Source organism: Homo sapiens, chromosome 21 (assembly GCF_000001405.40).
Source record: "Homo sapiens chromosome 21, GRCh38.p14 Primary Assembly".
NCBI classification, from domain to species: Eukaryota; Metazoa; Chordata; class Mammalia; order Primates; family Hominidae; genus Homo; species Homo sapiens.
In genome coordinates this window covers 41,610,288-42,165,948 of record NC_000021.9, presented here as the reverse complement: position 1 = coordinate 42,165,948, position 555,661 = coordinate 41,610,288, and the positions used below count along the sequence as shown (strand labels likewise).

Below are 555,661 nucleotides of genomic sequence, written 5' to 3'. Positions count from 1 at the left end.
GGGGATTACAGGGGCCCGCCACCACGCCCGGCTAATTTTTGTATTTTTAGTAGAGATGGGGTTTCACCATGTTGGGGAGGCTGGTCTTGAACTCCTGACCTCAGGTGATCCGCCCACCTCGGCCTCCCAAAGTGCTGGGATTAGAGGCTTTAGCCACTGGGCCCGGCCAGCTGCTGCTTTTGATATCTCTTCCACCTCCATGGCTTGAGGTCTCACGTACACCCAGATTTCATTACAGATAGAGCTCATGTTTCTTATTCCTCTTGTTGTGTGCGGGTCTTCCTAGATGTTAAGGGGGAAATTCTGCCCTTAGACCACTGTTTTTGTTTGTTTTTTTGAGATGGAGTCTTGCTCTGTTTCCCAGGCTGGAGTGCAGTGACGGGATCTAGGCTCACTGCAACCTCTGCCTCCCAGGTTCAAGTGATTCTCCTACCTCAGCCTCCCGAGTAGGTGGGATTACAGGCATGTGCCACCACACCCAGCTAATTTTTGTATTTTTAGTAGAGATGGGGTTTCTCCATGTTGGCCAGGCTGGTCTCAAACTCCTGACCTCAGGTGATCCGCCCCCATCGGCCTCACACAGTGCTGGGATTACAGGCGTGAGCCACTGCGTCCAGCCTAGAACACTGTTTTTAAACTGAAAGTCTTGCTGTGTATTTTAAATCAGCTTTAATCATCATTAATAGACTTACTGAGTTTTTTTCTATTTAAGAAGAAAAACAGATGTTTTCCTTATTCAAAGAGAATCTATGGCCATTCTTTTATATTGCTGCTGGGTTATTAAAACAAGTTAGTCCATAGGTTAATGTAATATGGTTGGGAAGTAAGTCCAATTTCCTATAAATGAACAAAGCATGAGTAAATATAATTTCTCCACACAAGTAAGTAAAACAAACATCATAGTCCCCAGGTTAAAGTTATAAAAAATAAACCATCTGAGTTTGAGTAGACTCTCATAGGGAGATTACTGGCAATAAGTGACTCTGTTTCATGACGGCAAGATGCATAACTAGTTTTAAGTACAGTTTCCCAGAAAACTAAAGGTCTTTTTGTTCTCTGCCACTGATCTACACGTGTTTCAGCACAGTCTGCCTATCTACACAATGCCAGACACGTCCACACTGGGACTCGAACTCTCAGATGCACTTGTCTTGCACCTCTACACCCAAACGTTCTCACTTGAGTGTCCTTGCAACTTCTGGGCTCTGGTGCCAGCCATAATTTGACCCAACATCGAACCAAGATCTGGGGGTCAAATTAGTCTGTTTCTTTCTCCTTCCTCTGGCCACAGTTGCCTGACTTTGGACGGCTGCCTTTGACCCTGTGTGCAGGCTTAGAGGTTGTCAATCAAGGAGCTCCACCTCCTGGCCAAGTGTGGGGCTGGGATACAAGCCAGGCCAAGGAGACTCTAGTTTGAAACCCAGATCAGGGTGATGGAGGGATGGAGGTGAAACTGTCAAAAGCAATTCCTCCCAGGGCAGTGACCTGCAGACTCAACTACGTGGATCCCCAGAGCTACCTGGAAACTGCTCTTTCTTGGTTGGTTCTTTAGCTATTCCCCCGGCTCCAAGTTCCCACATACCCTGGCCTCTTGGATTCTCAGCCCATATTCTGTGGCCTGCAACCAAAGACCTTGACTAGCTCCTCTGATCACTAGCCCCATTCTAAAACCCAGAGGCCCATGCCAGACACTGGGTCAGGGCTAAGGGTTCTCCCAGCTGGTCTGCAGGTTGGTAGGCCAGGCTTTCTAATTAGGTCAAAGATGGCTTAGAAATCCAGGACAGGAATGCCAGGGGCATGGCCACCATGAGGAGAGCCCAGGGACCAGAACACAGGGCAGAGAGTCCCGAGTCAGGCAGGATGCTACCACGGGCAATGGGAGGTGGGCGCATGAGCTCTCTGTATTATTTCTGATAACTACTATCTTATCTACCCTTCTTTTTTTTGTTTGTTTTTTGTTTTTTGAGACGGAGTCTTGCTCTGTCGCCCAGGCTGGAGTGCAGTGTATCTTATCGACTCTTCTTATAATAATTATCTCAAAATAAAGAGATTTTAATGGCAGAAGTCAACAGGCTCGCACCCATTAACTACTCACCACACTCCCCAGGCCGTGCACTCTGACCTGGGGCTCACCTCTGACCGCACTGAGGACTGGGCACCTGGCACATCCCTCATGACCGACTTCCACTCCACCAGCGGGCCCAACCCTGCACCCCGCACCCCCCACTGAGCCCTAACATCTGTCCACTCACGTTCCCTCCTTCACCACTGCCCCTCCATCCGAAGCTGGCAGGGCCCTCTGCTCACAGCGACCCATTCCCCATTGCTTCCCAAGCCCCTCCTCCTCCCCCTCATCCAGGCTGTGTCTTCGCCTCCTGCCCTCCAGCCCACAAACCTGCCCATCTTGCAGAAGGCGAAAACAAACCCTTCTCTGCAACCAGGAGCCTCCTCAGCAGCCTCTTACCATTAGCAACCCAGGTCCCTAAGGAGCAATCTGCTCTTTGCCTCCATTCCTCATCCCTCACCCACCCCTGCCCAGCCATGCAGTCTCACCCTCACTAGCTCCTGCCCAGCCATGTGAGTCTCCCTCTCTCACACACCCCTGCACAGCCCTGTGAGTCTCCTCTCACTCACCCCTGCCCAGCCATAGGAGTCTCCCCCCACTCACCCCTACCCAGCCGTGTGAGTCTCCCCCAACTCACCCCTGTCCAGCCATGTGAGTCTCCCTCTCTCACTCACCCCTGCACAGCCCTGTCAGTCTCCTCTCACTTACCCCTGCCCAGCCATGGGAGTCTCTCCCGACTCACCTCTGCCCAGCCGTAGGAGTCACCCCCGACTAACCCCTGCACAGACATGTGAGTCTCCTCCTCACTCACCCCTACCCAGCCATGTGAGTCTCCCTCTCTCACACACCCCTGCCCAGCCATGTGAGTCACCCCACTTACTCCTGCCCAGACATGTGAGTCTCCTGCTCACTTATCCCTGCACAGCCATGCGAGTCTTCCCCCACTCACCCCTGCACAGCCACGTGAGTCTCCTCCCACTCACCCCTGCACAGCTATGCGAGTCTCCCCGACTCACCCCTGCACAGCCACGTAAGTCTCCCCCCAACTTATCCCTGCACAGCCCTATGAGTCTCCTCTCACTCACCCTTGCCCAGCCATAGGAGTCTCCCCCCACTCACCCCTACCCAGCCACATGAGTCTCCCCCAACTCACCCCTGCCCAGCCATGGGAGTCTCCCTTTCTCACTCACCCCTGCACAGCCATGAGTCTCCCCTCACTCATCCCTGCCCGGCGATGGGAGCCTCTCCCCACTCACCTCTGCCCAGCCATAGGAGTCACCCCCTACTAACCCCTGCCCAGCCTTGTGAGTCTCCTCCTCACTCACCCCTGCCCAGCCACGTGAGTCTCCCTCTCTCACACACCCCTGCCCAGCCATGTGAGTCACCGCTCACTCACTCCTGCCCAGACATTTGAGTCTCCTCCTCACTTATCCCTGCACAGCAAAGTGAGTCTCTCCCCAGCTCACCCCTGCACAGCCATGCGAGTCTCCCCCTACTCACCACTGCCCAGCCGTGCAAGTCTCCCCCAACTCACCCCTGCACAGCCATGGGAGTCTTCCCCAACTTACCCCTGCACAGCCATGCAAGCCTCCCCCCACTCACTGCTGCCCAGCCATGTGTCTCCCCCCATTCACCCCTGCACAGCCACACAAGTCTCCCCCGACTCACCCCCGCACAGCCACGAGTCTCCCCACACTCGCCCCTGAACAGCCATCTGAATCTGCCCCTCACTCACCCTCACTCCACTCTGTCCTGACAAGTCCGCCTACAGAATCCGTGGCTGTGATGGTCCTCCACCTCACCGGTGGCTCTGAGCCTTCCACTGGGTCCCCCCCTCCCTGCTCCCCTTCTCTGGGCTGCTGGATGCTCTGCTCCCCTCCCCCGCTCTGCCACTTCCTCTGTCTTCTCTCAGGCGTCTCCTGGACTCTTTGTTTCTTTGTCTAAGAAAAATAAAATTGGGGAAAGGCAGCCTTCCTCCAGATATTGTTGGAGTGAGGATATCGTAACTATTTTGAAAACTCAAAGGGGCTGATGAGGGGGATGTGTTTGGCGGTGTTTGTACAAACAGAGAGGCCTGTGGAAGGTGGGGGCTGCGTACAAAGTGTGGCCTGTGTGGCCTCAGGGCGGCATGTGTGCCTGTGTGTGAGGCTCTGTGTGTCTGTATGTGGCTGTGTGTGTCTCTGTGTGTGTGTCTGTATGTCTTCTGTGTGTGTGTTTCTCTGTGCATATGTCTGTATGTGTGTGTTTGTGTGTGTGTGTGTTTCTCTGTGTCTGTGTGTACCTATGTGTGTCTCTGTATATGTGTGTCTCTGTATATGTGTGTCTGTGTGTCAGTGTGTGTATGTGTTTGCGTGTGTCTCTCTGTGTCTCTCTGTGTGTGTCTGTGTGTATTCGTGTGTGTGTGTCTGTGTATATGTTTGGGTATGTCTCTCTCTGTGTTTCGTTTGTTTTTTTTTTTTTTTGAGATGGAGTCTTGCTCTGTTGCCTGGGCTGGAGTGCAGTGGTATGATCTTGGCTCACTGCAACCTCTTTCTCCCAGGTTCAAGCAACTCTCCTGCCTCAGCCTCCTGAGTAGCTGGGATTACAGGCATGCACCACCACACTCAGCTAATTTTGTATTTTTAGTGGAGATGGGGTTTTACCATGTTGGCCAGGCTAGTCTCGAACTCCTGACCTCAAGTGATCTGCCTGCCTCAGCCTCCCAAAGTGCTGAGATTACAGGCCTGAACCACCGTGCCCGGCCTGTGTATATTTCTGTGTGTGTGTGTGTGTGTGTGTGTGTCTGTGTGTGTATCTGTGTCTGTCCGTGTCTTTGTGTGTCTGTGTGTTGTGCATGTGTAACCCGCTGAGGTCAAATACACACACACTTGGTAGCCCATGCCAGTGAGTCATTGTCACCTGAAGCCCAAGGCTCCTGAGCGGAGATGTCTCAATCATGTTTGCAAACTCATTGACAAATCTGTGATGTTTCCAGCCGGGGCTGCCTGAGAACAGTTCTTGCCCCAGCTTACCGCCCACCGCCCTAAATTTCTCTGGACTATAAGGAACTGTGGGTCCTTGTGCCACAGTGACCTTGTTGTCTCCAAAAGGAGACCTGAAAACGGGGGTTGGCAGGAGGGGGGTTGGCAGGAGGGGGGTTGGCAGGGGGCAGAGGCCGGGCTGAGCTGCTGGAGGCCGAGTGGGAAGGGCCCATCTCTCCCCTCCATCTCTGCTCCCGAGCGACCCTCAGGCCAGTAAAGCTTCCTGGAGAACGTCTGGGGGCTAGAGCCACTCAGGCTCCAGGACTCAGAGAGGCATCCAACATGTCCCCAACACGGGTTGCCCCCCTGGCCTGGCACCGGACACGCACTCAACAGCTGTGCTACCTCAGTTACTGCCCCGCGGCTCCAGGGAGGGCATTTCCTTCCGAGGTGAGGATGTGGGGAGGGCCCTCACGCTGGCTCAGCAGCCCCCTACCCAGCCCCTGCCACGGCGCCTGCAGAGTGAGCAAGCACGGGGGTCAGTGCTGCACTCTGCCCCAGCGCGTGTCCACTGATTTCACACTCCAAGTAGAAGAAGAGGCAGAGGAGGCGGGGGCCTCCCAGGATGGGGTGCCACCACCTGGTGGGGGTGGCAGGGACAGGAGAGGAGCCCCCGCCTCACAGCCACCAGGGCTCCGGATGGAGCAGGAGGGCAGAGGGTGCCACAGGCGCCCGGGCTCCGTGGGAACCACAGCCTCCGTCAGAGGAGCTTGCGGCTGGCACTGAGTGTTTTACGATCATGATATGGAGTATTCTGTGGTGGTTTCAGGGCCACGATGGAATGGCTGTGCTGGTGCCAACATTCACCAGGCGTGGAGACTCGTGTCAAATGGGCATAGCCCTGAGAGTGCCCATGTGGACTTGGACACAGGGAAAGGGCCTGCCCCTGCCTGCCTTTGGAGGCCACCAGCCAGCACCTCCATCATCACGATGACCTCACTTGGCATCTCTGGGACCCGTAGGGTGTCCCCTCCAACCCCCCACTGTCATCCCATGATGAGCTGCACCTACGTGAAGTGAAGGAACCCCACATGGCCCCCAGTGCCCCACCATGATGGAAGCCCACACAGACGGCTTCCATGCCTTGCTGACTGCACTGGGGCTCCCAGAGGACTGCCTCCCGATTAACTGCCTCACCTGTTTATCCTCTGAGCACCCCCGGCTGCAGGATCGTGGCTCCCAGGGCCCCCTGGGGGGAACACTAATCTGCCCCCTCTGAGTCCTGGGTTCCACATCCCTCGTGCATCTGCAGAAAGAAACTCCTCTGTCAAGGATGTCAGGTGCCTGCTGTATTGAAGCCAAAACGGTCCAAAGGGCCCTCCAGTCATAGGAGCTGAGACGTGGCATTCCCCAATGTTCCCCACCCATGTGCCCAAGCGTCTTCATGTGCCAGGACCCAGGGCCCCTTCAGAACCATGTATCCATCAGAGCTTTCCCTTCCTTTGTCTGTTTCCTTCTGTGTCTGGGAAGAGACCTAGCTCTGTATTCAGTCAAGAACAATCCCAGCTCCTTAAGTGAATATTCTGTTTGTTCTATTGAGTGAATGTTTATTGAGCATCTACTACGTAGGAAATGTGCTAGATTCTGGGGCACAAACGGAGAGTTTTATGGCCCCACCAACGAGGCAGCCAGGGGCCAGTCCTAAACACAGAGAAGCAAGCACGATTCCCACAGGGTGCAATGGGGGAAAACCCAGGACCCCCAGAACACAGAAGGGCACTGACCCAACCCAGAAGCCAGGACAGCCTCCTGGAGAGAACAGCTTCCTGGAGAGAATAACTGCTGGGCCGTGCCTGGGGGACCAGTAGGATGGGCCAGGCAAGGGGAGAGGATGGTTGGGATGGGTCATCCCATGCTGGGCAGAGGGCATCGGTGCAGCAGGAGAGCTCTGGAAAGTGCTCGTGGCTCAGAGGACGAGAGCACAAAGTGTGGGGCCGGGAAGGTGAGGCTGGCGGGGTGGGGGTTGCAGGGGGTAGGCAGTGGTGTGCTGGCAAATGTTTAACAACAGGCTCTCTGCAGAAAAGACGTGTGTGTAAACATCTGTACGTCAGTCCACTCTAAGTTTTATTCATGCAAAGGAAGCACGCAATTTACAAATAATAAATATACAGGACTTTTTATCATAAATTCCATAGAGCCAACTGGTCCACACAGATGCTTTTGTTGATTTTGGCCAAACTCTCATATTTGTAGCCAGCCTATAGCTGCAATTCAACTACGATTTGACAACGTTTTATGCTATTTACAGTGTAACAGTTATGACCATAGCACACTTGTAGATTAATCTGCGTTCATCGAAGATTTTCATCATTTCCTTGAGTCTAGATAATCAATAAGACGATAAAATCAAGCCTCGATTTGTAGCACATGCTGATTTCCGTGACGTAAATGCTCTTGCGATGGTTGGTTCAAGCTGTGGACACGACGAAGCTCAATGCAGAGACCGGTGTGCCCTAGCAAACCTCCTGTTACACAGGATTTCTGCCATACAGATGCAACAGAGGTAATAACTGCCACAGCATGATGATCGTAAAATTATATCATAATAATACCATAAAATGTACAATTAATAAATTGTATTAAAACAAAGGTAACAAATGCTCAAAACTCAAGTTACCTTTGTTTTAGTGCAATTTATTAATTGTACATTTCAGCCGTTCCCCACTGGGCTCTCAGAAGCCGGCGTGAGCTGACTCCAGCACCTGTCCCTGCCAGCAGGGACGACTCCAGGAGGACTGCCAGGCCAAGACACAGAAAGGCCATAGAGAGCACACATCTGAATGCGTCAACCCCGGCTGAAGCCCTTTCTGCCTCCTAATCCTGGAACCTGTGACTCGGTTGCCTTACCTGGCAAAGTGAATTAAGGCATCAGGTGGAATGAAAATTGCTAATCTACTGACCTTAACATCAGGAGTTTATTTTGGATTATCCTGGTAGGCCCAAAGTGATCACCAAGATCCTTAAATGTGAAAGAGGAGGCGGAAGAGGAGCTCAGGGGATGAGATGTGAGAAGGCCTCCACGCCAGTGCTGCCTTTGAAGAGGGAGGAGGGGCCGAGGGTCAAGGCCTCAGGGCAGCTCTAGAAGCCGGGAAAGGCAAGAAGTGGACTCTCCCTAAACCCAGCCTCTGGGAGGAACCAGCCCTGCAGTACCTTGATTTTAGCTCAAGGAGACCTGTGTTGGACTTCAATCTCTAGACCTTTAAGAGAATAAATGTGCATTGTTTTAAATTACCAATTGTGTGGTCCTCTGTGACAGCACCTAGAGGACCCTAGAGCAGGAGCCCTCTGCATTTGTATGTCCCGTTCTTTCACCGCTGTGACCCCAGGCTCTGTGGGCTAAGGGCTGGGAGTCTCGGGCTGACCCTGCCCCATGCCGATCTATCCTAGGGCCCTGGGCAGTTCCTCAGCTTCCTGAAGGGGAGCAGTGACGGCGATACTGACCTTGCCCGATTGTTACGAGGATTAAATGAGATTATAAATGTGTAGGGCTCAGTACAGGATGGAGCGCTATGAAGCTCTCCACGGCCGTGAGCTGTGATTATCATGAGTACAGAAGGGTTGTGTCCTTATTAAGCCCGCTTCTCTGGGAAGACTGGGCTCTCTTTTTCCAGAAACAGCAGTGATTGAAAGGCAGCCTGCGTCCTCGGGACAAGGGCCACTGTGCATTGTTTCCCAACAGATGCAGCAGAAGTCTGCTCAGCCCCGCAGGCTTCATGGCCCGGAGCCAGCCAGGCTGATGGTGTTTTCGTGTTTGCCTTTGTCTGTCCATGACTTGGGAGAAAGCCATCTTTGGGTGTTATTCCCTTCAAATAGATCAGCAAAGTAGAAAATGCCCCTTTTCTCGGCCACAGCTGGACTGTGGGTATCAGGACTCCCACATCTGGAGTCCCCAGCTGCCCGCATTCTAGGAGGATCTGCAGGTGTCTGCCTCCAGCCTGACCTGCATTCTCACCTGGAAGAAGGTTGGGGAGGCAGGGCTGGTGCCCTCAGGACCCAGGGGCAGAGGGGAGCACCTGAAGAGCAGACCTGTCTTCACAAAAGCATCTGGGGAGACAATAAGGGATAAAGACCCAAAATCCAGTCTTCTGTGTCCAGGGCACCCCACACCTCGCCTGGACAGACTCCACCCTTTACCCTCTAGTCCCTGCCAAGTTGGCAATCCCAGGTCCTTCCAGATCAAAGATTTGGGCCTCAAAGTCTGAAAAAACTATGGACTGGACTTGTTGCCAGCAGTGTAGACCGAGGGCAGCCAGAGCTGGGGGTCTCAGGTTCCCCTTTTAGTTTGTTTGCCTTTTGAGATGGAGTCTCGCTCTGTCCCCCAGCCTGGAGTGCAATGGCGCAATCTCAGCTCACTGCAACCTCCATCTCCCGGGTTCAAGCAATTCTCCTGCCTCAGCCTCCTGAGTAGCTGGGGTTACAGGAGACTGCCACCACGCCCAGCTAATTTTTGTATTTTTAGTAGAGACAGGGTTTTGCCATGTTGGCCAGGCTGGTCTCGAACTCCTGACCTCAAGTGATCTGCCCACCTCGGCGTCCCAAAGTGCTGGGATTACAGGCATGAACCACTGCGCCTGGCAGGCTCCCCTTTTTGCATCTGCCTCCTGGCCCCTCCTCCGCCCACCCTGGTCTAGTGTCTCTGATCTGTTCCTCTCTCCAGTCTAATCAGCATCCAGGCAGATCCGAAGTGAAGGTGGTTTGGGAGGGAGGACAAGCTCCGTGACCCTGTGTGTGAGAATCTGGGGGCCACCTCTCCCTCGCCAGCAGGTGGGTGAATGGCCTTTTCTCCAGGGGAAGGCTGGGCCTTAGGAAGAAGGTGAAAGCTTTGCCTGGGGAGGCCATGCGGATGGACCTTATGTGAAATTTTCTGCATGTTAATTTATTTCTTTACACCGTTAGTTCCTTAGAGTTTTGTTGCTGTTGTTTCTCTCTCGCTCTCGCTCTCCCAAAATCCACAGAGAGAATTTTGGTGTGCACTGGTGAATGTTGGAATATTTGATGCTTCTCTGGAAAGACTCACAGACCACAGAAGTCACAGTTTCTTACAGCAAAAGGAGGCAGATTAAAATCAGCAAATGAGAAAGTCACACAGGGTGGGGAGGGACCGGGCGCAAGCTTTCAGCTCCTCTCGCAGTGGGGTCACCAGTCAGCACCCGTTCCCTCAGCGTCGATGTGTGGTGGTGTGCACTGGTGAACGCTGGAATATGTGTGCTTCCTGGCATCATCGCTGTGCAACAGAAGCCCAGGCAGATAGTGGGTCCAGGCCCGAGGAAGGAAGCCTGGCTGAGCGGTGCCCAGGTCTGCGGCCCTGTGTCCTAGTTGGGTAAAGCCCCTCCCTAGGAAGCTAGTGGTGGCCTCAGGAGACCAGCCCGGGCACCAGCAGCTACAGCCCCTGTCACTGTTGAGGCTTCCAGGGGAAGGGCAGACACCTGCAGGGAGCCTGGAATTCCAACCACCAGCAGCTGTGAAGAGTTTCAATCAGATCTAGTCCACCTTCAATAGAACCCAGCGTTTAGAACCACGCCTGCGCCCCTCTGTGTCCGCCTGAGATCATTTCTGCCCAGGGCTGGAAGGCTGAAGTCACCATGGTTACTGATATGTTTATTTTTGCTGGGTTGATGGCGATTTCTGCTACTTGAAAAAAAAAATTATAAACACCTTTGGAGATGCGTAAAATATGATGCATCCAAAACCAATGAGGGGCGTCTCCTCTCAGCTGCGTGCCGTCAGCTGCATGCACCAGTTGTCCCTCCAGCAGGCGCTCATCGTTTCTGCACAGCTGAAGTCAAGGAGCTCTGAGCTTGAGCTAATGCCCCCTTGACCTTTAGTCCAGCTGCACCTGAGTGCCTGGGGTGGGACAATTTCCCCACCCTGCAGGGAAATCAGAGCCAGACACAGGAGGGGCTGACCCCCAACAGCCGGGACACGTCTTTATGAGACGTCAGTGCTCAGAGGGCGGCTCCATGGACACAGGCACCCTCAGACACTCATGCCCCTCCCTTCCAGACCACCTGTCCCCTGTGCGGGGAAGGGCTCACTCAGTGGGGCTGGGTGTCCAGACCCTGCACATTCCACAGGACTGGCTCCTGCTTGGCCTGGTGATGACCTCTAAGCCCTTGGAATATCCCGCCCGACAAGCATGTCTTTGTAGACCTGGGACCTGGGGCCCTGTTGGACGGTTTACCCTAACCAGGGGATTTAGGGTAAAGGTTTGGCTTGGTCTTCTGGGGTCCTGGGTCACAGTTTTGACCTCTTGGGGGCTGGGGGCTGAGAAGCCGTGGGCAACCATGTGGGTGCTCCACGCCTTCATGGCTGACCCCTAATAAAAATGTGGACACCAAGGCTCAGGGCTCCCAGGGTGGTGGCAAGGCACCGTGAGTGTTGTCACACATCAACGCTGAGGGAACGGGTGCTGACTGGTGACCCCACTGCGAGGGGAGCTGAAAGCTCGCACCCGGTCCCTCCCCACCCTGTGTGACTTTCTCATTTGCTGATTTTAATCTGCCTCCTTTTGCTGTAAGAAACTGTGACTTCTGTGGTCTGTGAGTCTTTCCAGAGAAGCATCAAGCCTAAGCGTGGTCCTGGGGGCCCCCAGCACATCCTTCTTACCCCATAAACTGCCCCTGACTACAGCCTCTGTTGGAACAAACAGGATGGAGATGATCCTGCCCCTTTATGAGAGAAGGATTTGCTGTCTGAGATTTGACACACTGTATCCTAATGGGGTTTGGTGGGAGGTAGCTATGAGGTGATGAATAAAAGGACGCACTGGTCCCCAGTCCCCACGACCTCCTTCCCCTGCCACTGAGACCTGAGAGAGGGCCACACACACTCAGCCCAGCTCGGGTCCCAGGGCTCAGGCTCCAGAGAATCAGGGCATCAGCTCTCCTGTCCCATGTTCCAGGGCTTAGTCCCACACAGCCTGATGCTGCTCCTGCTGCTGGGCCGGGGCTCCCCAGCCTGGTTCCTGAAGCACAGAGCCTTGGTGACCTGCCCAGGTGTGGCGTGCTAGGTCAGGCCCGACACCGCTCACGGACGACCTTGGCCAAGCTCCCTTCGCTCTGCGCTCAGTTTCTCTGGCTGAAGAATAAGGAAAACGCTTCCTGCCGCCAAGAGCACATTCAAGGGCCTCATCTCTGTGAAGTGCATGGTTCACCACCCAGCACATAATAAAAGTTCAACAAACATTCATGTTCGAAACCTTGCCTCTGCCCAAACCAGGGAATAGAGTCTCACTCCTGCATCCCAATCAGCCAGCCTGGCAGTGGACAGTGCTGCCCCTGGACAGGTGTCCCCAGCTGCCTGCCTGCCCGGAAAGCTGTGCTGCTGCCCCCTCCACTGCAGCCTGGGTGCTGAGTGTTGGACACACTCCTTCCTTGCAGTGCCACCCTGCGCCCTCTGACTTGACGTGGCCTTCTGTACAGTGGCCACTCTGCTGAGGAACGAGTCCTGCCTGCAGCTGGGGCCACCCCCAGGATTTGTCCTGATAGAGCTCACCCACCCTGCCTCCTCCAGGTGCAGTTAAGCAGGGCACCTATAACTGTGTCCAAAGTCACTGCAGGCGGCGATGCCGGGGCTGATGTCAGGGGAAACGCAGCGCTGCAGAGGCTAAGCTCAAGCTCTGGGGTCAGGGTGCCTCAGCTGGAATCTCAGCCTCACCGAGCTGCTCATCCTCTGTGAGGTCCTGAGTGCCCATTTGTGAGACGGGGGTGGTAACAGTTCCCAAACCGTGCTATTCTTGGGGGGCATCATTGAGATCATGTATGTAAACTTCTTAGTACAGCATCCAGCTCTAAGAACAGAACCGATCAATATCCGCTCTTGCTATCGAGGTTCGAAGGGTACTGGTTATGCAGTTTGATGAGGCCCCTTCACGTGCCTTGGCATCAATTCCCCACCTATGAACCTGGGAGGATGCCTGCTAATTGCACAGCCTTTGTGAGGATCAATGATCAAATGTGTATGAAGGTCTCTAAAGCTCACAGTCCTACACAGCCAACCAATTGTGCCACACTCTCTAAGTACACGTGGACAGACTGGGTGGTAGGGTTTGGTTTTGAATAGGCCAAACGCTCCTTGCAAGAGCACAGGTAGGGCCAGGACCACAGTGGAGGAGCTAGAGCCAGATGCTAAATCAGAAACAGATCAAGGGGCAGCCCAGAGCACCAGGCAGCATCACAGCCCAGGAACCACCTAGCTGGGCAGAGCACAAAAGACATGGAGACTCTGCCTGTGAGAGTTGTACCCCTGCAGTTCAGAAGAGCTTGAAAATAACTTGAAAGAGAAGCAGAGAAGTTGAATCTAATCAGTTGTACTTCTCCAGTTCAGAAGAGCTTGAAAATAACTCGAGAAGAAGCAGAAACATTGAATCTAATCAGTGGTGAAGTCACCGGGCAATGGGCACAGACTAATCTGATGGAAGGATCCGGGAATGATTTATCTGAACCAGGTCATGCCTGGGAGACTGGCCCCTCTGGAGGATGTGGAGGTCTGTGTCAGGGCAGCTTCCAAAGTTCTCATCAGTGGCATCACAGAATCATCCAGAAGGCCTATGATCCCAGGTCTCAAGCCCAGACCGAAATCACGCACACTTAGAGAAAGTAACCCCATTCTTGCTACAGGAAATTGCTTCCACAGTGGAGAAAGCACTTCAACTCCAGGAAGGTTTACCATTGTTTGCAGATGATGAAGTAAATCAAACCTATCATATTAATACTTTCCTGCTGTGTTCTGAAACAGTCTGTGTATGTGTTTGAAAGTGTTTACAGTGTGTAAGAGAATGAGGCATACTAGAGGCTCCCACAGCACACACTTTCCTAGTTTATTCCCCAGAACAGCTGATTCTAGTTTAAAATGTGCCATTCTCTACAGACTAGTGATTCTAAATTGAAAGGTGTGAGCAAAACAAACTAGATATATAAGTAGAATTGGAATGTTTCCTGGACTCTGGGAGCTGCCTGTTTACAAAGGTGTCAGTGGTTTTCTCAGAGTCCTCTGAAGTACTTGGGTCAGGCAGCTGAAGTGTCTTAAAAAGAAAATCAAATAAATTTCTAAGTTCAGTGTAAATGTCTGAGGGAATTTAATTAACAGAATTGACTGTTCATGAGGGTTTTTTTCAACTGAGTTGGTCAAACATTAATCAAAAGTCCCTCTGAAAGAGATTGCCAAAAGCTCCCAGATGAATATAAAACAAATAAATAAGATTCATGAATTGAGTTTACTTAAGGAAAACTAATTGTTTTTTTAAATTAACCTCAATAAATTATATATTAAATGTTCAAGCAGCCATGAAGGTGTTTTCTGTGTACAACAGCCTCCTGGAACAACTAAGCCCCTGACGGCCCTGGGTAGCCCCAGGCAGGAGGCTGGAGCCAGGAAGCCGTGGAACTGAGGGCCAAGGAGAAGCCCAGGAGCCAGTGCAGGGCAGCGGGGAGGCCGGGACGGCGACAGGGATCCTGGGGCCACCTCCTCCCCCAGCAGATCTCACCTGCTCAACTGCAGAGGGGCAGGTATGGGAGGCACCCGGCAGAGGGACCCAGCGGGCTTGGAGGGTGTAGCTGTCACTTTCATGCCCCATGGATGACCCAGCGCCTGCCTCTCCCCAGCAAGGAGGGGAGGTCAATGAGGGATCTGTGGCTGGGAAGCCAAGGCATCTGGGCCGTGGGGCTGTCCAGAGGGGGAACCGGAAGAATCCCTGCAGATGAACAGGCCGCCAAGGAGGGCTCGCCTGGGTGTGTGGGGTCCTGTCTGCCTGCACAGGGATGCAGCCAGCCCTTGTGAAACCTCAGAGTTTAATGTACCTTCCAGGAAGGAAGAGGATTGCCCAGGAGGGGCCTGATGGGGCAGATATTAGAAATTAAACTCAGTCCCAGGAAATGCTGTGCGTGATCAATAGGAGGAGGTCAGATCATTGTGACTCCGATAAAGTGAAAGCGGGCCGCATGAGAGGGGCCTGCCCCTGGGGAAGAGCGGACCTGCTCTGAATGAGGCCAATGTCTGCATTGGCGTGGGGGAGCTGCAGGAGCCGAAACCTTCCCAAGGCAGCTCCAGGGTACAGCGTGCAGACAGTGGAGGCCAGAAGCCACCCCAGCCACCTGGTGATGCTGGCTTCCTGGAGGGTTGAACAGAGAGTGCCTGCTCCATCCTCAGCCAGAGCTCCAGCGCTGGCTTCCCCCTAGGTTACCAGCCTCCCTGACCAGGGCTCCCGCTGTGTTTGGGGGACTGGCGGTCCTGGGAAGGGGAAGTCCCAGTAAGGACCCCCCCTGGAACTGTTGCCAGGCAGGCTCCATCCCTCTGCCCAGCCCCTGGTGGATCATGGCTGTTGCCAGGCAGGCTCCGTCCCTCTGCCCCAGCTCCTGGCGGATCATGCCAGGTAGTGACCCCCTCCCCACCTGTCCTGGCTCTATCCTGGGGAGGAGGGTCCCAGAGCCAGGGCAGGCATGGATCCAACCTGTACCAACCTGTACCAAGGCCCCACATCGTGCACGCCCCTGTATTATGTCTTTAATATTCTCAGCGACTGCCCCAAGCACTCAAAACATGTCTTTACAGAGACTGAGAGTGAAGGTGGAGGCGCAGCGTAGCCAGGTGGGAGGGAGGCCCTGGCCTACCATGCGGTACAGGGGCAGAAAATGCCGTCATCAAAACCAGTGTGGTCTTGTTTAGCCCAGACTCCCACTCAACGATGCCTATGAGAAATGGTGCCTAGGACATGACCGCGGGCAGCCTGGGCTCTGGTCTGGCCCCAGCTGTGTGATCTGAGGCAGGTTACTAATGTCTCAAGGCCTCTGTCTTTGTCCTACCATGTGGGGGTGCCAGCACTTGTCCCCCAAGATGGTCTCATGGAGAAACGTACATGTGTGCAGCTCAGCAGCTCTGGGCCCTGGAGAGTGTGACCTAAGCGTCATTGACCCCTTTGAGGATGAGCACAGGTGCTTGACGCTGAGGGGAAGTGACTTCCTCGGTATCGCTCAGCTGCCAAATGCAGAGTTCAAAGAGGACTCAAGTAGATGACACCAGGTGCCCCCAGACCCTAGACATACCTGCCTCTGCCATCGTCAGGGGCTCCCACCTTCATTCAGGGCTTCTAAGTAGGAATCAGAATGCTCCTCACAAGAACAACCCAATAAGAAGGCACCGCTCGCCCACCCAGCGCATTCTCAAAGCACTACGTGACCAGGCTCTGCTATCCTGCTTTCCCTGGCTCCCGGAAAACGTCCTAGGAGATGGAGCCTTCGGAGGTCAGAGAAGCAAATATCAGTGTAGACCCATTCAAAAGACACTCAAGTCCCCTCCTCCATGTTTGGGTGCATGCTTGCATGCTGTGAACCCAAAACACAGAGCCTAGTCTCTTTCCCTGGCATGTCACCTTCCTGTGGCTTCTCACTAATGAACCAACAGCATGAGGCCTTTCCCTTTGACACTGCAAATAGCCCAGGCCTCAGCCTATCAGGAGCACCCAACATCCTCCTGGCCAGAGCGACAGGCTCGGAGTCGGGGAATCACGTAGGACATTTCAATCAAGAGATAATGCTAACCTTTTTTAATTTTATTTATTTATTTATTTATTTATTTATTTATTTATTTACTTATTTATTTTGAGACGAGTCTCGTCTCACTCTGTGGCCCAGGCTGGAGTGCAATGGCATGACCTCGGCTCACTGCAACCTCCGCCTCCCAGGTTCAAGCGATTCTCCTGCCTCAGCCTCCAGAGTAGCTGGGATTATACGCACGTGCCACCACGCCCAGCTAATTTTTGTATCATTAGTAGAGATGGGGTTTCACCAATTGGCCAGACTGGTCTGGAACTCCTGACCTCGTGATCCGCCCGCCTCAGCCTCCCAAAGTGCTGGGATTATAGGCGTGAGCCACCGCGCCCCGCCTAACCCAGCCTTTTAATCCGTAGTTGGGGGAAGACCTGTTCTGTCTTCAGCTGGACATGCACAAATGAGCAATTAGTCCTGATTACTGCTCGCAGCCATTTGGGAGCTAAGAGGGAGCTTTGGGTTAAACTAATACCATGGAACGCAGAGCAAAAGGCAGACAAAATCTGGGCCATTGAGAGCTGCAGGAGCAAGCCACACCTGAGCTCCACCCTGGCCTGGACTTCTCACTTGCAAGGGGTCATAAATTGACTTTATCCTTAAAGACTGTTGGAGTTGACATTTCCATTGCTTGTTGCCCAAAGTTCCCTAACCAATGCTAGCAACAGCTTCAATTCACAGGTGGGGTAAATATGAGGAAACAGGGGCTCAGAGAGATTGGGTGACATGCCCCACATAGGAGGGCTGAGATTCAACCTCCAAACTCTCACAACCGCAAAGCCCATACCCTTAGCCTCCCACAGTCTAACACTAGTTTGTGGGATGCGAACTCTAGCTATTCCCTGGGTTAGGAACCTCCAGGTCATCTGTCACTTTCTTTCCATCAGAACTGAGACAGGAGAATAGGGATTAGGGTGACCAAGGGTTAAGGGATAAGCAAAAGAACAGCAGGTGCAGCCAGTTCTAGGCAAGATTAGGCAGCACACGGGCCACATCCTCACTCCAGCGATAACAAGACAGAAGTTTCCACTTCAGCTTCTGATTGGTCACAGGCCAATCCTTCATAGGGTCTGACTAATTGGAGGCTTCTAAAGGGTGCCTAGGGGTGTCACCAGATTATTTGAGCTTTATAAAAACCCTAAAGAGCATTGTAATGGGGGCTCTTGAGCCACCTGCTCAAGCCTGCTCCCACTCTGTGAAGTGTACTTTAGCTTCAATATACCTGCACTTTATTTACTGTTATTTTGTTGCTTTGTCTTTCGTCGCTTCCTTCTTTTTTGCTTTGTTTATGCATTCTGTTCAATTTTTTGTTCAACACAAAGAGCCTGGATGACACACAGTCAAGACCTTTTATCCAGTAACAGAAGCGCTTTGGTGTCCTGGGTGTCGCAAGTGAGGATCTACAGTCCTTGATGAGGGGAACGATTTCTGCCCACCCAAGACTCAACAGTCCAGTCCCAGGCCACCCCCAGGACCCATGGCTCCCCTCGGTGTCCACACCGTGGTGCTTGCCCCTCTGGTGTCCACTCCACTCCCTGCACGTCTCCCCTGCCTGACCTTGATGCCAGGGCACATGGATCTCTGTCGACTCAGAGGGGCATCCAGGCAGAAGCATGTCCATGCTGTGTCCCTTGTGAGAGCCTGTGGAGTCATGCTGCCCCTTCCCTCTAGTCCTCATCGCTCCTTCCCAGGAGTCCCACTTCGCACAGGCCATCTCCTGCTATAGGGACAAGCCTCGCAGAATCAGCCTGCCTGGGCGATTTTCCCTACACCCTAAAGCTCTTGGGAATCCCCAGGGCTCTCCTTGGCTCCTTCTCCCTTGACAGGCATCTGCTGTGTGTCCACAGCCGGGCATTCACCAGCAAGTTTACAGACCCTCCAGCATCTGCCAGCCAAGGGCCTTTGCTCTGCCCGGGTGAGGTGGGGTGAGCTCCAGGCCAGCACAGACACCAGCAGTAGCAGGGGATGGAGAAAAGATCAAGCCTCATTAGCTGAATGATGACTTCCACTTCAGCCAGTTGCCCAGTCCAGCTATGTTTCTGACCACACTTTGAAATCTGCCAGGAGATGAGGGGCCAGACTCTCGCCCCTTGCCCACCCCCGTGCTGGAGCCCATGGGCTCCTGGGGGCATGCAGGGCCGCAGATGCGTAGTGTCCTTCTCCCGGAAGGCTGCTGGGCCCGGCCTGCCGCGAGCTTCCCGTGAAACCTGGGCAACTTTGGCAGTGCTGGACGCGAAGCCCAGAGCCCACAAGAGGCACTCAGCACCCGACACTGTGCGGAGGAGGCCCACGGGCCCGTCTGAGGGCGCCGCTGCTGCTGTGACTTTGGCAGCAGGATGTGTGCTTCGTCACCTTAGGAGCCTGTGTGCTGGGCCCTCGGTGGGCAACACTGATCCTTACAAGAGCCTGCAACACGGCCCCATTCCACAGATCGCAGAGCCTCAGCACAGGTGAGCAGAGAACTGGGAGGAGCCTGCATCTTGGGACTCCCACTGCACCCCTCCTCCCCAGGAGGGACAGAGACGGGATGCGGGGATTGACTCCCACTGCACCCCTCCTCCCCAGGAGGGACAGAGACAGGGTGCGGGGGGTGACTCCCACCACAGCCCTCCTCCCCAGGAGGGACAGAGACGGGGTGCGGGGATTGACTCCCACTGCAGCCCTCCTCCCCAGGAGGGACAGACACAGGGTGCAGGGGGTGACTCCAACCTCAGCCCTCCTCCCCAGGAGGGACAGAGACACAGTGCGGGGGGTGACTCCCACCACAGCCCTCCTCCCCAAGAGGGACAGAGATGGGATGCGAGGGTTGACTCCCACCACAGCCCTCCTCCCCAAGAGGGACAGAGATGGGATGCGAGGGTTGACTCCCACCACAGCCTTCCTCCCCAGGAGGGACAGAGATGGGGCGTGGGGGGTGAACAGCGGACATTTAATACTCCCTCTCTGGGACAAAGCAGGTGCTCAAACTAAAGAGGGTTGCTAGCCACCTGGTCACAGCTGAGGACAGGCTTGGGGAGCCCCTGTCCAGCCCCTCTTATCTGATGACTTATGGCATGCAAGGCCGTTTTAGATACTCACTTCTGGTTTAGGTGCTTATGTGGCTACCTCAGCAGACTCCGTCACCCTCCACAATAGAGAGAGGTGTCACTGGGCATTGCGGGCGTCCCTTCCACATGCAGAGGTCCTCTTCTGAGCCACAGGGATCTCACCTGGGCCTCCCCAGCACCAGCTCCTAGGGCTGCTGGCTCCCTGCCACCTGTCTTACTCGCCTGTCCATCTGCCCCTGTCCTCCCAGAAACGGGAAGGGAGGGAAAAGATGTCTCCCATTCTTGGGAAATCCAGATGGGAGGGTGGACATCCGTGCTGTGGCCCCCACATAGACTCATTTGTCCTGCACTTCGCAATCACTCAGTCTCTGAAGAAGACCAGCCTCACTTTCTGAGCTATTTACAGGGCCTCCAGGGCACCACCTTTGCACACATGTGCCCCGGAGCCTGCAGGTCTGCAGAACAATTTCAGACACGCAAGAGGCTCAAATCCAGTGAAAGAGAACAAACAAGAGAACCCAGGGATGTGGTTGCTGCGGAAACTCAGGGGACATTCGGTTTCCAGCGTGGACTCCAGCTAATGTCGCCATCTAGTGGCCAGCATGGAGAGATGCAACCTGGGCCAGAGGGCCCATGGAAAGCCCCAGTAATTCTCCAGTTCCATCAGACCCTCCCCCGCCATCAGACCCTCCTCCATCAGAGCCTTCACCTCCATCAGACCCTCCTCCATCAGATTCTCTTCCATCAGACCCTCCACCTCCATCAGATCTTCCACTTTCCAGTGATTCACAGCTTGGGATCCTGGGCCAGGAAGATTGAGATCCCAATAGTGTCTGAACATGAGAACCTCCAGGGACCCAGAACCCCAGGAGCCCAAGGCCCACTGGCCTTGGGGAACCCCTAAGCCCTCTTCCCACATCTCAGAGGTACTCTGAGTTCTAAAGCCTGCAAAGACCCTCCTTCCCATCCCCCACAGAAAGCAGAGGGTGGCATGAACTTTACACCCAATGAGCTTGGTTTGAATTGCAGTTCCTTCACTGGCCAGCTGTTTGGCTTCAGAAAAGTTGCTGTCTCCATTTCCTCAACTGCGCAGTGAGAACAATCATTTGTGGAGGGCTTATAATGAGGCTTGTATAGAATATGTCTATGTCAGTTTCCCCGCTTCCACAGACAGGAGGATTTGAGTTGCCCACTCAGTCTGTTAAGAGATCTTCTGGGAAGTCTCCAAGGCCCTGAAGTCTGGCCTTACAGGTTGTGCACTGCACAACCCTGGGGTGACATCTGCACTGGAGAGCAGTGAACAACTTCTACAGACATCCAAGGGTCACCCAGGGGCCCTCCCTTCCTCCTTCTGTTTCCATACACTTTGGATTTAATCCCTTAAGCCATGCCAGTGGAAACAGTCTAGGATCGGAGGGTTTAAGCTGCAAGCAATATGCATGCTGATAATATTCTTAAACAGCAGTCATGACACAGCAGCATCCCAAAGCCCTTCCAATGAAGTAATGGGAACAGGTGCACAAGTCCATATGCATAGACGTGCATTTTTCTGTTTCTCTCTCTTCCTTCCACCAGAGGCCTCCCTGTATTTACTGCACGTATTATAGTATCCACAGGGGTTTTTCTTCAGATGGATTGTGAATACTTGAGGGCAAAAACTCTGCCTCATTTTTCTTGTCTTCCTCATGTCAGTATATAAACTGGGACTCAATACACATTCCTTGGTTGGATGGATGGATGGATGGATGGATGGGTGGATGGATGGGTGGGTGGATGGATGGATGGATGGATGGATGGTTGAGTGGATGGTCAGTCAGATGGTTGGGTGGATGGGTGGATGGAGGTGGATGGATGGATGGAGGGGTGGATGAGTGGGTGAATGCATGGGTGAGTGGTTGGATGAATGGATCGATAAATGGTTGAGTGGATGAATGGATGGATGGTTGAATAGATGAATGGATGGTTGGATGGATGAACAGACAGATGGATGGGTGAATGGGTGGATGGGTGGGTGGGTGGATGGATGGACAGACGAGCGGATGTGTGAACAGGTGGACAAATGGGTGGTTGGGTCGGTGGGTGAATGGATGGGTAGATGGTTAGATGGTTAGATGGGTGGATGAAGGGACCAGGTCAGGGGCATCTCACAGCACACATGCAATCATCACTCTCAGTACTTACCATGGCTGTCATCATCTGACTTCAGCGTCTCCCTCCCCCACAAGACCGTGTGCTCTGTGAGGGCAGGGCTTGGTCTGTCCCTCTCATCACTTCGCCCAGAGCGCTAAGCTCAGGGCCTGGAGCACTGTGAGTGCTCAGGAAGTGTTTGTCGAAGAATAGACTTGGATGGGGGAGGTAGGATGACAGGAAACCAAGTTTTCATTATTACAGAAAACACAAATGAACAGACGTGGCACATGTATTAAGATTACATGAGGCCAGGCGCAGCGGCTCATGCCTGTAATCCCAGCACTTTGAGAGGCTGAGGCAGGTGAATCACCTGAGGTCAGAAGTTCGAGACCAGCCTGGCCAACATGGTGAAACCCCATCTCTACTAAAAATACAAAAATTAGCCAGGCGTGTTGGCAGGAGCCTGTAATCCCAACTGCTCAGGAGGCTGAGGCAGGAGAATTGCTTGAACACGGGAGGTGGAGGTTGCAGTGAGCCGAGGTCACGCCATTGCACTCCCGCCTGGACAACAAGAGCGAGACTTTGTCTCAAAAAAAAAAAAATTACTTGAAAACTGTAGATGAAGTTTGAAAGACAGGGTTTTTAAATATATGTCAATGACTTTATCTGAAATCCAAAGAGCCACACAGTCATGGGGCTCAACAGCTGGTTTTACTGAATATGTGTCATGCTCTTCCAAGAAAGGCAAGTGAAAGCTCCTCAGCTGACATCAGAACAGCGGGACATGACTTGGGAAGAACCAGAGATGCGTTTCTGGCCTCCCCAGCGTGCCCAACACAGCACCGGCCCTCGTTGGATGCTCAGCGAGCCTGTGATGGACCATCCCAAATGGAGCATCCAGCACAACCAGCCACATTTCAGTGTCTTATGCGATTGATTCTACTTGATCAGAATCTGTGATCCACACATATTACCCACTGTCATTCTTTACTGACTCTGAGAATATCCAGTAAATCAAAATACTCCTTTCCCCAAATGTTCTGTATGAATGACAATTAATTATATTCAACAAAATTAGTATCATGGGTTGAAAACTAAGGCCATGTTATAATTCTAAGTTCACTGAGGAAAAACACTCTACTTTCAGGTGTGAGCTATCTAATACAATTCCAGTTTATTTCAAATGAAGTACAGAGCATTATCTCTTAGGATGATGTAATGGAGAAAATTCTAGACTAAAATACTTAGATTTTAGAACCATTTTCTTGCTAATTCATTCTGTGACCTCAATTAAGTAACTCATCGGCTCCTCTGGTTTCTCATTGTGTAATGGGTAAATCACACCTCCCACTGTGGTCGGATTATATGAAGAAACGGCTGTGAAAATGCTTAGAAAAATGTAAAGAGTGATGTGTACCTACGTTATTTCTGCTTATTGAAAAGGTTGTCACATTAATCGAGTGCCTTTTGAGTCGCTGTCGTGTAAATAAAAGCAATACCTTGGTACACAGGAGAAAAGTCAAACAGCATAAACATCCACTAAAAATAACATTAGCAGTGTATTTCTAAGACTGACCTATTTTCGAAAGAGCATCAAGAGCGCGGTCGGGTCTCTCTGAGAATGTGAAATATTCTATATTTGCCAAAGGGTGACGGACGCCAAGGGAGGGCAAGCCCAGGAGGGTTCTGAGGGCTGGTGTGGAGGGTCACAGGCCTGGGAGGTCTAGGCTGCGGGGGCCGCGCGGGTGGTGGTGTAGCCGCAGCACCCCCAGGACTGCCCCCGTCTTCCGCAGCCCCTTCATCTGCCCCTGGGCTGTGGCTCCTCTAGGACCTACAGGACGGCCTGCCTCTTCGGGACAGACGGTGGCTGCTGTCTTCCTTTCTGGGCTCACCCGGGCTCTGGCAGAGCCCACCCGTCAGAGCAGACCTCCGTTAAGGCTTGAAGAGTTAAGAACCGAGGGATGGGTGGAGGTGCAGAGAGACACTGGGGATCCCGGGGGAGCCCACCAGGGAAGCTCTGAGGTTCTGGAGGCAGCTTGACTCACGGCGACCTGTGTGGAGGAAGAGGTCACCTGGGTCAGCTTGCACGCAGGAAAGGTAAAGTTAATACAGAAAACCCCAGGAGGAGGGGTAGTGGAGGAAACACCAACCCGAGGACATGGCGTCTATGTTTACTGGAGAGGGACAGATCAAGCCCCTAATGAAAAGGCAGCCACTCCCAGAGTGCCCAGTGGAACGGGGACCATGGGGCTGTGCCTGCCCTCAGGTGAGCGATGCTCCTGACACGCCAACTGGTGGGGGTGGCTGGTGAAGATACCTGAGCCAGACGAGCACAGCTGGGGCCCCTGCACCTTTGCACCATCCGTGGAGAACCCACCAGGACTCTGGGAACATCTCTGAGTGGGGCTGCCCAAGGGTCGACCTGGTGGGGGTGGGTGGGTTGGCTGATGGTTTTCAAAGAGCAGATGTCTGCAGGAACTTTAGAACTGGTGAGACAGTTCTCACTTCGAAAGACAGGAGCCCCGGGAGAACAAAGAAAGACAAGAGGCCAGTTTTCCCTCGGATGTTTTAATTTCGAGGAAGGGGACATCCAGCATGACCCAGCACCAATACACCAGATTTCCTTAGAAAGCTAGCGGGATAGTGTTGGCCTCATCGCTGGGATTCGCATCTTAAATATTAAGTAAAAGGCACTGACATTTCCTCGTAACTCTATCTAGGGAGGTGACTGGCCTCTAGCACTGGCCCTGTCTATGCTGTAAGGGTCCTGAGACCCCAGAATACTGCGTATGTTAGTTACCAGGAGTCCTGGCAGGAGAGACGGGAAAGACAAAGCTAACACAAGCATCCCCCTCACATGGGCAGAATCACATCCACAGGCGGGTGGTGTTTTCTCTGAAGTTGCCCAGCAAGGGCAGCATGGAGGTTGCCTTTTGGAAACGTGTGCTGTAGTCTGGGCTTTGCTGGTGACCTGGGAGGATTGGCTTGAGTTCTCTGGGCCCCATTTCCTCATTTTAAGATTGGAGCCAGTGTCTACTATACTTTGCTGAGTTGTTTCAAAAATCTGTTATCTCAAGAAAATAAGGACCTGAGCACAGGGAAGACGGGCTTGGCTGGGGAAGCTGCCTGCCTGACGAAGAGGGGGCGGGCTGGTATTGACAATGTCTCCTGCCCAGGATGGGAGGCAATGGGGTTGGTGAGGAGGGGGTCTTCATGGCCCAAACCCCATGGGCCCCAAACCAGAGGCCAAAAGCTACCAAACTGAGGAAGCTTCCTTATTTTTCACTATTAGAGTGTAAAGTTGAACTGAAACTTCGCTGTTGTTCCCTGCCCCTTTGGGATCCCCGGAGGTGGCTGAGGACCCAGACCACAATTGAGCAGCAGCACCTGCCTCCCGGGGAGGCTCAGGGGTCCTGGGAAGGCTCCTTCCCTGTAACCACAACAGTTGCTGCCTCTCAACTGGGACACCTGGTGTCCCCACTGCAAGAATTAAGAATTGTGGATCCCCTTGCACAGCTGCTAAAATACAAATTCTCCGGGTCTCTGATGAAGGGGAAAGGCAAGGGGCATTGTTCTAAGGGTCCATCAGTCATGTGAACACTAGTGTAAGAAAGGCTCTAAGCTTGGTAGCTAAGAGAGCTGACCCCAGAGCCAAACGGAAATCCCATGCAGCCCCAGCTCGGCCACCTCCCAGCCATGTGACCTGGGAGGCCTATCCCTTCCTGCCCTGGACCTCCCAACCACGTGACCTGGGACACATCCCTTCCTGCCCTGGACCTCCTAGCCACGTGACCTGGGACACCTATCCCTTCTTGCCCTGGACCTCCTAGCCACGTGACCTGGGACGTCTATCCCTTTCTGCCCTGGATTCCCATCTATAACACAGGATGCTAATAACAGCACAACCTCACGGGGATGTTGGGAAACAACAGACATTGTCAACATCAGCCCACCCCCTCTTCGTCGGGCAGGCAGCTTCTCCAGCCCAGCCCATCTTTCCTGTGCTCAGGTCCTTATTTTCTTGAGATAACAGATTTTTGAAACAACTCAGCAAAGTGTAGTAGACACTGGCTCCAATCTTAAAATGAGGAAATGGGGCCCAGAGAACTCAAGCCAATCCTCCCAGGTCACCAGCAAAGCCCAGACTACAGCACACGTTTCCAAAAGGCAACCTCCATGCTGCCCTTGCTGGGCAACTTCAAAGAAAACGCCACCCGCTTGTGGAAGTGATTCTGCCCATGTGAGGGGGACGCTTGTGTTAGCTTTGTCTTTCCCGTCTCTCCTGCCAGGACTCCTGGTAACTAACATGCGCAGTATTCTGGGGTCTCAGGACCCTTACAGCATAGACGGGACCAGTGCTAGAGACCAGTCACCTCCCTAGATAGAGTTACGAGGAAATGTCAGTGCCTTTTACTTAATATTTAAGATGCGAATCCCAGCGATGAGGCCAACACTATCCCACTAGCTTTCTAAGGACATCTGGTGGGTCGGTGCTGGGTCATGCTGGATGTCCCCCTCCTTGAAATTAAAACATCGAGGGAAAATTGGCCTCTCGTCTTTCCTTGTTCTCCTGTTGGCTGAGAGGGTGGGCAGTTGATATGGTGTGGGTCTGTGTCCCCACCCAAATTTCATGTTCAATGTGATCCCCATATTAAAGGTGGGGCCTGGTGGGAGGTGGTTGGATCATGGGGCGGATCCTTCATAAATGATTTAGCACCATCCTCTTGGTGCTGTCTCACGATAGAGCTCTCATAAGATCTGGTTGATTAAACATCTGTAGCACCTGCCCCAACCCCTTCCTCCTGCTCCAGCCATGGAAGACGTGCCTGCTTCCCCTTGGTCTTCTGCCATGATTGTAAGTTTCCTGAGGCCTCCCCAGAAGCCGAAGCCGCATGCTTCCCTTACAGCATTTGGAGTCAGCAGTCTCACACGCTGCCAGATAAGCCTCATGATTGCTTCTCTTCTTCTTTTATTAGTATTTATTTATTTTTGAGGCAGGGTTCCCCTCTGGAGTGTAGTGGGGCAGTCTCGGCTCACTGCAACCTCCACCTCTCGAGCTCAAGGGATCCTTCCACCTCAGCCTCCCAAGTAGCTGGGACCACAGGTGTGTGCCACCACACCCGGCTTATTTTTGTATTTTTTGTAGAGATGGAGTCTTTCTATCTTGCCCAGGCTGGTCTGGAACTCCTAAGCTTAAGCGATCCTCCTGCCTTGGCCTCCAAAAGTGCTAGGATTACAGGCATGTTCTTTTTTTAGAAAAATCTCAAAATTTGGCCGGGCACGGTGGCTCACGCCTGTAATCCCAGCACTTTGAGAGGCCGAGACGGGTGGATCACCTGAGGTCAGGAGTTGGAGACCAGCCTGACCAACATGGAGAAACCCTGTATCTACTAAAAATACAAAACTAGCTGGGTGTGGTGGCGCATGCCTGTAATCCCAGCTACTCAGGAGGCTGAGACAGGAGAATCGCTTTAACCTGGGAGGTGGAGGTTGTGGTGAGCCAAGATCGCACCACTGCACTCCAACCTGGGCAACAAGAGCAAAACTCCATCTCAAAAAAAAAAAAAATCTGAAAATCTTTACAAAAGTCCCAGTCTTGGTGTTTCCCACTGAAGGTTTATACTAACCATACTGCCCTCCATAATGCTTGTCATTCATTTGTGGTGAACTATGTGCAGGCCCAGGAAAAACAAAAGTCCACAGGGCAGATCAGAGAAGCATCTTCAGCCTCAAAAGGTCATACATAAGTCGGGGCTGCGGGCATGAGCAGCAAGGTGTGGGGGGTCCACTGTGGCATCCACACCACACGTGACAATCCCTACGAGCACCAGGTTTCAGGGACACTCGGCCGAGGACCATCGTTAGGATCCACCAGCAATTGAGGGCGTCAGACCCCATAGCGGGGCCTCTTGGGCATCTTCCCATTTAAATCTCACACCCTCCACGTGGCCGGAAATGTTACCATGGTTTCTTTTACAAATGATGAAACCGAGGCACCAAGAGGCTCAGGACCTTGCCCGGGTGGTCAAGAGAGTGGGTGGCAGAGATGGGATTTGTGGTGGGCCCCTGGGTCCTGTGGTCACCCATATAGCACTGCCGCTGGTATCGTGGAGCCAGTCCAGTGGGTGTGTGAAGCGATCGAACCTTCACCAACCTACCTGTAGTTTCCCCTCTCTGCCTGCTCCTGGTTGCTTTTTCAGAAGGGAGGCTGCACGCTCCGTAAAGGGCCACAAAACACAGACACACACATATCTACCCTTGGCTGAATCCTGCTGGCCGTCCCCATCACCATGGATGGCAAGGCAGGACATGCACATCAGATGCCCCCACTCCGCACCCACCTTCTTATCAGCCTGCACCTCCTACCCCACTCCACACCCACCTTCCTGTCAGCCTACACCTCCCACCCCACTCCGCACCCACCCTCCTGTCAGCCTGCACCTCCCACCCCACTCCACACCCACCTTCCTGTCAGCCTGCACCTCCCACCCCACTCCGCACCCACCTTCCTGTCAGCCTGCGCCTCCTATTCGTAGAACACCTGGTAGCTGAAGTTGTTGGACTGGATTTTAAAGTTGTATCTCCCATTCATTCTCTGGTAGCGCACGATCAGAAGGGTGGCTGTTCCCGCCACCAGCACGAAGATGGCCACCACAATAAGGACCACATAACCGGCACCCAGGCCTGCTTCTGCATGAGGAGGCTCACCTCGGGGAGGAGACAGGCACAGGTGAGAGATCTGCACAAACGGGAGGAATGCGATAGAGCAAGCCCTCCACCCGGATCCGGGGCTGATGGATCTGAAGCACGGGGAATGCAAGGCCCACGTGTGCACCCGTGTGCCTGTGGGTTACCAAAGCTGAGGAAGGTGTCCAAGCCCAGGACAGCATTGCAGTAAGGACAGCGCAGCCTGGGGAGGCCTGGGCCTTGAGGGTGGGGCTGCGCGGGACCAGCAGGTCCTCCTGGTGGGAGGGGGAGAGCCCAGTCAGATTCCCTGCATGGACACACGGGTTGGGCCTACACAGGCTCCACAACACAGAGGAATGAGCCATCCCCAGACCCAGAGGAGCAATTAAAAAATAGAGAGTGCAGGCTGGGCGCAGTGGCTGACGACTGTAATCTCAGCACTTTGCGGGGCTGAGGCGGGCGGGTCACAAGGTCAAGAGATTGAGACCATCCTGGCCCACATGGTGAAACCCCGTCTCTACTAAAAATACAAAAATTAGCCGGGCATGGTGGCGCATGTCTGTAGTCCCAGCTACTCGGGAGGCTGAGGCAGGAGAATCACTTGAACACAGGAGGCGGAGGTTACAGTGAGCTGAGATCGTGCCACTGTACTCCAGACTGGTTACAGAGCAAGACTCGGTCTCAAAAAAGAAAGAAAAAACAAAACAAAACAAAACAAAAAAACAAGAAACAAAAAAAAAGAAAAACAGAGTGCGGACCCTAAAAGATGTGAAAACTGATTCAAACAGCTATTTGTACACCCCTGTTCACAGCACCAGCCAAAGGGTGGCAACAACTGAAGTGTCCACCAACAGGTGAATGAATCCATACATTGTGGCCCCACCGTGCAATGGAACATGACCCAACCGTGAAAGGAGTAAAGCGCTGACCCACTGCAACGTAAATGAACCTTGAAGATGTCACGCTGAGTGAAAGCACTGAGTGAAGGAAGCCAGGCCCAAGAGGCACCAATAACATGACCCTGTTCATAGGAACTACCCGGAACTGAACAGAAAGCAAACGAGTGACTTTCAGAGACAGGGGGAAGGTGGATGGGGAGGGACTCATGCGTATGAAGTTGCATTTAGGGTGAGGAAAATGTTTTGAAACTACATGGAGTTGGTGGCTATAAAACACTCTCAATGTACTAAACACCACTGAGTCGTTTACTCTAACACAGTTAGCTTGAGGTTACGTGAATTTCATCTCAGTTTAATTTTTTAAAAACTGTGCTGCCTGAGAAAGATGCCAGCTGCCTGCTGGCTCTCTGGCTGGCCCCTATGAGCCCAGGGGGAGATGTGACCCTCTGCCCACCGTGTGTGGGTATAATTCGTTGTCAAGGGCGTCTATAGCCAGGTCACAGCCACATCCTGCACCACCCAGTCCCCTCCATCTCAGGGTGTTCATCCCCACATATCAGGAAGGTCTGCATTGGAAACAGCCTTTCTGTGCAACCAGGAGCATCTGAGATCCCATTTTCATTCCCTGTATTGATTTCCGGGCAGTCTGCCCAGAGTGGACGCTGCTGTGTGTCCCCCAGGGAACAGCATGGAGCGTCACCATCAGCAAAGCCATCCAACAATGGCACTGTCGGATCCCTGGGGTGCTGAACATAAGCCAGCTAGAACCACACCATCCCTCCTCCAGAGAGAGGGACAGGGAACACCTCCCACCCTCCAGCCAAAGTGACTCCACCCTCCCCAAGAAACCGAGGCCCCCAGATCCCGGCCGGCCACTTCCCCAGACAACTCCTAAATCACGATGGACACTAAATCCAGCCCCCAGGGGCTCTGTAGTGGACCTTCCTCCTGGGCCTCGAGTGACGGGCCACCTTGCCAGCACAAGGGGGGGTGCCGCCCTGAGGATGCAGAGTAGAAAGACCAAGGAGACCCGCTCCTGCTGGCCCTTTGCAGCCCGGAATGGCCCTGGACTCTCAGCCCTGGGAAAGACCCATCCCTGTTCAGTTGCCACCTCTCCAGCTAGGTTTCTGTGACCTGCAGCTGTGTGCTCCGAACTGAACCACTAGCTCAGGGCTGGCCACAGGGGGTCCACAGGCCAGTGCTGCCCACTGACTGACACCAAAGTCCAGGAATGGTTACTCCCCATGGCCAGATTAGCTAGAAGTGGAGAGCAAGCCCTGAAAACTGTGGATGGTAATTTCCCACAGCCACTGGTGAGGCATCCTGCCAAACAGGGCATCTATCTCCCTGTTCAGGGAGGCTCCATGCGTGTGGCATGAGCTGTGTATGCATCGTGACCGTTGGACCACATGTCAGTCCACGATGCGGGGGAAATTTAAATGACGGCTGAAATTCAGCAATGGCTGCTTTTGTAAAGGGGGATATAACCCAGTGAGGGAAAGGGAAGAAGGCATGTGAGGCTTAAAACCTAGATGATGGGTTGATGGGTGCAGCAAACCACCGTGGCACATGTACACCTATGTAACAACCTGCACGTTCTGCACATGTATCCCAGAACTTAAAGTAAAATAAAAAATTGCCAGGCAAGGTGGCTCACGCCTATAATCCCAGAACCTTGGGAGGCTGAGGCGGGCGGATCACAAGGTCAGGAGATCAAGACCATCCTGGCCAACATGGTAAAACCCCCGTCTCTACTAAAAAAATATAAAAAAAAAAAAAATAGCCAGACTTGGTAGTGCGCGCCTGTAGTCCCAGCTACTCAGGAGGCTGAGGCAGGAGAATCACTTGAACCCAGGAGGCAGAAGCTGCAGTGAGCCGAGATCGCACCACTGCACTCCAGCCTGGGCAACAGAGCGAGACTCTGTCTCAAAAATAAATAAATTAATTAACTAATTTTAAAAATTAAAAAATTAAAAAAGAACCCGCGTTCAGAGGAAACAGGGCCCTTCCAGGGGTTTGAGTTCCAGCTCAGCCACCGCCTCAGTCTCCTCACTGCTGAGCAGCTACAGTAATTGCTCCAGGCCCTTCCTGCTGGGACATTGAGCACTCCCTGGACACTATCCTCGAAATTTCTTGGCCTTTTAGCACAGGGACATGCTCATGAATGTGAAATAAGTGGGCCAGCTAGGAAAAGAAAGGCCATGGAGGAGTTCCGAAAACTGAATATGCAAAAATTATCATGCTGATGTACTATTTGTTGGTGGCAGACATTCAGGGAAGATGCCCGAATGGATTCTTTCTTAAATTGTCAATATACAGGGTTACCTATGTGTTGAACTGTGAACCCCTCACCCCCTGCAAAAACAGATATGTTGACACTTTGGGAGGCTGAGGTGGGTAGATCATGAGGTCAGGAGATCGAGACCATCCTGGCCAACATGGTGAAACTCCATCTCTACTGAAAATACAAAAATTAGCTTGGCGTGGTGGCCCACAACACCTGCAGCCCCAGCTACTCTAGAGGCCGAGACAGGAGAATCGCTTGAACCTAGGAGGCAGATGTTGCAGTGAGCCGAGATCATGCCACTGCACTCCAGCCTGGCAATAGAGTGAGACTCTGTCTCAAACAAAACAAAACGAAACAAAACAAAACAAAACAAAACAAAACAAAAAACAGATATATTGAAATCCTAACCCTTAGTACTGTGGGGCATGGCCTTATTTGGAAATGGAACTGTTGCAGGTGCAACTAGTTAAGCAGGTAGATAGGCCCCTAGTCCAACATGACTGGTGTCCTTATAAAAAGAAGGCCATGTGCAGACGGGGGCAGAGACTGGAGGGAGGCAGCTGCAAGCCAAGGTCCACCAAAGATTGGGCACATCCAGCAGAAACGAGGAAGCGGCAAGGGAGGACTTGGCCCTACAATGTTGCGAGAGACTGTGGCTTTGCCAGCACCTTGATTTTGGACTTCTGGCCTCCAGAACTGAGAGAGAACAGATTTCTGTTGTTCAAGCCACCCAGGCTGTGGGACTTTGTTGTGGTGGTGCCAAGACATCGTGAGTGTGATGTGAGGGCTGGGGTGGAGGGAAGCCTCAAAATGAAGCCAGCTCAGTCCCCAGGAGACAGAGAGAGGAGAGTGGGTTATGAGCAGCCTGGATCTGCACTCGCAGGCCCAGCTCGTGCAGGTACCAGCTGTGTGAGCTTAGGCACATTCCCTAAAATCTCTGAGTTGTTCTCATTTCTTCCCTGAAACGGAGGTGATGGTGATGGCAGGGACAGAGCGTGGGATCTCAGAGGCCGCGGATAGCGGTGAGGTCCTGAGGAACCTGTCTGCCAGCCTCCTCTCATCTCTGCAGTCTCCAACAGTGTTTCTGTTAATATACACTATTAAAATGCAGCCAAGTCCCCACCAACTGGGAGATTCCATGTGTCTAAATGATTTTGCTGTGTATTTGTATGATAGTCATAGATCAAACAAAAGCTACTAACACAATGAGAAAGAATGTTGAACAACATGAATATTTACAGTCCTTGTTCTTGAACGTGAGAAATTACACCCTTATTACATTCCGTGCTTCCTGCTTTGGTTATGCCAGTGTAGTGCTCTACTGGTTACAAGTGAAAAGTAGCACTTATTCAATAACTTCTATGGGCCAGGCTCTTTATGAAGTAGGAATTATTATTATTCCCTTTTCAAAGATGAGGAAAATAAGGCACAATTCATATGCAGCATGCACAAAGCCACAAAATTATTAAGTGCCAGAGCCAAGTTGTGAATCCAGGGAGCCTAGTTTCAACCTCACAAATCTTAGCCTCACAAAGAATTCTTAGTTACCATTAGACACTCACAACAACCTTATGAGGTAGGGAGGGCATGTTGCAAAGAAAAATCAGAGTATCTGAAACATAGTAGATGAATGAATTAATGAATAAATGGGTGGATGGATAGATGGATGGATGGGTGGGTGGATGGATTAATGAACAGATGGATGGATGATGGAGGATGGATGGATGAATAGATGGATGGATGGATGAATGAAGGGATGACAGAAGGATGAATGATAGATGGACGAATGGATGATGATAGATGGATGATGGTGGATAGATGGATGATAGTTGAATGGATGGATGGATGACAGATGAATGTATGGTTGGATGAGTGGATGGATGGATGATGGATGGTTGATAGATGGATGAAGGAATGGGTGGATGGATGGATGAACAATGGATACATGGATGGATGGATGATAGATGAGTGCATGGATGGATGGATGATAGATGAATAGATGAATGAATGGGTGGATAGATGGATGACCAATGGATAGATGGATGGATGGATGATAGATGAGTGGAGGGATGAATGGATGGATGGATGATAGATGGATAGATGAATGAATGGGTAGATGGATGGATGGACGGAAAAATGATAGATGGAAAGATGAGATAGATGTATGGGTGGATGATGGATGAACCATACAGCTCATAAGTGTCAGAGCCTATAATCAAATTCAGGTGTCCCAAGTCCAAGTCTAGTGCTTTTCACCCCCTAGTCATGACATTCCCTATGATATCAATGAATGAAGGAGGAAGTTTAATTTCTATTCATGAAAGAACACATTATCTATTAATGAGAACATATTTCACACATATGCTATTTCTTATAGGGTGAAAGAAATAGGCTGACCCGTTCTTCCCAGGAAATTAAGAAAATGAAGAGTGAGGAGAAGCAGGTTGTCCCAGCACCTTGACCAACAGTCACCTGATGACCAGCTCAGGGGCCTGGGACCCAACTCTAGAGATTCTGTGTGTAGGCCTGGGGTGTGGCCTGGGACCTGTGTCTACTTTTTTAGTTTCCCAAATGCTTTAAATGAGAACCAGCAGTTGAGTCACTGGCCAAGACCTCCCTCCTGTTCCCCAGCTTCATGGCCAAGACCTCCCTCCTCCTGTTCCCCAGCTTCATGGCCGAGACCTCCCTCCTCCTGCTCCCCAGCTTCATGGCCGAGACCTCCCTCCTCCTGTTCCCCAGCTTCATGGCCGAGACCTCCCTCCTCCTGTTCCCCAGCTTCATGGCTGAGACCTCCCTCCTCCTGTTCCCCAGCTTCATGGCTGAGACCTCCCTCCTCCTGTTCCCCAGCTTCATGGCCGAGACCTCCCTCCTCCTGTTCCCCAGCTTCATGGCCGAGACCTCCCTCCTCCTGTTCCCCAGCTTCATGGCCAAGACCTGAGCAGCATTCAGATTCTGGCTCACACCCTGCATCCAAACCCCAGAAGTTCTCATACAGGGAAAGACAGAGAAGGGAGAGGGTCATCAAGATTAGGGAAAAAAACAACAAAAAAAGGAAAACCAACTAGGATTAGGCTCAGCAGCAAGCAAGAGAAAAAAATCAAAATAGCAGTGGCTTAAAGGACATGGAAGTTTCTTTCCTTCTGTCATAAAAGTGGGAGTCAGTCCGGGAGCAGTGGCTCATGCCTGTAATCCTAGCACTTTGGGAGGCCGAGGTGGGCAAATCATGAGGTCAGGAGATCGAGACCATCCTGGCTAACACAGTGAAACTCCGTCTCTACTAAAGATACAAAAAATTAGCCGGGCGTGGCGGTGGGTGCCCATAGTCCCTGTTACTCGGGACTGAGTAGGAAGCAGGAGAATGGTGTGAACCCAGGAGGCAGAGCTTGCAGTGAGCTGAGATCGCACCACTGCACTCCAGCCTGGGCGACAGAGAAAAACTCCGTCTCAAAAAAAAAAAAAAAAAAGTGGAGGTCAGAACCCAGGCCTGCCTTGGCCACTTGCCCATGGTGTCCTGGGAAGCCAGATCCCTCCAAGGACTGGGCCCCACAGCCCTAAAGAAGAAAGAGGCAGAGGGTAGGCACAGACGTCTTTTAAGGAGGGTGCACCTCTAAAAGTTGTCACATGACTTTTCCACTTACGTGTCATTGGTCAGAACTTACATGGCCACACTTAGCTGCCAGGAGGTTGGAATTACAGTTTTTATTCCTGGCAGCCATGTACCAGCAAAACCTGGGGACGCTATTTCTATGAAAGGGGAGGAGAACAGATACTACGGGACAACTAGCGGTTTCTCTCTTAATACCCAAAGCACACAATTTTCCCCAAACCAATGTATTTTTTTTTCAAAATAAGATGATGGACCATATAGAAAATAAAATGTTTTTCTGGAAAGTTGATGTGGGGTTTTGAAAATACATGCAATGTAATTGGCTAATGGAAGTTTTAAACTGAGGGGGAACAGATATGCCATTTTTTGCATCTTTTGAATAAAATAGCTTTTCCTTGTGCATGCACATTCGTGTGCACGCACACACACACACACACACACACACGTTGACATGGCCTGATTATAGCTTGAGTTCTTATCTCTTAACAGCCCACTGGATGTATTTACCCAGTGTCAGAAAACTTCACCAGCTTGATATTATGCAGCTCAAAACATTTCATTATGTAACTTTGTGCCTGGCCTCTTGAAGCCTCAGTCTTTTCATCTGTAGCATGGGTATGGTAATAGCTCATGCTCCATAGGGTTGCTGAGAGGAGCATATTACATTCTGCATGTAAAGAACTTAGTGCCAGGCTGACACGTAGCAGCTCTCAGTGAATACTAACTATGAGTATTTCTGTTATGATAAGCCTCTTAGAAGTCTCTCAAGAGTTCTGCATTTCACAACAGTTACTTTTTTATTTACATGCTGGTGAAAAGGAATCGGTTGCATCTTTTCTTTCATTGTCTAAACCAAGTCATCAACTCACCTTCAGACCGGATGAGGGGTCCCCAGGACATCTGGTGTGTGGCAGAGGTTTCACTATTTTGCAGCAACCGAAAGTTATTGCAATTCTGTTTTTTTTTTTCCAAGAAGAGAAACGTCAAATTAATTGAACAACATTTATGAGAAAGGAGCTACTATCAAGGATGCTAATGTGATGTATGCGATTTTATCCTGCTAGAAGTTGCAAGGCAAGGGGGCTGAGTTTAGACAGAGGAGTGGGAGACCTGGTGAGACCAGGGTGGTGGGTCCTGGTGCAACAAGAGGCAGGCCCAGGCGTCAGCGGGGAAGGAAGTGAGGTCTGCAAGAGCAGCAGGCTGGAGAAGACCCCTTGAGCTGCTTTTGGTTGCTAGAGCTGCTTCCTTGGGTCCCTTGAGGACTGTGTCTTGGTCACAGCCCTCAGAGTCCCTCTGTGTTCTCCAAAGGTTGCTGCAGCCATTTGTTCCCCTTTACACCTTTGCCTTACAAAAAAGACTGCCTGGCTCAGTGACATGGTGGGATCTGCTCACTAGATGCCTGAGATGGGCTGCAACATGTCCTCCAAAAAGGGATTGAAGTCCTAAATCCCAGCACCTGTGCATGTGACCTTACTTGGAAACAGATCATCAAGCTGAGGTCATCAGGGTGGGCCCTAATCCACTATGGCTGGTGTCCCTCTGTAAAGGGGAAATTTGGACACAAACATAGATGTGTACTGAGGGAAGGCAACACCGAGAGACAGGGCAAATGCCGTCTACCAGCCAAGGAACGCCCGAGGCCACCAGAAGCTGGGAGAGAGGCCTGGGACAGATCCTTCCTTTAGAACTCTCAGAGGGAACCAGCCGGCTGACACCTCCATCTTGGACTTCCTGCCTCCAGAACAGAGACAATAAGTTTCCACTGTTTAAGCCGCTCAGTTTGTGGTACGTTCCTACAGCAGCCCGGAAAGCTCATACACTATCTATCCATCCTAAAGGAGCTTGAAAAACACACTGTGTGCCGCTCCTCTTGTAAAGAATTCTCTTGTAGAGAACTTGAGAGCCAGCCGCTCCCTGCAGAGACGAAGCCTGGCGGTGGCTGTCCGTGCTCCTGTCATCTCTGAGGCTCCAGTGGAACCAGGGGCAGGCTCCTCGTGTGTGGCCCTCAGCCTGCTGTCATTAGGACCTGAGGTTCCTTCTGTCCCATTGCTCAGGAAGATCTAGTGTTTGAGCAAAACAGACATGAACAGAATCAGCCTTCCTTGTGTTGCTTCTCTATCCACGTCCTGCAGACGCTCAGAGCTTGGTCACCCAGGAAAACAGCTCAGATGAGAGCAGGAACAAGCACTACCTCCGAGGAGAGAGAAGCATTCGGTCACTGAGCAAAAAGCAGCGGAGCTCCCTAAGCTGTCCCCTGCCTCAGACAACAGGCGACCAACATGTGGGAACCTCATGTACTTGTCTGTGATATAAAGCACAGTTTTCAAACCTCAGGATTACAAAGCATATTTCAAATTCAAAAATCTAAGGAAAACAGGAATGTAAAATTATCCCTGCATGATTGTTGAACAAAGGAAAGGGGAAAAAACTTTATTAAATAACAGAGTGTCTGATATTTAGTATGTTCCATCAATGTTGTTAAAAATAATATTTAAAAAATATTTTTACACCTATAAATCACCTTAGAAGCACTAGGTATCATGGCAAGGCAGTGCTGACGCGACAGCCGGTTGAATATTATGGCCTCAAGAAGGAACTCAGCTCAGCCATTGAGAAATGGGAAATGCCCACCAGTCCACATGAGTCCTCCGTCCAAGGGCTGCCTGCCGTGGAAATACCATTTCAGACGCGGAGTCTGCAGGACAGGCACAGCGACTCCTCCCAGAGGTTGGCCCCGAGCCACTCGAGCCCTAGGTTTTTATTAACAGAGCCTCGAACCGTAACAATAAGGAACGTGAATCCAACCAAACGTTTAGAAAACCAAAAAACACTTACGATTTTGCACGTGGCTCCGGGGGATTCCATGCAGACGCGGAGTTTGCAGTGCAGGTAGACGATGGAGTCGTTGATAAAGGAAAAGATCCTCAGCTTGAACTGGGCCTTATTGGAGTTGCCGTTCTCAATCACGTTGGTGTATGTGTTGGGCACAGGGCAGCTGAGAAGAGAGGAAATGGGACTCCTTGCTTGTCAGCGAGCCCCGCTGTCCTTGTTCTCAGATGAGTTTACTCACGACTACATCTGACGACACTCGCAGATTCCACAGGCTCCGTGGAAGTCGAGGACCGGGCACCTCATTTGTTCCCCAAAACCCAGGTCCATGACAGCACTCGCCTGGAAATCCTGCAGAGCCCAGAGCTGGCCACACAGCAAGGCCAGGCAATGGCAGTGCCTGCTTGAGCCCTACCTGTTCTTAATGAAGCCCTGGGCATTGCTGGACAGGGGTGCCTGCACTCCTGAGCCCTACCTATTGTTAATGAAGCCCTGGGCATTGCTGGATGGGGATGTCTGCATTCTTGAGCCCTACCTATTGTTAATAAAGCCCCAGGCATTGCTGGATGGGGGTGCCTGCACTCCTGAGCCCTACCTGTTGTTAATGAAGCTGAAGGTGATGGGGTCCCGGGCGTTGCTAGACGGGGTTGCCCAGCACTCCGTCAGGACCACCTTGAGGTTGCTTTTCTGCCTGTAGAGCCCCACTTCGATCCTGACATCGTCACTGGCAGACACGCTATAATTCTGAGGTATGGGAGAGTCTCCGATAAACAACTGCATTTCGGTAACAAAATTCCCAGCGCCGTGGAGGTCCTCGATGATGGTGTAAACCCTGCAAGAGGAAGCAGCTTGCAGGAGGCATGTTTCAGGAGGCGCATTATCGTGGCCCCTCCCATTCCCACTTCTCCCCTAAAACACAGCTCCAGAGGAACGTGCAAATGAACGAGAAGACCCCCTCAACCCCAAACGAGAGCACTTGGAGGCCATTTATTCAGGGCTGGCTGGTCCAGGGGTTGCCTCCCTCAGTTGTATAGGTGGAGACTCAGTGGAAGGTGGGGGGTCCATTATAGAAAAAGTGGTGCCTGATGGAGGCTTGGGTGGCGGCCTGCCAGTGGCTCACTGGAAGTGGGGCCATCCCATGGGATTGGCCACGGGACATATTTGGCCTTCTCTGGCTAGCCCTGAGTGGGAAGAGGGAACAAAATTTGGGGAGCAGCCAGGCCACACCCATTTGTATATTCCATCTCAAGGAAGGGTCCTTAAGTGGTTGACACCCTAAAGAACTCTCAAAGCGCAGGTGGTCTGGAGGCACGTGGCTGTGGGGCAGCCGGGGCATTTCTCCCTTACCCCCACTCCAGGGTGAAGCCGGAGGATGTCAGCAGGTCATTCTGGAAGGCGCAGTAGATGGGGCTCAGGATCTTCAGGTGGTGGATGATGCCCTCCTGGGACAGGTCGTTCCTCAGCGTGGTCCTCACCACGGTGTTCGTCATGTTCTGAGCACAAAGCGGAGCATGAGGAGCTCCCAGGCCCCAGCCGGCCCCCCACGCCCTGCTGTGGGCCACGGCTCTAGGTGCTGGGGGGATGGGGGTTCTTCTCTAAAGCCTCTCCCCAGCAGCATCGAGATCCTGGCGATTCTCCCAACCATAAACTGCCTAAGAGCCTAAGGGCTCGGCCTCTGCTCATTCCCTATTGACCAGAGGAGGCAGCACCTGAACCTGTGGGGATTCCGTGGCAGCTGCACAAATAAGTCTTTCTGGGAAACTTAGTTTTTGACAAGTGTCAAAAACCGTCAAGAGCTCTTGTGGATTTCAGGGACTGGGTGAGTCATCAGAGACAAATTCCCTTTTCTTTCAACATGCCCCAAACCCTGCTGCATTTAATAATCAAGCCAAGCATTGGTCTGGTTCAGAAAAACACAGAGGGAGCTGCCGGCTGCAGGCTCTGCCCAGGGCCCCAGTCCTGGGAGGCGCTGTCTCTCCACTGGAGCTGCCGCTGTGTGGGTGGCGATCTGAGCACCAGGCAGGCTGTCCTGCACCCTCAGCCCCTCCACTTGGCCCCGCAGCCCTGCAAGAGCCCTGCATAGGCTTGAGGATGCCGCTGTGGCCCGGCCCACATGCACCTCTCACCCCAGACCTCCCTCACCAGGGAAACTGCCGAGAAGCCACAGGAGCCACTGATCACCGCCCATCCCCCTTGCAGACACCCCCCTGCTGCCAACGCTCGGCCTCCAGGTGGCCGTCTAAGAAGCTTTGAGGGAGAAAACTAATTCTGGGCAGTTCTGCTTAAGTTGTGCCATTTGAGGGGCTGAAGGGTGAGGAAGGTTTTGTAGCTGTTGAAACAGTGCAGGTTACTCCTTCAGCCCAGGGAGGATCTGAAGAGCCCCCGAGGGGGCGGAATGAGCTCGGCAGAGTGAGCTGTGCCTCCCAGGCAAGCTTGTGCTCTGCAATGGCCTCCGACGCGTCCACGTGAATCCCTCAGCTTCCTGGCCACCCTCAGTCCCAGCTCCAGGCTCCAAGCAGGCTCCACACCATGGAATCACCTTATGCCCCACCTCCCCACCTCATCCCTCAGCCCCTGGGGCTTTCTGGCCTCTGCTCCCCAGGGCTAGCTCCTTACTCAGCCCCAAGGTCCATGTCCCAGCCTCCTGCTCAGGACGTCCACCCGGTTCCCACTTTGTCGGCTCCCAGACATTGACACCCCATGCCAGGACTCTGGGTTTCATCTGACAGCTTTGACCCATCCAGTGCCAGAGGCCGCCCTGTCCCCACTAAGGAGTGTGTCCAGACCCCCAACCAGAAGCAGCACCCCCTCAAGGCTCCTCAAGAGGCAGAGCCACAGGGACGGGGCTGCTTCTCGGTGTCAGGTTGACTTTGACCCTGAACTCCCATGGACCCTGCCGAGCACCCAGGGCTCAGCCGCAGAGCGTGGATGATGATGCCTGACCCATGCGGTCGCTAAGGGACTAAACATCATCATGCATGTAGAACTCTCAGCCAAGCAGGTCCACGGTGGTTTCAGGGCACCACCCCAACCAATCCCTTTTTTTAGAATGCAATGCCTTGGACTGCTCAAAGGTCCTGAGGGACAGAAGCCCAGGGCCCAGAGTTCCCGCCAACGACCAGGAACCACCATTCCTGCCTAGCTCCCGATGAGGACAATGTCCCCATTAGGAGAGCCTTCTGGCCCTGGCTCCTAGGCCAGGCACTGCTCCCTGCTCAGCCCCATCCACAGCCCCACTTTCCCACCAGGCCTCATACCCCACCCTGCCCATGAGTGTCCACCCTTCCATCCCTGCCCACCTGACCAGAACCACTCGGACAGACTCTTAACTCCGCCATGGTTTCCAGCCTCCCTCATCTAGCCACCCCCGGCATGGCCCTTGGATACATTCACAGCTCTCTCACTCACCCTTGGAACGACGCTGGCCTCCTTTCTAGGTCGAGCCCCTTCCCAGAAGGCCACTTCCCCAACCCAGAGCCGGCACGGGCTCCCTCTGAAGCCGCCGGCCCCTCCAGGCAGCTTCCCTGATCCACCCTGCACTCCCAGGCCCATGCGGCCCAGGCCCCTGTGTCCAGTACCAGGCTGAGCTGGTGGAAGGTGCTGGCTCTCCCCTCCTCTTGTCCCCCAAGCAGGGCCCTGAACACGAAGCCTTTGTGCTCCATGTGGCCAAGTGGGGTTGGAGACGAACAAGGGCCTGCATGGGAGCGTTCGCTGTGACACAGAGGCACCCTGGGAAGAAGCAGGACCTGGAGCCAGGTCAGCTACCTCATGGGTGCCACACACTAGAGGCTCAGAGTAGACCCAGGACGCACTGGCCCAGAGTCACCTGCAAGGGGAGGTGCCAGAGCCCATCTGTGCACACAGAGGTGCGAAGGCCTCAGGCCAGGAAAACCCACTTTCCCCACCTGGGCTCCCTCTGTCCCGGGAGCCCCACAGCCCATCCAGGACCCTGAAATAGAGAATGTTCGCTAGGAACACAGTCCCTCCGACAGAGCAGTTCTGACTAATGCCATCCAATGCCCCCCAAACACACACCCATACATACACACTCACACATGGACAAACGCATCCACACATGCTCAACTCACGCACACATGCACACATGCACATAGACACATTCTCACATTCACACACTCACACATTCATACATGCATGCACACCCACACGCACACAAGCACGCGATACACATGCACACACACACGCACGTACATATAAGCACAGCCATGCATATACACATACACATTCGCACACACAGATTCACACATTTACACACATTCACACACATGCACACCCCCACATACACAGACATATTCAGACACATGCACACATGCACACACGTACACTCACACACACACACTCTCATATCACACAGGACTCCTTGGCTTTCCTGCCTCTTCCTGTCCCACTGCCTCTCATCCTGTCTGTGCAGGGAGGAGTTTTAAGCCGTGACTCTGAAGCCTGCCCCAGCACTCTGCACCAGAGTCCCTCCTGGGTGGACTCACAGCTCCCTTCCGATTCTGGGGTGCAGGCTGGTCCCTGGTTGAGAACTCAACCCTGTCCTGAACCCCCCTTGCTGGGTTCCCCTCGGGGTGCAGAGTCTTGCCTGGCCCTCCCACATCGAGGCCCATGTAACCTAGAGCCCCTTGCGCCCTAGTGTACATCCTGAGCCTGGCTCTCCTGGTCTTACGCTCTGCATGAGGGTCCCACACTCGCTCCAGCCGGCCTCCAGGAGCACGTGTGTGCCATTGCTGTGGCTCACGTTGCAGGAGGGGTGGCTGAGGTACAACGAGGACTCGGGGATGGATTCCTGCTGCAGGAAGCGCTTCTGGATGGCGACAACCACCTTCTCGATCTCACAGAGCACCCTGACTGCTCCGGTCAGGTTCAGCCGCTGGGGCAGGCCTTGGGGGGTGGGGCTGGTGCCTTGCACAAAGGCAGCCTTGGTCCCTGCTGTGGTGAGAGGCCTCTCTGGGCTGGTGGCCCAGGTTTCATTGCCAGGAGAGTCACCTGCAAGGCACAAGGAGGAAAAGGCAAAGAGTGGCTCTGTGTTTGGGGTTGGCATGGAGGGGCAGGGGTAAGGAGCAGACTGGAGCTGCCCTGCACTCTGCAGCAGCCACACCTGGGAACCGCATGTTCCAGCCACAACTACACACGTGCACACACACACACACACACGCACACATATGCACACACACGTACACACACGTGCATGCACACACATGCACGCAGAGATGCACACACATGCACACACATGCACACACGCACGCACACACGTGCAGACACACACACACGCACACATGCACATGTTGCACATTTCCACCAGCTCAGGGATCCAGGCTCACCATGGGCCCCCGAGGGCCAAGGACCGAGGGACCTGATGCCGGGGATGTGCCAAGCCAGTGGATACAGGGTGAGTCTTCTGCCCTGAGAGCCCTGAGTCTATTCTCTAAGATGGGGTAATGATGCCTCCTCTTGAGGTCCTTGTGCCCAAACTTCCCACTCCAGCTCCCTTCTTGCCCCCAGAGCAGGTTCAGTTTCAATGCCTAGGAGAACAAGGGGCCCGGAAAGCTTTCCAATCCACCCACCTGTTCTCGGGGTGGTCTATATGGAAGCAGACCCCAGACACAGCTCCGCACGTGCCCTCCACCCTCCTTCAGCAGTGGCTCCATCATCTGTGGGCCTGGTTTGTGCCTTCTTTTATCTCAGAGTGGGGCTTGCCCAGCCCCAGCACCCTGCAGCTCCACCCAGCTCACTCCTGTCTCTGGGCCATAGTCCAAACCATTGCTGAGGACTTCACAGTTGGCTGCTGCCTCACCCGCCTCCCTGGGCAGCCTGCTTCTCGCTCTCTGCCACCCATCTCCTGCAGGTCCCTGCATGTGAGATCACGCCCATCACCAGCTCTGTTCTCACCACGGCACCCACCCACCATGCCCTGCCCTCCCTGCTGGGTGCCATCTTAGCTATCCATTAAGACCAGCTTCAAGACACCACTTCCAGGAAGCCCTCCCTGGCCACACTCACTGGACTGAAGCAACTTAGCCTCCTCTGTGCTTCCTGATTCTACCTCAAGCAGGACACGTTCTATAGCCCCCCGGATACCACACTCACTGGTATAAATGCCCACCTCCCTTCACTTGACGCAGATTCCTGGATAGCAGTGGCCAACGTGGGGTCAGTGTTAAATCCACTAAGACCCCGTTTAGCAGGAAAAGAGCTGGGTGGAAAGAGTGGCCAAGAGGAAACATTCCCCTGTGTCGCGTGTCCCACGGCTGCGTGTTTCACAAGACGGTCGCTCAGCATCTGCACGTTCACACCTCATGTATGTGTATATTTTCTCTCCATGGATATCAGAGCTAGCACTTGGAGAGATAAGGCACTGCCCAGAAGCCTGGACACATATGAAAGAATGGGAAGGAACATGCACACACGTACACACATGTACACATACATCACACACACACACACACACGTGCACCCACATCACACACAGGAAACTTCCCCAGGACATAAAAATATGACCTCAGAGGGACAAGAAGCCCTTTGCACGTGAATGTCCTTAAAAAAAACCGATTATGATACAGTATTCCAGAAGAAGAAACTCTGACGACATTACCTTCACAGGGTCTCTCAGAATATTCCACAGGGAAGTCGGGGGCTCCTCCCTCGCAGCTACAAGTGAAAGACCCGAGGGTGTTTCGACAGGATGTCCCCGGCACACAGTCGTCCTCCTTCCTTTCACACTCATCGTAATCTGCACAACATTTAGAAGACAAAACAGAAGAACATCCCTGGGGGCTTGTGGTCTCACAGCAGCCTGGTTGGGGGAGAGTGCATCTCACAGACAAAGCTGGAAACTCCAGCCACAGCAGACTGCAGTCAAGCTCACCAGTTCTGGAAAGTACAGGAGGCTTCCTGAAGCTGGGGCTGGGAATGGCTAAGTATGTCTGCAGGGGCTGTTCTGGAAGGAGGATTCTGGCCCAGGGCTGGGAGGGGGATCTGGGCAGAGCAGGGCCATCCCTTCAGTTCCCGGGAGTAACCAGGAGATGCACAGGCCCCCAGATCCACCTCGGTCCAGCCCAAGGGACCCAGGCTGCAAGCCCAACCCTGGGCAGAAGGCCCTCAGGCCATTTGCCTTTCGCCATGATGCTGGGTTGATTGTTGACAGCAAAACAGGTTTACTGCAGAACATGGATAAGAACCAGAAAAGCGTGGCCAGGGGCAAGTTAGCATGTGGACGTATTTCCTTCCAGCCTTTTAAAATGCAGGCATGCTCTGAGAGCATAGCTTGCCTCTGCCACCAACTAGCTCCATGCAAATCCACAAACCGCTATTCTCATCATTGCATAACAGCCCGGGGCGGGGACACCTGGTAACTTAGCACCTTCTTTGTTACTGGATGATTGGTGATTTCCAACTCTTTGGCTTTTAAAGTAACACTGAAGATGAACATCTTTGTATTTAAACTACGGTCCAAACAGATCAAATTCCTTAGGACAAAGTCGTAGAGCTGATATTTCAGAATCCAAGTGGATGGCCACTTTGAAAGCGTTTGATTTATGTCACCAAACTGGTTTCCAGGAAGCATGAGCAAATCCTTCTGCCACCAGCAATCTGTGCAAACACCTGCCTCACTACACTTTCACCAGTATTCATGTCAGCAGTAAAGAGACCTTTTGTTTGCAATTTGATGGGCAAACAGTGCAATGCATTCTAATGGGGATGTCTTGGGTTACCACATCTTTGTTAGTCATTCATATTTCTTCTTTTATACCTTGTCTGTGTAGAGCTTTCGTGCATTTATCCATCAGGTTCTTAATATTTATCTATTTGTATGATCTCTCTATATATTTGGGATACTAACACTTCACCAAATTATTGAAAAATTTTTTGTTTACTTTGCGTTAAAATGGTGCCTTTATTTTGATTTATCTCTGCATGCAGTCAGCATCTCATCGTTTTCCTCTAAAAATCGTATTTTCTTTAGGAAGTCCTTCTTATTCTAAAAATCAAAAAATTAATATGAATCTCCAATTTTTAAAAAGTCTTTTGTTTCTGATACATGTAACTATAAGCCATTCATCATTTATGTTCAAGTATGATAGGAGAAAAGAATCTGAATTGTCTTTTTCTCCCTGCTTTTCTCGTTAATTATCTTTACTGGGATCTCCTTGGGAACTATGCTTGGGGGAGAGTCTGGCTGCAGAGAGGGATGCATCTGCCCTCAGCCCATGGAAACAAGCAGCGAGGGGGCAGTCGACCCGGAAAGAAAGCAGCACCCCTGGGGATCTGCAGGTTCACCCAAAGATGTTTTCAACACTTCAACCTTTACACAATTATAATCACAATAAGAGGGACAGACAGGGTCCTATCTATTTCACATCTTCATCTAATTCTGGGGGAAGAAGGACCACATGGGCACAACACGACATCTTTCAAAAGCGAAGGGTGGTGGCTGCCCTCTGGCTGCCTCTGGTTCCAGAACACGGGAGAGGCTCCATCCCAGCCTCTCGTACCCTGTATGAAGGTGTCGCCTCTGATCACCTCCAGCAGAGGCACGGTCTGGAAGGCGGTGAGAAATGCAGCTGACACCTCCTGGACATCCACATCTGCGATTATCAGCAAGTGAAACTCCACCACGATGCTGCCGTTGGTGACGCTGACGACTTCCATCCTGACCCCACCAGCGTCCATGTGCTGACACATGGTGGCTGGCAGGGAGCCCCGCACCTGCGGGGAAAGAGGCCATGTGAGGAGGTCCCCACGCTGAGAGGAAACAGATGCCCGTCTCAAGGCGGTTCCTCCTGCCAGTCTGCCCAGCAGCAGGGCTGGCCCGTGGCACAAAGTAAAAGCCACAGGTTGGTTCTGGGCCCCTTTCCTGTCTGCTGTGTTTTCAAGCCCAGCACAAACGCCTGGGAGTGTCTGTGATATGAGAAGAGCCCTTGTTTCCCCCCCCAAACCAGTAAACGGCTTCAGAAAGATGCCTGTGGGGCGAGGGTGGGACTTGGGGGCACAGGCAGAGACCCTACCTCATGGGGCTTAAAATTTGCTGGGGGCTCACAAGGGCTTCTAGAACCTAATACTCCTGGTTTGCAGCCACCGAGGGCAGGGGGCTGAGTGCAGGGTCGTGGGGAGGGAGACCACTTCCCGCTGCCTTCTCTGGAACAGCTCTTTTGCTCCTGGCACTGCAGAACATGTCCCCTTTCATTCTTCCTCCCTACCTCTCCCCAGACTGCTTCCTGTGAGCATTTCCAACTTCCCCATTAGGACAGGGGGTTCCTGCCCCCGAACGCCCTGCTTTCTACTCTGTCTCTTTGGACACAGTCACACACCACACGCTATATGATTGATTCCATGCTAACCCATCATGGTCAAAGCACTCAGAAAGGCAAACAATCTTATAATGAGCTTCAATCATCCTCAGTGCAAACCTCCTATGGGTACTTCCAGGGTTTGTCCTCACAGGTGCGATGGCTCAAGGCCTGGGTCATGGACTCACTTCCCGGCTTCTGGGCCACCAAGGTGAACAGATCCATTGTCCCTCTCAGAGCCTGTGGACCCCAGGGAGACCACAGCTGCCCTTGGTTGGCTCAGTAGATGACTGTTGTCGTGACCATCTTCACAATCAGTTCTTCCCTCTCTCTTTCTCTCAGAGGAATCTGGCATAGTCTTGGATTAATGTGACTTTTAGCTGCATTTCAAACCAACCTCTAAGCAAACTTCCAGGCCCCTTGCTAGGAAGTGGTGAAGAGCCAGGGACCAAGCCATGCAGCCAACACCTCCTGACATCCACGTCTGCGGTTATCAGCAAGTGAAACCCCCGAAATTTCTCTTAACATCCTACTTCTGTGATTAAGTTGTATAATTATTTGCTGTCCTGAAATTCTAGGCAAACAGAAAAACAACACCCCAAAAATGGGCAAAGGAAGAAATGGTTCAAAGAGGAAAGATTAATCAAGAAACTCGGGAAGGAAACGGAGCTGCCTCTTTTGACCACTCGAGCCAGGTGGAAGGATTCAGTGTTTGTTGTTTAATATTCTAACTACTATTTAACCTTATCAATGAAATCACATTATTAATCAAACCGTCAACAACTGTTGAATGCACAAACCAGGAGCAGGGAATGAGCTAGGCCGTTCCCAAAGGCTGTCGAATCTTCTCATCTGTGGGGGAAGCGCTGGGGTTTGCAGCCCTGCTACGGTATTACCACGACAGGCCACTAGGTGGCAATGTCAAACCCTCTCTGTGCTGAGCTCAGACTCAGGAAATCTACAATGTGAGATTCCGTGCAAACAAAATCACTAGATTATGACAAGGGCACTCCCTATACCTCAAAAAGTCCACAAGAAGGCATGTCACTAAATGGTAACAGATAGCATCCTGGAGAATGCTGAGGGGATGGCAGGGAGGAATGCAGGAAAGAGCAGGAAAAGAACTTTCTCTGAGGCAGGGGCATTGCAGCACTATTTATAACAGACAGAAGGCGGGAGCCGCCCAGTGCGCTCGGTGAATGAATGGATGAGACTGCATGGGTTATGCCCCAGCCATAACAAGGAATCCAGTGCTGACACATGCTGCCACGTGGATGAAACCAGAAAACCTCATTTTAACTGAAAGAAGCCAGACACAAAAAGTCACATATTGTATGATTCTGTTTCTGTGAAATGTCCACAATGGGCAAATCTATAGAGACAAAAAGCAGATAAGTGATTACCAGGAGCTGGAGGAAGTGGCGAGAGGGAGTGACTTTTTTTTTTCTGTTTTTGAGATGGGGTCTTGCTCTGTCACCTAGGCTGGAGTGCAGTGGCAAGATCTCAGCTCACTGCAACCTCTGCCTCCTGGTTTCAAGCGATTCTCCTGCCTCAGCCTCCTGAGTACCTCGGATTACAGGCACCCGCCACCACATCCGGCTAATTTTTGTATTTTTAGTAGAGATGGGGTTTCGCCATGTTGGCCAGGCTAGTCTAGAACTCCTGACCTCAGGCGATCCACCCACCTCAGCCTCCCAAAGTGCTAGGATTATAGACATGAGCCACCATGCCCAGCTGCGAGTGACTTCTAATGGGTATAAGGTTTCTTTTTGGGTGATGAAAATGTTCTGGAATTAGTAGTGATGGTTGCACAATTTTGCAAAATAGTCTAAACCACTGAATTGTACAGTTTAAAAGTAGATTTTATGGTCTGTGAAATAAATCTCATTTTTTACAGGTTTAAAAAAAAAAAACCGTGGAGGGACTTTCTGCTTCATAGGTTCCACAACTGAAAAACAGGTTTCACTGGACAGAAAGTGAAGTGTGAAGTAAGGATGCAGCAGAGGAAGAGTTGTGCCTCCTGTCTGCTAACCGTGTCTTCGCCGGGGCAGATCCAGGGACACTCAGGGAGTCAGGCCAGAGCTTAACGTCCTGGCTTCCTTCAGAAATGAGGAGCTCATAGGACCTATAGGTCAAATTCCTAGTTGGATGAGACTAGAATTCTTTTTTTTTTTTTCCCACAGGGTTTCACTCTGTTGTCCAGGCTAGAGTGCAGTGGCACGATCTCGGCTTACTGCAACCTCTGCCTCCTGGGTTCAAGAGATTCTCCTGCCTTAGCCTGCTGAGTAGCTGAGGTCACAAACATGCGCCACCATGACAGGCTCATTTTTTGTATTTTTTTTTTTTTTTTTTTTTTTGGTGGAGATGGGGTTTTGCCATGTTGCCCAGGCTGGTCTTGAACTCCTGAGCTCAGGCAATCTGCCCGCCTCTGCCTCCCAAAGTGCTAGGATTACAGGGGTGAGCCACCGTGCCTAACCTAGAATTCTATCAGCCTTCCACCCTTTCCCTCCTGAAAGGAATTAAGGGCTGATATCACCAACTCACCATCCTGAAGAATAGTTCTAGGAAATCTCGATACTCCTGGCTGCTTGCGTTGCGAAAGGATTCTGAGTACCTGACATTTTTGATTCTGACCTTTCCAATGAGCTTCCGGGCTGCTGCAGGATGGAGGATAAGCACATTTGGAATTGGTGCTGTATTAGATAACAGACTAACATTTCAATATTAATAAATGTATTTTCATGTCCAGGAAGAGCATCACACCAAAGCCAACCCGTGTTCTAGAAAGAAGGAATAGTGCCAGGGCTCAGGGACACAGCCCATCAGATTCCAGAGGACACAGAACACAGCCTGAACACAGTGGGAGAACCTTCCAGAGGCCACAGAGCCAGCTCGCCCCTGCAACTGTCTCCCCACCACACATAGCCTTCCTTCCTTGCTGCCGTTCCCCCATGCTGGGGTTCAGACAATTTCCCAGCAAGCTGGCATGACTTGAAGCATGTGGAGGCACCATTAAATAACTTTGCCAGGGCTACGGGTGCAAACTGGGCTGTCCCAGGTATAACAGGACTTAGGGCCCTGGCCAGGCCTCTGCTCAGAGTCCACGTGGCCACAGGGTGCCCAGGGGTCTTGTTTGGAGCCAGTCCTTCTTCCTCCCCCAGCAGCCCCACCTCCCCTGGTCTATGGGCAGTCCCTGTTTTGGCATCATCTGTTCCATCTGAATCTTTTCCCTCCGCAGAGGGCTTCTAGGAGTATGTGGCACATAAATGTGGTCCAGGAATGTCGCCATCCCATCCTGGCCCTGGCATGGCAGCCACCCCAGTGTTCAGTCAGTCCCTCACCAGATATTTGCAAAGCGCCTGCCATGCGCCAGAGGCATTCTAGACAGTGAAGGAGAAAGACACAGCTCTCCCCTCAGGGGGCTTAGAGTCCATCTCCCCAGAGCTTCTCACTAAGTTTAAGACAAACCACAGAGCCATTCTGCTATGCATTCCTGGGCGAACCCCAAACTCTACGTCCTTGAGATCATTGTTGTTGCTGCCCCTGAGGGCTTCTGGTTCAGTCTCCATGGCTGGCATGAGCAACCCAGTCTGAAAGCCATCAGTAGCAGGACAGGTGCACAGGTGAGAGCAGGTATAAGTGCACCCACAGGTTTGGGGTCCCCCGTGCAGCCTGTCCCGTCCAGAGCAGCTGAGACCTTCAGAGGCCCAACTCTGGCTCTCAGACCCCAGAGCCACCCTGTCTGACTGTCCAGCCAGCACTGATCTCCCTCCTCTCCAGCTGCTCGTGAACGTGCACAATTCACGTCATGCACTCCATCTGTTCTCTAATTTCTCAGGCCATGGCTGATTAGTACTTTAAAGCACATACATAGTTCTCAACTTCTATTATTGCATCCCAATAGACCATCTTATGCCTCTCTCAAGGGGTGTGCGCCCCACTGTGCAGACCACTGCTATCAATGCTGCCCACAGTGTGAAACCATCCTACACCTCCCTCAAGGGGTGTGCGCCCCACCGTGCAGACCACTGCTATCAACGCTTGGGAAGCTGCCCATGGCGTGAAAACCAGCTTGCAACATCAGACACGCTCTTGACTACCCAGGTAAGGTACACATAAGAAAATACCCAGGTAGCGATGCTAATGAAAAGAAAAGAGGAATTTCATCCAAATATGTGTAATATTGTCACTGTCCAGCTGGAACGCAGTGGAGTCTATGTTTGATTCATTATTGCTCAATTCTTTACTTTGTGGCCCCAGGCTCTGGCAGGCTGCTCACAGATCATCCATGTGACTGCCGATTGTCTGTTGATGTCCTTCCTGAAAGCCAAGTCCTCTGTAGGACTGTTGAGATCAGAGGGAGTGGATGCAGCTCAACAGATGAGCACCGCATGCATTTTCCATGCTGCCTCCCCCGGAGGACATGGGTGAGCCGCACCCGCAGCCTTCCAGGCGCAGTCTATGGCACTCTGCTGCCGCCTCCATACCCGTGGGCTGCCTAATGCCTTTTCCTGAATAAGCCACCTCCTGTCTGGCCGTCATTGCACGCCTGCTGAAGCCAGCCGGATGTCCCTAAGCTGAGAAGAACAATGACACCTAGCAGCCCATAAACAAATCCAGCTCTCTTAAGCCTTAACCCACAGAAAGTCTTTTTCATACTTTTTGTTCCTCTCTTTAAAAACAAATGGAAGCCCATTACCTGTCCTCACTTTCAGATGAGCTCTGGCACCTTCTTTCCCACATGCTTTGGCCATGATCTCAACCAGGTGCAAGACCCCAGGCTCCAGCCCCGACAGTGTCACACTCGTGTTCCAGGTCTCTAGGACCACAGCAGGGCTCCACATGGAAGTCAGAGTGAGCTGGAAGGTGGAGTCCATAGCAAGATCCGCCTCCCATGCCAGGTGGAAGCCGGTGCTGGTCACATTGGAGACCATGATCCTCCCAATGGAGACAGGAACTGGGAAGTGGAATATAAACACCAAAATTACAATCAAGCCATTTCTAGGAGAAAAGAAGCCTCGCCCAATGCCAAAAATCAAATTCATCACCATGGGGACATGAGCGATTTGCAGGTGATGGCCGCCGAGGTGATGGGTGAGTAGGATCCTGTACAAACCTCCCAAGCCCGGGCTTCCTGGGCCTGCATCCTTGCCCCTCCTTGGGATGATAGCAAATGGCTTCTGATTTTGTTTTGTTTCAGCAGATGGTTCATATACATCCCTGAGGCCCCTGGACTCCCCAAAATGAAGGCCTCTTGAGCAGGTTCTTGGTGGCGCCTCAGATGGACTGTCTACTCTTGACCCCTGGGTGGATTTACCCAGGGTCCAACTAGGAGTTGACATTGGTGACAATGCTGGCTAGAGAGCCATTCTTACAGGAAGACCCCAGGTCCCTCGGTAATACTGACTTACATGGGCTAAGAGTTTAGTCTTAGAGCCTGTGCTGCTTAGCAGAGGAAATGCATTGAGGAAGATCACATTTGACAGCTCATTTGGATGAAATCCAGAGGCAGGCTAGCTCTGCAAGCTCACAGGGCTGTCACGGCTGAGATCCAACTCCTGCACAGATTCCTGCTGTGAATCTCCTGAGATGTCACCTGGGGGTTTGGTGATGGCTAAATCTTCTACAAGTAACATGGAATTGCTGGGGGTTACGGTATGACTAGAGGTGCATAACAGCTGGGGGGTGCAGGAACTCTGGATGTGTAGAGCAGATGGGGGTACAGAACACTTAGGGGGTAAAAAAACAACTGGGGGTACGGAACAGCTGACAATCCAGAGCATCTGCAGAGGTTCAATATCTGGGGTGAAGAACAGCTGGGGAACTACAGAACTGTGGGTGCAGAACAGCTGAGGGGGCACAAAACAGCTGGGGAGGTGCAGAACACCTATGGAGGTGCAGAACAGTGGGGAGATACAGAAGAGCTGGGGAGATACAGAAGAGCTGGGAGGTACAAAACAGCTGGGGGTACAGAACAGCTGGGGGTGCAGAACAGCTGGGGAGATACAGAATCTCTGGGGCATATAGAACAGCTGGACAGATACAGAGCAGCTGGGGAGATACAGAGCAGCTGGGCAGATACAGAACAGCTGGGGATGCAGAACAGCTGGGGGTGCAGAAGAACTGGGGAGATGCAGAACAACTGGGGGTGCAGAACAGCTGGGGAAATGCAGAATCTCTGGGGCATATAGAACAGCTAGGCAGATACAGAGCAGCTGGGGAGATACAGAACAGCTGGGGAGGTGCAGAACAGCTGGGAGTACAGAAGAGCCGGGGGTGCAGAAAAGCTGGGGTGCAGCACACCTTGGTGTGCAGAGCAGCTGCAGGGCTGCAGAATGCTTGGCAGGGTGACGGAACAGCTGAGGGGTGCAGAACAGCTATGGGAGTGCAGCATTACTGGGAGGGTGCAGAGTTGTTGTGGGGGTGTCATCACACTGATCGGGGCCGGGACACAGTTCTGCTAGGAGGCAGGACAGCGGGGGTGGGCAACACCTCAGGGGATGGCTCCAGCACCTAACGCGACAAGTAAGGCCCAAAGCCTGCTCCTGAAGGCAGACCTCCGCCCCAGCTGCTGCAGACAGGGAGCCCTAAGAGATGGGGAAGAGAGATCTGGGACAGGCAAGGGGACCAAGCTGTCTTCCTAACTCAACTAGAAACCAGCTGCTGGGTGCCTCCGTTTCCACACGCACAAGATGAGGATGCCGCCTGAGCATTGCTAGCAGCCTGCGACTCCACGGCTGCAGGAGCTTTGCCCCAGAGGCTCACACAGGCTATGGGTCCTATTAGTCCTAGTCCCCATGCACCATTCGAGGAACTCACCACAGGCGGGGGTCTTCAGAGCTGTGAGGGTGGAGGTCAATGGCAGGTCTACAGAACCGGAGGGTCCACTGTCCTCATTTCGCAGCCACGTGGGATTCAGAAGTGTTTCCCGGGTGGAACGGGTGGCATGCCACAGGAAGTGGCCGGTGGGGTCCTCAGTAGGGGAAGGCCAGGAGGGTGGCTCCATGATGGAGTTTCCCTGTAGCTGTCCAGGGAGGGCCAGTGGGCCATCTGTGGCCCCAGGAGGGAAGCTGTGGGTTGACCCAGTAGCCTTCGGGGAGGAGGTGGTGCCTATCACCCCGATAGTGTTCCTATGGCTGGGGCTCGCCTGGCTGGTGCTCCCCTGGCTGGGGCTCTCCTGGCTGGGGCTCCCCTGGCTGGGGCTCCCCTGGCTGGAGTTCGCGTGGCTGGTGCTCCGCTGGCTGGGGTTCACCTGGCTGGGGCTCCCCTGGCTGGTGCTCCTCTGGCTGGGGCTCGCCTGGCTGGTACTCTCCTGTCTGAGGCTCCCCTGGCTGGGGCTCCCCTGGCTGGGGTTCACCTGGCTGGGGCTCCCCTGGTCCATCCCCAGACCCGGGGCAGTGCTGGGCACCTCCTGCTCCACGCCTTTTCCTGTGTTGTTCCTGTCATACCCGACCACATTGCTGCCCCCTCTTCTGGGTGAGGGCTCTGGGGTCCAGGCCTGGCCTGCTGCCGGGGTGCCCTGAGGGTACCCAGGACTGGGTGACAAGGTGAAGTTCTCTAGGCCGAGGGCTGCTGTTCCCGTGCCAAGACCTGGGACCGTTACCCCTGTTGCCGCAGACAGTCCACCGCCCATGGGGCTCACCAGGTCACCTGCCAAGACACATCCACTGTCAGAGCCTGCTGGATCCCACCCACGAGTAAGAGCCCTCCCAGGAGGGCAGCATGGCCGTCCAGCAGGACTGCTCTGCATCCCGGAGTGGACCTGGCCAGGGACGCAGGCGGGCGCCAGCGTTCAGGAGTGTTTCCTGGGCCCATGTTTGCAGCCTCCCCGGGGCTCTCTGAAGGCAAATCACGCCTCTCCACTGGATAAATGAGGAAACTGAAGTTGAGGGTGAGGGATCCACCCGGGGGGCTACAAAACCCGGGCTTGAATGCAGGGCTTGGTTCTCATAGGCCTCAGATTAATCCATCAGGACTCTGGGAAAATGGGACAATTTCCCCCAGATTTGTGCTCAATGTGGGACTTGGTGCTGGATGCTGTCATCGACTTGCAGGACATTAGGCGAATGAGAAAAACAGAAGACAAGGTGTGGGATGTTAGGAAGCAGGACAGCACACGCAGTGTCTAAGGAATATTCTCCCCAGGGAACTGGTCTCGGCTGCTCCTTCCAGCTAGAAAGCCCTCAGCAGGGGCTGGCAAGCCAGTGGCTGGGCGCCTCTGCCACGCCTGTGTCCGGGCCGACATTGCTAATCAGTCACTGCATTTTAGGTCCCTACGTGGCCTCCTCCTGCTGCTCAATTCAGCATCCCAGGTATCCCCGACCCACTCATCAGAACTGGTCCACAGAAAAGACTGGGGGCCGATACAGCAGGACTAGAGCTCAGCGGCCCCCATCGGGCCTCTCTGCAGCTTCTCTGGGCTTCCACACTGTCTCGGGCTCCAGGCCACACCCTCTCGGGCTCCAGGCCACTGGGGAAGGAATCCCTCGACCCCGGGCTGCATCCTGACTTCTGTGGGCCCAAGGAACTTGGCCTTCATGGACCCCTGCACCCCTCCACTTAACAATCTATCAAAAATTACATTTTATAATGGCATTTAGATAGAGATGAGTGTAATCCAAGCTAGATTCATTGTTTTATGTATATTTACTATCCTTCTATTAATTTCTTTCTTCTGATTTTAAAATAAATTGAAATGAAAACATTTCTGTAGGCCCCTAACATTACCATAGGTCCTCAGCCCTGTGCCTATGGAGAATTGGGCTTTGCCCCACCCCCAGATTCTCGGGCAGGGGGTCTTCCCAGAGTCGGCAGGGGGGTCGACACGTACCCTCACAGGCCCGGCCTGCGCGGGAGGGGGTGGCGTCCCTGGTGGTACGGCACTGGCAGGTGTAGGAGCCCTCCAGGTTGATGCACCAGGCAGCCGGTGAGCAGTCGTGTTCCGCGCTGTCCACACACTCGTCCCAGTCTGCCAGGGGGAGACACAATCAAAACCCATGAGAAAACAGCCAAAGAGTGATCAGAAGACAGACCCATGCTGGAAGGAGTCCTTCCTAGCCGTCTTTGCAGTGAACGGCCGGGAGCAGGGGCATTTTGGGGCATCCGTCCAACACTCTCATGACAACCTTACGGCCTGCCTGTGCCCACCTTCACATTGGTTGGCTTATTTGGGGGCAAAGATTAGGAAATGTTCATTCCTTAAATATTAGCACCCATGGGTGTGCATGTAGCCCTCTCTTCTTTATTCTGTTTCCACACCCAAAACTTGAAATGTTTTCTCCTCTCTCTTTGATGTGCCAACATTCTCCAATACTTAGTGTCTCAACCAAGAAATAGGAAAGTAACTGAGCCAGGGGTGGGGACACAGCTGAGTATAACGTGAACTTTCCGCATGGGGGGTGGGGGTCCAGCGGAGTATAACACCAGCTTTCCACGCCGGGGGTGGGGGTCCAGCGGAGTATAACACCAGCTTTCCACGCCGGGGGTGGGGGCCAGTGGAGTATAACATGAGCTTTCCACACCGGGGGTGGGGGTCCAGCTGAGCATAACACCAGCTTTACATGCCAGGAGTGGGGGTCAGCCTGAGTATAACATGGACTTCTCTCGTGGGGGGGGTGGGGGTCAGCCTGAGTACAACATGAACTTCCCACGCCGGGGGTGGGGTCCAGCGGAGTACAACATGAACTTCCCGCGCCATATTCTAGAGCACCCGGGTGTCTCCACAGGTATGTCCCTCCTCCTGTGCCCAAAGACTTGTGATGTCATGTCACCGGGGGGCCCGCCTGAGGGGAATGAAGGTGAGGACAAGGACAATGTAGCTCCCATGGGGTGGCTGAGCCGAGGTCGTCAGGGCCAGGCCCTGCTGGAGGTGACAGTGCCTTCTGCGCGTGCTTCTGTAGAGCTGCGGGTGGAGGTGCTCGGGAACGAACCCACACCCGGCATGCCAGAGAAGTTCCAATTCAGGTGGAATTTAAGCCACGATGCAGGACCAGTTCAGTTCTGGGCAAAGAAAACCCTGCTGCTGAGTGCTCTGAGGCTCGTTTTGTGGGTTTTTTTCTGTTGTGCTTCCTGCGGTCTCCACAGAAGCAGCTTCCCTGGAGAACAGCAAGCTCGTCAGCTGCCACAACAGCTATGCCACCACCCTAGCATGGCCTGGGGGCTGCCTTGCCATCAGAACACTGCTGGTGCCAACCCACACCTCTTCCTGGGGTGCTACTCAACCTCCAGCCTACAGGTAACTCTCCTGGGGGTGCTCCGGGTTGGGGTTGGAGCCTAGGCTGGCTGGGCTGCAGTCCACGGAGGACAGCAGAGGCACCAGGCAAGACGCTGGCTCAAACCACCAAGCACCTGATGTCTATTTTGGGGCGTGGTGATTCACCTAATCTTCACTCCTCCGTCCCCCCAGACAGCTCCCAAGCGAGCTCAGAGGAAGGCGCTGACAGCTGTATTTAGTCTTGCATTAAGCCTTGAGGCTTGCCGGCCCTCCAGTTCAGAGGAAGAGGCAGGTGTGGGAGCAGGAAGAGCTGCCAGTGAGCCTCTGCACCCTCCCGGGCTGGCCAGGCGAGGGCGCAGAGCCAGCGAGAGCCCAGGGCAGGACGCTGCACACTGCTCCCACTGGCCCCGCAGCTGGGACAAGGGCTGAGCCCTCTCCTGGAGCAATGGGGGCAGCTGCTTCAGAGACTCCCAGCCCAGGTGCCCCTCCTGAGCTGGCCCCACCCAGAACAACAAGCTGGAGAGGGTCCAGGAGCAGGTACAGACCCCAGATCTCCTGGGCCACCCTGTCCCAGCAAGGTGCAGGCTCCTCAGTTGGACCATGAGCTGTCTTTCAGGGCCCAGGGCGTCCTCCAGAAGTGATGCCCCTCGGACTCTCCTGGGGGCGTGTGTCAGATTCACACTGGGAGAAAGAGGGCACAGAGCACCTCATCCTAATGCCACCGCAAATGGACGCTGGACAAATAGCGGTACCCGTGAACCTAAGGAAAGGAAGCAGCCTGCAGTAGGTTAGCCTGGCCAGCAGGTGAGGGGGATGGTGACAGCCCTAGGCCAGGATCCTCACTCACGGCCCTTCTCTCACTCTGCAGAGGGGATGGAAAGGGCTCGCGCAGTGGCGAGGCGGGTGGGAGCAGGCAGCAAACTGGAAGCTTTGGGGAGCTCAGCTCCACCTACTCTGGCCCCAGGAAAAGCGGCGTTGATTCCAGAGCCCCAGAAGACCCACAAGGCCTCTTACGCAGAAGGATGCCGGTGGGAGTCCTGCTCCTCTGGCTAAGGTCGGTGCAGAGGGTTCACAGCGGTGCCTCATAGAAGCCCAGTGATGACCCTCACTCTAGAACAAATGCACACTGTATGAGAATCTCTCCTGAGAGCAGATGTTGGGAAAGAGAAGGAATAGGGGCCGTGCTGTTAGGAGCAAGAGATTGAATGGAAATGATGTGAGGGGTTCAAAAAGGAGCCCCGTGAGGCGGAAGGACCAGTGGGAACCCAGGGGTTGCTAGGAGACCTTCCTAGATGAGCTCTCATCCAAGATATGAAAGTTAATCCTGGAAGAGTTAGCCCTGAACGCTGGAGGGGCCATCAGAAATGCACTGTCGCCATGCACAGGCACTGGGCTAAACCCACACAGGCATTGTGCCTTAATTTACTCCATCGCCATAGGAGGTGGGATGTTGCTGTAATCTCATTCCACAGATGAGTATACTGAGGCCCAGGGAGAGGAAGTCATTTGTGCAGCATCCCACAGTGAGTGAGTGTCAGAGCTGGGATTCCAACCCGTTCCGCCTCACTCTAACCTCTTCCTATGGGGCAAAGTGAGCAGGAGGTTTGGCCGCCGCTGTGAGGGTGCAACTCATAGGCGCGGGGGGCGGCTCAGCCTCCAGGCCTCCCAGCACATGGTACGTACCTCCTGGGGAAAGACCGAACACATGGCCACCTACACAGCCCACCGTGACTGGCGCAGGAAACCCCAGGCCCCGGGATGGACGGCCTAAGGGTAAAGATAAGGTCACGACAACCTGACCCCTCCACGGGCGAACAGCGCCTCATCTATCGGGGTTGGGACATGTGGACGCACCGGCAGGGAGTGCTCCTGAATGACTGAGGAATGCTCTAGTTGTGCCAACAACATTATTTCTAGGTGGACCACAGCGCAAATACCTTTTCTTCTTCAGAGGAGCTCTTTTTGTGTTTTCGTTTCTTGTTTTTTTTGCCGAGTAATATCAAATGTCTTCTTCTACAGATCCTCGCCGTGAAGGTGGGGCTCTCAGCGGGGGTGGATGTCCCCCTGTAAGCTGGGCTCAGGCCTCGTGCTGCCTCCCCAGGCAGGGGCGGTGCCCCATGGTTGCTCCCCCGACTCTGGCGTCCGAAGACACCAGTAGTCATGGAGTCAAAAGAGTGCAGAGGCAGGGCCGCCTCCCCGGCCATGCACGGCCTGAGGCGTCACCATCACTGGCCACACAGCTGACCCCCCAGCTCAGGAGACCTGCCCGCACCAGCACCTCAGCTCTGAAATGTGGAGGAAGCAGGCCACAGCCTGCCCGGGACCCTGCCGGGCAAGAGCCTGCAGAAGGAGCTTAATAACTTCTGCAGGACCACTGAACAGCGTGGGGAGTGGGGTGCTGCGAATGCTTACAATGGATTCATCCAGTCCTAGAGGTGCAAGACACGGGTCTCCTGTGGCTGCCATCACAAACACACCAGCTGGGGGGCCTGAAACAGCACAGATGTATTCCCGCCGTTCCGGAGGCGAAGTCCAAACTCCAGGTGTCAGCAGGGCCGCCCTCCCTCTGGGGCTCTAGGAAAGGGGCTTTCCCAGGCCTCTTCCAGTGTCTTATCTTGTGGCTCCAGGAGTCCTTTGGCTTGTGGCTGCATCACTCCAATCTTGGCCTCTGTGTCTGTGTCTCCTCCTCTTGTCTCGTATAAGAACACTTGTCACTGAACTTCAGGCCAACCCAAATCCAACGGCAGGAGGACCTCATCTTGACATCCTTAACTTAATCGTGTCTGCAAACACCCTTATTCTAAATAAGGTCACATTCTGAAGTTCCAGGTGAACATATCTTTTTGGAGGGGGCCACCATTCTACCCACGACATCCCTGCTGCCGAGGTTCTCATTTGGCAGGGATCTGGAATCGCCTGAGCCCTAGTCCCAGAGGATGGGAGGAGGGAGGCAGGGAGGTGTGGAGGGCGGGCTGGGTGGCATCCACCTGAAGGCTGGATCCGCCTGAAGGTTGGATCACGGGGTCACACACTGAGGACCCTGCTGGGGGCATACCCTGTGGACCCCAACCTCAGGCCCTACCCTGCAGCCCAGCTAGGTGGGATCTTACCAGGTACAGGGGCCACTGTAGTATCCCCATCCTTAGGGAGTGCCAAGTGAACAGAGTAACCCCAGGCCGAGGTTTCCAGGCATGACTTCAAAGAGTAGATCCCCCCACACCCAACCCAGTTCTTCCCGGCACCTCCTGGTGGGGGAAGGTTGGGACAGGAAGCCAGCACGTGGCTGAGCTCCAAGACCCAGCACCCCGGGAGACGACCAGAGAGGTGCCCACTCCACAGATTGAGCCCAAAACTGGAGCTTGTGGATCTAGAGACTGTGTGTGCCCTCACAGCCAGGAGAGAACTCCGTGCCTGCTGCAGGACAGCAAGAACCTGGTCTCCGTGCCTTTCTGTCTCTCTCTTTATCTCTCTGTCTCTTTGTGTCTGTCCTGTGTCCATGACCTCCTGCTTCAAGGCAACACCAAGTAAAATGAAATAACACACAGCGTAATGAAATAGACCCACAGAGGCCGGGCGCGGTGGCTCACGCCTGTAATCCCAGCACCTTGGGAGGCTGAGGCAGGTGGATCACCTGAGGTCAGGAGTTCGAGACCAGCCTGACCAACACGGTGAAACCCTGTCTCTACTTAAAATACAAAAATTAGCCAGGCGTGGTGGCAGGCGCCTATAATCCCAGCTACTGGAGAAGCTGAGGCAGGAGAATCACTTTAACCTAGGAGGCGGAGGTTGCAGTGAGCCAAGATCGTGCCATTGCACTCCAGCCTGGGCAACAAGAGCGAAACTCTGTCTTAAAAAAAAAAAGAAAAGAAAAGAAAAAGAAAAAAAAGAAAAGAAAAAAAGAAAAGAAATAGACCCACAGGTGGGCAGTTGTCCCGCTGCCCAGAAGTGCTGGGGGGCCCTGACGACAGACACAGTGAACTCCTGTCCCTTTCCCCTGAGGGTACCTTCCAGCCCCATTTCACTCAGTGTCCTGGGCTGACCAATGAGACACAGGTGAGCTAGTTATTCAGGGCTACTGCCCTGGCCCCTGGTTCCGGTGGAGGAAGATAGAATAAGGATTTGCATTTCTTTACCCTTTGAAATAAAGGAAAGACTGACTCAAATAAAGTCACCAAGAGGATTTCTGAGCTGGAGGACACCAGGCAGCAGGGCGGGTGGCTGGGCCATACCTTGCACGCGTGTCCCCTGCCGGTCAATCTGGAACACTGTGCTTGCCAACAGGGGCTGGAGTATGGGGGCCAGCGTGGAGATGCCCATGGGAAACCCGGGGTCCTGCACGGTGAGCTTGAGCCTCACGACCACACTTCCCGCCTGGAGAGACACGATCTGCATTCTCAGCTTCCCACTTCGGTACAAGTCAGACACCACTGGTGGGAAGGAGCTCTCGACCTAGCCAAGAAGAGGCAACAGCAGACATCCATCAACGTCTTCACGACCATTAAGCAGGGTTCCAGGTGTGACCGATGGATGGTGCTTGGAGCCATTTCTCTCCTCTACAATCAAGAGGAGGCACCTGACGACCGACCTCTCAGAGCACGCAGAGAAGTCCGTTCACAGCACCTTAGCTGGGCTTTCCCTGGGACGGCCGGGCCTGGCCTGGTGTGTGCTGGGGACTCACAGTGACCACTGCAATCAAGCTCCCAGTTGTGGAGCATCAGATGGACAATCCCCTCTGAGTGTCCTGAAAACTGGTGCGAAGGTCATTTGTGTGAGCGTGTGAGAAAGACTGATTGATTGATAGATGGAGAGGCCCCACCAAGGAACAATGCCTATGGCTATTTGGAGCTGTCCCCCCTCTTACTAGGCTGTATCCCACACAAAACACGCACACAGAGCCAGGTGCTTAGGGCTACCCATGCCCAAGCAAGGGAGATACCAGCCTGGTTCCCTGCCTTTGTGCCAACCCATACTTGCACACACAAGTGAGTTAACATTTCAAAAGGGAGGGAATTCTCTGAAAACATTGAAAACCAGATTCCTCCTCCAGGCAAATGTTGGGAAGCAACACTCTGTGGGTCTCTGGCATTTCTACACATCTTGCAAGTAGACGCACTAACTGCCCTTTTGTTCCAGAATATCTTTCCAAGGATGTTTGCATAGTGAACAGCCTTGGGAGGGAGAGATATTGGCTCCCTCCAGAGCAAAGGGCAGGTTTGTTACTGTCTGATGTAACAGATAATGTCTCCTTCTGGAGCCAGTGCTTGCACCCATTATAAAAGATTCAGGTTCCCTAGAGTTGGGGTTCCTCAGCTCAGGTGCAGACCCACTTTGTGTGCTTCATGCCCCTGGTCCCCTCTGCATCACCTCTGCGGGACTCGGGTGCAGGAAGGGGAACCGGCACAGCAGCACACGCATGCTGCCTGCTGTGCTGGAGTAATACAGTCTTCCGTCTCTGGCCCAGGAGTCTCGTGTCTTCTGCCAGCATCCATGAAACTGTGGCAGACTCACTTGTTAGTTTGCAGGGAGGGTAAAACCTCAGACTTTATGTGATTCTTGGCAGTTTAGGAAGTCACTTCTCCCTCCAATGCACCATCTGTGGATAGATGGTGCTTCCCACTGGCTTGCTTCTCCCTGGCTGTCTGCTGATGTCTCCCTTTAGTCACGAGGGAGGAATGGATGCCATGATTGTTGGTAAATGCTTCACTAATGAAGCTACCCCATAGCTGGAAGCCAGGGCCCTCAGACAGAAGGTTCCACAGAAAATCCAACAGTAGGAGTAAGTGGTGTACACCATTTGAATAAAGGCACATATCTTAAAGATGGATTGGCCCAGTATCTGGATTAAGTACCCCATAAAAGCAGGGGGAAAGCTTTTGACTAATCACTGTGCGATTTGGGTTTGGCCTCCCCTGAAGCTGCAGTAACATGTATTTTTGCCACAATCCCAGAGGAAGAGCTGGGCAGGAATTAACGGCTTGTGTTTGATGTCCTCACTCAGAACACCCAAGAAAAGATTTCTGTCTGCATTGTGGCTTTACCTCGTGAAGCAGTTGTCTAGAAAAGTCCTGGTACTCCACACTGCTGCGGTTGAGTAACTTCTCCGTCAGGTTGTGGTTTACAATCTTTATTGTGACTTCAAATACCTGGGCATCTGAGACAGACAGTGAAACAAATTAGCCTGTGGTCAAAAGTCACACACTTGTCTGTTAATGTTTTCCATGAAGCCTACTCTTTGGCGGGATAATTTTTTTTAATAGATTGAGGCATGAATCTTAGATTGAGGTATCCTAATTGGGGGAAATAAATGTAAGAAACGAGAGAATAAACAAACACTTTTATGTCCAGGGCAGAGACATCCCAGGAAGGAGGTACAAACGTCACACACAGCCCATACCCACGGGAACTGGGATTCAACCAGAGCATGGAGGGTCCTTTCCCGTGGGGTGGCTGCTGCCTTCCTTTGCCCTATTCACAACCACAGGGCCCAGGAGGTACTCACACGACGAGGCCCTTACTCAGGCCCCCAACATCAGGGTGACCAATGGGTTCCAACCTGCCCGGGAGGTTCCAGAATTTAGCTCTGAAAGTCCAACTTCTCAAGAACGTACTCTGCCAGTCAAAATGGTAGGGTTGCTTACTTACAAGGGAGGTTGCGTTATTTTGGGGCATAAGCAAAGATGGAAAAAAGCTTCAAGATGGGACACGGGAATATTCATCTTTCATTACTGAAAGGAAACCCAGCATGCACAACCCAAGCGTCGGCGGGCACAGGAGCAGGTCGGCGGCAATTCTGCATGTTTCTCTAGTTATCTAACAGCCACCTGCAGCTGTGCCCCACCCTGGCTCTCTCCCAGCTGGCAAGCTACGGGCCATCAGAGTGTGTCACCTATGCACGCCACACTTAAGGCCACAGAAATGCCACCAATGTTATATATTGTATATTTCCCAGTTGGGGCCCCTGTGAATCTCCCATCTTAGCAAGAGGGAGGAGCACTCCATGTGGCCTCCGATTCTCAGGCCCCGACGTATCGCAGAGCCCCGTGGACTGGCGGCCTCCTCCAGGGCCCTGGGAATTGGACTCCCTGGAGGCTCTGGGCATCCGCTGCCACCGTAACACCTGCCCTGCTGCCTCCCGGTGTCACAGGCTCATGACAAGGTGGAATTAGACAAGGCCTTTAAAGCAAATTGGGCTCCTTAAAAAAGGGCTCTACAAAAAAAGGGCATTTTTATAATCTGGAAAAGGAAAGAAAATCAAGGCTGGGAAGTGGAATAGGTTGGTAATTCTAGAGTCTTCTAGAGTCTTCCAAATTATCTGTGCCTGACATTGGAATGCAGGTATTTTTTTTCCTGAAGGCACGGGGTTGGTGGGTAGGGAGGGTGAGGGCATGGGGTTGGTGGGTGGGGAGGGTGAGGAGGGCACGGGGTTGGTGGGGTGGGGAGGGTGAGGAGGGCACGGGGTTGGTGGGGTGGGGAGGGTGAGGAGGGCACGGGGTTGCTGGGGTGGGGAGGGTGAGGAGGGCACAGGGTTGGTGGGGTGGGGAGGGTGAGGAGGGCATGGGGTTGCTGGGGTGGGGAGGGTGAGGAGGGCACGGGGTTGCTGGGGTGGGGAGGGAGCTGCAAGTTCCTATTGCATTTCCCAATAGAGATCAATTTTGTACCCTGGAGGATGGTTCTGTAATGGAACTGCCTCTCAGGCCTCAGTTTCCAAAAAGGGAAAAGAGTGTCCCTCCCCTCAGTCCTGGTGTACTTTGGAAATGAAATGAGAAGATGAGGTGGAGTCAGCTTGGAATGGGATGCCGCGTGCACAGTGGAGGGCTTGTGTCGAGGGTGGCCGGGGTGCTTGAGGGCTTTCTGGATGCCCGTGCTGGCTGCTATGAGGACTTAGCTTGAGGTCCGCCCCAAATCAGTTTGAAAAGGGTGTAGGGCCGAGCCACAGAAGGTCGCTCATTCCGCCATTCATTCTCCACCACCACTCACTGTCACTAGCATTAACCCCTGTGAGTGAGAAAGGCCCCAGTATGGTCTTCATGCAGCAACTTGTATGCTCTGTACGCTCTGCTGAGACATGAAGCCCAAAGCCCACAGCCCAGGGCTCCCACTGGCTCTACGTCAGGGACACACATCGGAACCCAGAACCAGAATGGAGCCCCAGCAACCCCACATTCACACCCCACAGCCACAGATGCCAGCCTGGGGGAGAACTTCCACCAGCCAGGCCTCATCTGACCAAGTCTAGGCACCACGGGCACCAGGCAAGTGGGGAGCAAGACACGGGCAGAGCCAAGTGGGCTGCCCGGGACAGACCCAGATGGGCCACACCGGCTGCCTTCCTGACACAAGCCCCAAGTTCATGTGTGTGTCGTGTGTGTTTTGGAGACAAAAGTTGCCTCCTGAGATCACTTGAGCCCAGGAGTTTGACACCAGCCTGAGCAACATGGCAAGACTCCATCCTTATGAAAAATAAAAAATTTAGCCTGGTGTGGTGGTGTGTGCCTGTGGTCCCAGCTACTAGGGAGGCTGAGGTGGCAGGATCACTTGAGTCCAGGGGGTCGAGGCCGCAGCGAGCTGTGATCATACCACTACACTCCAGCCTGGGTGACAGAGCGAGACCCTGTCTCAAAAAGAAAAAACGTTTTGTCCCAGCACCAATGTGGTGGGCATGGCATTCGCTTTACATGCATCATGAGTGAAGCAAGGCGTGAAAACGTCAGCGATGCTCCCCTCTCGGGGAGGGAACTTAGACGGCCTCAGTGCTGCTGGGTAAGCGGGCAGGGTCCGGATCTGCCTGCCAGGAGCTGCCGCCTTCTGCTTTATTATTATTATTTTGTTCCTTTGCTTCACCCTAGCTGATGCCTTATTGGTGCTTCTGAGTCCACATGTTGTCCCCTCACACGGCAGAACGAACCCCTAACAGGACGACATGTAGGGAAGCGAGGGAGCCAGTGAAGGCACCAGCGGGCCGGTGCAATGCCGGGCAGGCAGTGGGATGACTGGGAGGGGAGGGAGGAAGTGCAGGGCGGTCAGTGACTTCTGGTGCCCTGGTTATAGGAAGAAGAACGCGACATGCTAGGGCCACAGACCTGGGATAGAAAGACAAGCTCGCAAGCTAACGTGGGTCTCTGACTGGGGGCCTTACTGGTTTTGATGGTCAGCGTGGTGGAGACGTCGGCCCCGCACCCCTGGTAGCTGGTCTTCACCCTGTACAGCACTCCAGCCTCCAGCCCAGCCACTGCCAGTGCCTGGCTCTGTGTCCTGGCGCTCCTGAGCAACTCCATACCCCGGTAAACCCGGACATGGAAAGTGTGGTTCTGTGTAGAATTTAAACGCCAGGATACTTGAAAACTGTCACTGGTGACGTTGAGGACCACGTAGTCACTGACTGGAGGACAATCTACGAAAGCACAGACAGAGAAGATGAGCAAAGGGTCAGTGAGGGCGGCTTTCTCTTCTGAAGCAGGTAACAGAGCCTCATCTCAACTTGGTTCTCACTGATTTATTGATCAAGTTGACCCATCCAGAACAGCACTGGCTATTTTTTGTTTTTTGTTTTGAGACAGAGTCTCACTCTGTCACCCAGGCTGGAGTGCAGTGGTGCGATCTCGGCTCACTGCAACCTCTGCCTCCCGGGTTCAAGCAATTCTCTGCCTCAGCCTCCCGAGTAGCTGGGATTACAGGCACTCGCCACCACGCCCGGCTAATTTTTTGCATTTTTAGTAGAGACGGGGTTTCACCATGTTGGCCAGGATGGTCTTGAACTCCTGACCTCGTGATCCACCCACCTCAGCCTCCCAAAGTGCTGGGATTACAGGTGTGCGCCACCGCACCTGACCCACTCACTGTTTTTTTTTCCAATAATAAATGCAACCCATTCATTCAAAACAGAGGTATCAATCTTCTCTCTCTCTAGGCTTCTGAGTAATTTTGGAAGGTAGCTCAGGATTGCATTAGGTGATGGGGATATTTGAGATGAAATGGAGAAGCAAGAGGTCTGAAGTTGAAATCCCAGCCTCTCTATCACTGAGCCAAGTTAGAGGGTGGGAGTCATCCAAGTGTGCCTCTGTCTACACAGTGAACAGCATTGAGTCGTGGGGCTCTCTGGGATCCGGAATCGGTGGTTACTAGAAAGTCAGAACAGTCTCTCTGGGGACCCGTATACAGTCATCGTACAGAAAACATTTGTAGCAATGGCCACGACAGTGTAAGGTTTCTGTGCCACATCTACAAATACTGCCTTGCCAGCCTCTCCTGAGGCCCTGGGCTGCTCTGATTCATGACAAGCACTTGATCATTTGCACGAGAACTTCTGCACTGGGCTGACTCATCACTCCATAAACAATGGCCTCATCAGGAAGCCGGACTCAGAAATCAGGCTGAGCTTCCTTTATTGCCCTTTTTATGCTTTCCTATTGAAATCCATGCCTCAGAGAGCAAAGCTCTGATGTACCAACCTATATATATTCTAGTGCTCAAATAGCATCGAAGCTCTTTTTTGGTTAAAAACATTCTGGCTGTACAGCAAGTGTCTGGGCAGTAAGAATTATATAAAAAGTAGACGGCCCCCAGTCTACGCACCAAAATTTTCACATCAGAATTTAAGCTCTATAAAAATAAGCAACAAAGAACTTTTAAAAATATATTTTGCAAAACCATGGTAAAGAAAATAATAATTTTATAATGTGTGGCTTCCCAAAGCCTTTTCTGTAAGGACTGGTAGGATATATGCTTTCTAGTATCATGAAAAGAATTCTGCTTTTAGACATATGTGCCTGCTTTCTCTCAATAACAAAAACAAAAACAAAAAAAACCCAACACTGTCCAACTCATTTCCCTTTGCGCCTTGGCTGCTGAGAGGCTCAGAATCCAATTTAGTGCCCAGTCACCACCACGCGACATAGCCCTGCTGTCTCCTCCTTCCAACCTGAGACTGAGCTGCCTCCTTTGAATCTTGGTCCCTGTGTAGGTGAGCTCCCTCACTGAGAACCTGCCACTCCACCTCCCAGCAGATGAGCATCTGTTACTGGAATCTGGACAGGCTTCACTCAGACAGGATCAGTGACATCCATCCAAATTCTGATGTGTCCTAATAACACTTCTAGGATGTGGGGTAGAATGTAGTTTTTTAAAAGACACATCTATACTTTTTACAGGATTGTCCAGTGATTTTCGGCATACTGGTCAGGGAAACAGACATGGATTCATTCTTTATGATATTTTCTTTAGTGGCAAGAAAAGCAGAAATGCTTCAACTGAGGGTGGCCCAAAGCTTGGGACCTGAGATTGTGGGTGGCACCCCCGTCTCCAGGGTCACCAGAACCCTGGAATCAAAAAGACCCCCCACTCACTGCCTGGCCTTCTAACAACCACCCGGCTTCTTAAAGTCTGTTCCTTGGGAACATATGTCTCACTGAAAAAGGAAGGGCGGGCTACAATTTCTTTTCCAAAAAGTCTGCTAAAAGCACTGACTGTTCTATTTTTGTACAGTCAGGACACAGCCCCAAGCATTTTTTTAATCCACGTTGGTGGAGGATGGTGTGACAGCAAAACGCCCTGCAAACAGGAAAGTGGGGCGGCCACGAGCAGGCGCAGCAGCTATAACAGCAGCCCCCCAGCCCACACCCAGGGCTCCAACCTTGCCTCCTTGTTGCCATTCAGATATCAAACTTGACGCAGAGCGAGAGAGCACATGGGTGGGACAACAGATGGCCCACCCAGATTACAGGCCATTTAAAAACGCATTCTATAAGGAGTGCTTCTGAACGGAGCAGAGTTAAAATTAAAAGGGCACCCGTACTTATTTGAAAAGAACGCAGAGGAATGGTGTTTGGAAAGAAGTCTCACAGGGTACGGGGCTGGCAATGCATGCTTTACCTCTTTTAATAAGTATATTTACTCTTTAAATTAAGATGCCAGGGGGTTTTTGGATCACTGGATGGGGGACCTGCAAACCTGGCATTTCAAATGCTGTGAAGCCCTCCGAGGCATCTGCAGAAGCTGCCGTCAGTGACTTTTGCAACTAAGAGAGATTGCAAGCATTTGGGGTAAAAGAATCTCATCTAATCCAAAGAAATGCATTATCCCTGAGGACAATGTTCCCATCCAATATCTGTGTGGCCCTTTCTCCAGTGTGTTACCTTGAAGCATTTGGAATTGTCCATATTTGACCATGTTTGACCAATAAGGGCACCAATTTCTTATGGCTCAATTTTTTTTAATTGAGCTTCTACTATGCACCCAGCATCACCATAAACACTGAGGGAACAATGATGAGTTAAGGTCCACAGTGTCCAAGCTAACGCAGCATGCATTATAGCAGCGGTAGGAACTTGCAGGGAGCTATAAATTAACTCCCTGGTGTGAGCCCCCTGCAGTACTCCCTCCCATGACATCCATGTCACAAACCAGCCAAGCTATCAGCGACATGGTTACAGGTAATGTTTCCTGGGTACTGTGTGCACCAGCCATGTTATCCTATTTAGTCCTTACAGCAATCCCAGGTAATAAGTTCTTCTAGGATCCCCATTTTACAGAGGACAAAACTGAGGCCTAGAAAGGTCAAGTAGGTAGTAAATGGCAAAGCTGAACAATAGGAAATAGCAAAGTTCACTTGCCTTACTACTAAGCTTTCCTATCACCAGTAGCAGGCTGAATAATGAGCTTCAAAGATATCAAGTCCTAATCCCTGCAACCTACGACTGTGACCTTATTTGGAAAAGGAATCTTTGCAGATGTGATTCAGTGAAGTATCTTCAGATGGAAAGATAATCCTGGATTTCCCAGGTACACCCTAAATGCAATCACAAGTGTCCTTATAAAAGAGAATCGGGGGGATTTATACACAGACACACACACACACACAAAGGAGAAGGCGGTATGAAGCTGGAATAGAGAAAAAACAAAGATGTTGACCTTGAAGATGGAGTAGGGCTGGGCGTGGTGGCTCACATCTGTAATCCCAGAACTTTGGGAGGCCAAAGTGGGCGGATGGCTTGAGCCCAGGAGTTTGAAACCAGCCTGGGCAATATAGCAAGACCCTATCTTTACAAAAAACACAAACATTAGCCAGACGTAGTGATGTGTGCCTATAGTCCCAGCTACTTGGGGGGCTGAGCTAGGAGGATTAATTGAACCCAGGAGGTGGAGGCTGCAGTGAGCCGAGACTGTGCCACTGTACTTCAGCCTGAGTGACAGAGCAAGACCCTGTCTCAAAAAAAAAAAAAAAAAAAAAAACAGCAGAAGAAAACAAAGGAGTGATGCAGCCACAAGCCAAGGAATGCCGGCAGCCACCAGAGGGCAGAGAGGCAAGGAATGGATTCTCCCAGAGCCTCCTGGGAGCACAGCCCTGCTGGCAACCTGATTTAGGCCCAGTGGTAACTATTTCAAATTTCTGGTCCTCAGAACTGTGAGAGGATACATTTCTCTTGTTTGAAGCCACCCAGTTCATGGGCCTTTGTTAGGGAAACCCGGGAAACTTACATATCTACGAAATTTCACGGCAGCTGTTCCCGTGGCTGGACAGCACAGCTTGGAGAGTTTTCTTTGTGTTGTAAAACCAACCAACCAACTTCTAACGTGCTAAGGCCAATCTCTCTTTTGTTGGACAGACCTTGGGGTATTTTAAAACTGGAAATCTTCCTTCTACCCCCGACTCCTCTCTTCCAGGGTAGGCCCCTATAACTTGGTTTTTGGTTTTTCATTAGCCAGGACACCCTCCTTTGGTTACCCTTAAATGGGGACCCTTTTCAGTGTCCCCCTTAAATGTGGCCCTAGAAAATGATGCTCTTGACTCTGGGTTTGTATGACCCAAGGCCACGGCAATGCGGATAATCTAAACTTCAGGCCCCAGAGCCCTTGCTCCACAGCCCTCCCCAACCACAGCTAGGAACACAAGTTCAGAACTTTGCCTCTATCTGGGTAAAGCACCCTGGGTTCTCCACGTCTGACAGTCTGGCCCTTGTTTCTTCCCGGGCAGCCGTGACTCATCTCTGGTTCAGCAGGGAAGGTGCCGGGGATGCTGTTTCCCTTAGCAATATGCAATTGGAATTCACTCTAAACTGCTGATCTGGAAACACTGGATTAGTGTGTCCTGCCCTATTAGAAGTGAAGCTGGGGCCGCGCAGCCTCCCCTCTTTGTGTTTGGCGGTCGCTCGAGCGGCCCTGTATCCTGACGCAATCTGGCAGTTCACTGTGCCAAGCAACACGGCAGAGTGTGACTGCCAACAAACCTAACCGTAAATAGAATCTAATATTTTTCCGGATGACTGACCAGGGTAAAAATAACTATTTGGAAAATACCTGTTTTCCAACCTTCTGTGCTCACGAAAGGGACAGGATTCTCACCCTGGAAGCCACAGAGCAGGAATCTATAGACAGTTCTCTGCAGAGCTTAGTGGGGTGCCGTGGGATGTGGACGTGGCGCGAAGTTCTAAGTGGATCTCAAGGCCACGTGCTGCGGGGTACAGGAGTGTTCTCAGTGTTTTGCTGGCAGAGCTGGGCTGGAAATTTTTAATACCTGGAGACCCCGGGGATGACCACTGTGAAAACCTCTCTTTCCGTGATTGATCCAGGAAACGTTTGTGGAGTGCCTGCTCTTTGCGGGGCACCAGGGATTCATCTGCCAGTGGGTGGAGGGCAAGTCCGCTCTCCCCACACAGCCTCATTCTGATAGGAGGGGAACGTTCCTGGTGATGGGGGGAAGATCTGACCCTGGAGCCCGCCACATCCACAGCTGGCTCTGGGAACTGGTCCACTCCCCCAACCCCTCGCCCACAGGACAACGAGAAGAGCCAATCAGAACCTTAGGCTGAACACGGGGTCTCCTGCCTGCAATCCCAGCGCTTTGTGAGGCCAAGGAGGAAGGATCTCTTGAGGCTGGGAGCTTGAGAACAGCCTGGGCTACTCAGTGAGACCTCGTCTCTACAAAAAAATTTAAAAATGAGCCAGCTGTGGTGGCGCATGGCTGTGGTGGTGCATGCCTGTGGTCCCAGCTACTCCAGAGGCTGAGATTGGAGCCTGGGAGCTGGAGGCTGCAGTGACCGGCGATCACGCCACTGCACTCCAGCCTGGGTGACAGAGTAAGACCCTGTCTCTATAAAAAACAAACAATAAAATTAATTAAATAAATAAATAAACCAGAACCTTAGACTCCTTTTCCTAGTTGGGTTCTAGAACGCCAAATAAAATAATTCAACTCTTCTGGAGCTCTACCCAACTCTTGGTCCTAAGCACTCATGAAGGTTGGAAAGGGCATGGCGGTTTTCCTGAGTGCACTGGGACAAAAGGCAGCCCCCGAGGGCGGGGGAGAGCCCATCACACTCTCAGGCAGGTCCCCGCCAGAGGGCTCCTAGGGAAGACAGCCTTGGGACACAGCTGGTTCATGTGCGTCTTCAGAGGACCAGCCTTGGGATCTTATGCAAGAAAATCACCTTCGTCCCCCTCAATTTCCTCTTCTGAAAAAAAAAATGAGCTTAAGGAGAGTAGTTGCCTCTTGGGGTTAGTCTAAGAATTTAAACGAAGCAATACCCACAGAGTGCTCAGAGCAGAGCCCAGAGCGCGTGAAGTGCGGGCAACTGCCAGCTGTGGTGTTATTGTGAACAAAGGGATGGTCCTCAATGTTGAGTCCCTTTTAAGGAAAAAGAACATGCAAATTAAATGATTAACGAATTCAAATTGGATATAAAGAGATTCCCTGTAACCCCTGTCACAAGGTTACAGTTCCAGACTCTTGAAAGCAACAGAAGTGCTCCCGTGAGGGGAAAGAATATTATATGATTGCTTTAGAAAGCCACTAGTTTTCAACCACCAATAATTATCATGGTGAAAACCAGGCTTCTTCTTGGAAACTTTATACACATTATAGGAACTGAAGAAAGCAGCTTATAAAATTACACATGTAGCAGGATTTAAATAAGGTTTAAAAAAAAAAACAAAAAAACCCTCAACCCTGCGTTCAATAAGGTCAAAACCTGGAAAGGAACAGGGAATAGAAAGAGCCGGGATCAGCTTCGCCTGTCTTTTGAGAGACCCCCTGGGAGTCCACAGCCTCCTCCACATCAGGCTTTCCTTCCCTCAGCCTGTTCATAGTCAAGCTTCCCTGCAGGATTCTCGGCTATTCTCGCTTCTTTCTCTCCTCCAGCTGTCTTCCTAACCCGGGCTGCTGGCTGCTTCCCTTCTGCTCTCCTGAAGTCTGCACCGGATCCCCGTAGTTCCCACAGGCACTTTCCTGCCCTGCTGTTACCCATGCGTGTACCCTCCCTGCTTGCCGGCCAGCTTACCGCTTGCTCGCTTGGGGCTTGCTGAGCCTTCCCTGCTGACCTTGCTGCGCACGCCCTTCCAGCTGTTTTCCTGCCTTACCCAGGTCATCTGCAGCCTCTCCTCCTGCACTGACCTGGCACTGTTGGGGTTCTCTGGCCACAGGCCCCAGGCCTCTTCCCTTCTCTCAGCCATACCATGGTTTAAGTGTCACCTGGAGGTGACCCTGGACTCACGTATGCAGCCCAGCCCCGCCTCTGTGCTCCAGCACCACGCGTCCAACTCAATCAGCATCCTGGCACCGCCACTCACTCCATCTCAGCTATAACTATTATTGACAATAATAACAACAGCTCGGGTCTTCCCCATCCTCTCCAATGGAAACACCTTCTACTCCACTGTTCAGTCAAGACATCTGGATTCCGTCTTCTTTCCTTTTTCCTCTTCTTCACTGAATTAATCAATAAGTTCCAGAGGTTCTATCTCTAAAATGTTGCCGGAATCCCTTTCTCCACCACCTTCCACACCCTAGACTCCTGCACTCAGAGTATCGTCTTTATAGCACCTTCCTACATTTCAGATTACACAGTTACTTCTTCTTCCAAGCTGCTTGATGGCAGAGCCAATCCCGTGTGCCAGTCCTGGCTGGTACATCCCTCCCCACTCCCAACAGGGACAGACCTGGGCACGTTTATCTACATGCTTCCCCCAACACCCAGTCCGCTCTTCTGCTCTCCAGGCTGATCCCGCGATGCTAGGGATGGTCCCAGCTTATCCTCGTGGTTCCAGTGCAGACATCAGTCCTGCCCTTTCATGCGCCAAAATGTCTCCATTTCCACAATCCACTAGACAGGCAGAGATTAGGACCTGCTTCTGCATGCTTCCATTACCAGCACCTAGCACAGTGAATAGCACCTAAATCAACATTTCCTAAGCCAAAGAAGATGCGAGGGTGGCCCACTAGGAGATCAATAATGGCTGAAAGAACTAAGTGTATTCTGTGCCGGTTAGCCAGCCATTCCCTCTTGGCAAGAAGAGTCCCTGTGGTCTGAAGACCATCCAGCCTTTAAAAAATGCCTTCACCCTTTTCCCGTTTCGAAGAAAAAAACGGCAGCTCACTGCCGGCACTCATTTAATTTTACATAAACAAGCTCTTTGGGGCTGAAGCAAATCTAACTGATTTTCAATATGAAAACAAAATATAAAAACTGTTCTTGGAATTACTTCTAAACAGAACTAACATCAGAACTGTCTGAATCATCAGAATCATCTATTTCAGAAAAACAGGTTCAGCAAATGAATCGTCGGCCAACAACTTGTTCGAGAACAATGTTAACAACACACGTGGGACTGCTGTTTTCTAGGATTTGACATTTTCAGTGATTGAGAATCACTATATTTTGTAAATGGAAATACCACTACTAAAAGCAGAATGCTATAAGTAGAATTGTGTCCTCTGTTTCCAAAGTCAATATACCACAGTGATGCGAAAATAATAATAAAAGCAAGATATTTCATGGCAGAGTTATCTCGGGGTGAATGCTGCAGCTGTAAGCACTGCTGGTGAGTATTCCCGGGGCAAACAGGAATTAAGCCATTCCCATGCCATCTGAGAGAGCCTAGCCATTACCTTCCCACTCCAGGTTCAGCTTCCGTGGAGACGTGGCTGGAGCTTCCTGGTGACAGACGCACCAGTACGAGCCCTCCAGGTTTGCGCACAGTTCCCTTCCAGAGCAGGCATTGAGCTCCTCATAGAAACACTCATTGACATCTACAGGGAAGGAGAGCAGGACCCACACTCAGCAGTCGCAGCTACCTCGTCATCTTCATCTACCTGCACACACACGGCCTCTGTGGACTCGTGCCACGGATTTGTGCCACGTCGGTTGAGGGGTGCCTTGGGCAGTGATCCCAAGGGAGACTATGGAAGTCTCGTCTTAGAAGGCCCTGTGCGGCTGCTGGCCATCGTCATCCAAGCAGCAGCCCACGTTCAGGCAGGGCTCGCGGCTGGCTCACCGGGCAGCCTCACGTGAGCAAATCACTCTGGGCTGGACTGAGTCTGAGTGGTCATGAAAAGGTGGGGCCAAAACATCCCACCCCAAGCGTAAAGTAAATCAGTGGGTGTTTTCTGCGCCAACAAGGAAACCCAGAGCCACCCCTGACGTTCTGAGGCTGGCCCAGGCCTCCCAAACAGAACCATCTCACAGCAGCCAGCCTCAGACAGGGCCTCTTCATAATGCTGTCTAAGTACAGACAGCGCGATAAGCTCATGTGTCACCCACAAAATACTAATGCCCCTCCCTTGGCCCAAATGAGTGATTATTAGTTCTTTACAAACTATGGCTTATCTTTATGCAATTGTTCCCATCTCTTTTGCTTAGATGTATTGACATTCCCAGTCGTGGAGTTGCCTCCATTTTCTGATGGCATTCAATTCAGAACAAAATCACACTTCCCTAGACCCTCCCCAAACCACCCAGTCAAAACCCACATCCTATAACAGGTTCTTTCTAACAATCTCCTACTGAGAAACCACATGGTTCTCCATGGTGTGGGTTCTCCCTCGCTGCCTCGAATAATAAACTCAACTGGTCCACCCACAGGTGTGCTCCTGCAACCTCTGGCCAAAGGTCATTGACAGAGCAGATGACAGAACGAGCACTTTGCTTAATGGCACTAGAGCAATGCAGCTTGGTTCTGCAGAACATGTGCGGATCTGAAGGGAGATCAATGCAATCACTAGAGCTTTCACACGGCTCTGAGCCCTGGCATTGTCACGTGCCTCCTCAGTGTCATAGAAGAGGCTTCACCAAGGCAGCCACCCTCCTGCAAAGCCCTGGGAGCAGCAGACTAGCCTGGCTGCCTCCTGCTTGGGTACAGGAAGCCGTACGGGAGCCCAGGGGTTTGCTTGCGGACTGTCTGTGACTACTACAACAGCAGGGCTGAGTCGTTGAGACAGAGACCACGTGGGCCCGCAAAGCCAAAAATATTTACTATCTGATCCCTTTTAGATGAGGCTTGCCAATTCCTGACATAGAACAACAACAACAAAGAATAGGTAATTTCTTCCAGAAACAAGGCCACGTCTATGTGCTTTGCCAGATACAAATTCAACTTTAGACAAATTGTGCTGAAGGAGCCTTTGGAGTACAAGGATGTCCTTGGCAAGGGTGGGAAAGAGGCGAGAGGGAAATTTAGGAAACCAAAGAAATGAAGAAACAAGTTCTTTGTGTGTGGCTCTGGGATTTGCACTCCAGTGTCCACTAGGATGGAAGGAGAAGCCTGCCGAGGGGGCAGGAGGCCAGAGGGATCCGAGGAGAGATGGAGGGAAGAGGAGAGGGGCGGGAAATGGGGGGCAAAATAAGTTCTAGAGGTCTGCACTTGGGGACTTGGAATTTACAGGGTGAGCTGAAGATGGGTCCCACACCTGTGGGATGAACACACTTGAACCAGTTATTCTTTTGCTCCTGAACTTAAACCTCCTTTAAAAGACAAAGGACTGGTCTGGCTTTAGCGTCCACCTTGCATTTTGGCTGTTCAGGCACCACCCTGCAGCCTCCCCAGAGGGAGGATTGAGGGAAGCCCAACCTTGCACCTGGACGCTGATCACTTCATAGACACGCTTCGCAATGTCACCCAGCAGGGTGGAGACGTCAGCCACAGGCAGTGGCCGTGGCAGGCCCAGTAGCAGCCGCGACACTGTGGTGGAGGCGTTCCCAGGGGCTGAGTGCAGGTGGTGGACGGTGGAGGCCATTGGTTGCAGGGCGCTGGTGACCTGTGAAGGCAGAATCAGAGTGTCACACAGCAGAAGGACACCCCGTCAGACAGACGAGGAGACTGAGGCCCGCAGAGCTGAAATGAACTGTCCACACACACGTACCATTCTGCTCTTCAGCAAAGAACCTCTACAGTACTTATCTATCCATCACTATCCCAATAGAAGTCCTACAAACCGGAACTATCAGTACCTTTCAGTACCAGTTGTGATAAGCTGAATTCTGTCCCCTAAAATCCATATGTTGAAGTCCTAACCTCCAGTACCTCAGAATGTGACCTTATTTGGAAATAGGGTTACTGCAGATATAATTAGTGAAGGTGGGTTCTAATCCAATATGGCTGGTGCCCTCACAAAAAGGGGAAATTTGGACACAGAAACAGACATGAATGGGGGAAGACAGTGTGAAGAGACAGAGAAGACAGCCGTCTGCAGGCCAAGGAGAGAGGCCTGGGGGCCTCAGGAGGAACCAGCCCTGCCGACACCTTGATTTCAGACTCTTCAGCCCCCAGAACTGTGACAGAATAAGTTTCTGTTGTTTGAAGCCCCCAGTCTGTGGTCCTTGGTTACAGTGGCCCCAGGACACTAATACAGCAGCCAGACCCAGGACCCTCGGTCTTCTGCCCTTGCCAAGACTGCAGGTCTCTTGCAGCTGACAACAGAGAATTAGAACTAGAATTAGACAATTAGAGATCAAAAGCCACGGTCTCCTGTTGTACACATCCAATTATTTTTCTGAGGTTTAATGATCACTTTCCTCATTTCATATGCAGTATTTTTATTTCAGCTTAATATCTTGAAATCTCAACCCTTGGGAAGCCAGGTGAACTGGCAGCTGCACAGCCAGACCAGTGGTCACCAGAACAAACTTTGCCAGCAAACCCCCAAGCCTCCACTGGGAACTCCAAAGGAGGTTTGGGGAGAGCAGGAGTCCTCCGATACACACTTGAAGCCCCTTCCTGGGAGGAGATGCAGCTCATAATTTAGCATACAGAACTGGGAACCAGCCCCGACCTCATCGGAACCCCTTATTCAGCAGCAGAAGCAGGCCTCAGAGACCAGCCCCTGCTGGTGCCTGACCCCTGTGCAAGGCAGGCGCTTCTGCAGGGGGTAATGGGCTGGTTGGAGACATGAAACCTACATGCACGAGGAGACAGCAGGTGTCACGCAGCAATATTGAAAACACAACAACCACAACATCTCAGGCCCCACACGCATCAGGAAGCTCAGGAACCATCTCAAGCTCTTTACATGTATGATTTAAGCTCATGGCCCTGTCTCAGGCAGGGTTATGATTATTTCTATTTATTTACTTTTTATTTATTTAGAGACAAGAGTCTCGCTCTGTAGCCCAGGCTGGAGTGCAGTGGCACGATCTCAGCTCACTGCAACCTCCGCCTCCTGAGTTCAAGCAATTCTCCTGCCTCAGCCTCCCCAGTAGCTGGGATTACAGGCACGTGCCACCACGCCTGGCTAATTACTGGATTTCTAGTAGAGACAGGGTTTCGCCATGTTGGCCAGGCTGGTCTTTAACTCCTGACCTCAAGTGATCCGCCTGCCTCGGCCTCCCAAAGTGCTGGGATTACAAGCTTGAGCCACCACTCCTGGCCGATTATTTATGTTTAATGGAGGAGGTATCTCAGGCACAGAGAGGTTAAGTGACTTACCCAAGGTCACACAGCTGATGAGTGGCAACACTAGGGCCAGGCAGTGTGGCTTCAGAGCTAGTTTCTTACTGGCCAATTGGGCAGTCCCCTTAACAAGCTAAGAGGAAACAGGAATCACTCCTAGCCCGGGCTGTTAAGGCCGAGGCTGCAGACTACCTGTCTAGCAGCTCACTGGCCAGCAGCCCAGAACAACATGAGGTGTGCACCATCTGATCTGGGCTGCCAGCCAGCTTAGTCTAACGGCCAAGGAGTGACCCAACCCTGGGTTTGACACCAAGACACCCAGGGACATATGGGACACACAAAAGATCTGAAGCACAGAACAGCTACACAGATGCCAAAGGAAAATGCGGGGCCCCTTGTCTGAAAAGTGTTCGGCATTTCCAGAGGCAACAGCAGCACATTAGACCAAGCTGAGGCCCCTCTGAGCACAAGCCCCTGTCAGCAGCCGGTCCTGAAGCCAGACCATCCCCCAGGGAGGGCGGCCTTGGGGACACGCGGCAGCCTTGGGGACACGCAGCGCCCTGTCCACACTGGGATTCCCGAGACTGATGGTGGCCTGAGCTGGAGAAGACATCCTGGTTGGTAATCACTGCTGATGGGCCAGAAAGCATGACCTGTGTCATCAGCAAGGGTCAGCCAGGGTGTTTGTTTTTATCCCCAGGGGACAGTGGGCGACGTCTGGAGACAGTTTTGGATGCCACCCTGGGGTGTGCTTCTGACTTGTGTGGAGAGGCCAGGGGCGCTGCTAACCATCAGACCCCAGGGTGCTCTCCAGCCCTGGGCTACGGTTCCCATCTCAGCACTCCCAGGTTGGTGCTGGCTTCCACGAAGCAGGAGCCAGAACTTGAAGAAATTGGGACTGAGGGTGGTGAGGGAAGAGCTCGGGGCTTAGGCTGTCTTTGCTGGGACTGCAGACCCCTGCAAGCTTAGGGATCCGCGTTCTCCACCACGACAGGCGGGCCTATGAGGGTACACACATAACAACTCAGCCAACTACACGCTTCAGTTGTGTGCATTTTGTTGCATGTAAATCATACCTCTTTGAAGCTGATTTTTTAAGAACTAGAATTTCGTTCAGAGTCAGTCATTTGGGGCCATTTGGGGAACATCACCCTCCCCAACCCCCAGGTCCCTTCCACGGCCCCATACCTGGGTCTGCCTGAGCAGCTGCCACAAGGAGGGTGCAGGCAGCCCCCGTCTGTCTCACCTACCAAGGAATGCAGAAGGCGCATGTGGTTCAGGAGCCTGGGGTCCACTTGCTGGAGTTCCTTGAAGTCCATTTTCACCAGTATGGTGACGTTGTACCAGGAGCCCACAGGGTCCCTCTCTGGAGCTACACAAGGGAAAACACTGATGATTATGGACCCAGGACAGGTTGAAGTCACAAAAGCTGCTGGGGTGGGAGAGGGGGCAGGAGAGGGAACCAGAGGCCATGAGAGGCCCTGCTCTGCATTTACCTCCCTGCAAAAAGACATCTACCACAGGAGACGGGGGATGTCCTCACTGCCCGCCCCTCGCTCCTCTCCATCCTAATGTCCCTGAAGACCACCGATCCCTGCTCAGAGGTGAGCTGGGCCTGGGACCCACAGCAGCAGGCCTTCCCTTGAAGAGATCTGCTTAGGAGGTAAATAGAGCCTATCAGCCTCATTATACTGTCATAGTATGTTGATATAGAAAATTACTTTATACTTTGTCATTATTTTATTGATACTACAAATATTGGATAGTATAATCATATGTAATATGATATATACTATATAATAGCATGTAGTATAATGATATAGTATTATCATAATATCTGATATTATGTATACTATTGCTTTATTACTGCATACCATACTAACGCTATAATATATAATATTTTAAATATTAAATAATATGTAACATTATACATATATATATATGTATAGGCCATCCCATTCTCCCATTCTCCTGGATGCAGACCCCAATCAAAAGAGAACTTTCCAGACCAGCAGGCGCATATCTGAGGTGGCAGGGCCTGCCTACGGGTGCTGTGGCGCTCGTCAGGCCCCTGTGGCACTGCAGGCACAGCCAGCTCCACACCTGCAACTAATCTACCTGGAGCTCCTGGCCTCTCCAGGCAAACTGGGAAATCCGGGTCTCTGCTCCACCAGAAGTGTCTTCCCATTTCAGGGCCCCTAAGAGCGCCATGAGATTTCTCCCCCGAGAGTTCAGTGGCCAGATTTTGACTAAGAAATTATCTAAGAGCAGGTGCTGCCTGTGCACACGGTGGGGGCTCCTGATGAAATCGGTCACTGCTCCTAGAAACACACTCCCCCCCACACCTTCACACAGATCAGGCCTCACCGAGACCCGCCTTTGCTGCCTGTCCATAAGCATGGCCCGCAGCAGCCTACCTTGGGGTGCAGGGGCCATGCAGTAGCGCCCCCCTGACCAGGGGCAGCACTTCTCAAGTCCAGGACAGTCGATGTCCAAGCTGCAGGGGGAGGTGGATGGTTCAGGCCCCTCTGCGGGGCAGGCCCCAGGTCTTGACGTGAACTGCCCGGACTGATTCAGGGCTGGGAGAAAATGATACAATTAATGATACTGGCGATAAAAGACAAACCTGATTTGCTGCACGGGGACCTCACGTCGGTGCTTCCTGGTGCTGAATTCTGCCTGTAGGTCTGTGGCCTGTTCGGGGCCCATCCCCATGCCTGGGCAGACACCCACCCCATTGGAGGGCCATTGGCTTTGGTTTTCATATCCTCTGCCCATCTGTCCTTCCAGGGCAGCTTCAGCTGGGGTCCTAGGTGTCTCTGTTTCCTCTAGGCCTCAGAAGTCCAGGTCCAGGGGGCTCCACCACCCCCTGAAAGGGCCCCTTGCTGCTTCAAGTCCTGATAGCTCATTCATTCATTCATTCATTCATTCAATATTTGTTGAGCACCTGCTATGTGCCGGGCACAATGCCGGGTGCCCAGGGCCCAGCCTTCAGGGAACTTATATTCCAGTGGGGGAACAATAGTGCAAGGAGATCTACAGATATTCAGATGGGGTGAGAGCCTCAGGGAATGAAGCAGTGTGGGGGATTGGAAGGACACTCTGGAGAGGGGCTCATGCCTAGGCTGGGCAGAGGGGAGCTCGGAGCAGCTCTGCAGACATCAGCCCTGGCGCCCACAAGGCGAGGTACAGGCCTGGTGTGGGGTGTGGTGGGGGCCGACCTAGGTGACAGTGCAGGTGAGTGCAGCATGGGTCCCTGGGGAGATCAGGTGGGGGCGTCCACAGGATGTGCTGACAGACGGGATGGGGTGTAAGAGAAGAAGAAGCTTCAGGAAGGCTCCCAGGCTTCGGGTCTGGCATCCCTGGGGCTTCATTCCTGAGCTGGGGAAAGCTGCGGGAAGAACGGCCTGGTGTAGACCAGGAGTGTGGCAGTGCAAATGTGAAGTCGGACATGTCCACTGCTCGCCCATGTGGAGACGCATGGCAGAGTGGCACTGGAGGTGGCCCCTGAGGCCAGCCCGCTGGCTGTTGGCTGCACAGCTCCCCAGCCCTTCACAGTGTGAGTGCAGCTCCGATGCAGCTCTAGACACAGAAACGCGGCCAGCCTCTGCAGGAGGCAAAGATGAGGAAGGCAAGAGGCCAACCCGGTGGGGTCCCCATGGGAGGTGTGCTGGTCCTGGGGACCAGACCTCAGCCAAGGCTGCAGGGGGAGGCCACGGTGGGCTTTCCAGAAAAAGGGGCTTATAGAGGTCTCAGAAAGCACTGCAGGAGTCTGAGAATCCACCCAAAGGGAAGCTGTCAGGAGTCCGGAGGCTGATGCTCAGGGCTCCAAGAAGCACAAGAGGAGGGCAAGGAGAAGAAACCGAACCCCAGGGGTCAGGAGACAGCAGAGCGTGTGCCCGATGCCGCAGAGCCTGCAGTGTGCCTTTGCCAAGACGGCAGAGGTGGGCCCAGGGCAGGAGATGACCCCATCTCCCAGGACGGAAGGAAGCTGAGAAGATGGGAGCTCCGGGACGAGGCTGAGGGCAGCCATGAGGAGGACACAGAGGGAGGAGGGACCCCAGTGCTGGGCCCCAGAGAAGGCTTGCCCAGCTCTGTGGCCTCCATAGCCAGCCACCCTGACGGTGGGTGCCATGCCCCCCTGGGGCTTTACTCAGAGCTGTCCAGTTCATGCCCAGATACATGGCAAGCTTTGTGTGTCTATGGCCCGGGGATGTTTAGGAGCACAGCTCAAGACCTCTCAGAGCCCAGAAGACTAGAGGAGGCCAGCTGGTAACTGGGTCCTGGACTCACCCCCGCGAGGGTGGGGAAAACTCGTGGGATTGGCCAAGCGGAAGGGCAGCCTCAGCAGGCTGCAGTCCCAGGGACTGGCCTCTCGGGTCCCCCAAGTTCTCTGCAGAGCACTCTGCAACGAAGAAAGAGGTGGCGGCCCTGGCTTCTGCTGGGACCACATCACCAAGGACACTGCTCAGCTGGCCAGAGCAGGGGCAGCCAGAGTCACGGAATATGCAGAGAGCCTGCATCCCCGCTCTCCTCACCCAGCCCTGTCTGCCTGGCGCCCGGCCTTGCTGTGGGCATTCCTCTCAGCCGCACTCTCTTTCCTGCGTTGTCCCTGACTCACTCTTCATCTCCTCATCATCCAGGCAGCTCTACCGATGGCCGTGCATGAAAAATGAACGTTGGGTGCAGCTCGAGGAGGGCAACGCCAGGAGCCTGGTGGAGGCTTGCTGAGAATCCGAAGGTCTCTGCTTTGTCTCCCAGTGCAAAAAGCAAAGGCCTCAGGGTTAAGCAGACATGCGGACTAAATGGAAGGTGGGCTCCTGGGACAGAAAAAGACATTCAGGGGAAAACAGGGGAATCCAAATAAACTATGGAGTTTCCCGACAATGCCCAGTGTCAGTTCCTTAGGACAAGTAGTCCCGAGAGCTGTAAGATGCTAACGTTAGGGGAAGCTGGGTTGGGGGGTACAGGACCTTTCTGCATTATCTTTGCAACTTCCCTGCAAATCTAAAACTATTCTAAACTAAAAGCCTATTTAAATAGAAACAATCCCCCCAAAACTGGCTTCTAAAAATAGTTGCCTAATCACCAGAGGCGTGTTTTTAAGTGAAAGGTTTGCATCTTAACTGGCTACTGCCGGGAAGCCCCTCCATCCCTTGGAGCTGGCCAGCTGACTGAGTGCCCTGAGAACGCTGAACAAGTCCAACTTGGTAGAAAGTCACAAATCTCCTTCGTCCCTAACTCAATGCAAACAATAAAACAGAACTGCTCAGCTCCTGGCAACACTGCTAGTCATGGTCCAGTGAGGCAACAGGGGAGCTTTGTGTTTGAGCAACAAAACCCAAGGCTCCCAGGGCTGAGGACTGGGTGGGCTGAGGAGGAGTCGCTCCTGTCTCCCTCCTCCTTCCTCGGGGCCTCTTCGCCTGGTCGGGACAGGAGGTTCTCACCAAAGGGCCCCTGGTCATCAGCATGCGGGGACAGGAAGTTTTGGGGAGTCTCCTGGTCCTCTGGGGGTCCTGGACTTGCCTAACGAGGCTGAGTTTGCCAGGAGGTTGATCCTGTGCAGAGCTGGGGTGTCACTGGAGTTAACAGAGCACAGCTAAGATGCTGGGTTCCACTTCTCAGAATTCATCCTCAGCGCATAATCCAACTTGTGCACAGTCGTGTTTGTACGGTATGATGTTCATCACAGCATTATGTATGATAATGAGTAATTGGAAACAACTGACAGTTAAGTGGCAAGAGCTTGCTCAATGAATGCTGATGTGCGTATGAGGTAATGCCATGTGGCCGTAAAAGCATGCAGTGGAGTCATGTTCACAGGCATGAAAGCTGCTGTGGATACATTGCTGAGTGGTAAAATCGTGCTACAAATGTCTTGGACACAGTGGCCATCCTCTTGTGAAATGTCTGCCCTGGATAAAGAACATGTGAAAGGTGGTTATTCGTGAGCAGCAGGCTTGGGATCGTTTCCTCCTCCTGTTCTTTTCTGTGTTTCCAAATTTTCTGTATGGCTCGTGTGTTCATTTCTGTAATTATATTTTTAAAAACTTAAAATAATGCACCAGTTGTCATCGCATTCCAAATGCTGGACTGAAAAAGTTGAAAAAGTCACTGAAAGTCATATCACGTGTGTGTCCATGCTTCCGTTCCCTTTTTTGCATAAGTCATTATTGAGTGGGAGGAGAAAGGAGGAAACATGTCTGGCATTTTACCACTGTCTGGGGGATAGGACTCCGAGGCGCAGACCCCCGGGTAGCTGAGGTGTGAGTCACCCACACTCGGGTGACCTGGAGGCCCCGCCACAGAGGAAGGAGCATCTCCTGCCCTTCACGCTTCCCAGTATTTCCAGGGGCCTCCAACATCTGCCAGGTCCAGCTTCGGGCCCTGCTTCGTTCTGTACAAATCAGAGTCACGGTGCTCAACAGGTCACTTACTGAAACCATCTCACATCCAGCTCCAAGGAGCCAACCTGCTGTGTGGCATCCCAGAAAAAGGCGGCTTTGATCAAAAGAGCTGTGCAAGCATGGAGAAGTTCGCGCTGCCAAAATCCGGGGTGTAAATCCGCCCACCACAGGCGCCTTCACACCACCAGCATGGTGTCTCTGACCGTGGGGCTGGGAAGAAATGGGATACAGGCCCTCCAGCGGCAGGAGTTGCAGAAGCCTCGTGGGCTGTGCCCTTCACCAGGCCCCGGCACAGGCAGGGACCTTTCTGAGAAAGAACTCCGTGTCCTCAGTGCCCTGAAATGTTCCTCCTCCCACAGTCGCCACAGCCACAGCACTCAAATGCCACAAACTCCCTTATACTAAAGTGCAGCTTGGTAAACCCCCAAAAATCTGCCTGGGGGTCAGAGAGCCCCGGTCCACATCCCCAGCCTGCCTTCCTGGAACTGTGCCATGGTGGTGGAGGCGCGGGCCTCCCCTAGCCTGGATCCCCACATGCAGAGCCAGGGATACTCATTCCTTTGGTGCCCGAGGGATTGGAGGGTCTCCTGCCCTGGCCTCTTAGAAAGAATGCACTCAGGCAGTGCCTGTTTCCCTCCCTCTTCTCTTCCTTCCTCCTTCTAGATCTGCCCCCTCTTCACTGTGCCAGAGTGAGCCTTCTAGAACCTGAGGGGCCATTACTGAGGGGCTCAGGGCCCACAGGTTGAGTCCACCTCCCCTCATGCCTCACGTCCCTCCCTGTGGCCTCACTCTCCACTCCCTGCAGCTCCCCAGGGCAGCCCACTCTCACCCACGGGACTCCCTGACTGCAAGGGCATCGCCCTGGTGAGTCCCTAATTAAAGGTGTTAACACTCTAAAAGTGGGGCTGATTCCAACAAGAGGCGCTTCCTGGAGGCTGGTCTGTGAAGGAGGATGCAGGGCAGGTGGTGGGGAGAGGCCTCCCTATCTTCTGGGAGGGAATTAACTTGTTTGCTGCAGCAGGCCAGGGTCTCTTACAGAAGGTGATGGTGGGCATGGGTGGGGCTGGTGTGGCCCTGCAGAGCGGGAGCAGGAAGGGGCTGCTGATCAGCCTCCCCCAGGGCCTCCTCCCCTCACTAGTCCTGACAATGCCAACAGGTAGGAAGAGGTGTGGCCTTCACAGGTAAGACTGGACAGGATAGGGCATGTCCTGACTGCAAAGCCCACATGCTCTAAACCGAGTTGCCGTGGCACCAGCACCTGTGTCCTAATGGCCCCCCGCTATCCCCTAGGAGTGGAGTTGTTGCACAGCAGCAACTGTAGCTCAGCAGGCCCCTCTGTGTGTGTGGCCCTCGAAGAAAGTGGAAATGGGGCCAGGCATCAGGACAGGAAGGGTCTCCTTAGACCAGCACCTGAGCAGCATGGCCAAGGCATAGGCTTGTCCTGCCAGTGGCCCTCTAGGGAACCAATGAGAGTACAGAAGGGCCATTGCTCTGGGGTCAGCTGGCCCTGCCTGGTTTCTGTTGGTGATGGAGGTGTTGCTCTGGGGTCAGCTGGCCCCGCCTGGTTTCTGTTGGTGATGGAGGTGTTGCTCTGGGGTCAGCTGGCCCCGCCTGGTTTCTGTTGGTGATGGAGGTGTTGCTCTGGGGTCAGCTGGCCCCGCCTGGTTTCTATTGGTGATGGAGGTGTTGCTCTGGGGTCAGCTGGCCCCGCCTGGTTTCTGTTGGTGATGGAGGTGTTGCTCTGGGGTCAGCTGGCCCCACCTGGCTTCTGTTGGTGATGGAGGTGTTGCTCTGGGGTCAGCTGGCCCCGCCTGGTTTCTGTTGGTGATGGAGGTGTTGCTCTGGGGTCAGCTGGCCCCGCCTGGTTTCTGTTGGTGATGGAGGTGTTGCTCTGGGGTCAGCTGGCCCGGCCTGGTTTCTGTTGGTGATGGAGGTGTTGCTCTGGGGTCAGCTGGCCCCGCCTGGTTTCTGTTGGTGATGGAGGTGTTGCTCTGGGGTCAGCTGGCCCCGCCTGGTTTCTATTGGTGATGGAGGTGTTGCTCTGGGGTCAGCTGGCCCCGCCTGGTTTCTATTGGTGATGGAGGTGTTGCTCTGGGGTCAGCTGGCCCTGCCTGGTTTCTGTTGGTGATGGAGGTGTTGGTTATGGTGGTATTGTTTTAACACTCCTGAAAGAGGAACATGCCTGTTAACAGCACACCCGAAACCATCAGGCCCTCTCTCTGCCTGGCCCTCTGAACGGGGCAACAGAAACGCATCAACTCTCCCTGTCATCAGTGAAATAGCACTGGGGGCTGAGGGAGGGCCCACTCAGGATGGCCCAGCCTGCAGGTCTATGCAGACCCCAGACTCTACAATCTGGGGCCCTTGGTTTCTGGAGGAGGCAGACACCCTGGTTTGCGGAGTCCACGCTCCATTCTGCTGTTGTCCTGGTCTTGTAATGCCCAACCTTGTTTTTACTAACCCTGTTTTTAGGCTTGTTTCCACCTGAATGGACTCTCCCTTAGCTAAGAGAGCCAGACAGACTCCATCTTGCCTCTTTCACTGGCAGCCCCTTCCTCAAGGACTTAACTTGTGCAAGCTGACTCCCAGCACATCCAAGAATGCAGTTAACTGATAAGATACTGTGGCGAGCTATATCCGCAGTTCCCAGGAATTCGTCTGATTGATAACGCCCAAAGCCTCGTGTCTATCACCTTGTAATAGTCTTAAAGCCCCTGCACCTGGAACTGTTTACTTTTCTGTAACCATTTATCTTTTTAACTTTTTGCCTACTTTATTTCTGTAAAATTGTTTTAACTAGACCCCCACTCCTCTTTCTAAACCAAAGTATAAAAGAAAATCTAGCCCCTTCTTCGGGGCTGAGAGAATTTTTAGCGTTAGCCGTCTCTCGGTCGCCGGCTAATAAAAGACTCTTAATTCGTCTCAAAGTATGGCGTTTTCTCTAACTCGCCTGGGTACAACAGTCTCAGGCCACAAGGATGGGTCCTGCAGGATCCCCTTCGTGGCACCCAGGAGCTGGTGGCTTCTGCACTCTGGAGGTCACAGCCCTTATGTCTCAGTGACCCTGGCCAACACCAAGCTGGAGCCACACACCCCCACATCCCTCCACAGTGGGGGTGCAAGGCAGGACCTTCTGACTGTACAGAAACTCATTGCAGATCTGGTATTGACTCAAAATTAGCAGCCACCACACACACACACACACACACACACACACACACACACACACACACACACACACACACACACACACCCCTCCCCTGGAAGAGATCACCTGTGTGTCAGTAGGCTGAGCCCTGAGTCCCTGCCCTATCCCAACGGCTCAGACCCTGGCCTGGCATAACCACACAGGTCACCCTGGTAACTGGCCCCAAGCATCCTACAGGAAAGCAGCTTCCAAACTGCACTGAGGAACTGGGAGGACTTGGGGGCCTCTGAGCACTTAGGGTGGTAGGCTCGGGGCTCCTTCCAGCTCTTTCACGTATTGGAGTTCAGAATAGGATTTTGGCTACGAAAGCATTTCACTGCAGCTTTTAGAAAGAAAAGGCTGCTGTAGAAGAGAGTTCAGTGCTGGCTCTCACACTCAGTGGTATATGAGAATCACTCTGGGAGCTTTGAAAACTTCCGACACTCTCTCAACGCCCCGGGCCAATTCCCTCACACTCTCTCAGGAAGAGACCCAGGCATCTGCATTTTTAAAGCCATCCAGGAGCCCTCTGAGAACAGCAGAGGTTCTCAAAGTGGGGTCCCTGGGCCAGCAGCGTCAGCGTCACCCAGGAACTTGTCAGGAGGGCAAATTCTTGTACTTCACCCCCACCCACGGACTCAGAAACCTAGGAGTGGGGCCAGGGAAAGCCCTGCCGATGACCTGCTGCCTGGTCAAGGCTGGGAGCCGTGCTCCTGGAAGATCTAGCAAGTTCGGGGCCAATGGATGCCAACGGTGACTGTCCCATCAGGCGTCTCGACGGCAAGGGTGGCCCCGCCCCAGCCCAGCAGCCCTGGACTCACGCAAGACACAGTAGAGGCCGAGCTGTTCATAGCCCTCACAGCAGTCAGTCACGTTCCTGGACTCGGGGACCTCCACTACCAGGTACTGTGTCCGGTAAACCATCTTAGGGCACCGCCTCCAGGGGATCCAGCCGCCGCAGGACACATAGGACGTGTAGGACGTCTGCACGGCCTCCACCTTCTGTACAGTGTGGGTCACACGGTGGCTGCATAGCTGGTAGCCCAACAGGGAGAGGCCTTTTTCTGAAAGAGGCCAAGCAAGAAGGCGACTGAGAACACCAGGATCAGATCCGTGCGAGCGGTTATCCGCAAGGCGTCCCTCTGCAATAGCAAGTGAGAGCACACCTCCCGCACTCGCGCAGGCCTCTCAGAAGCTGCCCACCAGCCCTCTCCACTGGCCTTTGCCTGCTAGTGCACCAGGAAGGCTGTTGCATGAGTGAGCACAGAAGAATAAAGCATAAACGTAGCCTGGCCTGCTAAGAAAGCCGCTGTGACCGAGGAGGAGGTGCCACCTGGGCCCCACGCATGCTTCCTGAAGCACAGGGTTCTCACGGTCCATATACGAAGGAGAGAGCACAGCGCTGGAATCAATGCTTAGAGATCACGTCCCTTTGTTCTGCTCCATGTGAGCTGATTCCACAGGCCGTAGAATCTCGTGCACATCTATCTCTTAGTCCCCCTGAGCCTCAAGGTTGCCACATGGGAAGTGAATGTGCAGCAGTTCCCTCCACAGTGCAAACTGAAGGCCTGCTGTGGCCAGGACATGACAATGACGGCTTTCTTTTCAATGAGGTGGAAGATAAGTAAGCAGGTACTTAAAGCACCTGTGGAGTGCGGTCGCTCTGTGGCAAGTGTGTGAGAAGTTTGTTGATGATAAAAGACCAGCTCAGGCCGGGCGTGGTGGCTCACACCTGTAATCCCAGCACTTTGGGAGGCCGAGGCAGGTGGATCACTCAAGCTCAGGAGTTCGAGACCAGCCCGGCCAACATGGTGAAACCCCCCCCCCATCTCCAGCAAAAATATTTTTTAAAAATTAGCCGGGTGTGGGCTGGGCGCGGTGGCTCATGCCTGTAATCAATCCCAGCACTTTGGGAGGCCAAGGTGGGCGGATCACGAGGTCAGGAGATCGAGACCACCCTGGCTAACATGGTGAAAGCCCCTCTCTACTAAAAATACAAAAAATTAGCCGGGAGTGGCGGTGGGCGCCTGTAGTCCCAGCTACTTGGGAGGCTGAGGCAGAATGGCGTGAACCCAGGAGGCGGAGGTTGCAGTGAGCCAAGATTGCGCCACTGCACTCCACCCTGGGTGACAGAGTGAAGACTCCCTCTGAAAAAAAAAACAAAAATAAAAAATAAAATAAAAAATTGTGGTGGCTGGTGCCTGTAATCCCAGCTACTCAGGAGGCTGAGGCAGGAGAATTGCTTGAACCCAGGAGGCGGAGGTTGCAGTGAGCCCAGATCATGTCACTGCACTCCAGCCTAGGTGACAGAGCGAGACTCCATCTCAAAAAAAAGACCAGTTCAACTTTTCAGCCGTTACCACTGTGATCAGGAGGAGGCACAGTCACCCCCGCTGCAGGACAAGCATCAGGTTTACCCTATTGGGCCCCACATATCTCTCACTGGAGCCTGGTTCCTTTACACAAGGCCCATCGCCCCTCCATCAACGTGATTACTCCGTTCTCGAGACCCCTGGCCCCATGACATTCACCACGAGACTCTTTGGTCATGGACATCCCCTGACGTGGTGCCTGGGCTTCCCATCTCCCCGGGAGCCCCTACTGCCTAGTTTGAATTGATTGTGTTCCTCCAAAAATTAGTGTGTTAAAGTCCTAAACCCCAGTAACTCAGAATATGACCTTATCTGCAGTAATGTCTTACAGAGGGTATCAAGTTAAAGTGGAGACATTAGGGTGGGCCCTAATACAATATGACTGGCCCTTATACTAAAGGGAAATGTGGAGACAGACAGGCACACAGGGAGAAGGTAGAGACCAGGGTGATGCTTCTACCTGTCAAGGAACACCAAAGATTGCCAGCAGCTCCAGAAGCTGGAGGCCCGGAGCAGAGACTCCTGCAGGGGCTCGGGAGGAGCCAGCCCTGCCCGCAACTTCATCTTAGACTTCCGGCCTCCAGACCTGTGACCGAATCCATTTCTGCTGTTTAAGCCACGCAGGCTGTGTTTCTTTGTTACAGCAGCCCTAGCCAGTGCACACAGGGATGGTGAAGGGTCCCCTCCAGCTCCCCCGTGGCACCTAGCAGGGGGCCCTGAGTACATGGACTCTCAGTGCAGGATGAACGGAGGATTTGACATACAGTGCTTGCATTTCAGACACTCAACCCCTGAGCTCTAAGCTTTACTAGACTGTACCCCCAAGAGGTGGGGGCTCAGTATTACAGTTGATTTCCCTCAATGAGTAGCTGGATTGATTTCTGGGGAGGAACACAGAGATGGGAGCAGAAATGATCACAAAACCACTGCTGTCCTTATTCGCTCCACTGGGGCAGCATCTCTGAAGATTCCCTCCTTGGACCTCGCAGCAACCTACAAGTGTGCAGAAAGCAGGACTCCAGGGGCTTGTTACTCACCCCAGGAAGAAATAGGGCAGAGCCAGCCCTCAAACACGGTGAGGGAAGAGGCTGCAGATTTGCTCTGGGCAGAACACAGGTGCTGGACCACACACTTGCTGCACAGCGACCCCACTCCACAAGCAACAGGGACTGGAGCTGCAACTTCCTCTGGGGGCTGAACCCCAAATCACCCTGCGGGCCCAGCAGGGCCTCTGGGGATGGGGACCACCTGCTGCTTGGCATCACCAGTGGGGTAGTTACTGTGAGCTCTGCAAAGGAACGGGAGGTCCTCATCGTACGGGGTGGAACAGGACAAATCAGCTTCCGGGACCAGGGCAGCTTGGCTGAGAGCCTAGAGGTGACTTGCATGAAGAACGGTGGAATATGGCCGGAAGGAACGCGCTCACCTACTCAGTGACCACGCCGAGCTAGGCAAAGGCCGAGGACTTCCTGCACCAAGAACTTAGCAGAGTGGATCTAGCTTGCGTTTTTCATCGTAACCTGAGCAGAGATGCCAACCACATTAAGGACACTTACAGCTCCTGGTCTCTAGAGAGGTGCCAGGGCCCCACCTGATCGTTACATGGCCCCAGCTGGTCCGCAGCAGAGCCGTCCTGCACACATGCGCACACGCACACACACACACGCGCGCGCGCACACACACACACACTCATCTCCTGTGGAACCCGGGAGATGTTTGCCCTGTTTTGTTTTTAACATTTTATCCGAGGTCACGTGCCATCCCAAGCCTGGCTTCTTGGCCAAGCCCAGAGAAGAAAGCAGTTAGCAGATCCTGCCATCCCGCAAAGACCCACAAGGGCCATCAGAGCAGGAGCCGGGGGTCTTGGATTCCGGTCTCAGAGATGGGAAAGCCTAATGCTCTGGGGCCAACAAGAGTCCTGGGGTCAGATGGACCTGTGCTCACACCCAGGCTCACAAACCCCTGTTGCATGATTGCGCCCATGTCATGCCCTCCCAGTGCCCCTCTCTTGTCATCTGTGAAATAACAGCCATGTCCTGTGGCTGCAAAAGGCTGAAGTGGGGTCATGCCTGTGAAGGCAGTGCTGGCACACAGGGAAAATTCGGGGCGACCACGTGTGGGGTTGCTGAGGTTCTGCCCCGTGTCCTCATATACAATGAGGGGTTCTGGAAACACCTCCTAAGACCTTCTCCAGCTTCCCAGGATACCCACCCATTATGCATCTGAACTGTGGGGTCTACACATTACCTGTTCCAATGGGAAAATCCATTTCACAAATCACAAAGCAAAATCCTGCTTCTGGGTGAAAAACGTTAAAGTAGTACAAAAACATAGTTGATTTTAGAAACAGAATGGATTCCTTTAAATTTGTAACTGAATATGACAGATTTTAAGAGGAAAATGATTTTAAAATTCCGCAGTCCCATTTCCCTGGATTCTGGGGTTTCAGAACTCCCGTGTGTTTTTAAGAAGCTGCCCTGCTCTCCGCATGCCTGGGAAAACTCCGGACAGAGCCCTGGTGCAGCCTCTGGCTCCTGTGGTGACTCTGCCCTGTGAGCTGTGTGGCCTGGGCAAGTCCCTGATCCATTCTGGGTCTCCCTTTCTTTTTTGTTTTTGTATTGTGGCTTTTTTTGTTTGTTTGTTTGTTTGTTTGGGGGCTTTTGCTCTGCCGCCCAGGCTGCAGTGCAGTGGAGCAATCTTAGCTCACTGCAGCCTGGACCTCCCAAGCTCAAGTGATCCTCCCATCCCAGCCTCCTGTGTAGCTGGGACCACAAGTGTGCACCACCATGGCTGGCTAATTTTTTTTTTTTTTTGGTACACATGGGGTCTCATGATGTTGCCCAGGCTAGGTCTCCTTTTTTTTTTAAATCTGTAAGTGAGGACTTGAATGCACCAAGGTTCAGGAGACCTTTCTTCTGCGTCTGTAGGAGCTCACTGTTCTCAGTGGGATCTGAGGACCCACAGCATCTGCATCACCCACAGACATGTAGAGTTCCAGGCCCTGCACCCCAGACCTGCTGGCTAAGAATCTGCATTTTACCCCCACGAACGCCCAGGTGATTCAGCAACAGGTTCCCACTGGGGGAGTCCTCTTCCCAAAACCCTACCCGGCACTCCTGCCCCACCTCCACAGCTGCTACCATGTGCGCTTACCAAAAAGCTTGTCCACAAAAGAACAGATGTCGCCTCTCCAAGCAGAGGCGTCCTTGCCTGCCCAGGTCTCCACAGGGGGCTGTCCTCATGAGACCCATGCCAGGAAGCCCCTGTCCTTAAGAACTGCCCATGCCAAGCCCAGACCCCTCACCTGTGAAGCCGCTGGCCTGGCTTGGGCCCACAGCACTGACCAGAGCCAGCAGTGCCAGCCCCGAGGTCCTGAGCATCGTCCGGCAGTGGTGGCAGTACAGGGCTCTGGGCCTCTACCAAGAAGCCTGGGTCTCTGCTACGCCAGGGCTCATAGGGGCCTGAGCTGCCTGGACCTGGAGAAACGGCCTTTCTGTCCCCTGTGCTGCTGCAGGTGGCAATGACTTCAGAGGAAGCACCGCTGGGAGCAGTCCCTTATGCCTGCTCGTTAACACCCACCATTGCCATGGCCGTTTCCCTGGGGGCTCCTGCGTGTCACAGCCTATTCTGCTCCAAGCAGATGGCATCTTTTAGGAAAGGTGAGTACCCAAAAGCCCAGACCGCATCGCTGGATCCCATCTCGTTGTTACGCAGAAAACACATTTGAGACTCATATCTGAGTCTCTCCATCAACACGGAGTATTCTCTTACCCTATCGTTCTGAACTGGCAGAAGAAAACAGCATCAAATCAAAGTGGAACATCACGTTCAGAAAAGCGTCCTTCACACGGTTCCACAATGCACTTCAAAAGTCACAAAAATGTCCAGGTGCTTTGACCCAGTCCTCTCCTCCCGGAGCTTGGGCTGAGAGCACGAAGCTGTGGTCACAGGGATGTGCATTACCTATTATGACTTAAAGTGGGAAATTACATAATTGGACAGCCACAGGAGAGTGGGAGAGTAATTATTACAGAGCATCTGGATGCAGCATTACACGGGCGTTGAAATGCTCACCATGAAGTTTTAGTAGCACAAACAAATACTTAACAATGTGAAGTCAAAACAGCAACGCATGCAATTTCATCTCCATGAAAGTGACAACTCTGTACAGTTATATAAGCATGGAGAAAACTCCAGAAAGGGCCCTGGGACAGGAAGAAAACATTTTGAGGAGTGATAAGAATACAGGTGATTAATGTTTTATTTCAGTAGTCATCATGGTATATGTGAAGTAGATTTCTAAATCTCATGTTAAGTTCTTTCTAGCTCATGATGTTTTCATACTGCACCGTTGATTGCCTCTCACTTCTTAGTGTTGACTGCTGAAGCCCAATTTTTAACATTGGATGAAGAAGATCTTGTTGATTTTACTGAGGAAACATTCAGATGAATTAACAAAGATTCACGTTGGCTGCATGGTTCGGGAGCATAATTCCCTGGTGTTCTAGATACAAAACGATTCCTCCAGAAGGGACCTTCTCGCCTAACTCCCGCACCAACGTTGCTACCTCTTTTATTCTCTGTAGATTAATCTCTGAGATGATGAACTGCTGCATTTGCTTGGCTAATGACTAAATGTCAGATGCCATGACAAGAATACAAAAAGGAGGCTGGAAATGATCTCACAGCAAAGGGGCTGCGTACAACGGGTGTCCTTGGAACACAGCAGCTTTTATAGAAAACCAAAAGCTTCACACAGAATTGGCTCATTAAAAAACGTTTTCATACGAAAAGAATAAATGTTAAAGCTATTATATAATACTCAAGGAAGTGAAATTTTATTAACACTAAAAGAATAAAAAGTATTATGATTTAAGTAAATCTGAACATTTTAAAATGCAAGATGAATTTGTATTATCTTGTATATATCATCTCAAAATGTTTGCTACTATAATGTATGAATGTCTATAAAATATCAAGGTAAATCAGGGATAATATTACAGGTTAAAACTCAAAATTCGTCTGGTGCACTGTTGTCTCTCATCTTCACGATTGCCCTATGAAATAGGTCCTTTGTCCCTATTATATAGGTGAGAAAACAGGTTCAGAAAGGCCACACAGCCAGTAAACAAGAGATTAAACCCAGGCTTGTCTAAGCCTCAAGCCGCAGTTCTTCACACTCCACTCCACTGCTGGTCTGTCATGATTTAACCACAGACCCCAAGACAGGGGAACAAAATCAAGACATTTTACCAGTTGAGGACTTCATAATAATTTATAATCATCCATAAAATGTCATTGTAACATGCTGTCTCTTTATATTAAAATGATTAAAGAAAAAAATCCCAAAATTAACAGTCTGTTTCTAGCTTGGTGTCTCCTTCAACCTCTGTTTTATTGAGGCACAATGAAAGATACCCCTGCTGTTTGTGTGTGTGTGTGTGTGTGTGTGTGTGTGTGTGTGTGTTTCTGTCTGTGTTTTGTCCATGGAAGGCATTTTTCTCCAGTTATCCTTTATACATATTTTCCTGCATGATGGCCGGAGGGATTTTTCACATTTGCCCTGTCCATGTAAACACTCTGAGGAGAAAAACAACCCCATACTGTAACCCACCAGGGAGAGAATTCTCCAGCACTTGGTGTCCAACAATGCCGGGGTGTGTCTTCCACAGTCCATCCAGCAGAGAGCCCCAAATTCGCTCAGGGCCTCTGTGCAGAAAGGCCAGCATCCCCCACACAGCATCCAAGGGCTGGAGAGACAATGGAGGCCACTGGTGTGCCATGCTGGCTTTCAGGGCACACATGCCCAGGCATTCACACCCACTCACACTCACATACATGCGCTCACACTGGGCATAAACACAGACACATCCACACTCACATGTGCACCGACACATACAGACACACTCACACAAGTCCACACACATACTGACACACGTTCACACTTACACACACTTACAAACACAAACTCATATGCCACATCACTCATGCATGCTCATTCACACATGCCCACACTAACACATGTACACATATTCACTCATATGTATATGGGCATGCATGGTAACGGCTGCCGGGCAGGTGCAGGCAGAAAGAGGCAGGGTGGGAGAAGCCCTCATCTCCAAGGGGTGGCCAGCTGGGTTTATTTTCAGGGAAAGCTGGTTGTGATGGAGAATGTGAGGACGAGCTAGGGAGGAGAGTCATGCAACCAAAAAATGGTTTGGACTTGGAAGAGACCTTGAGTCATCCAGCCCAGCATCCAGCCCATCCAGGTGGCTCTCTGACAGCGGCGGTGACTTAACACCCTGTTTCTCGGGGTGTGTGTGGGGACCACCTGCATGGGGAGGGAACATATAGAAAATGCAGGCTCCCAGCCTCACCCCTCTCTCACTCAGGCACTGGAGGATAGGCCCCCCGGCATCCGGGTGACTCAGGTGCTCACACGACCTTGAGGACGGGACCGTGTCCTCCTGAACACCAGGACACGAATCCAGTGGGATGGCCCCTTTTGTGGACAGATGGCTCTGCCTGAAAATTCCTCACGATATGGAATCACGGTTGGCCTTCCTGCTGGAACGACCACATCCGAGAAGCCTGGTCCACCCTCACACTGGACAGTGAGTGCCACTCCTCCATGTGGCAGCCTTCGGACCCTTCTGGAGAGTTCTCCGGGCCGCCTCTGTTTTGCTCCCCTCCCCCATCTCTCTCTCCCTCACTCACACAGACACGTGCCCTCGTCTTTGTCTCTGTTTCTGTTTACCTTTGAAGAAGCTCGGCTTTCTTATCACAGCCCGAATGACTTTTCCTTTTCCACATTCCACTTCGGAGACTGTGGCCCTCCACGGGCAGCAGTTGCCGGGTTGGATGGAAAGCGAGGGTGCGGCCTGGGGTTGGGACATTGTCTCCAGGCCCCAAGGAGCAGCATGGGCCTGTCGCTTTCTCGTGGCAAGGCCAGAGCAGATCGGAAGGCGAAGAGACACGAGAAACTCCCAGAAGAGGCGCCCAGGCCTTCAGAGGTGCTTCCGTAACACAGCAAAGGCATAGCTAAGGCCAGGGGGGCAGTGGACACGCACGTGCCGGTGTGTTTTCAGACCCTGCATGCCTCACAGTGGAACCTGGGGAAAGCCCTGGATTAGGAGCCAAATACCCTCAGTCCAGTCCTCGTTCTGCCAACGGCTGGACAGGGTCCCCTGGGTGGCATTTATCCATTCAGTGCCTCGGTTTCCTAAATGAGAAATTACCAAAAGGGAATAGTGATGCCTTCTAATTTAATGGTGTTTTAATGCCTCCTGATTTTATGAAAACCAAATTAATTAATGTATGGGAATGCCTTCTAGAACTAGAGTGTATTTTAAGTATCCATCACTTATTGTCATTAAATGTAGGTAAGGCCATTACTGGGGAAATATAATTAAAAATAAAATGTGCTGGCCAGGCACAATGGCTCATGCCTGTAATCCCAGCACTTTGGGAGGGGTGGGGGGTGGATCACGAAGTCAGGAGTTCAAGACCAGCCTGGCCAAGATGGTGAAACTCCATCTCTACTAAAAATACAAAAATTAGCCAGGTGTGGTGGCACATGCCTATAATCTCAGCTACTTGGGAGGCTGAGGCAGAGAATTGCTTGAACCCAGGAGGCGGAGGTTGCAGTGAGCCAAGATCGCGCCACTGCACTCCAGCCTGGAGGACAGAGCGAGACTCCATCTCAAAAAAAAAAAAAAAGAAAGAAAAAAGACGTGTGCTCTAAACCCAGGAAACCTCTCCACAAAGGTGGAAAAGAAAGAAAAGTTTCATTATTGAATAACCGTTAAGCCAGAAGATGATATGCATCACAAGCAATGGCTAAGAGACTGCAAAGAAAGGATCTTATCCTTTTAAAGACTCAAACAGGTACAACTAACTGCATGCGTGTTTTCAACATAAACAATAACTAGTCCTTAAGGAAGAGGCCCTGACAGTGCCATTTGTCACACACCGTTGACCCCAGAACCACCTGGTCACTGGGGTTACCATCTGTGTTTGTTAATTGTCTGTATCTAGAAGAAGAATGAACTCCTATCTTCATGACAGGAGGTGGTTTTGCAGCTTGGAGCAAGATCAACTAAGTTAGGCTTTTGGCCTCCCTAGGAAACCAGAGAGGCCAGGAGACAGTTTGGGAGGCTGAGCTGGGCAGATCGCCTGAGGTCAGGAGTTCAAGACCAGCCTGGTCAACATGGTGAAACCCTGCCTCTACTAAAAATACAAAAAAGATTAGCCAAGCATAGTGACACACACCTGTAATCCTAGCTACTCGGAAGGCTGAGGCAGGAGAATTGCTTGAACCCAGGAGGTGGAGGTTGCAGTGAGCCGAGATTGCGCCACCGCACTCCAGCCTGGGCGACAGAGCGAGACTCCGTCTCAAAAAATAAATAAATAAATAAAGAGTAATGCTCAGAGAAAAAGGAGAGAAAAATCTCTTCCCTTCTTTTCAATCAGGAGAATTAAGCCTCTATTTTTAATTTGTCTCTGTCCTTGAAATCCTGAGGTGGTTTTAAGGGCATAGGGCACTTACCAGAGAAGACTGGCCTGGGTGCTTGCCAGGGCCTCTTCCAACTCTGAGATCGTGAGCATCAAGGATAAGCTTTGGAGCCTATTGATAACCGCATTAGCACCACGATCAGGAATGCTGTCGCCCTAACAATAACGTTAGGACAAAGAATTCACGGTTCATGTAAAAGAGCGAATGCAAGTCAGAAACAAAAATCCACCTATGTCTGGGTCCTGGGACCTGGCTGCGGAGGGCAGCGTGGTCTGGAGAATAGGGTGCCAGCCAGGCCTGGTGTCCTGACTTCTAGACAGGACTCCAGCCTGTCTGTAAAAGTTGGTGCAGGCTGAGTGCAGTGGCTCACTCCTGAAATCCCAACACTTTGGGAGGCTGAGGCGGCCAGATCACAAGGTCAGCAGATCGAGGCCCTCCTGGCCAACATGGTGAAACCCCCTCTCCACTAAAAATACAAAATCTGGGCATGGGGGTGCATGCCTGTAATCCCAGCTACTCGGGAGGCTGAGGCAGGAGAATCGCTTGAACCAGGGAGTCGGAGGTTGCAGTGAGCCAAGATCATGCCACTGTACTCCAGTCAGGGTGACAGAGCGAGACTCCGCCTCAAAAAAAAAAAAAGAAAAAAAAAGAAAGAGATCTGGTGCAGTCCTTGGCCACCTGGACTTCAGGGTCTTGTTTCCAGATAGTGAAGATAACTGGCTCGATCCACACCTGCACCAGCATTTCGTGACTGGATCATCTCTTAGGACGGGTCAGACCACGGTGCTTCTAGACCCATCAGGGCCATTCTGCACCCAGTAATGGATATCATCATGTGGCTTTGAAATAATGAAGCAAGAGCAATAGAATCTGAACTGAAACGCAATAACTGCATGAATGAGTTTATAGTGTGGCATCTTAGAAAGCTTTCTGCTGGAGGGTTCCAAATAAGTGACGCCAAACTCAGAGGGGATCGTTCCCCGCCAGCCCTCATCGCAACAGGCAGCTGCCCCAGCACAGTCACTCCTGGAAAACACCAATGTCCCAAGGCGCGGAGTCTTTCTGCCGGGGCTGAGGTTGGGATAAAAGGACATCACAACAGTGAGTTGCCTCTACCTCGAATCAGGCTTTAATGTTTAAGAGGAAAAGAGAGAAGGTGTACATTCCCCCAGCCGCAAGGATTTTCAAAAGTAAAAACAGAATACAACAGATTCAATAGTTCCAATAAATGATTTTAAAATTCTCAGATATGCGCTCTTTGTCAGGATTCTCCAGAGAAACAGAAAACTGATTTTAAAAAAAGAAAAGAAAAGAAAGAAATTTGTGGGCCGGGCATGTTGGTGCACGCCTGTAATCCCAGCACTTTGGGAGGCTGAGGCGGGCAGATCACCTGAGGTCAGGAGTTAGAGACCAGTCTGGCCAACATGGCAAAAACCCATCTCTACTAAAAATACAAAAATTAGCCAGGTGTGGTGTTGGGCGCCTGCAGTCCCAGCTACTCAGGAGGCTTAGGCAGGGGAATCGCTTGAACCTGGAGGCAGAGGTTGCAGTGCGCCGAGATCACACCTTTGCACTCCAGCCTGGGCAACTAAAGCGAAACTCTGTCTCAAAAGAAAAAAAGAAAAGAAAGAAAGAAATTTGTGATTCTAAGAAATTGAAATTGGCTCACACAGTTACGGAGCTGACAAGTCCACCACCACCTGCAAGGTGAGTCAGCAAGCTGGGGCCCAAGAGAGCCAACGTGTAGTTCCCGTGCCAACGTAGGCAGACTCAAGACCCAGGGAGAGGTAATGTTTCAGTTCAAGTCCAAAGGCAGCAAAAAGCTGATGTTCCAGTTCGGAGGCCGTCCGGCAGGAGGGGTTCTCTCCTCCTCGGGGGAAGGGGCAGCCCTTTTGCTCTTTTCAGGGCTTCAGCTGATTGCATGAGGCCCACCCACATTCTGCTTGACTCAGTCTATTGATTCAAATATTAATCCAATCAGATCAGAGGAGGGACCTGCAGAGGCACGGCCGGCAGAGAAACTGTTGGGCTGAACTGCCAACGGAGAACGCCAGGGATCTGATTCACCAGCAGCCTTGGGGACATTCACCTCGGGCTCGACAGACTGCCAGAAACCCCCCAAGCCCCAAGGCATCCATATAACGGCCAGGTTATTTCAGATTGACACACATCCTAATGTACGAGTCAGCCCACACATCCCACAGGCGCTGAGCATCTCTTGTTTTTCACCCCAAATAAACTCTGCTGAAACTGGGGGGCCGCAGGGTGTCGAGAAAAGGGAAGAAGGGCAGAGGGCAGAAGTGGGTGGTTTGCTCTGCTCCACCCATGGGAGGCTGGTGCACACGGCTGCTTCCGAAAGGGCTTCCTGCTTTAATTGCAGTGCTGAGACACAGGTGGCTCTCACGCCCTCTAATTCAGGCAAAGCCGCCACTGGGGCCAAGGGGAGCCGGGGGACAAGCAAGCGGCCAGTTGGGAGCAATGTTCACGATAGCTCCTTGCGTGCACCAGTCCCAGAGTCTTAGAGGGAGGGATTCCTCCAGGGGGTCTGAGGCCAGAGGTTTCCACTGCTCCTGTCCTAACGATCAGGTGAGCAGCCTCCCTGGGCTCCTGGGTCTAAGGCATCGCTCAGGAGGAAGGACCTTCACCACATTTGCCAGGAAGGTCTCCTGATACCCATGAAAGGCTGCTCACCTGCTGGGAAGCTCTTTAAAAAATCCCAATGCCTGGCCTCCAGCCCCAGGAAAGCAGCTTAGAATCTGTTTGGGGGACACCAGGGGGGACTCCGAGGGGCAGCAAGGTTGACAGCCTCGACCCAGTCCAAACACAGGGCAGCTTGCCAATGAGGAAGTGAAAGTGAAGGGCCCTTGGCCCAGGTCACCCTGTGCAGCGGGCTCAGTGGCAGCCCCCTGCACCCCTGCAAAAGATATGTCCAATCCTAACCCCAGGTACCTGTGAATGTCAACTTACTTGGAAAAAGGGTCTTTTTGCAGATGTAATTTAGATGAGATCATCCTGGATTTAAGGTGAACCTAAATCCAATGACTGGCATCCTTACAAAAGGAAGGAGAGAGAGATTTGAGGTGCATGGAGGGAAGCCCTGAGAAGCCATGGAGATTGGAGTGATCCATCTACAATGAGCCCGGGATGCCAGGAAGGGCTCACCCCAGAGCCTGGGAGAGGCAGGGGACGGTTTCTCCCTCGCAGCCTCCAGAGGAAACCAGCGCTGTCAGCCCCTCGATTTCAGACCTGCAGCCTCCGAGCTGCGAGAGAGTGCAGGTCTGTTGTTCAGCCTCCCAGCCTGTGGTTCTTTGTTTGTACAGTAGCCCCAGGACGTCGGTTAGGGGTGCAGCCTTGCTCACTCTCACGGGGCCCCTCCATTGGCTCTTCTCACCATCCACTTCTGCCCTCTGCCCGTCTCCCCCCTTCTCCGCCCCTGCGAGTCCCGCCCCAGTTCCGGCAGAGTTTATTTGGGGTGAACAACAAGAGACGCTCAGTGCACGTGGGGTGTGTGGGCTGACTTGTACATTAGGATATGTGTCAATCTGAAACAACCTGGCCATTCTCTCGACGCCTTTGGGCTTGGGGGCATTTCTGACAGGTTGTGGAGCCCAAGGTGAATGTCCCCAAGGCTGTCGGTGAACTGATTCAGATCCCTGGTGGTCGCGACTGACAGTTCAGCCCCTCCCTGGTTTCTCTGCCAGCTGCGCATCTGCAGGCCCCTCCCTTAGATCTAACGCATCTGTAATGCTTTCATCTCACTGAGAACCCTCCGCCTCTGGCAGGTTAGAGTAGCACTCAGGGTTGGATGTATTATCTCACCACATCTGCTTCGGTTTCCCCTGCAGAGGCGGCTCGGCGTTGGCACTGGCGCTGGCTGGGCACAGCCCTAACTAACTTGCTTCTTTGCGATCCTTCCCCCACTTTCATTTGGAAACGTTCTCACACTCTCTGCTTCTTGTAACCTCAACAGTGGGTGATGTTGAGAAAGTGTCATTTTTGTCCCAAGGCCTTTCTCCCTGTTGGATGGTCCCAGGGCTCGGCACAGCAGCCTTAGCAGGGCGGAGAGGGAAAAGGCCAGGAGCCCAGCACCGGGTGCAGTCCAGGGTCCCAACCTAGATTCTCTGCCTGCCGCGAGTTCACGTGGGGAAGGCCAATTTGTCCTGAGGAAACCACAGCTCAAGTGCTCACCATGATGCTGATGACAGTGGCCATCAGTCCCCACTGTCCCGCTGCAGATCTTGCTGATTTTCTGATACAGAGATGACCTCAGAGCCTTTTGGGTGGAGAAGAAAGCACCCAAGATCAAAGTCAGGGCCGGCCACTGGGTGCCACTGCATAGGATTTTGCCCTGGAGATAAGTTGAGGGAAATGAGGGCGCGAGAAGACGCTGCCTCACCTGCCCCTGAGAGAGCCCCACGGGGCAGTGTTCAAGACCCCACTTCCCGCAGGGCAGGGGCTGGGGCTTGCTGGGGACGTGTGTGGGATCTGAGCACAGGGACAGCCTCCAGCCTGTAACCCGTTGCCGCTTCCTCCTTCCAGAAAAAAAACATGCCTCGCAGGGGCAGGCCCAGCCCTGTGGGGTTTCAACTTCTGAAGCAGTTCAGGCGAAAGGCCGAAAACAGGAAGTGAGACTTGGGTGGTGGGAGGAGGGTATGGGCAGGCAGGAGGGATGCTGATACAGAAAATTCACATTTGAGAAGAACCCAACATATAAGAAAGGAGAGGAAAAGAGAGAGAGAAGACACCAGCACGAACTCCCCGTGGATGTGCCGGGTTTTTCTTCAGCTGCCTATCTGAGAGCCGGCCTCTGCCCTGCCCCACTCCTTCCACACACATTTGCCGGCCCTGCCTGCTGCAGGCCAGCCTGGGGCCTCAGTGGGACCCGCTCATGGCCTCCAAAAGCCTTAAAGTCTCTTGGGGGCTAAATTGTGTCCCTCAAAAAGATATGTTGAAGTCCTACCCCTCCGAACTGGTGAATGTGACTGTATTTGGGAACAGGATTTTTGCAGGTGTAGTTAAAATGAGGTCAAATTGGAGTAGGGTGGGCCCTAAATCTAATATGTCCTTATAAAAAGAGAGACATTTGGATGCAAATGAATGGAGAAGGGAGTACCATGAGACAACAGAGGTGGAGGGGGAGCGAGGCGGCTGCAGCCAGGGCACACCAGGGACCACCGCCTCCGCCCACACCAGCACAGGCCAGGAGGGCTCTGTCCAGACACCTGGATCTTGACCTTCCGGCCTCCAGAACTGTGAGGGAATCAACGTCGGTTGTTTAAGCTCCCAGTTTGCACTGCTTTGTTCCCAGCCCAAGCCGACTCACACAGAGTCTAAAGGGGAAGATGTTAAACAGGTTAAACATAATCCTCCCGCCTCAGCCTCCCAAAGTGCTGGGATTACAGGCATGAGCCACCATGTCCGACCCTCACTGCTTTTTTGTTTGTTTAGTAATTGGCTGGTTTTTTTGTTTGTTTGTTTCTTTAGACAGGGTCTCTCTCTGTCACTCAGGCTGGAGTGCATGACAGGATCTGGGCTCACTGCAGCCTCGACCTCCTGGGCACCAATCCTCCCACCTCAGCCTCCCGAGTAGCTGGGACTACAGGTGTGCACCTGTAGGTTAAACATAATCCCACGCCCAATTATGCCCAGACAACAGGGTCCGTGGCACCAACACTGAAGCCTGAAGGGAGAAGGGTCAGTTGGGCCCTCCGGAGAGGCTGGGGCCGGGAGCTGGCCTCACCCAGGAACCCATGCAGAGGGCAGGGACGCCGGAGCACAGGGCACAAGATGCATTTCCACTGCCCTATCACTCCACCCTTCCAGCCACACGCCAGGTCCCGGCCTGCCCGGCCCCCAGGACAATGTAGGTGCTGAGAGCTCTGCCTCTCTAGAAGTGGGCATCAAGGCAGGGCACCAGCGAACGTGGCCCCGGTCACCATCAGTTTCCGTGCACAGGGTGTGTCCCCTCACAGGGGCATGGTGACCGACCGAGGCCTCCAGATCACTTGGGGCAGAATCAGAAGAGGCCGACCTCAATTTCAGCAGGAATTTAGGTCAGATAATGAGGGCTGTTAAGTGTCAGGCTGCCTTGTCTGAGGTGCTGTGATGAGAAATGCTGGCATTGGGTGAATCTGCCAGGCAGGCAGCACTCCCCTACCCACCCTGTCTGTCCCCTATGGCGCCCTCCAGCCTCCGTACCTGAGTGGCAGCTTCAGAGCAAGGGAGGCTCCTTCCCGAGTGGGCAGCGTCAGTGGAGGGTAGATAAGAAGCTCAGCTCTGAGGCACAAGTATGCAGCGACTGGGGAACAGAGACATCAGAAGCCGCTGACCGCTGAGGACGACGAGGAGGAAGAGGGCTGCCATGACCTTTGGGTCCTTGCAGAGCCAGGTCTAACCCCAGATTCATTGACGTTTGCTTTCTAGGTGGCCTTTGGAAGACACTTGTCCTGGCATCTAATCTGCAAGTGGAAGAATAGTGCATGCCCACAGGTGGCAACTGAGCCAGCTTGCTCAGAGACCCCAGGATGCAATCAGCGCTTTGGAGAGGCTGGCTTCCTTGCTTCCTCTTTAGGAAGATCAAGTGCAAGAGTGACCCTGAAATCAACCTTCCCTGCAAGAAAGGGCTGTGTCATGTCCACCGCAGTCACTGTCCAACCTGCTGTCACTGTCCACGGTCCACTGTCCATGGGACCACTGGCCAGATGGACTCCTTGCCATTGGTGGTCTCTAGGGACAGACAGGCAGGCAGTGAGGGTCTAGCCTAGAAGTGGCCCCCAATGGACCCCGACGAGAGCCGGCCAGTGCTGGAGGAGCTGTCCCCACAAATGGTCAGGGGAGGGGACACTCAGCCTGGGCCAGGTCAGGGCTTCCAAGGGTGTTCAGCAGTAGCTGGCCAGCGTTGAGGCAAGCAGGTGACAGCGTGGTGGGCAGGACAGTGTGGATCACAACGACACAAGGCCACAGACAGGGGATCGGGGCTGGGGATTAGGCAGCTGGCCTCGGGAAGGTCCTCCAGGGAGTGGCAGGGCTGACTCCAGGACCAGAAACTCCTGACACTGGGACTAAACATGGCAAGAGCCATCCCCAGAGGGGCTGAGCCACTGAGCAGATGACCAGAACCAGAATGCAACAGAAGCAGAGCCGAGCGGCAGCAGCTAAACCCACGAGCAGCAGCAGCTAAACCCAGGGTCCACGTCAGCCTGGGGTCAGAGGCCAAGTTCAAGCAACACAATTGGGGCCCTGCCTGGGGGACGCTAGGGCCACAAATCAGCATCAACCCAAAAGGGGAGAACCAATATTGACCCATTCAGCGCCAATCCAAATACTCATTCCAATCAGTGCCAATTCAAACACTCATCCCACTCAGCGCCAATTCAAATTCTCATTCCTCCCTGCTGCCCTTCAGTCCTCGGCCCACTGCCATCCCACTTCCCGACACCTAAAACAGCACTTCGCTGTCGCTTCTCTGAGGTCATTGGTCCCTTTATTCTGTGACAATGTGAGTGAAGGTCTCCCCTGCCCTGATAGGTGATGGGCAGCACAAAGGGAGGAGTCAGGGCCTGGCGCGGTGACCCACGCCTGTAATCCCAGTGCTTTAGGAGGCTGAGGCAGGAGGATCACTTCACACCAAGAGCTTGAGATCAGCGTGGGCAACATAGTGAGACCCCTGTCTCTACAAAACAATACAAAAGAAAAAATTTGCCAGGCGTGGTGGTGTGTGCCTGTAGACCCAGCTATGCGGGAGGCTGAGGCAGGAGGATCACTTGGGCCCAGGAGGTCTAAGCTACAATGAGCCTTGTTCAGGTCACTGCACTCCAGCCTGGGCAGCAGAACCAGGCCCTATCTCGAAAACAAAAACAAAACAAAACAAAAACAAAAGGAGGAATCAGGACCTAAGACTACTTCCTCCTGGGGCCCAGCCCATGTCTGGCATACAGTAGGTACTCAATAAGTGCTTGTTGAATGGCCTGGGGTCAGCCCACATACACATTAGGGTAGGACCAGGAAGCAGCAGGCAGAAGAGGGCTCCCCACAGCCGCTCATCGCTCCCAACTCCCGGGCGTGCATATTATTTTAAGGACCTCTTCTATGGTCTCACAGACCCACAGCCGTGCTTCCCAGAATAGCCGTGACCAGCAGCAAAACACTTCATTCCGACATTCAAGGCTCAGACGGGTCGCATGTTCTTTCCCGTGGAGATCACAAACCAGGAAAGTCACTTTTTCAGCAGCTCTCTTCATCTGCCTCCTGCCAAGGGAATCCAGGAGTGTGAGGAAGTCACTCCCAGCTGAGAAACTGATGCCCTCTGATGCCCTTGGTCTTGGTAATATATTTAAATGCCATGTGATTATATAGTTACAATTCTTAGAAGGGTGGTGGTTCCCTCTAAAGCTGGCCATTTTACAAACCACTGACCTAGAAAAAGACTCTCACTATTGCACTGTAAAGATGAGGAGGGACTCAGAAGCTGACGGCCATTCATCCTCCCGGCTGCTCCACATTTCCAGGCGTGCAGAATGCTCAGTCGTTGCAAGAACCATGATGCAGGGCTGGCACTGCACAGGGACTCTTTCATGGAGGGTAGGGAGACCCACCAGAAAATCCTGGCCGGGAATTCAAATACATAACCCAGACATAACATGTTGCAGAAATCGCTGGCAGAAACCCAGCCCTGTGGCAAGACAATGCCTTCTTAGCATGCTGGCAGGCGAGGTGACCGCAGTCACTCAGGGGTTTGGTAGAGGTCCTAAAAACTTGGAGTTTCCTTTCAGATGAGTAACTTCTTTTCCATTTTCCAAAGGTTAGGAGGTTTTTGTTAAGAAATACATTTGAAGTGACGTTAGGAAAAACATACCCTTTCCGAAAACCCCAAAGAATGTGAAGAAAGTCCATCCGCATTCAGCACTCAGTGGCTTTCCTGGGGAAGGGCGGGCGTGGGCCCCCGTGCTAACATTTGCATAGTAAATGAGGGAATGTTTACCAAGCAGTGTTCAGTGGTTTGAGGCTTGTATAAATAAAAGATAAACAGATGAGGAAGCCCAAGTGGAAAGACCGGTTTGGAACGTCTCACTGACTGACTGGTGGAGCCATTGGGAGCGTTTTTCCATCCCAGAAGGAAAAAGGGAGAGCAGCATTTCCAGCCAGACTTCCAGAGAGTCTGCGGAACTCGTTAGGGAGGAGAGATCTGTGCGGTGTCTGGGGAAACCGCCTCGTGTAAGGGTCTCAACAGAGTGTTTGAAGGGAAAAAGAATAAGCTGTGAGGGGGTAGGACACACCCTGAGAAGGAAGAGATACAAAGATATGTTCGAATGGTGTCTCCTCAAAATTCATGTCCACCCAGAATCTTAGGATGGGACCTTATTTGGAAAGGGCTGTTGCAGATGTAAGGTCAGAGATGAGATCATCCTGCCCTAGCATTGCCCCGAATCCAGGGACAGCGTCCTTCTAAGTGACAGAAAAGGACTCCGAGGAGGCAGAGGTTGGAGAGATGTGGCTGTGAGCCAAGGCGCACCACGGTTTGCCGGTAACACCTGCAGCTGGAAGATGTAAGGAGGGTGTCTCCTCAAGAGCTTCCAGAGGAGAAGCACTCTCACTAAGAATGAGATCTGTTTGCTCACGAATGCTGACGCCTCTGAGATCTGTTTGCTCACGAACACTGATGCCTCTGAGATCTGTTTGCTCACGAACGCTGACAACTCTGGATGCTAGACTGGGTACAGATATTTAATGGGATTTGCCCTCAAGATCGCCCAAACTCTTTTGAGAAAATCGGATGAGGACATTGTCGGGCTGGCTTGTGGTGAGGACAGAGGTTGGAGATAAGGTGTTCTGAAACCGTGACTTGACTTGTAAGTTGAAGTAGGCCCTTCTTGTTTGGCCTATCCTTCCCGTGGTCTATTAGACGAAATGGAGGGACAGCACTTAATCAATCAATTCCAGGAGGGAGGCAGATGACCCGGGGGAGGGAATAGGACCAGAGATACCCGGCAAAGTTCTGCTTGGCCATCATAGCTTTACAGGTGTCAACCAGCCATGTGACCTGCATGACCTCCATGTCTACCTGTGAAGTCTGGGCTACAGGCGCACCCTCCAGGGACTTCCAGAACCCAAACCCAGTGATGTAAGAGGCAAAATAATTTCAAGTCTCCTTTCATCTATTTTTATAAAGTAGAAATAAAATGGCCTTTTGGTCAACCAATCTGTCCTCTTGGAAATACCCTTTCTTGGAAGAAAGAAACACAGGGAGGGAAACACCGAGAGTGATGGTGTCTCCTGGAGGTCGGGCTGTCTTCCTGCACTTCCGTTCTGTTCTTCACATTCGGCACCCCACACCCCCCACCACCTTTAATCCTGGTCCAACTCTGGGTCTGGGTCCTGCAGACGGTTCCCAGCCCCTGCGTCTTGGAGTTCCGGCAGAGAATTTCTGTGACTTTGCCCTCCTACTGTATCCCCATCTATTGCTGAGAACCCCCCAAAATGAGACCTTCTGACTGCCTGCAGCCCAAAACCCCAGTGAATCAGGAGAGGGAGCAGGCGGCATGCCTCCCACCGCCGCATCTCACCTGCTCAGCCCTGCATTCCTCATGTATGGAAAGTCCTGGGGAATGAGGTCCTGCGCGACTTCCTGCTCCAGCACATTTCAAGGTTGTGCTTGTGGTATAATGGACACCCTCTGCCCAGAAGCAAGCAGGGAGAGACCCCAGATGGGCTGTGAAGTAGGCACTAAGGTTTCACTCCACTGTTTCTTGGAGGGCGTCCTCCTTCCTCCTCCTCCCTGCTATTCCGTGGGGTCTGGTTGCCAGGCTCACAATGCCCACCCACCCCACCATTCTTCCCACCCAGGGAGCCAGAACCACCCACGTGTGCATGTCGAGCTGGGTCGGGGGCACAGCAAGGCTTGCTCCACCATCTGCAGCCTGTCATACCTCCTGTCCACCCAAAGGCCACTCCTAATCCTCCCTCCACTCTGGTTAACACCAGCTAAAATGCAGGTCCTCCTCGCCCTGGATTCGGCTACACCACTGATGAACAACACACAGGCAGAGGAAAGTGTTTGGAGGTCTTTCACAGGGAAGCAATTCATGTTTATTTGGTAGAGCCAAAAATTCAACAAGGGAGTAAAGAAGTTCCTCCAAGGTGGGTTTTGCTCAGGACAGGCAGACATTTCTTGTGGCTAGAAGTGAGTGGCAACAGGTCCTCCGGCAGTGATGAGCTACCTGGCCTCAGGAGCATTCAAGTAGACCGAAGGCCATGGGAGGTTCCAGAAGCTGGAGCAACAGGCCAGGCTTGGATCATTGTGAAGGCCTTGCTGGGGCAGCAGGTGTACACTCTGCTACATGAGAGAAGTCCCTGAGGGGAGAAGTGAGTTTGTCCAAGGAGTAGGAGAGAAGCTTCAGGGACAGAGGACAGCAACAGTATACTCTGAACTTGGATCGCTTGAGAACATTCAAAGGCCAAAGCCATCCTCTTACTGCCACCTCTGCTTTCAGGAAGAAGGGGCTGTGTGGGCCCAGAACCGGGTCTGAGAGAGAGGCTGGGCCTGTTTGACATCACACACCTCCACTCCTGCTGGAGAAGGGAGCCAAGGTGGGCTGAGACATTCCCAGACTCAGTGCCCACAGCTCCATCCATCTGGAAGACTTTGGGTCAAATCCATAAAGAACGTGAGAGGGGCCGGGGAGCCAGCCCAGGATGACTGAAAGTGCAGTGAGTTCTCTGTCTGAGCCTCCAAGGGTCTTCTGCCTGGGCGTTCTCTGCACCACAGGCAGGAGTGGCCATCTCTTGGAGGTTTTCTAAGGGCTGAGCGAGAGACAGAAGCAAGGAGTTTCCATACAAGCCTCCAACACCTGAGGAAGAATTGGAATAACTGCCGGTGGAGCTGCAGGGTCCCAGGGGAGAAGCCCAGGCTCTGAGTCCACAGGGACTGAGACCTTTGCTTATCAACTCGGCAACCTCAGGCAACGATGCTTCCTGGGCCTCAGTTTACTTGTCTGTGGGGAATTGACACACTAGGTAAAGTGGGGCTGTTAGGAGGCACTGAGCATGTTAGTTCTTGTTCCTACATCCCCAGGGCAAGACTTCCTCCCAAGGGAGGTGATCCAATGACAAACTCATTCGTACCAAGTTGCGAACAGCTGACCCCTGATCCCTCCTTGAAAACGATGGAAGAGGGCTAGACGCAGTAGCTCACACCTGTAATCCCAGCACTTTGGGTGGCCAAGGCAGGTGGATTGCTTGAACTCAGGAGTATGAGACCAGCCTGGGGAACATGATGAAACCTCATCTGTAGAAAAAAATACAAAAAAAAAAAAAAAATTAATTAGTTGAGTGCGGTGGCGTGCACCTGAAGTCCCAGCTACTTGAGAAGCTGAGGTGGACGGATCACCTGAGCCCAGGAGGTTGAGGCTGCAGTGAGCTATGATGGCACCACTGCACTCCAGCCTGGGTGACAGAGTGAGACTCTCTCTCCAACAAAACAAAACAATGGAAGAGATGAGAAACCAGGTTACCAAATTCCTGGTGCCTAAGAGCACAGAAGTGCCAAGAGGGGGCAGCCAGCAGTAGTAAAGATAAATTTTAGATTTTCCACACAATTTTTGGAGAACTGACTCTGGGTTTACTGATTTGGATTTGGATAAATTCTAACAGGCTTCAGATGGATGGAAACACAGCGGAAGATGATGTTGAATTTTTTGGAAGGTTATACATGCTGCACTCGGGAATCGCTAACATTTTAAAAAGACTTTAGTGGTGCTGCTGTGGAGCAACTGGAACGCACAAGCATTGCTGGTGGATGTAAAGTGGTGCAACCATCTGGAAAAGGGCCTGGAAGTCTCTTATAAAACCGAAAATACACCTACCCCAGACCCAACCATTTCAATCCGATATTTACTCAAGATAAAGGAAAATTTATGTCCACAAAAATATTTGTTCACACCAGTTTTATGAATCATAGCCAAAACCCAGAAACAGCCCATTAAGAGGAGAATGTAAAAACAAATTATATCTTCTTAAAATGGAATACTACTCACTAACAAAAAGAAATGAATCCTCAGCACGTCACAAATGACATGAATATAGCACAAAACACACTGAACGGAAGGAGCCAGACAGAACTGACTACATACGACATGACTTCATTTCTATAAAGTTCTAGAACAGGCAAAACAAATCTGTGGTGAAGAAAAAATAAGAGCAGTGCTTGCTTCTGAAGATTGAAGGGGGTATTGCTTGGAAAGGGCATTAGAGAAACTTCTAGGGTTCTGGGGATGTTCTAAGCCTTGAAAGAAGTTTATGCACTTGTTGGAACTCAATGAATGTACACTTAGCATTTGCACATAACACTGTATCTAAATCTTACCTCAAAAAAGGACTGTAAACAAATATGAAGCTCTAATTAATGATACGCCAGGTGAAATATTTAGGGAAACAAATGGAGGTCCGCAAGTTACTTTGAAATGCATTAAACACAAGATGCCAAGGGTTGATGGATGAGAGATAAACGGGTGGGTAGATGTGTGATAAAGTACCGCAAATATTAACTGTAGAACCTAGAGTGTCTACTTTACAATTGTTTCCACTTTTCTGTGTGTTTGAAAATTTTCATAATACAATGATGGAATACTATGCAGCCATAAAAAGAAATGAATTAACAGCATTTGCAGTGACCTGGATGAGATTGGAGACTATTATTCTATGTAATGTAACTCAGGAATGGAAAACCGAAGATCATATGTTCTCACTGATACGTGGGAGCTAAGCTATGAGGACGCAAAGGCATAAGAATGATACAATGGCCTTTGGGGACTTAGGGGGAAGAGTTGGAGGGGGGCGAGGGATAAAATACTACAAATATGGTGCAGTATATACTGCATGGGTGATGGATGCTCCGAAGTCTTACAAAGCACCACTAAAGAACTTACTCTTGTAACCAAATACCACCTGCCCCCCAGTAACTTATGGAAAAAAATTTTAAGTTGGGGTTTTTATCATAAAAGCCAGCCTGAAAGTGTATCTTAATTTTGCATGTGTCTTCAGCCTGCTGGAGAAGCTCTCCCGCTGGAAGCAGAGCCTGGAAGTCAGGTCAGGATGCTGCGGTCTAAGTCCCACCGCTGGCTCCGGATATAAGAGTAGGGCCAAGGGCGATCACATCATCTCCTCTCACTCCCCTTATCTGCACCACACAGGCCCTCAGAGAGATAAAGGCGTCCCACAAAAGGGCTTTGATGTTGAGGGTGACCAACATCGCATCGGGACAAAGAATGATTATTTGGTTACAGAAAGACAGGCTGATCAAGTCAAAATCTAGCAACTTGCAGCTTTCATTTAGCTGGTAAGTTTTCATTCCTTTGGGGTTAGAGCAAATTTTGTAATTAAATTTGTGATCAAAGAGCGTGGCCAGAAATCTGCTTTTTAATCCAAGAGCAGCATCTGAAACCAGAGTCAAGACTGGAGAACCAGGGGCTGCCTTCTCGGTCAGACAGACTCGGAGGAGGCCAGTATCCAGATGGTGTCGCCTCATACACTGCAAACCTGAAAACAGGCCACCGTGCCCACCTGCTCCCTGGAGGTCAGCCACATGCGGAGATCCACCCAGCAGATAGGTTTTTGGATTTTGCTGATCGATGGGAAGGATCCATCGATGTGGATTCCAAGCCTTTCAATAAAAGCGACTTTGATGTTGTTGGTTCTAGTTTTGCACTTTCTTTACTAAAGAAAATGAAAATAATCCTTCCCTCAGTATCATCAAGATCATGAAGGCAAATACAGCATGAATTTGAGAAAAGATCCTAAACCGGAAAAAACGTGGTTGCAAAGGGCATTCTATTTGAATAAGGATGATGGGTTCAAGGGTAGGATATAACAATGTCAGTGATATAAGAGAATGACTATTCCTAGCAATACACACCAAAGCACTTGGGAAAAGAAACCTGATGTCCACAACCTCTTTAAATAGTTCTTGCCCTAAAATCTATGTGTGTGTACATATATACAAACATACATATACATACATATATTTACATACACATATGTATCCGCACATATAAACACACATATACATACACATATATTTACACACACATATGTATATGCACATATATACACACACACATATATTTACATACACACATACACACATACATACACACATATATTTGCATACACATCTATGTATATGCACATATATACACACATATATATGAAAAGATATGTACATGGACAGAGATGATACTATATACATGTAAGAAAAGATATATACATAGAGATTATACTAGAGAGAGGATATTAAGCAAATGAGACAAAATGCTCACAATTAATGAATTGGTTGAAGTGTACAAACGTTTCTTTGTACTATTCTTGCAACTTTTTTCTAAGGCTAAAATTGTATATCACAATGGCTAATGTGTGAATCATGATAGAAACACACTGCCTAATCTCAGTGGAGGTGGCCTGGGGACCCCTGGCGTGTGGCTGGAAGAATAAAGGCAGGAGTGAGGTGCCCTGGGACGCATCCATATCTGTGAGTGAAGGCTTCTTGCAGCCGAAGCAGCTGCCCAGAGCTCCTGGGGAGTACACGGGTTTCAAGAGCACTCGCAAAGCCAAAAGCAGTCAGCAGGCCTTCATCAGCTGCTCCTTGCTGGGTTCCGGAGAAAATGCTCCCTTCTTGGAGACATCGGTGACCCACAGAATGCACAGGTATGCTGCAGGCCACACACCTGGGGACAGAGGGTCTAAGGACTGGGCACATCATGCTGCAAATTCTTTCCTCCAGGGCCCCTCTCAGAGCTCTCAGTCTGGTCGTGCTCTGTAGCCTGTGCAGGCTCCTCTGCGATGAGAAATACCCAGTGTCCAGTGGATGAAATGCTCAGGGTGAGGCAGTGCCCTGGACCACATGAACAGCAACTCACACGGCGTGTGTGGAGTAGAACACACGGGCGGGGCCGGCTGCCTGGTTCTGAGCCTCACAGTCTGACCCCCCAAAGCTATGGTGGTTTCCCCTGGACCACACAGCTGAATGCCCTCAGGGCTTGCACCACGCCCCCAGTTTCTCTCTTCTAAGACCCAGACTCTGAGCTGGGCATATTCTGAGTTCCTCCTCCCCACGATAGGTCCACAGCTACTCAGCTCAGAAGCAGGACCACAGAGCAAGGGAAACCAGGCCCAAGGTCCCCTCTAAGCAAGCACTGCTCACCTGCCCACGGGTCTGACCCAGCATTACACACAGCATCAGGCCCTTGTCTCATATTTGTACCTGACTTCCACTCCATTCATTCAAAACATGTTGTCTGCACGTCCTGGGCTCTGCAGTAGGGGGTGACAGTTCACTGAAGGCTCCTTGGTCCCCAGGAGGCAGGGTCAACTCTGCCTGGGTCTCCAGGGCTCAGCCTGAACTTCAGCCTGAATCTGCCACCACCCCGCCCTGGACATGCCAACAGGTGAGCACCCTACTTCTGCCCCCTCCCCGCCAGGTCTCTTTGCAGAGGCCCAGGCCCCGTTCAGCTTCCCCACTGGTCCCTGGTGTCCATCTCCATGCCCAGAGCTCCTCATTCTCTTCCTGACTCTCGTTTCTCTGCACGGCTCTCTTGTCTCCTACCCACACCTTCATAGATGATGAGTAAGTGGGTCTTTCCTTAGGTTCCCGCAAACATGGACTTATCGCACATCCACATTGATGTCAGAAAGGTCACAGCTATATGCTGACCATAATAATGATGGGGACGTGGACCCCGGCACCCAGAGTGGGCACCGCACCATGCTAAGGAGAAGCAATGAGCAAGCCAGCCCTGGATGTCTCCTGGAGTCGAGAGAGGCTTGGGGCCCGGCTGTTCAAAGTGTGGCCCCAGACCAGCAACATCAGTGTCACCTGGGAGCTTGCGAGACTCCTATGCCCTGTCCCAGACTTACTGAATCCGAATCTGCAGCTCTACAAGATCTACAGGTGGTTCTTGGGCCTATTCATATTTGAGGAAAACTTGGTGTAGGATATGCCTTTTATGAGGGGGGGAAAAAAAGAAGCCCTTTTTTTGTTTTTGTTTTTGTTTTTTTTTTTGAGACAGAGTCTTGCTCTGTCACCCAGGCTGGAGTGCAGTTGTGCAATCATAGCTCACTGCAGCCTCAACCTCCTGGTTGGGCTTAACCAGGTGGGAGGATCCAGTGATCTTCCCATCTCAGCTTCTCAAGGAACTGGGCTACAGATGTAGGCCACCACACCTGGCTAATTTATTTTTATTTTTGTAGAGATGGGGTTTCTGCCTTGTTTCCTAGGCTGGTCTCGAACTCCTGGGCTCCAGCAATCCTCCTGCCTCAGTCTCCCAAAATGCTAGGATTAGAGAGCCACTGCACCCAGCCAGGAGACAAACATTTTAATCAAGGTTTTTAAGCCCAGGAAGCAGTAAAGGAAGGTCGGACACAGATTTCCGATACAGATTCCTACTACCGTCCACTCCATCTGTCACTGACCCGTGACAAGCGGCTAATATGCCTGGCGTAGAAGAGGTCGGTTAGACGCCCCCGGCAAGTGGTCCGAGCAACCTGCTCATTGTTACTGGGGAAGAAAGAAACATTCAAATGTTTTCCTGAAGCCCCAGGGGAAGCAGACCAGCCCCTATCTACCTGTGCGTTGGCGTAGCCCCTGTTCCCCGAACCTCCGCCCCTTAACAGCCCAGCACCTTGTAGGCTAAAAAGCATCGTGCGGGAGCTGGGCATGTGCATCAGCCAGCCTGGTGGCGGGGCTGCCGGGAAGGCATCCACTACACGGTCATAAACCTGCCCTTGGCAGCAGCCAGTCAGTGACCTCACACGTGGTCTTTGCTTTGGCCTTGTGGTAATGACCTAAATAAAGCTGGAGTGAAGCATTTCCTCCCGAGAGTCTACAAGACAGGCACATTACTCAGAAAATAAAGTGCAGTGGTAATGACTTCAGAATCTTAAAATAAATCCCATTCAGCCAAAATAAATTTCCCCAAGGCCTAATATTCTAGCTTGGTGTTGGGCATTACTTACCCTCTAAATTCTCAGATGCGCAATGGGTATTTTTCCTATAGGTAAGAAATGGTGAGACTCTCTCCCTCGAAGCCGAAAGCCCCCTGCCGCACAGTCACCCCGGATTCAGCCCAATGATGTCATTCAATTACCCGACAGACATGGAAACCGATGGCTCCCCAACTGTTTGGACTAGAGATGCTTAAGCCCAATTGTGGCTTCCCGGAATTCTTCCTCCCCCAGCACAGTCTCTGGGAAACCAAATATTTTTTTCACACTGAGACAGGTTTTGAATAAATACTGCCACTAAAATTCCATGGTACTTCAAATAAACATGGGATAGTCAGTTACCAATGTCTAAATCCTGCCTTATTGTTTTAAAAACAATTTTTTTTTGAGACAGAGTCTTGCTCTGTGCAATGGCACGATCTTGGCTGCAACCTCTACCTCCTGGGTTCAAGCGATTCTCCTGCCTCAGCCTCCCAAGTAGCTGGGACTACAGGTGTGTGCCACCACACCCAGCTAATTTTTGTATTTTTAGTACAGACAGGGTTTCACTATGTTGGCCAGACTGGTCTCGAACTCCTAACCTTGTGACCCGCCCGCCTCAGCCTCCCAAAATGCTGGGATTACAGGCCTGAGCCACTGTACCCGGCCAAAACAAATTTTAAAGACTATGATTCTCCCACCCTCTCCTTGGCTTGAATCTGTTGAAATGTCCCATGTTTGGCCTTTGCATTTAGAGACACAGAGAAAGGACAAGAGTCGTGGATGCTGCTCCTTGCCCTGCAACAATGCTGCCACTGGGGATGCAGGTGTTTCTTCCTGAGCAAGCCATCTTGTCTTGGGCAGAGGAAGCCAAGTGGGCACTGAGCGAGGTTTTGAATAACTACCTTGGCTGGCTGCACTTCACTTTAGGGGAATGATCAGCAGAAAACTCATAAAGTGCTGCTCTCAAACTTGCTGGGCAGCCGGCCTCCGTGTGATTTAAGCAGAGGTGGACGTGGAGATTGCAGTTGTGTAAAAGTTAAAGGACTCCCATAGTGACCTAAAGTCACCTGCCAGATCACCTGCCAGGTCCAGATCCTTTAAGAAACAAGGACTATGGTTTGGATATTTGTCCCCTCCAAACTCATGCTGAAATTTGGTCTCCTAGGCCGGGTGTGGTGGCTCATGCCTGTAATCCCAGCACTTTGGGGGGCCAACGTGAGTGGATTGCTTGAGCCCAGGAGTTCAAGACCAGACTGGGCTACATAGCAAGACCTCCCTCTACAAAAAAGTATAGAAATTAACCAGACATGGTGGAGGGCACCTGTAGTTCCAGCTACTAAGGAGGCTGAGGTGGGAGGATCACCTGAGCCTGGGAGGTTGAGGCTGCAGTGAAAAAAGAAATTTGAGAAAAAAAAAATGTGGTCTCCGTGTTGGAGGTGGAGCCTAATGGAAAGCATTTGGATAAGGAGGGGAGATTCCTCATAAATGGACTAACGCCCCTCCCTAAGGCTGAGTGGGTTCTCACTCTATTAGTTCCCAAGAAAGCTGGTTGCTGAAAAGGACCTGGCACTTCCCCTCCTTCCCGCTGGGTCCCTCTCGCCCTGTGGTCTCTGCACACCCAGCTCCCCTTTGCCCTCCCCCATAAGTGGAAGCAGCCTGAGGCCCTCCCCAGATGCAGACGCCCAACCATGGACTTTTGCAGCCATCTGGAATCATGAGCCAAATAAACTATACATGTATACATACACATACGTACATACATATATGTATATATAAATTACCCAGCCTCAGCACTCTTTATAGGGGCACAATGAACAAACTAAGCCAGGCGGGGATGGGAAGTAATAACAAACTATGATTAAGTTCAACATGGAAAGCAAGCGCCTCTAATTCTAGTTGATATTATGTAGCTAGCTCACGTAGCAGCTTCCCCACTCCCTTGGGGAAAGGGATTTCTGATGGCCAAGGACACCAGTGGTTGTGGTGTCATTCAGTCATGAAGCTGTTAGAGGTAACTGTCCCCATCTGCTTCCAAATGAGCTTGTGCGGCCCTGGTCCTCCATGTCGCTCTTGAGCAGCCAGCAACCCCCCCCACCTCCCCTCGCCCATGCACACCCTCTTGGGGGTTGTCTGGGGAGGGTAATATGGGTCATATGAGCTTAAGTCAGATAGAGTTAGACATACAGAACCACTGGGACGGAGTGGAGGGGTGACATTCAAACACACATCATTACTGTACCTCCAATACACCCTCTACCACTAATTCCAATACTCAAGAAGAGCTGACTGTATTTGAATTCCATTTTCAACTCAAAGCCAATTTTGAATTCTCCGTCCTTCCAACTTTTCAGACTCAAGGTGCCTCAGCTGCATTCTGTGCCCTGACAGACACCAGGACACGCAGCCAACTACAAGGGACCATTGGAATGTAGCTGTTCTAAGTAGGACAGGAAGGGAAGGGGACTATCCCAAGATGGGCTTCCAGTGATCTGGGAAGGGAAGGGCAGTAAAAACATGAGATTTGGTGGGGTGGGGTGGCTCATACCTGTAATCCCAGCACTTCGGGAGGCTGAGACGGGTGGATCACCTGAAGTCAGGAATTCCAGACCAGACTGGCCAACATAGTGAAACCCCATCTCTACTAAAAAAAAAAAAAAAGCAAAAAAAAAAAAAAAAAACAGAACAAAAAACAAAAAATTGAGCTACGGCACTCCTGTCCGGGTGACAGAACAAGAATCTGTCTCAAAAAACAAACAAACATGGGAATCATGGCTCTTGAAAGTCTGAAGGTGGGAAAATTTGTACTAATGCCCCATCCACCCCCACCCACACAGCCTCAGGAGACGAGAGGCAGGAAGAGTGGAAGGCGCTGGCATGTGCCCGGCCTAGCTGTTCAGGGTCCTGGAGGAGGGCATGGTCAGGACTGAGGATCTGCTTCTACAGGGTCCATCCTTCACTCCATCCCCAGCCACCTCCCTGGGCTCATCCTAGCCAGCCCCCAGGGAGACCTCCACACCCCCCAAGCCCTAAAACAGGTCTGCCTGAGAGGCTCAGGGACAATGGGGAGGAGGGAGTCTGTGTGACCCAGCCTTCACCTCCTCTGGTGGCCACTGGCTGACAGAGGCCCAGACAAGACTAAACAGAACCAGAGGAGCAGGTCGGGTAGGGCTGAGGTGCGGGAGATGGCCCATGAGGACAAGTGAAAGCCGGTGACTGGGCCAGAGGAGGGTTGGGCTTAGTGTTCATGTCAAGTCCAGGATGTGGCTCACACCTGTCATCCCTGCACTTTGGGAAGCCAAGGCAGGTGGATCACTTGAGGTCAGGAGTTCAAGACCAGCCTGGCCAACATGGTGAAAAGCCATCTCTACTAAAAATACAAAAAATTAGCCAGGCGTGATGGCGGGCACACGTAATCCCAGCTACTCAGGAGGCTGAGGCACGAGAATCACTAGAACTCAGGAGGCTGAGGTTGCAGTGAACCAAGATCATGCCACTGTACTCCAGCCTAGGCGACAGAGCGAGACTCTGCTTCAAAAATAAAGTAAAATAAAATAAAATAGCCCAGGATCTGTGACCAAGAAGATCCTCTTAAAGTTAGAAAGAGAAAAATAAGAAAATCATACACATTTAATTATCAACTTTTGAAATCAATTTCTCTCTTCTCCCTTCAACCAAACCCATGCTGTGGCTGCCCAGCTGAAGATATAAACAGCTACGTCGAGTCCATCTGATGATGGAAGTTGGGGGTCCAACTTCTGCAGGATTTACCTCCAATGCTGGAGACCACCAGCTCCCAAAGAAACCCATTCTGGGGGCTCAAAGCCACAATGAACAGGAGGCAGGCATGGGGCTGCAGGGAGGTGCCCCGAGGCTGGAATGAGGAGCCCAGAAGACACCGAGCTGAGGCAGGCTGGGTGGTGAGGAGCGTGGAATGGGATACGTGAGGTGGGCTGGAAGCCTCAGGCCAAAACTGTGAGACATGCGGGATATCTTCGAGCTTCTAAAGGGACACCAGCGAAGGCCCACGGTTTCACGTGGCTCTCGGTCGGTCGTCTGACAAGTGATGCCCTTGGCTCTTGGGGACTGGACGGGAACTCACAGATGGAGCTGCTGCAGCCAGGCCCACGGGGCCACCTTCCTGTGCACCCACAACTGTCCAGAGAAAGAGCCATTGTCACCAAACCCAGCCAGAGCCCAGCCACGAGGCTCGGAAGGTCCCCTGGGCCCCGGCACTATCCTTTACTGGCTGGTAGGGCCGCACTTAGCTTCTCTGAGCCCCAGCTTCCTCCTGGGTGAAATGAGGCTTTATAAAGAAAACCTCACTCACAAGCTATCATCAGGATCAAACAAAACCATGGATGTGAAGCACTTTGTAAAACGGAGCGTGCTTTTAGTTGCCATTGTCACTGTTAATGTCATTGGAAACACTATTCATGGTATTAAAGTAGATCCCGTGCTGACCACCCACTGCTGGGAGGTTAGAATTCCCTGTGCCTCGCCCCTCGGCGTTGGTGGGCGTCCTGCGGCTCGCACATTCCCCTCCCCACCCTTCAGGCAGACACCACCAATCCTTGTGCCTCACAATCATCAGCGTGTGATTATCACAGCCCTCCTGTTCTGACTTCTTAAACCAAGCAAGTTCCAAGCACTGAGACGAGGGATCTGTGGGAGGATCAAGGGATGGGACAACCTTTCCATAACAAAAGGGTAAAAAGATGCTCCAAAATATTGTGCTTTTTTAAATCTGTGGTCCTCAGAGTCCTGCTGCCTCCCCCAAGCAGCACACCTGGGCCCCGTAGCGGGATGGGCCGCTGTCACATCCTCAGGCAGCACAGATGAGCATCAAGGGGCCAGCAGAGACTGACCTACCGTCCACCAGAGCAGGCCCGACAAGTATGGACCAGTTAGTCACTGTTACAGGTGAAATATAATTAATTAAGTCATATTGGACAACTTGGCTTGATTCTGCTTTTGGTGGTAATTACATCACAGACCTGGAGTCTTAGAAGGAAGAGTGACTGTGAACAGAGCCTCCGCTTGTCCTTGGCCCTTGGTGGGGCCACAGCAAAGCATCTGCCTTCTTGATTCACCCCTGCTATCAATTTAAAAACCTGCAGCTGCCACAGGCTCAAGAGCGCAGGGTGCTTTAGACACCTGCTTTCTGACATCTGCAGTATTTCTGTTTATTTCAGATCTCACCCTGCAGGAGAGACTAGCGGGATGGAATGGAGGGAAGAGGTGTGTGTAGCGGGGTGGATGTGGGAATCGGAATTGACCTCAGATGCAGGCACAGCTGAAGGTGCCTCCACGGTGTAAGTTAAAACATGTTAGGAAGGTCACCCCGCCCCCAAATCCATGCCTGCGGGATTGCTCCCCTCCTCCTCCTCATACCTAACCTGGGTGGGACGGCAGTGTGCAGCCACGTGTTGTTTTTACACGGCAAATTAATTGAGACACAAGCTTTTAAATGTCAGAAAAATCTAGCTCCAAATAAGTAAATTAGAACCTTTATGACTCAATAAAATGTTTCACCAAGCATTATTCCTAAGATATTTTCTCATTAAAAAAAATTATGCAGCCGGTGGAGTGGCTCACACCTGTAATCCCAGCACTTTGGGAAGCCAGGGCAGGTGGATCACTTGAGCTCAGGAGTTTGAGACCAGCCTGGGAAACATGGCAAAATCTCGTCTGTACAAAAAAATTAGCCAGGTGTGGTGGCATGTGCCGGTAGTCCCAGCTACTTGGGAGGCTGAGATGGGAGGATTGCTTGGGCCCGGGAGGTCGAGGTTGCAGTGAGCTGATACTGTGCCACTGCACTCCAGCGTGGGTGACAGAGTAAGACCCTGTCTCAAAATAATAATAATAATAATAATAATAATGCACCATTACCAACTTTTCCATTAAACTGACAGAGCCAATCATAGTACATACAAAGAACTTTCATGAGTGTCTTTGCTTCACGTCCCTCTCTTGAAAACCCTATGACAAAGATTTGGGGGCAAGCAGTTGATTTTGGGGGTGATCTCAGGAAGCACAGTGAAGGCAGGAGTGCAGGTACCCTAGAGAGAGGATCCCTGCCAGAGGGAACTTCGGTTCATCCCACTGGGACTGCATTGAGGTCTGAGCAGAACATGCCCCAGAACTGCCCCATGGAGGGAGGAGGGAGCTGGGACATTTATCCAACAACTCTCATCCTCCACACTGGGGGTCACTCCTGGGACCTTACCTTCCTGTCCTTTGTCCTTCAGCCTGCCCTGGGAACAGGGCCAGAGAGAGAACGTCTTCAGGAAAGACAGGCAGGGGGCAGCCCCGGGGGGTGTGGCAGACATCCTGGCCTCCAGCAGGATGAATGACAGTTGGTTTCATCCCCTGCACACAGCAAAGCTTCCATCTGAGTGTGGCTCTGAAGAATGTGGGTGCCACAGAACAGTCGATCAGGGCCACGGAACAGTTACATCAGAGCTGCAGAAGAGTCACATCAGAGCCACAGAACAGTCTCATAGAGCTGGAGAACAGTCTCATAGAGCTGCAGAAGAGTCTCATAGAGCTGCAGAACAGTCTCATAGAGCTGCAGAAGAGTGGCATCAGGGCCGCAGAATAGTCATATCGGGGCCACAGAGCAGTCGCATCAGAGCCGCAGAACAGTCACATCAGGGCCACAGAAGAGTTGCATTGGAGCTGCAGAAGAGTCACTTCAGAGCCACAGAACAGACACATAAGAGCCACAGAAGAGTCACATCAGAGCCACAGAGCAGTCACATCAGAGCCACAGAACAGTCGTATCAGGGCCACAGAACAGTCACATGGGGTTCTCTGAGGCGCCCCTCCTTCTTTCTGCTGCACTCCCTGCTTCCCCACCATCACTCACCCCAGGAGAAGCGGGAATAGGAGCTCACAGCCCCTTGACCCCACAACTCACTTCTCTGTGCCTGCCTCTCTCCTTCAAGGGACCCCAAGGTCTCCCAGTTGTTCATGCTGGAGACTAGAGGCCCCTGGGGCCTGCCCTGTGCCTCTTCCAGCACTTTCAATCAGCCTCTGGCCCTGGGGCACCCAGGACCTTCTGATCATTCTCCGTTCTTTCTCCATTCAGCCTCCCTGCTCTCCTGGCCATCGCTCTTGCCCAAGCTGCTACCTTCCTTCCCTCCAGAGAGAAGGCAGTGACCACTCGCTGGCGTCCACTCCCCATTTCAGTCCACACTGCTTCATGCCCCAGCCTGGGCCTGGCATTGTGGTGCTCCAGGAGCAGTTCCCAGACAGATAAGTGAACGAGCAGTCGGACGTCCTTTCAAACGTATCTGGAATGTGGCGTCCTGCCCTGTGGTAAGCAAAAGCACATACACATCTGCACACACACAGACACAGTCCATTCCCTGCCACTCAGGTGTCTACTCTCAGCCTAAACATCACACTCATGGATGGCCTCACTGGCCCTGAAACCATATGGGCCCTGCCGCGCTGCCCTGAACCTTCTCATCATACCCCTCATCACAATGGAATTAGATGTTTGCATAGTTCTGTATTTGGTAGTCTCCATGACACTGTAAACTCCTAGTGGGCCGGAATAACCACAGAATCCCTAGCCCCTGCTACCAAGCAAGGACTCAACCACGCATCCAGTGATGACGCAAGAATGAGTCAAAAGGAATTTGAAGAGGTGGCTGCAGCTGGTCCTCTGAGCATGGAGGGCTCCCTCCGGCATCATTAGGGTCGGGGTTTCAAAGGAGTGGAGAGCTCAAAGCTACCATCGTGGAAAACAGGGACTTGGAAGCAAAAGGGACAGAAGCCCGCTGGGCATGGCAGAAGGGGCTCAAGGTCACCAGACACAGGGAGCTTGGCCCCTGCTCTGTCACTCACGACCAAGGAGGGGGTCTTTGTCAAGACATCAACTCAGAACATAGATGGCAAAGCACGTGAGGCAGAGAGCCTCAGTGAAGAAGCACCGCCTCCTCTTCCAGCTGCTGAACAGACTCCAAGCAACTGAGCCCCTCAGAGGGAGGGGCCTCTCAGCGCCAGAGCCCCAGGGAACAGTGCGGCAGGCTGAAACCCAGCAATGAGGCCCCAGGGCTGCTGGGGAAGTTTCAAGGGCTCGGCCAACCTCCAGGGCCTGGAGTTGTGAAGGCTCCTGTGAGACATCCAGAGACAACTTGCAGAGATAAGCAGGGCCGCCTGACAAGGGGGGCCACGGCATTCGCCCTCCTCCCCAGCAGACTCCGAAATGGCGGCAAAAAGAAAACGTGGGCATCCAGCGTCTCAGGATGGGGAGGGGCAGGTCATGTGGGCAGGTCTCCTCACCTGCTCATGACAGGTGAGGAGAGGCTGGAGCTCCATCAGAACTAGTGGCCAGGACACCCCCAGCAGCCGCCCTGCAGCCAGCCCAGGGCACCTGGCCCAAGCTCCAACCTGGCCAGGGTTGGGCAAGATGACCCCCCCACACACACAAGAATTGGGAAACTCCCTGGATAAGTTTCAACCAGAGAGTCAGAGAAGAACCGTGGAAAACAGACCTGGGTCTGTTGATACTGTGGGAAGGACAGTGTCCTCCAGAACTAGTGACTTTCGGGATCTTACAGCTTCCTTTCTTGTGAAACCTTGCCTGTTTCCCTGCCTTTGCCAAGGGTAAAACCCATGTGTCAGTTTCCCGTCACTGCTGTAACAAAGCACACAAGCTCAAGGGCTTGCAGGACATATGCTTATTACCTGCTACAGACTGAGTGTGTCCCACCCAAATTCACGTGTTGAAATCTTAACCCCCAAGGTGCTGGTATTAGGAGATGGAGCCTTTGGGAGGTGATTAGTTCATAGGGATGAGGCTCTCATGAACGGCATTAATGCCCTTATAAAAGGGACCCTAGAAAGAGACTTTTCACCCCCTCCACCATGTGGGGACACAGTGAGAAGATGCCAGCTATAAACCAGGAAGTGGCCCTCGCCAGACATTAAATCTGCCAGCGCCTTGATCTCAGACTTCCCAGCCTCCAGAACTGTGAGAAATGAACATCTGTTGTTTATAAACTGCCCAGTCTATGGTGTTTTGTTACAGCAGCCCAGGCAGAATAACATGTTACCCTGCAGTTCCCGATGTCAGAAGTCTAAAATCAAGGTGTCAGCAGCGCCGTGTTCCTTTTGGAGTTTCAGGGGAGGATCCATTTCCTGCTTTTTTGGCTCCTAGACGCTGCCTGCATCCCTTGGCTCGTGGCCCCTCCTCCATCTTCAAGGCCAGAGGGCAGCCAGCCTCTTCAAACTTCTCTCCAGCTCTGATCTCCACTTCCTTCAATGACCCTCCTGCCCTCCTTCTTTCCCTGCTTGGACCCTTGTGATGACATTTGGGGCCCACCTGGATATCCAGGAAAATCTCTCCAGCTCAAGATCCTTCACTTAGTCACCTCTCCCAAGTGCCTTTGCCTTCTGGGGTCACATATCTGGGGATGAGGATGCAGACATCTTGGGGGGCCTTTATTCAGTCTACCACAGAATGAACAGTCATTTGTGTGCTTGTTCTCAAGACGTCAGAGTGTAGAAGGCCGTGAGGGGCTTGAATGCAGCTCCGGGATTGTGGGGCTGAGGGCAGGGGCCGGGGACCCAAGGAAGGGAGAGCCACAGGCCAATGGGAAGGAAAAGAACAGCAAGCTAGGAGCTGGGTGGAATTGAGAACGACCCCATCATTCAGCCGGCAGGCAGCCAGGGTTCACCAGCTTGGATATAGGCAGGATTCAGGCAATACACTCTGGAAGGCCATCTCTACCGGCAGGGTCACCGTCATCTTCCTAACGCCATGGCGAAAGGAATGACTTCTCATTTATCCTAAGTGCATCTGACAGGCTTTCGGGCCTGTTTCCATTCTCTAAGACCCAGAGTACATGGCTCCAAATAGAAAGAACAAGATTCATGCAAAGAATGAAAGTGATGGATGGAGTTTAACATCGGCTTAGGAAGACGAAGCTGGCTGTCAAGCCATGTTCCTAACCAAGCTCGATGCTGAAAGGTGGAGTCTGTTTATATTCCTGCCACGCATTTGTTCAGTTGCACAATGGTCACTGCCAGCACAGCTCAGACCTTTGATCAGCTCCCGGGGACTCGGGCCTCTTTTTCTCCCCTTCTGCTGGGAAGAGCCGTCGCAACGGGGCATTTGTGGCAGACTCTTCCTGAGATTAAGTGACAACTGGTGGGAGGGGCCGTGGCAGCATGTCTTCCGGGGAACAGGAGAGCTCCCAGTTGGGCCCTGGGGACTGTGACCCTCCCTGCTACCTCCAGACCCGTCCTCCCAACCCTGCCACTTTTGTTTGTTCCTTGATTCTTTCTGTTGTAATGGCTTTATTGCGATATACCGCACATGCTATTCAATTCACCCATTTAAAGTGTACAATTCACTTTTTAGCATGGAGTTGTGTGACCATCCCCGCCGTCCATTTTATAACATTTTCATCACCCCCAAAAAGAAGCCCCTTTAGCTGTCACTTCCTCAATCCTCCTAATCTCCTTTTCACCCTGCGCCCTAAGCAACCACTTATCTGCTTTCTGTTTCCACGAATTTGCATATTCTGGACGTGTCATGTAAATTGAGCCATACAATTTTGGGTCTTCTGTATCTGTTTCTTTTACTTAGCCCAATATTTTCTTTTCTTTTTTAATTTAATTTTTTTTATTTTACTTAAAGTTCCGGGTTACGAGTGCAGAACATGCAGGTTTGTTACATAGGTATACATGTGACATGGTGGTTTGCTGCACCTATCAACCTGTCATCTAGGTTTTAAGCCCCACATGCATTAGGTATTTGTCCTAATGCTCTCCCTCCCCTTCCCCCCACCTTACAACAGGCCCCAGTGTGTGATGTTCCCCTCCTGTGCCCACGTGTTCTCATTGTTCAACTCCCATTTATGAGTGAGAATATGCGGTGTCTGGTTTTCTGTTCCTGTGCTGATTTGCTGAGAAAGATGGCTTCCACCTTCATCCATGTCCCTGCAAAGGACATGAACTCATTCTTTTTTATGGCTATATAGTATTCCGTGGTGTATATGTGCCACATTTTCTTTATCCAGTCTATCATTAATGGGCATTTGGGTTGGTTCCAAGTCTTTGCTATTGTAAATAGTGCTGCCATAAACATATGTGTGCATGTGTCTTTATAGTAGAATGATTTATAATCCTTTGAGTATATACCCAGTAATGGAATTGCTGGGTCAAATGATATTTCTGGTTCTAGATCCTTGAGAAATCTCCACACTGTTTTCCACAATGGTTGAACTAATTTACATTCCCACCAACAGTGTAAAAGTGTTCCTATTTCTCCACAGCCTCGCCAGCACCTGTTGTTTCCTAACTTTTTAATAATCACCATTCTAACTGGCATGAGATGGTATCTCATTGTGGTTTCAATTTGCATCTCTCTAATGACCAGTGATGATGAGTTGTTTTTCATATGTTTGTTTGCTACATAAATGTCTTCTTTTGAGAGGTGTCTGTTCATATCCTTTGCCCACTTTTTGATGGGGTTGTTTGTTTTTTTCTTGTAAGTTTGCTTAAGTTCCTTCTAGATTATGGATATTTGACTTTTGTCAGATGGGTAGCTTGCAAAAATTTTCTTCCATTCTGTAGGTTGTCTGTTTACTCTGATGATAGTTTCTTTTGCCGTTAGCACAATTTTTCCAAGGTTCACCCATGCTGTAGCATGTACCTGTACTCCATTCCTTTTCATGGCTGAATACTATTTCACTCTATGGACGTCCTGCATTTTGCCTACCCATGCATCTGTTATTGGACTTTTGGATTGTTTCTACCTCTTCACTACTGTGTTGCAGGCCTGGTTTCTTGACTTCTGATTCATCAAAAAAGAATTGTGTTTGTTTGCAGTGGAGACAGTGCCTTTGTCTGACCTGACACCAGCTGAAAGGTGCTGACATGAGTGCCTTCTCTGCCTTCCTAGAAAGGAGCTGCAGGGGCACCACAGTTCCTGATGAGGCACCCCAGCACTCTCAACTCTTGGAGCCTGTGGCTAGCGCCTTGCTTCACATACTATCTAAGGACGTGCACAAGAGTGGGGGAAGCTGCACCCAGGTCCTGCCCCCGATCGTGCTGGGCATCAGTTCAAATCCTGGAGGAGGGTGTCTAGCAGCCCCGGTGGGGTTGAAGGCAGCCACCCTGGGCCTCCACAGCCCCGTGACTATGTGATATGGTTTGGCTCTGTGTCCCCACCCAAATCTCATCTTGTAGCTCCCATAATTCCCACATGTTGTGGAAGCAACCCAGTGGGAGATGATTGAATCATGGGGGCAGGTCTTTCCTGTGCTGTTCTCCTGATAGTGAATGAGTCTCACAAGATCTGATGGTTTTATTTTATTGTATTGAGACAGAGTCTCACTCTGTTGCCCAGGTTGGAGTGAAGTGGCACTATCTCAGCTCACTCCAACCTCCACCTCCCAGGTCCAAGTGATTCTTGTGCCTCAGCCTCCCCAGTAGTTGGGATTACAGATGTGTGCCAACATGCCCAGATAATTTTTGGTATTTTTTAGTAGAGATGGGGTTTCACCATGTTGGCCAGGCTGGTCTCGAACTCTTGAGAAAAATTCTCGCTCTGTCAACCAGGCTGGAGTGCACTGGTGCCATCTCAGCTCACTGCAACCTCTGCCTCCCAGGTTCAAGTGATTCTCATGCCTCAGCCTCCTGAGTAGCTGGAATTATAAATGTGTGCCACCACACCCAGCTAACTTTTGCACTTTTAATAGAGACAGGGTTTCACCATGTTGCCCAGGCTGGTCTTGAACTCCTGAGCTCAGGCAATCTGCCCACCTTGGCCTCCCAAAGTGCTAGGATTACAGGTGTGAGCCACCGCCCCCAGCCCTGACGGTTTTAAAAATGGGAGTTTCTCTGCACAAGCTCTCGCTTTGCTGCCACCAACCACGTAAGATATGACTTGCTCCTCCTTGCCTTCTGCCATGATTATGAAGCCTCCTCAGCCACGTGGAACTGTCAGTCTAGTGAAACCCCTTTCTTTTGTAAATTGCTCAGCCTCAGGTATGTCTTTATCAGCAATGTGAAAATGAACTAATACACTGTGTTTCACTTAAACCAAGATGGTAAGGTCCTTCTGTCACCGTACCATGGAATCTGGCAATTCATGAATGCTAGTGTCTACACATCCAACAATCAGTTTTCGTAACCCCTCATCAAAACATCATGTTTTCCCATTGCTGGGCACAATATCCACACCCAAACACGGTCATTATAAAATTCTTGGACCAAAACCTTTCCCCAAAGGGTGATGTAAAATTCTCACTTGTGCTTTCTTCACTTAGACCAAATCCCACGGAGATCAATTGATTACTTCTTCTGCTCTCTCACTGGGAAATGAGCGGGAATTCCACCAAGCAACTGTGCAACATCAGGCCCAAGGGAATGAAGGAAACAACGACCAGCGGAAGGGGAGAAGCAACTCGCTATGTGTAAATTACAGACTATGATGCATGCACGTGCATACGCGTCACACATACATGCACACACCAGCACACGCTGCATTGACTTGTCTGCCTGGGCCGTCAAAGGCCCCCTGGGGTTAGGAGGACAAGAGGGAACCATGGGCAGGGTACTCAGTGAACTGACCCAGCCAAGCAAGAGGGGATTTCAGTGTCCACAGACCAAACCACTCAGAAAACCATGGTCAGATTAGCCCAAGGTTTAGAACCAGAGGAAGAAAAGTTCTGCTGATTAGAGAACACCCTGGGAGGAAATAGCGACAAAACAGAGGGTTATTATTATAATTAACCCACAACTTCACCTGGACAGAGCATAGAGTGGGGGAAGGACCTAAAGAAAGCAGAAAGGCCAGGTTGAGGAAATGTGAAATGTCAGTGGAAGGGGAAAAAAGCAGAGAAGGGGCCGGGCATGGTGCCTCACACCTGTAATCCCAGCACTTTGGGAGGCCGAGGTGGGCGGTCACAAGGTCAGGAGATCGAGACCATCCTGGCTAACACAGTGAAACCCCGTCCGTACTAAAAATACAAAAAAATTAGCCAGGTGTGGGGGTGGGCACCTGTAGTCCCAGCTACTCAGGAGGCTGAGGCAGAAGAATGGCGTGAACCCAGGAGGTGGAGCTTGCAGTGAGCTGAGATCACGCCACTGCACTCCAGCCTGGGCAACAGAGCCAGACTCCATCTCAAAAAAAAAAAAAAAAAAAAAAAAAGCAGAGAAGGAAAAAACCACAGGCACCTGCTGGTCTCTAATATAAGCAAACCACAGTACATGGGGAAAGGCAGCGACCTTCCCTGACAGGCTAACAGCTCCCAAAGGAACTGGACAGAGAAAATAGTGAAAATCTCTTTTTTTATTTTATTTATTTATTTTTTGAGACAGAGTCTCGATCTGTCACCCAGTGTGGAGTGCAGTGGCGCGATCTTGGCTCGCTGCAACCTCCACCTCCGGGGTTCAAGCGACTCTCCTGCCTCAGCCTCCTGAGTAACTGCCATTACAGGCACCTGCCGCCATGCCCAGCTAATTTTTGTATTTTTAGTAAAGACGGGGTTTTGTCATGTTGGTCAGGTTGGTCTCAAACTCCTGACCTCAGGTGATCCACCTGCCTCAGCCTCCCAAAGTGCTGGGATTACAGGCGCAAGGCACCGCACCCGGCCAAAAATCTCTTGAAGAAGAAGGAGAAAACATACTTTAGGAGCTAGGGAAGTCTGTCAGAAGATCAGCAGATAAAGGAGGAGGCCAGCCTAGGGAGCGTCCAGATCTGAGTGTGCATATTGTTCAAGTGGAAGAGACTCAGGGCAGTGTGGGTCCAGTACTGTGCAAGGTCCCCAGTGCTCTTGCCTCCACCTTTACAGTGAGCCTGCAAGGGGCTGCTGTCATCCCTGGGTACACAGGAGGGCCCTATAGCTCAGAGCAAGGATGTGCCCAAGGCTGCTAATCAGTGAAGACCCATGCTTGCCCAGGTCTCTAACTGCAGCCTGAGCCACAGCAACCTGAGTTTCAGAGGCTGAAGCTCACTTGCCCTTGGCAAGGCTGGGCCCCTCAAAAGGTCAGGCTTCCTGAGCTGACAGCAGGGCCTTGCTCCAGCACCCACCTGCCCCTGGCTGTGCCCTGTGTCCACATCTGGCAACAACCCTCAGCCCCGGCAAACACTGGGATGGTGGGGAGCACCCACACCCTCCCCAGGAGAACGGACCAGAGTGGCCTGGGGTGCGGCCTGGCACTGGGCTTTTGGAAAGCTCCCAGGGGAACCCTGATCTAAAGCCAAGATGAGACAGACCTTGGGCCAGAGGGGGCCTTCTGCAGGGCAGAGGGGTTTCTGGGTCTTCATCCTTGTTCAAGAGAATGCTCAGTGGACCAATGATAACCTGGGCATATAATTTTAAAAATTTTTAAAACTCTGCAACCTGGCCGGGCACGGTGACTCACACCTGTAATCCCAGCACTTCGGGAGGCCAAGGTGGGCAGATGACCTGAGGTTAGGAGTTCGAGACTAGCCTGGCCAACATGGTGAAACCCCGTTTCTACTAAAAATACAAAAATTAGCCAGGCGTGGTGGCACATGCCTATAATCCCAGCTACTTGGGAGGCTGAGGCAGGAGAATCACTTGAACCTGGGAGGTGGAGGTTGCAGTGAGCCGAGATTGCACCACTGCACTCTAGCCTGGGTGACAAGAGGGAAAATTCTGTCTCAAAAAAAAACAAAAAAAAAACAAACTCTGTAACCAGTGACATCTCATGGTTCATGGAACTCTATGTTTCAACATGAGCTTTCAAAGGCCAAGTCTGGAGCAGTGTAGGTAAAAACACAGCAGCAGAGAAGAGGCTGCAATGAGGTGGGCTTGTACCTGCTTCCCTCAAAGGCAGGCTCCTCTGTCTGAGCCCCTCTGAGGACAGCGTGGCACCTCCAACATGGGCCAGAACTCCAGAGAGTTGTGGGGTCCAGCTTGTCATGGGCTGCATATGAAGGGAAATTCCAGGATGGCTGGAGATGGAGTCAGCCTTCCCCTGCAGTGTTGAGCCTCAGCCAGTGCAGGGACCCCAAAAGGCCAGACTGAGACCAAGGACTGCCTCCTGGGACCACCTCTTAAACTCCTGCCCTTGGGGCATGGACCAGAGCAGCCTCTGGAAGTGACTGGATTGGCCCCGCCTCTAGGTCCTCACAACATCTGTAAGGAAAGAAGGAGAGCCCAGTTGCGCCTGGTCAGGTTGCTATTTTGAAATAGGCCACCTGGTTCAACCACAAACACCTTCAATCAGCCAACAATGCTATTTCCAGAGTGCTCGCTGCCTCCTTGCTGGGCTCTGCCCTTGTTTGTGCCCACGGATCCCATTTGTAACTGGGCCAGGTTCCCCATTGTTTCCTGCAGTTTGTCTCTGCACTGTGGCTGCCAGGCACCACACAGCTGCTTCTCCAGGGTGTCTTCAGGGTCTCTTCCATGAACCCAATCCCCAACCCCGGGCTTGTACCTGCCTGGGGGATGGGCAGTCCATGCTGAGGGCCTGGATCCTGGACCCCCGGGTCTGGGCTCACCCAGGTCTCACCCTTCCTTCACCCTACTTATTTTTCCAATCTGCAAAGCTCCAAAGTCGCTCCTTTTACAGAGAAAACACATGGAAATGCTAACATGGATTAAGATCAAGCTAAAGCCAAGAAAAGAAAACACAAGTGAAAAGAAAGGAAAAAGCTACGCATTGTCTTTGCCAGCTGCAGCCCTCTTACCTGTTTCTAATGGTATGTGGCTGTCTGGGCTTTCAAAGCATTTTCTCCGAGTGGCAAGTGCGGTGCTGCAGAGTTGCTGATAGAGGCGTGCGTTCGGGCTTCCTCTTCCATCACGGACCAAGAGAAAGCAGAGTCGTCAATCTGGGAACAAGAAGGACACACCATGTATCTGAGTGCACCAGATTCATGTAACCCAGAGGTTCTCACATCCCTTCAGGGCCAGAAAAGAGGGAGGCGTTTCTAGTCACCAAATGTACACTCAGGTACTTTTTTTAACCTCTTTGGACTAAGATGCCTTCATTCATCTTGAACCACAGAAAATGTTAGGATTATGCTCAGCTGGATGTAGCAAAGCTCTTACTGTGGTGGCTTAAACACAGAAAGGTTTCATTCTCATACATAAAACGAGTGTGAAAGCAGGTGTTTCAGGGAAAATATGGAAGCCACCAGACTCCCAGGCTGCTCCTGGTTTTGTGTTCTACCACATGTGGCTTCCCTTCTCAGAGGCAACTCAAGGAACAATATGGCTGCTGGAGCACCAGCTATGACATACATATTCCAGGCAACAGAGGGAAAGAAGCAGAGGGATCCAAGAGAAATATCCCCTCCCCTTGACGAAGACTTCCCAGAATCCCCACAGCACATTTCCGTGGACATATTTTTGGCAGAACATCATATGAGGGCCAAAAGGAACAAGAGGCTGGGAAAAGTGGTCTTTTAGCTGGGCACATTAAACACTCCAGATAAAGCAGAGTTCTGTTGCTAAGAAGGAAGGGAAGGTGGAGGGTGGATGTGGGGGTGGCAACCAGTGATCTCTGCCACAGAGATTTATCCTGTTCAAAAGAAAGTCCTTATAGGCCATCATTATCAAAGTTATCTTCCTCTATTTACAAAGTTAACATGTGAAGAGAGGCAGAGTTGTAGTTGGTGATGATGGCATTGTTTCCTAGGTCTATGAGGGTGTTGCTAAAAACAACAGCAGTTTCTGCACCCACGGCCCCATGTGTGGACCAATCAGTAGTGACCAGGCGTTTATTTAGCACTTCCCGAGTGCACACAGCCTCCCACCTTGACCCTGGGCTTGGAGCCTACAGCATTTGTAAGACTTCTAATTGGAAGTCGAATGCCACTTCTGACTGCCTTGTCCCTTGCATCAATTTACTAGGGCTTCCATAACAAGATACCACAGACTGGGTGGCTTTAAATGACAGACATTTATTTCATAACAGTTCTGGGGGCTGGAAGTCCAAGATCAAGGCATCGGCAGGGTTGGTTCCCCAGGAGGCCTCTCTCCTTGGCTTGCAGATGGTGACTTCTCCGTGTCCTTACGTGGCCGTCCCTCTGTGAGTGTCTGTGTCCTCATCTCCTCTTTCGATAAGGGCACAGTCAGATTGAATTAGGGCCCACACTAGTGAATCTGATTTATTCACTCACTTAAAGACTCTACCTCCAAATAGAGTCACATCAGGAGGTATTGGGGGTTCGGACTTTAACATATGAGTTTGGGGTGGATGCAATTCAGCCCTTAACACCCCTCAAGGCCTGACTGCTGCCACAAACACTATTTAAGACAGAGCTGAATGGAGCTACACTTCAATATTTCTGCAAACTGTTTCTTCAACTAGTCTTCATTTCACCAGAGCAGGAAACATTACCTTCTGCTTCAAATGATTGGCTCCCAGAAGTTGTAATAAACGGAGCTTATAATAATCTCAGGACTACCTGTCTGGGGTCAAAGGGTCTGAGTTCTGATCCTGATGCTGCCCCAGCCTCGGTGAGCTAAGCTCTGCATCTGAAAAGTGAGCAAATTGACCTAGAAGACCTCCTGGTTCTTCTCCATCTCCAAAGTCCTCCGGCTTTTTTCGAGCCACAAGGAAAGGAGAGTTTGCCTTAGAGGAACTGACTTGCCCATCAGCCTTGTAGGGTGTGGTGGTGCCCTTCTTAATCAAAAGTCTGTCCCTCACTGTGCTCAATCAAAGGCCACAGTCACTGTCAAGCTGTGTCTCAAAGGTGACTGCGTTCCACTCCCAGGTTTTTGGTGATTTTGGAAAAACAAATGGACTTATTTTAGGGACTGTCATTTTCTGAGATCCATGCAACACTTCCCATTTAGGACCACCTGTCTGGAAGTAGGTTCACTCAGCACCTTGAATTCCAGCTTCCTCTCAAGGAAAGGAAAGTTGGTTCCACAGCAGTTTGGACAGCTCTTGTTTGTTCTCGTTATGCAAAGCCAGCCCAGGATGAGGCCCCTCCAAATCTACAGAAACAGACACGCAGCTGACCCAGGCAGCCTAGAGTGGAAGGGCGGCAACACAGAATCAGGCAATCTCTGTCTGCATTGTAAATACTGAGGAGGAAACAGATGGAAGTCATATTTGAGGGCAGAGAACACGGTACTGGCTCACAACCTCTGGGACAGGTGGCACCAGGAACAGCATAGTAGAGTTCCTGAGCTAGAGAAGGGCCATAGAGGAAAAGCCAAGGGCACAGCAGGGTCCCACTGACTCCCAGAGACTTGCAACCCAGGCTCCTTACCCCAGGTCACCTTCCCAGAGAGGCCCCGCCTTCACCTCTCTTTGAGTATTTCACCGCCGCACAGAGAAGGACTTTCCCAAGACTGGGGACAGGCAGAGGGCCCTCTCCAGCCTCCCTATGCTGCGGGCAAAGAGCCCTGGGGTCAAAGGGTCTGGGTTCTGATCCTGATGCTGCCCCAGCCTCGGTGAACTGAACTCTGCATCTGAAAAGTGAGCAAGTTGAACTAGAAGACCTCCTGGTTCCTCTCCATCTCCTAAGTCCTCTGACCTTTTTGGGGAGCCACAAGGAATGCAGAGTTTGTATTAGAGGAACTGACTTGCTCATCGGCCCCACAGGGTGTGGCGGTGCCCTTCTTATTCAGAAGGCCCTCACCCACTGTGCTCGATCGAAGGCCACGGTCACAGCCAAGATGCAAGGGCTCTAGGCCCCCTGTCACCCAGAGGCAACCCAACGCTTCTCATGCCCCAGCCACCTGCAGGGTGTATGGGCTGTAATGGGGCACTGGCAGAGCGGGCCTTTCCTTCCCTCCTCATAAAACAAATATGAATTTATACGTATTTAAAAACATCTTCCTTTCTCTATCTCAGTTTGGAAAAAACTAAGAAATATGTGTGTCCTACGCTTTCTGGTTGATTAAAGAACAGCTTGACCTGGAAAATGGAAATTTTAAGCTGCTTACAGGGCCTGGAAAGAAATGAGGAAGCCAATTTGAGCACAGAATAAAAATACCATCTGGACTTCGGTGACAGTGAGTAACGCTGCTGGCTTTTCTGAGCTCAGACAATTATTATATGAAAAAAGAGTTTCTAAATGCCTGCATGTTAAAATGGTGAAAGATGTTTAATGGGGAATAGAGACGAAAGGGACCCCAGCACCCCTGCGTGACACACACTTGGGTACAGGGCGCTCACTGTGTCTGAAAGCACGGGAGGAGCAGACGGCGTCACCAAGGGCATCTCCGGTCTGTGCAGGCACAGAGCAAAACCAGCCATGCGCCAGGTCTGGGGTCTCCCCGCACGTCCAGCTCATCAAGGAGGCGGAGGACAGGAGGAGCACGGGGGAGGAAGTCCCATGTCCCATGTGCGTTGTCTTGGAATACGTAAACTCTTAGCTCAAGACTCTGCAGCACTGGGAAGGGCCCCATCGTCCATGTGGGCTGCTTCAGCAAAGTACAGAGGCAGAGTGATGACAAACAGCACCTGGTTCAGATTCCAATATACGTGTGACACACCCCCCCCACACACACCACACAACACACAACATATGCCACATCACACCACACACACACCACAAACACACATGCACACACCATAATCGCACACACAAAACCACACACACGCCACACATACACAGACATATAACCCCACACCCCCCGCATAACACACCCCACACAACACACACACCCTAAATACACCACACACACCCCCCACACCACACACACACACCACACATCACACACACAAAAAAACCACACAGATGCCACACACACACACCCCACACAACACACACACCCTACACACACACCACAACCACACACTCCACACCACACACACACCCCACACCACACACACACACCACACACACAAATAAAACCACACACATGCCACACATACACACACATATACCGCACACACACCCCACACAACACAACCCACACAACACACACACCCTACACACACACCACACACACACCACACACACCACACACACACACACCACAGACACACCCCACATCACACACCCACACACACCACACCTCACACACATGCACCACACATACACATGAACGCACCACACACCACACACACCCACACACCACACACACACCACACATACACACACACACCCCACACACACCCCACACCATATATACACACCCTACACACACACCACACAACACACACACACCCTACACACACACCACACACACACACCCCACACCACACACACACCCTACACCACACACACCCCACACCATACACACATCACACATACATACCCACACACACATACACACTCCACACCACACACACACCCTACACACACACACCCATTTCCCACACAAACATATAGCACACACACAACACACACACACGCCACACACACATACACACACCACACATACGCGCACCCCACACACCCTACACTACACACACAGCCAAGATGCAAGGGCTCTAGGCCCCCTGTCACCCAGAGGCAACTCAACGCTTCTCATGCCCCAGCCACCTGCAGGGTGTATGGGCTGTAATGGGGCACTGGCAGAGCGGGCCTTTCCTTCTCTCTTCATAAAATGAATACGAATTTATACATACTTAAAAACATCTTCCTTTCTCTATCTCAGTTTGGAAAAAACTAAGAAATATGTGTGTCCTACGCTTTCTGGTTGATTAAAGAACAGCTTGACCTTTAAACGTGTATATGTATGTACACATACACATATACGCATTCCACCCCACACACATACCCCACACCACAGACACATACACACCACACCCCACACACATACACATGTACACACATACACACCACACAGCCCTCCACACACACACCCCACACACACATACACACATGCTGTTTTGTAAATATTAATTTTTTTCTAATTTGGCCTGAGGTCTCTCTTGAGAGTGGCTGTAAATTCTAGCCCTGACCAGGAGCGAGCTGGGCTGAGACACAGGAGGCGGTGCTGCAGAGCTCATGAGCTCAGAAGCAGCTGATGTCTCCCAGGGCCGCGAGAGGAGAGGGCAGCCCACCTCGCAGGGCTGACGGGAGTGGGGAGCCACTGGGGACATGCACACTCAACCATCGGGCAGGGGGAAAGATAGGGAGACCCAGGGGCCAACACCTTTATGGGGACCAAGGAGTTAGCCAAGCAGGTTTACCACGGGAGTTCTAATCGGTGGGTCTGGAGCAAGCAGGCAAGAGCTCCGTGGGGTCACACTGTGACTGAAGGGTCACTGGGGCATAGGTCTGCACAGTCCATGTGGGGTGTGGGGTCTGAGGGCGAGTCAGGCAGGTTGTGTCCAGCTGTCCCGTGAGGAGGGGTCACCAGGAGGCAGTGGTGCAAGGCAGATGTCTGGACTGGCCACACTGAGAACCTGGGAGGAAGAGGACTGGAAAACTCTGTCAGGGTGAGACAGTCCAGCTTACGTTCAAAATGGATCTGGCACAGCGGGGACATTGGCTGTGTGACGAACATGTCCAGGGCACCAATTTGTCATTAATCCTTGTGGCACTTTAGGTTATGAACTGTGGTTTTATCATTACTTCCATTTTATTTTTATCTTCAGCAAGGAAAAAAAATAATAAGGAAAAAGGCAAAGATCAAAGAAAAAGGCATGAGTAATAGCTACACTCCACAGTGATCTGGACGTCGGCAGGGCTGAGGACATGAGACTGTCTGCTGCTGATGCCACCCCTCTGCGGCTGCCACGTCAGAGCAGGCCAGCCCTGTGTGGTCCCCACCTCCTGAAAAAATCCATCTGCTATTTGTTCAACAGGAAAGTTTATGGATTCTCCTTCTCACATCGTTAATCTCAACTTGGAGGCTTACAAAAACTTTACTTGTTTTCAAAGTAAAAGCAAATTAAAAAGTAGATTAAGCAAAAGGTGACGGTTAATTTGATGTATCAACCTGGCTAAGCCACAGTACCCAGATATTTGGTCAAACGTTGTTCTAGATGTTTTTGTGAAGGTACTTTTTGTAGATGAGATTAACGTTTAAATCAGTAGACTTTGAGTAAAGCTGATTTGTGTCCATAGCGTGGATGAGCCTCATCCGGTCAGCCAAAGGTCTTCTAGAGAAAGACTGAGGTCCCCTGAACAGGAAGGAACTCTCCCGCCCATGGCCTTCCTATTCAAACTGCAGCTCTTTCCTGGGTCTCCAGCGTGCCGGCCCATCCTACAGACTGTGGACATGCCAGGCTGCACAATTGCATGAGCTGATTCCTTATGTCTTCCTCCCTCCTTCTTTCTCTCTGCGCGCACACACACACACACACACACACACACACACACACACACACAGTTGCTGCTGTTTCTCTAGAGAACCCTGACAAACAAGCCATGTTTATTATTTTGAGATTTTTCAGTGGCTGACACTTCATTATCCACATGACATTGGCTCTTTTTCCTTTCACAGTATTTTTTAATTTCACGGAGATCTGGGTCAGCCTGTGGGCGTGGGTAGCTTGTGAACCACCATCAGTGGGTATGCTCCAAAGAGGCTCAGTATTGAGGACGACTGTCCTATCCATCCAGAGTGTGATCTAAGGCCGTGGAGAGAGGGTCGGCCAGGCCCAGCCACAAACAAAACACCCATAAGATCTCAAGTCAGTATCACCTCCCTCCTGGGAGGAAGGCTCGGCACAGGCAGGACCCGGGGAGGAGGGCTGGGGAAGCCACCCTGGCCTGGAGAGGAGAATGGGAGACAGAGGAAAAGGGAGCTTGGTGAGGCTCCAAGTCACAGCCAAAACCCGACAAAGTGAGGCACAAACTCGTTTGGGACACAGAGGAGAGCAGCACCCACAGCGTGGTGCCACCCAGAGAGTCCAAGACGACGATGGTGGGGCTAGAAGACGACGGTGGGACTGGAAGACGACGGTGGGGCTGGAAGACGATGGTGGGGCTGGAAGACGACGGTGGGGCTGGGCCGTGTCCTCACACCACATTTTATCTTTCATAGATCCTAGAAGACAAAAGAAGGCAATACATGTTTGCTAAATGAACAAATGAAAGGAAGAAGCCCATACAGTCAAAACAGAAGAAGTTTTTGTGCATACACGCTCGGCCCTAATTCCTTCACTCTTCCAGCCATTAAGGAAACGTCACCCAGTAGTGGCCGACACTCAGCAGCTATTCCAACACACTCTTCAGTGGCTGCCCAAGGCTTACAGTGAAATCTATTCTTTAAAATTTGTTAGTGAAAGTTCTTGAAAATGCCTCCCCAGCCGTTTTTAGCCGTTTTCGTGAGAGGTGGTGTTCTGGGTTGAATTGCATTCCACCAAAAAGATATGTTGAAGAAAAGATACATACTCACCCCCAGTACCTAAGAATGTCACCTTATTTGGAAACAGGGTTCTTGCAGATGTAATTAAGTGATGATGAAGTCATGCTGGAGTAAGGTGGGTCCTGAATCCAATGACCAAGGACCTTATACGAGGAGAGATACAGAGAAACACAAGAAGATGACCATGCAAAGACAGGCAGTGATTGGAGCACGGCTGGTGCCTGCCAAGGAGTGCCGAGCCTTGCCGGCATGCCAGCAAACTGGGAGAGGCGAGGAGGGACCCTACCCTGGTGCCTTCAGAGGCAGCATGGCCCTGTAAAATCCTGCACCTGGATTTCTGGTCTCCAGATTGTGAAAGATGCATTCTGATGTTTAAGCTCCCTGCTTGTGGTAATTAATTACATTGGCCACAGGAAACTAACAGAGACCCCAAAGAAAAGGAAGGGAAACAAGGGGTTTGAATCATCACTCCAGTTGAGAATTGAGATTTTCTCAGGCCTTCCTTCGAAAAGATGTAAGTCTGGTTGAAATGGATACAGGTAAAATGGCACAGAACAAGTCTGTGCCCTAAAGAACAGGTACTAATACTGAACCCGTTGGGAAACTCCAATTCTTAAACACGGCACCTTTCACAACAGCCAGTGCTCTTGCGGTGTTTACATCATGCTGGGCACCTGGCTGTTGTCTGCATACTTTACACTCATCAACTCAACCCTTCCACAACCCATGGGGAGACCGAGGCACAGAGAGTTTAAGTAACTCACTCAAGGTCACACAGTTGATCGCCGGCGGGGTCAGGATGTGAGACGTGGGCCCACAGACTTTTTTTTTTTTCAGGGTCTCACTCTGTCACCCAAGCTGGAGTGCAGTGGTGCCAACATGGTTCACTGCAGCCTTGACTTCCTGGGCTCAAGCGATCCTCCCGCCTCTGCCTCTCATGTAGCTGGAAACACAGGCGCGCATCACCACGCCCAGCTAATTTTTTTTATTTTTTGTAGAGACAGGATCTTACTTTGTTGCCCAGGCTGGTCTCAAATTCCTGGGCTCAAGCGATCCTCCTGCCTCAGCCTCTAAAGTGCTGGGATTCTAGGCGTGAGCCTCCGCGCCCGGGCACAGGCTCTTTCTTAAGCACTAAGTGATGTTGCCTGTATTCGTTTTCTGGGGCTGCCATAACAAATTCCCACAAACCAGGTGGCTGAAAACCACAGAAATGTGTTCTTTCAAAGTTCCGGAGAGTAGAAGTCCAAAAGTGAGGTGTGGGCAGGACCACCCTCCTCTGAAGCCCCCAGGAAGAATCCCTCTGCACCTTGCCCAGCGCCCCGCGGGCGTCTTCAGTCCTTGGTGCTCCTTGGCTTGGAGCAGCAGTGCCCCAGTCTTGGCCTGCATCTTCATGCGGCCTCTCCCTGTGCATCCCCCAATTATAAGGTCACAGCATTGGATTTAGGACTCACCCTAATCCAGGATGACCTCATCTGAACCTGAACACATCTGCAAAGACTCTTTTTCCAAATAAGGTCACGTTCAAACATACAGAGAGTTTGGGCTTCAATCTACCTTTCTGGGGACTCAACTCAGCCCACCACAGGGCTCAGGCCTGCCCCAGGAATGCTGCGCCCTCGGGCTGCTCCAGGCTGGAAGGGGGCAGGAAGCAGAGCCGGCCTCCAGGGCTCTGCCAGGGGCCACACTCCAGCCCATGCACTGGGGACCGGAGAGAGCCCAGCGGGAGGACAGTTGGAACAGAGGCTCTGACTACCGTGGGAACAGCTCACACACCTCTGTGCCGCTCTGGGTGTGACCTGTTCCGTCCCTTCACTTGATTTGTCCTCTGTATCTGGAAGCGTCCTCTCCATAGTGCAGCGGTTTCCCTGCCAGGCTCCCGGGTTATTCCCGATGATTTGCTTTGCTGCCCAGCACAAAGGCTAGCATTTATAGCCACTCTCCAGAGAGACCCCCCCAGACCCAACTAAAGCAGAATCACAACAGAAGCCTAGAGAGGTTGCCTGGCAACGACTCCCTATTGTGCCTGTTGTGACCTCGCCTTCCCCGGCCTCCTGCAGCGCCCCTGCGCACTGCCACTGTCATCAGCCTGAGGTGAATGCCAGTGTGGGGCTTCGCACGGCTCTGTGCCCTGTCCCCTTCACCCCAGGGGCTAAAGACCCTGGAGGAGCTCGGAATCCCAGGCTTCCAGAGCCTGACTCCTGCCCTTTGCCCACTGCCCAGCAAAGTCCGGGCTCTACGTTCCATCGCCACCTGGTCACCCGGTCCCTGCCCTGTTGTTCCTCTTTTGCAGGACTTGGCTTGGCTCTCTTGTCCTCAGTCCACGTCTTGTCTCAAACAAAGGCCCTCCCCAGACACAGTACGCTCCCCAGTAGTGACATGTGAACAGCCACACATCCCTGATTTCCAGGGACACTTGTGACTTCGCGTATTCACCCTCCATTTTAAAAAGTCACATTTCCCATGAAGTGCTGGGTACAGCATTCAAAGCGCATCTCCTGGACTGCTGTGTGCTCTGGGCAGCTGCCAGAGGAGACCGTGGCAGGATGTATGCCACTGTCACCAGATGAATAACCCCTTCTTAGCATACGTTGCAATATAATCAAATCCCATCGTGCCTGTTTGGTGATGTTAATTCCAGAATTTTATTTTATTTTTATTGTGGTAAGAACACATGAGATCTGTCCTGCTAAAATGCTAAGTGTCCACCGCAGCATCGCGACTATGGGTGTGATGTCCTGCAGCGGAGCTCTAGAGCTCATTCATTTGGCTTAATTAAAACTTAATGCCTGTTGAGCAGCAACCCTCATTTCCCCTCCGTGAGCTCCTAGCAGCCACCTTCCCACTCTTTGGTTCTATGAGTTCCACTACTTTAGCCACCTCATATAAGTGGAATCCTGCAGGATTTGTCCCACTGTGACTGGCCTGTGTCACTCATCGTGTTGTTGTGTATTGCGGAATTGTCTTCGTTAAGGCTGAATAGTATTTCACTGGCTGTACGCACCACGCTTTCCATTCGTTCACATGTCGATGGACATTGGGGCTGACTCCACATCTTAGCTGTTGTGAATGAACGTGGGAGTGCAGACATCTCCTGGAGAGCCTGATTGCAATTCTTTTGGATAAACACCCAGGATTGATTAATGCAGCTGTGGCAGGGGTTCAATGGGCAGGCGTGTTGGGGCTGGGGGCAGGGTTCTGCGTAGAGCTCCGGGGCAGGCACAGGGCATGAAGAAGGAAAGTGGGGAGTGAGGAAGCGTCTCTCTGAGGGTAGGGCTCTGGTTATACCTGGTCCCCCAGCCTCAAACCGTCATTGTCGCAGGCTCCTCTCAAATCCGATGAGCCACAGGCCTGCCCTGGATGCTGGTGTCCATACCATCACCACTGTCTTGTTCAGGCTGTTTAATTCCTCCTTGCCAGCATTGCAGAAGACCCCCACCTCCGACCCCACTTCTAATCTCTTCCTCTCCTTTGAACTTCCACAAGGAGAAGGCTTGTGGAAGGCTCAAAACCTGAACATGTCTCTCCTGATTTTGAAACCCCACCCTGTGTTCTTGTTACCCAAGGGGAGTCCATACCTGGACACATGTGCACAGAGGCCCCCACCTGTCCATCCTCAGCCCTCACACCAGGGCTCTAGCTGGGCCCCAAACCCTCAGGTCCAGAGTGTCCTCTGAGCCCCATGCCAGGCCTTCTATCTAGAACTCCCTTCCCGATGCCCATTCTTTCAAGTATTCACTGAGCACCTGCCATGTCCAGGCCCTATCCTAGGTGCCAGGAATACACCGTGGAACTGATATTTGGGTGGGGTAACTGACAGTAAACAAAGACACAAGAACACAGCAGATATTGGTAAGAGCTACAATGAGTCAAATTCAGGATCAGGATGGGAAGAACTGAATGAAAGAAGGAGACACAAGAAGAACAAAGAGGAAGGATATCCCAGGTGGAGAAAAGAGCCCACACAAGGCCCCTGGGCAGGAGGGAAGGCAGAGAACAGTGCAGCTAGAGGTGGTGAAAGGGACAGCAGAGATGGTCCGGGGCTGGGTGCCCCCGGAGCAGGCGCTTCCTGCAGGAGGTAAATGAGGGACTGCTCTGGGCTCAACACCTGTGGATGTCCACAAGCACGGAGACTCCATGAGGGCAGGAATTTCTGTTCTGCTTACTGAAGTATCCTAAGGGATGGAACCATGCACACAGTGTGTGTCGGGAGTGCAGCACCATGAATGATTGAATGAGTGAAGACAAATACATGACTCCGGGATTTGGTCACACAGAGGCTACTGGTGACCCTGACAAGTCGTGGAGACTCCAGAAGACTGACTGGCAGTCGGGAGGTGAGATGGAGACAGGGACACATAGGCCTTGAAGGGGACACAGCACACTGTGTTTAAAGTGTTTGCACACCCCTGGGCTGATGTGCTCCCTCGGGTTGGGGCCTGAGCCCCATGCGTCTCTACACCCTGCCAGCCAGCATAGCATGCAGCCGCCACTTGGCACGTGCTCAGTGAATGTTCATCAAACACAGGTATCACGTGATGAACAATCAGGAGCTGACCAATGTCACTTCTCAGAATCCAGCAGCCACCACTGGTCACACAGCCTACCTAAGGGCAGGAGGCTAGCCATGTCAGTATCATGACTGCCCTGACGGGGAGGGAGATGACCCAGAGAGAAGCACAGAAAGTCTCTGCTGCTCTCCCCAAAAGCAAATCCCATTCCGCCCGCAAATACCACAGGAGCCCTCACCCGGGGCCAGGTGCACACCTGCGTAGGAGCTCATGGTCTACAAGTAGAGACAGCTCATAAGCCAACATTCCAGCCCAGTGCTTTAAGAGAGGTGTGTCCCGGGTCCCCAGGTGTTGGTGGGTGCTGCTCCAGTTGAAGGGATCAGAGAGGGAACTACAAGGCAGTAACACTTGCCCGTGGCCTAGAAGGATGGGCTGCAATTCTCCAGCCCACCTGCCCTGGAGATAGGACAATGCTACACTCCTAGGGTGTTACTGCCTTCTAGTATTGCCTAGTGGTAACTGCCTTGCCCAACTGGAGGATCAGAGAAGGGCAACGGTAAGGTCTGTCTTCTGCACTGTAAAATCCTTCCACAGAGTTCTAGTTTTTGCATGTAAAATCTTCTGAGTCATCAACATATTAGAAAACTCTGAAAGATAATTTAGAATTTCCTGATTATCAAAGAATCTCCATCCCCCCTCCATTATTATAACTCTATGGTCAAGTTTTGGATCCTCACTATAATTCAGTAATGATTTCCATGACCAAAAATGATTTTGAGGTTGTTAACTGAGCGAGTATCATTGGGGTTAACTCAGTGAAGCCTCGGAGTAGCGATTCGTCTCAGTATTGCTGATTGCCTTCAGTCACGTGCTGCTGGGCCTGTGCTCCAAGGGGCTACAGTGACAACACATCGCAGTTCCACAGTGGGGACGACACTGGAAACCTCCCGTTCAGATCCTGTGACGTGCGTCAACTGAAGCTTCTTCACTTCCAATACAATTAACGTCGATTCTCGGGCCTGAAGGCATTTCAGTTTCAAAGTTCTTTGCAGTAGTTCAACTTTGCTCTGTGATATTTTGTCTTTTATAATATATTTGACGTAATTTTTGCGTGTTTATGGTCTTTTGACATTTTTGCACATATCTGGTCCTATTCAAAACCTCTGAGCAATGTTATTCTGAAGGGTAGCTTACACCTGATAAAACAATTGGTGTTTTTTTACTGTAGCTTTATTGTCATGGTGGCCGCCTACCTGGTTGTTTCTTTGGTTGTTGGTTTTCGTACCTGAATCGAGGATAGGCCAGTCACTGTGCTGGCCAGTAAAAGACAGTGAATGCAGAAATGGGGATTTCAGTTTTAACAGAGAATTCTGATGAACTAACTTCAAGCCCAGGAGAAAGAACACAGGGCTTAATTTTAGAATAAGTATTACATTGCTGATAATATGGTCTAGTAACAATACTACCTTGATAACCATGCCACCGTAATGAAATCAAATAATCACTCCAGTCCACTGATTGCAAGGACAGAACTAAAGTTAAAAAGGAAGTCAGATTTCATAGGGATGTTCAGACATTTTTCCCCCTTACCACCCTTATCACGTGCCCTAGTCATCTCATTTTTCAAATTTAGTTGATTTTTATAAAGCACAATTTGGGGGAATATTTCCAAGAGTCATTTAAAATTCCAGACTTAGGCTGAGCACGGTTGCCGATGCCTGTAATCCCGGCACTTTGGGAGGCCGAGGCAGGAGGATCACTTGAGCTCAGGAATTCAAGAACAGCCTGGGTAACATGACAAAACCCTGTCTCTACAAAAAATACAAAAATTAGCCAGGCATGGTGGTGCACGCCTGTGGTCCCAGCTACTTGGGGGACTGAGGCAGGAGGATTGCTTGACCCAGGAGTTGGAGGCTGCAGTGAGCCATGTTCGCACCACTGCCCTCCAGCCTGGGTGACAGAGTAAGACCCTGTCTGGAAAAAAAAAAAAAAAAAAAAGGAAAGAAAATTCTAGAGTTATTATAGTCAACAATATGTAAAACAAATTAAATATGCAAACTTCGTAAAACCTCAGATGACATCACTGTGGTTCTTGATCATTGGTCTTCACCAGCTAACAATTTTTAAAGTGCTGCAATATTAACAATTGGCCTACCTCAGAAAGAAAGCATAAAGAGAACTGAGTTTCTATTTTTAGACATAGTAATTTCACAGATATCAGAGAAGCAGACAGTGTACCAAATCAATTGAGTCACATTTAAAAGGAGGGGTTGGGGGACGGGGAGAAAGGCTGCTCTATAATGGAGAAAACAGATTAAATCATTTGACCCAGTTTTTGTGAGAGTGCTTTATAAGCAAACTTCAAGTATAAGTTCTATAATGTTTTATTAAATCTAGTTCTAAAGTGGATGTTTTAATTCAAATTTGAGGGTATATATTTATTAAGATATTTAAATGTATCAAAGTTATAATATAAGCATGCCAAATATAAAAAAATAGATTTTGGAAATAAAAAAGTACAGCAAACGCTTTTTAAATCAAATCTAAACGCACATTCACGTCTTTCTCAATCAGGTGATTCATGAGTCAACAAGGCTGACTCTTAACAAAAGGAGTAAAGCTCTAAAATCTCCAAGATTTAAAAGCAAAAACAAACAAAAACCAGCTATGCGTTGTTGTTGTTTTTTAATAGCTTTTGGATCGGATAATTTAGTGAGTACTTTTCACCACTGATGCATTATGTGTGCAGGGGCTCGTGAAGCTTGATATCCAAACTGAACAAACGGCCTTGGCTGCTCAGAACATCGTGGGAAAGAAACACCACCATTCGCCTTGCAGATGCACCATCCGTGCTTCCGTTTGGAAAAGGCCACGTAGACGAATGCCTTCTGGTGAGTTCACCATTCTCGCCCACAGTCTGATGTCCCAGGCTGTGAACCCAGAGCAGCCACTGTCAGCCCCCTCAGGCCTGTCCAGGAATCAGCAAAGCCTCTGTCTGGGGCAAAGCTGCCCCCGCTTTTTTTGTGGCCACTGCATGGAAGGGGGTAACTGATGGACTTCAGCACTCGTCCTCGTCAGGCCCCGGCCCAGGGAGCTCGATGCACTGAGAGGACCAAGGCCTGGCACCACCATCTCCAGGCTCAGGCCAGCTGCATCTGGGTCCCTGGCAGAGGCAGAAGAGTCTCCCCTCCTCTGTGCCTCATAACCTTGAGAGCATACATGTCTCCAAGCATTTCCCACTTGTATCAATAGTTTGTGTCTATTTCCAGGAGACAGAGCTGGTGCCATTTCCTTGAGGTTAGAGATCATCTGGTAGTCACCTTTACAGTCCTTGAGGGTAGAAAGGGGTAGCCCCCTTTCCTGGTGTGTAAAATGGGAATTATTCCTAAAAAGCAGGATCACGGTGCAGATGGGATCACAGTTGAGGACATGTAGCAGATAATTGTAACAACAGAAGCAGTCACTCTTCACCCCACTTCACAGCTTTGGGGATGTGGAATCCATCTTTTTTTTAACCAAAGGATGCCCATGGTGCAGATCTGAATGCAACGGTCTTCCTTACCTTTCATGATAGCAACTTAAGGAATAGCACATAAGAATTTTCTTAATTCATACAAAGTTTATAATCAAATAGAATTACTACTGTTATTACACACACACACACACAGTCCTCTCCCAATCTTAAGACAAAAGGGTTTCTTAGAAACTGGTGTGGATCTAATGCCATCCAAGTATTATTGGTGGCGTTTGTATGCTGAACTGGAAGGATATCCTCCAGGCATCTGCTCTTCAAGAACAAGGATGGGGTGGCGAGAAGAGAGAGGAAGAGGCAATTACGGCCTTTGGAGAAAACCAGCACTAATGCTTCTGGCTGGGAGGTCCTTAAGCTTAGTACCACTTTTTGTTTATGATAATGTTTACAGATAGGGCTTCTCAATTATGAGAACCCAGTGTGATCAACACTTAATCCCACCCAACTTCAACCATGCTGAAGAGGCACTATGGCCCGGGGCACTCCAGTTCTGAGCACGCGGAGTGATATTCACTGTGAAGGTGGTTGTTGGAAACCATTTACACAGCAACCCAAAGTGTTACTACCTTCCTCACTTTCCCCACTTCCCATTCTCTTCTCTTTTTTCTTTTTCTGTTTCACATACTTTTCAAAGGCCTTCCCATGCCGCTACACAGGAATACTGTTCTTATCTGCAGTAGGCTGACTAATGACCCTTAAAGATATCAAGTCCTGATCTCTGAAACCTCCAATGTTACCTTATATGAAAAAAGGGTCTTGCAGATGTAATTAAATGAAAAGATCTTGAGATGGGGAGATCATGCTGGATTCTCCTGGTAGGCCCTAAATGCCTTCCCAAGTGTCCCTTTATGAAAGAGGCAGAGAAGGCCAGGTGTGGTGGTGCACACCCATAGGCCTAGCTACTTGGGAGGCTGAGGCTGGAGGATCACTTGAGCCCAGAAGTTCAAGGTTACATGAACTATAAGTGCACCACTATACTCCAGCCTAGGCAACAGAGCAAGACCAGGTGTCTAAAACAAAAACAAAACAAAACAAAACAAAACAAAGAAAGAAACAGGTAGAGGGAGATTTGACAGACAGAAAAGAGGTCATGTGAACACAGAAGCAGAGATCAGAGTGATGCAGCCACAAGCCCAGGAATGCTGGCAGCCACCAGAGGCTGAAAGCAAGGCACTTTCTCTATATCCTCCAAGGGAAGTGTGGCCTTGCTCACACCTGAATTTCCATCCCATAAGACCAATTTCGGACTTCTGGCCTCCAGAACTGTAAAAGAGTAAGTTTCTATTGTTTTAACCCACCAAGTTTGTAGAAAGCTATTACAGCAGCCACAGGAAACTAATGAATTTTTTAAAGAGATAACCACCCAACCCATAGATTGGGCAAATCTGGACAGCCAGGTACCCATTCCAATGAAATGATGGTTAAGAGAATCACAGCTGATTAAAACTTCCCGCTTCCAAATATGAAGAAGCAGATATGTTAAACCCCATAGAGACTTCCCTCCCCCAAATTATAAAAGGGCTGTGTTTTTTTTTGTTATAAGAAATGCAAACCAACTTAACAGCATGAACACTGGAGAATCGGCTACCACTGTAACAGTTTCAGAGAGAAAACTCTAGCCATCGGGAACAGATGGCCCAGGACACAGCCCTAGCAACAGGTCCAAAGCTCCGGGCATACACAAGTTAACAGACATGGTCTCTGTGCCAAGGGGCATGCAAACTAGTGGAGAAACCGGCCTTTGAGCAGATGGGAATAGGTGAAATAGATGGTATAGTGGAATCACTGAAGCGCAGAGGGAGGCAGCCTCGGTCTGACACTTGAAATTGGATTTGCCTGCAGATTGAATAGGAAAAGGCCATCCCAGGAAGTGCCTATGCCAGACTACATGGCTAGAGGGGTTGGCAAAGGCGAGGCAAGCAGAAAGCAAAGCCACCTTGGCAGCACTGGACAGGCCATGCCCAGCTATGAGGCCGCAGGCATCTGCAAGCCACATGGGAGGGTGGGTGGGTATACAGCACCAATGCAAGTTAACCCGAGTTGCATTTGGAAAGATAAATTTGATTGAAAACGCACTAGGCTGGGAAGGGAAGGAAGCAAAACTGAGGCAGGAACTTGGTTGCAATGGCTACAGATTGGACAGAGCTGCTGCAGGCCAGAAACAGCTGAAATAAGGCTGGTAAGGACAGGTTTAAGTGGCATTTAAGAGGTAGATTGATAGGACTTAGTGACAGTTGAATGCAGACATTGAGAAATAACCGTCAAGTTTCTGGCTTGGGTAGCAAGGCAGACAGCAGCATCTTTAATTAAGTAGGACACAGTCAAGGATGGAAAAAATGGTTCAAGGGCAGATAGAATGTCGATAGGAAGTCCAGCTGTGAGCTTGCTGTGTGCACAGCTGTGGGTTGTCCGCAGGGTGTCTAATGAGGTGGCTGCATAAACAATGTGCATTTTGTATAAAAGAACATATGTGTCTATGGTGTGAGAGATCCTGTTTGGGGTGCTTCAGTGTACGGCTAACACTAAGAAGTAGAGGGAGATTTGACAGACAGAAGAAGGCCATGTGAACACACAGGCAGAGATTGGAGTGATACAGCCACAAGCTCAGAAATGCTGGCAGCCACCAGAAGCTGAAAGAGGTAAGGAATTTAGACTGAAAGTCAGGCATTGGGCAGGCAGAGGCAAACAAGAAACCTGCAGGGCGGATGAGAGGGTGCTGGCTGGCAAATCCAACATCACCTACACAAGTGGTGTCAACAAAACCTGCACCAGGTGTTATGGGAGCACAGAGGAGGGAGCACCAACCCTAGATACAGCTGAGAAGATGCCAGTCAGGTGGGGTGGGGAGGTGGTGGAATCCTGGAGGAAGAAACACCAATCAAGATGAAATTATCCCATTAAAACAGGGTGGTAGTGGTGGGGGCAATAGCTCAGGCAGAAGGGACAACACACTTGAAGCCCAGAAGCCCAGAGGCAAGAGACAGAGCAAGACTAGTTTAGAGGCCTGCATGTCAGAGTGGAGGTGGGGGAAAGATGGGAGAGGCTGGGCCAAGTCCTCAGGCACTTGTGCGTTGTGGTTTGAACTCTCACCTAGGCAATGGAGAGCCATTAAACCCTATGCAAGGGAGTGGCATGATCCCTTTTGCTGTTTAGAAAAATCGCTTTGGCTGTAATGTGAGAGTGGATTAAAGGAGGAAACCTGGAGGCTGGGAGAGCAGTTAAGCGGTTACGTTACCAGAGAAACACTGAGGAGGTCGGACGGACAGGACTTGGGGATAGACCCAATACTGGAAGTGAGGGAGGAGCCCACCATGGTGCCCACATTCCTGGCTCCAGCAACTGGGCATATGTTCCAAGCATGGATGAGACTGCATAGGGTGTGTGTGCCAAGAAACCCAGTGCGAGCATGGGCAGGGGCAGAAGGGCCAACACAGCCGGCCCAGGAGGAGCAGTCAGCCAAGAGGTGGGAAATCCAGGGAATGAGGCGTAACTGAAGCAATCACTGCTGAAGCAATTGGAAGCGTGTCACAAATCAAAGAGAGCAACTGAAAGATGCAACGGTTTCTGCCAGATTTGGCAGTCAGGTCAATTCCAGTGAAATGGTGAGGCCAAAAGCCTGATCATATAGCTCAAAGCAGAGACACCAATGTGTATCGTCCTGAGGAAGGTTGAAAAAACAAAAAACAAAACAAAACAAAAAAACAGCTAAGCAGGTGGCTAGAAAGGGATCGCTCAAGGGAGGCTGCTTCCAGCATGCGGTAAAGCCAGTACTAGTTTTCTCACCTATAAAACTAGGATAACAGCACACACTCCCCCAGCCTAATCACAGGGGAACCTAAAACTCAAGGTTCTTTTAAGACTTATAATCACTGTTGCCTTCTACCTTCAGAACAGTCACTTTGTGCTTTTCCACCATACAGTTCAAAATACAGACACTCTTTAGGCTGGGCATGGTGGCTCACACCTGTTATCCAAGCACATTGGGAGGCTGAGGCGGGTGGATTGCTTCAGACCAGGAGTTTGAAACCAGCCTGAGCAACATGGTGAAACTCCATCTCTACCAAAAATACAAAAATCAGCTAGGTGTGACGGATGCACCTATAGTCCCAGCTACTGCCGAGGCTGAGACGGGAGGATGGCTTGAGCCAGGGAGTGGAGGCTGCAGTGAGCTGAGATCATGCCACTGCACTCCAGCCTGGGACTGACAGAGACTCCATCTCAGGAAAAAAAAAAAAAAATTTAAAGTGTTTTAAAGTTGTAGGAGAAAATTTTTAGGTGCAAGATTCTTTATGTAAGACTAAGAGTCCTCTTAAAATTAGTCAAACTAATAATCTACAACAGAGCTGTTAATTTGGCAACAAATTTTTAATTTGTATCAATCTAATGTCTGTCTTTCACATACTTCCAAACATTACATAAATTATTTTACCTAGTGCATACAACTTTCAAAAACTGTATTTGGCAATTAACAGACCCCTGACAATTATTAACAGGGGTTTTACATCCCGGAGTTTGAGTGTCTGCGGGAGAACCGTCCCTGCAGGAGGCACTCCCCCTCCACCTGCGACCCGGGCTGGGAGAACGCGCGGAGGGCTCCCTTGAGCGGTCTCCGCCAGCGAGGCTTTCCTCCCGGTCGGTGTTGACAGTGTGGCATTTCTGTTATCTAATTTCTGGTTTTGACTGAAAGCGAAGTGAGTTTTCTCATCAGTGGAGTTGTAATATTTCTGCAAAAAAAAAAAAGATCACAGCCCTCCGATGAGCCGGGCACTATGCGAAGTCTCCGGCTGCCTGCGGGCCGCTGTGGACGCCCCGGCGGGGGTCAGGACCGACCCCCATCTGCGCGGCGAACGAGCCCGGACGCCCTGGCCGCGGCCGCCGGGTCCCCGCCCAGGGGCCAGGTGGCCAGGTTGCGTCGGGAGGAGGAAATGGAAGCGCTCTGAGCGACTAGCGAGCGGCAGGAGCCGCCTCCCGCGGGCTTTCCTCGCGGGCCGGGAGCGTCTGCCGCCGACCCGAGGACCGCAGGGCCCCGCTCGCCGCCCGCGCCCGTCAGAAAGCCGCGCGTCGCTCCCGTCGCTGTCGGGGTCGTCGGCTCGGGGAGTCGCCCGCCGTCCACCGGTGAACGGGAGCGCGTCCTCCCCTCCGAGGGACTAAGCGCTCGCGCCACGCATCCCGCCGCGCCGGAAGCGGGGACTACTGGCGGCCCAGCTGGGCAGGACCGCGGCCGAATGACCCGGGGCGACCCCGCAGCAAGGGCGCCTCCGGCAGGCGGCAAAGTCCCCTGAGAATCGGCGCGCTCCTCGCCGCGACGGACTCCACCCGGCCGGGGCGCTCAGCCTCCTCGCCGTGGCCCCCAGCCCGGCCGCCTCCCCTAACGGCCGCCGCAGGCTCCCCTCATGGACCGAGAGCGCGGGCTTGCAGCGCGGCAGCGTCCGTTCGGCGCGCGGCTCCGGGCAGGCCCGCCCTCCCCCGTCCCCCTGCGCCGCGAGGCCCCCCCCCCGCCCCGCCCTCCGGCGCCCGGCGCCCAATCAGAGTGCCGCGCACGTGACGAGCGATGCCTGCGATGACCTCATCCCTGGTGTGGGATGACGTCAAATTCAAGATGGATGGAATCACAGCGGCAGCGGCGGCTGCGGCGCGCGCGAGCCGAGTGTGAGCGGAAAGGGGCCCGGCGTCTGCCTCGAGACTGAAGACCGGTGAGTAACTGTCACGCCCCTAGCTCTAGGAGAACTGCGGGGCTCCTTGGGAGGCTACAGCCTCCCCGCAAAACGCGGCCTTTCCTGACGTAACTCTGAGGTGATTTCTCTCCTCTTTTTTCTCCACCAGCGGGTTGCGGGCTCCGAGCGCTTCTGCGCGTGCGCGGGACCTGGGCGCTCACCGAGCATGTCCCGGGTTCCCACGTAGCCGATTGTACCTTCACACTGCGCACGCTCCCTGCCAGCACTTGGCCTCGCCCTCGCGAATGCGCATGCTCCATTCCCTCACGGGCTTCACTCTTCACCCTGGCCGAGCTGCCCCTGGGGTAGGGGACACGCCTGGCCCAGGCGCGCGCCCCTCGCGCGGAGCGGTTGAAACGCCTCGTGGAGAAGGGCGCGTTCTCCTGTTCCGGGCAGGGGTTGGGGGCCGGCGGCCCGGGCCGCGGGGTGTGCGCGGAAGCTGGCCGGCGGCCTTGGGGACCCCGCACCTGCCGCGACCCGCCGCTCCCTTCACGGTCCGGGACCTAGCCCCGCCGCCCCGTCCTCGGCCCGGTGGCCGGAGCGTGACCGCTCGGTGCCCGCTGGACGCTCCCTCCCCGCCCCCGGCCCCTCCCGCGGACGCCTGGACCTCACAGCGCGTTTTTTTTCCTCCAGAGCCCCCGCAGACCTTGTCTGGGACTTCCCGGCGGTCCCGCAGAGCATAGCACCCTCCGCCGGCCAGGAGCCCTGCTGCTCGGCCGGCGACCGTCTCCCCGCTTGGAGGAGCCCCCTTCCCCCCGTCCGAGGTCCGCGGCTGGAGGGGCAGGGAGTCAAGACGCCACCCGTGCCGGCCTTAGAGACGCCCGCGGCAGCCCCGCCACATCTCTTCCCGGCTTTTCGGGAACACGCCCCGTAGTCCATCCTCAGCGGCTCCTGCTTTTCCATCCCAGCACACCGCTGGGGGCTCGCACTCTGCCCCCGGTTGCTATGCGGTCCCAGCCACGAGGGCTCTGCGGTTCGGGAGAATTCCGCAAGAGCGCGCGTTCGGAGGCGGGGTGTTTTTAGACAGGTGCCCCGGTGGGATTGCCTGACCGAGAGGACGGGGAAAGTTAGACTTCACACGGCCTGGGGTTTTTCCTTTCGTGCAAGCGCTCACAGCCCTGGCACCGAGCCTCCGAGGGCACGCGTGTGTTACAAAATAGTCCAGCGATTGTTCACACGATGACCCTGAGTCCTCAATTAAGCAGCTTACATTACGGTCCTCATACCTTGTTTAAGAAGACAAGAAAGTGGGTTAATCCATTTTAGAAAGATTTCTCATGGAAAATTATCTTTTAAAGCTTTCCTCGTGTACTTGGAGTAAATGATGATCTCTAAGGACTAGTAGTCATTAAGTTTAAATTTAAGCACCCCTAAATATTGATGTTAAAAAGAAAGTCAAAATTTGAAGTGCTGGTTTACTTAAAAGTAACTTTTTGTTTATTTTTCCTTTTTAACACTTTATTGAAAGTATAATGTGCTTCATTCTGTTGAAATAGAAGTTGAAGAAGATATAACCCCTGCCCTCGAGGAACTTACACTGTTGAATATTAGATGTGTACACTCTGAAGGAAAAATTGTAAATAACAAAATTGGGGTTAAGTTAAGAAGGTCTCTCGATGGAAATGAGATAATTAAAGGGACAATTTTTTCTTTTCTTTTCTTTTTTTCTTTTTTTTTTTTTTTTTTTTTTGACAGAGTTTCACTCTTGTTGCCCCAGGCTGGAGTACAATGGCGTGATCTTGGCTCACTGCAACCTCCGCCTCCCTGGTTTTGCAACCTCCGCCTCCCTGGTTCAAGCGATTCTCCTGCCTCAGCCTCCTGAGTAGCCGGGATTACAGGCTTCCGCCACATCGCCCAGCTAATTTTTTTTTTTTTTTTTTTTTTTTTTGTAGAGACGGGGTTTCATCCTGTTGACCAGGATGGCCTTGAGATCTCCTGACCTCGTGATCCACCCCACTTGGTCTCCCAAAGTGCTGGGATTACAGGCATGAGCCACTGCGCCCAGCCGAAGGGACAGTTTTAGTTGTCCGCAAAGCCAATGGAAGTAGAGAGAGCAGATTATAAGCTATGTAAGAGCTAGGTTTGACCAGGTCACAGTGATAGGCTATAAGGGAAAGAGAAGAAATTTTAGGGTCTGGCAACACACCAAAGTAAATCGGGAATATGTGAGGACAAACAGATGTGGGAGCAGGGACGAGAGTTGTGGAGTTTAAGTACCATGCTGGACCTGAGGATATACTGTGATGGAACCGTTCAGTAGGTACCTGAGAGGCTGGAGCCTCAAGAGTCTAAACAGAGATACAGATTTGGGAATCATCGTCCAGTAGTGATTAAAGTCACAAGGTCTAATAGAAAAAGCAAAGAATACTGCCACGTTTTGGGGCTCTGTAACGGATGCTGGAGAAATAAAGGTGAGCCAGTCCAGGTCTTGAGCCTCAAGTTTGATGATTTCTCTCTTTGCCCTGTACCTAGCTTGCCAGGCCTTGTGCTGGGCATCAGGGATACGTGCATGCAAACAAGGGTTCTTTCTTTAGGGAGTCCCTTGGGGGAGACACATGTAAAAGAAGATTAATTGAAGAAGTTGTGGTGTTATTACAGAGAGATGAAGTATTGTGGTAGTTTAGATGACTGAGCTGCTGGCTAGGGGCAAATTACAAAAGCTTTGTAGAGTCGGTGACATTTCAACTGGATCTTTCGAAAGAAGTTAGCCAAGTAAAGGAGAGGGAAGAGAGAGATTTTGGGTGGCAGAGGCTGGATATGCAAGTTTGTAGAGTAGATGGTAAGTAGTGTCCAATAAGGGTGGAGAGATGAATTGTAACCAGAGTATGAAAAGTCTTGTATGCCAGTCTGTAGTTTGGATTTTCTTTAGGAATAGAAAAATCAGTACAGTACTCCAAAGCAGGGCAGTGATGTAATACGCTTTACTTCAGCAAAACAACTAACAGCCATAATTTTCACTCGTGCATTTAATTGGAGTGAAGAGTACAGAAAAGTCAAATCTTTATTGTTGTGGAAGATAACATGTTGAGCATTGATAATGCCAAAAGATATTAAATAGATTATCAGTCTTTAAATAGCTTTCAGTCCTCTTGGGGAGACACAAATGACTAACAATAAAGGCAGTGAATAAACATGTAAATGGTGCTGAAGTTGAGGTATTTGCACGTTATAAGATGAAGTAGTCAAGGAAGGTATATTCATTTGCTTGGGCTGCTATAACAAAGTACTGCAGACTGGATGACTCAACAGATTTCTTTTCCCACAGTTCTGAAAGCTAGAAGTCCAAGAACAAGGTGTCAGCAGGGTTGGCTTCTTCTGAGGCTTCTCTTTGGCTTATAGATGGCATCTTCTTGTCCCTACTTGGTCCTTCCTCTGTTCATGTCTCTGTGCTAATCTTCCTCTCCTGTAAGAACACCAGTTACATCAGTTTAGGGGTCACCCTAAAGCCCTCATTTTAACTTAATTACCTCTTAGAGACCATGTCTCCAAGTATGACTACATTCTCCAGGTACTGGAGGCTAAGTCTTTATCATATAAATTTGGGAGGGAAGAGTGGGGACACAATTCAACCCATAATGGAAGATTTTATGGAGTAGCTGGAACTTGACCTGAGCTTTGAAAGGTGATTAATATTCTGAGTAGTGTGCTGAGGAGGGGTTTAGGTGAGTTCTAGGACTTTCCAGATTGGGGAGTGGGAGAAGTCAGATGTGCAGGTTAGGTCTTAGAGACAGAGTATCTGGAGCAGAAAGGGATCACTAGGGAATAACTAAGGGAAAGAAAAAAAAATTTTTTTTTTTTTTTTGAGACGGAGTTTCGCTCTGGCTCAGCTGTCACCCAGTGGTGACTGGAGTGTAGTGGCACGATCTCAGCTCACTGCATCCTTCACCTCCCAGGTTCAAGCGATTCTCCTGCCTCAGCCTCTCGAGTAGCTGGGATTACAGGCGCCCGTCACCACACCCGGCTAATTTTCGTATTTTTAGTAGAGACAGGGTATTACCATGTTGGCCAGGCTGGTCTCGAACTCCTGACCTCAGGTGATCCACCCGCCTTGGCTTCCCAAAGTGCTGGGATTACAGGCATGAGCCACCACACCTGGCTAAGAAAATTTTAAAAGTCATTTGAAACCAGATTTTATAGAGACCTTTAGTCATTGTTTTAAAAATTTTAGCCTAATGGAGAACAATTGTTTTTATTATTTTATTTTTAAACAGGATCAAAGCTGGTTCTCTTCATTCAGATCTTAGGTCTCAGCTGAAATATTCCATCAAGGTATTTTCTGACCATCCTCTCTAGGCACTGCATCCAGCGATATAGCACCTTATTTATTTCCACCATAACTTTTAGCAGAATCTGAGGTTGTCTTTTTTATTTGTTTCCTTAGCATCTGATTTATCTCACTAGAAAGTGGGGGTCTTGTCTGTTTGGTGCACCCCTATATTTCAGATAAATCTAACCATGCCTTGTACAGAATTGGAATTCAGTAAATAAGTTGAATTAATAATAGGAATATTTAACGTGTATGTTGGGTGAGCGATCAAAGCTTTGTTCTAAGAAGCTCAGTCTAGAAGCTGTATTAGGATGGGTTTGGAAGGCATGACAAGGAACAGTGAATACCACGTGGAAATATATTAGGGTTCTTTAATAACAAGAACAGAAACTGTCTGGCTTGAATGGAAAAAGTAGTTTATTGTAAAGATACAGGGTTGCTCTTGGACTTAAAAGAAAAGCTAAAAAACTGGGCCAGGAAGAAGGACAAAAACCAAGCTAACTCCAGGAATCTATGTAGCAGGCACTAGCAAGGTTGCATTTTCAGGCCTCCGTTGAGATAAGTCAGCTTCATTTATTTATTGCCTTTGTCATTCTTCTCAGGATTCATATTCCGAGGACAAAGTTTCTGATTGGTTTGGCTTTGGTTGTATGGTTAGCCCAGAGGTAGGGGAGAGGAGCACATCAGGCTGTAGCACACAGTGGGACAAGAGCAGTTCTTCTATAGCAAAATCATGGGGCTGTTAACAGGAGGTGGAATGGCTGTGTAGTGGCTGGAAGAAAACAGCAAAGGCTGTGACCAGAGTCTGCTCTGCTAAGGTGCAAAGGAGCTTGAACTATGTTGGAGTAGGATCATTCTCCTGAATGTGGCCAAGAACAACCATCAAACCAAAATCAAACCCCCTTGTTAGAGACTGAAAGTGTGGTGAAATGGAATACAAGATAGTAACATGACTCCTCTTGAAGGATTGGATAAGCTAGTCTAGGTTTGAAATCTGAGGATATTTGCGTTGTCACCAAGTGAGTGATGATAAGACCGAAACTCAGAGGCAACTTCCTATCACCATCAAATAGTAAAATCCAATGGTAGGTGTTACGGCTAAATCCTGAAATGAGGGTTTGGGGATAAGCAGTCTGTGTGTGTGTGTTTATGTTCCAAAGTCAAATGTAGATGCTTTGTTTTTTTAACTAGGTATTTGCCTTGTGTTACATGCATTCCCTCTTTTTTCTAGTATCATGGTTAGGACTATAGAAGCAATCCCCAACATTCCAAAGGACCCATGTTCCCAGAGTTGAAATCTAGGTTGATGCTGGATGTAAAGAGCCATTTTCCTGTAGAACTGGTAGTAGCAGTTTTGTGGCTAGTCTGGGAGCCAACTTAATTTATAGTGTACCTTAGCTATGACACTAGTCCAAGTAGGTGAGATTATTTTGATCCCTTTCCATCTCTGTTTCTCACCCCCTCACTCACCCCCTGGTACCCTTCTGAGTGCCAAGTCGCTTTGCTTTCCTCTGCTTCTCACTAGAATGCTCTATATTCGAAATTGCCTACCTTCCCTCTCCCTCAAAAATCTTAATTCCATACAACTGATTTAACACTCTATAAAGAGGAAAGTATTTGCATTGAATTAATTTATGTTAAGATATGAGGCCGGGCGCGGTGGCTCATATCTTACAGGTGGCTGGCCTGTAATCCCAGCACTTTGGGAGACCGAGGTGGGCAGATCGCCTGAGGTCAGGAGTTCGAGACCGGCCTGACCAATATGGTGAAACCCCATTTCTACTAAAAATACAAAAATTAGCCAGTCCTGGTGGCTGGCGCCTGTAGTCCCAGCTACTCAGGAGGCTGAGACAGGAGAATTGCTTGAACCCAGGAGGCGGAGGTTGCAGTGAGCCAAGATCATGCCACTGCACTCCAGCCTGGGTGACAGAGTGAGACTCTTCAAAAAAAAAAAAAAAAGATGTGAGATATGAGTCCCCCACCCCCTTAGCATTTATTACCTGAGGAATTTGAAGTGATGGTATGAAATAATCTTCTGGAATCCAGTTCTGAAGGGTTTTGTAGCCATTCCAGGGAATTGGAAGTTGAGGCCAGGGCAAGCCCTTGGAAGGTTTTAAGCCCCAGCAAGGCCAGATGAGCATTTCTGAAAAGCGTCTATAGTAGAAATGTAAAGAATGGAACCTTTAGTATTAGAGGTTGACTATCCCTTATCTGAAATGCTTGGGACCAGAAGTGTTTCAGATTTCAGATTGTTTGGGATTTTGAAATATTCTCATTATACCCAGTGGTTCAGCGTCCCTAATCCAAAAGTCCAAAATGCTCTAATGAGCCTTTCCTTTGTGCATCATGTCGTTGCTCAGAAAGTAGTTTTGGGTTTTTGGACTAGAGATATTCAGCTTGTATTATAATTGTCAAAGGAGTGATGAGTCCCAAGCCTTCCTTAGGACTATTCACTCATAGTTAATAGTGAATAGTTCCCACTATTCACTCTTCCACCCTCCTACACCCTGGCCAAATTAATTGCTTCCTGGAATCAGTATTCCCGTAGCATTCTTCACATCCTTTGTTAATTATTGTCTGTCCTAACATGGAAATGTGAGCTACAGGAGAACAAGAAGCAGGCCAGTTACTCATCTCCCCATCACCAGCACCTCTTGTGATGTGTGGTGGGTAGCAGGCCCACGCAAGCATCTGTGAGGGGAAGTGGAGAAGGAAGGAAGATGTGCATGTGCCACATGGGAAGTGCTGAACGTACTGGGGCTTTCAAACATGTTGCCTCTTCTGTCCTTCATAAAAATCCTATGTGGTGGGTAGTGTTAGCCATGTTTAACAGGTAAGGAAACTAGTCAGAAAGGTTGAGTCATCTTTAGAAGGTTCCATGCCTAATAGGTGGCGGAGCCAGGATTTGAGACAAATAGACTGATTCGAAAGGCTTTTCCATGGAACTGTAAGGTCTTCTGTGAATTGTTAACCATAAAGATTCTCTCATTTTGAAATTTCAGAAGACATGAAGTAGAAACAATCCAGGAAGGCTTTGGGAAGCTATTTGTGTGCGAGGATCAAAGTGGTAAGCAAGCCGGCCCTATTTTAGAAACTGGTTTTCCTGGGGGGTTTTCCTCTTAGTTTTTTCTGTTGCTCGTAAATAGACCTTTTCTCCAAATTTCACCCACTGGTCTTTTAAGAGCTCCAAGGTTTTTCCACCATGACTGAAGTGGCAGAAGTTCTGCCGTGATGAGTCAGGTGGAGATGAGCCGTGGAAAGGAGGGGCGTAGACGGTGGTGGCAGCAGTGCGTGTTTATGTGTAAGATGCACTGCTTCTGTAAGTCGGAGGCCCTGATTACTCATAATGAAAACCTGCATGGAAATTTGGAGTGATGTGCCAGCAAACTTATCGGTCTAGATCTGAAAAATACACTGAGGAGAAAGTACACCCGGCAACAAAGCTCGCCTTATCTGACAGCAGAAGAGCAGAGAAATCAAAAGTTTTTGAGGATTCGGTGTACACAGCCACCAGCCACAAACAGTCTTGCTGGATTATCTCGTGATCGTCAGCAGTTGTGATTTTCCCCCTTTTTACTTACATTCTTGATGGATGGAGCATTTTATATTTTTAGGTAATTGTTAAACTCAAATATACTGACTGTCATTAAAACACAAAAATTCAATATGTTAATTGTCTGTCTGCAGCCAGACTAGGAAAGGGTACATTGTTTTCAAAACTTAATAATTGAATTAAAATGTAAAAAAAACAAGGGCCTTAATGTGAAGGTGAGGGATCTGCATCTCCTAGCTACCCCTGTCTCCTATCTAGACATCTAGAGTCTCTAGATCCTGGGGTACTGGGGAGAATGGACAATGTTGCTTTCCTGTGCAAGATCCTCAGATGACATATTTTAGCCCCCAGGGCGCTCATGCCTCCATCTTCCTCCAGCCTCATGGGCATTTCCTCCCCTATGTGTACCTTTACCTTTCACCAGGCAAAGCCACCTGTGGTTCCCTTGGATTCCTCCTGCTCTGTCTTGTCTCTGTAGTGTTGCATGTACTGCAGCCCAGCCAGCTGATGTGAATCTTGCCCTGCTACTTATTATCTGTCTGACATTGAGCATGTTACTTAACCCTCTGTGCCTCGGTTTTCTCATCTGTAGAATGGAGATAATAATAGTACCTAACTCCTAGGGTTGATGTCAATATTGAGTTAATACATTAAAAGTGTTTTCTTTTGTGTGTGTGGCAGAATAAGCACCCAAATTATAGCTGTTATTGAGTACCTAGTTACTGTTCTACTGAAAGGAATGGAAAATAAATACTCGTCCCTCGAAATGTCCTTCATCCTTCCTATCTCTTCCCAGCATTCCCTATAAAACTTTCTTCGTAGAACGCCCTTCCTGGCCTCCATCTCACCTGGCTCTGATGCCTGTCATCTATACTGCGTCTCTACCTCTGCAAACATCCTGTCTGCTGCTCAGCATACTGGACTAGGCTGATGAATTGACCTGTTCTCTTCCTGCACAAGACCTTAAGCTCCATGAGGCAGGGCCATACTTGTTAAATTGATATCTTCCATGTCTAGAAGGGTTCTAGCACACACTAGACAGATGCTAGCCATAAGTCTATAATTGTCTGGGTGACCTTAGGCAAATGACTTGACCTCTCAATGCCTCAGTTTTCTCATTTGTTTGTAAAAAGGATTGATGACACTGTCTAGTTCAGAAGATGATACGAGAATTGGAAGAGGAAACTAGAGGCAGTGTCGTGTAGGGGTTAAGAGCTTAGCCTCTGGATCCAAGCCAGCTGATGTGAATCCTGCTCTGCTACTTATCTCTATGACGTTGAGCATGTTACTTGACCGTCTGTGCCTCAGTTTTCTCATCTGTAAAATGGGGATAATAATAGTACCTACCTCCTATGGTTGATGTAAATATTGAGTTAATACATAAAAATAACTTCTTTATTTTTGTGTATGTGACAGAATAAACACCCAAATTTTAGCTGTTATTAAGTACCTAGTTACTGTTCTACTGAATGGAATGGAAAATAAATACTCTATAAAGTTATTCTGCACTTGTGTATCAGGAATTTGGACATCTTGAGGCACTTTTCAGGCAGGTGTGATGGCTCTAAATGGAGGTTATAGGAAAGTTAAGTTTTAAATCCCCAATAATTTTCAGGGACAGTGAGTATTTCTCTTACAACTTAACTTTGAATGACTTTATTATTGTCCCCTAGTCCATAGATGTTTTCATCCAAAGAAGATAGAGGTCTGTGATCCAAGAAATTTGAAGCAGTGACTTAGAGCAGAAATAGGGATCATGATACTTTGAATAATGCATAAAGAAGGAAACCTTTCTAAACAAAAGGGACACAAATGTTGCTTTTTTGGCAACGGGATGCATACGGTCTGTGGAATACCATTTGCTTCAGGTCCAGGGATGTAGAAAACTCCCCTTGGTTTAGTCTTCACACTAAAGGGCCAGGACAAGCCCTTGGAAGGGAGGTTTTAGTGTGAAGTGGTTAGCCGTTACCTGTGCTTCGAGTTCTGTTTGTGTCTTAGTTTGGATTCCCCCAAAAGTAGACCCCAAGACAAGGATTCAGAGGTAGACGTTTATTTGGGAACTGATCCCAGGAAGCACAAGAAAGGAAGTAGGGACAGTAAGGCGGAGATGGAGGCTCATAAAGGGTACATTGATGAACAGGTTGCTGCTCACGTGTAGGATATCAAAACTGAATTCTTTAAAAAATCTGAACTCCTGGTTTTTCTGTCAAACCCCATCTCTCCTAAGGATGCCCTTCCAGTTATTTTGGCAGAATACTTAACTCCACACCTTCTGTTTTCTCCTGCAGTCTGTCCACTAGAAATTCTAATGACTCTGCCTTTACCTCCGTTGCTACCACCCTGGTCCCAGCCACCATCCTCTCTCATCTGGGTCATTACAGTGGACTGCAAGCTGGCCCGCAGCTTCCCCCATAACCTACCCTCTGTTGTCTAATCTCAACAACAGAGCCAGAGCAATCCTTTGGAAATGTAATTCAGGTCTTTGTCATTCCTCTGCTCAGAATCTTCAATGGCTGTCCATTTCATCCATAGTAAAAAATAAAGTTCTTCTGGAGGTCTCCCAGCCCTAGACGGTCTTACTTCTTATTGCCTCTCAGATGTCATCTTACATGGCTCCCAGCACACACTGCTCCATCCCTCCTGTTGCCTTAGCTTCTCCCTTTGTTGTGATGTTCTTCCTCCATTTATCTCCATGGCTCATCCCTCGCCTCCTTCACACCTTCTTTGATCCCATTTTGATGAATGAATGACATGAGAAGTTTCTGGTATAGTTTGTAGTGTAGGTTCCTGTACAGTTAGGTGCTATATAAATGGTAGCGACTATTATTATCTTATTTAATTCCCACAATAGCATTATGTGGTAGCTGCTAGTATTATCCTTATTTTATGGCGAGGTAAACTGAGGCTCAAAGAGGTTGGTTAGCCTAGAACAGTGGCTCTCAAAATATTTTGACTGACCCACAGGAAGGAATACATTTTACATCTCAATCCAGTCCATGCTTGCTTATGTGGGTATGTACATATATATAATAGAAACAAAAGTTTCTCAAGCTCATAATTAGCCTTATGACATTTGATGCATTCTGATATTTTCTACTCTGTCCTAGTCATTTATTTTTTAATTGCTAGTTTTAAACCACCAAGTTGAGTTTAAGAACCCCTTTTGACAAAGACTATCCAAGCCTTTAAATCTGTACCTTTAATTCTGTGTTACAGCTTTTCCCTGTGGCAACATCTGAACTAGCTTTGTCAAAAATTATTAGTGCTAAAAACTCCTCAGTACCCAGCTGAGTCAATACGTGTAACATTATAAGCTTATGTCTTTTTCTGCTGATCTCTGTAAAAGATGGTAAGGGTTTCTTCATACAAATAGATGTAAAGAAAGTATAGTAGGATTAAGGAAAATTTAAATGACTAAGAGAAGAAAAAGGAAGGGAAATTATCAAGTAGTCACAAATAGAATAATTTTTTAAAAAAATAGAGGAATTAAAATTTACCATTTACTTTGAAAGGATGGTAGGCGGGAGTGGACAGAAACTTGGTACAGTCTGACCAAAGTAGTTGTTTGTGGACAGGCTAAAGGCATCATCTCTAGAAGCAAAGTCCTGTGTCTCAGTCGGTTAAATTGAGTCGCATCTTATCAGGGAGTCAGAAGGAATTGTATACCGTGTGTGGCCACTCCCAGGTTGACAGCCTAGGAGACTCTGGGCTCTTCCTGAAGAGCCTGGTGGCTGGGGTAACCAGCAAAGGCCAGAAGAGAACCTACAAATGAGCTGGGGTCAAGTTTGGTTCATCTACAGTTTGCCCGCTAGAGAAAGATAAAACCGTCACAGATAGTTACTTGGGATTCATGTAATCTTAAAAATAAATGTCTTAACAATATTTGAAAGAAAATATGGCATTATAAAATGAAAGGGATGAGCCAGCTGTGGTGGCTCACACCTGTAATCCCAGCACTTTGGGAGGCCGAGGCAGGCAGATCACGTGAGGTCAGGAGTTCGGGACCAGTCTGGCTAATATGGTGAAACCCCAACTATATAAAAATACAAAAATTAGCTGGGCGTGGTGGTGCACGCCTGTAATCCCAGCTACTCAGGAGGCTGAGGCAGGAGAATCGTTTGAACCCAGGAGGCAGAGGTTGCAGGGAGCCAAGACTGAGTCATTGCACTCCAGCCTGGGCAACAGAGCGAGACCCTGTCTAGAAAAAAAAAAAAAAAATGAAAAGGATGAGGTGTTAGAGGAACAGAAGCCTAAATAAAGGGTCAAATACACAGAGTCAGGCATTGTCTCTGCATGAAATGGCTTTGTCTGCATCGAGAGTATGGTGGGGTTAATCTGCCCACTTTCTTTGATACTGAATTAGATGCCTATTAATCCTGCAATTTCTGAAAGTTAAGTGCACATTTGTTGAGTTTTCTTTAGATGAACTCTTTGCAACAACCCTGCAAGAGGAGGGCACAGTTGTCATTCCTAACTCAGGTGAGGGATCTGCCACACCGAGAGGCTAACAGAAACACCCAAGGACAATCAGCCAGCCTGCAAGGAACTGGCATCTCAACCCAAGTGTCTGGCACCAGAGCTTGCACTCTACCACTAGGCCTCCTCTTCTCATGTTTAGATTTGAAGAGCATTTCAGTGAAATATCAGTTTAAACTCTTTAATTAAATTTAGAACTAGGCTAAAGTTTCCTTTGTGCTATTGTTGAAAATGTGATTTGGTAAGAAAATAGTATTCATGAGATTGCAAGGCAAATAGCATAAGAAAGAAAACAAACTTATTCTTCAACACTTCTAATCTTTTTTTTGTTTTTTTGTTTTTTTGTTTTTTTTTTTTTTGAGACAACGTCTTGCTCTGTCAACCAGGCTGGAGTGCAGTGGCGCAATCTTGGCTCACTACAACCTCCACTTCCCAGGCTTAAGTGATTGTCATGCTTCAGCCTCCTGAGTAGCTGGGATTACAGGCACATGCCACCACCCTCGGCTAATTTTTGTATTTTTAGTAGAGATGGAATTTCACCATGTTGGCCAGGCTTGTCTCGAACTCCTGACCTCAAGTGACCTGCCCGCTTTGGCCTCCCAAAGTGCTGGGATTACAAGCGTGAGCCACCGTGCCTGGCGTAAACACTTTCATTAGTAATTAGCAAATAATTTTTTGCTTTCCAAATTCTTTTCTATTTTTAAAGGTCTCTTGGCCAGGCTCAGTGGTTCATGCCTGTAATCCCAACACTTGGGGAGGCTGAAGCAGGAGGATCTCTTGAGCCCACGAGTTGGAGACCAGCCTGAGCAACATAGTGAGGCCCCATTTCTAAAAATAAAAAATAAAAAAAATTACCCAGGTGTAATTAGTCCATTTTCACAATGCTAATAAAGACATACCTGAGACTGGGTAACTAACAAAGAAAAAGAGGTTCAGTGGACTCACAGGTCCATGTGACTGGGGAGGCTGTGTAATTATGGCAGAAGGCAAGGAGTGCAGGGCACATCTCACATGGTGGCAGGGAAGAGAGAACTTGTGCAGGGGAACTCCTCGTTATGAAACCATCAGCTCTCCTGAGATTTATTCACTATCACAAGAAGAGCATAAGAAAGACCTGCCCCCATGATCCAGTTACTTCCCACTGGGTGCCTCCCAGATGTGGGGAATTGTGAGAGCTACAATTCAAAATGAGATTTTGCTGGGGACACAGCCAAACTGTATCATTCCACCCTGGGCCCCTCCCAAATCTCATGTCTTCACATTTCAAAACCAATCATGCGTTCCCAACAGTCCCCCAAAGTCTTAACTAATTTCAGCATTAACTCAAAAGTCCACAGACCAAAGTCTCTTCTGAGACAAAGCAAATCCCTTCCGCCTATGAGCCTGCAAAGTCAAAAACAAGTTAGTTACTTCCCAGATACAGTGGGGGTACAGGCATTGGGTAACTACAGCCGTTCCAAATGGGAGAAATTGGCCAAAACAGAGGCTTACAGGCCCCGGTGCAAGTCCAGAATTCAGCAGGACAGTCAAATCTCAAAGCTCCAAAATGATCTCCCTTGACTCCATGTCTCACATCCAGGTCAAGCTGATATAAGAGGTGGGCTCCCATGGTCTTAGGCAGCTCTGCCCCTGTGGCTTTGCAGGGTATAGCCCCCACTCCTGGCTGCTTTTATGGGCTGGCATTGAGTGTCTGTGAGTTTTGCAGGCACGCAGTGCCAGCTGTCGACGTATCTACCATTCTGGAGTCTGGAAGATGGTAGCCCTCTTCTCACATCTCCACTAGGCAGTGCCCCAGTGGGGACTCTATGTGGGGGCTTCAACCCCACATTTCCCTTCTGCATTGCCCTAGCAGAAGTTTCTCCATGGGGCCCTGCCCCTCATGGAGGGGACACAGCCCTGCAGCAGACTTCTTCCTGGATATACAGGTGTTCTCATACATCCTCTGAAATCTAGGCGGAGGTTCCCAAACCTCAGTTCTTTACTTCTGCACACCTGCAGGCTTAACACCACATGGAAGCCGCCAAGGCTTGGAGCTTGCACCATCTGAAGCCATGGCCCAAGCTGTACCTTGGCCCCTTTCAGCCATGGCTAGAGCACCTGGGACACAGGGCACCAAGTTCCTAGGCTGCACACAGAAAGGGGGCCCTGGGCCTGGCCCACAAAACCATTTTTTCCTCCTAGACCTCTGGGCCTGTGATGGAAGGGGCTGCTGCAAAGGTCTGACATGTCCTGGAGACATTTTCCCCATTGTCTGGGTGACTAACATTCGGCTCCTCCTTACTTAGGCAAATTCCTGCAGCCAGTTTGAATTTCTTCTCAGAAAATGGGATTTTCTTTTCTATCGCACTGTCAGGCAGCAACTTCTCCAAGCTTTTATTCTCTACTTCCCTTATAAAACTTAATGCCTCTAACAGCACCTGAGAACCTCTTGAATGCTTTGCTGCCTAGAAATTCCTTCTGCCAGATACCCTAAATCATCTCTCTCAAGTTGAAAGTTCCATAGATCTCTAGGGCAGGGGCAACATGCCACCAGTCTCTTTGCTAAAACATAACGAGTCACCTTTGCTTCAGTTCCCAACAAGTTCCTCATCTCCATCTGAGACTACCTCAGCCTGGATTTCATTGTCTGTATCATTATTGGCATTATGGTCAAAGCCATTCAGCAAGTCTCTAGGGAGTTCCAAAGTTTCCCACATTTTCCTGTCTTCTTCTGAGTCCTCTAAACTGTTCCAGCCTCTGCCTGTTACCCAGTTCCAAAGTCGCTTCCACATTTTCGGGTATCTTTTCAGCAGTGCCCCACTCTACTGGTATCAATTTACTGTATTAGTCCATTTTCACACTTCTAATAAAGACATACCCAAGACTGGGTAACTTACAAGAAAAAGCGGTTCAGTGGACTCACAGTTCCACGTGGTTGGGGAGGCCTTTTAATCGTGGTGGAAGGCAAGGAGGAGCAAGTCACATCTCACATGGCAGCAGGGAAGAGAGAACTTGTGTAGGGGAACTCCTCTTTATAAAATCATCAGATCTCATGAGGCTTACTATCATGAGAAGAGAACGAGAAAGACCCACCCCCATGATTCAGTTACCTCCCACTGGGTCCCTCCCACGACGTGGGAATTGTGGGAGTTACAATTCAAGAGGAGATTTGGGTGGGGACACCACCAAACCGCATCACCTGGCAAGGTGGCATGTGCTTGTGGTCCCAGCTACTCAGGAGGCTGAGTGGGAGGATTGCTTGAGCCCAGGAGATTGAGGCTGCAGTGAGCCATCATGGTGCCACTGCACTCCAGCCTGGGTGACAGAGAGATACCCTGTCTCAAAATAAAAACAAGGGTCTCACAAGACCTGCTTTGCAACCAATTGTTAACAGTTCACATTATGTTTAAGTATATGTAGTAATAAAGCTGATTTTCTTTCAGAATTATAGACTTCAGGGGTTTGATAATTCGTACTTGTTTTCTGAATTGGTAAGGAATAGTGCCAAGCATCAAATGGATAAGGACCCTAAATAATAAACCTTTATTTTCAAATATTGCTTCCATATCTACCTGCCAAGTTCTGGCAGCCTTTTTGATGATATACAAATGCCTATATTATAGTTCCTGCAATTCTTCTATTTTAATGAGGACCTACTTAAACCACGAGACTTATTTTACATTTTCACCATTATTTAAATAAGATTGTTCATTCATAGAGCTTCTGTTAGCCTACGGTCTGCTAAATATTGGTACCTATGCAAAGACAGCTGATGTTCCCTGCTCTTGAGGAGCCAGGGGAACTTTTCACTGCAATATCTGTAGTAATTTTACATTTTGTCTTTTAGATAAACTCAAGCCATGGAGGGATTACTGCATTACATCAACCCTGCACACGCCATTTCTCTCCTAAGTGCCCTGAATGAGGAGCGTCTCAAAGGACAGCTGTGTGATGTGCTGCTGATTGTTGGAGACCAAAAGTTCCGAGCTCATAAAAACGTCTTGGCTGCCAGCAGCGAATACTTTCAGAGTTTATTCACAAATAAGGAAAATGAGTCACAAACTGTATTTCAGCTTGACTTCTGTGAGCCAGATGCTTTTGATAATGTTTTAAACTACATTTATTCTTCCTCTCTATTTGTTGAGAAGAGCAGCCTTGCTGCTGTGCAAGAACTTGGCTATAGTCTTGGGATTTCCTTTCTGACTAACATCGTTTCTAAAACACCTCAAGCCCCCTTTCCAACGTGTCCTAATAGAAAAAAAGTGTTTGTAGAAGATGATGAAAACAGTTCTCAAAAGAGAAGTGTCATTGTTTGTCAAAGTAGAAACGAAGCGCAAGGAAAAACTGTTAGTCAAAATCAACCCGATGTAAGCCATACTTCCCGGCCCTCTCCTAGCATTGCAGTCAAGGCCAATACCAATAAGCCACATGTCCCAAAACCAATAGAACCACTTCATAATTTGTCATTAACTGAAAAGAGTTGGCCGAAAGATAGTTCTGTGGTATATGCAAAGTCTCTTGAGCATTCTGGATCTTTGGATGATCCTAATAGAATCAGTTTGGTGAAAAGAAATGCAGTGTTGCCTTCAAAGCCTCTGCAAGACAGAGAAGCTATGGATGATAAACCAGGTGTGAGTGGTCAGCTTCCAAAAGGAAAAGCTCTAGAGCTGGCTTTGAAGAGACCACGGCCACCTGTTTTGTCTGTTTGTAGCTCATCAGAGACTCCCTATCTATTAAAAGAAACTAACAAAGGAAATGGTCAAGGTGAAGATAGAAACTTGTTGTACTATTCAAAGTTAGGCTTAGTGATCCCATCCAGTGGATCTGGTTCTGGAAACCAAAGCATTGACAGGAGTGGCCCACTTGTTAAGAGTCTCCTCAGACGGTCATTGTCGATGGATAGCCAGGTTCCTGTCTATTCACCTTCCATAGATTTGAAATCTTCCCAGGGATCATCTTCGGTGTCCAGTGATGCACCAGGGAATGTGTTGTGTGCTTTATCTCAGAAGTCATCTTTAAAAGATTGTAGTGAAAAAACAGCCCTAGATGACAGGCCTCAAGTGCTACAACCGCATCGCCTCAGGTCCTTTAGTGCTTCTCAGTCAACAGACAGGGAGGGAGCTTCCCCTGTGACTGAGGTGCGCATAAAGACTGAGCCCAGCAGCCCGCTGTCGGACCCCTCGGACATCATCCGCGTCACTGTGGGAGATGCGGCAACAACAGCAGCTGCCTCATCTTCGTCGGTCACAAGAGACCTGTCTCTGAAAACAGAAGATGACCAAAAAGACATGAGCAGACTCCCAGCAAAAAGGAGGTTCCAAGCGGACCGAAGATTGCCGTTTAAGAAGTTAAAGGTGAATGAGCACGGGTCTCCTGTGTCAGAAGATAATTTTGAGGAAGGCTCAAGCCCTACTCTCCTTGATGCAGATTTTCCAGATTCTGATTTGAATAAAGACGAATTTGGTGAGTTGGAGGGGACGAGACCAAACAAAAAATTTAAATGCAAACATTGCCTTAAGATCTTTAGATCAACAGCAGGTCTTCACCGTCATGTTAACATGTACCATAACCCAGAAAAGCCCTACGCTTGTGACATCTGTCACAAGAGGTTTCACACCAACTTCAAAGTGTGGACACACTGTCAGACCCAACACGGCATAGTGAAGAACCCATCACCAGCCTCTAGTTCACATGCTGTTTTGGATGAAAAATTCCAAAGAAAGCTGATTGACATAGTGAGAGAGAGAGAAATTAAGAAGGCCCTGATCATTAAGTTAAGGCGCGGCAAGCCTGGTTTTCAGGGACAGAGTAGCTCCCAAGCACAGCAAGTCATCAAGAGGAACTTGAGATCTCGAGCCAAAGGAGCTTACATTTGTACTTACTGCGGAAAAGCGTACCGCTTTCTCTCTCAATTTAAGCAGCATATAAAAATGCATCCAGGAGAAAAACCCCTTGGAGTAAATAAAGTTGCTAAACCAAAAGAGCATGCTCCTCTTGCAAGTCCAGTAGAAAACAAGGAGGTTTACCAGTGCCGCCTCTGTAATGCTAAGCTCTCTTCTCTCCTAGAGCAAGGAAGCCACGAGCGGCTGTGCCGGAACGCGGCCGTCTGCCCTTACTGCAGCCTCAGGTTTTTCTCGCCCGAGCTGAAGCAAGAACACGAGAGCAAGTGTGAGTATAAGAAGCTGACCTGCCTCGAGTGCATGCGCACCTTCAAGTCCTCTTTCAGCATCTGGCGGCACCAGGTTGAAGTCCATAATCAGAACAACATGGCACCCACCGAAAACTTTTCTTTGCCCGTTTTGGACCACAATGGTGATGTGACTGGTTCTTCAAGGCCCCAATCCCAGCCTGAGCCCAACAAAGTAAACCACATCGTCACCACAAAAGACGACAACGTGTTCAGTGATTCTTCAGAACAAGTTAACTTCGACTCGGAAGATTCCTCTTGTCTTCCCGAAGACCTTAGTCTTTCCAAGCAACTGAAAATCCAAGTCAAAGAGGAGCCTGTGGAGGAGGCTGAAGAAGAGGCACCCGAGGCCAGCACAGCCCCCAAAGAAGCGGGTCCTAGCAAAGAAGCCAGCCTGTGGCCCTGCGAGAAGTGTGGGAAGATGTTCACGGTGCATAAGCAGCTGGAGCGTCACCAGGAGCTTCTGTGCTCTGTGAAACCATTTATTTGTCACGTGTGCAACAAAGCTTTTCGCACTAATTTTCGACTCTGGAGTCACTTCCAATCGCACATGTCTCAGGCTTCAGAGGAATCGGCACATAAGGAATCTGAGGTGTGCCCTGTTCCCACAAACTCTCCCTCTCCACCACCTCTGCCACCGCCACCACCACTGCCCAAGATCCAGCCTCTGGAGCCTGACAGCCCCACAGGCCTGTCCGAAAACCCAACTCCAGCCACAGAAAAACTGTTTGTGCCCCAAGAATCAGACACCCTTTTTTACCATGCCCCACCCCTTTCAGCAATCACATTTAAAAGACAGTTTATGTGTAAACTTTGCCACAGGACATTCAAGACTGCATTTAGTCTTTGGAGTCACGAACAAACACACAATTGAAAGACCAACACTTTTTACCTATGGGAGGCAGTCCCCAGATTTCAACCTGAATTGTGAAATGTGTCATAAGAAACAAAATATTTTTTAAACAAGAATAATAAAGGTTGGAGATTGTTACGCTTGAAATTAAGTTGGAGGCAAATTGATAATTACTTAGTAATGTCCTTAACTTTAGAAATACAGCTTTTAAAATATTGTGGTTCTGGACCTTACAAGAACAAGATGGTTTGATTTCATTAATGTTGAAATTGGATTAGTCTTGATTGTGTGCATGGTTCCTCATTCCATGGTGTCAGTATAATCATTTAATTGAGGTTTTTGGTTTTTTATTGATTAGTGGAATACTGTCGAAGTATTCCTTCTTTTAATTATTTTAGACACTTGAGTTCTAGTTAAATCTTAACCATGTTCTTAAGTCCAAAATAGGAAGAAGTGGAGTAGTTTGCAGTATTGATTTATATCTTAGACTACTTTAGCAATAAAAGATAAATCTCAACTTTAATAAGTTATCCTGACACTTGATAAAAATAAATATTTGGTATTTTGTGGTCATGTAAAACTTCTTTTTGTATGAAAATTGTGAGAAATTTAAATCAGCAATAGTAACACTTAGATTTTTATAAACTAACAAAAACTTGCTCTCAGTCAATATAATAAATGATAGTTAAACTCTAAGGAAGACCTGGGAAATGAAAACAATTTATGGAAGTCCCCTACAGTCAGTTTATAAGGGCTTCAGTAGTGATAGACATTGTTATAAAAACTTGTACCATGTTACATGTACACTGCACCACAGTCTAAATTCAGACCAGCATTTGAAGGACTGCACATATTTCATTTCCTCTGATTTATGCTGTCACAAATTGAAAATCTGAGTGTAGTTAGGACAAAAAACAAAGCTAACCATATGGCACTAATTTTGATTTTAACATTAGTGTAACAAATAAGGTCGGGACATATATTTACATAGATCCCAGACACTCAAGAATTAGCACAGCTGATGTAAAATTCTAAATTACCATTTACTTCCAGATAGAGCAGAGGAGAAACACCTCACTGCAGTTTCAACATGCTTTCCAAGAACAATATATACGACATATACATTTTCCTGCCTCTCTCTTGTGACAATTTCTGTTAGAATTTGTTGGGGGTCTGATGGTTAAAATCATGGGCAAGGCCATTCTCTACATCATTGCTTAATATTTCAAAAATAGGTATTAGAGCACTATCAGTGGTCCAAAATTAGTTTTAGCTACTTATTTTGCTCCATGGGTTTTGGGCTTTTCAAAGAATACTATGTATAATTTGTAATTGAAAGCCTTTCAGTAGGATATCCAAAGTTCAATGTGTTTCAAAAGGGAAAACTTTTACTTGTGGGGGTGGGAGTTAGATGTATTAAAAAAACGAAACTACAAAATCCTTTTAAGAAAGTAATACCAATTTAGACTCTAGTTTGTGTTACGAGGTATTCTTTCAAATTTTTTTTAAAAGCCAACTACTGTCATTAAGAAATAATTTTAGATTTGTGCTCTAGCAGAAAATAACTCTGTACCCATCAATCTTATTGCCAACATTCCATACCAGTGGTAGGAAAGATATTCTCATTTTTTTTATTGAACCAGACATTTTTATAAAATACTGATTGACTTTGTACATTATGGATATTATATATGAAATTTTGCCTTGTATTCTTTCACTTGAAAAAACTCCAAAATTCCACAATATTTTAGTAGTTAACTTCCTATTCTTTCTTAAATTTGATGGAGAAGGGAAAATAAATTGCAGTTATTGATTCTTGCCATCTTTGTTTTCTTAAAGAAATCTATGCATTTTAAGGATAAAACTAAAGCATATGGGTTTACATGAAACATCAGGATGGATTATTGTACATTGAATTCATTCCGCGTATAATGTGGTATTTCTTACTCTGTCCATCTTGGTAGCTGTCACTTCAAAAGAAGACAGTTTCCCTGAGTAATCATCACCTACATGGCCATTAGAGTATCTATCGGTGATAATTCCATGATACAGAGTATCTTGGCATTATAAATTCAGTATCCCAGGACCTAAACCTTTATGCTACATTTTCGAAGATTTTTTAAAAATAATATTGTTAATCAGTAAAAAAAAAAAATATTTTTGATCTAAACATAGGTTCTGCATATCTGTTAGATTTTAAAAATGACTGGTGTTTTGTCTTCACATTTTTGTCTAAGCAAGGAATATAAGATTTCAAATAAAATTTTGAACCAAAAACATTTATAATGCCGTTCTGGTTTTTCTATTACTTTTTATACTGTACTTTAAAAGCATTAGGCTGAAAGAGTTTATTTTGGTGGTCAAAAAAAATATGCTTCCACTCATGTAACTATTTTAAATGTTAAGAAGTAAAATAATGAAAGATATGTTAATTACTTTATTCAGTAAAGTTTTTTAAGAATGTTTATCTCAGCCAGTAGGCAAATACTTGGTGTAAAACAAGTTGGTCTTAAATTGTTGCAACTCATTAGCTAGTGAAGATATTCATGTAAATATATTTTAGGATTGTAATTAATTTTGAAAATGTAGAAAGCTCTTTATTCCATGTAAGTATGCAGGATGCCTGCTTTTTTATGCAGTTGTGGAAAGAATGTAAAATGTTTTAATATATTCTTTGTTAATCTGAGAACTTGATACTGAATCGTTTATGTGGGAGAAGGAAGGAGTAACATAAAACATGTTTTTATCACTCAAAGTAAGCAATGGAGGTAACAAATATTGTGCATTTTAACAGTAATATTTGAAGATTTGTAGAATATTCACCTTTAAAACTAGTTAGTATGCATTTATAATTTTACCAGAATATACAACTAACAATTCAACAGTGATGTTCTTTGCATTTGTGGGGAGATGTGTGATGTTCTTGGTTTTCTGGTTTGGAATGGAACGTTTATAGCCTTGCCTGTAAAAATGTGCCCCAGCACTTAATGAGTGACCGTTTGAATCCATATGTAGTCCCATTGGTGCTAATGAGAGTAGCTGCTGTGAAACAGGAATAAAATGTGTCTGTTCACGGAGGTGCGGTGTGGATGCACCTACAAGGCCAACTCTCTGATCAGGGTGAGGGAGAGATGGAAGAATTAACAGATCTAAAGTTGGCCTTTGTTGTCTCAAATTGGGTTTGTACACACATGCATGCATGTGTGTATACAACTGTAATCTGGAACTTCAGGAAGTAAAATTATTTGAAGTTTCTTAGTAAAAAGTAATTAGGTATAATTCCAAATAGATTTCTGTATAAATTGTATCTAACTGGATTACAAGTCAGTTTGACAATTTACGATGTCTCAGTGATGTTTCTGCAATAATTGTGAAATGCATTATTGATTTAAATAATGCTGACACGTACTCTTTAAAAGTGTTCTTTAACACTGACTACTAAACTTTAAGTTTTAAAAAATAGGTTTTCATTTATGGCTTTTTGTGGTTTTAGCACTTTAAGAAGTTTAATTTTTTGTAATTTTTAATATGCTCTTTCAGTGTATCTCAGCGGGTACTCCAGCTTGTGGCATTCCCATGTGACTGGGGAGAAGACAAAATTGGTGTTTAGATTCTGGAGGAGAAAAAATGAGTTACAATGTCAGGTGTTTTTAAAAATTCCTTTTAGAGACAGTCTTTTGGGAACCAAAGTATTTTACTGTAAATCTTTAAAATAACAGAATTCAGTGCTCTTTCATTTGTTAATGCTGTCCAGATTTTTCACACAGTTATACTCAGTTAATACTAGTTTTCAGAACATTAGTCCAAGGCTATTTCAAGTTTTCCATTGAATATATGCTTATGGTTAAAAGAAAAACGAATGGTTTTATAATTCTGTGTATTTTGTCATATGCCTTAGCAGAGTAAGTCATTTTTCCATTTTACTTAGGAATAAGCTTTTTCGAACTGAAAATTCATGGTAAAATAGGATTTCTATCTAATGTTAATCCATTGCTTATTTGTATTCAATTCCATTGTCTACAGTTTGCTTAAATGTTGACTAAGAATGATTGGAGTCAATAAATTTGTACTGTATTTTGCTTCGAGTCAGTCTCAATGGTATGCCCTGTACTTTGATAGTAACCGGGTGTAGCATTTACATTTGTGAAAGTAAAGTTAAAATCTTCCTATTTGGGTAATGTGAATAGCTGTGAGAGATTTAATTTTCCCCCGTTCCAGGTTGCTTATAGAATTAAGGTTGTATTAAAGCTTTAGTTATTTGGGCATCGCAAATACGATGATTAAAACCAGATAGGCAACCATCTTTGCTCATCTGCCATTTCCTTTACTATTCGAACTGGTAGTTTTTAAGTTGATGGGGCAGGGGGGTAAATGCAGAAAAATAACATTTTTAAGTACCCTGCATTGATATTTCTGCATAGCAGTTGATAAACCAGTTTTATTTGATAATCTAAAGAATTTAATGTCATAGCTTTTTTTTTTCATTCTAATGAGGTTTTTCTGTAAAACCGGGGTATATCATTTTTAAAAATTTTATTAGCTCTCCCTGTAACGTGAACAGCTGAACTGTAGATAATCAAGTTAATGCTACCAAGCTGACTGGAAAATAAAGAATTAGAAGGTACAGAGACCCACAGTGGTTTGATCAGTGCTGATTCTCACCTGCTTGGACTCGTACTTCTTGGCTTCTGACAGTTCTGTTTTCCTTTGCTGATATCCTAAACTAGCCTTTCTCGGGAGCCTCTGCCCAAAGTGTCTGGAACACACTGTACCAGGAACAAATTTTATATATATATATATAAACCTTCTGCTTTAACCCTGTTATTCAATTCGTCACCAATTATTGGTGGTGGTTTTATTTTCTTTTTATTGTTTTTAGGTTTCCCTTTTTTTTTTTTTTTTTTTTTTTAGCAATAACAGGCTTTGTGAGGTTTGGGATTGCTGCACTCCTTTGCATCCTCTCAATCTTTGGCACATACTCAAGACAGTAAATAGTGTGGTGGCAAAATCATGTCCCCAGTGTTTAATATTTTCCCCAGCCAGAGGCAAAATCTTGGCTCAGTTCTTATGAACTTGAGTTCTATGAACTTGGAAAGTTGAGTGGCAGGTGTTCCTCATACATGGTGTATGTGTGAGATTTGCCATATTGTCATAGAGGCACTTTACAAATACAGCATGGGGAAACCCTGCTGCAGCATGAATTTGGGTATCATGCTATTGGCCATCAGACCCCGTCCTCCACAGGAGAGCCCTTGGTCAGCTCATCCACCTCATGATAATGCAAGTCTGCCTTTTGTGCAGTGTCTTAAATCCCACTTGTGGTTGGCATCATTTCCTCCAGAAAATACTTCCTGGTCCCTTTCCAGGTGCTCTTCACCCCAGCCCACGGCAGTTGCCCCTCCTAAGTGTTCCCCATAACACCCTGATATCGGCCTGTCATTTGACTTATTACTTTCTGTTTCATCTGCGTGTGGTTTATCCTGCTAGACTAGGAGGGACCCAGGGATAGGGGCTATTCTTGTGTTTCCAGGACCTGGCAAAGGGAAGGTGCCTATTAAGTATTTGATAAATACAGCAAAGAAATTTTGTCTGAGGCAACAGTCAACCAATTTATTTTTAGCTAATATAGGAAAGTTAGTGAAGATCTCTGCAAATGGTCTCCAGATTTTGATTTCACCTACACAGAGATCCATAGTGTATTTTAATTTCATGTGATTCTCAGTAAGCCCAAGGGAGAATGGAAATGTTTGAATGGCTGGTGTTAGATTGACAAGTTCCTGGAACTTTGTGAATCCCGGGCACTCTGTGCTGCTGTGATTGTTCTGGATGTGTGACAATCCATGTGCATCCTTGGCACTGCCAAGGTCCCCCTTAGGACACCCAAGTATGGAAAGTTGCCTAATAAACTCATCAGTAAACCTAAGAAAAGGAATAGTAACTAATTCTGAGTGCTTATTGTGTGTGAAGCACTGTACAGGTGTGTGGTGGTATTTGTAAACCATTAACAGACTTGTTTTTCTTTTTACTCCCATTCCCCATTCTCAGGTATCCCAGTCTCCTGCAGTCTGGAATATTCCTTATTCTCTCTGGCTTTTTTGGCCTTGATCATTTGGAAGACTGTGAACCAGTCATTTTGTAGAGTGTTTCTTACTTGGAGTTTGTCCCATGCTTCCTCATGACTGGACCATCACTATGCGTTTTGGGGTCAAAATATACAGAAGCTCTATTCTCTTCATTTCAACCTATGGATGGCATCTGATGCCTGTATGCCCTGTTGCTGATGGCATTCATTTTAATCCTTTGACTAAGGTGGACTTCTGCCAACGTCTCCACTATGTTTGCCCCCATTTGTAGTTAATAAGTATTTTGTGGGGAGATATTTTGAGACTATGTAAAATTCTACTCCTCATCTCAATTCTACCCACTAATTTTAGCATCTCTTGATGTTCCTTGCCTGAATTAATTTATTTTTACAGTTGTTGCCAAATGGAGGTTTTCTCATCCATCGTTCCCTCTTCATTTATTTGTGGGCTTTCTACTGCAAGGAAAAAAATGTTCTGTAATTCCCATTAACTTACTAATTTACATGTGTATGTGTTGTGGATTCATAGATTCCTATTCTGTTCAATGGTTTCTAATCAGTTGCCACCTTTTTTATTTTTTTGATGTTCAAATTATCCTAAATTTAGTAGGAGTTTCAGACCAGGCTGCTGCAAGCTTTGACATATCCTCTCAGCAAAGTAAGAAAAATGCTTAAAGAGCCTGAGGTTTTTTTTTCTTAATTTCTGGCACAACAAGATGTTCCAGACTCATCTCCCTCTTTCCCTGCCAGAGCCCTGAAACCAGCCATTTTATTTTTGTATATGTAATAAGCTCCAAAATACATTGTTATTATTTTTGCTTTAAATGGTCAATTGTCTTTTAAAGATATTTAATTAAAAAAAGTCTTTATAGTTACCTATGTAAGTTTCCATTTCTGGTACTCATTATTTTGCCTGCAGATTCAAGTTTCCTGTGATATCATTTTACTTCTGCTCAAAAGACATTAACATTTCTTTTAGTGTAGGTCTACTGATGCTGGGTTCTTTCAGCTCAGGTATATCTAAAAAATATTTATTTTGCCAACCTTGAAAGCTATTTTTGATGGGCATGGAATTCTAGATAGCTTTTTTTTCTTGTGGTGCTTAAAATATGTTGCTCACTGTTTCTAGCTTTATTTCCAGTGAGAAATCCTGCTGTCCTTACCTTTGTTCCTCTGTATACAGTATGTCTTTTTTACTCTGGCTGCTTTTTTAAAGTTCTCTTTATTACCAGTTTTATGCAATTTGATTAGGATGCATGACCTTATATTAGGCCATTTGAAATTGTCTCAGAAATCACTATTGTTCTGGTGCATTGTTCTCTTTTTTCTCTGTGTTTCCTTTTGGATAGTTTCTATTGTTATGTCTTCTAGTTCACTAACCTGCTGCAATGTCTAATCTGCCACTGATGCCATCTGGTGTATTTTTCATTTCAGATGTGTAGTTTTCATCTCTAGAAGTTTGATTTGAATTTTAGGTATATATTCTATGTATCTACTTAACACATTCCATCTTTTCTCCGGCTTCTTTACCATATGGGATACAGTTAGAACACCTTTATAATGTCCTTGACTACTAATTCTATCATCTACTCCATTTCTAGGTTTGTTTTAAATTGATGTATTTTTCTCCTCATTCTGGGTACCTTTTTGTTTCCTCTTGGCATGTCTGGTAATGTTTTGTTGAATTGCAGACATTGTGAACTTTACCCCATGGGTGCTGGTTGTTTTTGTATTTCTATAAATATTCTGGAGCTTTATTGGGGGGATGTAATTAACTTACTTGGAAACCATTTTATCCAGGTTTTGCTTTTAAATGGTATTAAATGGGATCAGAGCAGAATTTAAATGCGGGCTAATTTTGTTCCGTTACTGAGGCAAGTACACCCCCTGTACTCAATGCCCTTGAATTACTTCAAGCACTGTATGAACTCCAGGGATTGTTCCTTCTAATGCTTATGTGTTTTGTTGAGTTTTTTTGTTTGTTTGCTTTTTTTTTTTAACCAGCTTCAAGAAGTTTCCTTACATGTTGAAGAGTCAAGGGACCTCTCTGCAGACCTCCAGAGTTCGTTCTTGTTCATTCGCGCGCGCGCTCGCTCACTCTCAGGCTTTCCCTTTTCCAGCACACTATGCTTAGAACCCTAGCCGCCTTTCCCTTCCTGGACTCCCAGCTCCATCTCCTCAACTCAGGAACACTGCTGGTTTATCCCATCTCTTTCTCATCTCCCGGTGATCACTGTTCTTTGTTGCCTTATGTTCAGTGTTTTGAAAATCACTCATATGCTTTGTCTGGAATTTAGTCATTTCACGCAAGATGGAAAATCAAGGCTCTATGATTTCATCTTGCCCAGAAGTGGAAATGAACTTGTTATTTTGTCATGGATAAGTTAGCTAATATGTCCTAAAGCACCTAGCCCTGTATGTCTGGGGATGCTATGCCAGAAGTTTGCCAGTGGAAAATTCTCCCAAATTCTAAGCAGCTTATTTATGAAAGAACTCAGTAGAGATTTTCTCAAACTTAAAAAAAAAATTACACACATCTCACTAAATTCAGATGAACTTTATCTCCTCCTCAACTCACCTTTAGTCAGGTCTGAAAAAGCCTATGGTCACTTTAGCAGCAACCATCATGAAAGAAATTATGGGAGAGAAGGTCAGGATGGAAAGAGACAGGCATCTCTCTCCTGTTTGGTATATGCACGGTCACAGTTTTACAAAGCCATAAAATATTACAAATTATAAAATAGTGAGATATTTATGACCTGGAAATTTCCTGACAACTGAGGCACCTGGAACTTCAGCTTCACAGTAAATCTGCCTATTTTATTCATTCACAGTGAAAAACCTTGGTCACAATCCAGTATGTGGATTTTATAAGCTGATAATGGGTCATAATCTGCCATTAGCCCTTTCCCTTGGCCAGGTCTTCAGATGACCTGGGTGGCAAGGATGGACTCTACAAAACCAGGCTGGGGTGGTGTCCAGCTTGATGGCTGGAGGAAGAGCCATTGCTTTGGGTTCTCAGTGTTTTTGGTGACCGATGATATGTAGTTAAAATGGCAGAAACACTAGATCTTTTCTCTCATGTGATAAAGACATCAGGAAGTTAGGATGCAAACTTTATTTCTACCACTTGAAACAGAAATTGGTGTGTAAGGAAGCAGAGATTTTGTTCTGAGGGTCCCCATTATTATTTAAAAGTAGGTTTTCACGGGCATGAAAGTTGGGTTTCCAAGTGGAGTTCATGGAACAAAAGAGCCAGTTTCTGTTCACAAAACCAAAGACCAAAGATAGATTACTGAATAATGTATAAGTTTGATGTTATAAAAATAACATGTCTGTCTGACTTGTTGTTAGGTGAAAGCATTAAGTACAAAATAACTTACTAGCCCTTTAAATAAAATGATTTACATCAACTGCTGTTGGTCCTCTAAGAAGTGTTAGGCTTCATGTCTAGCCCCTACACAGCCATATTATTTTAGAAACATTGAGTGGGAGCTTTTCCTGATTTGTCAGAGTGAATAGTTTGGAAAAATCTCTAGCCTGTCACTAAGAAAAGGCTACCAATAATTGAGGAGCTAAAGCTCTTTCGCTGGAAACTTACTTGATGATCCAAAGAGTTATAGTTGAAGAGTTACCAGAGCTCAGGAAAAATATTAAAATTTATACAATTTGGAAATTCTGTTATTTCTGTTATTTGGAATAACCATATTTCCATTGCCAATGCTAGGACACAGGTCTAGGAGCATATTATGTCCCCAGTAAGTGGTTTTAGTTTTTTTTTTTTTTTTTAATACCATGAAGGCAGGGTCGCATCATAACTCTTGTGGGCCCTAGACACTTTGGGGACACACTTCCTCCACAAAATATATACAAAGTCATATTTTGCAACTACATTGATATAAGGGCAAATATAATCCAAGCTGTATTAAAAATAAACTTTTCTTCAACCCCTAACAACTCATTTTTTTCCTTCTGATTTTAAAATAAACTAAAACATTGTGGTCCATTAAAAAAAATTTATGGTTCCTTAAAAGTGCCAGGGGCTCTAAGCACTTTGTCTCCTGTGCCTAATGAATAAGTTGGCCCTGATTAAAGGAAGAAATGAAGCAGGCATGCAGCCAGCAGGGAGAAACAGATTCCAATAGAGATAAATGGAAACTTGGGGTTCTAAAGTTTCTGTTGGAAAAGTTGTCCAGTGGATGACAACCTCCCAACATTCATGTGTATTTTTTAGCCTGGATAACTGTGACTATGAATTCTTATTGACATTTTTTTTATCCTCTAAAAAATAAGGGGCTTTTATAGCTGACACAGGATGAATTAGGTGCTCTGAGAAGCACTCAGATTCTTGACAAAACACACTTTTTGATGAATGCCAGACTTATAAGAGTAGGGAGTTTTCCAAGCCCTTCCTCAACTTACCTCCAAGAAGCCAACAAAACTCTTGAGCTAGGCAGAGCTCAGTGACCTGATGGTGGACACTCCTAGTGTCACTGTCTGGGCACACTGACAAAGTAGGGGAGTTGAGCCTGTGACACCCACATTGAATCGGGACCCTGCAAGGTGGGTGGGGACTGACAAGGTGTACAGAGAAGAGTAACCACAGCTCTCCTGGGAGAGGAGGCAAGGTTAGGTCTTGCCTGGCATCTAGGAACTTGGATTTGGGGAGGTTCTCACTGTCCCTGATAAACCCAGTGGCTTACTGCGCCTAAACGTGTACAAACCATACACTTCATGCTGAACAGCCGCTTTCCTTCCAAGAGTCTGGAATGTTGATGCGTCCTGGGCAGAAGACACCTATATGACTAGCCCCCAGTAACGACCCTGGCACCAAGTCTCTAACGAGCTTCCCTGGGGGCAATGTCTCATTCATGTTGCCACAAGTAGTTCCTGAAGGAATTAAATGCATCCTGTGTGACTTCACTATGAGAGGGCTCTTGGAAGCTTGCTCCTGGTTTCTTTCAGATTTCATGCCCTTTTTTTCCTTTGCTGATTTTGCCTTGTGTCCTTTTACTGTAATCAGTCACACCCATCAGTGCAACTCTCTACCAAGTCCTGTGAGTCCTCCTAGCCAATCATTGAACCCAGGGTTGGTCTTGGGGTTCCCCAACTCATGGTTTCAAGTCCGTGACACCTGTGGTTTGCAGTGAATCCAACAACAATTGTATTTGTGAAAGCACCACAAATTTAGACTTTCATGATTCCAGCAGATCGAGCCAAGGGCTCACACTCAACACATGAGCAGGCAAGCAACCCCTTGAATGAGAGTCAGCAGAAACAACCAGCAACAGAACTAGACCATCAGAGACGGCTGACATCACCACTGTCATGTGCCAGGTACACAGCAGATACTTATGAAACGTTTAAATAAATGAAACATGAAACAATAAGATGACAAGTAATTGGACACTATCAGTACTGAACAGGCAGATTTGAGAAAGGAACAAATGGAATTTCTAAAAAAGAAAAGAGGTTTTAAGTAAAAAATCTCAATGAATGAGTTAAAGAATAGATTGCATATGACTGCAGAGAACTAATGAAGAAGCAGATATATCAGGAAAAAATTACACAGAATGAGCCAAGACAGGATCGAAAATATGAAGGAAAAGTTCAGAGTTATGGGGGATTTCTGCTCTGACCAAGATAGAGTAACAAAGACAGCATATGCCTTCCTACCTAAAACAATTAAAACAGCAGATAAAATATGTAAACCAATAGTTCTCCAGGCAATAGGACCCCAGGCAATGAAGTGATAAATTTTAAATTATTTTATTTATTTATTTGTTTTTAGAGACAGGGTCTTGCCATGTCACCTGAGCTGGAGTGCAATGGCTAGTCACTGGTGCAGTCTTACTACATTTCAGCCTTGAACTCTTGGGTTCAAGTGACCCTCTTGCTTCAGCCTCCCAGTGTTAAATCATTTTAATGTTAGTAAAACTGTAAATATTTTGTATTATTTAATATTAATATTTGATAATATTTAATGTTAATGAGAGATTGTCACTTGTAATATCTCTTAATCAAGTGACACTTTAATTTTTAATGCTATTGAAATACTTCATACTTAATGTTATTAATATTGAAAATAATATATGAACTTAAAATGATTTGAGATCATCAGTTGGTCAAGAGAAATTATCAAATATAGCAGCTATCTGAATTGAAAATGAGGTAAGCGTGGCCTGGTTTATCTCACGCCTGTAATCCCAGCACTTTGGGAGGCCGAGGCAGGTAGATCACCTGAAGTCAGGAGTTCAAGACCAGCCTGGCCAATATGGCGAAACCCTGTCTCTACTGAAAATACAAAAATTAGTCTGGTGTGGTGGCACACGTCTTTAATCCCAGCTACTCAGGAGGCTGAGACAGGAGAACCGCTTGAACCCAGGAAGCAGAGGTTGCAGTGAGTCGAGATCAGGCCATTGCACTCCATCCTGGGCAACAGAATGAGGCCTCATCTCAAAAAAAAAAAAAAAAAAAGAAAAGAAAATGAGACACACAAAGAAGTAGATGTTGACAATGCTATTGATGAGTTTGTTTCCATTAAAGCCAGAAAAACAAAATTATAATAAATTTGTTTACAGTGTTAGTAAAATATTTAAACCTGAAACAATGTTATGATAATGTTACCTACTTTTCTGTTTTTCAAGATTTTTCAACTTCTTTAATGTTCTAGAATAAAACAAAACCATTCAAAATATAAAACATACGTATAGGGGTGCACATCTTTCCTTTTGCCTATGATCCAGTGTGGCTCAGCTCAGCACTGGTCTTTAGTTAAAATGATGGGGTTTTTTGTTCATAATGGAAGTTTTGCATTAATTTTGATTTTTTCTAATATTACATTAAAATATTTATCTTGATTACTGAGTTTCCGGCATCCTCTTCCATTTTACACCCAGACAGGTACCTCACTCCCCTCACCCATCTCTGTTTGGAAGCGTCAGCTTCCTGGCAGCAGGGAGCCTGGGCAGGGTATCCCACTGCAGCCCGTTCCCTGGCCAGATGCCTGGCGACTCTTGGGCCAGTGCGTAAGGCAGTGTTCTTCAAATCCCTTGAGTGTGACTGAAAGAAAGTGAGGCAGAACTTTAAATACCCTGCGGCTCCCGCTATCCTGGAAGAATGCGGGGGCTTCTGGATGTGGCCATTTGTCATCCTTGGGTGGCAGGACACAAAGATGAAGCAGTAGCTGCCACAGTAACTCGGTGGCCTCTGAAGGTGGAGCTGACGGGAAAGGGCCCCAGGTTACCACAAAGGTACAGGCGGTGTCCAGCAGGTGTGGTGGCATCCCGTGGCAAACCTGGCTCTACATAAAGTCCCTAGGGGAGCTGTCGAGACACAAGTTGCCGTATTCATAATAGCCCCACAGTGCCAACCATCCAGTGCCCATCAACAGCAGTACAGAGGGATAGACAGGTGTGTTCACACAATGACTTCTGCTGGGCAGGGAGTGTGGATAAGCCACATGCTGTGTCCCACACCTAGTGAGCAAAAGACAGACACAGAAGAGTGTTTGCTGCATGATTCTGTTGTGTAAGGAACAAAAACAGGCAGAAACACATATGCCGTAAGGAGTCAATACATGGTTATCTTTGGTGGGTGCCAGGGGTCTCGACTGGAGGCAGTATAGGGGTCCTGGGTGCTGGTCACCTTCCCATTCCTGTTCTGGTTACACAGGTTTGACCCACTGGAGAGAACTCACTGAGCTGAACACATGATATACGCCCGTTTCTTTACATATATTATACTAAAATAAAATACCTTACAAGTAAATATAGGGTATTTGTGTGCCCAGCCTCATTGCGGACCAACCAGAATTTCTCAGGGTAAGCCCCAAACATGAGAAAATTTTGTTAACTCTTTGGATGTTTCCAATAAATTTTAATATACAGCCAAGATTGAGAACCGCTGATCAATCAAGGCCTGTTCTTAAACTTCCAAGTGGCCGGAACCCCCCGGGGAGCTTGCTACGGGGCAGTTGTGCTTTCTCAGGCCTGGCCGGGGCCCAGGAGTCTGCATTTCTAACAAGTGCCCAGGCCAAGCCCAGGCTGCTGGAAGCAGGCCCACACTGAGCAGCCGTGTTAAACGATTCATTGTCCTCCCCCCGGAGAGCCTGGGGGCTGCATTTTTAACCAACACCTTGGTTATTCTTGGTTAGGCAAATTTGAAAAACACTGATCAAGTTCCAAATGGCCTCATCAGATGGTGAGGAGTTCCATAACATTCACTGTGTTTCTTCAGATGAGAAAGTTGACTTTTCAGGGATTTCACAAACTGCTTTAAAAAAATAATAATTTTACGGCTGGGCGCGGTGGCTCACGCCTGTCATCCCAGCACTTTGGGAGGCCGAGGTGGGTGGATCACGAGGTCAGGAGATGGAGACCATCCTGGCTAACACAGTGAAACCCCATCTCTACTAAAAATACAAAGAATTAGCCAGGCATGGTGGCAGGCGCCTGTAATCCCAGCTACTCCGAGGCTGAGGCAGGAGAATGGCGTGAACCCGGGAAGCGGAGGTTGCAGTGAGCTGAGATCGTGGTACTGCACTCCAACCTGGGCGACAGAGTGAGACTCCGTCTCAGAAAAAAAAAAAAGAAAATAGAAAATAATAAAAATAATAATTTTTCAAAAATCAACAGGTGGAGGCCCAAGCACATGTTCCTAGCCGGGAGGTGGCCGAGAGCAGCAGGGCTTGGCAGGTGCTGCCCACACTGGCCTGAGAGAAGCAGAGGACAGGACCCTGGAGAGCGGCGGCTGGAGGAGTCCCAAGGGCAGCTGGGCCCCCATTGCCTCAGGAGGGCCCTGCAGGGCTCCAGGATGATGGAGACTTGTCCAAGATCCTAGGACCAGCTGGAGACGACCAGGACTATCCAGTGCCCAGCACGCAGCACATGTGTCTCCTCAGGGTCAGGAGCTTGGGGACAGCCGTCCTTGGAGCTCAGGGCTTCCATCCTCTATTCTGACTTTGCTCATAATCTCCTCACTAAAGACAGCGGTGCACAAGGTAAAATCAGTCTGCAGGGACCAGAGTGGGGCAGAGACTAGAGAACCGGGATGCCTTCAGATGCTGCTAGGGCCAGGCCTTTGGGCCCAGGTGGACCTGCATGAAATGCTGCCAGAGCTTGCAGGTGTGGCGAACTTTCCCACCACACACCCGACCTTCATCTAGAAGTCAGGTGAGTAGCGGAAAAGCATCCCCCAACCCCACGTCTCCTTGGGACAGGGGCTCTAATCACCCATCTCCTGGCCTCCAGTGACCCCAGGCTACCCTGCTCCTAGGAGGAGTTCTGGAAGAATATTTGATGGGCATGGTTAGGAATCTGCTGCCTGCAGAAAGCCCGTCGGCCCCATCAGCCCTGCCAGTGCTTGGGTGCCTAGATCTACCCGATTCACAACCCAACTTGACCAGGAGATCTCAGGCTGCATCCTCAACTTACCTTCACAGGACAAATCGTGACAGTTTGCTCCCTGGGTACTCATTACTTCACTCAGCTTATTCAACTTATCCAATATCTAACATCTCCAGCACCCAAGTGAGGAAGATGGGTGCTATTTACTGGGGCCCCATGCAGGGACCTTAATATAAGTTGCAAATGAAAGGGGAAAACATAAATATCCCAACTGTCTACAAGATGACTCCAGAAATTTCAGTCTGGTAATGTTGACAGTGATCTCTAAGAACATTCTAGACCTAATCATTAAGCAGATGGTTTGTAAAGATTTGGAAAACAGTGAAGACTCAAGGGAAGCAAGGATTCACTAAAATCACTCCCGGTGAACGTCTCTGGTTTCCTATCTCCATGGACACCTTAGATGGGGCAGCCCCAGGCAGAGCCCATCGCCCCCTCCCCTTTTCCCCCCACCCTGCATTTCCATGAAGCTTGTCACCCCTCACCCATGGATGAGACCTGGCAGCGTCTTCTGGCTCCTCCCCCTGCCTTACCCTCCCCAGTTCCCAGCAGGTGCTTTGAGTCCCTCCTCTCCTCTCTCATCGAAGACCCTTTCCCTTACAGAACTCTGCTGCCCTGCCCCAAGCCCGGTCAAAAGCATCTTCTGCAAAGTGCCCTAGGACAGGACTTCCCAAATTTTAATGTGCATTCAAAACCCTGGGCTCTTACGAAACTGCAGGGTTTGGTTCCACAGGTCCAGGGCGGGGCCTGACACTCTGCATTTCCAACACGCTCCCAGGTGGTGTGGAAGCTGCTGTCCTGGCCCACACACTGGAATAGCGAGGCTGTAGAGGACACACAAACTTGATGGCAGTTCTTCCTCGCTTGATCCCAGGGTGGGAGTTCCTCATCCCCTCTGAGGAAAACTGAATTCTCTCCAAGGTCACTTTGCACTTTGGCCAGGAAATGCCTTCAGTTCCAAACTCATCTCAACCAGGTCCAATCAAACACGCTGGATATCCGGGCAGATCTACCAGAAGAATAGGGCCCAGTCTCCATGGAGCCCGGCCTCCTCACATTTCCTGGCCTTTGAACTCACTGCTCCTGCGCTCTAGAGTGTCCCTCCCTCCCCCACTTCCTCTTCAAGACCCAGTTCAGCCTTCCCCTGACCTGCCCCAGGGGACCGGGCTGGCTTTCTTCTGTGCCACAGGCTCTGGGAAATGCCTCGTGGCCCTCACCACGTGGGTTGAGATGGTTCCTGGGTGCCTGGCTCCATCTCCCTACACTGTGAGCTCCCTGTGGCTGCCTTAGCTACCTTCCTCAAATAACAAGAGCTTGTGGCCTAGTGGTGAGTTCTGGGAAGTGATTCCAGGAACAGGTCCGGGCTGGGAGGAGGAAAACAGGGAAGAAGGGAACCCACACTGGATTACTAGGCTGTGGGCAGCTGGGATTCGCTGCCTCCTGCTGGGGACCCTGGAGACCCACAGAGAAGCCTCTGAGAAGGAAGATACAAGTGGCAAGTGTTTGTCCTTTGTCCTCCATCTCTTGTCACTCACTGGTCAAGGTTGGCCCCAGGGAATTAATGTTTCATCATTTCAAGATCTACCTGTCCCCCAGAATGGTGACGCCAGTCCCACGCAGGGGCAGTAGGGAAACCCGAGGCAAGAAGCAGGACATACGTGGGGCTGCGTAGGCACAGGGCTGCCAGGCCCCACCTGTGCACTGCCGGCTGCCAGAGCAGGGCTGAGGCAGAAAGGTAGGTCAGGAGGACACGAGGTGGGGCCTAAAGCCTCCAACAAGAGGCAAGGATTGCAGCTCTTCTCAGGTGTGGCCCAGAACGGACTGCACCTGCGCCCCGTGGCTGCTGGCTGCACTCCAAGGAATGCCAAATGAACGAAGGAATGAATGCATGAGCAAAAACCAACAGCCTCCTGTTCTTTGTGGATGCAGCTTCCAGACTGATAACCCAGGAAATGATCGTCGCTTTGCAAGCAGAGTCCTGATGCACTTGCGGGCGGATGAAGCCTCAGGCGGGAAGCGTTCAGCTCCGCACCTCCTGGCCCCCTAAAGACCCAGCCTCAAGAACAGGGCTGGGGACCACGTCCTTCTCAGCCAACTCTCTTCATCTTTCCCATGCCTCATCCAACGCCAGCGTCTGTTTCTTGACAAAGACTTTGAAATCATGCTGATGCTGATCAAAGTTGATCAAAGTGGACAGATAAAATAAAAGCTGGAAGACTATCAAGTATCTCGTGGGCAAGGCCTAAGTTAAAAAGAAAAAATAACTTAGTGGAGAAGAGGCTCTACTTCCAGAAAAGACTCTGCACAACGGCTTTACATGCAGCCTGGGAAGTTAGGGTCGGCCGGCTGAGACCCTGGGGTCCATCTGACCCTCAGCGTGTTCGGGCATGTGAAACACCTTCCCAGGTGCGTGAGAAACAACGTCTTGGCAGAGATGCAAGGGGCAGGCTGGCCTGGGGAACACGCTTGAACTGGGATGAGAAAGAGTAGGAATGCAGTAGGCCGGGAGTGACCAGATGCCCGTGACAAGCACAGAAAGGAGAGCAAACATGGACCAAAAGCAAAAGACGGAAATGTGAATACGCCAAATGAAAAACAAAATTAAACGTTGCTTTCTCGCATGTTTGATTTCGAAGAGCATTGTTGTGGCACTGTCTCCTAACCCCCGGCCCAATCCCACCATCTCCCTCTCCCAGGGCGACAAGAGAAGACTGAGCAGCAGGGTGCAGCCCCGGCTCGGCCGGTGATCCCTGAGGCTCTGGCACAATCTACAGAGCCAGAGGGTTCCTGGCACTCCCTTTATCAGCCAACATCTGGCTCTTACCTGAATTTTATTTTCTGTAATAATCCAGACACTTTGGTTTATCGGTCGTGCCCTTTTATAAGGAGCCTTATCAAAGTCAACCAAATATAAACCAGAACGACTAAAAATCCAAGAACTGGCTGGGCGCAGGGACTCACATCTGTAATCCCAACACTTTGGGAGGCTGAGGCGGGGGATCACTTGAGACCAGGAGTTCGAGACCGTCCTGTCCGTCATGGTGAAACTCCGTCTCTACTAAAAATACAAAAATTAGCTGGACATGGTGGCACACGCCTGTGATGCCAGCTACTCAGGAGACTGAGGCAGGAGAATCACTTGAATTCTGGAGGCAGAGGTTGCAGTGAGCCAAGATGGCATCATTGCACTCCGGCCTAGGCAACAGATCAAGACCCTGTTTCAAAAAAAATGAATAAAAATAAAAATCCAAGAGCTGATCAAAACCAGTCAGGAGCAGGCCCTTGGAACAGAACAGCTGTTGATCAAGAAGCATCTGGGGAAACTGCCTCATGGTTGCCCAATCACAGTAACCTTTCAGGTTAAACTGGAGAGACAAACTCCAACTAATATTAAAGGAAGAGTTTATTATACACTTTAAACTAAAGGGGCCTTGGTAAAACAACAGTCTTTTTTTTTTTTGAGACGTGGTCTCACTCTGTTGCCCAGGCTGGAGTGCCGTGGCACGACCTTGGCTCACTGCAAGCCCCGCCTCTCGGGTTCACGCCATTCTCCCGCCTCAGCCTCCCAAGTAGCTGGAACTACAGGCGCCCGCCACCACCCCCGGCTAATTTTTTGTATTTTTAGTAGAGATGGGGTTTCATCGTGTTAGCCAGGATGGTCTTGATCTCCTGACCCCGTGATCCACCCACCTCGGCCTCCCAAAGTGCTGGGATTACAGGCATGAGCCACCACACCTGGCCAAAATAACAGAGTCTTTTAAGACCAAAATATTCTTCACATAAATCGTCTTTATACTGGACCTCATTAAAAGCAGAAGGTATGTCATTCATATCAGCTCAGGGAAATTCTTTCCATGCAGCGCTGAAATAAGGTTTGGGTTTTTATTCCTCATCATCTAACGTCATGCAAGCGCAGAGACTGCTCAGAGGGCCTGGAAATGCCCTTTTCCCCCGTGTGTCCGTCTCTCGGATGCCTGATGTCCTCTGTGGGCCTCTGCCCCTGAGGTCTCACCGCATTCCTGGTGGAATTCATTGACTGGGGCCTAAGGAACCCCCATTCTGTGCTGCATTTGCTCCTGGGAAAATGCCAGCAAGCCCCTCCCCTGCCTGGGTAGCAGGCAGGCACTTCCTCCCAGCGGGGAGAGGGGAGCACTGGCTCCTGCTCCTCCTTGCAGGGCCTCGGGGAGACTTTTTGTGAACAGAAGCTGCTTTGGCCTGGGCGCCTCTGCACTGCGTTTCCAGCTAGAGGCGGCTGCAGCTCATCTCCTCTGTCTTGTTTGTCTCCATGGCCTCTACCCATGACCCTGACCGGGTTATCTCTGCTCCTTTTATCCAGCATGGAATAGAGCACAGCTTTCCCAAGCCCTTCTCTCCTGAACACAGCTCCCCCGAAGTCGGCTGACAGACCACCCAGCCCCAGTTTCTTGTGCATCACTGGGGGTCTCAGACTTCCTAGTCAGCACAGCAGCCTCAGAAGCCCCTGAGTGCAGTGCCATGGTACTCCCGGGAGGACGAGGGAGCCAGGGCTGCCGCTGGCTGGACAGGCCTCTGCCTGCATTAAAAAGACACCCCTTCCTCCAGGCAGATGCAGCCTTCCACCAGGAGGTACACTGGCCCCACTGCTCCTTCTGCCAGGTGTCCTTGTGCAGTGAACGGCCTGAGCAACTGAACACAAATGTGGTAGCAGTCATGAGAGCTAAGAGACTGCAGCCTCCAAGGCCACTACCACCATCTCTGTGTGGTGCAAAAAGGCATGAAGCAGGTGTCACGAGTGGGAGACCTACCCCACTAACTCCAAGAAAAGAAATGGGAGCAAGAAGAAAGAACAATTCCTCCTGTGGTACATCTAAGCCGAGGACAAAAGAATATCTAGAAACAGCTAACTATAGGCTGGCACCTTTATTCTAATCATTTTCCATCTTTATAGATTTAAAATAAATGTAATATGTGGAACTTTGCTTTTGATGTGTGTTATCCACACTCTAGCAAGATGAATGGCCTGAAACTGCCCTGATGAAGAGGCTTCCTACCTCCAGACACAGCAGTGCCATGACCCATGATTTTGAAGCCAAGATTGTATTTATTTTAAATAGAAGCATATTGAATTGGGGAACACATTCTAACATCCCAGCTCCAGGGGGTGGATGAATTCTGCACTGCAAACCTCTCGCCAGCGCTGATTTGCTGTTGTGTCCCCGCTCTGTGGAAGCCACTAGGAACGGTCATGAGGATGTTGACCCTGGCCCCCTCGGTGTGCTAGTGACTAGCAGCAGTTAGGGACAACCAGCTGTGTGTGTGTGTTTGTGTGTGTGTGGTATCACTGCACAGGCTGAGCCAGCCAATACCAGGGTAGCTGTGGGCATGCATGCATATTTACAGGCGTGATGTCAGCTTTGGTTCTGCTTGAATATTCCTGACAACTACACACTCTCCTTTCTGCCCTTCACAAAAGGGCTGTTACTCAGAGGCACTGGCCAGGAGACTGAAAGCAGCTTTTGTCCCACTAACCCCCTGCCCTGAGTAAGATGCAAGAGGAAGTTCATATTTTTCACCAACAGGGTGACTTTAGATTCTGGGACTCCAAACAAAATTGCACTTGAAAACTCGGCCGGGCGCGGGGGCTCATGTCTGTAATCCCAACACTTTGGGAGGCCGATGCGGGAGGATCACGAGGTCAGGAGATCGAGACCATCCTGGCTAACATGGTGAAACCCCGTCTCTACTAAAAATACAAAAAAAATTAGCCAGGTGTGGTGGCACATGCCTGTGGTCCCAGCTACTCAGGAGGCTGAGCCAGGAGAATGGCGTGAACCCAGGAGGCAGAGCTTGCAGTGAGCCGAGATCATGCCACTGCACTCCAGCCTGGGCGACACAGCGAGACTCCATCTCAAAAAAAAAAAGAAAAGAAAACCTGCTACTTGGTTTTTGTCATTTGCATTCATTCACTCATTCATTCATTCATTCACCCATTTATTCAATTATCTAACAACCATCTGTTGAGGCTACCCCATCTGACCAGTTCCCCATCCCATGCTGGGATATGAAGTGGAACAAGACAGTGAGGGAAGGAGACAGACCTGATCTTGGGGTGACCGTCTACTGTACACCGAGAGCAGATGGAAGTGACCTTGTGCCAGGCCCTGTGCTTGCACATGTGCTTATTAGTTATCTGGTTCTCACAGAGACTGTAAGAAGTGGGCAGTCTCATTCCTCCCATGTTACAGATGAGGAAACTGAGGGGCAGCAAGGCGAAATGATTTACCTAAAATCACAGCAGCCAGAATTTGACGCCAAACAGTCAGACCTGGAGTCAGGGGTGTTAATCCATGTGTGACACTTCCTGCTGAAGGAGATCATGTCTACGGTGCTCCATTTCCAAGACAAAGCGCCTTGAATCAGCTTAGGTCAGCAAACTACAGAAGAAACAGGATACACTAGGCCCCTGCTTGGATCGTCAACGCCTGCTTGTCTGCTGCCTCTGCCCTCAGTTGCTGTCACCCGAAGCAAAAAAGTTTAGTCTAAGACGAAAGTTTACTACCCTTCAAAATAGCTCACTTTGTCTGTTCTTACCAGCCTGCCCGGCTACTTCGGTCATAAATTAAATACTTGAAGAGCCCTTGAGCTAACTACGATTGCAATGCATTGTGGGCTGCAACAAAGTGCAGCAGTACAATCCTACAAAAAAAAAAAAAAAACACCTGAAGTCCCTGCCCAACAACCAATAGGCGACGTCTGGGAAGATTGTGACCCCCGGTGTGCTAATGACTAGCAGCAATGAGGAAGCAGGGGAGGGACCTGCACACCAGGGGATAAATTACTTGTTAAAACCGTGCTGGGTGTTTCTGCCCATCAGACACTTGATTTTGCAAGACCATCATTAAGAGTCTGACTCTCAGGCCCAATGGCACAGGCTCAGTGGCTCATGCCTGTAATCCCAGAACTTTGGGAGGCTGAGGCGGGCAGATCACCTGAGGTCAGGAGTTTGAGACCAGCCTGGCCAACAAGTTGAAACCCGTTTGTACTAAAAATACAAAAAAATTAGCAGGGTGTGGTGGTGCAGGCCCGTAATCCCAGCTTCTTGGGAGGCTGAGGCACGAGAATCACTTGAACTGGGGTGGCAGAGGTTGCAGTGAGCTGAGATCGTGCCATTGCACTCCAGCCTGGGCGACAGAGCAAGACTCCGTCTCAATTAAAAAAAAAAAAGTCTCACTCTCACTGTTCTCCAGGTCTCTGAGTCTGTTCTTTGGGCTTGGACAGGTGAGTTTATTTCTCACACTGCTAAGGGGTAACCGTGATCTGATTCTTGGAGGGAGGAGAGAGATTTTCAGGTGAGGAGGGAGAGGGATCTGCAGGCAGAAAATGGTAGGGGTGATGCCAACAGCTGGGCAGGTTGGGGTCTGAGGAGCCCTGCAGGAGGCTGGATGTGCCTGTGGAGGGTCAGGGGGGCAGGGATCAGAGGGATTATCTGAGAAAGGAAGCCTGGCATTGTTTTCCAGGCTGAGGGGCTTGAGCGCTTCCCTGTGGTCTCATGAAGCCTCAAAGCCAAGGAGTGAGTGGTTGCTTCTGCACCCCAGAAAGACACCCCGTCTCCACGGGAGGACTGATCCTGAGAGGGGAGGGGGCAGGGCAGCCCCAGCCCAGCACTGGAGGGCCTGGCTGCTGCATGGCCTGTGCCCACCTGGATTAGTAAGTACGTCTTGCAAACAGCAGCCCTAGATCCAACTTAACTTTGGTGCTAGAGCTACAAACCTCTAATTGAAATCAAGAGATGTTTCTGGAAAACCTGCAGATTTTTGAGGAGGAATTCAAAGGACCATAAGGCCTGGTCCTAATCCTGAAGGAACTGAGTCCAGCCGGGGCGATAGGCACACACATGAAATCTGAAATAGCAATCCAGGTCCCCATGACATTCCACAGGATAGAGGAGGTGTCTCTGGGCAGCACCTAAGGAGAGTTCAGGAAGCAGCAGGTGCAGGCTTGCAGGTCACTGCAGGCAGCCGGGTCAGCAGTGTCTTCAGCAGGATGAAGCCCAAGGGAAGGGAAACTGTGGCAAAGAGCACTGGCCAAGGATCTAGGGGACAGGTCTGGGGGATGGGGAATGGAAGGTGATTAAATGTGTATGTGGAGGGAACATAGGGGAGCCCAGTGCCAGAAATTATTCCTAAGTAGCCATGGGTGACACTTGCATGAGGTAGGCCCCGGAAACCTTACCTGCCCTCTCGCCTGTGTTGGGCACCATGCAGGAGCTTCACGCCTCCTGCTGTGGTCTTCCATCCTTTCCACAGCCTGGTGAGCTAGGCAGCTTCATGCCTGTCTTATTGATGGGGAAGATGAACACTAGGAGGGCGAGATAACATGTCCAAGGTCACACAGCTTGGAAGCCCCCCAGGGGGATCCACAGCCAGGTCTGTTCCAAAGTCCCGGCAGCTGGGCTGGCAGGTGGGTGCGGGGTGGTGTGGAGAAGCTTCCAGCTAGAGAGCCAGCAGATGGACCCAGTGGGGAAGAAGAAAGAAGATGCAGTTCGATCACAGAGAGAAGGCTGGTGGGATTTGGTTTCTGATTGGTCAGATGGGATGGGATCGAGGTTAGAGAAAAGGAGGCTGGTACAGAGATGATTCCTGGGTGTGTGTGTGAGAGGTGGTGATTCCAAGACCTGGATGGAGAAGTCAGAAGCAGGAATATCTTCGTTACTGAATAAACATTTAAAAGGGTATTTATACGTGGTCTCTCTAACACAGTAGATGCTCAGTCCAGATGAGCTGCATGAATGAATGAATGACTCTCTATACTCTCTTCACTTGTATGTAACAAAAAGAAGCATCACCAGCTAGGGGCGGATTCCTCTGTTCTCCTTTTGACTCATTTTTAATGTTTTTTAAACATTCGACAGTGGAGGGGGCCAGCTCACCATCCCAGATCAGCCTCCAGGGTCACCCCCTTCCTCCCATTATCTCCTGGGGCCATCTTGGTCAAGTGCAAATATGATCTCATCTCTTCTCTGCCAAGTCAGCCACTCCTTTCTTTTGCTGTAGGAACAAAACCCAAAGTTTGTTTTTGCTGCTTATTCATCGAAGTTAAATATGCTTGGCGTGAAGGTTGCACTTAGAGCAAAACAAATTCTTCCCTATTCTTGGCTCTGTGTAACGAAGCCATTATTCCTGTGCTGTATGGAGCACCTGCCGTGGGCCAGGCGCCATGTCTGTGCACATGTGTGACCTCCAACCCCATAGCGGCTCTTTGCAGCAGGACTGGCTCCCACCCTACAGTGGAGGAGGCAAAGCCCATGCCCTTCATGCTGCAACCATGTCCTCTCAGAGCCCTGAGCCCTGGAGGCAGGATGGGGGCAACCTGCATGCCAGGGAAGGCGCCCAACCTCCCCTCCTCACCCGGACAATCGCATGGTGGGCCCCCCTGGTTGACTTCACTGGTCTCTTCCCATTTGATAATTCATCCCAAGATTTACTAATTATGTCCCTTCCCAGTGTTTTGTTATGTTCACACCCAGCCATCAGTTTCTAGAGTCTGTTTTGTTGGGGAGCCTCGCCGTTCCATTTCATGGTGCTGCTTTATAACATGTGCCCACAGGGTGGGCGCCTGGCGCTGGCTCAGCACTCGGTCTCTGCCACCCCCACCGTGGAATCCTTTCTTTTCCCTGACTGTTTCTTGCCTTTAGAATTTCTTAGCCCCCTCCATGGTCCTCTCCGTTTCTTTCTTCTTGCATCTCAGACCAACGTGATACTCCCGTGGGCAGGCATCGCTTTATCCTTGCTGGGGTGGCCCCTTCTCACAAGCCTTGCCCCACACACCCACTATGCTGCCTAAGGGAGACCCCTGCATGGCAACCTCTACAGCCCACTCCCACCCACCACCCCCTGAGGGGCCTGGCTCACCATCCCAGGTGAGCCTCCAGGTCACCCACCTCCTCCCCCTACTGTCTCCATCTTGGTCAAATGCAAATATGATTTCATCTCTTCTCTGCCAAGTCAGCCACTCCTTTCTTTTGCTGTAGGAACAAAACCCACAGGCTCATTGCAGTCCTGCCTGAGCCCCCTGCCCACTATCCAGTGGCATTGCAGGGCTTTCCTTGGACTCTTCTTGGTCACTACTCCTAGCTGCACGGCTGCCCTGCCACCCATGCAGTTTACACAGTTACTTGTGGAATAGTCCCTCTGTCTCCTCTGCTGAGTTCAGGTCCCATGAGAATTGATTTAGCTCATCACTAACCCCCAGCACCTAGCCCAGCACCTGACACACGGCAGCTGCTCAACAAATATTTGCCAAATCAGTGAACAAACCACCACACCCGGCCCATAACAAAAGCCACTCATAATATTTGTTAAACTAACCGGTCAAGCTCTGTTTTAAACGGTGGTAAGATACACATAACATTACATGTACCATTACCACCATTTTAAAGTGTATCATTTGATGGTATTCAGCACACTCAAAGGCTGTGCATCCGTCACCCCATCTAGTCCTCCAGAATGTTTTCATCTCCCCCCACAGAAACCCTGTGCACATCAGCAGTCACTCCCTGTCGGCCCACCCCTAGCCCCAGGTAACCACTCACCTGCTTTCTGCCCCGTCACTCACCTATTCTGGGCATTTCATGTAAATGGAATCATGCAATGTGTGGCGTTTGAATCATGCAATGTGTGGCGTTTGAATCATGCAATGTGTGGCGTTTGAATCACGCAACGTGTGGCATTTGTGAGTGGCTTCTTTCACGCAGCATCACGTTTTCAGGGTTCACCGTGTTGTAGCCTGGGTCAGTGCTTCATTCCTTTTTACGGCTGAATAATGTTCCATCACACGGATAGACCGCATTCTGTCTGCTCATTCGTCTGCTGATGGGCTTCTGAGCCTCCCCTCTCAAAAGGCTGGTATGATACTTTGCCTTCTTGCAGCTGGTCCCAGAGCTACAGGAGGAAGGCGGGGATGCCTCCTGGCACAATGGACATTCTCTCTTTTGCCTGCCCCCACTTTCCCTCCTTCATCTCAGGACGGGCTCATTAAACACCAGGGACGGACCGGCAGGAGTAGCAGCTCTGCTACCGTCGGCATGCACCAGGACAACCCCTCCTGTGGCCTCCTGGGACAGCTTCTGCAGGGGACTCTCAGCTATGGCATCAGCAGTGGCCAGCTCTCCCCAACACAGAAGGATACTACCTTGTCTCTGCTTCTCACCAGAAGCTTTGAATCTTATAAACCTGCCGGCAAGAAGCATCTCCATGTTTTCTCTCCATCGTTTGAGGGGGGAGGAGAAGCTCTGGTGAGGAGATGGCTGTCTGGATCACCTCCCTTGGGCCTCACCAGGGAGCCCTCCTGGGGAGATTTAGAGAGGAAGGAAGCATTTTCTGTGTCCACAGTGTCCATAGTACTGGATACTCTCTGTCCAGGAGGACCTCGTGTGCTGTCGCTGACAGATGGAGGGCTGGCCAGGGACTGGAGCAGGCACAGTGCCATGGCGACATGTCGACCCAGTCTCCAAAGGACACATCTGCACACCGGACACACCTCTATCAACAAGAAAACTTTGCTTCAGTTGCTCCTTCAATTCTGCAAAATTTGTTAGATCAGTTTTTTAAAAAGACAAAATAATTTTTAAAAAAGGATCATTTTCTCCCCAAGAGTAGTGGATTATTGCATCTGAACAAATGCTTAGGCACAAACCCTCCAGTCATCTCGGGCCTCCCCATGGAGGCCTGGCTTGCGTGCTTTGACTTCTCCCTGCAGAGCAGCATTGACGAACATTAGCGCACATGGATTTATTATTGGAGCAAATAATGCCAACCAGCCCTTTCTAACACTTGGCTGAGTATGAAATGATTCCCAAAGACATATCTGATGGAACTGATGTCTTAGAAAAATGCTCTCAGGACTGAGGCTTCGCTGCTTTGCAGTCACTTGTCTTCACAGAGGCGTATTCTCAGCTAGTAAAGGGGTCGCCTGTTTGGTGTCCAAGCTGCGGACACACCGCTTCAGTCCCAGCTGAATTTGTAATAAGTGGAGGGTCCTTGATGAGGACTTCGGATTCCTCACCTGCAAAACAGTGATAATAACATCTGTTTCATCCACCTCATAGCATTTTTTTTTTTTTTTGGTTTTGAGACGGAGTCTCGCTCTGTTGCCCAGGCTGGAGTGCAGTGGGGTAAACTCGGCTTACTGCAACCTCTGCCTCCCAGGTTCAAGCGATTCTCCTGCCTCAGCCTCCCGAGTAGCTGAGATTACAGGCATGTGCCACCACGCCTAGCTAATTTTTGTATTTTTAGTAGAGACGGGGTTTCACCATGTTGGCCAGGCTGGTCTCGAACTCATGACCTCGTGATCTGCCCGCCTTGGCATTTTGATGAGGGCTAAAATAAAAATGTGGCAGTATCTAATTTCTTTTTCATCTTTTCAATTCCCTTTAAAGGATCTTTGGTCAATCATTTATTGGACAGCCCAGCGTCCATTGCACTGGCTGAGATTCTGGGTGCTTTAACCCGGTTCCTCGCTATTTCTGCGGACTTGCCCTGGAACCTGCGTTCCTTGGAGCAGCCTAGCCAAGGAGTCTCTGGGCACCGACTAAGGATCTTGCCCCACAGAGGGTCCTCTGCCAGGTTCCCTGAGCGTTCCCACCCTGACATCCCCTGCAGAGGAAGGACCCTTCCTGTTCCCCCAAAATTCACATGTTGACCCTTCATGTTCCCCCAAAATCCACATGTTGAAGTCCTTACCTCCAGTGTGATGGTATTAGGAGATGGAGCCTCTGGGAAGTGACACTGAGGTCATAGGGTTGAGCCCCCGTGAATAGGATTAGTGCCCTTGCAAAAGAGACCCCAGAGAGCTCCCTCCCTCTCTTCGCACCATGTGAAGAAACAACCAGAAGGCGGCAGTCAGCAACCCGTCACCAGAACCTGACCCTTCTGGCACCCTGATCTCAGACTTCCAGCCTGGTGAAAAATAAATGTTGTTTACAAGCCACCCGGGATGTTATTTTGTTCTAGTGGCCTGAACTAAGACACCTTCTTTTTTTAGGAATGTTTGCATGGATTTATGAGGTTGTGCAGCTTCCCTGACTTCACCTTTTAATCCTGGAACATTCTTTCTCCAGTTCCCTTTTGAAGGGCACTGTTCAATGTGTGGGGCTAGCGTCCAGCGGCTCAGCAACAGCCTGTGTTCTGGCCTACAGTTTTCTTTTTCTGTGATTTTCCTTTCTACAGACCCCCTGCTTCTCAGTGACAGAAGGCCACCAAGCCTGCCCTGCTTCAGAACACCAGGGACCCAGCGGGCTTAACCTGGCCACCCTTTTCCTGTTTTTTTTTTTTTTTTCGGGGAGAGACTTGAGACTCCTTTTAAAATCAAGCCCAGCCATGCCTTTTGAAGGCTGCTTTTGTGAGTCTATGCAGCGCCCTGAGATGGGGACAGTCCCCACCCCTTTGCTGGACACAGAGGTACCTGGTTCAAACAACAGTTGTGAGGATCATGAGGACAGCCACGCCTCACCCACCTGCGAGGGAGGCCGTGATGCGCTTCACAGACTGAAAGAGAAGGGCTTGTGAGGCTGTTTTCTCTCCCACTGGGACCCACCAGTGCCCCTCTCCCTGTCACCTGGGGCTTCTACTAGGTCGGTGCAAATGTAATTGTGGTTTTTGCCATAATACTAACAAAAGGAGAGCCCGGAGGAGGAGCTGGGGCTGCTTCCTTCCTGAGAGTCTCTGGCTTCCTCTTCGTTGCCCCTTTAGCCGACTGGACAGGAGAACAAGCTGGGGAAGGGGCTGGACTGGCAGGCAGCATGGATGCCCCGATAGTGGTGACCGCCCACTCTGCAGGGTCCATCCCTCCCTCGGGCCCCATGAGCTGGAGCTGGCAGAGCTTCTGGAAGGTGACTCCGCGGGGAAATGACACACTAAGAGAATATACACAATGACTTCACGTACTATAGTTCAGTCCCAGCTCCCTGCTCTGAGTAGCTAGAGGAGATGATGATCCATCGAAATCGGGGGAAATGACGCATTGCAATAAATCTGTGTCAATGAGCTGCTCTTCTCTAATTCCATGGGGGTGTCGTATAGACTCGCTGCTTGGTGCAACATGGGAGATCACGCAGCAAACACCTGGAGTCCAGGTCTAGCTCCGCCTCTTAACCCTAACCCCAACCACGTTGTTGTTGCCCCTGGCAAGTTGCTCAGCGTCTCTAAGCTTCCACCCCTCATTCCCACGATGGGGGTGATAATTCCTGCCTCTTACTTGTTATAGGATTTCTTACAAAGTACTAGGCAAACAGAAGCATGAGTATTTCCTGGAGCAGGAAAATTATTCCCTTCGTCTTTATTGCACTATTTGGGGTAACCACTGGAATATATAATAATTATTTGTAATTAGTACTTAGTTATGTGTAGATAAATGCATGCTCCTGGATTGTTTTTAAAAGCCCTTTAATGGGATTTCCTTTAACTCTTAAAGAGACTAAATATCCCTCCAGATATTTAGTTGGTTCTACTCACTGTGCTCAATAAAAACAATAGTAGAAAGGAAAACTGTAGCCCAGAAGACAGGCAAAGCACTAATTACAAGAAATGTGCCTTGTCCTGCAGGGAATAAGGGCAGCTTTCCTGTGTCCTGTGTTGGGTAAGGGGAGACCCCTCTGACTTGCGGGGCTTGGCTCTTTTCTAGTGGAGCCGCCTATAGATCAAGTGTTATTCCAGAGTCAGTGCTGGGAACGGCCATATCACTGGAGCTGCAGAAGCAGATCCCGCAGGTTCTGAGAAGCTAGGAGCAACTCTAGTCCTGCAGCCTAGGGGCTGTCCCCAGCGAGCAAGGCGAGCAAGGCCCCGCTGTGGCCACCCCTAGCTGGAGGCTGTGCATGGCATTCATTGAGAGTCTCAGCATGGGGAGGGGTCATCTCATTCCAGCGAAGTCATCTCTCTCTTCCTCCGTGCACCCTCTCTCCAGACTCCTGCTGCCACCTGACACATCCTTACAAACTCAACTTCTACATGATGAACACATCTTTTTTTATTTTTTTCAAGACAAGGTCTTTGCTCTGTTGCCCAGGCTGGAGTGCAGTGGTGCAAACATGGTTTACTGCAGCCTCAACCTCTTGGGCTCAAATGATCCTCCTGCCTCAGCCTCCTATGTAGCTGGGACCGCAGGCATAAGCCACCACGCCTGGCTAATTTTTATTTTTATTTTTTTAATAGAGAAGGAGTCTCACTTTGTTACCCAGGCTGGTCTTGAATGCCTGAGCTCAAGCTATCCTCCTGCCTCGGCCTCCTTCCAAAGTGCTGGGATTACAGGGGCCCGGCCCAGGAACACATCATGAGGTCAATTCCTCTAGGTCAATTCCTGCAACAGTGTGATTTTGGTTATCAGTGCATAGGTGTGGGACCAGCATTCTTTGGAGTTGGAGAAAATAGACAATTTATGCAACGGCCTCCTTGGAAATATATTTAAAAATTGGGGGCGGAGGCCGGGCACGGTGGCTCACACCTGTAATGCCAGCACCTTGGGAGGCCGAGGTGAGCAGACCACAAGGTCAGGAGATCGAGACCATCCTGGCCAACATGGTGAAACCCCATCTCTACTAAAATACAAAAAATTAGCTGGGCGTGGTGGGGGGTGCCTGTAGTTGCAGCTACTCAGGAGGCTGAGGCAGGGGAATCGCTTGAACTTGGGAGGTGGAGATTGCAGTGAGCCGAGATTGCACCACTGCATTCTGGCCTGGCGACAGAGTGAGACTCCGTCTCAAGAAAAAAAAAAAAATGGGGGATGGAGGATCACTTGAGCCCAGGAGTTCAAGACCAGCCTGGGCAACACAGTGAGACCCCGCCTCTACAAAAAAAGAATCGAAGTTAAATATTTTCATTCATAAAATTGGTCCCAGCCTTGGGTACAGGCAAAAATGTCAAGTCACCTTGCTCCTGGGCATTCCCAAGGGAGGCTTAACCAAGCCACCTGGCAGAGGCAGGGCAGCCATCTGGGCCACATTCCTTCGTCTGCCCGGCATGGGCACAGACTCGCAGGATGCATCATCGGGGTTGCCCGGGGCAGACTCTTGGCAGGCCTGGCTGGCCTGCAGCAGGCTGGCAGGCCCTGCCTCTGACGCTGCCCGGCCGCCTCCCAGCATCATGGCGTGACTCAGGGTCCCTGAGGAGCCGCCACCAGGGTGGGATTTGAAGGAGCAGCGTATCTGCTGTTCACTGTTAGGGTGGGTGGTGGACACCCTGGGAGGCTCTCCTAGGTGGGCGCCTGTGCAGAGACACTGATCACGGCAAATGCTAGGGCTGGATTCATCTCTCGTCTTTCCCAGAAAGGACTTGGGACTTCACAGAAGCTCCGGGAGTGAACTTCCCCTCTGGGTTTGAGAGGCCATGTCTCCTGGACTTCAGAACACAAAAGACAATTCTTCAGGCAGATCTTTGCACATGAATGTTAGCAATGGGGCCTCTATTTCCAGCTTTTAACATTTTTCTCTTTTTGGAGAATTTGTTTGCCTTGACCTTTATGAAAGGAGATGGAGAGAACACGGCCCCTGGGGTCAAACCCTGCCTCAGCCACTTTCTTGCTGGGTGGCCTTGGATAGTTACTGAGCTTCTCTGAACTCAGTTTCCTTATTTTTAAAATGGGGCGATGCTCTCGTTTGCGTGTTGCTGTGAAAATGAAGCGAGTCCATGAAGTTGAGTACCCAGGTGGTATCTGATGGTGGGAAATGCTCGGTACACACAGCCATGACTTTCTGAACGCCCGTAAGGTGACTTAGGGTGCCTGGTGCATCTGTGGGGACCCGGGAGGGAGCAAGAGGGTGGCAGGGGCTCAGCCGATGGCACTACCATTTCCATCAGTCGGTCCTGGGAGGGACGGCAGACGTGCAGTCTGGTCTTCACTCTCAGAGACTGTTCACGCGGCATCTGAGGCTCACCTGGGGAGTTAGTGCAGTTACTCAGCATTGCTGCTTTCCTCCTGGGGAAGGCATCATGAACAGCATCTCCATAAGTCATGCAAATGATTACTAGAAGAACTCACGGCCCCTCTTCGGGGGGAAAGCCCTGTCTGGCGCCGGGCCAGGCTCTGGCCACGGGTGACCTTTGGTTGGGTCCGCCGGCTCCGGTATTGACCCTGTGAGCAGTACAGGAAATAGACTCGAAGCACATTCCAGCCTCCAGGTGGTGGAAATGACTAAGCCAGTGAGATGGAGCCAAGGAGATTGGGTCAAATGTCTCCACAGCCTCTCTGGTCTCCAGAAATCTCGCTTCCCACAGCAGCTGCCGAGGGCACTGAGCCAAGTGCTAAAAGCATTTTGCTAAGAGGGAATTCTCGAAACGTCTGCCCCCAAGTGCTGCTGGGGGGAAGCTGTGTATTTCCACTTGCTAGAGGTCCCTGGTAGGGCCTGTGAAGTGACCATCACAGCTCCCCGGGGCCCCCAAGGTGCTGGTCTCACAATATTGGGGCACAACTTGATAATTCAAGCAATACTAATAATGTGAACTGCTTCAGGGTGAAGGGGAAACTTTTCACTCAGAGACAAACTATAAACATTTTGGACGCTCTTCTTTTCCCTGCTTCTAGAAATTTAAGAATGACATTGAAAACTTAACAAAAGTCCCACATTTTTCTAAAAGAATTTTTTAAAACCCAAAAGTATAACAAAGTATAACTGTTTATAGACGTGCGATACATGACATACATGACACTAGACATATCTATTAATTTCTAAAAATGTCACAGCATCCCAGAACCTCCTGGGCTTGGGAGAGGAAGACGTTCAAAGACTTACAGCTTTGAGGCAGGGATGAGGCACTGCACCCAAGACTGGGTGACTCAGCAGAGATCATCCAACAGACAATTCTCATCTCCACCACCAGCATTTAGAAATGTTTTAAAGTGAAAAATAGAACAGTGGCTCTTGACTGTGGCCTCAAACCCAGCTACTGTAAAGCATTATGAAGAATTTAGACACTTGGCTTCCTCCTTCCCGCCTGGAGGCCTGCCATGCTAGCGAAGGCAGCCCTGGTTCAAGGTTTCTGGTGGACCCAGCAGATGGATGGGAAGCGGGCTTAGCTTGACCTAAACAGCTGGGAGCTGGGAGCTCAAGGTGAGCATGCAGGAGGGGCCACAGCCACAGTGCTTTCCCTTTATGAGCAGCTAAAAATAGCAAACAACCACTGCAGAGTGACAGAGACCCATTTGAAGGTTTTGGTGGAGACAGAAGCCCTCCCCGGGCAGAGCTGCAGTCTCACTCCTTGGGTGGAAGGGAGATGTGGTGGAGAGAGAGGTGCCGGGAGCAGGAAATGTCACTGGGGGTGAGGCAGAATCCTGTGCTCTGGGAGAACCCAGCCCTCCAGTGTCTTCTGCAGTGGGAGAAGGGGACTGGGAGTTGGTGGATGTGTAGGGCTGGGAGCTTGTGTAAAGGGAGCCTGCTCTTTTTCATAGATTTATAAGATGTTTCTGTTCCGATTTCGTGTTTTGGCCAACTGCATTGTCCTGCAAGCCTGCATCATTCCTTATTTTCCCTCGATTTGCTTCTACACGTAAGTAATCCAATATCTACATGTTGACATTATCTTTGAAAACACTTAACGGGGCTAGGCACAGTGGCTCACACCTGTAATCCCAGCACTTTGGGAGGCTGAGGTGGGCAGATCACCTGAGGTCAGGAGTTCAAGACCAGCCTAGCCAACATGGTGAAACCCCGTCTCCACTAAAAATACAAAAATTAGCTGGCGTGGTGGCAGGCGCCTGTAGTCCCAGTTACTCGGGAGGCTGAGGCAGGAGAATTGCTTGAACCTGGAAGGCGGAGGTTGCAGTGAGCCGAGATTGTGCCACTGCACTCCAGTCTAGGTGACAAAGTGAGACTCTGCCTCAAAATACAGAAAGAAATTAAAGAAAGAAAGAAAAGAAAATTTGTCACATGGAAGTGTGACAAATCCCAAACTAGGGGTGCTGGTTAGTTTACAGTTTGTTACAAGCCTCTAAATAAGTAAGTGGGATGGGCCAGCACACCTGAGACCTGAAGGAATGAGACGGGTTCCACCGGTCACACAGGACAGGCTCTCGTCACTGCCCACACAGCCGCAGGCGGCCTGTGTGCACACATGGCACGGGGAACACTGGGCCCTCGGATTCCTCACCCCGGTTATTCTGGCAAGGGGACCAGCAGGACTCGAATTATCTGACTGCATAGGTCTAGCTACAGGTCAGAACATAATTAGACTTTTCTGCCAAATAAGAAGGGATTTCTTTTGTTTCTGCCTAAAATAACACAGAATAGAAGAAAAGAAGAGCAGTTCCCCCCACCCTTAAGAGGCTGCGGCAGACTGGAGCGCTCGTGTGTAACACATGGGTCACTTGCAGGATGCTGATGGTCTCATTCTTAATTTTTTTTTTTTTTTTTGAGACGGAGTCTCGCTCTGTCGCCCAGGCTGGAGTGCAGTGGCGCGATCTCGGCTCACTGCAAGCTCCGCCTCCCGGGTTCACTCCATTTTCCTGCCTCAGCCTCCCGAGTAGCTGGGACTATAGGCGACCGCCATCACGCCCGGCTGAGTTTTGTGTGTGTGTGTGTTTTTAATAGAGACGGGGTTTCACCATGTTAGCCAGGATGGATAGTCTCATTCTTATTTCCACTTTCTGATAACAGACCTGGCTCGCAAGGGTCCATCCCCAGCTCACCTGGGCAATCCCCGTCTAATTTCACCTCCCTGACAGCGTCCTATCCTGTTCCCCACAAAGGCTCTCCGTCCAGCTGCTGTGCCATTCCTTCCTCTTTCCTGAAGAAAATCCGGGCCCACGGATTCAGGGCCAGAATCCCCTCTGATGGACCATCCACTGGCCCCGCAGCAGACTCCTGGCTAGGGAAGAGAAGGCCAAATGCTCAGTCTATCTAATTCCTTTCAAGGTCAAGTCCCCTTAATACAGCTGCAGAAAATAACAGGGGAATCACTTTTTTATGGTTTAGGCCTGTTTTAGGCCCCGGAGAATCTCAGGCTAGTATGTTTCTATGGCACTCCCTAAGGACCGCGTCCACTCTGCAAGAGGAGGGCACAGGGGCATGTCCCACACACCACACCACACACACACACACCATACCACATGCACCACACTGACACACCACCCACACACCACGCCACATGCACCGCACTCACACATTACACATACACACACTCCACATCCATGTACCACACATACACACACCACCGTGTTCACCACACACACAAACCACACCACATGCAACGCACTTACACAATACATATACACACAGCACCACACCACACCCATGTGCCACACACACACGCTCACATCACCCTGTGCACCACACACACACGCACCACACTGACACACCACATACATACACCACACCACATCACACATACACACCACACACACCACATGCACCACACACACACACCACATGCTGTGCACTTACACATCACACGTACACACACCCATGCACCACACCGACACCACACACGCACCACACCACATGCACCACGCTTACACATCACACACACACACCACACACACACACCACACACACTGCACTTATACATCACACATACACACCCATGCACCACCATACACACTCGCACCATCCTGTGCACCACACACCACACACATACACCACATGCTGTGCACTTACACATCACACGTACACACACCCATGCACCACACCGACACACCACACACGCACCACACCACATGCACCACGCTTACACATCACACACACCACATGCACCACACTGGCACGCAACACACATACCACACCACATGCACCACGCTTACACACACACCACACCCATGCACCACACATACACACTCACACCATCCTGTGCACCACACACCACACCCACAACACATCACACCACATGCGCCACACACATCACACCACATGCACCCCCGCCCCACCCGCACACTGAATGAATGACACAGCCACACAGAAGGCAGGGCCTGGGCCTGGTGCTGAGCCCCTCCTTGCCTCTGAGAAGCACGCCCCCTAAGGCAGGCCCAGCCCCTGGCTCCAGGGGCAGCCACGGATTTCCAGGGACTTTCCGAGGACTGAGCCTGGATCCTGTCTCGCTGGCGAGCAAATGGCAGTCCTCGAAATCACCCTGACTGCGCGCTGTGCACACGCACACTCACACATGTGCACACACACGCACTTGTGCAAGCGCGCACACGAGCCAAGCCAAGCAGCCGCACAGCAGCCGCCGGGGTTGGGCTGATGAATCCGGAGGCCCGGGTCACCTCGCGGCCCGCGGGCAGGCGCCGGAGGGGCGGGCGACGCGCGCACGTGGCGGGGCCGGGAAGGCCGGGCCTTTAGGGGGGCGGGGGCACGCCGCGTTGGGAGCAGGGGGGAGGACTGCGGCCCCCGCAGGCCCGGCCGCGCCCCCTCCCTCGGGCACCGCCCCCGCCCCGCCCCGCCCCGCGGCCAGAGCCTCCTCCGGCCACCGCTGGGCCGCGGGCGGGACGCCCGGGGCGGCGCGCGCAGGAGGAAGCGCGGCCCGCAGCGGCCCAGGAACTTCCCAGACGCCGAGTCGGGAGCGCGGGCCGCGGGGTCCGCTCGCGCCCCTGTTCCGCAGGTGTGCGGGGCTTGCGCCCAGCCCGGGCCGCGGCCGCCGCGCGTTTCCTCCCCGCTTGCCCGCCCAGAGGCCCCCGGCCACGCTCCTCGCCGGGCTCCGACCCCGCCGCGCCCCCTCCACGCCCCCAGCGCGCTGTGGCCGCAGCCAGCGCGTGTCCTGAGTCCGCCGTTCCGGCCCGGGGCTGCCGGGGAAGTTGGGGCGAGGCGGGCCGGGGATGCGCCATGGCCATGGCCCGGCTGGGCTCGTGGCTCGGGGAGGCGCAGTGGCTCGCGCTGGTGTCGCTCTTCGTCGCGGCCCTGGCCACGGTAGGCCTGTACCTGGCGCAGTGGGCGCTGGCCAGGGCGCGACCCCAGCCCCAGCGGCGGGCGGTGGAGCCTGGAGAGGGGCCGCGCCCGGGGTCCGACGCGCTGCTCTCCTGGATCCTGACGCTGGGCAGCTGGAGGAGCCAGTGGCAGGCGGCCTGGGTGACCGCCCTGAACGAGGAGGCCGAGAGGAAAGGGGTGAGTTTCCGGGACTGCGGGCCGGGGGGCGGCAGATGCCGGGGCGGGCGGTCCGGGCCGAGGTCTTTCCTGGAGGCGTCGCTGCAGCCCCTGACCCAGGCTAAGGGAGTCCTCCCCCCAGCGCAGACCATCCTCGAGAGTTAGGAGAGAGACGGGGGAGCGAGGCCCCTTGACGGAGAGACAAGACAAAGTGATTGATTTTATTCTCCAAACGGCAGGTGCTCCAGGCCCTGGGCTCCGCGAGGGACAGGCTGGCAGTTGGAGGGACCGTCAGAAGTGCTCATCCGCGCCAGCCAGTACCTGCCTTGCCTGGAGTCCCGGGGCGAATTCCCGTGCCCGATCGGACACTTACTGAGCTTGCACATGATACATGAATAGCTGTGACCCCAATGTGCTTCCGCCTCTCATAGAGCTGAATTTCACCAAGAATTTATCTCCAAAGACTTGCATTTCTTGGCATATAAAAATAGTGACCGTTTGCTGAGGGCCAGCCGCTGGGCAGACATCCTACCGAGGCTTTCGGTGCGTCTGCCATCTCTGAATCCTCACAACTCCCGGGACAGGGGTGTTATCACTGTTTTACAGATGAGGAAACCAAGGCCCGGAGAGGGCAAGCAGCCTGCCCAGTGCCACACAGCTCGTGGGCGGCAGAGCTGGCATGTGAATCCAGCTGCCCTGGCCTGCAAGCTAAGGGCCTCGTGTCTTACCTCTGCTGCCTCACAGTCCTGTGGGTGTTTCTGTAGTCGCTGATTACTCGTTGACTTATTTTTGCTTTTAAGACATCTTAGTATAACGACAAGCTCCTGGCATGTACTATTCTTAGGCATTTCACAGGAGAAGTTGGAGCCTGGGTGGGTTTGGGGAGGCACCCCTAGTCTTGGCCGCTGCTCCGCCCTTCCAGGCCACAGTTTCCTGCACATGCCTGTGCAGCTCAGTGGTCATTCGCTGTGGAAATAGCAGAATTGCTCATTTTCAATGTCCGGCCCCATCAACCTTCAAAATATTCCATGGCGGGCCCTGTGCCTGGTCCTTGTGCATGGCCTTGGAAGACATGGCCATGGAATTAAAAAACAAAAAAGCTTTGACTATCAGTTAGCAGCCATCCAACAAATCAAGAGACCTTGTTTTGAACTCTTGAAAAAGAACATAAATGACTGTACTTTTTGGAGGAAAAAGGCTTCAGGGTCAGTTGACTGACTTTTGTCCTGGTGCCCAGAATCTGTGCCTCAGCTGTCCAGAGCTGGAGAGTGTCTCAGGGAAACCAGCTGTCTCTTGTGGGAGCCCTCCACCCCTGTTGGCCTCACATCCAGGAGCAAATGCAGGTATTTCCCCAGGAAGCTGCCATCACTGACCCCTGACTGACCTGGAATCAAGGCTTCTGAGGCTGAGTCCCCTCCAGGCTGGTGGCTTGATTGGGCACCAGTCTCATCTGTGTCCTTTGTAGGAGGCAGGCAAGTGTTGGGTGAATGACCTTTAAGTTCAGCTTCTAACTCTGGAGTTTCAGGCTTAGAGGCAGTGACCCTACCTCCTGTATATTTGGGATGGTTCGTTTCCTGACATCTATGGATTGGCTTCAGAAAATATGATCCTCTTGGATATGATCCTTCCATATTCCCATCTGACTGAAGTGTTGAGAGGCAGAGAAGAGGATGTCCCTGGCATCTGTCTTAGGCTGGTCAAGTCAATCTGAGAACACTGAAAGAAATATTTGAAAGTTTTGGATGAAAACTTTTTACTTGAGTCTTTGTGTGGGAGCAGGGAGGGGTTGCGTTCAGGGAGAGGAGAGAGGGTCTCACCTTGTTTGCGCCTTCTCTGTTCTCTCTCTGCTGTTGGCCACACACTGCAGTCTCAGACACCTGTCTCTCCTGACCTCCTGCCTGGAAGAGGCAACAGTGTCCCGGATTCATGCTCAAAGCAACCCAGGGCCATCTCTGGCATTTTTGCATGGACATAGTCCATTAGTTCTGTGATGTCAGTTTTTGGTATTGCTTACTTTCCTGGGGACGGGGGTGGGGGAACACAGCCCTGATGCCTGGGAATGTCATTTGATTTGCATTCAAATGGAAGGTTTTGCAGGCAGATAGGATCTGGGTGACTGGGCTCCCTGTGAGTGACGGTCACACACCCTCCCGGCATCCTGAGCCGTCGCTGCCGTGTCAGTGATGGCATTGTGGGTGAGCAGGTAGTGGTGTTTGCATTCCTGGCCGCCCCGAGTCCAGCGATTGTCACACACATCCCAGCATCCTGGGCCATCGCTGTTGTGACAGTGATGGCGGTGTGGGAGAGCAGGGGCTGCTGTGTCCATTCGTGGCTGCCCTCCCCCACCTCCATTCCCACTAATCCCGGATTAGGGCTGACACTCCAAGCCCGCTCTCGCCTGGACAGCTACAGCTTAGTGCTCCCCCTCCTGCCTCTGCCTTGTCCTGATATCACTCTGTCCTACCCAGGGAGGAGACCAGTTCTTGGCCTGTCGCTTAGGGATTGAGAAGACACTGGTAATAACTTAATCATGTCCAGCATTCTGTCTGAAAAGTGGAATTTTCTGTCCAATTGAGACAATAACTCCTCCCATTCCAAGTTTTACCCCACCTTTGTATTTTAAGATGGAAAGAAACCCTAAACTCTTCTAGCCAAGCCCCTTCTCCAGAAGGGGAGACTGAGGCCCGTGAACTGGAGGAATTTGCCAAGGTCTGCGCATTGGTGGCTGCAGCCTGTTCCCTGGTGGGATGCAGTATCAACTTGGAGACCTAAATGTTTCCTTTAAATGAGAGCCAGCGAGAAGAGCTCAGAGAGTAGAGTTGTTAATGTGTTATCCCAAACAGTGGGGCTCGCACCTTCCAGGATCCAAGGACTGGTCAGCACCGGAGGAGTCCTCCTGCTCTCTGATGACCACTGCAGCAGCACTGACTCCCCGTATTGCAGGGGACCTCGGATTCCCACCCTCACTCCAGAAAGGGGTCTAAATTATATGTGACAGTGATTTGCACTGACTTTGGAGGAAACCATTGCTGATCTGCCTGCTGGCCAGGTGGACGCCAGGTGTGCAGGGATCACAGGAGTCTTGCCCAGAGAGCTTAGTGACACACGTGCCTGCCCCCCACATCCGCCTCAGTAGGCTTGGGGAGCACACTTTGAGAGTGTCCCATGGTTGAGAATCACTGGTGAGAAGCTGCTAGTACACACTTGCCATCCATCAGAGTTCCTCTTTCTTTTTTTTCCTTTTTTTTTTTATTATGATACTTTAAGTTCTAGGGTACATGTGCACAACGTGCAGGTTGTTACATAGGTATACGTGTGCCATGTTGGTTTGCTGCACCCATCAACTTGTCATTTACATTAGGTATTTGTCCTAGTGCTATCCCTTCCCCAGCCGCCCAGTCCCTGACAGGCCCTGGTGTGTGATGTTGCCCGCCCTGTGTCCATGTGTTCTCATTGTTCAACTCCCACCTATGAGTGAGAACATGCGGTGTTTGGTTTTCTGTCCTTGTGATACTTTGCTTAGAGTGATAGTTTTCAGCTTCATCCATGTCCCTGCAAAGGACATGAACTCATCCTTTTTTATGGCTGCATAGTATTCCATGGTGTATATGTGCCACATTTTCTTAATCCAGTCTATCATTGATGGGCATTTGGGTTGGTTCCAAGTCTTTGCTATTGGGAATAATGCTGCAATAAACATGTGTGCATGTGTCTTTATAGTAGCATGATTTATAATCCTTTGGATATATACCCAGTAATGGGATCGCTGGGTCAAATGGTATTTGTAGTTCTAGATCCTTGAGGAATCGTCACACTGTCTTCCACAATGGTTGAACTAATTTACACTCCCACCAACAGTGTAAATAGAGTTCCTCTTTCACCCAGCACCACGTAAAAGCAATTGTTTGAGCTTTGACTCTTGCCTCTCCACTTGGTGTGGTGTTGCAGACCCCTAATTCCCATTGATGTGATCACTCTTTGGTCACACAGAACAGAAGATCCCAGAACTGGCTCAGTCTCAGGTCAGGCTCCTTAGACTGAGAACTAATATTATGGTATCCAAAAGCAGCAGTTGAGCTTTTCCTTTTGCTCCCCTGCGATTACATCAATATTTACAAAGTGGTCCATGATAATCAGTTACACCCCCAACATCCCCTTGGGAGTCTCCGGGACTGCTGTCCTACAGTCTCCTCGACTCTGGGATCCAGCATGCTTGCCTCTGATGGCCGCTGCCCGTGGGCTGCCCAGAACTCCTCCCAAGGCTGATGCTGTCTGGACCATGTGTGGGCAGCACCTGTCCCGAAGCGAGGCCTGTGTTCCGTGGCCTGTGCTCTGGGCTTGTCTGGTAGCGGCCCACCTGAGTGGGATGAGGCCCCGGACTAGGAGGGTCCCCAACGCTGTTTGTTTCTTTAGTCCTTCAGCCCAGGGTTTCTTTAGAGGTATGTTCTAATTGCAAATGATCAAGACTATGATCATTATGGTCTTTGTAAAAAAAAAGAAAAAAAAAAAAAAAAAAAAAAGATGCTGTGTGGACTTGGAACATATTATTAATAGCACTGACTTGAATAGGAGTTTCTGCATTTAAAAAGTAAACAAAGTGGCCACCAGACTTCAGAGTCTTTGCATTATATAATGACCTTCCAGTTGTGCTCACGAAGTCCAAACTCCTTGACCAATGACAGTGGCTGTGGTGTAGGAAGCCAGTTGGTAGAACTGTGGTGACCACTGTGGGGAAGGACCATGGAGCTGCCCTTCCCTCCTCCAGTAGAAGGAACTTGGGCCTCTTTGGGGCTGTGAACCCTGCACCCTCCACCGTGACCCCTTCTGTTGCTCCAGTGTCCAGGGACCTTTCCTGTGTGGGCCTTCCCACGGGTCATTCCTTTTGTTTGGAATTCTTATCTTTTTTCCTGCTTATTTAACTTCTCTAAATCTTTTGGGTCTCAGCTCAGAGGTCCCTGATCCTCCCCTTCAGCCAAGATGCTCCCCGCCCTGCCCTCCTCCCGACCCCCCCGGAGTCACTTATGCCCTGGTCAGCTCCCGGCATTGTGAGCTGGGGCAGAGCCAGGGGCTGTCTGGGCAGAGCCAGACCCAGTGCCCAGCACAAAGCCGGCTCGGGGCAGGCCCTGGTCTCAGTGGGGTGAATCATGGGCCTCTGGAGGAGGAGAAACAGTGGTGATGCCCATTCCCCCATCTGGACTCAGGCCTTCTGTCTTGGGAGCCAGCCAGGCCTGGGCAAAACAAGCTGTTTAATGTGCTTTGTTTTTCACTTCTAAAGCATCAACATTAAAGGAGGCTCTGATGACTTTGCAAGTCATCAATGCCAAACCCAGGAATAGGCGCCAGTTCAGTTTGTTCTTTGCACTAACCCATTCTCCCAACAAGACAGGGATTCAGGAAAGTGTGGGTGTAGCGTTCACATCAACTAAAATTCCCCCAACGCTAACTTCCACTCCCGCGGGCCCCTGGTAGGTTGCTGAGGAGGGAAGGCACTTCTTCAGCCCGTGGAAGGGCCCGTGGGGAAGCTCTGGAGCTGGTTGCGGGTTTGCTTTGTGCTCCAGCTCTACCCTCCTAGCTGTGCGATCCTGGGAGAGTCTCTGTGCATCATCTGCAGAAGGGAAAACTGGATTCAATCCAGAAAACAAAATCCACTCTCCTAGAGGTGAGATCAGATCTGTGTGAGACATTTAGCAAAATGCCTGGGACATAGTGAGACAATAAAGGTGGGCTGCTCTCTTTAAAGTCTTATTTTTTAAACTTTTTATTTTGAACTGCTTTCACAGAAAAGTTGAAAAAATAATTCAACTTTCATATATTCCTCACTCAACCTTGCATAACCACAGCTCAATGATCAGAACCAAGAAATTAACATTGGTGGCATGTTACTATGATTCATAACACAAGGAGATTAATGCAATGTAATAGTTCAAGAAATTAGGCCAGGCGCAGTGGCTCACGCCTGTAATCCCAGCACTTTGGGAGACTGAGGCGGGCGGATCACCTGAGGTCAAGAGTTCAAGACCAGCCTGACCAACATGGAGAAACCCCATCTCTACTAAAATTACAAAATTAGCTGGGCGTGGTGGTGCATGCCTATAATCCCAGCTACTCGGGATGCTGAGGCAGGAGAATTGCTTGAACCCAGGAGGCAGAGGTTGCAGTGAGCCGAGATCGCGCCATTGCACTCCAGCCTGGGCAACAAGAGTGAAACTCCGTCTCAAAAAAGAAGGAGAGAGGGAGGGAGGGAGGGAGGGAGAGAGAGAGAGAGAGAGAGAGAGAGAAAAGAGAAAGGAAAGAAAGAAAGAAAAAGAAATTAACATTGTCACAATGCCTAACAACAAAAGCGAAGGCCTTCTTTGAATTTCACCAGTTTTCCACCTGTCTCCTTGTATTGTTCTAGGGTCCCATTAAGGGTACCTGTGGCGTTGAGTTGTTCCTTCTTCATCACCTGCAGTCTGTCAGGGTTTCTCAGTCTTTCTTTGTTTTTTATGACCTTGATAACTAAAGACTGTTGATCATTATTTTGCTGACTGTCTTTCCATTTGCCTGGCATTTTCATATGGTTGGAGCGAGATTACACAAACCACAGAAGTGGTGTGCACTGTGTCTGGGGCTTGTGATGTCAGCGTGTCTTGTTGTAGAGGATGCTGAGCTTGGTGCCTTGGTTAAGGTGACTTCTGCTGGGGTCATCCTCTTGTATTTTATGTCTCCTCCTGTATTAGTCCCTTCTTGCATTGCCAGAAAGAAATGCCAGAAAGACTGGTGGTTTATAAGAAATGAGGTTTAATTGGCTGATGGTTCTGCTGTCCAGGAAGTATAGCAGGTTCTGCTTCTGCGGAGGCCTCAGGAAACTTACAATCCTGGTGGAAGGTGAAGGTCATCTTCTATGACCCAGAGCAGGAGGGGGAGAAAGAGGCGGGAGGTGCTACACACTTTTAAACAACCAGATCTCATGAGAACTCACTCACTGTACAGCACCAAGGGGAGATGGTGCTAGGCCATTCATGAGAACTCCCCGCACCGTGATCCAGTCACCTCCCACCGGGCCCATCTGGTAACACTGGAGATTAAAATTCGACATGAGATTTGGGCAGGGACACAGATCCACATCATGTCACCTCCTTTATCTTTCCTGCTGTAGTTAACAGGTAGTGTGGGGAGATGCTTTGAGCCTGTACAGAGCCCGTTGCTCCTTAAACTCTTCCTCACTGATTTCGCAACCATTGGTGTATCTTGTGTGCAGTGATGGCGCAGGTGCAGTTCTCTTGATGGTGACTTTCTGTTTCCTCTTCCTTACTGTCTTTATTATTTGGAACTCTCCCGCAAGACAGAACTGTCATTTCTCCTCCAATGAGATATTTATCTGATTGTTTAGCTCAATATGGACTCATGGATATGGATTTTATTCTGTGGGTTATAATCCCATACTATCACTATTTATTATATTGTTGTATCAGTCTGTTTTCACACTGCTCTAAAGGACTTCCCTGAGAGTGGGTAATTGATAAAGGAAAGACATTTAATGACTCACAGTTCCACATGGCTGGGGAAGCCTCAGGAAACTTACAATCATGATGGTAGGGAAAGCCGTCACCTTCTTCATAAGGCGGCAGGAGAGGGAAGAAGGAAGGAGGAACTTCCAAACACTTAGAAAAGCATCAGATCTTGTGAGAACTCACTATATGAGAACAGTATGGGAGAGACTGCCCCATGATCCAGTTACCTCCCTCCCTCTGCAGGTGAGGATTACAGGTCCCTCTCTTGACACATGGTGGTTACAAACAGAGCCAAACCGAATCAGTTGCTTAGGTTGTTCTCCTTTGGGCCATCAGGGTGCTCCTTTGAGAGTAGCCTCTTGTGTTCTTCCATCAAGCCCACTTTTTTTTTTTTTCATTTCCTTACTTCATGTTTCCACAAAATATTTGTTTTTGGCTCCCCACAGGCCCTGGATTCAGCCACTTCTTCAAGCAGCCCTGATTCCTTTTATTGGAGAAGTGTTTAGAAACCAAGACCTAGGCATTAAGTGTGTTCATTACCTCTTGGTTCTCATTGCTCCCCTTCAGTGTTCAGCAATAGCAAACATACGTGTGTATACCAACGTGTGTGCGCATGTCTATATTTCTGTGTATTTCTCTCTGTGTTTATCTGAAAAACCGTGATTGTATCCTGTACCTTGGGTTCTAGTCCAACGGTACAGAGTTCATTTTAGTTTTTTCACTTTCTTATTCTTAACTCCCTTCTCCAAGAGTAAGACATTGCACACCTGCTGTCTTATTTACTTACTACTTATGTGTTCAGTTCTAGTATATGCATGAAGTAGTTTCTGAGTTCCCAACCTATGAAACACATTTACTGGATTATAGCATTTATATGCAGTCAAGATGCAGTTTTCCAAGCTTCTTAGGTTATATCCGTGTTTTTCCCATCCCCTTCAGTGTGGTTATATTGTTCATTCGTAGTGCATGTGTTTGTTGGTGCACCAGAGCCACACAGTTTTAATTACGGGGTTTCTATAGTCTGTTTTAATATCTGGTGGAGCTAGTCACCCTTGTCTTCCTTTTTCAGTGTTTTCCTGGCAATTCTTGTGTGTTTCTTTTTCTATGTGGACACAAAGTCTTCCTTTAGTCTAAGTGGAGTGGGGTCTGGAATGAGGGTTCTGTCAGCATTGACACAGCAGCAGAGATGCAGAGATACCTGAATTTGTGGTTGTGTGTGGCAGGCAGGCACACCCTGCTCCTGAAACTCAAGGACTAGGCAGATCAGAAAAGGAAAAGCAATCTCTCTTAATAACTTATTTTCTTTGTGAGACCATCCCTTGACCTTAAGTTTTCCAGCAAACTCTTTTCTTTTCTTTTTTTTTTTTTTTTTTTTTGAGGCAGAGTCTCGCTCTGTCGCCCAGGCTCAAGTGCAGTGGCATGATCTCGGCTCACTGCAAGGTCTGCCTCCCGGGTTCATGCCATTCTCCTGCCTCAGCCTCCCGAGTAGCTGGGATTACAGGCACCTGCCACCACGCCTGGCTAATTTTTTTTGTGTGTGTGTATTTTTAATAGGGACGGGGTTTCACCATGTTAGCCAGGATGGTCTCGATCGCCTGACCTCGTGATCCGTCCGCCTCGGCCTCCCAAAGTGCTGGGGTTACAGGCGTGAGCCGTGGCACCCGGCTGCAAACTCTTTTCAAGGTTTGAATTCAGAAGGTAGCAAGGGAAGAGGGTAAACACTGCATCTGCCGCCTCAGGGGAGCATGAGTCTGCACCCAGGCTGGTATAAGGCAACAGCGTATCTTTAGGCTCCTACAGAAGGTACATTGTTTCTCCGCTGCATCCTCCGAGCGGCTGGCATGTTGCCTGCTCATGGTTCTCTGCCTGGCACTGGCCTCTGTGCTGGGTTCTGTTCTCTCAGGCCAGAGAGCCTGGTGCACAGAACCGTCTCATCACCAAGCTCAGAGCGTGGCCCTGGCCAGCAGGTCCCACTCAAACAAGCTCCCACCACAGAGAATGCCAGCAGAGCAGCCCTGAAACTGTGATTTCAGCCCTCTCGAGCAGTACATTTAATTCTCTGCTGATTTTTGGGGGATGAGATAGACAGTGTAAGAAAAGGGTGAGGTTAGAAGCCTATAAATCAAAATGTTCTGTCCCCTTTAGGTTTACGCGGGTCATTGGGCATTCTTGAGAAATAGCCACAGCGTAACCTCATCGCTTGCTCACTTGCACCATGCTTGCTGGAATCGCCACGGCAAGGTTTTACACCGCTTCCCCTCTCCCACCCTCGGTCACGCCTTGTAGCTGGACCTAGCTCACCACGGTGGAGATGAGATACGATGGGAGCTTGTGGGGCTGTGTGTTTTTTAACCACCCAGTCGGAGCTCATTGAAACACGGTGTGCTTTCTACAGCATGTCAGGAACAGAGTTCTAGGAGAGTTTCGATCTGGGATTGTGTTGTTGATGTACACGTTTGGCCTCTCGAGAGCTAGACAAGACTTGGACAAGACTTGGTTGGTCACATAAGCCCTGGGTTCTTCGTCATAAAACGTTGGCCTTGTTGCCTTGTGGTCCTGTTCATTTAATTGTGCGTCTCTCGTTTGGAGAATTTTTTTTTTCTTTTTGAGACAGGGCCTTACTCTGTCGCCCAGGCTGGAGTGTGATCTCAGCTGAATACAACCTCCACCTCCTGGGTGCAAGTGATTGTCATGCCTCAGCTTCCTGAGTAGCTGGGATTACACGTGTGCCACCACACCCAGCTAATATTTGTATTTTTGGTAGAGGCAGGGTTTCACCGTGTTGGCCAGGCTGGTCTCGAACTGCTGGCCTTGAGCAATCCTTCCACCTTGGCCTCCCAAAGTACTGGGATTACCGGTGTGAGCCACCATGCCTGGCTTTGCTTGGAGATTTTTAACTGGAAGAACCAGAACAGACATGAGCTGACCGAGTTTCCTGGAAGGATGCTGGGGGAACATGCAGAGCCACGGGCACAGGTGAACCTTGGGGCCAGGTGGCTCCAGAGGGCTGTGAAGTAGGGGTTGAGGAGTCTACTCTGTGGGCAGCCACCAGGCGGGTTCATTTCCAGCCAAGGAATCTTGGCCACCCTCTCAGATCCCAGGGAGAGGCCAGCCCCTGGGGGGTAGGAGAGGAGAATGGGGGGCACCCTAAGTAATCGTACCACAGCAACCACACGCAACAGGAGAGGTGCCTCTCCTAGACCAGAATAGAGGACTGTCCCTAGCAACAGGGAGGACACAGCCTGGAGCCCTCTGTGCTGGGCGAGGTGCGCCGCTAGACCCACAGATCCTCTGATTTGCACGAAGCAGCCCTGCCCCAAGAGTCTGTTTCTTTCCTTATGCTGTCAGCAGGAAGATTCAAAACACCCTTCGCTGCCTTCCTGCAGCATCTTCAGGTTTACTCCCGGGTTCCTGTCCTTTCCCAGCCTTCTCCCATAACTGAATCCTGCCCACTGAGCACAATCCATCACCAGCTGCTCCTTGGATGTGCAGAGCTCCTGATATTTAGCCATTGCTGCTATTAGAAGCACAGAGTTCACAGAAAGATGTGTTAGTACATTTTCTTAATTTTTCAGAACTTTAAACAGATATGTAATTTAAAAGATGCAGCCCCTCCTGTGCATGCCCTCCTCATGCTGCCCCTCTGTTCCAGGGCCCACCTTTCCTGTCCTTTGAGGAGGACCCGCGGCAGCAGGCACTGGAGCTGGTGGTGCAGGAGGTCTCCAGCGTGCTCAGGTCGGCGGAGGAGAAGGTGAGCCCAGGAGCCCATTCCCTGCAGGAAGAGGTGAACTTGATGCCGGGGACGGGGAGTTTGCTTTGTTTAGAATCATTGAAAATGCGGAACCCTTACACTAGGAAAAAAATCAAAACAACCATCTGGCCCATCAGCTGATGGGTAGATGAAGAAAGTGTGATCCGTCCACATAATGGGACGTTATTCCGCCTTCAAAAGGAGCGAGATTCTGACACTCGCTCCGGTGCGGATGAACCCTGAAAATACCGTGTCAAGTAGAAAAAGCTGGACACAAAAACCTCATATTGTGTGGTTCCATTTATATGAACCATCCAGAATAGATAAACCTGCAGAGACACAAAGGAGATTCGTGTTGCCAAGGCCTGGGTGAGGGACTCTTGGGGGAAAATGGAGAGTAACTGCTGATGGGTTGAAGGTTTCATGTTGGGGTGATGAAATGTTCTAGAACTGATGGTGGTGATAGTTGTAGAACTCTGCGAATATATTTAAAACCATTGATTTGTATAGCTTCAACAGGTGAATTGTATCTCAGGACATCTGATATCTGTTGCTCAAATATGCACATCATGTTGTAGACTTTATATATTTATGATATATCTAGATTTATGTACATATATTTATGTGTATATGAACTATGTAGATGTTATGTAGAATTCATTTTCCTGTTGCTAACAGTTTATGTGCTCCACTTACTAGACTGGTCAGATAGCATAAAGCATAAAAGCTTCTGTAATAAGTCCTAAGACATTTTCTCTCTCTCTTTTTTGGCTTTGTTTTGTATTGTTTTAGGGATGGGATCTCGCTCTGTTGCCCAGGCTGGAGTGCAGGGGCATCAGCTTACTGTACCCTCAAACTTCTGGGCCCAAATGATCCTCCTGCCTTAGCCTCCTGAGTAGCTGGGACTACAGGCACGTGTCACCGTGCCTGGCTAATTTTTTAATTTCTTTTTTTTGCAGAGATGGGGTCTTGCTATGTTGCCTAAGCTGGTTTTGACCTCCTCTTAGTTTCAAGTGATCCTCCCACCTCAGCCTCCCAAAGTGCTGGGATTATAGATGTGACTCTCCATGACCAGCTGAAATTTTCTCTTCAATACAAATCTTACCCTTGTACTTATTATATTATTGTTGCTGTTGTTATTATTATTATTATTATTATCATTATATATTTCTTACTCTTGGGCTCTGAATTTTCCCCATTAATAAAAATGGTTTATTTGCCAGTTATGTTCAGCATAACTAGCAAATCCAAAGGCCAGCTCCACATGGAGAAATACAGTATATTCTTGTTGGCTGCTGAATGCACTGATTTGTAACTTACAGTCTAGAGTTGCAGTTAGACATGATGGTATGGTCTCACTTTAGGAGGGAAAAGAAGGAAGCAGTGCTTCCCGCCTTCCCCATAACTCACATGTACATTTCCCATATGTGTATATAAAGAATCTATTTTGGAAAGCATCATCTATAATGAAGTTCCATCCTCCATTCCTCCTCTTCCTACCTACAGTGATGACTGTTCTTGTAAAGTTGGGCTGCTCTTCCTTCATTTTCAACCTGTGTTTATATGTTACCTGTGTTGCTGTATGATCTTTATGGCTCCGTCTGCATTTTATTATCAAGTTAGGTATGTGGGTACCATTTAGCAGGCAGCAAGGAGGGGACGCCTGTGTGGCCCCAGACTGAGGAGAGTGCTGCCAGCCCCTTCACCCCACCTCTTACGTATCCCTGTGACAGCTGGGGTATTTGTGTGTTTAACATTTTTACCATTTTTTATGTACACTTTTGCAACAAGCTTTCTCTATGTAGATCACCGTAATTTTGAGACTTCTCCAGGTTGGTTTTTGTAGTTCTTTTCTTTGTAGTTCATTTTGCTTCAACTATAATTCAGGATTCCAGATGAACCCGAGCTCACTTACCCATCTCCTGTTGCTGGATAATGAAATTATTTTCTCTTTTTTGAAAGTACAGGTTGAGTATCCCTTACCTGAAATTCTTGGGGCCAGGAGTGTTTCGGGTATCAGATCTTTTTTTGGATTTTTGAATATTTGTATTATTTTTTTACTAGTCAAGCATCTCGAATCCAAAATACTCCAGTGAGCATTTCCTTCGAGCATCACATTGGCCCTCAAAAAGTTTCAGATTTTGGAGCGTTTCAGATTTGGGATGTTCGGATTCGGGATGCTCAGTCCGCACAGACAGTGCTGCAGCGATTGTGTCTGTTCACCGCCTCCCGACTCCTCAGACAAGCACCGGAGGACCCCAAGGGCAGGCATGAGCCTGGCGGGTCACTGGTGTGCATACTTCAGCTTGACCAAGTATTCCTGAGTCAGTCACCAAAGTGCTGTTCCCGGTTTTCTCTGCCCCAGCAGCATAGGAGAGCTCTCCTTCCTGCATACCCTCGTCAGTCCTGGAGCCACGCTGTTAGATAATCCTTGTAAGTAGTGTGAGGAAGTCACTGGAAAGTACTGGGGTTGCAGGAGGAAGCCCATGGCAGCGGTGCGGGATGCTGAGACTGGCACAGCCTGGAGAGCTGGGAGGGCCCTGCGGCAGGTGCTCCAGTGCCCATTTTATACTCTTGGGAGCTGAGGTGCAGAGAGCCGTGGGCCTGCCCTCCTGGAGCCCGCTGCTTTGGAAGTGCCTTCCCAGGCGGTGAGCACCCTCTCTATTTGTGGCAAATAGAGACTTCATCCCTTTGTGGCTGGGTGGTTTCTGTATGGTGTTTTTGATACTTTCCCAGTTCAGAGAGGAGTGGAATGTTCAGGGCTGGTCTGGACAGGGAGTGGAGGAAGCGGGGCTGTGGAAATAGCAAGACTCCATCTTTAAAAAAACTTCATATTGCCAGAAAAGTGGCCTTACACGGTAGGTAATTCAATTGTAATCCTTTTAATAAATACAATTTCAGAAATGGACATGACAGAAATAGTACATGTAAATTAGAAGTGAAAAACAGCATCGTATTTGTATGGCCATGACCATAGCAACATTTTTCATAACTGCTGAAATGTGGAAGGAACCCAAGGGCCCACTGATGGGCGAATAGATCAATAAACTGTGGCTCGTCCACGCGGTGGAATAGAATTCAGCCATAGAAAGTGAGGACATTCTAGGCCGGGTGCCGTGGCTCGCGCTTATAATCCCAGCACTTTGGGAGGCCAAGGTGGGCGGATCATGAGGTCAGGAGTTCGAGACCAGCCTTGCCAACATGGTGAAACCCCATCTCTACTAAATATACAAAAAAATTGGCCAGGTGTGTTGGCATGCACCTGTAATCCCAGCTACTTAGGAGGCTGAGGCAGGAGAATCGCTTGAACCTGGGAGGCGGAGGTTGCAGTGAGCCGAGATCACGCCAGTGCACTCCAGCTTGGGTGACAAAGTGAGACTCCATCTCAAAAAAAAAAAAAAAAAGAGAAAGCAAGGACATTCTGACATAGGCTATAACGTGGATGAACCTTGAGGACATTATGTTCAGTGAAATAAGCCAGATGTGAAAGGACAAATGCTGTATGAGTCCACTTCTTAGTGGTCCCTAGAGTAGCCTGATTCAGAGAGACAGAAAGTGGAATGGTGCGTGCCAGGTGCTTGGGGGAGGAAAGCGGGGAGTTAGTGCTTAGTGAGGACAGAGTTTCAGTTTGGGAAGATGCAGGTTCTGGAGGTGGATGGTGATGATGGTTGATACAACAAAGTGAATGGACTTAATGCCACTGAACTGTGCACTCAAAAATGGCTTAAATGGTCAGTTTTATGTGTATTTTACCACAATAATTAAAAATATGGAAGGGTATAGAGATTTCTTAAGGTTTCACTATTTCACATACAAGCTTTGTTTAATTTGTTTACCCTTCCTTTACCTGAGCTATGATTTGTCAATCCTTGCCAGGTGTCAATGACTTTATTTTGTTTTTAAAATTTATTTTTTTTAATTGATGAAAATTGTACATATTTATGGTATGCATCATGATGTTTATATATATATATATATACACGTGTGGAATGGCTAAATCTAACATACAGATGATGTCACATACTTACCATTTTGTGTGGTTAGAAATTTAAAATCTACTCTTTTAGCAATTTTCAGGTATATAATGTATTTTTATTAACTTTAGTCACCACGGTATGCAATAGGTCTCTTGAACGTGTTCCTTCTAAATGAAATTTGGTATCCTTTAACCAATACCTCCCCGACGTCCCCAACTCCCCAGCGTCTGGTAACCACCATTCTGCTCTTGGTTTCTTTGAGTTTAACTTTTTAAGATTCTACTTGTAAGTGAGATCACGTGGAATTTGTCTTTCTGTGCTTGATTTATTTCCCTTAACATAATGTTCTCCAGGTTTATCCATGTTGTTGCAAATGACAGGATTTTCTTCATTTTTAAGGCTAATATTCCATTGTGTATATCTGCCACATTTTCTTTATCCATTCTTCTGTTGATGGACACTTAGGTTGATCCCATCTCTTGGCTGTTTTGAATAATGCTCTGGGTATCTTTTCAACATACTGATTTTATTTCCTTTGGATCTATAATGGACCCTTGAACAGCATGAGGGTTAGGGGCACTGACCCCTTGTGCCATCAAAAATCCGTATATAACTTTTGACTCCACAGAAACTTAACTATTAATAGCCTGCTGTTGACCAGAAGTCTTACTGATAATGTAGTCAATTGGCATATATTTTGTATGTTATCTGTATTATATACTCTATTCTTACAATGAAGTAAGCCAGAGAAAAATGTTGTGAAGGTGGCTTATGCCTGTAATCCCAGCACTTTGGGAGGCTGAGGCAGGTGGATCACGAGGTCAGGAGTTCGAGACCAGCCTGGCCAACTTGGTGAAACCCTGTCTCTACTAAAAATACAGAAAAATTAGCCGAGCGTGGTGATGGGTGCCTGTAATCCCAGCTACTCAGGAGGCTGAGGCAGAGAATTGCTTGAACCTGGGAGGCGGAGGTTGCAGTGAGCCGAGATCAAGCCACTGCACTCTAGCCTGGGTAACAGAGTGAGATGCCGTCTCAAAAAAAGAAAAAAAAATGCTGGGTGCGGTGGCTCACGCCTATAATCCCAGCACTTTGAGAGGGTGAGGCAGGTGGATCACGAGGTCAAGAGTTCAAGACCAGCCCAGCTAACATGGTGAAACCCCCCATCTCTACTAAAAGTACAAAAATTAGCCAGGCATGGTGGTGTGTGCCTGTAATCCCAGCTACTTAGGAGGCTGAGGCAGGAGAATTGCTTGAACCCAGGAGGTGGATGTTGCAGTGAGCCGAGACCGCACCATTGCACTCCAGCCTGGCAACAGAGCAAGACTGCGTCTCAAAAAAAAAAAAAAAAAAAAAAGGAAAAGAAAATCATATGGAAGAAAAAAATCTATTTACCATTCATTAAGTGGAAGTGGATCATCATAAAGGTCTTCATCCTCATCGTCTTCACGTTGAGTAGGCTGAGGAGGAGGGAGAGGAGGGGTTGGTCATGCTGTAGCAGGGGTGGCAGAGGTGGGAAAAAATCTATGTATTAGTGGACCTGTGCAGTTGAAACCCACGTTGTTCAAGGGTTAACAGTATACCCAGTAGTGGGACTGCTGGATCATATGGTAGTTCTCTGTTTAATTTTTAAAGGAGCTTCCATATTGTTTTCTGTAATGGCCGGAATAATTTACATTGTCACCAACAGCATACAAGGGTTCCCTTTTCTCCACATCCTTACCAGCACTTGTTATTGCTCATATTTTTGCTAATAGCCATTCTCACAGGTTTGACGTGATATCTCCTTGTGGCTTTGATTTGCATTTCCCTAATGATTAGTGATGTTGAGCCCTTTTTCATAGACCTGTTGGCCATCTAAAGGAGAAACATCTATTCAGATCCTTTGCCCATTTTTTAATTGGGTTATTTGTTTTCCTGCTGTTGAGTTACTTGAGTTGTTTATTTATTTTGGATATTAACCGCTTATCAGATAAATGGCTTGTAAATATGGGATTCCATTCCGTAGGTTGTCTCTTCACTCCGTTGATGGTTCCTTGGATGTGCAGAGTTTTTAGTTTTGGTGCAGTCCCATTTGTCTGTTTTTGTTTTTGTTGCCTGTGTTTTGGGGATCATACCAAAAAAAAATCATTGCCCAATCCAGTGTCTTAAAGCTTTCCTTCTATGTTTTTTTTTCTAGTAGTTTTATAGTTTCTGGTCTCACATTTAAGTTTTTCATGCATTTTGAGTTGATTTTTATATATGTGTGAGATAAGGGTCTAATTTCATTCTTCTGCACGTGGATAGCCAGTTTTCCCAGCACCATTCAAGGTGTCAGGACTTTTTTTTTGAGACAGAGTCTTGCTCTGTTACCCAGGCTGGAGCGCGACCTTGGCTTACTGCAACCTCTGCCTCCCAGGTTCAAGTGATTCTCCTGCCTCAGCCTCCCGAGTAGCTGGGATTACAGGTGTGCACCACCACGCCCTGTGAATTTTTGTATTTTTAGTAGAGACGGGGTTTCACCATGTTGGCCAGGCTGATCCACTTGATCCACCCACCTCGGCCTCCCAAAGTGCTGGGATTACAGACATGATCTACCGCGCCCGGCCCTCAGTGTCAGAACTTTTCTGGCTGTGGGGGTCAGGCTTCAGCAAGCACAGACGGGCATGCTGCAGTTTGCAGATACTCCCACACTCTGGCAAGTTCAGACCTCAGGCTGCCATGGTTCCATTCTGTCTCAAACATAGGAATTCCGCTATTATCATAAAATCAATACGAGTTCATTGATGAAAACTTGAAAGACACAGAAGAATATTTAATAAAAACACACAGTAGTTGCATGAACTGGTGATTAGCTCTGTTCATGTGTTGGTGTGCATTGCCAGTCTTTTGCTTCTGCATTTATTTTTTGCTACAATTTACACTATATTCCATTTATATTCTTTCCCCCATGTTACTAAAATTCCCCTAAAATTCTAATGAATGAACACATAAGAGTCAAGGCTGGCCAGCGCGGTGGCTCATACCTGTAATCCCAGCACTTTGGAAGGCCAGGGCAGGTGGATCACGAGGTCAGGAGTTCGAGACCAGCCTGGCCAACATGGTGAAACCCCGTCTCTACTAAAAATACAAAAATTAGCCGAGCATGGTGGTGCACGCCTGTAATCCCAGCTACTTGGGAGGCTGAGGCAGGAGAATTGCTTGAACCTGGGAGGTGGAGGTTGCAGTGAGCCAAGATGGTGCCACTGCACTTCAGCCTGAGCGACAAAGCCAGACTCTACTCGGGAAAAACAGAAAAAACAAACAAACAGACAAACAAACAAGCAAAAAAAAAAAACGAGGCAAGGCTGTGAAGCAGCAGCCGTGTTGTCCTGGTTAGGAGCATGGTTCCTTGCTCCGTTCTTTCTCTTCCTCTGTGTGGCTCGGCTTCTCACCTGTAAAGGTAGAGGATACTGTCCACCCCCTAGACGGGCTATGAGGATGGAGTGAGTTACCACAGGTACAGCACATGGAGCAATGCCAAGCCTGTGCGGGGCTCAATATTTTCTCCTACCTCTGTTGTTATTTTTGCTCATGTGTTTATTTCCTCACTGTTCCTAGAAGTAGAAGAGTAGAGGTACTTGAGAAAGAGTACGTGCATTTTGAAGGATGTTGATACATATTGTCAGAAAAGCAACCTTAGGAAGTGGACTAGCACATGTTTCAGGATCTTGATACATAGTGTCAGAAAAGCAGCCTTAGGAAGTGGACTGTTTTTTATTTTTTGAGACAGGGTTTCACTCTGTCGCCTAGGCTGGAGTGTACTGGCACAGACACTGCTCACTGCAGCCTCCACCTCCTGGGCTCAACAGTCCTCCTGCCTCAGCCTCCCCGGTAGCTGGGACTACGGACATGCAGCATCATGCCCGGCTAGTTTTTTTATTTTTTCTGTAGAAATGGGGTCTCACTTTGTAGCCCAGGTTGGTCTTGAACTCCTGGGCTCAAGTAATCCATCGTCTTCTGCCTCCCAAAGTGCTGAGATTATAGGTGTGAGCCACCTCACCTGGTGAAAGTGGATGATTAAATTGTATTTGTTTTGATATAATTACAGAAATAGTTCATGGTCATTAAAAAGTTAAAAATAAAAATGTCCAAACTTTTTTTTTTTTAACCATCTATCTCCTGCTGCCGCCTGCTGGGATGAGGCTGCTGTTAACAGTGTTCTCGGAAGCTTTTTCCTGCCGGAGGAAAAGCACACACACACGGACTCTTGTTTTGTTTTGCAACAATTTTCCACGTAGCTCTTGACTTTTATGTTTTTGTGGCCAAATGAGGAAAGGAGCCCTTGCCACTGCCTTGTCGTGGCTGTGGCTCACACTGTCCTTTGAGGTGGGGTGAGCCCACCAGTTGAGTAGACGGGTTCCCTCCCCTCCCCTCCCCTTTCACGGGGCTGTGAGTGCGGGAGGAGGAGCCTGGTCGCTCTTGCCAGCCTGGATCCTATGCATACCCACAAGGAGGAAGTCCTGTTGGGATCTGCCCGGGCTCCTGGGAAGGGTCAGTTGGGAGTAGAACACCCTCGGGTGCTTGGATTGTGTACATGGCCTTTTCCATTCTTGGATGAGCATCTTGGCCAAACATGACACATTTTTAGGGCACTGTTTTTGCAAAGGCATCCAGCCAGCTTAATCTCTTGTAAAATGTCCAGGGTGAGACACTGCTTAATGTTCGTGCGTTAAATAAAAATGATAAGACAGCAAGGCCTCTTTTTGTTAACACTGTTCGGTGAGTTCAGCCCTAGAACTGCCGTGTAGGGCAGCGGGTTCACAGTGGTGTTCCTCTTCTCTGGTATCTAAGCCACACACCCCCATGGTCTCCAAATTTACACCTAATTCCGTGTCTGCACCGCCTCGTGTTCCCTCAGCTGGGCATAATTCTTGAGAAGGAAAAAAAAAAACTGTAACAGAACTTGAGGACCTGTGACAAATAAGAGGTAGAAAAGAAACAGGAACTTCTCATTCCAGGGCATCGCCCCTCCCTTTCAAAGCTCACACTTTGGTGTCAGGTTGCCTCTTCCTATCTTTCTAACTCAGCCTTGACAAGGGACATGTGGTTGGCATTTGAGCCAAGACAGGGACAAGGCCGCCGGAACCCAGCCTGTCTGTTATGTAATGCCATCTCTGATCGGAAGGATAAGGCCGAGGACTGGCTGGCCTGAGCTCCCCACCTCCTCTCCGCCGACAAACCCCTGACTGGTGTTCCATCTGGAGTCTCCCTGTGGGTCCCTCTCCCAATGAAACTGGCTGCCGTGCCCACTGGATGCCTTTTTCTTGGACTTTCTCCTGCCACCCTGAAGGCCTCGGTGTGTCCAAGTCATCACCTTTGCAAATATCTGGTTCATCTGCAAAACCCTCTCTGCATAGTCTACACAGAGTGCGGTCTTCCAGAACTTGGAGCAGCTTGAGTCATCCCACAGGACCAACGATAGATAAGTGCAGAGTCCACACCCGGCCCAGCCGCGGCTGCGGCCAGGAGCAGTCTCAACTATGTTTACTCACAACACTTTGGACACCAAATGTGTGGGGGTTTTTCTCACACCGATTATCAGTTCTTCAACTCTGGTGCCAACTGGGTGTCCTACAGTTCAACTCCATTCTGACATTACTCAGACTTAACACAGATCCCAAAGGCCCAGGGCTAGGTCCCGCAAGACGGCCCCCACTTCAGACACCAGGCGTAAGCTCCGGGTTGCCCCCGTTCTTCTGACTATCTGTAGATGGCAGACTTCCCCAACCCACCCCACTGAGGTTCACATATTTTACTAGAGCGGCTCATAGCACAGAACTCAGGAAAACAGTTTACTAACTATTACTAGTTTATTGTGAAGGATATGACTCAGGATCGGCCACATCGAAGGGATGCTTAGGCGGGCGGAGGGGGAGGGCAGGGACTCCAGCAGCTTCATGCCCTGCCTGGACGAGCCACCCGCCCGGCACCTTGATGTATTCACCACCTTGGAAGCTCCCCAAACCCATCCTTTCAGGGTTTTTATGGAGGATTCATTCGCTAGGCATGATGGATTACATCATTGGCCATAGGTGATTGAATGCGACCTCTAGCCCCTCTGCCCTCCCTGGAGGTGGAGTGGTGGGATGCTGGAGGTGGGGTGGTGGGATGCTTGAGGTGGGGTGGTGGGATGCTGGAGGTGGGGAGGTGGGATGCTGGAGGTGGGGAGGTGGGATGCTGGAGGTGGGGTGGTGGGATGCTGGAGGTGGGGTGGTGGGATGCTGGAGGTGGGGTGGTGGGATGCTGGAGGTGGGGTGGTGGGATGCTGGAGGTGGGGTGGTGGGATGTTGGAGGTGGAGTGGTGGGATGTTGGAGGTGGGGTAGTGGGATGCTGGAGGTGGGGCTCAAAGTTTCTCAAGTGACCAGCCCCCATCCTGGTGCTATCTGGGGTCCCCCCCAACAGCCCTTTTGTCAGCATATAAAAGACACTTGGCCAGGCATGGTGGCTCACGCTTGTAATCCCAGCACTTTGGGAGGCTGAGGCAGGTGGATCACGAGGTCAGGGGATCAAGACCATCCTGGCCAACATGGTGAAACCCCGTCTCTACTAACATACAAAAAATTAGCTGGGCGTGGTGGCACGCGCCTGTAGTCCCAGCTGCTTGGGAGGCTGAGGCAGGGGAATTGCTTGAATCTGGGAAGCAGAGGTTGCAGTGAGCCGAGATTGCGCCACTGCACTCCAGCCTGGCGACAGAGCAAGACTCCGTCTCAAAAAAAAAAAAAAAGACACTCTTCTCAAAAGACGCTCTTATCTCTCGGGAGATTCCAAGGGTTTTCAGAGCTTTGTGCCAGGCATCAGGAACAAAGACCAAACACATATTTATCACAGGCAGCAGGCCCTGCAGGGCTGTGGCATTTTCCTAAGGGAATTCTCCTGGGTGCCTGCCTTGCAGGGTATCTGCTCAGACCGGGTGTGGAAGCACGCTCCTGCCCACGGCTGCTGTGAGCAGGCTCCAGTGAGGGCTGGCTTGGAGGCAGCAGAGCATGGCCTTTAAACTTTTCTCCGGGGCTCTCTCTGCATTCTCTTCTAGTCCCAACATGCACCGAGTGCATTTATTTCTCCTAGACTTCAATTACCTTCTTACACAAGAGTAACAAGTTTCTACCTATGTTGTCTTTCCTCATGTCTTGGGAGAGGTTTGCTCCAGAATGTTTGACCTAGAAGGAGGAAATTCCTATTTCCATATCTCAAGCCACCTGAGAGCCAGCCCTTCCCCCGCAGGTTCAGCCACAGCCCTTCCCTGGCACGTGGGGGTTCAGAAGCTTTTCATGACCCCTTCCCTGGGGGTCTGAGGTCCACACATCAGTAAAAAGATGAATGTGAATCAGGGCTTAGGAACTGTGCTGTGACAGGTCACTCACTGAAAAAGAGTTGCATTTCTTTTAGGAAATATTGTAACCGAATACCCTCATTTTCTTTCTTTCTTTCTTTTTTTTTTTGTTTTGTTTTGAGACAGAATCTCACTCTCTTGCCCAGGCTGGAGTGCAGTGGCGCAATCTTGGCTTACTGCAACCTCCGCCTGCCGGGTTCAAGTGACTCTCCTGCCTCAGCCTCCTGAGTAGCTGGGACTACAGGCACGTGTCACCACGCCCGGCTAATTTGTTGTATTTTTAGTAGAGATGGAGTTTCACCATGTTAGCCAGGATGGTCTCGATCTCCTGACCTCTTGATCCGCCCACCTCGGCTTCCCAAAGTGCTAGGATAACAGGTGTGAGCTACTGTGCCTGGCCCTGAATACCCCCATTTTCTAAGAAAAAGAGTATGAGTTATTGTTGGTTTATTATTATTTTTTTCTCTTTTCTTTCTCCACTTCCCCCTGCTCCCCACTTTTTACTTAGCCCTTCAGAAATGCAATTATAGCCTCTTACCTCCCTTTCACCAGAAACTGCCTACCGGGAAAGCTTACCTAACCATGTGCTCAGGTGCTCCAGAATGAAACCCTCACCCACCAGGAGGTTGCCTGGAGAGAGAACAGTCGATTTATAACCCAGAGTGTGCCCATGATGAAACTCTCTCCCACCGGAAGAGTTTCGGCTGTTACAATCTAGTCCTGTCCACTAAGGCACCACTGGTCACCAGCTTGGACACTCAATAGATAAGGCGCCAAAGCAAGTTAGGTGAACCCTCACCTGCTCGCTTCCTCCCTTTCATGACATTCATGCCAAGCCCCCTTTTGAAAGTGCCTGCTTTCTGCCCCAAAAGCAAAGGGGTACCCTTAAGGCAGAAGCCTGTTCTTCCCCTAAGCTAAGCTTTGGAATGCAAAGTCACTGTCTTTATACCAGACCTGCTCTTGTTCATCATACTCTGCTAGCAGCCACTGCCTGAATTCTGGTTACAGTATGGTAACTGTGGCTTTCAACGTAACTTTCATTTGGAAAACTTGCTGATGAGGGCAGGAGCTGAGCTGGACACTTGGTGATCTTTGGAGACTTGAGTGATGTCGCCTGGCATGGTGTGGAGCCAGGAGTCCTGGACATGCTTTAGTTGTCTGTTTTCAGTTTCATTTCTAAGTAAATGGAGGCTCCCAATGGTATAACCATCAGCTGGAACTGAAAGTTTTAAATAAAAGTTATAACCCACCTAGTCTGGGGAAAGGCCCATCTCAGAAGCCAGGGAGACCCTGATTGGATCTGGGCTCGTTTAGGGCACTTCCTTCTTTCTCTGAGCCACAGGGTCTGTGTCTGTTGTGTAGGGGCCCCTCCCGTGCAGGGCTGTGGGAAGCAGGGCAGGCCTGTGCCCGTGCAGTACCCCGCATGGCACACGTTGTGGCATGTGATGGCATCAGGTGTGCCCAGGCCCTGGGTATAGAGCTTGTATCCCTTCTCATGAGAGCTCACCATGCTCCTGTGTCAGAAGCATCATCCCACTGTACAGAAGGAGAAACTGAGGCAGAGAGGTGCAGTCACTTGGCCAAGGTATGGAGCTCTGACGCAGCAGAGGCCAGAGTGAACCTCATTTGGCCTCCAGAATCTAGCTCCAACCACAGCACAAAATAAACCATGCCATTAGTGTGATCTTTTTGCATTTTTATTACTTTTTTTTTTTTTTACTTTTTAAATATTTTTTAGAGGTGGGATCTCACTATATTGCCCAGGCTCATTTTAAACTCATGGACTCAAGTGATCCTCTTGCCTTGGCCTCCCAAAGTGCTGAGATTACAGGTATGATATTATCACTTTTATTATTTCACTTAAGCTCGTGCCCCCACCACATCCTCACCATAAAAAAGACAACAGAGATAGGGAAAGGAGAACTGGTCAGCACTATCACGCTTTGCATCTGTAAAACCACAGCTACAGACGGAACTGGACGATCGTGTGGAATTTCCCCCAGAACCTTATTCCATATCCTCTCTAGGGGAAACCCATAACTCGCCCTGGGTGTGTGTGGTGTGTTGTGTGCACGTGTGTTCTACCTGATGCTGAAATACGCCCTGAGAGCTGCGGGATTGGGGGGTGGGGGGCGGTCCCCTGCTCTGTCCATAACTCAGGGGGCTGCCTGTTTGGTATGGGCACCATGATTTAAAATTGTCCACATTTGTCACTCTAGCTAACTGTAAACAGGAAGCTCGGCTCAGTTGTCTTTTTTTTTTTTTTTTTTTTTTTTGCTTTGCTTTACATGATTTGAAATTCCAGGTATTCCATTAACCTGGAATTTATGCTAAAATGCTAACAGGTTGTGAAATTGTTTTGAATGAGGGTCTTTCCTAGGGCGGGTGGTGGAGGTTCCTCATTGGAGACCCCGTCCTCTGAGATCCAGGGCAGATACTGCCCCTGAATGCGACTCCCACGAGGCCACCTGTTCGTCTGGATGATGGTGTATGGAATTCTGGGCCGAGCCAGCCTGCAGGTGCAGCCCGACTTTGGCCTGGAGGAAACAGAGTGAAAGACCTGTGGTGGCCCCGAGGTTTCGTCGGTTGGTCGGAATACAGAGCATGGGGCGTAGGAGGTTGGTGTGGCCAAGTGGCCTGGCCCTGTCAGGAAGCACTAGCTGCCAGCCTGGAGAAGACCTACTTCCCTTCTGCTCTTCATGTTAAAGGAACTGTCTTGATTTTGTCTTTTAGTGTAAACTTGATGAAAGACAACACATTCACAAACAGATCTTTCTGTGTAGAATGGCCACATTAAACCGTGTGATGCATTAACAACACCTCCTTGCAGTGCAGCATTACTGAAAGGCTTTCTTGTTTAAAGTATGTAACAAGAAAAGGGAGGAGAGTGTTGCTGGGGGCGGGGTTGGAGTCAGGTTGACGCAGGAGCCCCACGTGGTGGAGGCTTCCCCCAAAAGAGGATAAACAGCAGCTCTTGGGGTTGGCCACCATCTTGTTTCCAACCCTTTTCATCTCAATCCCCTGCGAGAATTTCTTATAAAAATACATCTTTGGCCGGGCACAGTGGCTCACACCTATAATCCCAGCAAATTGGGAGGCCAAGGTGGGTGGATCATGAGGTCAGGAGTTCGGGACCAGCCTGGCCAACATAGTGAAACCCCGTCTCTACTAAAAATACAAAAGTTAGCCAGGTGTGGTGGCACGTGCCTGTAGTCCCAACTACTCGGGAGGCTGAGGCAGGAGAATCGCTTGAATCCAGGAAGCAGAGGTTTTGGTGAGCCGAGATCCTGCCACCACACTCCAGCCTGGGCAACAGAGTGAGACTCTGTCTCAAAAAACAAAAAATAAATAAATACAGTTTTAAGCCCGGTGCGGTGGTTCCCGCCTGTAATCCCAGCACTTTGAGAGCCTGAGGCAGGCTCAGGTCAGGAGTTTGAGACCAGCCTGGCCAACATGGTGAAACCCTGTCTCTACTAAAAATACAGAAATTAGCTGGGCATGGTGCTGCACACTCGTATTCCCAGCTACTTAGGAGGCTAAGGCAGGAGAATTGCTTAAACCCAGGAGGCGGAGGCTGCAGTGAGCCAAGATTGTGCCACTGCACTTCAGCTTAGGGGACAGAGTGAGACTCCATCTCAAAAATAAATAAATAAAAATACATCTTTAGCCGTTTATTTTGAATTAGTGGGCAAACAGGATTAAATGTTGTAGATGTTGGGATAATCTTTAGCTCTAATGGAGTTTACTTTTTAAATTGAGTCCCAGTTCCAGAGTAGAAATAGTATTTTATATCCAGTTCATACTGTCTTAAAGGATATTTACAGAGGTGAGACTCGCTTGCAGAGTGGGGAAAGACATCTGACTAGGAAATCCAGATGATTACTGAAGGGTCTTTGCCTTCCTTTTATTTGGGAGTTCTTTCCTTGGGTGTTACAGAATGTGATGAAAGTGAAAATTATTCGAGTATCTAAACCTTTTGTATACATTTCCTCAGCTGCATTGCTAGTTTCTTTGGAGACAAAAGTAATTACATGATTTCCAGTTCTCTAGAGTGTTCTAAGAGAAGGAGCCGAGGCAGCTGTACAGGAAGCTTAATTGAAAAGGAAAGTGAAAGGGCACAGTGAGATCTGAAGACTCAGGGGCTCTCTTGTTGGTGAACAGTAGCAAAATCTGGAGTAACTGTGCCTGGAATTTTTTGGCCCCAAGTCTAAACAAAGGAATAGTTTCCAGATAAGCGCTGTTTGCATAGGTATGTGACTACATGAGGTCAAGGTGTTGAGGCTGGAGAGAGCACCGAGAAGGTGAATGAAGGCCTCCCCGCTCAGCCTGCTCTTCAGCCTTCAGTCTTGTTTTCCCCTCCCCGTGGTGCTTCCATCTGCTGCCCAGGGCTCCCCGACCCAAACCCTCACCTGCCAACCGTGAGTCCCCCCTTGGCCTTTCCATGTGGAGACCCTGACTTACCGTGAATAGCCCCCCACTCCGAAAAACACTCTGTCACTTATACAGAGAGGAAGCTGTTTATTTGGAATACAAAGTTCACCCTTCTGTTGCTTGATTTTCAAATGCTTTATGTAAATAATCTTTGCTTGTTTTGGGGAAAAAAAATGTCAAAAAAATGCAGGTTGGGGGATGGTTGGTTGTTGTCGAGGGAGCTCGCTCCTGCAGATGCAGACCTGGGCTCTGTGGAGTTCTTCCCTGGGGCTGGGGGTTCACTCCTGTCCTCTGAGGAGTTCACTGTCACTGCCGCCTATGCCAAATAATTGCTTCTATTTAACTTTTTAAAATCCTGTATTAATAGCAGACTGTTTCAGAGGGAAACACTCAGGGCCCAGTCTGTCAATTGAATAGAACTGGAATTCCCCGAAGAGCTCACTTGGAAAGCTAAGAAGAGGCTCTCATGACCATGGCTGATTGTGGGAGGGAGGATCTAGGGTCAAAATCAGGGTCTCTACCCACTCGTGGGTATTTAGGTAGATGTTAACCCTTGACATCTGGCCACTTAGGAAGGCTAACTAGAGAGGAGGAGCTGCTTACCTGTGTCAGGCGATCCTGACTTCTGCTGTGATGCGAGGAACCCCTTTCAGCCCGTGGGGGCCCTGCCACTGTTGGCATGGGTTGGGAGAATTTAATCCCCATTGTGGATAACACCTTAATACACTAAAAGAAGATTACTTGTTTTTAAAATCTCCTCTCCATTTTGTCCCCGTCCATTTGGCAAATGGGGCATTATTTGTTAGGGTGGCAGAGGCAGGGGCTGGCGCTGGAAGAGGACTTGGCCCTAATGTTTATCCCTCCAAGTGGAGCAGGAGCAGTATTTTGTTTGGCCATGTAAAAATTTGAGGCAGGTTCAGAATGTTTCTTTCTGCTGGAACGCAGTGGCACAATCACGGCTCACTGCAGCCTCAAACCCTTGGGCTCAAGTGATCCTCTCACTTTACCCTTCTGAGTAGCTGGGACTACAGGTGCACACCACCATGCTTGGCTAATTTTTTTTTTTTTAAGAGATGGAGTCTTGCTATGTTGCCCAGGCTAGTCTTGAACTCCTGGACTCAAGCAGTCCTCCTGCCTCAGCCTCCCAAAGCACTGGGATTACAGGCGTGAGCCACCACACTCGGCCTAAATTGTTTCTTTAATTAACTTTTCTAGCCAAATTCTGAGGGGAGGCTAAGAAAGGCTTGGTCTGCACTGTAGGTTTTATTTAGAGGGTAGCGAAGCCCTAGGGTTGGGGAAGACACGCCAGGGGGTTACTATGAAAAGACATCACACATTCTGTCCTAGAGTAGAATGTAGAGATTACATTACCTTAGTGATGGGGCTTCAGTGATTACTTATGAGCTTTGGAGTCCCGCATTCTAGAAGTTTTAAAGTCTTTTTATCTATTTACTTATTTATTTGCTTGCTTTTAATCAAGTGCTTGGTTCTCTGTGTATCAGGGAGTGCGTGGTGGGAAGCTTTCTGCAGAACTGGATACGAAAGAAAATGAAATTCTTTCTTGCTCGGGTTGAGGCTCTGAGTCTGTTTTCTTGGTACAATGCTGATTAGCTTAGTAGAGAAGGCTCCAGAGGAATTATGCAGTGCTCAGAGTCAGGGTTGGGTTTTTAAATTTATTTTTATTTTTTATTTTTTACTTTAAGCAGTAAAAGGAGTGGGCTGTTGAGACCAAGGACAGGGAATTTTCTCAGTGTCATGCCATTGGTGCGTGTAACTCATCTGGCCACAAAGCATGTTCCTCCGTAAAGGACTGTTTATAGATCATTTATTTTTAACATGAATAGACAACATTTCTTATACAAACATTTTTTTGTTCTGGCCCTTTGTGAACTCTGGAGATGATGGAAATATGTAATTAACTCATGTGTATCAGTCTTCTGAACGTGGCGTTATAAGAACCGGTAGAAAGAGTTGCACGACTTTCTGCCAATATTGAGAGAAGGCAGGATTTTCTTTTTCTAGCTCTGTGGCATTGAGGTATTTGGTTGTGGATATTGGATGTTGACCCCTGCCCGGGCCTTAGTGCCCAGGTTCCGTTTTTGTTCCAGAGTGGGATGGGCCACTGGTGGGAAGAGCTGGACCCAGGGCTTGGCTGCGGCCAGGAGCCAGCAGATGAGAAAGTACAGGGGAATGTCCTAGCCCTGAACTTGGGGGAATAGCAGGCCCTGACTGAGTAATTATTTTGATAATCTTTCCATTTGGTATTTTAGATTCTGATAAATCCACCAGAGAATTAAAGAATTTTCTCTTCCTGTCCTGTGACTCCCTGCAGTGGAGTCAGTGGTTCTTTTGGGAATGAGGAGGTCAGTCTGACTTACCCTCAGCTCCTGGTAGCTTTGCTTTTTGGCCAAACACTGGCCACCTACGGAACCCCCTTGTGCCTGCCCTGTGGTCCAGCCCACTGTGCCCCTGGCCTCCCCTCTCCTCCTCCTGGCCAGTACACACCTGGCACCTGGCCTGGTAATTATCCCACACGTGTCTGCTTGGCCCTCTGCCCCCGGGAGGGGAGCGGGGAGGGGTCTGACCTCTCATTCTACATCAGCTTCTGTAGAGGAATCTGTGGCAGAAACTAGATCTCTCTCTGTGCCATGGTAGCTGTGAAAAGCACCCCTCTTAATACTGTATGATTATGATTTATGTCAGGAAACCACAGTTTGGTTTATTCCTGAGGTTATTATCTTTCTCTGTCTGACAGTTTCTTCAACGAGCTCATTTTATAATTCTGGTTTTGGTACGGCTGCATAATTTTATAATTGTTTGATACTTTGTATGTTTTTCCAATTACTCCCACCTTTTTGAAAACCATGATCGCCTCGAAATTATTTAGGTGGAAGCAACCCATTGTGTTCTGGGTAATTTAAGAAAACTTTTTTTACTTCTAACATCTATAACTTACTTTCTCTTTAAGACTCATTTTTAGCAAAAGAACTTGGCTAATGGCTTTGACTGTGTATGAATGTGGAAACATTTGGGGAATTAAAAATCAGCTATTGTGGAGAAATAGAACAAGATGATATTTAAAGAAAAAGACTTTGTTGGCCGGGCACGGTGGCTCATGCCTGTAATCCTAGCACTTTGGAAGGCCGAGGTGGGCGGATCACGAGGTGAGGAGATCGAGACCCTCCTGGCTAATGGTGAAACCCCGTCTCTACTAAAAACACAAAAAATTAGCCGGGAGTAGTAGCACACGCCTGTAAACCCAGCCACTCGGGAGTTTGAGGCAGGAGAATCGTGTGAACCCGGGAGGCGGAGGTTGCAGTGAGCTAAGATTGTGCCACTGCACTCCAACCTGGGCGACAGAGTGAAACTCCATCTCCAAAAAAAAAAAAAGGAAAAAGACTGTATTACATGTGGAAAGCGCATGATAACTAGATTTGGTCAAGACTTTAGCTGCTAAGAAAGTCATCAGGAAGCAAAGATTTGAAACATTGTTTCTGGTTTTCAAACTATATTATAGAAAAGGTTTTAATCTGAATATTTATCCAACTTTGAAACTCTAAATTTGTATCCTTGCTAACATATAAAGTCCAGATTATTTTGATATAAAGATGCCTAGGCCAGGCGTGGTGGCTCACACCTGTAATCCCAGCACTTTGGGAGGCTGAGGTGGGTAGATCAGCTGAGGCCAGGAGTTCGAGACTGGCCTGGCCAACATGGTGAAACTTTGTCTCTACTAAAAATACAAAAATTTGCTGGCCATGGTGGCACACACCTGTAATCCCAGCTACTTGGGAGGCTGAGGTGGGAGAATCACTTGAACCAGGGAGGCGGAGGTTGCAGTGAGCCGAGATTGCTCCACTGCACTTCAGCCTGGGTGACAGAGTGAGACTCCGTCTCAAAAAAAAAAAAAAAAGATGCCTATGGCAGCTGAGCACAGTGGCTCATGCCTGCAATCCCAGCACTTTGGGAGGCCAAGGTGGGAAGATTGTTTGAGCTCAGGAGTTCAAAACCAGCCTCAGTAATACAGGTAGAGCCCATCTTTACAAAAAAGACAAAAACAAAAATTAGGTGGGTGTGGGGGCACACCCCTGTAGTTTCATGTACTCAGGAGGCTGAGGTGGGAAGATCGCCTGAGCTGGGGAGGTGGAGGTTGCAGTGAGCTGAGATCGCGCCACTGCACTCCAGCCTGGGCGACAGAGTGAGACCTTGTCTCAAAAAAAAAAAAAGAAGAAGAAGAAGATGCGTATGCACGCGCTGTCCTTTGTTTTGGATACAGTTTTCTCCCTTACCTGTGCCTCCTCCAGGTGGTGGTCTGTCACGTGGTGGGCCAGGCTATTCAGTTCTTGGTCAGCGAGACGCCTGCCTTGGGTGCTGGATGCCGGCTGTACGACATGCGGCTCTCCCCTTTCCATTTACAGGTAAAGATGTGTAGACTTTGCAAGTTATGAGACCCGTCACAGTTCTCAGAAATGTGAAGAGTGAGCATGGTGTGAGTCAGAGGGCTGTAACGTTCATGTTTTTATTAATTATCATTCATGTCATAATTTTCAAACTGTAACCTTTCATATAGGATTTTCTATGTAGGAAATGATCACACACACTACACATTACACACACACACTACACACACACACATACATTTATAATAAACTCAGGGGTTGCCTCTTTCGGGCATTTGAATGAGGCAGGGTGTTGTTGACGGATATGATAAGGCAGGTGGCATCTGAGAGGAGAAAAGTAGTTCTGGTTCCGAATCCAGCGCTGGTTGCAGCTTGGAAACACAGCTGAGTGGCTGCCGTGGGGCATTCCTCTTTTCAGTTTTTGACAAAGTTGATTTAAAAAGAACCCCCTTATTATTTTTATAAGTTAAAAAATTAGTATTACCATTATTCCATGTTTTCATAATAGACATAAGAATAAAGACATATATATAATTTTACACATCTCTATAATTTTATAGAGAGAGACTTACGGATCTCTAATAATTACAATAAGCCCAGTGAGACTTTGGTTGCCCAAATCATCAGAGAGCTGTGCGTCTCTCACATCCGGCCAGATATTCACTGGAGTTCCTCTTTAGCTGGTATTTAAAAATTGCAGATGTCTGGGCTTGTTTCGAGGGTCACTGCCAGTTCAATGCCCTGTTTCATCTCCCGTGTCCCGTGTCCTTGGACTTGACTCCTAATTTGGGGGATGAGCTCAAGTCATGCAGAATTCCCAATCACAAGGGAAGGTGACATCCTGTATGCTTTTCCTACAAAGGCATGGTTTTAAATAGCCAGCACTAACAAGATTTCCTGGCTACCTAAGTGGCTTTTTTCTGAAATCCACCCCGCTAGTTCCTCAGCCCCACTCCAGCAGCACCCCCTTTGAGGGAATTGAAGAGGTGAAGAGTTGGCATCGTGGATTTGTGAGGCGTTCATGCTCTCCTACATCCCCCAGATGTTTTGGACAATGTGATGAGAAAATAACCTGCAAAGTCTGGGTCATATTTACCCAACATTTGATGCATGTTTTGGAACTGAATGAGACCAGAGAGGATCACAAACACAAATGAAGAAATGTCATTTCTGACATTGTGTTTATTATATCAAAGCATTCATGCCATTTTAAGCAGCTCACACAGAAGGAACACAATTGTATCTTTGATCTGTTAACACAGTTAGGAACCAATATGTGGATTACCTCTCAGCGCAGAGGCAGCTGCTAGAGATGGGTAAATAATTGATGCTAGCGGCAGGAGGCGTTCCCGCTTCTCTGATGTTCCTCCAACCAGAGATGCAAGAGTGGTCTCCATCGACTGAGCTGTCTGTGTCAAAACAATTAAAGTGCACTTTTCCACTAGAATTACCTAATTTTTTTCCTAGAATTACCAGACAAGGAAGGCAGGTTGGAGACAGTTATGAAGTAGAAGTCATCGTTTTTCTCTTACCCTGCTTCTAGCATGAGGTGAGAGTCCACTTACTCAGATAGTCTGAAGTCGTTCTTCCCTTTTGTTTAGGAGTGGGGAAGGAATGGAGATCTGCAAAGTTAAGATTTTTGCTTTGGACGGAGCATCTAGCTGAAGAATAAAGGATGCAATATTAGCTTTCTATGGCTGTGGAAACAAATGACCCTGAACAGTTTAAAACAGCACAGATTGGTGATGCCATCGTGAAGGAGGCCAGGTGTCCGGCCAGGCCCAAATCCAGGAGCTGTCAGGGCTGCCTGCCTTAGCGGCAGTCACAGGGGAGTCTGTTCGTTGCTTTTGGGGTTGTTGGTAGAATTTCATTCCATGGGATTACGGGACTGAGTTCCATTTTCTTGTGGCTGTCAGTGGAGGGCCATTTCCGGCTCCTTGAGGCACCCCATTTTTTGGCTCAGGGTGCCTTCCTCCACGTCCACACCCGCAGGGATGCCTGCAGTCCTCACGTCACATGCCCTGGCCCCTCTTCTCCCGTGCTCCCCCACTCTTCAGGACTCAGGTGTTTCCACTGGGCTCTTCGGAAGGACCCAGGGTCATCTCCCCATCTTGAGGTCCTCTCCCTGTCGCACCTGCCAAGTCTCCTGTGCCCTGTAGGGTCTCACAGTCACAAGTTCCAGGGATTAGGGGGTGAACATCTTTGGGGGCCGCTGTTCTGTCTCCCAAATGGACAGGGTGGGATGAGGCATCCTTAGAGATGGAGTCCAGTTAGAGGCTGCTGTGGCGGCCCCAGCAAGAGACAGTAAAGATGGCTTTGTGCTGCACACAATCTTCAGGGCTGTTTGAGTGTGGGGCAGGGGAGCCCACGCCCAGGATTAGAATGAGGCGCCCTGGGCCCTTCTCTCACTCCTCTTTCCTTTATGCCTTGCGGATACTCCCAGAAGGAGAAATGCAAAGCACAGCAAACTATTTATGTTAAATAGACTGCAAGGTTTGATGGCATCTGGTTGTCGACCACCAATGCTGAGGTTCCTCTTTGAGGGGTAGGTTGAGGCCAGAGAAGGGGCAGGAAGGGCAGGGGGTAAAGAGAGTTTGGGGTCCTGCTCTCCATTTTGAAAGCACATTGTATGCCAAGTGGAAAGCTAAGCAGTTTTCTGTGAAAATATGTGAATAAATGAGCAGGTACACACATACATACACACATGCACACTGATGCAGACATGCGCACACATACACACAGGCACACGTGCTCACATGCACACTTCCGCACACGCTCAAATACACATGCACATGCACACATTCACACTCACATGCACACACATGCTCATACATGCACACATGAGCACACATGCTCATATGCACACATGCGCATACACGCACACTCACATGCACTCATATATGCTCACATAGACACATGCTCACATGCATATATGCACACACACATGCTCACACAGTCACATGCACACGCACGTGCACATTAAGGCTTTGGTGGAAAGAGTGGCCCTCTAATAACTTGTTTTTTAATAGCTGGAGTTCCACATGAAGGAGAAGAGAGAGGACCTCCAGATTAGCTGGTCTTTCATCAGTGTGCCGGAAATGGCCGTTAATATCCAGCCCAAAGCACTGGGGGAGGTCAGTCCGTAAGTTTTTATGATTCTTCCATTGGCGTGAGAACGCACGTGTGTTAGGACAGTCTGCGGTGGGGAACTGAGTGCATGGCTGGTGTTGCTGGCCTCCTTCCCTGTCCCAGCCACTCCTCCTGGGGCTGGCTTGGGCCTCTCAGGATGTGGATGGGCCCTTTGGCTTGGCAGGGCCTGCTGGGGGATGGCTTTGATGGATTGGATGCAGGGCTCCCACCTGAGCTGCACCTGCAGTCACCTGGCCATTTAAAAAAAAAACCCTGAAGCCTTCCCTGCCCCACCCAAGATGCAGGTTTAATTGGCTGGGGATGATTTTAGCACTCATATGCAGCCAAGGCTAATGACACCGTAGGTACCTGCTTGACGCTCCACCATGTCTGACGATCAGGCCCTCTCTCCCACGGTGAGGGTGCTGCACTCGTAACTTGGGCTGAGTCCGAAGGCTGCTTCCAAGGGCAGGGCGTCCTTTCTTTCCACAGTTTTTGCAAAGACAGAGCTAAAATCTGAAGGTAATTTCCTTCCTTCCTACTTTGCATGGTTTTAGTCACCTGAAGACGTGAGATTGGGAGCAGGGAGTGGGCTTGCAAAGGCGATTTGTCAACTTTCTCCTCTTTCACCAGGACCAGGTGGCTGAGACAAGTGCGATGTCTGACGTTCTCAAGGACATCTTGAAGCATTTGGCTGGTTCTGCCTCTCCATCAGTGGTTCTGATTACCAAGCCCACGACTGTAAAGGAAGCTCAGGTAAACTCATCTGGGTGCTGTGGGTGCATCTGAACCCCGTTAGGCACCATGGCCCACCTCTCTTGGAGAATCTGTGTGCGTTCCAGCGTTCCTCCACCTCCCATGGTAGAGCCAAGATGGCTCGGGTGCTTGCTGGAGATCATGATGGTGGATGTGGGATAAAGCCTTGGGTTTGGAGCATGGGGCTGCAAAGCTTCATGAAGTGGAAGGAAAACCTGACATTTCCCTGTCCATTCAGAGCCCTAGACCTCATCTTTCCAGGACCAAGGTACCTGGGAAAGCAGCCAGTGTTGAGAACATTGCCCCAGAAGCAAGCAGAGCCAGGTGGGTGGGATAGACAGAGATGGTTTAGCCTGGGCTAGGGCCGGCCTGCTGCCCTGGTCCTGCCTGCAACAGCTCCTGCCTCTTGGAGGTCTGTGTCCTTTGGAGGCACACGATAAAGGAGGCTAGTCTCATCTGTGCGACCCCCTTTTCCATATCACCTGCCTCCCTCCTCATGCTGGAGCCCCCCTATTCCATCTGATTAGGGCGCTACTCACTTTTCTGGTTAAATTCTTAACCAGAGCATTTGCCCTGGTCAACCTCATGGGCCTAAATAACACATCAGTAATCCTTTGTTTAAGGTGAGTTCTCTCAGTCATACGCTGATCTTTTTATCATGATTACGTACAACAGGCACTTATAGTCCCTGAAGTTTAAAAAATATATTTTTTTGGCAGTGGTTTTATGTAGCATGATAAAATACATCTTTATTATAATGTCCATCTTTATTATCTAGCTCTTGGTGAAGTCAGTTTGAAAATACAAATTCCTGTGTGATGTCTGTCCTTGGTCTGCAGATGTCACCAGCTGTCAGTAGGTAGAGTCTGAAGACTTTGTTTCACTGGACAGATATCAGTTGATGGCAGTGTTTGCTGCTAAGCCCTGGCTATGGGGGTCACAAGAGTATAAGGAAGCACCATCACCCTCCCGAAGCCTGCAGTATGCAGAAGGGGCACCGGGCCAGCAGAGCAGAGCAGGAGGGGTGTGGATGTCTGGGGGGCTTCCCAGGGGCCTGAGGCCTGGGGGCACTCAGCCTCTCCAAATGGAGGGGACCAGGCCATGCCTCTTGGGAGGTGAGAGGAGAGTCCCAGCGCTGTCCCTTTCAGTATTTCTGTCACAGTAGCTTATTTCACATCAGAGGTGACTGTTCTGAATGTGACAATCAACTTTTAATGTCAAAATGTATGCGGCTTCATAAAACAGTCGTATATTTTTGGAATCCATGAATTTAATAGGACCCAGACGATCATAACTTCAATCATGCTTTTCCATAAATTTGTACAGTTTATTTAATCAAAATAGCATATATGTATATTATATTGGTCAGGATTTTCCAGAGAAACAGAACCAATGGGAGTGTGTGTGTGTGTGTGTGTGTGTGTGTGTGTGTGTGTGTGTAATCAGCTCACACAGTTATGAAGGCTGGTACGTCCTGAGATCTGCATTTGGTAAGCTGCAGCCCCGGGAGAGTCTGTGGGGTAATTCTAGTTCGAGTCTGAAGCCCTGAGACCTAAAAGAGCCCGTGACGTACATTCCAGTCCAAAGGCCACTGGGCTCAAGACCCATGAAGAGTCACTGTTTCAGTCCAAGTCTGAAGGCAGGAAAAGGCCCCTTTCCCGGCTCAAGCAGTGAAGGAGTTTCCTTTTACTCAGCCTTTCTGTTCCATTGCGCCTCCAACGGACTGGATGAGGCCCACCCACGAGAGGGAGGAAAATCTGCATCATTGGGTGTGCCAAGTTCAATGTTAATCTCATCCAGAAACACAGTCAGTCACACCCAGAATCATGTTGGACCAGATATCTGGGCACCCCATGGCCCAGTCAAGTCGACACATACAGTTAACCATCACCCTCAGCAATTGAAAAAAAAGATTTCATCTCTGTCCCAGACAAGTAGATTGCTCTGTCCCCAGTGCTCATGTCCTTGGATTTCAGGGATTTCGGCAATTCCTTCTTGGGCTCCAGCACCCTCAGCTCACGTTTGGGAAGTGCCTGGCTCAGAACAGTGTTTTCTAGGTGGGAAAGAACACCTGTGTCTCTTGAGACATTAGTGAGCATTCCCCCGAAGAAGTGCTCAGTCAAATCAGTGCTCAGTCAAATCAGCACCCAGTTTTCAGCTCTGCCTGAAAACTTCTCACAGCATGGGGGCTGGCGCCACCTCCGAGAAGCCCGTCTGGGTCCCTGAATGCTTGCAACGAACAGAGCCTCTTTAACCCGCACGTTGTGCACATGTACCCTAAAACTTAAAGTATAATTAGAAAAGGAAAGAAAAAGAACTTAAAACAAACAAACGAACAAAATAAATAAAATAAAAGAACACTCTTGGCCAGGCGTGGTGGCTCATGCCTGTAATCCCAGCACTTTGGGAGGCTGAGGCGTGCGGATCACCTGAAGTGGAGATTTCGAGACCAGCCTGGCCAACATGGTGAAACCCTGTCTCTACTAAAAATACAAAAAGAATTAGCCGGGTGTGGTGGCGGGCACCTGTAATCCCAGCTACTCAGGAGGCTCAGGCAGGAGAATCGCTTGCACCCAGGAGGCAGAGGTTGCAGTGAACTGAGATCGCACCACTGCACTCTAGCCCGGACAACAGAGCGAGACTCTGTCTCAAAAAAAAAAAAGAACACTCTTGGCAGTGAGTGACAGGTGGAACCCGGTTTGGGAAATGCTGGTTTGAAGCTGGGCTCTTCCAGATTTGGGGGTGCTTTCTGTTGGAAACGCCCTGGTGTCTGTTGGAGGATGTGATGTGGTGTCTATTGGAGGATGTGATGTGGTAGAAGCTGGTCCCAGCTGCCCCTGCCTCTGTCCCCTCACCTGTGCAGTGCTAGGGTATGCATAGACTTTCCTCATGTGGACGTTGGACTCTGTGTGGAGGTGGGAAATGGGTGTGGGCTGACAGCCCTGGCTGTTCCCATCTGTCTGGTGTCCTGCTCTGTACTAGCAGGCCATGAGTGCCCGCAGCCAGCGGAAGAGGTCCTCATGCTCTTAAGCACCTGCCCGGGTCAGATAGTTTAGACCCATGGCAAAGTGAGCTCCATCTTCCCCCGTGGTAAGTAAGTTGTGGGAACCCTGTCTGTGGATGAATGCACTGCTACTTGTACTTGCTGTATTTGGGGTAGAAAATGCTCCCAGGCAGGAGGATGGCGATGGCTCATTGGCTCCCTCCCTTCATGTGAGAAGGGAAATTGTTTCAGAGCAGATCCCAGAGCTCGGGCTCCCTGTGCAGGTTTTCCTGTAGACACCCCACTGCCACCACCCCCCATAACAGGAGTCCAGTGGCTACTTCCTTGGCCCTCAATCTCCCCATGAAGACCAAAAATAAAGTGCTCTTTATTTTTTCAGAACTTACAGTGTGCTGCATCTACTGCTCAGGAATCCTGTCCTCCTAAACCTCCAAGGGCTCACGAGCTGAAGCTACTGGTGAGGAACATCCACGTCTTGCTGCTCAGCGAGCCCGGTGCCTCAGGTGGGTGACGATGGGAGCCTGCCTGCCTGGAGGGGCTCTTCCAGCCCCTGAGCAGAGTCGGGGGCTCCGGGGGGCCTTGGATTCTCTGGTGGCATCCTCCCGTGGGGGTGCAGCGGGAGCCCTGCCACGGTTGCAGAAAGCACCTGAAAATGTAACGGGAACAAGAGATGGTAAAAAATCCAATCCTGTTTCTGCACGTGGGAAGGCCAAGGAGGGAAAGGAGTATAATTGGTTTGGCCTTTTTCATTTGTCTGGAATTGTCCTGCCTTTTTTATCTTTTCTTTCCTTTTTTTTTTTTTTTTTAACTGTTGAACCTGTATGTATGTGTTAAGCATCCTTGACCAAGGTGCAGCTTCTGCTTTCTTTTTTTTGAGATGGAGTTTCGCTCTTGTTGCCCAGGCTGAAGTGCAATGGCACGATCTCGGCTCACTACAACCTCCACCTCCTGGGTTCAAGCGATTCTCCTGCCTCAGCCTCCCTAGTAGCTGGGATTACAGGCGTGCACCACCACGCCTGGCTATTTTGTATTTTTAGTACAGACAGGGTTTCTCCATGTTGGTCAGGCTGGTCTTGAACTCCCTACCTCAGGTGATCCGCCCGCCTCAGCCTCCCAAAGTGCTGGAGATTCTGCTTTCTTAGAAAGTGGGTGAAGGGGGATGTAGGGAGTTGATGGGCATCAGATGGCTTCGGCCACACTCGGGACTCCGATGCTGGGAGACCATGGCTGCTGTTGGAGCCAAGACAAGCAACACAGAATGGATAACCCCTTCTGGGTGGTTCTGAATCACTGTTGAGGCCCCAGACACAGAGTCACTCGGGACAGGGCACCTCTTTACAGCGCGACTCCATTTTGCCAAGAACAGGAGCAAATTGTATTGCCCGAGTATGTTAAAGGTGACTTATCTTTATTTGCAAGGGGCTTCCTCCAGTTCCAAAAGCACAAATGGGCCACATCTAGCAACTGAGACTGTGCAGAGCTAGCTGTTGAGGATGTTTTTTGGTAAAAGTGCCCACATGTTGCCCTTTCAGCCTGTACTGCTTAGTGGCTAAACGTGAGCTCCCTGGACTCGGTCGGTCAGGGTTGGGGTCCCAGCTCTCACATGTACCTGTCCTGAGGCCAGGCCCCGTTCCTGCCTCTGCTGGATGTCCCCACGTCTGGGTCTGAGTCTTCTCTTGAAGAGTGACTGTGAAAGCTCAGTAGCGAATGCGTGGAGGCTGCTTCACCCTGCTGCTGCGTGGTCCAGCGTCCACACATTCCAGCAATTACTGATTCCACAGTGTATTGGGGACTTTGTGCTGCAGGGAGAAGCATTGTCTCAAAGCAGAAACAGCTGTTCACTAGTGACATGTCCTACTACCTGGATCAAATACCCTGGCTAGTATCAGGTACAGCACCTGTCTGGTGTAAGTCGGGAAATGGGAACTCTGTGAGGTATATTTCCAAATTTAGGAGTCAACACGAACTGATGTTTAGGCTTTGGCAAACTGTTAGTCTTGTCTAAAAGTGGGGACCATGCCTGTGTATATAATGGTGCTGCCTCTCGGGGAGGGTCCCCCTGGGAGCCCACGCTTGTGGCCAGCACTGACGGAGGGGGCGAGGTACTTGGGGTCAACAGCCCTTGGCTGTTGATATCAAATGTGGGAAAAAATTACTTAACTCCAATAAAGGCTGGTGCTATGAGCATTTGAAAATGGCAGATGCAAGAATTCCCACTCTCTGAAGTGGGTAAACCTCGACCTTAGTCATTTAATTTAGCCTTTTTTTTCTATGCATACAATGTCTTCATGCAATTTAAAAAATAAAAATAATGCTGGGCGCGGTAGCTCATGCCTGTAATCCCAGCACTTTGGGAGGCCGAGGCGGGTGGATCACGAGGTCAGGAGTTCGAGACCAGCCTGGCCAACATGGTGAAACCCCGTCTCTACTAAATATACAAAAATTAGCTGAGCGTGGAGGCGTGCGCCTGTAATCCCAGATACTCGGGAAGCTGAGGCAGGAGAATCGCTTGAACCTGGGAGGCGGAGGTTGCAGTGAGCCGAGATTGCGCCACTGCACTCCAGCCTGGGCGACAGAGCGAGACTCTGTCTCAAAAAAAAAAAAAAATAAATAAATAATAAAAATAAACGCCAACACGATGCCCTTCTATTTAATTACAGGCCACATTAATGCAGTGTGCGTCGTGCAGCTGAACGATCCTGTTCAGAGGTTCTCCAGCACCCTGACGAAAAACACTCCGGACCTCATGTGGGAAGAGGAATTCACCTTGTGAGTCTGGCCGGGTTATGGGCCTGTGTGTCCACGGCCGTGTCTGTTCAGGAGCGCCAAATCCTGAAATCATTCTGCAGCACCGTTTAGGCTAAAACACTAAACCAAAACAGTTAACAACAAATGATGTCTTAAGCATCTTAAAGGTAGCTTTAGGTCAAACATGGGTTTTGTTGTAAAGGCAGCTCTTAGAGTCAGTTTTCTCCTCCTGCCCTGATATGATGAGAGGGAGCCATCGTGGGGTCTCTTACAGACACACATATCATCCAGGGTGAAAAGGGAGGGAGCCTCTGACTGAATCCAGAACCTAACGAAGAAAATAGAAAAAGGCGCTGGGTGCAGAGGCTCATGCCTGTAATCCCAGCTGTTTGGGTGGCAGAGACGGGAGAATCGCTTGAGCCCAGGAGTTTAAGACCAGCCTGAGCAACATAGCGAGACCTCTTCTCTACTAAAAGTTTTAAAAAATTTAACCGGGCATGGTGGCCCTTGCCTTGCCTGTAGTACTCCTAGCTATTTGGGAGGCTGACGCAGGAGGATTGCTTGAGTCTGGGAGAGCGAGGCTTCAGTGAGCTGTGATTGTGCCACTGTATTCCAGCCTGGGTGACAGAGAGATACCCTGTCTCAAAAAAAAAAAAAGAAAGAAAGTCTGGGAACAGTAGCTCACACATGTAATCCCAGTACTTTGGGAGGCTGAGGTGGGTAGAGGTCAGGAGTTCGAGACCAACCTGGCCAACATGGTAAATGAAACCCTGTCTCTACTAAAAGTACAAAAATTAGCCAGACATGGTGGCAGGTGCCTGTAATCACAGCTACTCAGGAAGCCGAGGCAGGAGAATCACTTGATCCTGGGATTCAGAGGTTGCAGTGAGCTGAGATTGTACCACTGCACACTCCAGCCTGGGCAACAAAGTGAGACTCCATCTCAAAAAAAAAAAAAAAAAAAGAATCGAGATAGGGAAAAATGTAGGCCATGCATAAATAATGGGGTAAGAATCATAAATAAAATATTATCAAACAGAATCTAGCAGCACATGAAAAATAAAACCAGCTGTGTTCATACCAGGAATGTAAGGATGTATGTGTGCTTTCTCATAAGGAAATCTGTTAATGGTGTTCATTGTATTACTAGATCAAAAGAGAAAATAAATGTATTTTCTCTACATATGTCCAAAAGACATTCAGTGACATTTAATACCCATTCTTAATTTTTAAAAACTTAATTAGAGCAAAATTTATGGATACTTCTTTAATAAGATTTTAAAAATCACTATAAATGGTAAATACCAGAAGCAGACTCACTAAAATCAAGAGAAGGATGCCTATTTTATTCTAGAAGTATTGGTTAATGCAAATTAGATAAGGGAAAAAACTATACACAAATACCGGAAAGGAAGAGGCAAGACCAATCATTGCTTGGAGATGATATGACTGCGTATCAGGACTATGCAAGAAAATCAACCCAAGCTATTAGAAAGAATAATTGATATAAGGTAGAAATGAATATTTTAAAAACTAATAGACATAATCATTTAATGAATTAGCTGAGTACCAAAGTATTAAAATTAATCATAATCTAATCCTTAAAAAATGAACAATTAGAAAAAGTAATGGAAGAAAATTTCCCGTGTGTGTGTGTGTGTATAGCTTTTATAAATCATGAATGAAAAGATGACAGCTGCCTTAGAAAACTGAACAAAATTCCTGAACTGGAAATACAAAAGCCAGAGCTACCAATGGCCATAAACTTCTGAAAAGATGTTCAGAAATAAGTAAAGTCATGCAAACTTCAGCAAAAGGGAGAGGTCATCTTTCCACCTCACAGCTTGGTAAAGAATAAGAGAGTGATAATGGCATTGGAGGTGTCACTGGGAATAAGCATTCTGGATGCCATCCGTCGACCTAAATGAAAAACACCTCTCAAATGCACATGCCATTTGACAGGCAATTAGAGTTTTCCTAAGGAAATAATCACACGGCGTGCAAAGATATATGGGTAAGAATGTGCCTCTCAGCTTGTGTATAGTTATGAAATAGTGGGGACCACCAACACATTAAGAAGGGTTGTTTAGTAAAGAGTTGGCTAAATAAAATCTCCTAAGGGCAAAGAGCAGAATACTAGAGGCCCATCCAACATGATGTTGCTCTGTAGTTATACAGAAAGACATCCACAAAATTTTCAGTTAAAAGAATAGGTTACAGGCTGGGCGCGGCGGCTCACACCTGTAATCCCAGCACGTTGGGGGGCCGAGGTGGGAGGATGGCTTGAGCTCAGGAGTTCGACACCAGCCTGGGCAACGTAGCAAGACTTCATCTCTACTTTTTTTTTTTTTTTTAATGCCTTTGTAATGAAAATAAATAGGTTACGAAGGAGGAGGGAGGTATATCATGTTCCGTATTTTGTCTTTAGGTCATTATATAGCTGTGCTTTCAATATGGCAGCGACTGGCCACATGTGTCTCTTTAAATTAAATTAATGGAAATTTTTTAAAATGACGTTCAGTTCCTCAGCTTGCACTGGCCACCTCTCCAGTGCTCCGTGCCTACCGCATTTGACAGCTTCTCTGTCACTGCCATCACAGAACATCCTGTTGACTACTCTGGAAGGCTAGTCACCGAATATTAACAGTAACTGTTTCCGAATGGGGAGGTTGCAGATAACTCTTTCCCTTTTTTTGCTTATATGTCTTGGTAGTTTGTTAAATATTGACATCTTTGTCTTCCTTTCTATAATCAGAAAAAACACTCTATTTCATAAAAAGAATCAAGCATTGCATTTTTTAGGACTCATAACTTGTTTCTCTTCCAAAGCGAGTTGAATGCCAAGTCGAAGGAGTTACACCTGCAGATTTCAGAGGCTGGGCGATCCTCAGAAGGTGGGTTGAGCAGGAGGACAGAGGCCTCGCCCTCTGGAAAGGTCCTCCGCTGCATGACCTCGGCCTCAGGAAAAGGGCGGTGGGAGATCCAGCAGAGGAAGCTGACCCCTCCTCTAAATGACTTTGGTTTTCCCATGGGAATGTTTGGTCGAAAGGCAATTTGAGTTATTAACAAGGTCATACATTTTGGGGAAATGTTCAACTGGATTTTTTGTTTGTTTTTTTAAAAAAATCCAAAATCTTTTATGCAACAATTCTTGGCATAGAGAAGTAGTTCTGAACCCTCTTAGCTCCAAGAGACCTCCTTTTTTTGGAAAACAAAAACAAAAACAAAACCTTTTAACTGTAGTAAGATAAACAACATAAAATGTATCGTCTTAACCATTTCTAAGTACATAGTTCAGGGGCAGTAAGTACATTCACACGGTTGTGCAACCATCACCCCCATCTATCTCCAGAGCTTTTTTCATCCCTACTCTACTGCCTGTATGAATTTCACTGGGTTTTTCCTTGTAAAATAAACTACAGAGGTTTACATTGAACTCAGGATTTATACACAAGAAAGCAACAATTAGAGGTAAAGTCACTAAAACACTAAAATGAACGTGGGCCTGTATGTGTGTGTGTGTACACATCAGTAGTTTCAATATTTGTTAGGTTTTTAAAGATACAAATATTTTCTTAGATTGTAAAACTCTCCCCATAAACATACCAAAATTGGGAAGCCCTTGCCCAGCCTATCCAGCAATAAAATCAAGCCATTTGGTTACCTCCTAAAGTGAGAAAGTTGTTATTTCTCCCAGTTAACTAGTTTTATATCCTAGTTGTTAGCAAGAATCCTGAGGCGACTTCCTTGATTTTGGAGTCCCGAGAAAACTGGGATGCCCGTGAGATAAGAGTCCTGAGAGAGAAGCCTAACGCAGGTCGGGGACCTGCACAGCATGGGGGTGCTGTTTACCTGGAGAGAAGTCAACTTCTGATCCCATTCCTGGGTCCCCACTCCTTCTGGCCTCACTCAAATTTCGTTCCAGCCCAGCCTGATGGAATCCATGAAATTTCGAACTTTACAAAAACAATGCAAAGAACAGCCACATAACCTTTACTCAAACTCACGTATCCTTAACATTTGCCCAGTTTCCTCTACTATTTGTGCTCATGCTTGGTCTCTCTCTCCCTCCCCTTACTCATTTTCTTTTACACACACACACACACACAACTTGAGGGTAAATTGTATGCATCTTGGCCCTTTATCCTCAATTCTTTAGTGTGTATTTTCCCAGGAATGGAGATACTCTCTGCTGTGTCCACGGTACAGTTGTCAGCTCCCTGAATTTACATTGCTGCAATTCCTTAGCTTATGCCCATCTTCCAGTTTTTGTCACTGGACGACCCCGTGATGTCCTTCAGAGCAGTGACCTTTCCACTCCGGCACAGGGCCGGACATTGCCTGCCTGTCTTATTGCTTTAGCATCCTCTGTCCTGCAGCGTTTCCACAGCCTTTCTTTGTCTTTTATGGCATCGACATTTTTCAAACATTCTGAAACGTGAGCACTTCCCCGTGGGCTGGATGCACGGGAGGAGCGTGTTCCGGCTGCTGGGCGTGTGGGCCTTTCCGTCCTCACGGAAGCCCGGGAAACATCAGCGGCACCCCTTGCCTGTCTCCTATCTTTTCAGGTCTGCTGGCGACGGCGACAGTTCCTCTGGACTTATTTAAGAAGCAGCCTTCTGGGCCACAGAGCTTCACGCTGACCAGCGGGTCTGCCTGCGGCAGCTCGGTGCTGGGCTCGGTCACGGCAGAGGTAGGGCGAGGCTGTCCGCCGCGGCCGGGTTCCGGCTTGGGGCACTTACCCAAGGAGCGTCTTCACTTATGTCTGCAGAGTCTCACTCCTGCCTCTGTGTGAAATAAGACCTCCTCCAAGAGGAGATGCTGTTTCATCGTACGCAGGACCAGACTCGAATAGAGCACGTTCTGTCCACTGTACAATTGAGTTGTCTGCTGGAGGAGATAACTGTTCAGGATGCCATTTTATGGACCTACCCCAAAAAGGCCTTTGAAAGTTTTGCTTGGTTCCCCAGCTTCTATTCTGTTGCCATCATTACGTGTTGAGCTGGCTGTGCGTAAGGTTGGGTCTGTGTCCATTCTGGGAATATCCAGGTTAATTGGAGATGCTAAGTGACCTTAAGGGAAGGAATTATGAATTATGGTTATTTCACAAGAAGGCAGTGTTACCTGGCTGATCAGCCTGGGCAACTTCCACAAAACCAGAAACAAGTAACGCGTCTTCTCTGCAGTTCTCTTACATGGAACCTGGTGAATTGAAATCCTGGCCCATCCCTCCCCCTGTTCCTGCTGCAAAAATAGAAAAGGACCGCACGGTGATGCCCTGTGGGACTGTGGTCACTACTGTCACTGCTGTGAAGACCAAGCCTCGCGTCGACGTGGGGAGGGCGTCCCCGCTGAGCTCTGGTGAGACAACAGGAACGCAGTCGAGGAACTTTCTGCATGACGCCTGCCTGTAACCACCTTGCCCCCACAACTGCAGAGTTCTGGAGCCTGCAGCGCCGAGTGTTAGGAAATTCTCACAGCACAGGAAGGGTGCTAATTGGCCACACTTGTGCTTAGTTTGTTGTTGTTATCGGATGACAGTTATCTTTCTCTTCTGCCAAACACATATGCAATAAACTGAAACAAGGTTCAATTCCCATGGTATATTCTGAAGCTAAAATCTAGATAGTGTAAATAGTTGCCCTTAGGTGTAACTCCAACTAAGTTAAATTAAGAACTCAATGATAGGGCTGGGTGCAGTGTCTCACTCCTGTAATCCCAGCACTTTGGGAAGCCGAGGCGGGCAGATCACCTGAGGTCAGGAGTCTGAGACCAGCCTGACCAACGTGGTGAAACCCCATCTCTACTAAAAATACAAAATTAACTGGGCGTGGTGGCACGTGCGTGGAGTCCTAGCCACTCTGGAGGCCGAGGCAGGAGAATTGCTTGAACCCAGGAGGCAGAGGTTGCAGTGAGCTGAGATCACACCATTGCACTACAGCCTGGACAACAAGAGCAAATTTCAAAGAAAAAAGCAAAAACAAAACAAAACAAAACACGAACTCTATTACCTGTATGTGGGGACAGCACACGCTTTTTTCTTGAAAAATTCAAAGTGAGTGGTCCTTGTAGACTTTCTTCTGTGAAAAATCGTTTGCTAGAAGGCTTGACGGACTGTCATTTGAGATCCAGCTGAATTCTGTACCTGTCTCCACAGGCACTGCCTTGGAGACAGAAGTTTCTGTATAAGCGTATGCTTTATTTCTCAAAATTCATACTGCATCTCTGCTTGGGCAAAAGCATTATCCTCCCAGAGTGCATGAGTTGGCACAGTTCAGGGATGCAAAATAGAATGGGAAATTCTGGCTTAGTTAAAATGTTTCTGAAATTTTATTTCAACCTGGACTCCAGACACCACTCTTGCCCCTCCTCCCCTCAAAACAGCTTTCGTTAAGCTTTGCCTTTACCAACTGCACACACCAGAGTTGCAGTGAGGGCTGTCCTTTCACTTTTCGGTAACTGTTGATCCAGTCAGCCACGGGGCCGCTTTTGTAATCAGGATCTTCCTCTGGCAGATTCTCCGGTGAAGACTCCCATCAAGGTGAAGGTGATCGAGAAGGACATCTCTGTCCAGGCCATCGCCTGCCGCAGCGCCCCCGTCAGCAAAACACTCTCTTCTTCAGACACAGGTAACTGAGACACGCCCACGTCGCTCTCCCTCTTAGCACCTTTGGGCCTTTTGGGCTGTTCTGATATGAAGTATTTTCCTTTCAGAATTTGGAAAAAGTTGTTTTGGGCCTGGTGTGGTGGCTCACACCCGTAATCTCAGCACTTTGGGAGGCTGAGGCGGGTGGATCACTTGAGGTCAGGAATTTGAGACCAGCCTGGCCAACATGGCAAAACCCCATCTCTACTAAAAATACAAAAATTAGCTGGGCGTGGTGGCGCATGCCAGTAATCCCAGCTACTCAAGAGGCTTAGGCAGGAGAATCGCTTGAACCTGGGAGGCAGAGGTTGCAGTGAGCCGAGATTGCACCACTGCACTCCAACCTGGGTGACAGAGCGAGACCCTGTCTCTTAAAAAAAAAAAAAAAAAAAAAAAGTTTTGATTTGCTTTTGTTTTGTTAATGAGTGATGAGTGAAGGAGAGGGAGAAAAGGGAACTCCAAATTGATCAGAGACCAGGAGCGGCATTCATATTCCTGCTACATTTTAGGGAATGCTTTAACAAAATAAAAAGCCAACTGAGACTTTACATTTTAAATTTTCTGTTCATTTTTCTCTTGCACAACACGCTAGCTACATTAATAGCAAATAAGTAGGACTCAGGACATCGTCCTCACCGTCACTTTAATTTTATTCACCACTTTCTGCTTACACCAGCTTAGTAGAAGTAGTTTTCCCTTCCACTAGGAAATGGTCACTACGAATAGGAAATGCAAATTCCCTATTTTATGGTCAGTTTCAGGTAATAGACTTTTTGAAGAGATGTCTTACTGACTCATTAAATCACTGCGCAATCTAAATTTGGGGATTAACTTTCTCCCTTTGCCTCCTCGTGACCTGCTCTCAGGGGCAATGGATGCTTCCTTCTTGCTTAGCTCTCCCACATTCGCTGAGTCCTGTGTCTGACCTTGCCCAGGTCAACAACTGGGCAAGGTGGGGCAGTCAGGGGAGTGGAAAGTTCTCACTGGAGGGGCACTGTCTTAACATGGTGTTGGATTCTCAGCCTGGTGAAAGTTCATAACTGCCTCCTCCTCTTGTGGGAGGTTTTATGGTTTTTTGGATACTACCCCGCTGGGTCCCCCACCTGCAGTTCTGGGACGCAGGCCCTGCCCCTCCTTTCGTTACCAGAAAAGGATCTTGATCTAGACCCCAAGAGAGGGTTCTTGGATCTGGTGCAAGAAAGAATTCGGGGCGAGTCCACAGAGTAAATTGAAAACAAGTTATTAAGAAAGTAAAGGAATAAAAGAATGGCTACTCTGTAGGCAGAGAACCCGTACGGGCTGCTGGTTGGCTCTTTTTCTGGTTCTTTCTTGATCATATGTTAAACAAGTGGTGGATTATTCACGAGTTTTCTACGAGGGGCGGCGATTTCTCAGAACTGAGCATTCCTCCCCTTTTCAGACCACGTAGGGTAACTTCTTGCCTTTGCCATGGCAGTTGCAAACTGTCATGGTGCTGGTGGGAGTGTCTTTTAGCATGCTAATGCGTTATCCTCAGTGTATCATCGGCAGTGAGGACAGCCAGAGGTCACTCTCATTGCCGTCTTGGTTTTGGTAGGTTGTGGCCGGCTTCTTTACCACATCCTGTTTTATCAGCAGGGTCCTTGTGACCTGTGTCTTGTGCCGACCTCCTAGCTCACCCTGTGAGTAAGGGCACCTCACCTCCTGGGAGTGCAGCCCAGGGGATCCCAGCCTCATTTTGCCCAGCCCTTATTTGAGCTGGAGCCGCTCTGGTACTAATGCCGCTGATGCTTTTGCCGCTGCCCCTGATGCCCCTTCCTCAGTTTCTTCCCCTGGCAGTGCCCCCACTGCCCATGCTGCGGGGTCCTGTCACGTGGGCAGGATCCCTCTTAAAAGACCTAGGCTGATGTTCCCACTGTGGGTTCTGATGCATGGTCCATGGAGCCGGCCCCCAGGCTCACCTGCCACGGTGCAGGCTGCACCTGGCACCTGGACCGGGCTCTCGGGGGACTGAACAGAAGCACTGGGCCTGGCGTGAGGAGGACGTGCTCCCGACACGTCTCCCTTGGTGGCTTTGGGAATTACAGCACAGCTTTCTCCTAAGGAGTCCTCCCCAACTCCTTTCTCCAGCACTTCTCTCTTCTCAGTGTGGGTCAGTGGCTAAACAAAAATCTGTTCCTCTACTCACAACACTCCTGACGCCAAATGTGTAGATTTTCTATGGCAAGCAATTTTCTGTTTCTCTGCAGACACCAACTGGGTGTCCTACAATTTAATTCAATTCTGGCATTACCTGGAGTTAGCTCAGATCCCACAGGTGAAAGGCTCAGCCCCACAAAACCACCCTTCCACTTTAGATGTCAGGTGCAAATAGTGGGTCCCCAGGTTACCACACTTTTGTCCCACTTGGCTACAAATTGGGGTTTCCATGACACACTCCTCGGGTTCCGTAATTTGCTATAATGGCTCACAGAACTCAGAGAAACACTTTACTTGGGTTTACCAGTTTATTATCACACAAATGCACAGCCAGATGAAGGGGCTCAGGGCACAGTCTGGGAGGGTCCTGAGTGTGGGAGCTTTGATCTCCGTGGAGTCGCCCCTTTCCCAGTACGTGCATGCGTTGGTTCACAACCTGGACGCTCCCTGAGCCCTGTCATTTAGGGGGTTTATGGTGCTTCTATAAGTAGGTATGTAGGCATGATTGATTCACTTATTGGCCTTTGGTGATTTGAGCTCAATCTCTAGCCCCTTTCCCTTCCCCACAGGCGAGAGGAGGGCAGAAAGTTCCAGCCTTCTAACCACAGGGTTGGTGCCTCTGACATCCAGTGCCCGTCCTCATTAGCATTCACTCGGATGGGGTGCAGGGGCTTATTAGGAATGAGAAGGATGCCCCAGCTCCGTGGCTCTGGAATTCAAAGGATTTTTTTTTTTGTTCTCTGTGCCAGGAACCAGGGAGGAAGACCAAGTATCTATTTATTATTCCCCAGTGTCACTGTTGTCACCGGTTCTTGGCCTCTGTGGTCTTATCTTGACTCCCTTTGGAAATGCAGCATCTGTAAGCCTCAGGCCATGGCCAAAACCGAGACAGAAGTTCCTTTTACCATCCTGCTACTTTAATAGCTTTGCCATTTTGACTTTACCTGAGCAGGAAAGTGTAAGTTACAAGCATCAGCTCTGAGTCAGAGAGACCTGCTGGTCATCTCAGCTCTGGGGCCTCCTGGCTGCTGGACATACTCCTCAATGGTCAAATGGGATAAAAGGAAGGACCTGCTCATGGGGTGTGGAATAGGAGTAAATGAGAGAATGTGCACAGAGCTCTGTCTCTGAACAGCACCTGGTTTGCCGTAAGCATTCTATTGATGTTGGCTGGTGTGTGTTGTTATTAACCTGGGGAAGGAGGTGCTTTTATTAACTGGCCCTTCATAGCTCTAGTTACTATTCTATGTATTTAGGCACTCTTGGGAGGGAAAAGGAGTCACTACCTTGCCTTTCAAAGTTCAAAATCTTCCAAAGGGTTAGATATTTTTTTTTTGTTGTTTGCTTGCTTTTGCCATTTTCCATCAACTCTATTCAGGTATAACTTAAATAAATAAAATCGGTGAATCTTAAGCAGACACTTCAGTGAGTATCTTGTAACCACCCAGGGAATCAAGCTGTAGACCAGGGGTCAGCAAACAGCAAACTATGGCCCATAGGAAAAATCTGGCCCGTCACTTGTTTTTGTAAATAAAGTTTTACTGAAACCCAGCCATGCTCATTTATTTACCTGTGGTCTCTAGCTGGTTTCACTCTATAAAAGCTGCATTGAGAAGTTGTTGCAGAGACCACCAACAAAGCCTAAACAATTGACCCTTTGGCCCCTTTTAGAAAATATCTGCTAACCATTGCTTATCGACCATTTCCATTATCCCTGGAAGTTCCCATGGAAGTCTTTAATTTTTGCTGATGAACTTAACACTGCCTTCCTTCTGGTAGAATTGTTGGTGTTGAATGGTTCGGATCCAGTGGCTGAAGTGGCCATTCGACAGCTCAGTGAATCTTCAAAGCTGAAACTCAAGTCGCCACGGAAGAAAAGCACTATTATCATATCAGGGATCTCCAAGGTACCATCGTGGTGGCTGGGGAGGTGTTCATCTGGTCATCTGTCAGTGACCTGCTGCTCCTCTGCCCTTTGAAGAAGTTAGCCCAAGCACTTGGTTAACGTCCAGAGAGTTCCATTTACAAATGTCAAATTATGTTCCTCACCCCACAAAGGAGTCATGTGTGGTGTTGTGTTTACACAGTTTATCCTATTCACCAAGGACATGGGAGACTTTCTAATCAGGGACGCTTTACACGTTGAGAGGTTGGCAAATCATTTCAAGAAAAATTATCGAAAGAGAGGAACATGATGTAAGACTCCCCTTTGGTACAGAACCTCTGCTCTCGTCACCACCCAGTCACGGGGAACTTTCACTTTCCACGTGACACGTTTCCAAAGCCTTTTACTTTTTTGCAGTGAATGTTTATTCCTTTTGTAATCAGAGAGAAATGAACATTGTAGTGTCCCCCGTGGACACCGCACTCCCTTTCTCCCCCTTCTCCCGCTCTGGGACGTCCGCTCAGAGCAGGTGGTGGCAAGTGTGTGGTTTCAGCTGTGGAGAGGCCAGCCCCTCAGGTGAAGGGCCATGTTACAGATCCTTACTCTTTTTATTACATTTTTTAAAATTGATTTTAAAATTTTTATCTATCTATTTATTTATTTTGAGACCAGCTAATTTGTTATGAGACTGGCTAATTTTTGTATTTTTGGTAGAGATGGGGTTTCACCACATTGCTCAGGCTGGTCTTGAACTCCTGGGCTCAAGCGATCCATCCACCTTGGCCTTCCAAAATGTTGGGATTACGGGCGTCAGCCACTGCTCCCGGCCCTTACTTTTTTTTGACATTTCCAAATGAACAGGTGGAGGGAGAGTTGGGAAGATTTTGATTTGGAGTAGGAGGGGGATGAGGAAGAATTCTGGACAAAAGAGTGGGTGGGTGGGCAGAGGGCACGCAGAAGATGGATTCCTCAGTGGCTGGGAGACAGGCCAGAACAGGACCTTGGAGGTGCCAGAGATGAGTCATCAACCTTGCCATTGTACCCAGAGGGTGGCCTTGCCCCACGTCCCAGAGGCAGGCGGGTGGTGTTTTGGGGGCTTCCTGAGCCCCTCCAGGGGCCCTCAGCAGGGATCCATGACCTCTCTGGAAGTCCGGGGCCCAGTAGTTGGGTTTTCTTCGCTCTTGGGTGAATGAATGAGCAAAATAAGGACAAGACTCGTGGTCATCTCCCCTATACTTTCTCTAAGATCATATTTAAAAATCACAAAGAACTCCTGGATCTTAGTATTTAATGTTCTGAATTCACCGCAGTGATTATTTTTATTGGTGCTCAGATTATCTAATCTTTATTTTATTTTATTTTATTTTTTTGAGACGGAGTCTCGCTCTGTCACCCAGGCTGGAGTGCAGTGGCGTAATCTCGGCTCACTGCAAGCTCCGCCTCCCAGGTTCACGCCATTCTCCTGCCTCGGCCTCCTGAGTAGCTGGGAGTACAGGCGCCCGCCACTACGACCAGCTAATTTTTTGTACTTTTTTAAGTAGAGACGGGGAGATTATCTAATCTTGAGTCAGTGGGCGCTTCCACAGGCTGGCACTTAAGTCAGAACAGCACAGTTGTCCCTAAGCAAACGCCTGTGTCACTGCCACCCACACCAAGAACAGCATGACTGGCCCTCAGGGAGCCCCCATGCCCTCCTCCCCAAACTTTCTCCCCTCCAAGGAAGGGAGCCCCCGTGCCCTCCTCCCCAAACTTTCCCCCCTCCAAGGAAGCGCTATCCCGACTCTCAGAGGTTCATTTAGTGCTTAAATATTTTTACACAAAATATAATTTTTGAGAGGATGTGCCGGTGAATTTCCACTTGCAGGTAACATAAACGTGTAGGAACAAAGACAGCTAAACCCGAAACACCCACGGCCATTTCCTTTGTGCTGTCGTGGACTCTGAAGGACGGGCTCTCTCTCTCGCATCTCATTTCTGCAGCTTGCCACAAACGCTCCCACCGCTAGGCCCATCTGTGAGAGGAAGAGGGTTAACCTCTGAGCCCCGGGGGCCAACCCCCAGCTGCCTAGGGATCCTGAGCCCTGGCTGTAAGGGAGACCTTTTTTAACCCAAGCATGAGCAACGGCCGTGATGTATAAGCGCCTTCTATGAGGCCCACGGCTGCATCTTCTGAGACTTTGAAATCAGCTGTCAGAATGTTTTGGAGAGTGCTTTTCAGTTCTTTTCAAACCCTCCCTTCCTTTCATGTATCCCTTGTCATCTTCCCCACTGCCCCTGACAGACCTCACTATCTCAGGACCACGACGCTGCCCTGATGCAGGGCTACACGGCCTCTGTGGACAGCACCCACCAGGAGGACGCCCCATCCCATCCGGAGAGGGCGGCAGCCTCTGCCCCGCCAGAGGAAGCCGAGTCAGCCCAGGCATCCCTTGCCCCCAAGCCCCAGGAGGACGAGCTAGACTCCTGGGACTTGGAGAAGGAGCCACAGGCCGCGGCATGGAGCAGCCAGGTCCTGCTGGACCCCGACGGTGATGAGCTGTCAGAGAGCTCCATGAGTGTCTTGGAGCCGGGCACTGCCAAAAAGCATAAAGGTACCTGCTCCCGAGCCCCCCATCCCGGGCCCCCCACTTGGTGGCTTTGCGCTCATGCTGGCTTCCAAGCTGAAGTCATCTGCCTTCCTTCCCTTTGTCCCCTACAAACTCCCTCCCAGCCTCACCCCTGCCCCTCCAGAAATGCCCTGTGCTGAATGTTTGAACCCGTGGTGGGGCATCTGCCGGTCCTTCTGTGGGAGGGTTGGCGTCATCTCTGCATTTGGGGTCAGTGTGTGTCCATGCATAGAGGCCCCTTCCTCAGTCTGGGCTTGCTCCACCTGGCTTCCCGACGGGTTACCAAGAGCTGTACACAATGATGGGCTGCAGAGACTCAGAGCAAAGCCAGGCAGAGCCTGGGGCTCCTTCCACTGCCGATATGGACATCTTTGCTCCTTTGTGCCTGTCAAGAGTCTCCCTGCACCTGAAACAAAACCAGACCTCACCACCTGACCCTAGGAGGCTCTACAGGGAGAAAAGCTCCTGGGAATAATGAATCGGTTAACTTAATATGTGGGTGCTGAGGAGGTGATCATTTCATTAGTACTGATTGCTTCCATTAGCCCTAAGTCCGTGCTTTAAAACTATAAATTCCTTAAGCGTGTGCAGATTTGCCGAGACAGTGCCTTGGCATGAGTAACCTGAATGTATTTGCTAAGGACATATAGTCTAGGGGCTTGGGGTCCGTTCCAGATGTGAGACTCACCGAGCCTCAGCATCCTCCTCCATAAGATGAGGAGCATGGCCGCTGCCTGCGCCCACCTGACTCCACCATTCGGGGGACAAAAGGACATCTTGGTGCAGAAGACAGGACTGGGGGCAAGGCAGGCCAAGCCGTGAGCTCAGGTGAAGCTCAGCATTAACTCCTGGCTCTGGCTCTTGTGTGGGGCTCCAAGGCTTTCAGCGGAAATCTCAGGATGTCCTGAGACCATCTGTGTCGGGAAATCGAAGGGGCTCCTTGGGGGAGCTTTGTTAAGCGCTGCTGTCGCTGCCTTTTGTCCTCTGTTCTTGATGCCATAGACCAGTGATTCTCAAGCCCAGCACTTTTTCCCTCCAGGGAATATGGCAGTGTCTGGAGACACTTTAGTTGTCACAGCTGGGAGTCTGGGGTGCAGTCGGCATCTAGTGAATAGAGGCCAGGGATGCCACTCAGCGCCCTGCCGTGCACAGGACACGCCCCCACAAGGCAGCCTCACAGTGCAGCATGCTCTGGTCCCAAATGTCCCTGGTGCCAAAGCCCACAGCCTGCCATGGGCTGGACTGTCTGAGTCTGTCCTCTTCCCCTCTCTCCCTGTCTTTGCTTTGTGTCCCTCAGCCATGGCACGGCGGCCTCCCTCTCCCATGCCCCCCTCCTTGCCAGTGCAGAGTCGTGATAGGTGTTGGGGGAAATGGAAAGTTAGAAGAGGAAAGGGAGAAGGAGGAAATTTCCTGGATAAGATTTCAGACCCGTTGGACTCTGTTTGCCCACTGCCTGGCCTTGGGGTGCTTGATGCATGGACCCCCCTCCACAGAGCACTTGAGGGCTGTAAGCTGCACGCTGACCTCTGTGGCAGGCTCCTGTGCTCCTGTTAAGAGGCCTTGGCTTGGGTTATGTCAAAGGTGACCTGGTCACCTGACACACACACCTGTGGCCTATTCTTTGTCTTGTAGACAGTGAGTGCTGGGCGAAGCGGGACAAACATGGGTGCAGGGTGGGGTAGCTCTTCCTCTCCCTTACCTGACTGGATGGCCCGTTTCCTCTTGTCCTGGCAGAACCCAACCCCCCGTCCGCCCTCCTCATTCCTTCTGAAATGCCAAGCCTCGCTCACTCTGTTCATGTAAAGATCTGTGTTCCTTCACACAGCCCCTCCTCCTTCCCCCTGTCTGGTTTCCCTTCCGGGAGGTCTTTCCCTGGGTTTCCATCCTTGCTGTGTCACCCACCCTGCTCCTCTCCCTTCACGGGCCAGGTGGATGAGGGGTCCACCCTTTGGGGACTGGGTGTCGGGCAGGTGTGTTGGGGGCTGGGGCTGGCCACCTGCAACGCAGGCTCAGAACTTGCCGGAGGCTCGGCATTTGGGAATGCAGCAGAGAGGCTCAGCCGTGCCGTGCGTTTCACTCCTGCGCCCCTACCTCATTGACCCCAGGTTTTTGAACAGGACATACTTGGCAGCAGTTTTAAATGTTTCCTTCCAGTGCTTTTAAAGAGACTTGTAATTAGCATCTCTGTGAGATGCTGTCACAATCTGAGACGATTCTGTGTTATGGGTGCCAAGTCATTTTCATTTTTCAACCAAACATTTTTCAAAACTGGTGATAGAGGATGTCTTTTTTTAAAAACTAAAGCTTGTTTTTTTTTTTTTTTTTTTTTTGGTTTAAGAACCACCTGTATCTTTTGTCCTGCTAAGGAGTTTGTATTCGGTTTCTGAGAGTGCCTGTGTATTTCGAATCCTCCTGAGGTTCTGCTGGTTGGAAACCAGCCCGCACAGGAAATGTATTCCCCAAATTTTTATTTACTTTTAGTTTAAAAAAAGATCAGTGAAGTTGGTCGTGGATATACTCAGCACCACTGAGCTGTGCCGGTAGAAATGGTTAAGAGGGTATATTATGGGTATGTTACCACAAGTAAGCACAAAAGTTTCAAGGGAGGTTTTCGGAAAAAAAACTTGGAACAGTAAGAAACCTTGCCAAATATCCTGCACAGTGGCGTCCTGTGTGCGTGTGGTGTCTGTAGATGGCTCAGAACCCTTACCCACGTCCACTCTGATGTTGCTCTTGCATAATTCTTTCTGCCTCTTACTTCTCTTCATCTCATGCTCATTCCCTTTAACTTAAGAGGATCGCTATGCCAACCAGAATTAATTGCCTGCACAGTAAGTTATTTTTGTCTTATTTTTCTCAATTACACGTAGACGTCCTAGGAGTGCAGCCTGTAGCTCAGCAGCCAGCCGACCTGCCTGCCTCGTGTTCCCTCCCAACTCCGCCTTTACCCTCCTAGGTTGCTAGTTCCGCGTGTTCCTCCTGACAGTGCTGTGGCTGAGGTTGTACAGGGCCTATCAGGTGAGGGCGCTCGCTCTGGTACCTGATGTGGCCAGGCGACCTCGCTGTGACACCCACAGGAAGAAGCTGGTTCCTTTTGTCGTCCTCCAGAGCTAAAAAGTAGTCGCTTCTATCAACGGACCATCTGTGGTTCCAGTTGAAATCCGATGCTGTTCTTGGGAAGCCAAAGACAATTGTTTTTTTTTTCTGGTCATTGTTTTTCTTTCTGCTGGGTTTTAAGACAGAACCTTCAATTCGCTATTTATGTCTGTTAGACTCTGTAGAGACAAATAGGAATACATTTGGAAATATTTATGACATTAGAGCTATAATTTAGATTAATTATGTTTAAATTCTTTCACGTATTTGTTTATACTTCAGCCTTCTTGTGATTTGTTTTTTAAACCTTGTTAGAACCAGGGAAAGACTTTTCTTCTTCTCCCTGTCTCCCATTTAAAATCTTGGTTACTTGCCTCCAATTTCACATAACCACTCCCCAAATTATCTTCAGGAATCTTGAAGGTTGTGGGTGAGGTCTAAATCTCGCTTCTTGCTGTTGGCGTAGAGAAGGTAGCCTGGAGTCAAGTAGTCAGGCTTCATGCAATCAACATGGCCCCGGCTATTGTTGACCGTAGTGTGAACTTCACTATCAGCAAAGGGCAACACATTCTGCGGGCTCAAAGTCAAGCAGATGATCTGCTTGATCCAGACCATCAGTTACTGGATCAGTCACAGTCCTCCAGAGAAGCAGAACCCATAGGTTACATATTTAAGGAACTGACTCATGAGATTGACAGGTCTGAAATCCGCAGGGCAGGCAGCAGGCCAGAGACCCCGGCAAGAGCTGATGCTTCATTCTTGAGGCAGAATTTCCTCCTCCCTGGAAAACCAGTGTTTGCTCTTAGGGCCTTCAGCTGATTGGATGAGGCCTACCCACATTCTCCAGGATAATCTCCTTTCCTTAAAGTCCACTGGCTGGAGTTGTTATCCACATCTACACAATGCCTTCCCAGCCGCACCTCAGTGCGTGTTCTGTTGAATCTCCGGGTGCTGCAGCCAGGTTGACACAGCGACACCTCACAGGTGTTGCTCGTGGAGGTGGGCAGACCGGTACATTCCATATGGGGTTACTGCCCAGCAGACAAGAGTGTGCTCCTGTCTCAGCCTTGACCCTCACAACCACCATGGGGCGGCTATTTAGTGTGCACTGGCAAATCTGGGGGCCCTGTTCTCCCTGCATCGTTTACCCCAAAGGTGATAGTGAACAATCTGCTTCCAAGTCGAAACAGGCTTTCCCATTGCTATTGAGAAAGGGAATGGAATGGCCTCTGTCCGCATGGCTGGAATCCTCCTCCCCTGCCCCCTGCATGCCTCTCTGGAGACGCAACTCATTCTGGGAATCCCGCCCGAGTCCTTGCAGGATTAGGGGGCTTTGCTCCATGAGACCCCACGGGCTTTGATGTATCCACACTCTCCGGAGTCTCCTCCCCAGGGGCCACAGACTTGCCCATTTTTCTAGACACCTGGCTGGCCACTTCTCAGACGCTGTCCTTAGCAGCATGGAAGAGCAGGGCCTGGGAACATGGACTTCAGAGCCAGAAAGCGCAATGTCACACACCCGTCCCATTAGTGTGCGACCCCAGCCAGCCACCTCTCCAAACCTTAGCTTCCTCATTTGTCCCTACAGAGTCTAGCAAACATAAATAGCTAATTGAGGAATCTGTCTTAAAATCCTATAGGTAGGAAAACAGTGACCAAAAGCAACCCTAAAAATGGTAGGGATCAGGCCTCCTTCCTCAGAGGCGGCTGGGGAATATAATTGAGGGTCCAGTCTACAGAACTGCAAACCTCAGTCCCCACCCGCACATGACTGTGCCCTGTTCGAGAAGTTGATGCCATCCCCCTAGAAGCTGTGACAAATTATCAGGTTAGGGGAAAGTGTGCAAGTCACACAAACGATTTCAGGAAGATTTGCACACGGGCACATATGACCATAATCTGGTTTCTGGCATTGATGTTGAACTATGAAATTCAACAAAACAGGCCAGGAGCCGTGGCTCACACCTGTAATCCCAGCACTTTGGGAGGCCGAGGTGGGCGGATCACGAGGTCAGGAGTTCGAGACCAGCCTGACCAATATGGTGAAACCCTGTCTCTACTAAAAATACAAAATTATCGAGGCATGGTGATGTGCACCTGTAATCCCAGCTGCTTGGGAGGCTGAGGCAGAAGAGTCGCTTGAGCCTGGGAGGCGGAGGTTGCAGTGAGCTGAGATAGCACCACTGCACTCCAGCCTGGGCGACAGAGCGAGACTCCGTCTCAAAAAAAAAAAAAAAAAAAAAGAAATTTAACAAAACAGCAGACATGCTCTGGAGAGCGTGAGTGAAGATGGAAGAACAGAAAATAACCTTGTTACCAGCCCCTCTCGGTAGGGTGTAAGAAGAGGCACAGAGCTCCCTGGGGCAGAGGTCTGCCACTGAAACAAGTTAGTCCCTCAGGGTATGGACAGACAACAGACTGGAGCCCGGAGTGAGGTTAAAACAAACATGCCGTGCGAATCTTTCTTGTCTACCATCTTTTTACATGCAGGCTGCAATCCTTGCTATTTCATCTTAATATGCCAAGAATTAGAATTTTAGGCAGTTTTTATTTTTATTATTTTATTTTATTTTGAGAGACAGGGTCTTGTTCTGTCACCCAGGCTGGAGTGCAGTGGCAAGATCATAGCTCATTGTAGTCTCGAATTCTTGTGCTCAAGCAAAACACTTACCTCAGCCTCCCAGGTTTAGGCACTTGTAGTACAATTTCACTTGCATAAATTATCATAACTGCTTGAAAATGTGCATATCCCATTTTATTTCTTTTAAAAAAAGTTTAATTTTTTTATTTTTTAAAAATAGAGATGGGGTCTTGCTGTGTTGCCTAGGCTAGTCTCCAATTCCTGGGCTCAAGGGATTCTCCAAACCTCAGCCTCCCAAAGTGCTGGGATTACAGGCCTGAGCCACCGTGCCTGGCTCCTGTTCCTGTTCTAAGGTCTTTTGAACACAGCCGTGCCTTGCCTGTCTCCACACCCATTTCCCTCTTAACCTGGGCGCACCGCGCGTCTCTGGCGTGGCACCGGGCCCTGCGGGTGGGCTGCGTCAGCTTCTACCCACACAGCCCTGTGGTCTGCCGGCCCCCAGAGTGAAGTGCGAAGGAGCATGAGCAGCGACATGCAGGAGAGCAGGTATGGTGCCTGTGTCCTTGGCCCTGGCCTGCTCCTGCGTTGTCGGCTGTGGCCTCCGAGTGCTCTAAGCACTAGTGGCATTTTGGCCAGACCCGGGCTAGCAGTGGATAACCCCAGCTGCATGTTCAAAAGACCTGGGAACTTTTGAAAAATGCTCATGCCCAGTGTCCCCAGACCCCCATCATGCCAGATTCTCCAGGAAGGGCCTGCACGCCTGTTGTCCTTAGAGGCCTGTTGTTTGGAGGGCTCGGGGCTGAGGATGCTGCTTCACTGTCCTCTCCGCCTCCACTCCTCCATGTTGCTGCCTGGGTTCTAAGGACTGAACAGGAAGACATGGTGGACGTTCCTGGATCCTTAAGCCAAATGCGCCCCCTCCCCTCCCAGGGCTGTATCAAAGTACCACAAACTGGGTGTTTGCAACACCAGGAGCCAATTCTTTCCCTGTTCTGGAGGCTGGAAGTCTGAGCTGCTGGTGCTAGCAGGGCCACCCTTTCTGAGGCCCTGTGGGAGAGCCTGCTCCCGCCTCTCCAGCTCCTGACAGCTGCTGACAACCTTTGGTGTTCCTTGGCTTGTAGAAGCATCACCCTGTGCTCTGCCTTCATCTTCACGTGGCATCCTTCCTGTGACCCTTCACAATGTCTTCCCTTGCGTGTCTGTCTCTGTGTCTAAATTTCCCCTTTTGATAAGGACAGCAGGCATATTGGATCACGGGCCACCCCAATGATCTAATTTTAAGTTGATGACTTCTGCAAGGACCCCATCTCCAAATAAGGTCACATTCTGTGAAGTACTGGGGATTAGGACTGTAACATATGAATTTGGGTGGGGGTGGGGGAGCCAAGTTCAGCCCATAACATTGTCCCTGCTCATACCTCAGGCCTGGATACAGACGCCAGGCCAGCTTCAGTGCAGGGACGCCTATGAAATGGACTTTGGAGGTGGAGCAGGAGGGAACCTCTCACTGCTGGGGGTTCTGAGTCCTTGGGTCTGTGGTTGACCCCAGGGGGTGGGTTGGCGTTCCCTCCCCCTAGGCCTCCATTTCCCCTAGAAGTGAAGGGGGTGACGTTGGAGCAGTCCAGGTGAAGCTGATGGATCCACCCCTTCCTCTCCCCTGTTCCACCTGGGAGCCCTTGTCCATAGGCCCTTCAGGGCCTCCAAGATCAGCCTAAAGCAGAGCTTCAAGGCAGGTGCAGGTGCCTATAGATCAGAAACACCACTGAGGTCCCCCTCATCCCCCAGCCTCAGGTCACCTGGTCAGCTCAGAGCCCCCTGACAGCTGGGGGTTCCTCTGCCTGGGAGCCCCTATCACCATGCCCAGGGCATTTCCCCAGCAGGTGCCCTCTGATACACCAGGCAGTTAGCCACATCAGCACCACTGTATCTGCCCCACTGGCCAAACTCCAAAGTCATGTCCAGTTGGGGGTCATTATCCACCTGTCAGAACACACCCTGCTGATGGCTGGTTTTTCACGATGTGCTGCATTTTTCAGGGACGTGACTCACTCCAGGAACTGACACTGATGTCCCACAGGTGTGCCATTAGGCCTGTGGACAACAGGGACATCATTTACACGTTGATACTACTTACCCGCCTTTTTCATTCCTTTTCCAGCAGTCTCCGAAGCTCCTGCACACAGGCTCCTAACTTTAGATCACTGTAAAAAATGTCACTACTTACCCACCTTTTTCATTCCTTTTCCAGCAGTCCCCGAAGCCCCTGCACACAGGCTCCTAACTTTAGATCACTGTAAAAAATGTCCAAATGACACGTCATAAAAAGTGATTTGGTTGTGTTGAGAGAGTCAAGTTTTTAAAAAATTATGGCCGCTTTGATCAAATTAAATTCAGTCCATTGCGGCCTTTCATCTTCTCAGTTTCTGTCCTGTAACCTGGGCAGAGCAGATGGGACACAGTAGTTCCTGCTTGAAGTCAGGCTCAGGGGCACATGCTTCTTTCCCCATAGTAGGCTTTGATTATACAAAGATTCATAGGCAGGTCTAGGTCAGGTTTCTCCGACTGCCCTCAGATGCCACAATTGTTGGTGTGCATTTCATTTAGAAGAGGGAATTGATATTCTTCGTGCCCTCCTTCAACCTCCTCAACATGGGTGGCGATTTGCATATGTCGTGGCTATTGAAATGTTTATTGGATATGCCTATCACAAAGGGAATAAATTATCACATTAGGTATAAAGCTCCTCTTCATGATGATCAGACCTGTCTTCTTTCAAAGTCATTACCACCTACATGCCAGCGGTAATGAATTTCACAGGCTGGCCTGAAATGCTTACTCCCTCGACCTTGCCAGCCTTGGTTAATAGGATGTTAAACTAATCTGTGAAAAAGCAAATTAGTGGGCTCTTGCACCCACTACATTAGCTTGTACTTGATCTTTAAGGAATCATTGCTGTTGAAATTATTGTTGCTGCTGCTGCTAATTTTTTTCTATTCCGTATTCTACTACCTGATGGATATCTATAGCCAGGTAAATATCTGTATATAGAGATCTGTATCTATCTGTAAGCAGATACATCGAACCACACAAAATTGACGTTTTGTAGGCCAAATATGCCCAAGTAACAAACTTCAGATGGCATAGCCTAATATGATAGGATCTGGAATTATTTTTTAATAAAATCTTATTCCCAAAAGAGCAAATATTATTTAACATTCCTAAGAAAGTGAATACCATTGTTCTCAGGGTCTTAATTGGGTTTTATGAGTGTGACCATCCTTTCTGGGACATAGTACTGCTTTGCCAGCTACACCCTTCCTAATGAGGGGAAGTGGGTGGCACAGAGGGGACCCAGGTATCCCAACCGAGGCAATAGCTGTCTGCCTCCATTTGGTCTGATAGAAAATCAGGGATATAAGCCAGGTGTGGTGGCTCATGCCTGTAATCCCAGCTCCCAGCACTTTGGGAGGCTGAGGGAGGGGTGGATCACCTGAGGTCAGGAGTTCGAGACCAGCCTGACCAACATGGTGAAACCCTGTCTCTACTAGAAATACAAAAAAATTAGCTAGGCATGGTGGCACACACCTGTAATCCCAGCTATTTGGGAGGCTGAGGCAGGAGAATCGCTTGAACCTGGAGGTGGAGGTTGCAGTGAGCCAAGATCGCGCCACTGCAGTCCAGCCTGGGCGACAGACAGCAAGACTCTGTCTCAAAAAAAAAAAAGAAAAAAAATTCAGGAATATAAATATCGGCCTTAGAAAGGGATATCAAGCGATAGTTCAGGCTTACTGCTTCTACTGTTATAATCTCGTTTCCTTTTCATCTTGAAAACTCTCGTTTTGTACAAGCCAGATTCCAGTTATTTTTCTCATGCAGGTAGTGACAGCATATTGAAGTAGTAAACTGGCCCTTCGTTAGAGGCATTCGAGCCTCCTTTTCCCTTTGTCCGATTGGACCAGTCATTCAGCCCCTCATTCCCTGCCCACTTGACCAGCCCTTGTGCCTCCCTCTTCCAGGAGGAATTCTAAGGAAAGGTGCAAAGCTGTTCTTCCGCCGGCGGCATCAACAGAAAGACCCAGGCATGAGTCAGTCACACAATGACCTTGTGTTCCTGGAGCAGCCAGAGGGTTCCCGGAGGAAAGGCATCACCCTCACCAGGATCCTGAACAAGAAGCTGCTCTCCAGGCACAGAAACAAGAACACCATGAACGGTGCCCCCGTGGAGCCCTGCACGTAGGGCCTGAGGTCATCACCTCCAAGCCAGAAGACGTGCACCCATGTTAACTACCCTCACCAGGACGCAGCCAGTGTGTCCGCCGGATGTCCAGATGCCCCGCTTGTCTTGCTGGGTTTCTTCCAACCATCTCGTCATTTAAAGGGAAAACAAAATCTGAGTCTCCAGCCAGGAGGCTTCTCCCAGAGAGGACAAAAAAGCCCAACTTGCCACCAGATGCTAAATGAGACTTGACAGCTGCAGAGCTTGGGCTGTGCTCATAGCTAAGGGTTAGGGTTCAATATTAGAAGGAGATTAACATTATAAGTGAAATAATATGCTCTAATAGATTGTGGAGGGCAGGTTTGAGGGACTTAGTTTACCTATTCTACACTAACAAGTGTTGTTTTGGGTCCATGCCTGGACCATGTCACAAAAAGGAGGTGCCCCCCTGTGCTGTCACTGTGAATGGAAAGGATGGGTCACCTCTCTTCATCTGCTGCTTGGAATAAAAAATGCAGCTGGCCCTGAGTACAGGGAAGTGGAACATAGGCAGGATTTTGGATTAATAGAGAAATTTTGATAAGAATGGAGACGCTACGACAGATGTAGGAAGTCATCTACCTTTGATATTAGCCATAGAACTTGAACACTAACTATATCCTATGCATAGTATGCAGAACACTTTTCTAAGTTTACTTTGAGCCTACTTGCAAGTGGAAGATATATATATTCTCACATGGTTTTTACATTTTTCTCTATCGTGTTAAAAGCTCTAATAATGCTAGTGGAGCAGTTGACATCCAGGGTTTTTTTTCCTGCCTGTCATACTTGCTAAACAAGAGCACAGCGGGCCTGTCAGATGAAGTCAGGAGCCATACGTGACCGCTCGTAGAACACAGTAACCAAACACATACATGGATTTTGCCAAGTGCTGCCAGTAGCCAAAACAAAGTCTTTTTAGGGCAATAGAGGAAATTATTTTGTGTCTCAGGTGTCAGTCTTAGGAATGGAAGTTTAATAACAAATGGGCCAAACTCGCAGGACATTCCTTCTATGAGCGCTTCAGAATTTTGCTGTGAACAGTCCTCTTGGACACAGGTTGGGGTGCCCTTGTTTGGGTTTGTTTTGGTGGAAAACATCACAAACCTGGCACACCATTTGAATATCCCTAATATCATTCCAGTCGCTTTCCTCATCAGTTGCCTTTCTATTTCAGTTCATTCACAGATCTCACTTCTGAATGTGCCACTTCCAGTAGACATGCTGGTCAAAGAGCAGTCATCATTGGGGTGAAGTGTTCTTGACAGTTTAATATGATTCACTTTTCTCCAAAGACATGTAAAAGGCTGTTACGAAAGCTTGGCTTCTGTCATGGAGACGGAAATGGGCAAGCTTCCTTCCGTAGCCTCTTGTTAATCCTTAAACATTAAATATTTCGGGGGTAATAGAGCCACTGGTGAGTAAAAACCTATATAAAAACCAAAATTATAGGATTTTTTCTTTTTTAGTAAAAACCGGTATCAAAACCAAAATTATAGGATTTTTTTCTTTTTTAGTAAAAACCTATATAAAAACCAAAATTATAGGATTTTTTCTTTTTTAGTAAAAACCTATATGAAAACCAAAATTATAGGATTTTTTTCTTTTTTAGTAAAAACCTGTATAAAAACCAAAATTATAGGATTTTTTTTTCTTCTTTTTTAGAGAGAGAGATTAGAAAACGACATTAGGAATTTCACTTTAAAATGCGCATTACAAACTTCTTAGGTGTTCCAGGAATTATCAAGTGACTTTAAAATGACTTTTCCAACCTGCTTTGTTTTTAAAAATTATATTCCAGTTTTAATCATTGTAAAAAAAGCACCTGGAGTTTCAAAACATGTGAATACTACCAAGTTTCTGTCCCCAAAGTCAGGCATCACTGTTAGTCTTTTGGGACAGATGGGACAGATGTTCACTTTAATGTTTTACTTGAAGTTTTACTGCTCTTTGCCATGTGGTAAAAAGAGGCTGAGACATATTTAAGAATTCCAAGAGGATATTATGTGTCAGAATTTCAGACACTGATGAGAAGTTTTTAATTGTTCTTTTTTATTTGATTTTGGAATTCAGGTGCACTCTATTCAAGTGCAAGGATATCAGAAGTTTTTTTTTATTTAAAAAATTTTTTTTTCGAGATGGAGTTTCACTCTGTTGCCCAGGCTGGAGTGCAATGGCAGCTTACTGCAACCTCCACCTCCTGGTTCAAGCGATTCTCCTGCCTCAGCCTCCCAAGTAGCTGGGATTACAGGCACGCGCCACCACACCTGGCTAATTCTATTTAGTAGAAATGGAGTCTCACCATGTTGGTCAGGCTGGTCTCGAACTCCTGACCTCAGGTGATCCACCCACCTTGGCCTCCCAGCGTGCTGGGATTATAGGCATGAGCCACCAGGCCGGCCCCAGGATTTTATATTAAGCCTTCTTGCTCTCAAAAAAAAAAAAAGGTTTTAACTATTCCATTTCCAGATGAATCCCATGAGCGCTGCTTACTGTTGAATACCAAGGTCTAGGGCTCTGCTTCCTGTAGACACGCACACGTTGTCTCCATCCAATGGCCTTTTCTGAAGTTACAGAAAACACCAACATGGGAGGGAGTTTATGAAGCAAAGGCAAAGGCAACACGTCGGCTAGCTTCAGGGTAGCACCGTGAGAAATGGGCTGTATTGATACTGTGAATGTTTGTTTTCCAAGCTGTTTTATACAGGTTTGTTTTTTCATGGTGTAGGGTATTTATGACAAAGTAAATGTTGTGAAGGTTAAAGATAAATTAAGATTATCCACCAAATGCTAAAAATACTGATGTGTAAATCACCTTTATCGCCTCACCTCTTCTACAAGCTTTTGTGGCTTGAGGGCTTTTGTTTTTGGCTTTTGTCTGGATGAAAGTTTTGCCCAGTTGTGTTTTAAAAACAATTCCTCATGAACACTAAGATTAATTGTGTCTGTATCTCTGGAACTGGGTGCTCATGTTGGTTTTAATGAGCTTGCAACCCTTCCCCGTTTGCTTTGTTTAAGGAGGTGCCTCTGTTCTTTGTGGAGGAGTGAAATGGAGCTTTAAGTGTGTGTGTGTGTTATGTGTGTTTGCACACACGCGTGTGTTATTGTAGCAATAACAAAAAGTAGCCATCTCCTTGTTCCAGCTGAAAACCTGCTGTGAGAGTTTTGACAGAGCACTTTATTTTCGTCAAGTTTCAAGTCTGAGTTCAAAACCAGCCCTGATCCCTTATGACCAACTGCTACTCGACCAGTCGCCACTCAGTGGCCACCTGGTGCCCGTTTAGATTTTTGCTTGGGTTTTACTGGCCACCTCTATAGACGAGAGTTGCAAAGTTGCTTTGAGCAGAGAGGGAAAGATTAATTTACACTGCTGGCCACCGAAGGCAGGTGTTTCCTGGGTAGTAATCTCACGGCTCTTGATCTGGAAACTTCAGAGTACAAATTGGTGGATGGTGGAAGGCAGGACACGTATCTCTGTCTGACGGAAAACAGACCTCGGGGCTGGCGTAAACCCTGCTGCCAGGCCCTCTCCCCACTGCCCCAAACCGGCCTAGACACGAAGACCAAAGCAGCCTGCACAGGGCAAGGCCCCCGCGGAATCCTGCAGAGCAAACTCAGGTTAACTTGGGTCCATGACCGTTTGCATTCGAAACACAATACACTGCCTCGTTCTCTCAGTTAGCAGCTGGGCAGCAGCGCACCATTCATCATTTAGGCTTGTGGTTTGTTGTTTACTCTACCAATGTTATGTCGAAACTGCATTGTAAAAAGAGAAGAAAGTGGCAGGTTTTCCAGGTCCACGGAAAGGTTTGGCCTGACGCTGGAGTGCGGTGATGAACTTACGTGACAATGATTGTATTCCTCAGTAGCACTTTAAACGCCGAAGACAGCCCTGCAGCAAGCCTGCACACGGGCTTGGGTGGGTTCCTTTGGAGAAGATGTGGCTGGAACACAAACAATCTTTGAAAGAAATAAATGTGCACACAGAACACTACACTGAGTTGTTTTTCCCGAGTCCTGTTCTGTCCTGGAAGTCCCAGGGTCTTCTCTGAGCGCCCCTTTCATCAGGTCATCCTTGGACTTCACTGTCCATTCCCCACCCCGGTGGGTGGCCCGGGTGCATGCAGAGGGGACAGGTACCTGGCTCAGCCACAGGTGGAACAGCGTCGGCACTTGCCTGGGGCTCACGGTGGTTCTGGGAGGGAGGCGGTCGAGTCGGGTCACAGACGTGTCCTGCGGGCCCCATGCAGGCATCGTGCCTTCTTTCTAGTCATCAGTTCCCGTGGTCTCCCTCAGTCTTCATTCCCCCTGCGGTGCCCAGACAGCAGAGCACGTGGAGAGCTGGTGTCCTGGAGAAAGCTACTGGACAGGCCCAGCCTCCTGTCCCCACACTGCCCACCCCTCCTCTCAGCTGTCCCGCCCGCTCGCTAGACACCGTGTAGACCCTTAGAGGGAGCCCGATGCTTCCCAGCTGGGTTCCAGGTTTTCTGCTCCATTTCCTGGGCACCACAAGGTGGTGATGGCAGTGCCTCTTGTTTGGAGTTAGAAGTGGTTCAGGACCCAGTGATTGAACTGTTGCTTCCTCTGTGTGGCCAGAGGGACCCACTTTGTGCTGATGCTCCAGGAGGAGGCTGGATTGAGTTGCTGGAGGCCAAGCTTGTCCTAATTTACCAACTTTCCTAAGCTGATCACCTCCAGATGAGCACTGTTTGCCAATGCGTCTCCACTGCCCAAATTAATCCAACTCAACCACCCTCGGTCATTCTGGAGTGTGCATCCTCGTGCCCAGCAGTTCACACTCACTCTTCGAATGGTCTAACCCAACTCAAGCCCTGCCTTCCCCACGAAGGAGCTTCTCTGCAGGCTGCGGAATTGGCGTGCTTGCAGCGGCACGGTCCAGGCCTCCGGCTCTCAGGCTTCACTGTCCTGCATTGCTCTCATTTCCTGTATCCCCCGGGGCTTCGTACAGTCACTGCCCACCTAGCAGAGCAAGGACAAAGGTCAGCTGATGACCCTTACGTGAGCACAGACAGCAGCTTTGCTTCCACCCACCTCACCCTCCATCGCCCAGGACCTGGTGCTGGGGACTGAGCAGGACACTGGAGGGGATGACCACATGCTGTTTTGACCTTAGCACCCCTACAAAGACAGGGTGATGTGTGTATATGTCAATAAAGTTTATTTTTAAAATGCAGATCACTCACCAAAGGGGGCTAGACACCAGGATGGCTGACATAGCACAGTGATCCCCCTAGAGAGAAAGCTGCCAAGGCCAGGCCCTCCTTCCCAATCATGACCTAGAAACAGCTTTCCTCCACTGGCCTTCCCCAGCTCCACACTGTGACTGTCCACAGTGGAAACTGCGAGTCACGCCCTGCTGTAACAGGCATTCAAAACTAGTTGCCTATGTATTTATAGGTCTATATTAATGTCATCGATATTTATAAAGTTGGACGTGCAGGTACGTTGGGCACCTTAATAGAAGGGTTATCAGCTGGTGATCATCATTGCTGTACCAGGTGAAGCACTGGACTAAGCCCAGGGGATGTATTAATTTATAGTCTAGCTCGGTAGCAAGCATAGCTTTTATATAATAGGCCGGGCGCGGTGGCTCACGCCTGTAATTCCAGCACTTTGGGAGGCCAAGGCGGGCGGAACACCTGAGGTCAGGAGTTCAAGACCAGTCTGGCCAACACGGTGAAACCCTGTCTCTACCAAAAATACAAAAATTAGCTGGGCCTGGTGGCGCATGCCTGTAATCCCAGCTACTTGGGAGGCTGAGGCAGGAGAATCGCTTGAACCTGGGAGGCGGAGGTTGCAGTGAGCTGAGATCACACACTCCAGCCTGGACAACAGAGTGAGACTCCATCTCAATAAAATAAATAAAGTTAGAGAAAGACTTGAGATCACAACAATAGCTAATAATAATTGCACACTCAATATGTGCCAAGAATTTTTCAAATAGTTTTATATGTAGTGACTCATATACTCTCTGAAACAACTCCATGGGGCATGATCTATTTCAGCTTTACAGGTTAAGAAACTGAGGCACAGAGAGGTTAAGTAACTTGCCCAAGCTGACAGCTGGCTAGACCAGAATTTGAGCACTGGCTGTTTGCCTGGAGAACCTCTGCTCACAGCCGTGAGTCTCTGGCTCTGCCTGTGTCGATTGGAGAGATTAAGGACTATGGTCCTATATGTTTTTTTGTTTTGTTTTGTTTTGAGAAGGAGTCTCGCTCTCGTCATCCAGGCTGGAGTGTAATGGCGTGATCTCGACTCACTGCAACCTCCGCCTCCCAGGTTCAAGTGATTCTCCTGCCTCAGCCTCCCGAGTAGCTGGGATTACAGGCACCCGCCACCATGCCCGGCTAATTTTTGTATTTTTAGTAGAGATGGGGTTTCACCACATTGGCCAGGCTGGTCTCAAACTCCTGACCTCAAATGATCCACCAGCCTTGGCCTCTCAAAGTGCTGGAATTACAGGCGTGAGCCACCGCACCTGGCCAAAAATTTTTAACAATTTTATATGTAAAAAAACTGGTGTAGCGGTGTCAGGCATATGATACATTTCATTTGTTGAGTTAAACAAATGTTTAAAAACCACCAAAGACTAGCATGAGGAAAAGGCTGGTCTCCTTCCCTGGAACCAGGATAAATCACTGAGGAAGTCAGAGGCAGGGCCAAGACTAAAATTCAAGTCACACAACAGCACTCCATGGAAAATCTACATACTCCTATGATAAAGTTCTACTAGACAGTCCAGATACATCATCCCCTAATTTGTGGGTATGTAAGCAAATGTGAAGCATGTCTCTAACCTGGTCATTCACTGTGCTATAAGGCCCACTGCCAGTGAATAAGTTCAGCAGTTACTCTTCAAGGATATATGGTCTTTTTTGAACTTTAATGCTGCCTGTTTTGGGTGAGAATAACATGAAGTGAGAGTCAATGTTTCATATTTAGTAGGAATTAACTTATTCGCTGATGATCAGACTTCCCTCTTTATGAGAAAAATTAGCCAATTTTTTTTTTCTTAAAAGCTGGAGGTGGCTGGAGAGGTGGTTGAGGATGTCTATCATGCTTTGCACAGCAGTAGGTTTGTATTTGAATTATAACAAAACCAGAGCCCAGGAGACGTGCTAATTGGAAAAGTACTGATCTAAGGCGGGCGGGCGGGCGGTCCACAGGGCTGCGGGCATAGCCCTCAGTGATTAATTACATCTTAATCCCATCTAGTATCTTTCAGGAAGAATTAAGTGTTCACAAGGAAATTCACTGATAGCCATGGAAGCTCTTGTCTGTTGTTTTTTAAATTTTCAACTCATTTATTTTTAATTTCAAACCTACGGAACAACCCATATAGCCTTCACCTAGATTCACCAGTTTTGCCACATCTGCTCTCTCTCGGTCTCTGTCACGTTTGCAGATATCACAATATTTCACCCTAAATCCTTCAGAACAATTTGGTGAGAACAATGAATGGCACGGGCTACCATACTTTCAATACAATGATCACCCTTGGGAAATTTAACATTGATCCAATACTATTATCCGGTATCACTGTTCACGTTCAGATTTTCCATTTTCCTCAATAACAACCTTTATAGTTGTTTTTTCTTTCTTTCTGCCCATTTTTCAAAGTTGTATATTGCATTAATTGTTAATAATGAAAATTTGACACTTTAAGATAAAACTTTTTTTTTTCTTTTAACATTTTGGAGATGAATCTGCCTTAAGAGGTATTATTTCTAGATTGTTCTGAAGGATTATAGTGGACACATTGACAATCCTCTTGAAGACGAGATATGACGATTATTGTGTAAGTGAATTCCAGCCGTGGGCTGTATGTAGTAATAGGAGAAATGGCCTGGGGGAGGTTGAAGTCTTTGGTTTACTTTCAGTTATTCGCACTTGCTGTGGACCTGTCACTTTTTTAGTGTAAACAACCTTTTATTCACATATGCCGAGGACTGTTTCATGTCCTGAGGCCCACAGAACCAGTCATCTGGCCATTTTGGAACTGTGAGTGATGTCACTGGAGGTGCGTGTATAGAGGGAATGTCCATTAGCTGTAGTGGTGGTGGTGGGAGTGGGGTTGGGCGGAGACCTGAATACAGAGAAGGTTGTGGAAAACCTGGGAAGTGTTTGAAGATAGAGTACAGAAGGCCTTGGGAACAGGCTTCAGGGACAGGAGGCTGGAGGGAGGCATGAAGTCGCAGGTGGGGACAAGCAGGGAGACAGTGGACGCCGGGGATGCTCCAGAAAGGTCTGGGGGGCCATGGGATGGCCTACTATAGTGCAACATGGAAGCCACTGTAGAATGCTGGGCCAGGCAGAGAAACCAGCCTTCACAGATCAACACTTGCCTAATCTGTCTCCGGCTGCCCGGCGTTGCAGCCTATGGATGTGCCCAGGTGCATCCAACACTTCCCATGGGATGGCACGTAGTATGTAAGCAAATGTGATGATCACATATGCCATTCATACAAGCGAGTCCGTCTCTGGCACCATTCCTGCATGTGGGTCAAAGGCTATGTGCATTTAGAATTTTTATGGATATCCACAAATATCTGAATGGAAACTACGCTAATTTATTCTCCTACCCGTAAAGGAGCTTGTTTCTCTAGTTTCTTCAAAATTATGCTATTAAAACTTTTTTTTGTTTGTTTTTGTTTGAGACAGGGTCTCACTCTGTTGCCCAGGCTGGAGTGCAGTGACACGATCACAGCTCACTGCAGCCTCAAACTGTGGGACTCAAGTGACCCTCCTGCCTCAGCCTCCTGAGTAGCTGAGACTACGGGCACGTGCCACCGAGCCCAGCTAAGTTTTTTAGAGACAAGGTCTGGCTATGTTGCCCAGGTTGTATTAAACGTTTTAAAAAATCTTTGCTAATCTAATAAAAATGATCCCACTGCGACTTTTTTTCTCTTATTGCAGCGTAGTTGAATAGCTTCTCATATGCTTAAGAACCATTGAATTTCCTACGAACTGTCCATCCACACACTTTGCTCATTTTTCTATATACATATATATTTTTATTGGTTCACAAGAGTTTCACGTACATGAGGGAAACGAGCCCTTTTGTGGCATCAATTTAAAATCATTTTCCCCGGTTCATCACTTCTCTTTATGAATGTAGGTTTTTGCCAGGCAGCAATGAACAAGACAGTCGGCCTCTCTGAATATGGGCGGCCAGGACTAAGGTGAAAAGTCTGTCCCTTCTCCGTCTCACGTTTTGTGATGGCACACACACTTGGTGGAGGGGGTCAAGAGAGGCCACACAGGCCCCCGGGGAAGAATGGAGAGCCAGGTCCGCGGCTGGCCCGGTGCTCACCGGTAGCGTGGCGGAGCCCGCCAGGCCAGACTCCCCTCGCGGGCACAGAGCTCGTGTCCCAGGGCCCCGCCGGCCAAATCCAGAGGTCACCGTGAGTGGGGGCAAGTCCCAGGCCTGTTCTAGAGAAAAACTCGACCCACCCACCGCCACCACTCCCCAACTCCGCAAGAAACGCGTCCGAGGAGAGGTGGAGAGGGAGCTGCCCGCGCGCGTGGGCGGCAGGGCCGTGCCACGTGGGAGGGGGGCCGCGCGCGGAATTCCCTCCGGCCAGACCCGCCCCGCGCGCGCCCGCTGCCCCGTCCACGCCGCCCGCGCCCCGCAGTCCCACCCGCAGGACCCCCGGCCGCGCCAGGGTCTCGCCTGCGCCCCCCGCGCCCGCCCGCGGACTACAAGTCCCGCCATGCCCCGCCGCCGCCCCCCGGCTTCCGGTGCTGCGCAGTTTCCGGAGCGGATCGCAACCCGGAGTCCGGATCCGATCCCGCTCTGCACATTCCAAAGGCAGGTAAAGCTCCGGGCCCTGCGCCCGCCGCCCGCCCCGGCGTGCGCCCCGCCGGCCCCGGGCCGCACCCGCTGCCCCCGCGAGCCCCGGCGCGCCCTGGGCCCGCTGCCCCCCGCCCCCCGCGCCCGGCAGCCGCGCGCCGCCCCGGTCCAGCCGCCATGCCGACTGTTCTTTGTTACATTCGCCGGCTGCGGGCACCGTTGGCGATCGGAGTCAAAACCCGGCTGGATTTCCCGGAGCCGCTCCGGGATCGCCCTGCGCGCCGCCCGCCCGCCGGGTCCCGCCGCCGCGGGCGCTCCTGGCCGGGCTCCGCGCCCCCGTCCCCTGCCTCGCGCCCCCCGCCCGCCCGCGGCCAGGCCCAGCGCGGGGCCGCGGGGCTGCCGGGCCGCGCTCGCCCGTGGGCGCGGCGCAGGGTCTTCGCCGCCCCGGCCCGCGGCCCCGCGGCCCCCGCCGCCGGGCGGCGTCGTCGCCGAGGCCCCAGGGGATGTCGTTATCCCCCGCCCTCGGGTACAGCCCATGCGGGTCGCACGGGGGGGTCCCTGGACCCCCAACCCCGCGTTTAGAGAAGCTGAGTCCTGGTGATGGGGTCTCCCAGACCCCCTGCGCCTTATTTTCGTAAGCCTTTTGGTGGCAGAGAGAAGGTAGCGAGGTGGATGGACAGGTGACGCGTGCCTACCCGGGGTGGGTGGCCGTTCGGGGACGGGGCGTGCCCGGCCGCTCAGGTGAGGCCCGCCTCGCGTGGACAGGTGGGGACGGGGGCCACGCGCAGCGTCCTGCTAGAGGGGAGGTGTTCACGCAGGGGTTAGCCTTGAGAAAATAGAAATGAAAACTCATGGAAATAAACACTCCTATCTGGTGGTTAGAGTTATCACCCATTTACCTTTCTTAACCCCCTAATGTAGTGGATGGTTTTTTCCCCCACAAATGCTCAGAAATTGCCCCTCACCCCCAAGTCCCCAAAGGGAGTTTAAAACGGTAGAAACAAGTGTGTGATCAGAGACACGTGGACCTGTGTGTGTATTTAAAGCTACCAACACTCGTTTTAAAAAAACCACATTGGCTTAAGCCAGACTCAAGTGAATTTGGAGAACCTAGCTTGGTTCCTGAAGGGTGGTGACATGTGAAGGAGCCACTGGCTTTGTGATGTACCTTAAAAGGTAGCAGTGACAGTTCTCCTTGGAGAATGCAATGATGTCAACACTCGATAAGGGTGGTGATCCCACCCCGGTGCACACACCACTACCGTATTTTGTTTCAAGCTCGGACATTTTCACGTGTTCCACGTTTTCACTGCTTCACTCCTTCCCCAGATTTCCTGACATCGCTGCCTCACGGTGAACGATTAAGAAATAGTAGCTCTATAATTTAGACTTTCAAGAGCAAAAACACCATTTTTTTTATAGTTTGTTTTTCTTCTATCTGTGATTCATACTTTTTGCCGCAAAGTAGCCAGCAAAGAACAAGCTAAATGTTCCATTTTGGAAGCAGGCGGGACGGTTATTTCTCCAGAAGACAAATAAATAAATTTAAAAATCAACTGTAGTTGGAAGGCTGCTAGCTTGTCTTAGAATAATTATATTTGACAAAGAACTCTTTTCACTTAGGATGTGGCTCTCATATCATTTTCGATGTCATTATCTGTACAGAAGGCCAGGAAAGAACAGTCCTGCCATTTTGCAGATTGAAGGGAGATTTAAGGCAACTGTGTCTTCCACCCGTGCGCTCAAGAGGTTGGGATGGTGAGCGGTGACTTAAATGATTTTTCAGACTCCGTTCCTCATTTGCAAAGTGTGGATGGCCCTGCTCAGCTCCCCTCACAGTGCTGGTGTGGGCAGATATTCATTCATTCGGCCATTCATGCATTCTTTCCACCAATGTTTACTGAACACCTGTTATGTGCCCCCACGCTGTAGTGAATGGAGAGAGGGCTGCACCTGGTGGACCTAATGTTCTGGGCAGGGGAGTGGAGGTGGTGTAGACAGAAAATCATAAAACTCTCAGGTAAGACGATGGGAAGAGCATGAAGAAAGGAAGGAGGGCAGGCAGGTGGCGGGCAGGGGATGGGGCACTTGGGGGCTGGGACTAGAAGGGGCTGTCTGAGGAGGGGCCACAGTGGAGACCAGTGCTGTGAGGGAGCCTCTGGTGGAGGTGGGTGCGGTGGTGCCTGCCCCCACCAGGCAGATGGTGGCAAATGCAAAGGCCCTGGGGTGGGATGAGCCCAGGATGGGACAGGCCAGTGTGGCCATGGAGGTGGGGCAGCAGGGGCCATGCACCAGGCAGAGATTTTCTTCTGACTGCCTTGTGGATGCCACTGAGGGGCTTTGAGCAGTGGCGGGGCAGAGTCTGCATCTTTTGGCTGTGTGTGGGGAATGGAGCTGGCATCACTGGAATCCAGGCCCTGCATGATTCCACTCCACAGAACTCGGAGGCAGAAGGGGAGATGGGGCAGGACAGAGCCTAGTTCCAGAGCCAGGCAGGCCTGCTGCTGGTTTGGTTGGAAATGCATGGTGGGTGACTGGAGCTACTATTTACTGAGGTGCAGGTGACCTGAGGCATTCAGGGGCCCTGTAGAGCAGACATCTTCAAACTCTCCCTCAGAGTGGGAGAAGACCCTGCCCCGGGGCCACGTCCGCTCCTCAAAAGGCTCCTCCTAAGGAAAGGTCCCTCCTCTTGCAGTCATGGCCCTGGGGTGTGGAAACTGCGGGGTCCCAGCAGATGTAAGGGTGTTGGGGAGTGGCTCCCCCGTGGGCCACAGGTCTGCAGCAGCTGCGGGAGCCTCTACACCAGCGGTGTTCATGGTGATCGTTGATGACAAGTTGATCTTTGATGAATTCAGGCTCAGAACTCAAGAGGATGTGGCATTGGGGGACTCTGCTGTGACCAAGCCCCTTCTGCTCCCGTCTCCTTATTTCTGGAACCAGCTTCTCTGTGCTCGCATTTCTAGAAAGAGGAATAGGGACAGAGGCGAGCATTTGTCCATGCTATGTGAACTGATTAGGGGAAAAAAGCTCTTTCTCTTCTATTAAACACAGCTTTTATATCAGATGATGATTTATCGAAGTGGAGACTATTTCTGTTTTGATCAGTGGTGTTCCAATTGTAGTCACACTGTGAAAAGGAGATATGGTTCAATGGTGGACCGCATATACCATGCTGGTCCTGTAAGATGATAGGACCGCATTTTTTACGTTACCTTTTCTATGTTTAGATAAGCAAATACTTACTATTGTGTTACAGGTACCTACAGTATTCCGTTAGTTAAGTGCTGTACAGGTTTGCAGCCTAGGAGTCGTAGGCTGGGCCGTATAGCCTAGGTGTGTAGTAGGCTATACCATCTAGGGTTGTGTATGTACACTCTATCATGTTTGCACAACTACAAAATCCCATAGCAATGCATTTCTCAGAATCCTGTCAGGAAGCTACACACGAGTGTACTGCGGTGATGATTCGGGAGACGTTAGCACAGCCCTATGGTTGTAGGAAATCAAGACGAATTCAATTTATATGCATGTTTGTGTTGCAAAAAGTTACAGTAGGGTGAATCAATAGAGTGATTTCAAGCATGAATATATAACGTTGGGTTTACATTTTGTAGTAACAGAAATAGGAGTTCCTAGAGGAAGAAGTGTATACTTTCTGGCCTTAAGAAGAGCTTGTTCGTGTGCGTTGTAAATAGATGGCCATGGCTGTCACGTCACCGTGCCTAGATTCTAATAGATATATTTACAAGAGTGACATGGCAGTTTTATTTTAACTCAGTATTTACAGTATGCTGGAAATGATGTCCCTTGCAGCTGTTTAAAACAGGGATGAACAGTTTATACTGTCAGCTGAGATGCAGGGAGTGGCATTTTAGGAAATATTTTCATGGGGATACTGGCAAAACTCAAAGAGCCTGGCTGCTCCTGGTTCCAGGCATCAGGTGGAGCTGCCGTCCGGGGCCTGGCAGGGCGAGGGGCCGCCAGGATGCCGGCTTGGGAGTTGGGGGTGGCAGGTAAGTGCTGCATGTAGAGGGACGGAGGTCTAGGTAGCCAGCTTGGGGTACCCCCTGTGGAGGCTCTGGAGGGGAGGTGCAGACAGCAAAGGGGCTTAGGAGGGAGCACGCAGTGAGAGGGACCCTCCAGGGCAGAAGGGATTTCCAGAGGAGGCAGTAAGGATGGCTTCGGGTGGAGAGGACCTGGGATTGGGCAGGGACCCTGCTGAAGCCACTCGTCCTACATGAATCCTACTCAGAGCAGGAGAAGCCAAGATCAGCGATCCTCCCGTCTTGGCCCCCCAAAGTGCTGGGATGACAGGTGTCAGCCTGTCCTGGAGTCCTCCAAGCCCGTGGGGTCTGATGAGCACAGACGGCTCAGCTCTTCCTTGCTTCCATACCCTTACATAAAACTGGAGCTCGGCTTTCTCAGAGAGGATGCTTTTATTTGCCTGAGATGCACCATCTGTTACTGGCTCCGTTTGACCGATCTCCTTGTTCATCGTGGTCCAGGTCTGCACCTGACAGCTCTGAGTGCTGACCTACTGCAGGCGTCATCAGTAAACCTTGACTAAGTGATGCGGCTCACGGCAAACTCACTGTGAGTTCAGGGTCCTTAATTCTTGATGTGGGTGGGGCCTGCAGGATGCAAATGCGGTTGGACTTTTAACTGTCCACTCACTGGACCAGAGTCTGCTTTTGAGAAGGGGTGTTTCAGGTGTCTCGTAACCCTCTGGCCTCTGGCCTTTTGTAAGTTTCAAAAAAAAAAAAAAATATATATATATATATATATATATGCATGCTGCTTAGTTATAGTAGGTTTGTCTTTTATTGTGACCAAAAACATAAATGTTATTTTAGCACCACGTTAGGCAAGAGGTCAACAGGGTCCTTGTTCTGAGCAGGCCGCCTCAACTCTGACTGTTAGCTGGTCCTGTCATCTGGATGCCTCTTGTCTCCCTGGGTCCCTATCCCCCAGCACATCTGACCTGCAGGCTTTGCTCTCTGCCTATTCTCATTCTGTCTGCTTTTTGAAATACGCTAAACCAGCACTCACAGCCTCTCCACCATCCAAGCCCTCTAGGGTCGCACAAGCCTCATCGTTAAGTAGGAGTCAGTCCTCCCGCCCTTTTTTTTTTAAATTAAGCAAACACAGGACAGCCAGTTAGAGCAGCCATCAGTGTGGTAGAGTCTACACTACCTCAGTTTGCTTTTTTTTTTTTTTTTTTCCCGAGACAGAGTCTTGCTTCGTCACCTAGGCTGGAGGGCAGTGGTGCGATCTCCATCTCGTCTCACTGCAACCTCGGCTCACTGCAGCCTCTACCTCCTGGGTTCAAGCAATCTTCCCACCTCAGCCTCCCGAGTAGCTATGACTACAGGCATGTGCCACCATGCCTGGCTAACTTTTGTGTTTTCTGTAGAGATGGGGTTTCTCCGTGTTACTCAAGGTGGTCTCAAAATTCCTGGGCTTCAGCAATCCTCCCACCTTGGCCCCCCAAAGTGCTGGGATGACAGGTATAAGCCACCGTGCCCAGCAGAGTTTCCATTTTTAAGATGGTAGAGGGCACACCTTTCTCTCCCTCTTAAAGAACCAGATGTGAAAATGAGAAATATAGATGTCATCTTTGATGAAACTAAGAGGTTCAGAAAGTGAGAACGGAGAAGAAATCATAAACAGTACAAGAAAACAGTAGGGCTGAAGGGCATGGTTGAAGGCCCAGTCAGTGCACAGCATCAAAGCAGGTCACAGAATTTCAGGTCACGGGAGCTATAACAAAAATTCTGAAAGATTCTGGAGGTAGAGAGCTGCACAGAGGAGATTTGCTGGCAGGAAAGATACCAGATGCATCAGCCACGACGCTGGAAGCTGACGGACCATGGAGTCCTTCCTTGGACATTGGGCGTTCGGAGTGAAAGTGACCAGTGGCCGTGTACCCAGGCAGCCTAACCGAGGTGTGAGGGTAGAATAAGGACATTCACAGACATGACAAATCCTCCCACAAGATATACCCCCATGCGCCCTCCTACGGAAACTACGGGAAAATGTGCTTTCCAGATCCGGGGAGTAGACTAAGGAAAGGGGAGCAACGAGGCTCAGGAAACAGCTTCACATGCAGGAGAAGGAACCAGGCGCCCCCAGGCTGATGTGGAAGGGGAGGCCCAGGATGCAGCTGCTGTCAGACCTTGAGGGCATGGGACAAGGAGGAGAGGTGCTAGGAAACACAGTGGAACCCCTGGTCCATCTTGTTGGTCTGACCCGGTGAAAAACTGTAAGGAGACGCAATCGCAGGGTGCGGGAAGTTATAGCTATGGGTGTCTTTCCCTCCTACCACCACCAGCAACAGAACCCGTGCACGTGCAGCACACAAAACCTGCACACAGGCAGCAAAAACAAGCCACATGCACGTGAAGCCACCTAGCACAGTTCTATAAACTGGCTATAAACCCCTTTCTTTCTCATCTTATTTCTCACTAAATACAGTGCTTTCTTCCAGCCGAATCCAGTGGTTCTGCGTGCCCAGGAGTGTGCGTTTTGTGCTCTCTTTGGCCCTCACCATCCCCCGACCTCCTGAACCACCACCTCTGGCCCGCACAATGGTAGCAAACAAAATGTGTGCACAGCATGTTGAATGTTTCCGACACAAAGAGATGATACATGTTTGAGATGATGGATACGCTTATTCCCCTGATCTGATCACTATCCATTAGAAGCATCAGTTTGTACCCCATAAATAGGTACAACTGATTATGTGTCAAAAGTGTAAAAAATAAGGCCTAAGCAAATATAAAAAATCAATTAAAGTTATTGATAATGAAGTTGTTTAAGTTCATTATTTCTTTTGAAGAAAAAAATGTTTTAATAATGAACTTGTTAGGGCAGCCAATATTTTCAGAGTCATAATATATACATCGATTTAACTATAATCATACTGGGAAATGAGGGGAGGGGAAGAGAATGTAAGAAAGCTAGCCCTTCATCTGCCATAAGAAGTAAAAATGCAAGATCCAAGTTTGAGAAATGAGGGATCTCAGAGAAGCATGTTATTTTGAGATGTAGAATCAGATACAGCAGAAAGAGGCTTGAATGGCCGCCCTGGGGAATGGGATAGCAAATGGGGAAGGGGAAAGGGGCACTTTTTGTTTTTTAAAGCTGTTTATATAGATACCATTTGGATGAAACCAAGAGGTTCAGAAAGTGACAAAAGAGAAGAAATCATAAAAGAAATACTCTTAAGAAAACCTTGTACTATTTCTAGCTATATAATAGCTATTTGCTTTATTTTAGAGAAGACAAAAAGAAAGACTTGGAAATAAAAGGGCCCGATGTTCCATTGTATCCTGGGGCCTTCCTTGCAGATGGGCGGGGCTGGGCCAAGGAGGGTTCTGGTCATGTCACGTAGGTGTGCGCAGGTGGAGGCCGGCATGCTACAGGAGAGACTGTACTCGGCAGGGCCGGTCAGAGCACCCCTGTGTCTGCACGTCCTGAGCCTGGGTGCTGGAGAGGTGATGAAACGCAGCAGGTCTGGAGGAGCAGCAACCATCCAGGAAGGAGGCTGCTGATTGGCTGTCAGTGGTAACAACAGAGGACCACTGTTAGTTTCTGTCATGTTTCAAGACACGTGGAGAGGGACAGTGGGCTTCTCATGTCTACTTTCGTGACCCACTGTTGGCCTACAGGTCCCAGATTGGGAACCAGAGGGTCAGTGAGCAGCTCTTGGAAACATCTCTAGGGAATGAGGTGTCCGACACTGAGCCACTGAGCCCTGCGAGTGCAGGCCTGCGACGCAATCCTGCCCTACCTCCTGGTGGGCTCACTCCAGTAGGGGAGGAAGGATATGGGCCCAGACAGGGACAGCCTGTGGCTTTAACAATGGCAGCTGCTGCTTAAGAGGGACAGTGACAGAGAGGGTGACCCCAGGCAGAGGCAGAGGTGGTGGTGCAGGAGGTTGGGGGGTGGGGGTGGGGGGAATGGAGGGCCAAAGAGAGTCCCCCAAACACTCCTGGGGCATGCAGAACCCCTGGACGAGGCTGGAAGAAAGCATTGTATTTAATGGGAAATGAGAAAGAAAGGGAGTTACTGCCGGCCTGTAGAACACATGCCTTTTAACTGCTGGGCAGCAGGCAGTGAGGAGTGGTTGCTGTATTGTGCCATTTCATCACAGCCTTGGAAGCTGGGTAAAAAACCTCTGTCTACCCATCTGTATCTGTGTTTTATCTACATGTCTGTATCTGTGTTTTATCTGTATGTCTGTATCTGTGTTTTAACACTACTTTATGAGACAGTAACAATGAACTGAAATTTGGAAGTTGTGCCAACTGAAAGGGACTTGGTGAGTACCAGGCCACCCCTCTTACTGTAAGGGAAGGAAACTGAGGCCCTTGGAGGGGCCATAACTCACCTGAGGTCTCTCTCATCTGGTAAACAGCAGAGGCAGACTCACACCCTGGGCCTGGTGTCTAGTCCTCTATCTTGTAGCAAAGCCAGGCCCTGCCCCTTTGCTGACCCCGGGAGTCTGCAGTGTGGACCATCCTTCTTGAGCACGTTCATCAGCGTGTGCAAAAGGTGCTCTTTGCCCAAATAAATTCGGGCACCTGCTGGACAGAACACATCTCAGCAGAGATTTTTGTTGAAGGACTTTTCGGGGCCTCTGCCGTGCCTGTGTGTGTCGTGACTCCAGAGTGGGAATCTGCAGGGTGTCACAAACTGACTTAGTCAGAGTCCGTCTCCACCCACCCGCTAGCCCCCTGAAGCCCACCCACAGCATTTTTCAGGATGGTTCTGCGGCGCATATTTTTGAAAATACGTTTGCTTTTTCCGTTAGTGGGTTTTCCCTGAGTGCTTTTAATATTGTCACGAGGCCGTGTGCCCAGCGGGAAAGATGCTCCTCCTGCTTCAACAAAAACTCCCTGAGCCTCCAGACCAGGGCTGGCTTCTGAGCACTTGAGATGTGCCTGGTCCAAATTAAGAAGCTGAAAGGGTAAAATACACACTGGATTGCTAAGGCTTAGTATGAAAAAAATTCCTTAATACTTTTTTTATATTGTATCTTTTCTTTGTTTATATTAATAGATGTTGACATAATATTTTGGGTGTACTGGATTAATAAAATGTTACTAAAATTACATATGTGAATCTGAGCAAGAATTTTTATGGCTTAAACCAAGATTGTTCTCAAGTTTATATGGAAAGGCAAAGGAACTAGAATAGAATGGCTGGAACAACGTTGCAAAAGAAGAATAAAGTGGGAGGAACCATTCTGCCCAGCTCTGAGACTTGATTAAAGCTGCAGTCATCAAGACTGCATTGACTGGGCTCCGCCGAGCGTGGTGCTGCTGGAGAGATCAGTGGACTAGAAGGGAGACCCAGGCATAGATGCACGTAAGTGTGGGCATCCGGCTTTGACAGAGGCGCAGAAGCCAGTCAGCAGTGCCGAGGCCATGGGGCGTTGTAGACAAAAAGGTGGACCTCAGCCTCAGCCTCTCAGCTTATACAAAAATTAATTCAGATTGGATAACAGATTTAAATGTAAGATGTATACTTATAAGACTTTTCTAGCTGGGCCTGGTGGCTCACGCCTGTAATCCCAGCACTTGGGAGGCCGAGGTGGATAAATGGCTTGAGCCTAGGAGTTCAAGACCAGCTTTGGCAACATGGAGAAACCCCGTCTCTACTAAAAATGCAAAATTAGCCAGGCGTGGTGGTGCATGCCTGTAATCCCAGCTACTCCAGAGGCTGAGGCAGGAGAATCACTTGAACCTGGGAGGCGGAGGTTGTGGTGAGCCGAGATCGCACCATTGGACCCCAGCCTGGGCAATAACAGTGAAACTCCACCATGTCTCAAAAAAAAAAAAAAAAAAATAGCCGGTGATGTGTGCCTGTAGTCTAACAACTCGGAAGGCTGAGGCAGGAAGATCGCTTGAGCCCTGGAGGTGGAGGTTGCAGTGAGCCGAGATCGCGCCACTGCACTCTAGCCTGGGCGACAGAGTGAGACTCCCTCTTAAAGCCTTTTCTAAGAAACGTAGGAGAAAGTCTTTGGAACCTTGGGCTTGGTGAAGAGAGGTCTTAGATGTGGTAATCACAAGCATAGTCTGTGAAAGGGAAGGTCCATCCATTTGACTTCAACAACATTAAAAACCATTGCTCTGCAGAAGACCCTTAAACTGGGAGTGGGAGGAATGGAAAGACAAGCCCCAGACAGGGAGAAAATACTTGCAAACTACATGCGACAAAGCATCTATATATACAGATAAGGAACTCTCAAGCACAACCGTAAAATAACCCTGTCAGTCCAACTAGAAAACGGGCAAGAGGGCCGGGCGCAGTGGCTCATGCCTGGAATCCCAGCACTTTGGGAGGCCGAGGCGGGTGGATCACGAGGTGAGGAGTTCGAGACCAGCCTGGCCAACATGGTGAAACCCCATCTCTACTAAAAATACAAAAATTAGCTGGGCATGGTGGTGGGCACCTGTACTCCCAGTTACTTGGAGGCTGAGGCAGGAGAATTGCTTGAACCTGGGAGGTGGAAGTTGCAGTGAGCTGAGATCATGCCACTGTACTCCAGCCTGGGTGACAGGGAGACTCCATCTCAAAAAAAAAAAAAAAAGAAAAAGAAAAAGGAAAATGGGCAAAAGATGCAGAGACCTTTTACTGAAGAGGATTTATTAATATTAATACATGTGGCCTACAAGCACGTGAAAAGATGTTCAGCGTCTTTAGCCACTAGGGAAATGCAAATTAAAACCACAAGGAGACACCACTTCACATCTGCCAGAATGACTAAAATAAAAAATAGTGACCCACCAGATGCTGGTGAGGCCGCCGAGAAACTGGATCTCTCCTGTGTCTCTGGTGGGAGGTGCAAAGTGCTGCAGCCTCTCTGGAAAACAGCCTGTCAGTTTATTCAAAAACGAAACATCCTCCTAACAGATGACCCAGTCATTGCACTCCTGGGCATTTACCTCAGAGAAATGAAAACGTATGTACAAAAAAACCTGTACACGATTGCTCCTAACAGCTTTATTTGTAACAGCCCCGTGTGGGAAAAATTGCAAGTGTCCTTCCATGAGTGAGTGAATTGCTAAACAAACGGTAATGCACTCGAATCATGGAATATTATTCAGCAATATAAAGGAATGAGCTTTTGATAGAGGCAACATCCTGGAGGGATCTCAAGGGCATTATTTCAGTTAGAAAAAGCCAATCTCAAAGGTCACAGGCTGTCTGATTTCATTTATATGACATTCTTTTTTTTTTTTTTTTTGAGACAATGTTGCCCAGGCTGCAGTGGATCTCGTCTCACTGCAGCATCCACCTCCCAGGTTCAAGTGATTCTCCTGCCTCAGCCTCCCAAGTAGCTGGGATTACAGGCGCCCACCACCACACCTGGCTAATTTTTGTATTTTTAGTGGAGATGGGGTTTTGCCATGTTGGCCAGGCTGGTCTTGAACTCCTGACCTCAGGTGATTCACCTGCCTTGGCCTCCCAAACTGCTGGGATTACAAGCATGAGCCACTGTGCCAGCCTATGTGACATTCTTGAAATGACAAAATTGTACAGATGGAGAAGATTTTCTCCAGACATGTGTCTTTTAAAATCATGAAGCTTTCATTTCCTAATATTTCAAAACCAGTAGCTTTTTCTAAACCTCCTCAGCCTTTGCAGATCATATTAATAAATAATCCTCAAAACGGTTTTTCAAGCTGGGCACAACGGCTGTACTCCCAGCTATGCGGAGGCTGCGGCAGGAGGGTCGCTTGTGCCCAGGAGTTTGAGGCTGTAGTGCGCTATGTTCACGCCTGTGAAAAACCACTGCGCTCCAGCCTGGGCAACATAGTGAGACTCTGTCTCTTCAACATGTATGTTTCACCTGTTCTGCTGAAGTGTGTAGAGCCTCAGCTTGCTTTCCTTTCACTGCTTTCAGGACCCTTTGCACAAAACTTTTCCTGGGGGAACCAGGAAAATCTGCCCCCAGCCCTGGGGAAGATTGCGAACGGAGGAGGTCAGGGCTAGAGTAGAAAGGAGTTGCATCTTAACTCCTTTTGGTGTTACGAAGTTTGACTACCGGCGCAGCAGAGGCCCCTGAGTGGCTGCCTTCTGCAGGGTCACTCTGTGTGTGAATAGAAAATCTGTGCAAAACTCAGATAGTCAGTGAGGTTTCTGGGCTTTCTGGGCTGAGGGTGTCGGGCATCTCCCCACATCTCAGAGCTCAGCACAGAAAGGAGTCCCTGCTCCCTTAGCCCTGTCTGGGGAGGTCACCCTGCTAGGCGAGCAGGTTGTGGTTGAACCCATCCACCCATCTGGTAACAACAGAAAGTTCGGATTCCTTGTTCTAGACCTTTCCCTGTTTGTACTGAGAAGGGAGTGAGTAGGGTCTCCCCAGGGAGTGGAGGTGTTGTGGCGTCTCCCCAGGAATCAAGATGCGGGTCAGGTGGTCCAGCCGGATCTGGGCTCTACCAGCCCTCTCTGGCTTCCCCTGTGCAGGCCCCGGTCGCACCCTCTGTTGTGTAGTGTGTGTGGAAGGGGGGAAGCGTTGTGCTCGTTCTGCTGCCCCAAATGAACAGCCCCTTCAACACCAGCTGGCCATGTTAGGTGTCCCACGAATATCTGGACAAGAAATGGACTTCGTTTTGTTTGAGCTGATAAGATGGTCTTGTGGGTGCCAGGCTGCAGATTCCAAGAACAGCATTGTTGGCTTGCAAGATTTCTTCAGTAGCACAGGCTTTGTTTGAACTTTCTTTCAAGTACGTGAACCAGGAACCCCATACACAGGCTTAGTGTCAAGTGGAGGGAAGGCAGCGGCCTGGCCAAAGCCAGACCAGGGTGGTCCCTGGAGGCCACTAAGGAGAGAGACCCCAGGCCGGGGCCACCTCCTGTCATGGACGGGGGATGGCAGAGGCCAAGCGCAGGTCATTGTGGTAGCATTGGAACCTTGCTAGGTGCTTTGTAAATATCGAAAACAATAATATAAAAGTTTAAAATCCCTTTTTATATGGAACATGTAAAATTTCTCCTCCAGATCTTAGTGCTAATCTGACTAAACTTCTGAACTTTCTTGGCGTAACTTGTGCAAATGAAACATTTGGAACTTTCCAACCACTCTTAATTATCTGGAGGTGAAGAAGGTGTCAGGTCAAAAGATTTATCAGGGCTCTCTTATACATAGGGTGCTACATACAAAATACATAAGAATTGAACAAAAGGAGTGAGTGGAAAAGTCACTTTTAAGCTTCTGTCTTTCATGGTTAAAGATCTAGTAGAGGCTGGGCGTGGGGTCTCATACCTGTAATCCAAAATGGGAGGCTGAAGCAGGAGGATTGCTTGAGGCCAGGAGTTTGAGACCAGTCTGGCCAACATAGTGAGACCAAATCTCTACAAAAAATTAAAAAATTAGCTGGGCATGGTGGTGCGTGCCTGTAGTCCCAGCTACTTGAGAGGCTGAAGCTGGAGGATCGCAGGAGGTCACGAGTTTGAGGCTATAGTGAGCTGTGATGGGACCATTATACTCCAGCTTGGGTGACAGAGCAAGACTGTGTCAAAATAAAATGAAAGAAAATAAATCTAGTAGAAAAAACAGACCATGTGCATGACATTATGTGAAACTGAGATAGTGGTTTAGGAAGAGTCAGCTTTTTGGGGGGATCACAGAGGATGTGAGAGTAATTGAAGGGAGCAAGGTGTCAGGGAGGGTGAGGTTAGGGCTCTGTCTTGAAAGACGGTGGAACCCCCATGGTGGACTGAGGGGAAGTGGCTGTGCCTGGGGTGGACCTCGCGTCCACAGCCTGGGGTGTGTTAGGGGGTGTACCAGGAAGTGGCTGATTCTCTTATCAGACGTTGACCTGTCCCGTGTGCTGGTGCCGAGGAGGGTCCAAGTATATCCCACTGTGCAAGGCTGCCACAAGCCTTGCCCTCTTGGCCGTTGAAGTGTGGTGGGAGAGACATGAGATCAGTCACACACAGGCATGGCTACACGGGTGACGGTGCTGTGAAGGAAATCGCAGAGCGCTTTTAGAAAGCATGCCACGCTGTGGACAGGTGGATCAGGGAGACCCTCCCTGAAGAAGTGACGTTAAGCTAAGACTGAGGAGTGAGCAGGCATGGCAGAGAGGGCTGGGGAGTGAGGAGTGAGCAGGGGAGTGAGGAGTGAGCCGGGGAGTGGGGAGTGGGGACTGAGGAGTGAGCAGGCATGGCAGAGAGGGCTGGGGAGTGAGGAGTGAGCAGGGGAGTGGGAACTTGCAGAGAGGGCTGGGGAGTGAGGACTGAGCAGGGGAGTGGGGAGTGGGGACTGAGGAGTGAGCGGGCATTGCAGAGAGGGCTGGGGAGAGGGCCAGCCTTGGGGGGCGAGCATGTGGAAAGGCCCAGAGGCAGGACCCAGCTTGGCGTTCCGGGAAGCGTGGCTGGAGAGGGTGGGGGTGGGGAGGTGAGGTGAGAAGGCTGCTGAGAAAGGCAGTGCCTGGTCATGTGCAGGAGTTTGGGTTTTGTTCCTGGGACAGTGGGAAGCCAGTGAAGCTTCAGGCTGGCAAGCGATGTGATTGGATTTATGTTCTAGAAGAACTGCTCTGCAGTGTGGAAAATGGGTTGGCGGCCCAGGCAGAGGAGGAAGAGTTATCTGGAGACCCTTTGCAGCCTTACAGGTGGGAGAAAGTGGGATGTGGCCAAGGGAGGTAGTAAGGGGGGCTGCAGGTAGTGGGTGATGGGCGGGTGTCAGAGGGAGGCGAGAGAGGTCACAGCGGTTCCAGGTCTCTCTGACAACTGCGTCCTAAGATGTAGGAGGTGGGGGCAGAGAGACTTTGTCAGGAGCATCCAGATGTTTTTACTTTTTGACATGTTGGTTTTTGGGTTGCCTGTTGCCTTCTGAATGAAGATGCAAATGATTTTCCTTTTATAGATTGTGTTTTTGGTGACAAGCCTAAAAACTGTGGCTTGCCCTAGAGCCCAAAGATTTTCTCTGTTTTTCTAAGTTCTATTATTATTTAATATTTTATGTTTTAAGACTGTGATCCATTTTGAGTTAATTTTCTAGTAAGATATGAAGTTATAGTTCATTTCTTTGAATGAACTGTGGATGCCCAGTTGTTCCTGCACTAACTGCTGAAATGGTTGCCCTTCCTCGCTTGGATTTTAAAATCCAATCCGCTTTTGTCTTTGTAAAAAAATGCAGGCCAGGCGCGGTGGCTGACACCTGTAATCCCAGCACTTTGGGAGGCCGAGGTGGGCAGATCACGAGGTCAAGAGATCGAGGCCCTCCTGGCCAACATGGTGAAACCCCGTCTCTGCTAAAAATACAAAAATTAGCTGGGTGTGGTGGCACGTGCCTGTAATCCCAGCTACTCGGGAGGCTGAGGCAGGAGAATCGCTTGAACTTGGGAGGCGGAGGTTGCCGTGAGCTGAGATCGCGCCACTGCACTCCAGCCTGGGCGACAGAGCAAGACTCCATCTCAAAAAAAAAAAAAATGCTTTGGGCATGTTTGTTTAGGTCTATTTCTGGGTTGTCTGTTTTGTTCCATTGATTTCTGTCCACCTTCTCACCGGTATCAAAGTTTTTATGATGGTAGCTTGATAATTAAGTTTGAAGTCAGGTAGACTGAGTCTGTCACTTCAGCCTTCTTTTTCAAAGTTGTTTTTAACAGGTGTCTTCACGGAGCGTTCCGTGTAAGGAACCTGAAGTCACCCCCCATTTGCCTGAAGTCACCCCCCATTTCCCGTTTACCACCAGGTTAGATGCAGATGGTCCTGGTCTGAGCTTAATTGACATTTCTGATAAGTTTGGTTTCCTGATATTATTACTGTGGTCTTACTGTGATGGCAGGTGTGTTTAGTTAGTTTTTGTAGTAGTAGTCATATAAATTGTAAAGAGATTTTTCAGGCAGAGCAGTGGTTCTCAGACTTGAGCTGCATCCGAACCACGTGGAGGGTTTTGCAAACAGAGTGCAGGGCCCTCTGCCAAGCCTGATTCATCAGGTCTGGGGGTGGGAGGCAAGGATGTGCATTTCTGAAATGTTCCCAAGCAGTGCTGGCACTGCTGGTTCCTGGTCCAGGGACCACATTTTGAAATCACTAATGTAAGGTAAGTCTTCCCAGGATTGGTGGTTGAGATAGGGGGACCTCACACTTTTTTTTTTTTTTTCTTTTTGAGGTGGAGTCTCACTCGGTCGCCCAGGCTGGAGTGCAGGGGCGTGATCTCAGCTCACTGCAACCTCCACCTCCCTGGTTCAAGCGATTCTCCTGCCTCAGCCTCCCGAGTAGCTGGGATTACAGGCACGTGCCACCGCGCCTGGCTAGTTTTTGTATTTTTAGTAGAGATGGGGTTTCACCATGTCGGCCAGGCTGGTCTCGAACTCCTGACCTGAAGTGATCGCCCGTCCTCATCTCTGAAAGTGCTGGGATTACAGACGTGAGCCACACGCCTGCCCAGGATCTCGAACTTCTAGTTCTTTTTTCCTCTCCTTTTCCCTGAAACAGTACTTCCTGTGTGCCTTGTTCTGGGATGTCTTGTGTGCCTTAGAGGTCTGGAGACCACACTTCCCCTTCTATGAAGGCACTTTCTGAGTGTTAAAGGGAGTTTTGCCAAGACAGCAAAGACTTTGAAGATGCTCCGTTTATCAGGCCTGATCTGCAGCCCAGGGTGGCTGTGGCCTCTGATCTTGGGCCCAGAGGAGCCGTTTTAGAGAGGCCTCATTTTGGGGACCAGATGCTGCTAATCGGGACCCTTATTGCCAGGACTCGGACATTTACATAGAATCAGAGTGCAGCACAGGGGGCTAAAACCCTGCTCTCCAGCTTCCCTCGCCCCTCTCTTCTGGGTTTCCTCTCCCAGCAGCTCCGCTCAGAGGGGACCTTTTTTGGGGGCACCTAGAAGGGGTGGGCAGTCTGTGAGAGGTGTAGGCCAGAGGCAAGGTCTGCCCCGGGGAGAGGCGGCCACACAAGGCCTCAGGGGATTCGTGCAGGCTCCCAAGTAAGCAAGGCCAGGACGACTTCCTTCCATCCTCCCACTCCGATTCCAATACCTTTGTTGGGACTCTGTGTTCTGCGGTGATCTGACCGCAGTGTGGGGCGCCTCTTAAGGCCTATCGTTCCCATCGCCCAAGCTCCTGACCGTGAGTCACGTGGGTTCCTGCAGGGGGCACGCAGGTCCTACACCTCCAGTAGCACAGCAGCAACTCATGAAAGCGTGCGCCCTCCCCACCCCACTCTGGGTTTCTTCTGCCCTTTGTCCTGTTCATCTCCTGCTCACTGCCCAGCTGAGCCCCCATCCCAGACTGGTCCCTATTTGCGCCGAGGTGCCCATCCACAGGAACTGGGGCAGGCAAGGCCGAATGCGGCTATGAAACTGAGTCACACTTGCTAGAGCCGCACGAGATACCTTTGAACGTGAATGTGTGTTCCCAGGAAAAGAAGATACAGTGCTGTTTTGGGAGAAAATTTCACCCCCCTCCCCTTGTTATTTCTGGCATTTTAAGGGCAAATTGGAACTCTCTTTCCTCTGCCTCACTTCCTTGTAGCTAACTCACTCTCCTAACTTGAAGTTTTCAACCCGGCACTGCTCTCAGACACACAAGTTCAGTGACTGTGAGTTTCCATATGAGTTTTGCACGGTCTGCTTTTCACCCTTCAAGCTGCTGGGGATGAGCGGGGTGGAGGGCGTGTGGAATCAGCATTCAAGAAGTGCCAGCATGCACACTTTCCTAAACCACTCAGCAACGGGCATCAGAGAAGCAGGTTGCAGGAAGGACATGCCGGTGCGCACAGTTGGGGATTGGGGGGGGGCAGAGGAGGAATAATCATTTGGTGGCACATACTGTGTGTATCTCACTTTATGCTCCTCCCAAACTGCATGAGGTGGGTGTTTTTATTTCCATTTTACAGCCCAGGAATGTGAGGCCCCAGAATGAACAATGTCTAGATCCACCCTGTGAATATATGTGTGTGGGGGGTGTCAGTTTATGCTCATCTACCCACTATGCAAGTGTTTCTGGAGGTGAACCTCAAGGATGGATAGGGAATAGAATTATTGGATCTGATAACAGCTTATGTGGGAGCACGAGAGTCCTCCACAACGTCACGCATTGATTTAGTCCCCAGAGAAGCAAGTGTTTATGGGGCACCAGGCATAGGTTAGGAGTGAGGGGAAAAAAAGTGACAACCGGCTTTTTAAAAATGGTGATATAGGTGGGCACGATGGCTTGTGCCATAATCCCAGCACTTTGGGAGGCTGAGGTAGGAGGATTGCTTGAGCCCAGCAGGTAGAGGCTGCAGTGAGCCTTGATCACACCACTGCACTCCAGCCTGGGCGACAGAGCAAGACCCTGTCACCAAAAAAAGGTGATATATTTGTTTTAAAAATGGAAATTGATGGCTAATATGAAAAGATGAAAGTCTGAGTTCATGAGGCCATTCAAATCCATTGCTTTCATTAAAAATAACATTATTTGAGGTGAGAAGATGTTTCAGGGATCCCAGCCCCATCCCACAATAAGAGGAGACCCCACTGTGTGCTCTCTTTAGAACACCACGTAATGTTCCTGTACTGGCTGGAGGAGGCCTTTAGTAGGAATTGTCTTTAAACATTATTTTGGTAAGAGGCCAGGCACGGTGGCTCACACCTGTAATCCCAGCACTTTCAGAGGCCGAGGCAGGCGGATCACAAGGTCAAGAGATCGAGACCAGCCTGGCCAACATGGTGAAACCCCGTCTCTGCTAAAAATACAAAAATTAGCTGGGTGTGGTGGCTCACACCTGTAGTCCCAGCTACTCAGGAGGCTGAGGCAGGAGAATCACTTGAACCTGGGAGGCAGAGGTTGCAGTGAGCCAAGATCCTGCCACTGTACTCTATCTATCCTGGGCAACAGAGGGAGCTCAATTTCAAAAACAAAACAAAAGTATTTTGGTAAGAGCTTGTCATTAATGAGGCTCTCTTGTATCCTGACAGGTGTCAGAGATGGCTGAAGATGGGAGCGAAGAGATCATGTTCATCTGTAAGTGACCCAGGGACCTGTCCCAGGTCCGAGACCAGCCCTATGTCATAGAACACAGATGGGCGTGGCGCTTGCTGTCTGGGCAAAGCCACGTCTACATTTGGTTTTTATAATATAGAAAAGCTATATATTTAAAATTTCCCTATGAAACATTTATTTAATAAGCAGTACACTACAGGGGTATGGTTTTAATAGGATCACCTTTCTCAGAACTCCTGGCCGAGGGCACTTTGCAGGGGGTAGCACTTGATTCAGAAAAGTAATCCAGGGCTAGGCAGGAGGGATGAACCTGCTAACATTGGCCATTTTCATTTATGCTCATTCTTTGGGGAGGGTCTTGGTCTTCGTCACCATGGAGGTGACCGTGCTTGATTTGAGGCGTGCGGCGGAGCTAGAGCTTTCCCTGGGGGCGTGTCCTGCCTTTGCACTCCTCATGTGTGCACGAGTGCTGACAGAGGCCTTCGGGACACAGGCCTTCTGCCATCCAATGCACCCTCCCTTGCTTGTCTTTGCAGTGTCGGCATGCATGTGTCTCATGACTCTGGGTCACCCTCATGGGGCCAGGGTCCCCATTTCCCAGGTTTGTGTTCTTTAGGTGTCTCCCTCCCTGGGTGCTCTAATGCCCGGATGTCTGCTTGCAGGGTGTGAAGACTGCAGCCAGTACCACGACTCCGAATGTCCCGAGCTGGGCCCAGTGGTCATGGTCAAAGACTCCTTTGTGTTAAGCAGGGCAAGGTGAGTGACCGCCGTGAGCTCCCGGGCCTTCCATATGCCAGCTGCGGCAGGAGCCTAGTGGCCTTTGGGTCTGCAGACGGGGAGGAAGGAGCCTGAGGGAGAACAGAGGCACTCTGAGTGAGAGCCAGCGATTCCGCTCCCACTGTGAACTGAGCAGCGTTGCTGCCGGGACACACCAAAACACGTGCTTCAAAGCTCCAGAGTGAGTTTCTTTGATCCACTCCAGGGTTCTTAGCTGGAGCCCAGCTGTTCCCGACACAGTGTGTGGAGGCTGCAGAAGAGTGGACTTGCCAAGGTGGTTGACGTGCTGAGCACCAGCAGCCAAGCTGGAGGTCTGCTCGTTGGCTTCTCTCTGCATTCCAGGTCTTGGCCTGCCAGCGGACACGTGCACACCCAGGCGGGGCAGGGGATGCGGGGTTATGAGGACAGGGACAGGGCTGACCCACAGCAGCTTCCAGAAGCAGTCCCTGCAGGCCTGGTGAGGCGGCTCAGTGGGCAGCAGCTGCCCTGCCGTTCCACCCTCACCTGGGGGAGGCTGTGCCACCTGGTGGCCCAGGGCAGGTGAGCTTGGACAAGGCACTCCTCTCCGGACCTCGGTGGCCTCTGTAGAGGATGGCAGTTCCCGTGGGGTGGTTGTGGTGTTGTGGGTGATGGTACCTGGCACGTGCTGCCGCTGCACAGGTGGCCGCCGTCTTTCCAGAACTGTTTCCAGGAGCCTCCCCACTGCCCCACAACACCGTTCATTTATTTTTTTTTCTTAGTGTGACTCAAAGAGATTAATGTTTTGGCCTAAAGTAGACAGTAGATCAACCCCCCTCTTCCCATCAACCCCCCTCTTCCCCAGAACCCTCAGGGACTGCCTGTTGCCCATGAAAATTCAGCTGAAACCCTTGGTCCTGCAGTCAGACCCTCCGTGCTGGCTCCTTGTCTCAGCGGCCTCCTGCCCGCCCTGAGGGGCCTGTGCTCTGGGCACCTCATGTCCGCCTCTGTCGGAGAGGCCTGTGCTCTGGGCACCCCATGTCCGCCTCTGTCGGAGAGGCCTGTGCTCTGGGCACCCAATGTCCGCCTCTGTCGGAGGGGCCTGTGCTCTGGGCACCCAATGTCCGCCTCTGTCGGAGGGGCCTGTGCTCTGGGCACCCCATGTCCGCCTCTGTCGGAGAGGCCTGTGCTCTGGGCACCCAATGTCCGCCTCTGTCGGAGGGGCCTGTGCTCTGGGCACCCAATGTCCGCCTCTGTCGGAGGGGCCTGTGCTCTGGGGACCCAATGTCCGCCTCTGTCCGAGGGGCCTGTGCTCTGGGGACCCCATGTCCGCCTCTGTCCTGGACGTGTCCTGGGCTCGTCCCGGCTCCTATGCCTTCCTCCCCAGACCCCAGTCCTTGACATTCTTCTACTTCAGTTAAAGAGGTCACATCCTCAGTGAAACTGGCCCGCTCCACTTGGCTGGAAACCCTTTCTGTTTGGGACTTCCATGGCCCTTGCGTCTTTCTCGGGGTGCTCTTCATATGGCTCCTCAGCAGCGAGTTCCCTGTGGTCCCTCCTCCATCGCTGGACCCCATACCAGTCTGACCCTGTTCTGTCCCGTAGCAGCCCCACCAGGGATGCACCTGTTGGCACTGTCTTTCCCACGGGGAATTAAACCCATCCTTCAGTGCACAGCCCCGCCATGGTGTGCTCTGGGTGAATCTCACCAGGGCCCTGTGGTCGGCCTTGTGTAGCTAAGGCCACAAGATTATGGGTAGTTTGCCACAGCCCGAGGGCATCATCACAACCTCAGTCTCAGTCATCATTGAGCACCTATTAGGAAGGCTTCTGTTGTTTTTTTTCTTTTCTTTGAGACAGGGTCCTGTGCTGTCATCCAGGCTACAGTGCAGTGGCACAGTCTTGGCTCACTGCAGCCTCAAACTCCCGGGTTCAGCCATCCTACTGCTTTAGCCTCCCGAGTAGCTGGGACTACAGGCACATGCCACCATGTCCAGCTAATATTTTGTATTTTTTGTAGAGACAGGGTTTCACCATATTGCCCAGGCTGGTCTCAAACTCCTGGGCTTATACAGTCTTCACACCTTGGCCTTCCAAAGTGCATGCTGGGATTACAGGCGTGAGCCACCAAGCCTGGCCTGGAAGGCTTCTATTTTATCACCTGGAGAATTTTATTTCCGAAGAACCCTGGCGGTCAGTGAGGGCGAGCTTTTAGGTTATCTTAACGAGTCGGTCCCTGGGTGTGAGTGCTCTCTTTTGAGTCTTGTTTTATTCCATTTCCAGGTCATCCCTTCCTCCCAACTTGGAGATCAGACGACTGGAAGATGGAGCCGAGGGGGTGTTCGCCATCACTCAGCTCGTCAAGCGGACACAGTTCGGTCCCTTTGAGTCCAGGAGGGTCGCCAAATGGGAAAAGGAGTCTGCATTTCCCCTGAAGGTAAAGGCTGTTGCCAAACAGGAGCTCAGGAACTGGGTGTTTTTCTGGCGTTCCCATGTGGGAATGGGGAGCAAGGACCACTGAGTTTCCATGATTTATAAATGCCTCAAAAACAGCTCCAAATATTGTAGGTCTGCTTAATTTCCAAGAAAATGTTTCTTTTTACATTGCAAGAGCATCGATATTAAGTTAGTATTTTGTAATTTTCAATTTTGCAGAACACTAAAGAGTGTGTTTAAGACATATGCAGGAGAAACCCAAATGCTGACTCCAGCTGTCTTACGACCTCCATTGCTGTCGCAGGCTTTACGAGGCAGCGTCTTGCAGGGGCCCATCGCTCTAGTTATTTCCACACCTGTGCAGAGCGTATGGTAGTTTGCAAACCTCTTTCAAAGGGAAGGTGTTTGTTTAGGCAGTGATGAGACATTGGGCAATAGTGTGAAGTTTGGCCGTTCTAAAAAGCACATCAGACTGAGAGAAGACAGTGGTTCTCTACTTTGACGTGAACTCGAGAAAACTAAGATGTATGTAAATTGCAAGGCAGGCTTTAGAATAAGTAAAAAATGAGCCCTCTGGAAGGCTATGAGGCCAGGCGAGGCTGGTTTTTGACTGTTGCCATGCCTGCCCTCTGTATCGTACCCCAAGCCAGCCAGTCTTCAGAAATATCTGTGAAATAAACAAATGAGGAATGGGTTGTTAGTCAGCAAACTTTTCTTAGAGACCCTTGAAATGGATCTGCTTGTCTTAGGACAGGCAGATGAAGTCAACAAGCTTGGGTTTTTGGAAGTCCTTTGGAAAGCTGAGCTTGTAAGGCAGATTTCAGCAAAAAGGGGGGAAGAAGGAAAGGCACTTGATTTGTTTACAAAAGAAAGAAGGAAGGAAGGGAGGGAGGGGAAGGAGGGAAGGAAGGAAGGGAGGGGAGGGAGGGAAGGAAGGAAGGGAAGGAAGGGAGGGGAGGGAGGGAAGGAAGGAAAGGAAGGGAGGGAGGGGAGGGAGGGAAGGAAGGGAGGGAGGGGAGGGAGGGAAGGAAGGAAAGGAAGGGAGGGAGGGGAGGGAGGGAAGGAAGGAAAGGAAGGGAGGGAGGGGAGGGAGGGAAGGAAGGGAGGGAGGGGAGGGAGGGAAGGAAGGAAAGGAAGGAAGGGAGGGGAGGGAGGGAGGGAAGGAAAGGAAGGAAGGGAGGGGAGGGAGGGAGGGAAGGAAAGGAAGGAAGGGAGGGAGGGAGGGAGGGAAGGAAAGGAAGGAAGGGAGGGAGGGAGGGAGGGAAGGAAAGGAAGGAAGGAAGGAAAGAAAAGGCTGTTTTAAGTTGAAGAAATATGTAACAATGCTTAAAACAGCCTCAGAAAGGCCGTTGGCTACCTGCCTGTCCTTTGCAGCACCCATCCGGTCGACGTACACAGTTGGTGTGGGTGCACGGTTGGGGGCGAGGCCCCTTTAAAGAAGTCTTTTGTGCCCATTTTGGTGGTCCTTCAGCTACGCGATTCTGAAGGTCATCGCCTGGTACTGGGTTGTTCTCAGTGCATGCACCAGCGTTCAGCTCCTCTGTGCCCACCAGAGAGAGCGTGCCGCCAGCTGGGAGCACACCTTCCTCAGCAGCTGGTGGTCATTAGGTGCCTGGTGGTCCCCCACCCCTGCCTCTCACTTCCAAGGGCTCCGTCTTTGGAGAGGCCTCTCTAGGAGAAGCTTAGGAGAGGGGAGAGCTCTCTTCCTGCAGGGAGGAAGAGACCATGACATCAGAAAATAAGGAACAAAACCCTCCTATAGTCATGTGGTTGATTTGAACTTCAAAATATGTAAGTTTTTCTCCCTGCTGCCTGCCTGCATTTAATCCATAAAGCAATAGTGCTGTTTGATAGATGGGGAGGCAGCTCATAAAGCCTGAGGAGCCCAGCACCCTGTGGCGGAGCTGGGAGTAGAACTGTGTCCCAGTTCCCAGTGGGCCATCTGGAGAGCCTTAGGTGTCCCCGTGACACGTGGACTGGGAGTGAAGCTCAGGTAGCTCAAAGCCCACCTGGACCAGGACTAGAACTTTGGTGTCCCCATGCCCACTAGAACCTGATTAGAACTTGAGTTCCGCACCTGGGCCGTGAGTAACACTCAGGTATCCCAATGACACATAGACCGCTGGCTGTGTCTGCTGCTTCCTTTTGCCTGTGACTAACCTGACCCGTCCAAACCACATGGTCTACCTGTGACCCTCCTCACTATTGTAAACACCTCAACATCCCGTACAGGAGCCCTTATGGCCTCTGACGTGGCACTGTCTAGATGGGTTCCTCAGCACCTGCCCCCCACACGCTGATACACAGATGGGTAATCAGCCATTTCCCCGGCTTCTCCATGGGCCGACTCACCTTCAGGTGTTCCAGAAGGACGGGCACCCCGTGTGCTTCGACACCTCCAACGAGGATGACTGCAACTGGATGATGCTGGTGCGGCCAGCGGCGGAGGCCGAGCACCAGAACCTGACGGCCTACCAGCACGGCAGCGACGTGTACTTCACCACCTCCAGAGACATCCCCCCGGGTACCGAGCTGCGCGTGTGGTATGCGGCCTTCTATGCCAAGAAGATGGACAAGCCCATGCTGAAGCAGGCCGGCTCTGGCGTCCACGGTATGTGGCGGCCCCCGATCCGGAGCCCACCTTCCCTTGTGCCTCGCCGAAGGGGTTATGGTCCCTTGGCTCTGTGCTGACCCCACACTGATGAGATGGGTTGGGCTGGGCCAGCTGCTGGGATGCGGAGAGTGGAGGAGTGGAGAGTCGGGTCTGTCTTTCTGCTTGTTTTAAACATCCTTGGTCAGTTTGGGCACGTGGATGTAACACAAGTTAACACAGTGAGGCAGTGTTTAACAACAGAGATACATTCTCAGAAATGTGTCCTGGGGCGATGGCATTGTCATGAGTGCATGGTAGAGCGCACTCTCGCGCACCTTGATGGCCTGGCCTGCTACACACCCAGGCTGTATGGTGTAGCCTGTTCTAGCTACCAGCCTGTCCAGCATGTGACTGTACTGCATGCTGTGGGCAACTGTAACACATGGTCAGTATTTGTCTATGTAAACATAGACAAAGTAATAGAGGAAAAATACTGTATTAGAATCTCATGGGACCACTGTCTTTGACTGAAACCTTGTCACATGGCGCATGACTGCTTAGCTCTGCCCTGGGGGCTACGTGCAGTGAGTGACCCATCCTCCTAATCCTATGAGGCTGGGGTACTAGCCCTGTCTTTGGACGGAGGAAACAGCACAGAGAGGTTAAGGAACTGACCCCAGGTCACAGTGGAGTAGATGAAGAAATCAGGATTGGTCCATGGCACCCGGCTCCAGTGTTGCTGCTCACCGTGCAATGGCCTCCTCCCAGATTTGGGGGCAGTGTGTGTGTGCGCGCGTGTGCATACCTGTGTGTGTGTGCATGCGTGTTCAAAGAAAGCCCTAGTGAAGGTTATGTGCGTGATCTGCCCAAATCTAGCATTCCTGCTGAAAAAGCGGGTCACAGTGCCTGTCCTGCTAAGCCGGGGTCAGGGCATCACTTTGCCCATCAAGCGGGGCTGCTGAATTTTAAATCTTTCTCATCCATGTTATGGGTCTTTTTGACATAGATCCTCCTCATAAAACCTGAAGAAACTCTATGAAATTCCTGGTATTTGATGTCTTTTGACCTGCAAAACAGCAATTTCATATTGCCGAAGCTGACACTACCCAGGGGAGCAAATGTTATTTAATGTTGCCATGAAGATTCTTTGCTCAAGGGGGCGAAATAGATATTGACTCTCCTGACCCCCCTCCCAAATGACCTGATTCTCATACGAGCATTGTTTCCTTGTTTTATAAATGCAGTGTAATCCAAAATATTAGTAGCTCGGTAGCTTAAGATTCTTAACTTATTGGAAGGTTCTGGTCTGTCCTGTTTGTCAGTATGATTGAGGCTTTGTAAAATGCCCCTGGTTGTCCCTAATCCCAGGTCCACAATGGGCTGTGTGGGAGTGTCCCGGCGCTGCGCTGCCCCCATAAAACACCAGCAACCCAGTGCCTTCACGTCAGAAATGTGCCTCCCGCAGTGCTGGAGGCCACACGCCCACGGTCAGGGTGTCAGCAGGGCTGGTCCCTTCTGGGCACCCTGAGGGAGAATCTGTCCCGGGACTCTCCCCAACCTCTGGTGGTGGCTGGCACAGTAGCCTTTTGTGTCCCTTGGCTTATGGCTGTGTTACTCCAGTCTCTGCCTGTCTTCTCTCCCATGTCTCTGTGTCATCTCTTCATAAGACCACCCGTCATTGGATTCAGGCCTCCCCAATCCAGCATGACCTCACCTTAACTTGATGACATCTGCACACATCCTCTCCCAAAGGTGGTAGGTGGATGTGAATTTTGGGGAGCCACTATTGAACCCACTATGGGCCATGTGAGGGCTGGGTGGAGAGGGGCCGCTGGGGATGCTGCTGGGGAGGGTTGGTGAGGAGCCAGGCGGCTCCCTCTGGGGCCTGCAGCGGTGGCGGCGTCCTCTTCGGCCAGGTTGGTAAAGTGAGCTGAGTGTACTGGGGGCTTCGCACCCTTCGCAGAGAAAGACTGTGGCTTTGTGGGGAGATGTTTAAGAATGAAAAGGACAAAAAGAACTTGGAGAAACCCACTGCTCTTCACCCAGCTGCTCCTAGCCCCACCCTCGTGGCTTTGCCAAAACCAGGTGCCTGGCCTGGCCCAGCACAAGGGAGGCCCCTGTGGTGGTGCCTGCTGGGTCAGGGGCCGTTTCCAAGTCCTGCGAGGCTGGGCTCTCTGAGCAGAGCCCAAGTAACTGTGATCTTCGGGACCTGGGCTCCTTGTGTCTGGAATTCCTGAAGGCCTAGGCAGCTGGCAGCACGTGTGCCCACGGCCAGCCCAGACTGCAGCCACGCCGGGGTTTGGGTTCTGAGATGCCGGCCTTGGCCGTTTACCCCCTTGTCAGCTTGTATCCTGGGGGATGCCCTCACCACCCTCAAGGCTAAGGTCAAAGCAAAGGTTGCCACGCCTTATTGGAGCTACAGGTGTTTCGTATTCATTTTACCTGCTGGAGACCCTTCAATCTGGAGCTGAGTTTGAAACAATAGATTTAAATGAAGTCAGCCTGGGACTGTGGTGTCGAACAGAGTCGCCTCTGATTTCGGAGATCCTAGGGTAATTCCCATTCCTCCCTAAAACCTCTCAGAATAAAAGGACACTTGTAATAATTCTACCAGGACAGTCTGTGTAAATGGGAACGTATGGTCACCTGAGCATAGCTTAAACCTAAACAAGGTTTTTAATTGGGGAAATAAATAAACAACTTAGTTACTCTTAGATTTCAGAAATGCTTTTTAGGATGGTCACTTGTGTTTGGGGACAAATGGCAAGCAGTTATTTCTGGAGAGGTAGTGAACATGGCGATTCCACTCACTGGCTGGTTGGGTCCTTCCTTCCCTTTCCTTCCCGAGAGAGCCCCCTGTTGAGCTCTGGCTTGGCCCTTGAAGTGCTGCCGGCTGCCCTGGGGAACTTTCCCTGGGGTCCACCTGCTGATTGTTCAAATGGCAAGCCAGCAGCCGCGTCAACACCTGCTCCTCACACACACGCTGCCTGTCACCCTCTGCAGCCGCGTCAGCGCCCCCGCCACACACACACTGCCTCTCACCCTCTGCCACCTATCTGGCTCCTTCCCCTGAGCCCCTCCTCCCTGACCCTGCCAGGGGTCCCTCTCGAGGCACAGTGGCGCTTCTAGAGCCCTGCCCGCCCAATGCACCCAGGGCCCACCAGAGTCTGAGTGTGTGTCGAGCACCTCACCCAGCTGAAGCTATGCACTGGAGCCCAACGCTGCCTGCGTCTCAGAAATGAGTATCTCGATAGATAACAAGACCTTCGAAGAGAGGCTAGAAACATCCAGAAAGCTGGCCGCTTGCCCAGTTCTCACTGTTCAGACTGGATACGTGAAGGACTGGAGTTCTAGGGTAACTGCGTAATCCCACTCCTGCTCAGTGACGTGCCCTCTGGGGTGGACACTCCCAGAGAGAACGCTGCTGCATGGTGGGAGAAAAGGAGGCCTTTTGTGCATTGTTGTACCTCTGGCCCAGTGGGAGTAGGCAGAGTGATGTGAGTGGCCTCCGGGGCCATTGGTGTGCTCCTAGAACCGTATTGGCAGCCGACGAACCCAGGAACCGTCTTCCTGTAAATTACTTATTGTGGTGGCCGAGTCTTTCCTGGTGAGCGTGAGAGATCCTAAGACTCAGTGACTTAATTCTGTCTCTTTGATTTGCTCCAAACATGCATCTTCGTGTAGAAATCAGTCAGTTTTGCAGATCAGTGGCGCCGTCTTCTAAATACAGAGAAAACTTTGGTTTTGTACTGAAGGAGCAGTAACACATCCCTTTAAAAGTAACTTATTATTTTTTTCTGGTAGTGGATTTTACTTTTCTAGTTCCATCTTTTTCTTTTTTTGTAGTTTTTTGAGATAGGGTCTGGCACTGTTGCCCAGGCTGGAGTGCAGTGGCATGATCGTGGCTCACTGCAGCCGCCCTCGTGGGCTCAAGTGATCCTCCCACCTCAGCCTCCCTAGTAGCTGGGACCACAGGGATGTGCCACCACACCCAGCTAATTTTTTTAATTTTTATTTTTAGTAGAGATGGGTCTCACTGTGTTGCCTAGGCTGGTCTTGAACTCATGGATTCGGGCAATCCTCCCACCTTCCGAAGTGCTGGGATTCCAGGCGTGAAGCACTGTGCCTGGCCTTAACTTGTTCTTGAGCTCACATTAAGATTGATTTTGTTTCTTTACAAGAACCTGAACCTGCTGACAGATGGAGGGGGCAGCCGAAGAAACATCCTGGATCTTCATGGGAGAGAGCATGAGGCCCAGGAGGAGAGTGTTGGGGGGGCACCAGGAGGAAAGTGTGGGGGGGCACCATGCCAGCAGGGCGTTGTTATGGGACATCCCGTCCCCACCAGCTTCTGTTCCCTTTTAGTCTCGCTCTGAGAATCCGCTGCTTGAAGAATCCCACAAGATCGTGGACGAATGGAAATCAGAGCCAGAGTCCCATTTCTCACTCACCTTCTCAAACACACATGGGTTCCAACGAGAAAATTTTCAAAATCACCTTTCTGGTGAAAAGAGTAAAATACAAACACATTTTATAACATTGGGGAAACTGTTCAGTCACATATAGCATCACTGTTCTAACTCAACTGCTGTTGCCATTTGATTCGCATTTTCTAGTATTTTTTATTTTAATTTCATTTTATTTTTTTGAGACAGAGTCTTGCTGTGTCACCCAGGCTGGAATGTGGTGGCCCAATCTCAGCTCACTGCAACCTCTACCTCCCGGTTCAAGCAATTCTCTTGCCTCAGCCTCCCCAGTAGCTGGGATTACAGGCATGTACCATCATGCCCAGCTAATTTTTTTATTTTTAGTAGAGATGGGGTTTTGCCATGTTGGCCAGGCTGGTGTTGAACTCCTGACTTGAAGTGATTCACCTGCCTCAACCTCCCAAAGTGCTGGGATTACAGGCATGAGCCACCTCACTGGCCCCTGTATTTTAAAAACCAGCACTGATGACATATAGTTTACATTCAGTAAGACTCAACAATTTTAAGTGTACAGTTCAGAGACTTTTTTTTTTTTTTAAGTCAGTCTGTCGCCCAGGCTGGAGTGCAGTGGTGTGATCTTGGCTCACTGCAACCTCCACCTCCCGAGTTCGAGCAATTCTCATGCCTCAGCCTCTCAAGAGCTGTAATTACAGGCGCATGCCACCACGCCTGGCTAATTTGTGCATTTTTTAGTAGAGACGGCGTTTTGCTATGTTGCCCAGGCTGGTCTTGAGCTCCTGGCCTCAGGTAATCCACCCATCTGGGCCTCCCAAAGCGCTGGGATTACAGGCATGAGCCAGTGTTCCCGCCAGTTTAGAGACTTTTGAGTGTCTACAGTTGTATAAGCACCACCACAGCTGAGTTACAGACCTCGACTTCATCCCAGGAAGTTCTCTCGTGCGGCCCTGCAGTCAGCCGCGCCCACTGGAATGCCAGGCTGTTTGCTGTGCTGTAGCTTTGCTGTTCCTTTTTTGTTTGTTTGTTTTAAACTCTGCATTTTTGCATAGCGGAGCTCTAGCTGCACCTCCCATCTTACTGCTTACTTTTCTTTGTGTGCACAGTCTGGCTCACCACATCTTAGGCCTTTTTCCTACTGTTACTATCTCTGGCATCACTTTAAAGCTGTATGATGTTAGATTTTGCTGGGACACTTCTCTTTTGTTGGATATTTAAGTGATTGGCAGTCAAGAATTGCCTTCTGACTGTTAACTAATATTTTCTTCTTAAGAATTCTTATCTTTTACAATTACTATTCGGAAAACCCTGAGTGCTTCTCTTGATGAGCGGGCAGTCGTCATGACAAGTTTTTCTAGTCCTCTTTACCTAGCAGCAGAGCGCCAAGTTGAGGAGAACCCACACTTGTGGGGGTGTGGAGGCTTATTGCTGGAGACAATGGCCCACGTGGATTCGAAGAAATTCCCCTTATTCAGAAGTGGTGGCTTCCAGCTAACCTGGGCCCTTGTCCTCTTTTTCTGAAACTCACATGCGAGTGTTTTTCTCTCTTTGGAACCCGTGTATGTTTGGGAAGGTGAGTGGGAAATGGGAATTTGGCTCTGATTTCCATTTGTCCTTGATCTTTTGGGATTCTTCAAGCAGCGGATTCTCAGAGAGCAAGCGTAAAAGGGAACAGAAGCTGGTGGGGATGGGGTGTCCCAGAAAAATGCCCTGCTGGCAGGGTGCCCCCCACACCGTTTTCTGCTCTTTCTTTATTTTTAGTATGACAAAAAATTTCATATTGCATTTATGCCTCTTTCTTCTTGTTATCTTATGAAAACTCAGAACATGCATGCACAGGGTGATAGCAGTAACCTATATCTTTTTCCTTCATTCATTGCATCCTTAGTGCTGGTTTTGGATATGAAAAGATACATGTTTTTTTCTAGTGCTGAATGCATATGCAGTTGTACTTCTGGATTATTTTTTTAAAGACCCAGGAGTTTGTCTTTGTGAGTGGCCCCTGGAGTTTGCCGTGGGTGATGAACTTCAATGCAGGCTGTATCGTGATTAGAGTCGAAGTGATGGGCAGGGGTCCTGCCCTGGGCCAGCCCCCAGAGCTGCCAGACGAGGTGTAGAGAAACTGGCCTGGGCCAGATCATGGTACACTCACTTAAAACGCCTCCCAATTGTAGGTTGCACAAGAGCATCAGTGACTTTTTTGTTAAAAGGTGCCTGTAGTTCTCTTTATAGCCAGGCTTACACCGCATGCCATGTACCCCCAGCTTAGCTCTCCCTCCCCAGATTCCTGTGTGGCATGGACTGAGGGATAGAGGTGCTTCCTGGGATAGCGGCCCCCTACCTCAGGTGCCTATTTAAAATTAAGTTCAAACTTAGTAAAATTAAACACTTATTTCCTGGAACATGAGCCACATCTGGTTAGTGGCTGCCTTGCTGGATACCAGCTGTGGAGCACGTCAGTCATCCACAGAAAGCTCTGCCGGATAGCGCTGGGCGGGAGCAGCAGCCCAGCCACACACGGGGGCGCCACTGGCTGGCCGTTTGGGGTTCCACTGTCTCTTATTCTATGAGCCAGTGAGAGATGAGGAATTACACTTGGTTCTTGAGGAATGCACTTTTCTCATGAAGTCATATAAGGGATGAGCCTGGTCCCTCTGGACTGGCTTCTTGGAGGAGTTCTCAGCTCTGTGACTGGTGACCCTGCAGCAGGCGTGTCTCTGTGCTCAGTTGCCTCATCTGTGAAAAGGGGACAGTCACACGACCGTATCAGCCATGTGTGTAAAGCTCTGAAAATGGTGTCTGTCATGTGGAGTGACCACAGGCCCGTCTGCTGCCGTCATCACTGTCATCACCGCCTCTCAGCACACACCCCTCCTCCGCTGCGCCGGGATTCATGGAGACATATGAGCTGCTTGGGGGTCACCTTTTTCTCCTCTCATGTCTTTTGAAGCTGCAGGCACCCCAGAAAACAGCGCCCCCGTGGAGTCGGAGCCCAGCCAGTGGGCGTGTAAAGTGTGTTCTGCCACCTTCCTGGAGCTGCAGCTCCTCAATGGTAAGGAGGACGTGTGGGGAGCCCCAGTTGTAAAACTCCTGTGTCGATTTCTCTCTGACTTACGCTGTCACCTGTCTGCGGCTGTCGGGATGTCCCAGACTTTGTCCTGTCTGCCCCATTGCCCCACAATGTAGTCGCCAGAACCAAGGCTTTCTCAGGGTTTAAAGCTTCTGGGCAGTCCCGCTTCCCACCCCCGACCCCTGCAGGCCTCACTCCTCACTCCTCCTGGTTGGGAAGTTGCATTTCAGCTGGGCGCCTTGACTCTGGAGCACTGGCAGGGGCCAGGGGCCAGGAGCCAGCCGTGGCATGTGTTGTGCACTCTTGCCTTTGTTGTCTCTACTTGACAGCCCCTTCCATTGTTTCTTTATCTGACAGACACTGTTTTCTTTTTTTGAGACAAGGTCTGGCTCTGTTGTCCAGGCTGGAGTGCAGTGGCATGATCGTGGCTCACTGCAGCCTTGACCTGACAGGCTCAAGCGATCCTCCCACCTCAGCCTCCTGAGTAGCTGGGACCACAGACATGTGCCACCACGCCCAGCAAACTTCTGTATATTTATTGTAGAGACAGGGTTTCACCCAGGCTGGCTCAGACTGCTGGGCTCAAGCGGTCCGTCTGCCTCGGCCTCCCAAAGTACTGGGTTTACAGGCGTGAGCCACCGTGCCCAGCCTGCAGAACATTTTTATCTACTCAGGTTGAGATTCCAATTTAAGGTGGCCGGGAGAGAATTGAACACATTTCCAGCTTCTGCAGTGCTCTGGGAACTTTCTGTTTATTTCTCTTAGGGAGCTGATTTTTCCACAAGTCTTAGGAGGCTAATCTGTAGTGAAGAAAGACTCGCATCAAATAAACCATGGGGGAATCACGTAGAAACAGTTTGTGGCATTCGTCACATGTGGAACGTGCTCAGAGGCCCCAGGCCTGGTGGGGTTCCAGGCAGTGCAGTTGTGAGGAGTGACTGGGACAGCCACTGTGCTGACACCAGCAGACTTTAGCTACCTGGTCACACGTTCCTGAGACATCCTACTCATCTTGGCTTTAATGAATTTACGAATGTGTCATTTCGCCCTCTGCTTGGTGAGAAGTATTTTGTGTTTGTCACCAAGACATAAATAGCAGAGCAGGGCAGCTGGGTTTTCTAGAAACGCCGCGTTTGTGCAGAGCACGCCCCGGACCTCATGGAGACCCATGGTAGGTGCTTCACAGTGGGAGGGTGCTGCTTGCGCCAGGTGGTCCCCTCCACAAAGCCAGACAGACGTTGCTGCTCATTTGTGTTTCTTCTTAATAACTAGTTTTGAGTGAAGAAAAAAGAAATTCCTTCATATTTTCAGTGAAATTCTACTTGTATGTCATCAACTACGTAAGACGTGGTACTCGGGCTCCCCTTACAATTAGGCTGATGGTGACTAAGACCCTTCAGTGCCAGGTCCTCCAGAAACTTCCTTGAGTCAACACCATGAGGTACAACCGTGGCTCCATTTCAGGGATGAGTAAACAGAGGCAGGAGTCCCTGCCCACAGCACGGCAGCCTTGAGGGCTGGAGCCAGGTACTCGGGCAGCCCGGCCTCTGCCACCCAGATTACCGGAGGGGTCCTGAGCATTCCTTCCAGGTGACGGCTCTGCCTTCTGCGGCAGCCTCTCGCTGGGGGGCTTCTTGGGAACATCCATGGCTCAGGAGCCTAGAAGTGGAAAGCAGAGCCCAGGAAGGAGACTGAGGAGCAGCCCCAAAGGCCGGCCTGTGAACGGGGAGGGGCTGTGTGTCCCTGTGAGGGGGAGGGGCTGTGTGTCCCTGTGAGGGGGAGGGGCTGTGTGTCCCTGCGAGGGGGGAGGGGCTGTGTGTGTCCCTGTGAGGGGGGAGGGGCTGTGTGTCCCTGTGAGGGGGGAGGGGCTGTGTGTCCCTGTGAGGGGGGAGGGGCTGTGTGTGTCCCTGTGAGGGGGGGAGGGGCTGTGTGTGTGTGTCCCTGTGAGGGGGGAGGGGCTGTGTGTGTGTGTCCCTGTGAGGGGGGAGGGGCTGTGTGTCCCTGTGAGGGGGAGGGGCTGTGTGTCCCTGCGAGGGGGGAGGGGCTGTGTGTGTCCCTGTGAGGGGGGAGGGGCTGTGTGTCCCTGTGAGGGGGGAGGGGCTGTGTGTGTCCCTGTGAGGGGGGAGGGGCTGTGTGTCCCTGTGTGGGGGGAGAGGCTGTGTGTGTCCCTGTGAGGGGGAGGGGCTGTGTGTGTCCTTGTGAGGGGGAGGGGCTGTGTGTCCCTGTGAGGGGGGAGGGGCTGTGTGTGTCCCTGTGAGGGGGGAGGGACTGTGTGTGTCCCTGTGAGGGGGGAGGGACTGTGTGTGTCCCTGTGAGGGGGAAGGGACTCTGTGTGTGTGTGTGTGTGTGTGTGTGTGTGTGTCCCTGTGATGGAGGAGGGGCTGTGTGTGTCCCTGTGAGGGGGGAGGGACTGTGTATGTGTGTCTCTGTGAGGGGGGAGGGGCTGTGTGTCCCTGTGAGGGGGAGGGGCTGTATGTGTCCCTGTGAGGGGGGAGGGGCTGTGTGTGTGTGTGTGTGTGTGTGTGTGTGTCCCTGTGAGGGGGGAGGGGCTGTGTGTGTCCCTGTGAGGGGGGAGGGACTGTGTGTGTGTCCCTGTGAGGGGGGAGGGGCTCTGTGTGTGTGTGTGTGTGTGTGTGTGTGTGTGTGTGTGTGTGTGTCCCTGTGAGGGGGGAGGGGCTGTGTCACCTCCCTGAGATAGGAGGGACTGTGTTTCTCTTTTTTGGGCTGAGGGGTTGTGTGTTCTCTTGAGGGCGGAGGTGCCACATGCCACTTTGGATATCCTCAGCGGACTGGCACTGAGCGCTGTCCCAGAGCCACATGACAGACGGGTTCTGCACAAGCCTTCAGAGAAGGGACTTCACTTGGCTCTTTCAGTGCTGCTGTTCTAATGAGGCAAACGGTGTCCATTTGTCTCATTTCCTCTCTGATCTCAAGGGATGTGAAGCTGCCTTTTGTGAGTTGGTGTAGGAAGTGTTGGAAGGGCTATTGAAGAGGTTTTGTAGTTTTAGAATCAAATTTGACAGATTTTTGCTTCTTCTTTCAAGTTGGGTAACTTCCAAACCAAACCACCAGTGCTCTGAATTTAAACTTTCTTTCTTTCTTTTTTTTTTTTTTTTTTTTTACAATACAAGGTCTTGCCCTGTCACCCAGGCAGGAATGCGATGGTGTGATCTTAGCTCATTGCAGCCTCAAACTCATGGGCTCAAATGATCCTCTCATTTTGACCTCCCAAGTAGCTGGAACTACAGGTGAATGTCAACAGGTCTAATTGTACAGACAGGGTCTTGCTCTGTTGCTCAGGATTCCATAACAAGGCTGTCCCAGACAGGCCCACATGGCAGGGACATTGCCACCCATACTGACGGTGGCCTCAGGGCCAAACTTGTGCTGTCTCTGAAAGCCCAATGCCTTCACCATGCCAGAAAATGTGTTCTCAGGCCCCCTGCAGCCTCACATTGCTCACAGAGCTATGGCACAAACCTGCATTCAGGGCAGGAGAGTTTGGGAAAGGAGTGTTTTGGGAAAGGTGGGGCTCAGAAGTTGGCGAAACATCACAAGGATGTTTCACAGTGCTGGATGGCCAGAAAAGATGGCACATGTCCTCTGCGTGTAGGATACAATAGAGGATCCTTTGAGGGAAAGGAGCAAAGGGAATGCCCAGGTTGCTGTCGAAGGAGATTGTAGGACAAGAGACGTTCCCTAGTTCAAGGATAGATAACTGGTCCAGATTGGAGCAGCAGCAAGGGCTCCAGGAAGAATGGCCCAAAAAGGAAAAGAAATCGAGCATTAACTGATGTGTTTGTAGAGGAAAGAGTTATACTTCTGGCAGAGTTTAAGTCTCAATTAGTAATATAAACACGGGAAAAAAATAAGCAAATGTTATTAATAAAAAGTAAGGCATTAATTAACTCCAGAGAAAACAAAGGTTATAGATATACTTAAAACAAACAAACAAACAAAAAAACAAACAAAAAAACAAAAAAATCAGGCCAGACACGGTGGCTCACACCTGTAATGGCAGCACTTTGGGAGGCTGAGGCAGGTGGATCACCTGAGGTCAGGAGTTTGAGACCAGCCTGGCCATTATGGTGAAACCGCATCTCTACTAAAAATACAAAAATTAGCCAGGTGTGGTGGTGCATGCCTGTAGTCCCAGATACCTGGGAGGCTGAGACAGGAGAATGTCTTGAACCTGGGAAGCAAGGGTTGTAGTGAGCCGAGATTGCACCACTGCACTCCATCCTGGGCGACAGAGTGAGACTCCGTCTCAAAAAAAAAAAAAAGGCCAGGCGTAGTGGCTCATGGCTGTAATCCCAACACTTTGGGAGGCCGAGGCAGGCAGATCACGAGGTCAAGAGATCAAGACCATCCTGGCCAACATGGTGAAACCCTGTCTCTACTAAAAATACAAAAATTAGCTGGGCACGGTGGTGCACGCTTGTAGTCCCAGCTACTCAGGAGGCTGGGGCAGGAGAATCGCTTGAACCTGGGAGGCGGAGGTTATAGTGAGCCGAGATCGCACACTGCACTCCAGCCTGGCAACAGAGCGAGACTCCGTCTCAAAAACAAACAAACAAAAAAAGAATCATAAACATATATTGGTGCAGTTGTGAATACATTTTTATGGTCATAATTATGAATACACTGATTATTGATTTACCCCAAAATAGTGATATAAATATGTTGGTGAGATTGTGGAGAAGATAAGCATTTGGGAGGGAGAGTATAGTCTATAAGAAAGCTAAATCCTTCTCCTCCATGTTAAATAATAGATGCTATCTAATACTAAAAAATGGAAAGGTGATAATAGGTGGGGACGAGTGGTTACAGAGAGCTGCTGTTTTCTCTTTTGCAGCTAGGACTGGTTATTTCTGCATTCTCTATTTTTTCTTGCCAGACTTATCAATATCATTAGTCTTTTCAAAGCACCCACTTTTGGCTTTGTTGATCCTTTTTATTGTATATTTACTTTATTTCTGCTCTTATTTATTATTTGCTTTTTATACTTTTCATTCTGTGCCTTTCTAACAAGTTGGATGCTTAACTCATTACTTTCCAGCTGTTTTATTTTCTCATGTAAGCATTTCAGATGATTTTTTCTTAAGAACCATGTTAGCTGCATTCCACATTTTGATGATACAGTGCATCTGAGTTTATATGCACTTAATAACATAGTCTAATAATAAGCAAAAATTGGCAGATCTACGAGGAGAAATAGAAAAATCTGCCTCTGTAGTGGGAGCTTTTAATACATACATCTTAATTTATAAATCAGACTAAAAAATCACAGGGATACAGATTTGAAGCACACAGTTAACACAATTGATTTAATAAGTATATTTACAATGCCGCATCTAACAAGTAGAGTATATATACATCTCTTTGATGTGTGGGCTCTCTTCCTCCCATATTTTAGTTCTAAGTATTTTCTAATTTGCTCTGTTTTTCCTGTTTGAATTTGTAATTGTCTAGAATGATGTTTGCTAATTTCCTTATGTATGGCTTTTCTTTTTTTTTTAACTTTAGTTCCCTTTGTTTTATATTTCTGACCCTCAATCTAAAATCACTCTTATTGCCTTTCAGAATTTCCTCTGGGGCAATCTTTTCAGTCTTTGTCTCAAAATATCTTTCTTTAACCATCTGCACTGGAAACGGTTTTCACCGGATATTGAATTTTGGGTTTATTCTTATTCTCTTTCTGCACATTGGGGATGTTGTTATGCTACTTTATGCCTTCCATTATTATTCTTGGTAAGTCTGCTGTCACTGCAGTTGTTCCTTCATAGGTAATCACTGCTTTGTACTTGGTTGCTTTTGAAACCTCCTCTGTCTTTGGAATTCTGCAATTTATAACAGAGTCATCATTTATGTCTTTATTTTTATTTGTTTTCCCTGTTACAGATCTTGAATCTGAAGAGTCATGTCTTTCATTCATTCTGGATAATCCCCCACCCTTATCTTGCTCATTGTTTAGCCCTCCTTCCCTATTTTCTCTGTGTCCTATTGTACATGTTTTAGACCTTCTTGTTATATTACACTTCATGTCTTCTTAGCTCCTGCTCATATTTTTCTAGCTCCTTGTCTCTTTTCTACATTCTGGGTAATCTTTGCAGCTCTTCATTTTACTTTATGAGTTCTCTCTTCAGTTGTGTCTAATTTTTTGTTTAATACGACACATTGTGTTTTTATTTTGGGCCTCCTTTTTATTTTATATAAGTTTTATTTGGTTATTTTTCATAACCGCTTGTTATAATTCAGCATGCCCTTGCTTTTTTTTAATATGTGTTTTTTAACCCTTCTTTATTCATTTAAATGTATTTTCCCCCAGTTTTCTCCTCTCAGCTTGTGTTATTATCTAGGAATTCCATTCTTCTTGAGTTTGTGTGTATGTGTCTGCTGACGCCCTGATGGCTTATTGCTTAATTTTTTAGTTTTCTTGGGACTTTTCTTGCTTTTGTTGTTGTTGTTTTGGTAAGCTCTTTAGCAAGGAATCTTCTTTTCTCCCCTGCCCCTACAGTGGTCCTTCCATGCACTCTGGATTGTTACATAGTGTTTTGATTTTGCTTCTGCTACGTCTCCCAGAGCTTTCACAGGTCTAGGGTGCAATTCTTTTTTTTTTTTTTTTTTTTGAGACAGTCTTGCTCTGTCACCTGGTTGGAGTGCAGTGGTGCTATCTCAGTTCACTGCAAGCTCCGCCTCCCGGGTTCAAGCAGTTCTTCTGCCTCAGCCTCCCCAGTGGCTGGGACTACAGGCACACACCACCACACCCGGCTAACTTTTTGTATTTTTATTAGAGATGGGTTTTCACCATGTTTGCCAGGCTGGTCTTGAACTCCTGACCTCATGTGATCCACCTGCCTCAGCCTCCCAAAGTGCTGGGATTACAGGCATGAGCCACTGTGCCTGGACACATTCATATTTTGATATCTCCTTCTCAGGTTTTTGCTTTGCAGACATATGTGTGTGTGTATGTCTGCTTTTTTCACTAAACTGCCCTCATGGTGAACCTACCCTTGCTTTTACCACTTAATTTACTTTTCAAAATAGCAGTTGTGTTTGATGCAGAGGAAATAAAACAGTAGAAATAAAGTTCACTTGCCTATACAAAGGTTGGCAAACAAGATTGAAAACACACACACATAGGAACCAGAGGCCAGGGTGGGTGTGGACGGTGGCAGGCTTCCTAATTGTGTGGTGCATTCGCGTCTCTCTTTGCAGAACATCTGTTGGGCCACTTAGAACAAGCCAAAAGCCTTCCTCCAGGCAGCCAAAGCGAGGCAGCAGCTCCCGAGAAGGAGCAGGACACACCCCGGGGGGAACCCCCTGCAGTGCCCGAGAGCGAGAATGTTGCCACCAAAGAACAGAAGAAAAAGCCTCGAAGGGGGAGAAAACCCAAAGTGTCCAAAGCTGAGCAGCCTCTAGTCATCGTGGAAGACAAGGAACCCACAGGTGATGAGCGGGTCCCGGGGATGAGTGCCTGCGTGGGGCGCAGCCCTCCTGGCGCCCGAGGGCTGGCGGGGCAGGGGGCAGAGGGCGGGGCGGGAAAACTCAGTGTAGAAAGGCCTCGTGGAAGGTAGACTCTAAGCCCGTCTGTTTTTCTCTCAATCAACTCTAGTAAAGTACAATTTCCATGTAATACATGTCACACTAAAAAGGATACAGGGTGTGAATTTTGACAAATGGATACAGCTGTGAAACCAGCACCCCCGTCAGGGTAGAGGACATTTCTGTCTCGTTAGCCACTTTCCTGACTGTCTTCTGTACGAGTTCATTCCACCCATCCTGGAATTTCTCACGAATGGACTCTGTCTGCCTCCTTCAGGCAGCTTACAGCCTCGAGACCCGCCCACGTGGTTTATCTGTGGCTCCTTCTCCTGGATTGCTGAACAGTGCTTGGTCCATCACCTGTGGGTGGGCACTGAGTTGCTCCCAGGACCTGTCTAGGGCTCATCCTTTGATTGTGCAGTATCCTCAGTTGGGTTTGAAGAGGCATTTGACCCTCTTCCAGGGTGTGTGGTCTCTGTAAGGCTCTTGTCCCTGTGGTCCTCACACAGCCCCCATCCAAGCCACCTGCAGCACACGCCTCGTGGGCCTCACAGTGAGGATGAGATCTGATGCTCAGCCACTGGCCCCTTCACATTTGTTACTGACACTGGGCAGTTTTTCTTTTTACTGTCTGGGATACACCAGGATTTCTTTTATGAGAGTGAAAAGGAGTCCTTATTGCTTCTATTAATTAGAGACAATTGGGAAGAGCAGCCATTGTGGAATATTCTGAGCCTCCCCTTTTCTGCTGTGGGTCTGCAGCTTCTAGGCTGTGCACTGTTGGGCGCTGATTTAGGAGCGCCTGAAAGCCCCCTGGCCAGTTTCCCCAGGTCTCTGTGAATAGGCAGAGAAGATGGGGGCGGGGGAAAGCGTGTCAGGTAGATATTTCACTAATTCTTACTTGTGTTGAGAAGACATTTAGTAGGCAAAGTGGTAGAAACCAGTGGTTGAATTTTTTTGTGTAATCTTCCCCTATTTCATTTATCTTGGGTTTCTGGCCAGGGTCTCCAGTATTGGCGATGATGTGATCTTTAACTCTTATACAAAATGGTTAGCTAAAATGGTTTTACTAATGTTGGCACATTTAATTAGAAACATTAACATTTCTAAAACTCTGTCAGAATTGATGTAGTAAGTTCGAAGTTTCTGCTATATATCCAAAATGTTTTTGGTTGGTATGAAGAGGGATTGAAGTAATGTTATGATGTTGTGGTTTTTAAAAAGAATAACAAATTATAACTTCAGTTTAGGCTAAGAAAAACATTTTGCTTTTCTGTTTGTACTAGTAAATGTGTGGATCCCAAAATATTGACAGTTTTTTTTTTCCCCTCTGTAAACCTCAACATTTGTGCCTACCATTCTGGCCTGGCTGTGGTTCCCATGGGGCAGTGTGTCACCATGGTTTGACTGTGTTTGTCCCCTGCTCTTGTGGTTACTTAGCTTGTCACATCCCCTTCGTACAGAGCAAGTGGCAGAGATCATTACCGAGGTCCCTCCGGATGAGCCTGTGAGTGCAACGCCAGATGAGCGGATCATGGAGCTGGTTCTGGGGAAGCTGGCCACCACCACCACTGACACCAGCTCGGTTCCAAAGTAAGTCCTGCCTGGCACCTGGGGCCGTCCTGTGGACAGACAATGCTGGCAGCAGCCAGGCCATTCTGGAGGGAAGGCACCTTCCCAGCAGGAAAGCCCCAGGGAAGGAGATGGAAACAGACCTGCTGAGGAGGCAGCAGGAATGTTCTGGAGCTCAGGAATGTTCTGGAGCTCAGGAGTTTAATGGTGCATCCACTGTGAAAACAGCTTTAGAAAAATGCTTTATTTTGGTTAAATATGCATAAATTTAACCATTTTAACCATGTTTAAGTGCACAATTTAGTGGCATTCAGGATGTTCACACTGTTGGGCAATCATCTCCCCCATCCATCTGTGGAACTTTCCCGTCTTCCCAAGCTGAAACGCTGTCCGCACTAAGCACCCGCTCCAGCCCCCTCCCCCAGCCCCTGGCACCCACCATTCTACTTTCTGTCTCTGTGGATTTGATGACTCTAGAGATGTCTTATAAGTGGAATCAGACAGGATTTGTCCTTATGTGACTGGCTTATTCTACCCCGGCTCATCCATGTGTAGCCTGTGTCAGAATTTCCTTCAACACTGAGTAATATACCATCATGCATATGCCCCATATTTTGTGTTTCCATGCATCCATTGATGGACAGTTGGGTTGCTTCTAGCTTTCGTGACGCTGCTGTGGTAAAATACTTTGCTATTTGAATTTCAGTAAATATAACAGCTTGCCCTGTGTTTTAGTTACGATTCTTGGGTCATTTTTACCATGGAGTTGAGTAAGTTGGTGGTCACTTCTTTTTGGCCCTTTTCGGATCACCTCTTATAGTTGGCAAAAGTAATATCAGAAATGATGTTACCTGTTTATTTATTTATACTTTATCTTATTGCCCAGAAGAGTTCAGGTGGCTTACCATCAAAAATACATTTAACAGGGAAAAGAAGTTTTGAAAATCAGGTTCAGATAATATGTAAAACAGAGAAGAGTTAAGACAGAGTGACAGGAGCAGAAAACAGGTGTGGTTATTCTAATTGAGGCACAAATTGACCTCCAGGCTTTCTGGTGGCCAGAGTTAGAACAGAGTCAGGTGTGTGGCTGTTGCAGCTAAAGCTGCCTAATGTCATTATATATTCAAGGTGTCCCTTTCAGATGCCCTGGAAGCTGGGAGTGACGCCCGGGCGCATTCCCTCCTTTCTCGCATACAGGCTCGGGATTAGCTGGGAAGTTTTGGAAGGAGGCCGTTTTCATGCTGCTTGTAACCTGGAACTTTTTTCCCACCTGTCTTTTCCCAACTTATTGACGTCCCTGGGCAGGTTCACCCATCATCAGAATAACACCATCACGCTCAAGAGGAGCTTAATTCTCTCAAGCAGACACGGCATCCGGCGCAAGCTCATCAAACAGCTCGGGGAGCACAAGCGGGTTTACCAGTGCAATATCTGCAGCAAGATCTTCCAGAACAGCAGCAACCTGAGCAGGCACGTGCGCTCGCATGGTGAGTCCGCGAGGCCCGGCTGGCGCCCGGGGCCAGGGCCAGGACTGGGGCTGGGGGTGGGAGGACAGCACGGAGTCTCCCCTCCTTGGGTCGTCTCCCACGAGCTGCGCCAGTGAGAGGCTGCATTTGTGGGCGATCATCTCTGCAGCTCCTTCGCATGGTGGGAGCGAGGCGGCTTGTGGGGCATTTCCCCGGTGGGCATGCTTCTCTCGGTAAATGCTCTAAGTAGTGAATGAGCTCTCTGTTGGTTGGTTCCTCAGGTGACAAGCTGTTTAAGTGCGAAGAGTGTGCAAAATTGTTCAGCCGCAAAGAGAGCCTAAAGCAGCACGTTTCCTACAAGCACAGCAGGAACGAGGTGGGTGGAAACAAGCCCAGGGTTCTCTTCCCAGTTGTGTGGACAACACAGACAACTGACCAAATCACCATGTTGTAATGAGAAGAAAGAATCCCAGGAGGGAGGAGAGTGGGCGGGGGCTGTGGGGGAGGGAGGAGAGTGGGCGGGGGCTGTGGGGGAGGGAGGAGAGCGGCCAAACCCTGTGGGGGAGGGAGGAGAGTGGGCGAGGGCTGTGGGTGCCCAGGTGTCCCTGAGAAGGGAGAGTCCCAGGAGGGATGAGAGCGGGTGAAGGCTGTGGGTGTCCTGGCGTCCCTGGGCCACCTGTCAGCCCCTCGTCCTGGTCAGATGCCCACAAGCGCAGCAGGAAGAGTCAGGAGAATGGGGGTGTTTGGTGCTTGGAGTGGGGCTCCCTGAGTGTGGAGTTCCCTTTCTAGGGCAGGTGAACAGCAAGAGCAAACATCCTTTGTGTTCCTAAATAGAGCGGGAGGGTGGTGGAGGTCAGAGTCATAACAGACACAGGCGTGGAGTCGCCCGGGCAGCACGTCGGGGGCTCGGCATCTGTGGACTCTGCGCTGGGCCATCTCACTCACGGCGTGTCCCTCTGACCAGGTGGACGGCGAGTACAGGTACCGCTGCGGCACTTGTGAGAAGACCTTCCGCATCGAGAGCGCGCTGGAGTTCCACAACTGCAGGACAGGTGAGGGCGCCGGTCACGTCTCCCCTCGGCCGCTGTGCGGTACGGATTCTAGATACGCCGCGGAGACCGTGGAACTTTAGGCCAAAGTAAAGATTGTTTTCATGAATAGACAGCCTCACTTTTAACATTTCCCTCTGTCCATTTTGCTTCAAAGCAGTTGTTACCCTAAAGATACACAGATGGAAACTTTCCAGTAAAAAGGGATTGATTTTCTTCCTGCATTTGTCAGCCGAGCTGCGTATGGCCCCACACTGAGAGCATTGTAAAGCCGGGGTCCGTTCTGGCTAAAAACAGGGAGCAGCAGTGTCCAATGTTTTCTAGGGCCGTCTGAGGAAGAAAGGAAAAGATCAGGATAATGGCTGGAGGAGTGTGAGCGCTCCTCGCTTGCTTGCAAAGGTTGTTCCTAACCGCGAGCCCTCCTCCATCCACATCTCCTGCGGCGTCCAGGGTGGAACGGGGTTGCCCCTGCACGCATTCTTTTTGTTCTGAGCCTGCTTGTGTGCACCAGCTTCCAAAAATAAAGCATTTTCCTTGTGTGAGGCCTGAAGCCGGGTGTGCCTGGACCAGCCTGTAGTGGAGAGGTGGCCTCTTCGGGCCTGGGGGGCGTCTGAGGCCCCTGTCTCTCTGGCCGAATTTGCTGCTGGCAAGTAAACAGACCAAAGGAAAGCCAAGGCCGTCCTGCCGGCTGCGCTTCTCCACGTGGCCCGAGGACGCCCCTGTATTCTGCAGTGATGACGTGCACCCTCTGGGATGTGGGAGTCACACCTTCCCCATTCCCAGTGGTGGGTGGCACTGGAGGCCCAAGCAGTGGGGGTCCCCAGCGGGGCACAGAGGGGTGAGTCACTGTTGCCTTTGTGTCCCCCTCTCTCTAGGACTCATAGCACACCCTGGAGAGGGGGGGCCCGGCGGCAGTCGGCTTAGAGACCTACCAGGTTAGCCTTCGACGCCCACCCCGTCCTTGTCCGCCTGCTCTGTGTCTGTCACTTGCATCTCTGTGTTGTTCTTGTTAAGGTGCCACCCGCCCCTGTGTTGAGAACAGGGCACCTGCAGCAGCGGACTCCCAGGGGCTCTGACCAGGGCTGTCGCACATGGGCCATGTGAGAGGCCCTGCTCCCTTGCCGTAGCTGCTGGGCGCGGGGGGCCCTTGGTGGGGTTGGCTAGTTCTACTCTGAGGGCTCCTATTTGAAACCAGGGTTTGGTTCTTCCTCCCTGATGCCTTCTTCCTGGGGTTGGACTGTTCTGAGGGGCAGGAATGAGTCATGTTTTGCCTAAGCTTTAGCAGCTCTGAAGGATCCATGTCTGGCATGAGGTGGCCTCCAGAAGCTTCTGGATGAATTTCCAGTGTGCCGCACCTCCTGCATTTTAAGCCCTCCTATCACAAGAATTCCCAAGAAACCTGGGGCACAGTCCCCTGAAGACTTCCACTTAACGCAGCCCCGGCCAGACAGATGAACCTTCATCTTGTTTGCGAACCTCCCCTTGGGGTCCCCGCAGTCCTGCAGGAGTGTAGCAGGCGAGGGTTTCGGGGTTCCCAAGAGTGATGCTACCAGCTAAGGCGCTCTGGTGAGGCAGACTCAAGGTTGAGGAAGAGGCATTGCCCTCTGATATTTTCAACTATTTCTCTGGACCCAAATAAAACAAAGTACTAGAAGCGGCTAAGGCAGCAGCAGCTTCCTGTCAGCCAGAGGTGCTGTTAGGCCAGGTGCTGGCCTTTGTTAGTCACCTAGAACCCGCAGAGCGCCAGGGACCTGCATCGCACCACCTCTTCCCCTGAGATGTTCTAGTTTCAAAGGTTACCCGTTTTAGACTGAACAGAAAGGATAAAAACCTTGAAATGGAGCTTGTTTGCATAATATATGATTTGCATGCTCTTATACTTATTTATAGTATTGAAGTTAAGAGAATGTGTATCTTCCTTAGACAATTAAACCAAGAATTTGTACCAAGAATTAAACCAAGAATGTGGGAGTCACGCCTTCCCCATTCCCAGTGGTGGGTGGCACTGGAGGCCCAAGCAGTGGGGGTCCCCAGCGGGGCACAGAGGGATGGGTCACTGTTGCCTTTGTGTCACCCTCTCTCGAGGACTCATAGCACACCCTGGAGAGGGGTGTGGGGGGCAGTTTTAAAATGTTACAGTCTTGTGGGTTTTTCTGAAGCTCCCTCCATGGGACCTGTTGTGGTGCCTGTCCCTTGTGGTGTGACCAGGTGCTGGTGTAACTCATCTTCGTGTTCCTTGTGCTGTGTCTGACCATAAGTACTGTGCTACGGAATAGCAAAGGCTCACGTCCAGGCCCTCAGGCAAAATGCGGCCCACCAGCCTCCCCCAATAATCCCCTCTCCATCCCCAGGTGCCCTGCACCCCTCTCCCTTCGTCAGACCCCAGTAGGCAGCTGTTCTCAGTGGCTCATTTATTCAGACATAAACCTAGATCCCCTCGGCGCAGGGTTATTGGAGGGAGAAGCATTGTTGGGACCCAGTGCCCCTGTGGGTTCCTGAACTGGCAGTGAGTGGGTGGCTGCGGGAGAAGCCACCCTCGGCTTGGCAGAGTTGTCCGGGACAGCTGGGGAGTGGCCTGAAGTAGGTTCTCTTTCCATGGTCACGAGGGGCTTGTGAGGGAGAAAGCTGAAGCTCTTGGCAGCACCATTGCCTTCCACGGGGCGGCAGGACTAGTGGAGCCACCTGCCCAGGAGGGGGTGCTCATGGGTGCTGATTTGCACCTGCCTGGGAGGGGGGCTCACTTGTATTGGTTGGTACCTGCCTGGGAAGGAGGCTCACCTGTGCTCTTTAGCACCTGCCCGGGAGGGAGGCTCACCTGTGCTCTTTAGTGCCTGGCTGGGAGGGAGGCTCACCTATGCTGTTCAGGAGGCCCAGGTTGAGGGGAGTGTGGCAATCCAATGCCACAGCACTGTAAAGGTGTGGCCTATGGTGATCCGTTGCCACAGCACTGTAAAGGTGTGGCCTGTGGTGATCTGATGCCACAGTGCTGTAAGGTGTGGCCTGTGGTGATCCGATGCCACAGCGCTGTAAGGTGTGGCCTCTGGTGATCTGATGCCACAGTGCTGTAAAGGTGTGGCCTGTGGTGATCCGATGCCACAGTGCTGTAAGGTGTGGCCTGTGGCAATCTGATGCCACAGCGCTGTAAGGTGTGGCCTTTCACAAAGCGCTTGGCTCTAGTGGTCCCATTCCTAAGAATTCATGATAAAGAGATTTGACAGAAGAAAAAAATCTGCATTACTAAAGATTCCATCACTAAATTATCTACAGTGTCAAAAATAGCAAAGTGAGTTTTGAGAAGTGAGCTGGATGGAATATCACGTAGCCATTAAAGTGATCATGAAAACGTCCAGCACTGTAAACACGCACGCCTCAGACGCAGTGTGTGAAGGACACATACCATGCGGTCGTGTGGATCCGGACAGAGCCCATCAAATCTTAAGCCAAAACGAAACTGAGGGCAGTGGCTGTATGGATAATGTTTCACTTTATAGAAGGAAGGCAAGCAGTATGTTAGGCTGGGACTCAGCGTAGCATCTGTCACGGTGCTCCTCTTATGGCCCAGGTGAGGCTGGCTCTGGGCTGAGGTCACGCTGCAGGTGGGGTGGGATGTGGGCAGAGAAGCCTCGCACAGGGCCACCTCTACTGTGTTCAGCCCTGGCAGAGGCCACCTCCCACTGTCCTGCCGTGGTTGGAGCTGTGGGAGGGGACTGTCCCCTCCCAGCGCTTCCCCTGTCCTGAGGGTGGCACCCATGGGGCATAGATTTCCCCACTGCTGTCTCCTGTCTTCGCTGTCGGCCATGCCTTGTCCATTCCCAGCTGGGAGGAGTTGAGAGCGCCTGGCTCTCCCGGGGGAGGTTGTCTGCTTCCCTCACCCCCAACCTGGGCTGCACATTGGGATCACCTGAGTGAGGCCAGACACATGCGGAGGCCCAAGGCCCACCCCAGAGAGTCTCATTTTGTGAGCCCTGGCCAGTGAATCTCTACCTGGCGGGGGTGGAGAGTGGAGGGCGTTTGCCCCAAGGGACGCTGTCGGCAATGTCTGCAGACACCTTGGTGGGGAGGGGTGCTCCTGGCACCTACTGGGTGGAAGCCCGGTATCTGCTCAGCATCCCACGGTGCACAGGGTGGCCCACAACAAAGGATCTGGCCCAAAACGCTGAGGCAGGGAAACCCTAGACAGGGGGACCCTGAGACACTCTGTGGCGGCTCCCTCGGGCAGCAGAGAGGGACAGGCGCAGGGCGGCTGCTTTGCACAAATGGCAGCTTTCAGTGCAGTTTTGGGGATTTGTATATTTGGCAAACACTGAGCCTGGGAGCTGGTCCATGGGTGAGAGCCCAGGGGCCCAGAAGTGCAGTCTGCTCTGGTGCCCCGCTCCTGGGTCACCCAGCTGTCATGTCCTCCCACGTTGGCGACACAGGGAGGAGAATGCAGCTCTGCTGGGCCCCGGGGTCGCCGTCAACTGGTGAGACATCTGATGGATGGGGGCAGGGCGAGGGGACCTGGGGCTGCTGCTGCAGGGTGAGGGACTGGGCAGTGAGGACCCCCGAGGTGCCTGTGTGAGAGTCAGAGGGACAGATGGCACTGGGGGGCTGTCAGTGTCCTGGGCGGAGCCGAAACCACAGTTTGACTGGCTACCTTCCAGGAGGGGCTGGAGATGAGGTCTGGGATGCAGGGATATAGGTGTTTCTGGAAGCTTCATGGACTGTGTGTGGCTGTGTGTTTCTGTGGTGTGTGGATGTATTTGTGTGGTATGTGGATGTATTTGTGTGGTGTGTGTTTAGTATTTGTGTGGTGTGTGTGTTGAGTATTTCTGTGGTGTGTTTGTGTGTATGTGGTGTGTGTTGAATATGAGGTGTGTGGTGTGTGTGTTGAGTGTATTTGTGGTATGTGTGATTTGTGTGTATTCGTGTGTGGTGTGTATTTGGTGTGGYGTATTATGTGTGTGTGGTATGTGTTCAGTGTGTGTGTGGTGTATGTGTGTGGTATGTGTTCAGTGTGTATTTGGTGTGTGTGATATGTGATTGTGTATTTATGTGTGGTGTGTGTATTTGGTGTGCTGAGCGTATGTGTTTGTATGTTGTGTGTGTATTTGTGTGTGGGTTGTGTGTGGTGTATGTGTTGAGTATGTGTTGTGTGGGGCATGTATGTGGATGTGTGTGTTGAGTGTGTATTTGTGTGGGGGGTGTGTGTGTGGTGTGTKTTGAGTGTGTGGTGTGATTGTGGTTTGTGTTGAATGTGTGTATTTGTGTTGGGGGTATGTTGAATGTGTGTGTTGTGTGTGTATTTGTGTGGGGTGTGTGTTGAATGTGTATTTTTGTGTGTGGTGTGTGTTGAGTTTGTGGTGTATGTTGAGTATGTATGTGGTGTGTGTGTTGAATGTGTGGGTGTACGTTGTATGATTGTATATTTCTGTGGTGTGTTGAGTATGTGTGTTTGTGTAGTATGTGTTGAGTGTATGTTTATGTGGTGTGTGTTGACTGTGTATTTGTGTAGTATGTGATTGGGTATTTGGGGTGAGTGGTGTGTGTTGAATGTATATTTGTGTGTGGTGTGTGTTGAGTGTGTGTGTATGTGGTATGTGATAATGTATATGGTGTGTGTTGAATGTGTGTATGTGGGGTGTGTGTGGTGTATGTTGAGTGTATCTGTGTGGTGTGATTATATGTGTGTGGTGTGTTGAATGTGTGTGTATGTGGTATAGTGCATTTATGTGGGGCTCGTGTGTGTGGTATGAGTACATTTKTGTGGTGTGTGTATATTTGGGGTGTATGTGTGGTATGTGTTGAATGTATTTGTGGTGTGTATTGAGTGCAGGTGTATTTGTGTGGTGTGTGATAGTGTATGTGGTGTGTGTTGAATGTCTGTTTGTGGGTTGTGTATGTGGTGTATGTTGAGTGTATCTGTGTGGTGTGTGATTATATGTGTGTGATGTGTTGAATGTGTATGTGGTGTAATTGTGCATTTGTGTGGGGCTTGCATCTGTGGTGTGTTGAGTATTTGTGGCTTCTGTGTGTGGTGTTATTTGTGTATTGTGTGTGTAGTTTATGTTGAATATGTGTGTATTTGTGGTGTGTGTGATTGTGTATTTGTGGGGCATGTGTTTTTGTGTGGTGTGTTGAGTATATTATTTGTGTGGTATGTGATTGTGTATTTGTGTGGGGCATGTGTGTGTGTGTGATGTGTGTTGGGTGTGTATGTATTTGCATAGTGTGTGATGGTGTGTGTGACATGTATGTGTATGTGTGTGTGGTGTGTGTATGTGGTGTGTGTGATTGTGTATTTGTGTATTTGTGTGGGGCATGTGTGTGTGGTATGTTGAGTGTGGTGTGTGTGATTGTGTATTTCTGTGGGGCGTGTGTGTGTGGTGTGTGTATGGTGTGTGTGATTGTGCATTTGGGTGGGGCGTGTGTGTGTAGTGTGTATGTGGTGTGTGTGGTTGTGTATTTGTGTGGGGCATGTGTGCGTGGTGTGTGTATGTGGTGTGTGTGATTGTGTATTTGTGTGGGGGGTGTGTGTTGAGTGTGTTTGTATTTGTGTGGTGTGTGATTGTGTGTGTGCTGAGGAGGATTTGGGTGAAGGGGGGAATATGGGCACATTGATGCCCGCCCACGGGGAAGGAGTTGGGAGGGGCCAACACCAGGGATCCTGGGGGCAGGGGCGGCCACATTGGTCGGGTGGTCAGTTGCTCGGGTGGTTGGTTGGTTGGTTGGTAGGTAGGTCATTCTATCTGTCAGTCAGTCATGCTGGGTGGAGGGTGCAGGCCCAGGGGAAGCTTTGGACTGGGCAGCTTTCCTGACGGAAGTGGAGTCATCGTCCCCAGGTGCTGTGGGGCAGGGTGGCCCGGGAGGGAGGCGGCTGGCGTTGCTTGGTGATGAAAGGTGAGCTCCGTGTCTGCTTTTCAAGCACCGGGGTTCCCGTCTCTGCATCGTGAGTTCCTGGGGTAGACAGTGTATGACACACAGGTGCTGTTTTCTTCCTGGCCACGCATCCCCGTGACTCTCATGCCCGTCACCCGCGCTTTATTGACGTTCAGGCCACACGTGCGTGCCTGCGTGAGATGTTATTTACCTCAAAATCGTTGTGTGTTTGTTTGCTCTCTGGACAGATGACAAGACGTTCCAATGTGAGATGTGTTTCAGATTCTTCTCCACCAACAGCAACCTCTCCAAGCACAAGAAGAAGCACGGCGACAAGAAGTTTGCCTGTGAGGTCTGCAGCAAGATGTTCTACCGCAAGGACGTCATGCTGGACCACCAGCGCCGGCACCTGGAAGGTGAGGCCGCCTGCGCACCTGCTGCGGGCGGGGAGAGGCAGCTCCTGCGGGGTGGGGCAGGGCGGCATGGAGCAGTCAGCAGGGCCTTTGGGGAGCAGTTCGGTGCCGCCTGCTCCTTTGCCTGGAAACGCCCGCCATCCGATGGGCTCATCCTCTTCTGAGAACCTGTCTCAGGAGAGTAAGTTGCTGAGACACAGGTGTCAGACCTGCTGTGCGCAAGGAGAAACAGCTGGAAATACCCTAAATGTTCCACACTGGGGAAGGAGCTAAGAAAACTGGACGATTTGTGGGGTCCAGTGTTTCACTGTCATTAGAAGTGTTTTTTCAAAGATACTAGATATTGTGAAAAATGCTTTCAATATGACAGAAAGTGGGAAAAACCAGTATAAGAGCAACTAAGAGCAGCAGCCCTTCATACACCTTTTCATTAAAATTTGGAAAAAATTATTTTATAATTACAAATGAAGCATATGCTTGTTGAAAAGAAGATGTGAGACCACAAAGTCCTGTGTAAAGTAGAACCCTCCTGGGCATGGTGGCTCACGCCTGGAATCCCAGCACTTTGAGAGGCTGCAGCTGGAGGATCGCTTGAGGCCAGCAGTTCGGGACCAGCCCAGGCAACATAGCGAGGCTCTGCTTCTACAAAAAATTAGCTGGGCATGGTGGCACATACTTGTAGTGCCAGCTACTCAGGAGGCTGAGGCAGGAGGATTGCTTGAGGCTGGGAGGTCGAGGCTGCAGTGAGCTGTGCTTGCATCACTGCTTTCCAGAGCAAGACCCTATCTCAAAAAATATATACAAAAATAAAAAATGAAGTATAACCATGTCCGTCCAAATAGGCATACGCATGTGCCTTCGTCCCTTTTTTAAAAAAACAAGGCTGGAATTGCATCCTGTGTACCTTTTAGCACTTTCCTTTTTTGCTCAACTCTTTTCTTCATGTTGATTCATAAAGACCGACAACGTTTTTCTTTGTGGTTCCTTGGGTGGTATACTTAGGGCCTCTCGAATCAAACCTGGACTCCACTTAGTGACTGGGTAGCCTTAGCAAGCTACTGTGCCTCAGTTTTCTCACCTATGCAGGGGAGACAGTACTCAGACCTGAATCCCTAGCATTGCTGTGATGGTTGCACCAGACCCTGCTCTTGAAACTTCTCACACAGGACCCCGCACATGGCAAGCGCCCATAAATGCCAGTAACTGTGGATGCTGCCAGAAGTCAGCTGTTTCCAGGGACACAGTGTAGCTGGGTTGCATTTTACAGTTTAATGTAACTCGGGTCGTCTTCTGTGGGAGTAAACTCATGTTTTTGTGACTGTTTTATGGGTTTGTCCCTCATACTGGAGCTTAGTCTAAGCTGCGCCTCAGACTCCTGTGTCTGTCATGCTGGGAGCCTTTGGAGAACGGTCCGTTTGTCCAACGTCCAGTTTGCTGAGCATTTTTAAATCCAACTCTGCACTTACACCTGGCCAGGCAGGAATGCTCCCAGAATGGGTCGGCAGTGTAGAAAGAGATCCTGAGAAGTGGGTTTCTCTCTTTTGGTCAAAACTTACCTGTTTTGCATGAACATTTAAAAGTCTGTCTTGATCCCAATTTGGAACAATATGCCTCAAAACCATAAAGGTTGTATTTACCAGCCTGATGTTGATTTGACTAATGTTAATTTGCGAGAGATGAATATTAGTATCTTTTAAATAAAAAATGCCTGCCTATTTCACTATCTATAAGAATCATAACTTGGCTTTGAGCCTTTAGATGGAGTTAGAAGTGCCTTCTTCCATAGGAGCTCATCATAGCTCTGCCACCTAGGAACATTTAGCACTCGATGCCATTATATTTCCAAATGTTTCAGATGCGAGAACTGTCTCGGCAGATCCCACATACGTTGTGCCATCTCCCTTCCTTCCCTGGGGCTGCTTCAGGAATGGTGGTTAGTGCTGATGCCAAACAGTGTGCAAGTGATGTTACTTAAACTGCCACGCTTCTGTCCCCACTGTGGGCAGCCCTGTCCTCCCGTGCGCTGGAAAGGATGCTGGCTGAAGTGGAATCTGATGGACCTTCGCGTGTTCTATGTGTATTCACTGTCTTGCTGGTGGGGTTGGCAATTTCAGGAGTGCGGCGAGTGAAGCGAGAGGACCTGGAGGCCGGTGGGGAGAACCTGGTCCGTTACAAGAAGGAGCCTTCCGGGTGCCCGGTGTGTGGCAAGGTAATGCTCGCAGTCCACGTCGGACGCTGAGATGGAAAGCACATCATTTTCTTCAGTTAAGACTCTATGAGCTGTACTTATAGAATATTGCAGGGAAGATTTGGGGGGTAACGATGGGTGCTCAGGTTGTCTTAAACTGGTGTCCACCCATTTTAAACACTTGCCATTTGGATTTCTTTGGTACTTAAGATGGGTTTCCAGTGAGTGGGCTGAGAAAGAAGGATTCTTCCTGGACAGCCTCTTTTCCTCTTTGCCATGATTTTCCTCCTGAGCTGCTCCCTGGCTCCCACTCTCCTGTATAGCATCGTTGAGACAGTGACCTTGTGGTCAGGACTGGGGCACAATGAATGAGGACGCAGGGGGACCCAGTGGCTTTATTTTGCCTGTCAGTGCCGGTCTCCTCCGTGCAGTGGATGGCTGGCGTTCTGTAAGTTAGAGCATGGCCGATCCCATGGCAGGTGCTCCCAGGCACGTTCAGTGGATGCCCGGCGCTGCCCAAGAGAGGAAAGGGTGATGTCATCCATGGGAGCACATCCATCCGAGGGCTGCACGGTGAGGGGGCCATCCTGGCACTAGCTCAGGATTCAGACACCTGGCTGCTTGGCAGAGATGCTGGATCCTAAACATCCAGCAAACACGCTGCGCGTCCCGGGAGAGCCTGGGGTCCATGCCGTGGTCCTCACAGCTGTCAGGCTGCCATGGCCCCAAGTTCTGTGCAGAAGCACCTTGGTTGTGACTGGAGGTGGCATCACTTCTTCGTTACTTAGCTTTCACTCAGGTGACTGTAAGATGTCATCTGTCCTCGGAGGCCTAGGAACTGTCCCTCACAGGATGCAAAGCTCATGCTGCAGAGTAAGGGTTCTGAGCAGCTCCCAAGCGGGCTCTGGGCCCAGCAGCTCCAGCACGTCGCTCAAGTGGCTTTAGGAGCCGCCGAGGGGAGGGTGCCCCAGCCACACACAGCTCACGTGAGCCCCGGAGTGACGCTCATCCAGCGTTTCAGCAGCTGGGAGCACAGGCCCCCGCAGGAGGCCCGCTGTCACCGTCCCCGCCGTCCTGCCTTCCAGCATGCAGCACCATCACCGAGCTTTTGACCTTTTAAAGAGAAAATGGAAATCTCAGTGTTTATATGAAATTTCCTGATTTTTTTCAAACCACAGAGCAAGCCTGAGCAAATGAGTGAGCAGGGAGGTGTGGCTGGGGGTCCAGGTGAGGCTCCGGACTGTGGGCTGGAGGGGCAGGGCTGGGGTAGAGCAGGTGAGTTGGAGTGACTTTGCGAGCTGGGCCAGCTATGCACAGGGCAGAGGTGGGCGAAGCCTGTGCCCCTTATCCCCCGTCCCCAGTCTTTCTGTCCACTGACCTCTGCCCCTTGGGGGGTACCGGCTCCAAGTGCCTTCCATGCTGTTGAGAGATTGTTTGTGCAAACAATCTGTGCCTGACATCCAAACAGGTTTTTATTCTGTGCAGTGTTTATTGAATAAACACTGAGGGTTGAGGCAGGTGTGAAATAGCCTGTAGTTTGGGTGACTGAATTCTTTGTTGTTTCCAGTTATTAGTTGTCTTCAGCCCAGTCTTCCCTGTAAAGACCATGACATCTGCAGACTCTGTCCTCTCCTGCTCACCTTTCACCCTGTCGCATTGCCCCACCTAGCATCCCTGGGATGGGGCACAGCGCTGTCAGCCCAAGTCATCTGCACATCTTGGAAAGAGATGTCGCCTGGAGATGCCGGCATCCTCTCCCTAGCGAATCACTCATTTCTTTTCATTCATCTGTTCTCTTCTTGACAATGTGGGCATCAGGCGAACTTTAGGAGGTCACACCCCGGATTACGTGGCCGCTGGGAATAGCCATCCAGATAGAGACCCGCAGAGTTCTGTGGAGCGCTGGGGTTTCTAGGGCCCTAGCAGTGGTCTCAGCTTCCAGCCTTGTCCACTGCTCTGTGCCAGTGGGGCCACATCTGTCATGTGGACCACCCAGCGCCAACCCCAGCCCTGGTCACAGAGGTGACCCCCTTGGATGCGTATTGGATGAATGGGTGCATCTCCACACCCATCATGCCAGGCTGGAAAGAGCAGGAAATCAGAGACATTGGGAATGTGCATTAAACACAGTATAAAAGCCAAGGGGGTAACTAGCTTTCTTTTTTGATATCTCCTTTCAGAAAATTGCAGGTACTTCTGTGGTTTGCTGGTTCCTTGGTAGTCCATCCTAGGGAAATATTTAAATGGGCTTAAAAAAATGGAGCTGAACTAACATTTATAATAAAGACTAGGAAATGGTCAATTTTCTATTGTAACGTAAGCACCTGTTTACACAATTCAGCAAGTAACCCTTATTCCGGCATCAGTGATTATTTGTGTCTCTCACACACTGAGGAACTGGAGATGCAAGGCCTGGAGCACAGTGCTGTGTTTCCGTCCCGGGTTGTGGTTTCCCCAGAGGAGCCTGATGGAGAGGCTCCTTCCCGTCACGAGACGCCGCAGCCCCTCACCATGCGGCTCCTCTGCCACAGGTGTTCTCCTGCCGGAGCAATATGAACAAGCACCTGCTCACCCACGGCGACAAGAAGTACACCTGCGAGATCTGCGGGCGCAAGTTCTTCCGCGTGGATGTGCTCAGGGACCACATCCATGTCCACTTCAAGGTGTCGATCGCGTGCTGCCCTCACCCAGGCATGCTCACGGCAGGCCCCCAGGCCAGCGTCTGTCACAGTCAGCCATAGCAGAGTTCTGTGGGCAGGGCAGCTTCTGGGCAGACATGTGCTGCTCACGGTTCTGGAGGCTAGACCCCAAAGCCCCCATAGATTCGGTGTCTGGCGAGGCTCACTTCCTGGTTCGTAGACGGCGCCTTCTCACTGTGTCCTCACATGGTAGAAGGGTAGGGATCTCTTCTATAAGGGCCCAAATCCCATTCTTTTTTTTTTTTTTTTTTTGAGACGGAGTCTCGTTCTGTCGCCCAGGCTGGAGTACAATGGCAAGATCTTACTGCATCCTCCACCTCCTGGGTTCAAGTGATTCTCCCGCCTCAGCCTCCCAAGTAGCTGGAACTATAAGCATCCACCATAATGTCCAGCTAATTTTTGTATTTTTGGTAGAGACAGGGTTTCACCTTGTTGGCCCGGCTGGTCTTGAACTCCTGACCTCAAGTGATCCGCCTGCCTCAGCCTCCCAAAGTGCTGCGATTACAGGCGTGAGCCACCATGCCCCACCCCAAATCCCAATCTTGAGGGCTCCAGCCTCATGACCTAATGGCCTCCCAGAGGCCCTGCTTCCTGATACCATTTCCTGGTGAGTTAGGATTCAACATGGGAATTTGGGAGGGTTCAAGTATTCAGACCACAGCAGCGTCCTCAAATAGTTGACAACTGGTCGCATTTTATCTCTCCAAAATGAATTCTGTGACTGCATTGGCCTCACCTCCTGTGGCCCAACTGCCAGGCTTGAAGTACTGCTCTCCCACCGTGGCTGCTTCTCAGCCCGGTGCTGGCATCTGTGTCCCTCCCCACCTTTGAGGAAAGAGAGGAACGGAGCAGAAGCCCCGGGAGCAGGGAGGACTTGGGGTGTGATAAAGGCTGGGAGAAGCGCTGATCAAGAACTGAAAAAGTAACAGGTGGTATGGGAGACTCACTAGGGGGACTTCCCAGCAGTGCCTGGCCCTGGGCACAGATTGGGATCTTGCTGGGCGCATGTGAGAGGAAGCCGCGGGCGGCGTGGAGAGCAAGGGCAGCTTTAGCGTTTAGGTGGGGACCTCTGGGGACAAGCTGGGATGGGCTAGGGCACAAGTGTAGCTCGTTAGGGCGCCACGGGCATCAGAGAGGCATTTTCTTCTGCATCTGGGGAAATGATTGGTCGTCCCTGCGGTGTAGATAACTGAGTGAAGCGTCTGCTGCGCTGTTAGAAACCGGAAGTGGTGGCTGTTTTCCAGGACATCGCGTTGATGGATGACCACCAGAGGGAAGAGTTTATCGGCAAGATCGGGATCTCCTCGGAAGAAAACGATGACAATTCTGACGAGAGCGCAGACTCGGAGCCTCACAAGTACAGCTGCAAGCGGTGCCAGGTATGGCGGGTTTGCCCCGCGGTGCCTGGGTGGTCTGGAGAGGAAGGTGGTCGTTTCAAGGCTGTGGGCCCCACACAGCAGGCACCTTCATGCATCTCGGAAGCAGCCCTCCCTCCCCAAAGGCTCCGGCCAGTGGTCCTACTGCAGACTGGGTGCCTGTCCATCACTTGTGCCTGGGAAGGCCAGCCTGTGTCACCTTGGTGCTCAGGGACGGTCTGTGTGGGTCTCACAGGCGCCCTCCAGGAACTTGCCTTGTGACACGGTTCAGGAACACACATGAAGTGTGGGGGTCGGCCTCCTAGAAGGTGGCTGTGCTGGCTGCAGGCTGGGGCGCCTCTCTCCTCCCCTTTTCCCCTCCCCTTCTCTCCTCCCCCTCCTCCTCCCTGCTGAGGCCTGAAGCCCTCACGAGGCCTCCCCTGTGCATGGAAGGGGCTCTCCAAAAAGGAGGGTGGTTTGTTTCCGAGGACACCCGTGCTCTTGAGTTTTGGGCATGAGGCCTTATGGCTTCGGAAAAGTTCCCCATCAAGCCTCTGAGAGTCCCTTCCACCCTGGCATGAGTCATGGGCTCTCAGGGCGTGTCGGGTGCCCTGGTTTGTGGACACGACCTCATTAGCTAAGAGGACCAGGGACCTCATGCGGGTGTCAGCAGTGCCCTGTCCACCTGGCCCGCAGCTCACCTTCGGCCGGGGGAAGGAGTACCTGAAGCACATCATGGAGGTGCACAAGGAGAAGGGCTATGGCTGCAGCATCTGCAACCGGCGCTTTGCACTGAAGGCCACCTACCACGCCCACATGGTCATCCACCGTGAAAACCTGCCGGACCCCAACGTGCAGAAGTGAGGCCTGGTCGGGGGCTCCCGGGTTGTGTCAGGAGAGAGGGGACATGCTTCCTTGCAAAGAGACACATGCTATAAGGAGCCATTTGTAGCTTCCAACAAGTGATGTCCTCTGGGTCTCAGGGCCAGAGCTGGGGGCGCAGCAGGGCTCGGGGGCAGCTGGGCTAGGGGCAGCAGGGCTGGGGTTTATCCTGTGCTTCCGCATAGTCTCCTGGCACCAGCTGGCCATGTTACAGGAAAATAGCGGGGTTCCTGCCCTGCCTACAGAATGACCCAAAATGCTTTTTCCTGCAACAATTAGATTTCATTAATGCCAGGCCACATCTGACATACAGGCCATAATCTGCGCGGTCTGCTGAGTGAGTGACTAAACAGTCCCGTGCAGGGGCGCTAACAAAGAACCACAGCCGGCACAGCCTAAACAACAGACACTTACCATCTTCAGTCCTGGAGGCGGGAGCTCAGGGGTCACGGTGGCGGCAGGGCCGCCTCCTCTGACACTTCTCTCCTTGGCCCTTAAATGCCGTCTTCTCCCTGTGTCCTCATAGGGCCGTTCCACTGTGCGTGTCTGTGCCCAATCTCATCTTCTTATAAGGACACTGGTCAGATTGGTCAGGGACCACCCTGATGGCCTCTTTTCCATGTAATCACCTCTGCAAAGACCCCATCTCCAAACATAGTCACATTGTGAAGTGCCGGGGTTAAGACTTCGATGTAGGAATTCGGGGGGTTACGATTGAGCCCGTGGCAGAGGCTCAAATATCTGCTTCTTTTATCATCCCCGTGGCACCTTGTTGCCTCACCTTTGCAGATGAAGGTGCTGGGGAAAGTGCCCTCGCTGCCGTGGAGCCCCGAGGCTGTGCGGCCATCCTGAGCTTGTCTCTGGTTTCAGGTACATCCACCCCTGCGAGATCTGCGGGCGGATCTTCAACAGCATCGGGAACCTGGAGCGCCACAAGCTCATCCACACAGGTGCGTGTCTGTCAGCATTTGGGGTCCCGGCCCTCGCTGGAGGGGGCTGGCAGGGAGGGATGCTGGGGGTCTCCGCGTATTCTACACACAGAGCCGTCGCACCTTGCCTCCCCCATGCCTTCCTCTGTTTCTCCAGCTTTTCCCGTCCTTATCAGCCCTGCCACTCACAGCCCAGCGCCCCCAGCCCCCTCACCCCTCCAGGTCCTCAGGGATCTACTGGAGTCACAGGATCCCCGGGAGGGCTCTGTGGAGGCCGCTGAAGAGGCGACCCCACCCCTGTTACTGCGCTTCTAGCTGCTGGGGAGGCTGGGCCCCTCTCCTTGGTGCATCCTCTTTGCAGCCACTGCAGGTCGGAGCTGCTCGGCTCTGAGTGGCAGATGCCTGTGTTCTCAGGTGTGAAGAGCCACGCCTGCGAGCAGTGTGGGAAGTCCTTTGCCAGGAAGGACATGCTGAAGGAGCACATGCGTGTGCACGACAATGTCCGCGAGTACCTGTGTGCCGAGTGTGGGAAAGGTGGGTACGGGTGCTGGGGACATGGGCCAGGCTCAGCCAGGCCACCCTGCTGCAGGGTGCTGGAAGGGGACATGAGCGAGAACTGGGAGTGTGGGGAAGGTGGGTGTGGCGGGGGCGGGGGCCGGGGCCACGGGCCGAGTGTGGGAAAGGTGGGTACAGGCGCCAGGGCCACGGGCCAGGCTCAGCCAGGCCGCTCAGCTGCTGCAGGGCGCTGGGAGGGGATGTGAGCGAGAACTGGGAGTGTGGGAAAGGTGGGTGTGGGTGCTGGGGGCCACGGGCCAGGCTCAGCCAGGCCGCCCAGCTGCAGGGCTCTGGAAGGGGATGTGACCAAGGTATCTACCATAGTGCGAGAGGCATTGCCAGAGTGTGGCCCTGGAAGCCCATAGGCTTCAGTCGCTTACTTAAGGAAAGAAGGACTCGAGGCAGCATTTAAATCAGGAATCTGCAAGAAAAATCAAGTAGTCCAGAAAGCAGAAAGATGTGATAAATTTAAAGGCACAAACAAATCGTTTTAAAAGTAGGAAAATAATGCAGGATCTAATTGTTTAAAGTATAGAATGATTCCCAAAGCCACCACGGGGTCTGACAGTAGATGCAAAACCCTCAGCGTATTCACTACGCAGACTAGAATCGGCTGCGTGGTGAGAGAGAAACTCACCACGGCCGAGGAATCTTCATTGTAACGACAGAACATTCATTAATAACAAACCTAGTAATAAGATGTCTCAACTTAGTAAGCAAAATACAAAGATAATTCCAGTACACATCATAATTTTAACCCATTCCTGTTTTTATTTTTTTTTTAAAACAACTTCCTAAAAGTTTTGGAGCAGCAGGTTTGTCTTGGGCTGTTTCAAGCGACCCTGCTCATGCTGTCCCGGTGACAGTGTGTTGGAAACACAGGAGCTGCATGAACTGCACTCGCCGGGTGACCCCTATGAGCACCCGTAGAATAACGCTGCGTGTCAAAGCCTAAAAGAACTGCCTGCAGAAAAGGCCAGAAAGGGGGTCTTTCCTTTCCCCACTTCCTGGCCCTCTGTTCCTCACCTCAGAGGCCAGCACAGGCTCTTGCCCCTCCTCCAGGGTAACTTTGCGCAAGGACGGCACATGGGTGGTTATTAAAAAAGCAGCGCATGCACCTCGCCAAGACATATTTTTTAAACAATACAAACAGGTCTGGAAGGTGGCATAGTTACTCTCCCCTCAAACCCCAGCCGGTCCTCGCAGAGCCACTGCGGTGGTTTCTCTGAACGGAATGTCAGTAGCAATGTCTGCCTGCCTTAGCGGGACAGGTGGTTTCTCTGAACAGAATGTCGGTAGCAGTGTCTGCCTGCCTTAGCGGGACAGGCTGGCTTGCTCTTTATCCGCGTCTGCCTTAAGCTCCCAGCCCCTTTCACCACCTGCTCCTCCCCTTTCCTCCCCAATGCCCCCAAGAAGTAAAATGTTTAAGACAGTGTGGTGAGCCTGGCTGGAGGGGTCCTGAGTAGCGCGTAGAGACAGGAGGGGCAGGGGTGGGGGCTTATTCAGGGCCGGGCCTCTTAGGCAGGCAGAGAGGAGCCACACCTGGGTCCCCTGCAGGTCCCCAAATGCCACCAGATGCCCTGGGAGGCAAGGGGTGTGGGGTAAAGCCACATTTTATAATGTTGTAGACATTTTAGTGTTTGAAATGTATTAATTATTTAGTTGCATCGTTTTTTAAAATGAATTCTGAATAGCTGAAATAAAATGCTGGCATTAATACATCAGTTGCCAGATTTATTTTACAGAATACCAAATTCCAGTATTGTCATCGTGCTATCACGCAACAGTTGCTAGTACATACCAGCGCATGCTTGTGCTCATTTGTTTTTTTGATACTTTGCTATTTTTTTTTTACTTGAAAATACGTCTTGGAGATCTTTTTATATCGGAACATGTAAATATTGCCTGGTTTTATCTTTCAAGCCCTTCGTACGATTCATATAACCAGACCCTTTATTTTATAAAGTTTCTGGTTGTTTTGTTATAGTCATTTATTATTACAGTGTTGCAAGAAACACTGTTGCATATTATTACTTTACATTTTTTTCCAGAAATTCTAGCCCTGACCAGGGAATTAGTCAGTGTCAGGGACCAAGTGGGAGGCTGTTAGTAGTCGTGAGAGCCTGTCACCAGCAGGTGGAGGCAGGGGCCCAGCCAGTAGGTTTTCTGTGTGTGTGGAGGAAAACGTCTTGTTCAGAATCACATCATGGGCCTTGAACTACTCAGGAATGATCTACAAGAACTTACTGTGGCCAGTAAGAATATGACACCAGGTATTGAAAGCTATAAAAAAGGCATCCCCTGTTCGGGATTAGAAATTATAAGTATTTAAAAAACATCAGTTTTCCCCACGGTAATTTGTAAATGGATTGACTCACAATCCCAGTAGAGCAAGCTTTAAAATTTCCTCTGTCTGGCAGTTGTGTTTATTTTGAAACTGTTGGCAGATTTTCTTTGTTAAATGGAAGAAAAAACATTACTGTCACCAATGCTGGCTGTGGTGGGGAGGTCAGAATGTGGAGATGCCATCTCTTCTGTATTTTCTGGGTTTTCTGTGACTGTGTATTAGTTTTGAAATTTGGAATATGTTCATTTTAGAAGCAGGAAGAGGGAAGTGCTGGGGTCTGGGCGTGTCAGCAGTGACCGGCACTCTTTTTTTTTTTTTTAATCAAAAGGATTGACAGTAACTTTTTCAGGTGGAATCACTCTTCGGTCATTGGTAATAGGCCTGCAGGTGCCGTCCCCACCCGAGGCCAGGAGTTGTGCAGCTGTGTGTGCAGGCAGCGGGCTTCATCGTGGGGCCTTTGCTCCCCCTGCTGGCCCAGCCGCGCAGTTTTCTCGTAGCCAGGGAGGTCTTCTGGCCCGGCCTTTAGAATTCTGGCAGGAGCTGGTGGATGGTCACCCCTGCATCTGGTGAGGGTGGAATCACAGGGGAACCGTTGACCAGCTTACTACAGAGCTGTGTTCAGGCTCAGTAGTTCTTCCCCAAATGTGGAGGGAACACGGTGGCCTGGGAGTGCAGGCTGCCCACCGCCCTGGGCAGGCACAGTGAAGGCGCCTCTTCGGGGCTGGGGAGGCTGCCTTTGGGCTGGGTCGCCCTGTTCCCTGGTGCGTGTCAGCCTCACGGTCAGGTGTACCAAGCCGCACATGCCTGTGCCCCCTGCGGAGGGCCTTGTACAGTGCTGTCCCTGCCAGCGCACCACAACCTCTGACTCAGCCCCTATGCCAGGGCCACCCTCTCTCCACTGGCTGTGTGAGTGAGGCTTTGGAGTATTTCAGCTTCTTAAGATTGGCTTCTTAAATTACAGGTAGATTGAAACCATCTCGCGTCCGAATCCCAATCACCACTCATATTGTCAAGGTTGAAGGGAACCTTTAGTCATGCTTGTATTAATCTATCTCTCACCGAATTCTCCCGCCGGGTTGCCATGGGCACGCAGGGAAGTTTACCCACCGCCCCGGCGTTGCTCGCGTGGTCAGGGCTCGGCCAGGCCCTGGCAGGAGTGAGTGAACCTGATGTTGCAGTCAGTCCCTCCCGGCCTCTGGGCACAGTCACTTCCCAGGTCTCACCGCTGGTGGACTGACCGGGATCCTCGGGGGCCGGCCCACACCCTCACCAGTACCGCACGGGCCGCTGCCTGTGCCTGCCCCAGGGTCTCGGGCATGGGCCCCCAGGTGGGCTGCGTGGGGGTGTGGCCGCCTCTGACTCGCTGTGTCCTTGAAGGCATGAAGACCAAGCACGCGCTGCGCCACCACATGAAGCTGCACAAGGGCATCAAGGAGTACGAGTGCAAGGAGTGCCACCGCAGGTTCGCGCAGAAGGTCAACATGCTCAAGCACTGCAAGCGGCACACGGGTGAGTCCGAGGCCCGGGCCGCGCCAGCCACGGCGCTCACTGTGTAGGGAAGCCAGGTGGGCCGTGGGAGAAGAGAGAGCCGCCTTGAGACGATTCCTCTTTGTGATTCCCACTGAGTGCCGGGTTCCCCAAGAGAGCTTCCTGGGGCCGGGGTGAGCAGCTGCATATCTCAAAAGGTCCCCCTCCCACAGGGGCCTCGTCACCGGAGAGCATGCTGCACAGCTCACTTCCGGCATTGGGAGACTGGTCAGTCTTTAAATGTTCCTCCCGTTCAGCTGTTTCCCCCTCAGGAATGTGCACAAGAAATAGCGACCAGACAAGGGCCAGGGATGTGCATGCAAGGTTGCTTGTCATCTTTTGAGTTAGGGAAGGCGCTGGAAGGTCAGACGTGGCCTCGGTAGGGCACTGGCTAAGCCATGGTGAATCCAGAAAAGAGCAAGGTGTCCGCTCGGGTGATGTGTGTACTACGCTGATGTGCATAGAAAGGAGTCGGTGACGCGACAGGTCAAAGAGCAGCCTGTGCCATCTCTAACACAAGGCCAAGATCTTAGAAAACACTAGAGCAGCCTGCGCCATCTCTAACACAAGACATTCTTATAAAACACTACAGCAGCCTGCGCCATCTCTAACACAAGGCCAAGATCTTAGAAAACACTAGAGCACCCTGCGCAATCACTAACACGAGGCATTCTCATAAAACACTAGAGCACCCTGCGCAATCACTAACACAAGTCGTTCTCATAAAACACTAGAGCACCCTGCGCAATCACTAACACAAGGCCAAGATCTTATAAAACACTAGAGCACCCTGCGCAATCACTAACACAAGGCATTCTCATAAAACACTAGAGCACCGTGCGCAATCACTAACACACAGCCATTCTCATAAAACACTAGAGCACGCTGCGCAATCACTAACATGAGGCATTCTCATAAAACACTAGAGCACCCTGCGCAATCACTAACACAAGTCGTTCTCATAAAACACTAGAGCACCCTGCGCAATCACTAACACAAGGCATTCTCATAAAACACTAGAGCACCCTGCGCAATCACTAACACAAGGCATTCTCATAAAACACTAGAGCACCCTGCGCAATCAGTAACACGAGGCATTCTCATAAAACACTAGAGCACGCTGCGCAATCACTAACACAAGTCGTTCTCATAAAACACTAGAGCACCCTGCGCAATCACTAACACGAGGCATTCTCATAACACACTAGAGCACCCTGCGCAATCACTAACACAAGTCGTTCTCATAAAACACTAGAGCACCCTGTGCAATCACTAACACAAGGCATTCTCAAAACACTAGAGCACCCTGCGCAATCACTAACACGAGGCATTCTCATAACACACTAGAGCACCCTGCGCAATCACTAACACGAGGCATTCTCATAAAACACTAGAGCACCCTGCGCAATCAGTAACACGAGGCATTCTCATAAAACACTAGGGCACCCTGCGCAATCACTAACACGAGGCATTCTCATAAAACACTAGAGCACCCTGCGCAATCACTAACACGAGGCATTCTCATAAAACACTAGAGCACCCTGCGCAATCACTAACACGAGGCATTCTCATAACACACTAGAGCACCCTGCGCAATCACTAACACGAGGCATTCTCATAACACACTAGAGCACCCTGCGCAATCACTAACACGAGGCATTCTCATAAAACACTAGAGCACCCTGCGCAATCACTAACACAAGTCGTTCTCATAAAACACTAGAGCACCCTGCGCAATCACTAACACGAGGCCAAGATCTTATAAAACACTAGAGCACCCTGCACAATCACTAACACAAGGCATTCTCATAAAACACTAGAGCACCCTGCACAATCACTAACACAAGGCGTTCTCATAAAACTCTAGAGCAGCCTGCGCAATCACTAACACAAGGCCAAGATCTTAGAAAACACTAGAGCACCCTGCGCAATCACTAACACAAAGCATTGTTATAAAACACTAAAGCACCCTGCGCAATGCCAATACAAGGCCATTCTCATAAAACCCTTCTGTATGGGCGAGTGTTTTTGTGCTTGTGGAGAGAAAATTGAGACATCAGAATTGAGAGGTTGTCCCTGAGTGGTGGAGTTGTGTCTCAGCGTGAAGTTCCCTGGCGTGAGCCTGTTCAGTGCCCCCTGGGGGCCCCTCAACTGCACGTTGGGTCCTGCCTTTATCCAGCCCACGTCACCTGCCTACCTTCCTCCCCTGCTCCCCAGAGTGGCGCGGGTTGCCACACGGGTCTGCTTTGGGTTGGCCGGGCGTGCCAGCCTCCTCTGCCCCTGGACTGCAGAAGTGTACTGTCCATCTCTTTCCTGGGGAATCTCTGTCCAGTATATGCTTTACCATTTTTGGGATACTCTTGCTCCCCAAGACTGGGCCACATGCCCTCATCTGGGTTCTCAGAACACCCCACACTCTGCCTGCCGCCCACCAACTCGCTGGGCTGTGGTGGCCTCTGTCCCATGCTCCACAGTGAGCCCTCAGGACTGAGTTAAGTGCCTTTAAAAATTACTTGTCTTGTTCCCATTTTGAGGGGCAACCTTTGTTTAAAGGGCATTCATAGGGTCCACCTCCCCATCAGTTTTTGGGGTGAAACAGACCGTGGACTCTATTCTTGCTTGCCCCTGACCCCCCAGAGCCCCCCAGACGTGAGCTGATGTGAGCACTTGCACCAGGAGGAAGCTGGTCCCCCTTTGGCCTCCTCCCTGTCTCCCTCTCTGTGGACCACATACATAATTACGTGCCACACGTTTCCCTTCGCTCCGGGGAACACGGGTCCTGTGCCGCCTGGTGGGGCGCTGACAGCCGTCAGAGCAAGGTGTCTGGGCTGGTGAAACAAACACACTCCCCAGTTCTCCCCTGGCGATCATCCCCCACAGTGGCCGTTCCCTAGGGCAGTGGCTGTTCCCAAGGCGGTGGCCGTTCCTCAGGGCAGTGGCCCACAGCTTGTCTTATTTCTCTAAGCATTTTGGGGTCCTTTAGCTTCTGAGGAATGTCCTCTCAACTTTCCTCACGTGGCCGTCTGTTGGGGATGCTTGCTCTTGGATGTCCTGAATCATCTGAGAGGCTTTGTCTAAAGACCAGGCTTGGGTTTTCTTTCCCAGACTCTCTCAATCAGAGTCGCTAAGGGCCGGCCTTTTCGTCTTCACCCTCTCAAGTTCCACAGACTGTCCTGGGAGATTCAGCCTCCTCATACATAAAATAACAGATTTTAACAGGATTATCTGTACGCCTCCCCCCGGGCTCTAATTAAACCTGTTTCCACCACAAGGCCACCTACCGTGCACCTCCTGATCCTGGGAATGTCACGATGATGGCTATGCTGGTTCTTTTTCCCTAGTAATCAGGGAACTGGTTATTTTGTTCATGCACTTTGTGGAAATTTGTTGAGCCCGCACTCACTTACAATTTGTGTTTTTCTGTCTATGAGTTTGATGTCAATCAAAAGTGTCCTTAAAATAAGCAACAAAACAGTGACACTTCCTGGTCTTGTCCCTGGACCTGGGGAGGGACCCTCCCTACTCTGGGAGGCTCTGGGGGGTTAAGGCCCCTCCCTTGGAAGGTGGAGTCTTAGAATCCGTGGGCACGAGTGGCCGTGCGGGAGCAATTGCCACCTCTGGTGTTGGTCTATTAAAGCATCCGCTTCTGGCTCCCGTGAGGCCAATCCATGAGCCAGGACTGACTGAGTACTTATCAAATATTTTAAAAAGTCAAGGCCGGTCGCAGTGGCTCACGCTTGTAATCCCAGCACTTTGGGAGGCCGAGGCGGGCGGATCACGAGGTCAGGAGATCGAGACCACGGTGAAAGCCCGTCTCTACTAAAAATACAAAAAATTAGCTGGGCGTGGTGGCGGGTGCCTGTAGTCCCAGCTACTCAGAGAGGCTGAGGCAGGAGAATGGCCTGAACCCGGGAAGCGGAGCTTGCAGTGAGCCGAGATCGCGCCGCTGCACTCCAACCTGGGCAACAGAGTGAGACGCTGTCTCAAAAAAAAAAAAAAAAAAAAAGTCAGGTAAGCTCTAATTTACCTTTCTGTTGTTAGAGATGGGGTCTCTCTGTTGCTCATGCTGGAGTGCAGTGATGTGATCACAGCTCATTGCGGCCTTGAAGTCCTGGGCTCAAGTGATCCTCCCACCTCAGCTTCTCGAGTAGCTGGGACTACAGGCACACACCATCATGCCCGGCTGGTTATTTTATTTTATTTTATTTTATTTTATTTTTGTAGAGACAGGGTCTCGCCATGTTGCCCAGGCTGGTCTTGAACTCCTGGACTCGAGCGATCTTCCTTCGGCCTCCCAAAGTGCTGGGATCACAGGCATGAGCCACCGTGCCTGGCATCAGCTCTCATTTGAATTAGTCAAGTTTTGAAGAATCACACTCATTTTGTCCGAGCACGGCAGTTCTGTTGTCTTTTACGCTTGGCTCGTCTGTGTCCTCCTTGCCATTGGTCCTGATTTCAGTTACCATTTCCTCTCTCATTGTAATATCACATGTGCTGCCTAAGAGCTTCCTGGACTAAGGGAGGTGTGGATACATTAATGCTTTAAAGAAATTCCTATCGTTTTTCTGCTTGTCCACATGTGGGTTCCACTTTCTGTCTGTGTTTTCAGACAGCCTTTCCCACATCTCATGTTTTTTTGATATGAAATGTCACTATGGAAGCATAAACTTTCCAAGCCACACTTTGCTGGCCGAGGCTGGGGATGAGCGTTCATTGTCTGCTGTCTTCTTGCAATTCACCTTCTCCTGAAGGCCCTACAGTGCCTGGAACGTGTCAGGGAGAAGACATGCCCTGATGTGGACTTACAACACTCATTAAACGTAGGAAGTTATGTGCGCCTTTCTCTGCAGGGATTAAAGATTTCATGTGTGAATTGTGTGGGAAGACATTCAGCGAGAGGAACACCATGGAGACCCACAAGCTCATCCACACAGGTGAGCGGCGCAGCCTGAAGGAGCCTTCGGGGCGCACGCGGCAGGCTGCCGGGGCTGTCTGAGTGCCTGCTGGGGTGGAAACGACTATTCTATTATCTAGACGGTTCCAGCACATTTAGTGTTGTCTTGGCTTCATGGTGGCCCCTTGGCCTCTGAAGGTCAACCCGCCACAGCTTTCAAGTATCCCTTCTTGAATTTTCTCATATTGGTTCCGTGATGCAGCTGCTGCTGGCAGTGCTCCCCAAGGGACAGAGGCTCTGTGCTCATGTGTGCTCGGGGACCAGCACCGGCCCTCTCAGGATGGGCGGGGCGTGACAGGCTTCTTGCCTCGTCCAGCAGGCCAGGGTCATTGGGATGGCTGCACTAGTGACCTGCGTGTCTCTTCCTTTCCACGCGCATGTGTGTCTGCGTGTGTGTGAAAAGTGGGCAAGCAGTGGACGTGCTCCGTGTGCGACAAGAAGTACGTGACCGAGTACATGCTGCAGAAGCACGTTCAGCTCACACACGACAAGGTGGAGGCGCAGAGCTGCCAGCTGTGCGGGACCAAGGTGTCCACCAGGGCCTCCATGAGCCGACACATGCGGCGCAAGCACCCCGAGGTGAGCTGGTGGCTGTGCCCCCTCCGTGCCCCGCCAGCGGGCCGCGCACCGGACACCCCCATGCTGGCACATGGCCCACCTCCCTCTGCAGACCCCCAGTACTGGAGGCAGGCCCTGAGTCTTAGGTGCGTCTGTGACTGGCACTGCCTGCCACACAGGAGGCACTGAGTGAGTGGCTGCGAGAGGTTAGGAGAGCCTCAGGCGGACCTTTGCTAAGGTTATAAATTACGTCCTCCCTGAAATTATGGCAAGATGGAAGCACAGCCCTGCCACTCCCCCCATTCTTCCCACTCATGGAACTAATGTGCAAAATGGGGGCTCCACGTGGTGTTGGGGCCAAGTAAAGTATGACACCGAGGATGGGGAGGGGGAAGTTGTACAGACGCAGGCAGAGCCCAACTGCTCTGAAAGCCTGCTCCACAGGAAGGGCCAGGATGTTCCGTAATTAAATGTGCTTTAAGAAGGAGCACCCTGAAAGACAAAACCAGAGGAAAACTTAGTTGTCAGGTCACAGAAAAGAGTAGACTCTCTAAGCGTAAAAGCAGCAAAAGGAGTTGTGAACACAGGTTTGACTCCATAAGCACTCAGAACAAATACAGGCCAAAGGAAAAATGAAAAATCTGGGCCGGGCACGGTGGCTCATGCTTGTAATCCCAGCACTTTGGGAGGCAGAGGCGAGTGGATCACGAGGTTAAGAGTTTGAGACCAGCCTGGCCAACATGGTGAAACCCCGTCTCTACTAAAAATATAAAAATTAGCTGGGCATGGTGGTGGGCGCCTGTAGTCCCAGCTACTCGGGAGGCTGAGGCAGCAGAATCGCTTGAACCCAGGCGGCGGAGGTTGCAGTGAGCCGAGATTGCGCCACTGCACTCCAGCCTGGGTGACAGAACGAGATTCCATCTCAAAAAAAAAAAAAAAAGAAAAAATTTGCATAGGCCATGGCTGTGTTAGACAGATAGAGCCTGTTAACATTAGTGATAACAAGCACTCACTGAGAAACACGCGAAGCGCACTCAGGGTGTACACGGAGAGGGAGCTCATGCGGGAAGAACAGCCGTGGTGAAAAACACACGGAAAGGCGTTCAGCTCACCGCGCATCCCAGAAAAGCAAACGGTAGCGGCGGAGGATGGCATCCTTCGCCTCTTGCGGGGGCGGGGGGTTTTAGATTCAGAGTGACCACACTGGCCGGCTGGCACGAGTTGCCGCTCTCACCGTTGGATGTTTTTCTTGAAGGCAGCATCACAGCATTTCTCGAGTGTTTAATAAATGGTTATTCCAACCCCTATTCCAACCCTACAATAAGAACGTGATTCAATTAGTGATAGTTTAGCAGTGTGTTTGCCTGACACACATGCTTACACGGATCTGAAATTGTGAAATGCTCATTACGTACGTGAAAGAGCAGTATACGTTGTGCACATATATAATGTGTGTATACACAATACACGTCACATACATTGTGTGTATATATAATACTCACTTATATAAATGAGGTAGGTAAAGAAGGGAGCAAAACATCCCACAGTGATTTCTCTCTTGTTCTTGAAGTGATGGGTAATTTCTTGTCTTCACATTTTTCTCCATTTTCCAATGTCCTGTAATGAAAGTGACTTCCTTTTGGAATTGGGAAAGCACCGTCTGCCTCAGGTGTCAGTCTGGTGGCTCCCTAGTTTGGGGGTGACCCGGGACGTCGCCGTGTTGCTGTTCCTCTGCAGCCCGATCAGGCTCCCAGGGAGATGCAGGGACTCAACCTGCTCTCCAGTCCGGGAAGCCAGGGGACCGTGGCTGCATACTCTGCCCTGTGCCCCACTCAGCGGGGAGCTTGGATCCCTCTAACTGAGCTCCATTGCCTCCCTTCTCATGTAGTGGCCAGCTGGTGTTTTTACCTAGAAAACAGAGTCGGGGGAGTAGGAACCCGAAGCGCCAGGACCACCTTGGCACCCCAGGGGCAGGGCAGGCCCTGCAGCCCACCCAGCAGCCCGTGAGCAAGGCTGGCGTTTGAGCGGTTCCTCTCCATGACGTGTGGGTTTCTAGACTTCCGCGTATTGATAAAGACGGTGCACATCACTTTTGTACACCGGAGTTTTGATATACATAGCTGGGTGGAGAGGCCTTACTGATAAAGACATCTCCCACAAACACTGTCAGGCAGAGTCCTCTCACCAGGATTAAACCACTTCCTAAGGTGGCCCAACTGCAAGTTCGCCTTCTGTGCTCTGCTCCTTCAACTGGGCTGTGTGTTGCCCATCCCCACTCCCCTCAAGCCCAACCCGGACAGAACCAAGTGACTCAAGAGGAAAGCCTTCCAGACCCAGGGAAGGTGGTGCGGGGGGATTTTGTCCGTCTTTGTTCTCGAACCAATTTGTTTCTCCAGCCTTTTATCCTGTGCTCTCTTTGTGTCATTCCTTTTGATCATCTCACAGTTGTTTCCCTCTACATTAACTCAAACAAATGCCTACCAGTGATGTGATGGGCCGGCCAGCCAGGGTCCATCCCTGCCCTCCTGGACTTTACGGTCTGGGTAGGAGACAGAAAAATAAGAAGTAGACAGAGGCAAAGTGATTACAAACTAGAATAGAGGATATGGAAGAGATGACCCTAGACAGCAGTGTGAGGGGAAGGAAGGGGACTCGGGTCAGCTTTGTGTAGCTGTGTGTGTACCGCAGTGAGGCCTGGCTGTCTGAGAGTGGGATAACGGTCCCCCGAGCCTGTCCCCGTTGGTGATGCCACAGATTCAGGAGGAAGAAGGTGTTCGTTGGAGTCACACTAATTTAACTAGTTAAGTTAAACTAGTTATAGTTTAACTGTTGGACTAGTTAAACAGGCATAAACTACTTACAGAGATTCAGAATCTTTTAGGATTGATACTATTTTATGACTCCAAGCTATGGTTTTTCTCTTTACTTTGAATGAATGTTACATTAAAAACAAAACACAGAAAGCAATTTTCACTTTTTTCTTATATCCTAAGAAGAGTGAAGCTAATGCTTCTATGGTGGTTCTTTGATGGCGTCAGCTTTCAGACTGTGTGACTAGGATACTGATGATATTGATGTGATGGTGGTGGAGGTAGTGGTGGAGATGGTGGTAAAGGTGATGGTGGTGATGGGGGACCTGGTGTTGGTGATGGTGGTGTTGGTGATGGTGGTGGTAGAGGTGATGGGGGAGGTGGTGGTGTTGATGGTGGTGATGATGGTGGTGGAGATGGTGGTGGTGATGGTGATAGTGGTGATAGGGATGGTAGTGGTGATGCCACATGGTGGTAGTGGTGCTGATGGTGATGGCGGTGGTAGTGGTGATGGTGGTGACAGTCGTGGTGGTGATGATGGTAATGATAGTGATGGAGGAGGCGGTGATGGTGGTAATGGTGATGGAAGTGGTAGTGATGGTGGTGGCGGTGGTGATGGTGGTGGTATGGTGATGGTGATGGTGGTGATGTTGGTGGTAGTGATGGGTGGTGGTGGTGATGGTGGTGGTGATGGTGATGGTGGTGGTGGTGATGGTGGTGGTGATGGTGGTGGTGGTGATGATGGTGGTGATGATGGTGGTGGTAGTAATGGTGGTGGTGGTGATGGTGGTGGTATGGTGATGGTGATGGTGGTGATGTTGGTGGTAGTGATGGTGGTGGTGATGGTGGTGGTGATGGTGATGGTGGTGATGGTGGTGGTAGTAATGGGTGGTGCTGGTGGTGATGGTGATGGGTGGTGGTGATGGTGGTGGTGGTGATGGTGGTGGTGGTGATGGTGGTGGTGGTGGTGATGGTGGTGGTGGTGATGGTGGTAGTGATGGTGGTGGTGGTGATGGTGGTGGTGATGGTGATGGTGGTGGTGGTGATGGTGGTGGTGGTGATGGTGGTGGTGATGGTGATGGTGGTGGTGGTGATGGGTGGTGGTGATGGTGGTGGTGGTGATGGTGGTAGTGATGGTGGTGATGGTGATGGTGATGGTGATGGTGGTGGTGGTGATGGTGGTGGTGGTGATGGTGGTGGTGATGGTGATGGTGGTGGTGGTGGTGATGGTGGTGGTGATGGTGGTGGTGGTGGTGGTGATGGTGGTGGTGATGGTGGTGGTGGTGATGGTGGTGGTGATGGTGATGGTGGTGGTGGTGATGGTGGTGGTGATGGTGGTGGTGGTGATGGTGGTGGTGATGGTGGTGGTGGTGGTGATAGTGGTGATAGGAATGGCAGTGGTGGTGATGCCACGTGGTGGTAGTGGTACTGATGATGGTGGTGACAGTGTTGGTGGTGATGAGGGTAATGATAGTGATGGAGGGGGTGGTGATGGTGTTGTTAATGGTGATGGAGGTGGTTGTGTTGGTGGTGATGGTGTTGGTAATGGTGATGGAGGTGGTTGTGTTGGTGGTGGTGGTGTTGGTGTTGATGGTGATGATACTGATGATAGAGGTGGTAATGATGATGGTGGTGGTGGTGCTTATGGTGGTGATGGTGGTGACGGTAGAGAGTGCGTCCACAGCAGTCTGGTTGCTTTTGCTCAGGGTCCTTTGCGAGTGTCACAGTATAGATCTGTGCTCAGTGTCAATGAGAGTTACACTGGAGTCTTCAAAGCCATTGCAGGATTTATGTTAACTTAAAACACTTACAGACCAGCCTTTGTTTGCCATCTTTTCCAGGAAGGGGCCCAGACCTAGTCATGGAATGTAAATTTAATGATGCACTTCTCTCCTTTTTTAAATGAGTTACATCCACAAAGCATAGTCTGCTTTTTCATTTTAACTTCCTTTAGTTGATCAGAAATTTAAAGATGTTTGCAAAGCTGTTTGGGTGAAGCACCCTTACAGGCAGACTCTTGCTAATTTTGTTTTGCAGCCCCTCCCCTTTATCACGTTCGGCTGTCTCTGTACTCGTTGTCCGTTGTCTTTCTTATGATCTAATTAGGTCATCACAGGAACAAACGCAACTGCTGTAAGCAGGGTGTGGGCGGTGAAGGTCACTCACTTTTGGGCAGGACGCACTGAGCTGGTGGGAGGGCCCCTGTGGACACATGGGGCGTGCTGAGGACCCCGTTCAGTGGGGCCATTGGAGGGAAGGTAGGGGCAGGGCGTCACTTCATCACAAAACCAACAAATGAAAGCACTTGTGTATGGATTCAACTGAAAAGTACGATGTGTAAGGCACAAATGTCTCATTTTTGGTGATTGCTCATAGAACAAGTTTACTCTACTGTATCTTTACCTTGCTGTGGTCTCCCTTGGAAATAACAGAAGCGCCACTGAAACCTCACCCCTTTGGTGGGGGGCCAAAAAGGGAGGACATAGTCTCCCCACTGGGGGAGTGGACGTGAGATGATACAGGGGCAAGACCATTGTGGGAGCATGAAATAAGGGGTGAGGATAAGCCCTGGGCTTCTGGACACAGAGTTTCAAAGTCAGAGCTGAACAGAGGAGACTGGGAAGTGCGGGGGATGCCTGGGAGGGAAGGGCAGGAGTGGTGGAGGTGGTCCCAAGGCGTGTGTGGCTTCTGGGTTCCCACCTGCATCAGCAGCACCCTGACCCCCAGCTCATGCCCTGTGCTCCTCATAGGTGCTCGCGGTGAGGATCGATGACCTGGACCACCTCCCGGAGACCACCACCATCGACGCCTCCTCCATTGGCATCGTCCAGGTGAGCAGCATGGGGCCCCAGGGGCTCAGAAACTTTGGGGTAAGTGGACACCTGCAGAAGGGACCAGAGGGGCTTGGACAGGCCGGGAGGGAGCAGCTCTGGGCAAGCCTGTGGCCAGGTTACCCTGTTTTCTTGGCTTCTCTTCCCCTCAGAACCTCTTAGATCATCTCCTCGTTTCTGTAGTTTCTGTGACCTCAGTTTGTTGAATACTGGTGTATCTCACTTTGGAAAACAGATGTTTTCCAGAAAAAAATAGAAATTAGAACAATTGGCTGGGCGCGGTGGCTCACGCCTGTAATCCCAGCAATTTGGGAGGCCAAGGCGGGCAGATCACTTGAGGTCAGGAGTTCAAGACCAGCCTGGCCAACGTGGCAAAACCCTGTCTCTACTAAAAGTACAAAAATTAGCCAAATGTGGTAGTGCACGCCTGTAATCCCAGCTACTCAGGAGGCTGAGGCAGGAGAATTGCTTGAACCCAGGGGCGGAGGTTGCAATGAGCCGAGATTGTGCCACTGCGCTCCAGCCCAGGCAACAGAGCGAGACTGTGTCTGAAAAAAAAAAAAAAAAAAATCAGAACAATCATTAAAATGTTCTAAGCAAAATAAGTTTAAACATACCAATTAGATGAACTTAGTTTTTAAAGAAATTTTTAGTTAATACTAAACTTTCAGTTAGCAAAATTTTTTTTTATTTCAAAGAGAACGTGCCATGCTCTCAGTGGTCTAAGATCACATGTATGCCTCTCGTTCTGAAACAGCGCTTTAGAGTGCAGTCTTCATGAAGGGCACTGGGTCCGGCTGAGTGACGTACGGCGGCTCCAGCCCCAGCCCCAGAACCCACAGGCCATTTCTACCCTTGGCAAGTCACAGGCATGGGGGGGACGGGTCGTCCCACCATGACAGCGGTGTAGGCCCACGCTGGGTCTGTCTGCCACTGGGTTAGGATCAGGTTGTGTGGAATGGCACAGGAAGCCCAAGAGGAGTGGCAGGTGACCACTCACCGGCCACCACTGCCCCGCGGCCTCTGTGAGCCTGAGCGAGCCTGGTGAGCCGGCCCGGTTCAGAGGATGTGGTCACAGCCCAGCAGTGTCCTGGACACTTGCAGGGAATCGTGCGGGGAGGGGCCCACTGGGCTCACCACTGCAGCTGGGCCCTCGTTCCCTGTCCCTGCAGGTTTTGTGGTCAAATCTGTTTTAATTCAAAATTGTTTTTTATGGTGGATTCGTCTCAGCCCTGGGGAAGAGAGAGCCCTGATTTGAAAGCATTTTCAGCCTTGCTCTAGCAGCTCACCCGGGCAGAAACATTTCCCTTTGGAAATACCCAGTGGCTTAAAACGTTAAGTTTCTAAGAAGTGTTTACATTTTAGCATAAAATACAACTTTTAAAAATATGACTTGCATGTATTTTTTTTTTAAATCTGCAACTAAAGGAACTTGCCCCGATCCTTAGAAATACAAGACCCAGCTGTGGTCACTGTTTCTTGTGGCAGCTCGGTGGCCCACAAGCGTCCCCACTGATTGGAGAGTGTGTCCAGGGCAGTGCTGGGGCTGCCCTGGCCGCTGCCTGACGTGACCGACTAACCTGGTTCTCGGCTGAAACCGATTTTTCTGCAGCCTGAGCTGACTCTGGAGCAGGAGGATTTGGCCGAAGGGAAGCACGGGAAAGCTGCCAAGCGAAGTCACAAGAGAAAGCAGAAGCCAGAAGAGGAGGCGGGTGCTCCGGTGCCCGAGGACGCCACCTTCAGCGAATACTCAGAGAAAGAGACGGAGTTCACAGGCAGTGTAGGCGACGAGACCAATTCCGCAGTACAGAGCATTCAGCAGGTCAGTTTGCTGCTTTATGTTCTGATTAGGTGCCGGTCACTTTCCCTAAGCATGAGAGCCTTACGTGTGTGTGACTCCATCTCTTTTTACTATACACAGTGTACATGTGGACTTCATGTGGTTGAAGGCAGCAGACATTCTGTTTTTCACTTAAGCATGTTTCATGTAAGCATTTCTGAGTTCTGACCTACAAATCATGCTTGTCATTGTTAGTAGCAACATATATTCTAGCATGTTGAAGAGAGATATCCCTGCCCGGGTGGCAATTAGGTAGGCTGTTTGCAGTTTGGGGAGGTCACGGGTGGCCTACCCAAGTGCCCTTATGGTGAAAGCTCAGCCCTGTGCATTTGCTGACTAGCCGGAGAGCAAGGATCCCTCAGTCTGGAAGGTGAAGACAATCCCACAATCCCACTTTCTCGAGTGGAACCTTCTGTCTTGCTCAGCCTTCGTCACTTTTGCTTTTGAAGCCTCTGAGTGTTTGATCAGTCTGTGTCTAATACTGCACTTCTCTCTCTTGTTTTGGGGGATGGTAATCTTGACTGCAAAAGTTCCTCATTTATTTGGCCTTTCATCCCTCTCCATGAAAGAGAATGCTTTCTCTTATTAGCGATTGGTACTGCAAATACCTTTATTGCTCTTTGTAGCTTTGTGGTGGGATTTTCATTTACCAACAGCAGGGCACTTCAGAGGAATGGATAGAAAAGGAAGCATCTGTTTTCCGTCTTTTTCGTGCTTACTTTTTTCTATTTTTTTCTAGCCAGTGAAATTAATTTGTTTCTTAGTTCCTTCTCATTGCTTTCATGATTGTGTCTGTTTCTTGTTTTTGTTTCTCGCTGGAATTTTTCCAGAACAAAATTAACTCGGTTTCCTCTTTCACCAAAGAATGTCGTGCTTCTTTGGTGTGGTAACACAGAGCGCATCCTGGGGAGGTCCTTGCGTTCCCCATTTTGCAAAAATGAACGGATTTTTGTTGTGTGTGAATCTTCCAGGTAGTGGTGACCCTGGGTGACCCAAATGTGACCACACCATCGAGCTCAGTCGGCTTAACCAACATCACCGTGACCCCCATCACCACTGCGGCCGCGACTCAGTTTACCAATCTCCAGCCGGTGGCCGTGGGGCACCTTACCACCCCTGAACGCCAGTTACAGCTGGACAACTCAATCCTGACCGTGACCTTTGATACCGTCAGCGGCTCTGCCATGTTGCACAACCGCCAAAATGACGTCCAGATCCACCCCCAGCCGGAAGCCTCGAACCCACAGTCTGTGGCCCATTTCATCAACCTGACGACCCTGGTCAACTCCATCACGCCCCTGGGGAGCCAGCTTAGTGACCAGCACCCGCTCACGTGGCGGGCAGTGCCCCAGACTGACGTCTTGCCACCCTCGCAGCCGCAGGCACCCCCACAGCAGGCGGCCCAGCCCCAGGTGCAGGCGGAGCAGCAGCAGCAGCAGATGTACAGCTACTGAGCTGCGTTCCGGGAGACTCGGGGCAAGAACTGCAGAGGGATGTTTGGGATTTGTTTAGATGTGTTTGCTGGATACCAAACAAACAAAAAGTCATACATTGCAATGTAAGGTTGACTTAGCTTTGCAGAGTATCTCCAGATCCCCCGCCAGCAACCATTACGGTCTGTCAGCTTAACTCTAGAAGGGACCTCTGGCAGGCCAGAGTTTTAAACTGGATGGGGCTCCACACCATGCCTTACCAAGGCAGTAAGTCCTGGGCCGGGGCCGCATCTGCCTCCCCTTACAGAACCAGTGTTCGCCCGACACAGGGTTCGGGAAAGTGAAGCTGAGAGAGAAGCAGGATTTTAAGAGGCAGGAGATAAGTTATTAGGAACACAAATGGTTCATTTTCTTTTTTCTTTTAGAGCTCGGTTCCTATGAGAACACAGACAGTATTCACAGGTGGCAGCAGGCAGCAGGGAACATTTTCTCCTCACTTCTGGATTTTTTTGCAAGCGAGCACATAGAAGTTAAAGTAACGTGTATTCTCTTTGAACTAGGAGTGGAGTCGGTTCTTATACAACTATGGGCTGAAACCATGAGGCGTGCTGAGCCGCACCTGATCCTGCAACCTTCGAGGTCATCACGGTCATCATGTGCAAGGGGTCACGTGAGGTCACTGACTCCAGCTCAAAACGCATCTTAGTAATATCCATGAATCGATTTCCAATAGAGTTTTTTTCCTTTTTTTTTTTTAACTTTATTTCAAACATACATTATGTGTTCAAGACTGTTATGGCCAATATTGTGTTTTAGTTTTATGTTAACATGATAAAGTCATGTGCACTGTAGGACCATCTGTCCCTGTCCACCCTTCACAGCTGCCCAGATGCAGAGGGTCGCGCGGCTGTGTGTGAGGAGTGAGCCTCCCTGCTGCCCCCAGGGGCTCCTCCGGGTTGTCTCAGGATTCTCTGCAATCCAAATGTATCCATTCTGGCTGAAGCCCAGCCAGAATCCCGAGTGGAAGAAACGGGGGAAAAGTCATATTTTCCTTCTGTTTAAACTTCAATTCCAAAGGTTGGTGTATTTCATGACCAGTTTTCTATAAAAATATTGAATGAGTTTGGCTCTTTACAATGGAAAAGTGTAGGTATTTCTGAAACACAGAGAAAATGCTATTTCCTGCCAGGTGGTAATGAAAGCAGAGAGGTTAGTTCACTAATAGAAGCATTAATTGCCCCTAAAACTGAATGTGCGGTGAACAGCCAGGTCTGCGTGTGCGGGGACACGTGCTGTCACGTCTGTGTACCAGTTTCGGGGGCAGGGGCCAGGGTTGGGGGAGGCACCCAGCCCTCCTGCTGCCCACGACAAGAAACACTGAGAGGTGTGGGGAGAAGTTTGCTCTTAACTTTCCTGGTACTCTGTTTGTGGCCACAGTGAGAGGACAAACCTGCCTTAAGGTGTCCTGCTTTGCCAGTTATCCCAGATCCTGCACTCACTGGGAGTCCATCTTGAGGAAACACTGGCATGGCTGAGTAATTGATCAGGAGCAGTCCTGATGTTGCCAGCAGAACAAAGGATGATTGTGTTTTTCAAAACGCAACTTTCTCAGCACTTCACTCCAAACAGCAGACTTTTGAGGACAGGGCTGGAATTTGTTTTGTGCAATATATGCCTTCATGAACTAAGGAATGTTCATCCCCAGGCAGCATGCAGGAGGGTCTGTGGGGCTCACCTCCTCACCTTACCCACCATCACTCGCGCCTAGCTCTCACCTCTCAGTTGAATGAATAGTGGGAGATCATTTGACTTTTAATTTATGAGAATTATTTTATGTTATTTATGTATATAATTAACTGTTTTATACATAGTAGTCTCATCAAATGAATTCGGGCTTGGGGTGATATTGTCTCCATTCTCCAGATACAAGTGCTCCAGGCATCCATGGAATCAGCAGGAGACCAGGGCTCCTAAGATATATTTTTAAAAATCAGTATCGATTTCTTTTTGCCTTTGCAGAATCTAAAGGGCAAATGACCTCGCAGAGACTCCCAACGGGCTTTGGGCTCATGACGAAACACCCACTAGCATTGATCTTTTATTCCTCTTCCCTATAAAATAAAGGCCTTGGAAATCACAATTTTATTTTTTTAAAGAAGTTGTTTTAGTGCCTAGAGTAAGACCGCATCAAATGTTGTTAAAGAACCTAATTTAGATTGTGTGGTATATACCACTGTTTATCTCAATACACAGACACCTCTTACTTCTTGTTATAAGTGAGAACTCTAAAGAAAAATCAAACTCCCAAGTTTTCTGTAAACATACGTGGTCTTAATAGGGTCACTGTCTGAGGCAAAATGGGTTGTCTTAAAGCAATTGCTACAAATTTGCATCAAAGAAACTAGATAGCAAAATACAACAACCATGTACCACCCAGGCAGAAGAGTCCTCACCTATACGCAGTTCTGCATATTGATCATCATGACAGGAAGTATTTCGTTTTTTAACTGATCCCAGGTGCACAGATGTATTCATAAAGGAAGACATTAGATCCAGCCATTGTGGCCACCAGGCTCTGTGGACCCATCTCAGTGGAGAATTCGTTTTGGACCCGTGGCTCCGTGCAGCTGTGGACTCGAGTGCCATCCACTGGTGTGAGTCTTGCGGGGAGGCCACAGGTACAGCTGCTCCCCGTGAATCCTGGTCTGTGGGTTGAGAAGGGGCTCGGGCCTCTGGAATGCTCTAGCGTGTGACGTGTTCTCAGGAAAACGTTCTGTGCCAAGTGCCGCCTCGCTGTGTCCGGCATGGGACTGCGCTGGAGGGTCCGGCGTGGAAGGCAGACCTCCTGTACCTCTATCGTTCCCATTTGTGGCATCCAAAGGCGGAAGGCTCATGGCTTCCCCACTAGAGGCGGCGTCTTGGGCTTTCCCATTGGATTGTGAAAGGCATTAAGACTGTTTGGAGATGTTGGCTGTATTTCCTGTCACATCAGGTTGTATGATGACGAATAAAAGGTGCTGTGACCCGTGTTTTCAATTGCTGGCCTTCTGCTCCCGCTGCCTGTTAGGGAAGGTGGTGCAGTTCATATACTTTGAGAACGCTCACGATTCCTGCCGTCAGCCACATCTTGATTCCTCTCAGGTCCAGAACTCATAAAATGTTTGGATTATTTGAAATGTTCCCTGAGATATTGAGGTATCAGAAGCTTTCACAGGGATTGCCAAAAAAAAAAAAAAGCCACCAAGAGGGTGCATGTAGCATTTTTTGTAAAGCTTAGATTGAGAGAGAACAGGCACCAAAAAGATTGACAGCTAGAAAGAGGCGAATACTTCAGCAGGAGTTTCTTTGGGCAGATGGTCTGGAATGACCCCTTATCTTATTGATCTTTTGATCAAATATTGAATGATGTATTCTAATTTGCTAGGTTTTTTTTTTTTTTTTTTTTTTTTGAGACAGTGTCTCGCTCTGTCACCCAGGCTGGAGTGCAGTGGTGAGATCTCGACTCCCTGCAGCCTCCGCCTCCCAGGTTCCCGTGATTCTCCTGCCTCAGCCTCCCAAGTAGCTGAGATTACAGGTGCCTACCACCATGCCTGGCTAATTTTTGTATTTTTAGTATAGACAGGGTTTCGCCATGCTGGCCAGGCTGGTCTCGAACTCCTGGCCTCAAACGATCCACCCACCTCAGTCTCCCAAAGTGCTGGGATTACAGGCATGAGCCACTGCACTCGGCCTGCTAGGTCATTTTAAAGTTAGGAAACACCTTACATATCCAGTCTTCTGAGGATTTAACCTGTGAGAACCAAGCCTTGGATATTTTTGTTGTATTTTAGGTAGCATCTGCCAGCAATGAATTCTGCCAGGAAGTAGGATTCATTCATTTCACGTTTGGCCACCTGTGAGCAAGTCCTTGTGTGTGCCAGCCCTGTGTGGTTCTCATTGCACACAAAGGCAGACTTTCAGCCTTTCAGAACACTGCAGGGAGAAACGGTGGTGATGTTGTTAGCATGTTAGCATGCACATTCGATTCATCAGTGCCCCCATGTTTCTTTCAGGGTGCAAATTACCACCTAGTGATTTGCTCTGCTAAAAGCCATGCAGTGTGGTGGAAAACTGACAAGCACACAGTCTGAATACGGCCTTTTCACAAGCATTAGGCACAAGCTCCGTAGAGAGGGGAACAGAGCGGGCCATTGGCTTCTTCCCCATCAGGTTGTACATCTGGTGTGAGTGTATTCTCACAGGGGTCCTCGTTCTGGCCTGACAGGGATGAGTGACCTTGCCTGTATGGCGGTGCAATCATCAGAATCATCTGGAAGTGGCGCTGGGTTGCCCGGACAAAGCTGGCCGGGGCCTCCCCTTCCACCCAAGCCTTGCTTCCAGTGAAGCTGAGAGCTTCTCCTCCCTTAGCCGGGGAATGTGGCTCCCCTGAGCCCAGGGTTCCCAAGTGCAGGCAGCTCGCATTCCGTGTCCTCGAAGCATGGCAGCCACATCCAGACTGTCTTGGAGCCAAGTAGCCCGTTCTTTCCCCACTGACAGGCTTGCCTTCTATGTGTTTTATAAAGAGGGAGACCATGGGGAAGGCACCCTTCATTGGAATGTGGACCTACCTGTCTAGAGACACACCACTGCTCAGCACACCTCTGGGTAGAGGGAGGACCAGACCCAAGACTTCACTCCTGCCAATATAGCCTGTTCCCCGAGTGAGACATTCAGTTCCTCCTGAACACTGGTGCATCTGTGAGAAACAGACTCATCCGTCCAAACCCAAAGAACGGACTCAGAGACCCGAAGAACAGCAGAAGTGAGACTTTTAATGATGGTCTTGCAAGATTGGGTGTCTGATGGGCAGGCACACCCAGTGCAGTTTCAACAAACAATGTATCCCCTAGTGTGCAGGTCCCTCCCCGAGTTCCTCATAGGCTGAGCACTATGGGCTCACAACCTTCCCAGACATCACCTATTGGTTGTTGGGCAGGGGTCTTAGGTGTCTTTTTAGGGTTTTCCTGCTGCATTTTGTTGCAGCCCACAATGCTTTGCAATCCTAGTCAGCCCAGGGGCTCTTCAAGCATTTGACTTATGACCTAAGTAGCTGGGCACGCTGATACGAATAGATAAAATGAGCTATTTTGCAGGCTAGTAAACTTTCATCTTAGACTAAATTTCTTTGGTTTGGGTGAGGGCAACGAAGGGGGAGGGGAGAAAGGGGGAAGGGGGAGGCTGACAAGCAGGCATTGATGATCCAAGCAGAGGTCTAGTGTATCCTGTTTCTTAGGTAGTTTGCTGACCTAAGCCAATTCAAGGCAGTTTGTCTTGGAGATGGACCACTGCATACATTACTTCCTTCACGTCACCACATTTGCATCACAATTTGGGGCTTGACCTGAACACTAGCTGTTTTCTTCTCTCTTGAGTTTTAGTCACAAAATCTTACAGCAAGGTAATGAAGGAAAGAGAGGCACCTGCCTCCATGTTGTAGGAAACAGCCTCTAGAAACCCAGAGGCTGCCCTTGCTGCTTATCTAAAACCGTCTGGAAGAGGCATGCTGGCCTCAGGAGAGTCCTATGTGTCCTTTGTATTTTGCCATTTTTTCCTTGAATTAAAGCGTACAATTCCTCTCTACCTGCGGGTCTCACCGGATCATCAAGCTCAGCACGTCCAGCTCATAGAGTTCACACGCCCTTTCCCCGGCCCGGCCCCAAACCTGGCCCTTCCCCACTGACCCTATGCTCAGCCAACAGCCCTGTCATCACTAAACACACAAGCTCAGAGCCCAGCTTCATCCTGGACTTGCCCTGCTTCCCACCTTGACATCCAAGTGTTTGCAAAAATGTCCAGGTTTTAAGACCAGGTGTGGTGCCTCATGCCTGTAATCCTAACATTTTGGATGCCAAGGCAGGAGGATCACTTGAGGTCAGATGTTCAAGACCAGCCTGAACAACATAGTGAGACCCCATCTCTTAAAGGAAGAAAAAGAAAATGTCCATATTTCACCATGTCCTCCACTATTCCCCGACTCCAGGTTTCCAGCTGACACCTCCTAAGTGCCTGTCAGCTTCCACTCTTGTCCCAGGAAGTCTATTCTCCGTGCCGTCACCTCAGTAACCCTTGAAGGTGTACATTCTACAGTGTGGCCCACACACCAAGCCCAGCGTCCTCCCTTGGATCCTGAGAGCTCTCTGAATACCCACAGATCCTTTCTGCAGCCTCCAGGTCTGTAGGGCCTGGCCCTGCTTCCTGCCAGCCAGTCTTCCTTCTCACCCGCCACCACCCCTCACCAGGGTCTTGCATCTGCCATTCATACTGTATGGAGGGGCTCACACAGGCAATTCAATTGTCTGATCTAAACATTTCTGCTTCTGACCCTGATGGGGTAGGAACTAGACTTAACTCTTCTGCTTGAACCAGCTAAAAAGCCCAGACACGGCCGGGCGTGGTGGCTCATGCCTGTAATCCCAGCACTTTGAGTGGTCGAGGTGGGCAGATCACTTGAGGTCAGGAGTTTGAGACCAGCCTGGCCAACATGGTGAAACACCGCCTCTACTGAAAATACAAACATTAGCCGGGCGTGGTGGTGGGCGTCTGTGATCCCAGCTACTTGGGAGGTGAGGCACGAGAATTGCTTAAACCCAGCAGGCAGAGGTTGCAGTGAGCTGACATCGCACCACTGCGCTCCTGCCTGGGTGACAGAGTGAGACTCGTCTCAAAAAAAAAAAAAAAAAAAAGCCCAGACACAATATATGGCCATCAGGAGTGAAGACAGTGGTCCCTGAGAGATGAAAAACAAGCCAGGTGAATCCCATGACTGCCCAGCATATGGACTGGAGAGACTTCCCAGGCCACAGTGCAGAGAGGGAGACAAGGCAGGGCACAGCAGTCCCTGAACTGATGAGACAAAGGTAAGGTCCAGGACGGACAAGGTAGCCAGAGTTCTCAGGGCAGGGTATGGGGGAGGAGAGGGCTGTGCAGAGACAGCGCCAGAGCTCAACAGAGGACCCCATGACTCTCAGCTGAGTACGGACAAGCACGCATGTGAGGAAGTGACCTGTTCCCAGCATGCAGAGAGAAAAAATTCTCTAATTTAGGGAAATTTGGGCAGAGTTCTCAGAAGCATTTTGCCTAAAAATGAGGAGAAATGACCCCTAAACCTTACTCTGGTCCCACTGAACAAAGCTTCATAGCAAAACGTGGAAAAGATCAAAGTGTTTCCAAGACGCTTCACTGAATCCCAGAACAATGCTCAAGGATATTTTATAGAGATACAAGAACACCTCACACCCAGCAATGCAAAATCAGGACAGCACCCAATCAAAAATGACCACGCATGCAAAGAATCAGGAAAATACAACTCATGATAAGGAGCAAAATTAACCCATCAAATCTTCTTGGAAATGACAGAATTGGTAGACAAAGATAAGAGAAATTATGACTGTTTTTCAGATGTTCTAAAAGCTAGAGGAATAATTAAATAATTAAACCTGTTAAAGGCATGAAAGATGTAGTTTTTTAAAAACAAAATGAATTGAACTTCCAGAGATGAAAATTTCAGTGATGACATGACAAACATACTGGATAGTATTCACAGCAGGTCAGATATTGCAGAAGAAAAGATCAGTGAAGCTAGGGCAATAAAAAAAAAACTATTCAAAATAAAATGCACAGAAAAAGAAGAGGGAGAAAATGAACAGAGCATCAGCGAGCTTTGAGATAACTTCAAGCAGCCTAATATATGTTATTAGAGTTTTTGAAGAGTCCTTGGAAGAAAAGGGAAAGAGATGGAAAAAAATATCTGAAGAAATAGTGAAGCCGGGTGCAGTGGCTCATGCCTGTAATCCCAGCACTTTGGGAGGCCGAGGCGGGCGGATCACGAGGTCAAGAGATCGAGACCATCCTGGCCAACATGGTAAAACCCTGTCTCTACTAAAAATACAAAAGTTATCCCGGTGTGGTGGTGCACGCCTGTAGTCCCAGCTACTCGGGAGGCTGAGGCAGGAGAATTGCTTGAACCCGGGAGGTGGAGGTGGCAGTGAGCCGAGATCGCGCCACTGCACTCCAGCCTGGGCAACAGAGCCAGACTCTGTCTCAAAAAAAAAAAAAAAGAATGAGCAAAATGTTGTCAAATTTGCCGAAAGCCATAAAACTACATATCTGAGAAGCTCAGTGATCACCAAGCACAAGAATCATGAAGAAAACTATGTTAAGGCATTTACTAATCAAATTGCTGAAAACCAGTAATAAGGACAAAAACCCGGAAGAATCCAGAGGAAAGACATATCACATACAGAGGAACAAAGATAATGATGACACGTCAAATTCACATCAAGGAGATGCAAGCCAGAAGACACTGGAGCAACATAGGGAAAGCATTGAAAGCAACTGTCAGGATAAATTCTATACCCAGCAAAAATATCTTTCAAAAAAGAAGGCCAAATAAAGGGGTTTAGATAATAATCCTGAAAGACACAACCCTGAACACAATATTCCCGAATGTTGAAATCTCAGAAGATCAAAATCCCTAAAGGGTAAAATCCTGAAAATCACAATCATAGCATAGTTGCATCATGTTAAGTAAAACTATCAGCTTATTGTCTTTATTTGGAAATTAAGTATGGTCAAATGAGATACCTATGTGTGCCAAGTTGACCAGGGTTGGCACATGTGGACTGAATTTTAGATGTCAACTTACCTGGATTGAAGAATACCTAGAAACCTGGTAAAGTATTCTTTCGGGTGTGTCTGTGAGTCTCCTGGGGAAATTATTGTGCAAGTCTGAGTGGACGAGGTGAGCAAGATCTGCCCTCAATGCTGGCAGGCACCATCCAATCAGCTGGGGTGCCCGAGAGAACAAATACAGAAGGCAAGTTGGTCTATCTCTGAGAGCTTGGACAGACGTTTCTTCTGCTGCCTTGGACATCAGAAAATGTTGAAACTTCCTCAGTAAATGAAGAGATGTTCTTTTTGTACATTTGCATTTGTGAAAGATAAAATTTATCCAGATTTCGGCTCTTTGGGCAACTACATGCAGTGGTGACCCGTCGGGGGTTTTGATTGATCTTGTTGAAAGACACTTTGTTCGTTTGGTATTTCAGATGACCACAGTTAGAAAGCTGGGTGTGCGCAATTACCGATAGTGACATGTGTTTTTACCTTTCCGTTTTGACCTATTTCTTTATGAATGTGGTTCATCTGGCCAGGCGCAGTGGCTCACGCCTGTAATCCCAGCACTTTGGGAGGCTGAGGCGGGCAGATCACCTGAGGCCAGGAGTTCAAGACCAGCCTGGCCAACATGACGAAACCTCGTCTCTACTAAAAGTACAAAAATTAGCCAGGCGTGGTGGCATGTGCCTGTAATTCCAGCTACTCAGGAGGCTCAGGCAGGAGAATTGCTTGAACCCAGAAGGCAGAGATTGCAGTGAGCTGAGATCGCACCATTGCACTCCAGCCTGGGCAACAAGAGCGAGACTCCATCTCAAAAAAAAAAGAATGTGGTTCATCTGCTCATAACCTGTGCGACTGTCATTAGTTTACCTGAGTGTTTACGCTTGCAAAGTATATGTTATTATTATCACCTATTTTGTTGTATAAAGTGGTCTATGAAGTGTGCAGTCCTGTTTTGATATGTTTCTGAACTGCAATATCTTTTAAATGTTTTTAAAAATTATTTTTTCCAGAATTATATTTTCAGGATTTTGATCTTTTGGGGTTGTGATTTTCAGGTTTGATCTTCTGGGATTTCAGCGTTTGGGGTTATGGTGTTTGGGATTGTGTTTTTGGGGATTATAATCAGCTCCCCAATTAAAGACTTTTCCAGACACACAAGGCTGAAGGAGTTCAGTGTCAGTAGCCTGCAGTGCGAGTTCTCTTTAAGGAAGTCTTCCACGCAGAGCGAAGGTGATAGCAGGTGGGAATCTGGACCTGTCCAAGGACACAGAGAACAATGGAAATGGTAACAATGTGGGTAGATTCAAATACTTTATTATCTTATCAGTTAAATATATTTAAAAGTCAAGCAAAAGTAAAGATGATGTATTATGGGACTTATAATATAGAGACCTATAAAATGTACGAGAGGCCATGTGTGATGGCTCACACTTGTAATACCAGCATTTTGGGAGGCTGAGGCAGGAGGATCACTTGAGGCCAGGAGTTTGAAACCAGGCTGGGCAACATAGTGAGACCCTATTTCCACAAAAAAAAATAAAACAAACAAAAAAAATAGCTGGTGTGTAGTATGTGCCTGTAGTTCCAGCTATTCAGGAGGCTGAGGTGGGAGGATCACTTGAACCTGGCAGATCAAGGCTGCAGTAGGCGATGATTGTGCCACTGCACTCCAGCCTCTCCCATCCCTACCCCATTCCCTAGCCCCCGATCCCTCCCCCATTTCCTAGCCTCCCCATCCCTCCCCAATTCTCTAGTCTCCCCATCCCTCCCCATTCCCTCCCCTCCCCCATCCCTCCCCCATTCCCTAGCCTCCCTGATCCCTCCCCATTCCCTAGCCTCCCCCATCCCTCCCCGATTCCCTACCCTCCCTGATCCCTCCCCCATTCCCTACCCTCCCCCATTCCCTAGCCTCCCTGATCCCTCCCCAATTCCCTACCCTCCCCAATCCCTCCCCCATTCCCTCCCCTCCCCATCCCTCCCCCATTCCCTAGCCTCCCTGATCCCTCCCCATTCCCTACCCTCCCCAATCCCTCCCCCATTCCCTAGCCTCAGGCAATCACCATCTGCTCTCTACCTCTATAATTTTGTCATTTCAAGAATGTTATATAAAATGGAATCATACATTCTATAACTTTAAAAAATATGGTATATTTGTCTATCAAGGTATTATTCTTTACATGTTAACCATGCTTTTTTTTTTTTTTTTTTTTCTGAGACAGTCTCACTCCATTGCCCAAGCTGGAGTGCAGTGGCACAATGCTGGCTCACTGCAACCTCCACCTCCCAGCTTCAAGCGATTCTCCTGCCTCAGCCTCCCGAGTAGCTAGGATTACAAGTGCGTGCCACCACACCGGCTGATTTGTGTATTTTCAGGAGAGACTGGGTCTCACCATGTTGGCTAGCCTGGTCTCGAACTTCTGACCTCAGGTGATCCGTCCACCTTGGCCTCCCAAAACCATGATTTTTTAATGGAAACTTTTATTGAGATAGCAGATCACATAAAACCAACTTTTACTGAGATAGTAGATTCACATACAGTTATCGAAAATCATTCAGAGAGATCTCTTATACTTTGTCTGGTTTCCCCCAGCGGTAACAGTTTGAAAAACTATTGTACTAGATCACAGTTAGATTTGACTTTGATATAATCCACTGGTCTTATTCAGATTTCATTTATACCCTGTGTGTGTGTTTGTGTGTGTATTAGATTCTATACAATGCTGGTGTATCATTGTGTTGGTCTGTTTATCTGCCCCACGTCAAGATACCAAATGTATCACTTTTTGAGATTGGTTTTTCCTTTTTTTCTTTTGTGTTTGTTTTTGAGACAGAGTCTCCCTCTGTCACCCAGGCTGGAGTGCAGTGGCTCAATCTCAGCTCACTGCAACCTCCACCTCCCGGGTTCAAGCGATTCTCCTGCCTCAGCCTCCTGAGTAGCTGGGATTACAGGTGTGCGCCACCATGCCCGTCTAATTTTGTATTTTTTTAGTAGAGACTGGGTTTCACCATGTTGGCCAGGGTGGTCTCAATCTTCTGACCTTGTGATTTTCCACTCAGCATCTCCACCCTGGAGATGCTCCCAAGTTGCTGGGTGTGTCAACAGTTCATTCCTTTTCATTGCTGAGACCATTATGCGGGTACACTATGGTTTATTTAGGCAGTAGCCCATTGAAGGACAATTTTGGGTTGTTTCCAGTTTGCAGCTATTCTGAATCAAAGTTGCTATGAATATTTGTGTGAATATTTTTGTGTACATGAGTTTTCATTTCTCTGGAATAAATGCCCAGGAGTCAGATTACAGAATTGAAGATCAGTGTATAGGTTTCTGGGGAATAATTGTGGAACTGCCTTATAACCAATGTTAAATCATTTAAAATGTGGTTTGTATTTTCCATGTAACTAGTATTGTGTAGTACGGGTTGTACAAATTATTCATGCTGTATTCTAAGAGAAAAATTTAACAATTAAGATCATAATTTGGAGAGATAAGAGAAAGAATTTGCCCAGTTCGGATGAACCATGGGGAGAAAAGGCTCCCAACATCTTTTACTGTTAACCATGTTTTTTCTGGGTCTAGGTGTTGTTGGAAGACATACTTCCTTAGCCATCAAAGCTTTGAAGCTTCAAACCAATAGCTGAAAGTGTTCTATCCAGTTTGAATTATCACTTGAAATTTTCAAGTCTTCATGAGCCTCGAAAATCCTCATCTCCAATGATTCACTCTTATTAATAAGATCACTAATGAATTCTTCAACTTTGTTCATTAAGTTATATTTGTTGTCCCTTTTCAGCAAATGGTAAAACATGATTATTCAAGCCTTTTAATTCTCCATGCTACCTTAATGATTAATGGAATGTAACTGTCCAGTAGAAAATGGTTCTTTATGACAAGTGATCTTTATTATGCTCGATGATTACATAATGGAAATAGCAAATGAAAAAGGCATTTATCTGACATCATTATGTAAATCTCATGTCTAAAATTGTAGTACATTCTGATGCCCCCTGGGTACATGTTGGCATTTAAATATAGAAGCTAGCGGTGTATTACTGTGCCTTATTTGGTTTTAAACAATCATATTCCCTGGACTGTCCCCATACATCCCAACCATTCCTATATAACCTTCTGGTGCCCAGCTTGGGACAGTCTATTAGAGAGGCTTGATAGATAAAATTAAAAAACAGTGGAAACTCCCAGTAAATACCACAGTGAAAAAAATACCCATGTCACATGCTCTAAGTATCTTCGTATCTTAGTCTCCCAAGCTAAGATCTTTTTACTGCAGGTGGTTCTCCACTTGGTAGATTGGACACTGATTTGTTTAGTGTCCAGAGCTTTAGAAACAGAGCTAAAATGTGTTCCTAGATTTTCAGTTACTATATGGGTCTTGAAAGCATCAGTAAAAATATAAAATTGAAAAGAATTCTATTCAAATATCCAGCTCATCAATTTAGGATAAGAGGAATAGCCCGATGTGCTATACTCAGTCATTCTACTAACATCGGCTCAGTCACCCCCTGAAATAATTGTTATCTCATTATTAGATGATTTAGGTTTCTCAATAAAAAGAATTCATTGTCAGTAAAACTGAATCATTCATTACTATTAGTTTTTTGAGGGAGAGTCTGACTTATGTCACTCAGACTGGAGTGCAGTGGTGCGATCACGGCTCACTGCAGCCTCAACTTCCTGGGTTTGGGTGATTCTCTTACCTCAGATTCCCGAGTAGCTGGGACTACAGGTGTGCACCACCATGCCCAGGTAATTTCTTTTTTTGGTATATCTTTGTTGAGACAGGGTTTCACCATGTTGCCCAGACTGGTCTCTAACCCCAGGACTCAAGCGATCTGCCCGCTTCAGCCTCCCAAAACGCTGAGATGACAGGCATACACCACCACACCTGGCCTCAGTAAAATATCATTACAAAATATTGTCTGAATGAATCTTTAATTTGATGTTTGTGGAACTGGGGTTCTTTTCTTTGTTTTTGGATCACTGTCAGTACTTTGGGAGAAATTGGGAATTGTGAGAGGCTGCTAGGCCCTTACTCAGGCCGAATAATTCTTTTAAGGAGAAGAACAATGAGAACGTGGATGGCGCACACTAGGCGGAAATGCATGGGCCCTAATGAAGAGCATCCCTCCAAGATTCAGTGGAACATTCCCAAAACAACCAGCAAGCAAATGTGTCACCAAACAGTGCAGAGACTTTTGTTTTTAAAACCAGGGACCTATTTGTGTGTGTGTGTGTGTGTGTGTGTGTGTGTGTGTGTGTGTGTGTGTTTCAAGATGGAGTTTTGCTCTTTTTGCCCAGGCTGGAGTGCAATGGTGCGATCTCGGCTCACTGCAACCTCCACCTCCCGGGTTCAAGTGACTCTCCTGCCTTAGCCTCCCGGATAGCTGCGATTACAGGTGCCCACCACCACGCCCAGCTAATTTTGTATTTTTAGTAGAGATGGGGTTTCTCCATGTTGGTCAGGCTGGTCTCGAACTCCCGACCTCAGGTGATCCAGCCGCCTTGGCCTCCCAAAGTGCTGGGATTACAGGCATGAGCCACTGCGCCCAGCTCATTTTTTTTTTTTTTTAATTTAAAAGGTAACAGCAAAACGCTCAATCGCTTTCCTGGCTCCTGACTGCTGTTTGCGATGTTTGCTGTCACGGCTGCAAACACAGCTGCCCGGGGAACTTTGTCCCACTCTGGATGTAATTAGCCACCCCCAACCCACACCTGCCTTCAGGTGGCGTCAAAGCTGAAATATTTTAACTGGTTATTCACCAGCCAGAGTCAGACTTCTGACTCGACGAGGCTTAACCTCAGCTTTGGTTTTCCGTGCAAATTGCTGTGAGAACTTCTGATGGGTGGACAAGTGGCTCCAGGCTCCAGTGACTCACAGCTGAGCCGAGCGTCCTTTTCCTCAACTCGGGACCAAATCAAGTTTTATAGCCCCCGGCAGCAACTTGACAACCATTGTTTCAAGCCAAGAGCAAGAACATGGCTAAACTACCCCAGACATGATTTATTTTCTTATTAATGAAACAAGTTGGAGAGATTTCCCAACTTCACGCAATCATCCAACAGCATTCCTGTCCACAAACTTCCTTGTGTTGGATTCTTTAGGATATTTCCTCCCGTTCTGTTCTTCTAAAGATCAAGTAGAGGTAATGATAGCCTTATGTCTAATAACCTTTCACTTCTTCAATCCACAGACTAACTCCTCATCCAGCCCTGCGTCGTTAACCGTTTTCTCCAGGCAATTTCTCCCCTCTTTGACTTTCCTACGAACCTTCAAGGACTTCAAGAATTGGTTGGAAGCCTTAACAGCTTTAAGTACTATTTGACATATTCTCCTTGAAGAGTCTCTGAAATTTACCATTTCTTTTTCTTTTCTTTTCTTTCTTTCTTTTTTTTTTTTTTTTTTTTTTTTTTTTTGAGACAGGATTTCCCTCTGTGGCCCAGACTGGAGTGCAGTGGTGTGATCATGGCTCACTGCAGCCTCGACCTCACGGGTTCGAGCCATCCTCCCACCTCAGCTTCCCAAGTAGCTGAGACTACAGGCATGAACCATCATGCCAGCTAATTTTTTTTTTTTTTTGTAGAGACAGAGTCTCACTATGTTGCCCGGGCTGGTCTTGAATTCTTAGGCTCAAGCAATCCTCCCACCTTGGCCTCCCAAAGTGCTGGGATTATAGGTGTGAGCCACTGCGACTGGCCCCCATTTAACTTCAATTACACCTGACTTTAAGCACATGGAGATTTTCTAGAGTGTATTGAGTGTTGTCTGTCTTTGATGATAAAGTTTGTGGAACATCACTGAGAGTAGGACCTTTTAAAAAGCCTCACTTTCCTGGGAGTGATAAAACAAAGAAGCACCTGAGCTGCTTTCCATGACTTTTTCTTTTCTTTTCTTTTCTTTTTTTTTTTTTTTTGAGATGGAGTCTCTTTTTTTATTTTGAGATGGAGTCTCACACTGTCGCCCAGGCTGGAGTGCAATGGCGCAATCTCGGCTCACTGCAAACTCCACCTTCTGGGTTCAAGCGATTTTCCTGCCTCAGCCTTTCGAGTAGCTGGGACTTGTAGTCTCATGTGCCACCACGCCTGGCTAATTTTTGTGTTTTTTGTAGAGACGGGGTTTCACCATGTTAGCCAGGCTCATCTCAAACTCCTGACCTCAAGTGATCCGCCCACCTCGGGTTCTCAAAGTGCTGGGATTACAGGTGTGAGCCACTGCGCCCAGCCCTAAATGTTAATTTTAAATAATTAGTTAATAATAATGATCCGTTTTGGTTCATCAGCTGTAATGAATGCACCACACCAATACAGATCTGGCGGGGATGCAGGAGCAGAGAGTGTGGGTGAGAATTCTGTGCTTTCTTCTTCTTTTTTTTTTTTTTTTTTTTTTTTGAGGCAGAGTCTCGCTCTGTTGCCCAGGCTGGAGTGCAGTGGTGCGATCTCGGCTCAGTAGGCTTAACTCAGAAATTTGCAGCAAAAAACACAATTACTTTTGCACCAACCTAATACCTAAGATAAATGAAAACATATATCCACAAAAGACTTACACACAATGTTCATAGTAGCTTCAGTTGGCAGAGGCATCCGGCTAGTGGGAATTCTAAGAGGAGAGAAGGGAGACAAAGGCAGAGTGGGACTGTCCAGGAGGCAGGAGGGGAGTCTCCCAGGACAGGAGGCTTTCAGTGCCTACTGCAGATGTAGTGCTGTGGGAATTTCGTTTTTCTTTTCTTTTTTCTCTTGTTTTTTTGTTTGTTTTTGTTTGTGTGTTTTGTTTTTGAGACAGAGTTTCGCTTTTGTTGCCCAGGCGGGAGTGCAATGGCACGATCTCGGCTCACTGCAACCTCCGCCTCCCAGGTTCAAGTGATTCTCCCGCCTCAGCCTCCCGAGTAGCTGGGATTACAGGCGCCCGCCACCAGGTCTGGCTAATTTTTTTGCATTTTTTTTTTTTTTTTTAGTAGAGTTGGGTTTTCACTGTGTTGGCCAGGCTGGTCTCGGACTCCTGACCTCAGGTGATCCACCTGCTTCAGCCTCCGAAAGTGCTGGGATTACAGGCAGGAGCCACCCTGCCCGGCCCCTTTTGTGGTAATTTCTGGACGATCTTCTTGACTCTTTAATGTTTAGTCTTGGCCTTCATGTTTTAATTTCTAAGCGTTCTTTCTGGTTATCTGGTCCTCCTTGTCCCCTACTCACTGTGTTCTAGTTTCATGGGTGACACATCTTCTCTGAAGATTTGAAGCTCTCCCTCTGCCACCAATCTCTGAACTGTCTGTTTCTTTTCTGTTTGTTTCCTACCTCTTGTACTGGAGGTTTCCTCAAATCTCTGCAAGCCTGAAGGTTCTTGGGGTATGGGTAGGGCTTGTGGACCTCTCAGCCTCACTGGTCACTTTCCCAAGGGGCCCCCAAATGCCAGTGTGTAGAACCTGCAGGTCCTCTGCATGAGGGATGGCGTTACATAAGATACATCTGGCTGGCAGTGTTCTGGAAGATAGGGGCAGGACGGGGAGACGTGAGTCATGCTGGAAAGTTCCGCAGGTCTTGGGCTGCCCCTGATGTAGCTGAGTGTGGAGCTTCTCAGGTTCAGTCTCATGTGCATACACACACACACATACTTGTGCATGCACACCTATGACGGTTACTACAGGACTGAACGAAGGGGGATGAACGCAGAAATGAAGACAAAGACAAAAAGATCTGTTTTAAAGAAGGGGTCGGGGGCTCCTTGCTTCTAGTGAGCAAGGGCCCTGAGCCTCTAAAGCCCTTCGTATTTACTAGGCAGAATCAACAGGGAGCAAAAGGTAACGATTGGTCAGCTGCTTGATTTATGACAGGTTCACATAATTGCTTTCTTTATACAACAGGCTTCAGATGTGGCTGTAGATAATCACAAGAAACACTGCGCCTGGGGCGTGACTGCCCTCAGGGTTCCTTCTGGTGGCGGTTTGTCAGTTTGCCAACAACCTGCATTCATGAGAACAGTTTGCTGTTTGCTCATACAGCCTCCAGCGGTGTGCTGAGCTGGTCACGACCCTCGTTCTTTCGGCCTTCAACACACACCCATGAGCGCAGTGCATGCTCACACATGCACACATGTGAACCAGTGCATGTACACACACAGTGTAAAGAAGAGTAAACAGAGGAGGAAAGGCAGTCTAAGGATAACATTTTATTTAAAAAATTAAAATTTTGGCCAGGTGCAGTGGCTCACGCCTGTAATCCCAGCACTTTGGGAGGCCGAGGTGGGCAGATCACCTGAGGTCAGGAGTTCGAGGCCAGCCTGGCCAACATGGTGAAACACCGTCTGTACTAAAAATACAAAACAATTAGCCGGGCGTGGTGGCACATGCCTGTAATCCCAGTTACCAGGGAGGCTGAGGCAGGAGAATTGCTTGAATCCAGGGGGTGGAGGTTGCAATGAGCCAAGATCGCACCACAGCACTGCACTCCAGCCTGGGCAACAGAGTGAGACTCTGTCTCAAAAAAAAAAAAAACAAAAAAAAAAATTTAAAATGTTCACGTACAGTCAGACCTTTGCTCTGGTCCTGCTTCCCACTAGATAGGTCTTAGGCTTGAGCCGCAGTCTTCATGATAAATATTGACTTTTCTTTCAACAAATTAAAAATGAGCATTTAAATAATGCCATACTTTGCTTAAGCTTTAAATTACAAATCAGATGAGCAGTCATAAAGGCATGTTTGAATCTAACGTAAAGGTTACATTACTTAAGGTCCCTTTCATCTGAGTTCCCTGCAGCGCATGAAGACGTCCAGTGACCCCTCTGCTGGGGCAGGTGTGTGTGATTTCACCACACATGTCTCCCAGACCTTGAGATCACAAGTCAGAACATGTGTAGGTTGCTGAAAGCACAGAAACCCTGATTTTTAAAGAACACATTTTACACAGTTGCGTATATAACTTGGACCTGCTACTGTTTCATAACTTTTATTTTTCCCAAATATAGTATGCATCATTATTTGCACGATCATCTCAATTCTTTTCTTGGTTCAGCAATGTGTTTTGTTTTATCATTTTAAAAATAAAAATGGTGGCCAGGCATGGTGGCTCACGCCTGTAATCCCAGCACTTTGTGAGGCCGAGGTGGGCAGATCACCAGGTCAGGAGTTCGAGACCAGCCTGGCCAACATGGTGAAACCCTGTCTCTACTAAAAATACAAAAATTAGCTGGTCGTGGTGGCAGGCGCCTGTAATCCCAGCTATGTGGGAGGCTGAGGCAGGAGAATTGCTTGAACCTGGGAGGCGGAGGTTGCAGTGAGCGGAGATCATGCCATTGCACTCCAGCCTGGGCGACAAGGGCAAGACTCCATCTCAAAAAAAAAAAAAAAAAAAAAAAAGGCATATATTTACATTGTGTAACATGATGTGTTGATAGAGATACTCACAGCAAAGTTACTACGGTCAAGCATATGAACATGTCCACCTCCCCACGGTTGCGTTTTGTGTGTTTGTGTGGTGACAGCACCTGAAATCTCTCTTGGTAAATTTCCGGGGTACAGCACAGAATTGTTAAGTACAGTCCTCAGGCTCTGCACTGGACCTCTAGACTTAGTCGTCCTATGTAACTGCAACTCTGTACCCTTTTAAAATGATATATTGTTAAAAAGTAAATATGTTTTGCTGACTTTTAAAATTGATAGTAAAAATAATTAAATCATGAAAATCTGTCCATTGCTAGTGGATAGAGGTAACTAATAAACTTGGAGGGTGGGAGAAAACAGGGAGGAAATAGGCATTTTTAAAAACTGTAAGTAAACTTTCAATAATATATTTCCCCTTTCATTCTCACAATGGCTGTCTCCCTAAAGGTTCACCCCAAGAAACACAGTGCAGCTCGCTTTGGTAGAAATGACAGTTTCCCATTTATGTAAAATTAGTTGGCATAAAGTGTAGAGGAGGAAGAGAGAGCATTGCTGTTTGGAGGAACAAGTTCCCCAAATATGTATTTACATTATGATAATGAGCCTAATTAATAGAATGCTTGCATTATCCATTTTTATTGATTTTAATTATTATTTCGTGCTGATATTTTCCTTGTCTTTTATGATTTTTTATTTTTTTGAGACAAGGTTTCACTTTGTTGCCCAGGCTGGAGTGCAGTGTTGTGATCATGGCTGACTGCAGCCTCAAACTCCTGGGCTCGAGCAATCCTCCCACCTCAGCCTCCAAAATATCCAGGATCACAAGTGCATGCCACCATGTTCGCTAATTTTGTTTATTTTGGGGGGAGACGGGGTCTCACTCTGTTGCCCAGGTTAGTCTTGAACTCCTGGGCTTGAGTGATCCTCCCACTTTCCAGAGTGCTGGGATTACAGGCATGAGGCACTGTGTCTGGCCAATATTTTTCTTTTAAATTACAGCTTCTTAACTTTTATTTTCTCATGCCAAAAATCTCAGTTCTTTACCATAGAGCTAATGATAGAGTTTCTATATCACATTTCCTTTATGCTTCAACACACACAGGGCAGTCTCAGGATAACATCAACACTCAGCCAATAGTGTGATTGTGGGAAAGGGGTTAAGATGCCTCCCTCCCTCCTTCCCTCCCTCCCTCCCTCCCTCCCTTCCTTCCTTCCTTCCTTCCTTCCTTCCTTTCCTCCCTCTCCTCCCTCCCCTCCTTCCTTCCTTTCTTTCTTTCCTCCTCTCCTCTCTCTTTCTTTCTCCCTCCCTCTCTTGCTTTCTTTCTCTTTCTCTCTCTTTCTCTCTCTCCCTCCCTCCCTCCTTTCTTTCTTTCTTCCTTTCCTTCCTTTCTTCCTTTCCTTTCTTTCTCTGTTCTTTTTGCCCTTAGTGCATTTTCCACTAGTAGTTACTTTTAAATTCCTACGTTTTAAAGTCAATTGGAATAGCTCCCCTCTGGTTAGTCAGGCTACCAAATGGATACACATTTGGTTCATTTGTCTTATTTTATTTTTGGTATTTAGACATTGCTTTTTAAAGTTAATTGTGTTTTATAAGGATGTAAAATATTTGCATGGTTTCATAGTCAAATCTAGAAAACAGGGCATGTGCAACAAGGACTTGTGTCTTCCCCCAGAGACTTCCAGCCCCCTCCCTGTGGACTGTGCTCACACTGTTTATTTTTAGAATGGAAGCAGATAGGGAGAGATAGATTGATTGATGGTAGATAGATGATAGAGAACAGGTAGGCAAGTAGTTAGGTAGTACATAGATGATGAATGGTAGAAACATAGATAGATAATAGATGGATGGGAATAAAGATAGTAAATAGATAGACAGAGGGATGGGTCCCTATTTCCTGCCTGTACTGGAAAAATGGAAGATTTCCTCCACCTTGCTCTGTTCAGAGTGGTCTGTGCAATCACTCCAGAGGCACGTGTAGACACAGTCCTCCTCCCATTTTCACAATTGCACGGCAGTCTTTCCTATGGATGAGTGATAATAATTCAACCATCGCCCATCCATGGGGATTTGGGGTGCTTCACATCTTTTGCTTTTACAGACTATATAATACATTAAGAGAAGTGGGTCTCATTATGTAAATGCCTGCGCCTTGCTTTTTTTATTGAATATAATTTGATTTTATTATATTTGTTTTCACTTTTTAAATGGCTGTGTATATGATGTATATGATAAGATCTCAATTGAAATAATATTTGGATTTGTTATCACTGTGTTTTCCTTCCCCTGCTGTTTGAAAAAGGCAGCCCTTTTCATGCTTCCTTGTCTGAGAGAACTCAAGCAGCACAGCAGCAGGTGCAGAGGCTCTCCCTGGAAGCCTAGGCTTACTGCAGCCAAGCTGTTAGGAGCGAGTGCTACTATCACCGGTCGAGGGTCATAACTGCAACTTGTCCAGGTTCTTGGCATTTTGAACAAAGAATTGGACAAAACGCCCAACAAAGCAAAGAAAGAATGAAGCAGCAAAAGAACGAAAGCAGGAATTTATTGAAAACCAAAGTACACTCCACAGTATGGGAGCGGACCCGAGCAGCGGCTCAAGGGCCTGGATACAGGATCTTCTTGGGTCCAAATATCCCCTAGAAGTTTCCAATTGGCCACATCATGCTCACCTCATGTAAATGAAGGTGCCAAAAGCAACCAGTCAGAGGCTAGGGTGAAGTTACAAAGTTATACTTCTATGCAAACGAAGGCTGAGCCCGCAATCAGTCTGATTCGTTGTGGACAGCAACCGTTCAGAGACTGGAGCGAAGGTACAGAGGTGCAAACGAAGACTCCACCCACAATCAGTCTGATTGGTTGCGGACAGCCAATTTCCCATTTGCCTCGAGGAAAAGGTGGGGGGGTTTAGAAAGGGAATAGCCTCTGGTCCTTTTGTTACTTAGGAGTGGAAAGTTAGGGTTTTCCTTTCAATTTAGTTGTAGGAAGTCTGAGTGAAACAGCCTTTGGTCCCCTGCCTCCAGCCCCTATTCTCCTGCCTCAGTACCTGGAGAAATGCACGTGGGGGGCGCTGTCCCTTTAGCACTGGAAACCACTAATATGCATGGGCGGGGGGCGGGGGGATGTGGATAAACCAAATGCTCTGCGTTTTACATGAAGGGGTGTTACGTAGCAGGTACAGGAAATATCTCACAGCTATATTGTATCGTCATGGATACTTCCCCAAAGCAAAATTTAGTTAAAAACAAAAAAGTAAACAATACGACACATTATTAATGGTTGTTAGTTGTGGATGACAGGAATGTATTTCTCAATATTATACAACAGTCACACAACAATCAGAAGATTAAGGAATGCTGGCTTTTTAAAAATCCCTAAAATTAAAAAATGAAGCAAAAACCAAACCAAGCCAACCCCCCACCAAAAAAAAAAAAAAACAAAATAACAACAACAAAACACACAAAAAAACCCAAAAACAAAACAAAAACAAGTAAAATCCCTAAAATTTTCTTAGAAAAAAACAAAGATAAAATTGATTGGAAAGAAGAGCCTACGTGTGGGTGAAGGATAAGCTGATAAGCTGACTCGTGCACGCCTTGTGTTTCTGAAGAAAATCACAGAATAAATGGAAGAGGAATGTTTCAGAAATGTTTAACAACTCCTATTTCCCGAGTCCCCGGAGGGCCTGCCTGGAGCCAGGCGGGCGGCCCAGAGTGTGTGTTGAGGGAATGAATGACCGCCGGTTGGGAGCTGGGACGTCCTGATTCCCAAGCAGCGGTGGCCGCAGTTCCCAACGCCGCCCACAGATGGCAGGAGGCGCCTCATGGAAAGTCTCCTTGGAGAATTTGGCAAAGCTGAGCCCGCTGTGCGTCTAAGCAGACTCCAAGGAGCGTCCTTGGCCAGACCGAGGGCTCCACGAGGAAGGTCTTGGCTGGCGATGTCGGTTCTGGAGCGAGATAACAGAGGCCCCGCTGGCCCCCTGGGGGCAAGCCGGACACCCCCAACCCTGGGCCGGGCGTGCCCCCCGGCGGGGGGCGCAGGCGGCCCGGCCCCTGGGCTACACACCAGGCAGTGGGGCAGGAAGAGCCAGGCCTCGAACCCGCAGGGCAGCCCCACCGCCAGCGCTGAGATCCTTGTCACAGGGCCCGGCCTGGCGTCCGACAGGGAGCGCCTGCGTTCTTGATTCTCTGTGTTTTTTGTCTGGGGACCTGTCCAGACAGGCTGAGTCCCATCCTCGAATGCTCATTTCACTGACCGTGAACGGTAGCGTCAGGCTTCACTGCCCTGGCTTAGAAATGCTTTTTTGTAAATGGAAGAAAATAAAACACAAAACAGTCTGAAAAAAAAAAAAGTGAGCCTACCAGTTCTGCCGACAAAAGGACTAGCCTGGTGCTAGAAAACAGCATTACAATGAAATAGGTAACCTTTAAGATCCTGAATTCATCAGGGTTATACAGAGAAACAGAACCAATAGTGTGTGTGTGTGTGTGTGTGTGTGTGTGTGTGTGTGATGTGTGTGAGAGACTGTGTGTGTGCACATGTGAGTGTGTGAATGAGTGTGTAAGAGTGTCTGTGTGTGTGCAAGTGTGTGATTGTGTGTGAGTGTGTATGTGTGAGCATGAGAGTGCGACTGTGTGTGTGTGTGTCTGTGTAAAACTGGCTCACAGGATGATGATGGCTGACGAGTCCCACAGTCTTTCTGCAGGGTAGTCCATAAGCTGGAGCCCCAGGACAGTCAATGTGTGCTTCTGAGTCCCAAAGCCTGAGGCCAGGAAGAGCCAATTGTTCAGTTCAAGTCTAAAGGCAAGAAAAAGCCAGTATCCCAGCTGGAAGGCCGTTGGGTAGGAGAGATTCTCTCTTACACGAGGATGATCAGCTTTTCCTTCTTTTCAGGCCTCTAGCTGCATGGACGAAACCCATCTGCATTGGGGAGAACGATTTGCTTGACTCTATTGATTTACATGTTAATCTCATCCAAAAGCAGCCTCACAGAAACACCTGGAATAATGTTTGATCAAATACCTCGTGGCTCAGTCAAAGGGACACAAAAATCAACCACCATAGACTCCGACACGAGCTTATAGACCAGCTACAATCAGCAGGCCTGGAATGTACACAAAAGTTCAGTGTCTTTTGCTTTTGGATAAAATAAAGATTCCTGTAACTGTGACAAAGATACGTATCTAGTTGGGTGTATTAGTTTCTAGTGGCTGCCACAGCAAAGTGACACAAACCAGGTGGCTTAAAACCACAGGTGTTTAGTCTCTCACAGCTCTAGAGGCCAGAAGTCAAAAGTTGAGGTCGGTGTCAGCAGGGTCCCACTCCCAGACAACTCCAGGGGAAGCTCCTTCCTGGCCTCTCTCAGCCTCAAGAAGACCCTTGCCCAAAATGTCCAATGCCCCCCCCCCACCCACCCACCCAAGGAGTTGGTGAAATATTCCAGCCATTTTTGCACCCATTAGAGCTGCTCTGTCCCTCTGGGGCTCAAGAATGAGCTTACGGGCTGGGCTGCACCCAGCACTGCCCATTAGCTGTAACTGGCCCCGGACCAGACTCCAGGATAGGTTTGAACCCCAAAGTGTAGGCCCTTCCTATGCCTGGGTTGTCATTTGGAGCTTAGGGGCCAGGCAGGAACCCTCCCCGGCTTCCAGTGCCCCAGGCATCACTTGGCGTGCAGCTGCGTCACTGCAGTCATGTGGCATCTTCCCAGTGTTTCCCACCCACTTCCCTTAGTGCAGGTGTGTGTCTGTGTCCAGACTTCCCCTCTTTACAAGGACACTAGCTCTGTTGCTTTAGGGTCTACCCTAATGACTTCATCTTTATTTATTTATTTATTTATTTGAGATGGAGTCTCGCTCTGTCTCCCAGGCTGGAGTGCAGTGGCACGATCTCGGCTCACTGCAAGCTCCACCTCCAGGGTTCATGCCATTCTCCTGCCTCAGCCTCCTGAGTAGCTGGGACTACAGGTGCCCGCCACCATGCCCGGCTAATTTTTTTTTTTTTGTATTTTTAGTAGAGAAGGGGTTTCACCGTGTTAGCCAGTATGATCTCGATCTCCTGACCTCGTGATCTGCCCGCCTCAGCCTCCCGAAGTGCTGCGATTACGGGCGTGAGCCACCGCTCTCGGCCCCATGACTTCATCTTAACTTGATCATCTTCAAAGTCTCTATTTCCAAATAAGGTCACATTCCAAAGTACTGGGGGTTAGGATTTTAACATACGCTTCTGAGTGGACACAAGTCAGCCCGTGGCTGTGGGTCTCACCAGGTCCTGTGGGTAATCCAGTCCCTGAGTTCCTCCCCCGCCGTTCCCCAGGACCTGGGGGCATCCTGGACTTTTTGGCTGTCCACTTGACAATGCCATTTCCCTTTGCCCTGACCTCTCATCCCTGCAGAATTGTTTGCTAGTTGGGCTGTCAAGACCCTCAAAATAGCTGTGATGAGCCCACAGTCAACTCTCAGCCTCCATAAGACCCTTGCCCAAATGTCCAATGCCACTCTCGAGGAGTTGGTGAACATTCTAGCCATTTGTGCACCCATTAGTGCTGCTCTGTCCCTCTGAGGCTCAAGAATGAGCTAATGGGCTGGGCTGCACCTACCACTGCCCATTGGCTGTAACTGGCCTTGGACCGGACTCTAGGATGGGTTTGAACCCTAAAGTCTAAGCCCTTTCTACACCTGGGTTGTCATTTGGAGCTTAGCGGGCATGCAGGAACCCTCTCCCCAGCATGAACCCTCTGAGAGAGGGTGGGCCAGCCATTCTTAAAGGGCACTTTTAACAGGTCAGGACTTCTGTGGCATACTGAGTAAAAATAAGCGAGGGGCTGTGTGGCACTTCCTGGCTCCTGGGACCACTCTGTGGCTGGGCTCTGCTGCCCTACTCTCTGAAGTCAATTCTGCTTTCAGGCAACCTCCTGAAATGTGCATCCAGCTGCTGCAAGAGGCCTGTGGCTGTGTTTCTGAGCCCTTTGCTGGGCCTCCCCACCAGACAGAAGATGGGTTTAGCTTCTGCCTTTCTCCTAAAACCACAATTCATGACCCAAGATAAGATCTCCATCTGACGACCCAGAGCGGACAACTTTAACTGGCTCCACTCCAAGCTCAAGGCCCGTGCCCACCTTGGAAAGAAAAGTGGCTTTTCAGGATGCCTACATGAGTGTGAGGAGTAAAGTCCTCTCCTCGCTCCACCTGCCCTGGATTATTTTCAGGCTCTCAGCCATACATCCTCCTCCTCAACTCCTTTCCCGTAAACAAACATGCAGGGGTAGACCGGGGTCAGTGACACTGGAGATGGCCAGCCCAGAAAATCCCGACGCTTCTCCTTGCAGCCACTGTCTGTCTCTCAAAATAATTCAGGCTGGTTTTCAGGGTTGTAGAGTTTCATTTGTCTTCAATATGCTTTGTCACCATAAAATACACTTGAAGTCTGTAAAGTATTAAGAAGAGATGTTCAGGGTTTACTCTTCCCATCCGGCACTGTAACATTTCTTAAGGGTGGCACCTGGAGCTGGTTTTACGCCTCTTTCTTCTGTCTTAAGAGGAACGGGACCAGGTGCCTTTTGCTTGTGTTGTGGTTTAAAAACCTCTAGGCTCATTTTTTCCATGGACTCTGAGTGTCTGCTGATGCAAACAACTGGCAGGTGTCCCACTCTCATCCACCTGTGTTGAGAGAGGGAGTCAGTAAGTGCAAAGAAATTCTCCAGGGCGTGTAATATTTCTTCCAGAAGTGGGTGTTTTAAGGAAGGAATTGGCCCATATTTACAAAATTATTTGAAAGGTAAGGTTGATTACAAAACAAAAAGAGAGAGGGAAAAGAAGCAATGGATGGACATCTTAAGGATGTATTTAAGAATTAACTTTATAATATTTAATCCAGCATATATGTATTATTACAGTTCTCAGACTGGGTGCTGTGGCACTGTGGGGCAGCACAGGGAACTCCTGCAGGTGCACCAGGATATTTTAAAGTTTGGGAGGAACCCGCAAAGTCTCTGAGAAACCACGTGAGCTGCTCACTCCGGACTACTTACACTGTCAACATTAGATTGCACCCCATTTCTTCTGACGATGCCATATCTTTGCAAAGTTGGGTTTTTGGAGGTTGCTGTGACTAAAAGCAGTAAGTGAAAATTAGCGCAGCACAGGACATTTCCAGGTTTGAGAAGTTGTATAGTGTCGGACAGGGGAAACCATCCCATAAGTATGTAACGATTGTTAAGAATGAGATACAAATTTTTTTCTTTTAATTTATGCATATCATTTTTAAAAAGCTACTAAGTTGTTAAGATATAACTTTGTTTTAAAGTTGAGATAAAATTCACATCACATAAAACTAACCATCTAAAAATGTACAGTTCAACTGCGTAGGATGATGTGCACCCGTAGCTACGTGGGAAGCTGAGGCAAGGAGGGTTGCTCGAGCCCAAGAGTTCAAGGCCAGCCTAGGCAACATAACAAGATCTCCACCTCTAAAAAAAATTAAAAAATAAAAATGTACAATTCGTTTAGTGCAGTGCATTCACAATGATGTGCAACCATCATCACCACCATCCAATTCAAAAACATTGTCATTATCGGAAAGGACACTCCTACCCATTAACTCCCTATTCCCTCTGTCCCTCAGCTCCTGGAACCACCCATCTACTTGCTGCCTCTGTGGATTTGCCTGTTCTGAATATTTGATATAAATGGACCGTACGAATGTATATATACCTAACATCCATATACAATATTTGATAGAAATGTATCATACAACTGTATAATACATATGAACCTATTTAAGGTTCATCCACAATACAGCATGTATCAGAACTTCCTTTAGGGATCCAGTGAATTTTCGCAGCATGCAGAGACTGCATTTTGTTTATCCATTCATCCATGGATGGACACTTGGGTTGTTTCCGCCTGTTGCTATTATGAATACTGCTGCCATGAATGTACAAGTTTATGTGTGAATGCCTGTTTTCAATTCCATAGGGCAATTCTATATTTAACTTTTGGAGAAACTGCTAGACTATTTTTCCATCAATATTTTTTAAATTATTGGATCCTAACCACTGAATAAATGAAACCGCTGGACGTTTCCTTGGTCTAGGGATGCCATAAAAAGATTACTGATGTACTAAAAGTGCCGTGTGCAGAGAACCTCTGATTTTAGCGGCATTTGCTGTACTTCTCAGGAGGCACTGTGGGGGGCACTCTGGAGGGACTCTAAGTGGGGCTCACCCTTGAGTAACCAAAATATTTACTCAAGTTAATAGTACCACGCATTTTAGGGTGAGTGTCAGCAGAGAGGTAACCCCTAAACTCTTGAGTGGCTCCCAGAAGGATGGTGGCCAGCGGGAGGGGACCAGCGCTGTCTTAGACGGGTCATCCAGGAGGGCAGCTGTGAGAGGTCACATGAAACTGGAAGCAGTGAGGGCAGAGGGACGACACAGCCCCCCAGGAAGAAGCAGCAGCAGTGCAGAGGGCCTGGGGAGGAGGGCGCTGGTTTGGGGAAGAAAGCAAGGAGGGTCAGTGTGGCTGCAGCAGAGACAGTGGGGGTAGCAGAGGCCGGCCAGTAGAGGTGGGCAGGGGTGGGTCGTGGAGAGCCTCTGCCTGGTGGGGGAAGGGGCAGAGATTGCTCCGCCCCATGAAGCCGAGAGTGGGGGAGGCAGGGCAACTTGTGCACAGGCTCCTGAGCTTGTAACAGAGGAATGTGACGAAGCCTGGGGCTGGGGGAGACACCCATGATGGGCTGAGTGGGGGAGACCAGGCAGGCATCAGGGAGTGGTGTCAGGAGAGAGATTTCCCGGCCCCAGGACAGCGTGTGCACCGGTCCTGCAGCACCAAGCTGGACCCAGTCAGGGGACAGGCGGCTGGAGGGCCAGGAGCAGCAAAGGCTGCAGGCCGGAGCTGGAGGGGCCAGGCTCATTTCCACCGTGAAAGCGAGGCCAGGGGTGTGTTTTCCAGATGTCCAGCTGCAGGTGAAGAATGGGCCCAAGAGGGCCAGGGTTGAGATAGGAACAGCACTCGGTGGTCGTGGGAGGATGGAAAAACCCAAACCATAGCTAAAACTAGTACCAGGCAAAGAAACCCCAGGATAATAGAAAACCCAAACAAGGGAGAGAAAGCGGCCGAAACCCCTGTCAGGGTGACATGTCCAGGACGCTTCCAGGCAAACCCAAATGAGGGAGAAAAAGGGTGGTAATCAGGAGGTCCCTGAAATCCCCTCTTTTTTCTAAAATACTTAATGATTATTCCACCCCCTAATTAAAGAAAAGCCCACAAAATCAGAAACCCAAACTTCACTGTGTGCGACTCATTCTCCCACACAAGTCCGAGCTCTCTTTCAGGTGCCCACTTTCTCTGCAATAAAAGCAAAACGGTGCCTTTCGCACCATGACCACTTGTCCCCTGAATTCTTTCTCTAGACCGTGTCAAGACACACTGGCTGGGGCTAGGGTCCCATGGATGTCTGGAGACCCTCCTGAGCCCTCCGGAGATAGGGTGACCGCTGTCATGACCAGATGGGAGTGACCATGACTGGGGTCCAGGCACTGGCACAGGGGACAGAGTCACAGGCAGGGAGGCTCAGGATGGAAGAGGTGCAGGCTTGGTGACCAGACCTGTGGTGATGCTTCTGGACCCCAGCGGAAGGTACAATAACTGGGCCTAGGGGCTACGTGTCTGAATTGTTGAAAGTTCTACATCAAGCTAACAAAGGGTTAAATGAAGTGTGTTCAATCCTCTGACTGACAAATGCACTCTCACGCCTAGAGCACAGCTGAGGATTCTCAGCTTCTGGCCCCCAAAGAGTCCCCCGCTCTTTCTGCCTGCAGCTCCGTCCTAACCCACGAACAGCCTCACTGGCACATGCGTGAATATCCCGGGCTTCAGGCCGAGCTCTGCCCATGGCCCTTGCACGCAGCTTTCTCTTGGCTACACTTGGGGGCTCGGGTGCTCACACCTGTCGTGCAGTTGCTCTCAGGGAAATGAACATGTGCAGGGGCTGGAGATGGCTGAGGGACATTTGCACTGGGAATTTCAGGGTCCCCAGAGCTTTCTTGATCTATGGGGATGGGTGTCTCCTGGCCCAATTGACTCCAGGCACTGGGTAGACAGGAAGGTCCAAGGAACAGCAGACTGGAGCCCTTTAACGTTTGGGGCCGGGGCAGGTTTGCCTCTTGTCCTGGTCAGGGTGGTGCTGGGACACAGGACTGGATTGAGTGTGCTGTGGGGGCCATGGGCTACTCTGTCCTGGCCTTCAGAATGGAAAGGGCTCATTCACAGAAACAGGAGATGCTGGAAAGAACCAGTTTGGGGGTGAAAAGCATAGGCTTATCTCAAATGGGTAGCGGTGCCTTAGGTACATCCTACTGTGGGCACCATGTTAAGTTTTGGGGGTTTGAGGCTCAGAGGAAAGGTCTGGCCTGCAGACAGAAGCTTAGGGATCTTCGTAGAATACATGGAAGCTGAGGTGAGCCTGGATGAGCTGCCTGGGGAAAGAGGGGAGGATCAGGGAGGCTCCAAATTGGTGTTTTAAGAAGCCCCACATTTAAAGACTATGGAGTGGAGCATGAGGGTGCAAAGCAGATTAGAACGTAGCATTACTACAATTATAATTCATCCCCCATCTGCTTCATGGCTTCTGCCATCAGACACAAGCCCCTAGGTTGCTGAACAGCACCCTTTATGCTGTGTTCCCAGGACACGGAATGTATGATCCTGCAGGAAGACTCATGGAACCAATGGGTCAAAGGAGGAGCTGTCTCTGATAAGGAAGTGTTTGTGTAAATAGAAAATATTTGCTTGAGTAAGAGCGAGGAGTTGGGTGTCAGGTGGAGATGGGTCTCCCAGAGGTGGTCTGGGAGCCCTCGCGAGTCAGGCCCTCAATGTCTCCCCTAAATCACTTTGTCAGAATTAGTGAAGGCAGAATCTCTGCAGTGAACAAGTTATGTTCTTTTAGAAAATAACACAATGCGGAGGGAATTCTCAAAAACAACCATGCAAGTGGTGGCAGGAGTGGCTGTTGTAGGGGAGGGAGGAGCCTACTAAGCAGGGAGGAGGCTGGGTGCAGAGGCCTGGCGGGAGGGGACTATGTTCCCAGGTGGCTGACCCAGCTCAGCTCCACGCCCCTGTCCCATGGTCATGCCAGCAGGTGGACCCCAGGGGCTCCAGCTTTATTCTGGGGCCTCTGAGAGCCAGGTCAGCCCTATGTCAGCTCCACGATCTCACTGAGCCATGCACTTACAAGGGTTGAGTTGCTCCAGGACCCTGAGAAGGACAAAGACGAAAATGACTCAATTGAAAATCTCACTATTCACCCATGGCCTGGCATGTGCCACACACATATAATTATCATCTGCGTGGATCCCCACCGACATCTCGAAGCAGGTCCCTCTATCCCACATGTCAGGGACAGGCAAATGCACCATGGTCACAGCCTGGGACCCCATCTGAGGCAGGCTGGCTGCAAACCCAGAGACGTCTCTATCCTGTCTTCTCCCTGGCCGGCAACCTTCATTGTTCCCTGCGGTAGGATGTTAAAGGCAGCTTCCTGGCACTTCCAGACCAGGGACCTTGGGCTGCCTGCTGGGTGGGTCAGTGCTAAATGGCCCCCTATGAAGAAGGGCACAGCTTGGGGACCTGGAGCTCAAGGGATCACCTATTTAGATTCGCTGTCAGGACATCCAGTATAGGAGGAAACTGGCTTGGAATTCTTCTGGGGAAGGGGCCAGGAGGAACACAGGGTAGTGGGGGAGTGGGGGCTTGCAAATGTCAGCAGACAGCCCCCTTCCCCAACTCCTCCTTCCCACCTCCCACCCCCCATTGTCTCCCCTCGTCGTCCCTCCCCTCCTCACCTGCACTGCACTCCCAGGCGGGTCAACAGTCTCTCCGTGGAGCTTCGTGCCCTCGGGGCTTACCTCCTAAAAACCTTCAAGTCTGCACCCCTACTGTGCCTCCGTGGCTGCGCCCTGCTTTCCACCCAGGATCTGTGCTGATTGGTTTGTTTGTAACCACACCGGGCACGTTGTCCATGCAGGCACTTCATGAGGTTAATTAATGTTGTCCCATGAAACCTCAGGACAGCCACCTCCCAACTTGCCCTATTATTCATTTCATCTTTTTCTTTAAATCGTTCCACTTTTCTTTGGCCCTAAAATGTATTTAAAACGAAACTAAATTACTTTTATACTTGGAAATTCTAACCTCACCAGCCTGGGACCAATGACTGTTAACATAAATAGCAGCTGCGCTCCCGGAATCCCAGAGGGTCTGGAACTCGAATTCACAATTCCTGGAAAGGTGTTTGTTTTCGTTTTACCAGTTGTCATGTGAATCGGTAAAGCACTTCAAAGTCCGCAGAGGAGCCGGATACCAAACCAGGTTCCTGCCGCCGAGCCCGTGATCTTTGGACCCGATCTGCTCACAGCTGGGAGCTGGCTCTTTTGGTCTCCAGGGGGCTCTGGTCTTCAGTCCCAGGCACCAGGCACTGAGCTAGCAGCAGACACTCCATAAATATTTGTCAAATGAAGCACACAGATGATTAAATAAATGAAATTGGAGCGTTTTATTACTTGCGTGGTGTGGGCTCTTAGTCACCCCCAGCTGCGGAGCTGTGTGCCGGAGACTGTAGATGGAGAAAGGTACTTTGCTAGAGCTGAGCCCCGGGAACAGGACAGGTGACTCACTTTCAAGTCCATTCATTTTTTTCCCACCAAAATAATAACTATGTTTACTTCCAAGGTATCTTCGTAGATTCAAAACTCCAATTATTTTTTAAAACATTAGTCCAAATGTAAGTTACATTTGTGACAAGCTTAAAACAACTATTTGCCACTCCAGCCTTAAGGAGACCAACTTTAATTTCCGGAGTATGTGGGAAAGGAAGTGGCTCCCTGGTCCCCCCAGGAGGCCCCCCGAGCAAGCATCGTCATGTTGGGATGTGTGAGTTCCCTCCAAAGAGCGGCCGGATGGGAGTGGGGAGGCAGTGGGGAGACGCGGCTCCCCGCTACAGGCTATGAAAGAAGGTCCGCGCCCGTTTGGAAGGGGGAGCCTGGAGACACTAGGTCTGCGGCTTTCAATGCGCTGACTTGGGGCAGCCTCTCTCTTTCCGAGTTACTAACACAAAAACACAGTTAATGTCGTTAAAATACCCTCTCCTTTAGCTCCGCCCTCCTGTCTTCATTATTAATCTCCTGTGGCCAAAAATAAGCCTTCACTCACCGTTGCGTCTCAGGAATGAGTGAGTGTTTTCTGAGGTGTGGACGCGTGCGTGATCTGTGATGCACTTCGGCCTCTAACCCAAATATCCTTCCAAGGCTGGGAATTTTTTTTCCCCATATGTGAAAAAAAAATCTTTCCTTTTCAAACCATCTGTTCTACCTGTAAAAAGAGGCTGTTATTTAGGAAAGGATGAGGGAACTCTTGCATTTGAAATGGACTTTAGATTTGCTGTTGGGTAATTTTTTAAAAAAAGTTACTTTCTGAGAGGAAACTCGTGTAAAAAAGCAAGACGTGAACCTGCAGGGAATTAGACTAACGAGTGAAGAAAGCCAATTTCAAAAAATTAGGCGCTGTATGATTCCTGTATCTAAACATAACATTTCTGAAATAAAACAATTTTAGAAATAGAGGAAAGATTAGTGATGCCAGGGCTCCGGGGTGCGGCTGTAAAATCGCCACAGGAGTGGCCAGGTGGGGGTGGATACGGGAAGGTACACAGATGATTACATTGTGTAAAACTAATACATGCAAAGGAAGACGAGTAAAACGGCAAAACTGAATAAGATCGGTGACTGTATCAAAGTCAATATCCTGGTTGTGAGATTGGACTTTTTTTTTTGGCAAAGTTTTGCAAAGTGGTAACACTGGGGGAAACTAGGCAAAGTGAATGATTTCTTACAACTGCATGTGACTCCGCAATTAAGGAAAAAAAAAAAGCAAAGAAAAGCAGGGCAGCTGATGCGCACGTCGAGACCCGTGAGAAGCGTGAGAAGCTCTGCTCACCCAGGGGAGAGCGCAGTGACCCGCAGCGTCTATTCATCCGTCCGCAGTCACCGGGCGCTGGCAGAGAGGGCGCCCGGGGGGCGGGTAAGTGGGCGGGGCCTGGGGGCGGGACGACCTACGGAAGTGACGTAACAGGGCGGAGCGCGCACCTGGGCACCTGGGCAGCCGCCGCGGCGCTGGCTAGACGTGCGCGATGGAGGGCGACGGCGGGACCCCATGGGCCCTGGCGCTGCTGCGCACCTTCGACGCGGGCGAGTTCACGGGCTGGGAGAAGGTGGGCTCGGGCGGCTTCGGGCAGGTGTACAAGGTGCGCCATGTCCACTGGAAGACCTGGCTGGCCATCAAGTGCTCGCCCAGCCTGCACGTCGACGACAGGTGAGCGGCCCGGGCGGGGCGCTGGGGCGGCTGGGGCCCGGGCTGGGGTCGGGGTCGGGGTGCTCTGGTCCCGGGGTCCTGCCTCTCTCTCCCGAACTCACCCCCGGAGCAGCTTCGGGGGGGAAACCAATTGCCGGCGAGGCCGCGGGGCTCCGACAATGTCCACTCGGCCTGTCCGGGCCGGAGGGGCGCGGGGGCTTTGGCGAGCCCGGGCTCGATCGCGCACGTCGGGGCCGGGTCAGGCGGCTCCTCTGGGGCTCCTCTGGGGCTCCTCGGGGGCCGCGTCTGCCCGGACGTCCTAAGGCGCCCAGTCGTGCTTCCTGACACTCCCCGAGTGGCCCTGGTTTTCGGGGTCTCCAGCTCGCCTTGCGCCTCGGACCCGCGCCCTTGGGAGGCGCGTCCGGCCCGCCCGGGACCCACCGGGGCGCTGCGGTCTGCGCAGGGCTTAGAAAAATTGCCATGTGGGCCTCTGGGCTTTGTGAGTGGAGTTAGCCTCCGTTCGACTTACTTAGTAATTTACGTTGGAACACAAATTGGTGTAAGACTGTAATTATTTCGGTCGGAAGCTTCGGCTTGGCTCGGGCGAGGCTTCCCGGGCGCCCGGCGCTTGCGCGGTGGAGCTCCGGGGCTCGGGCCTGGCAGTGGGGTCCGGCACGGGGCCCGGGGTGTTGATCCGTCCGCCCAGCGCTTCCTCGCCGCACACTCTCGTTTTAGCTGACTTAATTTCGAGACCGACCCGCTAGGGAAGGGCCTTGCATTCAAGTTCTGTGGCCGTGCCATGGGGCCCTCCTGCACCCCAGTTTCCCAGTCCAAAAGTCAGAATGGAACCTGCCTGTACCTACCTAGCAGGAGTGTTCAAGGTAACAAAGACGAATGGGAAGGACGCAGAGCCGCCCGTGTTAAATTCGGTGGGTCGGTTGTCGTCTGTGCATAATTTGAGAGGTAGGGAGAATGTTCTTGAACAGTACCTCTTTGTTGTTGTAGATTTCACTGTTTACAGTTGATTTTGATGGTTCATATGTAAGGCTCAATTTAGCACGTTTTAATTATTTATCCTTTAATGAAGCTTACCTTCTACATGGAAGCTATGCTTGTATTTTACCTAGAGATTCCTTGAACACATACACTCAGAAGCGACACCTTTTTAAAATACCATTTAGCCTTTGCTGCCTGGCAGACCTGGTTTCGAATGCTCGGCTGATTGAGTGATGGGGCCGCTAAGCCCCAGCTTTTCTGCAGAATCGTTGTGATGCCTGTGTCTGGGGTGGCAGTGCGTGCTGCAGCCCCATACCGTGACTGTGACGCCTCTGTGGATGAGAGGCCTGTCCTCTCCCTTTGCATTTTCGTCCTTGGCTAGGAGACTACACAGCAGAGATAGTGGTGGCTTTTTGCCGTAACCCTCAAATCCAGTGTTTCTTGGAAACACCAGTAGAGTGGTGACGAGTGTCATCAAATCACCACTAGTTCAAAGGTGAGATGCTGGCCCAGGCTGTGCACTTTTTCTCCCCTGCCTCAGATTCTGGGAACTTCTCAGGCCAGGAGGGGTGCTGTGGTTATTTTGATGAAATCCAAACCACTTTGAATACCAGCCAGTGGTTAGGTTCTGAAAGGGAACCCTCTCCATAGGGGCATTCGTTTTATCTCTTGGGGATGTGTGTGAGCTTTAATCATCAGTGAAAATTTTCACACCACTTTCTTATATTGGAAGAGCAAAGTAAACAAGCACCTACCTGGACTGACTCACCAGCTCACATCCTTAGGATCTTCTGTTATTTCTAGCGACCAGTCCCTTATTTCTTGGGTGGCCTGGTTGGAGGGAGGCTTTCTCCACTTAAGGTGGATCACTTAGGATATTGCATAGCTTGGTTGAAAAGTGTTTTGTACTTTAACTGGAAGCCTTTCCTACCCTGCCCAAAGCAGACAGGTGGTGGCATGTCAGGTGGCTAGGTCGAGGTCAGCATCGCCTAGCAGGAAGCATTTCACCTCCTGTGCTCTGCTGGGCCTGGTAGAGTAGGTTGGGGCTTTGCCATGTGCAGCAGTGGCTGATCTTTCTGAGAAGTTGGTCAAACCCTGGCTCTTTGTGAAGCTGATTCCTTTAGGTTAATTATTGACTGTATTGAGCCTGAGGTTCTTGTTAGGAATGTACATCAGTCCCACTGTGCTCCAGGAGCTGGTTGCATTGCAGTCTCACAAGGTTGTACCTAGGCCTTGAAGTAGTCGCTGTGCCACTTGCCCTGCCACATTTCTCAGTGCTTTTCTGACGAGCTGCCTCCCACCCCAGCCCCTCATATTTGCAAGATGTTCCCTGAATTGGGGCATAGGATTCTCCTAGGGTCTTTGTGTGCAGCCCCCGGCCCTGTACCCCTTCTGCCTAAGTCTTGCTTCTCTTCTCGGAGGGACAGCCCCTCTCACCCCTGACACACGGGTCTGGGCCTCTTCCAGGCTGCTGGGGGTCAGTGATGGTCTAGTCCACTTGTTACATAGGAGCCACCACAGGTACAGGTGCAGGTGAGGCTGATTTTCACTGGCCAACGCTGCTTGCCTCTCAAGGTGGTCTGGGGTCTCCTGGCTCCCTGCAGCTCCCCTGGGCCAGGCCTTCAGCCGGCCCTTGGCCACAGCACCTGCTCGGGGCTTGTTTGATGAGCAGGCTGCGCCAGGCCATGTGAGCTTGCTTTTCTGTGCAGGAAAGGTTGGGGGGCCGCCCAGCCCCCAGACACTTAGCGAGGCTCCCAGGGACAGGAAGTGCCTGCCAGGGGGCCCTCCTGGGAGTTCACAGGTGACACCCCATTGATCTGAGATTACCTTCATCATGGGGCTCGGTGCCTCGGAGGGTCCTGTGGGGTGGCTTTGGAGAGGCAGCTGGCCTCCCTGGCTGACCCTCATTGTGGGGGTCACAGGGCCTAGGGTGGGGTGTAGGGATGGGTGCTGTGACCAGTTTGGAGAGAATAAAGTGATCCCAAAGGCCCCGTTCCTCCCCTACCAGCCCCCAGCTAAGGGGATGCTCAGAAGAAGCCAGTGCCTGCGGGGCGCCGGCTGGGAGACGCTCCTGCCACATTCAGCCCTGGCTGGTCGGGGCGAGCCTGAGCAAACCCCAGGTTTGTAACAACAGAGCTGACGATTGGACAAGCCCGTTTCTTGTCAGTTTTAAAAATAGCCGTGTGGGAACCCCTCCGAGGCTCCCTGGGAACATAATTGGATTGGTGTGCAGAAGGCCTCGCTGAGAGGCATCAGCTAACAGATGATGAAACACATTTTCCGGCTGCATTTTCCTGAAGGTAGTTGCTAGGTTTCTCCTTCGGAGCTCTTTGTTACCTGAGCGGTCTCACCGTCTCCCCCACCTCCCTGCTTCTCACTTTTCCCTTCGTTTATTGCTTCTCCGCTTGCACAAGACCATGTCCCGGGGCAGTTCTTTCCCCCTTTCCAGGATGCGTGCTTGCAGGGGAAACCGCAGCTGGCCTGGTCCACAGGTCTTTGGAATTTCTGAGCCTGGAGAAGAACCTTGGGACTTCTTTAGAAGTTCCTTTTAGAGATGATTGGTGTGATGATATTTCTCGTATTTCTCGCTACTCCATTGGCCTCCCTGGGAGGGCGAAATACACTTTGGCTAGCCCTAAATGAGGAGAAAACCGAATTCATCTAAGTGCTACTCACCGTATCTTTAAAAAGTTGAACCCCAAGTTAATCCTAATTAATGCCCAGAGATTTTTCATGTGGAACCCAAAACAGGACCCAGGACACTTTTGCGGGGGAGGGGGGGCTTTTCCCGTTCCTGCGTGGAAGCAGAATTAGCAACGCTTTCACCAGCAGCGAAGGAGAGGGGAATAGGATGCCACCCCCTCTGAACTGTGCCTAAGCGTAGCTGCGCTTGGAGCAAGGCACAGTTTTTAGGTTGTGTTTTAATTAACACCGACGAGAGGGGCTTCTGGTCAACCCAGAAACGTTGACTTCACTGTCAACAGTAAGAAATGCGATTTGGAGACGGTGCGAATGTGACTGTGTGATGTTCTGTGCTCCCTGGCCGCCACCCCAGCACCTAGGCTGGATTCGGCATCTCTCCACGTGTTAAAATGATAATAGTAATAAATCTACAGTTCCTTTTGTGTGGTCATCAGAATAAGCCAGAATCATTAAAATAAGCCAGAAACACTGCTTAGGAGAAAAAAATGTATTAAAAAAAATAGTGCCATTGCTCAAAAGCAATTGGTGGGTTCTTTCTGTGCTTCGAGTACCTGAGCACTTCTTAACCTCCCTGATCAGAAAAGCCTCTTCTTGCAGCTTGTTGCAAAGAGGCCCTTTCAGGCTTATTGAATTGCAAATGCCGCCGGGCGACACCCGACCCCAGAAGGGCTGGAGCTTCCTAAAGCCGCTGGAGTTTCCCAGATGTGCGCCTAGGGAGCACCTGGAGAGGGGCTGGAAGGCGGGGTCGTGTGGGTTTTGGCCCAGTGGTTACTGGATGGTAAACAGTGTGGAAAGTTTCTGAGGACATGCTGGTGCTTCTGAGCGAAATCCAGGCTGGTAGGCAAGGGAGCCGCCCCACCCCCACTCCTGGGCCTCAGATCTCCCACAGGGCGGTCCCGGGACCCCCTTCCTCAGCTGGAATCCTGTCTACCCCAAGCCAGTTTGGATCATGCTGTCACAACACTTTTGTCCACGGAAACAATGACTTTTTTTTTCCAGGACAGCTGATTTTCCTCGAGAAAGTGCCCTCAAATGTGTGGCCCATGGAAGGGGGAAGTCGTGCCGGGCTCCCTTCAGGCAGTTGCGCAAAGCTGGGGTGGACTCCGTTAGGAGATTCTAGCCGGGATCCGCTTTCAGGAGCCAACTAGCAGCAGTGGCCCTTTTTTGTTTGTTTGTTGTTTCTTTTAAAGTAAGGTAAATGGGGTCTCCGTTCTGCAGAAAGAGCCCGGGGCAGGGAGAGTAAAGTACTTGCTGAACTCGGTGCGCTGGGGAGGGGTGTGCACTGCTGCCAGCCCGTAGCTGTTAGAGTCGCCAATGAGCTCACTCTGCAATCAGAAGTCACCGGGGTTTTATGTATTAAGCCCTTTGGGCAAATAAAAGAAAACACTATTTGTGGAGTGGCTCAGAGCTTCCACTTAATAAGCTACTCAGCCTTCCTTTGATTGACATTGTTCTCAGAATACGTGTTTATTATCAGTCAGCTTTGGCTTAGAGAGTTCACTCTCAGAATGTCTACTTAATGTGGAAAAATGACCCTTGCGAATGGCTGGCCTCTAAACACCCGAATTGTCATTTCCTCAAAACCCTCCGGCGAGGAGGGTGTGCCTCACACGGTTGCACAGTGGATGTGGGTCTGAGTCCTACGGAAGGACTTTCGCCAGCGCCCCGGGGCAGAGTGTCCGGAGGAGGGAGGCCACACTGGTAGGGGAGGGGCGGCAAGCTGGCCACATTTGAGCAATCGGAAACAGACAAATCATAACTCTGATTCTTAACAAGACATAAAAGAGAAGCAGCAGCTGGTACCATGTCCCAGTCCGATGGTTTGGAAGTTAGTGGCAGTTGCCGGGTTGGAAGTTGTGCTGGTATTCCTTTAAATAACAAATGAGGGCCTCAGCCAACCGGTGTTCCCAGAGGAGGAGAAAGGCTGGGAGCTGAGAGGTGTCATTTTCCTTCTTTGGTGACCGGTTTCATTTTAGCTGATGCTTGACGTTGGCATCAGGTCCTCGTCTTCCTTTTTTCCCAATGCTCACTGAGACTGGGGACAGGGTTGAGAGTCCCACGATCTGATCTGCACCCCCCATCCCTTGATGGGTCCCAGAGCCTGGCCCAAGCCTGTGGCTGCAGGGAGAGGGATTTCCCCTGGAGAGGGAGGAAGCAGCCGATGGTATGCTGGTGATGGGGCAGCTTTCAGCTCAGCCCAGGGACCCCCACAGGCTAGCACTGCACACTGGTGGGCATCTTGTTTTCCATTAGTTGGTCATTTAACCAGAGCGCTAGGAAAGCAGGCCGTGCTCCCCTAAGTTTTGTCTCATAATAATTTCACGTTCATTCCTGATACTTGCTTCACTTGTTCCCAAGGCCAGTGGGATTCTTTGCTCCTTGAGTGTATTCAGACACACTCGACCTGCCCACCCCCCACACCCCCCAGCTGCTCCTCCTGGGGTGCTCCCGCGTCCACCGTAGAGAGCTGCCTAGTGACCCCTGGTGCAGCTCCAGAGAGGTCCTGCAAGCTTCTCCCCTCCACATGCAGTCAATGGACCCATCCTGCAGATTCTTCCAACAGAGTGTGTGTGCTCTGCTGGCTTCCCCTCTCTGCTTTGCCAAGCCCAAGGGGATCCACAGCGACTGCTCCGCTCTGCTGGCCTCCCGGGTGCCCCTGGACTCTGCGCAGGTCTCAGCCTTCCCGATTCTCTCAGGGGCCCTTTCCTATGCTGACTTCTGACTTTGGATCTCTCTTGATTCTCCATAGCTCCCTGGACCTTCCTTTCAAGAGGCTTAGATTTTTCAACCACACTTCTCTTTTGGGGGTAGTTCGCCATCTTCTTCCTTAGAGGGTACACGTAAACACCATGAAGGCGGGAAAGGGACCTCTTGTCCTTAGTTCTGACATATGGTGGATTCAAGCGAGCACTTGCCAATACACAGAACTGCTTAAAATATAGGTCAGGTGAGTGCTGGGAATACTGAAGTGGTGATTCTGGACAGTAGTAGTTTATTGGCTGAAAATGCACTCACTTGATTTACATCGGGGTTATTCAACTTGGCACCGTTGGCATTTGGGGCTGAGTAATTCTTAGCCTTGGGGCTGTCTTATGCATTGTAGGATGTTCAGTAGCATCCTTTAGTTGTGACAGCCAGAATCTCTCCAGACATTGCCCAGTGTTTCTTGGGGGGTGAAGTTGCCTCTAATTGAGAACCAGTGGGCTATGTCCTGAGACGCAGAGCCCTAGCTGCAGGGCTTGCATTGTTGGGGGGCAGACAGGCTGAGATCTCCGAGCCTTTGGTACCTGTCCGATGTATGGGAATTTCCACAGCAAGAGCTAAACAGTAGGATCCAGGGGTTCCTGCTGGCCTTTCCTGCAGGGAAAGTGTTTTCACTATGGTAAGGGAAGCCTAGGAGGGGCTGAACTCTCGCAGGGGCGGTCAGATCATTAAGAAATGGATGCGTTCTGTTGGCACTGTTTTGGATTCACCAGCAGGCGAGGAAATGGGAGCCACTGAGTGATTTCCCAGCACCTGCTCCCGGGTTTGTCACTGGGAGGAGCAGGCCTGTGTCCGAGCTCCAGAAGAGCCCCCTGCTGTGGCAGCGGACACTGGGTTATAGGCAGGGACTTGGGCTGGACGCTGGATTCTGGGGGAATTGTCTGGAGGCCACCCCAGCCAGCTGCCTTGCGTGGCCTGTGTGTGGACATGGAGCTGCTGGGTTTCCTGCTATAGGAGGTCGGATCTCTCCTAGTGTGGTTCTGAACATTTCCTTTAGGGAGCTTATTATATTATTAGAAAGCAGATTGGCTGGGCACGGTGACTCATGCCTGTAATCCTAGCACTTTGGGAGCTGAGGCAGGCAAATCACTTGAGCCTAGGAGTTCAAGACCACCCTGGCAAACAGCAAAATCCCATCTTTACTAAAAATACAAAAAATTAGCTGAGTGTGGCACACCTGTAATCCCAGCTACCCTGGAGGCTGAGGCATGAGACTCACTTGAACCTGGGAGGTAGAGGTTGCAGTGAGCTAGGATCATGCCACTGCACTCCAGCCTGGGCAACAGAGCGAGACTCTGTTTCAAAAAAGAAAAACAAACAAAAAAACAGATTTTCCAGCCCCAACCTGGAATGCATTCTCAAGGAGTGAGGCCTGGGAACCAGCATTCCAGCCAGCTTCCTGGGTGCTTTCTACCATGTCTGTGTTTGGGGCTGCTGATCTCGATCCTGCATGGCCAGCGTGCGTCCGTGGGATTCAGCCTCTTACTCTGAACGCATTCTGAGACTTTTGACCCATGATGCCAATACAGACCATTGCACTGGGATTCTAGTCTGTGAAAACACAGGCTGCACCAGGGAAGTGACCTTAGACCAGAGGTTGGTCAGCTTTCTCCACGAAGGCCTAGAGAGGCAACATTTTAGGCTTTGCAGGCCGCAGGGCCTCTGTTGCAAGGACTCCTCTCCCCTTTGAAGTGCAAAAGCAGCCACAGCCAGTGTTTAAATGAATGAGTGAGACTTTCTTCCAGTAAAAGTTTATTTATACAAACAAGGTGGTGGCACGCTGTGGGCAACCATTTGGCAGTTTCTCAAAATGTGACACATAGACTGTGACCAAGCAATTCTGCTCCTAGGTATGTATCGAAAAGAATTGAAAGCCACGACTCCAGGCGTTTGTCCCCCAATGTGTGCAGATGTGCAGCATTATCCACGAGAGCCAAAAGGTGGAAATGGCCTGCACCCACGAACAGATGAACAAAACGCAGTACATTCGTGCAGCAGAATATTATTCAGCCATGAAAAGGAAGTTTTGATATATGTTACAGTGTGAATAGACCCTGAAAACATGCTTAATGAAATAAGCCAGACACAGAAGGGCAAATTTTATATGCTTATGCTTATATGAATTTGCCTAGAATGTAGAAAAGAGGTTACTGAGGATGGGGATGAGGGAAGGAGTTATTGGTTAATGGGTGCAGAATTTTTGTTGAGGATGATGGAAAAGTTTTGGGTGTAGATAGTGGTGATGGTTGTACCACATTGTGAATGTGGGTAATGTCAGGGAATTGTACACCTGTGAATGGCTAAAATAATAAATACTATGTTATGTCTATTTGACTACATTTTCTCTCTCTCTCTCTCTCTCTCTCTCTCTCTCTCTATATATATATATATATATATTTTTTTTTTTTTTTTTTTTTTTTGTTATGGAGTCTCTCTGTGTCGCCCAGGCTGGAGTGCAATGGCGCGATCTCGGCTCACTGTAACCTCCGCCTCCCAGGTTCAAGTGATTCTCCTGTTTCAGCCTCCTGAGTAGCTGGGATTACAGGCAGGCGCCACCACGCCCAGCTAATTTTTGTATTTTTCGTAGAGACAGGGTTTCACCATGTTGATCAGGCTGGTCTCGAACTCCTGACCTTGTGATCTGCCTGTTTCGGCCTCCCAAAGTGCTGGGATTACAGGCATGAGCCATCACACCCGGCCTATATTTTTTATTTTAAAAAATGGCTGGTTGGATTTGGCTGTTGGCAACCCCATGCTTTGGACCTATGCTGTTTCATTAGTTTGAGTGTGAGGTTGGATTCAGGAATAACTGGGCCAACTCAGGTATTGGGCTTAAACGGAGAAGGTGAGTTGGGTTCCTTGAACATAACTAGTTACAACTTTTTTTTTTTTTTTTTGAGATGGAGTTTTACTTTGTTGCCCAGGCTGGAGTGCAGTGGCATGATTTCAGCTCACTGCAACCTCTGCCTCCCTGGTTCAAGTGATTTTCCTGCCTCAGCCTCCTGAGTAGCTGGGATTATAAGCATCTGCCACCATGCCCGGCTAATTTTTGTATTTTTAGTAGAGACGGGGGTTCCACTATGTTGGCCAGGCTGGTCTCGAACTCCTGACCTCAGGTGATCCATCCGCCTTGGCCTGTCAAAGTGCTGGGATTACAGGCATGAGCCACCGTGCCCGGCCTAGTTGCCTAGTTACAACCTTGAGTGGAACGTCAACTTCTCTTCCCTCCTCCCAGGAGAAGGGATTATCGGCCTGCACCTGCAGTCTCTGAGACCCCCAAGCCTTGGCTCATGGCTGCCTGTGGAATTATTCACACACGTGGACCCCCCACATGTGTTATCAGTGCTACCTGTAAAACGATTAGAATTTCCCTCCTCCTCACTTGTGATAACCCTGTGATGCATAGGTACATTTCAGCAGCCTCAGGACTGAGACTCTGGAAAGCCCTGCATTCGTGATGTGACATTGAAGTGTGCCCCATGTGTGTGCACTTGAGGCATTTGCTCAGCCCTCTGGAGCTGGTCGTCTTCTGGCCAGGGTGCTGTTCCATGTTTGTGGCTGAGTGACCATTGCGTATTCTTCATGCCTTTGAACTTTTTCAGGGAGCGCATGGAGCTTTTGGAAGAAGCCAAGAAGATGGAGATGGCCAAGTTTCGCTACATCCTGCCTGTGTATGGCATCTGCCGCGAACCTGTCGGCCTGGTCATGGAGTACATGGAGACGGGCTCCCTGGAAAAGCTGCTGGCTTCGGAGCCATTGCCATGGGATCTCCGGTTCCGAATCATCCACGAGACGGCGGTGGGCATGAACTTCCTGCACTGCATGGCCCCGCCACTCCTGCACCTGGACCTCAAGCCCGCGAACATCCTGCTGGATGCCCACTACCACGTCAAGGTGGGGGGCCGCACGGTGCCCGAGAGAGCTGGGCAGGGAGGGCCTGTGTCTTGGGGAGCAGGGTATCAAGGGGTCAAGCCCTGAGGTCAGGACAAGGGCAGAAGAGGAGGTGGTTCTTCTTGGAGGAAAGAGCTTGAAACCGAGGCCTTTTGCAGCATGAGGACTCCAGGAGCCTAAGCTTGTCCTGGTTGGTATGAAAACCACACGCCATGTAGCTGGAGGGTAGCTTGGTGAACATGGGGGCTGTTCCCCCAAATCTTGGCATATGACTCATTCCGGAAAAAGATTACGGGTTTGTGGGTTTTGGTCTTATGAAATCAGGTTAGAATTCAGCCCGTGGGCCAGGTGTGTCCTTGCGAGACCTTAGGCTCTGCAACAAAGGGACGCATTTCCCTCAGTGTTTTCAGGAGCTCGGGGTGGTGGGAATGTGGGGGTCCTCTGCAGTGGGGTCCTCAAAGTGCTGTGGAAAGAGGCTTGTGAGGAGGGGCTCGTTGCCTCTGTCTGCCCCTGCGTAGAGTGCGGAGTGGCAGCGTGTTGCGTTAGTGCAACGCCTGGGAGATGGAGCTTGCTTTTGCTTCGCTGATAGGTTTTTGAAACACAGAAAAGTAAGAGAGATAATGTAACTGAAAACCAGTGTTGCCTCTGGGCCTTGGCAGGTGTTAGCATCATCACCTTTGCATCAGGGCTGTATTTCCTTGTATCTCCTTTGATGGCCTTCGTGGCTAGGGTTGTACTGTCGTTGACATGTGGTGGTTACACCTGGCGCGTTGTAGTTTTTCCCCACGTGGTGATGTTCACATGCTCTTGGGAGGCCCAGGGTGATAGGCTGGTCCACATGACACTGGTGTCTGCCCTGGGAGTGAGAAGGAGCCGAGAGCCATGGTCCGGATCCATGTAGTTCATGCAGGGGACAAGCAGAGGAGTCCCCTGCCTGGCTTGGCTGTGCTACTGTTCCTGGTGGCACAGCACTTCCAGGCCTCTCTGATGGCCTGACCATTAATTAGGAGAGACCTGAATTCAGGGCCCGGCCCTGCCCCTGAGCTCTTGGGTGGGACGGGAGCGGTGGCTCGTATGGCATGCGCACGGCCGCTCCCTGTGCCCAGACTCTGCGGACGAGTGCATCTCGCGTGCCTTGCTCAGCCAGGGCGGTGGTGAGGAGGTCAATTTTTCACTTCGGGCAGTAATTATAAGTTGTCTCTTAGGTAGGTGTTGCGCAGTAATAAGATTTCAGCTAGAAGATGAAGCACCGTCCTGCGAAGTGAAGTAGGAAATTGAGATAATGGAGACAAAAATCAAATGACTTGGCTTGAACGGGCTCTCTGGTGGTTTCCCGCATCTGCTTATGTTCTGGGACCCCTGGGATTCCCGTTTCCTGTGATGGGCAGGGCTGGGCCTCACATGCGGACCCCCCATTCCCGCCAACATTTACGGGCTTGTTTCTAGGTAGCACAGGCTCTGGGGCCCTAATGACTAGTAAGCTCTGCCGTCCAACGTGCACTGAATACCGGAAAGGACATGCTAGAGGCTTCACCTGCGGGAGCTGCCCTCATCCTCAGAGCAGAGGTGCAGAGTGGACGGTGGCCTCTGGTTCTCGCTGAGTCTCTGCTTAGAGTGAGTAAATTAGCAGCCAGGATCGTCCAGCTGTAAGTCACGGAGCAGAGACCTTGATTTCCACCTGGCCTGCCACTGTGCTTGACATGAAAGAAACCAAATGACCACTGCACGTAGCAGTCACTTGGGGGCAGGGTGTGTGGCCCGCAGGCTGGGCCTAGAGGCGGCCCTGTGGGAGGGGGTGGGAGTGCTCCTGGGGCTGGGCCTTCACACAGGGTGGGGCTTTTCTGCCCTCAGGAGTCGGGGCAGGCAGCAGCAGAGCCTTTAGGTGAAGGAAACAGCCCAAGAGACGCAGAGAGCTCTGGGCCTTCCTGCAGGGGCAGCAGGCAGCAGGGCTTCCCTGTCTTTCAGGACAGCTGCAGGGGGCGGATGCTGCCTGGAACTGCTTTCTCAGGGAGGCTGCTGTCGAAGGCACGCTGGGTGCTGGCCAGGAAGTGACAGGACATCTCTGTGTGGTGCCCCTGGGACATCTTAGGGCCCTGTGTACCCTGACAGGCCGCAGGAAAGATTGCTTTTGTGTGGCGTCCTTCTTAATCAGGCATGTTAGTCACCATCAAGAAGCCCAAAAACAAACCGAAAAATACCTTTACGTGACATACTTATTTTTTCTGTGAAATAGCTACTGGTGTGCGTAGAGTGCAGCAGGGAGTGTGTGTCGGGGTTCTGAGAGTCAGCGCCTTTGTTCCTGAAGACGAAGTGTGGAAGCTTTGCATGGACTGACCACTGGGCTTCTGGGCAGTCCTCAGTAGACAGTTATTCAATGCAGGAAAACTGTAATCCAGAATCCTGCAATTAGATCCTAAGTTGCCATTCCAGTGCTGCCATTCGCCTCTGAGATGGGCTCCCTCAGTGCTCAGGGCTCGATTCAAACTGGAAATATCACAGCAACTGTCTACTTCATGAAGCAGTTAAATGTAAATAGTATACAAAGTAATAGTATCAAATTAATGCTTGATATTATTCAACATTACATATACTAAATACCAATATTAAGATACTAGTTGGAATCAATTTCAACTTAAAAATGAAATAACTTGGTTTAAAATCTCAGGCTGCATTTATATGTCCAGTTAGCCCAAAACAGACGCTTTTCAAAGGGTCACACGCGGGTCACGTTCTGCTGTGTCTTTCTTTTAGAGGCAGCAAAACCCCGGCAGGCTGCTTTCTTAGTCTTGACAGCTGGACCTTGAAGTTGAAGGGCCATGTGCTTGGGGGCAGCTGTGAGCCCTCAGCTCTTGGAGATGCAGAGTCGGGTGCTGATGAGAGTGTTTGTAACTCTTGAAGCATTTGCTGGTCAGAGTGGATGCCACAGTAGCTCGCTGTTGAGGACACGGGGTGAGGGGCAGCTTGGGTGGGAAGATGAGGAAAGGCGGAGGGGAAATGCAGCCGGCCAGGAGTCCGAGACATGGAGGGAGGAGAACATAGAGGGTCAGTGACCCTCCTAGAATTCTCAATTCCGAGCTTGCATTTTGTTGCCAGAGGTTTTACAGAGAATTTCTGCTCGTTTTCTTTTCACCAAGTATAGTTTGGAGTGGCTGGCTCTATCTGACAAAGACAGGAGGAGAAAAGGCTGCAGGCCTGGGGAAGCACCAGGCTGAGATCTCTGCACCCCTGTCGTTTTTCTTTTCTTTTCTTTTCTTTCTTAATGATCTCAGATGTCATTTAATTTTCACAACAAAGCTACAGGATGGGTACTGCTATTGCCTCCTTTTATGAAAAAAGGAAACAGGCACAGAGAGGCTAATAGTCCAGGGCCACGGAGCTACTAACTTGTACAGGCAAGATTAGAACAGTGAGTCTGATCCTTAACTAACCGTGGGAGGGAGATATTTTTTTCCTACATTCAACCATACAGGGGGAGGAGGAATTGCCTAGAAAGTATGTGATGCTTTCTTTATTTTTATTATTATTTTTTATTTTACTTTTAGTTCCGGGATACATGTGCAGAATGTGCCAGTTTGTTACATAGGTTTATATGTGCCATGGTGGTTTGCTGCACCCATCCACCATCTAGGTTATCACCTAGGTTTTAAGACCCGCATGCATTAGGTGTTTGTCCTAATGCTCTCCCTTCCCTCTTCCCCTACGCACCGACAGGGCCCGGCGTGTGATGTTCCCCTCCCTCTGTCCATGTGTTCTCATTGTTCAGCCCATTTCTGAATTTGAAGGCTTTCAAGCCACTGATGACTGTTGAACTGAAACTTCCTGTGCTCTGGAGCTATTTGGAGAGTTAGGACCCGTTGTTGTGTCCCAGCGTCCAGCAGCCGCCGGGGTTTGCAGGGTCGGGTGATGGCGTTCCTCTGGGGAGCTGGCGCTTTCCCTGGAGTGCAGAGTGTGGCTCTCAAGGGCGGTGCAGGCCTGAAGGCCCTGGGAGAAATGGAAGTGGGAGGACATGAGAGCCGCTGGAGTCGAGGCCTTGTCCTGGTGCTCCTGGCTGCAGAGAAGGAGGGCCGGTCCCTGCTCGCAGGCCTTCCCCCCTACCTCCCTGCAGATGTGCTCAGGATCCCTGGAAGCCCGAGTCACAGGTCATAAATTCTCCCAGCTGTTTGGTGCTGATGACAGCAGCCCTATTGGCTCACCACATGGGCATGGCCAGCCCAGAATTAAGGCCTGACTCAGCCTCATTTCCTGTCACTCCATGGGTGTGTTTGAGAGGAGCTCAAGAGTTAATGAAAAGGGTTTTTAAAAAAATCCATATGCCTTGAAGGAAAGTTGAGAGCAGCACTCCCCCTGGATCAAGAGTCCCATTAATGCTGATGACTTGTGTCTTCATCCCACATACGGTTTTCAGCAGCTTCAAAGGGGACTGAGTTACACTGGAGAGGGTAGGACACTGGCAGGAAAGGGGATGCCCCCGAGAGAGGTCAGACCGGGGGTCTGTGAAGTCTCCCCAGTGAGCTCCAAGGTCACCTTTGCCCGAAGGAGACCTGAGACCTGCCTCCCCTGAATGCGGACGTTGAGGGCATTCCTGGAGGAGCTGGGTGGCCGGTGCTCCTTGGGGCCCGGGCGCTGCCAGCAGAGGTGTTTATCAGACCTTCACTCGAACACATGTGTTTGAAGCAGCCAGCCAGTGTCTGCTGATCACAAAACACTCCAGATGGACGGGGCTCTGAGGCGTGTGTTTTGTTTGCTTTAAAGTTTAAAGGGCTTCTGAAGGTGTGTTTCTGTGTTTCCCTTTAAAGGACTTGCAGCCACTTGCCCGCCAGCCTCCCCAGCTGGCAGGTTGCATAACCTGCTCCCCGACTTCTCTAGGAGCAGACCTGGTCTTCACATGTGTCTCTCTTTACCTGAACCCTCGAAGGCTTGTTTTTTTCCCTTTATGCCGGCTCAGCCGGCTCTCAACCACCATGGCAAACATGATGCTTTACAGAAGGTGGATTCTAATTCTTCTGCAGTTCTGTCCCGGATAACTCCTTCCTTACAGTACGATTCTTTCACCTGCCCGTCAAATGTGCTGCTCCTAATGCCTCCAGGCTTGCTTCTGCCCCAGAATCTGTCTCCCTCCCTGCCTGGGGCAGGGCTACCTGGAGAGGCACAGACACGGCTCTTAGGGGCTCCTGGAAAGCTCTCACCCACCCTCTGAGATTGCAGAAGGGAGCTTTTGATAAAGCATCATAAAATATCACTGTTGCAGGCTAATGAGCCCCGCTCTGATGGCTGTGTTGCAGATTTCTGATTTTGGTCTGGCCAAGTGCAACGGGCTGTCCCACTCGCATGACCTCAGCATGGATGGCCTGTTTGGCACAATCGCCTACCTCCCTCCAGAGCGCATCAGGGAGAAGAGCCGGCTCTTCGACACCAAGCACGATGTATACAGGTGTGTGACATGCCGCCCCCCATCCCCTGTGGGTGCCAGGGGCTCTCAACCTCAATGCTTCATGCCCTGAGCTGCAGCTTTCAGAAAGGCCTCTTGCTGCCAGTCAGAAATGGGGCTCGGGCCAGGCGCGGTGACTCACGCCTGTAATCCCAGCACTGCGGGAGGCCGAGGCAGGAGGATTACTTGAGCCCAGGAGTTTGAGACCAGCCTGGGCAACATGGTGAAACCTCATCTCTACAAAAAATACAAAAATTAGCCCAGCTTGGTGGCGTGCACCTGTAGTCCCAGCTACTCGGGACTGAGGTTGGGGGATTGCTTGAGCCCGGGAGGTGGAGATTGCAGTAAGTCATGATTGCACCACTGCATTCCAGCCTGGGCAACAGAGCGCGACCCTGTCTAAAAAACAAACAAACAGAAAGGGGGCTAAGTCCACATAGAAGGGGTGGGTGCTTGTAGAGTTCAGGGATTTCTTTGCTGTGAGTGTTGCTAGCCAAGGAGGAAGGGTGTTCCCAGGTCCACATTTGGGCCAGGCTGACAGCCCTGCCCTGTCAGAGCCTTGGTGATTTCATGACCCGTGGGCTTTATGGCTTGTCTGTTGGAAGAACCTGCTGCTTTCAGTGGTCTGTACGCATGTGTGTTTGTACTTTCCGAAATTCACTCTGATTTTGTGAGGCGAGCAGCTCATCTTCTTCATGGCACTTAACCTTTGTTGGTCAGAGATCAATCCCCAAGTCACCTAGTCCCTTCCTTTTTCAAATTGTAAAGGTCTTAATCACACAGACTTCTTGGAGAAGAAAAGTGGGTGGGAGCGTGTGAGCAGGCACTAAGCCTCCCATTGTGGCTGTTATCCAGCAGCACTGTGACTCGGACCCCGCATGTGAGCTCTGCCTTTTGGTCACTGCCGCCGCCAGCAGCCCAGGCTGACTGGTTTGACAGTGGCCATTGTGCATGTGCTTAGCTGGGGCTTTAAGCTGAGAGTTGCCTGGAAGTGTCACTTTGGAGACTAGTCACAGCTTGTAGAGTTTGGGGAGATTGAGATCCTCTCCATTTATTTTAGAGTTTGGAGTTCCAGCTTTTGAACCTGCCGTTTGAACTAATTTTCGATGGTGAATTCGTTGTCTATAAACAGCCCTCACCAACTCAGTGCTCCTTGGAGGCTCAGTTTTCGGACTTCTGTTTTTCTTTTCTTTTTTTTTTTTTTTTTTTTAATCAATTTGGGCACTTTTTTTGGTGTATCCAGAGTAATGTACATGAACGTATCCCTCATATTATCTATATATTTCTAAGCAGCCCCCGAAAAAGGCTTTGGGGCGTTCAGCTGTGTTGTCTCCTACGTTTTCTGCGCACTTTCTTTAACAACCCTCTAATGATGAACTCTCAGTGAGCCTCTGTTAGGAACGCTGAAATCTCAGCAAGCCTACGTTAGGAACGCTGATCAGAACCAGAATCCGTGTTTTCAGAGAATGAAATCATTGTTGGGGGAGGGCATGGGAGTTGCCCATCATTCATTCATCCATTTCTTCAGTAAATGCCTGCGCAGGTGCTCTGTGCCTGGTGCTTGCGAGAAGATATCAGTGAGGCACACAGGCGCTGTTCCCCAGGAGCTCACGCCCCGCATAGGGTGGCACCCTCTTTGGAAGTCCCTCAAGCTGCCTGAAGATTGTAGCCCAGTTGGCGAAGTTACTTGAGTCTGTCTGACATCTGAGCTATCAACATGCTGGGCTTCACTATAGAGAATTTTCTCTTTTTAAAAACAGGAGAAATATCTCGGTGTCATGGCTCTGTCTTTGGAAGGCTTCAGAACAGGTGTCTTCACGCCTGTTGCTGTGCATGAGTGCATTTGGCTTTGAGTCTCTGGCTGTCAGATGCTAACGTGCCTGGTTTCTCTTCCAGCTTTGCGATCGTCATCTGGGGCGTGCTCACACAGAAGAAGCCGTTTGCAGGTGAGTGGACCTGTCTTTGAGGTGTAATGTGCTTGTCTTTCCTGGAATAATGGGGGGACACCTTGTTGTCCTTTCTCTATCCTAAAACAGAGCCTGTGATCCACGCTGCCATAGGTGCTGCTCTGTGGTGTAATTTGCATGCAGGAAAAGACACAGATCTGAAGGGGCCTGTTCAATGGAATGTTTTTAGGTGCCAGCTAGTTTTTTTGTGGTAGTAAAATATATATAACATAAAATTGGTCATGTTAGCCATTTAAAGTGTATAATTCAGTGACATTAACTACACTGGCAGTGTTGAACAAGCGTTACCACTGTCTAATTCCAGAACATTCTCATCATGCTAGAAGGCAAAGCCCATGGCCATTCTGCAGTCCCTCGCCCTTCCTCCTGCTCAAGCCCCAGCAACCACTCACCTGCTTTCTGTCTCCAGGGGTTTGCCTGTGCTGGTATTTCCAGCTAATTCTTTTTTGTTTACTTTTTAAAAAAATAGTCATAAAATACACAGAACAAAACTTAGCATGTCAGCCGTGTGAAGCATACAGTTCAGGAGCATTACATGTACCCGCGTGCTTGCGCAGCCAACCTCCAGAGCTGCTCAGTGCCATGGAGTTGCTTGCAGGAGTGGCACCCCTGCCCAGCTTGAGAGCTGTGGTGTTTGCTTCCCCAGCCAGGCAGCCACCATTCCGAACACCATCCTCAAAGTTGTCACACCTTGACTTACTTATCATAAAAATCCAGGACTTTTTAGCTTTGTTGGACAGATTCCCTTTTCCTCTAAAGACATTTCTGGGCTACTCATGATATTTTGTGGTGTGACCGAAAATGTCTAAAAATGAAGATGAGAGTCAAGGCCTAGCCCCTTGTTAGTCGGGGCTCAGACTAGGAGCCGATGTATGGGAAAGTGCTGGGGTGAGAAGAGATCTTCCAGCATCGCAAGATCAAGTATCTTGGCAGCTTTAAAAGAATGTCAGTAGAAAGCACAGAACGCGTCCTGCCAGGCCTCTGCTGGCCGGTGTCCGTCTGTGTTGTCTGACCGCCTGTCGCCTTTCTTGCCTTCTGTACGTTCTCCCGCACAGTGGCCTACAGCCCGAAGGCTTGTGAAATGAGGCAGTGTCTGATAGATGTGACACCCGAAGCTAGGCGCAGGGGACAGGTCAAGGCTCAAGCCCTTGTGCTTTATTGCTGAATATGCCTAGTGTTCCCTTATTGGAACGCTAATCATATGGGAATTATTCGTGTCCTACTGTTCAAGGTCATCGCCAAGGTCTGATTTTTCAAATTCAAAAAATTGCAACCTCAGGCAAAAATGGGTAGGAGGGGGTTCAAGGTGCAGGAGAACAAGGCCTCTCCCCAGCTTTTCCAGTCTGTGCTTGGCAGCAGGAAACATTCCGGGCGTTTACTTCAGTTTGCTTCCATTTTATTTAGAGGAGCTGTTGGTTTTGAAGTCTGAATAATCATGGAAATAGCCTGCTAAACACTTAACGATATTTATTGCACAAGATTTAATGGGAAAGTGGAGCAAAACATTGTATGGAATCCTGGCAGCCGTGGGTGATTCTCGGCTGATTTTCCACACCTGCTGAGGCACATGGCCTCTCCAAAGAGCTGCCATTCCATGCGTGGGTGTGTTTGGATCTGGAGGGCAGAGAGGGCTGTTGGGAACAAGAACCTTGAGGGTTCCAGGCTAAGCAGAAAAAAGAACTTGGCCCACTGGATGTCACCCTGGGCCCTTCCCAGTCAGGGTAGAAGTTGTGGCAATAATAATAATAAGCTAGAGCCCATGCATGCTAGTGAAGGCAGTTGGAAAGGACAGGTGCGGCCCCACATGGTGAATTGAGGGGAAAGAGCCCTTCCACACATCCCAGCCCTGGTGCACCGGCAGGGGAGGCCAGCTGGGGACCTGAGCTTGGGATTGGAGTTGGAACTGAGGAAGACTTCTTCGCCATTGTAGAGAGAGTTGGGTCTCTGTGGATGTAGGACGCTGTGGCTCCTCCATGGTGCGTGAGCCTCATTCCCTTTGCTGGCTTGGGCTGTTGATGGAATGAGCCTCATAAGATATTGTTCTCCTTTGAACCTCATCTTCCTTTGGATGGGATGCCTAGAAAGATCTGCTCTGTGACCAAACACACTGACTCCTTCTGGTAGATCAGAACCCAGGGAAAGAGGTCGATTTCAAAACCAGGAAACTAGAGAGCATGGCGCACCATGAGGGTGAGGGTTACAGGAAGCTCTGCCTTTGAAACGGAGTGGGGGAGCCGTCTCCCTGGGGTGGTGTGGGGATGGCCCCATTGTGGCCCCCGGCGAGTGTGTCGTTTCCTCCCAAGGGTGAGATGCTGCCACCCAGCCCTGCAGAGCCCCTGACTCGCATCCTTCCCTTGGCAGATGAGAAGAACATCCTGCACATCATGGTGAAGGTGGTGAAGGGCCACCGCCCCGAGCTGCCGCCCGTGTGCAGAGCCCGGCCGCGCGCCTGCAGCCACCTGATACGCCTCATGCAGCGGTGCTGGCAGGGGGATCCGCGAGTTAGGCCCACCTTCCAAGGTGAGCACCCCGGGGTCTCCCCGCCACATTCTGTGGGTGTCACAGGAGACAGAGGTGACAGACAGGACAGGGTGAGGGACCAGGCCTGGGTGAGAAACAAGGCGTGTAACAGGTGGGCCGAAATGAGCCCTGCACAGATAGGTTGGACCCAGCACCTGCCTGCGGCCTCTGGTACTCACGGCTCGGCCACGGCAGCTGGAACTGAGTTGCCTCCAACCATCCGCCCCCTGCTCCCCACCAGGGTTGGGCTTGCCACCCAGAGGAGTCTGTATGGGAGCCTGAAGTTCAGGTGCAGCCATGCTCTTCCCGGGGACTTACCTGGCCGGTGGCCGGCGGCGTCGCCCTTCTCTTGAGGAGTTGACTTCCTGGGACAGATGTGTCTCTGGCATAGGAAAGTCACCCTGATGAGATGGAAACTGCTGCATTTAAAGCTTACGGCAGGAAACGGGCTGAATGGGGAGCTCATCCGCCAGGTGCTGGCAGCTCTGCTCCCTGTGACTGGCAGGTGGCGCTCCCCCGGGGAAGGCTTCCGCCTTGAGTCTGGTGAGGCCTTCAAATGATTACCGATGGGGGGGCCTGGGTTTGGCCAGCAAATTGTCCATGTAGGGCCCCTGGGCTTGCCTGGTGAGCTCAGGCTGGGCCGAGGCGTGTGAGAAATCCCCCAGCTCGTGGGGGCCCTGCGTTTATATGGAACGCGTGTGTACGCAGAAGTCATCATCCGAGTGACATGTCCCCTTTCTTCCCCACAAGAAATTACTTCTGAAACCGAGGACCTGTGTGAAAAGCCTGATGACGAAGTGAAAGAAACTGCTCATGATCTGGACGTGAAAAGCCCCCCGGAGCCCAGGAGCGAGGTAACGAGTCCTTCCCACAGGGGTCTTTTGTCTCCTCGGCTTCCAGGCAGGAGTTTCCAAACCACTCCTCTTTGCAGAGTCCCCCGCCGCCCGGACCACTCTCCCTCTCTTCTGAGCCCATCCCGCACCCAACTCCATTAGAAGTGTAGGTCCCATGGGGGCTCAGGTCCACCTGCCCGACTGCATCCCCGCCCCACCTCCTGTCTGATTCTGCGTGAGTGGCGGAAGGGCTTCCCTGACACTAAATAGCCACTCATTGGATGTGTGTGGACCACGGGGATCAGAAGGCCCAGCCCCGGCCGGGGAGGGAGAGCTGGTGTCTGAGTGTCTTTGCACCCCTGGCTCGGGGATCCAGTTCCTTTATAGCTGCCCATAAATGGTCTGCACTCTGATGAGTGCCACCCAGGTGATTTCAGATGTGATAAGAAGCTCCAAGTAGCAGGGCTGGCTAAATGCCTTTTCGGGTGATGAGGCTGGAGCAGACCTGTGAGGCCCAGCTGATAAGTGAGCTTTATAACGTGTTATCTGGTGTTGGGCGATTAATCCCAGGCTGTTGGTGTGAGCTCAGGAGATCAGGAAATATGTATATCAGGAATATGCGCCCACTGCCTCAACATAAAGTGCATGTGTGCCAGTGAGCCCGGGAGCAAAGGTGCCCGGGGGTTGCTAGTACAGAGGCAGACCTGGGCCCTGATAAGGGAAAGAAGGCAACCAACATGTAGGGGTGGCTCGGTACACCCAGCAACAGTGCGGGACCTCGAGCCGTCCCACAAAGGGTGGGGAGTTGGGGCAAACAGGTGTGCCTAAGGGAAGAAGCGTGAAATCCCGTCAGATTCCACTTACCCACCAGAAACCTGCTGCCCCTGCAGTCCATGAAGCGAGACTCTTTAAAAGGCCCCATCGGTGTATGTCGGATTGGATCACCCCTCGTCCCTGTAGCCGGGTCCTTCCCCTTTCCCTCGTCCCCACACAGCCCCCAGGCCAGCCCCACGTGGCTCCGCGGGGAGGTCGCAGTTGTGGCCACGTGTGGGGGTCCTGCCCAGTTCCTGTCTGTCCTCTCGTTTCCTGCCAACGCTGGCCTGTGCTGGGCAGCTGTGTCCCGCCATACATGCCTCACATTCTGCAGCTTGACACCGCCTGCCTTTTGTCTGGGTGACGCTCTGTGCAGTGTTACTGAGCAGATGGTATCCAGAGCTGCATGAGGCTGGATTTTGCACTTTTATGAAGGCTATCTTTCCTTAAGATGTCTCCGTGCTGGGTGGGGCCAGCGCAAGTCTTTGTAGCTCCAAGTCTTTGAGCTCCCTGGCGCTGTGCGGGTGCAGAGTCTGAGCATCCCAAGTGCTGTGCGGGTGCAGGGTCTGAGCTGCCCGGCACTGTGCGGGCGCGGGGTCTGAGCTCCGCGGCGCTGTGTGGACATGGCGTCTGAGCTCCCTAGTGCTGTGCCGATGCGGGGTCTGAGCTCGGTGACCAATAGGTTATCTGCATTGCTTCCAGGGTCCGTCCTTTCCTCCCCCATCTCCCTCCCGTGGCCCACCTTGCTCTTCTGTGTTTGTGTCATGGGCGGGCCATGCGGTCTATGGCAGGGTCTTCACCCACCCCCTCTTCTGCATCTTCGCAGGTGGTGCCTGCGAGGCTCAAGCGGGCCTCTGCCCCCACCTTCGATAACGACTACAGCCTCTCCGAGCTGCTCTCACAGCTGGACTCTGGAGTTTCCCAGGCTGTCGAGGGCCCCGAGGAGCTCAGCCGCAGCTCCTCTGAGTCCAAGCTGCCATCGTCCGGCAGTGGGAAGAGGCTCTCGGGGGTGTCCTCGGTGGACTCCGCCTTCTCTTCCAGAGGATCACTGTCGCTGTCCTTTGAGCGGGAACCTTCAACCAGCGGTGAGTGGGGACGCCTCTGTGTCCCGAGAGATGCTGGGCTTGGCGGGACAGTGGACTGGACTCAGTGAGAAGCTAAACGGAATCAAGGGGACAGTTTCTTGACCCAGCAAGAATTCTTCTTTGTGTTCTCTCTGTCTTAAGTAATTAATTTTGTGTGTTGGGCATTTGGCTCCGTCTTATGTCACTTAGCATGTGTGGGGAACAGGCCACATCACCAGTCTGTGCAGCAGTCTTGCCTGTGCCAGTGCCATGGGTGGAGGCTGACCTCAGGTCTACAGATTGGAAACCCCCTCCAGTGCAGTGAGCCTGGCGAGTAGCCGAGCCCCACTCCCTGGCGGGCCTCCTGTCTCGGGCGTGGCAGTCCCGCACCCTCTGCTCAGACGCTGCTGGGTACACACCCACGCCTTCGCATATGTGGGCTCCCCGTTCACGGTAGTCCAGGCCTAGTAATGTGTTGGTTATCCTTGGAGGTTTTACCACCAGGCCACCTTTGCAAACCACCTGATAGGGAGGAGCACTTCTCTTTTAGCTAATCTCATCTTTTTATGTTAATTTTGATGGCTTTTGTTTCTGGAAGGTGCTTTTTTTCCTATCCCTGCCCCAGGGTGCTGGACCTGGTGCTTGTTCTGGCCTCCTTTCTGCCGGCTGCAGGGGTAAGATGTGGTCCTGCCCTGTTCCTGAAGGGGCTGCAGCTCTGATGGAAAATACAGGGATTTACACTCAGGGCTACAGCCACGGGGGCTGAGGGCCAAGGCTGCAATCTCGGGGGAAGGGGAAGTTGGCTTTTCCTGGTGGATTGGAAACATCCTCTTGGAGGCAAAGACTTTTCCTGGATCTTACAGACTTCCCGGGATTTTTAGATTAGAATATTGGGGGCAAAGGAGGCTGTCTTGTTTTAAGGCAATGCTACATAGACACAGTGGGGAAGACCTGGTTCGACGGCAGATAAGCAGTGGGTGATGGGCTTGAGGAGGAGAGTCAGGGCAAAGTCTAAGACTGAGCAGAAAGAAATACCACCATCTCCCATGGATAAGTACGTTCTAGAACATTCTCTTTGGGTCTAATACTCTGAAATGACATCTTGTCTTCATGCTCGAGAGAGAATTACTTCACTGGCTCCACTTGGAGTGCCAGTGTTCAGACACCAAGCCTGACTGGGAGGGTTCCGTTTTCTTAACACCTTCCCACCGCCGACTTCCAAGTCCCCACGCGTTTCACATGAGGGCGGAGGAGAGTCTCGTTGCAGGGTTTCAGCATTCCAGGCACTACGGTAGGATTTTTGTGGTAAATACAACTTTTCATCCTGAGTGCTGGACTAACGTCCTCCTGAAACGAGAAGCTCGGTCCCTTCAGGATTATCATAGAAAACTTCCGACTTAACCTCCCCAGGTCAGGAGGTGCCACTTCGAGGTGGGGCAAGAGCTGGAGCAGCCCCTTCCAGCTCTAGTCACCATCTCTGCAGGCTGCTAGGCCTGGGGCGTCCGTGGGTGGCAGGTGCCAAGGCTTCCAGGCGAATGGGAGCTCTGGCCTGGTCTTTTTAGTCTGTGCCCTTTTTCCTTCTTTCTTTAATGAAGGGATGTTTGCAGTCACTGCCATCTCTAAGCACCAAGGGGGCTCACCACCCCGCAGGACAGGGAGAGCGGGTTTTATTTTGCAAACCGACTAACGAGCACCTGGGAGACATTCGCCAGCCTGCCCCGGGGCTCCCGCTAGGACTGACCTTAATCACGAGGCACAGACAACGCTCAAACACAGTCGGGTGACCAGCGAGCAGCCTGGAGGCCATGGCACTCCTCCACCTGAGCGCCACAGCCAGGCTCCCAGAGACGCCACGTCCCTGGATGTGCAGCCACGCTCTGACCTTTGCCTCTCCTCTCCCTGCAGATCTGGGCACCACAGACGTCCAGAAGAAGAAGCTTGTGGATGCCATCGTGTCCGGGGACACCAGCAAACTGATGAAGATCCTGCAGCCGCAGGACGTGGACCTGGCACTGGACAGCGGTGCCAGCCTGCTGCACCTGGCGGTGGAGGCCGGGCAAGAGGAGTGCGCCAAGTGGCTGCTGCTCAACAATGCCAACCCCAACCTGAGCAACCGTAGGGGCTCCACCCCGTTGCACATGGCCGTGGAGAGGAGGGTGCGGGGTGTCGTGGAGCTCCTGCTGGCGCGGAAGATCAGTGTCAACGCCAAGGATGAGGACCAGTGGACAGCCCTCCACTTTGCAGCCCAGAACGGGGACGAGTCTAGCACACGGCTGCTGTTGGAGAAGAACGCCTCGGTCAACGAGGTGGACTTTGAGGGCCGGACGCCCATGCACGTGGCCTGCCAGCACGGGCAGGAGAATATCGTGCGCATCCTGCTGCGCCGAGGCGTGGACGTGAGCCTGCAGGGCAAGGATGCCTGGCTGCCACTGCACTACGCTGCCTGGCAGGGCCACCTGCCCATCGTCAAGCTGCTGGCCAAGCAGCCGGGGGTGAGTGTGAACGCCCAGACGCTGGATGGGAGGACGCCATTGCACCTGGCCGCACAGCGCGGGCACTACCGCGTGGCCCGCATCCTCATCGACCTGTGCTCCGACGTCAACGTCTGCAGCCTGCTGGCACAGACACCCCTGCACGTGGCCGCGGAGACGGGGCACACGAGCACTGCCAGGCTGCTCCTGCATCGGGGCGCTGGCAAGGAGGCCATGACCTCAGACGGCTACACCGCTCTGCACCTGGCTGCCCGCAACGGACACCTGGCCACTGTCAAGCTGCTTGTCGAGGAGAAGGCCGATGTGCTGGCCCGGGGACCCCTGAACCAGACGGCGCTGCACCTGGCTGCCGCCCACGGGCACTCGGAGGTGGTGGAGGAGTTGGTCAGCGCCGATGTCATTGACCTGTTCGACGAGCAGGGGCTCAGCGCGCTGCACCTGGCCGCCCAGGGCCGGCACGCACAGACGGTGGAGACTCTGCTCAGGCATGGGGCCCACATCAACCTGCAGAGCCTCAAGTTCCAGGGCGGCCATGGCCCCGCCGCCACGCTCCTGCGGCGAAGCAAGACCTAGCTGGCTGCCTGCGGAGACCGGGGGTCCACGTGGGGCTCTTGTCCTGTCCTGTGTTCCTCGTGGGGATGGAACGATCCTGCGTGGGGCCCTGTTGTGGCTTACCTAAATGTTAACCAAGCAGAGGTGACATGGTGCCATCAGGAGGCGGCTGCTGCTGACCGGAGTGTCCCCTCCAGGTGAAGCTGGCTCAGGTGCACATGCCCGCTCCATCATCGATCTAGGCACCTGCTGTCTGAAGGGACCGTGGGTCAGAATCATTTCGTTGTGCTCCTAATGGGTCGCTGAGGCTGGTCTCTCAGTGATGAAGCCCCAGGCGTGGAAGCATCCACTCTCTCCTGAGGCGAGCCACCTTGGGTTGCTGGAGCTCACCAGTCTTGAGGGAGGTGCAGGGGAAACTGTGTTTTTTATCTTCATACATGACGGTGGGCAGAGAGGCCTGTCTTAAAGTTTCCATGGAATTGTTTTATAAAATATCTTAAGAGATGAATACCTTATCAGCTGTTGCTTGAAACCTGTTAAAAATGTTCATAACATTGGATAGTCTAGTCTCTAAATGATGACTAAGTAGTGGGGTTGGCTTTGAAAACAATGTTTTATGCAACAAGGAACGAATGGTAGCAGCCAGCTTTGCGGGGCGTATGTGTGGCCAGCTCTTAACCATTCCAGTCTATTACTTGGGTGAGTCCTTGTGGACAACCACACACACGTGCCCACATGGTACTAGCTGCCGTTCGTTTCTCGTTGCCTAAGATGTTTTGGCAACTCTAGAGCCACAGGCCTAAGTCATTAAAAAATTCTCCCTTTGTAACCTCAGTGCTGGGGACTGAGGCGAGCCCCCTCAGGTCGCTGGAGTGCACCAGTCTTGGGGAAGAGGTGCAGGAGAAGCTGTGTTTTTTATCTCCACACGCAGTATGAAGATAAAATTACATAGTATTACCTAGACATAGACAGTATTACCTAGGTAGATGCACTGCTCACCTGCGCCCTTCCCAGCTCTCATTTTTGTTAGGTGATTTGGGATAGGGATAGTGTTTTGGGGTATGGGGGGAGTGTTTCTGACCTGCTTTGCAGACGTGCCTCCGCACCTCAGCAGTTTGGGGTGTGGCCCCAGGGCGGTTCTTGGATGTAAAAGATGTGGCCATCTAGCCTCGTAACTTCACTGTCACCTGTGTCCCATAGGGTGCCTTCTGAATACTGTTATTAGAATAAGTTTGTTGCAGAACGTGACCCTGCGTGCAAACATGTACCGTGGCCTGGTATATGATAGAGATTGATATTAATGTACCATGTATGTTAATGTGAATCTGTGGGCAGGATACTTTTCCATGGCAGGAAATATCCAAGCTGTTGAAACTGGCTATGTTTTAATATGCCTCATTGTGCCTTTACTGTTGTGTGGACTGCGTGAGGGACAAGAAGTTCCATTTGATGTCAATAAAGCAAAGTACTTGCCTACTTTTTTGAAGCTGGTTGAGACTGCTTTTTCTTATCAACGAGCTCGAGTAATCTGGTTTCTGAAAACCAAAGGCTTGAGGCAGTGACGGAAGCTTGCAGATGGCCTTCTGGAAGGGCCCCTGTGTCCTCAATTAACCCAGGCCGCGGGACCCCGAGAAAGCAGAGGGTGGAGCCGGGCGTCGTCCTCTGCCTGGGTCCCTCCGCACACGGGTGATCAGGTGGGGGAGAGAAGTGTGTCTTGATGGAAGCTCCCAACACTGAAGTTTTTATTGAAATGTTATAGTTCTTACGTTCTGTATTTTGAAATAATTTCAGATTACAGAAAAGTGACAGGAGTAGTACATAGAACTCTGGTAACCCTTCAGCTAGATTCCCTGTTTGCTTATATTTGATTGTATTTGCCTTTCTCATCCACCTACCTACCTGTTCGAGAGTAGGTTGCAGACAGTGTGCCCTGTTACTCCTAAATACTTGCCTGTACATTTCCTAAAAACAAGAGTTTCTCCTGCATCACCCACAATTTACCCATCACATTCAGGAAATTAACATTGGTAGGATATTACCATCAAATCTGCAAATTCTCTTCAAATTTTGCTGATTGTCTCAAAACTGTCCTTTATAGAAGAAGAAAGTTGAAAAACACGCAAGCAGCACCTCTTTTTTTTTTCACTCTCTGGCCTGGGACCCCATGGTGTTCAATAGCCATGTGGCTTCCGTTTTTATCAATCGTCAGTTCCTCAGTCTTCTCTTTTCTGACTTTGAATTAACTTATGACATGGAGCTCCTTCATGGGTTCATTCAGACCTTTTGGGAAGTATGGCCAGTTATTTGGTGGAATGTCCTCAGTTTAGGTTTATCTAATTTTCCTCAAGATATGGTTTAGGTTACGCATTTTTGGCAGAAATACCACAGACATGATACTGTGTACCAAGGAGGGCTTTTTCCCCTCCCACTTTTGTTTATTTACATCAATATGCAGTCTTGGATCCCTGTTTAATTGATGGGATATTCTGATTATTTTGATGGTCAGGTTAGCCCTGATTTGGCCGGTTTGGGCACCTCTACGCAGGCTCCTGTGCCCCCTCACCTCCCATCTTTCTCTGAGTGATTCCTTGCTTTCTGACACAGTTCCAGGCCCACCTTGTACTTATTTCCCCAGCCTTGGAAGAAGCCATTTCTCCAAGGAAACCGTTTCTCTGAGTGGAGAATGGTTCTTAGACGCCAAGATGTGGGTGCTGGAGGTGCTCATTGTTACTGGGCTGTCATTGCTTCTAGGCCCTCAGCAGACAGACGTAGGAAGCTGCATGCAACCTATGTGAATATCACATACACGTTTCTGTGTCTTACTAGAAACTATGATTTCACATCCATGCCTTCGGTTACAGCCCAGCATCCCAGGGGTCACTCTTGCTGGTCTGTATTTGTATCTCCTTTCTCTGGCTGTGGGAGCCATTCCCATCATCCTCAACACACACACGAGGTCAATCTTGGTGTGTGATGATCTCCCTGACAACACTGGTGGCCTTCTTGGCTGCGCCGTGCCTAGTGACCCTGTCAGTGGGTCTCCCTGGCCCTGCAGAATGGTGACTCACCCTTAAAGATTTTTATGCTAGGTAGCAATGCCTAGGAACTGTTTCTTACTAAGACTATCATTTAGCTTAACTTTTTTTTTTTCATTTAGGAACCTACATTATTTCCTTGCCTGTCTTGAAATAGTGATAATTTAACAAGCCTCCCATTTTTCTTCTTAATTTCTCAGAAAATTCAGGCATTTTCCTTCCCCTCTGATCTCTATTCTGTGTTTTTTCGTTCAGGAGCATCTTCTGGTTTGAGGATTGAATGCATTTTTATATCCTCCACTTTAGGAAAAGTCTGCCCCTTTGTTCCTGGGAGGAAACAAAAGTGGGTCTTATGCTTCACATGCTCTGCAGTTGTTCTGGGGCCAAGGGTCTTTTAGTACACCCCTGGCTATTCCCTCCAGAACCCCAGCCCTGAGCAATGTCAGAGAGATGATTCCAGCCTGCCTTCATCAGCTGTGAGATGTGGAGATGGTAGGTTCTAGAAGAAAAGTGGTTCTCCCCGGCTGGAGCAAACCAAGGTGCAAGACAGGTCCGCATGCCCTGACATCCAGGCCCCCAGACCATCTAGCTCACTGCAGCCCTCCCAGTGGCCAGGGGATGAGGTCAGGACCGGGGGGTATGGGGCCAAACATCCCCTCATTACTGACCAGGATATCCAGTTCAGGGACCAGCCAAAGAGGAGTAGTGGAGCACTCCGCCCGGGTTTCCCGCTCTGCCCCGCTTCATTCACACCTCCATGACACTGGCTCAGAAAACTGTCCTTGGGATACTTTCTTCCCGTGCTCCTCCATCCTCAGCTCCAGCCAAGTCAGAAACAGCCTGCTGGGCTCAGATGCACCAAGATTTCATTGTCAGCACTCAACCTAGACCCACACCTGAAGCCACACTCTCAGAGAGCAGATGGGGAACACCTGACCCATGATTGGCATGTCTTCTGGATCTGTGGTTTCAGTACACTGTCCTACAAATCTTAGGACATTTTGGGCCTCACTTCAGGGTTCTTCTGAAGTCCCTCTTGAGTGGAGGGCAGTGGCCAGTCAACCTCTTGGTGCTTCACCAGGACGCCTGACAGCAGAGGGACCTGTGTACCTGAGGGCTTCCTTGGCAAACAACTGGTTTACCCAGAGTGCTCCACTCCCAGGCTATTGAACCAGGAGTTGCCATCTTCTCCCAGGCCCTTGAACCTGACTGACCCCAGTACTCAGGGGACTTTGTTTACCAGGATCATCCACAGTGCCAAGGTTAGCTGGTCTGTTCATTTCAAAAGAGTGGGTGTAGTGTGTGAAGGCCTCCTACTGGCACTGCAGAGGGAGGGGCAGGCACTGGCACAAGGTGACATTTGGAGGACGGAATCCCTGCCCCAAAGCTGACATTTTGGATGCCAGGTTGACATCTTAGACTATCAACCCTGAACAAATTTTCCTCCCTCCCTCATTTTGTCCTTCTTTCTTCCCTTTCTTCTCCCAATCCCTGCTTCTCCCTTCTTTCATAACTAATTGTTGCATGAGGTCAGGAGTTCAGAACTCCACTGCACAAGGCAACGGGGCCCTGTTCTCAGGTGCCTGGGCTCTGGCCTTCTCTGCACCTGTCCACGGACTTTGATGTTCAGGAGGGCAGCGGCACCAATGTTTACTGCAGAGTAAGGAGGCACCAGGTGGCCAGTCTGTTCCAGGAATGGTGCTAGTCACTGCTTTAGGCCCTGCAGACAAATATTAATAATAATAATAATAATAATAATAATAATAAGAAGAAGAAGAAGAAGAAGAAGAAGAAGAAGAAGTACTGCTTCATGAAATCCAGTGTCAGAAATGGCTGGATCCAGATGTTTAGTGTCTCCTTTCCCCTGTGTCACCTTTAGTAATGGGCAAGTCCTTTGCAAAATATATCCCTGTCTTCTTGTCTCCAAGGTTAAATGGCCTGAGGATCTCAGTGCAAAGAGAACTTCTTTCTCCCAATAGTTCCCCTTTCCCAAGCCCCAGATTAAAAATCATTCGTAGTTCCTTAGATGCTATTTTTTCTGCATTCTAACAGCTATGAGGGAGTCAATGGCCTCTTACAATTGTCATTGGCAGCATTTTTTCCTATTTTGGAGGTGATCAGGACAATGGTACATTTAGGATTAGAATTCATGGCGTCTCAGAGTGGATGCAGTGTGGTGGCCCCACAGCAGGTTGCGCCCATCCTCAAAACCAAGCATGTCAGCCCGGGGAGGGAGTGTTCCCACAGCCCGGGCTGGGCCAGGCTGGCAGACGCCACCCTGAATGTGGAGGTGATGGTTTCCCAAGGGAGAATCAGGAATGCTGTTTCTGGAAAAGGTGGCCCAGAGGCCAGCTGTCACAGTCACAGAAGTCCCCACCCAGGATCCCTCACAGGGGCCCTATGGAGGGCTCAGGTACCACTGGAGAATGACCTGGAGTTGTGTGTAGAACACGTGCATTTGCTCGGAAAAATGGAGGACTCCCTCATCCAGGGTGTCTTCCCTCTGAATCATGGGATGTTCTGGAAGATTCTGGAAGGTCTGCCCAGCAGTGGTAACTGTGCACAGCAGCTTTGAAGTCATAGTGGGTGGGTCAGAGTGAGAATCTGGGACCACCTACTGGATCCGTCAGAGGTGAGGGAAGAGCCCCTGGCCACAATCCTCGGTGTAGTTCCCAAATTGCATCCAGAGTGAGGAAGAAAGTCATCTCCACATACCGAACTCCAAGAGAGTCCGGGTGACACAGGGTGGGACCTAAGAGAGTGCACACTTACTAGAAAAGGTCATGGCCCTGAATGAGGGTGAGCCCTGGGATGAACAACCCCCTTGCTCAGGTGGCTGCCTCAGCTGGCTTCAGGAGTCAAAAAACCTTCCGGAGCCTCCCAGGCAACTGCAGTGGCCACGATGACGGTGCTCAACAAAGGGTCTGTTTCCTTGCCTAAAGAAATGTGCTAGGATCTACATGTAAAATGTTAGCACACAAAGGAAGGAAGCTTAAATTAAAAAAAAAAATGCATTGGATGCTAGATTAAAAAGAAAATGCAAGAGAAGGTGAGGAAGCCGGTGGAGCAGGATGAATTCTCGACTTCTCATTTCTCTGCACAACACGATGTAAACTCGACAGTATCAATGTACAGCTGTGTGGAGCTCTTCAGAAAGGTGCTCCCCAAAGCGTGAGCAGGGCTGGCCCCAGAGAGTGGGACTTGAGGGTCGGGGAGGACCTCCCTTTACGTTGTCATGTTTGGGCGGACCTCACCCCTTGGAATGGAGCCTGGAGGTTTCAGCAACCTCAGCCCCTCTGAGGCAACCCAGAGGAAGCTGGCCTCCCTGAGGTGTCTTCCTTCCTCCTTACATCACTTCCTGGTCCCAGTGGTGCTACTGGAAAAACTAGACTCAGGGAGGTGGCACCCGGCAGCTCTGCAGGTGGGGCCGGTGGGGAGGCTGCCCTTGCTCCAGGAGAAAGGACAGGGTGGCCTCCTCCTGGGCTGTGGAACTCAGGCAGAGCCTCTCCTTTTCCTTTCCATCTTTCCTGGTGGCTGTGGGGAAGAACTTGCTCTTCGAGGGTGACCTTGGCTGGTGCGGGGAAGGACACTGGGTGATGTGGGACCCCATCTTTGCCTTCAAGGAATGACTCTTTATAAGTGGGATGATGCTGGAGACCAGGGGAGGGCATGGCCGCGTGCTGGCACACAGCCAAACCCATCACCTTTGTGGGCTCAGTGAAGCCAGACCAGACCTCCTGAGGAGGGGTCTGCTGAGGAGCCAGCCCAGCTGGTCTCTTCACGGTGAACGGGAAGGGGTGCATGGAGGAGGAGGAAGGGAGGGAAGGTGCGGAGGGATGTGTCCCCAAAGAAGAGCTGGAAAGTGCCCTCTCACGATAATGGTGGACGGAGATGTGCTGGCGTTTCCCTTCATTTGCCGATCAGCCAAGGTGTGCGACCTGACAAGCCCACCTGGTGCCCTAATGAGGCTGTGGCTGGATGTTGTCACTTATAGGCCAGCCACTGGCCTGGTGGAGACCACATCGGGAGGTGGTGAGTCTGTCTGTGGGCCGTGTGGCTCTGAAAACCATTTGTTCCTAGACCACAATGAGCTAAACAAGCATTTAGAAAATGTATACTCATTAGACAGAATAATGTTACGTCCATTCAATCTACCAACAATAATGTCAATCTTTAGGGGTGGAGGCACCAGACTCTGAAGGACAGAGAGAAGAGTGGGACAGAAGAGGACTACCTGAGCGCCCTCACCAGGAGCAGGTAGACACCCAGATGGCCTCCCACTCTCCACTCCATCAGCAGACAGGACAAGTTTGAACCAGATGTGCCTGAACCCCACAACTCCAGGCATATCCAGAGTGGGGCTGGGGGAAGCAACTCAGCAGGAGGAAATCGGGTAGACTCTATGTACTTAAGACGTGACCTGCACCCCACCTCCACCCCTCCAGGCTCTCTCCCTTCTCTCAGCACCTCCAAGCAGGAAAAGATCTGCAGACCTGACATTTAGAAGTTCCCTCCATCATGCTGCAGTGACAGTCACCCAGTGATAAGCTCTCCCACACACACAGAGCTTCCAAATATCTGTTGCTAACTGACATCTGAAAAACGAACAGAGATCCCACTAGAACAAAGAAAGCCCTAACGTGAAAGACAAAGACACGACCATCCTAACCAATCCAACAAGCAGATTAAAAAAGCAGAGAAAACAAAGTATGGATCAGAAGAAGACTTTTTCAAAATCTATAATGTCTCAGAACATACATTTTAATGAACACCGGCTCAGGAGTGTGTGTGTGTGTGTGTGTGTGTGTGTAAATATTTAGAGAACAGAAATGAAATTTTTTTAATGTGATGAGAAAAATAAAACTCTCAAAAGTGGAAAATAAGTCTAAGAAAGCAAAGCAAAGAATTTATCAGAGAAAGAAGAACAAATAGACAAAGAAGTGGAACATAGGAGAGGAAAGGAAAGAAAATTAGAGAATTATTCCAGGAGGCCCATCATCCCAATAATAGGAGTTTCAAAAAAAGAAAAAGAAGAAAATGTTTCCAAACTAAAGTACAGGAATCTCACATAAAGAGGGCTCAGCAAGTGCTTAGAGTGATGGCTAGGAGAATAGCCATTGCAAGCCCAGCATGGAAGGATGCCAGGTTGGGGATGGGGTGGTGATGCCAGGACAGGGATGGGGAGGTGACTCTAGGATGGAGCTGGAGAGGTGATCCTAAATGCTTTCAGGTGGAGTGCAAGAAGATGCTAAATCAGATATCAGATGCGTCAGACTTCTAGACAACAGAAAGGGAAGCTTGAAGGCAAGAGAACAATGCTGTCAACATTTTAAGGAAAGTGATTTTCAATTTAGAACTTTCAATTTTGTCCTTCAAATCTCAACTTCCTGTTCATATTTCCATTTTTCTATCTGTTGTGCTATATTCTGCATAAGTTACCTTTAAATGGGAACTGCTCATTCTAGTTGCTGAGTTGAGCTAACTTTGTTATAATGAGGTTATATCTATTCTATAGTTAAGATATCCACTGAGATTTTTATTTCACTCACTATACTTTCCATTTCCCAATGTTCTACTCCATTCTTTCTGAATCTGCCTTGTTTTCTTGGTAGCATCTTGTGCTCATTTCCTTGTTTTATATCTGTAATCATTGTAAACATACCTGTTAAAAGCCATCATCTGATAATCCTATTACCTAGGGTTCTTAGGGATCCAATTCCTCTGATTGTTGGGTCTGCTGGTGGATTGTTTCCTTGTGTGATTTATAATTTTGGATTGTGAGTTCATTTTCAGTAGGACTCTATCTGTGAGAATCTTTTGTGCTTGAGCTGAAGCTGTCTTTACTGAGAGATTTTGTGTTTGCAAGACTCTCAGTTGTCTTGCCAGCCTGTGATCATTTTTGTGCTAATTCTGTGGCTCTGTGGGTCCTGGACTATGCAGGGAGTATAAATTCAAATCCAAAACCTGAACAAGACAGACCCATCATTACAAGCTCTTAAGAGGCATTCCCTTCTCCTCTCCTCTCTTTCTCTTCTCTTCTCTTTTTTTTTTTCTCCTGGCATGGACTGAGATAGATATGCTTTCAGGTCATCTTCCTCTGCTGGTGGGTAAATATTTCCTCTCAGGGTGGCCCTTCAAGGATTTTGCTTATAATATCCTGCCTCACTTGGGCCCCTGAGCTTATCTTCTGTCTCTGGAGTGTTCAACTCCAGGTCCCTGGGTGCCAATATTAATGCAATCCCCAAGTCAATCTAAGCCCAGCCGATGTTCACTATTCAGGCTTTATTTCCCTCTTCTTTTGGCCCCTGGAGATTTTGTCTCCTTTCTTCTTGTATGTTTAGCTAGTTATTTAAAAGGAGTCTCACATTTTATCCAACACTTCTAGCTGTACGGTAGGAATGTTTTCATGTTTAGTCCATGCAACTGGCAGCAAAGAATGCCTCCTCCAAGCTAGAACTCAACATCCAGCCAAATGAGCAGGCCTGGGTTGGGTGGAATCACATTGAATCATAATGATGTACAAACAGTGGATTTTGATTTCATTGTAAATGATGACATAACTCTATAGGGTGGCTGTGGGTGTGGCTGGGGCTGTTATGAAAGCCCTAAATCTTCATCTTCCCTAGTTGGGAATAAATACATAAAATCTTAAACAAAAATTCAAACAAACATCAGTGTAAGCATGTGATGGGGAGAATACTGGAAGAAAGTGCTGCAAGACTGGAGTGTGACTGCCTGCGGTGTGAGACCTGGATTTAGGGGATGAGCAGGTGGGAGAGCAGGGCTTCATGCGTTGTGTTTTCTTGCCCGGAGTTTTTCACTTTTTGCACTGTGTGCATTTACTGATTTGGTGAGACACAGACAATAAAAACGGAAGCTTGAAGGCAAGAGAACAATGCTGTCAACATTCTAAGGAAAGTGATTTTCAATCTAGAACTCCTTTTAATTTTGTCCGTCAAATCTCAACTTCCTGTTCATGTATCCATCTTCTATCTCTTTGTGGTATATTCAGCATTAGTTACCTTTAAACGGGAACTGTCCCTTCTAGTTGCTGAGTTGAGTTAATTTGTTATAATGAGGTTATGTCTATTCTGTAGTTAAGATATCCACTGAGATATTAACAGGACAGAGGCGAAAATGCTGCCTAAACTTGTTTTTGCCGGCAGGAGAGTCCAAAAGGGCTCAGAACATGAGTGAGCCAGGGGCTGGGGGAGGTGTGGGGAAGTGGTGGGCGTGCCTTCTCTCCGAGGGATCCTAGAATGACAGGCATCAAGGGCATCTGCTTTTACTTTCTACGAGGGCCGCTTTGGGTTTCAGCATTAGTTCCTACAACAAGCATTTTTTCTATACCCCCTACATGCCAGCTGCTGGACTAGGTGTTGAGAATTTCACAGCTTTCATGGAGGAGAAAAGGTGATGTCCCAGGTGCACAAGTGACCTCCTAGTTGATGTGAAACCAAGGGGATACCATAAAACCCGCTCCATTGATTTAGAGCTGATCCACTGACGTACAATCATCCACACCAGATTTCTCTTTCCATGCACACAAACCCTCAAAGGCTCATGGTGGCTGCTTGGGGAGGTGGCATTACCAGGGAATTTTCCTTCTCTTTCCTTTAGCCCGGAGTGGGAATAATCGATGTTTACCAGGTGCTGAGTAACTGGGTGGGGCTTCTCTAACGAGCCTGTTCCTCTTGCTCGCCTCCATGCACCCAGACTCTGGATTCGCCGCTGAAGGAAGCAGAGGCCCCTTTGCCTCCTGCCTCTGACCCCTCAGATGGCTTCAACCTTGACCCCTCTCTGAAGCCCTAACCAGGTTTCCTCTAGCTGCCCCCATGTGTGGGCAAGCCTGGCTGCCTCCTGTGACCTTAGTGGGTGGTGGGAGGCGATGGGGCCCCGCCTTCAACAGCACTGCCTGCGGCCTGGCCCGGTGGGTGTTGCCTAACCTGCTAAGGCGAGTGGGTCACACCCTCCGTTTCCTTCCACGGGGACCTTCATCCTCGTGGCAGTGGAGGATGTGGTCAGAAGACCTGGTCCAAGGCCTGCCCCTGCCATTCCTGACCCTCTGTGCCCTTGGTCAAGTCATGCCTGGAAACGGAGGGAGGTTGAGGTAGACATTCTACAGATCTAATGTTTTATAAACGATGAAAAACTGTTGATGGTACAAAGAATTGGGACTCCAATGACTACATGTACACCTGTGTATTTGCATAGCAGCACTATCCACAGGACCGAAAGAGGAAATAGCCCCCATGCCCATCCACAGATCAATGGACTCACAAAATGTGGTCTCCCCCTACAATGGGATATTATTCAGCCATAAAAAGGAATGAAGTTCTGATACGGGCTACCATGTGGATACACCCTTCAAACACGGTGCTGAGTGAAAGATGGCAGGTGGAGAGGCCACATATGGTACCACCCATTTTATATCAGAACAAGTGAATCCACAGAGACAGACTGGTGGCTGTAAGGGCTGGGGAGACACTGTTTCATGGGGCCAGGGTTTTACTCGGGTGAGAAGGGGTGTTTTGGAGCTAGAGGGTGAGGCTGGTTGTATGACACTGTGAGTGCACTAAGTGCCAGGGATTGCTCACTTTAGAGTGCTCAGTTTTATGCTATGTGAATTCTCCCTGAATAAATTAAACAGCAATATGGCTGCGAAACAGAGGCAAGTCCTGTACAGCCAGGACATGAGCTAAAGCCAGCAAATGGGTGTGTGTTCACGTGACTCTTCCAGTCCCATTGGTGGGTTGCTACGAGGCCAGGCGTGCTCATGACAGTTTTGTATTTTTTTGGCTTTCTTTTTTTGTTTTGTAATTTGCCCTATTGCTTTTTAGCTGTGCTAACATCCTGAAACTTACCTATGTGGTATGAAGTCAGGCTAAAGCGTTCATTCATTCATTCATTCATTCATGTCTGCAGTCGTTTGATAGACGTGTACTGCACAGGACCACACGCCAAGGGAGTTGGCCACCAACAGGACAGTCAAGGCCCCAGGGAGCCCAGCATTTCCCAGAGGCACCAGCTCAGCACAGCGCTGCTCACTTCCTGTCCTCAGGTTTACAAGGGTCAGGACCACCAAGTCCACTGCCTTCTTCCCTCTACCCGCCTTCTGTGTGATGGCGGCTCACCAAGGGAGCCGCATGAGGAGGTGCCCAGGCTGGAGGGCCCGCCCTCACACACCTGACTGTCCTGCAGGAAGAATCAGCAGGAAGCCCCATCTGCCGAGGAGAAGGAGGGCAAGCTGGGGAGTGCCCAGGGCAGGTGCTGCTCGTCGGAAATGGGGGGGGGTATGTGGGTATGCAGGGAGCAGCCCCAGGGTCACCCTCAAAGTGATTTCTGGACCCCTTTTGGAGCCAGCTGGGCAGTAGCTTAGAGCTTTCTCCCTGGGGCCCCAGTACGGGAAGGAGGTGCTGATGAGAGCGTCTGGCCGGGTCTGGCTGGGAGACAGGCGCCGGGTGGGAACACTTAGCCAAGTCTCCCTGGTCAGAATTCCCTGCGTGGCCCAAACCTCAGCTCCCAGGAAACGTGTTTGTGGGAAGGGGTGGCTCAGGGGGGGCGCCCTGAAGACCACACCTTCCTGGGAGCGCTTCTAAGACGGCAGATCAGAAAGACTCCTAAAGGGGCCGGGGAGGTCCCGGGCACAGAAGCACTCTGTGGGGCGAGGCCCTGTGGGTTTTCCTGGAGGGCACTGTGGAGGCGGCGGTAATGAGCAGCTCCAGCCGCCGGGGTGGAGCAGCAGGGCCGGCTCAGGAAGGAGGGGCCACAGTGGACTCTGTGGGGTCTGCCGGGTGATGTTTTGGCCATAGTCTGACCCCTCCTGAAGGTCCCCTCCACCCTCACTGTGCCTGGGGAGCTGTGAGCCCCCACGGAGCCTGCCCGTGCTCTTCCTGTCTGCGCTGGGCTGAGGGCTGTGCACGCCATCCCAGCTCCTACTGGCCTCCACTACTGGGGGACAGGCAACATCGTTTCCACTCTGCATGGAGTGAACTCAGGGGGACCAAGTGTGCCTGGCTTCCCAGGGGTGCAGGGTGACCTGGAAGTCCCACGTGTGTTCTGGGCCACACTTCGGGAGGGAAGGGGTTAACCAGACAGCCAGGCAGCCTCTGAGGTTGCCAAGCCACCAGGAACCGCTTCTACTTATCTGGGCACATTTTTCCTTCATTTCTCACAGCCAGCGCAGCCTGTTGCGACCTGCCACCGGAAATCATCACTGCGACCTACTTGAACAGGCCTCCCTGGGGTGGTGGCGGCCTCCCCAATGGGCGACCTCCCTGCGGGCCTCCCCTCCCCTTACAGCTCAGGGCCAGGGGTTGTGCTGTCCCACCACCCACTGGGAGGGTTAGGACATGACAGCCAGGGGACAACTGGTCTAGTCTGTGTTTGTTAAAACGGAGGCCACGGTCATCTCTTCCTAGGACATGGACTAGCTCAGGCCCCAGGAAAGGCCGAGAGTCCAGCCTTGTATGCATCCCCGCCAGGGGAGACAGCAGCAGTGGGAGCCAGGCCTGAATAGCCCGTGGGTACCAAGTGAGGGGCCTGGGGCTCCACTTCTCCCAGTGCAGGGACAGCAGGCTGGTGGCCAGAGGTGCAAGCCTCAGTGTCAATGAGATCTGGGCCTGAGTCCCGGTCTGCCCCTCGGGGATCAGGGGTGAGTCATGCCTCCGCAGTGCTCAGCACACAGGACTCTCCGTCAATCCACGCCAGCGCCCATTTCCCCAGACCTGCCGGTCCTCTCCTGCCTCTCCTGGAGGTGCCAGGCCCCCGCCTGCCCTGCCCCCTTGCTGGGAACCCTGGAATCTCCCATGGCTCCTCCCCTGGCCCACTTAGCCCAGCCTCGCCACCTTCTAACCTCTTCTACTCCTGCACTTTGTCCTTGCTGCCGGCCTCATCCTGCCATCGGCCTCTGCTCCAGAGCATTTCTTGGGACCCACAACACCGTCCTGAAGTGTCACATCCTCCAGCTGACCTTCAGGTTCCACGACGCCCCGGCAGGGGAGGGTGCACCCTGGCTGCCATGGTCCACCTCTGCTCTTACAAGTCCCTCTTACCCTTCACCAGCCCTGCAGGCCACCTGCTCTCTCCTCCAATAATTGTCCCCAGCCCTGCCATCCAGGCGGAAGCAGTCCCCATTTCTTCAGGTCTGGCAGCATTTTGCCGGGACTTCTCTATGGCACGAATTTCATTCTGCTTTGTGTTGTGGTGTCGAGGAAGGAGAAAGAAGAAGAAGGGGGGGGGAGGAGGAGAGGGAGGAAGAAGAAGAAGGGGAAGAAGAAAGAGGAGGAGGAGGAGGAAGAGGAGGAGGAAGGAGGAGCAGGAAGGAGGAAGAAGAAGAACAAGAGGAGGAGGAGGAGAAAGAAGGAGAGAGGGAGGAGGAAGGAAGGGAAGGGATGAGGAAAGCCAGAGGGAGGACACGTAGAGAACCCGGACTCCCTGCGGGCCCCGCGCCCCCGCGCCGAGCATTTCACAGACCTGACTTTGTTTGGTCCCTACAGCCTCCGCAGCGGCCTGCCTGGCTCTGAGAACAGGGCTCTAAGGCACTCGCCCGTCAGCTCCTGGGAAAGGGAGTCTGTTAGGGTTGCCTCTGCTGAGGGGAGGGCCTCGACCAGGCTGGAGGCAGAGCTTTCCCTGCGGAGGCCAGGCTGGCCTTGCTGCTCCGCACCGCTTCGTGCCGGGGAGGCAGGAGAGGCCCTGGACGTGGCCAGTTTTATGTGGGTTCTTAGGGAACTGACAAAGGCAACTTTAAGCTTTGGGTCCCTTCTAAAGGACACCAGCGTGCCTCATGAGCAAGGCGCTTGGTTAGAAAACAGACCCAGACTGGCTGTGAATCAATTCCGGGGTGCTGGACGCGCGCAGAAGGGAAGTGCTCCAAAGAGACCGACCCGCTGCTCTGGGCACAGCCCCGCACGCCTCCCGACCACAGGCTCCGGCCGCCCTGAGGAGTCGGACTGGGTCAGACCAGCGCAGGCTGACCTCACCCCCCACCCCAGAGCTTGTAGCCTCTCGTCCCTCTTGGGGCTTCCACTCTGTCCCCTGCAGAGTGGGCAGTGGGCACCGTTGCCGGGAGGGACCTCAAGGAGTCGGCTGTGATTCCCCCGCTGCAGGGGTGCTGAGGCTGAGCTGAGGGGGGTGGGGCTGACGCCGGAGGCAAGATGGGGCTCCCAGCAGAGTTAGAAGGGACAGGAATAGTGCTCAGGCTTGGGGCTCTCTGGTGGGGGCACCTGCCCGCCATCACGCTCAGAGGGCGTCTGGCCGCTGCTTTGCCTCGTGCACCGTGTGTAGCTGCGAGCGGCAGGGGAAGACACGGCCAACCTTGTGGCAGAGGGCGGCAGCAACTCCCAAGTTTCATCAGGCGGGGAAAGCTGCCTGCCAGATTCACCAAATAAAAGTACAGGACGAAAATGACTCCAGGACACTCAGTTACCTGTGAATTTCACATAATCAACAAATCATTGTTAGTGTGTGTCCTACTTATGGCATGAGACGTACTTATACTAAAAAGTAGTTCATTAGATATTTAATTCAATGTTTAACTGTTCAATTTTACTAACATTTTATTTAAATTTTCACTACATATATTCATTATATTTTAGCATAGGTATATTTCAAATATTGCATGGGACATACTGATATATATATATTTTATATATATATATTTATATATATTATATATATATATATTTTTTTTTTTTTCTAGAGACAGGGTCTCACTATGTTGCCCAAGATGGTCTCAAACTCCTGGACTCAAGTGATCCTCCCACCTTGGCCTCCCAAAGTGCTGGGATTATAGACATGAGCCATCACGCTCAGCCTTTAAATTTTTTTTAAATATAATTAGCTGAAATTCACATTTAGCTGGGGGCCTTGTATTTTATCTGGCATCTCTACTTATATCGCATTTCCCTAGTAATGCTTGGTTATTAGAAAATAATAAAATTTATTTTTAAATTCTCTGGAATTTGGATTTTCCCTCAATAAGTATATTCCCCAGGTTGAACTGTACCCCACTAGCAGAGAGTTTCCTTCCCTGCCTGACAGAGACAGCGTGCTCTGTCACCTGCAAAGCTGCACACAGCGGGAGGGAACGAGGAGGGATGCTCCTCACAGTGGCAAGTCTCCTGTTGCGTGTTGGTGCACCACTGGCCAGGGACTTAGGGGAGTGCTATGAGGGTCACAGAATCCCAGGAGACCCAGACCTGCATGCAGGGGCTGCAGGCTCCACTGTGAGTGCTGGGCCAGGAGCGAGGGGCCAGGGACAAGGGCACGGAGTTGGGTCAGGGACAAGGGCACGGATTTGGACCTGGTCAAAACCACTCCACAGTGGCCAGGCTCGGGAACCTGGCAGTGCCAAGCCTCTCCCAGCCTCAGTCTTTTCCACAGGATGGAGCGAGGACAGTGCTGGCTGCAGAAGAGTGCTGGGAGGATTGGGCGAGTTTTCGGGTAGACAGTGTGGCACACATCTGGCTGGCAGGACCAGCTCAAGTCCTGTTAGCCATTGGTCAAAGATGTCTGTTTACTGCCCTGAGAGAACTCAGCATTTTCCTATTAATGTGATTAGTCAGCCAGGACTGTCCCACAAGGCAAGAGAAGGATGGGGATCCTCATGAAGGTGGAGGAAACACTGGGGGAGAAGGTACCTAACAGGGCAGGCATCAGCCGTCTCTTTCCCCTAAGGCTCCTGATAGGGTCTGGCTGTGTTCCCACCCAAATCTCATATTGAATTGTAGCTCCCATAATTCCCATGTGTTGTGGGAGGGACCTGGTGGGAGATAATTGAATCACGGGGGCGGTTTCCCCCATACTGTTCTCGTGGTAGTGAATAAGTCTCACGAGATCTGATGGTTTGATAAGGGGAAACCCCTTTCGCTTGGCTCTCATTCTCTCTCTTGCTGCCACCATGTAAGAAGTGCCTTTCGCGTTCTGCCACGATTGTGAGGCCTTCCCAGCCATGGAGAACTGTGAGTCCATTAAACTTCTTTTTCTTTTCTTTTTCTTTCTTTTTTTTTTTTTTTTTGAGATGGACTCTTGATCTGTTGCCAAGGCTAGAGTGCAGTGGCACAATCTCAACTCACTGCAACCTCCACCTCCTGGGCTCAAGCGATTTTCCTGCCTCAACCTCCAGAGTAGCTGGGATTACAGGCATCCACCACCATGCTTAGCTAATTTTTTATTATTATTATTTTTAGTAGAGACAGGGTTTCCCTATGTTGGCCAGGCTAGTCTCAAACTCCTGACCTCACACGATCTTCCCGCCTTGACCTCCGAAAGTTTTACAGGCATGAGCCGCTGCGTCCAGCCAAACCTCATTTTCTTTATAAATGACCCAGTCTTGGGTACGTCTTTATCAGCAGTGTGAAAACGGACGAATACAGACCCCAACCTGCCTGCAGCACTGAGAAGTCCACACAGGGCAGCGAGTATGCTTGGGGTGTGGAGCCGCGAGCCTTCTCACGCTCATCCTACCGAGCCTCTTGAGCAAGGCTTTCAGCTGAGCCTGGTCCTCAGACTTCGAACCTGCCTCTTCACCCTCTCCTACGAAGCAAGGCCCAGATGTGGGAATTCTCACCCCTGCACTCCGATGAGGAGGCTGAGGGTCGGGGAGGCCGCGCACCTTCCTCAGAGCAGAGGCTTCAAGGCGGAGGCCAGGTTCCTACCTGGGCGGTCAGACCCAGAGCCCAGGCTCAGAGCCTCCATGCCTGCAGTTAAGCTGAGGGCAGATCCTATCTTATGGACTTTGGGGTCTTAATGTGAATTCACCCTATTAGAGCAGCTGGGGTGGGGTGGGGTTGTTTTTCTCTTTCCTAAAATCTCAGCGAGCTGCTGATTGTGTGCCTGCTACTTCAGTGCCTCTTCTTTTCCCCCCAACTCCCCACACTGTGCCATTCCAGAGCCGCGCGTCCATCCATCCTTCCTCCAGGCCAGGCCTGCCCCTTGGATGCCGGAAGTGGGAGTGTGTGTGTGCGGGGGGAAGTGGGGGGGTGTCAAAGCAACAGGCAGCATGTGTAGGACACACCATCTGTCCTTCAACCCACGCCACGGGCTCTGCTCTCCGTGTCCCTTTGGGAGTCCCTGGTGTCCCCCTGAGTCTGGGGCAGCCTTCCTTCTCTTCACGCCCTCCCCATATCCAGCCAAGCACTGGGTTCTGCTCCAAGTCTCCCTTGAATCTGAGCCCTGACCCCTGCTTTCATTCTCCCTGGGGAGGGCTCTAAGAGGCTCGAGGTCTCCAGGCCTCCCTCCGTCCGGCCTCTCTCAGCTCCTCTACCTGCAGCAACCCTGTCTCCAGCCCTATCTCTCATCCCCCTCCTTGACCCCCATCCCAGCCCCCACGTCTTCCATGGCCCGACTTGCACACTGAACCCCTCCTCCTGGGGCATCCTGCCTGGCCTGAAGCCCTGCCCTCCTCTGCCTGGCTGCTGCCTTTCTCCAGGAAGCCTCCTGGCCTCACCGTCCAGGTGTGATGTCCTTGCCTTAAACCCCATAGGAGAAGGCACTTTACCTTGAGGTTGTACTTCCCTGTGTATCTGCATAGGCAACCAGGGAGGGTGTGTCCCCGGACACCTCTTCCCTAGCGCCCAAGAGATTTCCAACAGAGGGCACCTCTCAACAAGAGAAAGGTCTTTTTCTTCACAGCAGGTTCCGGGCAGATCGATGTAACAAATGGTGGTAGAGAATTGGGAATGTTGAGGAGGAAAAGGAGGAGGGAAGAAGGGTGAGGGACAAGGGCCAGCACTGGGGCAGGGTGAGGGCCAGTAGCTCTGGCAAGGGACTTCAATAAGACAGGACAGGGGCTGGGTGTGGTGGCTCGTGCCTGTAATCCCAGCACTTTGGTAGGCTGAGGCGGGTGGATCCTGAGGTCATGAGTTTGAGACCAGCCTGGCCAACATGGTGAAACCCCATCTCTACTAAAAATACAAAAATTAGCTGGGCATGGTGGTGCCCGCCTGTAGTCCCAGCTACTAGGGAGGCTGAGACAGGAGAATTGCTTGAAACCAGGAGGCGGAAGTTGCAGTGAGCTGAGATTGCACCATTGCACTCCAGCTTGGGCAACAGAGCGAGACTCTGTCTCAAAAAAAAAAAAAGAGGTTTAATTGACTCCCAGTTCCACATAGCTGGGGAGGCCTTAGGAAACTTACAATCATGGAGGAAGGTGAAGGGAAAGCAAAAGGCGGCAGGAGAGAGAGGAGTGTGTGAAGGAGAAACTGTCAAACATTTATACAACCCTCAGATCTTGTGAGAACTCACTATCTCAAGAATAGCATGGGGGAACCGCCCCCACGATCCAGTCACCTCTCACCAGGTCCCTCCCTCCACACATGGATATTATGGGGATTACAATTTGAGATGAGATTTGGGTGAGGACACAGGCCCAAACTGTGTCATGGACTCTCTGCAGAGCCTCTCAACAAGAATGCAGCTGGGCCGACATCCAAATTCTACCCTCAAAGAACCCTGAGTGGAGAATCCAGCCCTGCTGGGCTGCAGAACTGTGAGCCAATCAATGGGCGTTGCAGGCGGCAATATTTGGGGTAACTTGTTATGCAGCAACAGAAAGTGAGTACAGGTGTCTGTGATTTGGGATCTTTCTGAAGCAACCTGAGCAGTTGCTGAAAACTGGGACATAAGCCTCGTCACTGCCAGCGCTTCTAAACCTCATTTGCTTCACAATAAACAGCAATAGCTACTTAGGAAGCAACTTTTTGGTACCAGGTACTAGACCTACATTATGAGTAAGAGGAAAAGTTCACCTCGACACTCCGGGGGTTTAGTGTTATTTTTCTGGCTTTCCTCACCAGGAAGCTCAGAAAGTCATTATTGACTCAGATCACCCACCAGCTAAGTGCTGGAACAAACACGGAAAGCCAGGCCTCCTGCCTCCAGGGTTTCAGCCGTTACCCCAACACCCTGTTGCCTCCAAGTTTACCTGACTGTGTTCAAAATCATTGCAGCTTTCTCGGCCAACAAGCTCATTAAAAGATGCTCACCGTTGTTAGTTGTTAGGGAAATGCAAATCAAAACCACAATGAGATGCCATCTCACACCCACTGTGCTGTCTATAATCAAAAAGTCAGACAATAGCAAGAGCTGGAGAAGATGTGGAGAAATTGGAGCCCTTGGATGCTATCCATGAAAATGTAAAATGATTGCAGTGCCTGTCTCCCAACTAAGTTAAGCATAGAATTGCCACATGACCCAGCCATTCCATTCCTGGGTTTATACCCAAGAGAAATGAAAGCATATGTCCACACAAAGACTTGCATGTGAATGTTCATAGCATTCCTATTTCTAATAGCCAAAAGGTGGAAATAACCTAAGTGTCCACCAACTGAGGGAGGGATACATAAATGTGGCCCATCCATACAGTGGAGTATTACTCAGCCAGGAACAAAGCACTGACACACACTACAATGTAGATGAACCTTGAAAACACTGTGCTCAGTGACAGAAGCCAGACACAAAGATCACCGATGATATGATTCCGTGTATAGAAAATGACCCAGATAGGCAGATCCATAGAGACTGAAAGAAGACTGATGGTTGCCAGAGGCTGGTGGGACATGGAGGAACTGTGGGGTGCTAGCTGAAGTATATGGGCTTTCTTTTGAGGTGATAAAAGTGTAGTAAAATTGACCATGTTGATAGTTGCACTACTGAATATTGTAAAAGCCATTGAATTGGACACTTTACGTGGTTACTATGGTGGATGAATTATATCTCAATAAAGCTGTTACCAAAAAATAAAAAAAATCATTGCTGCTGAAACGTAGCCCCCACACTGTCCTGTTCCCTGCTGTTTGGCTGTGGATGTAGCAGCTCCCTCGACAGATGCCATCCGTCAAAGTAGGGAGGCTTTGAGGAGCCCCCTCACCCCCATCCTGCAGAAAGACTCCCTCCAGGACCCCCTCTGAGTGTCCCTGGGAGCCTGTGCTCCTCCTCTGCTTCCAGGTCTGCAAGTGGGCAGCCTGCAACCTCCAGGATCTGATGTTCTTGACCTTGTCCTCACAGGGAGGGTCGCCCTGAGGACTTACGGGCCTGGATGAAATGGGTTTTTTTTTGTTTGTATGTTTTGTTTGTTTTTTTGAGACAGAGTTTGGCTCTGTTGCCCAGGCTGGAGTGCAGTGGTGTGATCTCGGCTCGCTGCAACCTCTGCCTCCCAGGTTCAAGCAATTCTCTTGCCTCAGCCTCCTGAGTAGCTGGGATTACAGGCACATGCCACTGTGCCTGGCTAATTTATTTTTATTTTTATTTTTATTTTTAATAGAGATGGGGTTTCACCATGTTGGCCAGGCTGGTCTCAAACTCCTGACTTCAAGTGATCCGCCCACCTCGGCCTCCCAAAGTGCTGGGATTACAGGCGTGAGCCACCACACTTGCCTTCTGGATGGAATGTTAACTGCTATTTTCTGAGGGTTAATCTCATGCAGGGCAAAGGACATTATCTCTGTGAACTGTGGTTATGGCCACACACAGGAGATATTCTGTGCACATTTTGCAGGCAGAGACTTTGGAGACCCTGCGGCAAAGAGGCTGAATGACACCCAAGGGGGCAGAGCCAGGGTAGAGACCCTGGGCTCTGACGCTGAGGTTCTTGCCGCTCTGTCCCATGGCTTCCTGATGGATTGGAAGTGACCACCAGAAGCTGGAGAGGGGCACAGAAGAGACATGCCTTCAGAGCCTCCAGGAGGAACCCACCCTGCCCACACCTTGATTCCTGACTTGTGGGTTTGTGATAGTTTGTTACGGCATCCACAGGGCACGAATCCTTCTGCAGAGTTAAAGGAAAGATGCTCCTGCACACTGTAAATGCTGATTAAAGCTATGTTTGCTTGTAGCTCTTCTAGAGTTACAAAAGCAAAGCAAACAGCCAGCCTCAGATAGTGCTTTGGAACAGGCCAGGTGAGGGGTGCCAGCAGGTGCCTCATGGTCCAAGTTTGGGGGAGCCACTGTGGCTGAGCGCTGGCCTGCGTGTGGTGGCAGTGCTGTGAGGCTGGGGCCAGCTGGCTCCCTTCTCAGGCCTTGTTCTCTTCTGCAAAATGAGGGGTTGGTCTTGATCATAATTACTCAAATTTAGTGTAGTAGATTGAGTAGTGGTCCCTCAAAAGATGTGTCCAAGCCCTACCCTCTGGTACCTGTGAAGGTGACCTATGTGGAAATAGGGTCTTTGCAGAGATAATTAAGAATCCCAGCCAGGCGTGATGGCTCTTACCTGTAATCCTAGTGCTTTAGGAGGCTGAGGCGGGCAGATCACTTGAGGTCAGGAGTTCAAGACCAGACTGGCTAAGATGGAGAAACCTTGTCTCTACTAAAAATACAAAAATTAGCGGGACGTTGTGGTGGACACCTGTAATCCCAGCTTCTCGGGAGGCTGAGGCAGGAGAATCTCTTGAACCCGGGAGGCGGAGGTTGCAGTGAGCTGAGATTGTGTTACTATACTCCAGCCTGGGTGACAGAGCCAGACTCCTTCTCAAAAAAAAGAAAAAAAAAGAAGAAGAATCTCGAGATGAGCTCATCTTGGATTCAGAGTGAGCCCTAAACCCAATGAATGGTGTCCTCATGAGATTAGCCAGACAGAAGGCAGGAGGGACAGACACAGGGGAGGAGAGCGCTGGGAGGATGGAAGTGGAGACTACAGAGAGGCTTCCATAGTCACGGGAGGCCAAGCATTGGCACGACCGTCAGAAGCTGGAGGCGGGCACAGAACAGACGTGTCCCCAGAGCCTCCAGGAGGAACCCACCCTGCCCACACCTTCCTTCCTGACTTGTGGGTTTGTGATACTTTGTTATGGCATCCACAGGGCACAAATCCTCCTGCAGAATTAAAGGAAAGATGCTCCTGCACGCTGTAAATGCTGATTAAAGCTACGTTTGCTTATAGCTCTTACAGAGTTATGAAGGCAAAGCAAATTTGTAAAGTTACAGCTCCAACACTGTAAAACCATTCAAACTAAAAACATGCTGTATGGGGACAGGTTCCACTGGGCTGCCTTGGCAGCCTGGGCTGAGGGGCCCAATGCTGGTGACTCACCTGCCCTCCCTCCCCTTTTCTCTCTGCCAAGCAGGAGCCACCTTTCTTCATGGCGGCCCTGCAGGCCCCAGGCTTGGTGTTGCGGGAAGAGCCTTTCATGAACAGGTCCATGTCGCTCTTTTCTCTCCAGCCCATGACAGAAGTGGAACACGGCCTGCACGGGTGGCACCAAGGCGGCATCATCAGGCTCTTCCCAATGTGAAGGAAGCTTTGACTCCATGGTGAACCCTTTATTGGGGGCTGACTCCAGGCCCGGCTATGGTTGTATTTTACAGAACTTGCTGGAGACACCTGTCTTGCTGGGCTGATGGATTCAGAACCAATGATGGGAACGGGGTCAGGTCCTCCGTCCAGTGAGTGAGGAGGGATTCCAGATGAGCCTCTGGACCCTCTTCCTATGCGCAGATGGCTTGTATCCTGAAGATGGAAACAGCCTGCTTCTTCACCGTCGAGACCCTGATGGAGGAAGGTGCTCCCCAGTGAGGCCGAGGGCCCCCTTTTCAGACATACAGTGGCACCTTGTTCCTCTGGGCTGGGTCTTTGCGGTAGGCCAGTGTTGTTGTCGTGGGCACCTAAGTTGTGGGCACTGGAGGGATGGAGGCCTTTAGGCTGCACCAAGTTACCTGCCTCGGCTTCTGGTTCCTCAACTATAAAACCAGATGGTCAGAGTAGGGAGCCTCGAGGGTCCCGTCCAGGTCTACAGGTGGATAACCTGTGCGCAGAGGCCACACTGTGAGAGAAGACCTGGTGGAGGATGTTTCCCGTGTCACAGCTGCAAGTAGGAAGAGTGTGAATCCCTGTGAATCGGCAGAGAAGAGCAAGGGGAGGGTTCAGGTGTAGGTGGGGGCGGGAGGGAGGATTAGGGGGAGGTGGTGTCAGTTTCCCAAGGCTGCTGTAATGAATATCCACAGACTTGGAGGCTTAAACAACACACACTGTCTTATGGTTCTCAAAATCAGAATGCTGAAATGGGTCTTGCGGGGTAAAATCTGTGAACAGTCATTTCTTCCCTCTCCAGGCCCTGATGGGGGAAGGGGCTCCTGGGCCAGTGTCAGCAGGGCCGGGTTCTTCTGGAGGCTCAGGGGAGAAGCTGCCTTCCTGTCTTTTCAGCTTCCAGAGGCCGCCTGCACGCCTCAGGGTCCCCGCAGCAGACCACATCACTCCAACCTTCGCTTCATCCTTGCATCTCCTCCTCCGCCTCCCTTCCTCCCTCTCATAAGGACCCTAGGATGACACTGGACCCCCCGACTGACCCAGGAGAATCTCCGCAACATGTGGGGAGGTGGAGTGATTGTGCAAAGCAGAGTGAGGTGGTGTTGCTGGAAGACTCGAATCACATCTGCAGGATCTCTGCGGAAGCTCTGGGGATAAGATTTGGCATCTTTGCAGTGGCCGTTATTCTGCCCACCGCAGGGGCCCCCATCTGATGATAGAGAAAAGGCACATAGAAGATGCTCGGAAACACGTGTTGAGTGAAAGAGTGAGTGGCTGTGTGGAGCCGAGACTAGGTTGGTCTGTGCAGGAGGTGTAACAAGAGCTGCATCTTGTATTTCTGCCTGCCTTCCTGCCTCTGCCATTGACTGGAGGTCAGCAGGTCTGACAGTTCCAGAAATAGAACTTCTGCTCTGATCTGATCCACACGAAGGTGAAGGTCAGGTGCAGGATCCTCCGCCCCCACCTTGTGGTTTCTGGGGGTGCTGAGCCAGGGCCCCACCTCTGCCCTGGGGGACACCCCCTGCCAAGTTTGCTTGGAGGCTCCTTTGAGCTCAGGCACGCCCAAGAGCCAGAAGGAGAGGACTTGTAAAGACAGGGACTGTAACCCCAGGCAGGCCTGTGTCCTGGCCCTTAGGGAAGGAATAATGAGTAGACTATTGTGTAAGAAAGATGAGAATCAGGCAGATAAAGGGCCCAGTGAAGCTGCCTGCCCCACTCCCTACCCCCAGGACTGAACCTTGGACCCCACCTAACATTCCAGCTCCACTGCGGTGCCCTGGTCTCCATGACAACCGGGAATCATTTTACAAATAGAAGATTGTGGATCCCTGGGAACGCAGAGGTGAGGAAGTCTCAGGAGTAAAGGTTTCATTTACGGCACCTTGGTGCGAAGGTGTCAGGCCAGGCCTTGGAGCCAAATTCTATGCAGAATGACCAAGTGCCGAGAGCAGAAAACACGGGCTATGTTCCTGACCCTTTGCCTGTTAGCCGTGTGGCTCTGGTTCTGGAGTGAAGGGAGCAGCAGGATGCTCTGGGCCTTAAGTGACAGAATTCCTAACTCTCTGAGACCAGAGCAAGGCTTTGGAAAGGCTGGAGGGAAGCCATTAAGTCGGTGAGGTTTTCCTGGCTTGCCCCATGGAGGCAAGATGGCTGCAGGGACTCCAGGCATCACGTCCATTGAGGACAACATCCAATGCACAAAGGAGGGCAGGTGGCAAAGGGGCTTCTCCTCTCACAGCTCTTTATCACAAACTGCTGCCTCCTCCAGCATCCCTCAAAGACCGCTTTGTTTCCCATCAGCAGGAATGCGTGGCAGGAAGGAATCTCCCAGGGATTCACAGTTCACCCCTAAATCAATCCGTGGGGCCCGAGGGGCAAAGTATCTGAGTGACCCAGCCCTCAGTCTTGTGTCCGTTCCTGAGAAGGAGCTCAGCCTTGCCCCTCAGGAGCTGCATGTACCAAATGTGAGTGTGTGTGTGCCTGAGTGTGCCTCTTCACCTCAGTGAGTGTGTCCATGTGTGAAAGCAGATGTTTGTATGTGCACAGGTGTGTGCTGTGTGCATACAAAGCGGGGGCAGGGCATGTGGGGATGTTGTACCTGAGCGAGTTAGAAAAACGCCACACTTTGAGATGAATTAGGAGTCCTCTATTAGCTGGCAACCAAGAGACAGCTAACGCTCAAAATTCTCTTGGCCCCGAGGAAGGGGCTTGATTAACTTTTACATCTTGGTTTAGGAAGGGGAGGGGGGTCTAGTTAGAACAATTTTACAGAAGTTAAGTAGTCAAAAAGTTAAAAGGACAAATGGTTACAGGAAAGTAAACAGTTCCAGGTGCAGGGGCTTTAAGACTATTACAAGGTGATAGACGCGGGGCTTCGGGCGTTATCATTCGGACAAATTCCTGGGAACTGCGGATCTAGCTCGCCACAGTATCTTATCAGTTAACTGCATTCTTGGATGTGCTGGGAGTCAGCTTGCACAAGTTAAGTCCTTGAGGAAGGGGCTGCCGGTGAAAGAGCCAAGATGGAGTTTGTGTGACTCTCTCAGCTAAGGGAGAAGCAAGGCTAGGTGAATAAAGGAAAAACAAGGTTGGGCATTACACGGAGGTGGAGTGATTGTGTAAAGCAGAGTGAGGTGGTGTTGCTGGAAGACATGGATGGAGGCATGACACAGACTGTCCACTGCAAAAACCATGGACGGAGGAGGCGTCACACAGACTGTCCACTGCAAAGACCACAGATGGAGGCGTGACACAGACTGTCCACTGCAGAGACCATGGACGGAGGCAGCCTCCGAGCCAGCCCAGCAGCCATGGACGGAGGAGCCTTGGAGCCAGCCCAGCAGCTCTCCTGTGAGTGGGGCCGGCACTGTCCCCAGCATTTGTGCCACCGGTGCTGTAGAAGGGCGGGGAGACAGCACATGGGGACTTGCCATTCCCGTTCTGTTCCGCAGCACTGGAGGGGTGGACGGGACAGGACCGGCTGCTCATTCCACGCTGGAGGGAGGCCAGGAGTCTCAGCTGGATGCAGTCACCTGACCTGGAGAGTTCAAAGTGCCTAACACAGGTGCTCACCCCTCTTCCCCCTCACCCCTGTCTGGACCTGGGACATGGAGCCTTCCTCTAAGTCTGGTCTCCCCGCTCCTCCAGGAAGGTCCTGGAGGGGATGGCCTGGGATGGGCTAGGACCCGGTTCCCACCTCAGGAGGCCTCTGGCCATGGAAGTGCTAAGGTGCCTAGTATCCGTCTGTCCGGGTGACTCTGGCTTGGGGGTTGGGTGGCCTTGCCTGCGTCCAGCGACATGGGGAGGTGTGTGTGGAAAACCAGATGCCACCTCACTCACATGGCGCGGGGCGGTGGCTGGGGGTTGGAGGTGATGGCTACTGGTTCCTCCCCCACTGGGGACCATTTCCAGGGATGCTGCTACCCACAAGCCTGGATCCTGGCGTGCTCCGCGGCTCTCCTTCAAGCCCTGGCCTCATCAGACCTCCAAGGCTCCCTAGACAGGGTTAATTATTCACGTGGCCTGGGACCCAGGTACAAAGTCTTCTCCTTCCCACATCTGCAGAAGCTGCTCTTGTGGATGGGGCTCCAAGGAGGAGAGGGCAATTGTTTTATTTTAATCATTAAAACATTTTCTGGGATATACGTGTTGGTTGAAAACAATTAGAAGGTATAGAAAAGTATAAACAAAAAATTAAAGACAAGCCAGGTGCTGTGGCTCACGCCTATAATCCTAGCACTTTGGGTGCCCAAAGCAGGCAGATCTCCTGAGGTCAGGAGTTCAAGACCAGCCTGGCCAACATGGCAAAACACCATCTCTACCAAAAACACAAAAATTAGCTGGGCATGATGGCGAATGTCTGTAATCCCAGTTGCTTGGGAGGCTGAGGCAGGGGAATCGCTTGAACCCGGGTGGCAGAGGTTGCAGTGAGCTAAGATCATGCCACTGCATTCCAGCCTGGGCAACAGAGTGAGACTCAGTCTAAAAAAAAAAAAAAAAATTAAAGACAAAAAATTGAAAACCACCTGTAAGCCCATCATTCAGAGACAGGCACTACTAACAACTCATGGTGTTTCCTTCCAGGGTTCGTTTGTTTGTTTTTCCCGACACAGTAGGGTCCACGAGGAAGTCAGGATCCACCGGCAATATTTGCAGTGTTATGTTGAATGTGGCAACTGGCTGCGTGAGGATAGAGAAGTAAACAGCATGTCCGGTGGCAGTCGGTTACCACACAGAATTTAGGAGGCCCAGTGAAATGCAAATGCTAGGTAAGTGACACGTAAGTTTTTGATATAAGCATATCCCAGGCAACATTTATTTATTGGAAATTGAAACTCACATTTAACCGGCCATATTATTTTTTTTAAATTTTTTTGTTCTCTAAATCTATCTTTTGTTTGCCGAATTTCTAGCAACCTTAGATGGAGAGGTGGCTCTGAGATTAGCATCCCCACAGGCCCACCTCTGGCTGGAGAGACAAAGGGAGGTGGGGTGCTGCCGGGGAGGGAGAGCCAAGGTCTACTTCCACGCCGCTCCCAGACCTGGGGCCAGAGGCCCGCTTGCTGGGGGCTGGGGCTCAGAGGGGAGCGAGCGGCTGCTGTCAGGCTGTCTGAAAATGCTGTGCGGATTCCCCGATTTTCTCTCGCCTGGCAGGTCACCTGGCCCACACTCTCCTCCCCTGATCCCCTGAGTGCTCCCCTCCCCCTGCAGGTCCCCCTCCCCTCTGGGTGAGCCTGGATGCCAGCACCCTGTTCCGCCCGCCCAGCATGCAGAACAAAAGCACAACGCACAGAAACACAGCCGGTGCGCGCAGGGCGGCAGGCTGGCTTCTCCCTCCCTCCTGCCGAGGTCTCCGGCCCCTTCCCCCTTCCCTCCTTCCCTCCCCTCTCCTCTTCTATTAGAAAATGGGAGTGTTAGGGTTGAATTGTGTCCCCCCAAAACAGGTATGTTGGGGTCCTGATTCCCAGTCCCCTAGAATGTGACCGTGCTTGGAGATAAGACCTTTACAGAGTAACTGATTAAAATGAGGTCATTAGCAGGGACCCTAGTGCAGCATGACTGGTGTCCTTTCAAAAAGGAGAAATTTGGATACAGACATAGACACACACTGAGGGAAGGTGAAGTAAAGGGGCAAGGAGAAGACGGCCTGCAACGGGAGTGACGCCCTTACAAGCCGAGGGACGCCTGGCAGTGCCAGCTGACACCAGGAGCAGGGAGAGGCCAGGAAGCCTGGCAGTGCCAGCTGACACCAGGAGCAGGGAGAGGCCTGGAACGGTTCTCCCTGGAGACATCCGGGACACACCTTGATTTCAGGATTCCATGATAGCTTCCAGAACTGCCAAAGAACGCATTTCTGTGTTTTCAGCCACCCAGTCTGTGGTATCTTGTGACTGCCGCCCTAGGAAAGTAAAACAAGGAGTTAATTCATGAAGGGTGGGGGAAATACGTACCCTTTGAAATACCACCTAGAGGAAGGGGTAATAGTACACCCGATCATGTGCTCCAGTTTATGAAATAGTTGCACGTCACTCGGAATTTTGAAAAACAATATATTTTCAGGACTCAAAAGATTTGCTTGCTATGGACTTGTCTTGCAAAATAAAGAATCTCTTTGTAGACCACATTCATAGATGTATTTCATGTATGTTGACATTGATTTGGCTTGCTCAGAAATAGGAAACGTGAGAACTTGAATATCATGGCGTTTACAAAGCCAGTGAGGTCAGTTCCTCTCCTGGGCCTCAGGTGCAACCATTGGCCGCCTGGCCTACCTCTGGAAAGCGTTTGGAGAGGGCGTGAGTTCTTGCACCCACCCTCTGGTTTTGCAAGCTCCCTCTGCCATGGCTGGTGGAAGGCTGTGTTGGGGAGGTGGTGGAGTCACAGTGGCCTCCACTGTCAACGGTGCAGATGCCTGCTGTGGAAGGTATGATGTGCTGGATTCTGAATGCAGGTTGGGGCTATTTTTAGCATCTGGACCGGGCAGCAGGAGGCTGGGGGTGAGGCAGAGGGAGGGACAAGGCCAGCATGATTTGCTGCTAGTGGAGCTGGAGGAGAAGGCACCCACACGCTGGCTGGCCGCCCTCCTTTCCTGCTGGAGTTCCTGGTGAGTGCTTCCCCGGGGGCTGAGTTGTAGCTGTCTCCCTAAACACCTGGAAGGGTGTGGAAATGGGAAGTGACTCGAGGGTTTGGGCCCTGCGCTGCTCGGACTCGAAGGACAGATGGCCCAGACCTTGGGAAGGATGGTTCTGCCCCATCTGGTACTGGACTCCTGACTCCTGGGAGGCCTGTTGGTCGGTGGTGAGCGGCTTTGCCACATGTCATGACACATGGACATGACGCCACACTGCCTCAAGGGGCACTTGTGAAGGCCAAACTAGAAATGGATGAGCAGTGCTTAGCCCATGAGGAAGTGACACACCAGTGACAGCCTTGATGGCGGGGCCACGGGCTGAGAGGGTCTGGTCCCTTGGCTGCCACCAGCCTCCCAGGGCGTGTCTGCCACCAGCCTCCCAGGGCTGGGCAGCAACCATCCACAGGACTGGGGCTCAGCCTCTCTCCCTTTGTGGGAGCCACTGTTTTCTAAGGGTGTGGACATACATGTGGTCTGCTCCCTCCCTCCATGTTTCCTGGGCTGGAGAAGACCTGAGTCAGCACGTGAACGAGGAGAGGAGGCGGCTCTCCGCAAAGAAACCTAAACACAAGGTCTGATTCCCACTTCCCAGAGCCTCCTTCAGGGAGGCCATTGGCCCAAACCACTTTACAGTCACAGACTATTTGTGCGGAGGGAGACATTCCAGATCATCTTGCTTGATGCTTGCCAGTACATCAAGATGGTTCCTTTTTGTTGTCACTTGGAAAAAAGCTTGAAGGATAATACTCTTGGTTAAATGAACTGCAGGACTTTTCAGGGCCTTGACTAAACCCACATGATCAGGGTGTCAATAAATAGCGGTGTGGTATTCAGTATTCCACAAGTTTGTTGATTGAAACCTTTTACAATTTTATTTTCCCTTTATTTTTTAGAGATGGGGTCTTGCTCTGTCATCCAGGCTGGAGTGTAGTTGCATGATCATGGCTCACTGTGGCCTGAAAACCCTGGGCTCATGTGATCCTCTTGCCTTAGCCTCTCCAGTAGCTGGGTCTACAGGTGCATACCACCACGCCCGGCTAATAGTTTAAAAACATTTTCTGGATATGGGGTCTCCCCATGTTGTGCAGGCTGGTCTTGTGAGCCACTGCATCCAGCCTGAAACCTTTTAAAAGTCAGGCTTATTGAGATATAGGCTGGCGAGGTGGCTCATGCCTGTAATTCCAGCAATTTAGGAGGCTGAGGTGAGAGGATCATTTGAGGCCAGGAGTTTGAGACCAGTCTGGACAACATAGCAAGACCTCATCTCTACAAAAAAATTAAAACTAGCTGGGCATAGTGGCACACGCCTGTAGGTCCTAGCTACCAGGAAGTCTGGGGTGGGAGGATTGCTTGAGCTGGGTGACAAGCAATAGAATGAGACCCTATTAAAAAAAAAAGATAGAGTTATATAATCAACATACGGTAAAACTCATTGTTTTAGTGTACAGTTCTACGAGTTTTGACAAAGTTCTATGAGTTTGACGAAGTGGTCACAGTTGTGTAACCACCACCATAGCCAAACATAGACCACATCTATATCACCCCCAAACCACCCCCACACTCCTTGGCAGCCAGTTCCCAGCTCCCACTCTCAGCCCCTGCAACCACCAATTTGTTCCCTGTCTCTACAGTTTTGCCTTTTCCAGAATGTCCTCTCCATGGGATCTCAGCGTGTGGCTTTTGGTGTCTGGCATCTTTCACTCAGCGTAACACGTCTGAGATTCATCCATGTCGCTGTAAGTGTCAGTAGATGGTTCCTTTTTGTTGCTGAACAATAATATCTGCTGTTAGGGTTCCCCACAGTTTGCTTATCCACGTCCCAGCTGATGGATATTTGGGTTGTCTCCAGTTTGGAACGATTATGAATGAGCAGCCAGAAACATTTGTCTCCAGGTTTTTCTGTGATCTCTAGGCTTTGTTTGTTTGTGTTTGTTTTTGTTTTGTTTATGTTTTTGAGACAGAGTCTTGCTCTGTTGCCCAGGCTGGGGTGCTATGGCATGATCTTGGCTCACTGCAACCTCCGCCTCCTAGGTTCAAGCAATTTTCCTCTCTCAGCCTCCCGAGTAGCTGTGACTACAGGTGTACACCACCACACCCGGCTAATTTTTGTATTTTTAGTAGAGTCGGGGTTTTGCCACATTGGCCAGGCTGGTCTTGAACTCCTGACCTCAAGAGATCCGCCCACCTCAGCTTCCCAAAGTGCTGGGATTACAGGCGTGAGCCACTGTGCCTGCCCTGATCACTAGTTTTTACTTTTTGGGTAAATATCCAGGATTAGGATTGCTGGGTCATTCATTAAGTATCTGTTTAACTTTATAAGAAACTGCCCACCTATTTTCCAAAGTGGCTATTGCATCTTGCATTCTCGTTGGTGACTTGTGTGAGCTTCACTGGCTCCACGTTCTCACCAGCTTGGATTGCTTGAGCCAAGGAGTTCAAGACCAGCCTGGGCAACATAGTGAAACCTGTCTCTATAAAAAAATAAACAAATTTAGCCAGGTTTGGTGGTGCGTGTCTGCAGTCCCAGCTACTCAGGAGGCTGAGATGGGAGGATTGCTTGAGCCTGGGAGGTCGAGGCTGCAGTGAGCCAGGATTGCACCATTGCACTCCAGCCAGCCTGGGTGACAGAGTGAGACCCTGCCTCTGTCACAAAACAAAACAAAACAAAAAACCCCAACAAACAAACAAACAAACCACCCCCCAAAAAAAATCTGCTAGAGATCCTGGGAAATACTGTTGCTGACATTGCAGCCACCCTGGTTCCTCATCATTTCTTTCCTTCCATCTCCTTGGATTGTGAACAAGAGACTGGAGGTGGAGTGGGTGTCCTGTGACCAGGAAGCCTCCATGAGGAAGAAAGTGACACAGGATGGCAGAGCAGCAAGATAGAAGGAGCTTGGGGTCCTGGTGACATCCTGGGGAGGCTGTACAAGCCAGGACTGCTTGCTTGGGTAAGAAAATTAAAGTGCTGTTTGGTTGAGCCCTGGAATGGGGTTCTGGTTCATGCAGCCAAAGGTGATCCCTGGTGATGTGCTGGCACAGCAGAACAGTGAAAGCTGAAGCAGCACTGACTGCCAAAATGATCTCCAACTACACAAGCCTCGGGCACAGCAGCTCCAGAATGGCCGAGGAATCTGAGGCACCAGGGGTCTCTGAAGGTGGGGATGAGGGGCTGGCTTCATACTGTAGTAGTGGCTGAATGTATTGTCAGAGACACTTAGTCCCTGAGACTTCCTCGTTATCCACCTGGCTAGATGACTCATCCACCTCACTGAAGAGAACTCAGGAAGTGCACACTATAGAGAAATTGAGCCAGACCAGCTCTGGAGTTGGCACTCAGAGCGAGCAGAAAGAGGAGAAAGATGCCAAAAGACAAAACAAAACAATACCGACCTGCAGGACATGAATTTCCTTACTGAAAAGGCAAGCCACATTTTCAAATAATAAATGAAAAATCAAATGTAAGGGTAGAACAAAGATGTTTGAAGGTATGCAAGATGAAATCATTGAACCTCACATGCATTCTTTCTCAGCAAGTTCCTGTGGTATGGGTGTCACTTGCACAAGGAAGTAAACCCCAAAAGAGAAAGATGTGAGGCACAGGACACATTAGATTTAGCACCAGAAAAATACGAAGGAATTCTCACTGAAGTTGAAGGGAACTTTCAAGGGGGAGCTGTGCCACAAGCCAAGAGGTCAGCCAGCCCAGATACAAATAGGACAGAGAGCTCTGGAGGGGATGTCTCCAAGGGGAAGGACAAACAACAACAAAGCAACAACAAAAGAATGATTACTTAGTATGTTTGACTTTGTTGAGAGGACTTTTATAGGTCTATCAGAAAATTGGGGGGGGGATAATTGGTAAGTAGTAGACAAAAAAATTAAGTTTATGAAAAAATGAGGCAATTGTTAACCCCAGGAAAATCAAAAAGTTGTACTAAAAAGAAAAGACCATCCTAGTTCCCTAAGTGGTTTAGTTGTGACAACATTTATGGTGGTCATAGTAATATCAGAACTAAATATTGACTTGGCCAAAGGTTGCGAATTGTGTAACTGTGTAAGTTGTGAAGATGCTGGGTAGGTGGAATAGGTGGGAGTGTGTGGGAGGTGGTGGTGTAAGTGAGATAAAACCGAAAGGAATAGTACTGTAATCATGTTGGAAGTGTGAAGGTCAAGGTCAAGAGAAACAGCTGAGAGACTTGAAGGCCGATGACTCACAGGGGAGGGAGCTGGAGGTGGGAAGAGGTGCAGTGATAACAACTGTTTATTATCACAAGCCTTGCAGCACTACTTGACTATTAAAACAATGTTATAACAATCAAATTTTAAAAGGAAGAAATAATAACTTGGTGAAAGGGACGTTCTCTCTTCTCCAGAGAAAAGCAGCACAGTGTACCTGGGCATTTCTGTGTTGGTCTTAGAAACCCAAGCCCATTCGCCTGCCTGGGGGCCTCCAGCTGGCTGGAGTCTGAGCACTGGCCTCTGTGGCTGAAGCAGGGTCATCTCTCGCCCTTTGTCCATTCATGGACTGGCACAGGTGGATTTATGGCTATGTTGTCAGCCACCTATGAACAAGCGAGGGGTGCCAACAGGCCATGCTCTGGCAAACAGCCAATGTGGAAGACAGAGACTGTCCCTTGCACACTCTCCTGCTCCTCTCTGTCTTTTTCAGTCTTCTTGTTTTCCTTCCTAGTGGAATCCAAATGCTGGTGTTGAGACGGTAGGCAGGCCTGGGGGCTCCCCCGTACTATGCAGGTTCCTGCTCGGCGTTTCCCGTCCTGTTCACTTACTCCCACCTGCCTCCTTTGGGCTTTGGAGCGGGGACCTCCTGCAGCCAGGCCCCTAGAGGAATTCCTCAGATCCCTGCTGTCCCAGGGAAGAGTGCGGAAAGGAAGGGGTGGGCTGCATCCCTGTGCTCAGAACAGACACAACCACAGGGTTGTGGCTGATTTTGTGCCCAACTCTGAGAAATTGGAGCCAAGCAGGTCACCCTCTGCATGAGTGTCCCATGGCTGGTGCCACAAATTTTACAAACTGGGTGAATTCAACAACAGATTTTTTTTTCTCATGGTTCTGGAGACCAGACATCTGAAATCAAGGTGTGTGTGGGGCTGTGTTCCGTCTGAAGGCTCTGGGGAAGGACAGTTCCTTGCGTCTCTCCCATGTCTGTCAGTGGCCCGTGGTCCTGGGCTTCCGTGGCTGGTGGCTGCATCACTACATCCCCACGTTGGCCTTGGCCCGCCCGCTTCTGTGTGCCTCCTCACTTCATCCTCCCTCTACTCAGGTCTGTGTCCAAACTTCCCTCCTACAGGGACACCAGTGTTATGGGACTTAGGGCCCACCCTAACCCATCATGACCGCATCTTAACTTGATTCGTTTCTAAGACCCTCTTTCCATATAAGGTCTCATTCACAGGCACCGGGTTTAGGACTGGGACATATCATTTGTGGATACAATTCACATACAGCATTTTCGTCACTGACCTCCTCCTCCACCCTCATGGCTGCTCAGAACTTTCCACCCTTAAAAACTCCTCTCATCAACATGCTTCGCTAGCACAGTCCCACTTTGTCCTCTTCCCTTGTCACCAAACTTGTTGAAGGTCCTTTATACCTCAGCTTCCCCTGATACATTCCTCTGCCATCACCATCTGCCTGACCTGTGCCTTCTGGAAGGTGCCTGGCGGGAGGGGGTTTTCCTTGTGTCTGGTCCTTTGCATGCTCTGTGGCTTTTGAGGTGGGTGTTGAAGGCTATACAAGCCCACCCTCCCCCCACCACCCTCGGCTTGGCTTTGACCTGTGTGTACCCGGCATGCTGCACATGCTGTGTGTTTGTGTGTTTGTGTTTGTGTTTGTGTGTGTGTGAGGGGGACAGCCTTCTTGGGATTGCATTGTCCTGAGGGCACCCCTGAGTCCTCTGCACCGCTCAGCCCAACAGCAGAGACGGACAGACCCCAGAGAACCCGACTGGAATGGCTGGAGACTCTCCATTGGATTTTTGCCTCCAGGGTGAGCTTAGGACCCACATGGCCGGGCTTTGGGCTCATTGCTGGAGAGCTGCACCTGCTGCGGAACTCAGAGCGTAGCCTCTGGCTGGATCACTTCATTCCCTTGGCTCTGCCAGCACTTGTCAATCTCCAAAATCCAATCCACCCTTGAAAAGCAGAGGTTAATCAATGTGCTAGGGACAGAGAGGGGGCCACGGAGTGGACATCTCAATTTACTGAGTGACACCAGGCCAGTGACTTGACCTTTCGGAACAGCTTCCTGACCTGGAAGGTGGGGGTGAAAGTGCTTTCTTCATGGGTGGCTGTGAGAATTAATGAATTATTACAAGCAAAATACTTAGGCACAGTGGATGGCGCATAATAAGACCTCAATAAATAGTAGTGATCACTATGAATATAATGTAGTTTTCCAATAAGTGGGTGGCCCCCTGAACTCTGTGGTGTCTGTTTGAGGTCAGGTGTGTGAGTCGCCTGGCACACCTGCACTCTCTTTGTTTGCCCAGGTAATTGCTCACCTCCTGCAGGGGCTATTCTGGGGCCAAGCGACTCCTCCCTGGGCCTGGACAGGCAGTCCTGGGCCTGTGACAACACTGGGATCATAAAGACAAACAGGTTGGCCCTGTCAGCTGAATTCACCTGGGTCTTTGGGAAAGTCCCCACCGCAGCCATGTCCTGCGAGAAGCTGGGAGTTTTGCAGGTTGCAGGCCCTGCCTGCCACAACTTCCCAACACGTGGGGCTTCCTCGAGGCCAAGGCACTGAAGGGGCCACGGGCAGAGTGGCCCAGCTTAGGACTACAGCTGCAGAGCCAGGCTGGGCGGGGGCATGGTGGGGTGGGGGGAGTTGGGCAGGCGGGTCTCTCGCTGGCAGGGTGTTTCCCCTCCCCACCTCTCACGCCTGGGTGTGGAGGAGTCAGCCTGGTGTGTGATGCGAGGGGTCTGTCATCTGGGGCGGGAGTGAGCCTCCGTCTCCCGGACCTTGGCTCCCCCCACTCCCTCCCTCGTAGGCCTGGCTGCTGCCTGGCCCTTGTCACCCTGGACAAGTTGATGACACACGGATGGACATTCGCTCAGGTGTTCAGGGGTTGGGGAATTATTCCTCCCATAAATGTTGCTTTTAAAAAACTATTGTGATAAAATATCTAACATGAGATTTACCATCTTAACCATTATTAAGTGTACAGTTCATCGGTATTAAGGACATTTGCATTGTTTTGCAACCATCACCATCATCCACCTCCAGAACCTTTTCATTTTCCTAAACTGAAACTGTCACTCCACGAAGCACTCACTCCCCATTCCCCCTCCCCAAGCCCTGGCACCCACCCTTCTACTTCCTGTCTCTATGGATTTGACTACTCCGGGGACTTTATATAACTGGAATCAGACATTATTGTTCTTTTCTGTCTGGCTTTTTCACTCAGCATAATGTCCTCAGGGTTCATCCATGTCGGAGCATGGGTCAAGATTTTCTTCCTTAAGGCTGACGAATATTCTGTTGTATGGACAGACCATATTTTGTGTATCTGCTTATTTGTCAGTGGACACCTGGCTGCTTCCACCTTTGGACTGCTGTGAATAGTGCTGCTATGAAATGGATGTGTGATTGTCTCTTTGAATCTCTGCTTTCAATTCTTTTGAGTATAAACCCAGAAGTGGAGTTGCTACATCATACGGTAATTCTGTGTTTAATTCTTTGAGGAATTGTGGATGCTGCATTTTTCTTTTCTGAGACAGCATCTCACTCTGTTGCCCAGTCTGGAGTGCCATGGCACAATCAATCTTGGCTCACTGCAGCCTCAACCTCCTGGGCTCAAGTAATCCTCACACCTCAGCCTCCTGAGTAGCTGAGACTACAGACAAGCCACCATACCCAGCTAATTGTTTAATTTTTTGTAGAGATTTGTTGAGGTCTCGCTGTGTTGTGTGGGCTGGTCGGAAACTCCTGGGCTCAAGCCGTCCTCCTGCCTTGGCCTCCTAAAGTGTTGGGATTACAGGCATGAACCACTGTGTCTGGCCATGAATGCTGCATTTAAAGCAGGGATTTAAGAATGTGTCAAAAGTGGGAATGAAGACATGTTGCACAGAATGAAAAGGGTGCCCGGATCATGTCTGTCTGGCTCTCCATGACCACAGACAAGTGATTTCACCTTTCTGAGCTTCTGTTTCCTCATCTGTAAAATAGAAGTGCCTTCTTCCTTGTGCTGTGCGGGGTTTTGAGAAGAGGTAACTTAGTTTGGAAAGTGCTGAGCCTGGTGGTTCAGAGCCGGGGTTGGAAACCATGCCACCGCTCTTGTTTTTGCACTGCTGGAGAGCCAGGAATGGTTTTCTCACATTTCAAGTGTTGTAAAAAATGAAAGAATAGGTGACAGAGACCACATGTGACCTGCAAAGCCACTTTTTCCTCCCAGGCCCTTTGTAGGGAAAAGTTTGTGTTTTAGTTTAGAGATGGGCTTTGAAATCAGACGCTTGTGTTCCTGGGTGCCCTCTGCCTCATATAAGCCTCCTGACCTTGACCAAGTACTCTGTGATATAGTTTGGCTGTGTTCCCACTCAAATCTCATCTCAAATTGTAATTCCCATAATCCCCATGTGTCATGGGAGGGACCCAGCGGGAGGTAATTTGACCATGAGGGCAGTTATCAGGGATAGTGAGTGCTCATGGGATCTGACGGTTTTGTAAGGGAATTTTCCCCCTTCTGCTCGGCACCTCTCCTTGGTGTTGCCGTGTGAAGAATGCATTTATTTCCCCTTTCACCATGATTGTAAGTTCCCTGAGGCCTCCTTACCCATTCTGAACTGTGAGTCAATTAAACCTCTTTCCTTTATAAATTACTCAGTCTTGGGTACGTTGTTATTAGCAGCATGAGAACGGACTAATACAGTAAATTGTATTGCTCTGTGCCTCCGTTTCGTCATCTGCAAAATGGGCATAAGAATCCCACGGGGTTCGTCATCGAACTTGCATCAAGTCACTGCTTAGCAAGGCAACCCCAACTACCTCATTTCAGTTGTGACACACTCAGCTCCTTCCAGCACATTCTACAATGCGTGTCTTGTGTTTGCTGAGTCATGCAGTTAGGACATGAGGCTCTCAGTGACAGGGGTCTTCACAGGCTTTGTGTGCTGATGTGTCTCTGGGGCGTACGACAGCACTCTGCAGAGAGCAGGCACTCAGTATTTGCAGAGTGAATGCAGACCCCACAGGGTTATATGAGAACAAGATGGGTTAATACTTGGGAGACATTGAGAGCAGTGCCCAAGACCCCCAGGCACGCTGGGGGAAGCCTTACTCCAGGGAAGGTTCCTGGGGTGTCTGCTCTGGGTTCTGCTTCAGCCAACACAACTTGGCAGATCCAATGCTAGGTGGCACAGTGGAGAAGGCCAGTAGACCTCCTGGGGCACGCAGAGAGGCATGGTGTCAAAAGGGGTGCTGCTGGCCAGATGACCCAAGGCCAACAGTCAGCTCTCCTGGGACCTGCCCAACGGGTCCCCGACACCTTTTTGAGCATCACCCAGGAGGCTGCCAAAGACCAAAGCATTAGTCCTGTTACCACCATGGGTCACAGAATCTGAAGCTGCCCTTTGCAGAAGCCCAGCTCTGCCAAATTTGCAACAGTTGACAAATGCCTCTGCTCTACTCACTCATTTCAGTGGAGGTAATAACCTCTTAATGATGACCCTACAGGGAAGAAATCATCCCCATTTTATAGATGGAGGTACGGAGGCTCTCAGAGGCAAAATGACTCACCCAAGCTCTCACTGTTACTAAATATCCATTACTTGGACTTGATCCCAGGGTGGTAACCACTGGATCTGCTGTTCAGAGAATGAGTGAATGGAAGGTGCATGTAAGAAGGAGGCGTCGGAATCACCGGTGTTCTGGGGAAGGGGTAGGGAAGACACTGCATCTCCTGGAAGGACCAAGGATGGGGTGGGAGGTCCTTCTTGGGGCAAGACCTGTGGCTGGGAGGAGAGGATGAGGGGAGTGGAGGTTGACTTAATGTTGCAAAGAGACACAGACTCTGAGTGATGACTAATTTTAGGTGTCAATTTGACTAGACCATGGGGTACCCATATTAGGCATAATTTCTGGGGGTGTCTGTGTGGATGTTTCCAGAAGAGATTAGCATTTGAAGTGGTAGACCCAGTAAAGCAGATGGCCCTCCCCAGTGTAGGTGGGCATCATCCAATCGCCTGAGGGCTTGGATAGAACGAAAGGTGGAGGAAGGGGAAATTGACCCTGTATTAGTCTGTTTTCACGCTGCTGATAAAGACATACCCGAGACTGCAAAGAAAAAGAGGTTGGATTGGACTTAAAGTTCCACATGGCTGGGGAGGCCTCAGAATCATGGCAGGAGGTAAAAGACACTTCTTCCATGGCGGCAGCAAGAGAAAAACAAGGAAGAAGCAAAAGTGGAAACCCCTGATAACCCATCAGATTTTGTGAGACTTATTTAGTATCACGAGAATAGCATGGGAAAGACTGGCCCCCATGACTCAATTACCTCCCCCTGGGTCCCTCCCAAAACAAGTGGGAATCCTGGGAGATAACATTCAAGTTGAGATTAGGGTGGGGACACAGCCAAACCATATTAGTCCTCTCATGCCTCCTGTCTGCTGAGCTGGGACATCTCCTCTCACCTTCTCTGACCCTGGGACTGAGAGTTCCACCATCGCTCTCCTGGTTTTCAGGCCTTTGGATTCAGACTCAATCTCAGCACCATCACCAGCACCCTTGGTCCTCCAGCTTGCAGATGGCAGAGCGTGGGGCTTCTCAGCCTCCATAGCCATGGGAGCCAGGTCTTCCCAATAACTTTCCCTCCCTCCTTTCTTCCCTCTCTCTCTAACTCCTACTGATTCTGTTTGAGAAATCTAAATACCCTTCGCTTTGATGACCTATGGCTGCACACTTGGAGGAAACGTCTTCTGACTGGCTGGAGGCTCCTGCACTTGCCCCTAAAGACTGTGATGGGGGACAGAGTGCTTCGGGCATCAAACCCAAAAGGCTCTCATTGACTCTTCGTGGCCTGTCATCGTGGCCTCTGGGAGTTGACTTAACCTCACCAGTGTGCTGACCTGACTCTTCATGCAGCCCAGGTCATTGTTTGTGGTTCTCTCCAAGGCAGGCCATGCTCCCAGCACAAAGCCATGTTGGGTAATTCATCCATTCACCAGTGAGGGCAGGGGCGGAGATGGCTGGAAGGAGGTGGGTGGAGAAGCAGGTAAATGAGGTGGTTTTGTTGACAGATAAGTAGACCTGTGTCATGGAGCAAGTGTTCCACGATAGGAAATGCAAGACCAGCAATGTCCAGGAAGTTCCAGGACAGCCAGTGACCTGCCACGGCAGGCAGCAGCCCCTGGGCCTGGGTCAGAAAGGCACAGCTAGCTGGTTGGAGGAGTCCCCCTCGCCCCTTCCATCAGAGGCTGGAAAAGGAATATGAGATTGTCTGCAGAGACAAATGGAAAGCCCTTCAGACAGCGGCCTGGGACCGCGCGCGCCTTCTCCAGCCGGTTCAGCAAGAGGAATGGTCACTGGAACGGGAGGAGCTGGCAGAAGAGGAAGGAGCACTGACTAAGACTGACTTGAGTGCCCAGAGCATGGCTGCACCCTTGGAGCATTTGCACACTCAGAGCACAGGAGCCAATCATCATCCCAGACTCTTCCCTCAGCCATCTGAGGGGAAAATGGCAGGTAAAATGGGAATCATGATATTTTCTTAAAATGAGGAATTATAAACACACGTGAATCTGTGACCAGTGAGAGTTTTGGAGGAGAGAGGGGGGCTAGGGCTCCTCCCCCAGACCACACCGCCACGCCCACAAATGCGTTTCCAATTACACCATCTATGGAGGATACGGCAAGCCCTTGCAAACTGGTTACCTGGAAAGAAAGGAGAGAAATTGTGTGATGTGGTGAGGTGGGGACCTGTGTCCCCACCAAATCTCATGTTCAGTTGTTATCCCCAGTGCTGGGGGTGGGGCCCGGTTGGAGGTGGTTGGATCACTGGGGTGGATCCTTCATGAATGGCTTAGCACCATCACCTGGTGCTGTCTTGTGATAGAGTTCTCATGAGATCTGGTTGATTAAAAGTGTGTGGCGCCTCCCCCACCTCTCTCTCATGGTCTGGCCATGTGAGACGCGCCTGCTTCCCCTTTGTCTTCACCATGATTGTAAGTTTCTTGAGGCCTCCCCAGAAGCAGATGTCCCCATGCTTCCTGTACAGCCTGCTGAACCGTGAGCCAATTAAATCTCTTTTCTTTATAAATGACCCAGTTTCAGGTATTTCTTTATAGCTATGTGAGAACAGACTAATACACTTTTTTTTTTATGCTAGTATATTTTGAGAGTTTGCTATGGGTCTGGCACTGACTCAATCCTGTGGGTACCTTATTTCCATGAATCTCTATTAATTTTTGAAAACTGAGCTGGATGCTTCAATGGCTTCAGCTTAGAGAAGAGGAAGCAGAGGACAGAGAAGAAACTTGTTGTGATCATATAGGCAATAGAGGTAAAGCCAGGAGCTCAAATCCACCCAGAGGTCACAGATGAGGCGTATCAGGAAGGTCTGCGCTCAGCCCAGCAGCTGTTGCAGCCCTCGCAGAGATGCTGCCTCGGTCTCAGAACAGCAGGCCCGTCGTCTGATCGGAGGGTCCAGAGTGAGGACTGACCGTGGCTTCTTACACCCCGAATGACTGGCCTAGTCATGGCTGGTTCTGCAAGAGCTGGTCGACTAGAGGATCACTGGGCCCCCTAACACCACCTGAAGCCTCTGTAGCTCAGAGAGTGTGAGCTAATGGAGAAGTGACTAGATGGCTCAGGTGTGACTCAGGCAGGCCACTTGGACCACTGCGTGGACCTTCCCTCCCCAGGAACCTCAGGCCAGAGCCAGGCTTCTTGGAAGGGAGTGGCTGGGGGAAGAAGAGGAAAAGAAACAGGTGGGTGGGATTTCAGTGGGCGGGAACGAAGAGCCCACCCGGCCACATCAGTGCCCACCGCATCTGAGCTGTTTGGGACAGATGAGGACCGGCCTGCTGTTGGGAGTGCATCATAATCCCAATAGACACAATCCCGAGTGTCGAAATCCTGAAAAATCAGAATCCTAAAACCCTGATTCTGTAAAAAATAATTTTAAAATGTTAGAAAATATTTACATTTTTAAAAGGGAATTTATTTGAGAAACATAAAAACAAAACATAAACGTATGTTTTAAAATTAAACATAAAACATAAAAATTAAACATAAAAAGCACAATGGAACACTTCATAGGCCACTTTAATAAAACAGGCAGTAAGAACACACATGTTTTTGTAAGCATAGACAGGTGTGCTAATGAGAGTCACACAGGTATATCAACTATGAGCAGATGAACCGTATTCATAAGGAAATGGGTCAGAAAGGGAGATGTGGTAATGCAGATCGCTATGGTTGGTGATTGTGTGCACCTGGCGTATAACTGCGGTCACCTGAAGTGCCGTGACGGACAACCTAAGTCTACTGACAAGATCGCGCAGCAACCTCGATGGGTCCCCGCCACATACATATGCAGTCACCCAAAGAGCTGAGAGAGATCTGGAGAAATGTTGTCTTTCACAAATGCAGATGTACAAAAAAGATATCTTTTCATTTATTGAGGAAGTTTCAACGCTTTTACACTCACACACAGCTTGCAAAGCAGCATTGTGATAGTTCACTTTTATGAAGTCAGATCTGCAAAAAATGCATAAAGAATTAGAACTCTAAAAATCTCTACAAGCCTGGATGACATGGCGAAACCCTGTCTCTACAAAAAATACAAAAATTAGCCGGGCGTGGTGATGTGTGCCTGTAGTCTCGGCTCCTTGGGAGGCTCCATTGAGCCCGGGCAGTGGAGGCTACAGTGAGCAGTGGCCATGCCACTGCCCTCCAGCCTGAATGACAGAGAGAGACCCTGTCTCAAAAATAAATAAATAAATAAAAATAAAAAGTCCCTATACAATTTATACCTCCAGTATTGGAAATGATGCAAAGATGAAATACACAGCATGCAGAACTGTGAATGAAAATGCTGACAATTTAAAATAGTGAAAAAAAAACTTTAAAAAGAAAAGGAACACAAACAAAAAACTTGTCCTGTAATTGCCACTTTTGGGATGTTAGATGTTGGCGGTTTTAGCGATTTTGATCTTTTGGGATTTCGGTATTTGGGATTGTGGTCCAAACTTGCTGCTTTTCTACCCTGTGCAGTCCGGGGATGCTGGGAACAGTGAGGGAGAGGAAGGCGATGGTTTTACGGAAAGTGCAAGTCTTCTTTGAGGGACTTAACAGCTGCATGCTGAGATGGGGCTCTAGAGCTCTCCCTTGTCCTCGTGGTCCGCAATGGGTGGTTGACTGCCAAATCCCAGACTCATATCTTCAATACGTGACCAGTATGCCATCTCCTCTCCTTTCCCTGCCGTGGTCTAGGCCAGTCCCTCTACCTCATCTGGACTGGTGCGTTGACTTATCTGCTTAACTCTGATGGCCCCTTCCTGGTTCCATCCCATCCCTGGTTCAGCCGCTTCTAGCTCTGACCTTGGGCAAGTTACTTAAACCCCAGCGTAAGCCTTTGTTTCCTATGGGGTGATTATGAGGGTTGAGTGAGTGAATATCTGCAAAGGACTCAGAACACAGCCTGTACACAGTAAGTACTAAATAAATGTTGGTTGTTTTTTATGATTGCTGTTTTTTTTCCTACCACACTGGAGCCAGCAAGCTATTTAAAAACACATCTGATTATGTCACATTTCTGCTTTTGAGTCCGTAAAAGGGAATTATTTTCTGAATGACACTGGAAAAGAATCAGGTTAGATTTTCCCTAATTTATACCAAGGTAGTTTGCCTGTGAATTTAAGATAAATGTAAAACAATATATATTAGAGGACAATATTTAATGGATCTCAGTTCTGGGAAGAAATTGTCGGCATAAAATTAATGGAAGGAACCATCAATGAAGGTATGAATACATAAAATAAAAATCTCCTGGAGTAAAAATGATGCAAAGAGAAAAAATTTGAAAAAATATTAGCATAAATATGGCAAGCAAAGGGTTGAACTCCTAAATATATAGAAGAGCTCCTTTAAATTAATAAGAAAAACACTCCACTAGCAAATTGGTCAGAAAGCATGCACAGAAATTGCACAAAACAAAGGAAGCTCTCAGAACTCTGAGAACAATGAAGCTAATGTTGATTGCACACTCAGGTCACAGACACCAGCGGAGAGACCTGTGTGCATGACCTCATTTCATCTTCACGAGGGCTCCCCAGGTCACTAGGTCCTCATCAGCAGAGCCAGGGTCTGAACATCTCTTGGACTCTGAAGCCTGCACCCTTGACCACTACACTGTATAAATACACTTTTTAAAGTAAGCTCATTTTTCAAAGCTCAAAATAACTGACAGTCAAAGAAATGCAAATTAAAACAATGAAACAGTGGCATCTTCAGCTGTCAAAGTAACAAACACTTGAAATAATGACTTCCTGCAGGCAGGCCTACACTGTGGTGCTGGAGCACAGATTGTTCAACCTGTTTGGAAAGCAATTTTGAATTATGTATGAAGAGCCTTAAAAGTGTTCTTACTCTTTGCCCTGGAGATTCCATTTCTAGAAATCTATTCTAAGGAAACAGAGATATGATCAAAGATTGTGAAGGAGAAGGCTAATTAAGGCATTATTTATAATAGCAAATGTCAGAAAGAGCCTAAATGATCCCATACCAAGGGTTGATGAAATAAACTATGGTGCACTGATAGGGGAGATCATGCATCTATTAAATAGCACATTTTGAAGAACACTGAAAGTGGGGGAAAATCATAGAGGCAGGCAGGCCACGTGACACAGGAAAGCAGACCTTTAAACTAGATTTTGAGGGAAAAGGAATTTTCCAGGCAAAGGTGATGGTAAGAACGCTGCAGACAGAATTCAAGGTGAGCAAGAACTGGAGGTTTGCAAAGCTCTGGTGTTCTGGGGTGGGCTGGGGGAGTCTTGGGGGAGGGCAGCCTCTGAGCAGCAAGGATGGAGAGTTGATTAGGTAAGGTGTCAAATGGGCCCAAGAACCAATCGACTTTTAGACAATATAGAAATATTGAAGTTTTAAAGAATCCCCACTCCCATTATAAAAATAATACATTCGGAAAACAGACAATTTGGAAAACATCAAACATGATAAATGGGAAGACACAGATCTCTGCCATCTCACCACCTTGGTGAACATGCTTGTCACCATGCACTGACAACATTCTGTTCCGGGATATAGGTGAATGGCCAGGTATTTCATGAAAGTAGTCACTGTAGATTTTAATATATTATAACAACAATAACTCTTTATGAGTCTATCTCCCCTAAACTAGAGTAGGGACACCTCAAAACTAGAGTAGGGACTGTGGCATATCGGACTTCATACTCCAAGCATCCAGCATGATTCGGGGCTAAATTATTATTGCATGGATGAGTGGATGGATGGATGGATGGATGGATGCATGGATGAATGGATGGCTAGGTGGACGGACAAATGGATGGATGAGTGGATGGATGGATGGATGGATGGATGCATGGATGAATGGATGGCTAGGTGGACGGACAAATGGATGGATGGATGGATGGATGGATGGATGGATGGATGAATGGATGAATGGATGGATAGGTGGATGGACAAATGGATGTATGAGTGGATGGATAAATGGATGGGTAGGTGGATGGATGGATGAGTGGATGCATAAATGGATGGATGGGTGGATGGATGGATGGATGGATGAATGGATGGATGGATGCGTGGATGGATGGATGGATAGGTGGATGGATGGATGGATAGGTGGATGGATGGACGGATAAGTGGATGGATGGATGGATGGATGAATGGATGGATGGATGTGTGGATGGATGGATGGATAGGTGGATGGATGGATGGATGGATAGGTGGATGGATGGATGGATAGTTGGATGAGTGAATGGATGGATGGATGGGTGGATGGATGGATGGATAGGTGGATGGATGGATGGATATTTGGATGAATGAATGGATGGATGGATGGGTGGATGGATGGATGGATAGGTGGATGGATGGATGGGTGGATGGATGGATGGGTGGATGGATGGGTGGATGGATAAATGGATGAATGGATGAGTGGGTGAGCAGGATTTTCTTCTGTTACATCATCTTTACACAATCTGGTGACCCTCCCTGTATGAGTGAGGTGACTTGGTAGAAAGGATCTTGGAGCAGGACTGCTCTGTGACCCACCGATGGGCATCTTGGGTAAGGTGTTTCACCTCTTCAAGCCTCAGTTTCCTCACCCTTAAAATGGTGAGAGACTGAGTATACAAACAGATGTGGGGACCCACTCCACAGATGTCATCCAGAGATGACATAAAGATTGCTTTAAGCTGAAGACATTTGAGATTTAATAGATGCAGAAAAAAGCCTCCTCAGACCTTCCTTTATCTGATTAAAAACAGCAACTTCTGGGCAAGGAGGCAACCATAATTCTCCTCTCTGGGGGAGTTTTATGGCCCTGAAGAAGATGGAAAGACCACTCATACCTGTTTAGACGAACATTATCACAAACTTTATCGCCCTTCTCTTCTCCTAAAATCCCATTTGTTTTTCCTAAAGAAAATGATTTGTTTTTCTCATAAAAGCCACTTCTCCCCCATTTCCTTTTCCCTACTAAGTAGGTGTACAAGTCTTTAGCTATTTATCAGCCAGCAACTTCTTCTTTTTTTTTTTTTTTTTTGAGACAGAGTCTTGCTCTGTCACCCAGGCTGGAGTGCAATGGCGCAATCTCTGCTCACTGCAGCTTCCGCCTCCTGGGTTCAAGCGATTCTCCTGCCTCAGCCTCCTGAGTAGCTGGGATTACAGATGCACACTGCCACGACTGGCTAAGTTTTATATTTTTAGTGGAGACTGGGTTTCGCCATGTTGGCTAGGCTGGCCTCGAACTCCTGACCTCAGGTGATTCTTCTGCCTTGGCCTCTCAAAGTGCTGGGATTACAGGTGTGAGCCACCGCACCCGGCCCCGGCTACTTCTTTTGTTGGCTCCCGTAGGCACATAAAATAAACCCGTTTCTCCTGTTTATCCGTCTTTTGTCCATGTAATTTGCAGCCCTCAGTTACTGAACCTAAGACGGTAAAGTAGTTGTTTCCTTCCCTACAAAGACAATGGAGAGACTCACAGTCTTTGCAGCAATCAGGCCAGAATGGTCAGGAGTTGGTTGATGACTGCCAGCTTTTCTAATTTTTGTTCCTACTTCTAATTTAGAGCCAACCAGAGAAAGTCAAATATGCGCCCCTAGCCAATCCCCTAGGATGTCCACTTCCACGAGCCTTCCCAGCTCCCTTTTGAAGACGGCCTCATCGGGGCACCCCTGGAGCCTGTCGTCCACCACCAAGCTCCCCACTGCCTGCCCTGAGTCTCTGCCAAACGCAGCTGGTGGAAGCGGCCCCCTCGCTAGAGCCTGCTCAGAATACACAGCCTGCGCTTGGTCTCAGGTGGGTGGTCTTCATTTGTTTCCACAGTGGGGCCGACAGTTGTTTCATACATGTCAGGTGCTTGACAGGAACTGCTGTCCTGCTTCGGAGCAAGGGGACTTAGCGAGAGGCCCCTCCACCCTGTGCCAGAGTCTCACATGCCTGCCAAACTGGAGAAGGTTTGGCTTTGGCAGACGTAAATATCGTAGGTGGTTTTCCATCTGCAGCTGCTCAGCAGAGAAACAATTTGGAGAAGGAACAAGAAAATGCTGCATTTAGGAGTTGAAAGAAGCAGCAACTTGGCAACAAGGTACAGAGCAGCTTTCTTAAGCGTGGTGCTGGATTCGGAGCTGGGTTTATATCCCAGTGGTACCTGTCTCTGACTTTTGCTAGGTACTTACTTCCCTGTCCCTAAAGTGGGCCTGGCATTAGTGCCTACGTCATAGGACCCATGTGGAACTCAGAGGAGAACGCAGGCCGACTTGGTGAGGAGGTCTAAGTAAACACAAGCGTCATTTTTCACCATTCCTGCATCCTAGGGACAGTCCCTCATCCATCCTCTTCTTCAGGTAAGGTCATGGCTGCAGGCAAGGGCTGAGCCTGGGAAAGGCATTTCCAAAGCCGCCTCCAAAAGCAAAGTGGGTGCTGATGAGTGAGAATCAATAGCACTCATCCTCCCACTCCTGCAGGAAGGAAGGAAGCTGCCACCTCTCGCCTGGGGGCAGAGATAAGGGAGGACTTGGAAGAGAGTCCTCAGAAAGCTAGAGACACTGGAATGGAGGCTGGGCTCTGCCTGGGGGAGCTGGAAGGACCTGGGGTTGGAGGTCCCTGTGGATGAGAGGAACTCCTGCTGATTTCGCAGCCTGGAAGGCTGAAGTCTAGATACGCTTGTGCTTGTGGCTTTGAGGGTGCAGAACTCTGTATCTCACTCTCTGTGCAAGGAGGGGATGATCGCTGCTCTGCCTCCTTCTAAAGAGCTGGTGATTGTGGAGTGATGGAAAACCTGGTGTGAATGTTTCTGTTGAAGAGCTGGCAGGGTCCTTTGCTTTCCAGGATGTGGGCAAGGCCATCTGGAGAGTGAAGGCGGTGGAAGACTCCCTGATGCCAGGTTCTGAGGGCTTGCATAGGCTCTGCCTCCTTCTCCTTTCCCTTGATTGGAGCAAAACTCTTTTTGGAGATGCATCTGTTTAGCCCCAGCCAGGCACCCTCCACCTATTATCTGAATTTTAGTCATGCCAGGAAGCCACCAAGGCAAGTCCTGCTAGCACCACATCCCAGGTGAGGGGTGCAGGTGCCCTGTTCAGCAAGGAGGCTTCAAACCTGGATTGAGGGGATCCCAGGGCTTCCCTGTCAACCCACCCTTGCACACGGATCAAACTTTATCTCAACGAGGCCCCTGTGAAAACTCAGATGTTCAGAATATGACCACAGTATTCATTTCCTGGGGCTGCTGTAGAAAATTACCACCAACTCAATAGCTTCGAACAAAACAAACTGAAATGATGTTGGGAAAACTGGATATCTACATGTGGAAGAATGAAATTGGACCCTTATCTCATACATATACAAAAATCAACTCAAAACGAATGAAAGACTTATATGTAGGACCTGAAACTTTCAAACTGCTAGAAGAAAACATAGGGGGCAAAGCTCTATGACATTGGTCTAAGCAATGATGATTTTGGATATGACACCAAAAGCACAGGCAACAAAAGTAAAATCATAGACACATGGGATCACATCAAACCCAAAAGCTTCTGCACAGCAAAGGAAACAGGCAACAGAGTGGAGGGACACCCTATGGAATGGGAGGAGATATTTGCAAGCCACACACTTGATAAGGGGTTAATTGCCAAAATATATAAGGAATTCAAACAACTCAATATCAAGAAAACAACCCAATTAAGAAATAAGTAATGGACCTGAATAGATATTTCTCAAAAGAAGACATCCAAAAGGCCAATGAGTATATGAAAAAATGCTTAATATCCCCAACCATCTAGGAAATGTAAGTCAAAACCACAATGAGATATCACTTCACACCTAATTATCAAAAAGATGAAAGAAAACAAGTGCCGGTGAGGATGTGGACTATCCTCTATGCACACTATTGGTGGGAATGTGGATCAGTGCAGCCATGACTGTTGGTGGGAACGTGGATCAGTGCAGCCATGACTGTTGGTGGGAACGTGGATCAGTGCAGCCATGACTGTTGGTGGGAACGTGGATCAGTGCAGCCATGACTGTTGGTGGGAACGTGGATCAGTGCAGCCATGACTGTTGGTGGGAACGTGGATCAGTGCAGCCATGACTGTTGGTGGGAACGTGGATCAGTGCAGCCATGACTGTTGGTGGGAACGTGGATCAGTGCAGCCATGACTGTTGGTGGGAACGTGGATCAGTGCAGCCATGACTGTTGGTGGGAACGTGGATCAGTGCAGCCATGACTGTTGGTGGGAACGTGGATCAGTGCAGGCATGACTGTTGGTGGGAACGTGGATCAGTACAGCCATGACGGAAAGCAATATGAAGTCTCCTCAACAATTAGAGTAGAGCTACCATATGATTGCTCGCAATTTCACTTCCGGATATACACCCAAGGAAGTCAGTATGTTGAAGGGATGTCTGCTCTCTCATATCCATTGCAGCATTACTCACAATAGCCAAGAGATGGAATTGACCTAAGTGCTCATCGGTGAATGAATGGATAAGAAAATGTGACATACTTACAGAATGGAATATTAGTCTGCCTTAAAAAAGAAGGAAATCCTGCCATTTGCAACAACATGAATGAACCTAGAGGGCATTATGTTAAGTGAAATAAGCCAGGCATAGAAAGACAAATGATACAATCTCACTCATCTGTGGAATCTACAAAAGCAAATGCAGAGGGAGGACGAGAGACCCGGTGACCAGGGCCCGTGGGGGATGACCCGGTGACCAGGGCCCGTGGGGGATTACCCGGTGACGAGGGCCCGTGGGGGATGACCCGGTGACCAGGGCCCGTGGGGGATGACCCGGTGACGAGGGCCCATGCAGGGCGACCCAGTGATGAGGGCCCGTGGGGGGCGACCCGGTGACCAGGGCCCATGCGGGGTGACCCGGTGACCAGGGCCCGTGCGGGGTGACCCGGTGACGAGGGCCCGTGCAGGGTGACCCGGTGACCAGGGCCCATGCGGGGTGACCCGGTGACGAGGGCCCGTGGGGGATGACCCGGTGACGAGGGCCCGTGCAGGGTGACCCGGTGACGAGGGCCCGTGCAGGATGACCCGGTGATTAGAGCTTGTGAGGGAAGACCTGATGATTAGAGCTTGTGCAGGATGACCCGGTGATCAGGGCCCGTGTGGGCTGACCTGGTGATGAGGGCCTGTGTGGGATAGCCTGCCCTTGGAATGATCCGATCACTCTCCTGCATTTGAAATATCTAGGTGTTGCAACAGAAGCCACCCTGACAGTTAGGAGGCTGCCCTGTTATTATAATGCCAGAGAGAGTTCATTCTAAACAGTAAAAAGGAAAGAAAGAGAGAGAGAAGAGAAATTTAGAGTTCAGACCAAAGCTACCTGAAGCAGCACTCCTTGTGAATCAATGTTATACCTGTTCATCAGGAGGATGTCAAATTTAGGCATGGTAATATTTAGCAGTGACGACAGTGTGGCGGGGGGGAGTTGCACCCTAATTTAATTTAATGGAAGGGTATTTGAGTTTCAAGTTTTTTTTTTTTTTTTTTTGAGCCGGAGTCTTGCTCTGTCGCCCAGGCTGGAATGCAGTGGCGCAATCTCGGCTCACTGCAAGCTCTGTCTCCCGGGTTCACCCCATTCTCCCGCCTCAGCCTCCCAAGTAGCTGGGACTACGGAAGCCCACCACCACGCCCGGCTAATTTTTTGTATTTTTAGTAGAGATGCGGTTTCACCGTGTTAGCCAGGATGGTCTCAATCTCCTGACCTCGTGATCCACCTGCCTCAGCCTTATTTGAGTTATTTTTAAGGCTCTACCTCCTGATGTTGAGTCATGTGGGTCATGCCACGTGCCAGAACCATCTTCGGCTTTGCAGCAGAACTCCACTGTGTTCACCATCTTCCCTTCTCCCAGGCTCTTCTGGGACTGGTGTGGCCATACACTTCAGATCCTTCACCAGAACCTTTGAAAAGGGAGAGTGAGTGAGGCAGAGCCCGGGAAAGGCAGGACAATCCAGGGAGGGCCTGGCGGCCACCCGGGTACCACACTCTCTTTGTCCACCTGGAGTTCCCGATGGGCTGGACAACATTACAAGTCAGCTTTTCTTGGCTTGCCAACCCTCGCTTTAAATTTTGTCATCTTACAACATTTATGAACCAGGAGACTTCACCTAAACCTTGACGTCCTGCGGCATTGGACGTTCTTGCCCAGGAGTCTCCTTCCGCTGGAGTCGAACTCACTGTGCCCTCTGTGGGCTCCATCTCTCACAGCCCCAGGACCCCTCACTCATGGACCCCATGTCCTGGGCCCTGACTGCACTGGCATTTGTAAGACCAGATAAAAACCTCTTGTCCTCAATTCTGAAGTCTAAAATACACAGAAAAGCCTGTTCTGTAATTCATTTGATGGCAAAATCTGATCTGATATGTGACTCATGCAGTAGCAGTTTCTGACCTGAACTGACTATAAAAATGCATTTAATGATCCTGCTCAGGGTGTGGAGACTGTGCTGTGTCACAGAAATATGAAGAGTGTTGCCCTTAAATATTAATAGATCCCACCATCGGGTTTGGGGATTGTTCGGTACATGCACCATTTTACTTTCCTGAAATTCAAAAATTTTGAACTTCTCTGACCCTAAGTGCTGAGAGGGCTTGTGCAGTGCTGTGGGTGGGGCTCACAGTGAGTCAAACCAACCAAGGTGCCCTGGTCACCTGATCGTCACACACCAGCCCCATTGATTCTCACGGCAGCCCCTGGTGAGGAGCTTCTGTGGTCCCCATTTTGCAGATGAGGAAACTGACATATAAAGCGCTAGGAAAGTTGCCCAAGGACATGAGGCACAGGCAGGATTTGAACCCAGGTGTTCCGGTTCCAGGGGCCAGGTTTTTAAGCAATGTGGCATGATGGCTTTTGACGCCTGATCTCAAACAGAAAAGATACCTCCTGAATTCATGCTAAGGATGCAGCTCCCTAACTCCACGTATTGAATAAGGTTTCCCCGGAGCTTCTTTCAGGATAGGAAAGGCGCTGGGCTTTCGTGGTCCAGCCATCTGATTCCCGAAGAAGCAACAAGGCCCTGGCTAAATCACAGTGAGATGAATCCCTGGGGACTTGAGACTCGCGTAAACATCAGAAGAGGGTCCCCCCACTTTGGCAGAGGAGAACACCCTGAGAGAGGCAGAATGGAATAAGAGAAGCTTGAGGACATTGGATTCAGCCAGAGTTGGGTAGGAAGCCCATATGAATAGCTCAAGCCTTGTGACAATTGTCAATTCATTGTCCACTTGTAAAATGTGTAATGTCCTTCATAGGTGTCTTAGTCCACTTACGCTGCTAGAACAAAATCCCATAGGCTGGAAGGGCTTATAAACAACAGACATTTGTTTCTCACATTTCTGGAGGCTGAAAGTCCAAGGTCAAGGCACCAGCAGATTCGGCGTCTGGTGAGGGCTTTCTGGTTCAAAGAGCGCACTTTCTCGCTGTGTCCTCACTCGGGGGGAGGGGAGAAATCTGATCTTTTCATCTCATTATAGGGGCGCTTGTCCCATTCATGAGGGCTCCACCCTCAAGAGCCGACCACCTCCCAAAGGCCCTGCCTCCTAATATCAGCAGATCGGAGGTTAGGCTTCAATATATCGCTTTGAGGGGGGCACAACCATTTCAACCCTAGCAAGAGGTTTTAAGTTCCTTGAAACTTAGAGTGCTGTTTTCCTTCCTTCCTCCCTTTTTCCATTCACCATTTATCAGACAGTGTGTTAGACACTAGGCAATTAGAGCAAAAAGCCCTGCTCCCTGCCCTTGAGGAGTTCCCAGCCCCTCCTGCACTACCCGAGGGCTTGCCTGTAGCAAGCATTCAGTAAGCTACAAAATGCAAAGTATAACAAACGGATCTACCCCTTTGGAGTAGAAAAAACCCAATGTTATCCCAAGAATGGCCACGTGGCTTGGTCCTTGAGATGACATGATGTGCAAACACCAGGACCCAGGGATTCGTGATCCATTTGGCTATTGATAGCAGCAAAGACATTTTTCCTTCCCTTTTGGGAAACAGTCATGGTTGCTGTTCAAGCTAAGAGTGAGGGCCTTGAAAGCAGCTCTGCACTGGGAAAGCAGTTTCAAGTCCATACCCCACTGCCCACCTGCCCCACACTGCTGATTCCAGACCAGGGAGCGGAGCCAGGCAGTTACCCCAGGCCCCGTGCTCTGCACCCTGAGGGTGACTTTCTGAGGGTGTCAGCTGGTGACCATGACCATAGGCATGGACACCTCACTGTGGAGGTCACCTGTCTTGAGCAGGGAGAGGCTCGTACCCTGTTGACAGGAGGATAGTGGGGTAGGAGGCCAGGGGCACCAGTTCAGGCCCCCCACCTCTGAGTCCCTGAATCTTCCTGGCCTGTGAGCTGCCCTTGAGTTTCCCTTTGTCTCCATCGCTGCCTCCCCTCCCTCTCCCAGCAGCAGCACCGCCAGGACTGTTCCACCGAAGCCAGGTGTGGGTGGGGGTGTTCCCAGATGCAGGAGACAGGAAGACCCAGGAGCAGCCTGTGGTTGGCAAGGTGGGGTCCAGGAGTGGTGTCAGGGGATGTCCTGGCTGCTCAGCACAGCAGGAGGCAGGCCCAGCTAGGAGGCAGGAGGAGGCTGGGGAGGGGTCCCTGCAAGGGTGGCAGGGAGTTGTCATTTGGGAGGTGGGCTAGATATGGGGGAACACCACGGGCCTGGGGCTCAGGAGCAGCTTCCAATTCCTAGAGAGGTCTGGAGTGTGCAACGAGTATTGGAGAAACAGAAGTTCCAGGTCTGGAAAAACAGGGGTTCCCAGCAGGGTGACAGGCGCTGGGGACAAGGTGGGGTCAGATGCTGGATCGTGTACAAGACAAGGGCTCCCTAAGAAGAAAGCAGGTCAGAACTGAAGGCAGAGCTGGGTGTGGGCCCCCTTAACCAGCTCCTCCAGCCAGACTCAGGCTCAAGTCCCTGTGGTTGGCTGAATAATGGCCTCCAAAGAGAGCCTCATCCTAACCCCAGGACCGGTGAATGTGACCTTACCTGGTGAAAAGGACTTTGCAGATGTAAGGAAGGATGTTGCAAGGGGGAGAAGGGGGAGATGACCGTCTATGATCTGGCGGTCCCTAAATGCCATCACAAGGGTCCTTACAAGAGGGAGATGGAGGGAGGTTTGAATACAAACGAGGAGGAGGCCGTGCGACCACGAGGCAGAGATGGGAGCGATGCAGCCACAGGCCCAGGGACCCCCGCAGCTGCCGCAAGCTGGGAGAGGCAGGTAGGATCCTCCCAGAGCCTCCGAGGGTGCTGCCTACAACTCGGTTTTCACGTTTCACACCTAAGACTCATTTCAGAATTCTGGGCTCTAGGACTATAAGATAATACATTTCTGTGGTTTTAAGCCACTAAATCCATAGCCATGGATTCAGCAGCTGCAGCCGCTCCTGCAGTCCCAGGGGCAGGAAGTCAGGTCCGTTCTCCCTGCCCCGGGGCCATCTCGGGAACAGAAGATATTTGGGAAAACATTTTGTGGAGGTGGGGCTGGGAGAGGCTCTGTTTTCATTTTGTACCTTCCTGTACTGTTTGGATTTTCTTCCAGTACAGGTCTTTGTTTTTCGCAATGTCTCCAGGAGTTATCCACGGGGAGAGATTTTGTGTTTCCTTGTTTGTACTCGTCTGTGTTAAAAGAAAACTCTCACACCCACTGCCTGGTCGAGGTCGTGTTTGCTGGGTCCTCTGGTTACTCACAGTGGAGGAATTTCGTATCTCCAGCTCCCGCCCCACCCACCTCTCCTGGCTCCTCTCCCTCCTCCCGTTTCTCTCCCTCCTCCCTCCCCTCATATCAACCCCCTCTCCTGCAGAACAAAAAATAACCTAGTCTCTCCCTGCCCGTAGCACCCCAGCCCGTCTTGTTACGGACACCCCTGTCCTCAGGGGGCCTTTTCAAGGTACATTTTCCTACTGGAAGGTGGTGCCTTTTCCACGCAGCACATCCTGCCTCCCTCGGATGATGTATTTCCCCTTGTTACAAACTAATGATAGCTACCATTCATTGCACACTTGTTTAACACCTTTTATAAAGTCAGGGCTTGACCAACATGGTTTCCATCTGCGCAGCCATTTCAACAACCGGCTGCTGTCACCCCAGCTCCAAAACAGCAGCGAGGTGATGAAATAGCTTTGTCAAGGTGAGAAAACTACAGCTGTGGGAAATTTGGAGACTGGCCCAAGTCAATATGGCCAGTGATGACTGACTAGTGTCACTGGCCTGTCTGACTTCAAGGTCGGCAGGCCCAAGTGGGCGCTGCTTTTGCAGACATCTGCAGCTGGCCGCTACCGGAGGCTGTGGGCCCCTTCTTCAGCCTCGGGGAGGAAGCTTCTTCCCCATGGGAGCAGCACCTGTGCTGGGGCGGCCCTCATGCTGATTCTCACAAGGCCGAAGTGTGCACAGGAGTCCTATGTGGGCTCATGTCTTAGAAATCGGATGCTGGGAATGACGTCTCCTATGCAGCCTCCAGCTCTACTCTGCGGCAGGTGAAGATCATTTTTCTGAACTGCCCTCAGAGCTACAGCTAGAGAGTCATTGATTTCTTCTATCATTATTTTCTTTATTTTCAGTGGGTTTCTGAGTAGAGGTGCTCACACATGCACTTGTGTTTATGAACACACACACACGTAAAGACCAGTAGGTTACCTTTAATCTTATTTTTTTCAGCTTAACATAGCCTTTATTGTGTGAAAACCTGAAGCAAAAATGATGTAAGAAACCAAACAAATCTGTGTCTTTATTGTTTGGGTCTGTGACGTGTGTGCGTGTGTGTGTGCACGTGTGTACCTATGTGTGTGTCTGTGTATGCATGAATGAGTGTGTGTGTGGTTGTGTGTATGTTAGATACATGCCTTTTGACTGATCTCAGCTCCCAAATCCATTTCTGGAGCCTTAAGAAAATGGATGAAATTAACACGGTCAGCACCCTGTGGGGGCCACAGGGCATTGTCTGATACCTCGGTGAGCAGGTGGGTGAGGACAGCCTCTGTCTAAACTGCTTGTCTGCAGTGGGTGGACCTGGTTTTTTATTTAAAACACTCGCAAGTGTTGGATGCCTTCTGAAGATAGCACAGGGGACGAGATGGTGACAGTGAGGGGACTCCCCACCCCACCCCTGGCCACCGAGAAGAAAAGTGGAGAATACCATTGCTTTCAGAAAGTCAAGCTACAAAACCTACACATGTCTGGGCAGAGGTCAGGCCCTGTACATGGGCTGGCTGGCTCTGCCTCTGGGGAAGCCTGGATGTGCCAGGCCTGGGCGTGTGTGCTGGGGGGGAATCCTGTTCAGGGAAGAGCGGTCCAGCTGAGGAGAGCAGGTCTGGAGGCCTCCAGTGAGACGGTGGGAGGCGGAACATCTCAGAGCAGAAGCAGAAAGTGATGGCGCGGGAACGGTGAGCCTTGACAGCTGCCGCCTCTCCATCCCAGCGCCCCTGCCTCTCCGCCCCGGCGCCCCTGCCTCTCCGTCCCAGTGCGGCCTCCCTGCTTCCTTCTGATAATCCGCCTGTCTGCAGGCCAAGATGCTGTGCGGGTCACTCTCTGGGCTGCCTGACATTCATTCTTCTCACCCAGGAGAAGCAGATTTTCTGGTTTGTGCCTCAGCCTCATGGGTGTGCCCGTGCCAGGCAGGGTGAGAGACCTACAAAACCTCTCAGCCTTCTGAGTCAGAGGTTGTACCCATTTTGCAGATAAGGAATCAGAGGCACCACGAGGTGAAAGGACTTGCCTCAGCTGCTCGGCGAGGCTGGAGCTTGGGCCAAGGTAGTTGGGGCCCAGAGCCCGTGCCCTGGAGCGCTGCGTCGGTGAGGTGCTCAAATTGCATGAGGCTGGAGTTTCTGGGCCTGCCAGAGCGGGGAATAGAAGGCTCACCGTGGAGGCACTGACCCTGCTCCGAGGGGCTCGGAGTCTGGTGAGGGCCAGACACAAAGCAGGTCATTTCTACATTGTGATCGGGGTACTGAGAAAACTGAGGTGGCCGGAGATTGTGTCTACTTCTGTAGACAGCCACGGACACAGCACATGGCGGGAGACCAGAGAGAAGCCACTGACCGGCAGAGGCTGTCCCAGAGGCTGGCGCTGGGGGCCCTGCAGGGGTCCAGGTGCCCCAGAGTCTGGTGCTGGGGGCTCCCCAGGGGTCCAGGTGCAGAAGGGCTTTCCCGGATGAGGGAACAGCAGGTGTCAAGGCTGGCAGCAGTGACTGTGCTGATGATGTCTGGGGGCCCCAGCTGTGGGAGGTGGCGGGAACAGGGGTGTGGGATGAGGTGAGGGACCCCGACTAATTCACGAGCAGCCCTCGAGGTGTCTTGTGGGCACTGAACCATGTGAAGGTGGCTCTGGGGTCTGATTCATGTTCTGAGAGTTCTTCAGCTGCCCTGGTGGGGGTTGTGTGAGAGAGAGCCAGCGAAGGAGGTACAGGAAAGTTCTTGTCCCCCGCCTCGTGTTAGTGCAAACGGAGGTAAACTGAGGAGCACGGGAAAGGCTGTGCTTCTGCAGGGGAGTCACGAGTGAGCAGAGTGCGTGCAGGCGGCTCACCCAGGCCTGCCATGGGTCCTTAGCCCTGCCTCCCAGGAACCCCGGAGGGCCACCCTGCTCAGGCTGTTCCTGGCATAAGCGCGTGACAGCGGGGAAGGTACAGATGTGGGATTCTGGACCCTTCTGCCAACAGAAGAACCGGGCGCCGTGGAGCCTCCTCCCAGCTGCCCTGGGCACGCTGGAAATACCTCCGCAGGCTGTTTTCTTTCCCTTCCTGTCAGTGCCCAACGCGTGTTGTTCTGTGCCCAGAGGAACTGGCTCTTCGGGTTCTGTGAGTCCAGGGGATTGGAGCCATTGGAGCCCCGGGGCCTGGGAGTCTAAATTTGACCTTGCGATTTGCTTATTTTGGGGGGTCAGGGCCGGTTGCCCACAGCGGGGTCTTAGCATGGAGCCAGGGTTCCACGTCCCCCTCGTTCCAGCTCAGGGCGAGGAGGCGGAAGGGAAAGGAGGGAAACAGAGCGGTGAGGAGTTTCACTTTTGTTCTCTCTTTTCTGTGTGCTTCCTTATGTTTTAAATAACATTTATGCGTCATTTACCAGGCGGCGTGTGCATTATAATTCCCTCAATTTTACTGATGAGGAAATCGAGGCAGGAGGAAGTTGAGTACTACAGAGCTGTCCTGTGGAGCCGGGCCGTCTGGCACTGGAGACAGGCTTCTATCCACTCTGCCTGCGGTTCGCAAAGTGGGGTCCCCAGCCAGCGGCACCAGCATCACCTGGAACTTGTGACAAATGCACATTCCAGGGCCCTTCTCCAGACCCACGGAATCTAGGGCAAGGCTCAGCCATCTGTGCCTTAGGGAGCTCTCCTGGAGATTCTCACACTGGTCCAGGGGGTTCTTCAGTTAACTGACACCTTTGTTGAGCACCTACTTACCACATAAGCCATTGACGAGATTGTGCTGGAAACATGCAACTATGCTAAAAACAAAGACTGTCACCTGCCCTTTCAGAGCTACGCAGAGCAGCCTGAGACTCACAGCGAAACAGCTTTTGTCTCTGGGCAGTTGCAGAGCAGGTTTGTTTGTTTGTTTGTTTTGTTTTAGGCTTTTTGCCAAATACCAGAGGCCAGAACTATGGAGAGGCTGCTGAATCCAGGGCCAGGAGGGCTCCAAGGAGTTTGCAAACCTAGATCTCCGGGAGGCCCTGGTTAAAGGAGGCTAAATCCGTTGGGACAGACATGGGTGTTTCAGGTTGGGATCTCATGGCTGAGTGTGCAAGCTGCCAACACTTCCGTGTATGCTTTATTCCCGTGGTTTTTGTTTGTTTTGTTTTTTTTTTTCCAGATTTAAAGACTAATAGGAGATGAGCAATGGCAGCTTTGGGGACCTTTTGTCTTTGCTTTGGCATTTTGGCCATTGGCTGATTTTAAAAACAAAATAGAACTATCTGGTGGCCCCAAGCCCCAATGCATAAGCTCAAGGTGGAGTCCCCAGGGCTGTTTTTCCCGATGGAGAGTTTGGTGCCCATTCTGTGATCACAGGGGAAGCTGCTGGGCCGTTTTCACCTCCTCCTCCCACATACACAGGCATGCTTGCGGTAGACTCACAAGAAGTTACAGAACATCAGCTGCCCGCAAAAAGCATCTTTTGTGAAAGACAGGGAGCAAGGATATATTAAAAACAAGCAAGCAGCTGAGGTGGGTGGATCATGAGGTCAGGAGATCGAGACCATCCTGGCTAACACAGTGAAACCCCATCTCTACTAAAAATACAAAAAATTAGCTGGGCATAGTTGCACGTACCTGTAGTCCCAGCTACTTGGGAGGCTGAGGCAGGAGAATCGCTTGAACCCAGGAGGCAGAGGTTGCAGTAAGCCAAGATCACACCACTGCACTCCAGCCTGGGTGACAGAGTGAGACTCCATCTCAAAAAAACAAAAAAACAAGCAGGTGCAGGTGCTCATGCCTGTAGTCCCAGCTACTTGGGAGGCTGAGGTGGAGGGATCGCTTGAATCCAGGAGTTAGACCAGCCTGGGCAACATAGCAAGACCCTGTCTTAAAAAAAAAAAAAACCCGAAATTGAAAAACACAAAACAAGCAAATAGACCTGAAACACTCCAGCTACCCCTTCTGTAAGGAAAGCCAACAAGAGTTAGTCCCAACCTCATCCCACTCCCCAGACCCCTTCCCAAACCCCTTCCCAGACCCCACTGCCCACTTTCCGTGGGGGGGAAAGGGGAATCATTAGGGCATTCCTTACATCCCGGCTGTCTGGCAAACTTAAATGGGTTACACCTGGAGCCACTGGCCCCACTTAGTAACCCGAGGATACTCGTGGATGCAGGCTGCTTTCCTGACCCCGAATTCGGTGCCCACGAAACAGCCTCTCAATCTGAGGACAGGATTTTCACATTGTCCCTGTGCATCTGAGAAGAGCCCGCTTCCCCTTCAGGAGACGGAGTGTATGGACGGCCTCTGGCCTTAGACAGTTCTGCAGGCCAAGCCCTCTGGCCTCTGCCACTCATTAGCTGGGCCCGTTACATAACTTCCCTGGGCTCTGCCATCGGCCTTCCCACCAGCAGAAGCTGCAAGGCTCGGAAGGGCATGACGTCACTTGCAGGGCATTCTATTGGCCATCGTGAGTCACAGGCCCGCCCAGATTCCAGGGTGTGGAAGAGACTCCGCCTCTCCGTGAGAGTTGCTGTTAAGTCACATTGCAAGGGGGTGTGAACTCAGGGAGTGGAACAATTGTGGCCATTTTTTTGTTGTTGTTGCAAACAATCTACCACACAGGGACGGCTGCATTTAATCCTCACAGCAACCCCACTGGCCAGATAGAGAAACTGAAGCACAAAGAGGTGAAGATCCTCGGCCCCATCAGGAATTGCCAGGGCATAAACCCTGGTCTGCCTGCCTCCAGAGTCTGGGCTCTCGTTCCTACCCTCAGGGGCTGGCCTGTGTGCTGGGACCCCGAGGCACATGGCCCAGTTCTTGCCCCATTGCCCATCAGTGCTCAGCTCCCAGTTACCGCAGTCACCCTAAGGCACCTGGAAAACGGAGGGAAGCAGGAACAGGTTTGCTTCTGGTGCCTCCGCCTGCCCTGGAGAAGTCCAGTCCTTCCTCTTCCCTGCAGAGGAAGCTTACAGTTTTATCTGAGTCCTTTTCGCTGTGTGCTAAGCTTCAGGGTTACAGACAGGCTGCTCCCTTTGGTGGCCTTTGTTGGAATGCCATCAGTGTGTACCTTAGGTTCATAAATAATTCAGACTGGCAGCTACCCAGGAAGGAAGCAAACGCCCAGAGCTCACAGCCGAGACAGGTTACAACAAGAATGCGGTGAGCAATGCTGCCGATGGAGAAGCAGGGAGGCAGGAATTCAGGGAACACTTGCCAGCTCCCAGATTTCCAGGTGGGCTCGGGACCACGCTTGTCTTGCAGAAGCTGCGTGCCTGGCCCCCAGCATGCTCAGGGTGGACATGGGTGGCTAACCCAGCACCCTCCCCAACCTTCTTCTCCCCTGCCTGCTTCCATCCAGAGGATGGAGAGCTAAACACTCACCATCCCACAGTCCCCTGCAGACAGAGGTGACTCAGAGATGGCCTTGACAAAAGATCCAAGAACTGCTGACATCCTGGCTCTGACAACGTGAACCTCAGAAGCCCCCAGCAGAGACATGGCTCTAGTCTTCTTGTGATGGGAGAAGGACAGTCCCTACGTGTTTAAGTCACGGTGGATGAGTTTATTCTGTGACTTGCAGTCCAGTGCCTCCTGATAGTGACAGAAATCGCCAAAGTTCTGACTTGCTTTTTCCGGCCTGCTTTTATTCTGCTCACTCTAACAGAGCCAAGCATTTGGCCAGTGTTCCAGTCTCTCCTGTGGCCCTGAACACCACCTCAACGGTTTCCTGTTTACTTTACCTCTTAGGCTGCTAGAATTAACCACTTGCCATTATGCCCCTGCGTCTCCCTACGGCCCCTCCCTCATGGTCTTGCCACCACACCGAGCTAATTTCTTTTGTATTTTTTGTAGAGATGGGGTTTCGCCCTTTTGCCCAGGCTGGTATTCTTGGGCTCAAGCCATCCTCCTGCCTCGGCCTCCCAAAGTGTTGGGATTCTAGACGTGAGCCATGGTACCCGGCCAGCAAAGATTTCTTAGAGACAACATCAAAAGTATTCGATGTTTAAAAACAAAAACTAAAACCATAAATTGGACTTTGTCAAAGTGAAGAGGTTCTTCTGCTTTTGAAAGACATTGATAAATGAATGAAAAGACAAACCACAGGAGAAAATACTTGCAAATCACCCATCTGATAAATGACTTGTAGCCATATAGATAAAGATTGCTTGAAACTCAACAGTAAGAAAACAAAGAACCTAATTTTTTAAAAAAAGAAGAGAATAGGCCAGGCACAGTGGCTCACACCTGTAATCCCAGCACTTTGAGGGGCTGAGGTGGGTGGATCACCTGAGGTCAGGAGTTTGAGACCAGCATGACTAACATGATGAACCCCTATCTCTACTAAAAATACAAAAATTAGCCGGGCATGGTGGCAGGTGCCTGTAATCCCAGCTACTCAGGAGACTGAGGCAGGAGAATCACTTGAACCCAGGAGGCAGAGGTTGCAGTGAGACAAGATCGCGCCATTGCACTCCAGCCTGGGTGACAGAGTGAGACTCCGTCTCAAAAAATAAAAATAAAAAAAAGAGAAAAGAATAGATACTTCACCCACCATATAGAAATGGTAAATAGCACATGAAAAGAGATTCAGCAGCATCAGTCATTAAGGAAACACAAATTAAGACTACAGTGGCTATTACTACAAGCAGCTTAGAATAACTGCAAGAAGAGCTCCCACACCAAGTGTTGGCGAGGATGTGTAGAGACCAGAACTCTCACACCCTGTGGTTAGGAATGTAAAATGGTACAACCGCTTTAGAAAACAGTCCCAGCTACTCGGGAGGCTGAGGCAGGAGAATGGCGTGAACCCGGGAGGCGGAGCCTGCAGTGAGCCGAGATGGCGCCACTGCACTCCAGCCCAGGCGAGAGTGCCAGACTCTGTCTCAAAAAAAAAAGAAAAAAAAGAAAGAAAAAAGAAAACTGACGGTTTCTTGACAATTAAACACACAGCTACCACATGACCCCATTGTTCTGCTCCGAGGTATTTATCCAAGAGAAAAGTCTGTGCCCAAGTGAAGACTTTTGCATAAATAAGCAAAAGTCATAGCAGCTTTATTTGTAATAGCTACAAATAGAAAAAACCCAAATGTCCATCAATGGGTGAGATGGATAAAGGAACTGCAGTATAACCACACAATGGAAGGAGGCATATGCTGACTATCTTGTTGTTGATGCTGAACATCTTGAGCACATGTTCAAGACTTGCACATGTGTCAACACATGTGAGTTGCACACTTTAAACATGTATAGTTTATTATATGGCAATTATACCTCAATTACGTTGTTTAAAAGATGCTTTCGATGCTTTCGAGATTATTAGTAATTGGGGTCAGGGCTCAGGGGAGGGTCAAAAGAAAACTTTTTAGAGTGATGAAAATGTTCTATTTCTTGATTGTGGTGATGGTTACACTACAGCTACCAATTGCTAAATTAAAATAGGTGGATTTTGTTGGATATAAATTATAACTCAATGAAGCTGAAGAAAAATAAATTTCCACTGAAATATCTTGGTATATAAGGACAAGGGGAAAATACTCTAGGGGTGTGTAATTTTTGTTTCTAGTAAAGTGAAAATTGTAATTGGAGAGAAAAAATTAAATGCTCTTTCAAAAAGTAAAAAATAACATATGTTTACATTAAAGCAAAAAACAAATGCCTTCTTTGTTGTATTGATTATCTGGATATTAAAAAGCAATTACAAGCATAATTATTATTATTTTTTTTTTTTGAGACATAGTCCAGCTCTGTCGCCCAGGCTAGAGTGCAGGGGCGTGATCTCAGCTCCCTGCAGCCTTGACTTCTCAGGCTCAAGCAATTCTGTCATCTCAGCCTCCCGAGTAGCTGGGACCACAGGCATGCACCACTATGCCCAGCTAATTTTTTCATTTTTATTTTTATAGAGATAGTGTCTCCCTATGTGGCCCAGGCTGGTCTCAAACTCCTGGGTTCAAGAGATCTCCCACCTTGGCCTCCTAAAGTCCTGGAATTACAGGCGTGAGCCATCGTGCCCGGCCTGAATAATTTTTCTTGATACCTATTCACATTCTTCAATCAGTTTTTAAGCCTTATTTGTTTCTATTGCCATTAGTGGCATTTTTCAGAAGAATGTGCTATTTTCAGAATTGCCTTATTTTAATCTTTCATAAAATTGCCTGGAATCCTCTCCAAGAAGACATTTTTGTGGCTAATGAATTTGAGTTTGCCGACCAGCTAAGTGGAATCTTCTCTGTAGACCCTGAGGTTGTCAGATGAATGAGCAGCTGTAGAGGTAAGATCTGAGCTGACTCTGCTCAGGGGAAGACAGTCTCAGTATTTTCTAATGAAAAGGTCAATATTTCACCCAGATATTGTCACAGGTCCTGTGTTCTGAGTTCAATCCAAAGTCTTTCATAAATGTCTTTATAGGGCAAAATGAGTCAAATAGGCTTTTTTCATGTATAATTCCTTTGAATGTTTTATCAAATTTATGTGCTAAAAATCACAGGCCTTTTCAATTTCATTCCATTCTCATATATAATAAACATACATACTATTAAAATATGAGCTCTAGCAAAAATCTGTTTCATAAATTGAGATGCTCCAAGAAGCAATTTTAGAATTCCAAAGTTATTCTCATACACTATTTGGGTAGACATTATGCGTTTTATTCAGTTTCTCTCTTTCTTTTGTGGTAAGAAATTTAAATAGTCTTTCTGTTTGCAAACTTGCTTTTAATAATTGCTAATAATTAAAACAATAATAATTGTTTTTAATAAAAGCTTTACATTTATTTAATGATTTGAATAAAAATTAAGTCATTATTCAAATTAACTGAATGAGCTTTTCTGTTGGAAGCATCTGATAATACACATATTACATCCATATCACTTAACTGTCTTGTGAAATTGGGCTCATGGAGGTAACACAATAACAGCTATCACGTCATCGAGTAAATTCATAAGAAAACTCAAAGTTGACAAAGAAGGAAATTAATGAGCACTGACATTTGATCTACAAGAAAAGTCCCCGAGTGACACGGCTGCAGGCGTCAGTCACTGTCTTTGGCTGCCTGAAAAGAGTTACCAGCTTTTGAGGTTGATGCTGCTGTTTCTTCTGCTTTTCATGTGCTTGGTGATGTCACTGCATTTACCGCAAATGGTAAATGTTCACAAACATTTTGTGTAAGTAGACATCATAATCAACTTTCTGGAGGAACAGAAATCCAATAAGTTAACTTCTTATTTCACATGCACTTTCATTTTATTTTTTAGCTCACCGTGGCCCAAAGGTCTTATTACGAATATAAAAATGCATTGCTAAATGCTGAGAGAATTAGAGCCACACCATGAAATACAGAAGGACCCCGTTGCGGCAGCGTGGTCAGGCACCTCTCTACACGCACTCTGTTGGCACAGCTCAGTCTCCACATTCTGAACAAATCTCCCAGCGCCCAACTTGTCATTTCCAGCTGCTTCCCACTGACCTTGCCAACTAGTGCCCTCATAGCTTTCTACATCTTTCTGGCCTGGACTCAGGCCACAGCACAGCCGCTGGTTCACCCACTGGGCAGAAGAAGTGGCAGCGTCAAATGCTCCTCCCGCCAAACCCACCAAGACTAAAGGGGCTCCCCTGCTCCCAGCCACTGTGTCTGGGTGCCTTTGGTTTTTCCAGGGAGCTCCTCGTGTTGTCCTTGGAAGAGAAGCTTTAGTGATAGGAAAAGGAGGAACGGCTGATTGCTGGCCTTCTTTCAGAGGTAGCCAGTGTTCCAGTGGGGACTTGTGCCTCCTGTTCACTTTATCAGGCGAGACCATGGCAGAGGCAGACCTGCAGTGCAGGTGCCAGGGCAGCAGGGAGAGCTGCCCTTCTCACCAACTGTCACCCAACGATGCCACCTGCTGAGGCTCATTGCATCTCAATTATTTTGCAAAATGGGGTTTTCTAATTCTGTAATTTCTTCCATATTGATCAGCTTGAATTCCCTGTAGGAAGAACTGACCTACAGCAACTTGGGCTATGTTTTAACCCTGCAAGAGACTGTCTATGGAAGAACAGAAGACGGTTTCATGACTTCCTTCCATTGCTGATTTTTAGCATGAGAAGTGGTGTCCTCATCATGTCTGTGGTGCCCAGTGAGCTGGGCATTTGGCAGGTGTAGGCTCTGGACTCGAGGACTCCTGTGTCCAGTATCTCTGTCAGCCACACCCATTTTGTTTGAGGCTGTTTTGTCCCGTCTATGGCCATGAACCGCCGGCCCTGCTGTCCTCCCGCTCTTGCTTCTGTCCCCACAGGCTGGCCGGGCGCATCTCCCCGTCTCGCTGTGGACCTGCAGTGGGCCTGCCCCAGGGGCTCTGCCCCTCAGCACGGGGGTGGCATCACCAGCCGCAGTCAGGCCTGACCATCACTTCGGTGCCTGGGAGACTGAGGCACAGCTGATGTGAACTGTCTTCCCTGGGGTCACACGCTCAGCCTCTTGATCCCGTCTGTTCGCTGCCCGGTGCCCCACCGCTCCTGCTCTCCATGGCTTCCGCATGGGCTGGCTTCCTGTGGTGGCCCCGGCCCTGGGGAGGACAGCAGGGGGTGGGGGGCGGTGGGGGTAACGGGTGGGGTGCCTGCAGGCCGCTGGGAAGACACACACAAATTAGCCGCATCCCCTTCCTAGAAAGGAAAAGAAAATACAGCCCCACACTGTGGACGCCCACTTCTGTTTGTACAAGTGAGTGTGTGTGTCTAAGTGTCATCTTATGTCTGTGTGTGGTGTGTGTGTGGTCTGTGTGTGTGTGTGGTCTGTATGTGTGTGGTGTCTATGTGGTGTGTGTGTGTAGTTTGCATATGGTGTGTGTAGTATATGTGTGTATGATGTGTGTGTGGTTTGTGTGTGTGTGTGCTGTGTGTGGTATATGTGTGCATGGTGTGTGTGTGTGTGGCATATGTATGCATGGTGTATATGTGGTGTTTGTGGTGTGTGTGTGGTTTGTGTGTGTGAGGGAGTGCTGTGTGTGGTGTATGTGTGAGAGAGACAGAGAGAGAAGTAGGGGGTGGTTGGAGTCAGCTCCGTCCTGCCTCAGTTTCTCCATTTCCCCTTGGGTCAGGAGGGCCTCATTGGCTTTGGGGTGAATCCGCAGGCCCCCGGGAGCTGGTTCTGTAAGGTTTCTGGCGCACAGGGCTCCGCACCCCCATTCCCTCCTGTAACGCTTGCACTAGCACCCAGTTGCTCGGGTCATCTGGACCAGGTCTGTCTGCTGGAAGACGGTCTCTGTCCACCTTGGTGAGGCCCGTGACCCGGAGCTCTGCCGCCCAGCAGGGCTGTGGGGCCCAGGCCAGCCGTGTCCTCTCCCGCGCGGCCTCTGGCAGTGGCCTGCTCAGGTGATCCGGGCCAGGCCACAGGTGGCTAAGGTGTCCCTCTTGCTGGAGAGGGTTTTCTCCAAGGGCTCATGGACACTTTTCTCACCATCATCTTTGTCTTCATTGAGCCGGATTCAGGCTGTGCACTCACTCACTCTCATACCTGCTCTTGAGGGCAGCCTCTCAGAAGGACCCACAGGCCAGGTCCTGGATCAGAGAGAAAAGATAAGAACCGTGATGCTGCCGGCATGACCTCACTCCTGGGTTAGTGAGCCGGCCCCCAGCAGCTCCCTGGGCGGGACTCAGGAAATGGGGTTCCCTTTCCTGCCCCAGCAGTGGTTTCTCGGGTGCTCTGTGGCTTCCACTACCGTCCTCCTTGTGCCAAACTGTCCCTGCCCTTTGGAAGCCTCTGTAAGTGTTTCAGCCATGCCATGGACCAGTGCACGGGACAGGACGCACTGCCCGGAAATCTGAGCTCCATTCTCTAGCTGTAATCCTTTCATGCCCCAGGGAAGTCTTTTAACCTGGCTGTGACTCAGTTTCCTCAATGCTAATAGCCAACTAACCCTTCCCTGCCTCCTCTCCAAACCCCCACAGGATCTGGCATGAGAACTGAGAGTTCTCTATAAATGCAAGCCTTCATTACTCCAGAACGCTCACCTCCACAGCAGGCACCTGACTGTAAGACCCTCAGATGTTGAGGGCCCTCCCAGCAGAAGGAAGGGGTCTGTGCCCGAGACACGGCTGGCACCACCTGCAGGTGCAGGCTCCCTCCTACCTGAGCTGGAGTTCTGTCTCAGCCTTGCTGCTGCTTCTCTGGGAACACAAAAATCTCTCTGCTCACAGTTCCAGGCCTGGGTGCCCCAGGCAGTTTTGCCTGCTGTCTCATTACCTACCCTGGCTTGGGGAGGATTGATTTGATAACTTTCCACCCCCAAAGGAAAGACGGTCTTGAGAAGGAGACAGACAGAATGCCCATCCTCTGTCAGGACAGAGCTTTACTCCAAGCCTCCATCTTCAGAGTCTCTGGGTAGCTGCCACTGACTTAGGGCACAGCTGTGGGTACCCCACCTCCTAAGACAGTATGTAATAAGTGCTGGTTTCTTTTCACCAAAACAAAATTACTTAAAAGAAACTGGACCTTCTGGGAACTGCCTGCTCTCATTTGAAGGTCAATTTCAATCTTTGGCTTCATTTAAAAAAAAAGAAAGAAAGAAGAAAGAAAAAAAAGAAAGAAGAAGAGAAAGAAAGAAAGAAAGAAGAAAGAAAGAAAGAAAGAAAGAAAGAAAGAAAGAAAGAAAGAAAGAAAGAAAGAAAGAAAAGGAAAGGAAAGAAAGGCAAATAAAGAAAAAAAACACCCAAATCTGACTTCCACCTCCCAAGGCAGAATGTAGCCCAGCCTGGGGGTTTTCTGGACCCACTGCAGGGCAGCTGCCATTTCTCCCTCCCTCCCTTCCTCTGTCCACACCTTTCTCCAAGATCCTGATCGGGGGGAATCCTGCACCCCTTCTGGTCTGAGGAGCAAACTGGCCCACCCCATATCCCTATGCACCCCATGCCTCTGCCTGGGAGACTCTGGGGCTCTTTCTCAGGCTCACGGGACACATGCTCACTCAGAAGGGTGGCCGGCTCACGCTGGCCATGTTGTGATCCTACCAGGGCATGGTGGGTGGACGGCAGAGATGGAGGACCGGCCGCCTCCCTCGCCTCCTTCCCTGTCCCCCTCCACCTCCTGTTGCTGCAGTAACCTGGCAGATGACCTGCTGGACTCACCTCTTCTTGGTGCTGGGAAGCCACCTGCCCACCTGCGTGCTGACCCTCGGTCAACAGAACCAGCCGGGCACGCCCCGCACGCAGGCCCTGGCTGGGAGATTCTGAGAACTGTAGGACGCGACCCAGTGCTCCCGGAGTCGCAGGCCAATCCGGGAGAGCTTGCTGTGGAGGCCGCAGGTCCTTCACCGCTGTGGTCCAGCACCTGGAGTGTGTGCTAACAGATAGCCCGGGATGAATGGAGGCCTCAAGGGCGGGTGTGCTGCCTGATTCCTCCCTAGACACCCAGCACCCAGCCCCACCGTTTTCATGCCCAGCAGGTCTAAACGGACGTTGCTGAGGCTGCAGGGGCGCCTCTCCCCATGGAGGAAGCGGACTTCCTGCTCTCCTTGAAGGATGTGTAGGGCTCTGCTGGGGATTGCTGTGGGCTGAATCAATCCCCAAGTCCATGTGTGGGAGCTCCAACCCCCAGGGCCTTGGAATGGGGCTGTATTTGGAGATGGGGTCTTTACAGAGGTGACTAAGGTAAAACCAGGTCATGAGGGTGGCCCTGATACAATCAGACTGGTGTCCTTATAAAAAGAGGAGGTGAGAACACAGACGTATGTTCTTATAAAAAGAGGAGGTGAGAACACAGAGGGAGAAGATGCCATTGATAAGCCAGGGAGGGAGGCCTCAGGAACCAGCCCTGCAGCCCCTGGGATCGACCTCCAGCCTGCAGAGTTGTGAGCAAATACATTTCTATAGTTTAAGCCCCTAGTGTGTGGATGATCATTGAGGGATGAGCTGCGTTCTGGTGGGGGACCCTGGCCACCCTGCAGGTCACGATGGGAAGGGCAGGGTGAGGGGAGAGATGCTCTGGTGGTGGGTGGGGTGTGTCTAGGAGACCTGATTTTCTTTCGTGGGAGCTTTGTTCTCCTTTGACCTGACAAACACCTGGGAGTAGCTGATGAATGCTGGTGCTGGGCCTGCTGCGGTCACCAGGGTCCCGGAGGTCCCCGAGCCGGCTGCTCGAGTGTAATTTTCTGGCTCTCAGGTCAGGGGAGCAACTCTTCCATAGAAGACAAGCCAGAGGCCCCATGGGGGGCTGTGTCATCCTGAAGGGGCTTCCTCCTGCCGCCTGCCCTCTAGATGTGTGGCTGAGATGCAGCAGGATGTTCCATGGGAGGGGGTGCTGAGCTTGGACCCCAGAATCTCACCACGTTGGGGATCTGGACTCTCACCTGCTCTGAGCTCCAAGCATCTCAGGCCCCGCGTGGAAGCACCGCAGGCCTCCTCCTCCCTCTGCTCATGGCTCCCAGACTGAGCCAGCCCATCTTAGCATTCTGCTGCTCCAACGCCAGGGATGTTCTAGATGGGGCTGAATGAAACATTCCTCAGAAAATCCCCAAAGTCAGAGCCAGCACTGACCGAACTCTCAGGGCTGGAAAACTCAGTGGCCATGGATTGGTTGGGCCGGGGGTGAGGCCTGGGGAGTGCTCGCCAGGACCCCGGCTCCTACAGGGCCCCGGAAGTCCCAAGTGCTGGGCTCCGGTCCCAGGGCAGCCGGCCCTCCTTGGCTGGCTCAGCAGACCCACAGGGGCGCTAAGCAGCATTAAGTCATTAATCCCCACACCTTCCTTGTGAGGTAAGCGTTATTATCCCCAGTTTTCCGGCAAGATGAGACAGGTAGGTCGCTCTAATGCTTAGACCGCGGGGCCGCCCAGCTCAGGCAAGCCAGTGGGGGTGGGGGCTGGGGTGGAGGATCCTGCCGCCTGCAGTCTGGGGATCACAGAAGGGGTAAAAGGTTGGGGGAGGTCAGGGGGTAGGGAATATTTGCATGGGGGCTCAGATCCCCCACCTCTGCAAGTCTCCCCTCCCTTCCTCCAACACCCTGAAGACCCCACATTCTACCTGTGTGTGGGTGTAGGGCAAGGGGTGCTATGTTGGGGGCATGCAGTGCTGTAGGCATGGGCAGTGTTGGGTGGCTGTGAGGATTCTGTGAAACAGGACAGAGGCTCCAGGGGTGGGGGCACAGGTCTTAGAGCCAGGCTGGGTGGGGCCGCCCAGCTGGCCGCAGGGTGAGGGGCAGATGCTAGCCCCACCTCGCCTGGGGCATTTTCCTTTGAAAAGGAGTCCAGATGACGAGTGCCAGAGCCCAGAAGTCTTGAGGACACCCTGGCACCCACTACAGAATGTGGTTTTCTGAAACCAAATGACAGCGCCCCCAAGATGGAGTGGCTCTGGGCATCCTTAGCGCCTTGGGGGGTGGTGTTGGCGGGAGGTGCCTTGGCTTGGAATGTTCATTTCTTCTGGAAGCACCTGCTGGCTGCTCCACGTCTGGCTGTCCTGGGAAGTTTCGCCCAGGGGTCTGCCCCCAGGGTCTCTCTCGGGTAAGTATGGCGCTGTGAGCCAGGGCCAGTCTCCATCCTACTTCTGATGCCCACTGATCATTTGGTCACCTGGGTCCTGGGTTCCTCACTGGGACAGTCCGGGGAGAACTAACTGGTCTCAGGAGCCTCCTCACTTCCATGCCAATGCTGTGGGTCCCACCCTCGTGGCTCCCCCTGTACCCCGATACTCAGGCATCAGCTTCTGGCTGATCTCAGGGCTTCTCATGCCCCTGACCTTCTCAAAGTTTTCTACAGAGCATCTTCCCTTGAGAAAAAAATCAGGAGAAAAAAATTGCATCTCATTTTTACCAACCTTTAAGTGAAGTTTAGAATTTCCTTCTATTTTGAAAGTAAACCACTTGCAATGGCGTTCCTGGCTAGCAAGTGACTTTGTTCCCAGCTGAAGTCACAGAAAGGTTCATATTGCATCTCAGGTGTTGCTGCTGTCTAGAAGTGATGTTTTCACTCATCATGGTGGTAAAAGTGTGATGGTCACTAGATCCCATGCCCAGTCTTGCAATGAAATGTGCTCATAGAGAGCTCAGATACTATCATATCTAACTTTGTTTTTTGAAGTCTGGCAAATGTGTTTTAACATCATTAGTTTCCTCTGGAATCCTACATGCTATTTTGAAACACTCTGAGCAGCATCTGTGGTACAAAAGGTTCAGGAAGTCCTACTTTATAACAACACATCTCCTCCCGAACCCCAGGCTGCTTCTGGTGGGGGCTGCCCCCTCCCCTCCAGCTGGCTCTCCTGTACCCCCAGGGCTAAAACTCATGCCTTTGCCCAGGCCCAGCTCTGGTCACACATGTTCACGGAGTGCCCCTCTTTACAGAAAAGCATCCAAATGCCCTGGAAACCAAGGCTCTCCGTGAGCTGGCCCCACCCCAAATCCACCCCCAGTCCCATCTGATGAATCTGGTGTCTGTCCCCAAGCAAAGCATGTTGAATGAATGAATGCTTGTCAATCAGTCATCAAAACCAGGATGGGGTCAGCTGTGCCTGGGGAGGTCTCGAAGGCCTGGGTCCCGCCATTAACCCATGTGCTTCCCCTTTCTGCCTCTTCCCTCTTCTAGAATGAGAGGCTGTGCCCGTTTCCTTGACTCATAGGTAGTGCAGAGGTGAGGTCATCCTTGGAGCTCCCCAGGAGAGGCTGGAGAAGGGGCTGTTATGACCTTATCAGATGCTTTCCCTTGGGGGAAGCAGCCCAGGCAGGAGCCCCACCTCCCTGCGGCCCACAGGGGATGGTGGAGGGTGCAGCTAAGAGAGCACTTCCCCTTCAGATACAGCCCCGGAAGGGAAGGGTGCTTCTCCCAGAGAGGCCCCTCCGGGTCCTTTGGGGAAGTCTTCCTGTTGCCAGTCTATTCTCTTTTCTCCATTGCTGCTTCCCCACATCAGGTTGGCTTGGGAGCAAGGTGGTCCATGGGTGCCCCAACTGGAGGCCATGGAGCGCGAGGAGGAAAGCAAAGCCTTCGGGTGTGTAGATCTCCAGCCCTCAGCTGCAGTGCAGCCTGGCCCTGGGCCTCACTGAGTGCCAGTTTCCCTGAGGGTAAGATGGAGTCTCGATGCCTTTCTGGTGGGGTCGGGACTGCCATGTGCATGAGGAGTGCCATGTGTGTGTGAGGAGGAGAGGAGTGTCACATGCATGGGGAGTGCCATGTGTGTGAGGAGGAGTGCCGTGTGTGTGAGGAGTGCCGTGTGTGAGGGGTGCCATGTGTGAGGAGTGTCACGTGTGTGAGGCCAGCCCTCGTGCCAGCCTCAGGCGGTGCTCAGTCTCCAGGCAGCTTTGTGCCCTGGATGGAAGGGCAGTGATGACCTGACGCCACCCAAGGTCTCCTGGGCAGCCCTCCCCAGTGGACACTGAGGATCCCAGTGCCACCCTTCTCCCATCTTCTGCAGAGGTTGAGCTACTCCAGCTGGAGCTGTGAACACCAGCCAGCAAACCCCAGGCCAACCACTGGGACCACTGGGCCTCACAATCAGCCCTCCTGCCCGGGAAGTAAGCCAGGCTAGTGACTGCTCCACAAGATGCCAGTGCTGTTTGTAAACACACGACCCGGCTCACGAGACCTCTTCCTTGACTGTCAGAGGGGCTGTGCTGTGAGGACACGGGCTTCTCGACCCCAGAGGGAGCTGGGGTCCACTCATGGGTGGGGCAGGCCTGCTGCCAGGACACCCAGGACCCCATGGTAACCTGTAAACCTCCCCCCGCCACCCACCCACTGTGTGCCAAGTTCCAACAGGGACCTGAAGCAGGTGCTGCTAGGCTGCCCACATACCAGCCTGGAAGGGGCCATGCAACCTGGTGGTTCCCTGTGCTCCGGAACTAAGGCAGAGCAGGGAGGGAGCCTCCCCAGAAGGCTGACAAGGACCCTGGGGGCTGTCACTCAGAAGACAGGGAAAACCTGGGGCAAGGGCTCCCGCCAGCGACATCGGTCAGCCCAGCGACAGCGCTCCATCCAAGCAGCCGCTGCTTATGTGCAAAATCACAAAGGCTGTCTGAGGACCCTGTCCAAGCAGCCACTGCTTAGGTGCAGTCACAGAAGCCATCTGCGGACCGAAAGAGCATCGAGGCCGGCAGCTTTTGCACTGTTTGCCTGCCTTTAGCAGAACAGCTCTGCCTTCTTTAGAGGAAGCTGCGAAGATGCTGATAGACCGAAGGCGGCCCCACATGATCCGCTGGGCTCCCCCAGCCCTGTCTGAGCCTGCAGGGGCTCCTGGAAGCCACAGCATGAAGCCCCCCCTCTGTCCCAGCATGTCTGCTCATGGGGAGATGGGGGCCCGTGGGTGAGGCAAGTTCCCTCTCACATTCCATGCCGGCCCCAGATGAGTCAGTTTAATCCTGTAAGCCTGGGTCCGGGCGCTGCCCCTTTCTGAACATAGCATTGGGTTGAAAGCCAGCCCCACGGTTCATTGACACATTGTTGAGGACTGCTTTCCCACGACAACAGCAGAGGCGCGTGACAGAGCGCAGCATGGCCCACAAAACTGAAAATGTTCAGGATATGCCTCATTCACAGAGCTGTTTGGCTGTCCCCTGCCAAAAACAATCAAACAACGGAGCTCCAGGGTGGATCCAGGAAGGAGAAGGAGCAGATTGGGCTGGGAGGGGCTGACAGCACCCGGTCGGGTTAGACATGGGTCGTCTGAGCCGCAGCTGAACCTGGCGTTGGAAATCTCCCGTCTGAGTGGCTTACTACACAGCTTCAGCACACTGGGCCTCCACGACCGGACCCAGGGGCTTCCTTCTGAGGAGTTATCTTCATATCTTGAAGTTGGTGGAGGGATCGCAAGACCCTTTTGCTGGAAGGGAGTTAAAGAGCCAGAAACCCTTCCGGCCTCTTGTCACCTCCTCTGATTTAGCACCTGCTGTTTCTGTGATATTTTATAGACTTACCTGACCTCCAGAAAATTCAAGGAGTTTGCCAGTGGGGGACTGTCAAGCTGCTGGAGAGGTGGTCGTCACGATTTAAGCCCGTACTCACACGCTTGCTGGATAAACAAGAACCCCCTCCCTCTGCGGGTGACACCCCCAGCGTGTGACAGTTTTTAGAATCAGAACTGCTGAGGGGCACTGTCAGGTTCCCCCGTAAGCAATTATACCCACCTTGGCCCTGCGGATTTCAGAGAAGACATGTTGGTCCCTTTGATTTTAAAAAGTCAATCTCTGCATGAAGACATTGAAACAAACAAGAGGGCTTGGGCATCAGCTACAGACATGCAGTGAGTCACAGCAGCACACTTTCCCGACCTTTGCCCCGCGTCTGACAGAAGGGAAGTGAACCTCTTTTGACACAGCCCTTGTGAAGTCCCCTTAGCTTTGTCGTGTTCTTTCCTGTGAGCAGAGCTCAAGGCACATGGCTTTGCCACTTCTGCAGCGGACCTTAAAGTGGAAGAACGCGCCTTCACATGCTGGCTGGAAATGCGAAGTTCCCGAACACCCAGACAGTGTTCCTGCCAGTGTCCTGGCTGGTTTTACAGTGTGAACACTGGGGCTTCTCCTTAAGTGTCCCGGCTTCAAGTCAGCCCTGCAGGTTTTCCTCCTCTGTGTGCAGCCTCTCCTGGAGGACCCTCTCATGCCTAGCCCCAGGGTGGATGAACACTGGATCCTCCACAGGGCTTACTCCTTCTCCAAGTGACCCTCCTGCCAGGGCAGCCCCTGTGCCCCATCTTGTGGTGACACACACACCTGGCAAACGTGAGTGTTTGGGGGCTCATAGACTACACAGAGCTCATTACAATTGCATCTTTTTGTTGTTGTTGTTGAGACAGAGTCTCACCCTGTCACCTAGGCTGGAGTGTAGTGGTGCGATCTCGGCTCACTGCAACCTCTGCCTCCCAGGTTCAAGCGATTCTCTTGCCTCATCCTTCTGAGTACCTGGGATTACAGGTGCCTATCACCACCCCGGGCTGATTTTTGTATTTTTAGTAGAGACAGGGTTTCACCATGTTGGCCAGGCTGGTCTCGAACTCCTGACCTCAAGTGATCCTCCCATTTTGGCCTCCCAAAGTGCTGGGATTACAGACGTGAGCCACCACTCCTGGTTGCATCTTTGATCCTCTAAATATCAATGGTTCCGTTACTGGTGCAAAGGAATGCACCTCTAAGGATAAACACTGGCAAGGTGTGTTAGTCTGTTCTCATGCTGCTGATAAAGACACACCTGAGACTGGGTAATTTATAGAGAAAAAGAGGCTTAATGGACTCACAGTTCCATGTGGCTGGGGAGGCCTCACAGTCTTGGCAGAAGGTGAAGGCAGGTCTTACATGGTGACAGCGAAGAGAGAGAAAGAGAGCCAAGTGAAAGGGGCTTCCTCTTATAAAACTATCATATCTCATGAGACCCTACCATAAGAACCGTGTGGGGGAAAACCCCATGACTCAATTATCTCCCACCAGGTCCCTCCCACAACATGTGGGAATTATGGGAGCTACAAGTGAAGATGAGATTTGGGTGGGGCCACAGCCAAACCATATATCACAAGGTGATTTGTTAGCCAAGCTAGATGAACAGGGGCTGAAATACTAGATGACATGATCATTGTCTCTGCTCTTTCCTGAGCATGGGCGGCCCCTCCAAAGATCACTCTCACCCTCCGGATCTCAGATCCAATATCACCTCTTCCGAGAGGCCTTCCTGACTACCGGACCCAAAGATGGGCTGCCATGCCCCGTCCCCAGCAGCTGCACCCGACGTCCTCACCATGTTGACTCTCTTGACGGCACAGAACCTGCCATCATTTTGGGTACTGGTGTGTTGTCCGTCTCCACCTGGAGGATGCCAGCTTCAGGGAAGTAGACATCACAGATGCATGGACCTTCAAGTCTGCAGTGCATAACACAGTGCTGTGCATAGGGAGGAGCCCCATAAATATTTGTGGAATGAGAGAAAGAAAAAAGGAGTGAATGAATGACTACAGGCTATTATCTATGTTAATGCAATTACCAGTAGCATTTTGCTGCATTGGGGTCCATTCATTCTCAGCTTCTAGTTTTTTCTCCTCCTTCTATCCTGCTGCAGATTGCTCCACCCACTGTTGTAGGTGAGCCCCTGTCCCACGGCAGGGCCACTGAACCTGGAAGCTAAATTGAAGCTGCCTCAGTTAGGAAGCAGATCTCAGATGCCATGTGGGACCAGAGACTTTGTAAGTCCCCAGGGGAGGTTAGGGACCATGCAAGGCTGACCCCATTGCTACAAACACCGAACGCCAGCTGCATCACGCAGCAGAGTGTCCCAGCCACAACTGCAGGGGGCCACTGGACCACCATGAGCCTGGGAGCCCTGGCTCTTGACAGAGGTCCTGGGGTGATGCCCGGGACCCTCCACAAGGGCGGGAAGCCAAGAGAGTCCTCTGGGGACAGAGGCTTTTGTAGGAGCCCAGAAACTTTGCATCCTAAGGGACGATGGCATTCCTCCTTGCGGGGATGGTGCAAAAGCTCAGGCTTGTTGGCTTATTTGAGCTGCCATCTCCTCCCTTGTTTTATGGGTTAGACTGATGTGGCTGGAATGGAGTATGGTATTGAGATCAGGAGGATCTGATGGGATCCTCATCATATGATCCATCCTCATGATGTGAATGGAATGGAGTATGGTACTGAGATGGGATCAGGAGGCCCCAGCCCACTTCTCCAAGAAACTAAAAAAAACTGTGGATGCCTAGGTGGGCGGATCGCTTGAGGTCAGGAGTTTGAGGCCAACCTGGCCAACACGGTGAAACCCCGTCTCTACTAAAAATACAAAAATTAGCCGGGTGTGGTGGCGTGCGTCTGTAGTCCTAGCTACTAGAGAGGTTGAGGCAGGAGAATCACTTGAATCCAGGAGGCAGAGGTTGCAGTGAGCCAAGATCGCGCCCCTGCACTCCAGCCTGGGCAACAGAGCGAGACTCTATCACACACACACACACACACACACACACACACACACACACACACACAATTTTGGTAAATATACATAAATAAAATGTACTATGTTAACCAATCATAGATGCACAATTCCGTAGTGCTAAGTATATTCACACTGGTGTGCAAACAACCTCCAGAACTTTTTCATCTTGCAAAACTGCAACTTTGTGTCCATGTAAAGCAACCCCCCTTTCCTCCGTCCCCCGAGTCCCTGGCAAGCACCCCCAAGGGATGTTTTAGTGACTTCAGTGTCTCCACGTGATAAGGATGTTGAGAATTTGAGGTGAGCACCAACATGTCAGGTGCTACACAGTGGCCCATGAGAGATTTATATATAAATTATTTCCTGGCAGCCGAGCCCCATGGCTCATGCCTGTAATCCCAACAGTTTGGGAGGCCGAGTCAGGTGGATCACTTGAGCCCAGGAGTCTGAGACCAGCCTGGGCAACATGGTGAGACCCCTGTCTCTACCCACTAATAATACTAATTATCTTCATCTCCTGGATCTCCAGTGCAACAGAGAAGGATGCAGGTTTAGAGAAGGGCCTGTGGAGGCTCAGTTCCCAGCAGTGTGACATTGGGCACCTTGGGGCTCACACCTGACAGTGACGTTGGGGATCCCTGCCTGGCTGCACCGTGCTGTTCCCTCTGCCCTTCCCAGCACCGTGGGTGAAGCTGACTCCTTCTCCCCGCTGGCCTCAGCCCTCTCCCACCTCCTAAAGAGGCAGCCCCAAAGGGACGGCCGTGCCCACCCAGCCCGTGCCACTCTTGCATCCCTTTCTGCTGTTTTCCTTCAGAGCACCTGGCTCTAGAGCCACAGGTCCTCACAGTGGGTGTCTCCCAAGGCTACCATTTCTCAGCACATCCTGGAGAGGGTGAGAGAGAGCACTGAGTGGACCATCCAAGAGCACGGCCGCATCCCAAAAGTCCTGCTTCGGAATGGACTGACTTGTGTGAGGCATCTGCAGCTGCCCTACAGAGGTTGTGGGGGACAGGCTTTCAGCTGCAAAATGTTCCCGTAGCTGCTTCTTCCTTCACGCTTGACCTTCTGAAATCAACTATGCGTTACTTCTGAAATTTAAAAAATTCCAGAAAAAAAAAGAGAAGAAAATCCAGACAGTCTAAAGAAAGTGTCTCAAGCAATTCTGCCGATGAACTGGGTTTGGAAATGCTAACTTCTACCCTGGAATGTTGGCATGGCCAAGGTGATGCCAACTGGCTCCGGGTAGCGGGATGGAGTGAGAGTGTTTGGCAAAGGTTGCAGACTGGTGACCTGTGAGTCAGCCGGATCTGACCAGTCCAGTGCCCTGGGCCAAGCCTTCCCAGTGTAGGGGAGTTGCTCACACTGCAGTTCACAGAGTCCCCGGGGGCTGGCGCACTCTGTACTTCCTGCCTGGCCCTGTAGGCGTTCAGCTTTGCAATAGCTGGTGGGGAGTGGGGGCAGAGGGGGGCAGCTCCTCCAACTGCCGTAAAGCTGAACCTCAGCCCTGTCCCAGGAATCAGGGCTGCCCACATGAGGGCAGGTGCGTGCCGAGGTGGCCCCACCCGGATCCCTGTACCTGGAGCAGTGTTCTGGGCCTAATGGCAGCCTCCAGAAGTGACCACTTACTCCCAGCCTACAACCAGGGCCTCACTGCCTGATGTGGGGTACAGCCACAGCCCCTTTCCTCAGCGAGGGGCAACGCAGTGGTGTGACCACACGCAGAGGCTGTCTCGGCTCTTTCCTTCCCCACAGCCCCCGGCTTGCTCAAGGCCCCCTCCCATTGCCACTCATCTTTTCAATAGACTGGCCATGAGAATCCGTCTCTCAGGCTGTGGGTCTAGGGAAGGGGTCCCAGGAAGCAGACTCTGCAGATGAGACCCTGTCCAGGTGGGATCCCTGCCAGTTGGGTGGCCCTGAGGGTCCCAGCACCTGGGATGAGAAGATTCTCAGCCCCAGTGTCCAGGGAGCTTCCCCTCAGCTGGGTGAGTGGGTAGGTGGCAGTGGAGGGAGGCACAGTGGCTGGAAGGTCATGGGAATAGTGGTTGTAAAGGCTAGAAGTGGGCAGCTACACCTTCAAAGAGGAAAACAGGCTGTCTTGGGGCTGAAGTCAAGGGTCTGAGACACGGGGAGGGGACCCCAAGCCTTGGGGGGGAAATACTTGGGCAGGTGCATCTGAAGTCTTTAAACGCCAGATTCCACCTAATTCTCTGGGCTTGCAAAAGTGGTCCCCTGCCCCTTGTTCAAAGATAGATTCCCCCGTTCACCCTCACCCTCTCTTCTGCTTAAAGGTAGAAAGGGGTCTGGTATAGCGGTGTCTTGTGGGACAAATCTTGGCTTCCTCAGCACCTGCCTCCCTCTCCTTCCTGGCCTGACCTCTGGGTGTCTGGTCAAATCGCAGCACTGCCTGGCTGACACCTGGAGCAGGACCCAGAAGACCATCCCTGAAGGGGAGTCTCCAGGGCTTTGGATCCAGGGAAACAGGGTGGGGAACCCCTGGGAACCCCAGAGTCGGTATGAAGATTCTTTTAAGCTGAAGTCATGTAAGAAAGATTTAATAGATGCAGAAAGAAACCTTCTTAGAACTTCTCTCATCTCACTAAAAGAAACTTCTAAGAGGTGAGAAGTGCCCTAATTCCCTCTTTGAGGTGGCTTCTCCTCCCAGGAGAGAGATCCAGAATAAACCTGCTATGAATTCCTTCTCCAGGGGAGTTTTGTGACCATGATGAACACTCACATCTGCATAAACAAACTCTATCCTTCACTTTCTCATCTCCCATTTGTCCTGCTAAAAGCCCATGTGTCTTTCCTAAAGCAACTTTGTTCTTCCTTAGAAACCTGTCTCCTTCTCCCTTTCCCCTATAATTTAGGCACATGCTATGGTCTGAATGTTTGTGTCTCTCCAAAATCCCTGTGTTGAAATCTAATCTCTAACCTTGTGGATTAAGAGGTGGGGATTTGGGGGAGATTAAATCCGGAGGGCCCCACCCTCATCCCTGGGATTGGTGCCCTTAAAAAAGAGGTGGAAGAGGCTGCCTTATCCCTTCCATTGCGTGAAGATGCAGGCAGAAAGTGCCATCTTGAAAGCAGAGAGCGTGCCCTCACCACACACGGAATCTGCTGGCACTAGGGAGGTAGGAGGTGAGGCTTGACTCTGGAGGTGGGGCTTGGACATCAGATCAAATTGAGGACTAGCTAAAACAGGGCTGGGGTGGAAGCAGCTTTCCATCAGACAGCCCACCAGTGTGCAATGTCAGTTGACCATCGCCATGGCAACGCCTGGGAGTTACTGCCCCTTTCCATGGCAATGACCCAAAGACCCAAAATTCCCTAGGAATGTCTGCATAACCCACCCTTAATCTGCATGCAATGAAAAGTAGGTATCAATATGACTACAGAACTGCCCTGAGCTGCTACTCACTGCCTGTGGGTTAGCTCCACTCTGCAGGAGCAGTCCTGGAGCTGTAACTCCACTGCTTCAATGAAACTTTCCTTCTACCTCTGCCTTGCCCTTAAATTCTTTCCTGGGCAAAACCAAGTGTCTTCACAGGCTAAGCTCCACTTTGGGCTTGTCTGCCCTACATCACCTTGATCTTGGATTCTTCAACCTCCAGAACTGTGAGAAATAAATTTCTGTTGCTTGGTATTTTGTTCACACTGCAGGCACGGGCCCTTTGAGTTCCTCACCACTGAGCACTCTGCATGTGTGTGTGCTGGACATGTAAATCAACTCTGCCTTTTCTTTCCTTTTTTTTTTTTTTTTTTTTTTTGAGACTGATTCTTGCTCTGTCGCCAGGCTGGAGTGCAGTGGCATGATCTCAGCTCACTGCAACCTCCACCTCCCAGGTTCAAGCGACTCCCCAGCCTCAGCCTCCAGAGTAGCTGGGAAAACAGGCGCACGCCACCACAGCCAGCTAATTTTTTGTATTTTAATAGAGACAGGGTTTCACCATGTTGGCCAGGATGGTCTCGATTTCCTGACCTCGTGATCTGCCCACCTCAGCCTCCCAAAGTCCTGGGATTACAGGTGTGAGCCACCAAGCACCCACTACCGGTGCCCCCCCACCCCACATACTCTCTCTTTTCTCTTGCTAATCTGTCTTTTGTCAGTTTAATTCACAGGCCCTCATTTGCTAAACCTATAAGGGTAGAAGGAAAGGTTTCTCTTCCCCAACAACAGAAAAGAAAGCTGGATAAGAAATTTACTGCCATGAAGGCTGTCACTGTAGCACAGGATTTGACACCTTAGAAGGACCCTGGGAAAGTTCAATGCACCATTAGGATGGCCCTAAAAAGCTTGGAAAAGCCAACAGTCCACATTAAGTGAAGAATAGTTGCACCCTGCATGGTAGACAGTGGCTCAGGGAAGGGGCTGTGCTAGAATGCGTCTACTGGGGAATGTTGGAAAACCTGTCAGCTGGGTTCCTTAGAAGGGCCCAGGGGACACTCCATGGGGTGGGCGGACACCAACACTACCAAGAATCGGAGTGGAGGCTGTTCTCTCTAGAATGTGGATGATGATAGGAGATGCTGTTACAGAACTAACTCCCTGGCAGCAGTGGGGGTGATGGGCTGCTGGACTGGCAGAGACTATTCAACCCTTAACCATCAGAAGCAAGGTCAGTGTGATCCCTGTACTGCACAGCAAGGTCAGAAAGGCAGCCAGAGACTCCTGGCCTGCAGGAATCTGGAGAGCTGCATGGCAGAACGTAGTGCTCCCAGAAGAGAGATGGTCAGGTGTGATGGGGGGTTTACATGCCAGCTCGGCCAGGCTGGAGTCCCCGGTTATTCACTCAAACTGTTGTCTCGTTGCTGCTGTGAAGGTGTTTTGTGAACGTGACGAAAGTCCATCGTTGGTTTACCTTAAGTAAGGGAGATTGTCCTGGGGAATCTGTGTGGGCCTCATTTGATCTGTTCAGAGGCTTGAAGAATAGAGATGAGACTTTCCTAAAGAAAAAGCTCCCTTGGGGATGCCAGCTTTGGTCTGTGCCCCAGAGTTCCAGCCTGTGCCTCCTGACTTGCCTAGGCGGCCTCCACCATCGCACACGCTGATTCCTTGCAATAAATCTCTCGACATGTATTTCCTACGGATTCTGTTTCAATGGTGGAACAATGACTGATACAACAGTTAATACTAAGAATACTATTTAGGCCAGGTGCAGTGGCTCACACCTGTAACCCCAGCATTTTGGGAGATGGAAGGATCACTTGAGCCCAGGAGTTCAAGACCAGTCTGGGTAACATAGCAAGACCTTGTCTCTATTTATAAAATAAGATAACATTTTTAAAAAGAGTATTATTTAATATTTAAAATCAAAAGGTTTTAAGAATGAGTGGCCATCATTCTTAATATCTTTTGACTGGTAGAAAGTCACAGTCCTTTGCCAGTTTCCAGACCTGAGCAGGAACCCATGGAATGGAGAAGCCAAGTCCCCACAATGAGATGCCGTAATCTCACCATGAGAAAAGCTGCAGCGATTCCCCAGGCCTTTCCTGGAGGGCCCTGGAGCCATTTTTCAGGTAGTCCACTGGAAAAGGAGCATGTCCAGATCTTTTGGGGGCTGTTGGATTTAGAGTCTGAATTAATTCTGACATCTAGAGATTCAAAGCGCCTTCACGGCTCCTTGCTAGGGTGAGGGTGTATGAGGTGAAGTAATACATGAAGTTTCCAGTTCTCGGCTCATCTCACACAGCAGGTACATTGGGTCCTCTGACCCACCCAGTGGTTGTAACTCAGGTTCTGGAAGGTAAAGTGTTTTTTTTTTTTTTTTAATCCGTGTGTGTGTGTGTGTGTGTGTGTGTGTGTGGCATATACTAAAAATGGAATTTTATTCAGCCTTAAAAAGGAAGTTCTGACATTTGTTACAATATGAATGAACCTTGAGAACATTATGCTATGTGAAATAAGGCAGTAACAGAAAAACAAATAATGCACGATTTCACTTACCTGAGGTACCTAGGGTATCAAATTCATAGAGGCAGGAAGTAGAATGGTGATGATCAGGGGCAGAGGGGAGGAGGAAATGGGGAGCAATTATTTAATGATATACGATTTCAGCTTTAAAAGATAAAGAGGAATTCTGGAGGTAGATGGGGTGACTGTTACATGACATTATGAATGTATTTAGTATTGCTAAACACTACATTTAACAATGTTAAGATGGTCAATTTTGTGGTAGTATTGTTACCACAGTAAGAAACTGGGAAGAAATGGTGCAACTGGAGGTGAGAAAAGATGAAGTAAATTGCACGAGGGAAACGCTGATCAACTTACACGGAGGAGAATCAAGCTACTGTGCAAAACTGAGGAAAGAAGAAGTGAGAGTTAAGTATATTATTTATCATTTCAAAATGAGTCAAGGTAATAACCGGAATCATGCCATCATCAAATATTAAGGAGAATATGAGAGAGATTTGGCAGTGTGAATGAGCTACATTTCATTTTTATTTTTTATTTATTTATTTATTTATATTTATTTATTTGAGACTGAGTCTCGCTCTGTCGCCCAGGCTGGAGTGCAGTGACGTGATCATGGCTCACTGCAAGCTCCGCCTCCCAGGTTGACACCATTCTCCTGCCTCTGCCTCCCCAGTAGCTGGGACTACAGGCAACCGCCACCACACCTGGTTAATTTTTTTTGTATTTTTAGTGGAGATGGGGTTTTACCATGTTAGCCAAGATGGTCTCGATCTCCTGACCTCTTGATCCACCTGCCTCGGGTCCCAAAGTGCTGGGATTACAGGCGTGAGCCATTGCGCCCGGCCTACATTTCATTTTTATATGAGACAGTGAATAGCATTGTTTGCAATGTATAAACTTAATTTAACACAGGGATGGTGGTTGTCATCATATTCCCATCTGATATGGTTTGGCTCTGTGTCCCTGCCCAAATCTCATCTTGAATTTTACCCCCTTAATTCCCATATGTGGTGGGAGGGATCTGGTGGGAGATAATCGAATCACGGGGGTGGTTTCTCCTATACTGTTCTCGTGGTAGTGAATAAGTCTCATGAGATCTGATGGTTTGATAAGGGGAAACCCCTTTCCCTTGGCTGTCATTCCCTCTGTTGCCGCCACCATGTAAGAAGTGCCTTTGCTTTCTGCCATGATTGTGAGGCCTCCCAAGCCACGTGGAACCGTAAGTCCATTAAACCTCTTTCTTTTGTAAGTTGCCCAGTTTCGGGTATGTGTTTATCAGCAGCATGGAAACGGACTAATACACCATCCAATTCACCAGCCCAGCCTTTGCCGAAGCTGGGTGGGTCATGTCCGCGACAGTAGACCCTTCCAATCACAGCTGTTGGGCTGGGTGTGGGGTCTATGCCAGAGATCACTCTAGCCTCTGGTATGACATTTGTAACCATCTGGCTTCAATACCCACCAGAGAGAAGGATCAGAGGCAGTTTTTATTTACATGAGATAGACAACAATACACATGCACCATCTCTCCCCAGGACTCCATTAATTCTGCTCTGTTGCAATATAGCTGGTGGTGACCCAGACCACCCGGACAGTCTGCAGAACACCACAGTGGCCCATTATATGAACCCCATGTTGATTAGACCTAAGGAGCAGGAAGGGACAAGTCCTGTATTCTGAATTCCTTGGCAAGACATGTGCATTCCAAAGGGGAGTAGATAAACTCTGTATTGCTTCAGGGGCCAGCTGCATTGGTTAATTTTTTAGAATGGTTTGGGACCTGCCAGAACATTCCTTCCAAAGTAAAGTACAAGCTATTGCACCTTGCACCTCCTACCATTAAGAAGGAAGCACAGTGCTTGGCAGCCTTTTTGGATTTTGAAGGCAGCATGTGCTGCACCTTGGAATACCTCTCTGACCCACCAATCAGGCGAAGTGGAAGGCTGCTAGCTTTGAGCAGAGCTCAAAGAAAGGAAATGTGTGGCAGGTTGAGGCTCTGGCACAAGCAACCCTATTGCCAGGACCATAGGACTTGGCAGGTTCCTCGTCCCTAGAGGTAGTTGAGGAAGAGGAAGATGTCAGGGGGGGCCTCCAGCACGACCAACGAGGGTGTTGCAGGGCCGACGGCTAGAGACCTGGAGCAAGGCCAGCACAGGTGCAGCAGAGAATTGCACTCCATTCACAGGGCCCCTTCCCTGGGCAGCCTGCTGGGCCTTGGTAGAAACAGAGCATCTACCCATAGGACATATTCGCGCAATGGAATATCTGCACAATGGAACATTAGCCATAAGAAGGCAGGAAGCTCTGACACATGCCACAACACACACGAACCTTGAAGATATCATGCTGGATGAAAGAAGCCAGACACAAAAGGCCACATACTGAACGATTCTATCTATGCGCCCAGAATAGGCTAATTCATAGAGACAGAAAGGAGCTTAGTGGTGCCAGGGGCTGGGGGAAGGAATGGTGGGGCTGAGGAGGTGATGCCTAGAGGGTGCAGGGCATCTTTTTGAAGTGATGAACGTGTTCTAAAATTGACTGTGGTATGTACCCAAAGAAATAGAAATCCTTCTGGCCGGGTGCCGTGACTCATGCCTGTAATCCCAGCACTTTGGGAGGCCAAGGCAGGTGGATCACCTGAGGTCAGGAGTTGAAGACCAGCCTGACCAACATGGTGAAATCCCGTCTCTACTAAAAATACAAAAAATTAGCTGGGCTTGATGGCGGACGCCTGTAATCCCAGCTACCCAGGAGGCTGAGGCAGGATAATCACTTGAACCTGGGAGGTGGAGGTTGCAGTGAGCTGAGATCATGCCATTGCACTCCAGCCTGGGCAACATGAGCGAAACTCCATCTCAAAAAAAAAAAAAAGAAAAAAGAAAAGAAAAGAAATATAAATCCTTTAGAAATATAAATCCTTCTATCATAAAGACACATGCACTTGTATGTTCATCCCAGCACTATTCTCAGTAACAAAGGCAGGGAATCAAGCTAGATGCCCATCAACAGTGGACTGCATGAAGAAAATGTGGTCCATATATGCCATGGAATACTGTGCAGCCATAAACAGAACGCGATCATGCCCTTTGCAGCAACATGGATGGAGCTGGAGGCCATGATCCTAAGTGAATTAATGCAGGAACAGAAAACCAAATACCACATGTTCTTACTTAGAAGTGAGAACTAAACCCTGTGCACATATGGACACAAAGAAAGGAACAGTAGGTGCTGGAGTCTACTTGAGGGTGGACGGTGGAAGGAGGGTGAGGATCAAAACGCTACCTACTGCGTCTCATGCTGGTTCCTGGGTGATGAAATAATCTGTACACCAAACTCCCACGATGCACAATTTACTCAGGGAACGAGTCTGCACAGGTACCCCCTGAACCGAAAACAAAAGTTGGAAAGAAAAACTAATAATAATAATAAAGATAAAATTGACTGTGGCAATGATTGTGTAACTTTGTGACTATACTAAACACCATTGGATCGTACGGTTTACCTGGGTGAATTCTATGGCATATGAATTACGGCTCAATAAAATTATTTTTAAAATATTTTGAATTAAAAAATGCAACAAAACTCCCTACAGTAAGGTGCTAGTAGGTGCTAATGCCTCACATCAAATAAACCTTTTGTCCTCGACCTGGTCCCTTGGCACCGCTTAGCTCTGTTGGGAGGCCCTGACTCCCTCGCTGGCTGGGAGACAGGCCTGGTTATCACCCCCAGTGACTCTCTCCGGCCACTAGTTGGATCTTCGTGATGTCTGGTGTGACCCTTGGTTCTCTGACCTCAATGACTGTAGCTTGAGTCAGGCTCCCTCTCCTTTTCTCCTGGCCCAAGATCTAGAAGAACTGGATCCTCACCCTGGCTGTGTGATCTTTGGTAAGTTACTCCACCTCTCCGATCTGTCCTCTCTTGTTTCATCTGCAAATTATGGGCAGTGCCCTAGGTCAAAGATCATCAGGTTTGATTTGAAGCCTTTGCCATTCATAAATTTGTGTTTTGCATTTGGGCTTGTTAGGAAATAAGGAGAAAGTGTTGTAAAAATTCCGTTTCTCTTTGGTTTTGTACTTACTATTTTAGAAATTAATAAGATATATGCCAGTTCCTGTTTCTAAATTTGAACTACTAAGAGTGATTTTTAATGACTGTGTTGAGGAAATAAGCCATTGCCAGGAGCAGCAGCCAGGAGGAAGTTCTCCCTGGCAGAGGAAGGGATGGTGCCCATGGGGAGGGCATGTCCATACTCTTTCCCAGAGCCCCGAGCTGGCAGGGCCTCTCGGACACAGCGATGCTTCGCTGGACCCGTGGGCTGCCCACGCCCTCTCTGCCTCCTTTCCTTGGCTGCAAACCAGACGGAACTCAGGAAGGGAAAAAAAATTAATGTGACATTGCTGTGAAGTATTTGAGGACAAACATGGAACAATCTCTTTTCACCCCTGGTTGCATTTCAGAAATACAGCTGGCCATCCACTGGGAGGGGGGGCGGGGTTCAGAATCCCAGGGAGCAGTTTCCCCCTCATTCTCCTCGGCCTTTTGCAACGCAGTGCATGCAGCAAGTATGTGCAACCCGTCCCTTCCTGCAATTTGGAAGGAAGAACCTGGGGATGAAGAGGGGACACCCTCTCCGTGTCCCAGACCTAATCCTCCACCTGCTTGGCTGTTCCTCTACTATCTCCTTCTGCTGCTCCAAAGTTCTCTCCTGTTGATGAGCCTCAGCCCTGCAGAGCCCCAGACAAAGTCTGCGATGTGCCGGAACCTTGGCTGAAGGAGTGGGCAGGCAGGACAGACTCTGCAGGGCCCAGTGCGAAATGAAAACGCGGAGCTCCTCGTTCAGAAAGTATTAAGGATTTCAAGACGTCCGCAGCAGAGATTTGACGGACGCACAGGCCCTTCTGAGCTCGGGAGCCTGGGGGTGCGTGCCTTGGTGGCTGCTCGTGGGCGGCTGTAGGCCTTGGGAATGGACGAGAATAGAATAGAGGAATAGCGTGTTTGTGTTTTGCCCGCACCATGGTGATGTGTGTTGTTTAACTAAACAACCAAACCAAAGAAAGGTGTTGCCCTACAAACAACCTCTCTCCCAGGCTCCCTGTGTGACCTTCTGGCCCTTGGAGGAGGCACAGATGCGTGGAACAGAGCCAGCAGACACCACCTCTCTGGAAGTGAAGATGGAACCAGGCTGGGTGCAGGATTAAGTCAGTCAATGCAGCTTATATGCAGTCTCGAGCTATTCCTGCTTGGCTTCCATGAGGTAACCAGGTTTTAGAGAGCAGGTGAAGACAGAGGAGAGGAGATAACAGAGGTCCAAAATGTCCCTCAATGTGAAAACCTGGTCCCAAAGAACTTTCACATGCCCTTTGCCACCTGCAAGCTACTTCACTCACCTTGAGCATTTTACCCTTCCAGTAGCCCTGTGAGTGCGGAGGAACAGTCGCGGAGGAACAGTCCCTTAGCTCATTCCATCAACCTCGAGTCCAGTTTTACCCTCCCAGTAGCCCTGTGAGTGGGGAGGAATAGTACCGTAGCTCATTCCATCAACCTGGAAGTCCAGGGCAGGCTGTCTCTTGTTCAGGGTCAGTGGACAGTGAATGGGGGCTGGAACCCAGATTTTCAGACTCCACATCAAATATCTTTTATCCTCTAAGTGCTAGATGGTGCAATTAGTAAGCATCTTCTAAGTTCTATCACCAGGAGGCTTAAAATGCTTATGCCGGCCGAGTGTGGTGGTTCACACTTGTAATCCCAGCACTTTGGGAGGCCAAGGCGGGCGGATCACTTGAAGACAGGAGTTTGAGACCAGCCTGGCCAATACGGTGAAAACCTGTCTCTACTAAAAACACAAAAAAATTAGCTGGGCGTGGTGGCGGGCGCCTGTAATTCCAGCTACTCAGGTGGCTGAGGCAGGAGAGTCGCTCGAACCCAGGAGGTGGAGGTTGCAGTGAGCCGAGATCACATCATTGCAATCCAGCCTGGGCAACAAGAGCGAAACTCCGTCTCAAAAAAAAAAAAAAAAAATGCTTATGCCAAGTGAGCTCGCTCCCCAGCACACCGAAGCAAAGCTCTCCTTCTGCCCCGCCAGAGTCTAACCTAGGCTGACGGACTCGGCCTGGGGCTGCCACCGAGGGAACCATGAGAAATCAGTCAGGCGAAGTTGGACTCAAACTGTTTTTAATATATGTTTTTAATTTTATGATTCATCTTTTAATGCTGAATCTGTTTTTGTTGTTTAAAATTTAGCTTTTAAAAACTGTAAATAAATGTTTATATAGAATTGGGATTATGCTATAATAAAGCCTTTTTTTACATACTATGAACACTTTCCCTCATTAAACATTCTTCCGCAACATTTTGAATGTCTACAAAATGTTCTATTTTATAGGTTTACCCTAATCGATTCAATCAGTGTCCATTTGTTGGTGGTTTTCAACTGTTTACAATGTTTTATTTTATTTTGAAATCATCTTACTTCAACAATTTCTGAATGTGGTCCTTTAATTTGGTACTTTTTTTTTTTTTTTTTTGATGAAGTCTTGCTCTGTTGCCCAGGCTGGAGTGCAGTGGTGTGATCATGGTTCACTGCAGCCTCGGCCTCCTGGGCTCAATGCAATCCTCCCACCCCAGCCTTCCAAGAAGCTGGGACTGCAGACAGGTGCCACCATGCCTGGCTATTTTTTTTTTTTTTTTTGGTAGAGACAGGGTCTCACTTTGTTGCCCAGGCTGGTGTTGAACTTCTAGGCTCAAATAATCCTACTGCCTTGGCCTCCTAAAGTGTAGGGATTACAGGCGTAAGCCACCACGCCTGGCTTAACTTGGGACTTTTGAAAAAACCAAGACATTTTTGGAAAGAAGTCAGGATTTTGGCTGAATTAGATAAAAGATGACATAATAACGGCAAGTCCCATACATGAGTCATTCTGGTGCCCCAATGCAGGTTTCATCTTGTGGAGTTATGTTGAGCTCCCACTCACAGCTAGGAGACACTTTTGGTCCCAGGAGGGACAGGGACGTCTGGGTGCAGCAGCTGCCTCCGGACACGGGACACGGGTCTGCGCTTTGCTTCCCTCTGCCTCCCCCGGGGCCCAGCTGGTCACTGGCCATCTTGAGCCATGAACACTTCTCTGCTCTTCCTGCCACCCTGCTGCTGTGCCTTATCTTCAGCTTCACACATCCACGGAGACATCACCCTCCCTTGGAATGCATTTGCTTTGGGTTTCCAGCCCATTGGTCTTGCAGTCCACACAACTTTAGTGTTGTAAATGTGCAGCCAGACAAAGCTGTCAGAATGTTCGAGGTCCAGAGGGAAGCCACTCTAACTCCACCCGCGCTGTGGCCCTCTCTGGTGGGCTTGTGGCCTCCGTCCTGTGGCCCCAGGCATGGGTACAGCTCCAGCTGGAAGAAGTCAGGAAAGGAAAAGAGGACAGGCGCCTGCTCCTGAAGGAGCTGTGTGGACACTGCCTGTTCCCTGTGCATTCACGTGTGGTGCCACACCTTAGTCTCAGGAGTGGGAGGGCAGGCTCCATCCAGGTGGAACTGGGGCATGAGGAAAATACAGAGGGTCTGGGGTCCTGGTCACCGGTTGCCATTTTGACCCTAAAAAGGGCTCAACACAGCTGCGGGTGTATCAGGGAGAGAGAGACCTGTGTCCAAGTTAAAAGTACCCACTTACTAGCAACTTCAGGAGGGGACGGGAACCCCCATCTGCCTGGGAAGGCAGCATTTTTTTTTCTTAGCTGGCAAGAGTCTTTTAACATGAGGAAGGCTTAGAACTAAACATCAGAATGATGGAGTAAGTCAACCACAAATATCAGTATGGGGAGAATTAAGTCTAGAATAAAAATACTGGGCATGTTTGGTATTTAAAGTGTCTGAAATATTAAGAGAAATTGGCACATTAGAGGAAAAACACATTGAATTAGCCTTGTGATTTGGGTTTAAATCATGTCACTGAGCAATTGTTTTTAGCCTGTGATTTTGGGTGGAAAATATAAGAGCATTTTACTGAGCTTTTGCACAATGTTGGGACAGTCCAGGGCGTGGACATTCACCTGTTCAAACTCTACTTGTTGGATTTAGTGGAGTGACTTTAGTACTGGAGGTGTTATTGCTTCTTGGAACCATTTACAATAATTTTAGAAGACAGTAATGAATTTGCAATGCAGTTTAACGTGTTTAAGGGAACCTCATTTATTAGGTTTGTAAATATGATCGATACCTTTAGGGCGTTTAGTAGTTCAAATCCATTTGTTCAAACATTAATCTTGTTTTTTTGAGACAGGGTCTCACTCTGTTGTCCAGGCTGGAATGTAGTAGCGTGATCACGGCTCACCACTGCCTTGACCTCCTGGGCTCAAGCAATCCTCCCACCTCAGCCTCCCAAATAGCTGGGACCTCAGGATGTACCACCACGCCTGGCTAATTTTGTTTATTTTTTTTCAGAGATGGGGTTTCACTGTGTTGCACAGGCTGTTCTTGAACACCTGGACTCATGTCATCTTCCTGCCTCGGGCTCTTAAAGTGCTGGAATTACAGGCGTGAACCACCACACCTGGCCAAACATTAACTGAATTGAGTCTCCTTGAAAATAATATTAAAATTGTCTGGCTTGACAAATAAAATGAGTTGATTTGTAAGGTAAACTTCAAAACCCAAGGAAAACTAGATATTGAAATATGAAACTTATTACATTCAAGATTGGTTCTATCTATATTTTATGGCATAACTCTATTTATCTCACCATTTGGCAACACATTTTTACACTTGTCATAAACCCTTTGGGCCATGGTGAACTAAAAAATAAAATGAAAGTGCATGCAAAATATAAAATTAAGTTATTGGATTTCTGTTTCTCCGGAAAGTTGATTATGATGTCTACTTACGCAAAATGTTTGTGAACGTTTACCATTTGCGGTAAATGCAGTGACATCACCAAGCACATGAAAAGCAGAAGAAACAGCAGCATTGGCCTCAAAAGCTGGTAACTCTTTTCAGGCAGCCAAAGACAGTGACTGACGCCTGCAGCCATGTCACTCTGGGACTTTTCATGTAGATCAAATGTCAGTGCTCATTAATTTCCTTCTTTGTCAACTTCGAGTTTTCTTATGATTTACTCGATGACGTGATAGCTGTTATGTGTTACCTCCATGAGCAGGATTTCACAGACCGTTAAGTGATGTGGATATAATATGTGTATTATCAGATGCTTCCAACAGAAAAGCCCACTCAGTTAATTGGAATAACTTAATTTTTATTAAATCATTAAATAAAAATAAAGCTTTTGAGGCCAGGTGCAGTGGCTCACGCCTGTAATCCCAGCACTTTGGCAGGCCGAGGTGGGAAGATCACCTGGGGTCAGGAGTTTGAGACCAGCCTGACCAACATGGAGAAACCCCATCTCTACAAAAAATTAGCCTGGCGTGGTGGCGCATGCCTGTAATCTCAGCTACTCAGGAGACTGAGGCAGGAGAACCGCTTGAACCTAGGAGGCAGAGGTTGCAGTGAGCAGGGATTGTGCCATTTTACTCCAGCCTGGGCAACAAGAATGAAACTTCATCAAAAAAAAAAAAAAAAAGTAAAGCTTTTGAACATTCGTTCTGTTGAAGATGTATCATTGGCTCCTTTTAAAAATGCAAGATGTAACTTGCAGTTAACTATTCAATATTGCTGGTGTCATTGTTCTTATGGTGATACTACAAATACAAATGTTGGTGTCGTACAGCATCATGTAGAAATGTGCTATTATCAAATTTAAAAAGTATAGAGCAGGCCAGGTGCGGTGGCTCACGCCTATAATCCCAGCACTTTGGGAGGCCAAGGCGGGCGGATCACCTGAGGTCAGGAGTTTGAGACCAGCCTGGCCAACACGGCAAAACCCCGTCTCTACTAAAAATTCAAAAACAGCCAGGCGTGGTGGCAGACGCCTATAATCCCAGCGACTCGGGAGGCTGAGGCGCAACAATCACTTGAATTCAGGAGGCGGAGCTTGCAGTGAGCTGAGATCACACCACTGCACTCCAGCCTGGGCAACAGAGCGAGACTCAGTCTCAAAAAAAAAAGCATAGAGCAGAAATCAAGTTGGAACTGTTTTTAGTGAACAAATAATTTATGCGTGAGTCTTAAACTTTAATACGCCTCTAATTCAAGAGAAAGTTGCCGATATTAAAACTTACAAATTTTTTACATGTACTAAAATGCAACATTGCCACAACAATGCTAATAGAAGTGGCAAGAAGGCCTTAATCAGGACAATATATACTTTCTTCCTTTTTGCTCCATCATTAGATTTTAGAAGTGCACAGCCCCAGAGAAAGTAGTTTATAAATCCACCTAAATGACTTACAATAGATTTGTGTGTGTTTGTGTGTGCGTAATTGGGTCTTCTAGACTTACCTTGCATTTAGTTCCAAATCAGTGGGAAATCTTTAATCAAACCATTCAACAAATACATAACTAAAAACTTTTGAAACTTTTAGCAAATTATTACAATTATTAAAAACAAGATTGCAAACAGAAAGACTATTTAAATTTGTCACCACAAAAGTAAGAGAGGAACTGAGTAAAATGCATGATGTCTACCCCGTGTAGGAGAGTGACTTTGGAATTCTAAAATTTATTCCTGAAGTGTCTCAATGTGTGGAACAAATTTTGTAGAGCTCTTATTTTAATTGGATATATGTATAGTATGTATCAGAATGGAGTAAAATTGAAAAGGCCTATGACTTTTAACACCTAAATTTGACAAAATATTTAAAAGAATCATGCATGAAAAAAGCCTATTTGACCCAATTTGCCCTATAAAGACACTTAGGAAAGAAAGATCCTTTGGATTGAAGTCAGAACACAGGATCTGTGACAATATCTCGGTGAAATATTGACCTTTCCATTAGAAAAAATTGAAACTGTCTTGTCCTGAGCAGAGTTAGCTCATCCACAGATGCTCATTCATCTGACAACCTCAGGGTCTACGGAGAAGATTCCACTTAGCTGGTCGGCAAATTCAAATTCATTAGCCACAAAAATGTCTTCTTAAAGAAGTTTCTAGGCAATTTTATGAGAGATTAAAATAAGATAGCTCTGAAAATAATGCATTCTTCTGAAAAAATGCCACTAATGGTGATAGAATCAAATAAGGCTAAAAAACTGATTAAAGAATGTGACTAGGTATCAAGAATAATTATTCAGGCTGGGTACAGTGGCACCTGCCTGTAATCGCAGCACTTTAGGAGGCCAAAGTGGGAGAATCACTTGAGCCCAAGAGTTCAAGATCATCTTGGGCAACATGGCAGAATCCCTGTCTCTACAAAAAAATACCAAAATTAGCCGGGCATGCTGGTACGTGCCTGTAGTCCCAGCTACTGGAGAGGCTGAGATAGGAGAATTGTTTGAGCCCAAAAGACAGAGGTTGCAGTGAGCCGAGACCATGCCACTGCACTTCAGCCTGGGGACTCTATCTCAAAAAAAAAAAAAAAAAAAAAAGAATAATTATTCAGCTTGTAATTGTTTTTTAATATTCAGATAATCAATACAAAAAAGAAGATATTAGTTTTTTGCTTCAATGTAAACATGTTATTTTTCCCTTTTGAGAAAGCGTTTCTTGAGGGTTTCTTGAAAATTAAACATACAACTACCGCATGACCTCGTTGTTCTACTCCTAGATATTTGTCCAAGAGAAATGAAAATTTAAATTTAAATTTAATTTTTTTCTCTGCAACTACAATGTCTGCTTTATTAGAAATAAAAATTACATGTTACCACAGTATTCTGCCCTTGTCCTAATATGCAAAGATATTTCAGTGCAAATTTATTTTTCCCCAGCTTTATTGAGTTACAATTTATATCCAATAAAATCCACCCATTGTAATTTAGCAATTGGTAGCTGTAGTGTAACCATCACCACAATCAAGAAATAGAACATTTTTATCACTCTAAAAAGTTTTCTTTTGACCTTCCCCTGAGCCCTGACCCCAATTACTACTAATCTGGAAAGCATTTTTAAGGCTTTAAACAAGGTAATTGAGGTATAATTGCCATATAATAAACTATACATACTCAGAGTGTACAATTTGACATGTGTCGACACATGGGCATGTCCTGAAACCACCCCAACAACAAGACAGAAAGTATATGCCTCCTTCCATGCGCGGATATACCACGATGTGTTTATCCGTCTCGCCTGTTGATGGACATTTGGGTTGTTTCTAGTTTTGGCTATTACAAATAAAGCTGCTATGAACATTTATGCAAAAGTCTTCACTTGGGCACAGGCTTTCACTTCTCTTGAATAAATAGCTCTGAGTAGAACGATGGGGTCATGTGGTATTGTGTATTTAATTGCCAAGAATCTGTCAGTTTTCCAAAGTGCCTATACCATTTTACATTCCTAACCACAGGGTGTGAGAGCTCCAGTCTCTGCGGCGGCCCTCACTGTAGTTATTCTAAGCTATTTGTAGTAATAGCCATTGTAGTATATATGTATATATTTGACAGTGTCTCCCTTCTGTTGCCCAGCTGGAGTACAGTGGCACAGTCACTGCTTACTGCTGCCTTGACCTCCTAGGCTCAAGCGATACTCCCACCTTAGCTTCCTGAGGAGCCACGACCACAGCCTAGCACCACCACACCTGGCTAATTTTTTTTTTTTTTTTTTTTGTAGAAATGGGGTTTCATTCTGTTGCCCAGGCTGGTCTTGAACTCCTGGGCTCAAGTGATCCTCCTGCCTCAGCCTCCTGAGTAGCTAGGACCACAGGCTAGTTATATCATGCCTAGCTAATTTTGTTTATTATTTATTTATTTATTTTTGTAGAAACAGGAGTTCACTGTGCTCCCCAGGCTGGTCTGGAACTTCTGAATTAAAGTGATTCTCCCACCTTAACCTCCCAAAGTGCTGGAATTAGAGGCGTGAGCCACCTCCCCTGGCCAAACATTAATTGAATTAAGTCTTCCTGAAAGTGCTATTAAAAACCCAAGGAAAACTAGACATTAGAAATGTGAAACAATACCTTCGATGTTAATCAAAAGTGAAGGAACTAAGAACGGTCTTTTCTGTTACACAGGCTGCTCTTGAGGACACCAAGAATCTCACACTAACTGTTTTCTGCTTTCCTACCTTAGCCCACAGGAAAGGTCGCCCATCCTAAACACACCCTCTCCACAGCCTCCCAGTCAGCCCTGCCGCCCCCCGACAGTCTCACCTCTCCTCTGATGAAATTGCACAGAGATTGGATAACTGCCCTGTGGTTTTAAGTGGAAAATATGGCTTCCTGGTTGAACTTCAGACTGTTCTATGAGATAATAGACCCTTTTTCTCTGAATCTGGGTAATTCAATCCTGTCTATCCCCACGTGAAAGTCTGTCCAGTTGGAGAAATATTTAGTAGCCCCTGTGCTCTGCAGCTTAGTGAATTCCAGGGGCTGTGAGCTTTTGAGGGGTCTAAGCCCCCAGAGCTCAGAGCAGGCGCCATGCCTGTGACAATTCCTTAACACACTTGTGCCACTCTCAGAGAAATCCACTGTTGAAAGTCCATTTAGTGGTCAAGATGATGAGATGAGTAAAACTTGGAAAATTTTACTGCTGAATGACTAATGCATGTTTTTTACCAAGCTATTTTCCTCGTATCATGTTCAATTTTGACAACTGGGAAACTGTCTGCATTTGTATCAGAAGAAAGGAGAGAGACAAACAGGATTTCTTTCCATGAACATGCGCGCTGCCTTCCTTTCCGTTCTGTGACTCACGGATGTGCCGGCCAGCCTTCTGACGGAGGCCCTGAAATGGGGATATTGTGTTCCTGATGATAGGATCTGAGCACTCCGGGGGCCACGACGTGATTTGGATCAAGGGGGTCATTGTTCTTTGGGGGGTTTCCAGTGAGGCATGGGTTTTCTCACAACCCTGTGACTAAGCTGTGATAAGCTGCTGGCTCCCTGGGGAACCTGATAGGGTCTGGCCGTTTTGAACTTTGTGGATTTCTCTGGCTCTTCCTGGCCCTCTCCCACAGTACCCATAGGATGATTTCTTTCCTTTCTGCCTTTTTTTTCTTTACCTTTGCTGAAAAGACAGATTCAGTGAAAGCCTGTGTCTTGTTCTATTACCCAAAATGTTAGCATCCACCACACTCAGGGCACTCCCCGTGAGAAGCAGCCTCCTAACATGGGCTTGTCCCTGTCCCAGGGAACGTGCAGCCCTAGCTCTAACAATCTGCAGCATGAAGGGGGCTGGAATCTCTCCTCTGTAGTCGGTCTTTAGACACTCTTTGGAAATAATAAATATTGTGCAAAGAAAAGTGGATAAAAATTGCATTTTAGGGAGGGTATTGGAAGTGCCTCCCCCAGCCCAGGCACTTCCCTGCCAGGTCATTCTTTTTGGGCTAGTCATTGCTTTCCCCTTGAGGCAAATCCTCCTTGGATGGGCCTGTCCTGAGAGGGACTGAGGTCATTGGAAAGTGCTGGCTGGACTCAGCATCTGTGGTCCTTGGTGTCAGAGAGACCAGAGTTTGAGTGTGACCCAGCACATTCTGGCCATGCAACCTCTGCCAGGTTTAGATGATCCCACGTGGATTTCTCTTCTATAGTTAGTGACAGCAACAACCAACATGCAGGAGTTAGTTCTCAACTGTTTTGAAACGATGGTCACCTCCTTATCTCAGGTCAGACACTGTCTTGTTAACAAGCTCTCAGGAACCGGTGGTGGCATGTCAGAGACCGCTAGTTATCTCAGGGGCACGGCCTCTTGCTTTGACTATTTTCCATTGATGGGACATTTGACATCTCTGCCAGGGTTCATATTAACTTGAAGAAAATGGACAGTGATGCAACTGACTCTATCTGCTGGCAATACAGTTGAATTTGTCTTGTCGAGATGCTGATAGCTTACTGAACAATAGATCATCACCCAACAGGGACTGTTTTATTGCACCCTAGGGCCCTGTGATCTGGCAACATCCTTCCAGCATGCCTTCTGTCAGAGACTGTAGTCTTTCATTCTTTTTCTACTTTTTGAACCAGCTCTGCCACCATGCTGGCTTCCATACTGAGTTCCATAAACCATTGACAGATGCTCCTGTTACATAAGAGTCATACTTTTAACTTGTAAAAAATTCAACCTCAGCAAGGGCATCATTCTACCCCCACACCTTTTCAATCTCTGCTGCCTCCCTCACGTCTTCTTTTCTCCACCCTCACATCCTAGAAAATCCATCCAGTCGACTAGGAGCAGTAGCTCACACCTGTAATCCTAGCACTTTGGGAGGCTGAGGTGGGTGGATCACCTGAGGTCAGGAGTTTGAGACCAGCCTGGCCAACATGGTAAAACTCCATCTCTACTAAAAATACACAAAATTAGCCAGCTATGGTGGTGGGCACCTGTAATCCCAGCTACTCGAGAGGCTGAGGCAGGAGAATCGCTTGAACCCAGGAGGCAGAGGTTGCAGTGAGCCAAGATCGCACCATTGCACTCCAGCTTGGGGGACAAGAGCAAAACTCCGTCTCAAAAAAAAAAAAAAAAGAAAAGAAAAGAAAAGAAAATCCATCTAGTCCCAAGACTTTAGGTACCTAGATGCTGACTACAAAATAGACCCATCTCTAGGATGGAGAGCGCTCCACCTCCATGGCTGTATGGCTCCCCCAGACCTCTCGACTTGCGTAGCTGTTCGTGTCTTAAGAGCATCCACATTGAACTCATCCCAGCTGAGCTCCTGGCTGCCTCCCGCACCTGCAGCAATCTTTCTCCTTAGCTCTGCAGTGGAAATGCCACTCTTCTGGTTGGTCCAGCTGAGGCCTGAGAGGGACCAGGGGGTGACAAACACCCTGGAACTTCACAGCTGGAAGCAACACTCATTTCACTTGCTCCGTCTCTCCACTGCACTGCTTCTAGCCTGTTAGTGTTCTCGGTTTCCTGAACATTGCAGGCATGATCCTGCCTCAGCACCCTTGGCCCCCCTCACAGTCTATATCAAATGTGTTGGGAATTCCTAGTGGCTCCACTTCAACTGTCCCCACCTAGGCACCTCTCTCTCTCCCCTCCACGCCACCCTGGGCCACGTCTCCATCAGGCTCTCACCTGTGTCCTGGCCACAGCCCCCACCTGGTCTTGAGTGCCCTGCCCCATTCACAGGGATTCTCTGAGCACACCTCTGCTCTAAGCCATTTCTCCAGTGGCTTCCAACTTCATGCAAAGCAAGAGCCAAAGTCCTTTCAACAGTCTACAGAGCCCTATATTCACTGTTCTCAACAGTAGAGAGCCAGAGAGCTGGCAGCGTGAGGAACCCCAGAATCCCTGCCAGCGTGGTTCGGAGGCAGCAGGCCTGGGGTGGGCCTGATAACTGGCATTTCTACCGGGTCTCCAGGCAAGGCTCTGCTGCTGGGCCTTGCCCTCCGTGATCTGTGCTCCCGGCCCCCGGGAACCACACGTGGAGGCGAAAGCAACTCCAGCTTGGATGCCAACCCACCATGCTGACTTTGAATAGACCCCAGTTCCGGAAGGCCTCTATGATTTCTAAGTTATCTGCTGTTTGTTGTGTAAGAGCACCCACTTAAATCTCACCCTTAGGTCAAAACAACCTTGACCATAACTCCTGTCCTTAGGCAAATTCACATAGCATTCTTGCATATGTGAAATTTCCCTACAATTGTCCTACACCTTCCTTCTGGCACTGTGTAAGTCTGAGGAGTAATGGGGATCCACCATCTAGTCTTGCTGCTGACAGAGATATAGACATGGCTTCTGTTCACACGTTCCTGTTAAATGTTTCTTTCTGGATTACCACGGTGGCTCACACCTATAGTCCCAGCTCCTAGGGAGGCGGAGGCTAGAGGATCACTTGAGCCCAGGAGTTTAACTCGGCAGTGAGCTATGATTGAGCCACTACACTCCAGCCTGGGTGACAGAGCAAGACCCTGTCTCTAAAAAAATTAATGAATAAATAAATATTTCTTTCTAAGAAACTGGATTTTTCAGCCTCTTTCTTCAGCCTCTCAGCTTCCTCAGACTTTGGAGGTAGGTTTGCATAGACCTGCCCACTGCAGAACACACATCTTGAACATTCATGCCCTTACACAGTCCTCTCCCCCTAAATGTGGTGGACCCTGGGACTCACTTTAATTAATTAAATGTGGCAGAAGTGGTGCTGTGCCACTTATGGGCCTAAGCCTTGAGAAGACTTGGCAGCCTCCACTTTTGCACTCTTGGGAGCTCTGAACCACCACATAAGAAGGCCAGCTATCCTGCCAAAAGTTTCATGGAGAGAACACACAGAAAGGCCACAGAAGGGAGAGAGGCCCTGGGACCACATGGAGAGACATAGAGAGAGAAATCCAGTCATCCCAGCACCCCCATTCTGGCCAGCCCAGCTGACATCCCAGCTAACAGCAGCCACATGGAGGGCCACCAGCAAGACCAGCAGAAGAGCCGCCCAGACGAGCCCAGCCCAGATTGCAGACTCATGAAGAAATAAAATGGGTTGTTTTCAGCTGTGCAGTGTGGGGGTAGTTTGTCATTTCTGCTTCTTCTCTGACCTCAGGTCACATGCCTTTTGCTGTTGTCAAACGCCACAAGCACAGTCCTGCTTTAGGACTTTTGCACTTACTGGTCTCCCAGCCTAACCTTCTTTTCTCCCAGCTACCTGCTTGGGGTGTTCCCACACCTCTTTAGGCCTCTGCTCAAATCTCACCTGAATACCCAATTTAAAATTCTGACCCTCTCAATCTCTCTCCCCAGCTTCATCTTTTCCAAAGGACTTACTACCATAGGAGGCTTCCCAGATTTACCTGCTTATTTCTTTGTGTCTGTCTCCCCTTGTCGAGAATGTGAATTCCTTGAGGTGAGTCCTTTCGCAGGGTCTAGAGTATGCATGGCACATTATAGGTACTCAGCAAAAAATATATTAGGAAGGAAGGAAAGAAAGAGGGAGAGAGGGAGGGAAGAGAAGAGGGAAGTAAGGAGAAACAAAAGAGGGAGAGAAGGCTGGGTGCAGTGGCTCACACCTATAATCCCAGCACTTTTGGAGGCTGAGGTGAGTGGATCACTTGAGGTCAGGAGTTTGACAGCAGCCCGGCCAACATGGTGAAACCCATCTCTACTAAAAATACAAAAATTAGCCCGGTGTGGTGGCACCCGCCTATAATCCCAGCTACTCAGGAGGCTGAGACAAGAGAATCGCATGAACCCAGGAGGTGGAGGTTGCAGTGAGCCGAGATCGTGCCACTGAACTCCAGCCTGGGCGACAGACCAAGAGTCCATTTCAGAAAAAAATAAAAAATAAAAAATAAGAAAAGAGGGAGAGAGGGAGGAAGAGAGGAGGGAAAGAAGAGAGAAGGAAAGACACGAAGGCAGAGCAGAAAAAGGAAGGGAAGAAGGGACGAAGGCCAGCCCACTTCGTAAGTGGGTTGTTATAGAAAACACCTGGCAGGCTGCCCAGCACATCATAGAAGACCCATAAAGCAAAGCGTCCCACTCCACAGATCCCCTTGGTGAGGATCGAGGTGGACAGTGAGGGAACTGAGGGCAGGGAGGCAGATGAAAGGGGAGAGGGCACAGAGCAGGGGGCTGGAGCTGAAGATGGGCTCGAAACACTCTGAATTTTTCTGTGTGGGGCTGGCTTGGCTCCAAACCCTGGCTCTTGTCCTGAGTGGAGGAAGAAGCCAGCCTGGCTGTCTCCCCTGCCCTTGCAAATCCAAGGCTTCTCCTGCATCCCCTGGGTTCAGGATTGAGAACAAGAAGAGGAACCTCCACAGGGCCACCCAACGGTAGCAAGAGCCCTTCTGTTGTGCCTGGATCTCAGCCACATAGGCAAGGCTGTGGCACTATCAGCTTCAGGGTGTTTGGGAACATCCCACCCTCAACCACACACTGAGCTTCTGGAGCCACTGTTCTCAAACACTGTGTACAAAGAACATTGGGAATTTGTTAACATGCAGATTCCTGGGCCTGGCCTAGATCCTAATTCGAAGGGGCCGGGCCCAGACATATGCATGCTTTTAACAAGCTCCTCTGTGATTCCAGATTCTGATGCAGATAGTGCCTGGGCCACTCTGGGCGGTCCTGCTCCCTGGGAACTTGTTGCCTTCCCCAGGACTTTGATGTGTGTCAAAGATGACAGAGGGTCCTCAGAACCCACTGTGGGCAGAGGAGGGACCAGCAGAGCTGGCGGTCCTCTCTGCTTACTCTCCCTTTGCTGGAACTCCCTCTCATGAAACTGCCCCCACCTTTGATTCTTTCTCCAGGACCCATATTTACCTGTCTGCACATGATCTCCCCAGCAGAGAGCATTCAGGAGTCATGAGGTCAGAAGAACAGGGAGGGGAGCATTGGAGTCAACCCCCTGCCCCTTCACCCCAACCCCTGCGAGGAACAACATGGAGTGTGAGTCAGGGCAATGAGAATGAAGAAAGGCCCCACAGGGCTGTGTAGGGCAGGATAAGGGGCTCCCTGTAAGAAGCCAGGGCATTGTCCCACATTTGTCCTACCAGGGGAGTCCTGTTTTTTGCATCTTGACTAGACTTTAGAGGCAGGCCTAAATTCTTTATCTGGGTATGTTTAGAAGAAACATAGGCCTGGCAGAGTCAGCACTGGATGGTGGGTGGAAGGATGAATGGATGAGTGGGTAGATAGATACATGAATGAATGGATTAATGAATAGATGGATGGGTGAGTGGATGGATGGATGGAGCAGGTGGATGAGTGGATGGATGGAGTGGGTGGATGAATGGATGGATGATGGATGGGTGGATGAGAAGATGAATGGATGGTGGATGGAGTGGGTAGATGAATGGATGGATGGATGGATGATGAATGGAGTGGCTGGCTGGTGGATGGATGATGGACAGGTGGATGTATAGAAGGATGATGGAAGAATAGATAGATGAAAAGATGGATGGTAGAGTGGGTGGAAGGATAGATGGATGAGTGGGTAGATGAATGAATGGATAAATGGATGGATGGATGGTGGATTGATCAGTGGATGATAAATGGAGAGGATGGATGTATGAATGGATATATAGAGGGATGATGGATAAATAGACAAAAAGATGGATGATGGAGTGGGTAGATGGATAGATGGATGGATGATAAATGGATGAATGAATGGGTGGATGAATGGATGAATGGATGGATAGATGGATGGATGGATGGACAACCTTCACCTCTCTGGTTTGAGGTTTGGATTCCATGCTCTCCGGGGTTCCTGCCAGTCCTGGTTGTGTGAGGGTCCATCACTGTAGAATCAGACTATTGGCTGTGGGGGCTGGGGGTGGTTCTTACGCTGGCAGGGAAAGTGTGAGAGCAACTTGCGGGTGAGACAGGATGAGAAAGAATTGTTGGAGGAGGCAGAGGGAAAGGAGGGCAATAGCAAGGTAGTGGGGGGAGGAGAAAGGTGAAAGAGAGAAAGTGGGTAAAGTAAACTAAGTCTGGCAGCTTTGAAGGTTTCCCCAATTGCAGACCCAATTACTTCTAATAACACCTTGGAGCTCCTTGGCGCCTTCTCCCAGAAGCTCAAAGCCTTTGATTGATGCTGTGAAACTGCTTGACGTTCCAGCAGGCAAGACAGATGTACCATTAATAGCAACATTTATTGCCCAAGGTCACAGGGCACTGGGAGCAGGCCCTAGAGGGGCACGGGGCTGGGCACACAGGGGAAACATTCCCTCCCCTGATCTTCCCTCCTCACCGCCCCGAGGGCCTGGTGCCTTGTATGGTGTGCCCTGCCCGAGCTCTCAGAGAGCCCAACCGTGAATTCATAAGCATTAGTAAGTCACCGGTTCTCACGACACACTATGAGCTCACAGCTGTAACCGACTCATTTTCAAAACAAGGACGCCCAGACTGGGGCAAGCCAAGTGACTCCCCCTAAGTCACTCAATGTGTCAAAGCTGGAACTGGGAAAGGGTGAATTTCAAGATTTGAAGGCCAAGGTTTATCCTTAGGCCACCTGGCTGGTGTGTCCACAAGCCAACATTGCAAAGGAAAGTGATGAAATCAATAGTTGCTGCAGCCCCGAGAGCACTCTCTCTGCCATCACCATGTGGGGCTTCAAGCCACTTTGCTTCAAGCCACTTGGCTTCACAGGGTCTCAGTTCCTTATCTCACTGCCCCCCTTGCTGGGTGGGCCTCCCTCTTCCCAACCTGCTCTTCCACATCCCTCCCTGCCTTGATTAACTGAGGTCCTCCTTGTTACCAGAGTCACAGGCTGAGGGTTCTGCAGGTTAGGATGGAGGGGGCGGACTGGCGTTCCTCAGGCCTGAGTCAAAGAGGTAAATTATCCAATAAAGCAGCATTACCAACCCCCTAAAAAGAATCCTCAACACAGCAGCCAAGAATGCACCTGAAAGGGTGTGATTTCTTGGCTTCCTGGCTCCAGAAGTACCCTTTGTACCTTTATTGAGATGAGAAAAATGCAGTGCATTCTTGAGCTGGGCCTCAGGGGAAGTCTTGTGGAGACTGGCAGGGGTGAGGCGGGTAATCACCCTGCCTGGGGCCATGAGTCCTCCACCTGCAGGTTCCCAGGAACCGGTCCCAGGCTGCGGAGCAGGGGAGGGGACAGTGGGGTTGGGGGTGCACCCAACTCTGAGTGCAGGGCTGCTAAGAGACAGGCCGGGAGAAGGAAGGAGGAGGGGCAGCTCAGTGGCTGCTCCAGGATCATGGCACCGCTTGTGCCCCATGACTGTCGCTGGGCCCATTCAATCTGCTCTGTCTGCTTCCCCAGTAGAGCAGTGGCACCATGAGGGGCAAGACCCTGGTCTCAAAAGCCTCTGTAGCTTCAGGGACAAGCGCAGCTCCTGGCATGCATGTTAGCAGGTGCATAAGACTTTTCCATGAGATGGACGGATGATGAATGAATGGGTGGTAGATGGATAGAGGGATGGATGGAGGATGAATAGATGGAGAGATGAATAAACAGATGGACAGATAATGGAGAGTGATGGATGGTGGGTGGATGATGAATGGATGGATGGACAGTTGGGCTAATGATGGATGAATAATGGACCGATGGGTGACAGATGAATGATGGATGGTGAATGGACGATGAAAGGATGGAGGGATGATAAATAGATAGAGGGTGTATGAACAGATGAGTGGATGGATGGACAGATGATGAAAGAGTGATGGATGGTGGATCAATGTGAGTGGATGGATGGATGGACAAATGGATAATGGATGGCGCATGGGTGGATGGATGCACAGATAGAAAAATGAACAGGATTCTGGGACACAAGGAAGATATTTGGGATCCTGCCCAAATCCCCACTGTAGCAGGCAATTCAATGAAATACTGAAAGCAGCCACGCTTACGTGTGGGGTGTTTAGAAGGAGGAGCCCCTCTTTCCTCTTCCCCAGCAGCCCACACAGGACCCAGGCTTGGATGTACAGGCACAGAGCAGGAGAGGAGAGTGACAGACGGAGAAAGGGGTGCTCAGGAGCGGTGGGGAGCTGAGGATGGCGGCCCACAGCCTCCCAGTTTCCCAGGCCTCCACCTCTGCCTTTTCCCCAAGTCAACTGGCAGGCCCCGGCCAGGCTAGCAGTTCTGGGGAGAGTCTAACCTGGGGCGTGACTCTGCTCTGTGGAGAGGAGCTGCAGGGGCCCCCAATTACACCTACCCTTTCCCTGCGCACCTTTCGTCTGGTGCAGAGGGCTGTGATTACCCGCCCCCAACCCTTCTTACAAGTGACATAAAACTGTGGCATTCAGAGCAGCGACTTTCAAGCTGCCCCTGACTTAATGAGCTGCCAGTGGAGTTCTTGAGCTAGGTCAGAAGGAGGGGACGTAATTGCATGTTTGCTGCTGGAGGGAGTCCTCCTCTCTGGCGTTAGGTCTGAGGGGAGCAAGTGAAGGCTGACAGGTGCAAGAGGAAGTTGGTCACTGCCTTCCAGCTGGGCCTGGTGCCCAGGTGGAGGAGCCTCCAAACCTCTTGGCACAGAGGATCTGCCTGAGCCCACAGTGGAGCTCAGCCCTTGATACCCACACCTGGCCTGAAATAACCCTCCCCTTTGCAGGTGGCAGGGGCTGTACCTGGAAGCGAATGAGCTGAAGTTCCAGGGGCCCAATCTACTCCAACCCAGGGAGCACCCAGAGCTTCTGGGAGCTATAGAGGGTTGTAGGTGAGGAGAGGATGCCAGAATTCAATCTATTTAAAAGAGATTGCAGAAGGACAGAGGAAGAGACCTGAATCTCCATGGCGCTAACACTTTCTGGTGATTTATTCACATTCTAAATAGGAACTCATATTTGTATCTTACTTTGATTTAATGACTTTATATTATTTTTCTTAAAGAGAGCGAATTGTCTAAGCTTCAATCCAAAGCACCTGAAGGGGCTCCTGACTGCTGGTGTGTTCACAAGTCAGTGGCAAACAATTGTGAGCCGGAGGTGAGACCCACCCTGGCCTCCACCCAGCCCCATCAACCACACAGAGACTGGGTGTCGTGCACTCATCACAGGATCGAGATGTTTGCTCAAGGACTCCAAGCATCAGGGCTGCTGCCCTGTCCGCTGGGTGTCCCCAGACACGTTGCCTCCATGCGGGCTGGCGCTCATCTGCCTCTGCCTCAATCCTCCAGAGAGCACCTCTGGCACTCCTGACACAGGACAAACCAAAGCCCCCCTGCAGCTCAGAAACGCTATTTTGATGCCTCCCCCACCCCCTGCCTCTTCCCAGGTCATGAGTCAAGCCACTGCTTGAAGGAGCTCCTCCCTCAGGCCAGGCACTGTGCCAGCTGCCATCAGCTGCATAGCTGGGCCTATTTCTCTTGTTCGCTGTGGTTACAGGTGGAATCATGCCCCACCCCCAAACCTCAGGGCAGGACACCCGGTGTCCCTTGTCTCTTCCAGAGGGTCACCTGTGCCCTCATGCAGCAGCTCTGGTAGACACATTCTTCCGGTAACCCCATCTCCTCTTCCGCAGGGCCAGCTCAGGAACATCCACTGCCCCCCACTCCTCTCCTGGTATCCCCGCAGGCACAGCGGCAAAGCAACCCTTTCCCACACATCTTCCCATCTGCCCCTGCTCACTGCTGCCAGGGAGGTGCCACCTCCACGCTTACCCACTCTCAGGAAAGGACATAATCCACCCTCCCTCCAAGAGCTCATGGACTGCCAGGATCCTAAACATCATCCCACACTCCTGCTGTGTGGGGGCAAGGCCTCTCCAAGTGCCCCCACTGGCTGTTGCCCTCCTCCAGTCCTGCCTGGGCCCCCATGCCAGACCTGCCTCAGCTCTCCTCTGTGGGAGGATGTAGTGGTTGAATTGTGTCCCCTAAAAAGAAATATTCAAAAAGACAAGCTCACAATCTCCAGTACCTGTGAATGTGCACTTATTTAGAAATCAGCTCTTTGCAGTTGTAGTGAAATTAAGAAGAGGTCATACTGGGCTGTAGTGGGCCCTAAATCCAATGAGTGTCCTTATTGGAGACAGAAAATGTCACATCGAGACAGAGAGGAGGAGGCCACGTGAAGATGCAGGCAGAGAGTGACGTGGCCATGAGCCAAGGAGAGCCAGGGATTGCTGGAGCCACTGAAGCTGGAGAAAGGCAGGGACCGATTCTCCCAGAGCCTTCCTATGAAACCAGCCCTGCAGTCACCTTGATGGCAAACTTTCGGCCTCCAGAACTCTGGGAGGATCAATTTCTGTGACTTTAAGTCCCCGGTTTGTGGTGCTTTACCGCGGCAGCCTCAGCGAACGCATGCCGAGGATGGCAACCACGACAGCAGCTGCAGCCCAGCCCAGGCCGGCCCTGCCACCCTCTCCTGCTGGATCCTTCCCTGGGACAGCCCAGGCCTCGCTTCCAGGGAGAGGGAAGCACAGGGGACAGGGTGAGGGGCAGGGCAAGGTAGGCTCCACGACCGTGTGGAGCCGGCCCAGGGAGGGAGAACCCCCAGACGCATTTGGCACCCCAAGGGGAGACGGACCTCGGATTGAACCACACCTTGATATGTGTACTTGGGATTTGTCTTTTCGGGAGAGGGAGAGGTCAAAAAATAAAATAGAATTCCAGCTTTAGGGCAAATGACTGAGACCATCAATTCATGTGTAGGTATTGACTGAGGTTGATCATTTTGACTCTCAAACTGTGGTTGTAAATGATAATCGCCATGAATTCTGCAAATGATTGATGGTGCAACAGTTTAAATCCCTAGGAAGGAGTTGGCTAAGATTCTGTCAACACAACTTCAAGCCCTCGGTGTTTTTGGCTTCTTCAGGAGAACTGGATGATGGAAAACATTTTTTTTTTTCTTTTTAATCATAGCTGCCTGAATTGCTCATCATTGCTTAGACGGCTTGTGAAGGCAAACATATTGCCCCATAAATTCTCAACTGTCCTGTGCAGAGCGTCATGAGTCACCCGGGGTTCTTAAGGATGAATGGATGGTGGAGCGGCTTCTCAGGAAGATTAGCGAGAAGTCACGGCTGCGCTTGCCAGGCCAGGCCTCTGCAGAACTGACTCACGTGGACAAGGAAACAGCATCAGGGTAGGCGGCCTGACACGGAACTTTGAGAGCAGCGATTCTGCAACCTTCCACATAGGCGTACCCCCATGTGTCGGGGCGTCTCCCCATTTTGTTGTTGCTTTTTCTTATAGGTATGTACAGTAAGTCTTCACTTAACTTGCTTGATAGGTTCTTGGAAACTGTGACTTTCGGCAAAATGACATATAATGCAACCAGTTCACCACAGGTTAGTTGACGTAAACAAGAGTTAAGTTCTTAAGGCATATTTTTGGTCGCGAAAACATCGCCAAATTTTTATTGTTGGTCTTATTTTTATTTATTTATTTATTTTTTTGCTTTTTGTTTTTTTGAAACAGTATCTCCCTCTGCTGCCCAGGCTGGAGTGCAGTGGCACAATCATGGCTCACTCTATCCTCCACCTTCCAGGCTCAAGTGATCCTCCCACCTCAGCCTCCCCAAGTAGCTGGGACCACAGACACATGCCACAGCACCCAGCTAATTTTTAAATTTTTGTAGAGATGAGGTCTGGTCTCAACTCCTGGTCTCAAGCAATCCTCCTCCCTTGGCCTCCGAAAGTGCTGGGATTATAGGCATAAGCCATCACACCTGGCCCAAATTTTGAAATAAAGATCAAAACACTTCTAATATTAAACATCGAAACAAATATGAGCTTTTCATACATTTAAGAAAAATTAAAAACTGGTAACACTATTGAAAGCAATCTGCAGATTTGGTACAATCTCTGTCAAAATAGTTCACAGGAATAGAAAAAAAAATCTTAAAATTTGTATGGAACCCCAAAAGACCCCAAATAGCCAAAGAAATCCTGAGCAAAAAGAACAAAGCTGGAGGCATCACACTGCCTGACTTCGAAATATATTGCAAGCCTATAGTAACCAAAACAGCATGGCACTGGCATAGAAACAAACACATAGACCAATGAAACAAATTATCGACAGAAATTAATCCATGTATCTATAGTGATCCGATATTTGACAAAGGCACCAAGGACACTCATCAGGGAAAGTGTGGAGTCCTGATAAGATAAGTAAGCAACAATCAGGAGGGACCCCAGGTGGGGAAGGGCCCCAGGTGGGGAATAACAACGAACAATTATTCTGAGAGATGGCCAATCACAAACAACCGGATGACAGGATGACAATGACCTAGTTCCTGGTGGCCCCAGCAGCATGACCTCCTTTTGTTGGCCCCTCCAGCATGACCCTATAAAACTTCCCTCCAGCCCCTGCCTTTTTGTAGACAGCCCATTGCAACCTTGCAACCTTGCAACATATTCTCATACCTTCTCTAATAAATCTGCCTTTCTTTACCTACTACTCTCTTGGCAAATACCTTTACCACCTGCGACACCAGCCCTAGCTAGTCACCACCCGTGACAGAAAGGCAGAAATCTGCCTTCTTTACCTTTTTTCATGTATGTGTTGGCCATTTGTATGTCTTATTCTCGGAAATGTCTGTCACATCATTTGCCCATTTTTAAATTGAATTGGTTTTGTTGTTGTTTTGCTCTTGAGGTGTTTGAGTTCCTTGTATATTCTGGATACTAATCTTTCATCAGATGAATACTTTACAAATATTTTCTCCTATTCTGTAGATTGTATTTTCATTTTGTAGATTGTTTCCTTCGCTCTGCAGAAGCTTTTTAGTTTGACATAATCCCATTTGTTTATTTTTGCTTTTGTTGCCTGTGCTTTTGAGGTCTTATTTGTAAAATCTTTTCCCAGACCAATGTCCTAAAGCATTTCCCTGTTTTGTTTTTTCTAGGAGTTTTATAGTTTTGGGTCTTGCCTTTGAGGTCTTTGATCCATTTTCAGGTGGCTTTTGTATGCAGTGAGAAGTGGGGGCCTAGTTTTATTCTGCTGACATCTGCACTCCCAGTGTTTATTGGAGCAATATTCACAATAGCTGAGATATGGAATCCTGGCTTGTGTCCAACAACAGATGAATGGATAAAGAAAAACGGGGCGTATATACACCATGGAATACTATTCAGCCATATGTAAGAATGAGATCCTGTCATTCACGGTAATGCCCTTCCATTGCAGGATCAGATCCACATCCACACTCACTCCAGACAAACGGAACTGGAGAGCATGATGCTGAGTGAAACAAGCCAGGAACAGAAAGCTAAACCCTGCACGCTGTCACTCACACACAGAAGCTAAAAAAAGTGGATCTCATAGACATAAAAAATAGAACAAGGGGCCAGGTGTGGTGCCTCATGCCTGTAATCCCAGCACTTTGGGAGGCCGAGGCGAGTGGATCACCTGAGGTTGGGAGTTCGAGACCAGCCTGACCAACATGGAGAAACCCCGTCTCTACTAAAAATACAAATATTAGCCGGGCTTGGTGGTGCATGCCTGTAATCCCAGCTATTTGGGAAGCTGAGGTAGGAGAATCACTTGAACCCGGGAGGCAGAGGTTGTGGTGAGTGGAGATTGCACCATTGCACTCCAGCCTGGGTAGCAAGAGTGAAACTCTGTCTCAAAAAAACAAAAACAAAAAAGTAGAACAGGGGATGTTGGAGGCTGGGAAGGATAGGGGGAAGAGGGGGAAAGAGAGAGACTTGTTAAAGGACATAAAATTACAGCTAGATAGGAGGAATAAGTCATCATGCTCTATACAACTGTGGGATGACTATGGTTAATTATAATATATCATAGAGTTTCAAATAGCTACAGGGAGGATATGAATGTTACCACACAAACACATGACAAATGCTTGAGATGAGGGCTGGGTGCATTGCCCTGATCTGGTTACCATCAAATGGTTTGCACATGTTCTTCTACTTGTGTCATATTTAACAATAAAGAAGTTTCCCCATCTTTAGGCTGGGCGTGGTGGCTCATGCCTGTAATCCTAGCACTTTGGGAGGCTGCAGCAGACTGATCACTTGAGGTCAGGAGTTTGAGACTAGCCTGGCCAACAGAGTGAAACCCCGTCTCTACTAAAAATACAAAAATTAGCTGAGTGTGGTGGCGGGCGCTTGTAGTCCCAGCTACTCGGGAGGCTGAGGCAGGAGAATCACTGGAACCCTGGAGGCAGAGATTGTAGCCAGCTGAGATTGAGCCATTGCACTCCAGCCTGGGTGACAGAGCGAGACTCCATCTCAGAGAAGTTTCCCCATCTTTAACAGTCTGAAACCATTGCTTTAGTCCACTCACTCTCTTATACATCATATGGATGGAAACATTACCACGTACCCCACAAATATGTACAATTATTATGTGACAATTTAAAACATTTAGAAAAACAAACAAAAAACAAGTAAGATAACTATGTACCCAATTATTTCAGTTCAGGGTGGAGTGTCTGGAGCTTCTCCTGGCAACTCTGAGTGGAAGGTGGGAGCCAGCACGGACAGGACACCCTTCCATCAAGGGGCGCACCCACACCCACGTTCCCTCAGATGGGGACAATTTAGACCTGCGAATTCACCTAATGTGCACAGTTTGGGCTGCAAGAGGAGAACACTAGCGTGGACACTGGGGGACTGTGCAGACTCCACACAAACAGTGGCCCCTGGATGGGGAGTGATTTCTTTTGTCTCATCAACATTGTAATACAATGACATTGGATAAAATGACGTTATTTGGGGACCTGCTGCACTGCATACATGGGGACATCATGTAAGTGCAGAGGAGTAAACCTAGGTCCCCCTCTCTCTAAGCATGTAGTAGAGTACATACAGGTGTACACTGATCTACTTTATGTATAATGTAGCCAGTGGACTAAAGCAACAATTTTCAGACTTTTAAAGGTGGAGAAACTTCTTTATTGTTAAATAACGACACACATAGAAGAACGTGCACAAAACAAACAAACAAACCAAAACACAACTCAATAGCGATCACAAAGCAGACCCCTGTGGCCAGCACTGACAAGCCCTGCCTCCATGTTGCCTTAAGAAAAAGAAACACCTGCTGGAGAAAAAAAGCAATCCTCTATTTCGGAAAACATGCTTAGGTGGTAAATTATAAAGGAAAGCAAAAGAGTTATTACAGCAAAAGTTCTCTGGGTAGAAAAGAGAGGAGTGGGGCGGAGGGGACTGGGATTGGGAAGGAACACAGAGCAATGAGGACCTTGTTGGCCCCAGGCTCTCTGTGTGCCCATCCCCGCCCGGTGCTCTGTGCAGCAGGACTTTGTTCTTCTTCATGGCTGGGTGGTGTGGTACTCTGCTGTGGGATTCCATTGTGAATGCTCTTCTGGACTGTCTCAGTCTGGGGCTATGATGATATGTTGCCATAAACTCTCTGGGTCTTGCTAGGGAGTGTGTGAAGGCCGATGCATTCTCCCCTTTCTCCCTTCGTTCTTCTCTCTCCCCTGCCCATCCTCCTTCCCTCTCTTTCTTTCTCCCTCCCTTTTTTCCTGCTTCCGGGGACAGGACTGTGAGGCCCTGTCTGCTCCTGACTGGGGCAGCTTGGGGACCCCACCAAGGCTGCACCCGGGAAAGCAAACCTGTGTCTGATCTCCCGAATGCCTGCAATGGTGCCTCTTGCCCAGTGCTTCCTCCTCCCAGCCCACTGAGGGTGCACACTAGACCCGATTTTCAGCCTTGGCTACCAGATCTTTTCCTCCTCAGCAGAAATATGCATGATGCGATTTGTAAGGAGCAGCCTGTGACCTTGACCTTGGGATCCGTAAAGGGCCCAGGCTTTGCTCAGGTGATTCTTGTCTGGATGACCCCCTCCCCTACTCCTTCAGACCCTGTGCATCCAGCTCACCTTCTCATAACCCACCTCCTCCAGGAAGCCTCCTGGGGTTTCCCTAACCCCTGTACACTCTCCTTCTCATGCTCCCGGTGCCTTGGGATCTACACTGCACCCCCTGTCCCCACTCTGTGTGCAGGAGGATGGGTGTGTGAATGCTACCAAGTTGTTTCATTTCTCACCAGGCTAAAAATGTTCACATCTTCTGATTGGACAGTCCAAGTTCTAGAACTCTATTCACATAAATGCTACCAGAAGTGCTTCAGGATGAATGGACAGGCTGTGTTGAGTGTCTAAACATGGGCACATACCTTCAATACAGCATCTGGTTATGGAGAGCCAAGATCTCACCATTGCACTCCAGCGTGGGCAATAAGAGAAAAACTCTGCCTCAAAACAAGCAAGCAAGCAAACAAACAAAGAAAGAAAACTGAGACAGTTAAGTGGGAAAAGCGAGTTTCAAGCAACAAGCCTAGCATAGTTCCACGTTTAGAAAAAACCCAGACTCCCACGAGTGTCAGGGCTGTGTGCATGGGAACAGCTCAGGAAGGGCACGTGGTCAGCTGTGTTAGGATTGACCCAGAAAGTACAGTGGGGAACCTTCCATCACTTCCTTTATACAGTTTGTATTGTTCAAACTTGTTATAATAGGCATGTGCTTACTTTCATAATTAAAAAGTAACAATAAAATGTTGAATGAAATAAAACAATTTGTTAAAACCTATGGAAATGTACTACACAAAGAGTGAAACCTAGCGTGAACTATGAACTGTAGTTAATAATCTATCAATATTGCTTCATCGGTTGTATCCAATGGAGCACACTAATTAATGCAAGATGCTGAATATAGGGGAATGTATGTGAGGGAGAAGGAATATGGGGAGACTCTCTGCACTATCTACATAATTTTCCTATAAACCTGATATGGTTTGGCTCTGTCCCCACCCAAATCTCAACTTGAATTGTATCTCCCAGAATTCCCACTTGTTGTGGGAGGGACTCAGGAGGAGGTAATTGAATCATGGGGGCCGGTCTTTCCCACACTATTCTCATGATAGTGAATAAGTCTCACGAGATCTGATGGGTTTATCAGGGGTTTCCGCTTTTGCTTCTTCCTCATTTTCTCTTGCCACCACCATGTAAGAAGTGCCTTTTGCCTCCTGCCATGATTCTGATGCCTCCCCAGCCATGCGGAACTATAAGTCCAGTTAAACCTCTTTTTCTTCCCAGTCTTGGGTGTGACTTTATCAGCAGCATGAAAAAGGACTAATACAAAACCTAAAACAGTTATAAAAACAAAGATTATTTTTAAAAAGAGAGAAATAGATAACTAGTGGATACTCAGAGTAGAACAGAAATTAACAATTTTTTTTTCCTGCGAAGGGCCAGATGATACAGTAAATAATTTTGGCTTTGAGGGCCATGAGGCCTCTGTGGAAACGACTCACATTTGCAGTTGTCTTGTAAAAGCAGCCTTAGGCAGTGTGTAAGTGAAGGAGTGTAGCTGCGTTCCAATAAAACTTTATTTACAAAAATAGGCGGCAGGGCCAGGGCTGTAGTTTCCCAGCCCCTCGTGCAGAAGCAAGGAAGGGTTTGGGTAGGTTTTTCATCAGATCAAGGAAAAAGCCGAGAAGTCACCCACTCATCTCCGACGAGCTAGGAACCCCAGAAAACAGTGAGATTCTTTTCCTTGCTGTGGTAGCTGGGTTTTATCACATTTATAGCAGCATAGATTTTAAAAATGGACTTTCTAGTTCAGTTTCACATTGTCTGACCTCAACAGAACTGAGGGTCATTAAAGGTTGAGGATACAGAGAGTGCTGATAATTTAGTTAGACAAGATTCTTCAAAAAATAATTGTTCTGCTCCCTCTGGGCCATTGCACCAGCTCCTCTGCCGTCTGCAAGGATTTCTCCTTCTGCAGATGTGGCCGTATGATTTCCAAGGTCCAGGACTGCCATAGCTTGGTATGTGGGTTCTTGCTCTGGGGAGCTTGGAAGCTCTGGTGAAAGGGTCAGCTGCAGAAAACTGTTGTTTTCATTTCATGAGAAAGATGAAGAAGAGAAATTACACAAAATGCTTTTGGTAAATCGTGAAGTTGTGTGGACAGAAAGGAAAAACGTTAGGAGTTCTCATTCTCAGCGTTCACTCTGCAAAGACTATGGGGAGAAGAACAGATGAGACAATGGCCCCGTTATTGGTCTTGTCATGAGTCAGGTCCGAAATACGTGGTATCTATTCAGTATCTCATGGAATTCTCACAGCAGCTCTATGGATTAGGGATGAATGTACCCATTCTGCAGATGAGAAGCACAAGGCTTAGAGAAATTGAGTACGTTTTCCAGGAAATTATAGCTTTAAAACTGCTAAATATTGGAGCTGATCTGAATCCACAGTCCGCCCAGGAACCACCTCTAGTGAGGGAAGTGTTGTGACCGTGTTTCCTTCCTGTTCAAGTTGGCCTCAAATGCCCGGCTCTGGGTCTGCCTGCATCGGTGTGCGTGTTCCATGAACGGTGACACACGTGTGAGTGTCACCACCTCAGCGGCGGCCTGCTCTGCTGACTCAGCCCCCACGAGGGCCACCCTGGGCTGAGCCGCCCATGCCCTGAGCCACGAGGGATTTTCCGCAGTCCTGAGTCAGATCAGAGGCCAGGAAGGGCTGCTCAGAAATGAGCTTCGTGGGTGAGCTCACGCTGGCAGGGGAGGCTGGGGAGGCCAGTGCCGCAGAGGTGAGAGATGGGAGAGGTTTTGTTCACGGTCACCGGTGCCGTTCCACCCCTCCACTGCCGCTTTCTCCTGTTACAGCCACACTCTGAGAGCTTTGGACCCATCTCCTGCCCATCCTGGCTGAGCAGGATTGGGCGGTAGCTCCCTGCTTCTCACCCAGTGGGCGCTCAGTGCTGTCTGCTGAATGAGATGACCGTGTCCAAGCCTCGGGTGTCTCTTGCCTCTCCTCCACAGTGTATGTACTGGCTGAATAGTGTCCCCCAAAATTCGTGTCCACCTGGAACCTCAGAATGTGACCTTTATTGGAAATAGGGTCTTTGCAGGTACAATTAATTTAATTAAAATGAGATCATAGTGTATTAGGGTGAGCCCTAAATCCTATATGACTGGTGTCTTTACAGAAAGAGGAGAACAGGCACAAAACACACAGAGGGGAGACAGCCACGCAACAGCAGAGTCAGAAATGAAGCAATGTGCCCCCAAGCCGAGGAACGCCAGCTGCCATCAGAGACTGGGGAGATGAGGAATGACCCCCGACCCTGGAGCCTTCCGAGGGAGCAGGGCCCAGCGGTCTCTGCTTGTCCCCGTTCTTTCAATCTGCTTCCAGATTCCATCAGGAAATCTTGGTTTCGGGATCCTAGCCTCCAGAACTGTGGGAAGATGAATCGTTTTTGTTTTAAGCCCCCAAGCTTGTGACGATTTTTTAGGACAGGACACTCACATGGTGTATACACAGGCTCTCCCCGAGCAGAAGGTCACAAATCCTATCCATGAATCAACCAGGCAGGGCACATTTTCCTTCCCTCTTACCTTGTTGCAACTGGCTAAGTAACTGAGTTAGGAAAGAAGAAAGAGAAGTAATAATAGTAATAATAATCATATAGACCGAAGCCCTCCTGGCCCTATTATAAGTGGAGGGGTCCAGACCCAGTGGCCGTCTTTGTCTCCATAAGGGGGAAGACTTGCTTGCCCAGAAGACCCGGATTGTCCAGAGAGAATTCCTCTCTCCCGAGTTCCTGGTGTGCTTGTGAGAACGGGCCTCAGCTCGTAGAAAAATGGGTTCAGAGAGCGGCAGGAGCTGGCTGTCCCGGCTTCTCTGCCTTCGGGGTGAAGCTGGTTGGGGGAGGGAATGTGCTTGTCCTGGGGTTCCCCAGGATGACGGGTCTGGGTTGTGGATTTCCAATACCATTCTGAACAAGCTGCGTTCAGGCAGCTGCTTTTGGGCGGGGTCCAACGGGGAGAGGCGGGTGTTGGTGTACATCTGGGTAAGACCAGGCTTTGAACCCCAGCTCCCCCAGTCATTGGCTCCTGTTATTAAATAAGAACAGCTGCCTTATCTGGCATTGAAAGACACAGAGTTAATCTAAGTAAAATATCCAGCACACAATACAGTCTTAGTAAATTTTTTTTTTTTTCCCGAAACAGAGCCTCATTCTGTCACCCAGGCTGGAGTGCAGTGGTGCGATCTCTGCTCACTGCAACCTCCATCTCCCGGGTTCGAGCAATTTTCATGCCTGAGCCTCCCAAATAGCTGGGATTACACATGTGCGCCACCATGCCAGGCTAATTTTTTGTATTTTTAGTAAAGACGGGGTTTCACTACGTTGGCCAGGCTGGTCTTGAGCTCCTGACATCAAGTGATCTGCCAGCCTTGGCCTCCCAAAGTGCTGGGATTGCAGGGGTGAGCGCCCAGCCAAAGGTTGCTTTTTAAAGGATTCCTCACAAAGTAACAGAGGTTATTAATTTGCGCAATATGTTTTAAATTCTTTTTATAAGACCTCATCATCGATTTCCTAATGGAATCTGGAAGCAGATTAAAAGAACGGGGACAAGAAGAGGAATTGACCTTGTTCCTCACACACTGAAACGTCCCTTGGGCTTACCACTTCTTTATTGATTTGTTGCTAAACATGCACGTGAATATTTGAGTAGATAGACCACTGGCCCCAAATGCTGCCCCTGCCCACTGCCATCTCCTCAGCTGGGCCCTGCAGACATCACCAAGACTAAAGGGAAGGAGAAAGACTCTAACCCTTGGCAAAGCCAGTGACTGACAGCTGCAAGGCTCAGGGTGGCCGCAGCCGGGGAGAGGTACCTGGGCAGGTGCCATCCAAGCCTCGGACTTCCCTCAAACCAGCACCCCTGGGACCCGCCCCCCATCTTCTTGGTTGGCCATGCATCAAGAGTGGCCAGGCACTTCCGGGGCCAGCTGGGTGGGTTAGAGAAAGGTTTTCCTCTGAGCTGGAGGCAGTCAGGCTTGCAGCCCCCAACTGGCACCCCACACACCTCAGGAGCAGGACCCTGGAGCTGGAGGGGCATACACCACCCTTGCCCTTTGTGCAAGTGGCAGAGGCTCAGACGGGACAGCAGGCTGAGGGCCTTGGGGGTGCCAAGTGCTGTCCTGGTGGAAATGAACTTGAGACCCATGACACCGGGCAGGGTGGGGAGGGAAGTCACCTCCCCTTTACTAAACAGCTATAGCAGGAGAGACAGGGCTTGTGGTGGAAGAACAAGGTGTTTGCTCACCCATGTGTGTGGCTCCTTGGCCAGCGATGACCTCCATTCACTGGTTCATTCATTCACTCATCATTTCCTGTTCTCTCTGCCTGGAACTTTCTTTTGGACACCGACATTTCTATGTCCTGCCCTTCCTTCAGTTTCTGCTCAAATGCCCCCTTAGAGATGGCTGTCCTGTGGCCACCCCAAAGACCACAAACCACAGAGCATGTCTCAGCATAGGGGTTGGACAGACACCTCTCTGAACCAGGATACCTGCTCCTCAGTCTTCCTGCCTGGAATTGATGCCTCCCGTTCTGCCACCGGGGAGGAATCTGCCCTCTCTCCTCCTTCCCTCTGGAGACAAGTGGGAAAGGGTGGAGGAAGCAGCTCGAACGGAAACCTTCATCTCCGCTTTAGTCTCCAGTGCCATACCCAGTTGTCTTTCTTCATTACACCTCCATGTGCTAATTGCCTGTCTCCTCCAGTGAAAGATCTGCTCACAGCAGTGAGGACCTGTAGGGCTCCATCACTGCTGTATCACCAGCCCCCAGAATAGTGCCTGGCACCCTGTGCACACTGATAGAGAATTTAAAAATTATCGTGCTTTCTCACCATCTGTATTCGTCCATTTTCACGCTGCTGATAAAGACATACCCAAGACTGGGCAATTTACAAAAGAAAGAGGTTTATTGGACTTACGGTTTTACGTGGCTGGGGAGGCCTCACAATCATGGTGGAAGGCGAAAGGCACGTCTCATATGGCGGCAGACAAGGTAAGAGAGGTTGTGCAGGCAAACTCCCCTTTTTAAAAGCATCAGATCTCATGAGACTCATTTACTATCATGAGAACAGGGCAGGAGAGGCCCGCCCCCATGATTCAATCACCCCCTATCTGGGTTCCTCCCATGACATGTGGGAAGTGGGAGTTACAATTCAAGATGAGATTTGGGTGGGGACACAGCCAAACCATATCACGATCTCTATGGAGTAGAAAGTGAAAATCTTTCATAATCCTAAACCTCCTCCCAAACTGATCATTTAACAATTTGCTGTATGTTCTTCCACATTTTAAAGCAGATGTTAATTTTTAAAAACAACCATGGATGCTGTTATATTTAGCATTTTGCAACGTGCATAGCAATATATCTCAAACGTCTTTCCACATAAGTACAATACTTGACTTGTTCTTTCAAGTCATATACTGTATTCCACTGGTAGATGTGCCATAGCTTATGTGATAAAAACTTTGCTGATAGAAGTTCAGGTTGTTTTCAAATTTGGCTCTTCTAAAGCATACTGTAATAAATAGAGAGTACACACACACACACACACACACACACACACACAAATAAATACACAGTACACATGCTTTCATGTCTTTGTGTAATGATGGAAACATTTCAGAAGCTGATCAATGGATCTGAAGAGTTTTAATTTTATTAGACATTGCTAACCTGCTCTCCCAAAGACTGCGCCAGTTTATACTCTGTCTTAGCCATCTCAGGCTGCTCTAACAAAATACCATGTCCAGGTGGCTGAAACTACAGACACTTATTTTCTCTTTGTTTTGGAGGCTGGAAGTCTGAGATCAGGGTGCCAGCGTGGTTGGGTTCTGGAGAGGACTGTCTTCCAGGTTTTCAGACGGCCGCCTTCTCACAGGTTCTCACAAGGCCTTTTCTGGGGCATTTGCGGAGACAGATAGATAGATAGATAGATACACAGAGACAGATTGATCGATCGACCTTTCTCTTCTTATAAGGGCACTAATCCCATTATGAGGGTCCTACTCTCTTGACCTCATCTAAACCTAACCACCCCCAAAGGCCCTATCTGCAAGTACCATCACATTGGGGGTTAGGGATTCAACATACAAATTAAGGAGGGATATGAACATTCGTAGAGGCCCTAACACAGCCCTCAGCCCTCCATCCGTGTCCTGAGCACGCTCCTTAGTCCTATATGCATCAGCAAATGAGTCATACTTTTAGGTCTTTATTGGCAAAGTTTTTAACACTTTTTTGGAAACAGGTTAATCTCATGGTGTTGTCTTTTTTTTTTTTTTTTTTTTTGAGACAGTCACTCTGTTCCCCATGCTGAGTACAGTGGTGCAATCTCGTCTCACTGCAACCTCCACCGTCTTGGTTCAAGCGATTCTCCTGCCTCAGCCTCTTGAATAGTTGGGATTACAGATGTGTACCACCACCATGCCAGGCTAATTTTTGTATTTTTAATAGAGACGAGGTTTTGCCATGTTGGCCAGGCTGATCTTGAACTCCCGACCTCAGGTGATCCACCCGCCTTGGCCTCCCAAAATGCTGGGATTACAGGCGTGGGCCACCGCGCCCGGCTCATGGTGCTGTCTTGAGTGCTTTCATTCTGTGTTTACACTGTGTGTGTGTGTGTGTGTGTGTGTGTCTGCGCATGTGCTTGAGTGTGTGTTACATACATGATTGGACCCGTTGGGTGAACTTCTTCAGTGGTCGGACACCGTGCAACCTCATTACTCTGCTTTCACTGGATCAACACTGGAAAACACACACTGGGTAGCCATGATCATGTTGGCATCTGGTCCAAATGAATCAATGAAGGCTGTGTAGCCTACCACATCAAACAAGCCCTGGTCACCCTGACATGACGCTTGGGGAAAGCAGACCCCACAGTCTTGCCCTGCACTGCAGCAGGGGGAACCACTCTCCTACAGGGACAGGCGACATATGTAAATTCTGCCTCTCTTCCTAGAAACCACGGCAACTCATTAACAATAAGGCTAGTGAAAAAAAATACAGTGTAGATTTTCTTACTACAAGTTAATTTTTATTATATTTTTGAGTGGACTCATATTCTCGGGATCATCAAAGTAATAGATTAGAGGATAAACTGAGCTCTTTGTTAAAAAAGAGAAATAATAACAACCATCACTCAAAAGAGGGTCATTATTCTCAAAATCAAAAGGACTAAATCTATAAGTAAAATATAGAACACAAATATGGGTATTTTAAAAATGTGAACCCAGCATTGGTGACTCAGTTTTAACAAAATAGCATAATCCATCAAATTAAGCTTACATTGTTAATTTGAAATGTATTGGTGTTGTATTCTAATTTCATTGATAAATCTCTTTGATTTTTATTTACATAAGACCTATCATGGCTGGGTAATGTGCCACACACCTGTGGTCCCAGCTACTCAGGAGGCTGAGATGGGAGGCTTACTTGAGCCCAGGTGATTGAGGTTGTAATGAGCTGTGATCACACCACTGCACTCCAGCCTGGGCAACAAGCAAGACTGTCTCTAAAAAGAAAAGAAAAGAAAAGAAACAACAAAACAACAAAAAACTAAAAGAGCTATCAACGTAATATATTTGTAAGTCCTCTAGTGTTGCCACACATACAAGTAGCAGTAAAATAAAAATACTTTAACAAAAACTTAGGAGTCCACAGGATTTTTTTAAAAAGAGGATCTCTAAATGTAAGCTTGGGAAATGCTGGTTTAAGGCAGACTAAGCTGAAGGTTACACATCTCAGGCTTAGTCTGACTTGGAGAGGTGGGAAGTTTGTTGGAACTGGTGAGAGATCCCAGGAGCTGTGAGAATTCCCGCTCGCAGCTTTGACTGTAGCTCTGAACAACTTACTTCATTCACAGGATGGAGCCCAGGTGTATTAGGCAGTGAGTGGAGGAATCTAGTCTTCAGACGAGGGGCAGACCAGAGCTAGATTAGGGGCTCTTGGAATTATCCTCTTAGACCACTGAAGTGTAGGAAGGGAAGCCAAGGCACGTGGCCAGACCATGGCATTGGAGTGGGAGATGTCAGAGGGGACAGGGCTGTGACTCAGGAGTCATTCAGGCCCCACATCTGACCCCGTGGTCCCAGGAGGTCTGCCTGCTGACTGGGAGACCACTGCCCTGCCCAAGCGCTTTCTACCTTGGTCCTGAGGGCTCTGTCCTGGGGATGCTGCCAGAATCACAGGAGACTCTGTCCCGGAGGGCTGGGAAGGCAGCTGGCAACTGAACAGCCCATTGGCCATCCTGCCTGGCTGGACATGTGGGTTGTCTTTCATTTGTTATGACTAAGAATAGCACATTACCTCTTAAAAACTTTCCAGGCCTAGAAAATCTTCCCCACTCATTGGGGAGCAGGATGCTGGGCTCCTGATTAAATGCTTATCCTGGCACTTGAGCAGATTTGAATCTCTTTTTAAGGAATCTTTGGCCTTTCCCACAGGCAAGCTGCCCACAGCATGGGGAAGAGCGGCCGGTGCTCGCGTGAGGACGTCTCCAGCTCATCTGCTCCTGTATCTGAGAGCTGATGGCTGCTTTTGCATCTGCTTACTGGAACATTTTGCTTCCTTTATAATCAGCAACACAGAATATGGAATTGGCATCATTCTTGGGCTACATGGACTGATTTCTAGTTCCTGCCAAAAATATGTTTGAAACATCACTGAACAGACATTGTCTAAAAGTCTTGCTATCCATTTTTATTTTCCCAGTTTCATGTTGCTTCAAGTTAAAAATCATGAGAAAGCAGCAAACTGATTATTTTAGCTCCCCAAAATAAATTACTTTACTGAGTCATAAGTTAATGCAGTATCCTTGCATTCCATTTAGAGCCAGTATAAGAATGTTCCCCCAGTCTTCTGCCAAACCACACAGAAAGATGGAGTCTCAAATGAAAGTCTACGCAATATGCTTCTTCTGGATTGGCAACAACACAAAAGTGAGACATACACTCCCTTAGGCAGGCAGTGGGGAAACAGATACTTTCACATATTGCTGGCAGAGTACAAATTGGAGGCAAAGTGGCAATTTCCAGCAAAGCTATGAATGCATATCCACCTTTTGACCAGACGCTTATGCTTCTGGGAATCTGCCCTCCAGCTCTGTTTGCACATGTGCAAAATGATATTGTGCATGAGATGATTTCTTGTGGCATTTTAAATAATGGTGAAAGACTGGAAAGAAGCCAAATATTCCTTTTTCTTTTCTTTGAGACAGGGTCTTTCCCTGTTGCCCAGGCTGGAGCTGGAGTGCCATGGCAGGAGTCACAGCTCACTGAAGCCTCGAACTCACTGACTCAAGCAATCTTCTCACCTTAGCCTCCCAAGTAGCTGGGACTACAGGTGCGCACCAACACATTTGGCTAATTAAAAAAAATTCTTTAAAATATCTTTTAAGTACAGTGTCTTGCTATGTTGCCCAGTCTGGTCTCAAACTCCTGGCCTCAAATAATCTTCTGGCTTCAGCCTTCCAAAGTGCTGGGATTACAGATGTGAGCCCCTGGCCAGAAGCCAAATATTCTTAATAGAGGAGTAGCTAAACCTTTACAGAACTCCCCCACTATAAAATACTATTTACCTGTGAAAAATAATAAGGGGGTTCTCTATATGGATGAGCAGAATCATGGCCCCCAAAATGTGCCTGTTCTAATCTCTGGGACTTGTGAATATGTGACCTTATGTGGCAAAAGCCATTCTGTAAAGGTGATTTAGATCCAGATCTGCCTCACTCTGAAACCCCACTCCCCCACTGTGGCCCCGAGCCTGGCTAGAGATGCCGCCTGCTCCCTGTTGGACACGGTGGACCCGCCAGCATCCCCCTTGCCCACCCTGCACTGAGTGCGGGGGAGGAGGCTGCACAGACCACTCTGTGTCTTGCATTCCTGTCACTCCACCGTCACCCACACACGCAGGGCCTGAGGGCTGTTGGAATGCACCTGTTCATAGGCACATGCATTTATTTAACGGCTCTGTGCTAAAGTGTAGATGAGGAGAAGGAGTTTGTGCCAGGGTGTATCAGCTTCCTGCAAACGACCACAAACTCAGCAGCATGAACAGCATATTTAATGCATTGCTGGAGGTCGGGAGTCTGTGACGGGTCTCACTGGGCTAAGACCTAGGGCCGGCTCCTCCTGGAGGATCCAGGGCAGAATCTGTTCCTCGCCTTTCTCAGCTTCCAGGGGCTGTCCTCATTTCTAGGCCCATGGGCCCTTCCTCCCTCTTCAAAGCCAATGACGTTGGATCAGGTCCTCACTGCCACACTTCTGGCTGCTAGTTCCCTTTTAAGAACACTGTGAGGACTCTGGGCCTGCGGGATCCCCCAGGATCTCCTCCTTAGGTTAAGGGTGGTGTTCACCAATCCAGTTCCACCTGCAACCCCAACTCCCCTCTGCATGTGATATGATGCACTCACGGCGAATAGGGCTAGGGTGGAGGCATCTTGGTGGAATGGTGGGGTCTTCACTCTGCCTGCCACACAGGAAACAGGTGGCATCCAGGACATTCCAAGCCCCCACGCTTCCTAGAATAAGACCCAAACTCTACCCAGGGCCATGATGGCACTGCAAGGTTACAGGCCCGATGGCCCCTCTGCCCCAACCTGGGTCCCTGGGGGACTGGAAGGAGCCGAGCTCTTCCCCACTCAGGTCTCCTTTCCGCTGTCCTCTGTGGGGGCTCTGCTGCTCCTCCTCCGGTTTCAGGCCTCGCTCCTCCCACTGTCCCTCTCAGGTGTGCTCCCCGCTGGGGCTTCTCCCGTGGCCTCTGCTCCGTTGCAGTTCCCATCGCCTGGTTTACTGCCCCCTTTCCTGGATTATGTGCTCCCTCCCAGAGGCATCAACCACACCTGCCTGTCTCTCACCATGCTGTGCCAAGCACAGACGTCAGCCTGACCAGCACGGAACAGGCCACCAGACCGTAAAATCCATGGCAACAATCACACCACGCATTTCAATGGCCCATTCGAAATTTCCCCAGTGTAATCAGGCCATCTTGGCATGCGTCTGGCGGCAGAGACCAGGGAGGTTTGCAGCCGACACTCTCCACATATCAAGCTGAAGTGCCCGTGTCTCGGCGCAGGCTCTGTCGTCCGCCCGTCACACCGTGGCTTATCTTTTCGTGTGTCTTCTGGGTTGAGTTCATCAGTGCAGAGGCTAAGACTGGTCTGGTCTCCATGGAGTATCTAACCCTGTGCCTGGTCATAGCAGGGATTCAATAAGGCACGTGTGCGGAATGGATGAATGAGCGGATGAATGAACAGAAGGAGCGAGCTGATTTACAAAGAGTGGTAGGGAGGGGCCAGGGGAGCTTCCATTCTCTGAACTCATGGAAATGCATGAAATTGCCCGGAGCATCCACAGCCAGAAGCTGAAACTGCAACCTCTTCCCATGAGATCTGCGTTTCCTGGGGCCTGTGGCCATCCTGGCCTCCCGTTCACGCACGCTGTAGGAGAGGCAGCCAGGCAGAGCGAGTCCCAGCCCGGTTGCCTGGGCTTGTTCCCAGGCCTAAGGAGCCAGCTTCCCACACTGTGCTCCAGGATCCCATCAGCTGCCGCAGCATCAAAGCCAGGTCCAGCCCCTGCAGCTAAAGTTGCTGGAGGCAGACACACATTCCTGGGTGTTTTGGCAGTAAGACTTCCCGGCAGAGGGCAGGGAAGGAATCTGGGAGGTGCCGCCTTTCTTATGAGGACACATTCTGAACCAAACTACACAGAAGCTGTCCCCCAGGCTGAGGCCCAGCCCTGGTTGGATGGCAGGGGCTGTGGGCACTGTCGGGGTCGGTGGGGCGGGGGGGTGCCCTGTGATGGACTGTGGAGCCACACTGCCCCCTGCCGTTAGTTCTGAGTGACGCTGTTCATTCTTCCCACCCAAATATTCTCCCAAATGTCCGCAGCCCTAGAGAGCTCGACCTCCAATCCTTGCTTTGCTCACACTCAGCCCCTTCAGCACTTCAGGAAGGCAGGGATTTGAACAACTGAACTCAAGGCATTTGGCAGGGGCCAGTTTTGCTAAGAAAAGAAAAGAAAATGCCTCTTTTATTGTTGCAATGCCCCAGACAAAGGCAGAGAACAGTTCATGTCACCCTCAGGAATACCTAAGGATACTGAGCACATGTCTAAATGGGATGAGAGGTGGGCGTCGGGAGTTCTACCGCCTGCCCCCTTTATTCCCTGAGAAGGGGCGTTGCCTTGTCTTCAGGATCTGTGTTTCTGGATGTCCACAGCAGACTGCATGACCTCCTTCTTAGGCAGATGTGGCAGGTGTGGCTACACCAGTCAAGACGGGGGAGAGAGCTCCCTCCTCTGGAAGCTTCAGTTCTGAGCCCAGGTGTTTGTCCTGCACTCAGGATATGCTGGTTTCTAGCAAACAGGAATCACAGAGAGACACTTACCTTCCGGTTGATGTGAGCGGTCATGAGTGCATGTCGGTGCATCTTCACAATGCAGAGAACCAGACCAGTCCACGCATAATATGTGGTGGCAGAGCCCCCACTGCCATGCATAACATGTATGTGGTGGAGCCCCAGCTGCCATGTGTAACTGATGTGATGGAGCCCCAGCTGCTGGGCTGCACCTCACAGTCTTGAGGAACTGGCACTTGTTGCCAAAGCTGGAGAGAAGGTGCCATGCCCAGGGCCTCCATCTTGCCTGTGGCCATTGCACCTTCCGCCTTACACTGAGACTCCCAACCCCCTTTGCACAGGACGCAGAGTGCCTCCAGATGTGATTGAAAAATTAAGGTGATATAAAACACAGTGCAATAAAACACACCGTCGTATACACTTAAGGCACAAGTGGAATCCTGAGGCAGAAGGACACCCATTGAGCACCCTCGAGAGGTCGCTCCTTGGGCTTCAACACCAGCACAGGAGGCTGTTCAGAAGGGGAAGCCCAGAAGGAAAGAAAGGGATGAAGCTGCTGTATCTGAGAGAATGGCATCTAAAAGGTGAGTGAGAATTCTGAGTCTTCTCTTTTTAAACAACTCTCTGGATGTGGTGTGGGCTTCAGTGGTTGCACCTGTTTGCTCAGGAGTATGTTCTGTATGGGAGGTGGAGGCTGTCTGCAGTGGTCAGCTGAGCCTTGGCTACCCACAAACGCTGCAAGGGCGGATTCCCTGGGAGAGGAGGGAAGACATTGTCTTGTAAGTCATGCTTTTGTAATACTCACTAAACAAAGATAATTAGACAAATATAAACAAAAGTAAACAGACAGGCCTCGGAGAAGTTTCTGAGATGTCCCAGCAGACATCCATCCTGGCAAAGCTAACAGGGACTGTCCAGCTCTCACGACCTGGAATTACACTTAAGACCTTTCTTCTTGAGGTGGCTCACCTACAACAACTTACTTTTGTATAATTTATAATTTATTGCATGCACCTTAATTCCCTCCTTAACTCATGAACCCCATTCTCATTTTTTCTCTTTGCTCCTGGCTTACTGCCCCCATCCTGTTATCTCTCCTTTTTTACTTTCTTTTCTTTTTCTTTCTTTTTTTCTTTTTGAGACGGAGTTTCGCTCTTGTTGCCCAGGCTGCAGTGCAATGGCGCGATCTCGGCTCACCGCAACCTCCCCCTCCCGGGTTCAAGTGATTCTTCAGCCTCAGCCTCCCAAGTAGCTGGGATTACAGGCGCACACCAGCACACTCAGCCAATTTTTTTGTATGTTTAATAGAGACCAGGTTTACTTTGTTGGCCAGACTGGTCTCGAACTCCTGACCTCCTGATCCAGCCGCCTCGGCCTCCCAAAGTGCTGGGATTAAAGGCGTGAGCCACCGCGCCCGGCCTCCTTTTTTACTTTCTAATGACCCTTTATATTGCACAAGACTGTTAACATCCTCCCATGAGGAGTTCTCAGCGCATTCCTGTAATTTGGACCATGAAACAGGGAATCAATCCTTTTTAGAAAGCAGAGGATTTAAATCACCTGAAGTCCTTGTGTTCCTTCTACCATTGACAATCGCCTCTAAGAAAGTAACAATCAAACTCCCCAAGCACCCCCCAGACTTTCTCAATACACAACTGTGGCGGTTGGTCTGGACCTTCTATCTGCTAGGGGACCGAGGACCTAGGGGACTGGACACGTAGACGTGTACCACACTGTCCCCTGCTGGCTGAAAGTGCTATGTCTCCCCTTTCTGCTCTCACTGCCCTGCTTCCTAGCAGCCGGCGTTGGCTGGACAGGGCTGTACACCTAAATCTTTAACAGCTCAAGAAAATGTCTTACTCCATAAAAGAAGGTTAGATTGCAATCGCAAGAGGCTCTTCAACTTATTCCCAGGTCTTTAGGGCAGTAAGTGCGATTGCACAGGCAATAAGCAGAGCTTGTTCTAGCATATGAAACACCTGACAAACTGCCTCCTATCGGCAGGCATTTG

At 49.9% G+C, this 555,661-nt stretch overlaps 5 protein-coding genes, 10 long non-coding RNA genes and 2 other non-coding genes across 76 annotated transcripts, besides 78 other annotated features; 9 read left to right on the top strand and 8 right to left on the bottom strand.

Moving 5' to 3' along the window:
• UMODL1 (uromodulin like 1) lies at positions 22,953–103,072 on the bottom strand. 6 transcript variants are annotated; one of them, NM_001199528.4, is made up of 23 exons: positions 102,735–103,072; positions 89,702–89,944; positions 81,704–81,865; positions 80,537–80,658; positions 77,469–77,655; positions 75,511–75,651; positions 66,769–67,023; positions 63,671–63,783; positions 61,862–62,081; positions 56,250–56,387; positions 54,828–55,069; positions 54,239–54,443; positions 52,119–52,376; positions 49,964–50,076; positions 46,625–46,838; positions 44,725–44,862; positions 42,799–43,118; positions 39,459–39,604; positions 38,707–38,943; positions 38,118–38,277; positions 36,152–36,236; positions 28,308–28,510; positions 22,953–23,853 (listed from the first exon to the last, which is right to left on the bottom strand). In NM_001199528.4, exons 2-22 carry the CDS (start codon positions 89,802–89,804, stop codon positions 28,329–28,331), a joined length of 3,741 nt encoding a protein of 1,246 aa, NP_001186457.3. In that variant the 5' UTR covers positions 89,805–89,944; positions 102,735–103,072; the 3' UTR covers positions 22,953–23,853; positions 28,308–28,328. The 6 variants fall into 6 exon arrangements, with proteins under 6 accessions (NP_001186457.3, NP_001004416.3, NP_001186456.2 ...); NM_001004416.3 differs by lacking the exon at positions 102,735–103,072 and adding an exon at positions 94,557–94,632; NM_001199527.3 differs by having other exon boundaries at positions 54,239–55,069.
• Positions 39,651–40,422: an enhancer, noted in NCBI's record as "H3K4me1 hESC enhancer chr21:43545637-43546408 (GRCh37/hg19 assembly coordinates)". NCBI's record gives its function as "activates a minimal SCP1, AML or CMV promoter by ChIP-STARR-seq in naive H9 embryonic stem cells {active_cell/tissue: H9 hESC(naive)}" and the evidence as "EXISTENCE:reporter gene assay evidence [ECO:0000049][PMID:30033119]".
• Positions 40,423–41,196: an enhancer, noted in NCBI's record as "H3K4me1 hESC enhancer chr21:43544863-43545636 (GRCh37/hg19 assembly coordinates)". NCBI's record gives its function as "activates a minimal SCP1, AML or CMV promoter by ChIP-STARR-seq in naive H9 embryonic stem cells {active_cell/tissue: H9 hESC(naive)}" and the evidence as "EXISTENCE:reporter gene assay evidence [ECO:0000049][PMID:30033119]".
• Positions 42,524–43,460: an enhancer, noted in NCBI's record as "H3K4me1 hESC enhancer chr21:43542599-43543535 (GRCh37/hg19 assembly coordinates)". NCBI's record gives its function as "activates a minimal SCP1, AML or CMV promoter by ChIP-STARR-seq in primed H9 embryonic stem cells {active_cell/tissue: H9 hESC(primed)}" and the evidence as "EXISTENCE:reporter gene assay evidence [ECO:0000049][PMID:30033119]".
• Positions 43,461–44,398: an enhancer, noted in NCBI's record as "H3K4me1 hESC enhancer chr21:43541661-43542598 (GRCh37/hg19 assembly coordinates)". NCBI's record gives its function as "activates a minimal SCP1, AML or CMV promoter by ChIP-STARR-seq in naive and primed H9 embryonic stem cells {active_cell/tissue: H9 hESC(naive and primed)}" and the evidence as "EXISTENCE:reporter gene assay evidence [ECO:0000049][PMID:30033119]".
• Positions 45,118–45,247: an enhancer, noted in NCBI's record as "active region_18504". NCBI's record gives its function as "activates an Ori minimal core promoter by ATAC-STARR-seq in GM12878 lymphoblastoid cells {active_cell/tissue: GM12878}" and the evidence as "EXISTENCE:reporter gene assay evidence [ECO:0000049][PMID:35858748]".
• Positions 45,235–45,940: an enhancer, noted in NCBI's record as "NANOG-H3K27ac-H3K4me1 hESC enhancer chr21:43540119-43540824 (GRCh37/hg19 assembly coordinates)". NCBI's record gives its function as "activates a minimal SCP1, AML or CMV promoter by ChIP-STARR-seq in primed H9 embryonic stem cells {active_cell/tissue: H9 hESC(primed)}" and the evidence as "EXISTENCE:reporter gene assay evidence [ECO:0000049][PMID:30033119]".
• On the top strand, positions 57,415–63,815 carry UMODL1-AS1 (UMODL1 antisense RNA 1). Its single transcript, NR_027243.1, has 2 exons — positions 57,415–57,653; positions 61,914–63,815. It is a non-coding gene; the product is annotated as a UMODL1 antisense RNA 1 (long non-coding RNA).
• Positions 57,876–58,170: a silencer, noted in NCBI's record as "tiled region #15350; HepG2 Repressive DNase unmatched - State 12:CtcfO, and K562 Repressive non-DNase unmatched - State 20:ReprD". NCBI's record gives its function as "represses a minimal TATA promoter and a strong SV40 promoter by Sharpr-MPRA in HepG2 and K562 cells {active_cell/tissue: HepG2 | K562}" and the evidence as "EXISTENCE:reporter gene assay evidence [ECO:0000049][PMID:27701403]".
• Positions 57,876–58,266: a biological region, named in NCBI's record as "Sharpr-MPRA regulatory region 15350".
• Positions 58,147–58,266: an enhancer, noted in NCBI's record as "active region_18503". NCBI's record gives its function as "activates an Ori minimal core promoter by ATAC-STARR-seq in GM12878 lymphoblastoid cells {active_cell/tissue: GM12878}" and the evidence as "EXISTENCE:reporter gene assay evidence [ECO:0000049][PMID:35858748]".
• Positions 61,434–61,991: an enhancer, noted in NCBI's record as "H3K4me1 hESC enhancer chr21:43524068-43524625 (GRCh37/hg19 assembly coordinates)". NCBI's record gives its function as "activates a minimal SCP1, AML or CMV promoter by ChIP-STARR-seq in naive H9 embryonic stem cells {active_cell/tissue: H9 hESC(naive)}" and the evidence as "EXISTENCE:reporter gene assay evidence [ECO:0000049][PMID:30033119]".
• Positions 61,992–62,550: an enhancer, noted in NCBI's record as "H3K4me1 hESC enhancer chr21:43523509-43524067 (GRCh37/hg19 assembly coordinates)". NCBI's record gives its function as "activates a minimal SCP1, AML or CMV promoter by ChIP-STARR-seq in naive H9 embryonic stem cells {active_cell/tissue: H9 hESC(naive)}" and the evidence as "EXISTENCE:reporter gene assay evidence [ECO:0000049][PMID:30033119]".
• Positions 72,067–72,572: an enhancer, noted in NCBI's record as "H3K4me1 hESC enhancer chr21:43513487-43513992 (GRCh37/hg19 assembly coordinates)". NCBI's record gives its function as "activates a minimal SCP1, AML or CMV promoter by ChIP-STARR-seq in primed H9 embryonic stem cells {active_cell/tissue: H9 hESC(primed)}" and the evidence as "EXISTENCE:reporter gene assay evidence [ECO:0000049][PMID:30033119]".
• Positions 83,283–84,217: an enhancer, noted in NCBI's record as "H3K27ac-H3K4me1 hESC enhancer chr21:43501841-43502776 (GRCh37/hg19 assembly coordinates)". NCBI's record gives its function as "activates a minimal SCP1, AML or CMV promoter by ChIP-STARR-seq in naive H9 embryonic stem cells {active_cell/tissue: H9 hESC(naive)}" and the evidence as "EXISTENCE:reporter gene assay evidence [ECO:0000049][PMID:30033119]".
• Positions 89,348–89,847: an enhancer, noted in NCBI's record as "H3K4me1 hESC enhancer chr21:43496211-43496710 (GRCh37/hg19 assembly coordinates)". NCBI's record gives its function as "activates a minimal SCP1, AML or CMV promoter by ChIP-STARR-seq in primed H9 embryonic stem cells {active_cell/tissue: H9 hESC(primed)}" and the evidence as "EXISTENCE:reporter gene assay evidence [ECO:0000049][PMID:30033119]".
• Positions 89,848–90,349: an enhancer, noted in NCBI's record as "H3K4me1 hESC enhancer chr21:43495709-43496210 (GRCh37/hg19 assembly coordinates)". NCBI's record gives its function as "activates a minimal SCP1, AML or CMV promoter by ChIP-STARR-seq in primed H9 embryonic stem cells {active_cell/tissue: H9 hESC(primed)}" and the evidence as "EXISTENCE:reporter gene assay evidence [ECO:0000049][PMID:30033119]".
• Positions 92,444–92,943: an enhancer, noted in NCBI's record as "H3K4me1 hESC enhancer chr21:43493115-43493614 (GRCh37/hg19 assembly coordinates)". NCBI's record gives its function as "activates a minimal SCP1, AML or CMV promoter by ChIP-STARR-seq in naive H9 embryonic stem cells {active_cell/tissue: H9 hESC(naive)}" and the evidence as "EXISTENCE:reporter gene assay evidence [ECO:0000049][PMID:30033119]".
• Positions 92,944–93,445: an enhancer, noted in NCBI's record as "H3K4me1 hESC enhancer chr21:43492613-43493114 (GRCh37/hg19 assembly coordinates)". NCBI's record gives its function as "activates a minimal SCP1, AML or CMV promoter by ChIP-STARR-seq in primed H9 embryonic stem cells {active_cell/tissue: H9 hESC(primed)}" and the evidence as "EXISTENCE:reporter gene assay evidence [ECO:0000049][PMID:30033119]".
• Positions 98,044–98,598: an enhancer, noted in NCBI's record as "H3K27ac-H3K4me1 hESC enhancer chr21:43487460-43488014 (GRCh37/hg19 assembly coordinates)". NCBI's record gives its function as "activates a minimal SCP1, AML or CMV promoter by ChIP-STARR-seq in primed H9 embryonic stem cells {active_cell/tissue: H9 hESC(primed)}" and the evidence as "EXISTENCE:reporter gene assay evidence [ECO:0000049][PMID:30033119]".
• Positions 101,782–101,851: an enhancer, noted in NCBI's record as "active region_18502". NCBI's record gives its function as "activates an Ori minimal core promoter by ATAC-STARR-seq in GM12878 lymphoblastoid cells {active_cell/tissue: GM12878}" and the evidence as "EXISTENCE:reporter gene assay evidence [ECO:0000049][PMID:35858748]".
• Positions 102,802–102,911: an enhancer, noted in NCBI's record as "active region_18501". NCBI's record gives its function as "activates an Ori minimal core promoter by ATAC-STARR-seq in GM12878 lymphoblastoid cells {active_cell/tissue: GM12878}" and the evidence as "EXISTENCE:reporter gene assay evidence [ECO:0000049][PMID:35858748]".
• Positions 103,282–103,451: an enhancer, noted in NCBI's record as "active region_18500". NCBI's record gives its function as "activates an Ori minimal core promoter by ATAC-STARR-seq in GM12878 lymphoblastoid cells {active_cell/tissue: GM12878}" and the evidence as "EXISTENCE:reporter gene assay evidence [ECO:0000049][PMID:35858748]".
• Positions 104,432–104,671: an enhancer, noted in NCBI's record as "active region_18499". NCBI's record gives its function as "activates an Ori minimal core promoter by ATAC-STARR-seq in GM12878 lymphoblastoid cells {active_cell/tissue: GM12878}" and the evidence as "EXISTENCE:reporter gene assay evidence [ECO:0000049][PMID:35858748]".
• Positions 104,910–105,493: an enhancer, noted in NCBI's record as "H3K4me1 hESC enhancer chr21:43480565-43481148 (GRCh37/hg19 assembly coordinates)". NCBI's record gives its function as "activates a minimal SCP1, AML or CMV promoter by ChIP-STARR-seq in naive H9 embryonic stem cells {active_cell/tissue: H9 hESC(naive)}" and the evidence as "EXISTENCE:reporter gene assay evidence [ECO:0000049][PMID:30033119]".
• Positions 105,494–106,077: an enhancer, noted in NCBI's record as "H3K4me1 hESC enhancer chr21:43479981-43480564 (GRCh37/hg19 assembly coordinates)". NCBI's record gives its function as "activates a minimal SCP1, AML or CMV promoter by ChIP-STARR-seq in naive H9 embryonic stem cells {active_cell/tissue: H9 hESC(naive)}" and the evidence as "EXISTENCE:reporter gene assay evidence [ECO:0000049][PMID:30033119]".
• Positions 110,820–125,290, bottom strand: LOC107985502 (uncharacterized). Its single transcript, XR_001755063.3, has 2 exons — positions 123,967–125,290; positions 110,820–112,050 (listed from the first exon to the last, which is right to left on the bottom strand). It is a non-coding gene; the product is annotated as an uncharacterized LOC107985502 (long non-coding RNA).
• Positions 121,562–122,061: an enhancer, noted in NCBI's record as "H3K4me1 hESC enhancer chr21:43463997-43464496 (GRCh37/hg19 assembly coordinates)". NCBI's record gives its function as "activates a minimal SCP1, AML or CMV promoter by ChIP-STARR-seq in primed H9 embryonic stem cells {active_cell/tissue: H9 hESC(primed)}" and the evidence as "EXISTENCE:reporter gene assay evidence [ECO:0000049][PMID:30033119]".
• Positions 124,444–124,947: an enhancer, noted in NCBI's record as "H3K4me1 hESC enhancer chr21:43461111-43461614 (GRCh37/hg19 assembly coordinates)". NCBI's record gives its function as "activates a minimal SCP1, AML or CMV promoter by ChIP-STARR-seq in primed H9 embryonic stem cells {active_cell/tissue: H9 hESC(primed)}" and the evidence as "EXISTENCE:reporter gene assay evidence [ECO:0000049][PMID:30033119]".
• Positions 125,454–125,957: an enhancer, noted in NCBI's record as "H3K4me1 hESC enhancer chr21:43460101-43460604 (GRCh37/hg19 assembly coordinates)". NCBI's record gives its function as "activates a minimal SCP1, AML or CMV promoter by ChIP-STARR-seq in naive H9 embryonic stem cells {active_cell/tissue: H9 hESC(naive)}" and the evidence as "EXISTENCE:reporter gene assay evidence [ECO:0000049][PMID:30033119]".
• Positions 134,018–134,067: an enhancer, noted in NCBI's record as "active region_18498". NCBI's record gives its function as "activates an Ori minimal core promoter by ATAC-STARR-seq in GM12878 lymphoblastoid cells {active_cell/tissue: GM12878}" and the evidence as "EXISTENCE:reporter gene assay evidence [ECO:0000049][PMID:35858748]".
• On the bottom strand, positions 141,029–156,755 carry ZNF295-AS1 (ZNF295 antisense RNA 1). Of its 3 annotated transcripts, none has more exons than NR_119384.1 (2): positions 156,365–156,755; positions 141,029–141,643 (listed from the first exon to the last, which is right to left on the bottom strand). It is a non-coding gene; the product is annotated as a ZNF295 antisense RNA 1 (long non-coding RNA). The 3 variants fall into 3 exon arrangements; NR_119385.1 differs by lacking the exon at positions 156,365–156,755 and adding an exon at positions 143,738–143,945; NR_027273.2 differs by lacking the exon at positions 156,365–156,755 and adding an exon at positions 143,519–143,680.
• Positions 154,777–155,516: a silencer, noted in NCBI's record as "silent region_13337". NCBI's record gives its function as "represses an Ori minimal core promoter by ATAC-STARR-seq in GM12878 lymphoblastoid cells {active_cell/tissue: GM12878}" and the evidence as "EXISTENCE:reporter gene assay evidence [ECO:0000049][PMID:35858748]".
• Positions 155,589–179,118, top strand: ZBTB21 (zinc finger and BTB domain containing 21). Of its 20 annotated transcripts, XM_047440795.1 has the most exons (6): positions 155,589–155,697; positions 156,352–156,482; positions 162,988–163,052; positions 163,386–163,599; positions 171,841–173,456; positions 174,060–179,118. In XM_047440795.1, the coding sequence occupies exons 5-6, from the start codon at positions 171,854–171,856 to the stop codon at positions 175,052–175,054; spliced, it is 2,598 nt and encodes an 865-aa protein (XP_047296751.1). In that variant the 5' UTR covers positions 155,589–155,697; positions 156,352–156,482; positions 162,988–163,052; positions 163,386–163,599; positions 171,841–171,853; the 3' UTR covers positions 175,055–179,118. The 20 variants fall into 20 exon arrangements, with proteins under 20 accessions (XP_047296751.1, XP_047296749.1, XP_047296750.1 ...); XM_047440793.1 differs by lacking the exon at positions 156,352–156,482; XM_047440794.1 differs by lacking the exon at positions 163,386–163,599.
• Positions 155,957–156,266: a silencer, noted in NCBI's record as "silent region_13336". NCBI's record gives its function as "represses an Ori minimal core promoter by ATAC-STARR-seq in GM12878 lymphoblastoid cells {active_cell/tissue: GM12878}" and the evidence as "EXISTENCE:reporter gene assay evidence [ECO:0000049][PMID:35858748]".
• Positions 156,307–156,416: a silencer, noted in NCBI's record as "silent region_13335". NCBI's record gives its function as "represses an Ori minimal core promoter by ATAC-STARR-seq in GM12878 lymphoblastoid cells {active_cell/tissue: GM12878}" and the evidence as "EXISTENCE:reporter gene assay evidence [ECO:0000049][PMID:35858748]".
• Positions 170,128–170,330: a silencer, noted in NCBI's record as "fragment chr21:43415728-43415930 (GRCh37/hg19 assembly coordinates)". NCBI's record gives its function as "represses an EF-1alpha promoter that drives an FKBP-Casp9 reporter gene in an ReSE screen in HepG2 liver carcinoma cells {active_cell/tissue: HepG2}" and the evidence as "EXISTENCE:reporter gene assay evidence [ECO:0000049][PMID:32094911]".
• Positions 196,990–197,491: an enhancer, noted in NCBI's record as "NANOG hESC enhancer chr21:43388567-43389068 (GRCh37/hg19 assembly coordinates)". NCBI's record gives its function as "activates a minimal SCP1, AML or CMV promoter by ChIP-STARR-seq in naive H9 embryonic stem cells {active_cell/tissue: H9 hESC(naive)}" and the evidence as "EXISTENCE:reporter gene assay evidence [ECO:0000049][PMID:30033119]".
• Positions 206,106–207,073: an enhancer, noted in NCBI's record as "H3K4me1 hESC enhancer chr21:43378985-43379952 (GRCh37/hg19 assembly coordinates)". NCBI's record gives its function as "activates a minimal SCP1, AML or CMV promoter by ChIP-STARR-seq in primed H9 embryonic stem cells {active_cell/tissue: H9 hESC(primed)}" and the evidence as "EXISTENCE:reporter gene assay evidence [ECO:0000049][PMID:30033119]".
• Positions 209,750–209,829: an enhancer, noted in NCBI's record as "active region_18497". NCBI's record gives its function as "activates an Ori minimal core promoter by ATAC-STARR-seq in GM12878 lymphoblastoid cells {active_cell/tissue: GM12878}" and the evidence as "EXISTENCE:reporter gene assay evidence [ECO:0000049][PMID:35858748]".
• Positions 211,639–212,308: a silencer, noted in NCBI's record as "silent region_13334". NCBI's record gives its function as "represses an Ori minimal core promoter by ATAC-STARR-seq in GM12878 lymphoblastoid cells {active_cell/tissue: GM12878}" and the evidence as "EXISTENCE:reporter gene assay evidence [ECO:0000049][PMID:35858748]".
• Positions 211,639–212,959: a biological region, named in NCBI's record as "H3K27ac-H3K4me1 hESC enhancer GRCh37_chr21:43373099-43373873".
• Positions 211,931–280,837, top strand: C2CD2 (C2 calcium dependent domain containing 2). Of its 5 annotated transcripts, none has more exons than NM_015500.2 (14): positions 211,931–212,579; positions 223,704–223,802; positions 243,864–243,977; positions 246,989–247,093; positions 247,722–247,844; positions 251,228–251,351; positions 253,509–253,617; positions 256,426–256,490; positions 258,165–258,289; positions 258,783–258,957; positions 260,112–260,225; positions 264,200–264,327; positions 266,587–266,896; positions 276,605–280,837. In NM_015500.2, the coding sequence occupies exons 1-14, from the start codon at positions 212,301–212,303 to the stop codon at positions 276,823–276,825; spliced, it is 2,091 nt and encodes a 696-aa protein (NP_056315.1). In that variant the 5' UTR covers positions 211,931–212,300; the 3' UTR covers positions 276,826–280,837. The 5 variants fall into 5 exon arrangements, with proteins under 5 accessions (NP_056315.1, XP_011527824.1, XP_011527825.1 ...); XM_011529522.3 differs by having other exon boundaries at positions 223,704–223,835; XM_011529523.3 differs by lacking the exon at positions 211,931–212,579 and adding an exon at positions 212,799–213,901 and having other exon boundaries at positions 223,704–223,835.
• Positions 212,185–212,959: an enhancer, noted in NCBI's record as "H3K27ac-H3K4me1 hESC enhancer chr21:43373099-43373873 (GRCh37/hg19 assembly coordinates)". NCBI's record gives its function as "activates a minimal SCP1, AML or CMV promoter by ChIP-STARR-seq in naive H9 embryonic stem cells {active_cell/tissue: H9 hESC(naive)}" and the evidence as "EXISTENCE:reporter gene assay evidence [ECO:0000049][PMID:30033119]".
• Positions 214,838–215,343: an enhancer, noted in NCBI's record as "H3K4me1 hESC enhancer chr21:43370715-43371220 (GRCh37/hg19 assembly coordinates)". NCBI's record gives its function as "activates a minimal SCP1, AML or CMV promoter by ChIP-STARR-seq in naive and primed H9 embryonic stem cells {active_cell/tissue: H9 hESC(naive and primed)}" and the evidence as "EXISTENCE:reporter gene assay evidence [ECO:0000049][PMID:30033119]".
• SNORA91 (small nucleolar RNA, H/ACA box 91) lies at positions 217,667–217,844 on the top strand. The gene has a single exon (NR_132773.1). It is a non-coding gene; the product is annotated as a small nucleolar RNA, H/ACA box 91 (small nucleolar RNA).
• Positions 221,243–221,743: an enhancer, noted in NCBI's record as "H3K4me1 hESC enhancer chr21:43364315-43364815 (GRCh37/hg19 assembly coordinates)". NCBI's record gives its function as "activates a minimal SCP1, AML or CMV promoter by ChIP-STARR-seq in naive H9 embryonic stem cells {active_cell/tissue: H9 hESC(naive)}" and the evidence as "EXISTENCE:reporter gene assay evidence [ECO:0000049][PMID:30033119]".
• Positions 236,232–236,311: an enhancer, noted in NCBI's record as "active region_18496". NCBI's record gives its function as "activates an Ori minimal core promoter by ATAC-STARR-seq in GM12878 lymphoblastoid cells {active_cell/tissue: GM12878}" and the evidence as "EXISTENCE:reporter gene assay evidence [ECO:0000049][PMID:35858748]".
• Positions 239,139–239,358: an enhancer, noted in NCBI's record as "active region_18495". NCBI's record gives its function as "activates an Ori minimal core promoter by ATAC-STARR-seq in GM12878 lymphoblastoid cells {active_cell/tissue: GM12878}" and the evidence as "EXISTENCE:reporter gene assay evidence [ECO:0000049][PMID:35858748]".
• Positions 239,399–239,458: an enhancer, noted in NCBI's record as "active region_18494". NCBI's record gives its function as "activates an Ori minimal core promoter by ATAC-STARR-seq in GM12878 lymphoblastoid cells {active_cell/tissue: GM12878}" and the evidence as "EXISTENCE:reporter gene assay evidence [ECO:0000049][PMID:35858748]".
• Positions 266,367–267,367: an enhancer, noted in NCBI's record as "H3K4me1 hESC enhancer chr21:43318691-43319691 (GRCh37/hg19 assembly coordinates)". NCBI's record gives its function as "activates a minimal SCP1, AML or CMV promoter by ChIP-STARR-seq in naive and primed H9 embryonic stem cells {active_cell/tissue: H9 hESC(naive and primed)}" and the evidence as "EXISTENCE:reporter gene assay evidence [ECO:0000049][PMID:30033119]".
• Positions 280,305–280,354: an enhancer, noted in NCBI's record as "active region_18493". NCBI's record gives its function as "activates an Ori minimal core promoter by ATAC-STARR-seq in GM12878 lymphoblastoid cells {active_cell/tissue: GM12878}" and the evidence as "EXISTENCE:reporter gene assay evidence [ECO:0000049][PMID:35858748]".
• Positions 286,482–286,531: a silencer, noted in NCBI's record as "silent region_13333". NCBI's record gives its function as "represses an Ori minimal core promoter by ATAC-STARR-seq in GM12878 lymphoblastoid cells {active_cell/tissue: GM12878}" and the evidence as "EXISTENCE:reporter gene assay evidence [ECO:0000049][PMID:35858748]".
• Positions 286,605–367,724, top strand: PRDM15 (PR/SET domain 15). Of its 25 annotated transcripts, NM_022115.7 has the most exons (31): positions 286,605–286,679; positions 286,809–286,953; positions 287,089–287,254; positions 294,328–294,455; positions 298,572–298,649; positions 303,942–304,024; positions 304,198–304,386; positions 305,577–305,622; positions 306,264–306,357; positions 306,721–306,918; positions 308,620–308,773; positions 311,131–311,383; positions 318,758–318,859; positions 326,096–326,326; positions 327,886–328,015; positions 329,300–329,481; positions 329,742–329,836; positions 330,425–330,512; positions 337,616–337,783; positions 339,895–339,989; positions 342,500–342,631; positions 343,912–344,046; positions 344,719–344,882; positions 345,775–345,854; positions 346,248–346,367; positions 350,113–350,244; positions 355,113–355,196; positions 355,620–355,795; positions 361,335–361,415; positions 363,028–363,237; positions 364,227–367,724. In NM_022115.7, exons 8-31 carry the CDS (start codon positions 305,586–305,588, stop codon positions 364,707–364,709), a joined length of 3,624 nt encoding a protein of 1,207 aa, NP_071398.5. In that variant the 5' UTR covers positions 286,605–286,679; positions 286,809–286,953; positions 287,089–287,254; positions 294,328–294,455; positions 298,572–298,649; positions 303,942–304,024; positions 304,198–304,386; positions 305,577–305,585; the 3' UTR covers positions 364,710–367,724. The 25 variants fall into 25 exon arrangements, 20 of the variants coding, with proteins under 20 accessions (NP_071398.5, XP_011527985.2, XP_011527977.1 ...); XM_011529683.2 differs by lacking the exon at positions 306,721–306,918; NR_135464.2 differs by lacking the exons at positions 286,809–286,953; positions 287,089–287,254; positions 294,328–294,455; ... (2 more) ...; positions 304,198–304,386; positions 306,721–306,918 and having other exon boundaries at positions 286,605–286,675; positions 364,227–365,765; positions 367,206–367,366; positions 367,453–367,724.
• Positions 286,682–286,731: an enhancer, noted in NCBI's record as "active region_18492". NCBI's record gives its function as "activates an Ori minimal core promoter by ATAC-STARR-seq in GM12878 lymphoblastoid cells {active_cell/tissue: GM12878}" and the evidence as "EXISTENCE:reporter gene assay evidence [ECO:0000049][PMID:35858748]".
• Positions 287,732–287,781: an enhancer, noted in NCBI's record as "active region_18491". NCBI's record gives its function as "activates an Ori minimal core promoter by ATAC-STARR-seq in GM12878 lymphoblastoid cells {active_cell/tissue: GM12878}" and the evidence as "EXISTENCE:reporter gene assay evidence [ECO:0000049][PMID:35858748]".
• Positions 300,225–300,274: an enhancer, noted in NCBI's record as "active region_18490". NCBI's record gives its function as "activates an Ori minimal core promoter by ATAC-STARR-seq in GM12878 lymphoblastoid cells {active_cell/tissue: GM12878}" and the evidence as "EXISTENCE:reporter gene assay evidence [ECO:0000049][PMID:35858748]".
• Positions 300,575–300,634: an enhancer, noted in NCBI's record as "active region_18489". NCBI's record gives its function as "activates an Ori minimal core promoter by ATAC-STARR-seq in GM12878 lymphoblastoid cells {active_cell/tissue: GM12878}" and the evidence as "EXISTENCE:reporter gene assay evidence [ECO:0000049][PMID:35858748]".
• Positions 301,155–301,244: an enhancer, noted in NCBI's record as "active region_18488". NCBI's record gives its function as "activates an Ori minimal core promoter by ATAC-STARR-seq in GM12878 lymphoblastoid cells {active_cell/tissue: GM12878}" and the evidence as "EXISTENCE:reporter gene assay evidence [ECO:0000049][PMID:35858748]".
• Positions 310,661–311,860: an enhancer, noted in NCBI's record as "CDK7 strongly-dependent group 2 enhancer chr21:43274198-43275397 (GRCh37/hg19 assembly coordinates)". NCBI's record gives its function as "activates an origin of replication core promoter dependent on BRD2, BRD4, P300/CBP, MED14 and CDK7 cofactors, with strong dependence on CDK7, by STARR-seq in HCT116 cells {active_cell/tissue: HCT116}" and the evidence as "EXISTENCE:reporter gene assay evidence [ECO:0000049][PMID:35650434]".
• Positions 328,978–329,685: an enhancer, noted in NCBI's record as "H3K27ac-H3K4me1 hESC enhancer chr21:43256373-43257080 (GRCh37/hg19 assembly coordinates)". NCBI's record gives its function as "activates a minimal SCP1, AML or CMV promoter by ChIP-STARR-seq in naive H9 embryonic stem cells {active_cell/tissue: H9 hESC(naive)}" and the evidence as "EXISTENCE:reporter gene assay evidence [ECO:0000049][PMID:30033119]".
• Positions 331,501–331,620: an enhancer, noted in NCBI's record as "active region_18487". NCBI's record gives its function as "activates an Ori minimal core promoter by ATAC-STARR-seq in GM12878 lymphoblastoid cells {active_cell/tissue: GM12878}" and the evidence as "EXISTENCE:reporter gene assay evidence [ECO:0000049][PMID:35858748]".
• Positions 332,401–332,470: an enhancer, noted in NCBI's record as "active region_18486". NCBI's record gives its function as "activates an Ori minimal core promoter by ATAC-STARR-seq in GM12878 lymphoblastoid cells {active_cell/tissue: GM12878}" and the evidence as "EXISTENCE:reporter gene assay evidence [ECO:0000049][PMID:35858748]".
• Positions 343,730–344,929: an enhancer, noted in NCBI's record as "CDK7 strongly-dependent group 2 enhancer chr21:43241376-43242575 (GRCh37/hg19 assembly coordinates)". NCBI's record gives its function as "activates an origin of replication core promoter dependent on BRD2, BRD4, P300/CBP, MED14 and CDK7 cofactors, with strong dependence on CDK7, by STARR-seq in HCT116 cells {active_cell/tissue: HCT116}" and the evidence as "EXISTENCE:reporter gene assay evidence [ECO:0000049][PMID:35650434]".
• Positions 349,044–349,093: an enhancer, noted in NCBI's record as "active region_18485". NCBI's record gives its function as "activates an Ori minimal core promoter by ATAC-STARR-seq in GM12878 lymphoblastoid cells {active_cell/tissue: GM12878}" and the evidence as "EXISTENCE:reporter gene assay evidence [ECO:0000049][PMID:35858748]".
• Positions 369,129–369,629: an enhancer, noted in NCBI's record as "H3K27ac hESC enhancer chr21:43216480-43216980 (GRCh37/hg19 assembly coordinates)". NCBI's record gives its function as "activates a minimal SCP1, AML or CMV promoter by ChIP-STARR-seq in naive H9 embryonic stem cells {active_cell/tissue: H9 hESC(naive)}" and the evidence as "EXISTENCE:reporter gene assay evidence [ECO:0000049][PMID:30033119]".
• On the bottom strand, positions 391,085–398,782 carry LOC102724800 (uncharacterized). 5 transcript variants are annotated; one of them, XR_937745.3, is made up of 5 exons: positions 398,715–398,782; positions 397,932–398,090; positions 396,566–397,335; positions 391,754–391,833; positions 391,085–391,382 (listed from the first exon to the last, which is right to left on the bottom strand). It is a non-coding gene; the product is annotated as an uncharacterized LOC102724800 (long non-coding RNA). The 5 variants fall into 5 exon arrangements; XR_007067874.1 differs by having other exon boundaries at positions 391,754–391,827; positions 396,629–397,335; positions 397,932–398,782; XR_001755062.2 differs by lacking the exon at positions 396,566–397,335 and having other exon boundaries at positions 391,754–391,827; positions 397,932–398,782.
• Positions 393,413–393,960: an enhancer, noted in NCBI's record as "H3K4me1 hESC enhancer chr21:43192149-43192696 (GRCh37/hg19 assembly coordinates)". NCBI's record gives its function as "activates a minimal SCP1, AML or CMV promoter by ChIP-STARR-seq in naive H9 embryonic stem cells {active_cell/tissue: H9 hESC(naive)}" and the evidence as "EXISTENCE:reporter gene assay evidence [ECO:0000049][PMID:30033119]".
• Positions 396,986–397,280: an enhancer, noted in NCBI's record as "tiled region #172; HepG2 Activating DNase unmatched - State 1:Tss". NCBI's record gives its function as "activates a minimal TATA promoter and a strong SV40 promoter by Sharpr-MPRA in HepG2 cells {active_cell/tissue: HepG2}" and the evidence as "EXISTENCE:reporter gene assay evidence [ECO:0000049][PMID:27701403]".
• On the top strand, positions 398,897–426,576 carry RIPK4 (receptor interacting serine/threonine kinase 4). The gene is made up of 8 exons (NM_020639.3): positions 398,897–399,089; positions 409,133–409,424; positions 414,704–414,852; positions 416,746–416,795; positions 419,178–419,336; positions 420,087–420,190; positions 421,809–422,067; positions 423,952–426,576. Exons 1-8 carry the CDS (start codon positions 398,908–398,910, stop codon positions 425,109–425,111), a joined length of 2,355 nt encoding a protein of 784 aa, NP_065690.2. The 5' UTR covers positions 398,897–398,907; the 3' UTR covers positions 425,112–426,576.
• Positions 401,185–401,783: an enhancer, noted in NCBI's record as "H3K27ac-H3K4me1 hESC enhancer chr21:43184326-43184924 (GRCh37/hg19 assembly coordinates)". NCBI's record gives its function as "activates a minimal SCP1, AML or CMV promoter by ChIP-STARR-seq in naive H9 embryonic stem cells {active_cell/tissue: H9 hESC(naive)}" and the evidence as "EXISTENCE:reporter gene assay evidence [ECO:0000049][PMID:30033119]".
• Positions 401,784–402,383: an enhancer, noted in NCBI's record as "H3K27ac-H3K4me1 hESC enhancer chr21:43183726-43184325 (GRCh37/hg19 assembly coordinates)". NCBI's record gives its function as "activates a minimal SCP1, AML or CMV promoter by ChIP-STARR-seq in primed H9 embryonic stem cells {active_cell/tissue: H9 hESC(primed)}" and the evidence as "EXISTENCE:reporter gene assay evidence [ECO:0000049][PMID:30033119]".
• Positions 402,046–402,340: an enhancer, noted in NCBI's record as "tiled region #8078; HepG2 Activating non-DNase unmatched - State 3:PromF". NCBI's record gives its function as "activates a minimal TATA promoter and a strong SV40 promoter by Sharpr-MPRA in HepG2 cells {active_cell/tissue: HepG2}" and the evidence as "EXISTENCE:reporter gene assay evidence [ECO:0000049][PMID:27701403]".
• Positions 403,085–403,718: an enhancer, noted in NCBI's record as "OCT4-NANOG-H3K4me1 hESC enhancer chr21:43182391-43183024 (GRCh37/hg19 assembly coordinates)". NCBI's record gives its function as "activates a minimal SCP1, AML or CMV promoter by ChIP-STARR-seq in naive H9 embryonic stem cells {active_cell/tissue: H9 hESC(naive)}" and the evidence as "EXISTENCE:reporter gene assay evidence [ECO:0000049][PMID:30033119]".
• Positions 403,719–404,353: an enhancer, noted in NCBI's record as "H3K4me1 hESC enhancer chr21:43181756-43182390 (GRCh37/hg19 assembly coordinates)". NCBI's record gives its function as "activates a minimal SCP1, AML or CMV promoter by ChIP-STARR-seq in naive H9 embryonic stem cells {active_cell/tissue: H9 hESC(naive)}" and the evidence as "EXISTENCE:reporter gene assay evidence [ECO:0000049][PMID:30033119]".
• Positions 404,354–404,988: an enhancer, noted in NCBI's record as "H3K4me1 hESC enhancer chr21:43181121-43181755 (GRCh37/hg19 assembly coordinates)". NCBI's record gives its function as "activates a minimal SCP1, AML or CMV promoter by ChIP-STARR-seq in naive H9 embryonic stem cells {active_cell/tissue: H9 hESC(naive)}" and the evidence as "EXISTENCE:reporter gene assay evidence [ECO:0000049][PMID:30033119]".
• Positions 404,989–405,623: an enhancer, noted in NCBI's record as "H3K4me1 hESC enhancer chr21:43180486-43181120 (GRCh37/hg19 assembly coordinates)". NCBI's record gives its function as "activates a minimal SCP1, AML or CMV promoter by ChIP-STARR-seq in naive H9 embryonic stem cells {active_cell/tissue: H9 hESC(naive)}" and the evidence as "EXISTENCE:reporter gene assay evidence [ECO:0000049][PMID:30033119]".
• Positions 412,317–413,108: an enhancer, noted in NCBI's record as "OCT4-NANOG-H3K27ac-H3K4me1 hESC enhancer chr21:43173001-43173792 (GRCh37/hg19 assembly coordinates)". NCBI's record gives its function as "activates a minimal SCP1, AML or CMV promoter by ChIP-STARR-seq in primed H9 embryonic stem cells {active_cell/tissue: H9 hESC(primed)}" and the evidence as "EXISTENCE:reporter gene assay evidence [ECO:0000049][PMID:30033119]".
• Positions 419,108–419,177, top strand: MIR6814 (microRNA 6814). Its single transcript, NR_106872.1, has one exon. It is a non-coding gene; the product is annotated as a microRNA 6814 (primary transcript).
• Positions 424,757–425,453: an enhancer, noted in NCBI's record as "H3K4me1 hESC enhancer chr21:43160656-43161352 (GRCh37/hg19 assembly coordinates)". NCBI's record gives its function as "activates a minimal SCP1, AML or CMV promoter by ChIP-STARR-seq in naive H9 embryonic stem cells {active_cell/tissue: H9 hESC(naive)}" and the evidence as "EXISTENCE:reporter gene assay evidence [ECO:0000049][PMID:30033119]".
• Positions 431,073–431,572: an enhancer, noted in NCBI's record as "H3K4me1 hESC enhancer chr21:43154537-43155036 (GRCh37/hg19 assembly coordinates)". NCBI's record gives its function as "activates a minimal SCP1, AML or CMV promoter by ChIP-STARR-seq in primed H9 embryonic stem cells {active_cell/tissue: H9 hESC(primed)}" and the evidence as "EXISTENCE:reporter gene assay evidence [ECO:0000049][PMID:30033119]".
• On the bottom strand, positions 448,367–449,513 carry LINC00112 (long intergenic non-protein coding RNA 112). Its single transcript, NR_024028.2, has 3 exons — positions 449,405–449,513; positions 448,775–448,948; positions 448,367–448,607 (listed from the first exon to the last, which is right to left on the bottom strand). It is a non-coding gene; the product is annotated as a long intergenic non-protein coding RNA 112 (long non-coding RNA).
• A 660-nt stretch (positions 449,514–450,173) lies between these two features.
• LINC00479 (long intergenic non-protein coding RNA 479) lies at positions 450,174–454,429 on the top strand. The gene is made up of 6 exons (NR_027272.1): positions 450,174–450,207; positions 450,666–450,829; positions 451,597–451,715; positions 451,817–451,929; positions 452,277–452,398; positions 452,949–454,429. It is a non-coding gene; the product is annotated as a long intergenic non-protein coding RNA 479 (long non-coding RNA).
• Positions 458,986–459,280: a silencer, noted in NCBI's record as "tiled region #2990; HepG2 Repressive DNase matched - State 8:EnhW". NCBI's record gives its function as "represses a minimal TATA promoter and a strong SV40 promoter by Sharpr-MPRA in HepG2 cells {active_cell/tissue: HepG2}" and the evidence as "EXISTENCE:reporter gene assay evidence [ECO:0000049][PMID:27701403]".
• On the bottom strand, positions 468,613–486,647 carry LINC00111 (long intergenic non-protein coding RNA 111). Its single transcript, NR_024367.1, has 3 exons — positions 486,439–486,647; positions 477,481–477,626; positions 468,613–468,711 (listed from the first exon to the last, which is right to left on the bottom strand). It is a non-coding gene; the product is annotated as a long intergenic non-protein coding RNA 111 (long non-coding RNA).
• Positions 479,527–480,446: an enhancer, noted in NCBI's record as "H3K27ac-H3K4me1 hESC enhancer chr21:43105663-43106582 (GRCh37/hg19 assembly coordinates)". NCBI's record gives its function as "activates a minimal SCP1, AML or CMV promoter by ChIP-STARR-seq in naive H9 embryonic stem cells {active_cell/tissue: H9 hESC(naive)}" and the evidence as "EXISTENCE:reporter gene assay evidence [ECO:0000049][PMID:30033119]".
• Positions 486,652–486,801: an enhancer, noted in NCBI's record as "active region_18484". NCBI's record gives its function as "activates an Ori minimal core promoter by ATAC-STARR-seq in GM12878 lymphoblastoid cells {active_cell/tissue: GM12878}" and the evidence as "EXISTENCE:reporter gene assay evidence [ECO:0000049][PMID:35858748]".
• LOC105372813 (uncharacterized) lies at positions 493,293–497,000 on the bottom strand. 2 transcript variants are annotated; one of them, XR_937742.2, is made up of 3 exons: positions 496,667–497,000; positions 495,447–495,660; positions 493,293–493,880 (listed from the first exon to the last, which is right to left on the bottom strand). It is a non-coding gene; the product is annotated as an uncharacterized LOC105372813 (long non-coding RNA). The 2 variants fall into 2 exon arrangements; XR_937743.2 differs by lacking the exon at positions 496,667–497,000 and adding an exon at positions 496,380–496,640.
• Positions 497,001–497,669: 669 nt separating this feature from the next.
• On the top strand, positions 497,670–500,285 carry LOC107985478 (uncharacterized). Its single transcript, XR_001755103.2, has 3 exons — positions 497,670–497,815; positions 499,218–499,368; positions 499,719–500,285. It is a non-coding gene; the product is annotated as an uncharacterized LOC107985478 (long non-coding RNA).
• Positions 505,821–506,408: an enhancer, noted in NCBI's record as "H3K27ac-H3K4me1 hESC enhancer chr21:43079701-43080288 (GRCh37/hg19 assembly coordinates)". NCBI's record gives its function as "activates a minimal SCP1, AML or CMV promoter by ChIP-STARR-seq in naive H9 embryonic stem cells {active_cell/tissue: H9 hESC(naive)}" and the evidence as "EXISTENCE:reporter gene assay evidence [ECO:0000049][PMID:30033119]".
• On the bottom strand, positions 524,162–528,068 carry LOC105372812 (uncharacterized). The gene is made up of 2 exons (XR_937741.1): positions 527,888–528,068; positions 524,162–525,182 (listed from the first exon to the last, which is right to left on the bottom strand). It is a non-coding gene; the product is annotated as an uncharacterized LOC105372812 (long non-coding RNA).
• Positions 542,454–543,653: an enhancer, noted in NCBI's record as "BRD4-independent group 4 enhancer chr21:43042456-43043655 (GRCh37/hg19 assembly coordinates)". NCBI's record gives its function as "activates an origin of replication core promoter dependent on BRD2, P300/CBP, MED14 and CDK7 cofactors, and independent of BRD4, by STARR-seq in HCT116 cells {active_cell/tissue: HCT116}" and the evidence as "EXISTENCE:reporter gene assay evidence [ECO:0000049][PMID:35650434]".
• Positions 544,718–545,238: an enhancer, noted in NCBI's record as "H3K27ac-H3K4me1 hESC enhancer chr21:43040871-43041391 (GRCh37/hg19 assembly coordinates)". NCBI's record gives its function as "activates a minimal SCP1, AML or CMV promoter by ChIP-STARR-seq in naive H9 embryonic stem cells {active_cell/tissue: H9 hESC(naive)}" and the evidence as "EXISTENCE:reporter gene assay evidence [ECO:0000049][PMID:30033119]".
• Positions 552,681–553,344: an enhancer, noted in NCBI's record as "H3K4me1 hESC enhancer chr21:43032765-43033428 (GRCh37/hg19 assembly coordinates)". NCBI's record gives its function as "activates a minimal SCP1, AML or CMV promoter by ChIP-STARR-seq in naive H9 embryonic stem cells {active_cell/tissue: H9 hESC(naive)}" and the evidence as "EXISTENCE:reporter gene assay evidence [ECO:0000049][PMID:30033119]".
• Positions 555,186–555,480: an enhancer, noted in NCBI's record as "tiled region #1599; K562 Activating DNase unmatched - State 12:CtcfO". NCBI's record gives its function as "activates a minimal TATA promoter and a strong SV40 promoter by Sharpr-MPRA in K562 cells {active_cell/tissue: K562}" and the evidence as "EXISTENCE:reporter gene assay evidence [ECO:0000049][PMID:27701403]".

Excerpts from the sequence above, each read along its gene's own strand:
- UMODL1 (NM_173568.4), bottom strand. The coding sequence starts at position 94,632 with ATGCTCAGGACCTCGGGGCTGGCACTGCTGGCTCTGGTCAGTGCTGTG. Across the intron at positions 44,863-46,624 it reads AGGCGACACCTTCATACAGG|ATTACGATGAGTGTGAAAGG; the intron begins GTACGAGAGGCT and ends AATGTTGTGCAG. Across the intron at positions 43,119-44,724 it reads TTCTGAGAGACCCTGTGAAG|GTGACTCTCCTGGCAATGAA; the intron begins GTAATGTCGTCA and ends TGTGCCTTGCAG.
- ZBTB21 (NM_020727.5), top strand. The coding sequence starts at position 171,854 with ATGGAGGGATTACTGCATTACATCAACCCTGCACACGCCATTTCTCTC.
- C2CD2 (XM_011529522.3), top strand. The coding sequence starts at position 212,301 with ATGGCCATGGCCCGGCTGGGCTCGTGGCTCGGGGAGGCGCAGTGGCTC. Across the intron at positions 247,845-251,227 it reads CGACTGTAAAGGAAGCTCAG|AACTTACAGTGTGCTGCATC; the intron begins GTAAACTCATCT and ends TTATTTTTTCAG. Across the intron at positions 260,226-264,199 it reads ACTCTCTTCTTCAGACACAG|AATTGTTGGTGTTGAATGGT; the intron begins GTAACTGAGACA and ends TCCTTCTGGTAG.
- PRDM15 (XM_011529683.2), top strand. The coding sequence starts at position 287,193 with ATGCGGGTCGCACGGGGGGGTCCCTGGACCCCCAACCCCGCGTTTAGA. Across the intron at positions 318,860-326,095 it reads GGAGCTGCAGCTCCTCAATG|AACATCTGTTGGGCCACTTA; the intron begins GTAAGGAGGACG and ends CTCTCTTTGCAG. Across the intron at positions 350,245-355,112 it reads GCACTGCAAGCGGCACACGG|GGATTAAAGATTTCATGTGT; the intron begins GTGAGTCCGAGG and ends CTTTCTCTGCAG.
- RIPK4 (NM_020639.3), top strand. The coding sequence starts at position 398,908 with ATGGAGGGCGACGGCGGGACCCCATGGGCCCTGGCGCTGCTGCGCACC. Across the intron at positions 409,425-414,703 it reads ATGCCCACTACCACGTCAAG|ATTTCTGATTTTGGTCTGGC; the intron begins GTGGGGGGCCGC and ends GCTGTGTTGCAG. Across the intron at positions 420,191-421,808 it reads CCCCGGAGCCCAGGAGCGAG|GTGGTGCCTGCGAGGCTCAA; the intron begins GTAACGAGTCCT and ends GCATCTTCGCAG.